The sequence below is a fragment of the Triturus cristatus genome, chromosome 7, assembly GCF_964204655.1.
Source record: "Triturus cristatus chromosome 7, aTriCri1.1, whole genome shotgun sequence".
In the NCBI taxonomy this organism is placed as follows: domain Eukaryota; kingdom Metazoa; phylum Chordata; class Amphibia; order Caudata; family Salamandridae; genus Triturus; species Triturus cristatus.
In genome coordinates, this window is record NC_140590.1 from 349,236,364 (window position 1) to 349,797,905 (window position 561,542).

Genomic DNA, 561,542 nt, shown 5'->3' on the forward strand with positions numbered 1-561,542 from the left:
ATGCCAGTGACGCTCATCCCAAGTGTGCAGTACGACATGCACACATGTCAAAGGAGTTAAGGGCATGCCTGGCACATATTGCACCGTCACACATAACATCTGTACACATCTCATCATACATGTATTGCCTTCTCGACTCAGGAGTAATGTGCCACATCACAGCCTTTCACACCTGTGCCCCACACATGTAGTACTGCCCAGACAATGCCTTGATGTCCATCCATGGACAAGTATGTCAGCTCTATTCCTTCCTGTGTGCTGCCTGTCACCACTGTGATGTGTGAAAGGCACCGTACATTCGCTCTGAGGGCCTGTGTACGTTCCCTATCACTATGGGAGTGCTGCCGTAGGCCTACCCATAGTGATAGTGAGCGTACGCGCGTGTGTACGGTCCGTATCACTATGGGTACGCATACGTGAGCACACCCATAGTGATAGTGAGCATAGGCGCGCGTGTACGGTCCGTATCACTATGGGTACGCATACGCGAGCACACCCATAGTGATAGTGAGCGTAGGCGCGCGTGTACGGTCCGTATCACTATGGGTACGTATACGCGAGCACACCCATAGTGATAGTGAGCGTAGGCGCGCGTGTACGGTCCGTATCACTATGGGTACGCATACGCGAGCACACCCATAGTGATAGTGAGCGTAGGCGCGCGTGTACGGTCCGTATCACAATGGGTACGCATACGCGAGCACACCCATAGTGATAGTGAGCGTAGGCGCGCGTTTACGGTCCGTATCACTATGGGTACGCATACGCGAGCACACCCATAGTGATAGTGAGCGTAGGCGCGCGTGTATGGTCCGTATCACTATCGGTACGCATACGCGAGCACACCCATAGTGATACGGACCGTACACACGCGCGTACGCTCACTATCACTATGGGTGTGCTCGCGTATGCGTACCCATAGTGATACGGACCGTACACACGCCTGTACGGGCCGTTGCCATGCATTTGGGGTGCCCTAGGGCCCCGGAACGCACCGTACCGAGGTGTGAATCTCCAAATTACATAGGGGACACATGAGGGACAAGTATAAAGGCCTACATGCATGCTGGTTGTCATGGAGACCAAGTTTAAAGTATGAGTCAGTTTGAATGAATCTACTTTGTTGCAATGTGGTTGTGGAGTTGACATCATGCTCAAGGAAAAAACAATAAGAACCCACTGACTGTGCTAGGTTTAAAGGGATTGGAGGAAACATAGGATGCAAATGTGAGTGACCAATCACTCTGTACTCCTGTGCATGAAACAGGCCAGCAAGGCAGATATAAGGCAGCCAGGTCCCATGAGAGAGCACTTGCCTGCACATCTTTGGATTCTAAGACCTTAGCTGCTGCTCGTGATTCCCTGGAACCATGTCAAGGTCTGTGGAGAGGGCCCAGCCTTTCACCCTGGAGGAGAACCTGGCATTGCTGGATGTGATCCTCCCACAGTACCCCCTGCTGTATGGGCGACCAGGGTATCAGGTGAGTGCAGAGTCCACTAGCACAGACTGTGTCCCTTTTTTGTGACTGTGACTTCTGGCATTGTGTCCAGGTGTGACACACATGCAATGTACTGTAGGGTGGGTCCCAGGGGGGAAAATGCCTGATATCTCCCAGCCAGAGCATGCTGTGGTGCATGTCTGCCGTCCTCACTTGCATTGGGTTTACTGTGACAATCACTGCATGGTGCATGCCACACTCTGCCTGTCTTATCCTCCTGGGAATGTAGCCTCTACAGTCCTCATGTGATTATGTGGTCAGCCCAGTGTGACAGGTGACTGTACCCACAGATGTGTGTTAGTTCTGTGTACCTGTGCTGAGAGTGTCCACATGATGTGTTCGTATCCTGGACATCGGTGTGTGTGTAAGTACCCTGTCATGTGGGTGGGTGCATATGTGGAGTGTAGCACCCAAGCTGCATGAGGGATGGATTTACCCTGCCCATCTGATGTGAGCAGGGAGCAGTGCTGTGTGTCTGACGTGCAGAGCCAGCCCCACACCTGTGAGCCCCCCCGTCTAGTGGCACATGTGCAGAGTGAGGTTTGTAGCTGCATTTGGCAATGGCAGGTGAATGTCCTGTGCCTGTGTGTGTCTGTGTACTCTGCTGAGGTAGCGTCAGTGGCCTGTGGCATGTGACTGCTTTGAGGTGCTGCACATAATCCTGGTGTAGCTTGTGATGCACAGTGTGAGCCTGGATCATTGATTGTGTCGTTGCCCTCATTCCACCTGTGTACTTTCAATGGCACGTACTGCTTTTGCCCTTCCCCAGAGGATAATGTCCCTATGACAAAGGTGCAATGCGTTGGATGCATACTATGCCTTGTTGTAAACAGCAAAATTGTTCTAATATGTGTCTCTGTGACATGTGCCAGGTGTATTGATGTAGTGTCACTTGTTCATCCTCACAGGTAGGCGCCTCTGCCAAGAAGCAGATCTGGATGAACGCCGTCAGTGCCGTGAGGAGGACGGACGGTCGCAAGCGGCGCCTGGCCCAGGTGAGAAAACGCTGGCAGGATATCCGGTGCTGGACGCGGAGGATCGCACGGGTCCTGCTGGGGGACTCACCTGAGACCCATAAGAACCGCGGGCGCCGCCGTCTGACCCACATCCACAAGCATGTGCTGGCGGTGGTCTTTCCAGACTTGGACAGGCGCTTACAGGAGAAGCAGCAGCAGGAAGGGGGTAGGTACATGTGTGTTTGTTGTGTGTCACCAGCATTAGTAAGTGCGCAGTTGCATGGATACACTGCCAGGGTTTAAAGGTGCTGTGCAGATCCTGTTACCCACAGTATAGCGGTGCTCTCCTGCCTTCCTTCCCCTCCTTGCAATGTGTTCCCTGGTCTGTGTAGTCACTCCTTCACAAGGTTATCTAGGCTGGCAGTTTATCCACGTGAACAATGCCTGTAGCATCATGTGTGGGGGTGGTGTGTAACAGGTTTTGGGACCTTGCCTGTGCCCTGTCCAGTTCAGTACTTGTGGGTTCCATGTCAGTTGGCACTGATGCTGAGTCCAGACATGGGAGTTAGTCTCTCAAGTGTCATGCCTTACATCACGCATGTCCTATGTTGTGGCCTGTTACATGATGTGCATGAGTGTGCGATACGCATAGTGCAGGGATGGTGGCGTGTGTTGCAGTCATTCCCATTCAGGACCATGGAGTTGTGTGGCCACTACTGTCCCCTGGGGCATATTTTCCTAGGTGTCATGTGTGTCATCACAAAATGTGGACACTCTCAGTGTCTACAGCATAGGTTGTGCTCTGTGCCATTGTCCCCTGGCACCATGTATATTGACGTAAAATGTAGTACAAGTGTCCACTGAACAGCCTGACCTGATTTTCCTTGTTCATACTCACGGTGGCCAGTGCCTGTGTGTCTTGTTACAATCATCTGATGATGACCATTTGTACATGATTATTTGGACAGGCGCACCTTGGGTATTTTGTGTCCAATATTGCATTTATCCAGCCCATGTGTATTTCACCCAGACTAGGAGATGTAAGTGCTTCCTGTGTCTCAACAAATTGTCTCATGTAGGGGGTGGTTGGTGCGGGCAAAGCCTACATGTCAAAACCTGATATCTCCTTGCTAGGTCTGGCCAGTGTGTGATGTTTGTCTGGACATACACTCAAGGTGCAGTGAGCCAGTCAGGGTGGGCATGTTTTCAGTATTACCTATGCAGCATGTGCCTAAAGTTCATGGATATGGTCCCTGCTCATCCCTATTTTTGGCAACGCTGTGTGGTGCAGATGCACTGCTGGATTGTCCCCAGAGCCTGGCTCCTCTGCAAAATCCATTTCATGTCATTTGCTATTGTGTCATGCTCTCCATAGTTTTTCAGTGGCATGGTGGGTCAACCAACTGTGTGTTGCGGGGCCTACATATGTACCTTGTTTTGTAGATGTTACTCATCTTTCTTTTCAGGCTATGCACTGTAACCTATGTAGATTGGACTCATGTGACATATGTATACAGGTGTATGATTAATTCCTGTCTCTTCACCTTGCCCACAGCATCGTCGGGGGACACGGAGGGAGACATCAGCACAGACCGAGCGGAGGGACCGAGCACCAGTGCCAGCGGTGACATCTTGGCTGGCACATCGAGTGGAACTGAGGCGGAGGGGAGTGAGGCGGAGGACCTGTCCACTGCCACCACAGAATATGAAGCTGATGGGTCCGAGGCTGAGCTCTCCAAGTGGGCGGAGGCTGCACCACCAGCTGACAGCGGCACAACATCTCTCCCCGCCCCCTCCATTGCCATCAGCCGCCTCCCACTTGCTCGTGTCCCTTCCCAGCGTGCCCGGTCACCACATGTCTCCTTCCTGCCAGGCACCGCACCCCCTGCCCCTGTCTCCACTGCTGCCACCAATGCCGAGTCTGTGGACATCCAGCGGCAGTTGCAGGTTGGTCAGGCTGCGATGCTTAATGTCCTCGATGGCCACAGCCAAGTGCTGAACAACATGGAGGCATACTTGGAGGGCATTTTCTCATCGCAGGCTGACCAACGCAACTTGCTGAGGTCCATTGACTCGACACTGACTGCAGCAGTGGGTCTCCTGCAGCGCTTCGTCCAACCCCCTACCCCTGACCCATCCACACTTCCCACTCCCATGCCTGTCCCACATACACCCAGACGTCAGCATGCACCCACCACAACAGACACAGGCACCACACCAGCAGGGAAGGTCAAACGCACACCTCCTGGCACGCACACACAGGGTGAAGAAGGCAAACCCACTGGGTCGGGGGGCAAAGGTAAGACACGCAGCCAGAGTGGGAGTCCGCATTCCACAAAATCCACTCTCTCCAAATCCCCTCCCCTCAGCTCTCCTGGCCAAAAGTCGGATACAGGGTCAGTCCTGGCCAGTCTGTCCATCAGCCCCAGTGTGGCACCACCCCGCAAGCGGTGGAGGCAGGACACCGGCAGGGGAGTTGAGTCCCCCCCCCTGTCCACACCCTCCCCCAGTGGCGCTGCGACCCATCCCTCCGACCCCCCCCCCTCTTTGGGGCCTGTGGTTCCTTCGGGTGCAGGGGAGTCGCTGGAGGACCTTGCTAAGGTGTGCAGCGCCATCCTGACCTCCGCCTTTGGCGCTGCCCCACCCCCTGTGGTGGAGTCCTCCGTCCCTGCACCCACAACGCCTACCCTTCGCCCTCATGTCCCTGCGGTGCCTGGTCCTTCCTCCCCACATGATCCCCCCCCCCTCTGGAAGACAAAGGAGTCTGACTGTGCAGGCAAGCTAGGGGACACGCGTCCCACTGTGTCCCCCACCTGGATTTGAACTTTGGATTGCCCTATGGGCATTGTACATTTTGAACTTTCAAGGGACAAACAGATTTTTGGATGCTGAATAAAGCAATTTATTTTTCCTTAGTACACTACTGTCTATCTGGTATTGCTGTTGGTGGACCTGCTCCATTATTTTGGGTGGTGATAATGTGTTGGGTGTGTGGGAATTGTCGTCTTGTGCTGGTCATAGGGTGGACCCTGGTATCTGTGTGCCATCACAAGCTGTTGGCTACATAACTTTGTTCATGTAAGCAGTTACTGCATGGTGACATCGCCCCAAGGTGTGTTCCTTCCTCTGTGTAACCTGACATCTTCCCTGCAGGGTCATTCCAATATGTGGTGCTGAGCTGTGTCTACATTGGCTGGGTGTGTGACGGACTCGTTAGACTTTGGCCATGCATGCTGAGCGATGTCTCCACCTGCATCATTCGTGGCGTCCTTGGTGGTCACTGTACTTGTGTATGTAGACTGTTGACATGACTTCATGTGGACATGTTTTCTTTTTGGCGCTATGCATGTGTATACTCCCAGCCTCGCACACATGTGGTACATGTACTGCAGGATCTTTGTGCACCTGACTGACATTTGTGGGCATTGGATCTGTGGGTACTCCACCCTTTTCTTTGCAGGGGCACTGCTGTGAGTGTTATGCACCCACCCCTCCTGTGTCTGGGCACTGCTGGGAGTGTTAGGCACCCACCCCTCCTGTGTCTGGGCACTGCTGGGAGGACTCTGCACACACCCCGCTTATGTCTGGGCACTGCTGGAAGGACTCTGCACCCACCCCTCCTGTGTCTGGGCACTGCTGGGAGGACTCTGCACACACCCCTCTTATGTCTGGGCACTGCTGGGAGGACTCTGCACACACCCCTCCTGTGTCTGGGCACTGCTGGGAGTGTTAGGCACCCACCCCTCCTGTGTCTGGGCACTGCTGGGAGGACTCTGCACACACCCCTCCTGTGTCTGGGCACTGCTGGGAAGACTCTGCACACACCCCTCTTATGTCTGGGCACTGCTGTGAGTGTTAGGCACCCACCCCTCCTGTGTCTGGGCACTGATGGGAGGACTCTGCACACACCCCTCTTATGTCTGGGCACTGCTGGGAGGACTCTGCACCCACCCCTCCTGTGTCTGGGCATTGCTGGGAGGACTCTGCACACACCCCTCTTATGTCTGGGCACTGCTGGGAGGACTCTGCACACACCCCTCCTGTGTCTGGGCACTGCTGGGAGTGTTAGGCACCCATCCCTCCTGTGTCTGGGCACTGCTGGGAGGACTCTGCACACACCCCTCCTGTGTCTGGGCACTGCTGGGAGGACTCTGCACACACCCCTCTTATGTCTGGGCACTGCTGTGAGTGTTAGGCACCCACCCCTCCTGTGTCTGGGCACTGCTGGGAGGACTCTGCACCCACCCCTCCTGTGTCTGGGCACTGCTGGGAGGACTCTGCACACACCCCTCTTGTGTCTGGGCACTGCTGGAAGGACTCTGCACCCACCCCTCCTGTGTCTGGGCACTGCTGGGAGGACTCTGCACACACCCCTCTTATGTCTGGGCACTGCTGTGAGTGTTAGGCACCAACCCCTCCTGTGTCTGGGCACTGCTGGGAGGACTCTGCACCCACCCCTCCTGTGTCTGGGCACTGCTGGGAGGACCCTGCACACACCCCTCTTATGTCTGGGCACTGCTGTGAGTGTTAGGCACCCACCCCTCCTGTGTCTGGGCACTGCTGGGAGGACTCTGCACACACCCCTCCTGTGTCTGGGCACTGCTGGGAGGACTCTGCACACATCCCTCCTGTGTCTGGGCACTGCTGGGAGGACACTGCACCCAACCCTCCTATATCAGGATATGTACGCTTAGAACATACATGGGTGTGGGTTCGCTCCATGCATACGCGGGTGGGGGTACAGTCCGTACGTACACTGTTGGGGTGGGGGTACGCTCCATACATACGCGGGTGAGGGTACGGGCCGTACATACACGGTTGGGGTGGGGGTACGCTCCATGCATACGGGAGTGGGGGTACGGTCCGTACGTACACTGTTGGGGTGGGGGGTACACTCCATGCATACAGGGGTGGTGTTACGGTCCGTACGTACACTGTTGGGGTGGGGGTACGCTCCATGCATACGCGGGTGGGGGTACGGTCTGTACGTACACTGTTGGGGTGGGGATAAGCTCCATGCATACGCGGGTGGGGGTACGGTCCGTACGTACACTGTTGGGGTGGGGGCACGCTCCATGCATATGCGGGTGGGGGTACGGTCCATACGTACACTGTTGGGGTGGAGGGTACGCTCCATGCATACGGGGGTGGTGTTACAGTCCGTACGTACACTGTTGAGGTGGGGGTATGCGCCATGCATACGGGGGTGGGGGTACGGTCCGTACGTACACTGTTGGGGTGGGGGGTACGCTCCATGCATACGGGGGTGGTGTTACGGTCCGTACGTACACTGTTGGGGTGGGGGTACGCTCCATGCATACGGGGGTGGGGGTACGGTCCGTACGTACACTGTTGGGGTGGGGGGTATGCTCCATGCATACGGGGGTGGTGTTACGGTCCGTACGTACACTGTTGGGGTGGGGGTACGCTCCATGCATACGGGGGTGGGGGTACGGTCCGTACGTACACTGTTGGGGTGGGGGTACGCTCCATGCATACACGGGCGGGGGTACGGTCCATACATATCTATACCCACGCTGTGGAATGCTTGTGCGGGCCGTACCCAGGCCTTTGCCACGTGGGTACGAGCCGTCCCGCCATTGTTGGGGTGACGTAGGTGTGGGCGTGGTACGACTCGTACCCACGCTCTTAAGGCGTGGGTACGGGACGTACCTGTATTGTTGTGTTACCGGTTTGCGTCGTCATCCACTTCCGTTGTGGCGGACGCTGGCTTTGCTGGACATGCCCCCCACCCCCTCGTAGTGACCAGGGCCTGGGGGTCAGGTATGTCCAGGGCATGTGTGCTGTGTGTCTTGGGTGGGGGTTTAGTGGCCTGCCCCTGCTCCTGCCCCCCCCCCCCTTTCCCCACTCCCTTTGTTGTTCTGACCTTCTGCGGCGTCTGCGTCGGAACCTGTAGAGGAGGTCGACTGCTATGAGGGCCGGGATGACACGTAGGTTCGGGTCCATGTCTGTCCGTCGCATGCAGGAACTCCTTGTTCGCGTCGTCCTGATTTCCCGGCAGTTTTTGGCTGCCAGAAAATATTCTCCGTGCGGGATGATGTCGGTGCGAATCGTACTTCCTGGTTCGTGAAAGGCAGGCTGCGTGCGTCCCGACGTCACGTCGGCGCTTTCCCGGATCACATTTGTATGTATATTTTCGTCGGACGGTGTTTTGTACGAATCGTACGGAAATAGTATTTCCGTGCGAATCGTACTTCCATGTTTGTATATTGTTCCGACCGAGTACGCGTCGGACGGAGAATATGCTCCGTCCGACGGTTCGTACCCGGTTTTTACAGGATCGTAATCAGCACCAGAGTGTTTAGAAAATAGTAGTAAAGTCACTGTCAGTAGACTGTCATGCCATTGTGGTTAACCAATAGAAAGTCTGGCTGAAGAAAAACAAATCCAACAAATTAATGGAAGAAAGGAAGTAGTGTACTATAAAGATTCCTGTGGGAAAGTGTTCCTCAGCTTGTTCACAAGATTGGTGACCTGTCCCTGCGTTCGTGGTATGCTGCATACAACGAACTGATTCCTGATTCTCTGGCTGGCGTTACCTGCTAATCCTGAGAGGCTTTTCTAGAGACTTTGCATATCATCGGTTGGTGATGCTGCTCTTGCTATTCCCTAAAGGCCGTGGGGTTAGCTTTTCAGACTAATTGCACGCTGTGCAGTAGTACATCCGTCTCTCTCTCTCACTCCTCTATATCTGATGTCTTCATAAATGAGCTGTTATGATTATTGTGAATCTAATCTGTATCTTTGTGAACCAAGTAATGACATTCTAATTTGTATTTGTGTTTGACCATTCATATTATGAAATAACAAGAAAAACCTAAATAGAAGAGAATAGTGTTTGTCTTTGTTCCTGAGTCTCAAAAGTATTTCTTCATTGTAGGTCCTCGTGGAGAAATAGCATTCCGTCTTTCATCATTTAGTCCCTTTTAGCTCTACCAAAGATTAATCGGAGGACCTTTGATATTGCTAACTATGTGATAATGACTTATGGACCCGTCATTATAGTTACGTTTCCAATAGTTTTTTAGTGGTTGGTGTGGATAAGTGAAATGAGAAAAATCCCCCAACGCTTCTGCTGCATCAATTACAATACTATAGGAACCAAACTCAACCTGTCTACCTGTTCCCAATTGAAAGTTACCACATATTAAATGTAATAAGGTAATCCAACGTTATCCTATGGGAGAGGTAGGCTTTGCAGTAGGGAAACACACATTCAAGAGTTTTTCACTACCAGGACATATAAAACTTAAAGGTACATGTCTAACTTTTTTAATACACTGCATTCTGTCCTCTGGCTGTCCATGGCCTACCCAAGGGGGTGACATGTGAATTTTGAAGGAAGGTTTGGATCTTGCAAAAGGTTTAAGTTGCCAGGTCGAAATGGCAGTTTAAAACTGAACACAGAGTGCAAAAAAGTGCCCACAAGCTAAGATGCGTAACAAAAAGAAAACGTATTTGTTTTCCGAAGTTGTTTACTTAAGTCGCTTAATATTAGCGCAACATGGGTCCCAGGGAGGGGGCAGTGCCTGTAGTCACACAATCGTCAAGGTCTCTTTACTGGGGATCCCTTTGTCACGCTAATATTAAGCGACTTAAGTAAACAACTTCGGAAAACGAATATGTTTTCTTTTTGTTCAGCAACTTTTTGCACCCTTAGAGTGAGGACCTCTCCCCAGTCTTTTCACAACTCTTTTTGGTCCTGACGAAAGCCAGATTATGGAACTAACGGGTTGAAACGTGTAGACCCTTTCCATTGGATACATGAGTTCAACCCAAACTCGCAGGGTATCCGCATCAATTCATTTTTTAACCCTGCCATAGGGCCCCATTATTAAATTAACTTTTTTAAACAGTTTTAAATCACAAATCACTACACACACTTAACCACCAAAAAACTCGCTCCACTGTAGTTCAGGCATCGCAGAACACTCAAGGTGCACTGGGTGCCTTGGGTGGGAACCCGATGATGAAGCATGCCACCATCTAGGTTGGTGGGTGATGGTTCTTTAAAAAACTCGATGGTTTTCTCTGGACACAAACTGATCATTCCTCTGAAGTCCAGTTCTTGTTGATACATTGATTTTGCAGGGAAAGTGAACTAGCCTCCCAAACTCCCACTCTCTTGTTGTTATTAATATACTTCACTGGTCATCCATTTTGAGATAATTTGTGTAAAGTTTATGCTTGCGAACAGGCATTGGTTGGAGGGAGAAATCCTGGAGGGATCCGCTGGGGTATACTTTGTTAACATCAGCCCATTTCTAATTGTCTTTCTGAGATGTGAAGTGGTCATAGTATGTAGCTTGTCAGGACCTACAGTGCGGAACTAAATTAAAGCCCTCTGTTGGCCATTGGCTCATGGCTGATCTCTTTAAATATTTCATGCTGGTTCAGTTGGTTCAGTTGGTTATGGGTGGTTTATTTCTGAGGACTGGTACACTACTTGTCGATGGACATGACCAATAGCAGTTTTGTATTATGCGAGTGTGAAAGTATGAAGCATTGTAAGGGAATAAATATGAAACCTATATGAACTACAATCGACTACCTGACTGCTGAGTGTATGGTATGAGTATTAGGGTGAGCTGGGAGGGTTATGTTTTGCATTGTATTGTAATTGCATTGATGTAGCACTTACTGTCTGCGACCGAGCATTAAAGCACTTTATGCTGGGCAGTATGCCACTTTGATTCCCAAGGTTAGTATTTTTTCAAGTGGTTGTGTTTGTTAATGGGATTAACCTTGTGCTCTTAATGAAACCATTTCATGCATTTACTTTAGTTTGCATGTGGTAGATTAAATTAATAGGTTTAACGTATGATCTTTAGTAGGAGAGGGGGTATGTGAATTCATGTAAATGGTTGGTTGTATTATTAGATGAACAACAGGTGGATTAGTTATTGCAGGAGCGTGACCTTTAAAGGATAGGTGTCATCTTTGGAATGTGGCTTTAGGCAGTTTGCAGAAATACAATACTATGGACAAAGGCAAACATACATGTGACTTAAAATAAGCTGTGCTCATGGAGAGGAAGCTTGTAGAGGAAGGAAAGTAAGCCAAGGGTCATTTGAAAGAAAAGGAGAGGCAACAACTGGAAGATTTAAGTCAAGGTCATTTTTAAAGGGAATACAGAGGAGACTTTTTTGAGATGGCCCTCAATCTGAGGATATACAACTGTAGAAATTAAAATCATTATCCACATGTGAGAAAGTGCTACACTGTCTTTTTGATAAGCACTGGAATTAGGCAGATATTATATCCTCTGAAAGACTATAGCTAGACCATGGCTTCAGCAAATACACCTGATTAGCCCAAGGGTTGGAAGCCTAACGTAATAGTTGGACCCACATACAGGAAAGTTTGGTGAGCTCTAAGCTGTGCTCAAAGGCAGCAGTAACCTCATGATCATAGCAACATCAGGGAGCATACAAGGTTAATAATGCTAACATTGAAGAGGAGATTCTGCAAATGCTAGAGTGGATATCTTCTGATGTTCCCCCTTAAAGTTTGACTCAGATTATTAATTGTGAAAGCGAAGTGATTCCATTTCGGATGCCCTGGTTGTGACATGAGACAAGATGGAGGTGGGGGTGGCTTCCCCAGACAGTGGAAGTGCATTTCCTGCATTCCTCTGCCTCGAGGGTGGAGACCCAACCACTGAATTGAGAAGAATGTAGGGCAACTTTCAGCAATCCTATTAACTTTGTTATAAGGGGTTCTGAATATTTTCGTCTTGAGCTCTGCTGTTTGTGAGATGGTAGGGGCAGGACTGCCATTTCTGTTGTTCAGGGCGAGGAAGTTACTAAGTAGTGGTTTGTCTGTCCTTGATTGCTGCTTCAGAAAGTTTCATGATGACCCAGGCGCAGAGATCTCAAACTTCATTGTGCCCATATTGTGGGTACTCCTGCTTGGAGTTATCTCCAGTTCTACCTGTTGTGTGAAGCGTCACTTTAGTCAAAGGCAGGGAAGCTGAGAAGGACACTTGAAAGAATCCAACTGGTTTCACACCCTCTCATGCAGCAGATTATGTGCAACACTCACACCCTACACCCACCGACCACTTATAGTTCACTTTTATGCAGACCTCCAGCCCCAGAGGCTAGGTCTAGTGCTTATAATGATATAAATGCATTTCAAAAAGAAGATATTTTTATTGTAATCTAAAATACATAATAATCCACCGGTTTCGCTAGATATAATTTCTGTTTCTGTTCCAGCCACTGAATCTTTGGCTCCCTCACGAGAAATGATGCAGCTCAGAACATATTTTTGGAGACTTTGTCCATCTCCAAAAAAGCTTTAAGGTCACACCACAAGCTCTGAATGAGCAGGTGAGAAATTACTGACCTTTGGGAAATCAAGCCACTGTATCTTCATAACACCCCCAAACTCAGCCCTCAAACATGAATTCATTAAGGCACAGATGTCATTTATACAAATTGTAAGAGCAAATACAAATAAGCATGCACAAATCAGAAACCTTTTCTTTTATATCACAGTACAGAGGAATTCCGTAGGAACCCAAATTCAGACACATGAGCGCATCTTGGCTAGAATATTTGTTATGCTCATAATAAAATGTATTGCAATCATACTATCGGCCTTGTGGTGATGACAGGCTGTGCTTTTACAAGCTGCGACCCTCGGTTTGCTCAAAGACCACAATGGCAGGTGCATTAATAGAAAGAGTTATCCACTAGGCATGGTTGCATATAGAGGAAAGGTAGAGTAACCCAGGAAGGAGAGATTTTGCGGAAAGGCCCTCGTCTTTCACCCATGGATAAATAACTGGTTAATGTCATACCCGCACATCATACCTAGGAAGAGAGAATGAGGTAAGGGATTGTCAGATCTCTACAAATGAAGCAACAAGGTGCTCTGAAACACAGCCTATCCGAAACCCTGCACGCCAGCGAGAGACTCTGCATCGCACTTCTGTTGGAGGGCGGGACTGCGAGGACCAGCTTGCTTAGCGCCCTCCGCACCATCGACGCAGCTGGGTCCTCTTCCCAAACACTCCCTCTCTGAACCTCCTCATAAATACCGACTACTCCATTCGTGCTAGCGGAACGCGCGCGGAACGAAGCACGGAGCGAAGACCGGGCTAAGAGCGGGCCGTTTGAGGCCGTTCGAGGACATACGAGGCAGGGCCTGGGCCCCCTACCGAGGAATATTGCTGTACATCTTTTCACGAAACTGAATCCCGAAATGACTTCAAGGGAAACGAGAAGCAAAACTACACTGGCCGCTGGGGCGGTTAAAGGTACTTTGGACACTTACTTTGCCAAAGCAGGTTCACTTTTAATTGATGAAATTTCAATTTTAGAAAGGCGAATATCCCAAGAAATTGACTGGGTCAGGAGATCCTCTTTAGGCCCCCTTGCACTTGCTACTACGCCAGAACAAAACTGTGTTTATACACCATCAGTCATTGGAGGGACAAATGGTATACCTGACCCAGTTGGTACACGTAGCCCCATTTCAATTGCTACTGACTGTGATATGTCCGCTAACACAGAGTTAAGCATTTTACCTCTTCCCGCTGCTAGGCCTCCTTCGCTTCCTTCTAGTGTTAATCCGACTCTCCCTAATATTGATGCAACTACCAAGAGAGCTTGCCACAGTGTACAATCACTACGGGGAAAGGGAGGGAGCTATTTCTAAAAGAAAAAGAAGGGTTGAAACCATAGGGGGGCGTAAGGAGAAAGCACCCAAGTGCAACTCCAAAAACGAGGCCAACCGCCAGATTCTAACAAATAAGGGGTCGAATCCGCCTGGGAAAAAAAGGTTGCCACCTACCCGTGCCCCGGCCCAATCGCCCCCCAGTTCAAACATTACAACGAGGGAAGAGGTCCTTACCCTCTTAGATATCCGCCCTCTTCTGAAGGAAATTTTTAATCCCCTAAAAGACCGTATAACTAAGATGGAAACATTCCTATCGAACATCCGTAAGGGACTTACACAACTAGTGGATGCAAAGCACATATCTAGTGGATTCACCAGTGGAGTTATGACCAATAGGGAGAGTGAGTCCACAATTGAGTCCCTATCTAAGAAAGGGCTTCCTCTACCTCAGTCAAATCCAACGCAGCACTCCCTCTTAGCTGCACCAGAAACCTTAATACCACGTATTGTAACATGTGCAAATGTAAACTCTCAAGAGGATCTGGTTGCGCCTCTAGCAGGGGCATCTGCAAATGATTCACAGCACGGGATAGTAAATTTGCCACCGGAGGCTATCCCGTACGTAGTGATCTTAACAGGTATCCCTGAATTAAAACCATCCATTAGAGAACCTGTGGGGGCCCTAAAAAATAAGGTCATTCATTGGCTCTCCATCAATAGACCCCTTCCAGAAGGCAAACATAGTGAGGTCCTCATGGTGAGAAGAGTCCCATGGTTAGGCACCACCAGGAAATCTATCCAGGGTGATTGTGTTGTGATTAACTTTAGGGACCCCGCTATTGTTACGCACATATGCAGTTGGCCCCGGTATGCTCAAGAGTCGTCCATCCAAACCCTCCCTCTATCATTCTTTTACCCTTCGACAAGGTATGGGAAGGAAGAGGAGGGGTGGGAATTTGTGTTCAGAAGAGGACGTAGATGGAGGCCAAACGTAATGAAAGACTACCCCAGTTATAGAATCCCGTCGAACGATTATCTTCCCACATTTAACAGATTTAGCTACCTAGATATGGTGGACTGACTGGGTAGGACAGGGCTAGGGGAGGACTTGGGTCACAAAAGGTCTTCATTTTATAATGCACAACCAGTCACCCCTATACAGAAAAAAGAACCTGAGCAGAAACTAACTAATGGGGAAATTTGCCCGGGGATTCCTAACCTATTATCTACCACACCATTGGTGATACCTCTCGAAAATGAATTGACCGATTGCATGAAGACGCTTCCCAATGTCATTGTATCTCCCATTCCCGAAACAGAAAGGATTAACTTGCCCTTTCTTAAAATCTTATCTTGGAACGTGGCAGGTTTGTCCAGCAAATTGAATTGTCCGACCTGGAATGCCTTTATTGAGGATAAGGACATATGCCTGTTCCAAGAAACTTGGGTAAGGGAAGATCTCTCTCGTACAGGCTTTGCTGCATTTTCCAAAAATGCAAAATGGAGGGGCAAAGGCCGTCCTTCGGGGGGCCTTGCAACTTGGGTGGCCACAGACCTGGGCTGTAGGGCTATTTTCTTTCCATTGAACACGGAGGATATTCTGGCTGTACTACTGGAGTGGCCAAATTCCCATAGTCTTCTGGTACTGAATGTATACTCTAGGCCAGTTAACATCTCGCAAGAATCGTGTACCATCGAGGAGCTTGACCTCGCCTTAAATGCAATTCCGGAAGGCACCCCGTATTTACTAGGTGGCGATTTGAACTGCCACTTTGAGCCACTCCTGGGTTCATTGGATGGATTGGCTCAGGATGAGGATCTCGCCTGGTCCATACCACCGTTGCAACTACCGCCCCCAAGAGTTTGGTCCCCTTTGGCCTTGCAAATTACATCCCTCACTCTGAAGCATGGTCTACTCTCAGGGCCTGCAACAGAAGGTTAAAATCTGATATTCCCCCAAGATGCACCTTCCAAAGAGAGGGTAAAGCATCAAGACTTGATTATATTCTGGTTCCACTGTCCTTGTGGTCACATTTAAGAGATTTTCGGGTGATACCAAGAGAAGATAGCGACCACAATGCTCTGGAACTAGAGTTTCATCACTCTGGTCTGGAGCCTCGGGGGAAGAAAAGGGACCTACCTGAGCCGGGGTTATTACTCTCGAATAATAGACGCAGAATAAAGTGGGAGAAACTAGCAGCTAAACCAGGGACGATATTTAAGCTGTACGCCCTATTAATCCCCACGCTTGAGAAGGTTCAAGTTTTAAGCGTGCAAGGTAGCACCCCGGGATTATTCAATCACTTGGGGCAACTTCATGCTGATCTTATTAAATCTACATCTCAAATTTTCATCAGAATATCCAAAAGGGCTAATGGGCCTGCTTTGGGTTCCCTCTGGTATAATACTGCTTGTCGGAAGGCCAAAACCGATCTTCTGACTGCAATTAAGGCAGGGAAGGGCCGTGTGGAAATCAGGGACAGAAGAACGGCATATAAAACCCTAATTAAGAATGCAAAAAGTGAATGGGAGCATCAAAAATGGGAGAATCTTACTACTTTTCTGTTACGTGGGGATTCGCGCAAATTCTGGCGTTGCGTGAATACAGGGTCGGAGGAGCTGGTCTCCGCAGTAGAGCCCAACATCTCAGCTAAGACCTGGCAAGATCACTTCCAGTCCCTTTATAAGCTACCTGATGGGACTGGAATTAATTCCGCTCAGACGGAAAATAACAGTTCACGGGGGCTGTTATTTACACAAAAGGAGGTCAGAATGGCTATTACTGGTCTGGCAACAGGCAAGGCACCAGGTGTGGATGGCCTACCAGGTGATTTATTCAAACCGGAACCAGATGTCTGGGCGCCCTACTTCATGTTTTTATTTAATTCTATTTTGGGGGGCATGGAGCTGCCTGATACTTGGCTGGGCGCAGAGATTGTCCCAATATTTAAAAAGGGTTTGCCTCTGCTCCCAGCCAATTATAGACCTATCAGCCTCATTGATGTCCCCCAAAAGTTATTCGGCAGACTTATCCTCAATCGCTTACAAGATTGGATTGAGGAGCGCGGAATTATGAGTACATATCAAGCTGGCTTTAGAAGAAGTATTTCTACTATTGACCAGATTTTCCGCTTGAATCTTATACACTGGAAGACTGTGCTAATCGAGGGTGGCAGCTTATACACGGTTTTCGTAGATCCCCGTGCCGCATTCGACTTAGTGCCCAGGGACAAACTGTGGGCTGTCCTGACGGACCTTGGGGCTCCAACTGATATTTTGTCGATTCTGAGAAGATTGCATCAGGGAAATTTTGCCAGGGTTAGGTGTGGAAGAGGAGGAACTCTCACGGACCGTTTCCCCATTGACAGGGGGGTTAGACAGGGTTGTGTGCTTGCGCCGACTCTTTTCTGCCTCTTTGTCAACGGGGTGATTAGCAATCTGAACGGCTTGAGAAACACTGATGCTCCCAGGCTAGACGGCAGCAGGGTCCCCACTATTTTGTTCGCGGACGATACCCTGCTGCTTTCTAAATCCCCCATGGGTATACAACGGATTCTGGACGGATTCCCGAATTTTTGTGTGACGCGTGGATTGGAGATTATTGCTTCTAAAACCAAGTACATGATCTTCAATACACCCTCGTCAACACACGCTAATCCTGTTCTAGGGCCCTCTAGGTTAGAGAGGGTCTATACATTTGAATATCTGGGGGTTACAATTAATCAGTCCACGACCTGGGACTCACACCGAACCAAGGCGAACTTAAAATTGACCCAAATGATAGGTGGTATATCAAGGATGACGCGAGGATTGACCTATCAGCCATTTTCCCCTCGCCTTCAAATTTATAGAATTCAGGCAAAAGGGGCAGTGACCTATGGAGGCGAATTATGGGGGCATACTGCCACCCAGAGAATGCAGGTCACGGAGAATAATTTTCTGAGGCAACTGACAGGTCTTCCAACCAGTACCCCTCTCCTTCCTCTTAGACTCGATTTAGGTCTTAGACCGATCACAGAGGAGTTGGGCCTCAAACCCCTAACTTATTGGCGCAAACTTTGGTGCACGCCAGAACTGTTAAATTACAGAGCTGAGCTCCAGGAAATTATGCGACTTGCCAATTCTGCACAAATTCCTTGGCTTAGATATATCAAACAAACATGCGAGTCATTAGGCAGACCGGACCTCTGGTCCGATCCTGAAAATACTTGTCCCAGAATCTCACACAGGTCCCTTTCTAAGGTCTATTTTGAGCACCATCTATGCATTTTAATTAAGAATGTTCAGGAGGGGTCCTCAACGGAAAACTTTTTGGGGTCCAAAGACTCATACCATCTAGAGCTTGTATTTGACAACATAGGCCCCCCGCTAACAAGGAAGCTTTTCATGCAATGGCGGTATAGCACCCTTCCACTTAAAGCGCATACTGCCCGCTGGACAAGTCCTGAGTCTACATCACAATGTCCAGCTTGTGCTTATCCAAGTGAGACTGACTTGCATATTATATTCTTCTGCCCTGCTTATAGAAGTGCAAGGAATTACTGGCTTGTTCCACTCCTTAAAAACCTGGGCTTTAGAGGGTATCTTCCAGCATTTAGAATCTTAAAAAAAGATCTGTCGGCCCTAATTGTATTTGCAGTTGCAAAATTTTTAACAGCAATGTGGTTCAGTCGCAATCAATGTATTAAGCTATTACTAACTGAATGAATTTGTTTTATAAATTGGTCAATTGTTTTGTAACTGATTTGTTTTATTACTTCTGAAAAATTTTATTCTGTAATTCTTTTATGGTCCATGAGACCGAAATAAAGATGAAAGAAGAAGCAACAAGGAGCTAAATACTTATCCTTCTGCCCTCCAAATGGTACATACTGCTAGGTGCAGAAGAGAAAACATGCAAATACTTAGGCAAATTTCAAGCTATCTTCATTTTGGGATGCCACTGGAGGGGATGTATGACGTTACAATGCATGCTGTTACAACTCGTGCTGTTACAACGAAACTTTTACGACGCAAGTGGATTTACAACGCTATGCCATCACAACGCAAGTCTTTACATCGACTTGCGCTAGATGGCGTGCTAACATTAGAAAAGTGTAATTTACTATTCCAACTCCAGTCCACTTAACAGTAGGGAAGGTGTTGGGATAGTAAACTACACTATTTGTAATGTTAGCACGCCATCTAGCTCAAGTCGATGTAAAGACTTGCGTTGTAATGGCATGCGTTGTAAATCCACTTGCGTTGTAAAAGTTTCGTTGTAATGGTAGTGCGTTGTAAAAGTTGCGTTGTAAAGGTTGTTTACCCACTGGAGGTGTCCAGATAGGCTGGAATGTGCGGTCATGGGCTGTAGGATATCAGTGTTCAGCTGGATTGTAATGGGGTATGTGGATAATGGAAATGATGATGCGTGCTCTGATGTATCACATGCACATGCAAAATGCACAGAGCACATGGCTGAATCAGTATGGTGCCTACTTTGTGCCAGTGGTTGCAGGTGGCGGTCACTGCATTTATTTTTGTAGACCAGGACTGGGGTTTGTCTGTAGAACGCACAAGCACTGTCCTTGTCCAAGCCTTCTGAATTTATGCCACTGCTATGTCATGCAATTCTTCTTGCTCTGTGTCCAATCATATTCAAAGAATCGGATTGGTCAGCACCAAACGAGAATCCTTTCTATTTACTTGCAGTCTTCCCTTTCCAGCAGATTATCTGATTCTTCTCAGAACTATTGACAAGCCATTGCGATCTTTGTTTCCTACCTCTAGTCCCTCATAGCTACCTCAAAATGGTATTAATGTGCTGTGAGGAATACAAAAGAGAGCATATGGCTGGGCCTACGGTGGCATGTAAGGCAAAAAAACACGTGGACTGGGATGTGGCTTGAGTAATTACCAAGAGCTGAAATTACTTCAAGCATGTCATCCATTACATTTTTGCATTCTTCTGTGACACCCTAAGTCTGACAGGCATCCTCAGGTATGGTTCCTGTGCAACTGGAACCAAGCTGCACCTGAATGAAGACGTCCAGTTAGGCTTGTGTTCTGGTTCAGAGAGGGCTTGGTTTGGCAGTTCAGGCTAACCTGTTCCTGTTGAAGCAGGGCCAAGACTGAGTTGCATTTAGCTGGGTCTCATCTGAGGTGGCATGATGAGCAGAAAAACAATGGACTTTGATACAGCCCAAAGTAATTACCAGTGGCTTAGATTGATTGAAGCACTCCAGCCATCATTTTATTTTGCATTCTTCAGTGCAATGCCCTATGTGCATCGGGTATGGCAAGACGTGGGATCCATGCTCACTGTGTCACAGGAACCTAGCTTCATCCAACTGAGGAGGCCCAACCGATCTTGGCTTGCTTGTGTTCTAGTTCAGAGAGGACATGGCTAGACAGTTTGGGCTGAATACTTTCTGTCAGAACAGGACCCAGGATCAAGGTTCATTGCATAGTCTGGGTCAATTTTGAGGTGGCATGGTTGTAAAAAAACACAATGGAGTGGGATGCGGCTGCGAATCATTACCAGTGGCTGAGATTAATTCAGGCATTCCATCCATCGCTTTGTGTATTTTAATGTTCGGTCAGCAGGAAGTTCTTGTCCCTGTCCTTGTACTATGATTAGTAATATCTTCCCAGGATTGGTGCAAGAATCCTGACATGAGAAGAGCAATTTGCGATCGCGGTATGCGCCTTTGAGGGAAGTCCTTCTCACTCCCAAGCCAAAGTAGAGCTAAAGAAATAGCCTTTATGACTTATGAAACAATATCTGCTCTGGAAACGGTGGTGGAAACTTATCCTAAATCTAGGAACTTCATGGAGAAGAGATGAAGAGATGCGCTCACTGCTTTTACCCACATGAATTAAAACGGACAATCAAAAGGTAGGTTCGGAGGCAACAATGCAGGCAGTCAAGGTGTGCTGTTCTAGTTATCTAAAGAGGAGGAGGCGTAAGAGCCCCATCATGAGGCAATACTTCGTAGCATTATTGCAAAAGGAGGAGAGAGGCCAACGTTCAACGCTTCCCGACCTGTTTGTTATAAATACTCCACTGTAAGCAGAGCGATTATACTTCCTTTGATTGCTTTTATCATAGTTGAATTGCAACATCGCTTAGTAAACTGAAGGACACTGTTGTAATGTGAAGGTACCCATTGCTGTGATGAAGAGATGATAAACATTTGCGGGCATCAGATCATTTCGATTTGCTAAGCTTTTCTAGGGCGAGCAACCCCCTGTCTATTGCAGTCCTGAGTGCAAGTAACACGGTTGAGTGAGTAAAGTATAAGTTGATGACGTTTGTGTGTGATACCAACTCATTCCTTTATTTTCCAATGTCAACACCACAAAGTAAAGATAGGTGACTGTCCCACTCTGCAGGAGCAATCGCTGTCTGCACTTCTTCATTGTGGACCAGAAGCCCTTGTCATTTCACTGATGGGGAATATCCGGGATCTCGCTCCACCCATGTATTTATTAGCACAGCCTCCTTGTGCATAAACATGTTCTTATAACCTTTGTTATGAAGTCTTTCTACAGTTTCTGATCATTTCAGGACCTAACTCTCCTTGGAAGAGTTGAGGACTGCTATTAATTGATGTCCCGACCTTGCTGCCTGGCACATCTGCTGCCTGGCACATCTCCCACCTGGCATAGCCTGTACCTCTAAACCCAGCAATGTGAGGCTGGGAAGATTGAAACCAAAGCCACTCACTCCAGCTGTTCCCAATAAGACTGCTATAGTGGAAGGAGGTGGCAAAGGCAATTAATCTAGGTTTGGTTTCCTAGCAACAAGTTGATGAACTCCTCTATAATTGGATGTTGGTATATGTCGTACTCTTGGCCTATATGTTTCCATACACCAAATCAATTTATTCCTTTAGATTATTGATGGCTTGAAAAGCATTGTACTGGGTTTTTAGAATTTCTGGATCATTTTTCATTTGCATGTCTCCAATAAACCTGAAGGAGGCAGAAACTGTTTTGGTTACAATGCTACATTTGATACATTGGCAAAGATAGGAAGGAGGGACCATCAATCATGGAGGCCCAGTGGCTTTAATCAATTCTAACCTCCTACTCACTTGCACCTTGTTTGATGTATGCAGAGCTGCTATCTTGACTGCCTGCATCACGAGACCATGTTTCGAGAAGAATTTCTCGCAGACAATCTGTATACCTCACTCAGTGGGATAACGAACACACTGCAGCCCCCGCGGTGTGAAGGGGCCCCCCCACAGCTCTTCTGTAGAGAGCAGTGTGTGTCTTGCTCTAAAGCAGCTGCAGTGTGCACCCTGCTCCGAGCTCCTCGCGCTGACCCAGGACTGAAGAGAAGCAAAGTAACAACTTACATTGTTTCTCTTCAGTCAGAGCGCTCCAGTACCCTGACAAGGGTGGGGGCCATCAGAGAGAGCATTCTCTACAGGGCACTGCTCCTCTGAGAAGGAACCAGGCAGCACAGAGCTGACAGGACCAGGAAAAAGTTTGCAGCTCCAGGAATCAGGATCTGCCAGGACGCATTGGAAGGTAAACAAGCATTTGCAATGCAATTGGTCTCGCATTTGTGAGAGTTAGAGCTATTGACGTTGTAAAGGACAATGTATTTTACATATGAGTTTTCTGTTTGGAGTGAATGTGTGTGGTGTCAAGTGGACATATATGGTTTGGATTGGAATTGTAAGTTGTGGAATTGTGTTGTGTGGATTGGATCTGTGTAGTGGAATAATGTGGCATGGTGTGCAGTGTAATTATGTGGAGAGTAATTTTCTGGTATTGAGTGTACTGGAATTATGTAGAGTGGGATTGTGTGTCATGGAGTGGGATTGTGTGTCTTGGAGTGAGATTATCTGGAATGGTATTTTGTGTTATGGAGTGGTATGTAGTGGAGTTTACTTTTGTGGGGTGCTGTTAAATATTGTAGCATGATGTGGAATTTTGTGGTCTAGATTGGATGTATGTGGTGTGTTGTGTAATTGTATTGTTGGTTTGAATTATGTAGTTTGTTGTTGAATTATGTGGTGTGGAATGGACTTGTTTAGAGTTGAATTTGTGTGACGTGGAAGTGTGCGCTGTTTAGTGAAAATTGTGTTGAGTGGTATTATGAGGCATGGTGTGAAGTGTAGTTATGTGGAATGTTGCTACGTGGAATAGACTGGATTTATGTGGAGTGTATTTGTACAATATGGAGTAGAGCATAATTATTTGGAGATAAATTATGTGGTGCTGAGTGGTATTTTGTGGAGTGTAATTATGTTGTGTGATGAATTGTGTGGGGATGAATTGTGGAATTGTGTGACGTGTGTGGAATTATGTGGCATGGTGTGGTGTATAATTGTGCGGAGTGGAATTATGCAGCATGTTGCAGAGTTGTATTTTGTGAAGGGTAATTATGTGTTTTGGAGCTGAGTGTAAAAAAGTTGTGTGAAGTATAATTATATAGGTTGAAGTGGAATTATGTGTAGTTGAATTGTGTTGTGTGGAGTGTAATTATGTGGTTTGGAGTGGAGTGGAAATATGTGTTTTCCTTTATTTTTAGGATTTTAATAATGTGGTATGGCATGTTGTATGGTTAAATTATTTATAGTTGAATTGTGTGGCATGGAATTATGCGATGTTCAAATGTGCTGTGTGTGGTAGAATTAGCATAGCTGCCAAGGTTTCAGATTGCTATGTGTGACATTTTCATAATTTCAGTGCAATTATGAGTGACATTTCAACGACTATGAGTGACACTTTCTCGTGAGCAAAATCAAGCAATGAAGAGGAGGGAAACATATAAATATTAGAAATTACACTCATTTGAGCAACTAGAAACCATAAGAAAGTCACTGAACTAAAGTGCACTAACTGCAGGCTACTGAAAACTGAGCAGAGTCAGACTGTGTGAATGTCACCCATTATTACAGTTAAAATATGAAAACGTCACACTTACCAATCTGAAACCTTGGCATCCATGAGTGAATCAGTGTGAAAATGTGCTCTAATTGAGGTGTATTCCTTTGCACCCTCATGGTGACCAGCCTGCCAGGTGTCTTTGCAAATTTGCAAGCGCCAAGCAGTTTTCCATCAGCTACATGTTAATGTAACTCTACAAAATAAATACACAGGATGTTCTCTGCAGAAATCAGAGGTTTGCCTGCTCCAGGTTACACTTACTCCAGCACTTTAAAAGTGGCAGTTCATTCAAAGTCCTATCAGGCCTCCCATAATGTCTGGTTACTCTGTGTAGAAATGCTGCAAAGTTGTATTTAAATGCTAATCTGTGGTCAGCTTAAACCTTCCAAAAAGAGCTGCTTTCATCTATGAGTAATCAGTCTGTTTCGGGGATGCTAAAATCACAGTAAGACCCAGTGACCTACCCTTGAGTGCCTCCTCAGCGATCTTCTGTCTGAGGTAGGGTTCAACTGGGATCTAACATGTTTTAGGACTATGTGGTCTAGACTTCCCTGGGCTAAAGTGTTTCATCCATTTAGCCAGGAGTGTGAGAGGAGGGTAGATCCGAGCCTGAAGCAGTATGCGCAGTGGTGCCTCTGATGCTCCCAGACTAGAGTTAGGCCACAGCTCCCTGCGCCATGGTAGGCACCTCAGTGCAATCAGCTCAACTGCGGAGCAAGGTCTGTAGGTGCATTAATACAACACCTGCTGGATGGAGGGGGAATTGAGGCCTCTTCTGTGTGTGTGTAAATTGGGCCTCACGGGCCTGCGACCAGCACGCAGAGGCCCGAACTTGAGAGGCTGGATGAGGCAATATAGTAGACTGTTAGAGCATGCCTCTCGAGGGACTCTAGTCAAAAGAGGAGCATTGAGGACCGCGGGAGGGCCAACAGGCTTTGGATGGCTGCGAGGTTACTGACCACAGAAACAGGAGGAGCTACGAGAGATGACTGGAGGCGCTAACCCTCTGAGGAGCAATAGTTCATGGCAGTAAGGGGAGGGGAGGTTATGTCTATGCACTCCGAGAGTGCAATGTGTGGTATCAATACAATGTCACCTAGGTACAGTAAGGCTTTCCGAAAGCATTGTCACGCATTTAGCAATTACTCAATGTAACACCCCAAATCAGTGCAGCTATAAATCTATCTTGCATCTGAAGAAATAAAAGCTCTGACACAGGTAAGAGTTGCCAGTACACCTAGGTCACAGGAGTTACGAGACCTTCACAAGTAAAGTTTTTTTTTTCATTCCGGTATGTCTGCTGCTGAAAGTAGCTATTACCGCCATGTTTCGAAGAAAACAAGTAGGAATCAGCCTGGAAACAGACTCCTGCATGTTATTCCTTTAATACTTACTCATCGTTATTTCTGTTCTCCCAACAACAAAACAGCAATGAAATTGGGCACTTCAGCGCTGTGGTGTCATCGTGTTGGAATCTTAGATCCCGGCTCCTCCATGCAGAGCAGCCGTTTTTGCACATTGCTCCCAGCAGGGAGGCAGAGGTTCTCCCGGGTCACAACTACACCCACTCCAGAGCTCCAGTGCCCTTCTCTAAATCCTACCTCCTGTCAGGAACCACTCCTTGCAGAGTCGTGCTCGAAGTGGCTGACATCGTAGGGCTGCCGGTGCATGGCGTACGCCTGCAACAAATCCTCATGAGTTCTAACTTTATGGGCACACTACGGAAATACAGCAAAATGTTGTGGGCCATTCATTACAGGACTACCACAAAGGCAGCTGTACTGCATAACGAATTTACCGCATCGCGATTAGGAGACAGGGGAAGCACCAGAAAACAGACAGCAGCCACATGGAATATAATACTACACCAGCATTGATTAGCAACACTGGTACCCGAGGAGGTGCGATGCCTGTTATGAGTGATTTTGCATTTCAGTGCGGTGATGCGGATCACCACACTGAAATGCGTTAGTCTAACGCCAGATGCATGGTACTTGGCAGGGCTGAATTAGGTGGTGTGGATTTGGACAAGCTTTTATGTCACGATGTATAAAGTGGATGTTTGTCTATTTTTCTTTGTAAAAATAATATGGGCTGTTTCTTTACCTTCCGGTACATTTCTTAACAATTTGCTAAGCTAAATTGTATTGTTGCATTGTGTACACATGCAAGGAAGAACGAGTGTCTGGCAGACATGCAAAAAATCATCCCACGTCTCAGTATTAACTTCCACACTTTTAGGCAGTAATTCCCATCCTAGAATGAGTTACCTGTTTGCTTTACAATGACAGTTAGTAAAACAAGTAAGTGCTTTGCGAGCCTGTATAAGTAGCAAAGGTTTTAAAGGGACTTGTTTTCGTGCAAGGTATTGCTTTTCCCAGTTCACGGAAGGGATAAAAAACATCTCCAGATAATAACATGGTTTACAGGATGGTGCGATAGCAGAATATTGATACGTGTGGATTTGGTGAGGACTACGGGCAGCAAGTGCTTGATACTGTATTTGCATAAGAAAATGCTATATATTTTTTTCGTTAACCTCCATCAGTTATTATTAAGGATGGGAGAAGAGAAGCCTTTACTGACAGCATTCGGTTAGTCTTAGGGAGAGGAACAATGCTGTGGTCTGTGGTAGATGGCGCCCAGAAGTCATAGGTACATGTATCAGGAGCTGCCATTGAAAGGACATGGAAATGCGCTTTAGATGTTGCTGGTATTGATGGTTACTGTGTGATTGCAGACTTTGCTGGGCTTACAGTGGGTGGGGAAATGCTACGTTTTTATTGTAGGTTTAATTACATGAATTGCGCATTCTCTCTGGTGTTTGTCCTTGGAGTACTTGCTGACTGGTGCTCCACTTGGGATCAGGTTTGCCTTTGACAGGCGGTATGGTTTAGTGGGGTTCACAGTGTAAATTAATGTTTGTGTGAGGAAACAAAAATCGGACCCTTTGTATATTTATTATTATTGTGTGCATCATGCAGAGGATGAAAAGTAGCAGGAACGGCTTTGATTCCGTAGAGGCTAGCAGGAAGAACTGTTTTGGGGTGGTCAGTTGAAGGGATTGTTTAACATGTTTTAAACTACTACAGTGGCATTGGGGAGGGCAGCAGCTGAAAGGCTCTGTCTTTACTTGTAGGCAGTGGTTAGACGGGGGCCGGCCATCAGTCTTTATGTGGGTGGTGGACAGGGGAGCAGTGGCCGGCAATCACGGGTTCACAGTGACATCCGAGGGGGGGTTTTAAAGGCGGGCAGAAAAGCATAACTGTGGGTTTCGCAGGGGTGAGAGTAGAGTGTAATGGATGCGTTAGTAGCAGGCACGAAGTGTTTGGAGGTGGTCAACTGAGCCGGATTCGCTTGAAGGTGGGTCATCAAGTAGGAAGATGTGTTTGGTGGGCCGGCTGGAGGCAGTGTTATGTTACTTTGCTGGAGGGCGCAGTAGCAGTATTTACTGATGTATGTAAATCGCCAGATGAAGGGGCAGATGTTACCAAAGGAGGAACCAGAATCCTTTTTTTATGGCTGGGGTGAGCCCCTGTAGTATGGCGGGACGCTGGCCAGAGAGCTCTTGACTGACACGGAGAATGGGTGGCGCCCTCCATGTACTTTGCAGGGGGACCCCCTCAAGTTTTGTTAAGCCACTGACCTAACTCACAGTAAAAAAAAAAGTGGGGGGGCACAACCGCAGAACTTGTAGTACATTTAGTATACCTTAGCATTTGGCTTTAAACAGTGGTGTAAAAACCCTTATATTCAACCTTGGTGACAAAGGATGCTTTTTGAGGGAGTTGACTACGCTTTTTAATGTTGATCCTGAAATTGCCACTGCACAGAACAGTTTCATGAGTTGGCTGCTTGTTGTTTTGTCCCCCCAGAGCCTTCACCCACTATGATTGCTCCTGTTACAGTCCCACCTTGGCATATACCCATCATACAAGAGGCTTGAAGTCCATGTTAGATTGGATGTGTTTTCTCGGATTCTCAGGGTTCCAGACTGAATACTGTCATGAAGTATCCACTGCACACAAGTTGCAATGGCTTGTCCTGTTTGGAGCAACACATCAGCTAAAACATGTGTGCCCTGGGAGAAGCACACTGGACTTGGAAAATCCGGTGGGCAGATGACTGTAGCTCACAACTCGAGTTGGACTGTGAAGGTGTTGTAGTACTGTAGTTAAGTCCGTTAACTAGTTCAGTCCCACTGTCATTAATTGGAATTTAGGAGCTATTTGGTCTCAAATAAACCACATAATCCAGGGGACTCCAGCAGCTACAGGTGTTCCCAGGCAAAGTTTTGCTAGAAAGAGAACAAGTTTATGGTAGAATATGTATCTAAAGCTTGGTAAGGTAAACTTAAGGTCCCTAATGCGAAAAGCCCTGGAATCTCGTAGTTATACTTGGAATTAGGCCAACATTAGGTTCTGAAATGCAGAACACACGAGACTTGTGTGCAGAAAGGTAGGGGTTTATGTTCCAGCTGCATAGATCAAATGATTTGGGGTTGTTCAGGCCAACGACAACAGGGGCTATTATGGCTTGGGCAAGGATCCATTTCTAGATCTCAAATCGCACAGATCACATGCTTGCTCTGGGTGCAGGGAACAGGGCCTTGCACCACAATATTTGGGATTAGGTGCACATACGTTTCCTTTCCTACATGAAATTCGTGCACCACTAGTTTTGGAGTAAATTATTTTTATACACAAAAAACTACATTGGACAACTACAAAGAAATAGGGCAATGTTATGATGAATCGTGTGTGATACCCGATGTGTCAAATAGGAGAGATTAAAGCAAGATAAGGGTTATAGGAAAGTGGAATGTTATCAAATCCGTCCAAATTTCAATCTCATGCCTCCAGTCTAAGTCGTACTGTATTAGCACATACGCGGCATCCTTACCGCACATGCCCTGTTGATTTTATTTTTATGTTTTCAACATGGTCTGCACTAGAACATTTTAATTCTGCATATGACGCGCAGGAGTGAATTGCTTTATGCAAGTCATTTCGTGCTCTGCGTCTCAGTGGTGTCCCGATTGAGATTAAAATAATTCTATGTTTTTATCATAATTATTATTACCCCCAGAGGGGAAACAGCGCGCAAGGTTTGCCTCATTCTGTTTCTGAACTGTGTAGTCTGGAAATAAAGCTCTAACTCAAATATTGGGTTAAATGAATTCACTTTCCGCGCTGCAGACCCATAAAGCAGGCACTTGGCTCTGTGGTGTGCCAGCAAAGCCCATGATGATACAGGCTGATAGCGTTACTTGATGAGGAGAGTAAAATGCTTGCAAAACGATTTCTGGAAAGGAATAAATGGCCCATCAGGAGGTGGTTTGGGAAAACCGCATAAGTACTCAGTCCCCAGAAACGTTATATTCTGCGGGTATTGGAAATGGTGTCACGAATACCATGGTGTTACTACTTTATTACCAAGGATCCCGTGCGAAAGCTAAATTACCACAGGAATTGGGAATAACATGCACCATTCACACATTAATTAACAATATTGGGCGATTTTCGACCCATAAATTTGATCAGTTTTAACCTTGGGAACTTTTTAGGTGGAGAAAAATTATAAATGCAATATTCCAGTATCTCTTGTTATACCCAATTTGTCTCAAAGCATTCCTGTGGCCCGAACCGTCTTAGCTAGGCATCAGCCACTCATTGCTAGGACTATTATTCATACTTCACACCATCACCGGGTGTACATCTGTATCAGGGAAAACCACTATGTGTCTCCTGCATTGGATACACTAAATGTCCATCCTATGGGGCGTGCTCTGGCAGAGCTGCACAATGTGCTGTGTTAGTTGAGTCTTCGCTCTTTGGGTTGCACCCGGTAGTAAAATATGATGCATTTACGCAAATAATGTTTATTTTGAATTAGACTCTAATAGGATTGAAATTATTATTGGAGACATTTGACCAATGCAATTTGGACTACAGTGTTGTCACTAACACACGCAACTGAGATAATGGTGTTTATTAATAATAATGATAATTAGTGTAGCTTCTAGAGCACACGACTCCCTCAAGCGAGGAGTACCCGCGCTGGTAGCAGACTAGAGTAGGTCCTTATGACTGACTAAAAAGCCAGGTTTTTAATGCTTTCCTGAAGACCTGTTCCGATTCGGACAGGCGATGGTGGGCTGGCATAGCGTTCCATAGTTTCGCAGTTTCTACCGCAAAGGACCTTCCGCCTTACCTGGCTTGAAAAAAGTGTGGAACCCATAAGAGTCGCAGGTGATTTGATCTCCTGATTATATAGTTGCAGTCTCTGTCTAGGATATCCAGGCCCCAGTTCTCTGGTGGTTCTGTAAGCCAAAAACAACAAGTGATGGACAGAATGCAGAACAATGTCATACATTCGCCCCAGTACAGAAATCTGGGCCTAAATCCATCGTTTTTTTGCTCACCATGCCATTCCAGTTTGGACCCAGCCATATGCAAATCAGTCTTGACCCTGTGCCCAATGGGAACAATCCAGCCCGAACAGCCAGGCCAGGTTCTCCCTGGACTGGAAACAAGCATCCTAGGACCGGTTTCGGAGGTGGTTTGATCTGATTATATATTTGCTTTCTCTGTCTAGGATATCCAGGACCCAGTTCTCTGGTGGCTCTGAAAGCCAAAATCAGTGACTTAAACTCAACACTACTGATGACAGGAAGCCAATGGAGTTGTCGCAGATGAGGGGAGATATGGTGCCGAAGGGGAACCTGCCGGATCAGTCTAGCCACAGCATTCTGAATTATCTGAAGCCTGCGGACAAGATAAGCCGGTAGCCCCAGATACAGGCTATTGGCATAGACCAGCTGAGAGGTCACAAGGGCATTGACGATAGTTTTCCTACAATCCTCCGGTAGAAAATGTATGAATTCCCTGATGGCTCTGAATTTCCAAAAGCACATGGATAACACGTGACGCACCTACGTCTTGAAAGAAAGTGCTTTGTCCAGTTTGATTCCCAGATTTCTGGTTGAGTCCCCCAGAGTAGGTGGTGGATTCAGCTCTGGAGTCCTCCACAGATTTGATGGTGGGGGTGAAGCCTGATTGAAAAATAAGACTTTCGTCTTCTTTGTATTAAGTTGAAGACAGTTCTCATCCATCCATAAGGAGTTGTTTTTCAGCCACACCTTAAAGTTGTGAAAGGCTGCCCTTAAATGTTCTTTAAAAGACAACACCAGTTGTGTATCATCAGCATAGGAAACCACCCTCACACCCCATAACTCGACCAGGATAGCCAATGGGGCAAGGTAGATATTGAATAACAGCGGGCTCAGCGCAGAACCTTTAGGCACCCCGCAAACAAGAGGTTTCTGTGAGGAGACAAAAGGACGCAGGAAAAACACCTGCTGCGAACGATTCTCCAGGAACGACTGCAGCCGGGACATAGCTTTTCCCTGCTCTCCCACTTGTGTCAGTCTCCTGAGCACAATCGTGTGGGCGACCATATTGAAAACAGATGTAGTAGAACCAGGATCGCTGAAGCGCCCTGGTCCACATACTCAGGCACAGTTTCGGAGACTTCAAGAAGCGCGGTCTCCGTGCTGTACCCAGCTCTAAAACCCAATGGCGAGTCATGTAGGCGACCATTGGTTTGTAAGAATTCTGCCACTTGCTTCTGGACTTCTTTCTCCAGAATGTTTTGCCGGTGCTGGCAATAGGGAAATAGCTCTAAAATTCTTGAGCTACGCTGGGTCGGCCTCAGGTTTCTTTAATAGAGGCAACAAGAATGCTTGTTTCTAGGGTGCTGGGTAAATACCAGATCTCATGGAAGAATTTCGGATCTGGTTCAGTATCGGATTTAGCCAGGGGGCCAGCAGTCTGAAGAACCTTGCAGGTCAAGGATCTCCAGGAGAGCCTAACTTGCACTTGGTAAATTCATTGAGTGACTCCTCGGTAGACAGCGGACGGAATTCTGGCAAGGTACTGAAAGAATCCGGGGTTAAAATTTGCAAGTGAAGGGGGAGTTGAGCCTTTAATGAGAATGCGGAGTATATATTCTGAATCTTTTCTTCGAAATAATCTGCCAGAGCAGAGAGCAGGAGAGGACGAGAATGTGCTGTCCAAAGCTAAAAGATTGGTGAAGGTTTTGACAATCTTGAAGATTTCTTTTGCCAAATAATCTGAGTTCTTGATTTGATTTGCAAAGCATTCCCTCATCCTGCTACGCTTTAGCTTGTGAAATTTTTTCAAGGCCTCTTTATAGAGGCATTTACCAGCTGGATTGTAAGACTTTCTCCAAGACTGTTCTAATTTCTTACAGAGGCTCTTCTCTGTTCTTAGATCTGTGGAAAACCAGGGGCTGAGGGTTTCCGTCTAGTAGAAGTAACTGGTCTGGACAGGGCGACTGTATCTAAGACAGTTGTGCTAGAAGAATCCCTGTCTAGATCACCAGTAAGCTGTGGTATAGCATCTTGGAGTGCCAGACTCATGGCTTTTTTGAGAGACCTTTCTCCAGTTTCTCCTCCAGTAAGTGATAGTCATGGACTTAGATATCCTAGACTCTATACTAAGGGTAAAAGGAACCAAAAAGTGGTCCGACCAGGTCAGAGGCAAAGGAGCCTCTACTCTCAGATATGGGTTGTTTGTCAAAAATCAAATCAAACATATGGCCCAGGGTATGTGTAGGAGCGGAAACCAGTTGCGAGAGAGTTACACTTTCTAGGTTTTCCAGGAACTGGGTTGCCTGGGAGCATGTAAATTAAAGTTGTCAAGAACAATTAAATTGGCATACTTTAAAGAGAGTTGAGCAATGGTGTCTCAAAGCTCAGACAAGTGGCCGGAAGGGCTATCAAGAGGCCTTTAAATTAGCAGCCCAGCCACCGAAGAGGAAGATGTAACTCTGATGCAGAAGGTCATAACCTCAATGTTCCCGATAGGGTCCATCCTCCTGATCGTGATCTCCCAACCGTCACTAAGGATAACTGCAACACCACCTCCTGTCTTGTTGCTGCCACGATTGGCGCAAGCAATCCGAGAGCCAGAGGGAACAGCAAGCATCAAATCAGGATTAGTGCCTTCCCTCAAACAAGTTTCCGCTAGGAACATAAGATCCCAAGAGTTAACCTCAAGGGACAGTAAGATGTCATCTGCATGTTTCGGCAAGGACCTGCAGTTAATCCGACAGGCTGTGATTTCCATACTGTTAGCAGTGGGGTGAATTATGGAGGCAATATTACCTCCATCCCACCCACTGCTTACAATCAGCTTAAACTTGCATGTACTACAGCAGTATTTATCAGCACCCTTTCCCTGGTCCATTCTGGTATTACCAGAACAGGCAGCCTTGTTCACATTCAGGAGCCAGTCTCTAAACCAGGTAATGCGCATCAAGTTGGGAATTTGGGCAGCATGGCTGGCGCTGACTGCGGTCTGGGCGCAGACGGGCTTGCCAGCGGCGTGCCCGCTGCGTGCCAGCAATGTGCCCACTGCACAGGTCCGCGTCGCGGCTCCCATTAAGTACAGGCTGGGGCAGGCCGGTCAAAAGACTAGACTGCCGACCCTCCAAGATGGCGCCTAGCTCGGGACGAGTAGAAATGGCAGCGCCGTGAATCAGGAGCAGGGGGGCAAAAGCAGAAGCCCAGACCTCTCCACCAGTTGAGGTAAGGTAGTCCCCGATAGAATTCTAATACAGTTTTTCAATCTAAAATCACAAGCAATCCTGCACGCTGCAACATGCAGTAGTTCAGGACACACCAATATAACAAGCATTTGCAATGCAATAGGTCTCGCATTTGCAAGAGTTTAAGCTATTGGCATTATAAATGACAATGTCTTTTATTTATGTTTTAAATACTAACAAGTAAATAAAAGGCATTGTCATTTACAATGCCAACAGCTCAAACTCTCGCAAATGCGAGACCTTTTGCATTGCAAATACTTGTTCTTTATGTTTGGAAGACCAAGCATATCACAAAACTGTTAACCCTGGTACAACTCTAATAAAACAAGAATGCTGCAGAAGCTTCTCCTCCTGCCGCCGGGAGACAAATGGCCCACAAAAAATGGGTCCCTTCAGCCCTCTGTTCTGTGAAAGTGCGACCAGTGAGGAGCTGTAGCTGCCTCTTCGTAAACACAAAGAGGAAAGGCTGAGGTGGGGCTGTGGGAGCCTGACACTGGGCTTGACGTGGGCTGCTGCTGCAGAGTCAAGCAAGGAGGACCCACACCCGCCGCAGCTAAGGCGGAATGACATCTGCTTTGGGAAAGTAAAGAAATAGAAAAAAAAAAAAATCCTTTTTTTTTCTGCTGAAGCAATCGCAGTAACCGCGTTTTAGCTTTAAATGTTTAAAGAGGGCTGGCAGCATTGTAACTAACTGAAAGTAAATACATGTTTAAAAAACATGCAGCCGTGTTCGGGATGGCAAGGGAACAAAAGTATAGTGCAGCGCCATTATTAGTGCTAAAGGTTGCCACACTAGTTAAATTTAAAAAAATAGAATAAACCATTGTGGGAGAGCGTGCCCTGCCTGCAAGTGCAGGCAGGAGAAAGCCCTTTAAGAAAATAGTGCTTGGAGGATTTAATTGAAGCATACTGTGTAACAGACAAGTAAAAGGTCCAGTTCTTAAGGGCGTTGACAAATGGAGACAAGGATGTACCAAGGCGGGACTAACAAGCCTCATAATCAAAAAACAAAATTTTCGAAGGACAATGACACAAAGCCAATGACGAATAGGGGCGGAGAGTGGACAAGGCCTCCACAGCATACCCTACTACAGCATGCCTCACAGAGCGAGGAGCGCATGCGCGCTGCCACTAGGCTCGACCTAAGAAGGGGCAACAAATTCAAAAAGTGCAGTATGTGCAACTACAGTTAATAGAAAAAAGAAGCAAAAAAGCGTAAATATGCACACAAGTATCAGGCGTTAGGCTCAGTTACCCCCAAAGGAGTCCACTACGCGTCCTCGTCGCGGCTCCCATCAAGTACAGGCTGAGGCAGGCCTGTCAAAAGACTAGACCGCCGACCCTCCAAGATGGCGCCTAGCCAGCGTCCTGGGCGGGTTTGGGTAGGAGAACCTGCAGTTTAACTGGTACCCGCGTAATCACATGTTTAGTTTGCCCCAACATGTTCTGCTTTGCAGAGTTGCAAGTTAGTGATGAGGTTTAGTGCTGGGGCTTCAGGGTTGTGATATTCATAAAATATTTTAACTTGCTCGGGTTTAAGTGAAGAAATGAGTTAATGCTTTAGCTATCACTCTGGCAAGAAAAATGTCTGTGCACAGGGACCCTGCCCAGTTGCACCGAGTACAGACATTGGATGTTAGAGAGACAAATATATTTTTCTCAGCTCTTCCTAAAACATAACCTGTACTTTGAGATGATGTTTCTCTTAAGTATTGTGGCCTCCTTGAAATATCCTTACTGCGGATGCGGCAACTAGGATTTAAATTTGTAACACCTTTTGATTTCAAAAATCTACACTGGGTTTTGAAGGTACAGTGAGAGACAACAAGAGGTGCTAATAGCAATGATGCAGGACACGTTACCGCAGAACGCAATTTGCAATAGGTTGCAGCTGACAAATGGCATGAGTCAGTTTTAATTAGTACAGCTCTGCTAAAACTTCAAAGAAAAAAGACAGGAAAGATAAGATAGAGGGAGTAGAGAGTAGGCAAAGAGAAAGAGGGTTAGAGAAAGAGAGAGCGAGAGCATAGAGACAGCGAGACAGAGAGAGAGAGAGAGATAGATAGAGAGAGAGAGGGAGAGAGAGAGGGAGAGAGAGAGAGAGAGAGAGATAGAGAGAGAGAAAGAGAGCGTAGGTGGACCATGAGAGTGACCCTTATATGAGTAGTCATTGGTGTTTCTACCTGATTTTAATCAGAGACCCAGAGACCCTGGAAGCTGTGAAGTTTTAAGTGAATTGGCATATTTGTTAAATTTACCCTAAATATTTATTTTTGCGTGATCTTGTTGAGGAAAGAGTTGAGATATCAGTCCCCCTTTGTTATGAGTATTTGCCTTTATAAAGCCACACTATCACATGCAAGGGTATCCTGGTGCTGAGCAGGTAAGTGTGCCTAGACCCTGCCTAAGGGAAGTTGGTTAATTGAAAAGCCAGGTCTCCAGCTTCCTGCAAAATTCAAGAAGGGGGGAGAAGGCTCTGGTATGGAGTGGAGGCCATTCAATGCTTTAAGATAAATGTAAGCGAACGCCCATTCTTCAGACCTGGTTTTGTGCATGCGCAGGATGTGTGCGATTGGGAGTCCTGAAGAGCAGAGGTGTCAGAGTTGTTGGTGGAAGGAGATGCAATTGCCGGGTTGGTGAGGCCTAAGTTGTGTAGTGCCTTGAATGTGTGTGTTTGGAACTTAAAATGAGAACATTTGTGTACCGGGAGCCAGTGGAGCTCCTTGAGGTGTGGTGTGATGTGAGTTCTGTGTGGGAGGTTGAGGACGAGTCTGATTGCCCGAGTCCAGGATGGTTTGTAGGCTTCTGGTGAATTGCTTTGTGATCCCATCCTAGAGGGATATCCCATAGTCCAACCAGCGGCGGCTCCTCCAATAAAGTGGAGAAGCGACGCCCCACTGCTCTGTAGCAGTTCAAAAAGGAAAAATAAAATGATGATAACAGTAGGTTATTGTCATTTTATTTTTCCATTGTGGCCCAGCTCGTTAGGGGTGGGGCAGGCGGTGCTGGCCTGTCACAGGAACAGAGGGAGAAGTGATGGGCACTCCCCTTAAGTGAGCTGGACTGTTACACTGGAAATCTTGGGCTGGCCAAACAGTCATGCCGGCCAAACTGTCATGCACACTTTGCATGTTCTCCGCTGACTGTATTGCACAGCCTGGATCGAGAACATGCACAGCCTCCCAGTCTCTCCCTGAGCGCCGAATCGCGGCACTCAGAACAATCCCAACCTGCTGTAATGCAGCTCCGTGATTGGCTAGTGGAGTCTGGGGGCATGTGTTCTCTCTGGTTCCTGCTTGCTGCACCTGGATTCCTGGAGTCCACCGAAGGGCCAAAGAGGACCGAGAGGCAGCGGCCGTCCTGCAGGTAAGTGTTTTTTTTTCTTTTGCGCCCCACCTACTCTCTCTCTCCCCTCCCCGCCACCCCCATTAAGTAGCGTCCACCACTGACTCCAACTTGTTTATGACTAGGGAGGGAGTGACAGTTCTTATAGTGTTGCTTGGAAGGCCTTTGAGGATCATATTCAGCATCCTCAGGGTGTGTAAACAGCATGCAGTAATGACGTTGACTTGTGTGGTCATGTCCAGTTTTCTATTGATGATTATTTCAAGTTTCCTGGCATGGGTGATGAGTGTGGGCCCAAGTGTGGTCAACTTGGAGTGCCATAGTGAGGTGTTCTTACCAAAAATAACTTCTTTCCTGTTGGTGTTGAGCTTAAGACAGCTGGCTTTCATCTAGTTAGCAACTTCCTCATGTAGGCGGTGAACTTGTCTTGGGGGCTCGTCTGAGATGGAGAGTATGAGTTGCTTGTCGTCAGCGTAGGAGAGGATGTTGAGGTCACCTGTGTAGATGACATTGGCTAGAGGGATTATGTATGTGTTGAAGAAGGAAGGGCTAAGCATTCCGCAAATTAGTTTGCAGGCTCCTGGGGAGTAAGGTGCCGGGCTGACTGCTTGTATTCTATCAGTTGAGTAGGAGTAGATTGAGCGGAGAGCAGGCTTTGGATTCCAATCTTGTGCAGGCACCTGATGAGGATGGGGTGTGAGACCATGTCAAATGCTGCAGAGAGGTTCAGGAGAATGAGGGCTGCCATGTCTTCTCTGTCAAGAATCATGCGAATGGCATCTGTGTCAGTGATAAGTACTATTTATATACTGTGGTTGGGCCTCAATCAGGACTTCCTGACATCAAGGAGCTGGTGGTTAATGCTCACGTGGTCAGTGAGGCATCGGTTGATTTGTTTCTCGAAGACCTTTGCCAGGTATGGTAGGAGAGAAATGGGTCAGTGGTTGGAAAGCGTGGCTGGGTCTGACAATGGCTTCTTGAGCAGGGGTGGGGTGGTATGTGTCCAGGTGTCTGGAAGTGAGGATGAGACGATGGAGGCATTGAGGATGGGTGTAAGTGACTTGATTATAGGTAGGAGTATTTTGGTAACGGTGTGGTGGTGGCAAGGGTCAGATTGGGGCCCCCGAGTGGATGGTCTTCCTGGTAAAAGTGATTTCAACAGTGGTGACAGTGGGCCACTAGGTCATGGTTCACTGTTCATCGGTGATTGGTTATTGGGTTGCAACAGTAACGAGGTCTGGTTGAGGGTCAAAGTTGCTGTATAAATGGAGGTGATTTTGTTACAGAAGAATCTCGAGAGCTTGTTGCGAAGGTCTTATGGGGGGTGATGATGCTGGAGGTGGCAGGAGGTGCAGTGAAATCTTTGAAATCAGGAGGTGCAGCTGTTAGTGTCGACGTTGAATCAAACTGCAAGAGCTGTGCGCTTGGTGTTCCGTGTCTGCTGTTGATGGCATCTTAGGGCTGATTTGAAGAAAAGTTTATCTGTGCTCCCTTGTAATTTGGGCACAAGCCCACTAAGTGTGGATAGAAAGTTGACTGAAGTCCTTCAACTCTGATAGTATGGATTTAATGGCAATTATAATCAGGATGTCTTGTAAGGCTATGTTGTCATGAAAGAGTGGCATGGTGGTATGGGGGAAAGACAAGTTCAATAGAGGCAAGATCTGGAGATCATGGGGCATATTCTCAAGGAGCTATCGCGGAGTTAACGGCACTTTATTGCAGCCAAAGTTGTGATAGATTTATCTCCCCATTCACAAGGTGGTGTTAACAGCCCACAGCACCAGTTCACCCGCGATAGCAGCCGCAAAAAACATGGCCACAGAAGACCCCCGCAACTATCGCTAATGAAATTCAGAGTAGGCGTTCCCGTGCCAAAAGCCGCGACAACACCTCTCCACACAAAACAGGAGATAAGGCACGTTAGCAGCAGGAAAATAACACCTGCTCTGACCTGGTGCAAAGTCAGACCACAGCTTCCACCACATAAGGGAGCGCAGCCCACAGCCACATCGGAAGGGAAACAGATGCCATGGAGCCACTGGTCATGCGGCCCGGACACCCAAGAGGGCCACAACACCCACCGCCACCACCCCAGGACCCCAACCCCCACCCGGAACCCCCACCCTGGACCACCACAGAGGCAGCGCAGACGAAGACAGCGGACCCCCAGGAAACGCACCAGCCTCACAGACCCAACACCTGACAATGTCATTGCCCACTACAGCCCTAAAAGAACAACCATTGTACGCATCCTGACCAACAACGCCCAACAGGCCGACTGCACCAACACAGCGGACAACCAAAATCCCACCCCACACAAAGCTGCTGACTGTGCTGCACCTGTTGGCCCCTGGTACTCCCCAACCAGCACCCGCCAGAGTCGGAGGAGTCACACAGCCAGCCACATCCAAGTCCCTCACAGCTGTCCTGGACATCACCACAGCCTGGTATCCCAGTCCCTATACATCCAACACAATGCGCAGGATCCGCTGGACCCCAAGCAAGGACCATACGCCATAGCTAGATGCACGCATGTGTTGGGGGCAATCCACAGCACACATGTCATACCTGCGCCCCCTGCCGACAGAGCACACATTCACGCAACAGAAAGCACACGTCTCACATCAATGTGCAGGCAACAACCGAACACTTTGGAACCTCCACCAATGTCGCATCCAAATACCCAGCCAGTGTGCATGATTCCTCCATCCTCCGACAGTCCATCAGCAACCAGTGTTCCCAGAATGGAACCAAGGGAAATGCACAGCCCCTTGGCAAGTTCCAAATAAACACCTCACTCACCTCAACTCCACAACCATCCAACTCACAACTCTGGCAATGCACACATCACAAAATCTAAACCATTAGTCAAAACAACATGCCCATCCACCAGACACAACAGAACAACTCACAATGGTAAATGGGCAAGCCCAGCACATGAGCCATCAACGGCATGGCACCTCAGCCACACACTAGCCGAATGTGGGGAGAGGTGGCAACCAGGCATGTGTGAAGGAGGCAGGAGAACCATGATTGGGAAACTACACAATGCCAAGAGTGGCGGAGATATGCTGGACAGACCGCAGTATGCAGAACACACCCATATCCATGGCGACATACACCTATGGTGTATGGAGTGTAGTGGACAGTGGACGCAACCATGTCACCCCGGCCAGTGGGGGATTTTGCAGAAATATTGCCTGTGACGTCCCCCCGTAAGCGTGAGGGCAGTAGGATGGCCTGGAGTATGTCAGACCAGCATAGGGGTGTGCACAAAAAGCACGTAGCCCTGGGTGTGGTCCTCTTCCAGAAAGCCCAACGTCTCTGCCAGGGTGACACCGCTCACCACGCCACGAAGCCGATGCCGTCCTCCTGAGTGGAGTTGCCTGTGATCCTGTGCGCCTGCCATACCCCGAACTCTGGACCCCGAACCCCTCAGGCCCGCCCCAGCACAGCCAGGCCACACTGATCACCTGCCGACAACGGCGTGTGTCAAGGAGGGCCCACCACAAGCAAGCTCCAAGCCCGAGTCCCGCAACCTTGGCAGCCTATTTGTTGTGTGTAGATTTAGATTCCGTATATAGGTTTCCCAATTTATGCCCTTATATAGGTACAATTCATATTGCCCTTATTTAGGCATAGAAAATCCAGCCCTTATTTAGGCATTGTCCATGCTAACCAAATACAGCCATGGTCTCCTACATCCGTCCATCCACGTCACAACGAGTTCTTGGAAAACCAGACTCTTAAGCCTTTAGGAATTTCCCTTTCTTGGATATTGATTTCTCTGAGAATTCATTTAGTATGCATGAACATCTATTCCTTAGGGGTTCATGCATGACGTTCCGATGCCCGACTTATACGTCAATACAGGCATTCCTAAACACCTTCAAGGTATAAATATACCTACACTTGGCCTGGCAAACCACGGTTCCGGCACGATCCAGCTCGACTGCCTACTTGCGGTTCGCCACGGCAAGTTCGGAAGGAAATTGAGTTTGAGCCTGATGCACTGACCTCTTCGCAGAAAATCCAGCTCCAGTGTTTCTGACTCCCCTTGCGGGGTGTTAGATATCGAGTCCCGGAAAAGAGATTCCAACCTCGCACATTCTAAGGTATAGAGCAGACTAGAACTTAGAGAAACTTTTGGCAACTCTTGGCAAAACTAAAACTATAGCTATAGTTAGCTATACTTTAGAAAACAGCACCTACTTCTTACCTTGCACTACACTTAAGTTAGGTACACTGGGGTAGAACTATTTAGAAGCGTCAGATGAGTATTCACCTTTTAGGCTGTGTTATTTATGTATGTATTTTAATTAATATATGTCATAGCTACAAACCATGCTATTGCAGTATTATTTTATCTTACTGCTAACTCTGTACATATTGTACTTCGCAGCCTGTCTTACGATTGTAGCAATTCATATCTCTTGCATGAGAAATAAGACTGTTCAATAAACCCTTTTTATTGAAACGCCCGTCTCTCTATTTCTGTGCAACTCTGTAGAAACTGTTATCTATTGTTTCCACGGTTCTGAGATTGTTCCCAAGGGAAACAAAGTTGTTATGTTTATACAGTTGTCAGAAACGAATCCCTTCATGTGTATTCGAGAAGTTTCTAGTGACCTCTGAGTTAGCTGGCACACAGAAGTAATTAAGTTTAATGTACTCGATAGAGACATGCTGACCTCAGTCCTATGTCAAAACTATAGTGTATATTATTCCAATGCGCAGAGCCTACCAGGGATATAGGAACTACACTACATCCTCAGACCATCACGGCCTCCACGACACAGGCCCGCTTTACTCCTTTCTCGTTGACGTACTCTACTGCCTCCTCCAGCCTACACCACGGTCAAGAAGGTCACACATTTGGAACCGAGTCTTGATTACACCATGAAAGTGAACATTATTTAAGGCAGAGTGCATGTCACTACACTCCCTTCGATTTGGTGCCACCAGGACTGTGCATAGCATGGACAACCATACGTGTCTGTGGGCCTACGCGGACTACTGCCCTCGGCCTACGCTGCGCATAAGTAGGTCACAGAATCGGAACTGAACATCGATTATTCAAAGGCCGAATACATATCATCGCACGCAAGGAGAGGCGTAAGAGGATGACGTGTTGCAGTCCGGAAGGAACAGGATCATCGTTACGGAGGTGATCGAACACTACAGACAACTGCCCTGGTGTCACTAACTCTGTGCATCGTGAGCCAATGACAGCTGGGTGTGGGCCATTGCTGACCGCTGCCTCGTCCTACACTGTGGTCCAGTAGGTCACAGAGTCTTGATTTAGCGATGGTGGAGTTCACATCAGTGTACCGGCATCATCGCAGACTGCATCCCCTCTCAGCAGCGGTGCCCTAAGTCTGTTACCCGACATTCATGGACACTCTCTGGTCATACATTGGTGGCGTCTGAGTCTATGGACTAGGGACTAGTTTTCATCCTCATGGAGCTGATACCAAATTGTGGGTGAAAACGAGGCTGGCGCTTTCCACTCCTCCATTTGCTGCTGCCTGATAACATCAGACCTTCCACATCATGCCCTGGAGGACACCTTCTTCTGTCCCCCGCAAGCCTACGTCACAATCACCTTGGACATCAATGAGGACCCACTCACTGCGCGTGGACCTACCTCAGTGCACCGTAAATCACCATCCCGTGGAAGGGTACCTGTGCCGGCCGCTGTGCATCCGGGGCCACTAACTCTGTGCTGGTCAGGTCCGGGACCCCTACTTCTGAGATATTGGATGGCCTCTGAGGCGATGGCCTTAGGGTCATCAATGCCATGTGTCTGTGGCCCTGCGCTGTCCGCTGCCTCCGGCCTCAACTGCGGTCCACCAGGGCCCACACATCAAATCGAGGCCTGACCGACCCGGACGTCGCATCACCACAGGAGGCACACGCCACCACTGCCAGGACCAGCTCCAACCACAATCTGCCAGAGTCTAACCGGTGGTCCTGACGGACTTGCCGAGTTGCTCACACCTGTCGTGGATGCAGCGCTAGGTTTTCTAGCGGGGAGTACACCTTGAACTGTAAGTCTGTGTTTTGATGTCTTCTTCCAACAGGTTGATACTATAGTTGATCAAGCATGCCCTGGCGGTTTTTTCTGCTAATTAACTAAGTATCCTTGATATACCATTCTTAACCAGTCTGGTTTTTAACCCGTTTGTCTTCATCTTTTACCGTCTCCCACCAGAATGTGGCTACAGGGACTTCTCCCCTACACCTCCCATGGGGCAAATAGGTTTTTCCAATAGGGTAAGACTTCCATTTTATTCACACGAATGTCAGAGTGAACACAGATGCCTGACACTCATATACATTTTTTCACCTTTTTCACTTTAGGAGAGAGCAGTAAGTATGGAGCGTGACTGTGACACATCAAGTTCTACCGAATGACAACCATTTTTGAGTATTATATGATTGTCTCACCCCCTCTCTCTCTTACAGGTTTCTCTAAACAGGTGGCAGCTGGCTATAGGCCTACGCCCCCAGTGGTAAGATTGGAGCCCAATATCTAAGGTCCTGACGAATGCCACGTACCCAAGTGGACAATACAGGCAGAAACATGTTGACCCCCTCTTAACAATCACTAATTCACAGCGGCGACGGGATGATAAGGTCCCCACTCACCGCACTTATATATTTTAATCCCACATAGTAACCCCATAGAATAAAAAATCGTTCAGGTATACTATGATGGTTTTTAAATTCACTCACTCCTTTTTTTTTTGGGCCCCCACTTATTTTAGAAGTGCATCCCTGTCTCCAGGTGCATGCCCGCCCTCTATCAAACGCGGTTTTTAGAGGGCGAGGACTGGCAGATGATGAAGCATGACACCTGGTGGTGTGTGATGCCAGTCCGTCAATTTTTGTGATTTGCCCCCACTAGTTTGGGCATCTCTTATATACAACTAGGAACGGTCCTTTCTGTGGTTCATAGCTTTGGTTGGAGGCTGACCGATTTCTAGTGCCCTAACGCCTCTAGTTCCCTTCCCGGGCCAGACCCTGGGTGTAACTGTGGTTCTTTGTGTGCCATTGTGCCCATCTCCCCCGTCCACCAAGTCCCTGTCTGTTACTTTCCCTGTTGATGTTGTCAGATCCTCTCGAGATGTGTCCATACTCCCTACTCCTTGCACCATCTCCACACTGATGACTGTGGCCTCGGTTTCCGCCAGCTCCTCCTGTGGTGCTGGACTGCCACCTCTGTCGCTGTTGCTGCCTTCCTGTTGGAAGCGGGTGTGTGCCTGGTTTAGGTTGTCACGTCATGCCGGCGCCTCTTGGCCTCCTCGATTGACCTCCTCGGCACTCCGACTGCATTCCAGGTGGTCTGCTTATGGGTCAGTTGCTGGTAGTGTTCTGTCACTTCTGTGACGCTTGTCTTGTTTTCCTGCGGTCTGCACCCCGTCTTCCTCTCCCTCTTCTCCTTGGCCTTCCCCGACCCCATTGTTCCTTGCTGGTTGTTTGTGGGGGTTGTGGGGTTCGCGTTGGCCTCTACGCTGGGTCAGGGTGCATCCATGTTGCTACGTGCTTTGGCTTGTTTCTGCTGTGTTGTTTCTGTGGTTTTTATGGTGCATTTTCCCGCAAGACGCGTGGGATTTTGTACCGCGATTGGCCTCATCGCATGATTTTTTCCGTTCGGGGTTTCTCATTTTTGCGCGGCCATTTGATGCATTAACTGGTGACTATCGCATGCTACCGCCGCGTTGTGAATACTTGGTTGGCACGGCCTAAGTTTCCCTCGATGGGCTGCGATGTTGAGAGTTGTGTTAGGCTACTCTGGAGGTAGTTTATCACACGTTCTTGTGAATATACCCCTATGTTACTTACATCTTTCCTGAATGTGATAAGAAAGCAACATTCATGTAGCATATGACAAAGATTTCCCTGTGTTTCCTTACAGTTCCAGCACCGATCAGAGTCCACTAGGCTAAGTTTATATTGTCTACGGGGATACAAATAGACTTTTTATGCTGTCCAAAACTGACTATGATGGGAGAAGGAGCAACTTCGTATCGAGTTAGTCTACCCCAGATACTACTCTAATAAAGGGGGTGTTGAATGTTCTTTAGGAAGATATTGCCATTATCAGCCAGGTCTTGAGTTGGCTTAGAGTCTTTTGAGATGAGAAGTATGGGCTCCCATCTCACATTATTCCACGCCCTCCCATCTCTCATCATCCGTTCCATCTCTCTGATGAGAAAACCAGCGATGTTCCCTGCAAAAGGGCGATAACCTCGCTATCTCTGGAATTTTTATCGCCCTGGAGAAAAGCGTTGTTAATAACGTGCTACCAGGGCGATAAATACCAGAGATAGCCTGCGATAATATAATTATCTCTAAGCACGGCCAGCGATAATTATCGCTGGCCGTTGTTAATATGCCCCAGAGTTTCTAATTTAAGGCCTTTCCATTGGATCAATACATTAACTTTAAGTCATTGGGTGAGCACACTGCCAGGTATTGCATTTTTCAATACCACAACTGAATCATTGGTAAGAGAAAACCATGGCAAGGCAAATATTTGCCCTAACAACATATATATACATACATATACATACATAAGCATTGTGTAAAAGACAGACACAGAAAGAGTTATTTTGTATACATATGGCTGTTTGTGCGTGTGTGTGCGTTAATGAAGGGGTGTGTGAATGTAGGGGTGAGTGTGAGTGTTGATGTAGGTTATGTCTGTGGATGACGAGTGTGTGAATGTAGGAGTGTGTGTGTAATTGGATGTGGGTTGTGTGTGGATGAAGGGTGTGTGAATGTATGGGTGAGTGTGTGTTGATGTAGCTTGTGTATGATGATGAAGGTGTGTACATATAGTGGTTTGTGTGAGTGTTGATGCAGAAGTGTGTGTGGGTGAAGGTGTGTGTGATTGTCGGGATTTGTGCTGGTGTAGATCTAAGTGAGTGTATGTGTGTGTGCACACAAGCAGTATGTAGCGAGAGAGATACATGCAGTTAACACATGGCAGTGGTTTATTTCTGCACAGAGATCAAACCTCGGAGCTGCTAAGAGTTAAATTACCTATGTAAATTGTGAAAGGGAAAAGCTGTCAGAGTGCTTTGTGGACATTGCCCGCAGCCCAGTAATGAGTGATTGCATTTTGCATCATCCATGTACTTCTAATCACCGCCTCTCGAGCAGGTCTAGTGTTCTCGTTATTGCAGGATGTGAGAGGCTTGGATTTCCTCATTTGCTTGGTTTGATCCAGGGCCAAAACTGATCATTTCTTCACTTCCGCTTACTCACCGCCTCGCGTGGTGTCCATCCCTCCCTGCCTGCATTCCTGCTGCAGCACCCGGGGTTTGTGTAAGTTGTAGGTCTGGGAGAGGATCACTGAGCTCTTACTATACTCAAGTATAAAATGTAAAATGACTATTTTTATATATGTAATAGTGATGCTTAGCCTGACTCTAAGCACTGCAAATGGGGAGATAGTGATAACACAGTGTGCATAAGTGTTGAAGCTGGGATCACAACTCAGGTGTTCTGGTTTCGTGAAGGGTGGTCGGACTGGGGGACCCTGGGTGCTGCTGGGTGCAGCTGTTCTTGGTAGACGGCCCAACATCACAGCACAGATTAAAAACCCTCCTGTCTCTAAATGTCATGGAATTTACCCATTCCCTCTGCTTTACCAACCTCCTGGGGAGAAGGGGCTATTCCCTGTCCCAGGTTCTTGGGATGTAGCTGCATGAATCAGATTGTTTTCCCTTTTGTGGTCCAACAGACTCCACTCGGGAGCAAGTCAAGTTGCCGGGTGAACTACTCCCAAACAGAAGACTGACAGTAGGCCTCATAATCCTCTACAGCACTGGCAACGCTTGTTAATAGCCCCATTATGATTACAGCGGGGCACACAATAAGGTATTCGTCAATAGGTACTACCACGTGGTAAACTATTAGTTAACTTCTTTCAATATGTTTGTGTTATGTGTATTTGTAAAGCGCTCTATCACCAGCGAGGGCATCCTGGCTCTGAGAAGGTGTGTGTGCCTAACCCTGCCTATGGTAGTTTGGTTAATTGAAAAGCAAGGTCTTCAGATTCTTGCAAAATCCAACAAGAGAGGAGGAGGCTCTGATGTAGAGTGAGAAGCTGATCCATGCTTTAGGGCCGATGTAAGAGAATGCCAGTCCTCCTGATCGGGTTCTGTGAATATATGTGGGTTATGTGCGAGTAGTAGTCTTGCTTAGCATCGGTACTAAACAAAAGTAATTCCTGCCAGGTGAATAAGTACAATTCTAATAACAAGGTCATACATTACAAAGTGCAAAATGTCGCAAAATAGCCCACCACACCACAAAGGAAAAACAATCCCTTACAATGACTTCCATAACAAAAAATGAATTTCTTACCGAATGTACTCTTTTCTGTTTCTTGTTTTTTTAAACATATAAATATATTATAACTTTAGACAACAATGATACAAAACAATATAACACATACATTGACAAAAACGGAAAAGTAATACAAATGATATACACCGAAAATCACAAAAAGCCAGGGAGCATCCCTCAGTAAACATACCTCATACAAACTCACATGTATTCTAATCAGGCATACACAGACAAACCCAAACGTCACTCATTCAAACAGAGAGCATTCTTAGGTAGGATAAACAAACCAATCATTATCAATAAATCAGAAGGGCAAGATTTTTCTTTTTAAAAAGAACCCCATATTGACTCAATACTATCAATTGATTATAATTTGAAGCTGTAGAATAAACCGCATTTCTTAAATTGGGTTAGTGGTCTTGTTCTGACTAAGGTTGCAGTTGATTAATTTCTCTTAGACTGTTGCCAGGTATGGCACGAGGGAAATGGGTCTGTAGTTGGAGAGCTTACCTGGGACAGCAGATGGTGTCTTGAGTAGGACAAACACAAGGAGATGATGGACGGAGCGCTGAAACTTTTCAGACACTCACCCCCAGTCACATATCTGGGTTGAATCCATCATCATTCTTTAGCTCACTTCGCCACCTCAGTTCCGACCCAGTTATATGCAAATCAGTCTTGACCCTGTGCCTCATGGGAACAGTCCAGCCCGAACTACCAAGCCAGGGCTTCCCTGAACCAGAAACAAGCCTCCTGGGACCGGTTTCTGGGTAACACCCTTCATCAGACAGGCTAGCTTGAATCCAGTGGCAAATTTAGCTAGGTACCCACGTTTGGGCATACCCTGCCAACTTAGAGTGAACACAGCAAACACAAGGAGGTGATGGGCGGAGCGCTTAAACTTTTCAAACACTCACCCCCAGTCACAGATCTGGGTTGAATCCACCATCATTCTTTAGCTCAGTTCAGTTCAGACACAGCTGTCCATCAATTGTTCTTTTTGCATTTGTCACCCTCAGTGGGACGGGTATGCCCAGACGTGGGTCCCGTGCTCTCCATGCCACTGGAGTCAAGCTATCCTGGCTGATGAGGTCTGAAAGCCCGAAACAGGTCCTAGGATGCTTGTTTCCAGTCCAGGGAGGACCTGGCCTGGCAGTTCGGGCTGGACTGTTCCCATTGGGCACAGGATCAAGACTGATTTGCATTTGGCTGGGACCAAACTGGAATGGTATGGTGAGCAAAAAAACTACGGATTTAGGCGCAGATCTCTGTACTGGGGTGAATGTATGACATTGTTCTGCATTCTGTCCATCAATTGTTCTTTTTGCATGTGTCTTGAGCAGGGTCTTTGCGGTGGCATGTTTCTAGGTGTTTGGGAATGTGGCTGAGTCAATGGAGATATTGGGGATGGGTGTTAGTGCTACGAAGATCAGTATGAGTCCTTTGAGGAAGGCGTGGTCGTGAAAAAGGTCAGATGGGTCCCCGAGGTGCTGGTATTCATGGTAGCAGGGATTTTGATGGTGGTGATGATGGGCCAAGAGGTTAGGGTTTGTTCTACGGCCGTGATGGGAAGTTGAGTTGTGACAGTGATGGGGTCTGGCTGAGGATCGAAGTTGCTGTATGTGGAGGTGATTTTGTAACCGAAGAATTCTGAGAACTTGATGCAAAGGTCTTGTGAGAGGGTAGGAGACACGATGAAATCTTTGATGATAGCTAAGATTTCCTTTCTGCTGTCTGTCAGTGCCGGCGTTGATGTGATCTGCAAGAGCAGTATGATTGGTGTTTCGTATCTGTTGGTGGTAAAGTCTTAGTGCTGATTTGAAGATTCCTTATCTGTTGTGTCATGACTTGTTCTCTAAGAAGTGGCATCACTGTTGCCAATCAACCACATGTGCTTTGTTATGGAACCAGTATCTCTAGATGAACCAGTAGCTCTAAGAAAGTCCTTCTCCTACTTCGCAGCCAAGGCCTGGAACAACCTTCCCCTCCACCTCCGACAAGTCCCTACGCTGCTCCAGTTCAGGAAGGACCTCAAGACCTGGCTCTCCGGATGACCCTAGCACTCAAAGGAGCCCCTTCCCCACCCCCAGGCACCTTGAGACCCTCGCAGGGTGAGTAGCTGTGCTTTACCAACCCTGATTGATTGATTGAGGCAGCATCTCACCAACACTTTTTGGATAATCTAGGTAGTGTGTTGTTGCATCTGTCTGGATTAAGTTAAGTGAGCATTCCTTCTGAGCCCTGAGAGCCTCAAGGACCTGCTCCATGAAGGTGGCATAGCTCCATTATTGCAAACTTGTGTGGATGTCTTTATTACATGCTGTCATGTACCTATCGTTCACATTACCTCAGGATATAGTAATTAGAGTAGAGCCATAAGAAGGTACTATTCCTCAGGGAGGAAGATAAACGGGTGGAGATGAGCGCAGATAATTACTGTGAGAAGTTGGCCTGGTATATGCTGTCCACTAGTTATAGTGGGCACCTTGTATCAGTCCAAACAACCCCTTATTGGTTAAAGGGTTAAAGACAACCTTTATTGAAAGCTATCTTAGTGGTAGCTATGGAGAGCAGCCTTCAAGCTAAGTCTTGAAGGAGTGTAAAGCAGCTTATTTTACCAGTCTATAATCTCTTGAGTCACTAAATGAAAGATATCCACACCAGGTATATATATAAAATATATGTATTTGTTACTAAACACACCCTCCTAGTCTCTTTATGAGACTAGAGGTCAAAACACATAAGTTACACTTCAATAATCACAGTAAAATAGCACAGATACACGTCAGGCCCTAGGGGCGAGCCAAACCATATACTAAAATAGTGGTATAAGAACCCCGACTTAACTAGACACAAGGCCTAGAGCCCGTTGAATCACTGGGACCCCAAGGAACCACCCAAGGTAGTGACACAGGGGACCCACGGGGGCTGTGTGCAGTGTGTGAACATAGCCGCGAGCTCCCGTTAGCTTCTATGGGGAAAGTCGCGGTTAGATTTTTAAAGATAAGGGACACTTAGAATTGAGTCAGGACCAAACCCTTTTGGACTTAGGAAGTTCTAGGGCTAGCACCCATGGGAGCACCAGAGTACTCGTGTTACCTCACCCAGGGAAGCCGGATGCATAGGTGTCTTTTGGTGTCGGGTCGCGTCGTCAATTTCAATGGGAGCTGGTGAAGAAGTGCTGCTGCCGTGAAGATGTGAAGTGTCCGAAGAGATCCAAGCATGGATCGAAGATAAGAAGAACCTGAAAGTAGAGAGGACAGAGTCTGGGTCACTAGCCAGTGACCAGGAAGGCGATGAGCAGATGCCTATCGATGTTGGGTGATTTCAGGTGAAAGAGGTGAAGCTTGACTCTTCAGCCACGAGGACCAGGAGTCATTGAGGATGACCAGGAGCTGGATTCGAGCTGTCCCACAAAGGATGTCAAGTGCTGCAGCATCAGTGCCTGGATTGGACACAACAAGCCTTGGCAACAGCAACCAATGCAGAAACAAGAATGATGCTTTGGTGCAGACCAGCAAGGTCTATGGGACTCACCACTTGGTAGGGAGTCAGGGCACATCTGGCGCAACCAGGGAAGCCCAAGAAAATACAAAGTTACCCCGTCAGGGACCCACCAGTCAATGGACCAGGGATCGCGAAGGGACCTCAAGATGAAATACAAAATGGTGGCCCACGGGTCACTCGGAATGACCAGGCCAACAATCTTGGAAGGATTCAGTGTTCGAGATAGGGGCTACAAGTCAGCCCAAGCACGACTTCAAGAGACCTTAAGAAGTCAATGCATTCGCAGAAATGCACGGTAACCAGGAGTTCCGGTTCCACACTACTCACGAGGGCTGCGGGTCTCAGCTTTGCTGAGGACTCGGTTCGGCCTCTGAGATGTCTGGAAATCTTCTTCCTGGGCTGCAAATACTTCGGAGTTCGGCGGGAGCTTCGATAATGCAGACCGGCAAATTGCTTCATTGGTGCCTGCCAAGCAGGGGAGTCACTCCTTGACCCCAAGGGAGATTTCTTCAGTCCTCTGGTCTTTAGCAGAGCGTCAAAGGTCCATGATTCAGCTTCAGAGTTTCGTCCAGGGTAATCTAAAGTTCTGATTACAGAGGTTCCTTACTAATACCTAAGGAAGGGGTTGGACTAGCTCTCGGGACCCACCTATGGGAGGGTTTGGAAAGAGGGGTGGCTACACCCATTTCGTTTGTCCAATTTTGCACCAGAGCAGGGGCTGGAAGCCCCTGAACTGGTCTGAGCTGGACTATGCACAGGGACACCAAATGTGCCCCCAGTGCAGGACTTCAAAGCACTCAGAGAGTGCTCCCACCCAGCCCCAATACACATAATCCTGTGTGGGAGGTGGTTACACCTCCCTGTGACAGGAAACCTATTGTCCAGGCCTCCCCTGCCAGAGTTTCGGTCAGCAGTAGGAGGCCAGACTTGTGTCTGTGGCTGCAGCATCCATTTTGTGATGCCAGGGCTCTTTTAAGTTTCTACCGGGTATATCAGTGCTGCCATGTCTCTCCCTCTAGAAGGGTGGGATCATACTTCCACACCAGTTACTGGTGTGGGGGTATGATTACAAGGTGTTTGACACCAAACACGACATGTTTCCATGCAGCCAGTCCAAAGTTAGCATTTACAGGTTTGGTTATAATGCACTTAAAAATATATGGTCAGGCTGCACTACAAACAGCATCAGAGAAGGGTCTCCGAACGCTGCAGATGGGCTCTGCTCATGCGTGGGCACCCTCTCACATAAGAAACAAGTACTCTGCCTTCAGGATTGATAAGGCCTGCCATAGGAGTGACTTATTTGTTTATATGTGTGTATATATATATAGTGATATAGGTAACCTATATCACAGTAAGGGGTGCATGCACCACCTTACCCAGGCTGAAATAGCAGATCTGTGGTGTCATTTTACATGCTTCAGCCTCTGGTAGGCCTCTGGGGTACCTATGCCCTAGGTACATTGTACACCATATACTAGGGACTTATTTGGGCACCTCAGATTCAATCTGTAATGTACCTAAAGTACATGGAATCATTTTAGAGAGGACGCAGCTAGGCTGGGGCCCTGAAGAGCAGGGTCCCAGCCAGACTAAAGTCGAAAAACAGTGAAACACCAGCAAAAAGTGGGGGTAAACATGTGAAGCAGATCCTACTCTCCTACAATTACCAATTGGATGGCCTTTGCTCCTTTCATGATTCCATAGGTGTAGTAGACTTTGAGGAGTGGAGATGTGACATTGTACGTACAGGGTTACCATGTAAAGAGTTCAGTTAAGAGCAACAGACTGCTATGTAGTAATATAGATAATAAGAAAATTAATAAAGAGGGCAATCTTATTGAACAAGAGTATATATCTATGACTGTAGGTGTTGATAAGTGACTGATAATATAGGTATCATAGCTTATAACTTTGATGAATAGGATGCGCCTTGCAGAGGAGGTGAGTATTTAGTTGTAGTATTTGAGGCGGTTAATGCCTCAAATACTTGCAGCATGTATATATTGTGACATATATGAACATCTGGTGCACGGGGTCTTATGCAGGCAAAACAGGCTTAGTAGCTGTGTTTGCTGCTCTTGTAGTCAATCAATCAATCATCGCATTTATATAGCGCGCTACTCACCCAGAGGGTCTCAAGGCGCTGGGGGAGGGGGGTCTGCTACTGCTCGAACAGCCAGGTCTTGAGTTGCTTTCTGAAGGCGAGGTGGTCCTGGGTCAGGCGGAGGTGGGTGGGGAGAGTGTTCCATGTCTTTGCGGCGAGGTAGGAGAAGGACCGTCCCCCTGTGGTGGCTCTTCGGATGCGGGGGACGGCGGCGAGGGCGTGGCTGGTCGATCGAAGCTGGCGTTTGGGAGCGTAGAAGTTGAGGCGGCTGTTGAGGTATCCTGGGCCTTGGTTGTGTAGTGCTTTGTGTGCGTGGGTGAGGAGACGGAAGGTGATTCTCTTGTTGACTGGGAGCCAGTGCAGGTCTCTCAGGTGACCGGAGATGTGGCTGCGGCGGGGGATGTCCAGGATGAGTCGTGCTGAGGCGTTCTGGATCCGCTGGAGTCTCTTCTGGAGTTTGGCAGTGGTTCCGGCGTAGAGGGCGTTGCCGTAGTCCAGACGGCTGGTGACGAGGGCCTGGGTGACCGTCTTCCTGGTCTCGGTGGGGATCCACCGGAAGATCTTACGTAGCATGCGAAGGATGTTGAAGCACGACGAGGAGACGGTGTTGACTTGTCTGGTCATGGAGAGGGAGGAGTCCAGGACGAAGCCCAGGTTGCGTGCGTGGTCTGTTGGTATGGGTGCGCTGCCTAGGGCGGGGGGCCACCAGGAGTCGTCCCAGGCGGTGGGTGAGGATCCCAGGATGAGGACTTCCGTCTTGTCTGAGTTCAGTTTCAGGCGGCTGTTCTTCATCCATTCGGCTACCTCTTTCATCCCTTCGTGAAGGTTGGCTCTGGCGGTGGCGGGGTCGTTGGTAAGGGAGAGGATCAGCTGGGTGTCGTCGGCGTAGGAGATGATGTTGAGGTTGTGCTGGCGTGCGATGTCTGCGAGGGGGCTCATGTAGGCGTTGAAGAGGGTAGGGCTGAGCGAGGAGCCTTGAGGGACGCCGCAGAAGACTTCGGTGGCTTCAGATCTGAACGGAGGGAGGCGGACACTCTGTGTCCTTCCGGCGAGGAAGGAGATGATCCACTCCAGTGCCTTCTCCTGGATTCCGACGTTGCTGAGTCGCTGCACTAGTGTACGGTGACAGACAGTGTCGAAGGCCGCGGAGAGGTCGAGGAGGATGAGGGCCGCTGTTTCTCCGTTGTCGAGCAGCGCTCGGATGTCATCGGTGGCTGCGATCAGGGCGGTCTCGGTGCTGTGGTTGGCCCGGAAGCCAGACTGCGAGGGGTCGAGGGATCCGTTCATCTCGATGAAGGCGGCCAACTGCTTGTTGACGGTCTTCTCGATGACTTTTGCAGGAAAAGGGAGCAGCGAGATGGGGCGGTAGTTCTTGAGGTCGGCCGATCGTTTCTTGAGTAGGGCGCTTAGTTCGGCGTGCTTCCAGCTCTCTGGGAAGGTGGCGGTGTCGAAGGAGGTGTTGATGATGTCCCGCAGGTGGGGTGCGATGACAGTGTCGGCCTTGTTGAAGACGTGGTGTGGGCAGGGGTCGGTCGGAGACCCGGAGTGGATGGAGTTCATCGTGCGGACGGTGTCCTCGGTGCTGATCGGAGTCCAGGTGCGGAGGGTGGTGGTCGGGGGCGGTGGTTCGATCATGGCGTTCGTCGGTTGAGTGCTGAAGCTGTTGTGTATGTCCGCGATCTTGTTGTGGAAGTAGGAGGCGAGGGAGTTGCAGAGGTCTTGCGAAGGGGTGATGTCGTTGTTTCCGGCGTTGGGGTTGGAGAGCTCTTTGACGATGTTGAAGAGTTCCTTGCTGTTGTGTGCGTTGTTGTCCAGTCGTTCCTTGAATGCAGTTTTCTTGGTGGCGTGGATGAGTTGGTGGTGTTTTCGGGTGGCACGCTTGAGGGCAGTCATGTTGTTCGGTGTTGGGTCTCTGCGCCAGGTTCTCTCGAGGGCTCGGCAGTTCTTCTTGGAGCTCTTGAGTTCGTCGGTGAACCATGGGGCTTTCTTGCTACCGGGTCTGTTGGGTGGGGTCCTCAGGGGGGCGAGCTCGTCTGCGCAAACGCTGATCCACTTCGTGAGGTTGGTGGCCGCCTGGCTAGGGTTCATTGTGCTGGTGGGAGGGTTCATGTTCAGGGAGGTCGCGAGCTGGTCGGCTGTGATCTTGTTCCAGCTCCTGCGTGCAACCTGTTGTGCGATTGTGATTTATGTGTCCCTTGGTGCTCTATTAGTTGGATGAAAGTGTGTTATTTTTCAATTGAGCTGCATTGAGCTACATAAAAGGTGTTTTTCAGATCTGGTGGTATTTGTGGATAGCTACACTGGATGCAAGTTTGTATTGCAGGTGTTCAGACATATTCAATGTGTTCTGCCATCTATGTTGACTTTGATGACAATGTGATTGAGATTGCTGGTGATGCAGGAGTGGCGGTTCATATTCTGGCTGTGTTTAGAACTGGCTTGGTTGAGGTCTTTAGACTGGTTACATTTCTGCACAGAATGTATTTCAGTTGTTGTAGGTGTTGGGGACATTGGGCATGTTTGATACTATTGTTTTTTGATAATCAATTTTATTATCATTTTGAAAAAACAAATACAATGACGGTATACACAGTAAAGCCAACTCCACCTCCAACAGGCAGTAAAAACCCCACTGCTAGGGTAGGAGTATTTATGCAAATCACCCAAGCTGGAAAGCAGCACCCCATTACATGGGAGAGCCAAAGCTAGTAATTTAAAACAGTAGGTTCAGCCATTTGCCCCAAACCCTATGAAACTTTGCGGGACAACCACGTGCCTCAAAGAGGGGTTCCTCCTGGGCCGCGCACCTATCCAACCCCGGCGCCACTTTCGCAGGGTAGGGGGTTGGGCTGGGCCCAGGCCGCTGCAATATCTTATTTAGCCACAGCGACCGCCGTTCCCAGAAAATATTTGTCCACTCTAGAGCTGTCCAAACAATCAAATACACCCAGGAGAAGACGTAAGGGATCGTGTGGAACCTGCCAACCCAAGGTCTGTGTGAGCTCAGATTCCACCCCGGACCAGAATGGGTCATGGCCTGGACAAAGCTAGACCATATGGTAGAAGTCGGCCTGAGCTTGGCCGCATCATGTGCAGTCCGGGGAGAGGTGCAGCCCTGCCCTGTGTAGGCGCTCGGGAGTGAGATAGGCCTTGTGGAGATAATAGAGTTGAATGAGGTGGAGTTTGGTGGAGGTCGTAAGGGTTTTGGGAGCCATAAGGGCATTGCGCCAGTCCACGTCCTCTAGGGGGCCCAATCATCCCTCCCAGCGGGCCCGGAGCGAGTCCAAAGAGGTTGGGCCAATGTTCACCAGGGAACGGTATATCCATGCCACCCCTCCCCTACCCGGATTGCCCATCATGACTTGTGCCTCCAACGGGCTAAACTCGGGTAGTGATGTACCTATTGGGATATGTACAGTGAGGGCGTGGCGGAGCTACAAATACTTGTAGAAAAAGGAGGTGTGAAGGGTGTGGCATTGCTGTAGATCGGGGAAGGCCCTGTTGTGATCCCCCACCCAAACATCTCCAAGCAGAGAAATCCCAACGTGGTCCCACTGTCGGAAACCTGTGAGGGTCGACGCCTCTCACAATGATGTGCCTTGCCAGAGAGGAGTATATTGAGTGAGTCGCTTATCCCAGCACGTGTGTCGCAGAGCAGAGTGCCACGCCACCAGGACCGCTCTGGTGATTGGTGGCAAAGTCTGTTGTATTGGAGCCCCGTATAAGTAGGCTTCAATATGTGGAAAGTCCATGTCTCTTAGTTCTGTCTGATAGGCCGGGTCAGACCACCCCCCAGTGAACCAGTCATGGATGACGAGGAGTCTGGTAGCCAGTTAATAAAGATAGAGATTCGCCATGCCCATGCCTCCATCAAAGGGTGAAATCCTGCAGCGGGCTAGGGCACTACGTGGCCTCCCTTCCCCCCATAGAAACCACATGATCACCCCGTCAAACTCTCGGAACCAGCTCCCGGGGAAGTGAAAGGTGGTATTCCGGATGATGTATAGGAAGCGGGGGAGGATCATCATTTTAAAAGATAACCCCTCTTCCAAGGGGATTAAGTAGTAGAGTCTGCCAACGTTTGAGGTCGTTTTTGGCTTTCGTGACCAGGGGAGTAATATTAAGTGCCCATTCCAGCTCTGGGAGCAGAGCCACCCAAATTCCCAGGTAAATGAACGATAGTCTCCTGATGCGGATACTCGACTGCCAATCAAAGCAATCCCTTGCCAGAAGGAGGGGAATCAGGGTAGACTTAGCTGGGTTGAGTCGCAGGCCTGAGACACTCTCAAAAGCCCGGAGCACCTTCAGGCATTGGAGACCGGAACATTCTGGGTCTGCCAAGAAGAGGAGGACATCGTCCGCGTAGAGGGTGATTTTGTCCACATGATGGGAGTCCCAGGACCAACCCTGGATATGGGAATCGCTTCGTATGAGGCAAGCCAGGGGTTCCATCGCCAGTGCGAATAAGAGGGGTGAGAGGGGACACCCCTGGCGCATACCTCTCCGGATTGGGAACTCCTCCGAGATGACACCATTGATAAGGACCCTGGCTTTGGGACTGGAATACAGAGCAAGGACAAGATGGCGGAAGTGGGGACCGAAGCCCATCATCAGAAGGATGTCCCCTAAGTATCGCCAGTACACCGTGTCAAAAGCCTTCTCGAAGTCTATAAGAAGGAGGGCAAGATACGGTGTTAGGTAATGGTGGTGGGCCAGGGCAAGGTGGAGGCGCCGTATGCAGTGCCTGGTACCACGGGCTGGCATGAAGTCGCACTGGTCCGGATGGACCAACTTGTGCAAGAGGGGACAGAGACGCTGGGCCAGAGCTGTGGAGAAGATCTTAATTTCAGTATTAATTAAAGAAATCGGACGGTAGTCCGCACAGGAGGCAGAGGGTGGTTGGGTCTTCGGAATTACAACAACAGTGGCCACGTCGGTCTCGGGGGAAAGGAGCCCACCTCGGCGACATGCTGGAAGAGCTCTACCAGTTGGGGCACCAACAAGTCTCTGTAGGCCATACAGTACTTCTGTGGGAGCCACCCGGCCCGGGTGTCTTCCCTGGATTCAGCAAATAGATGGCCCCCTGTATCTCCTCCGAGGTAGAGGGGAGATCCAGATCCGTCGTCACCGCCTGGGTGAGGCAGGAGAGTTAGACATCCGCACGTTCCAGCAGAGCCGCCAGGGTATCCTCAGGGGGGGGGGCGAGCAGAATAAAGTTGTGCATAGTAACCCGCAAAGGCCTGTGCAATGGCCCCAGAGGTGTGGTGGTGAATTCCAGTGGCGTCGTGGATTTCAGGGATGATTCTGTTGGCCCTGGGGTATGAGACCAAGTTGCGCAGCAACTTTCCATTTTGTCCCCCCAGCCACAGATACAGGCCACAGAGGTGCGCCACAGCATCTTGGCAGAGTCGAGGGATATCTGTCGGATTTCGACACAAATTGCTGCCAGCTGCCTAACAGGTTGGGTGTCAGCCGTGTCCGAGAGGGTCAGTTTCAGCAACGTGGCTTGTGCCTCGAGCTGAGTCAGGTGAGTGGTCTGAGCCGCACGCTTCGCATGCACCATGCCCCTGGCCACGCCATAAATGGTGGCCTTACTGGCCGCCCAGAGTGTACCCAGGGATGGGACCGTTCCCCGATTAGTAAGAAAATAGTGATGCAGTTCCACCTCCATCGCGTCTTTGACCTCTTTGTCTTGTAAAAACCATGTGTTCAGTCGCCAGATCGTCCGCATCCGTCAGTGGCACCCCCTAACTGAAGTGATATAGCTGAATGGTCCGAGGAGAATCGAGATATTGGAGATGTTTTGACAATCTGTGGCAGGTAGGAGGAGCAAGTCAAAGCGTGAGTGAGTGTGATGAGCCACAGAGGTGTGGGTGTATTGTTTCTTCCGGGGGTTCCAAACCCTCCAGGCGTCGCATAGGCCAAGAGCCGCGGACCAGTCCGACAGTTTCTTGGTGTGAGCTAGTCATACCGGGGATGGCGGTCCGGTCGCGTCCAGGGACGGCTGCATGACCGCATTGAAATCGCCCCCAATAATCGCCTGACCCAGGGGCAAGGCGGAAACTAAGACATTGAGGCGATGGAGAGTGGAGGGTAGTGTCGCCGGTAGGTTTAGAGTATATCCTTCAAGCCTACAAGACACGGACACATAACGGCCCTGTGTGTCAGTCGTTACTTGCTCAGGGGTGAAGGGGAGGCCTCTCCGGACCAGTATGGCAACCCCCCGGGAACCCCGTGTGAAGCCAGAGAGCCACACCCTATCAAACCCATACCGTGCTAGGAAAGGGCAATGAGTTCCCAGAAGGTGTGTCTCCTGGAGTAGGAGAACGTCGGGCACGTGTATTTAAGGACCACTGTACTTTGATGCGAACCAGCAATCCGTTCAAGTTCCTGGATAGAACTCAGAGGGACCTACTGATCGTAAACATCTGGGTCGCAGGTGGTGTATGGGCGGAACGGACCGACAGGGCCCAGATCTCAGGGGGAGCAATGCTATGCCACTAGGGCGGAGAGGTGTGGCAAGTGCAATGTGGTGTGCTGTCGGTCGATGGTGCTATGATGTATAGGTGTCAAGATGCTATAAACAGAAGGCAGAGGCTCAAACAGAGCTAGATCAAAAACAACTTCAAAAACAACAGTCCCCCTCCCTGGACCCCCCCCCCACCTACCCCACCCTATACTTCCAGAACTGATGCATCTGTCGCCCTGAAAAAAAAAGTTAACAATAACAGGCAGCCAAGCTAAAACGCTTAGTAGGGCAGTTCGTGGCAATGGTGGACCCCTCCATAGTGACGGATGTAGACGATCATCAGCCTGTGTCTAAGTGGATAGTGTTCACAGGGGATCTACCCCAATACTGGCCCGACGGGCTTTCGCAGATCAGACTCCCGCATCCCCACCAATGTCCTGAAGCGTGGGGCTTCTAGAAAGGTCTGACTCCGACAAGGCAGGTCGCAAGGCCCCTGATAGGTCGGGATCTCGGCTTAGATTATCCATGGAGCTAGCACCGCTTCAGTCATTGAGAGCCATGGGGCCCACTCGGTGGCCATCAATCGGGTCCCGAGGCCCGTCGACTGTGATGCCTCCCCCGTGCCATCCCCTGCGAGACCGGGTGCGTCTCCGTTGTTGCTTGGGAGGAGACAGGATTTTTGCTGAGGGTCAGACAGGGCGGGGGGGAAGCAGGCCGAATCCGCAGGGGCCACTCCTCAGTGAACCAGGCCCAGGCAGCCTGTGGGGTGTCGAAAAAGATTGTCTTGCCCTGAAAGGTAACTCAGAGGCGAGCCGGGAAGAGGAGGCCATATCGCAACCCTAGATTGCAGAGTTTTTGTTTGACGTCAGTGTAGGAACGGCGCTGGGCTTGCACCTCCCTCGTGTAGTCTGGGAAGAGCATGATGGTGTTATTTTGGTACTTCAGGGGGCCCTGGGCTAGGGCCACGCTGAGGATGGCATCTCTGTCCCGGAAGTTGAGGATCCTCACTATGATGGGACGGTGTGGGGCACCGGGAGGAGGTTTAGGTGCCAAAGAACGGTGGGCGCGCTCAATTGCAAACCAGGCGACAAGGCATTTTTGGCCATCCAGGATTTCAGCCATGTCTCTATGAAGGTGTCTGCATGACCCTGCTCGACCCCCTACGGAAACCCCACCAGGCGCAGGTTGTTTCACCGCGAGCAGTGTTCGGCATTCTCTGCTCGACGAAGCAACTCTGATGTGCGAGTCTGCAGGCGGGCCACCTGGGTCTTCAGCTGCCCAAGCTCGTCCTCCACTGTGGAGAGACGGGACTCCGCCTCTAAGATTTGGGCCGTGGTGTTATGAAGGTCCTGGCGAATAAGGGCCATGTCCACCCGGACCTCTCTGATCTTGCTCTCTACCAAAGCCTGGGAGGCACCGATAGCCTGTAGGATGGTCGAGAGGTCAGTCCCAGGGAGGGAGGTGCCCCCAGGCATCCCGTCCGTTGGATTTCGGTCCGCGGTGGTGTATTGGTCCATCCTATTCTGAGTTTGTGGAGCGGATGTCAGGATCGTCAGGTTGTCAGTAGCACACAGTATATTCAAAAACGCCACTACCCGTGATTCCAGTGCTCCAGCGGGGACGATGAATTATTCCCTGACTCCCTTGAACAGCGCCCCCAACAGAGGAATAGGAAACCCTCCTGCGTGAGGCGCTATCCGGGGGACACAGGGAAGGGGGAAACTCAAGGAAGGGCTGTCTGCCTGGTAATCCTATGCTTGCTTCAGAATGAGCCAGAATGGCTAAGGTTAATGTCCACGCAAGGATTCCTAATAATATATTCTTTCTTCTTAACGACGAAAGCGTTGAGAGGAGGTAAAGGCTTAGTTCGTCTTAGCGTGGAAAGTGATGACTTCTCACTTCGACTAGCGCTAGGACAAAATGCAAAGGAAAAAAAAACAGAACAAGAGAAACAGCGGAGTAAAGGAACCAGAACGAGGTCACAATAGGACACAGTAGAATAGCAGCTGGATTAAAGTCACTTCACGCCAAAACTAAGCACAAAACGAACTTCTGCCCGTGCAACCCATAGTCTTGCTGCCAAGCGTGCGAGTGAAATCCTTCTGGCCCTATCTGGCCCTTTCTAACTCCTGTAAATCAACTAATCACAATACGGGAACAGTCTCGAAATAGTCTCTAGGGGAGATAGGCTGCGCTCCGGCTAAGCGCGCACTGGGAAATACGAACTGGACTTCTCGTTCCTCCCGCACCCAATGTTTGTACAAGGAAGGCACTCAAAGCCACAGGTCGCTGCAATCACGGGGAATAGGAACTCTGTAACACTGGAATGGTACGGAGCAATCTCCGTGTTACCTGACTCCGGGTTTCAAGGACTCTCCAACTTCTCTCACGGTTCTATGTGGAGACGGGACTCGGACTCTCCAACTTCTCTCATGGTTCTATGTGGAGACGGGACTCGGCCCGACACGGGACTAAGTGCGGCAATGCTTCATGCTGCAATCCGGCGGGGAGCACCGTCCACCATTACAATCCTGATATGTTTCTTGTTGTCAAGCACCTTCCACCCCCGGAGGCAGTGCTTATGTACTGCAGGCGTGGATATGCGCCCCATGGCCTGCTGGGAGTCGTAGTCTTTGGGGCATATACTGTGGAAGTGGCGAAAACCGGGTATGGGTGTGTAGCGAGGCCTGGTCTGTCTTCCTCTTATTCTATGGGTGATCGCTACAGTACCCCTTCTCAATGACCGACGACTCGGCGGTTGGCCTGGTTTGCCCGGATAAGCCTCATGAAAGCGTTTCAGCAACTCTGGGCAATGCAAATTGTCTTCCGGTTCCCATGTTCTGTCCTCCACCCCATAGCCTTTCCAGTCCACCAGGTATTGTATTCGCCCGCGTACTAGATGGGAATCTAGGATCTCCTCTACCTCGTACTCCTCTTGCCCATCGATATCGACGGGTAATGGCTTCCTTGGTAATCTCATACTGGGTAAGCAAGGTTGAAGAAGGGACACATGGAAAACCGGATGGATTTTCCAGGAGTGAGGTAAAGACAATCGCATGGCTACAGGGTTGATACATTCCTCAATACTATAAGGCCCTATGTATTTGGGTTTGAGTTTATTTACACCCCTTAAATGTAGATTCTTTGTTGAAAGCCAGACCTTGTCCCCCACTTGGTACTCGGGTTCTTTAGTTCTTTTCTTATCTGCTTGGGTCTTTTGGGCAGCCTGAGCACTGGCAAGGTTCTGTTTGGCCTCTATCAATATCGCTCGGAGATGTGCATGGTGTTCGTGTATGCTGGGTACCGGGGACTGAGCTGGCCATTCAAAGGGGAGCATATTGGGGTGATGACCATAGACACAAAAAAAAGGAGAACAACCCAATGTGGAATGTGTTGCATTATTGTAGGCGAACTCCGCCAACCATAACAGTGTGGGCCAATGTAAGGTGTTTTGCATGGTAAAACAGCGGAGATATTGCTCTAATGTCTGGTTTAGGCGTTCTGTTTTGCCATCAGTTTGGGGGTGATAACTAGAGGACAGTCTTGCTTCCATATTCAATATTCTGCAGAGGGATTTCCAAAAGCGAGAAGTAAACTGCGTTCCCCTATCAGTAATAAGAACATTTGGAAGTCCGTGTGCTCTGACCACATGCTGGAGAAATATCAAGGCTAGTTCCGATGACGTGGGTAACCCCTTGAGGGCGATGAAATGACCCATCTTGGTAAGATGATCAACTACCACCAGGATTACGGTTTTTCCTTCACTGGGGGCATTTCTACAATGAAGTCCATTGAGAGGGTGTGCCAGGGAGACGGGGGAGTCGACAAGGAACGGAGTAATCCCGTTGGTTTGTTGTGGGTAGCTTTTCCCTGTACACACACCACACAATTCTTTACGTAGTCTTTGACATCCTGGCGTAGCCCCATCCACCAAAAGGAGCGTTCCACACAGGCAATGGTTTTGTAAATTCCCAGATGTCCTCCAAGTACTGAATCATGAGCCCATTCCAATACTTGGTGTTGTTGTGTCTTGTGAGGCATATACAAAGCATGGTAATGATAGACCAATTCATCTCTTTCCGATCTGTGTTCCGGTTCTTCCTGGATCCAAGCGGGTATGTCTACATCCGTCAAGGAAATTCTCACATCGTCAAGGAAATTCGGGGAAGTTAGCAGTGCTAGAGTTTGTCGGGGAGGTTCGACCTCAGTGAGTATGAACGGTGGTGGCGTCTGGTTGTGAGCCACTGTGTCTTCTGATTCCCCGATACGGGAGAGTGCATCTGCTTTCCCATTCTGTGGTCCCGGTCGGTATTTGATCACAAAATCATAGTCAGAAAAGAACAGGGTCCACCTTAACTGACGAGGGGTCAAGGCTTTTGCCGTTTTCAAAAACAATAAATTCCTGTGATCAGTGTAAATTTCAATGGTGTGAAGGGCACCCAGCAAATAATGCCTCCATTCCTCACATGCTCTTTTGATCGCTAGCAATTCTTTGTCAGAGATGGTGTAATTGATCTCACTGGGAGAGAGTTTTTTAGAGTAGAAGGCCACTGGGTGAAGTTGGCCACTTTCTGGGTGTCGCTGGGAGAGTACGCCTCCTAAGGCATGTTGGGAAGCGTCTGTTTCCAGAATAAAAGGGAGTTGTGGATCCGGATGGCGCAAGACGGGGGCCTGCGTGAATTTGTTCTTTAGTACTTGAAATGAGTGTGCTGCCTCTTTACCCCAAACAAACGGAACATGCTTTCTTAGTAGGCTGGAGATGGGATGAATCACTGCGGAGAAATCCTTTATAAATCGCCTGTAGAAATTAGCGAAGCCGAGAAAACTCTGCACCGCTTTCACGTTCTGAGGGGTTTGCCAATGAGTGATCGCTTCCACCTTTCTTGGATCCATGTGAAACCCCTGAGAGTTGATGATATAACCCAAAAATGCCACTTCCATGACGTGAAAGAGACATTTTTCAAGTTTGGCATACAAGGAATGTTGTTGGAGTCTCTCCAACACCTTTTTTACTTGAGTGATGTGTTCCGTGAGGGTAGAGGAGTAGATTAAAATGTCATCGATGTAGACAACGCAAAACGTGTCTAAGTACCCTCGCAACACCTCGTCCATAAAAAACTGAAAAGCCGCGGGGGCGTTGCAGAGCCCAAAGGGCATCACCTGATACTCAAAGAGCCCAAACTTGGTTCTGAAGGCGGTCTTCCACTCATCCCCCTTCTGAACCCTCACGAGGTGATAGGCTCCTCGGAGGTCGAGCTTCGTAAAATATTTTGCCCCCTTTAATTGGTCCAGAAGCACCGGGATTAACGGCAGAGGGTAGCGATTCTTAATAGTCACTCTATTGAGTGCACGTTAGTCAATACACGTTCTTAATTCCTCGCAATCCTTCTTCGGTATAAAAAAAAGAGGAGAGGATGCGGGAGGCGAGGAATGCCTGATGAACCCAGAGGCCAAATTTTCTTCCAGATAGGTTTTCAGATATTGCGTTTCGGGTTCCGTTAAGGCATACACTCGGCTGCACGGAATGGCCGCTCCTGGTATCAGATCGATACGACAATCATATGGTCGATGAGGTGGCAATCGTGTTGCTTGTTGTTTGTTGAACAGATCATGGTAAACCCGGTACTCGTCAGGCAGAACCGTAGAACAACAGTATTTCTCTTGAGTGCATGCAGTAGCAAGGTATGTCGCTGGTGTACTCTCGTAGTCTTTAGAATAAACTTCATCTGGTTTGCAATGTTCTTGGCAGTACACAGATGTCATGGTGATAGTACGTGCGGCCCAACTGATTACAGGATCATGCAAGGTCAACCAAGGCATTCCTAAAATCAACCCAAACTGTGGTGCATCTATCAGATCAAAGTGGATGTTTTCATAATGGTCCGCACCTATGGCCATGCGGAGGGTCGGTGTACGGAATCGTACGGTACCAGAAGAAAGCGGTGTTCCGTCCACCGATTTCACAAGTTCTGGGAAGTCCTTCTTTTCGCATGGGATTCCCAATCTGAGTGCATATTCCTGGTCGATGTAATTACCAGTGGCGCCTGAGTCCAGCAGAGCGTCCACTTGAACTTTGTCTTGTGCTGCGATCCATAAAGTCACTCCAATATTTAGGTGTACCACGGCTGATTGTTGGGTGTTCGCTAACACCGACGAGATCATGCTATGTGATGTGCTCAAGCCAGAGACCTCATCCTGACTTGGGCTCCTTAGTTTTCCGTCGGCTCTTCTCGTCTTGGAGTAGGTAGCCCTCGCGGACTAGTGTTTCTGCTGTCTCCTGAGGTTCGGGCTCGGCATTCCCTTATGAAGTGGCCCCCTTTACCGCAATAGAGGCATTGTGTCATTCTCCTCCGTTTGTCTCTCTCTTCCTGGGTTAGAGGGCCTCGAATTCCTCCCAACTGCATTGGTTCGGGTCGCTCCAGGGCTTTGGACTGGTCGTCCAGGACTGTTCTCGGACGCATATAAGGTGCTCTTGTTTCACTCTTATTCTTGTCCCCTTTGCGTTCCAGCAGGCGATGATCCAACTGCACCGTCAGATCTATGAGCTCTTCGCAGGTTTGAGGCAGTTGTACAACCTGAGCGAGGACGTCCTTAAGTTCCCCTCTCAGCCCCTGGTAAAATAGAGTGATTCTTTTCTCCGGGGGCCACTCCGTTTCAACCACCATCCGATTAAATGACGTGATGTATGACAGCAGATCTTGAGATCCTTGCCGCAAGTTTTCGATCCAAGGTCATCATATGGTTCTTCCGATCAAACAGTTTCCTTAGTTCTAGACAAAAGTTTTGGAAGTTATGGAGGATTGGATCATTTCTTTCCATATGAGGAATAGTCCAACTGGCGGCGTTTCCGCCCATATACGACATCATAAATGCCGTCTTTGATTCTTCATCCTGGAACACGGCGGGTTTGCAGAGGAAATGAAGTCGACATTGATTAAGGAATGTTTCGAACTTCTTAGGATCCCCATAAAATATTTCCGGGGGTGCCAAGGGTATGCTAGTGTTTTGTACAATGTGTACTGTAGGTACAGTATCCGACGTTGTGGGTGGATGCGGATTTGTGGTAAAAAACCCCGCTCCAGAACTGCCAGGGTTGGGAGTATGTATAGACGGTACAGGAGGGGGCAGAGTAGCTGGTCGAATGTAGGAACCCTCCCCAGGGCCTCTACGTGAAATTCCCGCTACTTCCCTTCGTAACGAGCTTACTTCTCTATGCAAGTTTTGATTCTCTACTCTGGAAGTCTGCACCTCCTGCTGCAGAGCCGTCAGACTCTCCACCGGGGAAGCCAGTACCGCATTGGTATCCATCGTCCGGGCTGTGCGTCTTTTCGTGGGCTTGACAAACTGTCAGGATCGTCAGGTTGTCAGTAGCACACAGTATATTCAAAAACGCCACTAACCGTGATTCCAGTGCTCCAGCAGGGACGATGAATTATTCCCTGACTCCCTTGAACAGCGCCCCCAACAGAGGAATAGGAAACCCTCCTGCGTGAGGCGCCATCCGGGGGACACAGGGAAGGGGGAAACTCAAGGAAGGGCTGTCTGCCTGGTAATCCTATGCTTGCTTCAGAATGAGCCGGAATGGCTAAGGTCAATGTCCACGCAAGGATTCCTAATAATATATTCTTTCTTCTTAACGACGAAAGTGTTGAGAGGAGGTAAAGGCTTAGTTCGTCTTAGCGTGGAAAGTGATGACTTCTCACTTCGACTAGCGCTAGGACAAAATGCAAAGGAAAAAAAAACAGAACAAGAGAAACAGCGGAGTAAAGGAACCAGAACGAGGTCACAATAGGACACAGTAGAATAGCAGCTGGATTAAAGTCACTTCACGCCAAAACTAAGCACAAAACGAACTTCTGCCCGTGCAACCCATAGTCTTGCTGCCAAGCGTGCGAGTGAAATCCTTCTGTCCCTATCTGGCCCTTTCTAACTCCTGTAAATCAACTAATCACAATACGGGAACAGTCTCGAAAAAGGGGGAACAACCTTTACAACGCAACTTTTACAACGCACTACACTTACAACGCATTTTTTACAACGCACAATCCATTACAACGCATGACATTACAACGCAGGACACTACAACGCATTTTTAAAAACTACCTTTACAACGCATTCCATTACAACGCATAGTACCATTACAACGCATACCATTACAACGCATAATATTACACTACACTATCCAACACTTACCCTACTGTTACACCCACTGGAGTTAGAATAGTAATTTTTACCCCTATACTATCCAACACTTACCCTACTGTTGCATCCCCTGGAGTTAGAATAGTAATTTTTACCCCTATACTATACAGCACTTACCCTACTGTTGCACCCCCTGGAGTTAGAATAGTAATTTTTACCCCTATACTATCCAACACTTACCCTACTGTTGCACCCCCTGGAGTTAGAATAGTAATTTTTACCCCTATACTATCCAACACTTACCCTACTGTTGCACCCCCTGGAGTTAGAATAGTAATTTTTACCCCTATACTATCCAACACTTACCCTACTGTTGCACCCCCTGGAGTTAGAATAGTAATTTTTACCCCTATACTATCCAACACTCACCCTACTGTTGCACCCCCTGGAGTTAGAATAGTAATTTTTACACCTATACTATCCAACACTTACCCTACTGTTGCACCCCCTGGAGTTAGAATAGTAATTTTTACCCCTATACTATCCAACACTTACCCTACTGTTGCACCCCCTGGAGTTAGAATAGTAATTTTTACCCCTATACTATCCAACACTTACCCTACTGTTGCACCCCCTGGAGTTAGAATAGTAATTTTAACCCCTCTACTATGCAACACTTACCCTACTGTTGCACCCCCTGGAGTTAGAAAAGTAATTTTTACCCCTATACTATCTAATACTTACCTTAAATGCAATTTAATATTATGCGTTGTAATGGTATGCGTTGTAATGGTAGTATGCGTTGTAATGGAATGCGTTGTAAAGGTAGTTTTTAAAAATGCGTTGTAGTGTCATGCGTTGTAATGTTATGCGTTGTAATGGATTGTGCGTTGTAAAAAATGCGTTGTAAGTGCATGCGTTGTAAAAGTGTGCGTTGTAACGACATACATCCTCAAAATAGTCTCTAGGGGGGATAGGCTGCGCTCCGGCTAAGCGCGCACTGGGAAATACGAACTGGACTTCTCGTTCCTCCCGCACCCAATGTTTGTACAAGGAAGGCACTCAAAGCCACAGGTTGCTGCAATCACAGGGAATAGGAACTCGGTAACACTGGAATGGTACAGAGCAATCTCCGTGTTACCTGACTCCGAGTTTCAAGGACTCTCCAACTTCTCTCACGGTTCTATGTGGAGACGGGACTCGGACTCTCCAACTTCTCTCACGGTTCTATGTGGAGACGGGACTCGGCCCGACACGGGACTAAGTGCGGCAATGCTTCATGCTGAAATCCGGCGGGGAGCACCGTCCGCCATTACAATCCTGATATGTTTCTTGTTGTCAAGCACCTTCCACCCCCGGAGGCAGTGCTTATGTACTGCAGGCGTGGATATGCACCGCATGGCCTGCTGGGAGTCGTAGTCTTTGGGGCATATACTGTGGAAGTGGCGAAAACCGGGTATGGGTGTGTAGCGAGGCCTGGTCTGTCTTCCTCTTATTCTATGGGTGATCGCTACAGCGGATGTCTTAGAGGCACAGTCCCTACCCTTTTCTCGGATGCTGGTGTAGGGCCACAGATGCCCGGTCAACAGGAAGAGACCAGGCTCGTGAAGGAGAGGAACTGCTGTGGGAGAGGCTTGGCACCTGAGTTGTCTGTACTCAGACCTGGACACCGCCCTCACCCCTGTATAGGCCCCTCAGTATTGGAGCGCAGGTTCAAGCACATCCGGACCCCCAGACCCCGCTGCCAAAGCAGACGGCTGATCCGAGGGGGACGACGCCCAGCTCAGCCTGGAGACAACCCCACAGGGGCAGAGGAAGGAGAGGGGAATAGTGGAGGGGATTCGTGCCTCGGCCCCACGCCGCTCGGTAATTGCGGCTGATTCCACCCCCTCGGCAGGTGGTCTCTGAAGAGGAGAGCACCACCCAGGTCGACACCCCCGGACATGCAGCGCGGCCCGGGTGCCCGAGGCTCATAGGGCCCAGTCAGGAACTTTCAGTAGCAGTGCAGAATTGAGAAAGTAGTGGGGGGGCCCACCGCTGAGGACCCATGCTGCTCGATAGGTGTGGCTGATACCACCCTTCCCGTTGGTGGTCCGCCACGATGTGAGCGCCACAGGCACTGAGATCTCAAGGGGAACAGCAAAGGGTTCGGTGGTAGAGGCTCACGGGGCGTCTCAGGGCTGGCACAGAGAAGAGGGAGTGGTGGAGGGGGTCCTTGCCCAGGACCCCACGCCGCTCGATATATGCGGCCGATTCCAGCCCTAGGTAGGTGGATCACAGCCTCAGATGCACTGCGCCAGCCAGACCGCAGGGCCAGTAGCGCAGACCCAGGCCGCTAGACCCCGGAGGACGTTTGATATTATTAAACCGTGCTACTTCTATCTTTGGTTGCATGAGATTGTGATGCTGATGGTGTTAGTGCATTCTGTTGAATTTGGATTGGCTGTTGGAGGCCAAAACACTGCATTCTGAATGTACTGTGGTCATGCATGCATTGCAGTTCCAGAAGGTGAAGTATACTAAAAGCGTTGCCTTTATGTGTCGGTGTTGCGTTGCAGGCGTTCAATACAAATCGATGGGGTTTAGTGGGTATTGTCATGCGTATGGCCCATAGTGCCATGATTAGTCACATGAGAGTGTGGTATTGGTATGTCTAGGGAGTTATGTTGCTTTGTTGCTCTATGGTCCTGGGATCTGGGGCTGGTTGGCTCAGATTAAAGGATTTTATTTAGCCAAACGATGCATTGCCTTAGTCACATTATTTATATTCACTGCCATTAAAATTATGTGATTCTGAGGCTGTGGTGGTTTCTGCATAATTATCCTGTAACCTCACCTGCTGCATAATGTGTACATGTCAACAAAATCATAGCTCAAACGGATCAAACGTTACCAAAAAAAGTGTCTCAAATGCTGACTCAGAGGCAGACCTTTTGCAAAGGTTAACTGGCCCTCTTTCAGTTGCTAATTGCTGCATTCTGGTGTTAACTGGTGCTAATGGAACTAAACCATTGTCCAGACAGGATTACTTTGTGTGAAAATGCTGAAAGAACGAAATAACAATGTTACAGCCTGTGCTGCTTTATGACGCATCATTTGCCCTTTCCTGTTCCATAATTTTGTCAGAACTGCTCCTAATGTTGTCATCCACTCTCTCATAATTGCCTACATTCAGGTGATGCATTAAATTGGATGCGCGAATACCTGAAGGTGTCGCCTTTCAGAGTCTTCATTACCTGAGCCGTTCCAACACGATTGGCTGCGCGTGGGTGATCTGTGGCCAGTGCCTAGGTTTCCGCTGCCAGCCTCTGTGACACCAAGCCAGGTTTGAGCGGGAGAGTGACGAATGATATTGACAAACAGCAGTAAATAAAGGCAACTCTGCCACTTTGGGTAAAAGTCAGAAGAGGCACCTTGTTTACAAGCAGCTGTTGTGTTTGCCACCTGAAATAAACTCACAAGGATTGATTGCAGACAAAAGTGTTTGTGAAAACTCAGCAAGGAAGTTCCATCCAAAACAATCTTACTGGGTTTCACACAAGATTAACCGTGAGGTGTATCTTGAAATAGGAGCTAACCCTTTGTTGGTTTGAAAAGCGCGTTCCGCTTAGTCCCTGTAGGCATTTTTTTCTCTACCTTTTACACCCTCGGAATAAAAAAACCTAACCCCAATTATGTAGTGCACGTATGCCGGTGGGTGTCTTGGCGCTTTCCGAACCTGAACATTCTGAGATTGGACCAGATAGTTGATGAAGAGCCACGTTTTAAGTTCCTTCTTAAATGAGAGCAGGGGTGAAATAGCTCTACGGTATGGAGGGAGATTGTTCCAGAGCCTGGCTTTGCTGGTGAAAGAGCTCTTTCCTCCCCAGTACATTCTTGAATCTGGTGGTGGCGATTGTTCTACCTGTAGCCGAATACAGGTGACTATTGGGGGTGTACCACCTAAGGTGGTCCCATAAGAATTCAGATCCTGCATGATGCAGGGCTTTGTGGGCCACACAGAGGGCCTTGAATTTAATCTGCTTTTGAACCGGGAGGCAGTGCAGCTCTCGGATTCCAAGGTCAATCTAGTGAAATTTTGGGAGATTCAAAATCATTCTGGCTGCTGCATTCTGGGCCAATTGGAGCCTTCTGATCAACTTTCCTTGTAGGCTAATGTACAGTCCATTGCAGTAGTCCAATTTTCAGAGGACTAATGCTGTAATCACGTTTTTCCTGGTCTTGCAAGGAATGAAAGGAATAATTTTCCTAATCATCCTTAGAGTGTGCAAGAAAGACAAAGCCACCTTAGATACTTGTGCTCCATATTTGAGCTTATCATCAGTAATGAAGCCCAAGGTTTTGGCTTTGGTCACAGGTAATGGTGGCAGATCTAGACTGTCAGGCCACCAAGATGGAGACCATGCAGGGAGGGGGTTTCAGAATAAGAATACTTCGGTTCTACCTGAGTTAAGTTTTAAATAATGCTTACTCATTCATGAACCAATGGCCCCCATGCAGTCTGTCATGATTCGACGTCGCCGGCCCTAGCTCGCGAAGACAGTGGGAAAAAACTACACTTCCCAGGAGGCGCGGCAGCCACGCGCGGTCACGTAACGTCCCAGCAACGGATAAGACCCGAATCCACCCAGGGGGCGTTGCCTATGATTCGAGTTATCCTCACAACGGATCTTTGCTACTACCCTTGCGGTTTCCAGCCAGCTGTATACCTCGAACCGTCGGAGCTTCCAGCCGACCATTCAGGAGTTGCTGCCTTCCCTCGACGTCGCCACTGCCGGTACCTGGTACACTCGGTGAGTACCGCGACGTACCTTGTCAGCCTCTCAGCCCCCGTAGTCCCGGACCGACGGTCCTACGGAGCCCTCAGCTCCCTCTCCAGGAGCCTTGAGGGCCTAACTCCACGACCAAAGCCCACGGATTTCCGGGCAAACAACACCCCGGTGCGCGCTCCTCTGCTCACGCCAGGGAATCGAGCATGGAGTAGAAGCGCGAGCACCGCGTGGGTAGAATCTCCACTCTACCGTGTCAACCTTCTGTTCGCGTCTCCCAAGACTGTCGGGTAGAGACGGAACAGAACGCCTCATCAGTTTACAATCAATCCTCTGAGGGGAGGAAAAACCTTGCCAGCTTGGCGCTCCTCCGCCCTTGGATTTCCGGGCGTGGAAGTGGTAGCGCCAACCAACCTCGTGACTCACTCTCGCAGCGATCTACCTCTCATCCTTGCTTTCCCGTGAAGTCGACGGGACACTTTCCTGCGGGGGTCAACGGGGTCAAGACATCACCCCCATTTGACCCGCGATCCCTCGTCATCGAGAGACACGAACACCAGGTACCAGGGAACATACCCGCGAGGGGAGGGTTAAGCGGAAGGGGTATAGGTCACCTAGATCCTCATCTGACCCTCTGCTTCTTTTCCTCTAGGTCTCTCTCCCAGCTGTTCCTACCCCTCCTTCCCTCGCTCACCCGTCTCCCTAGTCCGCGTGTATATTACCCTTCCCGGACTGGGGACGGATGGGAGGGGGACCCATACTTAGCATCAGTGTCATCCCGAGGAGAAGATCACAGAGGACCGTGGCACAGTCTTGATGGACCTGAGGAATCTTTATCAACTGCTGTTATTACCAATTGGGTGTCATCAGCATAAGAGGTGGGGTTCAAGTTGAAGCTTTTGATTAAGGATGCTAATTTTGAGACATATATATTAAACAGGGTTGGGGTCAGTGAAGAGCCCTGTGGAACCCCGCAAGAAAATGTAAAAGGTAAGGGTTAATAGTGGCCCAGGGTCAAAGGTTGTGTCCTCTCTGAGAGGAAGGGCGAGAGGAGGTAGAGGACCTTGTCTTTGACTCCTATGGCATTCAAGCGGTGGATCAGGGCTTATGGTCCACGGTATCGAATGCAGCAGATAGGTCCAGGAAAATGAGGACGGCTGATCCCCCACTATCTAAAGAAGTTCTTCTTTCTGCTGTAGTTTTGATGAGGGCCGTTTCTGTGCGGTGATCTGTTCTAAAACCAAACTGGCAGGGGTCCAACTGATGGTTGTCAAGGATACATTTTTAGAATTCCGAGTTAATAATGCTTTCTGCAATTTTCGCTGGAAGGGGAAGTCTAGAGATGGAACGATAATTGTTGGGATCATTAATATCAAGATTGGGCTTTTTTATTAGAGGGAGAATAGAGGCTCGTTTTCACCTGGTGGGAAACACCCCTTGCGAAAACATTAGGGTAAAATTTGACGATAAATAAGTGGAAATGGGTTCTGGAGCCAGTTTCAGAATCCTGAGAGGGCATGGGTCATAAGGTGACCCTAATTCAGCTCCTAGCAGGAGAGAGGCTACTTGATTAGAGAGGTGGATGCAGATTCCCAGAGCGGGGTAGCCTAGATCTTTCCGCTGTCTCAGCTCATTTGTATCCTTGGATATTGAATTGTCAAATTTATTATTAAAATCTGATCGACCTTGTCTTTAAAAGTAAAGGCATGAATATCACAGAATTGTTGGCTATGTATGGTTGAGTTGTTTTTAGGGACAGAGGTAAGCTGTGTGACCAACTGAAACAGTTCCTTGTTGGAATTGGACGCATTCTTGATCATTTATGTACAATAGAGACTCTTTCATTGATAAGGTTTTTGTATTTGGCTAGCGCTCGTTTGTATAACTGTTTATCTTGGGCTTCATAGTGCTTACGCCAGTGCCTTTCTTGCCTTCTGCAGGCTTGTTTCTCCAGTCTCAAGGCTTCAGAGAACCAGGGGGCAGAATGTTCTTTTCTGTTATTGTGTGACGTGGTAGTGGAGCTGGTTTTAAAAAGGCAGAATTAAGGCGGTTGATTTAGGCAGGAGATAATAAGTTAACATCAGAAGGGAGGTCAGGTTGTCTCTGCGCTTGGCAGTGAGTTAGTGTGATGGCGTCTATTTTGTGCCAGGCTCTTTGAGTGACAGATTTGGCTGGCTTAGAGAAGGCCTGTCCTTTAGACGGCAGCATATAGTCAAAGATAATGGCTCGGTGATCAGACCAACTAAGAGGAAGTGTCTTGTGGATTGTTGATAGCAGGATTGTTGGAGGAGAGTCCATCAAGGGTGTGATCAGCCGAGTGTGTGGGGTCCCTTGATGAGTTGTCTAAGTCCTAGTTCTGATGCCATCTCTATGAGGGCAAAGGTGTCTTTATCATTGATGGCTTCTAGATGGAAGTTAATGTCGCCAAGAAAGGCATAGTAATCAAATGGAAGGCCAAATTCCAGCAATGATTGAAAGTTGTGCAGAAATTTACTTTTAGGCCCTGGGAGCCGGTATAGAAGCATGCCTTTAAACATCTCCTGTTTATGGAAACCTAGTTTAAAAGAAAAGGTCTTGCATTCAGCATAAGGAACAGCCGTGCAGTGGGCATTAATTCAACTGTGATAGATCAAAGTGAGGCCACCACCTCTTTTTACAGGCCTATCAAGTCTAAATAGTTCAAAAATAGTGGGAACAGCTTCCATACCATTGCTACCACAAAAAGCGGGTCGGCAGCCTCGTCACCCCAGGATTCAGTAACGAAGCGAGCATCTAGACCTGCAGCGTCGATGAGTTCAGCTATTTCATATTTGTGTTTGGGTAGGGATCGTTCATTGATAAGGGCGATATTTAGTGTGGCTTTAATGTTTTTGAGAGGGGGAGGCCCTGCATTTATGGTGGATGGAATGAGAGTCGATCTCAGAATGATTTCATTACAGTTAGGGCAAAAGAGTCTACATGGAGGGGCTGTCGAATCTAGACAGAGTTATGTGCAACCGCGGTAGACAAAGGGGGTGTAAAGCATGGAGCATCCCACCTGAATATTTGATGCAGGCCTCTGCCTTCAATGAAAAAGATCCAGGGTCCCTGGCCTTAGGCACTGTCCGGGCATGGACGGGCAAAGACAGACTTGCCTTTGGCGCCCTGGCGGTGCGCCGGCTGCACGTGTCCTGTGCACAGACACGAAGTGTCTATGAATAAGTACCATCTAAAGGAGGGGGCGTGTCTAGCCTCGCTGCCGGAGCGCGTAAATGAAAGGTAAGTGAGCAAAGTAAAATGGGGCTTTTCAACTGGGGCTTATCAACCCCTGCAACACCTACAGGCTCCTCTGCGAAATGTTGTTACTGATAACTAAAATGTAAAAACAAATTCAAAGTGAGAAAGAACATATAAAATAAGTAAAAACAGGTTGGCGGGGACCACCAGCAGTGGCGCCCACCCTAGCGGGAGCCAGGCATATCCCAAACCGGAAATACAAGGAAAGCAATGTAGTTGCATCCTCGCTCTACCATGCTCAGGAGGAGTCGAGTCCTCAGCAGGTAGGTGCAAAATGTCAAAAAAGCCATAACATTAACAGAAGTGATGCCAAGGAGTGCAGGTGGGCCTTTGAAGTGATATTCAAAGTACGGCCCGGGGGCCACATCCGGCCCTCGTGATCTTTATATGAACCCTAGTCAACAACAGCACTGGGCTGCTCTTTACTCGATTCAGCCCTACCATCAAAACATCAACAACGATTTTAAAGAAACAGGCAAGCGTTTGCTTAAAGGTTAACTGACAATTAAAAAGGGAGTAACTAGAATGTCCTGCAGTGCTTAACTTTAGGAACATCTTATTTTTTAAAGACCTCTTGCAACAAAAATGTAAATATATGATAAAGTATTTTCAGAATTAAAAAAGTGTATTTCATTAAAATGCAGAATTGTTTTTCTTTAGTACATAGGGTTATCAGTGCATTGAGAAGTATTTGTTTTTAAAGTGTTCATTTTCAAATATCGATTCAGAAACATTTATTCCACAAACTCATGACAAAAATACCAATACTGAGCTAAGAGGCAAGTCAGTTGTTATGTGCACCCTTATGGGCGGCGTGGGTTCCGATTACACTGGAAATACATCGTTTATTAAATCAAACACAGGAGAAGGTTTTTACAGCACATATCCTGAAGTCATGTATTTCAAGGTCTTCTTATATATAAAAATGCAGAAAAAAAGGAAAAGTGAAATAAAACAATTAGCTAGGATCACACAATTTGGGAATATATGTCGTTACTACGCATTCAGTTGCAACGCATGCCTTTACCACGCATGCCTTACAACGGAATGATTTTTCTACGCATATCCTTTACCTCGATTATTCCTTTACCACACATTTTTTGGGGGGGGGAGACCCCCCCTATCCCCCACAGTAAAGGCTGTTTCCCACAATTTGGTTAGTTGGGGAAGCTGGGTTTCATCCCAGCTTTTCTGGTTTCACATTCTGCAATTCAGCCACTAGAAGTATATTTTTCTCATCCTCTAGGCCCCCCACCCCCCAGATCCCTGATCGCTACCCCGCTGGGATCAATGTGACCTTTAGTCACATCACAGTCCAAATATTTTAGCCCCTGGGAAAATGTTTGCAAGTAACTATGAATTGGGGATTGCTGGAGAAACTATGACAAGCAGGATGACTAGGATTGAATTGCTCTGGCGGAAGGAAGACATCATCTCCACGCACTTTTAATTAGAGGTTTTTGTGAATGTCAAATATGCACTTTCAGCAAAAAAAATCACCCGTTCAACTAAATGACAGCAGAGGAAATACAAAATAAAACCAATTGATGGCATATCCAGCAGGAAAGGCTTTAATGTGCTACCGCATGGAAGAAACCTTCATGCTCTACATTCCCTACTATTTCTATTTGCCTATATTACCTCTTTAAAACCAAACCAGGAAGATAGCAATGAAAAATGCCATACAAGGAAAAATAATGGCAAAGAAACATACATGCAAAGTGAAGATGAAAGACTCAAGTGCCAAAACAATGGGTAAGAACAGCAAAAACAGGCATATAAGATACTTCAATATCTGATGATGCAATGTAGTGCTGAGATTCAAATTAGTTCAGCGTGCATTGGAGCACAAGCACTCCATAGTAGCCAGAATGATACACCAAACTATCAATAGCATAAAGTAAAAGAGTAAGTTTACTGTGGTCAGAAAAAGCCCACTCTATGAATGTTTAAAAGATTACTAACAATAGGCCTTGCAGACATCGGTATTTTCAAAGCAGGCCTAAATATGGCTTTGCAGCAGAAAACGAAAACAGCGCCCTACTTTTTGCATATTTTTCCAGCACAATAAGAACACATTTCCTGGGAATTTTTCACTTGTGATGGAACATTGGGGCATATTTTCAAGGGAAGTGGCGGAGTGAGGTGTTAGCCTTCCTGGTTTAATGCCTCACTCTGCCATTTCAGAAACGCAGGGCTGCACCATATTTACAAGAATATGGAGCAAGCTTATACAGCGCACGGATGCCAAGGCGTCTTGGCGCTGTAGCAGGAGACGGGTTAGTAAAGGAGGCGTGCCTCATTTCTGCCGGGTGAATAGCCGTGTCTTCAGCAATTTCCTGAACAGAGAACTGGAAGGCTGTAGTCTGATGTCGTCTGGTAATTCTTTCCATAACTTAGAAGCACAATATGTCAAGCTTCTACCTCCCCATCCAGCCCTTTGTATTCTAGGTATCTGGACTAGACCTTTGTTAGCAGATCTGAGATTACGCCGTGGAATATACTTATGGAATAATTTCTGTAGATCCGCTCCTCCACCACCAAACCGGGCTTTATGTACCAGGTACAGAGCCTTGAATTAAATTTGCTGTTGCACTTGCAGCCAATGAAGTGTTTTAATGCTGCTAGAAATGTGATGGTACTTAGGAGCGTTTAGCAGCATTCTAGCTGCAGCATTTTGCAGATATTGTAGTTTGGACAATTGGCGCTTGTTCTTGCCCAGGAAAAGGGCGTTACAATAGTCAATCCGTGAAAGGATCAAAGCAACTACAACAGATCCAGGGGAATAAAAGGGAAAATTTTACATAGGATTTTTAGTTGAAAAAAGCAGGATGATGTTAACTGATTAATCTGGCCCCCAAAACTTAGTTGATCTTCCAGCCAGATTCCCAAGTTCCTGATTTTTCCTGTGGTTACAGGGCATTGACCTGCCTCAGCCGGCCACCACTCTTGGTTCCAGGGTGGTGACCCAGTCCCAAACTCCATCACCTCTGTTTTTCCCATGTTTGGGACAGGGCTAACCCCTGGGGAACTCCACAGAGGAGGGAAAATCTCTCTGATTTGTTGTTGTCCCAGCACCCCCCCTGTTCCCTTGCCATGAGTAACGAGGGAAGAAGGCTTAAAGCCTCCTCCTTGATTCCTATTACCTTCAGCCTTTGAATTAATACCTGATGGTTCACTGTATCAAAAGCAGCTGAGAGGTCAAGTAGGATTAGAATGGCCTTTCCTCCGCCATCGAGTTGTCTATGTATTTCCTCAGTGGCCATAATTAGGTCTGATTCTGTGGAGTGCCGTTGTGTAAAGCCATGTTGGGAATGGTCTATAATGTTATTAAGCTCCAGGTATCCCGTTTGGTCTTGATTCATACTTTTTTCTAAGATTTTTGCCGCTAACGGTAGGCAAGATATGGGCTGATAGTTTTCGACCACATAGGGGTCCAAGGATGGTTTCTTTAAAATTGGCCTAATACACGCCGTCTTCCAGGAGATGGGGAAGATTCATAATGTTATTCAGAAGTGGAGAAAGTTGCTTACTGATCTTATCTGAGACCAAATGTATTGTAGCCGGAGGGCAGAGGTCTGTTGGAGACTCGGATGTTGCTGCTAATAGCACATCATTTATTTTATCCGCTGATGGAGGGGTAAAGCTACTCAACTGACTTGCCATAGTCGGCCTGTTTAGGTCAGCTGGCCCAGGTGACCAGGTATTACTGGAGTTAGGGAGTTTCCCTGCCTGTTCGTCATAGATCCATTGTACTTTAGTCTGGAAGACGCTTGCCATCGTATTGCAAAGAATTTTGTCCGGTACAAATTGATTTTCTTGGTTTAGTTTGGATAGAGCCGTGACGATCTTGAAAAGCTCTCTTGAGGAGTTTTTAGCCCCCTCAATTTTGCTAGTAAAGTACTTCCTTTTTGCGTTTTTGATAGCTTCCTTGTACACTCTTAAGGCGAGTTTATAGGGAAGTTTGCTCTGTTCACTAGAAGCTACCCTTCAGACCCTTTCTAAGTGCCTACACCTGACTTTTATGGCTTTAAGGTTTGGATTGTACCAGGGGGCAGAAGCACTCTTTCTCCGTTGTTTATTTAGTCTTTCTGGGGCCAACTGATCCGTAGCTGATCTGATCCAGCCATCCATGTTATCAGATGCCTCATTAGCATCTGGCCCTAGCAGGGGTAGACTTCTATCCAACAACTCTGCTAGATCTTCTCTCCTGATGTTATGCCATGGCCTTGATTTAACAGGGGGCAGGTTCTTCGGCTGGAACCTGTCACTCTCCTGGTGCAAGAGTTTGAAAAAAAAGGCAATGTGATCCGACCATGTTAAGGGTAGTATTTTCTCAACTGTGATTTTAGGGTTGTTGGTAAAAATACCATCAAGAGTATGTTGGGCCTTGTGTGCAGGTTCCAAAACTAGTTGTGTAAGGCCGAAACCTTCTAAATTATCTACTAGAGTGGATGTGTCTGAGTTCTTGTCCACATCTAAATTAAAGTTAAAATCCCCCAATGTTGTAAATGTTAGGGAGTCCAAGCATGATTCCATGAATGTCTGTAGAACTTGTACGAACAGTATTTTTTGTCCAGGCGGCCGGTATAGGAGCATACCAGGGAGGGATGCGGTGTTGGAAAATTGAATATTAAAGGCCATAGCTTCCGCTCCTGGCAACTGGTTTGTCGCGAAAATATAGGTCCCCCTTCCTGCACATAAACAATCTTTAAATGTCGCTTTGTAACTTCTATGTGTGCTGCTTAATGTAGCACACACAGACGTTGCAAAATGGTATTTTTAAAATATGATCGTTTTTTTGCAAGTATAGTGACCTTCCTGTACATAAACAATCATTGGCCTTTTGAGGTTTATATGTGTGCCGCACAACACAGCACACATGAAAACAGCAAAAACAAGGAGAAATGAAACATTTCTCCTTGTTGCGCAAGGGTAGGACCAGATTTTCCCTGGTGCTAATTCTGGCGCTACATTTATGCCTCCCTTGTAAATAGGGGGAAGCGTCAGAATCAATGGGTGTTGCGGTGGATTGCCCAAAGCAACACCCATTGCCCTCCCCTTTCACACTAAGCATAGCGTAAAAGGGGGCCTTATTTACAAGGCAGCATTAAGCCCTGTTAAGTGGCTTACCGCCGCCTTGTAAATAAGGAGAAGCCTTTATCGCTACAGGAACATCGTAAAAAGAGACATTGCCGTGGCGATACGGGCTTGTAAATATGCCCCCTAGTTTTTATATAGGACATGTTCATCAATTACGAGGACACTCACTGCTAAAGTGCAGAGCTTGTCTTCAGTTGTTGGTCTGGCCATGGGTACAAACTGCTGCATAGAGCCAAAACAGGCACTATTATTTATTTTGGATAACTATTTCAGTAGAATCACATTTTAATCACTTGAAAGCATAAAGTAAATAAGTTTACATAATTTAGACTGCACTATCATGACTTTCTACACATTCAATTACGAATGGCACCTCTAAAACCCTCTGAGCTGCTCCTCCAGCCCACAGTGCCCCTCCCTGCCCTTCATCACTCTTAGCTCACATGAGGAGGTAGGACAGGAGCTGGTTTAGCAGAGTTCCTGAGTGGGCTGTGACCTGGGGGATCTTTTTGTTTTGTGGTCTGCTGCCTCTCTCCTTTAACCCCTTCTGTGCCACGCCCTTTCCCCCTCCTGTGCCGGGCGTTTCATTAGTGGGTGGGGTTCATGACGAGATAGTCTCGTCATGGGCACAGCGCGACCGTGCTCCATGACGAGACTATCTTGTCATGGGCACAGAAGAGGTTAACCTAGCCCCCCTCAGTATTCAGCGTCCTGTTTAGGGGCGTGGCTTTCACAGCGGATGTAGTGTTACCAGGTTTCTAGAGCGTGCTGCACCCAGTGCTCCAACTGCTGGAGTCAAAGCTGCCAATTGACCCTGATTATGCAGACTCTTTGCTCTCAGCTGTGGCAATGGTTTCTCAGTACAACCCCCACCTCATCGGATAGTCTGGCTGCGCTGGTGCCCACCTGCACAGCAAAGGACACATATCCAGGGCACAAGTCCTAAAAAAAGAAGTGGGGGGACGCTGACGTCACGACAGGAAGTGACGTCATGAAAGGTGGCTTGCGCCATCAGACTCATTGCCTCCCCTCGCTCACCCCTTAGATACTCACTACAGATGGGAATACTTGTTTCCAGATCAATCTCATGAAAATATATTGCTAAAGTAATTTGCCTCCTAATATACATCACATCTTACCCCATGTTCATGCCTCCATCCAGTTATTGAGCCTCCAAAAACCCAACTCACATGCACCATTCACAACCCCCTATAAAGAAACCCAGGGCCATATTAGCAAGGGCAGTATCGCCGCTTTAGCGGCACTTTTTGCCGATAAATCGGCGATATTTTTATCGCCCTATTAGCAAGCTGTCGCTAACAACTGTTAGCGACAGATTAATGGCGATAGCGGACGTTTTTTTACCGCTTTGCATGTCAGCGATATTTATCGCTAATGACATGCAAAGTGGGCGTTCCTCACTAAAAGTAATAGGAAGAAGTCGCTAACACAACTTCTCCCTATTAGCAATGCCCGCGAAGCGATAATAAAACTCGCGCTAACCGTGATTATCGCTGGATTTTAACACCTGCTAAAATCCTGACTTAGCTATTGTTTTCTAAGGGAGGTGATTCTATGACTGAATCCTCACCTGCCTATTAGCGACCTTTTCCTTAGCGATGGGAATTCATCGCTGGTATTCCCGCGTTATTGATGGAGAATCGCCGCTATCGCTGGTTCATTATCGCCTTGGAGATAAACGTTGATAATAACGCGTTATCTCCACGATCTAAACCAGCGCTAGCCGGCGATAAAAAATACTGCGCTAAGCGTGCTTTGCGATGATTATCGCAAGTCCTTGCTAATATGGACCACAGTACTTTAACTTGTTGCCCTGACAGAGTCCACATCCTTCTGCCAAACTCTAAATCAGGTGGTTAGTATCTACAGTCCTGGGGTGCTTTTTTTCGATAATAAAATAAAAACGAGAAATCTATGTTTTTTTAAACAGCTAGCCCACTCAATGTCTCCTCTGAGTACCTCTGAGTTCCTATTTGAATGCTTGAAGGGTTTCCATCAAATCTGTTTTGGTAACATGCGTTTCTGTGTCTGTTTGAAGTACCATGTTTTTTGTTTATTTGTCACTCAAAGCTCCTGTCTGTTTGCCTCTTCTTAGGAGATGTGAGCTCTGGTGGGAGAACTTTCTGGGCACTTTTCTTCGGAGGCAGCAATCATCTGCTATTGTATTTCCAGCAATGTTTCTGCTCAGCCGCTCAGCGCTCTCTGTCCTCTCACCGACCTAGATTTTCTTGTATGGAATTGTCAATCAGCATGTCTAGAGTCACCATAGAGGGACTCGCCATGAACGCTGGGGGATGTTAGGCACTGTCTAAATTTCTTACGAGGAAATCTCACTCACTACCCCTCTCGCCACATACTATTCACATCGCTCCTGCTAAAGTGGTTTTAATGAAAACGCGTAATTGTATTAGCACAGTTTGATTAACATAATGAATTCAAGTTATTGTGCTGAGAAATTGTTTGTTTTAACATGAATAATGTAGGCCTCATTTCTAAATGGTTGTTGCTGCCTGTCACCATCTTATTCTTGCACACAATCAACTGTCCTTTTCCCAATGTGCATCTAGCATAGAAAATATATTTTGTAGGCAAGTTTTTGAACAGAATGTTATTCTCTTATGTACAAGATACCGCTTTGTTCGCAAGCTTCGTTCTCCAGCTGTGTTACAAGAGGGAATGCTTTTCCAAGGTCTCACCTATTAGGACCACAAGGTGATTCTCATGAAAAATTAACCTTGACTGTAGAAGAAGTTGTATTAACTATAATGTGTTTTTGCCATTTATTTTGCCTTCTGTAATAACTTAAGCCTTTACTAAACCTTCTTGGGTTTCATTATAATACTTGTCAGTCTTCATTATGAAGCCTAATGTGCTTTACATTTAATTCTGAAATGTTTTTTGATATTGAGTTTACATGTTCACCATGTCCAGTTATGGAGCAACAAAATTATTAAGGGATTAACACCACTCCCGGTACATCAGTAGTAGTGGCGGCTGCCACATAAACAATGTGGTGGGGCGGGGGAGTGGCACGGGGGAGTACAAGGGGGAAGCGCAGGGTGAGGGAGTTTAATAATAATAATACGTTTTTAAAAGTTAAACTAACCTGCTGCCGGCCACCTCCCGCATTGCACCTCGGTGTTGGTTCTTCCTTGTCTCAGCAGACACTGGAACTACTTCAAAGACTCCCTGCCCAAATCCCCACTCTACTCTCCTGCTATGAGAGCACTGCTGGGATTGGCCTGAGCAGGCTGAAAAGACGCTCCGCTCAGGACAAGGAGTCTGTGGGGTTTTTCTAGCCCTGCTGTTCAATACGGCCGGGTTAGAGAAACCTAAGTGAGCATGTGTGTAGTATCCTGTATATTTCACTGTGCGGTGTATCTCTTTAATGCTTTAGTGTTTTGTCATTCCAGAATGTTATGGTTACTCAGCAACTTCTAGAATTGCCACTGTGTTGGTTGGAGCTGTTGATGGAGCCGGTGCTGTCCGACTCCACTGACTATGTAGCCATTAATAAACCATATTAATTATCACTTATGTGCTTGGTTACTACAAAATATTGGCGACGATCTTTGGCTACATGGTTGAACCCATTCCTGCTATGGATTTACTTGGAAGACGGTTTCCTGCTTCTTTCAACATGAGCCGGTGAGCTACTACGTTTATCTTCAACGTCGGAACTTTCGAACTTTCTGCCAGTGAGGTAGGACCTTTTTGAGTGTGCCGCATTGGCATTTTGGGGGCACCCGCGATAAATTCAAATAACGAGGTTCAAATTTTACATGGACACGCTTTTATTTACCTTTGAATTTCCACTCAACTACCGTCCCGCATCCCGCGCTCTCTCCTCGCGCCATTGTTCTTCTCACAAGCCAGTTTTACCCAAGGCCATCCGTTCCAGCTCGCAACAATTGTTCTGAGGCTCGCTGCGTCTGGGAACGATTTACGCAACACGTCAAAGTGCATGGTTATGTCCGCGGCCATCTTAAAAGAGTGGGAAGATTCTCACTCATAAGCATTGAAAACAAGTCATTCTGAGCAGTGCACTCGCTACTGCAACGCTACGCTTTATATTGTGGAAGTGAATAATCTTCGTGCTAGCTGATTTGTCTACAGTGATGTACACACTATACAGCATCTCCATTTCTTCATAAAGAATCTGTGTGGTTATATAAACCTATGGCCTAAGGTGATGCACACACCGTAAACATCCTTATTTCCCATAATGACAGTGTGCTCACCAAGTGCTTGTCATCTTTACTCTTTCTGGTGAACAGTGATGCACACACTTCTGGGATTTTCTAGATTGTGCATGCTCACAGGTCAACAGTGATGCACACACTGTTATGTTATATTTAGATTTCCAACCAAAGTGGGCAGTGATGCACACACATCTTTAATACATTTTGTCATGCACACTCACAGTTAAACAGTGATGAACACACTTTTACACTACCTTAGTTATCCAACTATTTAGAACATCACTTAAATTGTTGCTATTTTCAACAAACGTTCTACATTTGTTTGTTATCATCACGCTTCCTCAAGTATTGATGTCTTTAAGATATGTGCACCATGCAAGCTGTTAATCCTCCACCCGCATTGTTGGACTCACCTGGGGAACCTGCAGTCAGGTGGAAAATCTGGTACGATGCCTTTGAAGCCTATTTGGGTGCCATCGGTGCTTCAAGATTTAGTGCAGAAAGAAAATGGTGCCTATTACTACACTCTTTGGGGTTTGAAGGAAGATCTATTTTCTAACATTTGCCCCCATTGTCACAAGAGGAGTTGGAGGGTATCGATGAGTACTGTGAGGCTGTTTTAAAATTAAGATCCAGGTTTGATAAACAAACCAGCCTTATGGTGCTTAGGCATAAGTCTTTCAAAAGGAAACAAGCAGAATCGGAAGATGTGGACTCTTATGTCTCTGCTTTACGTAGACTTGCAGCTGAATGCAGATTTTAGAATTTCACAGATCAACTTATCAGGTATCAGTTTGTCTGGCAGTGGATGATACCATCAAAGTCGCTAAGAGCATCGAAGTATCAATGGTCTTGTTGAAAGAATTGGACGATAAGCCTAATGATGCTGTTAACATAGTCAATGTTAATAACTCTGTGAAACAACAAGTTAAGTCTTCTCAAAGTATTGCTAATATCTCTTCCAAGTCTAACGCTGAAATGTTTAATACCAATAGGGTGAATGGTGGAAATATGTATCTTAGATATGGTAATCCTCCACATCTCAAGGGATCCAGGTGCCCTGCTATTAACATTATGTGCCACAGGGGAACAACCTTTACAACGCAACTTTTACAACGCACTACCATTACAACGCATTTTTTACAACGCATAATCCATTACAACGCATGACATTACAACGCATGACACTACAACGCATTTTTAAAAACTACCTTTACAACGCATTCCATTACAACGCATACTACCATTACAACGCATACCATTACAACGCATAATATTACACTATACTATCCAACACTTACCCTACTGATGCACCCCCTGGAGTTAGAATAGTAATTTTTACCCCTATACTATCCAACACTTACCCTACTGATGCACCCCCTGGAGTTAGAATAGTAATTTTTACCCCTATACTATCCAACACTTACCCTACTGATGCACCCCCTGAAGTTAGAATAGTAATTTTTACCCCTATACTATCCAACACTTACCCTACTGATGCACCCCCTGGAGTTAGAATAGTAATTTTTACCCCTATACTATCCAACACTTACCCTACTGATGCACCCCCTGGAGTTAGAATAGTAATTTTTACCCCTATACTATCCAACACTTACCCTACTGATGCACCCCCTGGAGTTAGAATAGTAATTTTTACCCCTATACTATCCAACACTTACCCTACTGATGCACCCCCTGGAGTTAGAATAGTAATTTTTACCCCTATACTATCCAACACTTACCCTACTGTTGCACCCCCTGGAGTTAGAATAGTAATTTTTACCCCTATACTATCCAACACTTACCCTACTGTTGCACCCCCTGGAGTTAGAATAGTAATTTTTACCCCTATACTATCTAATACTTACCTTAAATGTAATTTAATATTATGCGTTGTAATGGTATGCGTTGTAAAGGTAGTATGCGTTGTAATGGTAATGCGTTGTAAAGGTATTTTTTAAAAATGCGTTGTAGTGTCATGCGTTGTAATGTCATGCGTTGTAATGGATTATGCGTTGTAAAAAATGCGTTGTAAGTGCATGCGTTGTAAAAGTGTGCGTTGTAACGTCATACATCCTGTGCCACAATTGCAAGAAAATGGTTCACTATGCAATGCAAAAGTCTGTCTTAAGAAGAAGGGTTTCAAGAAACCCCCTGTATGTGCAGTCGAGTCTGACGACGATTCCAATTCTGAGGTCATTTCTGTGGTCAGAAGTGAAAATGATGGGAATGTTGATCCAAAGTATGAGATTGCTCAGGGTGTGGTTGAGGGTGATCCTTCGTCATGTATTGATCCTATTGACGTAGATGTGGGTTGTCACGCGGTAAAGTTGTTGGTAGATTCTGAGGCAAAGATCACCATGATCACACAAAAGCTTTTTGAAGAAATATGGAAGGGTTCACAACCTTTATCCCCACCTGATCGATCACCTGTATCATATAAAGGGCAAAAATTTTAACTGATGGTTTTTGTTTTAGGAAGAAATGAGATTCCAAGGGAGGAGAATGAAAGGGCAGGTGTATGTTGCAGTAAAAGGTCTACACATTTTAGGGTGGTTTCACTAAGGACTTTTTGGAATGATTTTGAAGCCTGGTGCAGAAAAACAAGTGTTGGTAGTGAGTAATGAAGAAGAAGGAGATGTGTGGAAATACTAATTTCCTGAAGTTTTCAGGAGTGGTTTGGGTAGAATAAGACGGTTTCAACACAAAATTATTGTTAAAGATGGGGCAATACCAGTAAAACATAAACTCAGAGACGTACCTTATAGTGTTAGAGAGGTTTGGAGAAGGAATTAAAGAATCTGTGTGCGAAGGGCATCATTGAGCATACAGTGTCTTCTTTGTGGCTTTCTCCCTTAGTGGTAGCCTGGAAAAGGGGAGAGGTGCTTCAAGTCTGTGTTAGTGGTAGCCTGGAAAAGGGAAGAGGTGCTTCAAGTCTGTGTGGACTTAAGGCAACTAAACCTAAAACCAGCAATTTGTTCTCGTCCACCAAGCGAGCAAGTTTCTTCACCAAACTTGATCTAGCCAGGGCATACAACCTGGTGGAACTGGATCGTGAATCTCGTCATTTGACTGCCTTTTTTTCACCTCTAGGTACGTTCCGCTATTGTCGCATGCCTTTCGGGTTGGTGTCAGCAGCCTCTGTATTTCAGAGAATTATAGGATATATTCTTTGGAGATTTAGTCTTTCAGGACGATGTCCTCATTCTTGGAAAAGGTGTTGCTTCCCATGACACTGTCCTTCATAAAGTGTTGAGTCTGTTTAAAAAACTTGGTGCGGGTTCAAAAGAAAGAAATGCAAATGTATGTGTTCTAAAGTAGAGTATTTGGGACATGTAATTTCACAAGATGGAGTCAGCCGCAGACCTGGGTTGTTAGAAGCCATTGTTGATGCTCCAGGACAAGTGGACAAGTCAGGTGTAAAATCTCTACTTGGGTTATGTGAGTACTATTCCAGGTTCATTCCAAACTTTGCGTCTATGGTGTGACCCATCAGTAATCTTCTTTAAAAAGATGCGTATTTTGAGTGGAGTGATGAGTGTGTAACAGCTCTAAGTGCAGTTAAGTCTACATTAAAGAATTGTTCTGCCCTTAAGCCTTTTGAACCCAGCCTTCCTTGCTGTGTCTCATTGGATGCCAGCTAGGTGGGTCTGGGGGCCACTTTGACACAGTCAGAAGGTGGATTGGAAAACACTGTGGGATTTGCTTCCAGGGTGCTTAGAGAAGCTGAATTACAGTATTCAGTCATCAAAAAGGAGCTGTTGGCATGCACCTGGGCGATTGGGAAATTCTGCCCGTACATGTGGGGTAAACGTTTTCTTTTGCAGATCGATCACAAACCCTTGGTGAGCATTCTGGGTGGCAGCATGAGCAAATGTTGCAGTCCTAGAATATTGCGGATGGTCACCAGACTTCTCCAATATCAATTTGAAGTGAAACACTTATCAAGGGGAAAAATGCGAGAGCTGATTATTTTATCCTGTTTTCCTGTTGAGTCGAATGAACAAGAGGAGGTCAGGCTTGATGATTTCACCAGTGAGGATTGTGATGATTGTTTGGTGGCTGTGCTGGAAATACCTGGCTTGAATCTATGTTCTGAAACTGAATGGTTGCAAGCTTTGGAAACTGACTGTGTGCTGCAGGAGGTGTGTTCATATGTGAAGAATGGGTGGCCCAGGGAAAAGGTCCTGTGAACACCTCTTCAACCATTCTTGACGGTGGAGAGTGAGCTTTCTCTTAAAGATGGTTTGCTTCTCAGAGCTGACAAGTGTGTTCCTCCACATGTTTTCCACAAAACCATTGTTCAAAGGGCTCATGAGGGGCATCTCGGGTCCACTCTTACCAAGCGTCGCATACGGGACACATATTGGTGGCCGGGTATGGATGCTGAAATTGATGATGCTGTTTCTGGTTGTTGTGTGCGTGGGGCAGCAGACAGCATTCTGAAAGTGCCTGTTCTTCCATTGATGCGAATTGAATGTCCACAAGGTCTGTGGGTGAAACTGGGCATTGACGTTATGGGACCTTATGATATTCTCCTGGGAGGTTTCCAGTTTATATTGGTCCTCCTGGATTATGCATCAAAATGGCCAGAGTTCAAGCTGGTGAAAGAAGCTAATGCCAAGAGTGTTGTGGAGTTTTTAAGGAAGGTGTGGCTGAGAGAAGGGTTTCCAGAAGTTTTAGTCTCTGATAATGCGAGGCAGTTCATAAGTACGGAGTTCCAATCCTTCCTTCTTGAATCTGGTGTCAAGCACAAGAAGAGTTCCTTATATCATCCTCATACAAATGGTCTTGTGGAAAGGATGAATCGTGCGGTGGGGGAGTGTGTCAAGTGGGCCAGAGTGGGAAACTGTGATGTACATAAAGCTTTAGATAGCATGGTGTGGTTTTATGGAATAACGCCTCACTCCTCCACGAATGTATCATCATTTGAGCTGGTGAGGGCAAGGAAGGCCAACACCAATTTCAGACCTGGCTGGATGGCTAAATGGGTCAAGGCAGATTCAGATGTTTTGCAGTTAATGTCTATCGTTAAAGAAAAATGTCTGGTAGACATACGAAATAAAAGGAGTGGTATGACTCAAAAATGGGAGTCAAGTTGACTCCACTTGAGGTGGGGGACATGATCAGGATTAGATCTCCGGTTCACACCAAAAAAGGAGATAGTAAGTTTAGTAGTCCTGTTAAAGTGCTTTAAATTGCGGGCAATGCTGTGAAAGTCCTGGGAGGTCATTGGTGGAATCTCAACAGGTTGGTAAAAGTTTTTGTTAAAGAAGTCATTCCTTTGTGTGAGCATACTGTTCCACATTGTATTAACCAAACCAATCTCAGAAGGAATTCCAGAGTTGTGGTTAAACCTGCGAGATATAGATGGTAATGGCAGGTTGTTCTCTTTTGCCTGTTTATCTGTTTGCTATTTTTTTTCTTGTTGTTGTTTTTTTCGTGCTGTGTTTTTTTGGGAGGAAGAAGGGAAGATATGTAGTATCTTGTATATTTCACTGTGCTGTATATCTCTTTAATGCTTTAGTGTTTTGTCATTCCAGAATGTTATGGTTACTTAGCAACTTGTGGAATTGCCACTGTGTTGGTTGGAGCTGTTGATGGAGCTGGTGCTGTCCAACTCCACTGACCATGTAGTCATTAATAAACCATATTAATTAACACTTATGTGCTTGGTTACTACAATGTGTGTTTGGCCAGCCTGAGACGGCAGCCCAAACACACCTGCTCACTTAGAGAGTGCATGCAGCACTCTGCTTCTCCCCTCTCATGCCCCGGCCCTCCCCTCATTGCACACGCAAAATGAGCCAGCTGATTATAAATACAATTATTGCAAAATATCATTTTATTTTTTAGATGCTGGCTCTGAGCCAGTGGAGTGACACTCCTCCACCATTGCGGAGGAGCCGCCCTTGATCAGTAGCCCTTTCAATTGGAGAACTGGGAAAATGCGCTACCTTTCGCCTTAGTGATCTTTTCTCCTTCCTGGCGTTTTCACAACTCGGGAACGAGGATGGAGAAGGGAAAAATCAGGCTTGGATATCCATTAACTTTTCATATTTCTTGATGTTGATTTTTGTCCACTGTACCTGTGTTCTGAGGGTGGAGGGAAGGGTGCAATTGATTCCTCGGTTTATATGGTTTTTGTTTTCAGTTCGGGGTAACTTGTGAACTTTATGCGTGTCTTGCATATCCTGATCTGGTACTTCTCAGCAGGGGCCTGACTGTTGTTTCAGAAGCTGTGCTTGAGCATTTTTAATACTAGTTGCCGATGCAGTCTTTATCAATGCTGCTTCTCTCCCAACCACCATTGTCCCGTCTGCTTCCAAACTCCCTCAGTCTCTCCAAGTTCTTACAAGGATCACTGCAATATAGCCTGGCAGGTCTTACCATCTTGGATATGTCTGCAGGCCTTGCTTTACCACCCACGCAGCTCTCCTCATATCTGGTGGCTTCGTGCTTCAGATGTTGCTCTCTTCTCTGTGCTACATAGTGAGTTTCTTTCAGGCATCCTTGTGTGTGTATGAGGGCAGATTCACATATTTGTTCTGGCGTTAAGTGAGGAGGCAAGGGGCGGGATGTCCTGCTACAATGCAGCCATGGCCACACCTCTGTTTTCTTTCACTCACCATTTGTTGACTGAAAATTGGCCACACTGGGGTGCAATCTGCTATATCTCTATTCAGTTAAATACATTTCCCCTTTCTTGGGGCAAAGCTTGGATGCGGTTATTTGTTTCTCCATGGGGCCATGGATGATTATTACTTTTATGATTTCTAAAGTTCTGGGTAGGCACAGCTAGCTCAGAAGGTAATGGTGCATTTATTGGGGGTTTAAAACAAGTTGATGTCTATCTGAGGCAAGAAGAAATATCCATTGGTGCTCAATAAGAAATATGATACCTTTGCAGCAGCTTACCTTTCCCACAATAATATATGGCTCTACTATAGTACATCTCCACAAAAGAGCCAAATGAGGAACCCTAGATTTGTCTGTCCATGCTTCATCAAGACTTTTCCTTTCAGGTTTTCCAGTTTTTAGTAGGTAGTGTTACCTAGTGTGCTTCTCTAACCTGGAAAATTTAGAGAAAAGCTCACATCACCAGGCATTTAGAAAAAGTTTACAAATATATTTGTTTACATAATGAGTATAGACTCTTCTATCCTTATCATCGCCACTTACATCCACCAAATGATTCCCCCTCCAAATATGGTTTGACACTCCAGTGATTAGAGGCAGGTCCACTGTAATTATGATATATGAATGTTGGCCTCTTTCACTCCAATCCCTTTCTCAAAGTCTGTGATGCAAGAGCAGGAGGCGGATTCTATCTTGGTTGATTCTTAAGATGTCAAATTGTTGAGGAGGAACTATAAACGGAAGGTGCCCTAGTACAAGACCCCAACATAGAGATGTAATGGCCACCAAAACGGATGCCACCCAGGGCGGAAAGAACCAACTCTCACCTATGAAGATGCTCTGTATGAGATTCACGTCGTTCACTAATCACTGGGGGATTTATATTGGGCTCGATAATCCAAATTCAAACAAGCACTCACTTACTGTCATGGAGATTTGAAGATTAGCTTCACACCACTGTCGCAGGACAAAGTCAGCCATTTAAGCCAAGGAGGTATGCTACTCCTGGCAGATTTTCAAGACGACCTCTTACAAGGTAAATGAGTGTGTTATATATTCTTTCCTTGCCCCTTCTCTGGTTGGTTCCTTTTCTGGTTTCCCAACATCCCTGTTCTAGATTTGGAAAGTTCCGTTTTGCCAGCTGTTGCCAGCTGTTGTCATACCACCTATAAGACTTGGAGCTGACTCAAGCATGACTGAGCTGCTTCTCTGAATTGTTTGGTGATGGCTAAATAAACCCTTTTTACTGCTCTGAAATTCAACCCTTCATTCTCTTATTTGTAAAACAGATTGTCACAGACATTAAGTGGACATAAACTTATGTGCATAATCTGAATATAGGTCTGGCCCATATAGGTTGGATATAAGCAGGAAAAAATTATTTTGCACGAGACAGATCTTATTAAAATCAGGATTCTGTGTCCATTTCTTTAATAAGGAATACAAATATGATTTTCCAAAAAGAAATAAAGCAGCTGAAAAATTGTCCTTGGTTGCTGGTGTTTCCCCGACTTTTTTGCATACATTTTCAGATGTAAAATGTGTATGTCGTTGCTAATTTCTAAAGCTTTTTCTTCAAAAAGAAAAGTTAGACAAGTCGAGGTTTAATTATTTCATAGTTTTGTTTCCTGCAATCCTTTCTCCTGTCAGACCTACTGAGGTGAGTAAAGTGGGTCTCACTTCAGTGCTCAAGTTTGGTGGTGTCAGCTGATGATCCAGATGGCCACTGGAGTCGACTCTGGTATAAACAGGAGCAAACACCGACTACTGGACGGGCTCTTCATCGGCTGCCAATTTTATGGAGTGAGGACGTTGAGATTGTCCGTGGTAGTCCATGAGCTGCCCAAGCTTCTCCAAACTTTCAGTTAAGTTCTGTATTTGGATTCACACAGTAGGGAACTAAGAGCATTTTCTCCCCGTACTAAAAATGCCCTCCGACCAACTCTTTCTTAAAGAAGCAAGTGTTAGTTACTTTATTCCTACTTTATTACTATATACAGCTCATAAAATGAATCACCTCCAGGCACTTCCATGGTAGTCAGTGTGAACCAAATTGTTTACATCAAGCAGCTGATGCCTGATAGAAATGGGGGTCTCTAGTTGGCAGAGGCATGCACCTTGTCCAAGAAGGGACCCTTGCTTTTAGTCAGGATCATGGAGTTACACACTTTGGATAACCCCTGCTCACCCCCCTTGGTAGTTTGGCACGAGCTGACAGGCTTATCCCAAAGGCAATGTGTAAAGTATTTGCACCCAGATACACAGTAACACAGTGAAAACGCTACAAATGGACACCAAACCAGTTTAGAAAAATAATGTATCTTTATCTGGAGACAGGTTTAGACAGCATTGCGCAGAGCAGACACAGCATATTCAGGTGCTAGTGAAAACTCCTCCCACCACTGTAAATGCAGAAAGGTCTATTCAGCCTGGATAGGAGTCACCAAGGAAAGGCAGGACACACCTCAGCCCCCTTGAGACTGTCTAGAGTGAATGCACATCCCCAGCTCCTGTCCCCCCAGAACCAGACAGTGAATACACAAACAGACAAAGGCACACAGGATGGTTAAACAAGAAAATGTCCACTTTCTAAGAGTGGCATTTTCATACACACGATTTAAAAACCACCCTTACTAAAAGGTGTGTCATTCAATTCTGAGTTCAAAGAGCATAAAATCTATTTCTCTAACTTGTCAAAATGGAAAGTTGCTTGTGTAAGATGTTACAACAAGGCAGCTCCCAAGTTAACCTATGGGACAGACAGCATTTCAATACTGAAAAAAAAATACACAGTATTTCACTATCAGGACAGGACTACCACATGTCTACCTTTCACATACACTGCACCCTGCCCATGGGGTACAGTGGGCTTACCTCAGGGGTGCCTTACATGCAAGAAAAGGGAATGTTAGGGCCTGCCAAGTGGGTGCACTTACAAGGTCAACAGGGCAGTAAAAAACTGCGCACGCAGACACTGCAGTGGCAAGTCTGAGACCCATTTGAAAGGCTACTTGTGTGTGTGGCACGATCAGTGCTGCAGGCCCACTAGTAGCAGTTGATTTACAGGCCCTAGGCACGCGCAGTGCACTTTACTAGGGGCTCACCAGTAATTCAAATATGCCAGTCATGAATAACCTAATCAGAAACACAATTTACCCAGGGTGAATTTGCACTTTGGCCCTGATCAGCAGTGGCAAAGTGCCCAGAGTACCTAAACCAGCAAACATGAAATCCAGCACACAGTCCAAAAATACAAGAGGTAGAGGCAAAAAAGACAGGGGAAACCGCGTCAAGGATGCCAGGTCTAACAATGCCCTTTCACAACTGTACCAGATGTGTCAACTAGGAGATATGATGCGCATGTAGATGAAGCAATTTTCCCAGGATCACACAATTGTAATCAGTTAGGAAAGCCAGTAAGACTAGACCTAAGGTCATCTAGTTTCAAAGGTGAAAGTTAAGTAGCTAGACCCATCACGTTCCTCCAGAATATAAAAAGATACTCCAGAGAATGACAGACGCATCCTGGTATGGATGGAGCTCATATAGAAGGGAGCTGACCGTTCAGGGTCCCTACTCTCATCAGTTTGTTCCCCAAAATCGGGCTGCTTTTAAGAAGCCAATCATATGGGACTGCAGTATGCGTGGGAGAGTCTAGTGAAAGAGCAGGTGCTGCTAAGCAAGCGAAGATGCAAGAAGAAAATGAAAGAACAGATAAGCATTGAGTAAGGGGCCTGGGAGGGCAGAGAGACTGCTAGGGACAGACTGACGAGGCAAAGCAACGGCACTCGAGAAACACTGCTGGACAGAGGCAGAGTAGAAATGCTGGGGAGAGAGGTGTATGAAGATAGTGTTTCTCGGTAAACAGATGTACACATGCAACAGCTGGTAATGGATTACTGCTGGCGAGAGGGAGAGATTGGCTATGAGTGAAGAGAGAGACAGAGCAGAGGATACCCTCAAGTGAAAGGTGGGGAAGGCGATTACTGATGACAGGGACAGAGAGAGGCGGGCGGCGCGGGGGGAGGGGGTTTTGGGGCGCAATGGAGAAGGAGTGCTTGAGGAAACGAAGAGAGAGCGAGAGACAGGGGGTTAGACAGAGAAACAACAGAAGTGTGACTGAGAGGGCGAGGTAGAGGCAGGCAGAGGAAGGAGGCCATGGCCGTAGATATTGGGTCTGGGGGATTGGAGGGGACGCCCAGTTCATAATAGTGCGGTCCCCCTCGGCACTCGATGTCCCACGAAGCAGACAAGGCTCGTTGAACAAACGCCTGCCCTTTCAAAAGAAAAGTATCTCAAAAGTAAGTTCTAAAGAGCTGCACGGTTCATGCGAAATGATGTCCATGTGATAAGCCCAGCATAGTACAATTCAAGAACACACCCCAAACGGTTACCTTTTTTCTTTAATTTCAGCATTAGTAAAGATTCTCCAGCTCAAGCATCAACAAAAATGAGGGGTGGGGGGATATATATTAGGAAAGTACACGCTCCAATGAGAAGCATCTGTTTATACGCCCCCCAAACAACATGATAGTGCATCCTATTTTCACATTATCCTTTCCAAAGTACACTTCAACCGTGACCCACTTTTCAGGCTCCACCATATCTCTCATCCATCATTACCTTCAGACTTCGGGCTTCCCACCTACCCCCCCCCCCCCCACCCCACCCCCTCAGACCCCACCCCTATATTCTACTTCTATTGGCCCTTGGGGCTGTGAACTGGTCGTAGAATGGTGTAAGCGCTGTGTAAACACAATAACATCACACTGGACATGGGCGCATTGACAGTGGCACTAGACTAGGGTGACAGTACTCACATAGAGACGTTGATGATCACTGTAAAATAACTTGCTTTAATTAGCACATCATACCGTACCTGCTGTTTCTAGGCACTGTAGATAACATGTGTTACGATTCCTCACTTAATGGTACTGAATGTATCCAACTTCAGAAGAAGGGAGGGGCTTCAGACCCACCAGGAACCCGACTTGCGACCTGGAGATCACTGCATGTCTCAGCAGTGATTGTTTAATACACTGGACCATCCTTCTGGCACTAGCACTCTGACACAACGCCGCACTACGACTCTGACAGTGGTGCACAACCACACTGATACTTTGTCAGTGAATGTCACATTAAGACTAGGGCAACAACACAGGGCCACCAAACAACCAAGAGGACCCTAACACTAATGCACAGACACTAAGACATCAATCACCAGGGTCACGGAAACTGGGACACATGGTGGCACCATTACCTAATGCTTTAACACCGACACAAGCACCAACACTGGCGCTATGGCAATAACAAAGGGACACAAAACTGAAATAAAGACAATGAAACGGTGTCACTGGCACTGACATAGGAACACAAAAACGTAAGCAGGGACACTGATACAGCTGCACGCCGCACTAAAACTCGGACACATAGTCAAGGAAACTAAGGGCTTATTTATGAGTCCCCTGCGACACTTTTGCGCTGTCATTGCTTCACTTTTTGTGACGCAGCGGCGGCGTAAATAATGCGCCGCGGTGCTCTATATTTACAAGGTGACGTATCTAGAAAGATGCGTCACCTTGTAAAGCCCAGCGCCACATTATACATGCATCAGGTATAATGTATGCAGGGTGGGAGTTCCCACGCAACAATGCCTCGTATGAGTGGTGTAGTGAAATCTGTCAGATTTTACTGTGCCACTTCTAGCACCTTACGCCTGCCTCATAGCAGGCTAAAGGGGATGCAGTGCTATGTGTATGGGCCTGCCTCATGCATTGCTGGAGTTGGGTCATGCTAGCGACTCAACTCCAGAAATGTGTGACTTTTGCGCCGACAGATATGTCGGGATTCCTGAGGCATCTGTCACTCCTTGCGACATGGAGCGCCGTACAGTAAATACGGCGCATCCATCGTGTTGCAAGGAGGGTGCAGTAAAAATTGTCGCATCGCTGTTTTCACGCGGTGATGCAACAGTTTTCATAAATAAGCCCCTAGAAAACAAAGGGGGTTATTTATGAAAACTGTCACATGGTGAAGTGAAGCAACACTGCAAGCTGTAACTGAACAGGGCTCCACAAGGCCAGATATCTTCTCTGTGACGTGCTGCTGAAAAGGATTTTCTGCTACGGAAAAGCTCCAAGCAGGAACAACCTGAATCTTTGACCCAGCTGCAAGGCATTTTCGGGAGATTGACTTGGTAGATTTGTCCCTGTCTTCCATTGGTTCTCCAGGCAAAAATCCTTTTAAAAGTTTAAAAGTCCCAGGTTTGAGAGTTAGTCAGGAGATGTATACTCTGACACTTATCAAACTGCCCCAGGACCTTAGCGACACCACATAGGGGCCGATTACGAGTTCCTCGTAATATTCCGACCCATGGGTAACCTCCTGTTTAGGTATGGGTTGGAATTACGAGTTCAAAGGTATTTAACGCATCCGATAATTATCGGATGCATTAAATAACTCAATGTATGTTACATTTCGGCTGATGAAATTTAACAGTGGAAAACATACTTCATTTATCATCTCATGCAGATTTTGATGCGTTAAACAGCAAAATCCACGTTATTCCCCTTGAACATTTAAAAAGTGTTTATTTATCACTTCAAACAAATAATATACCCCATGGCATTGTTATTTAGCAGGGGCAATAAATAACAATTTGGCTCATACTCAGGCCCCTACAGGCCTGGATTCATACAAGTAGAAGCCACCAGCATAGTCTAGGGTAGGTCCATTTGTAACTGGTCAGCTGGGTTCTCTCAGAAAAGTGGGCTTCCACAGGTCCAGCAGTGTTCTAAAGAGGGTACTACGGGTGTCACATTTCTGTCCAGTACGAGCCTGTGGGTGGCAGACATTCCTGGCCACTCCCTAATATATTAGGCAAAGGTATTTAGGTGCCCCTTCCCACTTTTGTAGTGCTTCTGGTGTTTTACTCAAAACTATACACAGTGACCTTTTCTAGTTAAACCAAACAAGGCAAAAACGTATTTTCTCTGTGAAGAGCCCCCTATGCCTAGCCAGAGGAGTGGCTGTAATAACAGGCAAATTCTCTCTTGTGATCACTCAAAACTGGGTCTGGGGCAGCTCCTCTCCCACTGGGATTGTTGTCTGGCTGGCTAGCAAGAGAAACAAGCATTAGAAATGCAATAGGTCTCGCATTTGTTCGAGTTGGAGCAATTGGTATTGTAAATGTCTAATTGTTTTACCTATGCAACAGATATGCCCTCCTCACCTTAATAAAATAAAGAACTCAGTTGTGTATGTTTTTATGTACTATTAACATAGCTATAAAAAAAATAAAAACAATGTCCTTTCCATAATAAAACACTAGCCAATCCTGATTGGCAGTTTAAAGTAATTAAAATGTCTTCCTGGCATAAAACGCAGCCCATAACAAACTTGACATATTACAACATATGTTGTTTTGTTTCACTTATTGAATATGTTTTCGTTGTTGTTAATACTAGAATACTTGTATCCAATGTATATAGTGCTGATATGCCAAGACATCAGCTTCAAAGCACGTACATAGAACAAGTAGAAATAAATACAAAGTAGACAAGGGTAAAACAAAGGAGGACAGCAGAGTATAACAACACGTTCAGGTGTGTAACGGCCCCATTTTGTTTGTATTGTTGTGTTTTCAGCTCCTCGATGTTTCATATGTTTAATAGTAGTTATTGTAACAGATATTGTTCTCAGTAAAGCGCTCTCACCCACCGCCTGGGCCTTTTATGTGCTACAAAAAAAGTGTCAATAAACATAGATGCACACAAAGACTCACACAAAAGTGCAGGCACAGATTCACAGAAACACGTATACACACACAAATGCATACACAGACATGCCCACATTCAGGAACACAGCCAGCTACAGCCTCATACACAGATACATGCAGACACACAAGCAAACATACACACACACTCATGCACACACATTTGCAGGCACCAGCACACACATACAAATAGACACACGTGCACATAGACATACACTTAAGCAAGCAAGCACATACATATACAACATTACCAAGGGAAATACATCGACACACACACAAATGCACACATACAAGCACATACACACACTCCTACATACCTGTGCACACTCAGACACACATGTGCAGGCATGCACGCACACACAAAATTATCGTGTCATCAGGTTTGTTGGGACATGATATGACACCAGACTAACTGTTGTGTTTGGATTTTCAGGGGAGCTCTGCGGCTAGCTTTCATTTTTAAAGCAAAACAGATCAGTTTCAGGGAGTAAGTGGCCTTTTCTTGTACAGTTCAGGGTCTGCGGAAGATTAGTTGAAGACAGCAGCCTTGCAGCCTTGTTGCTGCCAGCAGGCCTGGATTCTACTGGCTCTGGCTTTGCCATCTTGCTCAAGCATGGACATACATATGCGCACACTCACTCACATACATACGCATGCACCCACGCAGTTCTACATAGTAACCTACAGATGCACACTCAGACACACACACACACCAAAGCCCAATCACACACGCATGTAAACATGCAAGCACACGTACAGACACACACAGACAAGCATGCACATACATATACGCACATACGAACACATAAGCACAAACATGCTCATCAACTGACAACATTCACGTGCATACAGAGGATCAGACATGTATGTTGGTTTTTATGGCATCTTTCTTTTGCCTAAACCGGTTTTCCTGAACGTTGTAGGTGAGATTAACGTTTATTCTTTATAGGTGATGTTTCATCCTGATGCTAAATAAGTCTTGTCTAGTAATCTGGCCAGGCCGCCTGTGAAGAGTTGAAATTGATGACAGCGTCTGTAAAAGCGATCACTAATTACTGGATTAATGGACGGGTGGGAGGACTGACATATGGAGATCTTGAACACTGGAGATGGGCATGGTGTGGGCGCTGGTCTGCTTCCCACAATACAACAAGAGTAATCAAAAATAAATCATTGTTTAGTCTTATCTGAACTGGGAAAGGGGTGGGGGGCATCTTATTAACCCAGGTGGAGGCCTTGGGAATATGGCAGGCTAACATTATTACATGCTCACTGAGGTGGGTGGGATGTGTGGAGGGCATACAGGTTATAGAACCAGGCACCTGTCAAAAGGTGATTGAAAGCAAGGTGGGTACCCAGTGCAGTAGTTACACAGGTTATCAGTTTGGACGAATTTGGTCATTTGAGGACTGACCTGGCATAGTAAAACCAAGGGTGGGAGTTAGCACGTTTTAGTTATTATCGGTGATGGCGTTCAGTGTCTCATTTAAACCCCGCTTCCCAGTGAAGTTTCAAAACATTGGAGCACTTGCACGAAGGAGGGTTTTATTTGCATGTGTTCGGTTTGACAAAGACACATTTTCACACCTATGATGAGATACTGGCTGGGACTCCTTCCCGAGGGGAACTCACCAACCTCTTCTGGAAGAGAACGGCCCACATGTCAGCAAAAGAAGATGCTCATATGAAGGACAAAATGGGAACGGTCTCAATTCGCTGGTCAAAATACAGGCAAGATGCAGCTCTATTAGAAATTCCCATCCAGATGTATGCCTCCAAGAAACGCACCGCATAAGGAAGGACCAGAACAGGATGAAACCTTATTACAATATTGCCTATTACTTATCCAGTGCATATACTCAGTATGGGGCCTCCATTTAACGCAGACTCCTTTTTAACTACACAAGACACCAAAATAGACAAGGGAAGAAGATAAGTCATACTATGGAGCAGAGTAGGAAGGAAGGGCACTCGCTATAGCTTTGGTGTATTCCCCTAATAGGGCACCAGACTAGTTTCTGATTAAATTCCTCAAAACACTGGAGGAATGGGCCAATGGAGCTATTGTCGTCACTGCAGATTTCCATTTGATGAGGGACATATCCCAAGAATTTGGGGGTGGGGGTATGCGAGAGGAACTTCATCCTTTAGGAAAGACAATACTCTTTTGCACATCCACCGCATGTATTCCCTCCGATTTACATTTAGAAAGTAACCCTCTAATGTATTCACTCTAAGTGTGAAGATAGGTACACTGGGTTTTTCGCAAACAAACACATACACACAAACAAACAAGCGGCCGTGTGGCCACGAAAGTTAAAGTGATCGCGATCGCGATCAAAGCGGCCGTGCGGCCGCTAAAGTGAAAGTAATCTCGGTAAAGTGTGGCGCGCACATGCACTGTCTCTCTAGGCTGGCCTGGTAGCACTTTTTAGAGCCCTCTCAATAAGTCTCGCCAGACCAGCGCATGCGCTGGGTCAGGCGAGACCTAAAAAGGGGCAGGCCCAGGTATGAGCTACATCAGCTTGTGAAGGAGTAGGCATCCTTTTAAGTTAAATAAGTTCCTGGGCACAGGCCTGATGGCCAAGCTGTCAGGGAATGATCAACCCTTCTCGCTTTGTCTCAGCTCTGGGAGCCACTTCAAACCGAATCAAGGAGACATTCAGCTACCGGGTGACACTGACCTCTCATAGAAAGGAACATTTGTCTCAGGCAGTAAAATTACAACTTTTTACAAGTATCATTTTCAAAACAATATTAGAAAATCCAACTTGACCATTAAGTTGGATTTTAAATGAGATGAGCCTTTCAAATACTTTTCTAGCTATCCACAGTGCTTGTCTATGAGAGAGACATCCCTGCACAGAGAAAAATGACTTAACAGGTTTTTTCCTGGCAGGACAGGTGAACATAAAATCTACATGCCTTATTTTTTTAATATCATGCAACATGCCCTATGAGCATTTAGGGCCTACCTTAAAGACAACTTATAAGTATTAAAAGTGAATGGATAGGTCTGGCAAAAGGTATACTTTGCTAGGTCTAATTAGAACTTTTTTCAAACTGCATACTCAGGATGCAGGGAGGTAGGCCAGGAGGCCTGCTTTGCATTTAGTGGTAGCACAATATGTGTGTGAGCACTCCTTTCAGAGGCCAGGGGGTTAGGGCCTCTTACTCCTGATGTCTGGGGCTCGACCTACTATGGATTCTGAGGAACTGGGCCAAGTAACCCTTCTGCACCTGACTCTCAGTGGTAGCTATGAACAAGCAGTCAAAGGTTCCCTTGGGGTGAAGTGAGAATACAGATTAGTGAACACGATTCATACCTCAAAAAGTACAGAGCAGTGTAAATCCATCAATGTCCATTCAAATACTTATTTGCATACTAAAAAGACGTTTTTATTCCTAACTGTGTGCATTTAAAGAAAGATTATGACATTCATAAACAATAACATTTCAACTTGAGGTCAGGGCAATAGTGTTTTACTGTTAAAGTCCTGTCCCATCTGCTCTTCGTAATTTGGTTGGGGTTATTTCCCATTCACTGGTGGCCACTCCAGGGAAAGCACACATATAGGCCTTACCGCAAGAGTCCACTCCCACTTTTAAAAAATAGCCAAAAGTGTCTTGGTGCCACAGCGCTCTTAGCATCGAGTCCACCGTAGCCCGATAGGCCCTTAACCATCCTTATCAGCTCCAGCAGCGAGGAAGCATGCAGCATCTCAGCGGGTGTCCCATCTGCGGGCACTCACAAGGCTCTGGTCCTGTTTGGTGAGTCTGCTGACAGGGTCGGCTCCAGCAGCAATCAGACATGCTCCGGTGCTCTTCTTGCATGGTAAGTTCTGCCTCCCCAACAGAGAAAGGAGGGTAGTTAAACTCTAATGCTCCCAATCTGGGTTCCAGTAATGTTGTGATGCACCCACTGTGTCCTCCTCAGTTCACGGGGATAACTTTGGGAAAAATCCTTAATGCTTCCTTCTGACCTACAGGTCACTGGGCTTCTCAGTTCTTGGGCGGCGGCCCAATCTGCACTCGTGATACCAGTGGCCCCTTCTGGCATACAAGGTTGATGCAACACTACCAACTGAAGGGCCGTGCCTCACCGCATGGCAGTTCGTACCACTGCAGCCCCTCCTGGCATATAGGATTGCCACTAAGGTTCCATACAGGCTTCACCCCTTGCTATCCAGCAGTGTATTCCACTGCAGTCCCTCCTGGCATGCAGGTTTGCCACAACACTGCTGTACAGGCTTTACTCTCCCTGCATGGCACTCTGCTTATGGCTATCTTCACTGGAGTCCTCTTCTGGGATGCAGGGTCGCCGACTTGAATCTGCACAGTACTAACAACCCGTTGGGGGAGTCTCTCTCTCCCATCTCCAGTGTGCCCCACCCAGCTCAAAGGAATGCAGCATTACACAAATCTATTTGAGGCAAATCTTCCTAAAATGGAACCCAGTGTCCCATTACAGGCTCACTTGCTTTATGTGTAGTGTATGTAAGCAGCACACACACTGTCCAGCACTGTTACCTTAATGTATTGTGCAACCCCAGGCACACATGCTTTTTGCACACACATTCACTCTGTGTGCACTACTCAGTACTGTCTTTCTGTATTGTGCCACTTGCAGGCACATTGACAGTCAGCACACACATTCACTATGCGTGCACTGCACAACACTGCACCCATCGTGTATTCTACACTAGGGGTGCATCATAGCCAAATATAGTCAACACTCACCTATATTCTGTGTGAATAATGTAAAAAATTAGAAGTGGGGTTATGGCATATACAAAGATATCCCTGCAATTTAACGCAATTTATGTGTGTATTTAGAGATGTATTTAAGGAATTATTAATATTTCATGACAAACGTTTGTGAACGTTTAACAGACAAGTGAAATAATGATGTATTTACTAAATTAAGGTGTGTGTGCTTAGAAACTCTAACTCAATAACTATATTACTACAGTATTAATTGTAAAGGTACGTGTTGAGAATTTTTGATTTGTGTGTGTGTGTATGGGGTGCACATAAATGTGCACTTATGAACTTAGCCTAACTTGTGGGCCTGAAATGTATTTGGATTCAAGCTCACTTTTCAGTTTAACATTCAAATTCATATTTTTCTTTACAGTAGAATTGTTGCATGTATTTTGTGTTCCCACTGCAGGTGAACAAGGCTTTGTTAGCAGAAAAAAGGGTCTTTGTTCTCAGTAGATAGTAGGACATGTGAAGCGGCAACTGGTGCAAGGATAGCGATAACAAGATGGTAGGCGTGTTCTCATGGGAGAAGGAGACGACACCAAGGACGGCTGGAATAACAATCGTGGAAATAGCAAGATGGTGTCAAGAAGCCAATGTGTGTCGAAAGAACGGAGAAGTACCAGGTGGATTTGTGGGATGTATTTTAAATACAACTGATATTATGATACAAAATAGTGAGGGATAGTAAGTATTCTGACGTAGGGTGTCTTGAGGTATAGACCTCTTTTGACATCTGTGGCTTTATGCTACTTGACCCAAGCTGGGGCTTCTTTTACAGAGGACTCTGACAGCTGACACCTTTTCTTCCTATTTCATCTTACCTTCACCTTGCTTTAGTTTATAGTTGTCACTTTACTGTAGACTAGAGTAGGGACAGAAGGCTAATCCATGCCTACGTTTAATGACAAATTGATGCAATCTGATGCAAAGTTCTGTTTTCTTATTAATTATATTGCAATTATTGAGGTAGTAGTTTTCTTTTTATTATATAGAGTGAATCAATTTCTAAGAATTGGCTTCATCTTCTTTGCTTTATTCTATAATGCTTAGACTGGTTTATATTAACCTGTTTTGGAATCTGAATCTGGAATAAAACTCACTAACTGGAGACTGGTTTCGAACTGAGTGATTGTATAACCACATCTGGCTACACTATATTTGGATATAGGATCAAAAAGGATTTCTCCTCACCTCTCAAGTAGCACAGAAAGACCGCTGAGCAAGAATTTTGGAGTAAGTGGGCCCAGGCTCCATCACAGGCATTCACCATACATGTACTGCACAGCACTACATCTCTCATGTAATGTTCTCCCTGCAGGTATACAAACAACCAGTACATGCATTCACCATGTATGCACTGCAGAGCATTGCTCTATCGCTGTGTGTACCCTTCTCAGTCACAGATACAACCAGTGCAGATTCACCACCCCTGCACTGCACAGCACTTCACACCTAACTGATGTAGGCCAAGGTGCGAGTTAAGCACAGAGCAGCAGAACTTTAAGAAGGTGAATGAGCCTGTAGGCCTCACATCAAGTGACACAGGGTAAAAAGAACCTCCTACCGATCACTACACTGTATGCTGCCACCCCGATCTTGTGCTGCTTAGGGTAGCGCTGTGGATGCCCCCCCCCCCGATCAAACAACATTGCAATCTGTGAGACAGGCCTATATCATGGTGCACACGCAGAATCAACAAAAATCACCATTAGGGATTCAGACAACAGAACAGTTGGACACTCAGGGCAGGGGTACACGTCCATCACCAGGCAGAGGACTTATCTGTCCCAACAATCTGCTGCAGTCCATTTAATTTGCAGGCCTTGAGTACGCTTTGGCACCATATCCTAGGAACTTATAGGAAAGTTTAATATTCAAATGAGGAAGGTAGACGATTTCGAAATGTTTTAGGGTTCAGAGTACATGCACCGTGGACTGGTTAGCACAGAGGCAAAAAAACAGCGGCTTCAGTCCCAAAATAAAGGGGCTGACCGTACAAAAATAGGCATTGTCTTAAATAACACTAGGAGACTGATACTAGGGTGTTATACTAGGATACTCAGGCATCAAAACTGGGCATCAACATTGTCACATGGACACCGATGCAATATAAGTGACATAGTGATAATGACAGTGGCCAAATGAAACTGGAGTACCAATACTGAGCAACCAACACTAGAAAAAGAAAGCTGATGCTGGGATATTAACACTGGATGCCTGACACTAGGGAACTGACATGGGTGTGCACACTGAAAAGGGATCACTGTGGCTCGCACATAGACACTGACATGAAGAAGCTGTCACTGGGCCGCTAACACCAAGACAATGAGACTGGGAGACAAAGAATACGTGTTGCTAGGTGGAAGTATTATGTGAATCGGCTGGTGGGCCTTATCATGTAATACTAACACAATACACAAAGGAGTATGTCAGATTCATCCTTAGCAGTCCAAGCTCGGACCTGGTAGAGTGGCACAGAGCAGTCAGGCATACTTAGAGGAACATGTGTTAACAGTGGTATAACGAAACCTGTGGGGGGCCCCTCTGCAAAGGGCATGGAGGGGTACCCCACGCTGCTGACCCAGTCAGGAGCTCTCAGGCCCACCCGCTCACAGTGCCAGAGGGGGGCCTCTGGAGCCCGGGGCCACCCGTACCCTGGGGGAAGCAGGAGCTATTGTTACACCCCTGCTCGAGCCAGGCTCCAGCAGGATTCCTGGCTCTAGCACAATTTGAGGCCCTCTTAGACCCTGGATTCCAAAACAAGCAGAGATTGAATGTGGCTTCTGAGATTTAATGTGGCTTCTGCTTGCAACCACGCTCTAACTTCATTTGCAATGAGGTGATTTGCACATGGCTGGGTCCAAAATCAGGTGGCATGGTGAGCTAAAGAACAATGGGTTGGGATGCTACCCCAAGCGATTGCAAAGTGTAAGCATTCCTTCCATCACCTTTTGTGTGTTTCATGCACTGCCCTAAGTGGCACGATCTTCCCAGATGTGGGTCTATGCTCAATGTGCCACTGGAACCTCAGGGCTGATGCGCCCATAACTAGGGGAAACTGGTCCTCGATTGCTTGTGTTGCAGTTCAGGAAGGACCTGGCCTGGCAGTTCGGACTCACTGTTACCATGAGGAGCAGGGTCAAGACTAATTTGCATCCGGTTGGCTCCAAACTGAGGTGGCATGGTGAGCAAAGGAACAATGGGTTGGGATCCTATCCCGAGAGACAGCCAGTAGTTAAACAAATTGCCAGAATACCTTCCATCACCTTTTATGTGTTTGATTTAACTTTTGTGTTTAACAAAGAATTGAAGACACAGTAGTGACCTTTAATGGAAAACATAGGCAATACCCATCTAGTAGCTGAATGAAACCAGAAACCTGGGATCAATTCTGACTTCCCTGCTACACCAAATTGTGTGATCCTAGGAAAATATTTTACTTTACTGCGCCTCCTTTTTCTTTGTTATGACATATGAGAGCGCCTTCAAGTGTCTGAGTTCAGAATATGCTCTGTGCAAAATAATATAAATCAAGGAATATAGGGTACACGTGACAATTGACTTGCCTCATAGTTTACTAGTGGCATTATCATCAAGACGAGGGTGGCATGGATGTTTCTAAGTTCATCACTTTTAATAATTATGATGTACTAAGGTGAAACACTTTTGCACATTAAAGGAATACACTGTTTTTGAATTTAAGAGACACTTTAGCATTCATGTCTGTACATAATTTTTTTTATATTTTATTTAGTGATTTCAACATATAAAGTAACAAAACATTAAACATATCCCAGGACAATGCATTGCACTATAATAGAGAAAGAATTCAGTGGAGAATAAAAGCAGCTGATCAGGTTGGCAAAGCAGAGACAATAGCAGTCTGAGAAAGTCACAGCCAAGCAGACCAACGCCACAGTACCTTGGCAGACACAACAGCACATTAATGTAAGTTTGGCACTGATATAGTGTCCGGGCACCTTCCTGTGTGAGTTGCGTCATTGAAGTTCATTCTGGACCCTGCTTCTGGTAATGGTCAGAGAGCTCAACAAGTGTAGTGCCAGTAGGTATTCACGCAGGAGATGCCATATGTCTCTTGGCCAGCTCGCAAGTGGGAGCAGGACGTAATAAGTGTCTAGTTGTTCCATTGAGTGTGAGAGGTCTCGGAGCCACATTTTCACAGCGGGTGCTGTTTCTTCCCCTAGTTGCAGGCCACCCTCTTCTTTGCCATCAACGGCGCAAAAGACGCATACCTGCGTACCATCTGTTGTATATTTATTGTGCATTGCGTAAGGGCCAGTTTGGGGAATGGTGTCACTGCCAGGCCAATCATTTTGGATAGAGCCAGGAATTTCTTAGTCCAGTAATCAGCTATGGGCGGGCATAGCCATTCACTACCAGCAAGTGCACCTGGAATCCAACAGCAGCCCCTATGCAAGCAGTTTAAATGAATTGCAGAACGCCCAGTACAGAAACTTCAAGTGTATAAGATGGAGCCATCCATTGGGGGTTAAGGCTCGAGCCTGCATGAACAGAACATGCATTCCTTATTGGATAGTTGACCATACATGTTTATGTTATTTACTTGCCAAAATATTTTCAGGGCTCGGCTCATGCATAGGGTTTTAGGGCAAAGTCAGACCCTTAGCTTGGCTCTCCCTGGTAACCTGTTGGCCCACCCATCTTTACGAGAGTGCAACTGGACTGCTAAGGAGGGGAGAGTGGGGATTGCAGGGGCCTAGAACGTGAAAGAAAAACAAAGCCACTTCAATCCTTTATTTTTTGAGTTTTTTTGTACTTTATTTTACAGAGCTTAATATAGCGCGAACTTGACCCGCATCGGGTATCAGAGCGCTTTACATAGCACCAGTTGCATTACATGAGGACACATAAATTTTTGTTAGGAACGGGAGGATTAAGTGATTTGACCAGAATCACAGGATGTTTAGCGTCATTGCCGAGACTCGAACCCAGTTCCCCAGATTTGAGGTGAGTAGGCCCCATCTGCAGGATATTCTGCTCACACTCACATCAGTAGGGGCTGAGGGCCCCCCCTCCAGTATGGGTAGGCCTGGGGGGCCCCACACAGCAGGGTTGCGGGGGTCTTTGTTATGCCCCTGTGTGTTAAGCATTTCAAATTACCAATATTGAAAATAAGTAACAACTCGAAAGAAACCTTGACACCAATTTATAACAATAGGTTGTATTTTTATATAAATATTGACACCAAAAAGAACTTGATACGTTGCAGATAGCCAGAGTTTTCGATTTTCAAAGTATTACGATAATTGCAATGAAAGCTGTCAAATCTTCACCATTAAAGTCAATGGGAAAAAACACACTTAGCAAAACGAAAGTTGCAGGGCGAATTCAAGCGAACCCTCTTGTGGTTAAGGTTCTGTGGGGTCCTATACCAAGACTCGACACTCACTACTTCGTTACCTTGCGCAGGGAGTCCGGGTGCAGGGATTAATTGGCTGTCTTTGGTGCTGACGGGATCCGCGGGAGCTTGGAAAAATGCAGCATTTGGGAAAATCACACTTTATGATGAAGTTACACTCTACCCTCGGAAAGTAGAGACAGCTGGATTTCTTCAACCTTGCTAGGCGGCTCCGGGTGCAAAGGTAGCTGGCAGTTGTAAATCACTGGGGGCTGGTTGCGCCAAACATGCTTTGTAAAAAGAACAATTGATGGGCAGAATGCAGAACAATGTCATACACTCCCCCCAGTACAGAGATCTGGGCCTATATCCATCGTTTTTTTTCTCACCATACCATTCCAGTTTGGACCCAGCCATATGCAAATCAGTCTTGATCCTGCGCCCAATGGGAACAGTCCAGCCCGAACTGCCAGGCCAGGTCCTCACTGGACTGGAAACAAGCATCCTAGGCCAGGATAGCTTGACTCCAGTGGCATGGAAAGCACGGGACCCATGTCTGGGCATACCCGTCCCACTCGGCGTGACAAATGCAAAAAGAACAATTGATGGACAGAATGCAGAACAATGTCATACATTCACCCCAGTACAGAGATCTGGGCCTAAATCCATCGTTTTTTTGCTCACCATGTGTTGGACCTGTCAGCCCTAGGGTGGTCTCCCCATGTATTTTTGATCGTGCCTCATTTTTCCACCCTCATTTTGATGTTGGACTTAGGTCTCTGGGCGCCTTTTCATTGCCAATCAGTGTTAAGGTGCAGGTGCTCCCTTCTCCCAAGATGGCTGCCACAGGCCCCTGCTACTGCAGAGTGGTCTTCATTAGTAGCACCCTAGCTGCCAGGAGCTGGCTGGAACCCCACAACAATGTTGCGACACCAGCCCGCCTTTTTTGTCCCATAGGTAGAATGGGGAAGCTCCTGGAATGTGCTGGAACCTTCTAGAAGGGAGGTGTGGTTTTACTTTTGCCGCCTTGGCTAGAGGTCACCTGACCTAGGGATACATAAGTGAGAGGGGGAACTTTTTCTAGTCAGTTGGCCAGTGGGGTAAAGCAGAGCAGGAGAATCCATGCAGGAGTGTAGGCGGTAGGGCCTAGCCAGGGACCTATGCCTCTGAGAGTGACAGGATTTAGGTGCTGCCTCTTAAGTGAGTGAGGGATCCTGTGAAACCCACTGATCTTGCCCAGCAGTAGGAGGACCCAGGGAACCTCTGCCCAGCCTGACTAGGAAGGACCTAGTCGCCAACTCACCCCCTACCCCCCTGTAACAGAACCCCTTAAGGGCGCCAGATACATCTGCGCTATCAAGACTTTCAAGAGCAACTGACTGCCGGAACTGAATGCTGAGACTGCGTGTCCAGACTGAACCTTGAAACTACCTACCTAACCGATTGTGGTATCGCTGAGGATCAACCAGGTCTTAGCGCTGTGACCCCTGCGCTCCCTGACCTGGCCTGGGATCCCCGGCAGCGTGCTCCGTTAAGCGCGGAGCCCCCCAGCTTAATTGGAGCCCCCCCTGTGGTGCGGAGGCTGAAGCGCGCTCACCGCTGCAGCCCGGAGGCTGGAAGAGTGCCCCTCATCGTCGCGAGGCCCGAGGAGAAGCCCGGGGCCCCGTCGCTGCCGTCGCAGCTGTGGTGAAGGTGCGTGAGGCCGTGACCGACCCCCGTCGCAACAGGATCACCTGCGGACTTTGGAGCCGGTGTGGACGCCTTCCTGACGTCGAGCAAGGTAAGCCCGGAGGCTTGGGACTGACCCCGGTGCGCCCCCTACAGGCTGGGAGCCACACCGCACCCTGAGCCCGGGTTCCCTCTCCGTGGGAGTCCCCTGGTCACCACGACAGAGAGACCCCTCCGAGGGATTCGCCCCTTTATCCCCACTGACTATTCCGGAACTTTGTGTCTCCCGAACTGCACCGGAGTACGAGAGGCACGCTTCGCGCGACTCGTTGTGCTCCGTGAACTGCTCCGTTCTGAAGTACTCATTGCTACTGATTACGAGTAGCGCGCTGGTCTAAATGCTCTGTTCTGAAGTATACATTGCTATTGATCACGAGTAGCGCTATGTTCTAAATGCTCTGTTCTGAAGTATACATTGCTATTGATCACGAGTAGCGCTATGTTCTAAATGCTCCGTTCTGAAGTATACATTGCTATTGGTTACGAGAAGCGCTATGTTCTAAATGCTCCGTTCTGAAGTATACATTGCTATTGGTTACGAGAAGCGCTATGTTCTAAATGCTCCGTTCTGAAGTATACATTGCTATTGGTTACGAGAAGCGTTATGTTCGAATGCTCAGTGCTGGCGTATTCACTGCTTACTGATTACGAGTAGCGTTATGTTCCAATGCTTAGTGCTGACGTATTCACTGCTTACTGATTACGAGTAGCGTTATGTTCTAATGCTCAGTGCTGAAGTATTCGCCGCTTCCTGGTTACGAGTGGCGCTATGTTCTAATGCTCTGCTCTGAAGTATGCACTGCATGCTGGTTACGAGTGGCGCTATGTTCTAATGCTCTGCTCTGAAGGTGTTTGTCAGATTTATCCCAAGGTAACGGTAGGCCCGCGAGGTCTGCCCTGGGTCCCTGCACGCCCCAGGAGTAGCGCTACAATCCCCAAACCCTACCACGGGGAGTAAAATATACAAGGTACTGGTGAATATCATACTGGTGAGTATCATACTGGTGAATATCATACTGGTGAATATGGTGCTGGCGGAGCAAACGCTGACATAAGTGAACTGCCATTGTCATCTCCTTAACTGGATTTATATCTCATGAAGTGCATATATATCTGTTATGAACTGCATTTATCTCGAACTGCTTGGATAAAACTTGAGTTATTTGCATAAATCTCTACAGTGTGGCGTCCCTTATTTTGTGCGTTCCTTGCTTCAGTGGATGTGCGTTTTGTATGGTCGCTTTACACACAAGCCTTTGGTTGCCCAGCCGCTCGTGTCACGTTACCCCCTTAGGGCCTGGAGACCCCAGGTCTTACATTGTTGGCGAGCGGTGGGATATTAGGACCTGTGACCATACACCACCCTTCCGTGAAGCGGAGGACGCCACAATTAAACGCCTGTTGTTTCAAAGCTCTGCAACTAATATTTGCTGTGTTTATTGATTCCACTGTCCAGGCTGAGAGTGTAAAAGAATCCTGGTTAGCTGGTAACTGTCACCCATATCCTAGGAATTTCTTCCTTAGTATCGAGGTCCCCACCTGTCAAGATGGAATTCCGGTTAGCTGACCTCGAGGGGTACTCGGTGAAGCAACTGAGAGAGTTCGGGCAGGGGATGGGGGTGCCTGGGGTGCGGAGGGCCAAAGGACCGGAACTCCGTACCGCCATAAGGGCATGGGTAGAGGCCCACCCGGAAGGGAGAGAGGATGTGGGACAGGAGGCGCCAGATGCACCTCAGGAGGAGAGCGCCCAAGAAGTACTAGACATACTTAATGTGGATATGTCTGAAAATGTGCCCCCAGGGAGACGTTCTGGGGCCAGTAGTAGTACAGGGTCTAGGAGGAGCGTGTCTCCAGAGGAGTATGAGGACAGGAGGGAGGAGAGGCAGTTAAAGTGGGAGCTGGCCAAGTTGGAACAAGAGAGAGAAAGGGAATTGGCCAAATTGGAACAAGAGAGAGAAAACAAGAGATGGGCAATGGAGGAAAAGAAGCTGGCGCACGAGCTTCAGCTGAAAGAGTTGGAGCTGCGCGCCCTCCAATTGAATGCGTCCAATAAGGACAATGGTGGCAGCATACCTAAAGAGTCTCACGAGTCAAAATTCTACCTACCTAAGGAAGTCATTGCCAATTACACAGTGGGGGACGACATTGCTAAATGGTTGGAGGCATATGAGGTAGCCTTGACTGCCCATGGGGTACCCGAGAGTAATTGGGGAGGTGGTTTATATCGGTATATACCTCCCAATGTCAGGGACACCCTGCTATATTTGGCCAAGGCGGATCAGGTCAGGTATGCCCCCATGAAAGAGGCTTTACTGAAAAAGTTTGGTCTTAACCCCGAGAGGTACAGGCAGAAGTTCCGTGGCAGCCATAATCTGTCCACTCAGACGTGGGTGGATTTTTTTGATTATGCGAGAAAGGCACTAGATGGTTGGGTGCGTGGCAGCGAGGTGCAGGACTACCAAGGGGTGTACAATCTGTTTTTACGGGAGCACCTCTTGGATAAGTGCTTTCCGGAGCTGCGCCAACATCTGGTGGACCGCAAGTTGATGGATCCCCGTGAGCTTGCGGAGGAGGCAGATATTTGCGTGAGCACCCGGGTGTCTCACAAGGGCCCCGGGGGAGATGGCTTGAAAGGCGGACAGGGTTTCCCCCAGAAGAAAGAGGGGGGAGATAAAAAGGTGGAGTTCTCTAAAGGCCCCCAAAATAAGTTTGGGAAGGGAGTAGGAACCCCACCCCCGTCCAATTCCACAAGACCCACTTACCCTGACAGGAGTCAGCAGCCAAGGATTGTGCGGTGCTACGAATGTGGGGAGATTGGACACTACAAGGGGGATCCCAAGTGTCGCAAGCGACCCCCAGCCCCAACGGGCGGGAAAAGTCCCGGGGTGAGTAGTATAGCGCTTGGGGTGGAGCTGCCCTTAGATAGGGAAGGGGAGTGGACAGGCCTGACCCTGGTTTCACTCGGGGATAGAGAGGTGGTCCCCGTAGTGTCCCTGCCCCCGAACACTGCTAAATATCAGCAGAGGGTGAGAATTAACGGGGAGGAGGTGGAGGCTCTGAGGGACACAGGTGCCAGCATGACCACCGTAGTGAGGCGGCTGGTGTCCCCAGACCAAGTAGTCCCCGAGGAGTTCCATCCGGCCGTATTGGCTGACGGCAGTGTGAGTCACTATCCAGTGGCTCGTGTTCCATTTGAGTGGGGAGGAGTCAAAGGCCTACTAAGAGTTGCGGTGAGCCCTGCCTTGCCTGTGGGGTGCTTGCTAGGGAACGACCTGGAGCACACCAAGTGGAAAGATGTCGAGTTTCGAGCTCACACCGAGATGCTGGGATTACCAGGGTGGACTTGCGTAGTCACGCGGTCCATGGCTGCCCAGCATGGAACTCACCCGGGGTTGGAGCCTGGAATCATGGCCCAACCCAACACCAGAAGAGGAAAGAAGAATGTGGTAGAGGACACGCCCCGTGAGATGGATGGAGAGGCCGCAGAGGTGCCCCCGGAGTCCGTGGAGGTGGATGTCGTTCCCGTGGAGGACTTGCCGACCCTTGCTGACTGGCATGTGGGAGGAGGGCCTACCCGGGAGGAATTTTGTCAGGCACAAAGGGCGTGCCCCACGCTTGAAGGCATGCGGCGACAGGCCGAAGCCCAAGTGGCCAGTCAGGAGATGGGAGGATATCATGTGTATTGGGAGGATGGTCTCCTATACAGTTAGCCCAGGGTGCCGGTACATGGATCTTCGAGGGCCATAGTGGTCCCCCAATGTTACCGGGCCTTCCTGCTGGAGTTAGCGCACGAGATACCCTTAGCCGGACATCTGGGTCAGGACAAAACCTGTGCACGGTTGGTCCCTCATTTTTATTGGCTCAGGATGAGGATTGCCTCAGACACCTTTTGTAAGACCTGTAAGTCTTGTCAGGCAAGTGGCAAGACTGGGACTAAATTGAAAGTCCCCTTGGAACCGCTCCCCGTGGTCGGGACCACTTTTTAGAGGGTCGGTATCGATATTGTTGGGCCATTGGACCCTCCGACCGCAGCGGGACACCGGTTCATTCTGGTTTTGGTGGACCACGCCACAAGGTACCCAGAGGCTATTCCTCTGAGGACCATCACTGCACCGGTGGTGGCGCGGGCACTATTGGGGATTTTTACCCAAGTGGGATTCCCCAAGGTCGTGGTGTCGGACAGGGGCACCAATTTCATGTCGGCCTACATGCAGGCCATGTGGAAGAAGTGCGGAGTGACCTACCGGTTCTCCACCCCTTACCACCCCCAGACTAACGGACTTGTAGAGCGCTTCAATAAGACATTGAGGGGAATGATCCGAAGCCTGCCAGAGGGCTTGAGGCGTAAATGGGACGTCCTCCTCCCCTGCTTGTTATTCTCCTACCGGGAGGTACCGCAGAAGGGAGTCGGGTTCAGCCCGTTTGAATTGCTCTATGGCCCTCCCGTTAGGGGTCCCCTCAGTTTAGTGAAAGAGGGGTGGGAGAAGACTTCGCAGAAGCTTCCCCGTGACATTGTCAGCTACATGCTGGCGTTCCGCAGCCAGATGGCCAAGCTGTGGAAGGCGGCCTCAGAGAACCTGGAGGCTAGCCAGACCGTGATGAAGGAATGGTATGACCGCAACGCTCGGACGGTCGAGTTGGACATTGGACAGAAGGTGTGGGTCATGGAACCTGGGGTGCTTTGTGCCCTCCAGGACCGGTGAACTGGTCCGTACGACATTGTGGAGCGACGAGGCCAGACCACATATGTAGTGGATTTGAAGACCCCCCAACAGCCCCTCAGGGTGTTCCACGTCAACCGCCTGAAGCCGCACCATGAGCGATCAGAGCTTGCTCTCCTTATGGTGACGGATGGGAGCGAAGAGGAAGAGAGCGAAGCTCTTCCTGACCTTCTAGCGGTACAAGAGAAGGATGGTTCGGTAGAAGGTGTAGTCCTCTCCCCATCCTTGACCCCAGAGCAACAGAGGGACTGTCGCCATGTCCTGGGACGGTTCGCCTCGTTGTTCTCCCTCACGCCTGGAATCACTCATCTGTGTACCCATGATGTGGACACAGGGGACAGCCCCCCGGTGAAGAACAAGTCTTACCAGCTCTCTGACCGAGTGAAAGATAGCATCCAGCGTGAGGTAGCCAAAATGTTGGAGCTGGGGGTGATAGAACCTTCCAGCAGCCCGTGGGCTAGTCCAGTGGTGTTGGTGCCGAAAGCGGCCCCACCGGGTACGACGCCGGAGCTTCGGTTCTGTGTGGACTACCGGGGGTTGAACTCTGTCACGAAGACAGATGCTCACCCCATCCCACGTGCAGACGAGCTGGTGGACCGTCTGGGAGCAGCCCGGTACCTCAGCACCATTGATCTGACATCCGGATATTGGCAGATTGCCATGGCCGAAGGAGCAAGGGAGAAGACAGCGTTCTCCACCCCCGAGGGCCACTACCAGTTACGAGTGATGCACTTTGGGCTCAAAAATGCTCCGGCCACATTCCAGCGGTTAGTGAATCAGGTACTATCTGGTCTGGAGTCCTTCTCAGCGGCCTACCTGGATGACATAGCTGTCTTCAGTGGCACCTGGGAGGACCATCTGCAACACCTCCAGGAGGTATTACAGGCGCTGCAACGTGCTGGCCTAACAATTAAAGCCAGCAAGTGCCAGATTGGACAGGGATCTGTCGTGTACCTGGGACACCTGGTGGGCGGAGGTAAGGTGCAACCCCTCCAGGCCAAAATAGAGACCATCTTGGCTTGGGAGCCCCCCAAGACCCAAACAGAGGTCCGAGCTTTCCTCGGCCTCACTGGGTATTACCGCCGGTTCGTCAAGGGATATGGTACCATCGTAACCTCCTTGACGGAATTGACCTCGAAGAAGCAACCTCGCAAGGTCATATGGACAGCTGCATGCCAAGAAGCCTTTGACACGCTGAAACATGCGATGTGTACCGCTCCAGTACTAGCAACACCGGATTTCAGCAAGGAATTTATTGTGCAGACCGAAGCCTCAGAGCATGGCATAGGTGCAGTGCTCTCGCAACTCAACAGCGAGGGCCAAGATCAACCAGTGGCTTTCATATCCAGAAGACTCCTCCCTCGGGAACGGCGATGGAGCACCATTGAGAGAGAAGCCTTCGCGGTGGTCTGGGCTCTGAAGAAGTTGAGGCCATACCTCTTTGGAACTCACTTGCTCATTCAGACCGACCACCGGCCCCTTCGCTGCCTCATGCAGATGAGAGGCGAAAACCCCAAGTTGTTGAGGTGGTCCATTTCCCTACAGGGGATGGACTTTCGGGTGGAACATCGGCCCGGAGTTGACCACGCCAATGCTGACGGTCTCTCCAGGTTTTTCCGCCTTAGCGATGAGAACTCCCTAGAGGTTGGGTAGCTCTCCCCTCTTTCGGCTGGGGGGGACGCGTGTTGGACCTGTCAGCCCTAGGGTGGTCTCCCCATGTATTTTTGATCGTGCCTCATTTTTCCACCCTCATTTTGATGTTGGACTTAGGTCTCCGGGCGCCTTTTCATTGCCAATCAGTGTTAAGGTGCAGGTGCTCCCTTCTCCCAAGATGGCTGCCACAGGCCCCTGCTACTGCAGAGTGGTCTTTATTAGTAGCACCCTAGCTTCCAGGAGCTGGCTGGAACCCCACAACAATGTTGCGACACCAGCCCGCCTTTTTTGTCCCATAGGTAGAATGGGGAAGCTCCTGGAATGTGCTGGAACCTTCTAGAAGGGAGGTGTGGTTTTACTTTTGCCGCCTTGGCTAGAGGTCACCTGACCTAGGGATACATAAGTGAGAGGGGGAACTTTTTCTAGTCAGTTGGCCAGTGGGGTAAAGCAGAGCTGGAGAATCCATGCAGGAATGTAGGCGGTAGGGCCTAGCCAGGGACTTATGCCTCTGAGAGTGACAGGATTTAGGTGCTGCCTCTTAAGTGAGTGAGGGATCCTGTGAAACCCACTGATCTTGCCCGGCAGTAGGAGGACCCAGGGAACCTCTGCCCAGCCTGACTAGGAAGGACCTAGTCGCTAACTCACCCCCTACCCCCCTGTAACAGAACCCCTTAAGGGCGCCAGATACATCTGCGCCATCAAGACTTTCAAGAGCAACTGATTGCCGGAACTGAATGCTGAGACTGCGTGTCCAGACTGACCTTGAACCTACCTACCTAACCGATTGTGGTATCGCTGAGGATCAACCAGGTCTTAGCGCTGTGACCCCTGCGCTCCCTGACCTGGCCTGGGATCCCCTGCAGCGTGCTCCGTTAAGCGCGGAGCCCCCCAGCTTAATTGGAGCCCCCCCTGTGGTGCGGAGGCTGAAGCGCGCTCACCGCTGCGGCCCGGAGGCTGGAAGAGTGCCCCTCATCGTCGCGAGGCCCGAGGAAGAGCCCGGGGCCCCGTCGCTGCAGTCGCAGCTGTGGTGAAGGTGCGTGAGGCCGTGACCGACCCCCGTCGCAACAGGATCGCCTGCGGACTTCGGAGCCGGTGTGGACGCCTTCCCGACGTCGAGCAAGGTAAGCCCGGAGGCTTGGGACTGACCCCGGTGCGCCCCCTACAGGCTGGGAGCCACACCGCACCCTGAGCCCGGGTTCCCTCTCCGTGGGAGTCCCCTGGTCACCACGACAGAGAGACCCCTCCGAGGGATTCGCCCCTTGTTCCCCACTGACTATTCCGGAACTTTGTGTCTCCCAAACTGCACCGGAGTACGAGAGGCTCGCTTTGCGCGATTCGTTGTGCTCCGTGAACTGCTCCGTTCTGAAGTACTCATTGCTACTGATTACGAGTAGCGCGCTGGTCTAAATGCTCTGTTCTGAATTATACATTGCTATTGATCACGAGTAGCGCTATGTTCTAAATGCTCTGTTCTGAAGTATACATTGCTATTGATCACGAGTAGCGTTATGTTCTAAATGCTCCGTTCTGAAGTATACATTGCTATTGGTTACGAGAAGCGCTATGTTCTAAATTCTCCGTTCTGAAGTATACATTGCTATTGGTTACGAGAAGCGCTATGTTCTAAATGCTCCGTTCTGAAGTATACATTGCTATTGGTTACGAGAAACGTTATGTTCGAATGCTCAGTGCTGGCGTATTCACTGCTTACTGATTACGAGTAGCGTTATGTTCCAATGCTTAGTGCTGACGTATTCACTGCTTACTGATTACGAGTAGCGTTATGTTCTAATGCTCAGTGCTGAAGTATTCGCCGCTTCCTGGTTACGAGTGGCGCTATATTCTAATGCTCTGCTCTGAAGTATGCAGTGCGTGCTGGTTACAAGTGGCGCTATGTTCTAATGCTCTGCTCTGAAGGTGTTCGTCAGATTTGTCCCAAGGTAACGGTAGGCCCGCGAGGTCTGCCCTGGGTCCCTGCACACCCCCAGGAGTAGCGCTACAATCCCCAAACCCTACCACGGGAAGTAAAATATACAAGGTACTGGTGAATATCATACTGGTGAATATCATACTGGTGAATATCATACTGGTGAATATGGTGCTGGCGGATCAAACGCTGACATAAGTGAATTGCCATTGTCATCTCCTTAACTGGATTTATATCTCATGAAGTGCATATATATGTTATGAACTGCATTTATCTCGAACTGCTTGGATAAAACTTGAGTTATTTGCATAAATCTCTACAGTGTGGCGTCCTTGCTTCAGTGGATGTGCGTGTTGTATGGTTGCTTTACACACAAGCCTTTGGGTGCCCAGCTCGTGTCACGTTACCCCCTTAGGGCCTGGAGACCCCAGGTCTTACACCATGCAATTCCAGTTTGGACCCAGCCATATGCAAATCAGTCTTCACCCTGCACCCAATGGGAACAGTCCAGCCTGAACTGCCAGGCCAGGTCCTCACTGGACTGGAAACAAGCATTCTAGGACCGGTTTCGTGCTTTCAGCCCTCATCAGCCAGAATAGCTTGACTCCAGTGGCATGGAGAGCACGGGACCCACGTCTGGGCATACCCGTCTTGCTTTGTAGCACAATCGACAACACCAATTTCAGGATGCAGGGAGGGACACAGCAGTGGGGTTGTTGATGATGTCAGTCACTGTTGCTGTGAGGTGCTCTCAGGTTGGAGTTGTCACTCAAGGGATCGATCTCTCAACTGGCAATCACCAAGCCTTTTCTGCGGCAAATGTAGTCTTCGGATACTTCGGCGACTGGAGGTTGACAGGAGAGCGGCTCGAAACTTGATGTGAGCTCGGCTACTACTCCGGGCTTGTAGGACACTACTTTTCCTCAGGCAGGCCCAGTGGGTCGCAATTCTTGTCATGCAGCACCTCGATTCTTCTGCAGGTTGCAGGTGACTAGTTCACCCAGTCGGAGGAGTCTGTTCCAGATTTCTGGTGTACACTGGAGCCCCTCCTGCTGGGAGCTATGAGCTTTCACCACTGGCCCACGTCAACACTCAGTTTCAGTATATGGTCTCTTCAGGGCACATAAGTGTCCTCTGTTTGCACTGAGGTAGAGTCCAGAGTCCTGTCTTCGGTGACGGTGTCTTCTTTATGTCTATTCTCATATTTCAAAATAGATTTGAGGTTTTGGTGCCAGGGGACCCCTTATAGCCTAGTTTAGGGGGTATATATCACAGGGCTACCTAGAATACTCTATTTTAGGGTCTGTAAAAATGGCATAACCCTTCATCTGCTGTACAGACCTCTTACCCCACTCTAAAGGTGTGGCTAACCTTTTGGGGGTGCACGCATCCTGACTTCCTTAATTTTCCACCTGTCGGCTGGACATGGTGGGAAGGGCTTTGTCCTTGAGTAAGGGACAAGAGATTCCATATCAAAGACGGTGAAAGCCTTTGAGGCTCACTGTCCTGATCACTGTAAACACTGGTCAATCTGGGAGGGTGGAGGTGTGACCTCCTTCCTGCCTAGACCTTTGTCTCTGTCTTGGGGAAGTACAAACACATCCCACCAGGAAGGCAGACTCTTGTCTTGGCGGCAAATAACTCAGGGAAGCCCATCAGGACACTGGAGCTTTGTATGCTAGAGGGGTACCCACATAGGGTTCCACCATGGGGCATGCCAGCTCACCCTTGACACGAGAATTGTTTTGGGGGGCAAAAAAGCATGGTATTTGATGCCAACCATGACACAATTCAGATTATTCCATAATGGAGCTGGCTATCTTGAGTTTCCTCTAAAGCCAGCCCGTGTTACTCTATGAAGCACTGGTCACTACAGTAAAACCTTGCTTTACAGGCTAACTGTAGGAATATATAAGTGTAAACTCCTGGGCTTAGCGGGACAACCTTAAGAGTGACTTACCGCAGTAGTGTGCTATGCAGCACATGGTGAGTGCAGAGTCACTCTCGAGCAGACAGTCTGCTTGTGCAAGGCTGCAATGGCAGACCTGCAGACGTACTTTTACTCGAGTCACCCAGGGTGGCACTTTAAAGTGCTGTAGCCCTGGAGACCCCTCATCACCCTTGCCCTGGGCACCACTGGTACCATCTATTAGGGACTTACAAGGAGTGAGAAGTGCTTGCCAATTGGGTGTACCAATTCAACAGTTACAGTTTATGGGAATAAAAACACTGGCACTGGGGCCGTGTTAGCAGGTCCCAGTGTACTTCCAAACCTAAAAAGACAGCATCTAGAGCAAAAGGTGATGGGTGACATGACAAAAAGGGCACTTTCTAACATGATCGCCTCCCAGACAAAAGGTGATGAGCACTAACCTCCCTCATGGTAGTTCTCATTGGCTATGTGGAAAAACTTAGAAAGGACATCTGCATTGGTGTGGTCAGCTGCTGGGATGTGTTCCGCTACAAAGTCCATCCCCGTAGGGAAATAGACCACCTCAGTAACTTGGGGTTCTCTCCTCTCATCTTCACAAAGAGCGTCCCAAACAAGTAGGGTCTTGGCTTCTTCAGGGACCAAACCACAGCAAAGGCTTCCTCTCAATGGCAACCAACGCTACTCTCTGGGGAGGAGTCGCCTGTTTATGCAGGCGACTGGTTGATCCTGGCCCTCATCGTTGATCTCTGACAACACTGCCTCAATCCCATGTTCAGGAGCGTCTTTTTGAACAATTAAATGTTTCCCATAATCAGATGCTTTTAAGAAAGGTGCTGAGCACATGGCTGCTTTCAGTGTGTCAAAGGCATTTTGACAGCCAGTCTTCCAAATATCTTTGGCTGCTTCTTTGAGGTCAACTCACTGAGAGGGGTCACCATGGTACCATACCCCTTCATGAAACTCCTATAGTAGCTAGTCAGGCCACTGAGTGCCCTGGCCTGGGTCTATGTCTTTGTAGATTTTCAGTCCAGAATAGTCTGGATCTTGAGTTGGAGAGGTCTTACTAAGCCTCCACCTACAAGGTGGCCCAATATGACACTTGCTTGCCTTGATTGTGAAGCCTGCCTGATATAGGGCCTGAAAAACTTCTCTGAGGTGGACTAGGTGATCCTCGCAGGTGGCGCTAAAGACAGAAATATCATCTGGATAAGCTGTACTAAAGTCATCCCAGGATATATAGTAATGTGCAGAAGACACCATGTTGTATTTGTCTTCTGAGTTTTGTGGGATTTGTCGTGAGATGTCATCAACGGCCTAATTGAGACAGGGATCTTTGTATGAATGGGACAAGTGTGGATAGTGTGGCGGACCTTTTTACACAGAAGGAAAGCTATACTGATTCAGGTGATTCCCAGCGTCAGAAGTCTCAGGACATTGCAATCCTAGTTCTAATTCAAAGGTTCCTGATGCCCTTATGGTCCCGGTCACTATTTGCCACATTGTCCCCATCTACGTTCCAAATTCAGCTGGGTATGTCTGTACCTACAGTGGGAAGAACGTCACAGGATACAGAGATTCCTAAAACGAGATTTGTTCCATTGACTCCGTTGAATGCAAGTACCCCTTGTGCAGCAACTGCAGACCCTTCGGTAGTCCAGACTAGGTTAGGAACTATAAGGTCTTTCCCTAGATTGACAGGTCTGGATTCACCTGTATGGAAAACACTTCCCAGAGTGCGTAACAGCACACGAGAAAATGCTAACACTTAGAAGACATCTGAGAGTCATTATATATTTGACATCTTGGATTTAGAGATGTGGTTGAAGGAATGCAACAATGCTAGTGAGAGTTGGAACAATGAACCGAGTCAGGGAACTATAAAGTCAGCTGTAAAAGTGGATTTGATTGATGTGCCTAAATTGAAAGCAGAATTGGATGAAATGGTAAGTGGGAGTTTTGATCTAAATCAGATTGATATCTATCAACCAAGAGAACTGGCATTTGTGGCAAAAGATGTTACCAGGAGGGTGAGGAAAGCTCATGAGAAATTACAGGAATTGGCTCTGAAATATGATGTGATCTTGGATGAACAAACTCCTTACAAAAGAGTCATAGGCTTGTTTTCAGTGACCGGGATATTAAGGATTTGAGAACTCCTGGACTGAAAACCCAAATTCGGTAATTGTTTGCAGACATTCGAGTTTGGAGTACGCTAGATAAGTGGGAGGATAAATGGTCAAGGAGGAAGGGATCTAAGAGAACAACTGGAGAACCACCTCCTTTAGGGGAGAGAGTTACAGGAGTTGGAGCCTATTTGATAAGAGAACTGCCAAGTGGAGGTTATGTACATGTGCCTTGGAGTAGAGGTGATCTTGCTGCATTTACAAATGACTGTCCATAATTGAGAGAGAAGCCTGTAGAGTGTACAGACAGGTTGAACGCTTTGTGAAAATCTCAAAGGTGTTGTGGGTCGACCTAAATATTCTGTTTGAAATTGTGGTCCCTAGTTATTTGTGTCTGCATGCAAATTAGCCATGGAATGGCCTGAGGGTGAGCCAGAAAGAGACCCAGTGACTCATGGTCCACCACCAATAGTAACGAAGAAGTACGATCACGTGATTACTTGTTTAAAGGCTAAGGTGGCTCTGCAGGATATTGATTGGGTTAAGGTCGATAGAACGACTCAAGAACCTAAAGAGATGATTCATGCATATTTTGAATGGTTGTTGCAGGCTTATAAACAGTACAGTGGAATGGATATGCTTCAAACCAAGGATATGGGACAGTTTGTATCAAAAATTTTAACTGGACTGAGTTCTGAGGTTAGCATGATGATTCAGCAGCATTTAATTAGTTGGAAGATTAAATCTGTCGACAAACCTTTACGTTATGCAAAGTATTGCAGTGCTGAGGTTGAAATGAGACATAAGAGAATTAAGGAGAAGTTGGTGTTGGTGCAGATGAAGGCTGCCCAGCGAGGAGGCCAGGTTCAGTTCTTTTAGGGAATGTCGTCCCAGTGTCAGGGACATATCAAACAGGAGTTCAAGTGCAACAAGATGGAGCAATACAGGGACAAGGAAGAGGGAGAAGTGGGCAGATAGATCCAAAGACCAAAGTTGATGTTGCTACTGCAAAGAAAACTAGTCCATGTTCTAGTGTAATAGGGTGGGGCATTGGAAGCACAAATGCCCAAATCTACCCCTCTTGGGGAAAAACAATCCGTGTTGTAGGAGTTGCTAATAAGAGAATGTCAAATCCTCTGACAGAGGAAGTACCTGTAAAGATAGGCACATTTGAAGATAATCATCGTTTTGTGGTGTGTGATTCAAGTCCTGTGTGTCTTTTGTGATATGACTTGTGCAGGTTAAATTGTACCATAGACTGCACTCCAAAAGACATCGAACTCCAGACGAACGATGAACATACTACGTTCAAATTGGCAAATCAGAACCAAAGTGTTTTCTTGTTTCCTTTGCTGGCAGTAGAGGATTTTCAACTGGTTCTTAGAGATACAGTGGCAGATGTGGTTAGGGGTTTTAAGGAAAGAATGTTCGACTAATTACGGGAGTTGAGCCAGTCTGCATTCAAGTTAAGCCCAATGCCGAATACTCGAGAACACCACAATATAAGCTGACACCCGAGACAGTTGCTGGGATAACACCTATGATTGAGTCCATAATTGAGCAGAGGACTTTGAATGAGATCCTGGGGAATCCCTGTAACTCTCCCATTAAAGGCTTTCAGAAGCCTAGCGGTAAGCACCGCAATATACAAGATCTTCAAAAAATCAACAGTGCAGTGGTCCCTTGCTGTCCCATGGTGCTGAATCGAACTGTGATATTGTTTCAGATTCCCTGTGAGGCTGAATGGTTCTCTGTCATTGATTGATCTTTGCCATGTTTTTTTTAATCACCTTGCACGAAGACTGTCAAATGTTGTTTCCGTTTCAGATGGGCGATCGTATTTTACCATGGTGTTGTGTCCCTCAAGGGTATACTGAGAGTCCATCCATCTTTAACCAGATTCTGAAGAAAAATCTCAAGGCCCAGGTTATGCCCTGTAATTCGGTCCTGGTGCAGTACATCGATGATCTTCGGGTTGCATCGAATACTCAGGACACTTATAAAACTGATACCATTGCCTTGTTGAAACATTTGGCTGAGAATGGATTTCAGTGATCATGCAAATGAATCCACAACACTCACACAGAAAGAAGTCAGAATGTTTTTAGGAATGGTGAGCTACTGTAGCCAGTGGATACCCATCTTTACCCTATTGGCCCAACCTTTACAGAGCTTGATACACAAGAATATGCCTGATCCGGTGCCCTGGGACAATGACTGTTTGAATGCATTCCTGGAGTTGAGAGACAGCCTTTGCCGCGCTCCTAATGAGGAATGCCAGATTACAGAAAGCGTTTTCGCTCATTTGCCATGAAAGGGAGGTCTGTGCACTCTCGATGTTAACACAGAAAACAGGAAGTGCCTGTAGACCACTTGCCTACATAAAGAGATGCAAAGGCATTGTGATGGGTCATCAGTTGACAGTCTATGTACCACATTCTGTGGAATTGCTGTTGACTAGAATGCGCACCCAACACATGAAAAATAGTCGCTCACCCGATACGAGCAGGTGATTTTGGCTGCCGACAACATTACCTTGAAAAAATGTTCTATCCTTCACCCTGCTACCCCTTTACCATTGCCTAATTGTGAGGGAGGTGGAGATGAAGGAGAACATGATTGTCTTGATGTCACTGAACTATGCAACAAAGCCCGTCCTGACATTACTGACGAGCCATTATCCGAGTCTGACAAAGTCCTGTTTCTGGATGGCTCTTGCTTACTGGATCTTGAGGGGAAGTTAAGGGCTGCCTATGTTGTCTGTACTGTATCAGGGGTGGTGGAAGCTGATAGGCTTCAAGGAGTATTCTCCGCACATGTGGCTGAAATGGTTGCCCTAACATGTGCATGCTGTGTTTCAGACCAGCTGAGAATGACATTCTTCACCGATAGCCAGTACGGGTTCAGTGTGGTGCATGATTTTTGGCAGTTATAGTCTGAGAGGGGTTTTATGGCCTAATCGGGAGCACCTATTTGTAATGGAGAAGCTGTGAGAAAATTGTTGGAGGCCTTGGTGATGCCTCGAGAAATTGCAGTAGTCAAGTGCTCAGCTCACTGTAAGGGAAATGACTTTGTTACAGTTGGTAATCGTTACTGTGCACGGAATGCCTGTACTTTCAATGGGGAGTACATGAATGAAAAAATGGATGAGACCAACTTCAACCTTTTGATGACAGTTGCAGATACTTGGGATTAGGTGAAAAGGCTACAAGAGGAGGTGCCGGAGTAAGAGCAATTGAGTTGGACTAAATCAGGATGTGTGAAAAGAAATGATGACATTTGGGTTTCAAGTGATGGAAGTCCAGTTTTACTAAATAATTTGTTGTACCAGATGGTGAGGATTATTCATGGACCAACACATATACGGAGGGATGCAATGGTGAGGTTGTTCAGGCAAATATGGTTTAATCCAAAGATCCGAGTATTGTCTGAGGCATTGTGTCACAGGTGTGTGACCTGTTAACAAATGAATCTGGGAAAGAGAACTGCTGTTACATTGAGTCACATTGGGAGGTCTGGGGGACCTTTTAACAGGATGCAGTTATACTTTGTTGAGATGCATGTGTACAACAAGTTGAGATATATTCTTGTGGTGGTGGGCTTATTTTTCTCGCTGGGTGGAAGCCTATCCTACTAGAAGGTCTCATGGTAGCTAAAAAGCTGTTGAGGGAGCGCATTCCTAGGTTTGGATTTCCAACTACTTTAGAGTCAGACCGAGGGTCTCATTTTAATAATGAGATCATGAGACTGTTGTGTGCATCATTACATGTTGAGCAGAGATTGCATTGTATTTATCAGCCAGAAACGTCGGGCATCGTGGAATAGATAAATGGTACTTTGAAATCAATGGCGCAATGTTTTGCCCCTTGTGTTGATGAGTGTTTGCAGTGTCCCAGACAGAAGAACAGGACTCTCCCCACATAAAATCCTCATGGGGAGAGCTATGAGATTACCTGCTGTGCCTGCCAACATGCTTGTGAACATATCGGATGATTTGGTGCTCGACTACTATAAAGGATTGGCTGCTGTGGTTCATTCTGTGTGTCGTCTCACAAGGTTGAAACCGCAACAGCACCACCCCATCAGGAGCAGTGTCACAACCTCAACCCCAGAGACTGGGTCATTATCAAGAAGCATGTAAGGAAGAACTGCCTTGAGCCTTGTTGGCGTAGCCTATTTCAAGTGATTTTGGTTACAACAACCACTGTGAAGTGTGGTGGTCTTCTGAACTGGGTGCACGCATCCCACACTCGTAAGGTCCCATGTCCACTGGGAAAAACAGCTCCTCCTCCAAAAGAAATGCCAGCGGTCATCGAAAGACCACAGAAGAGGATCAGACAAGCTGTAGGGGAACGCACCGACCCTGAAACAGCATTAGAGCAATCCAAGGGGGGTCTCGTAGAAGGAGAAATTAGAACTGACTTGAATGAGATTGGTACAGTTGTGGTGAATGAGTTGGATCCTGATTCCGCTAAAGGAAGTAGTGCTGTAGGACCACAAGTGTGAGTAGAAGAGAGCTGGCCAAAGGAACAAACAAGGAGAAATCTGTAGTTGGCTTCTGAAGAAACGCTTGCACCCATAGCAGAGGCATCCAAATCAGAGCAAAGTGTAAATGAAAGAGAAGGGTCAAGTCCAAGAAGATCGAAGAGATTGAGGGTGCCTTGTTGAATGTACTCTTCTCCCAAGCAGTTTATTTAGCTGTGAATGACGACAAGGGGGACGTCTGGGAATTCTGTAATGATAATAGATGTCCTGTTAAAGATTTCAGGGACTGATGTGAATATCCTTTTCACGTTTGTCCTTCCTTTCCCACATGTGCTAAGTGGTTCGTGAAATCTGATAATGAACGAAACTGAATATCCTCATCTGCGTTCGGAAGAGTCTCCTGCATTGTTTTGCTGAACTGAGAAGAGTGTTACTGGAAATGCTCATTGATGAACTTGGTTCTCTTCTTGTTAGGGATGTTCAATGAACTATGTTGAGTTCCATAAAGAAGATTAGCTAGGTCTGAATGAAAGAAGAATACATTTAGGGTTTTTACCTCTAAAAGAAAATGAAGTAGGGCTAGGGAAATCTCACGTAGATCATGCATAATTTGTAAAATAAGAATTGAACTTTGAGCAGAGACTGTTTGCTACTTACACAGGTGGAGATCAACAGAGAAGATTCTGTAGTTGCTATTTCTCTACCCAACTTGGTCTGAATCTGAACTAGTATGTGAAATATAAACCCTAATTGTAGACGTAAATCAATAGTAGGTGCTTTGCTAACACTTGTAGCTTTTAGGATAATAGTATTAATTATAGAGGTGTGTCTACACCCTGCTGATACTATAGACGCAACAAATACACCTGAGAAGAAAGTACAACCTAAAGTAGATGAGGGGTTAGTTCCATTAATCGAACAGTATTTACACACAGATCTGACTAGTGGAGATTTTACACTTAATGCTTAAGGTGGGTTGCTCGATGAGTATGTAGACACTATGGAAGCGAGAGACTGCTAAGTTTGTATGCAAGTACCTGTTTCAGTAGCTGAAGACATTGCCTATCACCATCTTCCCTTGACATATGGCATTAGTTTAACTTTGCTTCTTAGTATATTTTATGCAAAAGGTCACTTTGAGTATTTGTTTCAGATTAGGGTCTAGTTCTTTCAGAAATCCCAATGTTTAAGCACTTGAATAGACATTCATATACCAAGACCGCTGAAATTGCTGGTAGATATTTTGGTTCAGCTCAAACGATAGACAGCTTATGCACATAAATACAATTTAATATGTTTATCTTTCTGACATCGAAAGGATATTCATAGATCAAGTAAAAGATAGATAAAGGCCATATTGGTGGATGCAGCAAAGGGAGTCCATGTTCAAAATTAGTCACCAGAAGAAAAGGAACATCAGACAGCAGGAAATACTGGAGCATTGTCACTGGATTGGCAACATCATGGGAGACTGTGTGTACACCATGACAGGAGTGACTACAGTTTCATATTTGTAGGAAAGAGTGAATGTGATCATACCTTTGAGGTTCGAGGGTCATGGAAGTTGTTTGTGGATGGAACAGATCAAGTGATTCCTGGAGTCTATTTTGTTTGTGGAAAGAATGCCTATTTTAAGCTGCCTAGTAAATGGTATGGTACATGCTATTTAGTTGCAGTGTTTCCAAAGATTTATTATGTTGAAGATTTTGATCATCCAATATGCGAAAAGAAATCGAGACATAGACTTGGACTAAGTGCTAGAGAAATTGTGGGAGATATTTTTGGAGCTATTATACCAAATATAGAGATAATACTGAATGATTTCAAGATTATAAAATTGTTCACTGTAGTTGATAAGCTATCTACTAGTACGGCCTGACCTTTGTTGCTGGTGCATACTGAAATGGTTGCTATTAAAGCTATGGTTTTGCTGAATCAACTTGCTTTAGACATTTTGCTTGCAAAAGAAGGCGGAGCCTGGTGTGTTTTGAAGGTTCAGCAGTGTTGCACGTACATTCCAGACAAGGGTAAGGACTTGCAGAAGTGCATAATGAACATTAAGGATGTTCAGAAGGAACTGAGTGGGATGGCAGCTGAAGGTGTTTGGGATTCAGTTGGAAATGGATTTACTGTTTAGGTAGATGGTTTGCGAGTCTGGGAAGTGGCATAGTCGGTTCTATCTTGAAATCTGTGTTAATTATTGGTCTTTGTGCACTAGTTATAGTGGAAATTGTGAAAGGGTACAGAAGATGCAAGGCAAAGAAGGCTAATATCAGAAAAAAGGGGGAGATAGAACTGGAAAAGGCTCTGGATGCCTATTACCATGGCATGAAGCATTTGGAGGACTTCAAAAGAAAAAGGATTGTAACAACAACAGTTTAGGTTGGCCTATCTGATAAGATTATCTGATCGGATCAGAAGATTGGTGTGTTGGCTCAATTCGCCATCAGAGGGGGGTATTGGAGAAGTGTAAAATTGACTCCACCACGAAAACATTAGGAGTGCATCATAGCCAAATGTAGTCAACACTCACCTTCATTCTGTGTGACTAATGTCAATAATGAAAGTGAGGGTATAGCATATACAAAGATATCCCTGCAATTTAACAGAATGTATGTGTGTGTTCAGAAATGCATTTAATAAACTTGTGAGGCCTAAATATTAATATTTCATGACAAATGTTTGTGAATGTTTGACAGATAAGTGAAATAATGACGTGTTTACTAAATTAAAGTTTGTGTGCTTAGAAACTAACTGAATAATCATGTTACTACAGTTTTAATTCTAAAGGTACGCTTTTTTTTTTAGAGTGTTTTATAAAGCGCGCGCATGATCCAAGGGTATCGGAGTGCTGTACATAGGGTTGAATGAACAAAATGAAAGGTGCATCAAAAGTAAAGCGCCACAATAAACCGCCGCAACAGATATCACGTTAAACGATTGTCATTCCATTTCTATTCCATTAGACCACATTGATCTAGCATCTTCATGGTGGGTATTTTCAGCTGCTCTGATCTATTCAGATCCAGATACCCAGGGTAGCAGTGGTTCTCCTGTAACCAACATGCTTCTGACCAAACTCGAAATTGCTGCCATTGTGACATCCTTTGCGCCCTGGGGTGGGGCTCTCCGAGAGTCTATGCAAGGAATCTATTCATTAGGATCCTTTTCACCTCTTTTTTGAAAAAGTGGGTTGAAGGGTTTGAACACACCATGGGTGGTAAGGATTTCAAGATCCTTGGTGCCGCCCCAGAGAAGGAGCGTGTGTACATTTTTTGTTTCTGAATCTAGGGGGTTCCAGCCTGAGAGAGTTAGCACTTCTTAGGTAGAGGCTGCCACCGGAGATTCTAATTTTTCTGCCAGTTTACTTGGTTCGTTAAAATGTAGTGCTTTGTGTGTGAGGCAGGCAATTTTTAATTGCATTCTCGCCTCGAGGGGAATTCAGTCAGATACCCAAGTGATGGGGTGATGTGGTCAAAGCGTCTAATTCCTGTTACCAGTCTTGCTGCAGCATTAGGAGTAGTTTTGAGTGGAGTTGTACTCGCTTTGGGTAAACTGTAGTAACTTGGTCCAGACGTGTAGGGATCTTTAGATATTTATTTGTAGTTAGTTACAAGTCATCCAGTTAAATCCAATACAAGACCAGTACAAGATCCCACCAGGAGCAGCCAGCATGCTGCTCAGCCCTTCTCAACTGACATCTCTGGCTCCCAACATTCTGTAGCACATCATCTAATGAACATTCCACTGGCAGAGCAAGAGATTGCATGAATACATAAAAGTCAGGATACAACATATCCCCTTTCCTTCCTTAAAAAAAACAATAATAAATGAAAAGAGAAAGAATACCAAGTCAGAGGAAAGACAAAGGGTAAATGAGAAACATCGCAAACTAATGAGAGAAAAGAGCAACCAAAAGAAGATGCGAAAATATAGGTGACGAAAACAGAGAAGAAAGACAAAAGGTGAGAATGCCATCCTCCCTTCTACTACAACAACAGAAACAAAAAGAGAAAACACCAACGGCTACCAAAACATATACTTGCTGGCCAGGCATGTATAAAAAGAGACAAGTCATACCAGACGCTGACAAAAAGAAGAAGAAAACCTCGAAAGGACAAAAGAACACAAGAGTAAGAGAAAAACAGAGAAGAACATAGAAGAAAAGAAACCAGAATCCACAGATGACACCAATAAGAGATATCACAAGGAAAACTGGGCTGTAACAGGAAATAGTGAGACAATTAAAATAAATCACTCATACTTCCCATTAACTTAAAATCTGAATATAATAAATGATGACGTTGAATACCAATTGAAAGCTGTAAACAAAACACATTAAAATTGAGAAAAACACCAATTGGTATTCAGAACAAATACCCTGTGTGAAGGTAATATTGTGATAAACATGTGGTGAACGGGTGCACACTGTGCACTAAATAGATGAGACCAAACCCATCAAACACACCACATAAAAGAATATTGTGCACTGTTGTGAAGGGGCAAAACCCATACGACACACCCTAAGTAGGGTAAAAACATAAAATTGTTGTGCACTGTTGAGAAAGAAATACCCTGGAGGTCATTTCCTGTGCACTGAATAGATGGGACTGTAACCCATGTTGTGCATCGTAGAGAATGGAGATAACCCATGTGAGACATCTCCTGAGAGACAAAAAAAAACCAATGTTGTGCACCGTAGAGGATGGGAATGTAACCCATGTGAGACACCTCATGTAGAGGTCAGTGTTGTGCACTAGTAGAAGATGGGACTGTCACCCATGTGAGACACCTCATGGAGAAGTCAGTGTTGTAAAAGATGGGACTGTGACCCATGTGACAATGTGCACCGTAAAGACGGGACTAAAACCCCTGTGAGACACCTCGTGTGGTGGTAACAACAATGTGCACTGTAATGACGGGACTAAAACCACGTGCACTGTAATGACGGGATTAAAACTCCTGCGAGACACCTCGTGTTGAGGTAAAGATTGTCCACTGTGTGAAGGTAAAAACCTTAAACACCCTATGTAGGGTAAAAATAAACAGAACCCCTACCCCGTTTGGAGGAAGTGATATTGTGCATAGTGTGAGGTAACTGCAAATTTAGAGTATAAACATCCTCGATAGATGCAACAACATTGTGTACTCTAGCAAGGCGACAGGAACCCTCACAGCACCCTATGTAGGGTAAAGATAATACATAAGTGTGGCATATGTCACTGTTTCTTTGAGGCTAAAACAAATCTGAACAGGTTAAACACATGAAGAGTTTAGTAAAAATGGACTGAACCAGGGTGGTGAGTGAATCTGTCACCTGACAGTGTCAGAGGCATGAAGAAACAGACCTTTAATGTGGTGCGGGACAGTCATATACCCCACAGTCCAGTTCAGTGGAGAAACACAAATCAAGGTATAAAAGTAAGGTCAAGAGTGCACCCACGTCGTCAGTTTAAGCTTCTTCATTCCTACCAATGTGTCAGTAGGCACGGCAAAATACTTGTGTTGTCGCTAGATGTAATTCAATATTGCCGTAACTTTATTACTCAAGCACAACATGGTTGTCAGAATAAAGCAGCTAATGAAAAGAGTGTGACGCCAAATTCAAAATGGCAGCACGTTGCAGACGTCACGCCGGATGACTCCCAGCGCGTCTGTGCATACCCCCTTATGGCACTGCAAGCGTGGAATCACCATGACAGAAGGAGCCTCGGGGCAACGGCGCATCACCAATGCAGGTGAGATATCGCACGGTATCGAACGCTCGTGCCCCAACAATTTTAAAATTTGAAATAGGCAGTTGAGACCGCGGACGTAAGGTCCAAAGATGACCAAAAAAATAAAATTGACCCGTCTGAGCTGACTTTAACCAAAGTTATTACTGCATACAAAAATGTGCCCAACACGTTCCCACACTTGTCACCACACAGTCGAAGGACAAAGTCAGGACCAAGAGTTGGGTCACTGCACTCGCAGCAAAGGTAGACCATCTTGTGGATGGGCACAAGCAGTCAAATTAAAAATGCAGGAAGCTTCACGTAGTGAAGAGCCAAACACGTAGTGTCACCATGCACCATTCTGGCAGCCACACGTAACTTACAATGTGATGTAGCGATGCTTGTATAGGCAAGCTTTCCTTGCAAGCGTAGATTCTGTAGCAGTAGAGAAAAACTTGCAGGCATCTGGCGGTAGAAAAACGTTGCTCACCACTAACTGTGACACTAACTGTGTGCCCGTGAAGAAAACGCAGGATACCTAGGTTGGAGCAGACGAATTACGTTGTAATTGTCCAATTACCGTGCACTGGTATAAATCTTTGGTAAATGCACAGTCATTGTCAAAACATCGTGACGAAAACTTAGACACAGCATGGGAACAGACGTTGTTGAAAGTCAGATGCACTGGAACAACTGGCAGACATAAATTACCCTGCTTGTTGAGGCTCTGTAGATACAAACGTAGGCAAGGAAACTTGATCTTGTGAGGCACATGCAGGAACAGGTTTGTGAAGACACAGATGTACAACACTGGAGACAACAAGCACAGGCAGCAGTTGATTACCTTGCTTGTAGAGACACCGCAGACAAAGCAGGAACAGGCTTGGGCTGCGGTTGAAACAGACTTGCTTGTAGAGGTGCTGCATGCGTTGGAAAAACAGACCTTTTGAGACACCGTAGGAACAGCATGCAGAGACTTGAGCTGCTTATAGATTGGAACTGGCACCTTTGCGTTGAGGACGAGCGGTGGGAGGTCACTGGTGGGGTCAAGGGTGCCAGTTGAGGGTAGAAACAGCTTCAGTTACTGTTAGGTCTGTAGTAGAAGTTGATTGAAGTTTGAAGAGGTGGAAGTAGCAGGTTCTTTAGATGATCGTCGCCAAAAATTGTAGTAACTTGGTCCAGACGTGTAGAGGATCTTTAGATGTTTATTTGTAGTTAGTTACAAGTCATCCAGTTAAATTCAATACAAGACCAGTACAAGACCCCACCAGGAACAGCCAGCATGCTGCTCAGCCCTTCTAAACTGACATCTCTGGCTCCCAACATTCTGTAGCACATCATCTAGTGAACATTCCACTGGCAGAGCAAGAGATTGCATGAATACATAAAAGTCAGGATATAACATAGACCTGACAGGGTCGCCACTCCCTATTCTATTCTAGAGACCACAAGTGACTGTACTGCTTGTTTTAAGTCTGGAGGTGGTAGAAATGGTTTCAATTTCTTCAGTAATCTGAGTTGGAATGCCGCACTGCGTGTGGTAGCACTGATGTGAGCTCTCATGTTTAGACACTTGTCCAGAGTTATTCCAAGGGATTTCGTGGAGTCAATGATGGTAGATATGCAATTGAGTGCGTCTAGGTGCTTGAGCCAATCTTGGATGTGTGTGGAGCTGTTTTGCGGGAATAAAAGAAGGAATTCTGTTTTCAAAGAGTTCAGCTTGAGGTTGTTTTGACAGAGCCAGGACTGAGTTTTGACTAGAGTTTTATTTAGTTGAATGGCATTGTCTAGGGAGGATATCTTTAAGTATAGTTGTATGTGTAGCTGCGTACATGTGATGTGCAATGTTCGATTGATTTTGGATTTCAGTTAGTGGTTCCATATACAGGTTAAAGAGTGTGGGGGAAATGGTTGACCCTTGGGGGACACCGCACCTCACTGGAGAGAAGTCAGAGAATGAGTTGCCTAGTTTGATGCGTTGTTAGCGATTCTGTAGGAAGGAAGCGAACAAAGAAAGCACTTTCCCAGACAAACCCATTCTGTTTTCTAGTACTTTTAGTAGCATGTTCTGGTTGACTGTGTCAAACGCGGATGAGTGTTGTGAAATTTTGATTTGTGTGTGTAAAGGGTGCACCTAAATGTAACCCCTGCACTTATAAACTTAGCCTAACTTGAGGGCCTGAATTTTATTTGATTCACGCTAACGTTTCAGTTTAAAATTCGAATTCATATTTTTCTTGTTGAATTGTTGCATTTATTATGTGTTCCCACTGCAGGTGAACAAGGTTTCATTAGCAGAAATAAAAGAGTCTTCGTTCTCAGTAGATAGTAGGACATGTGAAGTGGCAACTGGGGCGAAGAGGGCAATAACGAGATGGGAGGTGACTTCTCATGGGAGAAGGAGACAAGACCAAGGAAAGCTGAAATAAAAATCGTGGGAATAGCAAGCTGGTGTGAAGAAGCCAATGGTTGCTGAAAGAAGAGAAAAGTACAAGTCGGATTTGTGGGATGTACCTTAGATGCAACAGATGTTAATATGCAACATAGAGGGATAGTAAGCATTCTGGTTATGTTATGTTATGTTATGTGATTAAAATATTTCTAGAGCGCACTATCACCGATTGGTTGCTTGGCGCTAAGATCAGCAGTAACATGAACATAGAGGGGAGAGTGTTTATGAGAATGCTTGTCTGAAGAGCCAGGTCTTCAAGGCTTTCCGGAAGGATAGGAGGTCTTGACAATTCCGGGTCTCCACAGGGAGAGAATTCCACAAGCAGGAAGCGAGGGTGGCAAACCTACGACCTCCTGCGCGCTTTAGTTTGAAGGAAGGCGTCTGGTATAGGGCACTTTGAGGTACAGACCTCTTTGACTTCTGTGGCTTTATGCTACTTGACCCAAGTTGGAGCTTCTTTTACAGAGGACTCTGACGGCTGACACCTTTCTCCCTATTTCACCTTACTTTCACCTTGCTTTAGTTTAGGGTTGCCACTTTACAGTAGAAAAGAGTAGGGACAGATAGAGAGTCAATACTTACCTTTGATGACAAAGTGATGCAATCTGATGTGAAGTTATGTTTTCTTATTAATTACATTGCAATTATTGAGCTTGTAGTTTTCTTTTTGTTATATAGAGTGAATCGATTTCAAAGATTTGGCTTCATCTTCTTTGTGTTATACTTCTATACTATAATGCTTAGACTGGTTTATATTAATCTGTTTTTGAATCTGAATCTGGAATAAAACTCACTTACTTGAGACTGGTTTCGAACGGAGTTATTGTGCACCCACATCTGGCTACACTGTATTTAGATATTGGATCAAAATGGTTTTCTCCTCACCTCTCAAGTCCCACAAAAAGACAGCTGAGCAAGAATTTCGGAGTAAGTGGGCCCAGGCTCCATCACAGGCATTCACCATACATGCACTGCATAGCACTACATCTCTCATGTAATGTTCTCCTCGCCAGTATACATACAACCAGTACATGCATTCCCATGCATGCACTGATGAGCACTGCTCTACCCCTGTGTGTACCCTTCCCGGAAAAAGATATAACCAGTGCAGAGTCACCACCCTTGCACTGCAGAACACTTTACATCTAACTGACATAGGCCAAGGGGTGAGTTAAGCATAGAGCAGCAGAACTATAAAAAGGTGACTGAGGGGGGCGTGGCTTGAGCTGCCACAAGATGGCGGCGTCCGGCTGAGGCTCCGCGTTTCGCGCTGGACCTTCTTTCATCCCGGAGCTGTTCCTGCTGATTTTAGGGGCAATGGACCAATTCCCCTTGTGGAGCGGGCACGGGGCAGGGGTAGCTACCTTCAGCCGTTTTCGCCCTGTTTCCTCTCCCCACATAAAATCCTCATGGGGAGAGCTATGAGATTACCTGCTGTGCCTGCCAACATGCTTGTGAACATATCGGATGATTTGGTGCTCGACTACTATAAAGGATTGGCTGCTGTGGTTCATTCTGTGTGTCGTCTCACAAGGTTGAAACCGCAACAGCACCACCCCATCAGGAGCAGTGTCACAACCTCAACCCCAGAGACTGGGTCATTATCAAGAAGCATGTAAGGAAGAACTGCCTTGAGCCTTGTTGGCGTAGCCTATTTCAAGTGATTTTGGTTACAACAACCACTGTGAAGTGTGGTGGTCTTCTGAACTGGGTGCACGCATCCCACACTCGTAAGGTCCCATGTCCACTGGGAAAAACAGCTCCTCCTCCAAAAGAATTGCCAGCGGTCATCGAAAGACCACAGAAGAGGATCAGACAAGCTGTAGGGGAACGCACCGACCCTGAAACAGCATTAGAGCAATCCAAGGGGGGTCTCGTAGAAGGAGAAATTAGAACTGACTTGAATGAGATTGGTACAGTTGTGGTGAATGAGTTGGATCCTGATTCCGCTAAAGGAAGTAGTGCTGTAGGACCACAAGTGTGAGTAGAAGAGAGCTGGCCAAAGGAACAAACAAGGAGAAATCTGTAGTTGGCTTCTGAAGAAACGCTTGCACCCATAGCAGAGGCATCCAAATCAGAGCAAAGTGTAAATGAAAGAGAAGGGTCAAGTCCAAGAAGATCGAAGAGATTGAGGGTGCCTTGTTGAATGTACTCTTCTCCCAAGCAGTTTATTTAGCTGTGAATGACGACAAGGGGGACGTCTGGGAATTCTGTAATGATAATAGATGTCCTGTTAAAGATTTCAGGGACTGATGTGAATATCCTTTTCACGTTTGTCCTTCCTTTCCCACATGTGCTAAGTGGTTCGTGAAATCTGATACTGAACGAAACTGAATATCCTCATCTGCGTTCGGAAGAGTCTCCTGCATTGTTTTGCTGAACTGAGAAGAGTGTTACTGGAAATGCTCATTGATGAACTTGGTTCTCTTCTTGTTAGGGATGTTCAATGAAGTATGTTGAGTTCCATAAAGAAGATTAGCTAGGTCTGAATGAAAGAAGAATACATTTAGGGTTTTTACCTCTAAAAGAAAATGAAGTAGGGCTAGGGAAATCTCACGTAGATCATGAATAATTTGTAAAATAAGAATTGAACTTTGAGCAGAGACTGTTTGCTACTTACACAGGTGGAGATCAACAGAGAAGATTCTGTAGTTGCTATTTCTCTACCCAACTTGGTCTGAATCTGAACTAGTATGTGAAATATAAACCCTAATTGTAGACATAAATCAATAGTAGGTGCTTTGCTAACACTTGTAGCTTTTAGGATAATAGTATTAATTATAGAGGTGTGTCTACACCCTGCTGATACTATAGACGCAACAAATACACCTGAGAAGAAAGTACAACCTAAAGTAGATGAGGGGTTAGTTCCATTAATCGAACAGTATTTACACACAGATCTGACTAGTGGAGATTTTACACTTAATGCTTAAGGTGGGTTGCTCGATGAGTATGTAGACACTATGGAAGCGAGAGACTGCTAAGTTTGTATGCAAGTACCTGTTTCAGTAGCTGAAGACATTGCCTATCACCATCTTCCCTTGACATATGGCATTAGTTTAACTTTGCTTCTTAGTATATTTTATGCAAAAGGTCACTTTGAGTATTTGTTTCAGATTAGGGTCTAGTTCTTTCAGAAATCCCAATGTTTAAGCACTTGAATAGACATTCATATACCAAGACCGCTGAAATTGCTGGTAGATATTTTGTTTCAGCTCAAACGATAGACAGCTTATGCACATAAATACAATTTAATATGTTTATCTTTCTGACATCGAAAGGATATTCATAGATCAAGTAAAAGATAGATAAAGGCCATATTGGTGGATGCAGCAAAGGGAGTCCATGTTCAAAATTAGTCACCAGAAGAAAAGGAACATCAGACAGCAGGAAATACTGGAGCATTGTCACTGGATTGGCAACATCATGGGAGACTGTGTGTACACCATGACAGGAGTGACTACAGTTTCATATTTGTAGGAAAGAGTGAATGTGATCATACCTTTGAGGTTCGAGGGTCATGGAAGTTGTTTGTGGATGGAACAGATCAAGTGATTCCTGGAGTCTATTTTGTTTGTGGAAAGAATGCCTATTTTAAGCTGCCTAGTAAATGGTATGGTACATGCTATTTAGTTGCAGTGTTTCCAAAGATTTATTATGTTGAAGATTTTGATCATCCAATATGCGAAAAGAAATCGAGACATAGACTTGGACTAAGTGCTAGAGAAATTGTGGGAGATATTTTTGGAGCTATTATACCAAATATAGAGATAATACTGAATGATTTCAAGATTATAAAATTGTTCACTGTAGTTGATAAGCTATCTACTAGTACGGCCTGACCTTTGTTGCTGGTGAATACTGAAATGGTTGCTATTAAAGCTATGGTTTTGCTGAATCAACTTGCTTTAGACATTTTGCTTGCAAAAGAAGGCGGAGCCTGGTGTGTTTTGAAGGTTCAGCAGTGTTGCACGTACATTCCAGACAAGGGTAAGGACTTGCAGAAGTGCATAATGAACATTAAGGATGTTCAGAAGGAACTGAGTGGGATGGCAGCTGAAGGTGTTTGGGATTCAGTTGGAAATGGATTTACTGTTTAGGTAGATGGTTTGCGAGTCTGGGAAGTGGCATAGTCGGTTCTATCTTGAAATCTGTGTTAATTATTGGTCCTTGTGCACTAGTTGTAGTGGAAATTGTGAAAGGGTACAGAAGATGCAAGGCAAAGAAGGCTAATATCAGAAAAAAGGGGGAGATAGAACTGGAAAAGGCTCTGGATGCCTATTACCATGGCATGAAGCATTTGGAGGACTTCAAAAGAAAAAGGATTGTAACAACAACAGTTTAGGTTGGCCCATCTGATAAGATTATCTGATCGGATCAGAAGATTGGTGTGTTGGCTCAATTCGCCATCAGAGGGGGGTATTGGAGAAGTGTAAAATTGACTCCACCACGAAAACATTAGGAGTGCATCATAGCCAAATGTAGTCAACACTCACCTTCATTCTGTGTGACTAATGTCAATAATGAAAGTGAGGGTATAGCATATACAAAGATATCCCTGCAATTTAACAGAATGTATGTGTGTGTTCAGAAATGCATTTAATAAACTTGTGAGGCCTAAATATTAATATTTCATGACAAATGTTTGTGAATGTTTGACAGATAAGTGAAATAATGACGTGTTTACTAAATTAAAGTTTGTGTGCTTAAAAACTAACTGAATAATCATGTTACTACAGTTTTAATTCTAAAGGTACGCTTTTTTTTTAGAGTGTTTTATAAAGCGCGCGCATGATCCAAGGGTATCGGAGTGCTGTACATAGGGTTGAATGAACAAAATGAAAGGTGCATCAAAAGTAAAGCGCCACAATAAACCGCCGCAACAGATATCACGTTAAACGATTGTCATTCCATTTCTATTCCATTAGACCACATTTATCTAGCATCTTCATGGTGGGTATTTTCAGCTGCTCTGATCTATTCAGATCCAGATACCCAGGGTAGCAGTGGTTCTCCTGTAACCAACATGCTTCTGACCAAACTCGAAATTGCTGCCATTGTGACATCCTTTGCGCCCTGGGGTGGGGCTCTCCGAGAGTCTATGCAAGGAATCTATTCATTAGGATCCTTTTCACCTCTTTTTTGAAAAAGTGGGTTGAAGGGTTTGAACACACCATGGGTGGTAAGGATTTCAAGATCCTTGGTGCCGCCCCAGAGAAGGAGCGTGTGTACTTTTTTTGTTTCTGAATCTAGGGGGTTCCAGCCTGAGAGAGTTAGCACTTCTTAGGTAGAGGCTGCCACCGGAGATTCTAATTTTTCTGCCAGTTAACTTGGTTCGTTAAAATGTAGTGCTTTGTGTGTGAGGCAGGCAATTTTTAATTGCATTCTCGCCTCGAGGGGAATTCAGTCTAGATACCCAAGTGATGGGGTGATGTGGTCAAAGCGTCTAATTCCTGTTACCAGTCTTGCTGCAGCATTAGGAGTAGTTTTGAGTGGAGTTGTACTCGCTTTGGGTAGACTGTAGTAACTTGGTCCAGACGTGTAGGGATCTTTAGATATTTATTTGTAGTTAGTTACAAGTCATCCAGTTAAATCCAATACAAGACCAGTACAAGATCCCACCAGGAGCAGCCAGCATGCTGCTCAGCCCTTCTCAACTGACATCTCTGGCTCCCAACATTCTGTAGCACATCATCTAATGAACATTCCACTGGCAGAGCAAGAGATTGCATGAATACATAAAAGTCAGGATACAACATATCCCCTTTCCTTCCTTAAAAAAAACAATAATAAATGAAAAGAGAAAGAATACCAAGTCAGAGGAAAGACAAAGGGTAAATGAGAAACATCGCAAACTAATGAGAGAAAAGAGCAACCAAAAGAAGATGCGAAAATATAGGTGACGAAAACAGAGAAGAAAGACAAAAGGTGAGAATGCCATCCTCCCTTCTACTACAACAACAGAAACAAAAAGAGAAAACACCAACGGCTACCTCAACATATACTTGCTGGCCAGGCATGTATAAAAAGAGACAAGTCATACCAGACGCTGACAAAAAGAAGAAGAAAACCTCCAAAGGACAAAAGAACACAAGAGTAAGAGAAAAACAGAGAAGAACATAGAAGAAAAGAAACCAGAATCCACAGATGACACCAATAAGAGATATCACAAGGAAAACTGGGCTGTAACAGGAAATAGTGAGACAATTAAAATAAATCACTCATACTTCCCATTAACTTAAAATCTGAATATAATAAATGATGACGTTGAATACCAATTGAAAGCTGTAAACAAAACACATTAAAATTGAGAAAAACACCAATTGGTATTCAGAACAAATACCCTGTGTGAAGGTAATATTGTGATAAACATGTGGTGAACGGGTGCACACTGTGCACTAAATAGATGAGACCAAACCCATCAAACACACCACATAAAAGAATATTGTGCACTGTTGTGAAGGGGCAAAACCCATACGACACACCCTAAGTAGGGTAAAAACATAAAATTGTTGTGCACTGTTGAGAAAGAAATACCCTGGAGGTCATTTCCTGTGCACTGAATAGATGGGACTGTAACCCATGTTGTGCATCGTAGAGAATGGGGATAACCCATGTGAGACATCTCCTGAGAGACAAAAAAAAACCAATGTTGTGCACCGTAGAGGATGGGAATGTAACCCATGTGAGACACCTCATGTAGAGGTCAGTGTTGTGCACTAGTAGAAGATGGGACTGTCACCCATGTGAGACACCTCATGGAGAAGTCAGTGTTGTAAAAGATGGGACTGTGACCCATGTGACAATGTGCACTGTAAAGACGGGACTAAAACCCCTGTGAGACACCTCGTGTGGTGGTAACAACAATGTGCACTGTAATGACGGGACTAAAACCACGTGCACTGTAATGACGGGATTAAAACTCCTGCGAGACACCTCGTGTTGAGGTAAAGATTGTCCACTGTGTGAAGGTAAAAACCTTAAACACCCTATGTAGGGTAAAAATAAACAGAACCCCTACCCCGTTTGGAGGAAGTGATATTGTGCATAGTGTGAGGTAACTGCAAATTTAGAGTATAAACATCCTCGATAGATGCAACAACATTGTGTACTCTAGCAAGGCGACAGGAACCCTCACAGCACCCTATGTAGGGTAAAGATAATACATAAGTGTGGCATATGTCACTGTTTCTTTGAGGCTAAAACAAATCTGAACAGGTTAAACACATGAAGAGTTTAGTAAAAATGGACTGAACCAGGGTGGTGAGTGAATCTGTCACCTGACAGTGTCAGAGGCATGAAGAAACAGACCTTTAATGTGGTGCGGGACAGTCATATACCCCACAGTCCAGTTCAGTGGAGAAACACAAATCAAGGTATAAAAGTAAGGTCAAGAGTGCACCCACGTCGTCAGTTTAAGCTTCTTCATTCCTACCAATGTGTCAGTAGGCACGGCAAAATACTTGTGTTGTCGCTAGATGTAATTCAATATTGCCGTAACTTTATTACTCAAGCACAACATGGTTGTCAGAATAAAGCAGCTAATGAAAAGAGTGTGACGCCAAATTCAAAATGGCAGCACGTTGCAGACGTCACGCCGGATGACTCCCAGCGCGTCTGTGCATACCCCCTTATGGCACTGCAAGCGTGGAATCACCATGACAGAAGGAGCCTCGGGGCAACGGCGCATCACCAATGCAGGTGAGATATCGCACGGTATCGAACGCTCGTGCCCCAACAATTTTAAAATTTGAAATAGGCAGTTGAGACCGCGGACGTAAGGTCCAAAGATGACCAAAAAAATAAAATTGACCCGTCTGAGCTGACTTTAACCAAAGTTACTACTGCATACAAAAATGTGCCCAACACGTTCCCACACTTGTCACCACACAGTCGAAGGACAAAGTCAGGACCAAGAGTTGGGTCACTGCACTCGCAGCAAAGGTAGACCATCTTGTGGATGGGCACAAGCAGTCAAATTAAAAATGCAGGAAGCTTCACGTAGTGAAGAGCCAAACACGTAGTGTCACCATGCACCATTCTGGCAGCCACACGTAACTTACAATGTGATGTAGCGATGCTTGTATAGGCAAGCTTTCCTTGCAAGCGTAGATTCTGTAGCAGTAGAGAAAAACTTGCAGGCATCTGGCGGTAGAAAAACGTTGCTCACCACTAACTGTGACACTAACTGTGTGCCCGTGAAGAAAACGCAGGATACCTAGGTTGGAGCAGACGAATTACGTTGTAATTGTCCAATTACCGTGCACTGGTATAAATCTTTGGTAAATGCACAGTCATTGTCAAAACATCGTGACGAAAACTTAGACACAGCATGGGAACAACAACAGACGTTGTTGAAAGTCAGATGCACTGGAACAACTGGCAGACATAAATTACCCTGCTTGTTGAGGCTCTGTAGATACAAACGTAGGCAAGGAAACTTGATCTTGTGAGGCACATGCAGGAACAGGTTTGTGAAGACACAGATGTACAACACTGGAGACAACAAGCACAGGCAGCAGTTGATTACCTTGCTTGTAGAGACACCGCAGACAAAGCAGGAACAGGCTTGGGCTGCGGTTGAAACAGACTTGCTTGTAGAGGTGCTGCATGCGTTGGAAAAACAGACCTTTTGAGACACCGTAGGAACAGCATGCAGAGACTTGAGCTGCTTATAGATTGGAACTGGCACCTTTGCGTTGAGGACGAGCGGTGGGAGGTCACTGGTGGGGTCAAGGGTGCCAGTTGAGGGTAGAAACAGCTTCAGTTACTGTTAGGTCTGTAGTAGAAGTTGATTGAAGTTTGAAGAGGTGGAAGTAGCAGGTTCTTTAGATGATCGTCGCCAAAAATTGTAGTAACTTGGTCCAGACGTGTAGAGGATCTTTAGATGTTTATTTGTAGTTAGTTACAAGTCATCCAGTTAAATTCAATACAAGACCAGTACAAGACCCCACCAGGAACAGCCAGCATGCTGCTCAGCCCTTCTAAACTGACATCTCTGGCTCCCAACATTCTGTAGCACATCATCTAGTGAACATTCCACTGGCAGAGCAAGAGATTGCATGAATACATAAAAGTCAGGATATAACATAGACCTGACAGGGTCGCCACTCCCTATTCTATTCTAGAGACCACAAGTGACTGTACTGCTTGTTTTAAGTCTGGATGTGGTAGAAATGGTTTCAATTTCTTCAGTAATCTGAGTTGGAATGCCGCACTGCGTGTGGTAGCACTGATGTGAGCTCTCATGTTTAGACACTTGTCCAGAGTTATTCCAAGGGATTTCGTGGAGTCAATGATGGTAGATATGCAATTGAGTGCGTCTAGGTGCTTGAGCCAATCTTGGATGTGTGTGGAGCTGTTTTGCGGGAATAAAAGAAGGAATTCTGTTTTCAAAGAGTTCAGCTTGAGGTTGTTTTGACAGAGCCAGGACTGAGTTTTGACTAGAGTTTTATTTAGTTGAATGGCATTGTCTAGGGAGGATATCTTTAAGTATAGTTGTATGTGTAGCTGCGTACATGTGATGTGCAATGTTCGATTGATTTTGGATTTCAGTTAGTGGTTCCATATACAGGTTAAAGAGTGTGGGGGAAATGGTTGACCCTTGGGGGACACCGCACCTCACTGGAGAGAAGTCAGAGAATGAGTTGCCTAGTTTGATGCGTTGTTAGCGATTCTGTAGGAAGGAAGCGAACAAAGAAAGCACTTTCCCAGACAAACCCATTCTGTTTTCTAGTACTTTTAGTAGCATGTTCTGGTTGACTGTGTCAAACGCGGATGAGTGTTGTGAAATTTTGATTTGTGTGTGTAAAGGGTGCACCTAAATGTAACCCCTGCACTTATAAACTTAGCCTAACTTGAGGGCCTGAAATTTATTTGATTCACGCTAACGTTTCAGTTTAAAATTCGAATTCATATTTTTCTTGTTGAATTGTTGCATTTATTATGTGTTCCCACTGCAGGTGAACAAGGTTTCATTAGCAGAAATAAAAGAGTCTTCGTTCTCAGTAGATAGTAGGACATGTGAAGTGGCAACTGGGGCGAAGAGGGCAATAACGAGATGGGAGGTGACTTCTCATGGGAGAAGGAGACAAGACCAAGGAAAGCTGAAATAAAAATCGTGGGAATAGCAAGCTGGTGTGAAGAAGCCAATGGTTGCTGAAAGAAGAGAAAAGTACAAGTCGGATTTGTGGGATGTACCTTAGATGCAACAGATGTTAATATGCAACATAGAGGGATAGTAAGCATTCTGGTTATGTTATGTTATGTTATGTGATTAAAATATTTCTAGAGCGCACTATCACCGATTGGTTGCTTGGCGCTAAGATCAGCAGTAACATGAACATAGAGGGGAGAGTGTTTATGAGAATGCTTGTCTGAAGAGCCAGGTCTTCAAGGCTTTCCGGAAGGATAGGAGGTCTTGACAATTCCGGGTCTCCACAGGGAGAGAATTCCACAAGCAGGAAGCGAGGGTGGCAAACCTACGACCTCCTGCGCGCTTTAGTTTGAAGGAAGGCGTCTGGTATAGGGCACTTTGAGGTACAGACCTCTTTGACTTCTGTGGCTTTATGCTACTTGACCCAAGTTGGAGCTTCTTTTACAGAGGACTCTGACGGCTGACACCTTTCTCCCTATTTCACCTTACTTTCACCTTGCTTTAGTTTAGGGTTGCCACTTTACAGTAGAAAAGAGTAGGGACAGATAGAGAGTCAATACTTACCTTTGATGACAAAGTGATGCAATCTGATGTGAAGTTATGTTTTCTTATTAATTACATTGCAATTATTGAGCTTGTAGTTTTCTTTTTGTTATATAGAGTGAATCGATTTCAAAGATTTGGCTTCATCTTCTTTGTGTTATACTTCTATACTATAATGCTTAGACTGGTTTATATTAATCTGTTTTTGAATCTGAATCTGGAATAAAACTCACTTACTTGAGACTGGTTTCGAACGGAGTTATTGTGCACCCACATCTGGCTACACTGTATTTAGATATTGGATCAAAATGGTTTTCTCCTCACCTCTCAAGTCCCACAAAAAGACAGCTGAGCAAGAATTTCGGAGTAAGTGGGCCCAGGCTCCATCACAGGCATTCACCATACATGCACTGCATAGCACTACATCTCTCATGTAATGTTCTCCTCGCCAGTATACATACAACCAGTACATGCATTCCCATGCATGCACTGATGAGCACTGCTCTACCCCTGTGTGTACCCTTCCCGGACAAAGATATAACCAGTGCAGAGTCACCACCCTTGCACTGCAGAACACTTTACATCTAACTGACATAGGCCAAGGGGTGAGTTAAGCATAGAGCAGCAGAACTATAAAAAGGTGACTGAGGGGGGCGTGGCTTGAGCTGCCACAAGATGGCGGCGTCCGGCTGAGGCTCCGCGTTTCGCGCTGGACCTTCTTTCATCCCGGAGCTGTTCCTGCTGATTTTAGGGGCAATGGACCAATTCCCCTTGTGGAGCGGGCACGGGGCAGGGGTAGCTACCTTCAGCCGTTTTCGCCCTGTTTCCTCTGCGCCTCACTCTCCTCAGAATTCCTGGCTGCGCCCACTATTTTGCCTGCGGCGGGACGCCGCCCTTATTTATGGCTTTCCCTGTACCGATTAAGGTACGTTTTGAGGGCAAAGCTGCTGTGTAATTTTGGGAGCTCCATGATTTTTGGCAGTTATTGGCTATTAAAGCACTATCTCCCACCTGCAATTCTTTGGGGAGAAATTCTCAGTATAGCCATTTACAATAACCTGGTATCGCCTGACATGATTACAGCTAAGTTTACTACTGGGAACAGCTCGAATCATCACAAGGTGGCCACATCTAATTGAGGCTTCAATCCTTGAATTGGTTTGCGTTTCCTATGAGACGGTTGCAACTGTGTCTGGTTGTCACGCATTAAGTGTGCTCTCCATTTGTTTCAGCAGCATTATGTACTCTGTCGCCAGGGGTCTGTGGCAGTGTTCAGTGGAGTGTTGTTTCTGCATCACTTTTGGTAACCCTTGTTAGCAGCCAGCAAGTAACGCTTATATGATGTATTTTAACTGGTTTTGGATTCCTCCGGGATGACTTCACAACCTCTCAGCACCAATGTGTTCATTGGAGACACCTTTGACTGTTCTGCATATTGTTAAAACGAGATTACAGGATAAAGATTTGTCTCATCTTTCAACACCCTAATACACTCTTCTATATGGGGCCTTCTTCCTCCCTTGGTCAGAAAAGTACCTCTGTAAGTATGTCTTCCCTTCGCAAGGACTCTAACACCGCTGCCTCTTCCAAACGCCAAAAGAGGGAACCAAACTCTCCTACTAAATCTCCTCTCCCTAAAACACTGGACAACGTCATGGAAGAGATAAAGCTCATTAAACCTTTTGTGATTGACACAAACGCTACACTTCAGAGGCTAGAGGAGAAGTGGTCTAACTTAGACTCGAGAGTGTCTGGGGTGGAACAGAGGATCAGCGATACTCAGGATGTGATCCCTCAAGTTGCAGCTAAATCTAAAGAGATTGCTCTCCTCAAACTTCAAATGGAGGACTTAGAAAATCGTAACAGGCGCAACAATCTTCGAATTTATGGTATTCCTAAGGGAGAGGAAGGGTCTGTCATGCTCACCTTTTAAAAAACACACATTCCTAAAACTGTTGGTCTCGAGGACGGCACCACTCTCAACCTGCAACGTGCCCATCACATTGGTCCTAAATACGGAGGTTCTACCTCATCGGTCAATCCGCCCCGGAGGGATAATCATTCTATTTCTTGAGTACACTGAGCTGTTAATGGTTCTCTTGGCGGCAAAGCTAAGAAAGCAGATGTTATGGTCTGGTCAAAGCATTTTCCTCTCTCAGGATGTGGCTTGTGCCATTGCTGTTCGTCTGGCCCTTCGCTCCATAAATGCCAGATACGACCTGGTGCATCCTTGCTTCTTTAAAGTCACTCATAAAGAATAGTCCTACTCTTTTGATCGTCCTGAAGATCTAAGACAATTTATTTCTCGCCATAAAGGAGATGAGATGGACTTTGGCGGGGCCTGAGCAATGTCTCCTCTTGCTTTGTCTTAAGTCCTCTGAGTTTCTTTTCTCATTTCAATGTTCTGAAAACTTCCGCCTTCTTTTATTGTTGTTAGTTGTGGCTTGTTGGTGCTATTGCTGATTGTTGTAGTTTATCGGTCTTCCCCAGAAGCCATTTCTTATCATTTCTTTGTTTTTTCTCCACAGATGTCTTCCTTCCCATACAGACCCATTTCCCTGATGTTGCCTCTCTTCCTGCCTTCCCATCCCACTCCTAATGTTCATAATCACTCCCCATGTTTGGTAAGTGTTAATTCTTTTATCATATATCCATGTTGCAGGTGTTTGCTTGATTTACATTTATCAATTTATCTTTTCTTTGTTGCCGGTTCCTCCCTTTGTGTTCCCTCTTAATTGGCTCCTCGTTCTTCAAATTTTTCTATCTACTGGTTCCTGTCGTTTCCCGGTGTCCTCACTGGCTCTGCCATCTGTCTTCCTCTTGTGGCTCCCCGCCTCCACATGACACTCTCTTTATTCTGGATATGTATTCCGTCATTCTTGACTGAAGTCCCCTGGCTTCCTGTCAACCTCTCTTTGTTTAGCATCTATCTTTTTCACCTTTTCTCCTTTCCTCTTCTCTTCCGTTCTTTGTTCCCTTTTTCACTTTTTTCTTGTTGGATTTCTGATACTTTTTCTTCTTTCTCTTTCTTAGTTTCATCATCTCATATTCGTCTCTACCTTTTTGTACCCCTACGTTTAATCTTTTTCACATAATTTCTTCCTATCTGTTTTTACTTCAATGTTATAACCTTGTTGACTTTAAATTTTTGCATATTGAGGTCTTAATTTCTTTCAATTTTATAATACTCATGGTGTTGCATATTGAGTTTTTAACTGTTCTTTTCAATTTTTTAATACTCATGGTTTGTTTAATGCATTTTCCCCCTTGCAATGACTGATAATGTTCGAATTATTTCCTGGAATGTAAAGGGTTTGCGTAACCCTGTCAAGAAGCAAAGGGTGCTTACTCATCTGTCCAAATTACAATGTAAAATGTTACATGAAACGCACGTTAATGATAATGACGTTAAATCCCTTAAAAAACAATGGGTTGGCTATGTATATAATTCCCCAGCTAAAGATAGGAAAAATGGAGTGGTGATACTATTTCATAAGTCCCTTTCCCTTTCCCTTACCATAGAAAGCAAGGAAAAGGATGCAGACGGCTTCTTCTACACATTCTCATAAATAGATCTCGTATCTCTCTCCTTAACATTTATGGTCCCACAGGTATTGACTCACAGTTTTGGCAATCCATGTCATACACCCTTCACTCATGTTCTGACTCTATTCTCATAGTGGGTGGGGACTGCAATCATGTCATGGACCCTTTTAACGATAGGAAATCCTCCTCTAGATATATTCCTAATAAAATGCAAAAGACCTTTGCTAGCACAATACTTTCGAGAGGCTTGGTTGGTGCCTGGGGATGTATAATCCCAACTGTTTGGAATGTACCTTTTATTCTCCCACTCATTACTCTTCATCTAGAATTGACTATATTTTCTTGATCTCACACCTCCTTCCTAATTTACAACATGCTGAGATTGGATCCATTCTTATTTCCGATCACGCTCCCGTCTTTATTAATTTGAATCTCCCTTCCCTGCCTTCCAAATCCGGCCGATGGTGCTTTAATAACTATCTTCTCAAGATCCTACCTTCATTGAGCGCTTTAAAGATTTAGTGTCCGAATTGTTTCTCTTTAATGCTAGTTCAGATATGCCCTTTCATAATATTTGGGACGCTTTTAAGGCGACAGCCACGGGCTTTATCATTGACTTTGTTGCTATTAAAAAGTAACAATATCGTAAGGAGTTTGCCTCCATTCTGTCTTCCATTAAAAATTGGAACATGCATATTTTTCTTCCAATGATGAAGTTAGTCTTAAGAATTTGGTCCAAGCAAAACTAAACTTTAACAGAAAATCCACTGAGGAAGCTTCTGGGACGTTACTAAAATGTAATTCCAAATTTTATGGCGGTCGCAATAGAGCTGGTAAACTGCTGGCGAACTATTTGAAGATGAAGTCCCAAAGGTCTAGAATAGTTAAAATCACCGATGACAGTGGTGTTAATCGCTTTAAAGATGAAGAGATACTGAAATGCTTTACGGACTTTTATAAGACCCTTTATACCCCTGAATCTTCCCCTTCTGATACTGCCTTGGATTTATTTTTTGATTCACTACCCCCCTCCGCTATCAACCCCTGACTGCTCTATATTGGATATAGATATGTCGCTTTCCGAGATTAAGGCAGCCTTGGCTAAGTTACCTAAAGATAAGACCCCTGGCCCGGACGACTTTACTGCCGAATTTTATTCTTGTTTCTCTCAGATCCTTTTGACTCATCTTTTTTCTCTTTTTCAATATTTTGTTTCTCACAATGGGGCTCGAGGCTCTTTTCTCGAGGCTGTGATTTGTTTAATTCCAAAAAAAGATAAAGATCCCTCACTGTGTGCCAATAATCGCCTCCTTTCATTGATCAATTGAGATTGTAAAATTTTCGCTAAAGTATTGGCTCTCTGTATTAATCAGGTACTTCCGAAATTGATTGGTTCTGAACAGACGAGATTTGTTAAGGGAAGGACTTTGGCTGATAATTCTAGAACTTTTCTCAATATTATTCATCTACCATCTAAGAGTTCTTCCCCTGTTGAAGCCATAACCCTAGACGCGTAGTAATCTCTTGATCGTATTCATTGGCTTTTCATGATGTGTGCCCTCAAATGGCATGGTTTTGGCCCTTCTATCCTGTCCCTTATCAATTTGCTATATTCCTCCCTAACTACTTCAGTTTTTGTTAACGGATCTTAATCTTCCTATTTTACTTTGCAACGAGGTACCCGTCAAGGCTGTCCTCTTTCTCCCTTGCTTTCTCCTCTCTCTTGAACCTTCTCTTAATTCTCTACGTCATTCGTCCATTTTTCGCGTTTCAAACACAAGGCAATTGAAGTCAAATTCACAGCTTATGCGGATGATATCATGCTATACATTTCTGATCCCTCTACCTCTTTGCCCGCCTTCAGAGATCTCTTATCCTCCTACGCCGCCTTATCTGGTTACAAGTTACATTTTTCTAAATCTGAAGTCCTTCCATTAAACAAATATTGTTTAAAAAGCATGTTCGATGGGACTGATTTTAAATGGAATATCAATAGTACCACTTGCTCGGGAATAAAATATTCTTCTTCAAGTGGGAGAAAAGTTCAGCTTAATTTGGAAGATGTTTTACTAAAAGTAAATAACATGGCAGGAAGATGGTCTCCCCTTTTTTTGTCATGTGGGGTAGACTGGACGTAATCAAAATGATGATGCTCCCTGTTATCAATTTTTATTTGTCCATGTTACCAGTGAAACTTCCATTCAAATTTTTCAAAACCCTGAATGGTGCTCTGAGTAAATGTCTTTGGAATGGTCGGAAAGCCCGTATTTCTTTATCCTTTCTGTCTGCTCCTAAGGATCGGGGAGGCGTCCATTTTCCCAATTTTCGACAATATCACTCCTTTTAATTTGTCAAGTGTTACCTTATTTGTCCTCTTCGGAAGACATTCTTGCATCTGGTTGGCATAAATTGGAGGCATCCTTGATTCACCCTTTTCCTTTTTCCTCGTTAACCAACTTTACCCATGCTCTTCGCGCTTTAACTACCCAACAATTTCACGATTTATTTTAACCTTTCATTCAGTTAAGGGCAAATCTCATACTCCTCTACAAATATTTCTAGACTAACCTCTTTGGCATAATAGATCCATTAAACTGTCCAATCGTACTATTTTCTGGAAAAACTGGGCGGCTAAAGGGATCTTCCTAGTTAAACATTTAATACATGGTCCGCTTTTTTTTTCTCTCCAGGAAGTTCAATCCAAGTTTGGTTTACCTGTCGACTCACTCCTTAGGTATGAATCTTTAAGATTGCTTTTAACTAATCAGTTTTCTCTCCTCTCCGGATCTCTCCCCTCCGCTTTTGACCCTATTTTAGAACCTCTGTCCATCTCTCCTTCCCTTCGGGCCTCCCATATTTACAAATATCTTAATTTCTCTTCTCCTAACCGTCCCAAGAATAAAGTTGAACTTTTATGGGAATCCGATTTGCAGCGTACCCTCTCTATTCATACATGGAACTCTATTTGGGCTTGCATACACCGCACCTCCTGAACTGACAGCACTACTATTTCTATCAGAGGTTATTTTTAACTCCATTATCTATTTCCAAGTATAGCTCAGACCTATCTCTGAATTGCTGGTCCTGTAAAAACACCCCAGGCTCATTTATACAGTCATTTTTTCTTTGCCCCAGCATTAATCTGTTTTGGACTAAGGTTTGTGAATCAATCGCCTCCATTTGTTCTATTAATTTTCCCTTCGACATTTAATCCATATTATTGGGAAGTAATTCTGCTAATTGGTTTGGATCCCGCAGGGTGGGCATTTTTGTGGATTTGTTAATTGCTATTGCCTTTCAGGTCATTACATCTAATTGGAAGGATGCCACCAAGGTCTCTTTTTCTGCTTGGTGGAACCTTCTCTGCTATCACCACAGACTGGATAGAGCTTCTGCCATCACATCTCAGCAACTTCTCCGAAAAGAAATCTTCTGGTCTCCACTTACCAACTATCTGTCTGCATGTTCATTACGCAACAAAGACAGTTCTTGCGCTTACCAACCACCATGAGTATTCTGTTTTGTTTCTTTTCTCTTATATAGTTCATATAAGTTAATGTATGGCTCCTACTCTGTTTTCACAAAGTAATATAAGGATTGTATCTCTGTAGTTTTACATATGTTATCTGATAAGGATGTTGTTTGCTTTTCTTTTTCTCTTTTTTTTTCTTTTCTTTCCCTTTCTTTCCCCTCATTTCTTTCTTTCTCTTCTTCTACCGTTCTCTTTATTCTGAAAAATGAAAAAGGCTATTTGGTTTCAAGGTACAACCTCTCACTATTGCCTTCATCTTTGGTTCTATTCGCTTGATAATGGTAGTCATCTTAAGTTTTCATTCTTCCATATTATACTTTTTGCTTGCTAGTTTTTGCCATCTCTCTACAATTATTGCTGTATTGTTGTACCACTGTTCTTTTTTGCTTCAATAAAGCTATTTAAACTTAAATAAAAAGGTGAAAGAGCCTGTAGGCCTCACTCCAGTGACCCAGGGTAAAAAGGACCTGTTCACTCCTACTGATCACTTCACAGGATGCTGCCACCACTGAGCTTGTGCTGTTTAGCTCCTAGTGAAGGTAGTAGCTTTCCACCACTGTGAGGGTAGTGCTTTGGATGCCCTTCTTGGCCCAACGACATTGCAATCTGTGAGACAGGCCTATATCATGACGCACACGCACGATCAACAAAAATCACCATAAGGGATTCAGACAGCAGTACAGTTGGGCATTCAGGGCAGGTGTACACTTCCATTACCATGCAGAGGATTTTTCTGTCCCAACAATCTGCTGCAGTCCATTTAACTTGCAGGCCGTGAGTACGCTTTGGCACCATATCCTAGGGACTGATAGGAAAGTTTAATATGCAAATGAGGAAGGTAGACAATTTCGAAATGTTTTAGGGGTCAGAGCACATGCACTGTGGCCTGGTTAGCACAGAGTAATAAAAACATCAGCATTAGTCCAGAAATAGGAGGGCCACTATGCAAAAATAGGCATTGTTTTACATAATACTAGGAGACTAACACTAGGGTTGTTATACTGGGACACACAGACATCAAAACTGGGCATCATCAATGTCACAGGGACATCGATGCAATATAAGTGACATCGTTTGAAGTAAGTTTAATAAGAAAAAGGCAAGGCCTCAAATTCTAGGTTGATACACTAGAGACATAATGAATTTGGCACATGCACTTTATGGTTATAAAATGAAATGTATAATAACCTACAGACTAGTCTTTATACTTACTATTGAAATAAGTGTTTTTTTTACATGTTATCTTGGATCCATTTATTCAATTGTATAGTTGAATCTTGTTTGCAAGCCTGAAATGAATATTCCTCACATCTATTTTCTCTTAATCTTTTTAAAAAACTGAAATGCGAAATTGCGAAATTTTAGATATTTATTATTTTAATGTTAAAAAATGTTCGATTATTCGATAGAGTGCCCAGAGTGTGTGGCGATATTTTGTCCTAAGTTTGTCATGAAATGATGTTGACTTCTTGTATTGTACTTTTTATTGTCAACCTTTTATGTTTTTGTTTTACTGAAATAAAGATTGAGCTGAACTGAAGTGACATAGTGATAAGACAGTGGCCAAATGAAACTGGAGTACCAACACTGAGCAACCAACACTAGAAAAAGAAAGCTTACTCTGGGATATTACTGGATGCCTGACACTAGGGAACTCACATGGGTGTGCACACTGTAAAGGGAACACTGTGGCTCGCACATAGAGAGTGACATGAAAAAGCTGTCACTGGGCTGCTAACACTAAGACAATGAGACTGGGAGACAAAGACTATGTGTTGCAAGGTGGAAGTATTATGTGATATGGCTGGTAGGCCTTATCATGTAAAGAAAGAAATACTTTTATTTGATTTGTTAAAATCGTAAAAGGGTGGAACATACCACCATGTGGTAAACAACAACATATAGAATAAAACATGCCCCTGTGTGCTGGGCAGCATTGCACAAATATACATGATAAGTAAAAACAGGGAGAGCGCTTTTAAATATACAAGAAGAATAAAAACAGGAGTAGCACTTTATAAGACAATGGCCCTCTCCTTAGAAGATTGGGGCCAGCAAATGACTGTTATAACAAGGGATGCAGCACACGTTAGGGCTTATATTTGATTAAATGTGTCTGTCCCCCATGTCTCAAGTAAAGTGCTTGCAGTGTCTTGGAATAAAAGAGAAGAAGGAGGAGAGTAGGCTGTGAAGTGCATCAAGGAGGATCTGGGTCCAGCTGCAAAATGTCCATATGGTCCAGTTCCTGTTTTGCTGCTGCCTTTTTTCGAGCTCTTGAGCCGCAAATGTCAGGAAATTTATTGTTTTGCAGGAATCATGCCTTATCATGTAATACTAACACAATACACAAAAGTTGACCTCTGATTCACTCTTAGCAGTCCTACCTCAGCCCTGGCAGAGTGGCACACAGCAGTCAGGAGTACTTAGAGGAATATGTGTTAAGCATTTCACAGTACCAACATTGACAATAAGTAAGTGACACAATTTGAAAGAAATCTTGACACCAATTTATGAACATAGATTGCATTTTTAAGTAATTATTGACACCAAAATGAATTTTATATGTTGCAGATAATCTGAGTTATCGATTTTCAAAGTATTATGATAAACGCAATGAAAGTTGTCACATACATTAAAGTTAATGGGAGAAAACACACTTAACAAAATGATGGTTGCAAGGCGAGTTCAAGCAAACCCTCTTGTGGTTTAGGTTCTGTGGGACTCCAGACCAAGACTCGACAGTCACTAATTTGTTACCTTGCCCAGGGAGTCTGGGTACAGAGGTTACTTGGCTGTCCTTGGTGCTGACATGATCCACGGAAACTATCAAAATGCAGCACTTGGCAAAACCACACTTTAAGATGAAGTTACACTCTACCTTCGGAAAGTAGAGGCCTTTGGGGACGGACCCAGGACCAGGATGGAACAGCTGGATTTCTTCTACCTTGCTCGGCAGTTCTGGGTGCAGAGGTAGCTGGCAACTGTCAATCACCAGTGGCTGGTTGATCCAAAGATGCTTTGTCGCACACTCGACAACATCAACTTCAGGGGCAGGGACACAGCAATGGGGTCGTTGATGACATCAATTGCTTTTCACTGTGAGTTGCTCTTGGGCTGGAGTCACTCAAGGGGTCGATCACTCGACTGGCGATCACAAAGCCTTGGCTGCGGAAAATGAAGTCTTCAGATACTTTGTGACTGGAGGTCTACAGAAGTGGACTAGCAGCTTGAAACTTGACATAAGCTCGGCTACCACTGCGGGCTTACAAGACACCACTTCTCTTCAAGCTCACTCTCAACAGGCTCGGGGTGTCACAATTATTTAACACAGCACGTTGATTCTTCTGCAGTTTGTAGGTGAGTTGTTTGATAAGTCAGAAGAGTCTATTTTGGATTTCTGGTGTAACTGGAGTCCCTCTTGCTGGGAGCAATAAACTTCCACCATGGGCACACATCAAAACTCAGGTTCAGGGCACTTAAGTGTCCTCTCTTTGCGCTGTGGTAGCGCGCAGTGTCATATCTTTAGTGACTGAGCCTTCTTTGTGTCTCTTCTCGGATTCCAAATTAGAGATGAAATTCTGGTGCCAGAGGAGCCCCTTAAATCCTAGTTTAGGGGGCGTTAAGAGTATGAGGGACAGTGACCAATGGGCTACTGGTCCCTACGACTAACCCGCCTCTGTAATGACAACATCCTGTGGGTGTACATCACTGTGCTACCCAGAATACTCTATTTTAGGGTCAGTCGAAATGGCAGAACCCTTCCTTGTCTGTACAGAACTCTTCGTTCACCCTAATGGTGTGGCTAACCTTTTGGGGGAGTACGTCTCCAGACTACCTAATTTTCCCACCTGTTGGCTGGACACGGCAGGAAGAGAGTTGTCCTTGAGTGGGGGACAAGAGATTCCATATCAAGGGCAGTGAAAGCCTTTGAGGCTCACCGCCTTGATTACTGTAAACACTAGCCATCCTGGCAGGGTGGAGGTGTGACCTACTTACTGTTCAGGCCTTTGTCTCCATCCTGGGGAATTGCAAGCACATCCCACCAGGAGAGCAGACTCTTGTCTTGGCAGCAAATGCGTGGGAAAGCCCGCCAAGGCACTGGAGCTTTGAATCCTAGAAAGGTACCAATGTAGGGTGGCACCCCAGTGCATGCCTACTCGCCCTCGACAGAGAATCGTGTTGCGGGTGAAAAAGCATGATGTTTGTAACCAAACACGACACAATTTGGTTGTTCCATTATGGAGCTGTCTATCTTGAGTTTCCTCGGTAGCCAGCCCATGTTACTCTATTGACCCGGGTTAATGTAGGTATAGATGTGTGTAAACATATATATCCACACCTTTAATATAATGCACTATGCCTCCTGGGCTTAGGAGGACAATCTTAAGAGTGATTTACTTAAATTATGGCAGTAGTGTGCTCTGCAGCACATGGTGAGTGCAGAGTCACTACTGAGCAGACAGGTGGTTTGTGCAGGGCTGCTTTGGCAGACCTGTAGATGTACTATTACTCGGGTCCCCCTGGGTGGCACAATAATGTGCTGCAGCCCTGGGGACCCCTCTTATCACCCATGACCTGTGTACCACTGGTACCATCTACTAGGGAAATACTAGGAGCGATAAGTGCTTGCCAATTGGGTGTACCAATTCAACAGTTACAGTATAAGGGAAATAACATTGGCCCTGGGGCCTGGTTAGCAGGTCCTAGTGCACTTCCAGTCCTAAAAAAACAGCATCTAAAGCTGCACTTTCTAACACTATGACATTGAGAAAATGGTCCTTACATGGGGAACTAACAATAAGACACTGAAGGGGACATGTCTAAACAACACTTCAACAGGGTCACGAACTGGTGTACACAAAGACACTGACATTGTTAGTCTTGTACAGTGGCAGTCCTGAAAAATGTTGAAACTATCCAACAACTGTGTTGTAGCTCTGTGGGAAGTGTAGTTATTGCCCATGGAAGGTATAACCACCCAGTTGTACTAATTTGGTGATCAGATGATGGGTTGCTGGTGTAAATTTCACATAGACAGCTTATCCGCTGGATGATACCTTCAAGCCTCTGTCAAACCCCTCCGTCAGCTTTGGTGGTTTTCCAGAGTAAACCTGAGCCATTTCCAGCACGTGGGAAGGTTTCGTGATTTCCACTGTCACTATGTATGAAAGGGGGACTTTGTCTATGGTGTCATTTAAAATGGCTGCCTGTCTTTCTCTGAGCAAGATTAGTCAGCTGCATAATGGGGTTTCACCACAAGATGAGACATGCTAGGTCTGCAGCATGCTGAGAAAATGTGTTGTCTTTCAGTAGTTGATTTGGGCTTACTCGCTATTTGAACTGTGCTTTGTGCCACTTGCTTTTCAGAAGAGAAATCATCAGGGTGGGCACCACTGAGCATGAGAAAGCCAACAAAAACTACAAGAAATCCTCACACCTGTAATCTCCAAGCTTGATTATACCAACAGCTTCTGTCCATTAATTGTTCTTTTTGCATTTGCCACCCCGAGTAGTATGGGTATGCCCAGGTGTGGGTCCCATGCTCTCCATGTCACTGGATACAATCTAGTCTGTCTGATGAGTGGTGAAAGCTCGAAACTGGTCCCACAATGTTTGTTTCCGGTCCAGGAAGGACCTAGATTGGCAGTTCTGGCTGGATTGTTCCCATGAGGAGCGGGGTCAAGACTGATTTTCATATGGCTGGGATTAAACTGGAATGGCATGGGGAGCAAACAAATGATGGATTTAGTCCCAGATATCTGCACTGGAGAGCAAATAAAATGATGGATTTATGCCCAGATCTCTGTACTGGGGTGAATGTTTGACATTTTTCAACATTCTGTCAATCAATTGTTCTTTCTGCATCTGTCACCCCAAGTGGGACGAGTATGCCCTGACGTGGATCCTGTGCTCGCCATACCACTGGAGTCAAGCTAGCCTGGCTGATGAGGGGTGAAACCCCAAAACAGGTCCCAGATGTTTGTTTCTGGTTCAGAGAGGACCTGGCCTGGCAGTTTGGGCTGGACTGTTCCCATGGGAAGCAGGGTCAATTCTGATTTGCATATGGCTGGGTTTAAACTGGAATGGCATGGGGAGCAAAAAAACAATTGATTTAGGCCCAGACCTCTGTACTGGGGTGAATGTTTGACATTGTTCAACATTCTGTCCATCAATTGTTCTTTTTGCAACAGCTTCTTCCTTAGAGCTCCCAGTTTCACCATACATAAAAACGCTGCTTCAAGACTCCTTTTGCACCTCCACTCAAGAGAAAACATGACTACAGTTCTATAAAAACTCCACCTGGGGTTTCTCGTAAAGGGAGGAGTGCTGCCCTACCTCCTCAAGCACAGCAGGTAAATGCAGAATAATAAAATGGTTATTACTATTGTATTACGTCTGAGCTGCCAGGCAGCAAGTGTGAGGGTGTGGGCGGGGCTTAATCCTGCTGATTGCAGGATGACTGCTGCTACTGCCAGTGCAGAGTGTGCATGTCAGATTGGCTGGCTGTCTTGTGACAGTCAGCCTGACATGCACACTTCAGTCTTCAGCAGTCTCAGCGATCTGAAACAGAAGGGGGATTGCAGGTGCAGGCCCCTAGTCTCAAAATGAGTGCTCAATTAGCCTGCTCCAACAAATCCTGGCTCTTCTCTCATGCTGAAAACAGCATGAGAGCAGCTCCGGGATTGGTTGGGTTGACGATGGCAGGAAGTCAACCACCTTCCTTCTCTTTCTTGCACGTCAAAGTCACCCTCGTGAATCCGGGAGAGGAGAGACACCAGACAGAGGGCCAACATCTCTGTAAGCTTTCAATCATCGTGCCACGCCGCACCACTTTTAAATGTTAACAGCCGTCCCTGCCACTGGCTACCTGTAGCTAGATGAGCAATGTCCAAGGCACGATAGATCATCCACAGAGCTTCTCAATGAACAAAGCATCAAATCTACTACTCAAGCAGTACAAACAAAATAATTCACTACACTCTAGGCTTGCACAAAGGCTCAACATACCACCTTACTATAAGAAATCCATCGGAAACAATTCTTTCTCGGCACAAGCTGCAAGCTCTGGATCTCTCTACCAACCAAGATTCAAAGAATTCTGGAGCAATTACACTTCAAAAGAGAAGAGAAAATACTTCAAAAGATAACGCCGTCATCCCACAACTCGGAAACAGACCGGGAATAATAATGGCTCCTTCAAGCACAATCTACTGTCTATAGTCTACAGTACAGGACAGCCCAATCAGAACACAGATTTCTATGTCCAAGTAAGACCTGTGTCTAGCCATGGTGTTATATAGTTATGTCAATTGATATATAAACCTCTGCACTCACTATTACTAATATCATAACACTCAGTGGTCGGGCAGTCAATTGTAGTAAAACATGCGGCATAATAATTCCCTGATACCCCTTGACCCTCTTCCACTCACGTAACACAGAAAACATACGGGTAATGGCCATCACCCGGTGCTGCAGCAGTTCACAGATTAAACCACCCATCACTACCAGAACAAGTGTAAAACAACTGGTGACACCTGCCACACGTTGCTGGCCAAAGGAAGACTCTTAAGTTTAGAAAGAAAAAAAATTATTAATATAAAGATAGGTGTCAATACATAAAGTCATAACCATGAAATCATGTCAATACAATACAGTACAATAGGTTGCATTACACAAAACCAAATCAGGCTTATGGATAAGAAATAGTCAGTTAATACACTAAAAGTAAATCATAGAGGCACTGGAATTATAAATAATCTGGGAACGCACAGGGAATTCAAGGGGGTTTCGAAACTTCCTGCTGAGATGGTGTTAACTGGGAACATCGTCAAACGCTTCGCTGCTAACTGAACAGGATATACAAAGGAAGTGTCCAGTCTGTGGTTATGGCAAACAGCATACCACCATGCCTTGTAAGAAATGTTTGCGAAATTCTTCCAGTTAGCAGTGATTTGCTGAAAGGCAGCCGCTAGTAACAAATCAATAATTTTAACATTAAATGTAACACCACCCCAGCAAGGGGAAAGACTCCCTAAGAAAACATTAGTGATGGAGAATTGGAATTTAGTACCAAAAATTAGATTAATTTGGGACCAGACTTGCTTCCAAAAACTATCTACTAATGGGCATAAAAATAACATGTGCAAAAAGTCAGCGTTTGGAGAAGAGCATGACCAACAAACATCCGGAGTAGTCGGAAACCTGCTGTTCAGAGCTCTCGGGGTTAGCAAAAGTCGATTATACACAAAAAACAACGTTTGTGTTATACTAGCTGCCCTGGAGGATTTACGCAATTTAACCCATAAATTGTTCCATAAAGTTACCGCCCACGAGAGTTGAAAATCACGCTCCCATGTTTCTTCTATTTTAGATTTCTGCCTGACAGTATCTTTTCCTTGTAAATATTTGTATATAATGGAGGCTGTGGGTTTAGTTTTAAGCAGGGTGAAAAGTTGTGAAAAGGGGGTCCGGGGAGCGGAAGCATTGGGTGTAATAGACAATTGAACATATTTCTCCATCACAGCCAACTTAAGTGAATTATAATTATGTGTAAATGACGCAGGCAAATTGAATAATTGTCTAAGTGAGGAAAAGGATAGGAAGTTTGAATGCGAAAATAACTGGTGTATCCATATTAAACCCTTCTGTCGCCAGGACTTCCAATAAATTGGTCTACCACGAATGACCAAATGCTTGTTGTGCCAAATTGTTGAACTCAAGAAAAAGTCCAAAGTGTTGGGGGAGGGAGGAAGCGTAGAAGCCAAAAGTTTGGAAGTCAGCTTCAGTATGGGAGTGGTCACAACCTGCGGTTTACGTGAGAAGGAAAGGTACTCAGAGAAGGAAAAAGGAGATAAAAAAAGCCGTTCAGTTGTGAGCCATAAGGGGTCATCCTCCGAGGGGTCAAGCAACCAGAGGGAGGCTTGACGTAGGAGGAAAGCTTTTTGGTAAGCCGGAAAATCAGGAAAATTAATTCCCCCTTCAGTTTTTGGACGTACTAATTTGGATAGAGACATTCGAGATCTTTTCGAGTTCCATAAAAAAGAAGAAAGGGCGGAATTGATCTTTAAAAAAAATTTAGCAGGAATGGGAACTGGAATATTAGAGATGGTATATAGTACAATAGGTGACAACATCATCTTTATAGTATCCAGGCGGCCCCACCACGTTAAATAGAGGGGATGCCATTTAGCCGCTAGATCAGCGATTTTCTGTATACATCTATTCATACATAGCTCCACCGTGTCCGATATTGAAGAGGTAACATGCAAGCCAAGGTATTTAATATGGGAGGGGCTCCATGTGAAGTTTGAGGCACTAAAGTCCACCTTGAAAGTGTACTTGGTCAAGGGAAGGATCTCACATTTATCATTGTTTAACTTATAACCAGATACTTCAGAGTAGGCTCGTACCTCCGCCAGAAAGGCAGGAATCGAGTCACTAGGATTGGACATAAAAAGTAAGATATCCTCCGCATAAGCAGCTAACTTAATATGTGTGTGTGTTGTTTGAAAACCATGTAAGTTCGGATTTTGACGAAGTTTAGAGAGAAAAGGCTCCAAAGCTAAATTAAAAAGGAAAGGAGAAAGAGGGCAGCCTTGACGTACTCCTCTACCCAGATCGAAAAAGGAGGAGATCAAGCCATTGGCACAGATAGCCACACGCGGGTTAGAATAAAGAAGAGAGATCAAGGAAATAAATATAGGCCCAAAGCCAAACCATCTGAGAGTGTAAAACAGATAGGCCCACTCGACCCTGTCAAATGCTTTCTCAGCATCGAGTGCGATTGCCGCGAGGGAGTGTTTAACGTGAGAAGATTTAGAAAGAACATTAAAAAGGAGTCTTGTGTTATCAGTTATAAACCTACCCTTAACAAAACCCGACTGTTCTTTACCTAATAAATCAGGCAAATACGAGTCAAGTCGTGTGGCTAAAGCTTTAGAGAAGATTTTACAGTCAATATTTACCAAGGAAATGGTCTGTAATTTTTACAATGCCTATGATCTTTACCCTCTTTGAGTATGAGACAGATATGCGCTTCTGAGAAGGACCCCGAGGAACTACCTAATGAACTAAATAGATCGATTATAGAGTGTAGTTTAGGCAATATGAGTTTGGAGTAATGCTGATAAAATTCTACTGTGAACCCATCAGGTCCTGGTGCCTTGTCTTTTTTAAGCAGCTGAAGGGCATTTGAAAGTTCTTGCAGTGTCAAATCTGACTCCAGGAGGGCCAGATCCGGCAAAGTGCGAGAAGATCTTTGGAGATTAGAGAAGAAGTGGGATAGGGAATCCTCGGAGGGTTGTGACTCCGAAGCATAAAGCGACTTGTAAAACCTAGAAAATTCGTGCAAAATATCGGCATCTTTGAACTTTAAGTCTGAACAGTCATCATAAATAGATTCATTATTGAGTTTATTGTGTTTCACTTTTATATAATTGGCCAGCATTTTCCCCGCTTTGTTTTTACCCCCATAAAATTTGGCACTGGATTTTAACAAATATAGCGAGGCATCCTCCGTTGATTTCTTGTTAAATTGCAATTTGGCATTGATGAGAGCTGTGAGGGCCTGTTTCGAGTGTGAGGTGTAAAAAGAGTGCTCCAGTTTTTTAATGTCATGTAAAAGGTCTTTAGTAAATTTACGGGAGATTTTCCGCCTCTTAGCAACAAAGCCAGTAATAAAATCCCTCGCGGAAGCCTTAAAAGTGTCCCTTACAGTCAAGAGGGCATAAATGGGGTTTGATTCATCACAAAAAACTCCTCAAAGAAGGTGGTAAAAGAGGCAGTGAATTTTGGGTCCGAAAGGAGAGCATTATTGAAATGCCACCTTTTGGAGCCTGTGGCCTTAGGTAGAATCTCGAGACCAATTGAAACAGGGGCATGGTCTGACAATATCAGACCAATCTCCGCATGCGTGAGGGTTTGCGAGACGGAGTGAGAGACGAAAACAATCAATTCTTGATTGCGTCTGGTGCGATGGGGAATAAAAAGTATACTCTCTGGTAACCGGATTGCAAAGACGCCAAGCGTCCAAAAGCTTGTACTGGGATATAGTTCTTAAAAATTATTTCTGGGACTTATTAGGGATGTAGGGAGCTCTAGAGTTCCTGTCTATAAACGGGTCAAAGATCTGGTTACAGTCGCCAGCTAAAATGAAATTGTCCTCCATGCAAAGAGCAATCTGTTTAGCCAGCGTGGACCAAAAGGAGGGGTCACCACATGTGGGGGCGTAGACGTTAAAAAGAGATACAGGAACTCCCCTCAAGGACAATTTAACATTCAGCCATCTACCGTTTACATCTGAATCTTGAGACAGTAGTAAAAATGGGGGGGACTTACGACAGAGAATCATCACTCTGTTCCATTTACCATCACCCGGAGAAAAGAAAACTTCCCCCACCCAACATCTTTTCAGCTTTAATGATTCAAAATCAGCGAGGTGAGTTTCCTGCAGAAAAACAATATCCGCAGCTAGTTTGGCTAGATGTGTCAAAATTCTTTGCCTTTTGATGGGAGAATTTAAACCCTTAACGTTCCATGTAATCAATTTCAAAGACATAGGTATTCAAAAACATAACATAATGCAACCATAAAGCAGAAGCCTGATTCAAAACAAGAACGGTGTAGGATAAAAAGAAGATAGAGCAAAGAGGGAACAAAATGTCCAACGACATAGTGAGAGTGAGAAAGGGAGTCAAACAACCAGAGCAAGAAGTGGTAGTCAGAGGTCATGACAAACTGAAGTATAAGCCAAATGGAGGGGTAGTAAGGAAAAAAAGAAATAGCTGTGACAGAAAGAGTAGCTAAAAAGTTCAGATAGGGTGAAATGAGTAGACGGAAAACATCCACTGACGAAAAACTGCTAGCATTTAAAGAGGAAGAGCACAACACAAAAAAGAAAAAAGTTGATGAAGAACAAAAAGAGAACATACCTATGAAAGAAGAGTCAGGAATATGCGGGGGAGGGGTGGGGTCACAGGGAGTAGGCAGCACATCCGAGGTCGGCCAAGCGGAAGGTCAGGGAGAGACCATATTACAACGAAGAACATCTGCGGAGACAACATAAAAGATTCACCTGTAGAACCAACATTGAGACACATGAAAGAGTGTGGTACTTTGAAATTTGGGACCGCGTAGGAGGCAGGGCCCTACCCCTGTCTATTCCGGTATTAGCGAACCGCAAATGGCCAATACGGTATGTACAAGTACTTTGCATAACATTTCATTGATAAATATACTATGTATACGATGTTATGCATTGGCTCCGTGGGTTCCATCTTGGAGCGGTGGCCATCTTATAGTTGCCCTCACATAGGCTACACTTTAAGAACAAATACAGGCCTCTAGAACACATGCGCCTTCCTTTGACTTCTCTGTGACCTGTGGGAATTGGCTCCACCGCCCCAGGTCAGTCCGGTCCCACGAGCTGCCCGTCCTACTGCCACCTGTGATTAGCATCAGGGTTTGACACACCATAAAGCCTTTTCATCCCACACAAGCCTCCGGCTAATCTCTTTCACACCTGACTGTTCCTGCTTTATGGCCTGTTTTGCAAACAGGAGCTGCCCGTGTTTATTGGGGTCTGCTGATATCTGATGAGGGATCTGAGCCTCGCTGGGTAAATAATTGCAGGCTGGCTGAACTGAAATGTGGGATTGTAATCATGACTCTGCTTGTTCTTTGAAGTAAAATATGTGAATGACCAACTGCAAGAGAAGGGCGGTGTTGCCCAGAGCGTAATATTCTGTATAAAAGAGAAGACTGGTTTTTGTTCTGGAGACTGCCTCATTCAGTTGCTAAGGCTTCTGTGCGACGTAGTCTCACTCATTTGAGTTTAATAAAGATGTCTTTTCATATTTCAGCTTCTTTGCCAAGTTCTTTGTTATATTACCATGAGAGTGGAATTTTCAAATACCACAACAGGAAGTACTCGAAGTCATAGGGTGCTATCCCTGGCACCTCTGGGGTCTCAAAAATCAGAGTACTTCAGTTGGCGCCCCAACAGAGTAGCTCATCAGCGAAGTGACTTCTTGTGGGAGTGATCTTGTCAGGAGACTGAAATCTACTGAGGAGGACAGAACAGGACTCTACCAAGAAGGTAATCTGTGCACAGGGATTCTGGAGATTCTTTTATGCAGCCCAGTATATTTCTGATCTTCCTGATTTTGATCCTACACATGATGTCACTCCTGCATGAGAACCCTTTTGGCGTGAGTATTATAAAAGACCGTTTAGTCATGTTGAACTTGGCAGTTAGAATTTGGGTAACATTTTGATTAGTCAAGTCAAGTCAAATCAGCTTTATTGCGGTTAGATTTACCATAAAAGCACATACAAAAAAAGAAAATTAAACAATACAGTTGGCAAGTCAATTAATACATTCTGTACACAAATCTCATATTCCTAGTTAATTGTTAGACATTTTTAAAAGATTTAAATAATTTCTAAAAAATTCTAAAATTAATAAAAGACAGATCATTCAAATATAAAAAGAAGTGTGTCTAAGGACTTAATGGTCATCAGCTTTAAATTAGAGTGCTACAGCGTTATTTATCAGATTCCTTCGGGTTATCCACATAGAATGTAAGTATTTAGCTACTGCAAAGGAGATTAACGCATCAGTATCTGTTTTCAGAACCCTGAAAAAAGCCAGATATTGCCTTATCCCCAAATTCTTACATAGCTGGATTATCCACTTCTTCCTAATGTAAGAGTAAGCTGGACAAAAGAGGGTAACGTGTACAGAAGTTTCATCCTCTTGTAAGCAACCTGGGCAGGGTCGTGCGGGGCCCCCTTTCCACCTATCAATTTTCTGAAAAAGGGGTAGAGTACCGTATCTAAATTGCAGATACAATTTCTTTGCCAGTGTGGGTTGAATTTGATCAATCACAGACTCAAAGCTATAGAAATGCTTGAAGTCCAAAAAGTTATCAGTCAAACTTGAGCTTTTTGTGGAACTAAATAGGTTCATTAGATTTTTTTCTTTGATCATACTTATCATAGTTTGTTTAGAAGTGGTTGGACAGGAGACTTCGGGATTGAGCCAGAGTTCCTCAAACCCAGTCAATATAAGTGATTTTTTTACAAAAGCCAACCACGGAATCTTACCAGATCCTAGTGTTGCTAGCACAAATTTGAGCTCCTCCTTGTAGTGCACCAGTTCTGGGGTGCTCCACAAGCGCTTCCAGTATAGTAGGGGCCGAAGGGCAATAATTTCTGCAATTGGACAGATGTTTAGATCTAGTCTTAAGGGGACCAAAGGTGTACTTTGAGGCAGATCCAGCAGCTGTCTTATAAAATTATTTTCAGTTAGTGATAGGTTACTAACTGGTATATGTCCCCAGAGTTCCGCCCCATACAAGGAAGATGCCCTGGCTTGAACTTTAAAAATTTCAAGGGGGGCACTTATTATTTTATGTGTACAATTCTTTTGTACTTTCAGAATACCTCCTGCTGATTGTGTTAGCCTTAAATTAGCTTTAGTCAATTGTGGGCCCCATCCCATTTTATCGTTAAGGGTCAGACCCAGATATTCGAAGATCGGAACCCTTTCAAGAGGTCTAGCATCCATTGTTGGATGGGGCAGTTGACAGTGTTGGCGTTAAAGACCATATATTTAGTCTTGTTTACATTAACCACCAGGTTTCTTTTCGAACAGAATTTAGAGAATTGATTTAGCACGCGCTGCATCCCCATCGGGGATTTTGAAAGGAGAAGCGTGTCATCCGCAAACATTAAAGCGGGGAATCTCCGGGAACCCAACTTGGGGGAGTCAATGTCGTTTGTGGTTAGTAGGTCTTCGATAAGCCCGTTGAGAAACAAAGAAAATAAAGTCGGAGCAAGGACGCATCCCTGTCTAACGCCTTTCTCAATCGGAAAAGGACCAGTTAACTGTCCTTGTTTTCCGAACCGTACTCTCGCATAGGTGCCTTCATGTAAAATCTTCAGCTGTTGACAAAGAGAGGGTGGGGCCCCCATTGATAATAATAGGGACCATAACTGATTCCGTTCCACCATATCAAATGCTGACTTTAGGTCAACAAATGTAAGGTAGAGACTACCCCCTTCCAAAGTCACGTGCTTCCAATGGAGCACTTGCAACCGGAATAGTTGGTCAGTTGTTGATATTTTTGCCCGGAATCCCGCCTGTAACGGCGTGAATATATCATTATCATTAATCCAAATCTCTAATCGTTGGAGCAGTAGTCTAGCGTAAATTTTTTGTGTGACGTCAATTAAGCTAATCGGCCTATAATTTGAGGGCTGGAGGGGAGAGCCCTTTTTATAGATCGGGATGATCTCGGCCCCTAACCAGGTGCTTGGCAATGGTAGGCCCTTCAAGATCGCATTGAATAACACCAAAAGGTATGGGCCCCAGACTGCTGGTTCATCTCTAAATAAGTCCCCGGGAATCTTATCGAGTCCCGGCGCTTTATTAGACTGAATACTAAAAATGGCCAGTTTTACTTCCTCCAGTGAAAAAGATTGCACTGGGCATGTGAGGTTCATAGCTGGAGGCCTAGGGGGAACTTGGTTTATACAGAGGGGAGAAAGTGAATATAGATCTTTAAAATATATGGACCAGGCTTCTTCGGGGATATTCGGGGAGATCATAGTTCTCCCTTCTGGAGTCCCTGTATGTACTAAATTCCAGAAGGTCCTTGGGTCCTTGGCCGCAAGTGCAGATGTAATGGCCACCCAGCGATCCACCTCCCATTCTAGTTTTGCATTTTTTAATAATTTTTTACATTCTGCTCTGGCTATGATGACATTGGGCCTACTGCCTAGCCTTAGAGCCTGCAATAGCGCTTTTTTAGCGTCCCTGCAAGATTTATTAAACCATGGATTTTTGCCTTTATGTTGTTTGGATTTGGCAATGTCTTCCCTATAAAAAATATCCTTTAAAATGGTAACCATTCCACTGTGGATTTCCGCCATTGTCTCAACTTCCATATTAGAAGAGTCAATTAAAGTGGAGTGTGCCCTTTCAAGGAAAGGGATGACATCATGATATCATTTTGCCATGGTTTCAGAGGATGAGTAGGCGTCCGCCCAGCGGATTCTTCTCCCGCCTTGCACTATTCTAAGATTATTACTTGGAAGATTTTCTGGGGCAATGTCCCCACTGGTTAACTGACAGTCCATCTCAATTATCAGGGGATTATGATCGCTTTCTATGCGAGAAGGTACACTAAAGTCTAAAATTTTTGACCAAAGTGCCAAACTCACTAAAAAATAATCTATGATAGATGAGTGCCCCAAGGAATTGTAGGTGTGTTTGGCGGGAGTATCGCTCTTAAAGCGTCCACTACAGGCTCTAATAGAAAAAGTATAAGTAATAGAGGTCAGCTGGATAGCAAGGGCAGACCAATTTTTCACTGGATATGCATTAGATGGCGGGACTGACCAAATATCATCCTCAGCCGATGTGATAGGAGGGACCCCTTGCAAGGGTTCAAAGTGACAGTTGAAATCCCCTCCAATCAACAAGACTACATCACCCCCGAGCCTATGTAACAGCGCAGTTAAATTATCCAGCGTTAAAGATGTTTTACCGGATTGTACTGTCCGGGAGTAGACGTTAATCAGAGCTATTTTTGGTGTTTTACTATGGGTCATCAGGATGCATAAAATATCAGGGCTGTTTGTCTCAATTTTTTTTATCGAGAAACCTAAGTGGATACCCACCCAGATACACAGACCCCCAGAAGGTCTTCCTCTAGTGCCCTTTAATGCAGGTTCTTCAAAAGTAACAAATCCCAGTCTGTGGGATGGATCGACCACCCATGTTTCCTGAAAAAGACAGATCCCATGGGAGTCCACAAAAGTGCACCAATCCGGGATGTAAGACCCGCTATATTCCATGATAAAATTTTGAGAGACCCAGTTGACAATGATTGCTTATACCTTGGGCCGGTCTTGCGGGTTAATTCATCATGACCAGGTAACCCAAGTTCATGTGCGACAGGAGTTGGTTGCACGATGGGAATCTGGAGTTGAGAATCCAAGGAGGGATGGGCGGGCATTGGAAAAAGTAAGTCAGCCCCTGACTTCCTTGTGCTAGCCGAAGAATTTCCAGTTAACATCAATGTGCCTGCTGTGTGGTAGAAAGTTTTATTGACACTTTTGGCTACCTCCATGTGTTCCCTCCCAGCAGGCTTAGGAGCCACTATCGTGTTACTAGACTCCAAGTGGTGGGTAGGTGTAGAACTGGGAGATGCAGAGAGTCAGTCCACCTGGTCGAGCAAACTAAATCTATTGCTCAGCGGAATACCAGTTACTTCTCCCCTGCATTGGTCACCTCTACTTCTATGAACATAGTGCCAAGTATCCTCCCGCTGTGGCCTCACAAAATTCCTTCTGTCAGAAGAAAAATAGCCATGATCTGTTAGGTAAAAGTTGTCTAACCTCAGAGATTTAATCATTGTATTAGGGCTTGCCTGTTGCCAACTACAAATATGGTCGACAGCCCTATAATCCTTAAAATTAATTATTATACAATCGCCCCCCACATTTTTTGTTTTGGGTCCCACCCACCCCACCCTTCTAACATACAAAATTTTACTTTGAATATATCTAGGCAAGGGTCTGTAGGTGTTCAGCCAATGAATTGTCTTATTTTTGAGTTCCTCGTAGGATTCCGGTTTAGAGCTGGTTAGCTCGGGGACTTCCGTAAGGATTACTACAAATGGGGCACAGTCCGGGGGTAAATTTATGTAGGGTAGGTCATGATGGTTAAAATTTCCTCCGTGGGAGTTTTCAGTATCCTTTGGGATCTCCTTCCTCAGAGTAACGGTATTGGGTAAATTAGCAGATTTAGAGGAGTTTGCTTTTTCCGCAATAGAGGAATGATTATGAGGGCCATTGGGGTTAGAGCCCGAGGATGATCCCAAAGCAATAGGCAGGATAGGTTGATCCGTTGCAATAATATGTGCTGACTTTAGTTGTGACTGTGGGGCATTAACTGATGTTACTAGGGCTTCAACTTGAGTCTGAATTGCAAGGAGGTCCGTTCTAAAGTCCATGTTTCCCCCGAGCAAAGATTCCAGTTTCCCCAGTCTTTCGTTTAAACAGTTCAGTTTTTGGACCACAGGTTGAATAAAAGAAGATATGACCATACTCAATTTCCCCACCAGGGAATCTAGATAAGGGAGATATATGGTTTCAGGGTCTCCAGCGACCTTGGAGGGGGTATCAATTGGGAGCTCAGAGGTACGTGATCCTATGGTGTGAGATACCTGGGGTACCTGAGGGCTATTAGATTTAGACTGTTTGGAATTTTTTGATTTTTTAGCAGGAGGTGCAACACCGGGGCCGTTCTTGTTAGGTCTCGTCTGAGCTAGCGCTTGCGCTGCTCTGTGCGAGACATTTTGTAAGTGGGATTTTCGAAGTGCTACCCACAGTCTTTTGGCTGGCCTAAAGCTTGAGTGCACGATCACATGCACGTGCACAGCTGGCATCTAATGGCTCCTCAGCTCCCACTCCCCCCTCCTTTCTCCATAGCTTTGGCTCCAGCCGCCATCTGCCTTTCTTATCTACGAGCCGTCATGGCTCATTAAGTGCTTTCGCGCGCCAATGCTTGTTTTAAGAATGCAGCAATACTTCAAAAATACAGCAGAGGACGCCATTGTTCTTTTTTTAAATACCGCCGCTCCACACTACTCGTGGATGCACAGGGCTGACTCCAGACCCACTCTCTAAATCTCCCCTCCAGGCGTGGCTGCAAAAAGGTAAGTAGTTCAGCAAATGTTAGACTTGCCTATAAAATATACATCCCATTTACTACATGGCCAACAACAAACCAATGGAAAATCTACATTTCCGCTGGCTGTTCAGCTTCTGTCTCCTTTGCCCGCCGCTCTTGGTACAGCCTCACTGATTGCCACAGTTACCTCTTGACGTGAGTCTTACGCCTACCCCTGAGTTACAGGCGTCAGTAGTAACCAGAATGACTGCTTCGCACCCTCACTCTCCCTGCTGTTCTTCAAAGATCTGCAGATCACAGGTTTATGTCCCAGCAACGCAGGCTCTGCCATCCATCCTTCGGTGATGGGTAAATTGTGTACCATTAACTTGGGTAGAAGTAACACCTATTATTTATAAACAGCTGATTGCAGTATGAAACGCTATACGAAATGCGTTATTTCCGCTGTGCAGAGATCTTGACCACATACACGAGAATGAATTCCCTGCATATTATTGAAACAGCAGGGGTAGGTCGATAGACCATGTAAGGACTGCAAATAGGATATGGAAAGGGGCAGTCAGCACCAGCCCCACAGTCCTTGCTTCCTGCGAAAATGCAGGCTGGAACTCAGAGTAGCTAATGACCATTCACCAGAGTGATGTCATGCCTCCAGGTGCACAAAGCACTACAAATGGACTCGGCTTGCTTGAGAGGGAACAGGGTGTGATCAAAGGCGCGCATTCCTTACGTCCTAAACCCAAATTATGAAAAGTATTCAGGCTGAATGAGGATGAAAACATTAAACCATTCTACACTTCAAAGAGTTTTACTTTGAAGTCCGTTGGCCACAAAAGAAGTCCCCTGGTAAAAAAAAAATAAAAGCGTGCACACTTCTAACTTGCTCAACGTCAAGCACGTCAATTCACGTTTATCTGTGCTTTTTGACATTTCTTTCTGTCTGGCCCAGCTTTCTCTTTTTCCCGTCTGCACAGACATACCTGCACTGCTGCCACCTGCGTGTCTACCCATCGGCCTCGTGCCCGTCTAATCAACGTGCATGTCTCTCCATTGTACACCGTTTCGCTTGCCTTTGTCCATCTGCTCTCACTGCCTGTCTCTCTAGTGTTCTCTGCCTCTTGCATTGTGGGTCTCAACACACAGGTTTCTCAGTCGCTGTCTCGCCTCACTGTGCTTCTATGCATCGTTCTCAGTCTCTATCCTTAGCTGTTTCTCAGTCGCTTACTTTGCCTGCTCACTCCACCAAATAGCAGTCGGTTTCATTAGTCCAATAGGTCTCGCCTTTGAGACCTTATAAGCGTTTAGCCATGCAACAGTTAATGTTGTTGCACCAAGGATATTGTGCTGCATATCTAAACACTTATAAGGTTCCAAAGGCGAGACCTATTGGCTATGCCAATGCTTGGTTGCATTGGTCTTCTTTTTTCCTGACACACTCGTGCTTTCTGTGTGTTTTGATGTCGATGTCAGCAGGAATTTGCAAAGAGGGCACCAGGGTTTTTACAGAAAAGTACTTCTATCGTGGCAGCGTACCTCAGAGTGTCCCCAGTTCCAGCTGGCATTTAGAGTGTTTTGCAGCATTTGTGTCATGCGCTAGGCACACTAGCTCAGTGGTACTTTTTTTCTTAAGGATGGACCATGGTAAGGCTGATTAGGCCTTTCTGGGCTTCTAACCATTCCTCTCCAGTCTATTATGCAGTGGATGCTCAACCCACTGAGCTGTTTTATTGGCCCTGGTAGTTGAACTCTGTTTTGTTAGCCACCCTTAGGCAAAGTGGTAGACTTTTTGCCAGTGTCTGACCTGATTGATTTTTGTTTTGTACTCAAAATGAAACACACTTGACAAAGCCAATAGCTAAGGCTTGCATTTTCAGGCCTGCTGAAGTGAAAAAACAAGCATTTGCAATGCAATACATCTCGCATTTACGCGAGTTTGAGCTGTTGACAATGCAAATGACAATGCCTTTTATTTTTGTTTTCGTTTTAAAAACATAAATAAAAGGCATTGTCATTTACAATGCCAATAGCTTAAACTTGCGTAAATGCGAGACCTATTGCATTGCAAATGCTTGTTTTTTTTTGGAATTGCGCCTTCCCTGGAACGTAAATTCATTTGTTTATTAGTGTTCACTTCCGTTAGAACTGGAGATGTGTTTGTGCCATTATCAGGTATTGTTTGGTTCGATCGGTTAGAAATGTCAACTTGAGCCCCTATGTTGATCTCAGTTTCATCAACGGGAGGAGGCAATGTGGCTCTGGTTATCTGGGTAGAGGCTGGTGAGCAAACATGAGCAATGGGCCCCAGGGAAGATCTTCTTGAGAAGATAGGATCCTGGGACAAGCGACGCTGCGTCAGAACTATTTCTCTCTCCAGTACCGATGACGCTCTGGTTATAAATTGGTCGAGTGTCCCTGCCACCATTCCTATGGATGCCCTTTTTGCACCCTTTTTGGTAGGCATAGTGCACAATTGTTATAATGCACAAAAGGTAATATCGGTACTCACAGTTGATGTAGATGTTAGGGGGCTGGCCCAGCCCAGCCTAATCCGGCCTCTGACGGCCACAGACGGTCCCGCCCTTGTCCCGGGCTTCTCCCGGCGCCGCCCGCGCGCGTCCCGCGACGCGGGAGTCACAGCTGACTCATATGCGCCTCCTGGCGCGAAAGACGGCGTGGGCGGCGGCTTCCTGCCGCTAGGAGCTCTGGGGGATGGAGTCCGGTGTCCGGCGTCTGCTCTGCGGCCGCTGTAGATGTGGAAAGCGGCGGCGAGACACCGGGCACACACGGGACCAAGCACAGCGCCAACAGAAGGATCAGGGAGTCACCACCGCAGCCCAAAGGTAAGAAAGAGCTACCCGCTCTGCCGGAGTCACAGCTGACTCATATGCGCCTCCTGGCGCGAAAGACGGCGGGGGCGGCGGCTTCCTGCCGCTAGGAGCTCTGGGGGATGGAGTCCGGTGTCCGGCGTCTGCTCTGCGGCCGCTGTAGATGTGGAAAGCGGCGGCGAGACACCGGGCACACACGGGACCAAGCACAGCGCCAACAGAAGGATCAGGGAGTCACCACCGCAGCCCAAAGGTAAGAAAGAGCTACCCGCTCTGCCGGAGTCACAGCTGACTCATATGCGCCTCCTGGCGCGAAAGACGGCGTGGGCGGCGGCTTCCTGCCGCTAGGAGCTCTGGGGGATGGAGTCCGGTGTCCGGCGTCTGCTCTGCGGCCGCTGTAGATGTGGAAAGCGGCGGCGAGACACCGGGCACACACGGGACCAAGCACAGCGCCAACAGAAGGATCAGGGAGTCACCACCGCAGCCCAAAGGTAAGAAAGAGCTACCCGCTCTGCCGGAGTCACAGCTGACTCATATGCGCCTCCTGGCGCGAAAGACGGCGGGGGCGGCGGCTTCCTGCCGCTAGGAGCTCTGGGGGATGGAGTCCGGTGTCCGGCGTCTGCTCTGCGGCCGCTGTAGATGTGGAAAGCGGCGGCGAGACACCGGGCACACACGGGACCAAGCACAGCGCCAACAGAAGGATCAGGGAGTCACCACCGCAGCCCAAAGGTAAGAAAGAGCTACCCGCTCTGCCGGAGTCACAGCTGACTCATATGCGCCTCCTGGCGCGAAAGACGGCGTGGGCGGCGGCTTCCTGCCGCTAGGAGCTCTGGGGGATGGAGTCCGGTGTCCGGCGTCTGCTCTGCGGCCGCTGTAGATGTGGAAAGCGGCGGCGAGACACCGGGCACACACGGGACCAAGCACAGCGCCAACAGAAGGATCAGGGAGTCACCACCGCAGCCCAAAGGTAAGAAAGAGCTACCCGCTCTGCCGGAGTCACAGCTGACTCATATGCGCCTCCTGGCGCGAAAGACGGCGTGGGCGGCGGCTTCCTGCCGCTAGGAGCTCTGGGGGATGGAGTCCGGTGTCCGGCGTCTGCTCTGCGGCCGCTGTAGATGTGGAAAGCGGCGGCGAGACACCGGGCACACACGGGACCAAGCACAGCGCCAACAGAAGGATCAGGGAGTCACCACCGCAGCCCAAAGGTAAGAAAGAGCTACCCGCTCTGCCGGAGTCACAGCTGACTCATATGCGCCTCCTGGCGCGAAAGACGGCGTGGGCGGCGGCTTCCTGCCGCTAGGAGCTCTGGGGGATGGAGTCCGGTGTCCGGCGTCTGCTCTGCGGCCGCTGTAGATGTGGAAAGCGGCGGCGAGACACCGGGCACACACGGGACCAAGCACAGCGCCAACAGAAGGATCAGGGAGTCACCACCGCAGCCCAAAGGTAAGAAAGAGCTACCCGCTCTGCCGGAGTCACAGCTGACTCATATGCGCCTCCTGGCGCGAAAGACGGCGTGGGCGGCGGCTTCCTGCCGCTAGGAGCTCTGGGGGATGGAGTCCGGTGTCCGGCATCTGCTCTGCGGCCGCTGTAGATGTGGAAAGCGGCGGCGAGACACCGGGCACACACGGGACCAAGCACAGCGCCAACAGAAGGATCAGGGAGTCACCACCGCAGCCCAAAGGTAAGAAAGAGCTGATTAGTAAAAATAAGAATTAAGTATAAATGGGTCGCTCCCAGTCCTTTGGTTCTTTGGGTCTTTAATTTGGTTATCGCAATTACCAAAGCCGAGGGGTTGGTTTCTTGGTTTTTGATTTGGTCATTGCAATTACCATAGTCAAGGGTCTCGTATATTTGCGAGTGTATTGGTAGAGATAACCCCTTGAAATTTGAAGCTAGATTAGTGAGCTATAAGATGCCTGATCTTAGCAAATTTGGAAATGTAGCTTTGGAACTTTGGTGTATAGGTTTGAATATGCGAATTGCAATTTGTGTAGGCAGGTAATGAGGAGATATTTCTCCATTTGGTTTCCGCAGTGTTTTTGGCATGCCTGTTTGTAAGCTCACATAAAAAAAATGTGTTGCTTTTTTTGGAAGGTACCATAGTTAAAATCGGTTAGATTTGAAAACATATTTCTTCCTTGGTGATTTTGTATCCCCAGGGAATTAAAATATGACATAATACAAAACAAGGATCCTTTGTTCTGCGCAGTTTTATGAATGAAGATATGCAGAACGATTTTGTTTGGTGTTCTGCTAGCCCAAGCTAGTGAATTGAGCGTATTCACTACTTCTTGGAGATACATCAGTCTGTTGGGCTGTTTATGCAGCCTTTTGGAACACTATTGAGAAGCGTTTCTTGTAAATATGACTTACAACTAGTATTTGCAAATGGTTTGGTTCAAGTATAGTCTGTGAGCTGTTCTTTCTTTCTGTCATGCGTATTGATTTGTAAGTCAACTGTGTGTTTAAATGTCTATGTGGTTTTCTCATTAGTGCAACTTCTGTAAGTAAATTGCGACGGCGCTATTTATGAAAAATGGCTAAAGCACGCTGTATTGTCTGTTTGACCCCCTTTCCGTTTATGTCTGAAATGAGCTCAATATGTGTTTGTGGGTCTTTTGATGTTTTCAGTCTGTTAAGTAAAATGTTGGTTAATTAATATCAAGTAGAAACTTAGGAAAAAATGCAGAAATGAACGGTGTGATGTGCTAAAATAGCTATATGTTGCTCTTTAATTTATAGAATGAGCAATTGTGCACATATACAAAATTGCCGTTAAATGCTTAAAGGATATAATTAGAAACACATTCAATAGATATAAATAAGGCCCCAAAAACGAAATTATCTATTTTTGCAAAAGTAACTAAATTTACAGCATTTTCCTTAGATGCATTGTATTAGATGTTCACAGGCAAACTTTTCAGCTGCAGTATATTTGAGAGAATGTTCATCCAGCCAGCACCTTCCCAGTTAAACACGGGTGGAATTCTGCATAACCGTCCTTTTAAATGAAAGTGGCGCAAAAATGTGACGCGTTTCAAATTGGGCTTATGCGCTTAGGCTTGTGAGTTAAATGTGTCCAAAATGATAGGCAAGGGATGCAGCTTGTTTTTTTTTTAAACATGGAATTATCACAAAAACGAATAATTGGGATTTTTTTTTTTTTTAAAGAAAATTATTAATCATGGAAAAATTATTTAAAAAAATAAGTGCTTTTCAAAATCGTTTTTTGATATTTATAAAGCTTAATACTCATACTATGACCTCCTAGCATTAAAATTTGATTTGAGTTGTGTTGCATCACTAAAATGGCAAGCATTCGCGTGTACAATTTTCCCTTGGCGCAGGCGCAAACAAGCTCATTTTTATAAAGTATAAGTTATTATTTCCAATGCCTGACTCATGGGTTATGTAATGGACATTCTGGTAATGCATATTATGCAAGAACATTGTAGGATACTCATTTTTTAATGCCTAAAATATCAAAGTCGAATTTGGGTAAAAGCGCTGTTTAAACTGCATTTTCTTTCATTCAGAGTACTTTTTAAAGTGTCTCAGGCTTCAGTAAATACATACATTTAGGTTTGATATATATTTACAGGTTGTGCCTTCTTATGATTCAATGAGTTAATATGCCAGTACAACGGCTTGTTTTAATATCAGGGTTGAAGGTTCTAACTTCAGCTGGGCCTACTGAGAAGTTCATTAATTTAAAGTTGATGAAATGTGTACCATTGCATAGGATTGCAACAAGCATTTATTCTAAAAACTGGTATGAGTGTTATTAAGTTTTGTGAATTATTCACAGTACATGTAGTTTAATAATCTGGGAATAGGGATAATTTTTTTAGCGCCTAAAAAGGAGAAATTATTTTTCAAAATAGAGTGAATTATTGCAAGTTAGGAGGAATTAGGAAGGCCTTCTGACTTTGACAAATTCAGAGTGGCAGAAGCTGGGGGCTGGGAGAGCTGCAGAGGCTGGCTCGGTCACACTGCTGAGATGCTATCTTTAGTGTAAACCATGGAGTAGGCTGCCACGTTGACATTTATGACCTTTTAAATTAGGGCCTTGCCTCTGTGGAATGCAGAATGACCTTGGTACACGGGCCTCTAAAGCTGGGGTTTCTGGTTTCTCCATAACAACATCACTAAAACTAAAGAACTTAATTCCAAAGGGAAAATATAGAAAAGGGGTTTTCTTTGAAAGCCCAAACATCATGTTAAATGCTTTGCAGAACTGATACATTTGTGTTATTTAACAGAAAACGAAGTGTTGCATTAAGTCTTAGACAGAAAACAAGATGCAGCCTTTTTCTAAAAAAATGTTTAAGGCTACATGCCTACGTGAGAACGCATTGCCAATTAAGACTTCTTTTTCACAGTGGAAATTGTCGGTGCCAAATTAATATGGAGTGTCATGTAACGATTTTTACTTTCAGAAAGGTAAAACTACGGTGGCTTGATGTTGCAAGGACTGACAAGGGGGTAACAGTTAAGTAATGGAAATTTATTTTTGTGTATTTGGTCCTATCATGAATTGTTCTTGCTGGTCCTGTACGTTAGAAGAGAAACAGTAAAGTTATATTTGACAGCAGATTTCCATTGCCTGGTGATCTGCTGTCAAAAGGAGGGTTAGGATTTTAAACCTGACAAATTAAACAGGCCCAAATATTGGGTTTTGGGCTGCAGTTTTACAGTGCATAAAGTACATGACATGGTGTTTGTGTGTCACCGCTTACTCACATATGCTATTGAAATTTGGCTATGCTTTTTGTGCTTGATATACAGCAAGAATATCTGATGGCTTGACGTTTTGTGCGTTTTTTATTTTTTTTTGCATGTTTTCGTTGTTTTTGTTGCTGCTTTTGATACTATTACAAGTTTACCTGTGTTGTGAGGGGATGGTCATGACGATGCCCATCGCTACGCAACAGTTGGTTGAACTTGTTCTGGTTACTAAATTCCACAGCTAATGATATTTCATGCTGTGAACATGAGAGACAACACTTTACCAGTGCATGTCTATTTGGCTATAATTGTATTGAAGGGAAATAAGAGAGATATACAGGATCAAAGTGTGTCACCTGTAGTTAGTCACGTTACTGCCCCCTTCCCTTAAAGGAACAGGCAGCCTTACATTTATGTATCCTTGATTGGACCTAAGGATGAAATTATAGATCTGTGACTCATGGTGGCCTAATTTCTATATTACATTAGTTAATGCTGTTTTGCTTCCTAAGTAGCATATGGCTTTTGTTCCTTAAAAGAAAACCAGGTTTTCATATTTTTTTTTCCTGAAGAAGGAACTGAAATATTACCTAGGAGTATCGTATATGGTGTAGTCACCTGTTACGAAGTCACCCACCTGTACTCCGATTTGTTCCTTCGCTGAGCTGCTTGCTCCCAACTCCCCCTGAAGCCCACCGAGGCAACAAGGTAATAGCACTTGTCACCCAGCTGGACCCCCGAGGGGGAAGGGGGGAATTGGAGGAGAGAGAAAGAAGAAGATAAACACTGGATTTGCGTCTTGATCTTCTTCGGGGACTTCTTCAGGGACAGGGAGTGATTGGGTACTTGTTCTCTGTACATGCGCCACTGGAAACTGCTACTGGTTTTGGTTATCTACACAACATAAGAGGTACACATTAGTTTCAACTGTCTTTACACCACCTTGATTCACAGATACTTTAAACACTAGGTTCATATGTTACATACCATTAGAAAGTTTCAAGCAAAGCTTCTTTTCCCAGCTGAAAGTCTTTTCTAGGCTCTTTCGATTTTTCAGCGCTTTTACTACATTGTACAATAACGTTTGGAAAACAACTTTTCAATCATGCTATTACTGTCATAATTGTTTCATTAAAAGGTTTTTAAAACAAACAAAAGATAAAGCAATTTCCAAAGCGCGAATATTGTTTTTTTTTCACTGTCGCGCAAATATTGTCCTTGTTATTGCGCAAATATTTGTCCACACTATTGCGCACACTTAGTTCACACTATTGCGCAAACATTGTCCACACTGTTCTTGACAAAAGTTCCCTTAATGTGGGAATGACTGTTTAACCCAAAACTGTTCTTGCAATTACTTCTTGTTATGTAAAGAGGCTCCTTCTGCCGTAAACTGCCTTGATCTTTTAGCCTTGAAAGGTAGAACTGAAAGGAAACTCTTACCTCGCTTTAGGAATTACCCGAGTGTTTTTGCAGGTTGCTAGGCGCCGAGTTGTTTACATTCTTACTTCTGTTTCTAGGTAACCGGAAGCGAGTGGAAGAATCGGGAGCAGAGCGCCGTGAAAACGGAAGCAGATCCAGCCGGACCTTTATTCTGGGAGCCCTTGAGGAATCGGAAGTGTTGCTGTCCAGAAGTCGGAGCTGAGAACTGGAGCTGAACTCAAGGAACGGAGTCAGGTAAGTGCTGCCAGCAGGAAGCGAAGCATCGATGACAAGCGGGTGAGGGTTTAAATACCTGTGGTGGGGATGGTGCGAAGGCTTCTGAAACGTGTCCTGGGTGTGCCTTCGTAATTAGCATACGCATGGGGCGCTTTCAGTTAACACGTGCAATGCTTATGGCTAATGGTTGCGATACAACGAAAACTCGTGCACATCATGTGGCAAGCCTCATGAGTTAACATACGCATGGAACGCTTTCAGTTAACGCGTGCAATGCTTAATGGTTACAATACAGTGAAAACACGTGCACAACATAAACGAGCATATCCTGCTAATATTAATCCAAAAGTAAACATTGATACCTGCAATTGAGTAATGTCACTAAACAGGATTAAAGAAGCATAATACATTACAGGTTGCTCATGTTGAAGCTAATTATGTCAATGACAGGTCAAAATCCTTATGCATAACAACTTGACCAGTCCAGAAATGCATTCAGGTTCAGGTTTTCGTAACAGTTCTCCCCCCCAAAGGTCGTCTAATCGGGCGGGGTTTATCTGGGTGTAAGGCATGAAAGGAACGAATGAGGCGTTGGGCGTTAACATTCGTTTCTGGTTCCCATGATCTTTCAGAGGGATCGTAACCTTTCCAATCAATCAAGTAATGTAAACGACCACCAATGCGTTTAGAGTCTAAAATGCGATTAACCTCATATTCCACATGATCCCCCACAATCACTGGTGGAGGTGGATTATCCTGTCGAGTAGTGGGATCAAATGGTTTAAGTAAAGAAACATGAAATACAGGATGAATAACAAAATCTTCGGGTAAGGTTAATCTCACTGAAACTGGGTTCACAATTTTTTCAATTGGATAAGGTCCAATGTATCGTGGCTTTAATTTCTTTGGGCTATCCATTTGAATATTTTTTGTTGAAAGCCAAACAAGATCCCCTTCCTGATAAGGTAGAGTTGGGTTTCTATGTTTATCCACAGCCAGTTTCATTTTCTTTTTGTGTTTTGCTAAATTCTGTTTAGCTAGATCTTGTAACTTTCTCAATTTATGTAAACGCTCTGTGACTGCTGGTACAACATCTTTCAAATCTGGGGAAATGGTCGGAAGGGATCGTGGATGCAAGGGTAAGACCTCATCCCAACTTGTAGACACAGAGGATGTCAGACAGCGTAGAGTTTGTTCCAGGTACTGATTTAATTTTTCTGTCTGGCCATCTGTCTGTGGATGGAACGCTGAGGACAATGCAATGTCTATTCCCAAATTTTTACATAAGTGTCTCCAGAATTTGGAGACGAATTGGGGACCTCTGTCGGACACAATTTTACTGGGCAGGCCATGTAGTTTTACAATGTGAGTAATAAAAATGTCACTGAATTCACTTGCATTAGGTAATTTAGTTAAGGGAATGAAATGTCCCATTTTTGATAGTTGATCCACAACTACCAAAATAGTAGTGTAAGCATGAGAATTAGGTAATTCGGTGATGAAATCAAGACTAATAGTGTGCCAGGGGGATGGAGGTATTGGCAATGGTTGCAAAAGGCCGACAGGTGATTGATGATCAGATTTCTGCCTAGCACATACTGGACATGACTTAACGTATTGCTGAATATCTTTACTAATGTTGTTCCACCAAAAGTGTCTTTGACACAACTCTAAAGTTTTATGTATTCCAGGGTGCCCTGCCAAACTAGAATCATGATTCCACTTTATTACTTGTTGTCTTAATTCCCCTGGGGGGACAAATAATCGTTTGTTATGGAGATAATAGCCTTCATGTATGGAGTTCAGTTTATGTGAAAGCCAGTCTTGTTGATTTAGTGTCTGAAAGCTCTGTTTTAACTGGGTTAGAAAGGTGTCAACTTGTGTGAATGCGACTACTTTTTCTGATGGTATGATAGTTTGAACTTCCATCCTTTCTTCAGATTGTTTATCACAAACTAGTCTAGAAAGTGTATCGGACAATAGTTGTTTCTGCCCTGGACGATATGTAATAATAAAATCAAATTCACTGAAAAATAACAACCATCGCATTTGTCTAGGAGTTAAAGCCTTAACTGTGGTAAAAAATTGTAGATTTTTGTGATCTGAAAATATTGTGATGGTATGCTTAGCTCCCAATAAATGGTGTCTCCATTCCAAGAATACCGCCTTGATTGCCAACAATTCTCTCTCAGCAATCGTATAATTTTGCTCTGCTGGTAAGAGTTTACGAGAATAAAAGGCAATGGGATGCAAACGACCGGTTGTTGGATCTTTCTGCATTAAAACCCCTCCTAACGCTGTTTGAGAAGCATCTGCCTCCACAAAAAACGGTCTATCGGGGTCAGGGTGAATCAGAAGAGGGGCGGATGTGAAGGCTTGCTTTAATGTAGCAAAGGCCTTTTCAGCATCTGAATTCCATTGAAATTTTGTTCCTTTTCGAAGTAATTGTGTGATAGGAGTCACAATGTCAGAAAAGTTTGAAATGAAACGCCGATAAAAATTAGCGAAGCCTAACACTCGTTGTATCTCTTTTACTGACGATGGTGTAGGCCAATTTAAAATGGCTTCTACTTTTTTTTTATCCATTGTAATGCCTTCTGGGGAAAGCCAATATCCCAGAAATTCAACCTTTTTGATATGAAAAACGCATTTCTCAAGTTTTACATATACAGAGTTCTCTTTTAACCTTTGTAGTACTGAGCGAACATGATGAACATGTCCCTCATCAGTTTTAGAAAAAATTAATATGTCATCAATATACACGATGACACATACGTCCAATAAATCATGTAACACTTCATTGATGAAGTACTGAAACGCAGCCGGGGCGTTACAAAGCCCGAATGGCATCACTGTATATTCGAAAAGACCGTATTTCGTGCGAAAAGCGGTTTTCCACTCGTCGCCCTCCTTTACGCGGACCAGATGGTATGCACCGCGTAAATCCAATTTAGTGTATATGCTTGACCCTTTTACTTGATTCAACAAAACTGGAATCAAAGGGAGGGGGTAACGATTTTTAATCGTAGCCTTGTTCACTGCGCGATAGTCAATACACGCTCTTAAATCGCCAGATTTTTTAGACACGAAAAAGAGCGGCGAGGAGACTGGTGACGTGGAGTGTCGAATGAACCCTTTTTCTAAGAGTTCTTCCAGGTAAGTTTTAAGATATTCATTTTCTGGTTCAGTTAGAGCATAAATTCTGCTGCAGGGTAAGGCTGCTCCTGGAATTAGATCAATTCTGCAGTCATAAATTCTGTGTGGTGGTAACTGTGTTGCCTGGACTGGGTCAAAAACATCAGAGAAGTCTAGATACTCACTGGGTATCTGAGGAACTACTGAGTCTACTACTGAACAACATAATGGCGTTATTGGATCTTGCAATTCTTGGTAACAGTGAGTTCTACAGTGAACTGAATCTAAAGTCACAGTTCTTTTAACCCAATCTATGTGAGGATTGTGTTGTTCTAGCCATGGGATACCTAATATGACACCAAATGTCGGAGTATCAATTAGATCAAAAACTGTTTCCTCTGTGTGTCCGTTTTCGGCAATAATAGTTAGTGGTTTTGTGTGAAACCTAATTAAACCTGAAGACAGGGCTGACCCATCAACTGCCCTAACGATTTCTGGTTCAGCCTTTGGAATTTGAACTACGCCTAAATGTTTAGCTAACTGGAGATCAAGGAAATTTCCTGTAGCTCCTGAGTCTATCATGACAGCTATACAGTGTCTATGTTGGGTAGTAAGAACGAAGGTCAATCTAATAGTTAAATGTTTGGGTGTGTTAGTAACAACATTTGTAGCGTAATGTGAGATCTGTGGTCTGCATGGTCTCGAAGAACCGATCTTGTCTTTCTTCGAGAACCCTAGTTTTCCGACTCTTGAGGAACAGAATCTACTGCCGTAATCCCTTTCTTTTTCGTGGGTTTTACAGGACAGTCTTTGGCATAATGCCCTGCTTTGCCACAATATAGACAAAGATTCCCTTTTCGTCTACGTTCCTTTTCCTCTGAGGAAAGTGGCCCTTTTATACCCCCAATTTGCATTGGTTCTACATGAGCATTTTTGTCTTCTGACTCTTTCTTCTCTACCTTAAAGTGTAAGGCTCTGAAATCACCTCTGGTTTTTTCACTTTTACGCTCTCCCAATCGGTGATCTAATTTTACCACTAAATCTAGAAATTCTGTGTAAACGTGGGGAAGATCTACGATGTGTGCCAAGGAGTCCTTTAGGTCATCTCTAAGGCCTCGGTAAAAAAGAGATACTCTTTTATCCTCCGGCCAATGTGTCTCGGATAGTAATCGATTAAAGGTGGTGACATAAGTAATGAGGTCTTTTGAACCCTGACGGAGATTCAATAACTCATTATCAGAAGCATGTATAAATACATGTTTGGCAAATAATCCCGACATAGCAGTTTTTAAAGCGTTTAAGTCATGCAGTAAAGGGTCATTAAAATCAACCAAGGGCATAGCCCAGTTAGCTGCCACTCCTCCCAAATATGAGATAATGAATGCTACTTTCGAAGTGTCTGAAGTAAAAATCTGAGGTTTACATAAAAAATGTAGTTGGCATTGACTCATAAAAGTAGAGAAGCGATTACTATCCCCTGTGAAACGTTCAGGATTGGCCAAAGGAACAGGGCTGGGTGCAACCACAGTGACTTGGAGATTTTGATCGGAATTGGTTCCTGAAGATTGGGCAGGATTGTTAACATGAGGATTGAATTTGGATGGAGCGATAAGGGGTTTACTAACTTCCGAACGTGGATCCCTCCAACTAGTAAAACCTGTTTTGATCCTATCTAGCTCCAACCTAAGGGCCTGATTCTCTTGTCTTAACTCTTGCATTTCGCCTGCTAATCTACGAACCAGTGTGGTTAATTGGGACGGGTCTAGCGCATCGGTTTCGTACTCCATAATGCAAGATCGGCGAAGGAACGGGTGTTGGAGGCTTCGCTTTTTGTTACGAAGTCACCCACCTGTACTCCGATTTGTTCCTTCGCTGAGCTGCTTGTTCCCAACTCCCTCTGAAGCCCACCGAGGCAACAAGGTAATAGCACTTGTCACCCAGCTGGGCCCCCGAGGGGGAAGGGGGGAATTGGAGGAGAGAGAAAGAAGAAGATAAACACTGGATTTGCGTCTTGATCTTCTTCGGGGACTTCTTCAGGGACAGGGAGTGATTGGGTACTTGTTCTCTGTACATGCGCCACTGGAAACTGCTACTGGTTTTGGTTATCTACACAACATAAGAGGTACACATTAGTTTCAACTGTCTTTACACCACCTTGATTCACAGATACTTTAAACACTAGGTTCATATGTTACATACCATTAGAAAGTTTCAAGCAAAGCTTCTTTTCCCAGCTGAAAGTCTTTTCTAGGCTCTTTCGATTTTTCAGCGCTTTTACTACATTGTACAATAACGTTTGGAAAACAACTTTTCAATCATGCTATTTCTGTCATAATTGTTTCATTAAAAGGTTTTTAAAACAAACAAAAGATAAAGCAATTTCCAAAGCGCAAATATTGTTTTTTTTTTCACTGTCGCGCAAATATTGTCCTTGTTATTGCGCAAATATTTGTCCACACTATTGCGCACACTTAGTTCACACTATTGCGCAAACATTGTCCACACTGTTCTTGACAAAAGTTCCCTTAATGTGGGAATGACTGTTTAACCCAAAACTGTTCTTGCAATTACTTCTCGTTATGTAAAGAGGCTCCTTCTGCCGTAAACTGCCTTGATCTTTTAGCCTTGAAAGGTAGAACTGAAAGGAAACTCTTACCTCGCTTTAGGAATTACCCGAGTGTTTTTGCAGGTTGCTAGGCGCCGAGTTGTTTACATTCTTACTTCTGTTTCTAGGTAACCGGAAGCGAGTGGAAGAATCTGGAGCAGAGCGCCGTGAAAACGGAAGCAGATCCAGCCGGACCTTTATTCTGGGAGCCCTTGAGGAATCGGAAGTGTTGCTGTCCAGAAGTCGGAGCTGAGAACTGGAGCTGAACTCAAGGAACGGAGTCAGGTAAGTGCTGCCAGCAGGAAGCGAAGCATCGATGACAAGCGGGTGAGGGTTTAAATACCTGTGGTGGGGATGGTGCGAAGGCTTCTGAAACGTGTCCTGGGTGTGCCTTCGTAATAAGCATACGCATGGGGCGCTTTCAGTTAACACGTGCAATGCTTATGGCTAATGGTTGCGATACAACGAAAACTCGTGCACATCATGTGGCAAGCCTCATGAGTTAACATACGCATGGAACGCTTTCAGTTAACGCGTGCAATGCTTAATGGTTACAATACAGTGAAAACACGTGCACAACATAAACGAGCATATCCTGCTAATATTAATCCAAAAGTAAACATTGATACCTGCAATTGAGTAATGTCACTAAACAGGATTAAAGAAGCATAATACATTACAGGTTGCTCATGTTGAAGCTAATTATGTCAATGACAGGTCAAAATCCTTATGCATAACAACTTGACCAGTCCAGAAATGCATTTAGGTTCAGGTTTTCGTAACATCACCAGCGGTAGAGTTAAAATGTGTGTAACTTTGGCCTTTTGTGTATCATCCGTACTCTTGATGTTGTGTCACATGCCTGACTATCACCCAAATAATTTTTGTTCTTCCTATAGATTTTTTTTTTTCCTTTTGTTGCTTCTCCCCTGACCAATGTCGCATTATGCTTAGTTATTGGGGATTTTAGTTGTGTCCTAGTTCCAATTCCCTTTTCCGTATTCCTTTCACCAGTCAGCCCATTTATTATTGTAGTTGTATTGTTCAGGTACACACTTCCAGACTACAGTGATGTACCAGGGACCCCCATATTATGTATAATTCCCTTTTGTATGACCAGACTGGTTTTCAAGAATTTTCCTTAGGCCTGCTTCAATGTTTTCCAGCCTGACTGTCAGAGTAGCGATAGACTGGTTAACTGACTCAATATTATAGTAAGACAAGTTTTCCATCTCAAAAGGAGATATCTTACGTTTACTTTTTGAACATGACAAATTTTCAATGTCTAATTTTAATGTGGTTTTTACCCTTTTGTTCCTGCTGCTTTAATTTTTGGTGGGATCAGACGTGTTCTAATCATGCAAATATCAGGACCCTCTAGTTCTTGTCTTTTGTTTGCATATTTGGCTATTAGCCTGTGTATTGCATATTGCACCTGATGTGAAAGTTTTCTACATGCCCATGATAATCTGTACCATGTGATTTCTCTATTGAGATGTTCTAGATAAGGAATTTAGGAACACCTAGATGTAATCATTGAGAAAAAATGTGTTTGCCCCATTACACAATGCCACCATATGTGAAGACATCCATGTAGATAGAATTCTCGTGTAGTTATCTACCCTTAGATGATGGAGGCTCTCACACGGAAACCCAATTGAAAAGATTAGAGACGCTGTTTTACCTACTGCCTTTATATTTGTATTGCTTTTTGAGACTGACAGTGTATTCTAGACCAAAATTGTCCCATGGCGTGTGGCCACTCCTTTGAAAGACCGCAGGCCACCTGTTTGCAGTCCCCTTGTTATACAATGAACTGTTTAAAGCATCGCACTTGCTTCATCAGAAGGCGTTCAACATCAGAAAAGAAGGAGGAGCTGGTTTTGCCACAGAACCAGAATTTCAGTGCACAAGAGCGCCTGTCATGTGCTGGTAACCTCTGACAGTGTGCAGTCCCTTGAGCCCCTTGGCCTGAGTTTTTGGCCACACACCCCCCTTTTCCTTTGCTCCAATGGAAGTGCAGTGCACCGGCGGATCCAAGATTGACAAAAGGCCCTACATTCTGGTGCCCATGAAAAAGCAGCCTGAGCGTCCTCTGACACTGAATGATGAGTGTTGGAGCCTGAAAATGGTCCCGGGTCTGCACGAGATGACCTATGCCCTTGATCAATGGAGAGCACACTACCTGTAGTGCCTGCCGCAAAGGAGAGATACTGGTGCACTGCCTTGAGACATTGAGACTCTTGAGTGAGCTGTGGGTGTTTGCCAGGAGGGCACTCCAACTAAGCAGTACTTTTCTCATGTAAGGCTTGAATGAAGAGGCCCATGCAAAAGAAAACAACAGAAGAAGATTTGATGGACAATAGAAGCCTGCCAGAGAGGCTTTTTGAACGGACTCTGGGCATAGGTGGTTTCACAAGAGGTTTCCGTGTGATTGTATAGAGTAGGTGTTAAGGAGACAGATTGTTTTGCTGGCATTGTTTTAAAGTACTATTCTGTTTAGTAAAAACAGAATGAAGTCCATTTTCTGTGGAAAGAGTACCCCCTTTTTCACCTCAGAGCATTGATGAGGGTCACCACTGTTTCACCTGAACATACAAAACAAATCACTGAATTGCATAGGAGCCCTAAAAATGTTACTAGATAGTTTTTAGGATTTGCTTTCTGCTTACGGTTGTGAAAAATTACTATTTCATTTGTAATAGTGGTCACTACTTTCTCCCGTTGTCTATATGTTCTTAATAACGTGTTTTCTAGTATCTTTTTTAAACATGACGTTGTCATTTATGGGTGGGATTGTTTTTCTCTACCCAATTGACTTCTGCACCCGCTTCCCAACCTATGTCTTTTCCCACTACTGTTTCTTTGCACTCTTTTCACCCTTCTCCTGAACATGAGTGAGCAGGTTAGAAGATCAGAATTCGTAAGCAATTCTTTTGTACAGCTTCTGCATCAACATTAGTTAGTAATGACCATCACTAATTATTGGGTGTGTGATCTTATGCCGCCTACTACAGACAGAGGTATTCCTTATTTTGTCCTGCCATATGTGGCCTTTGTGCTACTACATGTGTAAGGAGACTTGTCCCGTGAGAGTCGCTAAGTAATAGGATGATGCTACACCAACATCTCCATGACTTCATGTCTGTAGACCTGGACTTGGATTGATATGAGTATAGTTATTGCCTATGTAAGGGCAAAAGGAGGGTCTGTGGTACTTTGAAATTTGGGACCTTGTAGGAGGCAGGGCCCTACCCCTGTCTATTCCGGTATTAGCGAACCGCAAATGGCCAATACGGTATGTACAAGTACTTTGCATAACATTTCATTGATAAATATACTATGTATACGATGTTATGCATTGGCTCCGTGGGTTCCATCTTGGAGCGGTGGCCATCTTATAGTTGCCCTCACATAGGCTACACTTTAAGAACAAATACAGGCCTCTATAACACATGCGCCTTCCTTTGACTTCTCTGTGACCTGTGCGAATTGGCTCCACCGCCCCAGGTCAGTCCGGTCCCACGAGCTGCCCGTCCTACGGCCACCTGTGATTAGCATCAGGGTTTGACACACCATAAAGCCTTTTCATCCCACACAAGCCTCCGGCTAATCTCTTTCACACCTGACTGTTCCTGCATTATGGCCTGTTTTGCAAACAGGAGCTGCCCGTGTTTATTGGGGTCTGCTGATATCTGATGAGGGATCTGAGCCTCGCTGGGTAAATAATTGCGGGCTGGCTGAACTGAAATGTGGGATTGTAATCATGACTCTGCTTGTTCTTTGAAGTAAAATATGTGAATGACCAACTGCAAGAGAAGGGCGGTGTTGCCCAGAGCGTAATATTCTGTATAAAAGAGAAGACTGGTTTTTGTTCTGGAGACTGCCTCATTCAGTTGCTAAGGCTTCTGTGCGACGTAGTCTCACTCATTTGAGATGTCTTTTCATATTTCAGCTTCTTTGCCAAGTTCTTTGTTATATTACCATGAGAGTGGAATTTTCAAATACCACAACAGGAAGTACTCGAAGTCATAGGGTGCTACCCCTGGCACCTCTGGGGTCTCAAAAATCAGAGTACTTCAAGAGACAAACAAAGGATCGGCCAAAAACAAAAATACCAACAATAATGATAAAGAACCAGTCATGAAAAATATAACATTGTTAAAGCAACAGCAAGATAATCAAATTCTACCGAAGAAACACTGCTACAATCCTTAAATACAATTAGAAGCTTAACACAGTCCAGAGAACCTGTGGAAGGGAAAAAAAAAACAATCAAGCGGTCAATGAGGAAGAAGGACCAGAAGAGTCCATAGCGACTGTTTTGCAAGAGTTAATGAAGCTTTGTAGACCTGTTGGATCTTCGTATGTTGTTGTTCTATTGTTATATGTAACTTTGAAGAGACACGGATGAAAGAGACCAAATCTAGCCCCTAAGGAGCGCAGATCAGCTCTCATGCCGAGGAATGCCTTGCGCCTGTTAGCTGTAGCTTTAGCATAGTCTTGCACAAAAAATAAGGATGAGCCGGACCATGTAATCCTCGGAGAAGCTCTAACTGCGGTGATCACTTTCATCAGATCTGTAAATTCTAAGAAGTAAAGAATGATGCCCCTTGGTTTCTGCGAAGGATTAGCTGGGGATGGGGCTATGAAGAGTTTTGAAAGATTCTCCACACATCCGCGATTCGCGGTAAAAAAAAAATGGCGGCCGCAGCAGGACGCGACCACAAAGGGGACTAGAACACATACTTGTTAGCAGTAAATGTAGATTTCATGGATGTCAAAACGATCCTCAGGTCGTCATCTGCAAAAATCCGTTGCCATTTCGAACCAGCTCGGTAGTAAAACAGGATTTCTCCGTAGACCTTCGGAGAGCCTCACCGGAGCGCCGCCATCTCCAACGGATGCCAAGCCACACGCCCCCCAACGGAAGACTCTAATTTAGCCCATGACTGCAGGTCCCAAACAGCTGCGTACTACGACCACTCTTCGACATCTCATAATGACAAGTATATATCTAAATCCGGTATTTGTAAAGTGCAAACTACTCCCCCCTAAGGGTCTCAAGGCGCGGTGGCTGCTGCTGCTAATATGGGATAACAGTAGCAAAGTCCATCCCAACAGGTCCCTCAACCACTTCTACCTCCAATCTATACCTTCTCACGACCATAACGCATTAACAATATTGTGTACAAAGGTAAAAGCAGAATCAGAGCACGCTTCCAACCCAGCAGCGGCCCGTGCAGGTAACAGCGGTGGGGGGATTTAGACAGACGACTGAGGGAAAATTAAATTTTTTTTTTTTCTTGTGGGTCGTCTGTCGAATCCCCCCCAACCCGGCCCCACCGCTCTTACCTCCATGGGCCACTGCAGTTTCAACCACCAACACCATACATTTTAAACAAAATGGCTCATAATGGACAACTCAGTGTGTTAACTAGCTGGGTGGACTATGAACATGAGAAGCGTCATAGAGGGGAGTGCAGAGCGGCTCACAGCTGTCAGTTTACTGAGGACCGTAAACCGTGACCCCGTCTCTGACACCGCTTCCTTCATCTCAACGTTAAGCGCTGCATCCCTCAACACACACCCCCACCTGGGAGGTCATCTCACACATGGAAACACTTCCTACACAGGATTAAAACAAAGACAACACACTTATAACCCCACACACTCTACACTGTATAGCAGTACCCACGTAGTCAAGCGCTTCAGCGCCCCACATAAGGGTAGGAAGCGCTATATAAAGGCTACAATACTGAGTCAATGAAGGATAGAGAATGGGATAAGGATCACAGAGGGAAGGAGCTGCTAAGGAGAGAGGGCTGGGGGGGGGGGGGGGCAGGCACTGCTGAGGGGAGAGAGCAGCAAGCATTGGGAAAGGCAAGGGTAGCAAACTGCTGCGAGTGAGGGGGGTGGGGGAGTCGAGGGAAAGGCAGGGGCGCGGGATCTGGTGCGGAGGCAGTGTCAGACAGGACAATGAGGCACACGCTCGGCTCGGGGAGCAGCAGCCAGCTCATCTGAGCAGAGGAACATGCGCATCTGATGAAATGCAGAGCGAGCACTTCCTTACAGGCGCTGCGGCGGAAGCCGCAGGTCTGAAACCGGAGCCCCCGCTAATCCGGATAAAGACCGCCTCGCGTGTTCCGGAATGTGCACTTCGGGCTGGTTCCTCGCCTTCCGCCTTGAAGGCAGGTCCCCGGACGGCGAGGGGGTTAACTTTCCAGTGTGTCTGTCTGTGTCTGAGTACAGTAGGAGGAGTTTTCCACTCCCAGTGCAAAAGGTGTGCTGGGCACAGCCCCTGCTTGCGAGGTGAGCCAAGCGCCGGGATTGTTTTGGATAAACTTTGGGGTTTTTGGAGCCGGAGCCGCCGCGTGAGCAGCAGGACTGCGGACAGAGATGCTGCAGAAGGAATATCGGATCTGCATGCCGCTCAGCGTGGAGGAGGTAAGACGGCGCTACTACGTAGCGGCGTGGGTTAACCGCTCACGGCTCTGATCCTTGTGCAAGTCAGTGGTTTGAATTCCCCTGGGCGACTCAGCCTTTCATCCTCCCGAGGAGGAGGGCTGGCCTTCGGCAATGCCGCCCAAGATGCATCTAGCTTTCGAGTAGGCAAGGGACTGGGATTTTGTGATGGAAAAAGAAAATGTAATTCATTGGATTAACGTGCTACTGCTGAGGTCTCGAGTCATGGTTCAAGTCCCAGTCGGTCCTCTGATAGAAGTGTTCGTGTCCACGCCTTTCACCGGATTTTACATACGGTTGTGGTCTGGTGCATCCGTCCAGTTGCCTGCATTGAAATGACACGAGGCTACCGTCTCCAGCATATCTGAGCATCGCTCGGGGCTCTTAAATGAAAAGCCTAGGTCTCAAGCGAAATTGACTACCCTTGCGCTACTTTTCATCCTTCCAGTGGCAATGCAATGCGTACCTTCAAAGGGCTTAACGCAGCACCTGTTATTTGCAGTGTTTGAAGCGTGCATTAGACTTATGCATACTAAACACTACATCTGCACTGTAGCCAGCTCATCTACCAGTGTCCAGAGCTGCTGACAAGCTTTCACCTCTACATTTATTTCACGCACACCTCTAGCCATGCACTGGCTGATGCGTCGGTGTTGTATTCGAGCGCGATGCAGGCATTACGCATTGAGCGGGAATCCTGCAGGCTGCTCGGATTCGGCGCCTCTGTGGACACGAGACGGTGTTTACAAATGAGCCTCGAGCACTGACAGTTGGCCCATGTCAGGCATGCCCAGCTCGCCAACGTCTGTTTTTTCTCGATGCATCCTGGTACTTGTAGTTTTCTTTATCATGCATCTTAAAGAACCCGGATGTTAGTATAAATTCGTAGTCTGTGACTAAAGAGAGATTTTTCATTTACTGAAAGTCCGGCCTATGTTTGCTTGACGATTGTGGCTGAAGGAGGCGGTCCTTCTAATAATTGCCTTCCCACTTGACCAATGCTTTGTGATCTTGGACAAAATACTTTTTCTGTTCTACAGATCCCATGCCTGGTTAAATCGGAGGTGCTTGGAAATGAGCTACAAACTGGTATTACGTGCTAAAGAAATGATTAACCATGACATGGAGTCACTTGGGAGCTCTGCGGGCAACATCTGCCGGAATTCCTGGCATTTTAGTCAGCATCCCTCTGCATGTTTGGGCCTGTCAGCCCTATAGAAAGACAGAACTGAAAAGGTAAGTCTCTTTGGTTCCTTAATGCAGTTACTGGTGTCTAGGGAGTCAGGACAAAGGTGGCCCACATGAGATGGGGATACATTGAAGGGCGCCATGAACATGCTGTGCCGTGAAAGACCGGCCCATGTTCTGCGCCTGTGTGAGGCCTGTGTGTTCTGGTACAGGAGTATCCATGCATAGTATGAAGTGAGTAAAGTGCGTGCATCAGGCGCAGGCCAGGTGATGTCTTCGATGTGCCGCGGATCTTCTGACTTCAAGAAGTACAGGTTCCTGTATTTACACATGAATATCCACCGTTCCTGTTTGAAAAAGTATATACTGCCTTGTTTGCAAATTCGTGTTTGAAAAAGTACAGGTTGTTGCATTAGCACATGAATATTCACCGTTCGTGTTTGGTTATTGCCACTGCACAAACAGCAGTGCGTTCACATTTCACAGGCCAAGAGAACTGTCTCTGCTTTTCAGCTTATGGTCGCCTTGCTTTCATGTCGCCCGAACCCCGCTATGTATTATTGGAGATTATGCGTGGTTATTCAACATTCAAAGTATTATGCACGAGAAAACCGACACCCTGCAGACCACACACTCATCACTGACATTTGTGAGGGGAAATTCCGCGGAGCCTACCCTACCAGGCCCCACCCTGTGGTAAAATCCACGAGCGGCAGACTAGTAAGGAGGCGAGTTGTGATGTGATTGTGCTGCCAGTGCCACTGGGTTCTTCATCCATCCACCCTCCAAGACCTAGACAAAGGAAGCGTTTGAGTAGGCTGACTAGGTGATGTTAAATTGTTGTCCTCCGTCTATTTTTATGAAATCTCCCTGTTTTGGGGTTTCAAAGTTTGGTCACTCTAGTAGTGGCCAAGTTTCCTAAGTCCATGTGTGATGTGTTGGTTCAGGCAGTTTTTTTCCTTTGAATCCTGGGACTTGTAGTCCTGTTTTATAATGTAATAAGCAAGACTACAAATCACAGAATTCAAAGAAAAAAATTCTGGGCGGGAGCAGCACATCACACCTATGGACATGGGGAACTTGACAGTGCTGCCTTCTACCAGAGCCCTCAAATTTCCTATGTCTGAGCATGAGTAGTTAATCCAATTTTATTGCTTTGCTTCCTGGGACTTGTAGTTCTGCTCATTTTATTATAAAGCCAGGCCTCCAAGTAGCAGAACACAAGCAGGAAACCTTGACAGGGTGAACCACACAAGCATACATCTGTGAGACTTGAGATTGTTGTACTCCCTGGTTATATTTAACTGGCACAGTTGTTGAAAGGCCAAGGCCGGAAGAGATGGGGTGAATACCAGCAGGACTCCTATGCAGCTACATTTGTCAGGGGCCTCTTTAGGATTTTTGGGGCCCGGTACAAAATACATTTTGGAGCCCCAGTTCACACAGAGAAAGAGAGAGAGTAGGTAGGTAAATATAGAGAGGTCACAATAGGCAGAGTGAAAGAGAGAGGTGTTTAAGAGGTGAAAATATGAGGTGGAAAGATAGAAGAGACAGAATGAGAGGTAGAGGGTGGTATAGGTGATGTGAAGTTAATAAGAGCAGAGTCGGACTGGGATAGAAAATAGACTCAGGCACCAGAATAAAATACCCCCCTACTCCCCCATTAGCGAATCAGATCGCTAGAAACGTGATCAATGATTGGAAATTGGGGCACTTTTGAACTTGCAAAGACCCACTGTATAGGTGTTTTGCAAGGTATGAAGACTGCATGGATTTAAGCTTGCTGCAGCCAATGTTTGTTTGAATAGCTAAGAAATCGACAGTAAATATCGGTCTAGCAGACCAAAAAACAGGTCCACAAGCAGCCTAAAAACTGGCCCTAACACAGGCCTTTCAGACCAGCCCGTCGGGAACTTACTGATTTCCTTATAGGGCAGCCTGACCCCGATTAAGAGAGACGGGTTGCCAGGGAGGTGAGGTACAGAGAAGTGAGGGTATATAGTGATTGTTAGATTTAAAGAGCTAAGGTACCACAAGATAGAGAGGTTGAGAAAAAAATAATAGAGAAAGCTGATTTAGAAAGAAAAGGGGGAGCTAGAGAGGAGTTAAGGTAAGCAGAGGGTGACATGATGAATACATTAGATGGAGGTAGAGAGAGAGGTGAAGAGGGGTGAGATCCTGTTGCCCCAGGGATTGGTAGAGAGACAGTCTGAAACACATGTGGACAAAGAGAGAGAGAATTGATGTGGTACAGAAACTGACAGAGGTGAAACAGAGACTGTTAACTTTACCAGGGTCCCCGATGGAAGGTGGGAGCCCCGGGCAGTTGCCCTCTATGCCTGTATCTGAAAACGTCTCTGACATTTGTGTTTGTGGGCAGACTTGGCATTCCCCATCCCAAACCCTTCACGTTCTTTACATATACACAGGTAAGGGCGGGGCGGGATACGGGGGGAAAGTCGACAGACGATGGGATAGGTCAAATAAAAAATAATAATAATACCATGTACCTTGCGTTTGTATGCAGCGACTGCAAGGTAAGCGTTTTTACTTATTTTTAATTTAATTTTACCTATCCCGTATTCTGTCGACCCGCCCTTCCCCACCCAGCCCTGGCCTTCACTAAAAAGAAGGGAGGGGATTTGAAAATTGCCAGTAACGAATCAGGGCCAGCAGTTTTCTTTTTATTCTGGAATTTTAGTGCTGGCTTTAAAGTTGCTTTAGAAAAAGTACAAACCCCAGAATTGAAAAGATAAGACAGGCCTGACTCTCCTACTTACACCTTCATTGGGAGAAGTAGTGAGCTCTCTGAAGATAGGGGTTAGCGGGTACCCCACCTGTTGTAAGAAATAATACAGTCCAAAGCAATCTTTAGAAAAGTCGCCTTGGAGTTGTCATCTCAGGCAGCTATGTCTTTATGGATTTTCCTCAGGAGGCTGCAATGATAGTATTCTAATGTAGCTTGCATGTCTGTCGATCTATCCTGCTGTGATGCCTAAGAGGATTTTTCAAAAGAAAAAGAACTTTTTTTACCACTAATAACCTTAGCTCCATGTGACAAATCCTTTTAAATATTTCCAAATAAAGTATACACACAGGAGTGAGATCCTGAAAAGTCTCGTGCTGATTGGTCAAGAGTGGAGGTCAAAGTGGTCTCCCTGAATTTGAATTCCCTCATTCAAATTCCCTTGGGTATTATTTGTAGTTTTGGTCTCCACTATAATAAAAATAACTTTATTAGTTATTTTTGTGTAGTGCTGACTCTGCTGAAAGGTCCCTTTAAATCACCGTGAAGGATGAGAGAAGCAGCCTTAGAGGAGGTCAGGTGAGGAGAACATTGCTCCATCTCTGGGATGTTTCCTGAGGGCCTGCCAGAGGTGCTGTGTCAGAGCTCTCCTGAACCACAGGCAGTCAGCGCTGTAAGGTAACGCGTTTAAAGGGTTTTATCAGCCTCGCGGGCATTGCTGACTGTCACCAAGACGAGTGGAAGGAGAGTGCAGAAGGTCATGAATCCGACCATTGCCTAGTGTACAAATAGTAAGCTTCTCAAACACCCCATCCATCGCTGTGGTGAGGATCTGTGGTGCCAGGGGGGTTCAAAAGAGGAGGGGGGGGGGGGTGCATCCAACCCCCAGAAAGCGCTGGTGTGGCTGTCGGACAAAAGTGAAATGCCCCAGAAAAAGTGACAGCATTTATCCACATGATCAGCAAAACTCAGCTTTTCGTTTTGCAAACCAAAATAGAGATGTGTTACTTTCCTGCCATCTTTAAAGTGACATGATCTGAAAATCCCTAACCATGGCCTTAAATGTGAACTGATTCCAGTATGCCCTACACCTACGGTATCGAACAGGCCCTGCCCTAAAAAAGTTACTAGCACTGTCTGCAGCCACACAAAAGTCAATGTGGGTTGCTTATGTATTTGTGCCTACATGATGAACCTCCACAAAACTAAAAAAACAAAATAAAGTTTTTACAAGGTGAGAACACAAAAAACAGCTGCTTGAGGACCGTGCCCAGTGGGTACTGTGGCTGAACCATGTACTCTTTGGACACATTTGCTGGCGGTAGTCAATGAGTGAGACCAGACAGTCTGTTAATGTCACATCTTGTGCCCAGTGCCCGCTGGGTAGAGCCGTAGGTGCAGTGTAGCAAGTTGCTGGTGGTAATGGTACTAGCACAACGTATGCTTAAATGCAGTGAGTCTTAGTGCACCTGGTGACATTACATGTTGCTGCCTGCTTCCCAAGCAATGCTTTGTGGTGTTTTTGGGTAAATTTGGCACCACAGTGGACCCCCTAAAACTGCTTCATTGTGGAACTGTTCCTGCAATTGACAAGGACATTCAAGGCTAAAATTCATAGGGATGACGTTGTTCATTATATCTTTCCAGGTTTTGGAAACGTGGAAAAAGACCTAGCTGCTAACCTTTTCATGATATTCATATAAACTATCGAGGGATTCTGTACAAATTTAGAAAACACTAGGCCTTTTGTTTCACTGTCTTATCATGTCACCTGGGCCTTCCAATGGCATTAAAGCTCCAAAACAAGATACAAGATGAGGTTTGAGGAAAGATAAAGGGTAGTGCCTTCTTAGTAGATCAGCGTCAATAAATAATAGACGTCTGGAGAATGCTCGGATAAATATCACTTATTTGGTTTTATTTGTGTTTCTGTAGATAAGGTGCAAGTATAGATTGTGAAGAGAAAAGCCAAAAGCCGACACGTGTTTCGCCCTAGTGGCCCATTGGCCGTGGGCTTTTTCAAGGCGTTGCTTCATTATCATCAAAAACTTCCTTTGAAGGTCGATTGCTTCGTCTCTGCGGTCTTGGAGAAAAGTCCAGAACTTTCCACCCAAACAGCAACTTAAAAAGATACAAGATGAGTTGGAGGCAAGCATATAAACTAGTGTGACCACTAAAAAGCCATTATTCGAAAACGGCATTAGTTGCTGAAATAGGCGAAAGGAATTCAATACAATACAATGGCATCTGTAGAGCATGCAGCTACTCCCGACAGAGCGTCTGGGCACTAAGAGCAGGACCGCTGTAGAGAAGAGACGAGCATCCTAAAACCCACCTAAGCATCAAACAGGTGGGTCTTCAAGCCTTTCCTATTCAGCCTCCTGTTTTCGCTTTTCAGTTGTGGATCCAAAGTGCATCACAGGGAGTAAACCTTCAATTTGTTTTTGACTACTGATACCTGCGGGATAAACTCTTTGTAGTTCTAATATATGTAACTCAAGACATTTTTGCTACCCATCGATATTCTCTCATTTACCGAACTTAAGCACAGCTAATTTTGGCTCATCAATCCATTTCCTTTTCTGGAATTGTGATAAGTGCCTCAAAGTTACTGGTATGGTACCACGAGATGTTTATGCATATGTGAATGTCAAAAGTATAACCATAAAATCCACTGTCATGTTCTTCAAGTAGATTGTGAGTTGAAGGGAACTGGAACAATATCAGTGGGATACCACATTCCTGTGGGTGTGTAAGAGAAAGACACTAGTAAGAAATCCTTCTTTCTAATTAGCACAAATGAGGTAAACCAATATTTGACTTTGTGCGACTTTCCTGCAAAAAAAACTACCCCTTGGCAAGAGGATAATGGTTCAGTCCATTCCCTGGAGATAAAGAAACTTGGCATCCTATTGGATAGTGAGTATGGGCTCTTTGCCTAAATCTGTTTAGTTTCTTTGCTTGCTTCTTCCATCTAGTCACCCTGAGATAACTTAGTTTTGATTTCAACTCAAGTTGCGATTATTGATTCTGACTTTACATATGGAAATACCCATCATTTGAGCTTGCTGAAAGTTGTTATTTGGTGTCTTTGCTGTGCTTGTCAATGTACCCATGCATCTCATTTGTTAAGATCTGCACATTGATTTCTATTGTAGGTAGTGTACAATTCAAGCTGTCGTGCACCTCCCAGGGAGTAAATAGCACCGCCAGACAAATGCTTAAGGCATAGCATGACTTTGTTTAAAAATATCTCTACTTGTGCATTAGTCGTCAGCACCATCCTCTAATTACCTAGTTCTGAGAAAAGCAGGCCATGTATTCAAAGTGATGGCACCTCCTCCATGGAACTGTCTTCTTGTGCTTTTCTACCTTACTTACAGCTTATTCCTAGTTTACAAAACAGCATAAACATGGCTATCCTCTCCATGCCCTTGTGATGCTCCGTCAGCGAATGTCCACTTGCCTCTGATTCTACTTATTTTAGGGACTGGTGGCTCCAAAAAATCTATTTGCTCTCATGTGTTCAGAAGAACCGCACGTGACATAACTGGGGACTGGCAGAAGCACATAGTGTTGAATTCAAACATTTCAGTGGCAACCATAATCACAAATTATCAAATAACTTCCTGAAACACCTATTCATCTGAAACATTTTCAATTCTGACTTGCAATAAACTTTCATCATAGTGCACTTGTTAGACGTGTCGGCCTTAGGATGGGCTTCTCCCAAACGTTTTGCCTGTTTGCCTCAAATTTTGCTGATCTGTTTTAGTTGGTTTTAGGATTCTGGGCACTTCAGCACTGCTAACCAGTGCTAAAGTTAATGCGTTTTCTCACTAAACATGGTTTGATTGACTCATCATGATGTATTTAAAGTGCACTCTATGTGCCCAGGGCCTGTAAATCAACTGCTATTAGGAGACCTGCAGCACTGATTGTGCCACCTACCTAAGTAGCCCTTCAAAGTATGTCTCAGGCCTGCAACTGCAGTGTCTGCACGCGCAATTTACACTGCCATGTCAACTTGGCATTTAAACCCCCTTGCCAAGCCTTAAACTTACCTTTTATTACACATACGTCACCCATACTGTAGGCCCTAGGTAGCACATAGGGCAGGGTGCCCTGTAATTGAAAGGTAGGACATTACTTTTAAGTTTTACATGTCCTGGTAGTGAATCGACCCCTACCCCCCCCCCCGTTCGTTTTTCACTTTTGTGAGGCCTACCCCTCCCATAGGTTAACATTGGGGATTCCTTGTTACATCTAATAAGTATAATTCCCAAGTGGAAGTGGTAGATCTGTCATGTTTAGTACCTATGGAATTGTAATGATAACCCCTCTTTAATGGTGAAGTCGAATTTATTATAACAGTTTTTGGCATTTTTCTGCTCTTAGCCCTGCATGCCTGTTGCCTGCCTCCAATACACATCTATGGTGGGTGATAGCTGGGCCTAGTGCATTCCAGGTAGAAAAGCCACACACAAATGGAGCTTAGGTGTGACTGATGAGCCATCCTGGGTAGGATGGGAGGGAGGAGCTTGGCAGATAGGACTGCTTAATCCCCTGTAGTGAGTCTAGAGACAGGGCAGGAAATAAGGATCTCTTCGCACTTCAAAGCCCATCTTTGAAGTGACCCCCCCCACCCATTCAAAGTCACCACTCAGTATAAAAACTGGACTTCTTACCCTACCACTTCAGTACACTTCTGCACCTGTGGATACTCTGCCAGGAAAAAGGACTGCTCTGCTGCTGAAGGACTGACACTCTGCTGAACCGCTGCACTGGAAGAAATGTTTTTCTGCTGTGCTGCCCTGCCTGTTGCCCCCCTTGCCTGGGTGAGAAGGACTGGTCCTACACCACTTGAACCCAGAGTGACTCCAAAGGCTAGTCTGCTTGCCTCCTCTTTGAAGTCTCAGGGCCACAAAAGACTTCCAACCACTCTACAACCAGAACATAAATTCTGCCATCTGAGAGTCTTGCCCCGCCAAGTGGTACCAATCCAGTCTTAGGCCCATGGAAGTGGGTATAAAGTGCTTGCAGCTGCCAGAACTCCTGCATCAACGACATTGCACTGATCAGAACTGGCGCATCTCCCACTATGCCGACGCATCTGTGAGGATCCCGTACATCGCTTGCCAACTGCGTGATGCATTGCCATCAGCTGGAAGATCGACGCAGACGCATTGCCTGTTTGCCACTCATATCTCGGATCCGTTGATGACACAACAAGGTACTTTGCTGCGGAGCAAGGCTGGTCCTTGTGTCTGACCCATGCTCTATTGTGGTTAGCCTGAACTTTTGACTTTGTCCCTGTCAAGCACGACCAGATACCCCCGGTTGGTGCTCTGTTCTTTTATGCACAATATTTCAAGATATTCTTTAAAAATTCGTAACTCCTGTTCAACTTATTGGAATTTTGTTGTTTTTGGCCTTGTTTTGTTCATGAAATTACATTAAGGTTTTCTAACCAGGTATGGTATCTTTTTGTGTGTTGTTTTCACTGTGTGAATTCTTGCTCAAATACTTTGCACATTGCCTCTTGAGTTAAGCCTGTCTGCTCTGTGCCAAGCTACCAGAGGGTGAGCACAGGTTAATTTAAAGTGTGTTTCTGACTTACCCTGACCAGGATTGTGGTTCCTGCTTGGACAGGAAGCATACCTCTGCCAACCAGAAACCCAATTTCTAGCACACCTGTAAACATCATAAATATTATAAAATACTAAAATGTAACAGTATCAAAAAGGTAAACAGAAAAACACAATTATAAAAACACTCTTGTAATAAAAATCAGTGAATAAAAATTGGGGTGACGGGCCAAACAGTCATTTTATACTACATCTATAACAGGACTTAATAACCTAGTACTACTATGTCAGTACTGCCCACAAGGGGACGTTTTCTTATTATTTCTAGGGCAGGCTCCAATAGAGCATGGAGAAAGAGTAACTAGGGAGAGATGAGCGCAGAGCAACATCAAACAAAGGAAGTGGAGAAGGAAATTGAGACCGTGAAGGCGGCCATGCGGAGGAGAACAAGGCAAGGAGGAGGATGATGCAAGAAGGAGGGCCAAAAAGTGGGGGGCACTCAGGGTTGAGATATTGGCATAAGGAAGAAAGATCATAAAGCCTGAAGGAAAGAGAAGCCAAGAGATGGAACAGGAGGTTTTGCCTCATGGCAGAAAGGAGTGAAAACTTGAGAAAAAAAGATATAAAAAATATATATATATGAATTTTGTTAATGCACATAAAATGCGTACAAATGAAGTAAATCAAGTGAAAACACAAACGAAATAACATCAATCGAAATTAAAACTTGGAAACATAACCATATTCCGCTCCCGTCACCTACATGCCAAAAGAACTCCCACTCCACACCCAAAAGGGCTCAGACCGCATGCCTGGCACAGAGCCAGACTGTTTTTCTCTAGTTCATAACTTTACTTGGTGTTTGATTGCGCGGGTCCTAAGACCAACATTTGTAGACTCGTTATTCGGAAGGAAGTTGGTGGGAATCGTTATTGTTCCGTTGCTTGAAGGTTGTAGTTTGGGAGTAAATCAATTCACTAAAGGGGACAACCCATGACTGTTTAAGATATCGGGTAGTAGTCCTAGCTGCAGCAAGGAATTCACCAACGCAACTATAACCCCGCTATAGGGAGCCGTACAGTCTCATAAGTTGTGAATGTGATTGGCATGGCTTCCCCGGTGATGTAAGATGCATGGTCTGTTGACCTTGAGCTATGGTGGTGAATCTTCACGCAGGACCGGGAAATGGGATAGGACAGAGGGATGAGCGGGAGTGGCGCGGTTTACTAACATACTTTCCCATTTCTGCATGTGGCATGATGCTATCTAAAATTAAGGTCGTGTTTACTGAATTTTAGACCAGAGATGCAATGCTGAGTGCAGTTGAGACATTTTTACGTTTACATTTTCAGCTTTCTCGGTTTTGAGATATACTTTGCTAGAGTATGAAATGAGTGCAGTTTCTATTTTTTAGGTGTTGGCTAGAGACAGTTGTCGCTGTCTTGAGACAGTTGTCGCTGTCTTGTCAAACTGATGTGACAAATATAACCATGCATACAAAATAAGTACATATATGCAAAAGGCTAACCAAAAGCCCCTCTATGTATGTGCATATTTGTTTGTACACTTCAGGGACTTTATTTTAGCAGGGCTTTTTTCTTTGCTCTTTATTTTTTTATATTTTTTTGTTATCCTTGTGTGTTTAACCTGTGTCTTCAGGGTACAGAAATTAAAATGAATTCAAAGACAATCAATAATACTTTTTCTTCGTACCTGTAACAATCACAACGTAAACAATTTTCTATACGTGTTTTAAGTACACCGCATGCTATGTAGCACCTGGACTTGTAAAAGTACATCTTTAGGCGGGAGCATGCTTTCTTTTTTTCTTTTTTGTTTTGTTTTTCTTTTTGTTTCTTCTTCTTTTATTTATGCTTGCTATAAATAATAAAACACATTTGAACTATTGCACCAGCTTGCAAACGCCAGACTTATGGGCTTTGCCAAGGTTTCAATGTTGGATGCTCGCTCTAAATGTCTGCAGGGATAATGTTAGTGCTCGCTAGTGACTCCTGCCAACTGCTTTTAACCCTTTTGCAATATATTTGTAAAAATCGCTCTGGACATCTTGACTACATTAGGGCGGTTTGTTGGACACATTTTTACTGGAACAGACCACGAGAGGCTGGCGAGTCCTAGATCGCCAGCAGTAATGAATAATTCATGCCTGCTTCCTGCCCAAGCTCTTACTCAACCGTTTGCCTTGAAAAAGCATTTTGCACTTAAGACTCAAAGCAGTTCTTTATGGAAGTCTTTTTCCCTCCAGCAATTTCGCAGCACAAGCAAAAAGCTTTATTATCTTCAATGGAAAAAGTCCCTGTTGCAGGGAAACCTGTGTGAGTTAGTGAACTCCATGGAAGAGTCTTTTCACCGGTGTGGTTTTGTAAGTGTCGGGGTGTGGCGAATGAGGAAAGCGTGCAGCTACATGCCTTGCCGTGAAGTAACCTTGGCCCGTCAACCCTTGGGAAGGTGCCCTATACACTGGTGTGTTCTAGTTTAGTGGGCAAGGACGGTAATTTTATGTGCTCACGTGACTCTACACAGCGATGGCAAGTCGCCCCATGACTGCTACCAGTCGTCCTTCAAATGACGGGGTTTTGTAATGCATTGTGGTTCTTGTAGTCCTCAGTTTTGATAGAGTAGAAACAAACCACACACGCATGAATGTAAGGAAGAAGACAGTGCTGAGTAAGATACACACACTAGATTTAGAAATAATCTGAGCTGTGCGTGGTCTTTGAATTGGCCTTTCCATGAGTGAGTTTGTGGTAATCTTCCCTGCAGCAGCCTCTCAGGGATACATTGCAAAATGTTTTTCATCAGTCCCCTGTTCGATTGCCCTAACGGAGTGACTCTTCTAGTGTTTTAAACCATGTCAAATATCTCAGAGCGTGATTCGGGTAGAAATGTCTGGCTTCTCGCCCCCTTCCTTCCACAGGGAGTCGCATCCTCCCATGTATTCTTCTTTGTCTCTCTTGGGAGTTTGTAGCTGGAGGCTTCCTTGGTTTTCCTAAAAAGAGCATCAGTGCACTCCTCAGCATCCTTCTATATCCACAAGCTTCTTATCACTAAGAGAGAACAAGGCATATTTAGGACATGAATCTGTCCGCCCACAAAGGTATTGTTGCCCTTTATATATTTATTTAGGAGCGGCTCTCCACTGGACTTTGATTCTGCTTCAGTAAGAGCACTAATTCTATATTTAAGTAACATAACTAATTTTCTATTTTAATTCTTAGAATCCCTACAAAAGCCTCGGCAAAGTATGTATCTGGTTCTCTGAACTGGTTCAGTTTGAAATGATCCAGAATGTCCTCTTACCGCTATCCCGTGGGCTTCCCACCTTGTCCCATCCCATTCTTTAGTGTCTCTTCATGGCGCCTTCGCCAGCTCCCTGTATTGGTTTGCAGTCACTCCTCTCCTCATCCCACTGCCACATCTCTGGTGTCTTTCCCCTCCTAAAACCAGATACTTGTGCTGCCAGCCTTCCACCAGCTCTGATGTCAGAATGATGTTTTTGTCAAATTACCATATAAGCTTTACTCATATGGAGGCTCCATTGTGAGTCTAATTATTGAATGAGTCCAAAAATGATCATGTTTGCTTATGAATTACATTCTAGGGAAATCACCCATGTTTGTGTCACTAATCCTTGGTAGATTTCCATATTTAACCAGCCTCATTATTCTTGCATTTAAGCCTATACAATAACCTCGTGTGACACACCAACCACTAGAGATCGCCTCTTCCTTCTTGCCCATCACGCTCTCAACATATAACGAGCCTTGCACCAGGTCTAGTTGACCTCTTCCTCTCACTCACCATGTAACCAGCAGCACTGTGCCCAATAACTGTATCTGAACCGAGGCCCAGGTATGTAAAACACTTACCCCACATGCATACGTAAAGCAATATCCTTCATGATGACTAGCCCAACTCATCCTAGATGTAGTTTCCCTTCCCTTCAAAATATTATCACGAATACATAAGTCATAAACCTACATCCCGGCCTTACGTGCACGTGCAGAGACAGACAGACACACACACACACACCTTGCTCTGTTTTGACAAACATTACAATATTTATTATTTATATATCTATTGAGCATGCTGTCGCTGTAAGACATCGCTGTGCTGTCATAATTAACTACTAGCAGAATCCACCACCTTTTTTTGCACAACTCTCTTACAACTATACATAAAACAGACACCTGGAGACTTCAAACTCGGTTTTTCCCACATCTAGAGAACACATTCTCTTCTCTCAAATGAGGCAAAGACACTCTGACACATATTATCCTGGAATTTCAATCCAACTCCCCCAGCTTCCTGCCCACTCTGTTTGACATCACTCATTCGTCACCTTCCAGATAGCACATTCATCGCTGTCTGCAAGTGTCCATCTACCAAAGAACATGAAAACTGTATATATGTTCCAACAAGCCTTGCCATCCATCCATATTCTGACTCATCCACCCTACATTGCTGAGAAATTCACTAAATTACCTCCACCACGTTCAAAACGGTAAAAACAAAAACCTCAATCTAGGAAGAAATTGCTTTAAAAGAACTTCATGGTCAATAAAGCCCAACTCAAATTCCTTCCCCAAAAAATTCCTCATAACAATTAAAAAATATAAAGGCCAATGAAGTAGACCAATGCCGTTATCTACGCGCTTCTGTTGTTGATTGGTGTCTGGCTGGGTTAGATTAGTTGAGTTTGTTCAGTTCTTAGTTTCGGAATGGATTGTGTAGATGACTGTGAAAGTAAAATCATACGTATATGAGTCCTTTCCTGGGATTACTATAGATTAGTATAGATTACTAATATATATATATATATATTTTCCACCAAATGCCACAAACGCTACTGTGCTCTGACCAACAACAGGCAAGTATCCGCAGGTGCTTTGTTTGGTAACTGGTTGCTGCTCAGAGCACAGTAGGGCGATGGACTAAGTCTTCAATGTGCCACATTGGTGAGTAACATATTGGACATGCAAATGTATATATTGGTGCTCTGAACAACTCGTTTCTACTAAGTGACTATCATCACTGAAATTAGATTTATGAGTATTAAGGCACACTAACTGAGAGATTATGAATGAACTATGCACCTCAAAATGGCGGACTGACTAAATAGATAACATTGAGCATAATGCAGTCAGTTTTTTCTCACAGCATTTTTTCCTGTCCAATGAAGAGAAGACAGGAGTGTTTTAAATGTGGTGAAATGGTTCATGGGCACACTATGGCATTGGGAAAGGCATAGTTGCTACACGTCTCCGCAGAGTGCTCCGTGAGTTCCTGTAATGGGAATTTGGGGGGGGGGGGGGGGGTGTTGTGTGTGTGTGTGTGTGTAATATAATATAATATAATTGTTTTGTATGTCATCCCGATTTTGATCCAATGAGTGCTAGTCCTCTATTTTTGGAAGGCTATTATGCCTGTTCCCACCGAGGTAAAATGTAAATTGATACTTGTATAGCGCACTACTCACCCGCAAGGGTCTCAAGGCGCTTGTACGAATACCGCTGTGGAACCCATCCTGGCTTTCCCTGTGAGGCGTCCACTCCTTGGCACCCTCAAGGTGGAGGCCAGGCATCCTTAGCGTTGTGGGGGCCGTTGTGGAGATTAAGCAAGCTATTGCCCAGAGTTGCAGAGTGGGACTCCATGATTGGAATAGGCACCGAGGCGAGAATTATCAGGTCCGTGGAATTTTTGAGCCCAAGACCCGTTGAGGCGGGGAATTGAACCCTGGTCCCGGGCTAGACCTCTGCATCAGGGTCTGCAGCTCTAATCATTGAGCCACACTTCTCCACGAGGTCTCTTTTGAGGTCACATGGCAGGCCATGCCCCAGCCCTATTGGCTTTGTAGAGGGCCAAGTCTGGTGGCAAAGCCTCCAGTGTGACAACAGACTAACCCGCCTCTGCAAACCTGACATCTCTATGGTTATGCATGTAACAGTGACAGTGTTAGCATAACTCTAAGAGAACGCTTATTTATTAAGGACATCAGTTGTTATGTTTGATAATTACAATAAACTAAACAGATAACATTTTGGTCAGATGCTTAAGCCAGGATTAGGAGGAACATCGAGAGAGGGGCTGTGTTCATAAATATCTTTTGATTTTAAAAGCACCTGCTGTTTCCTTTCGTGCCCAGCAGTTTTCAGGCAACAATAAAAATGTGGAAAATAACAAAGGTGTTTAATGTTTCTGCTGGAGAGAGATCAAAGTTTTGTCTAGGAGCACTTTTGACATCCCCTAAAGTAGCACAGAGTGTCAATATGCCTGCTGCAAAGAACGTGTAAATGCAGTTCACAGAACAGTAATCTCCATTATGTTGTGTAACATGTCCTATAGACTTATTTACACACATAGGATGTATTGCCTCTGTATAATATGTGTGTCATGTAAAGTGCTAGAACACCCTAGGGTTGGTATGAGTACCATTATAAAACAAAAGAAATGCATGTGAGAGATAGGCTGTGGAAAGATGAGTGGCACTGTTGGAAGTTGGTAGTGAGGAAATATGTGGAGAAGGAGGTCACAGGGGATGAGGGGGGAAGGGGTGCCACAAAAGATTGTGGCTTCAGGTGCATCTAACTCTAAATCTGGCCCTGATTAGAACCGATATCCCCAGGGTCATAGAGTAGCCAAGTAGACACTGTTGCTAAAGTTCACAGCCTCTTTAACAATAAGCTTAACTCCTTTGTTGGTTTCATTGTCGCCATCTTCTAAGTTAGCCACTCATAGGACCAACTATCAGTTCTCTTTTGTTTCATTGACACTCTTCACCAAGATCCCAGGTTGATTTGGTGTTTTCCTCTGTTGGAGTGACTCAGTAACTTGCGGTATATAGCATTCCGTTATGAAGAGCAAGCTCAAACGGTCCTCGATTAACCCGGGAAAGACAGCGAACTCACGTGGAGACGACTGAATGGTAGAATACGGCTCCAGAGGCATTAACATACCCAGGGAATTTGGAAATAGGACTTTGAAGGAAAAGTCACGCTGTCTCACCGGATTCCTAGAGCCCTGAAGAAGCCCATAACTGGGTGGGAATTGTTGGCTGTGCTGAACTGTTCTTTTCAGTCAGAAGACTGAATAAATAAATTACAAGAATAAATAAATTACAAATCTAGAAAAAGACCTCTCTGTTCATCTATTTGTGTTGATCTCTTAGCACACTGCTTCTGCTTATGGCTTTTGTGAAGTTGCCTCTCTATTGCGCTAAAAGCTTAAAATACTCCATTGTTGGTTTCATTGAAGCTATCTTCTAAATTTGCCACTCAGAGGACCAACTATAAGTCTTCAACAATGTGTGTCTCATCTTTCAGTGCTCTTATGTTTCATTGACGCTCGTCACCAAGATCCCAGGTTGATTTGGTATTTTCCTCTGCTGGTGTGACTCAGTAACTTCCGGTATGTAGCATTCCATTATGAAGAGCAAGCTCATACGGTTAAAGGACAGGACTTGGTGTTAGGGTGGTATGGCATACATATTCTTTGACGGGCATTAGCTCTGTATGGGATTTCTCTCTTACACTTCAAAGGAAAGCTCTAGCATGCTCCTCTATTAGTGCCACACTCTGGTGCTTCAAGATGAGTGCTACATGCACAACATTCCACGCTCCCAGCAAGCGTTCACTTGAAACAATTACACTCTAGTGCTTTCCCATAGTCACTAACTTTAGTAATATTCCAGCATGCTCTCAAACCAGCTTTGTACTCTGGCTTGTATTAAAACTAATGTTACGCTACCATGTCCCATAATCAGCAAACTAGTGCTGCGATCTATCGTCCTCCCATAGTCAATGTTCCATTCTAGTACACTCTCAAAAGTATCCGACACTCTAGCATGCTTACTCACCAATCAGTCTTACACTGTAGCATTCTTCTAAATCCGCGGTAAACCCTAGTATGCAAGTGGGGGACTAAGACCATCCTGTTAATCATGTGGTGGACATCCTGGCCCACGGAGACTGCAGACACCATCTTAATCCTCATACGTATAACTAATATAACATATAATACATAACTAATGCCTATGGTACAACTCTTCAATGATTTTGAAGCATTCGCTTCTAACAGGAAAAGTCTGTTGGGCTCAGCTGGAGGGGTGTCTCACTAGGGTGGCTAAGTATTGCTGGGATAAATATGTTACTCCTCGTTGCGGCTCGGTGCTTTATGCTACTGCCTTGCCACTGTGGATGCTACTTGTATTTCGCGAGATTGCTGTTGGACACAACACAGGCACGTGGACGTAGGTGAACATTCTCACATATGGAGATCTGTATGAACACCAACTTCTGATGTCTTTCCAAGACTTACAGAAGAGGTACAAAATTCATGAGTGCCAATGTTTGATGTATAACGCGTTGGTGGCGGCTTTTGGGCTGAGTATGGGCCAGAAGGTGCAGAACATGCTACATTCTCGTTGCTCCAGGTGCTGCTGGGTCATGGATCTTGTAGGTGTGTGTTGTAAATGGAAAATACACAAGCCGGGTGTATAAACAGGATATCTTTATTGTAGCTTGGTTCCAGGATAGATGAGTAGAAGGGTACAAGAAGAAGAAGCGTAGCCCCACCAGGAGGAGCCTCCCAGCTGCTCAGCCTGCATTCACCAACTGACGGTCCACACACACACACACAAGCACCCAAACATTCTATGAGGTCATCACACATTCCAGCGGAGCAGTAGGGAAGAGACTAGAACTTGTTTATGACACATCCTCTTTCCCTTAGGGAACTAAAACAGCAAAGGAGTGCAACAGTGGAAATATCATTATACACGATACATCAGAAGTAGAAGAGAATAAACGTCGGAGTAAGAACATCATTATGAAGAGACCAGAAGGAAGAAACATTCTAGAGTATACACAAATGAAATGTACATACACAATACCAGAAGATACTATATGAATGCATGCATGCCCCATCCTCCTCCCTTGGGGAAGAACACATTTTTTTTAGGGCATGCCTTAGGGACACTCACTGCTCCCACAACCTCCCCGAAGATGGGTATACTCTAGACTTGAAAACAAGGCTGGGGTGCTAACTGCCCCCACAACCTAAAGAAAAGGAACATTAACCTCCCCCTACCAGGGTACACCGTAGAGTATGCGTCACTCTAGAAAACTCAAATGGAGCATTAACTGGCTCCATAACCTCCCCAATGAAAGGGTACACTCTATGTTTGAGAATATGACTAAGGCGCTGACTGCTCCCCACAACCTACATTTAACATAAAATAGGAACACTAACCGCTCCCACAACCGCCCCAAAAATGGGTACACTCTTTGCTTGAAAATTAAACTGTAACTGGAATAGGTGTACATAGCAGGGTACACCATACTCAACCTCCCCATATCAGGGTACACCATAGGGTGAATGTCACCCTAGAAAACTGACCTCCCCAGGGGAGGGTACAACCTCCCCATACCAGGGTACACCACAGGGCATAAAACGCCAAGACAACAATTGACTTCCCCATAGTAGAGTACCTTGTAGGGTATACGTCACCCTAAACAACTGGGTACTAACAATCCACACAACCTCTCCATACCAGGGTACACCGTAAGGGTATCAGTTACCCTAGAAAACTACAATCTACACAACAACAGACTTCCCCCCCCCCCCCCCCCCCCAAAAAAAACTGGGAACCAACAACCCACACAACCTTCCCATACCAGGCTACACCATAGGGTGAACATCACCCTCGAAAACTAAATAGGGGCACCAACCACCCCCACAACCTAACAAAAAAGAGAAGAACCAGCACTGGGGCCCTAACCACCCCACAATCTCACGTAATACCCCAAAAGGTCAAGATGAAAGGGTACACGCCTCCCCCCACAAAACAGTATTTAGTAATTAAAAAAACCAAAAGAAAGTCTTTCACTCCGGTGAGCGATCTCTCACCCGAGGTCTCCACACAAACTCCAAGCGGCTGCGGCATCCAATGCGATGTAGGGAAGACAAGGCACCAGAGACTCTTCAGTGTGTTCTGGCCAATCGTCACTGACAACGAAGAGTTATAGCAACTCCACCGTTTAAGTGAAGTACAACACACAGTTTGAAAATCCACCACGGGATGGAAGACCCAAAGGATCTATTTTCTTTATAGCCAAGTGTGCAACGTCGTCTTAAAGGAACAAATCATGCCTTCAAAGTCTATATGCCTCAAATCCTGTAAGTCAAGCAGAAAAACAGCACCTTCTTATCTCATGAGGACATAACCTTCAGTCGAGTGGAACATTTTGCCGTTCACTCAACTTTATTGGCAACGCGGTTGGCAAAAAGGTGCAAGGGGTGTACAAGGCTGGAAACAGTGAATAATTTCGGAGTGAACCACCAAACGCAAGATGGCGACACGCAGCGTACGCTGCACCGGGTGGCTCTCGGCCCGTTCGTGCTCCCCAAACGTCCATAACAGCAGGAAACCTTGCCAGACAGCAGACGTCAGGAAGATCGAATGGAGACATGCCAGAAGAACTGGAATCAGGTACGGCTGTGCGCGCTCTTTCCTTTATATGCAGACAATGCACAGCTCAAATGGGTGACAACGGTTCAACTGCCATGGTGTAACCGTAACCACTTAGGGCAACAAAATCGGCAAAAAAAGTACTCACAGTTAGTAAATAATACCGCGCTAGTAGTCTCTAACTGAAGTTTGTGCGGTGCCGATTTTCCCCACAACACGTAGCTCCCTTTCCTCTGGAGTGCCAAGGAGTAAACAACACAGTATCCTCAGCATTCACTTCAGTAGCCACTCTCCACAGGTTTAAACCAAAAGCCTCTGCCTATTTTTTTCCAAGTGTAACGCCTCACAGGGGTGCCGGTTTTCCTCAGCACACGTCGCTGTTGCCAATTCCTAGGCACTAGTTGCTACTGCTAATCCAAATCAGTAGACTGTCTCACGACTGTAGTAAGGACAGCAGGGCAGGAGTAACACTTCCAAGGCAGCAGGATGACAGTAATCTCCACAGAAACTGTTTGCAGACCGGTAGTAGGAGGTGAAACGCCCAGGCTGTAGGCTGTCCAGATGGTAACGGACACTGGTGGGGCTGACCAGGGCGTTTCTTCAAGGGTTCAATGTCTTGGTTCCTTAGTTCCTTTGTACAGGGCCTTCCTTACTCAACATGTAGGTTCTTCAAGATCGTCGCCAAATTGTTGTAAATGGAAAATACAGAAGCCGGGTGTATAAACAGGATATCTTTATTGTAGCTTGGTTCCAGGATAGATGAGTAGAAGGGTATTAGAAGCTGAAGCGTAGCCCCACCAGGAGCAGCCTCCCTGCTGCTCAGCCTGCATTCACCAACTGGCTTTGTACAAACGCGCTGCTTTATAGCGGATTGCTGGAACTTTGTATGCCCCCACTTCAGGCTCTGAGGGACAAATGAGCCAGATTTCTGGGCCAGTAGCTTAACTAATCCACAATGGACTAATGCATTAGAACAGGTGCGGGGTGTCTCCAGAAACTCCCACCTGAAGTACATTCAATTAAACTATGTCCACCAAAGATATCTATCTGATCCCAGCGCGCCTACTTCCCATCTTCCCAAATGTCCCTTTGGGGTGACCCGATGCCCTTGTCTTGAGGCCCATTTTTACCACATGGTTTGGGACTGCCTGGAGATTGCTCGGTACTGGGGGATGCTGTTCAGGCATTGACAGACATCATGAATCGTTCCATGCAGTACACTCCACTGCACTGCCTCCTTGGGCTGACCACACAGACACAAAAGAATAGATATACTATCAGGTTTCTTACTGAAGGCCGTATAGTCATGGCCTGGAAGTCCACTGTTGCACCACCACTGGCACTTTGGCTGAAAGACCTTCTTAAATGGGCGACTGCTGAGACAACGAGCTGGAGAACGCTGCCCATGCAGTGGGGGGTGGCACCCCAGCTTGATGCCTGGAATGCCTACATTTTTAAATTGCAGGCAAAGACAGACGAGAGACCCCCCTACCCCACCGAAGTCTGGTTGGGTGTTTGCGACCCTTATCTGGCCTTGTGGAAAGAGTCGGTCTCAGCACAATCGAGTCCCCATCAGCACTGTCCTGGCAAAGCCGGGGGTGGGAGCCCTCTGTGGCACCAGAGTGGACAGCGAAGTTGAGGCTGTCGCTTCTCAGCAGTTTCACCTCCCCCCCCCCCCCCCAACCCCCTAAATTAAAAGTAAGGGAATTATAGTCTCTGCTCCCCCGCCATCCCTTTTCCAATCCGGCCCTATCCTGTACTGCCCAACTAGGCACTTCACGCACACAGGCAGACTTAGAATTGTTTCACATGGTTGGTTATCACATCACAATACAGCTCCTTTTTATATACACATCGCCCCTCCCACAGACCCCGTGTGGTCCCCCTTCAACCTGATGCCCATATGGGGTCTGTCCGATGAGAAGGGTATCCATTAACACTCCCACTGTGTAAGCTAGGTAATATGATCATATATTACATACTCATGATTCGCATATGTCCTGTTGATAGTTACACCTTACACGGGCTGCTTAATAGTGTTTGGACATGCATAGCGGGTGTACTGTATTAAACTGTTTATCACCAGATATTGTTAGATTGATTGTGGCATTCACATAAGCATCTAAAAATCCAATAAAGAGCTACTTGAAAGAAAAAAAAAAACAGGCAAAGTCTGTCAAGCTTGACCACTTTCCTCTGCGCGTCTCCCATGATGCTCCAGAGGACTTCTCACATCCTCATCTTCTCAATGTCTTAAAGCCCACTGGCCTTTCCTTCCACTTCAACAGCACAAACATCTGTGCAGCAGTATCTCCCACAAAGACTTACAAACGAATGAATGAATGAATGCTTGCACTCTTTTCTATGATATACTAGCAAAACAACTGCCCTAGAGGAGATCCTAGATGTGGCGCGCATAGGCACAGATACACAAACTGACCTACTCAGATTGGCCGCTGCAACTGAGACCTTCTCTAGACTAAAATGTCATTAAACTATACAAAGATTAGAAACAAGTTCTGCTCTACATCGAGCTATCAAAATGACCGGTTCCTTTCTGTAAACTATTAAGTTTAGCAGGGGCAAAAGTGGAGGAAGCAGCAGGTCCCTTTCCATCAGCTGGAGACTCGGTCTGTCTCTCCGTCGCCAAGTGCACAATTTCGTTTGAAAAACAACAGAAAACATTGACATCCTCCTTGATGATCACCACAAAAGAACTGGCGAATCAGCGGGATAACCACCTTCCAACTCCAGCAGCCCCATAGTATCCTCCGCCAAATGCTACTAGAGCTGCCTGATCCAAATGTAGGGGCTCAAATTAAATTTAAATGCACTGCTTTCATTCTTTGTATACCAGGTTAACCAAAATCCAGTTCAAAATGTTCCAGAATACAAAACCCTGTTGACAACCAATTTGCAGACTTAAAAAACAAGCATTGGTAATGCATCGGTTTCGCCTATGTAATGAATAAAGAACTGTTTTCATCAATCATTGTCTGGGAGAAGGAAAGAGCTACCTGACACATAACACTGGAGTGGAGAGGATGTGGCACACCAGCCAGAGCTGCTGACTCGAGAGCTGGGGATCCTGTTTCGATTCGTGGCGGCGCTGCGCAGCATCCTGTGATTCTATGCAAATCACTTAGGGGCATATCATCGAGGGCAATATCGCCGCTATAGCGGCACTTTTTGCCGCTAAAGTGGCGATATTTTTATCGCCCTATCAGCAAGCTGTCGCTAACAGCTGTTAGCGACGGCTTGCTGGCAATAGCGCTCGTGTCAATGCTGCTTTGCATGTCAGCGATAATAATCGCTAATGACATGCGAAGTAGGCGTTCCCTAGGCGTTCCCTCTGGAAACAACCCTGGAAAAGTCGCTAACCGCACATCGCGGTATCATCAAGCCGGACCCCGATTCCCATACCGAGATAAAAAAACGGCGCTAACCGCGGTTATTGCCATCAGCTAACGTCTGCTAAATGTCAGACTTAGCTATATTTATAATGGGAGGTGGATTCTAAGCCTAAGTCCACATCTCCCAATTAACAAGGATTCCCTTAGCGCTGTAGTTGCATCGCTGGATTCCCAGCGGTGTTCCCTCATAACGCCACTATTGCCGGAATTTTTATCGCCGTGGAGATAAACGTTATTAATAACGCGTTATCTCGGTGATTAATTCCGGCAATAGGCGGCATTATGCAAATTCGCGCTATGTGCGCTCTGCGATGTTTATCGCAGTTTGTTGGTGATATGCCCCTTAATCTTTCCAGGTGATGAATTGTTATATAAATATGCTGCAAGAGTAAAAGGCAAAACTTTATGAAAATATAGTTCCACCAAAGTGGATGTTAACAGTATTTTGCCGGCGAGAAACTGATAAGAGAAGCAGTTGAGTAACAAGCATTGGTAAAAGCAGGAAAATATGCTACAGCCAATAGAAATGGAGCAAAAGTAAGTGGCACGCACAGGAACCAGTGACAAGCCAGGAAAGAGAGAAGGCGGGATGTAAATCCCTTTTACATTTATATTAAAAACAATAGATTTCTCAAACACAGGTCAAGCGCTGTGCAGGCCAAACCTAGCAATACAAATTCACTGCATTCATTAAGCGGTTGCACTTGCTCCATTTGAGGTTTCAAATACAATTCAGACACATCCCTGTGGCTGCAGGGGCGTAGCTATGTCAGTTCTTCACCTCAGTACATACGATTATATCACTGCAAAGACAGACATATATTGAAAGTGATCGTGTTTAGAAACATTCATGGCTCGCCCACTAACAAGGACAATGTCATAAGTGTACGAAGAGGCAAGTCAGTTATGTAAACCCCGAGGACCAGACTTACTAAGATTTTGTGCCGGTGTTGTCTCCGTTTTGTGCCACAGCCCCCCTGCAAAATCCTGTTTGCCATTTACTAATCCACACGAAGTCAATTTTGTGAGGCTTTTGTTGGTTAAGTAAATACAAAGTAACACAAGGCAGCACATAGCGCTGCCTTGCTTTACTTTGCATTGAGTAGGCATTACATATGTAGAGCATGGGCATTCCTATGCATCCACCCATGAATTTTAATGCAAACCCAGATTTACAAAGACTTGTAAACATACAGACCCAACTACCTAGCCAAGAATCCATTTATTTGGGAGGTGTCACACCCCAAACACCCCCCTAAACCTACACGCCTGCGTGCCGTGCCTGGTTTAAGAACCCTTAGCAAGAAAATCGTTTGACACATCAAGAACTCCCTAAATTAAAGCAAGTACTTTCACAAAAATAAATCTTCTCCGCATATTTCCTCTACTTCAATAATGCTATAAAATATATGTACCCAAACAGGCTGTGTGTGTGTGTTTCCATGCCGTCATATTTTCTTTAGAAGTGACTCATTTTCCAGAAGCTCTTAAACGTGTTCAGAGAATTTTATACCACAGGATGCGGTCAATTCAATAATGATGGTCAATAAAATTTTGAGGATTCTGCTTTTCCTTGAGGGTCCTTGTGAATCACCCAGCATAGCAGAGATCAGTAACATCCAGAAAGTGGACTGTGTAAGTAAAAAAAAGAAATGTGACCAAACTATTCTATATAAAATTACAAATGTCATCCTCAATCAGATGTGCTCTCCCTGCCCTGGTGAATGTGAGGAAAACAAGCTTAACCGTTGGCCACCCTTGGCCTAAACTATGAGCTACCACGCTTTGCTCATGAACATAAACACTAGGTTTTTAAGGCCCGCAAGCTCTTGGACTCGCAGGCAGGTTAACTGCCATCTTCCATCATCAGCGTGCTCAACGAGGCGAATGCTCTCAAAGTGGTCAGATTTCCATGCTCTGTTTGATACGGCTGCGGCTCCCTGACGTGTCATGTACAATTCAGATTCGCAGAACTGTGTTCTGCATACGCAATTGGACAGCAGAAACTGCAAGATGCAATACTAGGTTCCGGCACCGCAGACCCACATCTTCCAATGGAATAATGGTGAATTCTTGGCCGGACCTTCATTACAGATTTCAGACCAGACAGAGAGCATCCTTAACCTAACTTCATTGCACCTTCAAAGGAGAGCACAGGTCAACCTTAACACCATTTGCCACAGCGGAATTAATAGCGTCCGCCTGGAGGTCCTTACGGACTTCCCTAAGGGGAGCTCCTAACCCTCAATGAGCCACAGATGGGGAGGGAGGGAGTCTATTGCTAGGTGTCTCCGAAGACGCCTAAGTGAATACACCTGGAAAACCCAAAGTAAAAATGCAAAGCACCCATATATACAAGTGACACTACAAATGTTCTCTAAAATATAGCTCCTGTTACTTTCACACTGATCTGTGCAAACCAGTTCTAAACTAACCACTGAACTAACTCTCGACTAATCTGTCACAAGCGGGCACCAGCGAATAACAGGCATACCCGGTTGATGGCACAAACAGGTGCCCAGATAAAGAAAGCATTGTAATAATTGTATTGAATTGCAACATTTAGATAACACTTACTACCCCTATGTGGGGAGCTGAAGTTCTTGCCTATGTGGGTAACATCCACACTGTGTAGAGCGTGGGGATGAAAGGATGTTGGTTTTGGTTTCACCTTACTCGTCATGCAAGATTACCACCGAGCGGTGATTATCGTGTTATGAGACGAAGTGCTTAGCAGTGTGGTGGAGAAAAGTGCGAGAGAAAGGCGCACAGTTTATGGTTTTCTGTAAGCTGGCCTCTGAGCAGCTTAGCAGGTCTTTCTTATGATCACAGTCCACTAAGCTGGTTATGGTACAGCACTGGGTTGCTCATTGAGAGGTATTTGTTTAAAGTTTATGGTCCAGGTGGTTGGAACGGCGCTATCTTTATTTTGATTCTATGTGGGGAAGTGTTTCCATGGCGTGTGTAATGACCACTGAATGTGGTTGTTTTGGGAAGAGTGTGATTGATGATGAAGCGTGAGAGACAGGTGCACAGTTTGTTGTTTTGGGTAAGCTCTGCGGCTCCCTTTATAGCATTTCTTATGATCATAGTTCGTTCATCTGGTTACCGCACACGGTTGTCCATTCTGAGACACTTTGTTAAAAGCTCATGGTCGAGAGCAGGCAGAAGTTGGAGGGATACATGGATAACGTCTGTGCTGATGATGAAACACAGGCAAATACTCTGCATGCCTTCAACATGCATTTTTTTTACCCTCCCATTTTTTTAGATTGCATATTCTTTTACAACGCATGCCTTTACCAGGCACTGTATATATATATATATATATAATTTATATGGATATAAACAATGTATTTGTGGGAGGAGACCTCCCACACCCCCGAACTTGCCTTAAATGCGTGGTAAAGGCATGCGTTGTAAAAGCACATGCGTTCTAAAAACACGCGTGGTAAAAAATGCGTGGTAAAGGTACAACTTGGTAATAACCTCGTTGTACCAGCTGTTTCCCTGCAAAAATACCAGTAATATATAATCTTGCATATTACATAAATAATAGTGCTAGTTTCCCTATGTGTGATAGCCAGGCCCGGCTCTAGGATTCTTGCTCAGGGAAGCCCATGAGGAAGATTGGGTGGGCCACAAAGATGAGAATGGGCAGTGGTAAAAAGTATTGCAGAGATCTGATATTGTAGATACAGACATTGTCGAACTTTGACGTCTTAACACCCTAACAACCAATGAGGTACCTACTTTGCTTTCCCTACTGGGTTTCCGCCTTTGTTGAAAGGGAGAGATGCAGCATGCAGGTGGGCTGCAGGCTGCTCCTGGTCATGTGCAGAAACATTCCTGCCGCAACACATCGGAGGGAGAGAGGGAGAGAGAGAGGGAGAGAGAGAGAGAGAGGGAGAGAGAGAGAGAATATTGCCAGTTTTGCACTTTGCAAAGCATTGAAGTTTAAAAATGTGGTGCAGTGAGCCCTCTGACAATGCTGCACACCCCTACCTATACAATAATACAGACTTCACCACTATCTATCCTCCCTTTCTATGCACATGCTCAATAAAGAAAAACACAGTTAAAACTGAGTTATGGTTTTGACAAACGTGCAAAACCAACTCGAATGGGCCTGGGTCTTTCTCCCATCTGTTTTGAGGCAAACCAAGTTTTTTCTGAAATATTGCTTTTTTGGCCATTGTTGCCTCTAGCAGTCTCCCCTGTAGGGAAAATAGTTCCAACATTCACATCTCCCCCTTAAACTAACAACATGCTTGAACTGCTAGTATTGAGTTGTCTGGTTGTTTTGTAGCGTGTATTTGGTTTGCAATGTGTTCATGGTAATTAACGTGCACCAAGTGATAAAATAAGCCTTACTCAGGAAAACATTACTGCATTGCCCTATACTAAACAAACATGCTCAGAACCCCTCTATTTTAATCCCCTCCTATATCATTCTCCCTCCCATTATTCTGCCTCCCTTGTTTTCCATCTCTTTCTTCCTGTCTCTCTCCCTCCGTTGTAGCCCTGATTTTCCCCATTTCCATCGCCCCTGCAATATTTTCCTCCCTCTCTCTTAGTCTATAAACTCCCCCTCTTTCTCACTCCACTGTCTCCCACATACACTCTATCCTTAGTTCTTTTTCTACCTCCCATGTCCTTATTCCCCACTCTCTCAATTTCTATTGCCTCTTTGATTTTTACTTCAGTTCTTTTTCCTGTTTTACAAATTCTCCCTTTTCTTCAGTTGTGTTTTCTCATGTGTTACCCTCATTTTCCTCTAGCCCATGAGCTTGTTTGTGTCCTACACCTAATGTTATATTTCATTGTGTCCCATTTACTGACTTGCTGCTGTCAGTACCTGCCTGCTTTATCAAACCATGACATTTGCGGAAGACCATTATCTGTAGACATTTCATAGATTCCTGACCTTATAAGTGCTTTCAGGTCTGCAGGTCCCAAATGTTATTCAGGAAAGTGGAGTGCTAGTTCTACCTGTAATAAAGATCAGGCCACAAGTATGTTTTATTGTTGAGTGGTAAGGAAAATCCACCTATTTTTGGAGGAATTGTTAGAAACAGTGGAGAATCCACAGGTGGTATTTCTTTGACCATACTATACCTTTCTTGGGGTTTACTCCATATATGGCACTTCAACCTCTAAATCAAGCTGTGGACTGCTGGAACATCAGAATTAAGAAGTGTGTGTGAGGCTGTGTCCATCCTTTCCTTAGGATTACTGGCCAACATCCAGCCTACACTCTGTCATTCACTGTTCTTTGTATCCCTGTGCATCACCCCTCTGTCCATGTTTGTTTCTACCCTTCCCTCTTTCTATCAATCTCTTGTTCTGCCCTTCTCTCCACCTAGTCTGTCCTCACATCATCTTTTCAATGGCTGTTTCCGTCTCTCCTTTCTCCCGGTCTCACTCCCTTAATGTGTTTATCTACAATTATTTCCCTCTCTTCTAGCCTCTTTCCTCTCTTCTCTCCTCAGGCGTTTCTCCCTCTTTCCTCTCCTCCGTTTGTCTCTACTCCCCACTCCATCTCTTATGTTCTGTTGTCTCTGTCTCTCTCTTTATCTCTGCACTGCCTTCACCTCTCCTTTTTCCCCCAACATACAGGGTGCATTAATTTGTTCACTGCATCTTTGTCACTTTTGCAACTTTGTCAAAATCGATTTTTCCTTTTACCCATTTCTCGTCATAGGTAACTTTATTTCAATCCTTATTGTTTTATTTCTGAAGTTCCATCGCTCTTCGCTGTGCACAGAATGAAACTCCTGATCTACATGTGGTGTGTCACTACAACCAAAAAAGCTACCCCCCCTAGCTTTACTTTCCGATCGTTGTGGCCTGCTGCGAGCCAACATCCCCCGCCTAATTGTGCTGATCGAAAGCACCAGCAGCTCCCCGTGGACTCCCTCGTCTCCTGAGGCCTGGGATGGGAGGAGATGCGCCATGCTGTGCCTCCGCTGCCGGCCCGTTGTCATTCTGCCCATGACAATGGACCGACCTGAGCGTCACAGCCAAGCTGTAGCAGATTTTCGGGTTGTAGCAGATTTTCGGGAAAGTTGGCCCAGGTATGTGGACCTGCTTTTCCACTTCTGGATGGCCTGGGGTGGGCCTGGCCCACCCTCTAGAACCGGGCCTGGCGATAGCCCAGCGATAAAGCATTTCACTGCACATCCTTGCGGTAGACGTTTCCACATGGCAGGACGTGGCTTTGTGGTGTCCCGCCTAATCGAACCACTTTCCATGCCCCCCCACCCATTCGCCCAAAAGAAAGAGTCACCTGCAAGCACACCCACGCCAGCGGGCTCCAACAGGCTCGGGAGCCCCGTCACGCTCCCGCGCACACCCCCACCCCGTAGGCCAGCTAAATAGTGGTTCTTTCTTCCTCCCTGGCAGCATAATAACAGTGCAGAGCGCATCTGCATAGGACACGATGACTGCTGCTGCCATGCGCTGCGTCAGCGAGTGAGTCACCGGAAGACACCGATGAAACTGTAACCGGTATTAACTCACTACCAGGCATCGTGCCAGCGACGAACCCACGACAAGTACTGATTATAAGGAACAGGCAGTAATGGCGCAGCGCGCGCGCTCCTCTGATACATAACAGCAAATAAGGACACCCGGTGGCGGGCAGCACGCCAAGGCTCCAGATTGGCGTCCTGCCTGCGGTATGTAAACGCTGGCGCGTGATGATGACAGGTGGTCGCAGGGTCTGTTGTAGATGTGGTCTAAGCATGATGCACAATGGAAAGTATAATTCCCAGGCAATATTTAAGACTATCAGTTCAGACTGATAAAGTACAGAAATGAGTGAAATAAACACGTAATAAAAATCACAAATTTAATACAAAAAGCATGTAAAGTCACATATGATAAAATACATGGTTTGATGTAAACATTATATAAAATAAAATAAAATAAATTTTTCAATGATATAAATCAACATATTATAATGTAAATAGTGGCAAAGTGGAATTTCTTCACAACGCGCGTTTCGGCACAGGGTGCCTTCGTCAGGAGTAGCCACAACAAATTTGTGTTTTAATAAGGAGAAATTGTTCACGGATTTATAAGAGATGGGAAGCCACAGAGGAACTTGTACTATTGTGTGGTTCCTCGTTTAATAGGATGGATCTACTATTGATTAGACCAACTTGATTATCTGATGTAAGTGTGAGAGGACGAGACTTCTCTTATTGGAATATCTTTATATAAAATGATAAAATCTCCAGAGTTAGATACGTTGTGTATTAGAGGATGCTTAAAATCAGCTCAGCAGGGAAGATATTTAGTGATGAGCTTTTCGAGTCTGGTACAAACGGGACAATGATGGTCTCGGTAATCGGATCACGATAAAAATCTCGATTATAAGCGGTCCTGGAGCTGGCAAAAGTCGGTGTAATGCAGTCTAAGCATGATGCGCCATGGCAGGTGAGGCCCAAGCACTGCAACGGCTCTATTGTGAAAAGCAGGGGTCTGTCTGTATTGGCAAAGTCGACCTGAGTTTCCTCGTCACAGCGCCGTGCGTTTGCGAGGATGCCCAAAGCCGAACGATCCATTTCTCCCAGCAGTGCCCTATGCTGGTGCAGATGCTCAGAGGTACACCAGAACAATGCCTGTCCAAGCAGATGTTTCTCACAGCACCCTCCTCTCAGCACTGGAGAAAGGCCCTGTAGTTTCTTACAGCAGAGGCTGTTGGCACTTGAGAAGGGCCCAGCGGTTTCTTACAGCAGAGCATGTTTGCACTGCAGAAGGTGTGCTGATATTTTTCAAAGCAAGGCCTACCAACACTGGAGAAGGACCCTGAGGTTTCTCATGGCAGAAATGTTTAGCGCTGGACAGGGTGCCCTGAAGTGGAGAGAGCAAGGCCGGTCTGCACTGGAGAAGGTGTCCTGAGGTTTCTCACAGTAGGGCCCGTCAGCAGTGGAGAGGGTGCCCTGAGGTTTCTTACAGTAGGGCCTGTCAGCAGTGGAGAGGGTGCCCTGAGGTTTCTCACCGGAGGGCTCGTCATCACTTCAGACGGTGCCATGAGGTTTCTCACAGTAGTGCTGGAGGTGCCCTGAGGTTTCTCACAGGAGGACTCGTCAGCAGTGGAGAAGGTGCCCTGAGGTTTCTCTCAGTAGTGCCGGTCAGCAGTGGAGAGGGTGCCCTGAGGTTTCTCACAGTAGGGCCTGTCAGCAGTGGAGAGGATGCCCTGAGGTTTCTCACAGTAGGGCCCGTCAGCAGTAGAGAGGGTGCCCTGAGGTTTCTCACCGGAGGGCTCGTCAGCTCTTCAGAGGGTGCCCTGAGGTCACCTGGAGGAGGGAATGTCTGCGTTAGATGGTGCCCTGTCGTTTCTCACTGTAACACCCTGGCGGCATTGAAGATTGTTCCCTGATATTTCCCACAGTAGCTTCCTGAGAGCACTAGAAAGGTGTCCAAAGGTTTCTCACAGAGTTGCCTTTCTTGATTGATTCCTAAAGATTCAAGATGGCTGCGCCCCTTGTGATGAAAGTGCCCGAGAGTTCTCAGAGGAGTGCCCTGTATGTTCCCAGACATGTCCCTCTGCACAGCCGTAGCCGTTATTTAGAAGAAACCCTGAACTAAATAGCAACTCCATATTGACTCTATTATTATGTTATAGTATTATTATACCCAGAAGGTCCTTCTTGTGCTGCTAACATTACAGTGTAAAAACAACAGTTGATGGACAGAATGCAGAACAATGTCATACGTTCACCCCAGTACAGAGATCTGGGCCTAAATCCTTCGTTTTTCTGCTCACCATGCCATTCCAGTTTGAACCCAGCCATATGCAAATCAGTCTTGACCCTGCGCCTCATGGGAACAGTACAGCCCGAACTGCCAAGCCAGGTCCTCACTGGTCTGGAACCAAGCATACTAGGACCGGTTTCGCGGTTTCAACCCACCTCAGCCAGGATAGCTTGATTCCAGTGGCATGGAGAGCACGGGACTCCTGTCTGATCATACCCGTCCCACTCGGGGTGACAAATGCAAAAACAACAGTTGATGGACAGAATGCAGAACAATGTCATACATTCACCCCAGTACAGAGATCTGGGCCTAAATCCCCTTTGGTATCGCTTTGTTCGACCTAAGTTGGCAGGGTATGCCCACACGTGGGTCCCTTGCTCACTTTGCCACTGGATTCAAGATAGCCTGGCTGATGAGTTATGAACCCGAAACCGGTCCTAGGAAGCTTGTTTCCGGTCCAGGGAAGACACGGCTTGGCAGTTCGGGCTGGACTGTTCCCATGAGGCACAGGGTCAGACTGATTTGCATATGGCCATGTCTGAACTGGGGTGGTGGAGTGAGCTAAAGAATTATGATGGATTAAACCCAGATCAGTTGACTGGGGGTGATTGTTTGATTTGCTCAAGCGCTCCGTCCATCATCCCCTTTGGTATCGCTAACATTACAGTGTGACTGCTCCCAGCAGTTCTCTCTGGACTGGTAACCTCTGCCACCTCTCTGTGCTGTAGATGGTTCTAAGTCTTCCCTGCCTGTGCTGCTGGCAGTACTGTGTGGTTACTCCTAGCAGTACTCTCTCTGTACTGGTGGCAGTACCCTGTAGTCTGTTCAAGGAGTGCCACCTCTGTGCTGTAGAAGGTGCCCAACTCTACCCATACTACTGTCAGGATGACTTTGTGGGGGTATTGTACGTGGTGACCGAAACTGATGTAACTGCTTCGAAGTAAGCGTAAATCGATGTAACCACAATTGCTGCTGAGAGTTGGCTACTGGGTAGGCGCCACATACCTGCCTCACCCCTTATAGCCCCCTCTGTATTACCTTATCCCTGCTTCTGAGCGCTGCTGTGACCCATCCAGGCGAGGTCCCCAGTGGTGCTGCCACTGTAGTCCCCCTTGTCCCCATGACCTAGGGATGAAGACGAGAACAACATTTCCAACCTGGACAGCCCCTCTTCTGTTTCTACATCTCTGACCTCAGGCCTGTGTTGCTACCTAGACCCCTTTGAGTGTCGACTGAACTTTATGATCACCTACCTGGGGGAGGCGGGGAAGAAGCCATTTTACTCCATGGAGCTGCTGGTGGCTGGAATTTCTCCCACTGATATCCAATTGTCTTTGTGTGAGGGTAGCTGTGCTATATCAGTCGCGTGTTGGAGAAGGAAGCTTGCACTGCTGTTGGCTGCGTGGTACCTCTTGTTTGTATGCAGCAGGAAAGCTTTTTCTTCTGACACCCATGTGGTTGAAGTGAATGTGAAAACCTTGCAATGCTACTGCAAAGACTGCACCTCCTATGAATGTGGAAACTTGCACTGCAGGCGCCTGTGTTAGGGCGTGCTCTGCTACCGTCTGTGCATTGTGTGAGGAGGGAGTGCTTGCTCTCCATGTGCCTGGACTTCTGTCAGGCTGCCCGGGGTCCATGTAGGGGACCCTCCTAACAGGGCGGCAGCCTTAGTGCCACAGGAAGGCACATGAGTCCGCGTATTAGGGTCCCCGGTCTAGGGACCAGAGGGTCAGTCGGCAGCGTCACTTCCGGCCGTGGTGGGGGAGGACAGGCGTACAAATACCTTCCCCCGCCCACGGTGCAGCCTCTTGCCTGCTGCCCGTCTCGCTGTTTGGAACATTTTCGGCCGCTCGTCGGGTCCGGAGTCGCTTTCGGTGCGCTTGTTGGTGAGTCCCTCCCCCCCTCTCTTTAACCCCTTCAGTGCCCGCCCCTTTCCCCGCCCAGTGCCGGCCGTTGCATTAGCGGGCGGGGTCTATGACGAGCTGGACTCGTCATGGGCACAGCGCCACCGCGGCCCATGACGAGTCCAGCTCGTCATGGGCACTGAAGGGGTTAAGGGTGCCATTGACCCTGTGTGGGGCTTCACCACGAGCACCCACAATGCTGCCCCCACTCGCACTCTGCCGGCTAGCTCCGTTTGCCCAGTGGGCTTAAATGGGCATGACCGCTGTATTGGAAAGGGACAACGTGGCAGGATCAACCGGCACCTTGGCCGTGGTAGTGGGGTGGCCATCTCCGGACCCGTGCTAGGTTTGTCTGTGCTTCGGCATAGGGTGGGCTCATCGGGTGGCCTATTTGCTCCCCGCTGGACACCCTGTGTCCACCTGGTCTGGCGACGCGCATGTGTCGGATTGCTCTGGGGGAACGGCGGGCGTGGTTAGCCATTACCTTTGTTCAGCACACTCCTTTGATGTGCGGCCGTCTGCGGCGCAGCAGGAGCGGTGTCAAGACGCTGCGGTGCAGACCGGGTGATCATGCGTGGCGATTCGTGTCCGTGTACACAGGACGCTGGTAGTGTGCCCGTGTCCGCATCCACAGAAAGGGGCATAGTTCATTAGGTCCCTCCCCCTCCAGTTTGGGGGTGGAGACCGGCCCGGTCCCGATCTTAGTGGCAGCAGTTGCGGGCCGGGAGCTGCGGCCGCCGGAGTGTGTCTTGTCCCGGGCTGGGGCATAGAGCTGAATGTCAGGACCCGTGACCTGGTTATGCTAGGGTACGACGGGTTCTGAAATGCCTTGTGCGACTGCCGATACAGTTCGATGCAGGCATGTGGTTGTCGATTTGGGCGCAGGAGGCCAGCACAGGCCCACATCGTTTCTGTTGGTATCTATGAAACCTGATTACACATGAATCAATGTTATCAGGGGAGCGCATGCAATTCAGGGTCGCATGCTCCTAGTACCTGCCCTTCACCCCTTGAGGTCCCCATGGGCACGGTCCCGGGAGTGATTGGAGGTGTGTGGGGTCGCTGGGGTTGGCCCTGTTTTCCGGGGCATTGTGCGCGGTGTCTGTCCTGTTGTGGACGGAGTTGGTATGCGGATCGGCATGCTGGGTGTTTAGACGCCCACATACTTCAATTAGGACCAGTCTAGATGGTGTCCGGAGGTTTTGGGTGTCCAGCCCGATGTAGTGATTGTCACGGGTGACGCCTTGCTCGATTGTTGTTTTAGTACGCAGACATTCGTTGGGTTCTTCACTGCGCCATCTCAACTACAACCAGAGTTTGGGTTTCGTGTTGAGTCGATTTGTGGGGGGTGGGGGGGGGGGGGCTGGAGGGCTGCTGTGCCTGTTCACTGTGCGTTATGTAAAAGAGTATCTCCTCTTTGAGAGTCTGCGCGCATCTCTGCAGCAGCTGCACAAATTCTTGGTTTGTCCTGGCTGATGGGACCGCATGGGTTATCCTGGGTCACTCAATGCTTGGGGGGCTTCCGGCTGTTTCAAGGTTAAAACCCCCAGGGCGGTTTCTGCACCCAGGTTATGAGAAGGAAAGCAACTGGTTTTCCTGATCTCGCAGGAGACTGGGCAGGTTGGCTGAACAATTTTGAATGAGGGACCAGTTTCAAGGACTGTCGCTGGCCCGCAACTCGTTTAGCAGTGGCAGATCAATTAAGCAACGTCGTGGCCTTACGCTAGGTCCCGGGGCAAGGTTCTAGATCAAGGGTACTCACAAAATTTCTCTTGGGGGCCAAATTAACAGTGTGGTTTGTGGCCGAGGGCCGCACCTTGGGGGTGGGGTCATTGGGGGAGGGGGCGGGGCTAGAGCAACATGAAAAAAACCTGACCATGAGGTGGAACACAGGTCCCTGCAGCGGACGCCTTCGTCCACTGAGCCACCGGACCCGGCATACACATATCTCTCTCGCTCCCTCTCTCTATCTCCCTCCCTCCCTCCTCCGTCTCCCTCCCTCCTCCGTCTCCCTCCCTCTCCCTCCGTCTCCCTCCCTCTCCCTCCGTCTCCCTCCCTCTCCCTCCATCTCCCTCCCTCCTCCATCTCCCTCCCTCTTCTGTCTCCCTCCCTCCTCCGTATCCCTCCCTCTCTCTCTGTCTCTCTCCCTCCCTCTCCGTCTCCCTCCCTCTCCGTCTCCCTCTGTCTCCCCCTCTCTGTCTCCCCCTCTGTCTCCCTCCCCCCTCTGTCTCCCTCCCTCCTCTGTCTCCCTCCCTCCCTGTCTTCCTCCCTCTCTCTCCCCCTCTCTCTCCCTCTCTCCCTCTCCCTCCCTCTCCGTCTCCCTCTGCCCCCCTCTCTGTCTCCCCCCTCTGTCTCCCTCCCTCCCTGTCTCCCTCCCTCTCTCTCCCTCCCTCTCTCTCCCTCTCTCCCCCTCTCTCCCTCTGCCTCGCCGTCTCCCTCCCTCTCAGTCTCCCCCCTCTGTCTCCCTCTCTCCCTGTCTCCCTCCCTCTCTCTCCCCCCCTCTCTCTCCCCCTCTCTCTCTCCCTCTCTCCCTCTCTCCCTCTCCCTCCCTCTCCGTCTCCCTCTGTCTCCCCCTCTCTGTCTCCCCTCTCTGTCTCCCCCCTCTGTCTCCCTCCCTCCCTGTCTCCCTCCCTCTCTCTCTCCTCCCTCCCTCTCCCTCTCTCCCCCTCTCTCTCTCTCCCTCTCCGTCTCCCTCCCTCTCAGTCTCTCTCCCTCTGGCTCCCTCCCTCTCAGTCTCCCTCCCTCTCCGTCTCCCTCCCTCTCCCCGTCTTCCTCCCTCTCCCCGTCTTCCTCCCTCTCCGTCTCCCTCCCTCTCCCCGTCTCCCTCCCTCCCCGTCTCCCTCCCCTCCCCGTCTCCCTCCCTCTCTCTCTGTCGCCCTCCCTCTCCGTCTCCCTCACCGTCTGTTTCTTTGCCTCTCTGTCTGTCTCTGCCTCTATCTGTCTGTTCCTGTCTCTGACTAACTGTCCCTGTCTGTCCCTGTCTCTGTTAGTCTCTATCTCTACCTGTCTCTGTCTGTTTCTGTCTCTCCCTACTGCCCTCTGTCACCCTCTGTCCCCTTACCCGACTCTCACACCCTGCACCATCCAATGTCATTCTTTGTCACCTCTCCCCCCTACCCCCCTCCCCCCTCTGCTTGTGTTGCAGCTGAGGCAGCTTCCCTTCCGGGACACACACACAGCCCCACCCAAGTACTTCACAGGTCTTTAAGAGACCATTTGCATGATAACGAGGCTTTGTTGTATTTCACCTCTTAGCGCCCCAGCAGCTCCACTCCGACTATCGCTTGAATCGCCAGCCCCCACAGAGCAGAGTCTGTTTGCTGACACTTAAAAAAAACAAGGTCCGCGGGCCACCAAGAAAGGCTTGCCGGGCCGCTGGCAACCCGCGGGCCGTACTATGAGTACCCCTGTTCTAGATTAAGTTATTGTAGACTCCTTTCCTTGGGCTTGGGTCCTGTAGTTCACACGTGGTCAGTGATTGTAGTTCCTCCTCTCTCAACCGTAATGTTTAGGTTTTATAATCCTATTCAGGGTTTGTCTCGAAGAATGGGTGGGTATTTGCAGTCTGCAGCACATGCAGTTGTTTCCCATGATTTTGCGTAGTGTGTTCTTTTGGCGCTGCCGGAGCGGGTATGCTGATTGGCTGGCGGTACATTGTTTAGTAGTTTGAGCGTCCACCTACTTCCTTCAGGACCAGTTTAAACATGGCCCGTGTATGTAAATGGCCATGCTTCATGGTTACGGGAGTGGTTGGTGGCGTGCTCTGTCCCTAGGGGAGGCCTTAAGTGTTTATCGTCATAGTTACCTACTAGGTTTTGAACACTGTTCATTAATAATAACGGTGTTCCGAATTTCCAAATAAAAGGAGCACAAGAACACATATCAAATTAACACATGAATCTTAGGCAGTGGCAGTCGGCGCAGTAAAAGATGTTATGGAGCTCTCCGCAGATGGGGGTTGACATCCACAACGGGGAGATGCGGTGCATGTGCCCCATCCTGTAGTTAACAGGAATGTAGCACATTCTATGTTTGTAATTACCTTGTTTTCGAACAGGCTATTGTGGGCATGATGCCAGTTAAATCCTGTTACCATGCGGGTGTTGCTTATGGTCTGCGGTTAATAGGCTAACAGACTCCTCGGTCGAAGTATCCTCGAATTTGATGGCATTGAGGAACGCCTTACTGGGTCCTTCCATGCTGCATTCAAAAGGTACTTAGGATATGCGCCCTGCTACAAGTGTTAGTAGTGTTAGTAGGGTACACTGCAGATTGAGTTGATGCACGTTTTAGCTAAGTACAGTTCCTACCAGTAACTACTAGGTTGTGCTAACTGATATGTAGGACGGTGGCCCGATGGACCTAGTGATTTATTTATTACCTCTGAAGTCTTGATGAGGTTTGGTAGCACAGTGCAAGATAGGCAGTTGGAGCTACGTTATCTTTTATGGAGGATACGAAGGATAATTTAAATAATAGTGTATGGAGTCTCTTCTGTGGTGTGCCTAGCTTGCTACTGTGGGTGTGCGGTTGGCACATTAAATTTACACTGCCTCTGGGATAAGCCCAAAGGCTCTGCCTAGTTCCATAGGGGGTGAGCAAGCGTTAGCTTAAGTGTGTACTCCCTTCGCCTGACTAGAGTGGTGAGTTCGGCCTGGCTTAGGTGCACATCGTAGCCAACCTCAAACTCCATTTATAATATTGGTAGAGAATGCTTAGGAGTGGTTTGCAGTCCATTCGCAACCGCCCCACAGGGCGAAGCTTTTAGGCCACTTGGCTTGTGTTGGGCTCTTGGGGGGTAGCCTGTTTGAAGAGCTAACGTCAGGGAAGGATGTCTTGTGCTTTCATCGCACTGGGAGGTCCCGGTCACAAGCTGATTGTATCAGGGTGAGCTGGCAGGGGGTCAGGGAGCACCGATGCATCAGAAGCACTGAGCAGCTTTCAGCCAGGTTGGTATGGTTGATATCGGAGTCAAAGGGCATCTGTTAGACTAGAACCGTGCTCAGATGTACCGCCTTCGGTGCTTGGGGTTCTGCTGGCACCGCCTTTTCAATGGAAGCCATTGTCTAGCGGGTTGATCCGAATGGCGTATTTGCAGGCTTAATTAACCTTATCAGCTGCCAGTCCAAACGTTCATCTTTCACTAATTTATACAAGGCAGATCACAAGAACTAGTTCCCAGGCTCCTGTAGTACGTGCGTAAAAAAGTTGGGGTAACCTGGCAAGGGAACTGCGCCACATGTGGTAGGTAGCTTGTGTCACTCGGTTTGGGCATGAACACGTCCTGTCGCCGGTGGTCGGCGAAGTTGGTGGCCTGTGCTCCCAGCAGTCCTGTTTGGTGCGCGCATTTTAGGTTTACATTGGTTTTGGTGATTACATTATCCTTGCACTTGCGGTCAGAGAAAGTAGATTATCTGGTTGGATATAGCAGTGCATGATCTGGGACACGTAGCAGTAAAGCTGGCAAATATGATGCGCATACATAGTCATCCGGAAGGGGGATGCAGATGTGTCAGCTCCGTTTGGACGAATGCTCCGGTAGTATGAGAGCTTCGTGGGTTAGGCGTGCACGGCAAGGATCTGGGGGTGTAAATCTTTACGGGTCAAGAGGGGCGGGTAGTGGTTGCAACAAGACACCTGCAGCAGGGAGTGCCGCCAGGTGGCAAAGAGTTGGTGAGGAAATAGGACTTGAAGGTTCCGCTGGGTGCTTGCCACCTGGCCACTGCAGGTTGTTGATGGTTCTCTGTAAGGGCTTAGCAGGGGTCATGACAAAATAAACCATGGCTGATTCACATGCGGGTTTGGTGGTGGTGGCCCATACCTCATTTCACAGGATTCTCCCTGTCGGGTCTGTCTAACTATCATCTCAAAGGGTTTTACATTTACAGCCTCTCTTGTCTCTGCCATACTGTGAGTAGGTTAGCCATAGACTTTATTAGTGCTGCAATGGCCCTCTAATGCTATAATACAGCAGCTCGTTTACTGGTGCTATTTGGACCGTCATTAGCACCAGCAGCGGGTCACATGGGTAGCAGTAAAGCTTCCTTTTATTTCGCCCGGGATTGGGGCTGGCAATGTCACCAAACTTTGCAGCCGGAAACTGAATAGGCAAAGACATACCTGTGATTGTGCAACGTGCACTCAGCAGTATAGCTAGCTAAGTTTCAGCATAATCCTGGTATACTGTCAGTGAAAAACGTAAGGTTATGGGCTACACACGAATAGGCACTTTCAGTCAGCTGGGTCGGAAGTGTGCCATTCCCAAGAGAGTGCAGGTTGCCTTGAAAGTACTGATATGGAGGGGATGGAGCACTAATACGGACAACTACCAGAGCACATTGTGCAGTCATAGTTATGGTTAATTTGATTAAAATTGATTGCATTTTATCAGTTGCTTCAGTTAAGCGAATTTTCCTTGGGAGTTGTCAGCGAACATTGGGACTGCAATTTTGGTGGTCAGCCGGTTGGCAGGCCTTTTAGATGTGTGTTTCTAGCTCAGGCATGTCCAAGTAGGGGTTAAGGTGCCTGAAGTCTGCCCTGGTATTCAAGTTCACAGGCAGGTGGAGCGGCAGAACTGAAAGGGGATTGTGTTCGACCTCTGGTCACAGGTTCAGATCCTGGTAGGTCCACTTAGCATTTCATCCTTCTATGGTCGATAAAACGAGTACCAGTGAGTTGAGTAACAATAACATGTGCAAATTCTCCGGCCCTATAGCCTTGGCTGGCAGCCATGCAGGTTGTGGAAGTTGTCATCCAACGAGTGTGCTATGGTCCAAAAGTTTGGGAAAAACCCCTGGGTTAAGCACAAATGGGCTACAAAGTATTAAAGAACAATAGGCATCCCCAGTATTAAAAAAAGGACAGGTGTTAGCTGAATTCGATGGACATACTCCGACAAGCGCTATACACAGATAACTGGGTGAGAGTAAGTAAGGCGGGCTTGATAACTCTTACTTCCACCCACATAGGTATTGCTCTTCAGCCAGGCAATGTTAACATTGAAACAACACCATACTAACTGTTTTAGGTCATCCTGGGCGCATATACACTCGCTGGGGTAGGGACACCAGGGTGGCAACACAACACCGGTTGGCAGTCGCCATTATTCTAAATGGGGGGCCAGGTAGATCCTACCAGGTCTCCTTTTCAGGGCAGCACTGAAGGGCTGGGGAGGCAAGTACCACGGATACTGGGTCCCCCTTCGAGTTTCAGACTCAGCACGACATGCTCACAGGTGGGGCGATGGGAATCCCAAGGCGCTTAAGGGACAGCTGGCCGTAAGCCACCCTGGGAGGGGTGGTGTTATTGTGCATGCACTGGAACAGCTTCTGTAGAAGCAGCGGCCCGGGCAGGGGGTGTTGTGTCTCCGCTCTCTTCACTGGGGTCTGACAGCTGGGAGGCAATGATTTGACTTTCCAGGGTAGGAGGGTCCTGCTGCCAGAATTGAATTCCCCCTGGTGTAAGTTATGCATTCCTTGGTGGGCATGTGAGTTTGATGGTCAGAGATACCCCAATGTAAAATGAGAGGGGCCCGGCAAGGTTTGCCGTGGTAACCTCACGCAGGAGAGTTATGAGTGCCAGGTGTAGAGGCCCTGAACAGAGGGGTTTTGGTTTTATCAGGCTAAAGTCCACAGGGAGTTTAGAAAGGATGGGGGCACCTGTCCAGAAGGGGCATGCTGCCCTCCGGTCCTGTATGGGCTTGGACTTGTTGTGGCTGTACCCGGGAGCGGCCCGGGAATCAGCAGGATGTAGGTAAAGACGCCTACCTTGGTGGGGGGCCTGGTTGTGATGGTTGCCACCCCCAGAGCTGTGGAGGAGTTACAGGGTGATCCAGAGTCTGCAAGGTACAGAAAGCTACTGTATACAGCAGCACAATAATGGTGCAAAGCCAAGTATACCCAGGAATGTCTTAGCATTGTCCCCTGGAAGAGCGACGGCGCCCCTTTAGTCCTACGGGCGGTTGTGGGCCTGAGCAACCGGGGGCTGCCTGGAACGCACTTCCCCCCTTTTGGGGGGCGTGAGTAAGTGCGTGGACTGGCGGTCCACTAATGGGAGGGGTGGCCCCTCCCAAAATTGGTAACCACCGTCTGGGACGGCCACGGGGTAATTTGGCTCATCAGGCGGGTAGGTGGCATAGGGGCTGGCCTGCCCTTGGATCGCCCGTAAGATAACCCACCATGTTGGAATATTTGTTATGCAAATAAACCTGCAGCAATTTTCTCCACTAACAAGGTGTCTTGTGGTTTATTTATCTATGTTGCTGTATGAGAACTGAGAAGAGTTGCCGATATTGGCACTATGTATTTTACTTGTCTGTGCTGGTGTGTGGTGAGGTTGCTCTGCCGCTGTCTGTATACCTCGAAATACACTTCCATTTCTGGCGCTCAAGTAAAGCCGTTCATATGTCTCACTGAAGCTTGAGAACACTTTTTCATTATACAGAAGCCAAAACGAGTGGCATTGTTTTGTTGAAAACCGTAAGAGCATCCAAGGTCACCCGAGGATGTTTAAGAGACAAAATGGCGTTCGCCGTGCCTTCCAGGCCTGCGGGGCCTCATCCAGGCCGGTCGGCCCCCTCCCTCCCTGAAGTGGGCGAGGGGCCAATCTAGTCCCATCAGAACGTTCAAAGCCAGTGGTTACTTTGATCCTGCTTAGCGCTCTGACTGCTGCCACTGGAAGCAACAAGGGCTTTACATATTTATAACGCTAAGTGTCGGCTGTGCTCGGCCAAGAAACCTCCAGTCACTTATTATTTTCCACGCAGTTTCACTGCGTTAAAATGGACGATCACGTCGCGGCAGGCGTCACATTTTGATTTTGTGCTGGCAAAGCGGCAGGAGGCTGCTAAGAGCTCAGCAAAGCTGCAATCACCCCCACTGAATAGCAAGACAGGTCGCTGCAGAGTTTCTTTTCATAAAGAGACTATATATCTCTGCTTTTCTCTCAATGTACATGAACTGAGGCCCTGATATACTAACACTTTGCACCAGGTTTGCATCACTTTCGTGACGCAAACCTGACGCAAAGGAGATTTACTGTGCAACGCAAATCAGGATATGCGTTGGATAGTATCCCGAAGTAACACAACGTTGAGCTATGTGTTGCATTGCGCTACTTTGTGTCAAGGGGGCTTTCCATGAGTGGTGTGTGGGTGTTTCAACACAAATCAATGCGTACAAATCGTTGCTTGATTTATAACAATATAAGTGCCCGGGTTCTCGGCAGGAGGCCACAACAGTTTGCATCAAGCATTGCCCCGTCATGCTGCCAATGGCAGTAACAACACGACTATTAACCATCACAGTTCTACAAGTGTGACAATTACTATTCCAGGCCCCAAACCTGTAAGAATGGCTTGGGCGGCAGGTAATAGTCATTTCAAACTGTTTTTGTGGTCATATTTAAATTAGACAGTCAGCGCCACCTTGTGGTAGACTGTCACAAGCACCGGGATGACAATTAAGTGCTAGTGCTGAGCACTGGAAACCACTGGCTCAAATTAAGCACTGTTATAAACATTGGTAGACAGGTATTCGTGCCAAAATCTTACGGCTTCTTTAGACAGGAGTAACAAGGAGAATTGTTTCTATTTCTCCTCCTTTCTCAAACTTTTCATATGTGCTGCTTTGCACAGCACACACACCTAGAGGGAAAAGCCTTAAAGCATACCTTTTGTGCCAAAAGGAACCCCTTCAAGTACAAAACCTATGTTCCAGAGAATGCACACACCCTTGCACTATGGCACAAGTGTGTGTGCGTTGGTGCATGGCTGTCAGAAGAGCGCTGGGGGAGAGAAGAAATGTACCATATCTTAGCAGATATTCCACGTTTTTCGCTCTCCCTTTTGCGTAAAGCAGCACAGCAATTTTGGCACAGGATTGCCCTGCATCAAAGAATAGTAAATCGGAGCCTGTATGTATAATGATGCTATGTTTAGATACAAGTGAAAACATTCCAGGTCAGATTTGCTAAGGATGTGTGCTGGTGCAACACCAAGCACTGCGAAGTATCACAAAGTGCCGCAAACAGTGGCGGCAGATCAACTTTCATGCACTATTTTCTTTACAGAGATTTCATTGAATTGGAAAGCTTCAGCTTGAGTGGCACAGAGAGAGAAAGGCCTGCAGTTCCATAACCACCTAACAGATGTCCTCACTATCTTCCATAGAGAAAGACTTCTGTGAACTGACAGGCTCTGTTCTCATAAATTATTCAGAAATAAATAGTTAAAAATCAAAGGGCACCAAACAGATTTCCTAACTGACATAACATAGACATAAAGGCTGCAGATTAACTGACAGGTGAGAAGCACATTCACAGATTATCAAAATTATATACTTCTGACAGGGAAGAAATGTCAAAAAAACAGATCAAATGAAACGACTTACCTTAATTTTCAATAGCACCAACAGTGGTGCCAATCCAACATGACCCAACCCTCACTTACTGTTGTGTTGACAATATACAAATAAAACACAGCCTGCAGTAAGCAGAGAATGGGGAAAGGAGAGAAAGACAGAGCACAGATAATCCAGCCTCTCTTGGGTCTAAGCTGCCGTCGTGATGAGAGCAGACCTCTGTCATGGTGGATGGCTTTCAGGAGTGGAAGCTGGTGGTGACCTTCAAACCCAGATGGTAATCACAAGCAAAAGCCCAGCAGTATGTGGAAAAACTAATAGTAACTCAATTCGCCAATTGGTGATTATCTACTGGAGCATCCACCAATAAATATATGATGAACACTACAGAAGACAATGTGACATTGTCAAGAACTAGGGGAAAGTAGAGAGCATGAGAGAGCCAGTACCTACAGAGGGAGGAAGCGGAGACAGCTTAGCAGAAAAATCCTTCCTAATCAAGGCAGAAATAACAAGGAACTGAGGATCCACCAAAGGGAAAACACAACAAAGTTGTAGCAGCAGAAAACCACAGGAAAGCGCACAATTTGTCAGTGAGCAATTGAATTATGTGTCTTCTTGTGCAGATGGACTTGTGTGGACCGGGAATCAGGAACTAAACCGACATACAGAAATACTGGACTGCTAACCCTTATTTAGCTGACATTTTCCTCTTCATCATCAAATTTAGCCTCAGTTTCGTAAATTCTGACCCTTCATATCCCTTACATTTCTGCCACTCATACATTTTACTTAAATAGAAGCTGTTGTATTTACACTGTTAGCAAGGTGATGTGAATGTGCTCATTGTGTGTTTTCTTCATTAATATTTTTGATAATGTTTTTTGCAATATCATGTATAGGGAGCTCTATAGGTACCTGACTCACTGTAACTGATGATTTCTTTTTGTGGTTATTAGTTTTAAATAAAAACTATAACATTCTTTCAGCTGAGATTTTTAATATAGCGTTATTGCCCGCTGCCAAGGGCTATACCATTCATTAAAGACCCTGAATCCGAGGTATAGCCTGAGGCAGAAGGGCTATACAGCTATTAGAACATTCCACCCACTAAGGGTAGAATGTTCTAAATTAAAAAGAGAGAAACAAAAACACAAACATTGGAATGTTGAAGCTGCGGGCTTATGCCAGCCATTATAAGTAGGGCTCCCTGTTTTACGTTTTGACTGATTTTTACAGATAAATACAGACAGAAAAACATTTATATTCCTGTCTGTATTTTTATATGTGGATAAAAATGGAAATTGGGTTATTTTTTGATTGATTATAAATGCTGTCAATCCTGACTACCAAGCCAATAGCTCTGTCGATCGAAAGGTAAGGAGGGTAAACAAATAGAGAAATTTTAGAAAAGAGCCTAAAAACAGCAATAGATATGCTCAACGTTGATATTAAAATGTGCATGTTTTCTTATAAGAGCATATTTTATCATCAGAGTGTGTTTATATCCCTGAAACCAGTCAGTCAATTAGGCATGAGTGCATATTTATCGGTCAAATAAATGTAGAAATATACTCTTTTGAGATTGATTTTTTTCACGAAACCCAAAATGAATATGGATAAATACAGAGAAAATTAGCAAAAAATAAATATGGATAAATACAGCCGGAAATGTCAAAAAATAAAACCGGGAGCCCTAATTATAAGCCAGGAGCTACTTCATTATCTTCAATGGAGTTCTGAGCATTCCAATGTTCCAATATAGCCTTAGAGCTCACCGTAGCAGGCTCTACCAGCCATTAAAGGCCCGCTCCAGCTCGGCGAGGGCCTTTAACAAGGGAGCTGGCCTTTAATGGCCAGTAGAGCCCATTGCAGAGAACTCGAAGACTATTTAAACATTCTGCTCCTAGAGTGCAAAATGTTCTAATTTGCAAAACAAAGGCCTCCCTGAGCCCGAGGGGATTGAACTCCCCTCCGGCTCCATGAGGCCTTTTGTTCCCAGCAACAGCTGTGAACGACAAACATTGGAATGTTGATGCTCCGGTCTTCTACCAGCCGTTAGAAGCCCGCAGCACTCCATTGTCTTCAATGGAGCACTAGCATGCCAATGTTCTAGTTATTCTTAGTAGATATCCATGCCATACCCTAATATATGCTTTTCAGTGACATTTGGGCGACCTTTAAATGATAATGACAGCTCTTGTCCACAGTGCCAGCACCCTGGCGCCAAATATCTATTGAGCCATGCCTGTCGTTATTGGATTTAGGGAAACCAGTTAAGCTCAACAAGTGTGTAAATGGTAAAGTAGTACTTGCAAAGCTACGTGGCCTGATTATGGAGACTCAAAGCTTGAAAGGTCTGTGTGTCAAAATCTCAGATACTGAGGTTCAAAAAAGGAATTTCCATTTTGTGAGATATACCTTGATGCCCCATGGGGTTGGAGTGGAGTGGCCAAGCCACCCCTCCCTTTCACTTTCTCCAGTAAAAATACTCTCCAGAAAAATTTGAGAACCCAAAGGAAACCCACAAACGTCACCAATGATGGATAGAGGAAAGTTTGCAAATCTGCATCGAGAATAATAGTCCAAGCTCTTGTTCGACGTTTGCTGTCCACAACTGTGTTCAAATGTATTGTAAGAACATTTACCCATATTTTGTGCAAATTTCTCAGAAACCACTGAAAGACATCCATCAAACCAAAAAGGAATATGGTTATGGACACGTTTTTACGTTCAGATCCACATTTAGTGTAAATGTATCCTATGACATTTGCTGAGCAAAAAATTCCCAAAGAAGTTTGTATGAGAAAAGTGATTTCTATGACCCAGAGTCACTAAACTTTGATTTCCCCTTAGTAAGTGTACAAAACCACTTTTCAAGACCAACTCAAAATGAATCTTCATGACAATTTGTGAAATGAAACCAAAGTTATTATCAAAACAATAAATGCTTTTCCTATAAAGTAACCAATTCAAACATAACGAGAGTCACGATTGCTGACTGTTATATGATGTTGGCAGTAACTCCATGGTTCATGCAAATGCACTCGCGGCTCCTGCAGGTAAGTGCGGTGGAGTGGGGTTGGAGGGACAGAGGACGGAATATGATTTATTTATCTATTAATTTTCCCTGTTCTGTCTGTCAACATCCCCCAAGGCCCCACCGCGCTTACTGCAGGAGCCGCGTCTGTGCAAATTGAACTTTCTAACACTCTGTTTTCTTCCACTATCAGGTTTAAACTTTTGATCAATTGCCACGAAAGCTTTCAGATACAGTGTGTAGATATCACGTCAATGCACGCATGTTGGAAAACAGAAATGTGACTAAGGCACAGCCTTCTGCTTTCATTTTCAGCCTTAAAGTTTGCATTCTGTCCTTTCCAACTGATGAAATGAAAGTTTTGTAAAGCGCGTGTTTGTCGAGGCTTCTTAGCGCTAGCTGTCTTTGATCTATGCAAGAGGGGGACAAGAGGCAGCTATAGTTTTAGGGCGAATAGCCATGTTTTTAGTGATTTCCTTAACAGTTGTAGATTGGTTTGGCTTCTAAAACTAATGGGCAATGTATTCCATAGTTTAGGGGCCAGATGGAGAAAACTTCTACCACCCCATTTTACCTTCTTTACTCTGGGGACCACAAGTAAGGATGCAGATGATGACATGAGATTTCGCGTTGGGATGTGACGTCTGATATGCTGACTGAGATAGGCAGGCCCAGCCCCATTCAGTGTCTTTTGCAGAATGCACATGGATTTGAATTGGATCCTTGCCTGGACCGGAAGCCAGTGCATATCACAAATGCCTTGCCTTATAGGACTGAATTTGGGAATCTTGAGCTGCCTGGTGTGCAGGTGCATTTTGTAGTGTTTGCAGCTTGCGTATAGTTCTCTTTTATGCTCCTAGGTAGAGTGTGTTACAATAGTCAATTTTGGATATCACCAAGGCAATGAGGACAGTTTTTTCCTAAGACCCATCGGAATACAAGGTAACATTTTGCGTAGGGTCTTTAACGTGAATAAACATTATGAAGTGCTGCTGTTGACCTGGTCGGATAATGATAGATGGTCATCTAGCATGACCCCAAGGTTTTTGACCTTTTTCATAGGCCGCGGGCAGGGCCCAGCTGCTTCCAGCCACCAGGAGGAGTTCCAAAGGAGGTGTCCCTACCAAACATAAACACTTCGGTTTTATCCATATTTAATTTTAGGCAGTTATATTGCACAATATACTGTGTGGCATGGTCATTTTTATATTTGAGATTTGAAATTCCAATTTGAAGAAACCCTAAAAACATCTTTTTCAGATTGTCTTGTGTCTCATTGCTGTTTCTTAACCTTGTCAACCTACATCAACAAAGATGCCTATGGTAAAAATCACAATGATTTTTTGTGAGCATGACCCATTCCAAACTGGCAGCCTACACACATGGCTGGATATGCAGCTCCACCTAAGCCATGGGTACCTTAACTATGATATATCATTTTTATTTTGGGACAGGATTTACTCCTTTGTTCCTTCCCTCATCCTCCTTATGGATGGAATAGAGATAGTACACAAATCCTCACAATATGCAATGGTGATTGCAATCAAATGTTCCTTTCATGCCAGATAATCAATAACTCCAGATTTGCAGTTCCATTAAGGATCTGCTGATCACCAAATGGCTAATGCTTGAAAATGCTTCCTCTGTTAATGAGATCTGAACACTTTTTCAAATTTTCAATTTGAATGATTATTGGATTAAGTGTAAAATAGATAAAATGTGTCTTTTGTAATGCAAAATCCCAAACTAATGAACAGATTTGCAACAACCCAAAAAAAGACCGATTTACCATTTCTAGCTGTATGGCAAGTTGGGTGTCTTTCTGTTGAGCACTTTAGCTTCACTTAAAATGGGAAATGGTGCTTTTGGATTGACAAAAATAACTATGCATATATATATTGCAGTTGAACAGTTTCAACTTAAGTGGAGAATAATGGATCATTGATCAGTGTTGAGTGGCCATATACAATTCAAGCTTGTTTACAATGAGGCAGACTCGGTGCGTAAATGGAGAAAGTCGTCTCTCAACTGGCCTTTAGGATTTTTGATGTCTTTGTTTCTAGTCTGACAATGTCCTAGCTCCTGGGTGGATGCTGACCAGCTGAGGAGTATATTCTATTGTCCTTGTATGATGGATGCCTTGTAGATGACTTAGCGGATCTTAAAAATGATGCATGCTTGAATCCTCTTCACCAATTTGATCAAGATTTGAAACAAAGCACCTGAACTAGCCAGGTCAAGCATCTTCCAAATCTTGTGCATATTGAACAAATGGCACCAAATTCATTAACAAAATGTGTTTGCACTGTGAAGGTCAACTTAAATATTTCAACAGAATCGGTAATATGTAGGCATATGTGTCAATGAAAAAAGCACAGTTACAAGTTGGGGGGTAGGTTATGGTATTCATGGTGGGGTGCAGTTTGGTGCATGTAGTTGACTGTAAATGGCGCATTTGATGGGTTTTTAAGTTTTGCTTTCAAGTCGTGACATTCTTAGGTTTGTTCTCATTGGTATATTAGCGCGTACATATGGCCTGAACAATTGCTTTATTTTAACTGTGGTTTTGTTTGTGTGAATTTTTTTAATGTATTTATAAAAGTGCAGTACGTGGTGCGACACAAGGCAACCACACATGAATCTAGCCCCGATCACAAACAGCCTTCAGCTGTGCATGGCCTGTGGCGAGGCCTGCGTTCAACAACCAGTCATGCTAGCAGTTGCGGATACCAGAAGTAGCATTACTTCATATTGAGAAAAAGTAGTCTAATGTTGTTTCAGAAAGATGAGGCCCATTCTAAATATGAGTGACATGCGGCTTCCTGTTATAGACGGTTTGCTGGACACAAAAAATGGAAACCTGCGGTCGCCCTGGTTGGCGTTCTTACGACACTGAAAATCCTCCACCAGCGTATTCACAGTGAGGAGCTCTCTCATCTGAAAGGGGGCTTTCCTTACATTCATGATGGGATCTCTCGTTCTACAGATGCATTATGGAGTCTACAAAAATGATAAAAGGACATTTTTGAGGCAGTATCGATTGTGCACCCCATTCTGTGCCTGAAGATCTCCCCCAGAGCAGACACTTTCAGAAAGAGAGCACACAACTCTCTACCAGGCAGTGAGAGTGTGGCGTTGATGCTCTCCCACTCATTGTGTGCTTGTAATTTGGAACTACAGGCGCAGTGTAGAAACGTTTACGTGTGTGCTCTCTAACCGGGCAAGACATCTATACTGGAGTGCCCATCTGCAGGGCGGGGCCATTTATCCTGCAGCTGACATGCCAACATGCTTGGCCTTGTTCTAAAAAGCACAGACTATTGTTTGATTTCTTCATAATGCAAGGCAGAAGGTGCATTCTCGTAGACTCAGTTGACCAAAAATGAAAAATCAACCTATGTACCAAGTATGGTGGCAGGTAACAATGAAAAGCAATGAAAGCCAGACAAGCAAGCACACAAATATGTCTGATTTCCATGGTTATTCAGTGGCGAGGTGAAGACCATATGTGAGATGATGAGACTTTCAAGCTCATGCCATCAACAACGCAGCAGCAAGGATAATATTGTTATATATTTTTAAGTGTGGCCATTAAAAGACTTGACTGCATGAGAAAACCGCTGCATTTCTACTTCCACGGGAAGCACGAGACAATCTTGAACCACAGTACACAACTCTTCCGCAGGATTGAATGTCGTATTTTTCATTTTAGGTAAAGTTGGAGATAAAAAATATCAACTAAGATGCTAGATGTGGGCTTACCTTGTCTGTCTAGAAGGTAGGATTAAGAATCCAGTTCAGTGATCGCTCGTTTTGCAAGCTCAAATGCATTGATCAATGTAGAGGAAACCTACAAGGACCACAGTGATAAAAGTGAGACTTCCGTGGTGTAAGTTCAAGTAGGCCTACCACCATCTCACAAAGGCCTCATCAAACGCAATGCGGACGCCCTTCTTCTAGCCCCCAACCACACAACAGTCAAGGAAGTTCACCATGTAGATTTAGCTTCCTGAAGATCATGGCCCCTACCCTTTGATGAACAAATGTGGATTATTCCCCAACATTTGTATTAATTTGGCTGTGGCGCAGACGGGAGACCACCCTGCTATGTACACGACCAAAGATGGGCTCAACGATTCCCATGGGGAAGAAACGTTGATAAATGGCAACTGCAGGTATAGGTACAACCTTTCCTGGGGAATGGGATATTCTAATTCCTATTAAAATGTTTGATCAATACATTAGTGTATAGGGAGCATGATAAAGATATCCATTTTTGGTGGCACAGCATGTCTTTTTAAGTTTAAAAAATGTTTTGAGATTGAACAACAACAATGCAGAAATACTAGGCTAATTCAGGGGTATGAATCAATCTGATGCCAAAAATAGATAATCACATCCTCCCACATGATGTCCAGAAGGGTAGAGTCACTCGAGGGTTAACAAATCAATTATAGGCTTCGTTCCCTTCAACGATAGCATACCAATTATAGTCTATGCTCTCTTAAAACAAATCTTTGAGATAATAATTGCACATTAAAACAGCAGAGCAGCAATCATGTACTACCAGCACAATCATGAATAGGATGTATGACGTTACAACGCACACTTTTACAACGCATGCACTTACAACGCATTTTTTACAACGCATAATCCATTACAACGCATGACATTACAACGCATGACACTACAACGCATTTTTAAAAAATACCTTTACAACGCATTACCATTACAACGCATACTACCTTTACAACGCATACCATTACAACGCATAATATTAAATTACATTTAAGGTAAGTATTAGATAGTATAGGGGTAAAAATTACTATTCTAACTCCAGGGGGTGCAACAGTAGGGTAAGTGTTGGATAGTATAGGGGTAAAAATTACTATTCTAACTCCAGGGGGTGCATCAGTAGGGTAAGTGTTGGATAGTATAGGGGTAAAAATTACTATTCTAACTCCAGGGGGTGCATCAGTAGGGTAAGTGTTGGATAGTATAGGGGTAAAAATTACTATTCTAACTCCAGGGGGTGCATCAGTAGGGTAAGTGTTGGATAGTATAGGGGTAAAAATTACTATTCTAACTCCAGGGGGTGCATCAGTAGGGTAAGTGTTGGATAGTATAGGGGTAAAAATTACTATTCTAACTCCAGGGGGTGCATCAGTAGGGTAAGTGTTGGATAGTATAGGGGTAAAAATTACTATTCTAACTCCAGGGGGTGCATCAGTAGGGTAAGTGTTGGATAGTATAGGGGTAAAAATTACTATTCTAACTCCAGGGGGTGCATCAGTAGGGTAAGTGTTGGATAGTATAGGGGTAAAAATTACTATTCTAACTCCAGGGGGTGCATCAGTAGGGTAAGTGTTGGATAGTATAGTGTAATATTATGCGTTGTAATGGTATGCGTTGTAATGGTAGTATGCGTTGTAATGGAATGCGTTGTAAAGGTAGTTTTTAAAAATGCGTTGTAGTGTCATGCGTTGTAATGTCATGCGTTGTAATGGATTATGCGTTGTAAAAATGCATTGTAATGGTAGTGCGTTGTAAAAGTTGCGTTGTAAAGGTTGTTCCCCTCATGAATATATTAACAAAAAGTTGAAGAACCAGCTCAGCAACATAGGCCCAAATCCCATGCAGGTCTCCAAGGTAAAATGAAAAGACCATGAGATAAAAAATATCTAAAGTCACTGAAATGTGCAAGAGCACATTTCCCCCTAATCCAACACTAAGAACAGTGCATTTAGCAACTAAAGAGAAGGTTCCTCTATTCAGAATCCTGCAAAAAAGCTTAATCATTGGTGAATCAACAACCCTAACTTTCCAGTAATCGTAATGAAGGAATACAGTTTCACATGTCAATAGTTTGCTGATGCTTAGGGTCTTAAGGAGGACTTTCGTATTGGAGAAACTTGTGCTATTTTGCTTGGAAAAACATTCTTTAATAATTAATCCAAATAGATTACAAAACACGTAAATTGTATTTATCGATAATAGCCAAACTAAATGAGGGTTAAAAAAAAAACTTCATAGTAAATTGAGTCCTGCTCTGCTGTGCTCGCCATGTGTACTCTTGCTTCAAAACTAATTTATTTAGGCCTGGAAGGATTCAGAAAGTGAAGGGGCAAAAGTAACTGATTTTTAAAGTATAGCCATTTTTCACCTATGTTCTCAATGTCTTAATTTCTTGCGAAACTTAAGTTCCCACCACCTTGCGTCCAGGAGCAGCCCATGCAGGTAGGAGCGGTGGGGCATGACTAGGGGAAGTCAGACGATGAGGGGAATTATTATTTTTTTAAATACAGAAAACCATTTACCTTGTGCTCGCTGCATCACCGCGTCGGTGTGTTTTTTTTTATTGTGTCAGTGGTGACAGTGTGTTGCGCAAACGCTTTACACATTGCCTCTGGGGATAAGTCTGACCGCTCTGTGCCAAGCTACCTGGGGTGAACACCGGTTAGAGTAGTGGGTTCTGCTTGGCTTAGGTGCAGTCCCTAGCCAACCAGAAACCCCATTTCTAACACCGAGGTATTAGAAAGTGATGTAGAATCAAAGCTCAACCTCTTCATTAAAGGAAATGAGCTGCAGGATGACCTTCAGTCTGGTTTCACAACACCGGGCAACACAGAAATTCCAACTCTAAATAAAATCAATAGTGCCCTCCACAGTTCAGATGATGGCTACTTTTACCTCCGCATCCTCCTACATCTGCAAGAGGCCTTCAACACAGTGAATCATGGCTCCCCTCAGACAATACTCAAAGAAAGGATAGGCCTGAATAACCCAGTCATGAAGCAAGTGGTTTTCTTGAATCCTGGAAGAGTGCAGTTTACAATTCAAGGAGTCTGCCGAGGCTCAATACATACACCCACACTAGTAACACTCTACATGGATCAACTTGCTTGCATCATAAAGCACTTCTCAAATCCTTAACAATTTCCAGTCCTAAATGCCCCCCTACCTCTTGAAATTCAACCAGATAAAGCAGAATTTTGCCTCACTTCCCCAGATAACTGCAACATCCCCATACAATCCTGACTCAATCTTTTATCAACATCAATTCAAACATCATTGATTCTGACAATTCTCTGGGCTTCATTCTAGACAAGCACCTGACCCTATGCAGAGAATAACATCACGAAAGGTGCACAAATTCAAATAGGTTTGCTTAGAGAGGGTTACAAATTCACCTCGGTATGCAATTTTAAACATTGTTCAGGTGATCGGCCTATCAAGAATGGATTATGCCAACCTACACTACTAGGAATTCCTAACATACACCTTGCTCTCTTCAAACCAGCCCTACATGCAGCAGCAAACTGGTCTACAGCGCAAGTAAAGTTGACCAACTATTGCCCATCCTGATCTCTTGGAGCTGGCTCTCAGTCAAAGCAGGAAATAGCTTAAAGCTGGCCTGCATGACTCACAGAACACCACATGAAGGCACGCCACGCTTTCTAGCAAGAAACCTACAGATCTCAGGAGGATAGTGGCAATCCAGAACCTCTGAAACACTTCTCCTTGAGATCCCAATTATGGAGAAATCTAAAACGATCACAAAGTCCTTCTCTGGGAATGCTTTAGAACGTAGAACTCTACTCCCCTGAAGATCAGGATAATGTCCTCTTCTGAATGATTCAAAACAATATATTCTTCCAACCCCACCTCCACTTACAAAGAAGATGGGTTTTAAAAGCCCCAGCTTTCCCCCAGCCCTTCAGACAGTAGGATAAACCCAGTCAAACCCTCCCAATAATAGACCTATGATCTACAATCTGACAATCTTCTAATACGAGACTGGCATATTCAAACACATCTACACAATCAGTACTCCAGTCTTGCATACACTAGTCTTTAGGTGGCATAGCCTACATTTATAGCTACTTCTGTCTCCATCACAGGATTGAATGATTTGGACAATCTGGCACTACCTAACTCCACTATGTTTACTTACTACGGGCCTGATTTAGAGTTTGGCACATGGGTTACCGTCACAAACGTAAAGGTTATTCCGTCCACCTTATTTTAAATGTGTTTTATTCTATGGCACTTGTAATGACGCGGAAGCTATATCCTTCACGTTTGTGACGGAGTAACCATATGCCAAAGTCTAAATCGGGCCCTAATACAATGTAAAGCACTCTGTTACTATTGGGCCTGGTCCGCAAACTGCCAAATAAATGAATAAATAAATACATTTGCTTGATCCATGTCACAATTAAGAAATGTCTGAAGATCCAGATTAAAATGTCGAAATTGTTGGCAGGCATATTTAATAAATCGGAATGACATTACTTCCTGGTTGCCTATGTAACAGGAATATTCAGGACCTCAAAAGAAGAGTAAAATTGTTACACAGGCAATTTTCAAAAATAACATAATCTATCGTACCAGATGAGGATGTTGTTAAAACATATCTTGGTGATAAAAAGTAAATCTGATGAATACACCTCAGTGACATAATGTATCTATATGAAATTGTCAATAGTTATTATGTTCTTTTTTCTCATCCTTTGCATGGAATGCTTCTAACGCCAGTTTGGTCTTGTGGCGATGGAGCTTTGAGCAATATGTTCTGTTATGTTGCGTTATGTATAATTGTAGAATTTGCATCTCACCTGGGAGGGTATCCTGGCATTCAAGAGAAAGGGGTGTTGCGGAGTGCCCAGTCAGGGACTTCATTGTAGGGCCATGATTTAACATTTTTCCTAAATTTTAGGACTGAGCCGGTGGCCCTAATGTGAAGAGGTAGTTTGTTCCAAGATTTAGGAGCCAAGTATTATGATATGTGGCCGCCAGCCCTGGCTCTTTGTATGTAAGGAACATGGGCAAGCAGGAGTGAGAATTTGCAAGCCAGAGTCTGAATGCTTTTCCTGGGTGCATGCAGTGTATGCTTGCTTGTCTGAGATGGGTTACAAACCTGAAGAGTGTGGGAGTGAAATATGACCTCAAATTCTGGAGTGCTTGAGGTTTTCAGTGTGTCCCCAATTTTGTAGCATGTTATGTAATTGGGTGCTTTAATGTATACTGGGGCCAGCATAAGCCTTTGGGGTATTCCACCCCAAATATATTATAGAAAATAGAGAATTGCCTTGTGTGGCTGTTATATTTCATATTGGTACCCTGACATAGGTATAGAGAACATCGTACTCTTTCCCTACATCATCTCCTCTTCATTTCATATGAACGAGCCTTATAAGTACATAACTCCACATAAGGACAGAATGTCTTATAGGGACTGAACGCCTTATAAGGACTGACGCCTTTTAAGGATTAAACCTTTCACCTAGTTATATGACGAGGGTGGGTTCTGCCTGATTGATTTTGCTACGACGTCATCCTTTAGCACATATGAATAATTTATGAGTACACTCTCCAGGGGGGCATACTTCACCTCTCCAATCCACGCACAAAGGTTTAATCCCCCAATGTCATCCTCATGCTGAACAATGGCTAACACATGTACATAGACTGTATAAATACAGCACCTCATGCTATCAGTAAGCAGAAGGGAACCGAGACTTCAAGGCCGACACACTGACCAGAGAAGCTGCGGCTCCGGCATGCCATCGCTCCAGCTGACAGTGGTCTAACTATCCCTGACGGGGTGTCCAACTCAAGTCCAGGTTGAAGTCCCGCACTCTCGATATTCAGGTATGGGGGTTCGACTAAATCCTAGCGGGATTCTAGGCTCTTAGATTCTAGGCTATTAGGCTCTTTAGCTCTTTCGCGCCTACTCACATGCTAGGTACATTCAGGTACATCTAGACAGGCATCTTAGGAGTACGCACTTTATTTTATGAATGCATTTCATATTCATGTATATGTTCGTAACTATTGCAAAATGGTTGAACAATACTATTTCTTTTTATTCACTGTACGGCTGGTTCTATATCTCTGCTACTGTGTTATAGTTGTTACAGCGCATTTATTTTACATGAGAAGACCTACCGTACAATAAACTCTTATTTTAAAAACGCTCTACTGTTTCTTCTCTGTATCTCTCTGAGAGCAAAACAAGCAAGTACGATTTACTGGGTGAAAAGTAGTATATTGTTTCCCTCGAGTCTGAGGTTATTGTGTTCTGAGGTTGCCAAAAACTAATCTCTCTGATAACCGGAGATTCTAGTGGCACTGCGAGTTAGCTAATGCAAACCATAGGCTAACGTATGTGATGGGGGTGTACCGACTGAGTTTGCCACCAAGCCCACAGTATATGTTATCCGTAAACAGCATAGGTCCTGCATGACAGGGTACTATTAGGACTACACTAGATGGCGCCCAACGGGTCAAACATGGTTTACCCAACGTGGTATATACATGGTGCACTTACTCAACAGTAGAATCTGAGTAGCCCAGTTGTGCTTATTCTTAGAGACCCTACTTACAACACCCAGAAACGTCTTGAGTGAGTGGGGAAAAAATTCCACCACAGCTGAGTAGGCAAAAAATCCTATTTATTGGCTGTTGGTTAATCAAGCTTGAAGGAAATATTCCCAAAATTGTGCATAAAACCTTTGCATGAAAACCTTTACATAAACTTCCTTAAAAACAGTTTTTCTGTGTGCTAAACACCATGGTTGAACAAGGGGGAGATTTAAACGATCTAGCCCTGGGACTTAATCAGTCTGGTTAGGAAGATGCATATGCAATCCAAATTGCAGCCAAAGTAAGACAAATTTTAACAGTAAAACTACTCAAACATGGGTTATCACCCTGAGGAGGTGTAGTAATATTCGTGATAGAGGCACAAGAAGATTTCAAAACAGAGGTATTCTACTCCTGGGTTATATTCCCAGCAGCCGATGCTGTAACAAAAACTTTTCATTATTATATACATGATGACATTCAAGCGGTCTACACTCCTTTTGAGGAGACTGAGATTCCTCTTACTTTCCAGGAACATATTTTCTGGTTTAAATGCGCCCTACCCCACATAAAAACAAGAGCAAGGCTTGGTCCTTTAAGGATTCCAGGAGCAACATGGCCGACATTAGCGTCCTATGCACCACATCCAGACATTGACACAATGCCACAGGATGAACTACTTGTTCAACACAAAGAGTTGATAAAACTCTACAGAAACATGACACACTTCGTCTTGAGGACTCTAGCGGTTTAACAAACAGTAATTACACCAAATCCAGCTCCTACACAGAGCTCAGGTACTAAAATTACTCCACAAACATTACACGCGGTAATGGGCAGAGTGGGTAGCTCAGAAAATAACCCAGTTAGGAGCAGTATTACCAAATACCACACAATTTGAAAAACACATTATGTTAACAATCTGTTTGCCCATGGGGATTACACCACAGTTAGAGGATTGCACCTCTAGGGGAAATAGACTTTGCTGCCATATATATCAGAACTCATGGTATTCCTTCATTAGCAATAGTACCAGATGTTGTAAGACCAATACAAAATGACTATGGAGGAGAACCTGCCCTAAACATAGGGATGAAGTTGTTAAACAACTATTACCAGGTATCAGCCATAATACTAGCTAACATTAAAGGGGAAAAAGCATTAGTGGCAATCCACCAACGCCTAAGGGAGTTCTCTCCATTAGAACAGGAGAATGAACTACCCAAAATAATTGAAACTGCATATGCAGAATAAGACTGGGATAGTTTGGGGGGAAAAGCTTTAAGACCTCAACTAAAGGGCAGTCCTGAGAAGGACAATTTTAAACAAGCACCTACTTCTTCTAAAAAGAAGTGGGATGATAAAAAAGAAAACTCAAAAGGCAAGATATCTTAGTCCCGAGGTAGGTCTCCTCAACAGGAGCACTCTGAAAAGAGGTACAACCTCAGGAATAGGGATAATATTAAAAAAACCTGACAGGTATCAGGATGTTCCTTTAAGGGCTCGAAGAAAGGCTCCGAAAGAGAAGGACGGTCAGAAAACAGAGAGGAGCGCACACAGTCCAGAGACAAACAGCACACTCAAGACTTTTCTTCTAAAAAAGAAGATAAGCAAAATCCAAAACCTCAATTTACGAAAAAGAAAGTTGCTGGTCTGAAAATCAGACATGCCCAGAATTCTGAGGACACAACTTCTGAACGAGTAATGGGCTCTGACGATGCTAGACAGTGTGGCAGAAGTAACAATAGCTCACCTGAACCTGAAGGAATTTCTGGTGACGGCGGAGTTGAATGATTACATCACAGTGGAAACACCAGACACCAGGGTGAGCGCTCCACATAAGTTATATGAAATAACACTCCGTAAGGAGAGGGACAAGCCCAGGAAAGTAAAAGCTCTTTTTTGGAAGAACTTATCATCTGGTTATGACATCCTGTTAGCAGAACAAGATTGGCCGCCTGCATTCGTAATAGAGCGCCTCAGGGGAGAAAGTGTAATTTTTCCTGCATTTTCCAACCACGTTCCGGTTCACCTTAAACATACATATGCACAGGAGTGGGCAGTAGCCCAAGCCCCGACATTGTACAAAAATCACGCACGGTGGGGTGAGAACTCAACCACGTGATTCCGTTAAAAGTTTCACCTAATGCTCAGAGGCAATACCCTATAAAGCAAGAAGCTAAAAAACAGGTCAGGGAGATCTTAGATCAACTTGAATACTAAGGGGTAATTGAAAAATGTACCTCTCCAATGAACAATCCTTTGTTTCCCGTTTCTAAACCCAACAATACATATCGTCTAGTTTTAGATTACAGACATTTAAACTCATGCACAAAGACATTTGCTGTCCGAAATGCACATAGTGCCGCATTAATGAATAACATTTTGCGCAGAAAATACTAAACCACACTTGATATCTCAAATGGATTTTTCTGCCAATATATAGCGCCTGAAAGCAGGTATCTAACAGTCTTCAGTGCGTTGGGGTCCGAACAACAATTTTGTCGACTAGCCCAAGGGTACAAAAATAGCCCCGGGGTTTTTTCTGCAAGAGTAACAGAGTTACTTCACAAATTTGATGAAGAAGCGTTGTCCCATGTGGATGATATTTATCTGACAGATGACGACTTAGAGAGGCACTTGACCAGGGTAAGCACCATTATTATGGGATTTGCCACAAAGGGCGACATGTTAAACTTTAAAAAATCGAAAATAGCCCACCTCAATGTCCTATTTTTGGGATATGAGCTGTCACGTAAAGGCAAAAGTCTGGCAGCTAACTTTTTAGAAAAGTGTGCGCTGCTCTAGCCTCCAAAATCATTAAAAAATTTACAATCAATACTAGGATTCCTAAATTTTGGCAGGGCATACATTTTAGATTATGCACAAAGGGTAAAACCTTTCTATGACTTAATAAAACCTGACTTTTCAGCCAGAGAATGGACACAAGAACATACTAATATTCTTTGTTTACTCCAGGAAGACATGATTGCTTCCAAACACGCGTAAACAGACGCCACTTGGTGATACGAATAATTGTGGGTCAAAGCGGGTGCACTTATTTGACTTTCAATAAAGGCGAAACTGTACCAATCGCATACAAATCACACCTGTACACAAATGCAGAAATGCGTTTCACTTCAACAGAAAAAATACTGACAGCCGTTCAGACTGCTGTAGCAAGAGAAAGAACACTGGCTCAGGGGAAACGCATAATTGTCGTGACTCCAGTACCGGCTTTAGAAGCTGTTACAAAGGCCAGTATCCCAAATGCGAAAGCGTTACATCCAAGATCGATATAATGGGCTAATTCTCTTACTGCAACAGATGTTGAATACAGATTTGATCCCAGTTTAAAAACGCAGGCATTCCTGCAATATGAACAAGAATATCCTCTACCAAATGAAATCTTGCCTCTTGACCTGTATGAATATATAATTTACACTGACGGATTTGCGCAACCGGTGATAGGAAGTAAGCAGCAATATTTTTCGGTATGTGCTATCGTTTAAGGTCGCATGCGTGATGGCAAGTTCCATCCTAGCTGCACAAAGACGCAAGCTCTAGGAGACTGCACGGCTCACTTGGCAGAATTAAAAGCACTGATACTGGCACTTGTAAATACGGATCACAAATTCCCCACACTTATCGTCTGTTATTCTTTTTACTGTGTACAGTCGTACAATGAGTACTTACAGCATTGGGAACAAAACGGGTTTCAGGATGCAAAAGGTGGCACAATTAAACATAAACTGCTATGGGAACAGGTAGCTGAGTTGAAAACCGAGCTACCGAGGACTTACGTGATCCATACACTGAGTCCTCAACGTGATGGCGGTCACGTTGAAGGGAATTCATTGGCTGATGAATCCGCAAAGGGGGCTGTACGCACGGCTTCCGTATCTGCGCTGACTCATTCTAAAACGAGAATAGACGGAGATATAATGGTAGCTGTCATCGCTTCAGGCAAAGGCAGCACAGCAGTACCTAAAAATGTCCACTCAAATACTCCTACAAGTTAGATGCACAAAACATTTCATATACTCAGATTCCTGGAGTGAGGGATAGAGTAATACCAAATATGGATTCTAGGCAAGGTTTAATATTAGCTGCACACGAGGGTTTGGGCTCTGCGCACACAGGCGTTACAGTGACTATTTCTTTACTGAAACAACGCTATTGTTGGCCAGGGTTAACTAAGCAAACTAAAGACTATGTCATGAAATGCAACATCGGCCAGCAGATGAAAGGCTCCAAAGTTACACGCCTGGCACAGACGCCGTTACTAAAATCTGACAAACCACTTGCATGTGTGTACTTGGACCACTGCGGGCCCTTACAAACGGACGGGGCTTACAGATATATCATGGTTGCAGTGGATTCATGCTCGAGATTCCTACGGGTATGGCCTCAGCATTCTGCTGACGCTCGAACTGTTATAAAAGATTTACACATCTTTATCGATACATACGCAGTTAGCACGTTACACTCTGACTGCGGCCCTGCGTTTAGCTCTCGGGCTTACAAAGAAGCCATGGAAGGAATGGGCGTAGCATTGCGGGTCTCATCTCCATGTCATCCTGAGTGAAATTCTGTTGTGGAGAGAAAAAAACGGGACTTATAGCAATCTTTAACAGCTAGGGTATTAGGCAAGGGCGGTAGTTGGGTCACACACCTATATGGGGTTCAGCGGGCATTAAACAACCAGCCAAGAAACTCATAAGGATGTGTCACTCCAAATGAGGTCCTCTTTGGGACACGAATGTAGGTACCTGATCTTGATTGTGAAGGTAGTGTGGGATGTAAAACCATTTGATATCCATGATCGTTTGGCTGTTTTACAGGATCTAAATCAATCCAGGACAAGACAAAGCAATGTCCATTTAAAGCAGACCGCCACTGAGGAAGTCAAGGTAGTCACGGCAAGACCGGTCTGGATTCCAAAAGTCGGGGATCTGGTCAGTGAGAAAATTGTGGACAAAAAGGAATTTGGACCCTCTTACAGAAAACCTGTACCAATCCTTGCAGTACACAGATCAAGAACTGTGCTGCTCCCACCTCTTGCCGGAAAAAAGGAGAAAAGATTTGTCTCAATTGACTTAATCAAACCACACTTTGTGGCCGATATTAAATAGTAGGCCTAGTGGGCTCCGATGTAGCAGACGTCCTCCTCCAGCTACAATCCAAGAAGTTCAAACATAAAGACTCATCACGTTTGAAGAGCCACCTGTAAGGAATGAAGGACTAAGCAACAATGCTATGGAGCTTGTTCCACTTGAACCAAACATTCAAAATGAAACTCCGAATAATTCACAAGTTACAATTAGACCTAATACAGACGTCTACATAAACATGCCTCGTCGAGAGGAACAGAACATCTCAACTAATCCCGATGCAATTCCAACAATTGATCGAACTGCTTCTGGCTATTTCATTCACTTTGATACGTTTTCTCTGGATCCAAGCGAGCCGGAAACGATGCCAGCCAAAACACCGTTCAAGCAACAAGTAAAGATCTTTCTTCTCTTTCTTCAAAAGACATACCTGGTATCACCTTGGATTGAATTCTGGGTAATTTCTTAAATACTGTTTTTTCTTTCATGGCCAAGTCTAGTATTGACTTTTAATATGCTTATTAATGGACATTATCTTCAGCAAAATTCCATAGCCCGAAATGTCAACATCCTCCTGAAGCCACACACATCGTCACATTGTGTGACTTGTCATCAGTGAACATTACAGCAGTTCCTATACTCTGGTATAGTATGGGACAAGGTTGAAATCAAAATTTGCGGCCCGACCGAACTTTTAAAAATGAATCATGTATTTAAAATATCTTTGAATGATATCATTACCTCCATTACATTTTCTGAGGATTGGGACACTGAAACAGTTAATAACATGTTGTCTGATTTAGAGAAAACTGCTGCATTTTCTAATAATGAAATGTTAGAGGGTTCTTTAACCCCTTGTGTGCGCACGACGGCTCCTGGCCGTCGTGCATTACAGTGGGCGTGTGCGCACGACAGCCGGAAGCCGTCGTGATCGCGAACGCCGTTTATTTCTCTCGCACAGCGGGAGAAATAAACCCGCACGCAAGGGGTTAACTATGACAAATTGTACTGTTATCAGCATTTTGGTCATCATTTCCTGCACAAATACATTTCACCTAGGAATGTATTTGAGTACCATCAGTGGGAACATTGCCCAACACCACCAAAAACGAGTTCAGAAGTGTTTGCACAGAAACGTGCATACTTTTCAGGATTTAACACAACAGATCCAGCCTCATTTTATTATAAGGTTGCACCAATATCAGCACAGAAATTTATATTGACAAACACCAAACAGATTTACTCTGCTTCCTTTTTGGCTCAATTGTCTGAACAGGGTTTTGACCTATGGCATGACGAAATTGACACAAAATCGATTTGGGGTTCAAGGAACTGGCAAGTCCAGGGTACAGAGGCACTATTTAGAGCCTGCCTCATTCCACAGCAGATGATCTTTTTAAATCATACTGTGCAACAGACATCCTGTCTTGGGATAGCCAAGATAAAGGAGCTAATCACTCCTAGGTTTCCAACACAAACCCATGGGTGGCAGAATTCTTCTTCAAAGGAAGGGGCAATAATTGATGACATACTAAAGTACAATAGATCAGACCCAAATTGGAAGGAGAGGGTAGTTTGGCCCTTAGACACAAACACATGTCACAAAAGGTTCCTGCGCATCACCGAGGGACTCAATATGCATAGGCCAGACCCAGGTTATGTACAGAGAGAACATCCAGGGGTAGTGACATCCTACAGTGTTGGGAAGTTGTGCCTACAATGGCTAGAAACCTCAACACTTGCAGAAGTGAAACAACACTTGGCTTTACTCTCACAAGACATGGATCTTAGGGACTTTTTACTAGGACCTAGGAAACAACGTCAAACATGTTTCATATATGCAGGCATTTATGCTGCCTATAATGAAATCTGGAAGATTTACCAACAAGAAGCCGCAGAGAGAATACGGGAAATAGACTGTATAAACTTAGAAAAAGGTTTTGCTGTGGTGGATAATGGGTTGACTACTTTAACCTCCAGAGTATATTCATTGGGCAACATTGTATCTTCTGCTATTGACATACTGGAACAGGATTTAGCCATATTACAACACGGCCTATCACAGTTACGTTCTATTATGTTATTGAGCTGGACGCTACAATCTTTGCGTGCAGGCCTTGTGCCTTGGCGTTTTATAAACAATACGTCTCTGTTTTCAGAATACAATCTAACTGATACACAGATAGAAATGGCACAAAGGGGAGCTAAATATACAATTCTACAAATTGAAAAACTGGACAGACTACCATTTACAGTAGCTGAATTACCATCAACTGAGTGGCTAATCCATGGCCAAATCACTCTCCCGGTCACTACATTTCAGTTTCACTATTGCCTTGAGCAAAGGCAGGCAGGCAGATATGAAAAATTGGGTAAAGACTACCTTAAGAAATTCTGGGACTTACCATATAGATTTCGATGCCGGAGTTGGGATAGAGAAGTGTTTCTTAGTGGTACCAACTGCAAGAACGCTTTAAGCGGTTCTCTCATGTGCCAGGATATCGTTTTACACGGAGCCTGTAATGGTTCAGTTTTGAATCTGTCTTGCCACATGAAAGGAACACCAGCTGCCGTAATATCGCCAGTGTTCGAGTTACTTTCGAATGGGAGTTACTTAATGCTGAACGATCAAGGTTGCTGTGGCATGCATCACATATCTGGTCACCGTGAACACCATAGGCTAACATATGCGGAGGGGGTGTACCGACTCAGTTTCCCACCAAGCCCACAGTATATGTTTTCCGTAAACGCGTGGGTCCTGCATGACAGGGTAGTATTAGGACTACACTACAGGGCATGATCGACCCACACAAGTATTCAAAGTTTAATATGGAAAAGAATTGTCACATCCATATTTTTGTACCAATCTCCATATCAACAATTGAGACGTTAACCTAAATACGTAACACCCACATGCATAGAAAATTGCAACAATGTCACATAATCATTAAAGATGCCCCCAAACTAAACAACAACTTCAAGTGCAGCAGCTGCCAACCATACACCCCAGTAGAAGGAAATAAACAACAAATCGCACTCATCCATATGCATACTGCTCCACATATATTTACAACAGGATCTGGCCAGCCAGTTTCCAATATTATCAGTTATGGAACAATACATTATCCTAACCTTGCTGACTACCATCCAATAAGATTTTCCTCTAAAGGGTACCATAAGCTTGAATTGTACCTAATACCTATGATTATTCGCCCAAAATAATTTTGGTTTCCTCCAAGAGACACTAGACATAAGCACTGAACATACACACTGATCAAGTAATAGCTGTCATTGTGAAGTATGTTACATTGGTTCATCAAAAATCATTAGAATGAACAACACAAACACACAGAAACCCATGCTGCCATTGAATCACAGCACAACACTTGTGAGATGGCTGTCATCCATAGTGAATGTTGTTTTTGGACTTCATGACTTCCTTATGAAATGTGCACTCAAAAGCCTGCATTGTTTTATGCAGCTTGCTTGTTTGCTTTAGTAGCTGTACACTGACGATAATGAAACCTGCGCTGTTCTTGTGCCTTGATTCTCTCCCACAGGACAACCCCGCTCTCAGTAGCCCTTATCTGAGGTGACATTGAGGATACCTGGCGGCTCAGGCTTGGTTATCCCAAGGATATGGATTTCATCTGAATACAAGATACAGCGCACCACCACCGAAGCAGTACACTGTAGACAGGCTTGACTCCCAGTACACCTCTGTAGTGTTTTAAGCAGCTATCAATGTACACCCAGCAGCAGCTCCCACTCAACAATACACACTACACAACACTTTTCAAATTACACCTACAAGTTGCATTCTCTAAATGCAAGGAAGAACTCTGACTACCACACTCTCGCAACATGCCGGTATACCTGGCTGGTTATGCCTGTCTAGAAAAAAACCTACAGAGGATGGTCAATGGACAACTGAACAACCAGTCAATGAAAAACAGCTGAGTGCTTCCGCTCACTCATCCCTACACCTAATACACTAACAAGATGTTTATATGGGTTTAATTTTGCATTGATGTATTGTACACAAACCATTGGTAAATTCAAACTTTTAATAATAAGTAGTACCCCGAGACAACAAAATAGCCATAAACAACCCATTGATTGAAATCCAAGAACTGTATTAAAATGTTGCACAGGTCCGGAAAATGTTACAGTGCCACAGTAATGACTTAAGGCGCTATACAGATGCAGGTAACATACAATAACATTGATACCTAATCTAAGAGAAATCATCGCTGTATGTTTAAGTGGATGAGTGTAGAACATTGTGAATCTGTGATATAGACAATTCAAGACAATGCTAAAAGCAGTAGTAAATGTAGACACAGTGGCAACAACGATTACCTATTGTAAGTTACCTTTCCTATGCTGACCTGTGCAGTTAGCATTGGCAGCACACACAGTTCCCTGACACAGAGAGGTGTGCAAAGCTTTACAAAAACCTTTTCCAAAAAATGCCAGAACAAACCATAGCATTCTTTCTATAAATAGATTCGGCAACACTACAAATCGGTCTTAAACAATATTTGCATTACCATCCCCTATGTTGTTGTCAGACATTTTTGAAGAGTAAGGTCGGGGACAGGTCAGGCCTCGTGCTGGTGATTTGCAGTGACTGCTGCCCTTGCCGCTGTGTTCTGTGTTTCATTGCATGTGGCTCAGTAGTTTCAGAGTAACCTGCATGCAGGATGCTGTAGCATCTCGTGTCACCACTGAAGAATAACCACAAAACCTGGTAGAAACAAACAAAGCATCTAAGAAAGGACTCCCCGTTGTGACCGATATCAAGGTCTGGAAGAAGAAAGGGAGACCCTGGGAAGGACCTTGTTAAAGCAGATGCGGCAGTGTTAAAATGGAAAACCCGACGTATAAAATAACCATTGTTACAAAACTGGTAAAAAAAAAATCATCATCCCTTCGTTGACATCATGAGCTATTTTTGGCCAATTTTAATCTTTTCATACAAAAGTGTGCAGGATTGTATGATGCCTGCTGAGAAATGCTGCAGATCAGGACTGCGGGTGCGCCCAAGCTATGTTTGCAAATGTACACATCTCTGTTTGCCTTACCAGACTCTAACAATCCTTTCAAAGATGCCTCCGCCAATGCCTTCGGGGCATTCTCCCTCCTTGCTAACAGTGTTGTATATAAAAGACACACACTAGCTTAGCTTACAGTAGTTTTCAACTGGCAACAAAAAAGATTTTTGATATCTGGTTTGACAGCACAGCTGTGTGCATGGCCTGTTGGTTACATTATACATACAGTGGGCCTGGGTCAGCCGCCTTGACCCATTGGCTTGTTTCGGTCAGTCCCTTTCGGGCCACTGCTTAGCGATGGCATCAGTTGCATCTTGGACCAGCCCATAGTTGCGAATAACTTTACCTCATGCTGTTGTGTGTTTGATATATCAATCTTATTTCTGGGGATTGGTGTCACTGCAGTGCACGGGCCGGACTGGCCGGAGCGGGCACCGGGCTCCCCCTCCCCCCGGGCCGGTTTTGGGCCTCTGGGGGGCCGTTCTTAGGTCTCGCCTATTTATCTCTGTACTCTAAGCTATATATCAATCAGAGTACAGAGATGTAGAGTTAAGAATAGTAAATCTACACATTCATATATAAACGTACCTTCAAAGTATTGCGGTAGTCGATATTCTGTCTGTGTTTTCATGGCAGGGTGACCTTAACAACTCTATTTTACAAGGCAGAACATTAACTGCCACTCCACTTCACTCTGGGCTTAACGTGACAGTGCACTTATTCCTCTATGAACCCGTGCTGCCTATCTAATCACGTTATTTATCTCAACACAACATAGCATAAGTTGAAGAGACCTCTTTTTAAAAAAAAAATGTTTAGCAATTTTATAGTGATTCTGAAAATCACAGACGATTCCACATACATAGCACATTTATTGGCATCAGAATAATAGTCTCTTCCACTTAAAACAACATTCTTGACATAGGAATAACATTTTGTTGCTCACAATAATTTTCCAAGAATTCTTTGTCCTTAAAGAGATGGTCAAAATTAACCCGAGAGGCTGCTACTGTGACCAACTGTCACTGTTTGGCATGATGGGATTGAAGTTGTTAATGGGCAACTTTAAAGTGACAGTGCTGTTTTGTTCTCTATAAACAAGGCGGTATGTCTATAGGACATTTCCATTCCATTTTTTCTTGGTTTAAAAATAAAGATGAGATTGTTTTTTTAGGTAGCAAGGCTGCTACATGGTTAAAAAAAAAAAATCATTTTAAAATGGGTAGTTTTGTTATTTTGTCTTCTGCTTTAAAAGATACAAAATGCAAAGCAAATGTGTTTTTATACACATTACTGCTTTGTTTTATTTGGAGAGTCTTTCTCTCAGGTTTTAAAAGTGTTTCGGGATCCCGCACATGGGTAGCCATAGTCCTTGCTTATGCTCATTAATGAAGGTCTCTTGATAGAACAAGCATTTGCAATGCAATAGGTCTCGCAGTTACACGAGTTAAAGCTATTGGCATTGTAAATGACAATGCCAATAGACATTGTTATTTGCAATGTCAATAGCTCAAGCGCGCGTAAATGCGAGACCTAATGCATTGCAAATGCTTGTTGTTACTGGGGGCCGGCAATATCAGCCCCTGTAACAAAATCAGCCGAAACCGGCCCTAGCAAACAGCTCGGCCGCACCCCTAATGCCTCACAGGGAGGCCGACCAAGCAGCTTGCCAGTGCCAGTTACGGTTCCCAGTCCGGCCCCGAGTGCACGACGCACTATTTTACATCGGAACAGCGCACTCGATAATCACACTTTTTGTCATGTTCAGTCCTTTTTTTCTAAAAAACACAGCCCTTTCATAAACTTTTTTCATTTTAATGAACACAAGTTCACTTTACGGCAAAACAAATTTCTAGAGTTGTGAGAGCTGTTTCTCTAATAGTGCCTATTACAGGAACAATCCTTGACAGTCACGAGCTCGGTGCGGCTGAAGTACAAATGACCACTTCCTCCCTCTCGCGCTGCTGACTCGTAGTGAGGGCCCTGTGCGAGTCATCACGGAAAGAGAAGGACGCAGAGTAATGCTATTACCAGTAAGTAATCGCAGCATTCAGTGAGCCCAGTGGCTTTTGCAAAGCCAATCCTTCTGCCTTCTAACTAAAAACACAAGCCACATCTCTTGGCATTGCTGTTGCTTGTTTTCATGGCAACAAACTCTCCCAAATGCTACTAAAAAGGTGCAAACTTTGTATTTCAACAACCGGACAATCCTTTTCAAACATTCTTTGGAGGAGAGACAATCAATACCAGTATGGTCCCGTGCTCAAATTCCTGGTTCTGATGAGCTGTCTTACCCGTCAAGATCTTCTTTGAATGCAGAAGAAGACCAGGACAACCACTGCAAAGAGATTGTGAGCTGCAATGTATTCCTTTTGTAAAGCTGCAATTTATTAAAGGATTGTTGTCCAAATCTTAAAATTAGGGTTATAAAAGAGCTAGTTATATAACATATACCTTGGGAGTTGAGGTCTGGGTGTCAAATGTGCATGTATTCGAGATTTTTGTTTCTTGGAGCCAGTTTTTTAGATTGTTTAATAATTTTTATAAACATCTTCAACTGTGTTAGTTTTCAACAAATTTTCAACTCGCAAAAGCAATTGCCCATTGGGCACTCATAAATTGTATATCACAATGATTCATATTTTTCTTTCCTTTCTATTTTATAATTATATGGAAAGAAAGAAGGGGGTTATGATGCATGCATAGAACGAATACAATATTGATGGAATATTGCCTCTATAGGGGTGATGGTTATTGCGATGGGTGATGGAGAACAGATCAAAGTTTGCACTACTATGTGTATCAGTAATAATTGTTCTTCTGCCTTTTCATCTTCTTCAAGTAGATCTGAATCTATTAGTAGAAATAGTATTTTATTGTTTGGGGGACTGTATATTATCAATGCATGTTCATAATATTCAGGAATGTAGTGTTAGACCTGTATCAAATAAGAAACAAAAAGCACTAAGGGGCAGGAGTACAAGGGATTTTGTGGTCGGAAATGCTCCGATTCAGATTTTTCAACTGCAAAAGTGCTTCTTGCAAAATACTAAACACAATTTTGAGATTCAATAACAGGCTACTGAATTGCAAAATAGATTTAGAGGGGCATAACAAATCTCTGTTTGGAAAGGGCATCTTTAGGGCGTTCCTTCCAAATAGTGATCAGTTATGGTATGTATCAATGTTCTGTCACCAAAATCCAGTCACAAAATATTGAAATTTTACTGACAACCCCACCCCCCCCCCCCAAACATGGAGTTGTAAGCCTTTAACAAAAGGGAAAAGAATTCCCTTGGGGTCTTTGCTGTATTTTCAACCAAGGAAGACCGCACACCAATGGAGTAAGGTAAGTAAGCTTTATTGAAGCAATAAAGGATTATCTTCTTCTTGGGAGGGAAAGCCTGGGCTAACTGCCACTTCCTGGGATCCAAGCATGTCACCCATCCCACATTCTATGTTGAGATTCCATTAAGACTCCACATATTCCCCTTCCTTGAATGAGCAAACCAAAATCACATTACATTAAAATTGACAATCCTGAAATATAAATATCACAAATTGTTTTCCTCTTATCCTGTACAGAACCTAGATTTAATTATACACTAGTTTTTATTAACAATTTGTATGAGCCAGACTAAACCTGTTATTTACATCACATAATCTCTTAATTCATGTGGGAGAACTTTTTGTTTACTTGGAAATCCTCACATTCACTTGTTCATTCTCATTCCTGGATTTTTTTCTTTAACGTCCTTTTAGACATTTTTATTTTTAATTCTATTTAGGCCACAAGCATTCCGGCAATTTAGCGACTATGCTCATACTCCACATATTACCATAGGATAACTCAACAAACTTATTTTTGACTCTTAACTATCTCCATAGGATCCAAGAATTTGATTCCCCAACCTTCACAAATCTTCCTTTTTCACCTGGACCTAGTCCCCTTATTCAAGGACTGAACAGGTATTACCAAATCCTGAATTGCTATTTACCTTGTTTTGCCACCATTCAAATCAATTCAAAGCTTTTATTCAGTTAATATACATCAACCATATAAGCACAGACATAATATCAGTCATCATGTAAAAACAGGACTATCCTTGATATAAATACATGGGACTTCGTAGGCATATGAAAGTCCTAGTACAGAAAGTGCAAGTGCAGTATTACAGTACAAATAAATATCCTTATATACTGACAATCAATAGCAATAGGCATTAATTGCCTAAGACTAGTAGATTTAGTTGAAAATGTAACTAGACAAAAACAATTTGTGCAAATGCAAAAATACAGTACATGTAAAAATCCGGATAGATCAAATATCAAATATCAATGGACATAGATTTCCTAATACCAAGGGATTTCAGGATAAATGTAGCTAAATAAAAACACAATCCTGGATCTTCTAATTTAAAAAGCAATTTCATGGCATCTTTAGCCGACCTAATGTTATAAAATAAGAAAAAAGGTTTCAGATAAAACATTCTAAAATTAAGATAAAATTTACAAATTAATAAGAAATGGCAGCAGCTTTGGTGGGATATACCATCACATGGGCATCGTTGAACAGTACTCTGTTTCATAACTGGAAAATTAACAAGGTGATGTATTGTACCCAATCTTAAACGTGTCAGTACATATCGGTGCAATGCTCTTTTCACGACTGACAAGTAAGATTGGAAACCCTCTTTAATTTCCAGTTGCTGGTAGAGCATAAAGGTAGTTTGCTTGTTGATTACATTAAAACAGGCCTTCAATTGCTGTGATAAAAAAATAGATTTTATCTCATTTTTAGTGACCGAGGCTATGCGCCCAAGGTCCAGCCGTATATCATAATTAAATAGGGTTTTGTACCAATGCGAGATGTATTTAAGCCATGGTATTTTTAGACAATTCTCCATTTTGACACAATCCCATATAATAGATTGGCTGAACTTTGTCTCTTCCTTCGACCAAATTGATTTCCATAATAGGAGGGGTCGTAATGAGACAATGTCTGATATATAAGCAATGCCCACTTCCCGGTGAATGAGTTCCGTCGAAGCAGAAGGGGGGGGCACACAGCAAGTGTTTTAAAAAGACCTTTTCGGCTTGCAAAAGAGAATTCGCTTGGATATGTCCCCAAACACCAGCACCATAGAGAGCGGCAGAAACGCATCTTGCCTCATAAATAGCCATCATGTCTTTTATACGACGGTGGCCCAATTTGGCAGTAAATCTAAGAATGCCGTTTGTATTTCTCTCCATCTTAGAGTGGACATTCTCCTGTTCCTGTGCCCATGACCCATTTCCAGCAAATGTAATACCCAAATAACAAAATGATTTTACAGTTAAAACTTTAAAGTCCTCTATGTAAAATCGTCTGGCTGTTATTGGGTTTTTGCTTCAAGCCATAACAAAAGTTTTTGATTTATTAATTAAAAGCTTTCTTTTGGTAATAAATATAGTAAAATTGTCGATAAGACGCTGAAGCCCAATAGGGGTCCGAGATAATAAAACCGCGTCGTCAGCGTATAAAAGAATTGGGATAGGGTTTCCTTCAATCCTAGGTGCGTCAGCTTCAAATGTTTTCAGGGTGGCATCAACATTATTAATAAATAAAGAAAACAATAATGGTGCCAGCACACACCCCTGGCGGATACCTCTCTTAACTTTAAAAGGGGGGGTATACTCGCCTGAATATCCATACCGCACCTTACTAGTTAGTGCTTCATATAATCTTGCTAGAAAGTAAACTATATCTTTTGGGGCACCCATTCCTAGCAGTAGAGGCCATAAAATCGAATGGTCTACTCAAATCGGCAAAGCATAAATATAGGTTGCCCTCCTTTGCCAATGTATACTACCCGATCAGAAGATCTAAATTTACGCACTGCTCCAGTGTTCCCAATCCTTTCCTACACCCATATTGGGCTTGTGAGAGGATCGACTTTTCTATAGCCCAATCTTCTAGTCTGGAAAGCATGACCCTACTCAAAATCTTTACAGAAGAGTCCAGTAGTGAGATTGGGCGGTAATTGCGGGCATCAGTCTTTACTCCCTTCTTATAAATTGGGATTATTATTGACTGGCCCCATGATGCTGGAATTTCTGTTTCAGAAGCAACATTAAATACTCTAGTTAAAAAAGGTGACCATAAATCCATATTGTTTTTATAGAGGTTTATCGGGATGCCATCTGGGCCGGGCGCCTAACCACCCTTTCTACTGGATATACCATCTAAGACCTCCCCATTACTAATCATTAGAGGTATAATTGGCCATTGAACGGGCATATCATGTGGTTTAGCAGATATGGTATTACTATTGGTAGAATTAAAAATATTTGAAAAGTGTTCTACCCAAGAGTTACAAGTAATTTGGGAATTAAATTCTGGTACATGGTCATCTTTCAAAAAGGAACTATTAACAGTATCCCAGAATAGCTTGCTATTTTTTATATCGGCTGCGTAGCTTAATTTTTCCCATGCGTCATCGCGGAGTTCAGCTTTTCTTGTCTCCAGGGCAGAATTATACTCTGCTCGTAGAGTCCTAATTATATCCCTATCTCGTGGATTACACCCCAGGGCTTGTTTAAGGTGATGTAGGGCCGCTGTACAGTTCTTATCGAACCAGCCTACCTTGGGTTTTCTTTTGCTATGGTCAGGTTTCGTCAGAAGGTTCTCGACGACCCTATTGATCTTAATAAAATTTTCAAGCAGTAATTGAGGATCAATCTCCTCACCTAAACAGAGTTGGAGTTCATCCTGACATTGTTTAATAACATCACTCTGAATTTTTAGTGGATCTAAACCTGTCCAATTTATCCGCACGCCATTTGGTCTAGTTGGGGCAATACATGGACTATTAAATGCATCATTGTGATTTTTAAATCCCCAAGTAAATAGGTTAAGGGAGATACTATTGTGATCACTTGTGGGTTGCTCCATTACCCATGGTGAAGAAAACAGGTGTGCACTTTGTCCATACTACAACCCAAAAAATTCAGATCCAATTTAGCAATGACACTATTTAAAGTAGTACCATAATCACAGTGGGGGAAATGCATATAATCATCATTTTCATTTCCCCTCCTCCTATGCCCACACACTTTGGTCAAGGATAAGGGACACACCTGGATATTAAAATCTCCAACCCAAAGAATAATGGTCGGGTTCCTGATGGTACTGATCAACTTATCAACTTCTCGCTCCAAGGCATAAACAACTGACCCTCGGGTTAAATCAAACACATTGTTATAGAAGTTGATCAGAATGACATCTTTTCCCACTAGGGACTCCAACCACATAATCTGGGCGTAAGCACCAACAGTAATAAAGCACTTAATGTTACATTTATTCAGATTGGTGGCGATCATGATCAGAAGTCCCCCCTTAGCTCTACCTGAAGTTGATGGCAAAGCCGGCAGCGAATGAGTGGTATAACCCTCTGCATAGACTCGTTCCGTGCACCATGTCTCTTGGAGGCATATAATATCATGTTGGGCTGAAATAAAATCTGACCATGCAGGGGTACCTATCTTGCTCTTAAAACCTGACATATTCCATGAGGTTACTAAATAACCGATACCTGGTTCAGGCTCGGTGACCTCAGTAACTTCCGGATGGAATGAAGTGTCATCCACTTTATCATTGGGGGATGGAGGGGTTAAAAAAGGACAAACATAGTTGTTAGAGGTGGAAGATATCAGAGTTATACCAGAGGTATACCTACCACCCAGCTCTATCCCAAAAAGTTCCTTCTTACCTAAATTAGTAATCTCATCAACCTCCATTCCCCATACAGATTTGGCACATACATATCTGACCTGTTGTACCTGGTTCCTCTGTGGATGTTCCTTACGTCAATCATTAATGTCGAGGTCACTCAGGGCCTGGAATCTATTAGCCAATGGGATGGCGGGGTGGAATAAGGAGCAGAATCCAAGAGGGGCTAGAGGGGTTCTATTTCTGGGTCGGCTATCAATTTCCTGTGTTGGCATTAAGTGTCTATAAAAATACCCTAAAGGGAAAAGGGTGGTATTATATTCCGTAGAGGAAGGAGTGGGTGCATTATCGAGGGTGTTACTAACCCATCTTGGGGATTGGAAATTGATAAAAATACAGTCGCCTTCAAAGCATTTTTGTAATGGGCTGACCCAGCTCACTTTACGTGTAGTCAAGATCTGATTTACCCCTGCTATTGGATATCCACAGTTTTTAGTCAGCCAAAACATCACTTTATTCAAGAGAGAGCCATGATCTTCTATCTGTCCTGCTTGGAGTTTAGGTACGATTGTGAGGACCGCGACGTAGGCACTACATTCTGGTGGTAAGTTTACGGACATAGGAGATCTTCCGTCCCTAGAGGTCGCGGTTCTTAACTCCCCCGATTTTACGGAGCCCAGTATGTTGGAATTGCATAATTTTACCCTTTCGCTATCTCTCGGGAATGTGGCTGAACTATAGCTATCAGTTGTTCTACTCATTAGCGGGGCTTTAGAAGCTTTTAGATTTGCCCCATTTGCCTAATTTGTAATGAGGAGCCTATCCTTGGGGGATAATGCTAAGTTCTCTAACAGAACAATTATTAATAGGAGCTGGATTAACCTCTAACATTTGCATCCTATTACTCTCACTAGCGAGTCTTTCATTAGCATTTAAAATGAAACCACTTATCTTGTTAACTTCTCTAATAAGGATATCTAATTTGTCATAGAGCAGCCTAAGTAGTTCTATAACTTTATCGGTTCTAACTGCTAGGGTTAAATCATTTTGTAGAGGAACTGTTTTAACCAACTTTTCCCTTTATAGGCCTGATTTTCCTATAGAATTATCTTTTTTATCTTTTTTTGTCCTAAGGTTGGGTTTAGGATTTTCCTGTCCTAGGGTATTCTTTCTACCACATCCCCTAGTTTTTCCTTGAGCAATGGGCTCACTAGTCTAGACAATGTGGGAGTCATAGATGTCCGGGTATAATCTTCGATGATGTCTCCCTCATTGACAATGACCATAGGTGGCTCCTCAGTTATCCGCAAATTGATCATTAAATCAACTGGGCTAGACTCACTCGATAGGTTAGCGGATGCCGACACCTCATTCCCCTGTGCGGCATCCAGTTGACTGTGGTCCATAGATAATCGCCTTTCCGTACGGTCTATCTCCTCCAATAGAACATTCACTGCCTTAACCAGATAAGAATCTAGGGTAGTGCATGATTTTTCAATAGGTGGTTTAACAATCTTCCTTCTCGCCATATTAAATATAAGATGTATTTCAATTCATAAGTGTCAGAGGGGGGCCCTGCCCGGCCTCTATTGGTCACTCACAGGCAAGGACAGGCCCACCCTTGGCCCGGGCTTTGCCCGGGCGCCGCCCGCACGCGTCCCGTGTTGCATGGGGCGGGAGCGCTTTTATCCGTGCAGAGGCGTCGCTATTACTGGCGTCCCAAAGCCACGCCAGCAGGGGATCGTGGGAAGTGTGCTCCCCTTCTCAGCAGCGTCGCAGAGGCAGCAGATGAGATGCAAAAGCCGTCCCCCTCACGGCGCGAAGAGCAGTTAGCAGGCCGTTTCCCTCACGGCAGAGAAAAGGTAGGTGGAGTCTAAAAGCGTGTCCCCCACCATTCAATTCTGTGGTTTTTATCCTCATATCTAACTGTATCAGTTATATCCATCATCCACATTTGTTTCAAATTACACCCAGCTACTCTGCCTCTCAATTTCCCAAACAGTGATTCCTCTCCAGTATCTCTGGGAATGATGCGGTAACTACAAACTAACTTCTTGATTATTTGATAACAATCCTTCCTTACCACAGGCTATTGCCAGTTGTAAGTGTTCTTTTAAAACGTTTATCCATCTCTCCACAATACCATTGCTTTGTAGATAATATAAAGATGTACATATATGTTCAATGCCATGCCAGCCTCAGGGCTCCAGGCTTCTCTCCCGTATCCCATCCTCGTCGCCAGTGCTGTATTTTCAACCAAAGAAAACTACATGTGATGGAGTAAGGTATGTAATCTTTATTGAAGCAATAAAGGATCAGCTTCTATCTGGGAGAGAAAGCCTGGGCTAACTGCCACTCCCTGGAATCTCAGCATGTCATCCATCCCACATTCCATGCTGAGATTCCATCAGGATGCCACAATCTTTTCTTTGTGAATGTGATAAAAAGGTATGATGGGAGTAGGCAGTAGTCCTTCAATCAATCAATCAATCATAGTATCTGTAAAGCACACTACATACCCGTAAGGGCCTCAAGGCACTGGTGGGGATGCTGCTACTGTTCGAAGAGCCAGGTCTTGAGGAGTCTCCTGAAGGATAGAAGGTCTTCGATCTGCCGTAGGCGGATGGGGAGGTGTTCCACGTCTTGGCGGCGAGGTGGGAGAATGATCTGCTGCCGGCAGTCACTCTTCGAATGCGGGGGATGGTGGCTAGGGCATGGTATGCTGAGCGGAGCTGGCGGGCGGGGGTGTAGAGGCTGAGTCGGCTGTTGAGGTACGTTGGTCCGGTGTCGTGGAGTGCCTTGTGTGCGTGAGTGAGGAGCTTGAAGGTTATCCTCTTGTTGATGGGGAGCCAGTGCAGGTCTTTCAGGTGGGGTGTGATGTGGCTGCGGCGGGGGATGTCCAGGATCAGGCGAGCGGATGCGTTCTGGATGCGTTGGAGTCGTTTCAGGAGCTTGGCCGGGGCTCCTGCGTAGAGTCCTTTAAGGACTACTATGCACAAAATGAAAAAGTATTTATATAATTAGCCCCTGATTCGGTTGGTGCACAGGGCAAGGACTTTATCCACGTGGAAAGAATTGCCTTTTGAGCAAAAAAGTGTGCATTTGTACTGGAGATCTTTTATGGAGAACTCTGGACAAGGGGGAACAGAATCCAGCTGGGAACGTCTCATGGTGCCCAAGAAGTATGCCTGGAAACCTTTGCTTAGTGCGGCTTTTCAGGTGCATTCCTAGAAACGTTTGCAGATTCCAGAAAGGAGGAAAGCGTGTGTAAGCAGAGGCGGCGCCCTCCTCCTGTTTTTCTCTCTTTCTTTCTTTGAGAATGGGGCTCACTCCCTTTAAGGAAGAGCTGTTTTCCCTGCGAATAGGCCCCAGTTCTCTCCCTTCCCGTCCCCTCCTTTCTTCTTTTCTTCTCTGGTGAAGTCATCTTCTGACAGCCCCTGCTCGGCTTACGTGGCCTTCTGCAGAGGTGTGAGGACTGCAGGCGCTCGGCGCAGTTTGGAAATATAATAGAAGACCGCAGAGCTCATTATGAAACGCCAGTGTCCGTGTCATCTCGCAGTACGCACTTAAAAGAAAATAGAGCCGAAGACATTATTTCGGGGGCAAAAGCCTCCCACTCAGTTTTTTCTTTTTTTCCCTTAGCTCTGCACCACGGGCGGGGACACACAAACAATGCCCTCACTTGCAAGTGATTCGTCATAAAGTGGAGCTACTGGGATTTCGGTAAGAAATCGTAAAAGGAAAAAAAGCGAATGTAAAGAAAGTATGTGAATAATATATTCACTGCCTCTCAGTAAAAAGTCAGTTTCGGAATCTTCAGGTCGCCATAAACGACCAAGGGTTTTTATTTTCAGCTTTAGGCTTACGCCGTGCTTATTTTCTGTAAAAAAAAAAAAATAATAATAAATAATTTTAAAAAAAAGGGCAGGGTCCCAAATGTTTCTAGAATCCAGCTGCCAGCATAGCTGCTGATTACCACTGTTGCCTAATATCAGGGCGGATGATGAGCCTCGATTCTGCCGCCTCCTTCTTTCTTATTTTTTTCCCTTTCTCGCTTTTCTTCTAAGTCAAAATATGATGATGAAAAATAAATTCTGGTCGTCAAAGAATAAATGCCGCTGCTGCCCACCTCCAACCACTGGAACAAATGAACAACTGCATTTCTATAGGCGTATCATAGTTCTTGCTATCTAGGTCCAGATGAATGAATGCCGCGGTCACCTGGCAGAGGTGTTTTTCCACAAACGTAATTTCAAACCAGCTAGGATGAAAGTGGCACTTCACACAGATTCACAGACGTTCAGTCCCATTAATATTCATGAGTCAGGATTTCCTCTTCAAATTCTTTTGTGAATAACTGCAAACACAGAAATTGAGTTCTCCAAGAGAAACCTAGCTGAACTGGGATGTTCCTTATTTAGGACGAATTCCCTCGCCCACCAGAGGTGCTATGCTTCATCACTGGGAGTCTCTTCGCACCGTGAGATCTGACCACGGTGTGGGCTAGAACTTCCTCTCTGAGAAGAAGGAGCTGTTCAGATGTTTTAGAAAAGTTGGTAGAAACCTGTTACGAGCTATTGGGTGGTGAGGTACACAGAGCGAGCAAAAAGGAGATAAAGTGATACAAACGGACCCAAGTACAGGTGTACAACTTTATTCATGCGTGTCTGGGTCAGGGTTAAAAAGTGAGAAGGGGCACTGCAGTGGTCAATTCCCCCTGTCTGATGTTTTGCTAAGAATAGATCAACACGTTTCTGCCAGATAGACCCTCAAAGGAGGTGTGTTGGCTTCCTCAGGACCTCTAAGAATTGTTCCTGCTCAAACAAGTGCTCATAAATTAAAAAGTACAAAACCAATCAGAGGTCCATAGTGGTCCATAGTGAAACTCAAGGATGGATCCACTGTAAATCAACCTGCAATCGTCTGGTGTTGTGCCTCAACTCAAAGTACCGTGGCGTGGGGCTCAGGGTGCGCTCTGTCCATACAAGAGGCCCCTTCTGCAGACTTTTCGAAAAGGGCCTCTTCATCAAAGCAGGGTGTATTGACCACTGCAGTGCCCCTTCTCGCTTTTTAACCCTGACCCATGCACGCATTAATAAAGTTGTAAAGCTGTCCTGGAGTCAATTTTAATCATGTGTCCTCTTTTAGCACGCTCTGCGTACCTCACCACCCTTTAGCTCACAATAGGGTTTCTACTAACTCTTCTAAAGCTTCTGAAGAGCTCCTTCTCAGAGAGGGAGTTGTAGCCCGCACCATGATCAGTTGTCACAGTATGAGGAGGATCCCAATGATGAAGCATGCCATCTCTGGTGGGTGAGGGAATTCGTTCTAAATAAGGAATATCCCTGTTCAGCTAGGTTTCTATTTCTCCTTCTATTCCAAGACCCAGGTGTTTCTTTTTGTGTGTTAGTTATATGAACTGGGAGCGAACACTTGGTGGTCTATAAATCTACCCTGGTACTTCTCTTTGTGTTGATGTTCTCCAAGAGACCTTCATCCCTCCATTTACAAACGGCCATCATTGCAAGCCTTTTCCTTTGAAAGGGTTATTTTAAGTCCTGCACCTTAAAGTGGAAGGGGGCACGATATAAAATAGATTGGGCACAATGTGAAAGGGAATTTAAAAGGCTCACATGGCTGGCCTTAAGTCTGCTGCCTGCTTCACAACATGCCCATAGTTGCCAATCACAAGGTGGAAGCTGGCTCAAACGGACATCTCCGACTTTGCAAACTGATATAGCAGTGGCGGCTCCTCCGCTGAGGCGGAGGAGCGGCACCCCACAGCTCTGCGAGCAGTAGTTAAAAGAAAACTAAAATGATCATTACTAACGTTATTATCATTTTAGTTTTCTGTTTCCTGGTGTGGGGCGGAGCTGACAGGACAGGCGCCAGGTGGAGGAGTGGTTTGCCCGTTCCAAGTGTGCATGAATATTTGGCCGGCCGTTTTGGGCCGGTCAAACAGTGATGCGCACTTTCATGTTCTTTACCCAAGCTACTAAAATACCTGGGTGGAGAACATGACCAGGCTCCCATTCCCCAACTGAGCCCCGACATACGGCACTCAGACCAATAACAATGCTGCATTGCAGCGTTGTGATTGGTTAAGGGAGTCAGGAGCCTGGGTGCTTCCTGGTTCCTGCTGTCGAAGAGCCGAAGAGGAGCGAGAGGTGGCCGGCCGGCCTGTAGATAAGCGTTTTTATTTTATTTTTTTCATTTACCACCCCACCCTCTCCCCCAGCCTCACCACCCCCGTTAAATAGCAGGTGATATAGACTGCTTTTGGCACTGGGTAAGGTATCAAAGGTTGGTGACTGAGAGCATTTGCAAACTAATAACCCATTTCTGTCAAAATTCACCCCATTTTCTTTGAGAAATACAATAGGTACATTTTCTTTGAGAAATACACTAGTTCATAATTTGGGTATCATGAGTGACAAAGATTTATGTTTCTTACAGTGTCACTTTAGTAGGCTGTGATCTGAGTTTTTACAATCACAAAGCCGGCCATGTTGTGCAGCACAGGTCTAGTGGTGGCCGCCACAATGAAGAGGTAGTAGATGGGTGGAGAGGGTGCGGGGGAGTGTTGGAGAGGGAGCGCACACGGGGGGGTTTAATAATATATATTTTTAACATTAACACTCACCTGGAGCTGCAGGCTGCTGCCCGCCTCCCACGCATGCCTCGTTCTTCCTGATCCGAGCAAGCATTGCGGCAGCCTCACAAACTCCCTGTGCAATCCCCATGCAGCTCTCATACTATGAGAGCAGCATGGGGATTGGCCTGAGCGGGCTAGAAAGGCGCTCTGCTCAGACCAGGGAGTCTTTGGGGGTTTCTCCAGCCCGGCTGTTCAATGCAGCCGGGCTGATGAAACCTAAGTGTGCATGTGTGTTTTGGTCGGCCTGAGACGGCCGGCCAAACACATATCCGACCTTGGGGAGTACACATAGCACTTCTGCTCCCCAAGCCCCGCCCCTCTCTGTACAAGCTGGCTCAGAGCCGGCAAATGAAGAATAAAAGATGTTGGAACATCGTTTTAGTTTTCATTTGCTGGCTCTGAGCCAGGCAGTGGGGCGACGCGCCTCCGCCATTGCGGAGGAGCCGCCACTGCACAGGCCTGAGGAATGTAAAGAACCCTTTGTACATGTGGCTGACTGTCAATGAAAATACAATGATTAATAAAGTAGCTGACAGCATTGTATATGGAAATAAGTGTTACAATGGTGGTAGATTATTTTAAAATATGCCAGCGCAAAATAGCTTTTGCTGAATTTCCCAGTACCTCTCTACCTCCCAATTGCCTCTCTTATAGGTCAAGAAAGAGAGCGAGGGAGGCAGATGCGATCGCTCCAGTGCAAGCAGAGAGCTATGTTAGCAACAGTATACTACCTCTGGATGAGTGTGTAGGTGGTTGGAGAAAACGATAGCCTACTAGGTGGTGTATTTGGGCCATATTAGCACTATTTTAGTTGTTTTGTTGACCGTGGTTAGAAATTTGATTGTGGTCAGGGTGATATCAAATAGCCTGGGATATATGTGCTTCATTGGATTTCTGGATGTAAGGAGTTTTGTGTAACGTGTTTTGTTCGACGTTTATGTGTGTTACTCTTGTAATTACTTCTACTCTGAATTCTGTGATATCGGCTACAGGCTAATCTTGGTTGTACTAATTGTATGCAATTCGTTTCTGTCAGCTGTGATTTGTTGGATGTTGGTGCACCCAGTGGAATCAATAAACACAGTGCAAGATATTACACAGCTCAACTTTTTTGGCTGCCATTAGTTTCTGATGAGCCATAAATGAATGGCACCACACTCTTTCTGGCCTCTGGTACTGTGGCCACCAAAAACATGTACAGAAATGTGCTGATGAATTTGTCACCTTGAGGGATCTGATACCATCTGTGCCCTGGCATGCTCTACTGTTTGGTGGCAACCATCTTTATTTGTTGCTTGTTTAAAGGCATCTTCATAGCGGTAACCTAGCCAGCAGAATGTTGTGTATATTTACACCAAAGGGGCCGGTAATCCAGATGGTGAATTTAGTGCAAGGCAGGGATACAGGGATCTAAACTCCTCAAACCTAGTCCAGAGAGCCATATGGTGATATAACCAGAGGAACCTTTTCAACGTTGTGTGCCAAGACCAAAAATAACATTTAGAGCCAAAATCAAAGTTCAGAACAGGAGCCAAAAGCTATTAAAATAGGGTTCCTGCCTACTGTTATATATTTACAACAAATTTGCAAGATAAAAACCGTAACTGCAATTGAGACATAAGCAGAGCGCATGCAACTTTCGAAGGTGGCCAAAGTCCTCTCCTGTTCTCAAATGCTTCCAGTGTAGACAATCTCCACGTGGGCGATCGCTAATCAGAACATGGCTAAATTATTTCTATTAATGGCACCTGGACATGTGAAATGAGACAAGAAAGGGTTGTTAGGCTACTGCTCTCACATAACAAAAGTGACAAGGTCTGCTCCATAATGGCTAACTGCCCTCACCCCTCCATGCCCTTCATCCTCAGATGTCCAAGATGTTGGTTTATGGATCGCCCTGTAACCTCCAATGGAGTTGTGAGAATATGGCTAGCATGAAATGTGATGGCTCTCTTAATCCGATCAGCTTAAAATGGGAATAACCCTGGGGTTTCACTCAGAAGTGAATATCTTAGCAGTCTAAGATTCCCTAAGCAATTGGGACCTAGGAGAAATATGACCAAGAGGCAACCGGAATCGTGAGATGTCTGCAGCGCATGGTCTGTGTCATATCAAACAATGCATTGCAGATCTCCCTCTGGGTGTCTGCATGCACCACACTGTCACGAGATCTACTACAGCAACAGTGAGTGCTTCGAACAATGGAGTCTGTAGTCCGATGACACACCTGAAACCCATTTCAAAAGGCATCTGTAGAAAACAGACTAGCCACGCGGAGCCGAATTCAGCATTCGTGGAAGAATGGTGCAAGAGGTCTTACTCTTTCATGGCAGACAAGCCAGCTGATAAAATGTATCCCTGGTACATTATATATGTACACTTGTTACTATTACTACATTTACATGGTGCCCAATGCCCCAGGGTCTATAGGCGCTGGTCAACATAATTGTAAGCCTGTCCTGGTCTGAGAGTACATTGATCAGCCCTTAGCCAGAGTAAAGAACGTGTGTGCCAAAACAGGCTCCCTTTTCCCAAGGCTGGAGATCTGTTTGCTCAATTTGTGCTAACTGCAGCCTGCTCCTTGCACTGGCTGGCAATCTGACATGTAACCCAATGCAGAAATATACACTTGAATTTATGATTCCACCCCTCCCTTCATAGCAGCTGTACTTAAAGCCAGCTCTGCTTGAACTAGGGGCGCGGCTCCCCCAGACCTAGAGGCAGTTTAGAAAGATATTTGGAAAACAATGAGGCCTTTCAGTCAGTTCTCTTTTCACTGCAGTAGATGTTTGTTCAAATGTAGTAAAAGGTCAGCTGTAACTATAAAGAGCCCTGAGAACAACTTTTTAACAGAGGGCTGCACGTTGGCTTATCAAGTAACATTGTGTGGCTACGAAGAGGTCGCATTTGTAAACAAGCTTTTGTCAATCTTATGGAGCATGAAAGAATAAGGCACATAAAAGGAACTGATAAAAAAATAGCTCCCTTTTTAAAGTGTACAAATATTAACAAGCATTGGCAATGCCAATAGGTCTGGTTTTAAAAGAATTTTGTCTAGTAATGTCAAGCTTTATAAGTAAATAACATGGGAATAGATATATATTTGCGTGGAAGCAAAGACCTGTAGTATAATTTTGGTGTAGGTGAAAAGCTCAGGTGAGAGTTGCACTGCCTACTTAGACCTTAAATTCTGTATAGGTTAATGGGTACTCCATCCCAGCCGCGCTGCTACCAGAGACAAACAACACAAATTAGCTAGTTATCTAATACACTTTAATAGCATTCAAATGTCGTGTGTGCCCCTCAAAGTTCAAGCTTAGGCAGCTAGATAAATGAACAAAATGACCACAGCTGCTGGATGGCAAGCTCTTTTTTGTGGAAGCACACCACACAAGGCAAGCTGGAGGGTGAAGCACCTTTTTGTGGAAACACACAACGTCTGTCCAATCAAAACATGTACTCCTGGCTCCTAACTTGTCGGCAGTGCCAAAGCCCCTCTCTAGTAATGCTCACGTAATTGTCTGACAACTGCTGCACTGTCAAGCGAGACCATAAACATTTGGTTGATTTTGGCCTTTTAATTGTGGAATATTTGTCGAGCAAGCATTGAAGTATGGTGAAGAACAAACCAATATACATTTAGTTTACTTTTGTATGCACACATGACTAAGAGTACTGTGATTTATTAATGGTCTCTTTTAAATTACTCCTTTTTAACATAAACAGATAATTTATCCAAAGTTTTAATACTGTTGGATCCTAATGCTTCACTGAACCACATTTTCACATAAGTGTTTCAGAAACTATCTCTTGCACTTCATTTCATCCTATACATGCGCGCTCCTCATTTAAGGTTCTTTGCATACTTGCTGCACTCATTCATTTAGCAACACCTGAATTTTTAGAATCCCTATAATTTAGTGAACATGTGCAGATGGCCAGCATTGCAATCAGAATTGTTCCAACACCACTGCTTAAAGGAGAACAGAGGACATATATATATTTCTTTTATTGGAAAAAGTAGTGATTGACTACACTTCTGTTCTGGAAAATTATAGTCCTATCTGTTTTAACCAAATAAAATATTCTAAAGATAGCAAGTACCTTGAGGGCTTAAAATTGTTACATGTACAATTCTAGCTTGCACAAGTAAACATTATATTAACTAGTCATACATTTCAAATAATGATCCTTAGAGTCAGGATCTGTCCAATTTTACAGCACAAATTCATTTTTTCATGTTCTGCTATTTGTAAAGCGCAACGGCTACTCAATAGAGTGTCCCGGCATTAGAGTGTCCCCACAAATGCTTTTTATGGCTGCAGAGTTTCCTCCAGGTTTGCAACGAAATCTGCTTATCGTGACACTTAACATGTTATCACAGGGATTGGCCCTTGCAGTTGTGGTATTCACAATCGTGTTCAATTCACTTTTCCTACCCACCTAAAAGGTAAGAGATGCAGAGAGTTTGAGGAAGTGCACCAACATTCTCTGTTTTCAGAAGGGTTTCAGATGAATGATAAACTTGTCAAAAGTCATTCGCATGACACAGATCATTTATTGATATTTCCAAACTTTCATTTTCTAATTCTGTGTGTTAGTGTCAATAAATTAGACATTTTTAAAAACATATTTTTACCTTTTACGTATAAAATGATTTCCCAAGGAAAATATTTCTTTCTTCCTTATTTCCTCTGAAAATTGTGAAATGTATTGGTCTTTCTAACACTTACTGCTAGAAATTGGGTCTCCAGTTGGCAGAGGTGTGCATCCTGTCCAAGTAGGGACCACAATCCTAATCAGGGTAAGCTAGATACACCCTAAAAGATAACCTGTGCTCACTCTCTGGTTGCTTGGCACAGAGCAGTCAGGCTTATCTAAAGAGGCAATGTTCAACACACAGTAACACAATGCAGATATCCCCAAAATACTTCACACAGATTTAGAAAAATATAGAATATTGTTTTGAGAAAATCAAGACCAAAATGCCAAGAATCCTATAATTAGAACCGGAGATATTAATTTTTAAAGAATAAACCAAAAAGTAGTGCTTAGATTAAAATAGCGCTTAGGGGTTACTTCAAGATGAGCTGGACCGGGGTAAATTCAAAGTCCAGGCCGACCATAATGGAGGGCAGGCTGGCTACAGGACCCACACAGGGCCAGCAAGAAAGTACCTAGGAATGAGCAACCTTTGGTGTTGAATACTCGATGCACCGGTTCTGATTCACACACTCGGGTCGAAGTGTCGTTATGGAGCATTGCAATGGCGTTCCACGTCTGCGTCGAACCCCTTCCGATGCAGACACTGCATCATCACCGAACGTCGCAAACGGTTCCCGCGTCGTCACAGAGCCACACAGAGATGGCCCCGGATCAGCACTGCATCGGCGTCGAAGGGCAGTGCATTGGTTCTAATCGGTGCAAAGTCGTCACTGTGTCAATTTTGAAGCAGAACAGCTGCAGATCCCTCTTCTGAGGCCCAGGACTGGATTGGAACCTCAGGCAAGGGATGACTCACAGGTGGCAAAGTCTAGCAGCAGGGTTGCAGGAAGTTTTTGATGACCCAGAACAGGGGAAAAGCCAGCAAGCCCTTGGAGTCACTCTAGGTTCAAGTGAGATGGGTCCAGTCCTTGTCCTCAGTAGGGCAGAGATCAGCAGGCAGCAGGGCATCTCAGCAAAGCAGAGAAGCTGTTCCTTCAGAACAGTCGGAAGAGCAGAGTGGCAATTCTTGTAGAACAGCAGTATTTACTCCTAGCAGAGTTCTTCACAGGTCCAGTAGGGAACTGTCTTGGTAGGGTCAGAGCCCCAGTACAGATTCCCAAATGTGCCTTAGAAGTGAAGGTGAGTTCAAAGCAAGTCCTTGAAGTGCACAGGTCCCCTTTCATCCTAGGGCTGTCTGCCAGGCTATCTGTGGGGGGTAATCAGCCCTTTGTGTGGGACACAGGTCACTGCCTATTCAGATATGTGTCTGCTACCCCTCCCTCTTCCTGCCTAGGAAGAGCTATTAGAATGTAGATGAATGTAGATGAGTTCTCTGTCACGCCCAACTTCCTGTGTATGTGGCTGTCTAGAGCAAATGCACAAAGTGTGGCTCTCACCTATCCCAGACATGCATTGGAGACCGGCTGCAAGGCACACAGAGCAGTAAGAGCAGAGACATGCCCACTTTCTAAAAGTGACATTTCTAAAACTGTAATGTTAAATCCAACTTTACCAGTAAAAAGGATTTATCATTACCATGCAAAACATGTGAAACATGATGCAGCTACTCCTTAATAATTAGGAATTACAGCTTTAAGGTGTTTTAAGGAATTCTCAATGCTAGCCTTTGAGAGGGGCAGAACTCACAGTAGTAAAAACACATTTAGTGGTTTGTCACTACCAGGACATGTAAAACTTAAAAGTACATGCCCTACCTTTTAGTTGTACAGCACCCTGCCGTATGGGCTACCCAGAGCCTACCTTGGAGGTGACTTATGTGTAATAAAAGAGGAGCTTAAGGCTTGGCAAGTAGTTTTAAATGGCAAGTCGAAGTGGGAATATGATGTACACACTGTTCCTGCAATGGCATGCCTGAGACATGTTTGAAAGGCTACTTGTGTGGGTGGCACATCAGTGCTGTGGGCCCACTGGTGGCATTTAAGGCACAGGCCCTGGGTATATGGTATACCACTTTACGAGGTCCTAACAAGTAAACTAAATATGTCAATTGTGTATACATCAATGTTACTATGTTTAAAGGAAGAAGCACATGCACTTTAGCACTGGTTAGCAGTGGTAAAGTGGCTCAGAGTCCTCAAGCCAATAAAAACGAGGTCATAAAAAGAGAAGGAGAAAGGCAAAAAGTTTGGGCTGACCTTTCAGAAATGGCCATTTTCCAACACTTACTATATTTCTTATGCTTAGGTGATTAAGGTGCACATTAAATGTTATGTTATGTTATGTTATCAGTTTTGTAAAGCGCAAACAGCTGCCCCCGCAACGGGGCGTCCCGGCGCTGGAACCATAACACAACCAGCTGAAACAGGGGGAAGGGAGAGACCTAACAGGGGGGGAAGAAAAGTATGCAAAGTGCAAAACAACAGTGCAACATTTAATGTGTCATAGAGGAAGAGATGCAGCCACATGTAAAAATATGTCCATTTGAAGTAACGTGATAAAAATATGTGATCTTTACAAATATCCTATCCTTACAACAGCAGAATTTCCACAGTTTGGCTCATATGTGTGCCAAAAACTGCCTACATTTCAGGATGTTTTTGTAATTCATCACCCTAATTAGTAATTTTCCTGATCTTCTCTTGGCAGTCTACTTGGTATTGTTTGGCAAATGCAATTCTACCACTACACTTTCAATGTTACTCACATGTCACACACCATAGAAACAATGTCTTTGTTTGGTTACAATGTTGTTATTATTGTCATTTATGTAGCATACATTCTGACATTATTATTGCATCAGAGCATGATCTAAAGTTTAGTGATGCCATAATCTGATTTGCTTTGTGAAGCTGGAGCCACGGCCGGCCTGGCCGTAGCCAGCACCAGGCGTTTTCCCGGTTGGCCGGTTTTGGGATCGTGGGGGACAGTTTTATAACAAGGGGACGATTTTGTAACCATGCTATAGTATTTTCCCCCCCTAACAAACGAGCGAGTGGGGCTTCTCACTCGATTCCCACCCCGCCCCCAATCCGGTCGGGCTGCTTGCCAGGGCTAATGTCTGTTTCCAGTCCAGCCGTGGCTGGAGCGGTGAAGGCAGGGGGATATAGTAAGTTAAATGTATGTCTTCTAAGTCTTATCTTATATTGTATGTAACAATAAGAGCTTAAAACGTCATTTTAAATCTCCTAATAGTTTGCAAACACATTTTCTGCAAGATAACGTGCAAAGCCATCACTAGCATTTTGTTTTGATTTGGTCTCCAATAGTCAGTGAGAGTCATCAAACTAGTTTACAATACTGACTCTTGATCTTTTGAACCAATCTTTAGGTCAAGAATGAAAGTGTGTTTTCAACAGGTTTCATCTTTATCATGGAATATGGTGACCTTCCTCCTGTGAGGTTTGAGACTGAAGAGGTACATTTGGCTGATTCTGCTGCTAATACTTCAGACTCAGCCTGCAGAGAGTGACACAGTTCTGAGTGATAGGAAATCAGAGCACAAGCTCTCGGTTGGGCAAAAATTGGGGTACAGGTTAGAAAAACACCAGAGGCATCTTCCGTGGTTCAATGTCAGCTTCATATGTATTGGCGGTTCTTCAGACCCACAGCTACTTGTATACATATTCCTGGTACCATCTATCTGAGAAGACTTAGAATGAATTTAATACAAGGCAGAACCACCTCCAGGCACAACACCCACTCCAGTCCAGGACTTACCAGATTTAAAGTAAGGAAGTGTTGCTAATGCTCCAAGAGTACTGGTACATCTTTGGCAATCCGGAAATCCTGAACACTGCGAAACAGATAGGTCAAGATAACAGTGAGAAAGAGAGAGGAATATTTTAGTAGGAAGTATCAGAAGAGCACACCAATCAGGTGGGTTCATAGAATAACCAGTAGCGGTTAGACTGCCAATGAGAGCACGAGCAAGCCAAGCAAGGTAACCATGCATGGGAAGGAAAATGAGAAGGTAAGGAAGAAAACTGAGGTGTAGTTGAAAGCAAATGGCGGGTGATAACTGGGAGATGAAAGCAATGGCGGGTGATAACTGGGAGTCTGCCAACCATACAACAAAGCAGGTTTGAAGCAATTGAGCACAATTTCTGATAGTTCTGTAATTCCCATTGGCGCTCCCACCTTCCCGCGAGCATTTTGTGTGCTTGCCTGGTACCTTTGTACCCCACCTGCCACTGACCAGTCCTCCAAATTCTCCAATCTTGTTTCCCGCTATTCTTTCTCTGTCCTGTCTGTCTCCTTCTCTGGTAGGTCTTGTGCCTCCTAACACCCCTGATCCTGACACCTCCAGACTGATTTTAAATTTTATTTTGAAAAACATTGTTTTAAAAAATGTTTGTGATATTCTCTAACCCTTCACCTAATAAGACTTTTAAATTTTGCTCAATCATGAGAGGTGCAGGCAACATTATCAGAGGGACCAGTTCAGTAAAGTTTTTGTTAAGGCTTTCTTAAGTTGTTAATGAAGTCAATCTCCTGCTAACGGGCGGGTAGAAGGTGGCTATGCTCTCATGTAGAGACCAGAATGCCGTTTGCTTCTGCACTTAGTTGAAAGGACATTCTGGAACTCCAATAAAAGGTCCACCTGAAGCTGTAATTGATAGAGCAAACTCACAGTTAAAAGTTAGAGTCTGGTTCTAACAACTGGAACAGTGTTATTAATGTTGTGGGGAAAATCGGCGCTGAAGAAAATAAAAGACCGTGTACTTCAATGTAATAATAGAACTGAACCTGTGTACACCAAGCTAAAGGTCATATTCTTAAGGAGAACTGAGTTTGAACAGACTGTTTTTTTTCTCTGTTAGCTCTTATTAGGGAAAAAGATGGGTATATGTCATGATATGTTCTTTATCTCTCAACTGAGACTAGGGTGGCATCCTAGCACCTACATTATTCAAAGCAGTTACAAACAGAACTGTATGTTTGGTTGCAGAGGTGTGTGGTTGTACCCTGTGTAAAAGAGTCAGGTGTCGTGTGTTAAATTCTGACACCTTGTAATGGATAACTCATGGTTATTTTAACACTGCTTGTGCACCAGCCAATATTATTTACATGTATGCATGTGGTATTTCTATAGCGCAAACCTAGCCAATAGGCAGCAGAGCGCTGTACATGGTGTCCAGCATAAAGTCAATGAGTGATAGGAGTGACAGCTGTTTTATGAACTGTTAATGCATTGTGATGTAGTGTTCTTCAAAGTAGGCCTGGGTGGAGTTCCGCTATGCGGAATTCCAGGAAGTGACCAAAAAAACTCTGCCATGCTACGCAGACTTCCGCAAGTGGCAGAGTGATTTAGGTCATGCCATTCATGCTGATTTTTAGCACCAGGTGTTTGTCCCTTGCTGGACCATGAAAGGCACCATGTGCAGTGCAAGAGGGTGCAGCTTTTTTTCTGCCACTCAAGTAGCTGTTCTACTCGAGCAGCAGCTTCCTCAACAAGAACGGACGGTTTCTCAACGCGAGCAGTAGCTGCCATCCCCGACCGCCCACATTTAGAAATCTCACCGGGAGGTCGTCTGGAGTAAGATTTTCCATGCCCACCAACTTAACGTTGGCGAGCAAGGCAAAAAACTCTGCTCGGCGTACTCCAGGCGCTACACAGAGCATGAAAAGCCCAGCAAACTCCGCGAACAAAGTGTAATTTCACACCCAGGCCTACTTTAAAGAGTTGGTTCTTCAACTATTTCCTAAATTAGAGCAGAATTGGGGCGGTCCTGATTCATAGGTTGTTCCATCCATATTTATAGAGAGTTGTGAGTGGAAAAATGTGCTTCACCCAGTATTCATTCTACATACATGATCGAATAATCGTTACGTGGAAGATGTGCTGTTCCCTGATTGTTAGTGGCGATAGTGAAATCTAAGAGCCTCAACTAACTGAAATGAATAAGGGTCTATGGAGTTCAAAAAGAAGCAGAAATTATTTAACCCACGGAAACTGAGCATATGCCACAGCATATGGGCTTATGGGCGATGATGGTGCCACCGACAGGATGGATGCTACTACGGAAACTGGAGTGGGAGATTTTTATTGAGTAACGGTGGCAGGATTTTACTTAGCAGTACGAAGATCAGAGCAAGTGTTTGCTGAAGCAGTTCAAAGAAAATATGTGATTGGGATGATCAGGCAACGGGATCTGGCCAAGAGCCTTACTTGGCTCTATCAAGTCCAAACGGAGAGATGGAGCCTCTAACCTCTTTAACCAGGGTGCGAAGAAAAAAGATGAAAGATTGTCCCAATATGGCATAGCTAAGGGACAGGAACCAATGTGTAGGTGAGGAGCAAAGAGGATATCCAGATTACAAGTAGCTGCAAAACAGAGTAATAATAGGGGGATGGGGAGACTCCAAAATCAGACAACCCTGGGAGGAGAGAAAAACACACTAGAAATGCTGCAGATCACTAGAGACCCTGTTCCAGCCGGAGTGGATAAAAACACGAAACCGGTTATAAGAGTTTCAACTCAGCAAAAGAATTGTCGGAATGCCAAGGGAATTTCAAAGGTGAGCAAAATGATAGGTGCAGAGTAACTGTGCATTGAGTTGAAAAGCAAAGCGAAGAGTGGAAGACAGCCACGAAAGCTATGAGGTTGAAAGAGAAGTGGAGGAGACTGTGGAATTGATCAACCAAGAGATGTGTGTTCAATAATCAAAACAGAAGCGAATGACGAGAGGCAATACTAATGTATCAGAGGTGGAAATTAGCCCCTTCACAAAATAAACACTTTTGTAGGAGCTAACAAAGGCTGTGGGATACAAAATTGAACTAATACAAGAAATTGTAGGGTGAGTGGTGGTGCTAACAGTAGCCCTGTGCTGTAACATGGTACTTCCAGGCGACGTTATACACCACTTAAGAAAGGCAGATGGAGAGGAGTGGTGAGGAGCCTCTAAACAGCAGCGAGGCCTGTTTGACATCAGTGGTGAGAAAATATACTCATACTATATAAAATAACTTATAAAGAGAATACATTAAAAGAAGCGGACTACACCATCTATAGCGGCATGGTTTCACAACAGGAATGTCATGGCAGACGGATCTAATTGAGTTCTGGAACCTAACATTCATTGTGTAATATGGGAAATACACCACAGCAGAGCAATTGATATTTTTGTTTTATATTAAAGTCTTTGATTCTGTTCCAAGCAGGATATTTCTTAACAAGTTTATTCGTGTTTGGGACGGTGCAAGGCTTGCAAACTGGGCTAGGGATTAGATTATCCATTGGCGTCCGAAGCGCTGGTCAATGCAGGTGTATCTGGAGAAAGTGAGGTGACAAGTGGTCCCAGACCCTTTTTTCTCAGCCATGTGTAGGCGGCTTTGCATAGGAAGTGGAGGTAATGTGCACCACTTTTAGATGGTAGGAGGAGGTTGTACCTTCAGGTTGAAAATAGAGTGTAAGACCTTTGAGAGAAGACTGTGAATGCTGAAGCAAAAAAAGTAGATGTTTATCACTGTACAAACTGCTATGTAGACTTTGAAGGATGGTGTTCGGTTTTATAATACTGTGCCCACTTCCTGATTAGGAGTGGGCGTAGAATTCCACTCTGTTGGTAGAGTTTGCAGAGTGTTAACCCTCCGCGCGGAGTTCCGCAAAACTCCACAAAGTGACGCGGAGCTGTGTTTTTTTTCTTGCGTGCCTAGCCAACGTTAAGTTGGGTGAGTATGTGAAAGAAAAATCACTCATTAGTCCTCCTCCTCATGAGATTTCTCAATGCGGGCAGTAGCAGCAGGTTGCGATCGCTCATGTTGCAAAATCTGCCGCTCGCATTGAGGAAGCTGACGCTCAAGTAGAATATCTACTCGAGCAGCATAAAGAAGTAGCGCCCTCTTGCGCGAAGCGTAGTGCCGCTCGCTGTGATTTTACTGCGTGGGACAACATCCGGGGGCTAAAAATCAGTGTGAGCAGCGTGACTTACCACACACAACCGCTCGCAGAAATCTACGGAGCGCGGCAGAGTTTTTTCTAACCTTTGGCGAGTTCCGCGGAGCAGAGCTCTATGAACTCCACTAAGGCCTATTCCTGATGCACCCACAGAATGTTATGTCAATGTCTTGGGCACCTTCTGGACTTATTATCAGTTTAAGAACCCTTACCTGAAGAATGTCCAATGCTACGGGGCAGAGTTGAGTCCTGTGCCTGTTTCTGGACATTGTGTGGCCATCAGAATGAAGCATATTACAGACTGTTCAGAGAGCAGCATCTCAAATGCTTTAGAACATAATCGGTGGTAGGAGAAGCAAAAACATGTTTACACCAGTAAGACAGAAGAGATACAAGATAGAAAGGTCATACTCTAAACAGGGTAAAAGACAGTGAAAAGTCTACGTTTTTTTGTGGGTAAGTTATCATAGAACACTAAAGGCCACAGGGTGGGACTTTGGCACGCGGGGAGGAAGGGGAAATAGCGCAGCTCTCGAAACACATGAGTAGTCCTTTTGTGCAGCCTTACCCGGAGCCCTGAGGCGGCTGCCTTCTCTCGCTCGTGGAAGCCATGGCCGCAGTACAAATAAGGAAAGGTAACATTCAAGACTTCGGGCATGATTGCAGTTGACCTGTTTTGCATGTGATAATTATTACACTCGATCAGAGCATGAGGTATTACGAATTTGTCGAGTGCGATAATTATCGCCTACTCCCACTTATCTGGGATTTTTGGGGGCCTTATTTCCCTCTTAAATTCCGGCGAGTTTGACCAGCCGACATCATGTAATGGAAAGTGCGATTTGTCGCACCCGGTAATTACAGTGTTCTAAATACCGAAGCACTTATTATGACCGCGACCCCTGCACTTTGCGCAGAATTCACGATATAAGAGGACACTTGTATTCAGAACGCTGAGGTTTTTTAGTTTAAAATATTTATATACATAGTCAAGTAGCGTTCGTTTGCTACTGTCAAATCCTGTGTTTCTGTGCGCCGCCCTCAGGCACGGAAAATTAGTGTCATACACACAGCCTACAGAACATCTAATTATTCACGCGCAGTTACAAGACCGCTTATGCAGGCAGCTCTGCGCTCGAAATGTCATCCTGGATCAGGATAGACAAAAATGGAGGAAATGCTTTGCTGCAGGCGGTTTCTTCCCTCGACGCATGACGCGTTCTCTCCTGTGCGTCCTAATCACACTACTTCACATTGTACGCATCCATGCGTCTAACCAAGGCCTTCTGGAGTCAGGCTGACCGCATTTTCCAATGAACCGAGGCTGCAGCATCACGTCTGCGGCCCTGGTCTTGTTGCGACAAGAACCCGCGCCGCAGGAGGGACGTAAGCCATTTTAAGTGCGCAGCGAGGAAGGAGGATAATGGCGCTACTGTGACCAGGGAAGCCAGCAGTCGTGAGCGCGCGCGCCTTGGTGCGCAGGGCTACGAGCGCGAACCACAAGCCTGAATAGGACAACGCATTCTCTCACCACTCTGACACCTGGGCAGCGACAGATGCTGATAGGTGCGATGATAAAATGTACAGAGCTGCGGGACAGTGAGAACGGCAGGAACAGAGCTGGCCCTGGGCGGAGAGAAATTTAGAGCCCTTGCGGATGGTAGTGAATGAAATGAGGCGGCTTGGGGGAGGAGGGGAGGGAGGCCTTTGTATTCACTGAACAGTACCTGGATGAGCAGGGACTGACCCTGAACACAAACTGGACCTCCCCCAGAAATCACCCATGATGCCTCACGCAGATTATGGTTTTGTTGATGTGTGTCAGCAGGGGTCGGAGGATGAAGGGAGGGCAAGGAAGGGGCCTAAAGGGGTGTTTATAAACATGCCTGCTATATGATAATGAAGGAATAAACCCACTTTAAACTGTCAAATCGGGCAGAAAGGAACAGCCAGGGACAAGTACAAGGCTGGAGCCAGATGAGAAGGGCGCTATTGTTGGCACAACCTTAAGGCACACAGCTTAATGCGCCTCTCAGAATATTGGCGCCCTGGGTATGGGCCCAGCTCGCCCATGCTAAAGAACAGCCCTGTTGCAGGGTACAGTGTAATCAGAAGGTATCTTTTTGGACATTGTGTCCTTTTCTGCATATTGCCACTTTCATACGCCATCTTTTGTCCTTTAGGGTTTTACCTGGAAATAATTGACTGCACCTGTGCAGCTTTAAAATCCCTTCATTGGCACCCAGTAAATCAGAGTTAAATGTATGTGGGGTCAGAAATCCCTCCACAACTACTGTTGTATAGCATGGTTTTAGTTTCTTCTTTATTTGGTGTATTTTCCATTTATTATGTATATTCTAGTGCAAGATGTCTTATTTGTTCAGCCCATCGAACGTTACCGCTCCAATGCATTTCTCCTTCTCTGTGGCCCCCCAAACAATCTCTGCTGGGCACCGTGCATGCCTCATTCACAGTGCTCCGGTATTTGAGTGGTAACATCTCGGGTAGTAAAATCTGTTATCACAGCTTGATAAACTTCCTAGGCGCAGCATTTCCTCCCCATTTTGAGTATCTCAGGTCGGAATTGGAGGAAACACAGTAATATAACACTTTACCCCATATCGAGCTGCATTTTACCATATTTTCTCTGGTGAAATCTGTGTAGAAAAATGAATTCCAACAAATGCATAGTGTGGTTGAGGTCTCCCTCAAGTCCAACACCTAAGATTGAGAGTGGAGGGAGAGGCATAGGATGTATATGGAGGAATTCAGGTTTTACGCTGACGGAGGAGATAGTTTGGTAGTTAAAATACCGAGCTCGTCACTCACTTAGGGGCATATCAACAAGGGCTGGCGATGTAATTATCGCCGCTTTAGCGTCCGTTTTCGGGCGATAATTATTATCGCATTATTTACAAGGACACACTATCGCGTGTTTCCTTGAATCCGCTCCTGTTTAGTTCACGCCTCGCTTTGTGTCTCTCATGAGATGCAAAGTAGGCGTTTCCTGCAAAAACGAAGGGAAAATGATCGCCAACTGCCCTACTCCGTATTTACAATACGGCCCAGGACACCCATAGCGATGTAAAATACAGCGTTAACCGCTGTTATCGCCGGTATTATAAGTCCGCTATTTTTCATGACTACTCGATCTATGACATGGGAGGTGGATTCAGTGGCTGAATTCACATCTCCATATCATCAATGTTTCTTCTATCGCTGTGGGAATATCGCTGGTTTAACAGCGATATTCCCAAATAACGCCGCTTTTGATGTAAAATGTATCGCCCTGGAGTAATGCGTTGTTAATAACGCGTTATCCGGGTGATAAATTACAGCGATAGGTGGCGATAAATATAAAAGCGCTAAGCGCGCTTTGCGATATTTATCGCCGTCTGTTGCTGATATGCCCCTTAGATTGTACGAAGAGAAGCCTAGAAAGCACAGTGTAATCAGTTTTATTGTACGGTTAATTAAAACCTTTATGAATATCTAAAAAGAGATAAAAATATGCAACGTACAACACTAAAACCATATGATGAAAACAAGCATCGCTAAATACAAGCAGCGAGGGTTCAGGTAAATCGTTTTTAAAAAGTAGGTAAGAAAGCAGTCAGGGCACACGACGAAACAGACCTTTGCTCATGGATTTAAAACAGTGTGCAAAATACGCAGAACACAGGCAAGTTGTGGAACGACTGATCTGCAAATGGTACTAAACGAAAACAGGTCACAAATTTGTCTTGCTCAGAGACTGACCTAATACAGTTCAGGCAGTGCATGTGTAGAGCAAACCAATGCAAAGAATGGTGATAGTCAGTGAAACACTGTAAAAACACTGGGCTATACCCAAACTTAGAGAGTAGAGCAGCAAATTTAATCATTTTAAAATTATTATGAGCAGAAAATATAGATGCTAGAGTGTGCAAATATACTGATGATGGAGCTTAAACCGGCCCATGTGCACTGACATGTGCCAGCCGCTATGTAATTGATCGCAAGCTATAGCGTGAAGGACATAGCATTGTTATAGTGGGCTCTGCCCGGCCCGATATTGGACATGCAGTGATGGGTGACACAATGGCACAAGAATTATAGCATTTAATAATTTAGAAAGCACAGTGTGATCCTGAAGGCCTTCAAGAGTGTAAAACTACTGCTACTGGTTCTCACAGACCTCCCCGGTATCTAAATTGGTAGCAACAGCTTCTTTGTATCTAAAGTCCAAGCCAGAACCCCTCTGCCAACTACAGCAACGTGCAGCTCATGAAAAACTGATACTCAGCAGAGAGGTTTACTCTACATTGTTAAGGATGTGGATAGTATGCGTGAAGAGATTGTTCATATCCATCCATCCATCCGTGCACCTACCAAGAGCCATTCATTCATCCAAGCACCCATTTTTCATCAATCCATGTGCCTACCGAGATCCATCCATCCATCTATCCATCTACACGCACCCACACCCTCTTCACCCATTTAGCCATCTACACCTTCTACTTTCTTCCCCAACCCTCCACCATCCACCTATCCACTCCCTCTTCATTCATCCCCACACTGTGCAACCAGCCATCTACACCTTCATTCACCCCAACACTTTCCTCCCATTCACCTACACCCTATTAATTCATGCCAAACTCTGTCCCTCTGTCCACCATCCACACCTTCTTCATTCATCCTCACACTCTTCCATCCATCCATCTACACCTTCACTCATCCCCACAGCCTCCATTATTCATCTGTCCAAATAATTCAGCCATTTATTGACCCATCTACTCAACATAGCTTTTGTTCTCAATTAAATGTTTAACGAACGGTTCCTCATTCACAGGCCCCTTGAGCTTTGAAGGGTATCAAGGATTGTGGTATTTAGGCAATAAATAATGGGGGCTCTAAATGCAGAAATTAGTATTTGTGTTCAGCTAAATTCAACATACACGTGTTCTTCTTTGGAAATAAAATGTTGCATGTAGTACAACCTAACCTAAATCAGCATAAAAAATGGGCGCCCCTATTTAAAATGAATAAATAAGTTGGTGGTGTTAGTGCACTGAAATAAAATAGGCTGAAGAAAAAACTGTTTGCTTCTCTAGTGGTGTAAAGTACATCAAGATGTGGTGGAAATTCTTATGTCATTTTGGAAAAGTGGAAACTTGCCCAGGACATTTTTTTTGAACGTTTGTTCTCGGTCAGTAGTACCTTTTTGAGGTAGGGCTTGCACATTTCAAAGTAAATTGCTCTGTTTTCAGGTGAGAATAGGTGGCTATGTTCATCTTTTTGGAGCGAGAGCTCTGTGTGCATCTCTCTGAAGACCAGCTACCACGCCTTATTATTATTATTATTATTATTATTATTTATTTTTATAAAGCGCATAGTCACCCGGAGGTATCCCAGCGCTGAAGAACCCTAAAACAGTAAAACTGAGGACCGAGGCTGAGTTCACGAGGGGGACATAGGAGCTAGGGAAAAAGATGTGTCTTTAGCAGTTTCCTAAAACGAAGGTATTGGGGTTCCAGACGGAGAACCCGAGGAAGGGAGTTCCAAAGACGGGCCGCATGGACCGAGAACCGTCTTCCTCCTGAACGTGCTTTCCTAAACCTTGGGGCGTTGATGAGATTTTCTGCGTTGGAACGGAGGGATCTCGTGGCTATGTAAGGGGTGATGAAATTGCGGAGAACTGGGGGGCCTTGGTTGTTCAAAGTTTTGTGCACCAAACACAAGGCTTTAAATTTAATTCTCTCCCTTATAGGGAGCCAATGCAGGAGTTTGAGGGCAGGTTTGGCCGATGATCTTGCCGGGGTGTTGGTAATGATCCGGGCAGCAGTATTCTGAATCCTTTGCAGTTTATTCAGTGTTGCTTCCGGTGCACCCAGATAAATCGCATTACTATAGTCCAGTCTTGATATAATAAGACCCTGGACTAATAGTTTTTGTGATTTCGGAGGAAGAAGGGGCAGGACTTTCCTCAAGGATTTTAGAAGACCGAAACAGGTCCCTACGACCTTCTTTGCTTGCGGGGCGAATGAGAGTTCCGAGTCAATCCAAACACCCAGACTTTTCACCTCTGTCTTTGGGTCTGGGGGAGGACCTAGACATGTTGGCCACATGTCCAGAGGAAGTGAAGTTCCTTTTGAGCCGAGTACAAGGACCTCGGTTTTTGTCCCGTTTAGTTTTAGCGCTGATCTATTCATCCAATGATGGACCTGCGTGAGGCAGTTGAGGAGATCAGCTTTCTGTTGTTTAGGGTGGGACAGAGACACCACTAATTGTGTGTCGTCAGCATAGCTGATGACACTCACTCCGAAAGGGGTGATAACCTCCTCCAATGTGGACATATAGATATTAAATAATGTGGGGCTCAGGGAGGAGCCCTGAGGCACACCACATTGGAGGGGCATTTCGGAGGAGCGGGCGTTCTTCTCCCAGATCTGATAAGATCGTTGTGTCAGGAAGGATGAGAGCCAGGATAAGGCTGTGCCTTCCAGACCAACTCTTGCCAGCCTTTCGATGAGGAGTTGGTGGTCAACGGTATCGAACGCTGCGCTAAGGTCGAGGAGGATCACTGCCACTGATCCTCCTCCATCCAGCAGCGTTCTGGCTTCCTCTACCGCCGCCAGGAGGGCGATGTCCGTGCCCTGTCCTGGTCGGAAGCCCGTCTGGGAATTTTTCAGTTTGTTGTTAGCCTCTAGGTACTGCAAAAGTTTCTTGTTGATGAGTTTTTCCGCGATTTTACTTACTCCTGGGAGTAAGGAAATGGGCCGGTAATTCGCCAGGTTTTCAGGGTCAAGAGTGGGTTTCTTCAGTAAGGCCTTTACCACCGCCTTCTTCCAGCTCAGGGGCACAACTCCCTGTTGAAGTGACGTATTAATCAACTGAGTGAGGGAGGGGATGATAGAAGGGGCTACCTCTTTAAGGATCCGAAGAGGAGCAGGATCTCTGGGGGAGCCGCTCTTCATGGAGTTGAGCGTCGTCCGTACTTCGTCTGAGGTGACCTGGCCCCATGTGGACAGGCCGGTGGAAGAAGTCGGATATGGGAGAACGGTTTCTTCCCTCGGGCTCAGGGGAGGAATTGAATCCAGGATTAATCGGATTTTGTCCTGGAAAAAGTTAGCCAATTGTTGGCATTTCTCTTGGTCAGCTTTAGGGTCAGAAGGGGGTCCCCGTTCTTGTTCTGGTGGTTTTGAGAGTTCTTTGAGGATAGCAAATGCTTCCTTCCCGGAGCCACCCGCTCTCTCTATTCTCTCCTGAAAAAACACGCTTTTGGTTTTCCGGATAGCGGTTTTATAATTGAGAAGAGAGATGGAGTAGATATTTTTATTTGCTCCTGTTTTATCACGTCTCCATGAGCGTTCGTTTTTTTTACATTCTTGCCGTAGGGCTTTAAGCTCTGGAGTGTACCATGGAGCAGGGGATATCTTTTTAAGCTGTTTAAAAGTAGTGATTTTTGGAAGCAAAGCGTCGAGAGACGACGTAATCCAGTCACTGAATTGTTTATCGGCCGCATTCGGGTCCGAGGAAAGCTCGGGAGTGGAATCTGTAAGAGAACGGGCCCATATATCAGATGACAATTTGTGCCATTGGCGGTCGGTAACCTGGGTTTTAGGAGTTAAGTGATTAGATATGGGAGTTTCCCAGAAGAACGGAACCAGGAAATGGTCAGTCCATGGAAGGGTCACCGGAGGGTTGGTGGTCATCGTTGGAATATTGGTAAAGATGGGGTCCAATAGATGGCCCTTCTCGTGGGTGGGCTCGTTGTTCACCAGACATACCTCTAGAACTGTAAGGTCATGTCTGATGTCCGCGGCGACACGATCCGTTGGATCAAGGAAGTGGAGATTGAGATCACCTAATAACAGGAAGTTGGAGGTGGAGGAGGCTAGTTGGGAAATGGATTCAACTATGGAGTTGGGGAAATTGCCTGGGGCCCCAGGGGGACGATAGGTCAGAAGCCCCGCCACAGTGAAGGCTGGGGAGATTTGGATGGAGAACTGGCCGCACTCACAATCCTCGATATCAGCGTTAATCATCCTACAGACGTATCGTTCCCTGTGGATTATGGCTACATATTTTGGGGTCAAAAAGAGGAACAGACAGGCTCATCCCTTCCATCTCATTCTCTCTCTCTCACTCTTCAATCGTCTGCACAAGCCCAGGTAGTAGTTACTGCACTTTAAATAGTTTTTACAATGTTTAAAATCCTTCAGCCCCGAGGATGGGATTGTACTTATTAAAGATGTTGGCACCTGTTCGCCTGTCTGGAGCATAGTTACTTAGCCTCTGACTTGGGATGGAGTTTTATCTGCAGCCAGGTTCCTGTCTATAATAACTAGATTAGCTTAAAAAGCTCAGTCAGATCACCCCAGGCTTTTAACTTAGCACATAGTCTATTTCTGGATACTCGATCGAAAGCTGCCTTAAAGTCGATAAAGCATGCATAAATGACTGATCTTGTCTGAAGCATGCGATCCATTAGCAATCAAATTGCCATCAAATTCGAAAGGCTGACCTGATTTTGGCCGTATCCAATTTAATTCAGGGGGATAAGTCTGTTGTAGTAAGCCCAACATTCAAGATCTTTTAACAATACATTTGCAAAGTATTTAGCTTCAATGTCAAACGGAGCAATCAAACTGTAATTTTTTGGATTTGTAGGGTCCCATTTATTTTGATAAATTGTGTGCATTATTGAACCCCTCCAACAGTCAAGAATTTCTTTAGCTTGCATAATGTGTTTATATAACACAGAGAGCCTATTTGCTCATAACTTGGAGTCTCTTCTAAACAGGGCCTGTGGTAGGCCATTTGGGCCATGTGCGCAGTCTATGCGTGATTTATCAGTGACCTTCTCTATGTCTTCACTGGACAGTATAAGATGACCAACATCCTTTTGTGGTGTGAAACATCTGCCATTTTGAGATGTTGAGTATACGGTGTGTTGACACCTATTGGTTGTTGCACTGACTATGGTGCCTTTGTGCCATTCCGATGGCAACATCAATTCTTTCATCCCGACTATACCTATTTGATTTCCAGGCCTGCTCACTCATGTGTTTTTTATTATTAGCATTCTGGGACCTTTTTTTGTTGATCATGGACCAACATTTTGTGTCATTTTTATCCTTACTTGCACAGATCAGTTTTGCCCAGTAGTTGTTGTATTTTGCCTTTTTCATTTCCCAAAGCTCCTTCTTATGTTTACTCTTCTCGCCTGTTACTGCCACCCTTAATCGGGCACATTTTGGAAAAGCCTTTAACTGCGCATTAACAATCTTTTTTAATTTTCTCACTTCAGGTGGAAGCTAGTACTTTATTGGGACAGTCAGTACACGGCCTTTATTTTGTGTTTTCCTCTGGTACCGTGATGTGATGTATCATACTTCCATTAAATTAAAAATAAAATAAAAGGCGCTTTGCACTACTTCTGAAAGTAGATTTTAGACTACTTTTTTTGATTTACCAATCAGAAAAAAGCAAAGAAGCCTGTATACTTTTGTAGGTGCACACATGCATGTTAAAAGCATATGCATGGCTACAAAATGACACTGCGGTCGTGTCAATGCTTTTTATTGCCATGCCTCACAGCAGCCAGGATGCTTCACACATGGCTAAAAGCATTATCAAAGCCAATAGCTCTTACAGGCAAGACCGATTGGATTTGCCATTGCGTGTTTTTCTTGTAGACAACCAAGGGTTCAAGAGCCCAGTGGATGAGAAGGCAGAAATAGGCTTTCTTTTTTTTTTTTTTTTTTTTTTTTTTTTTTTGAAAAAGTTTTTATTGAACAATAATTCGGTTACAAGTACGGGCCTACAACCACCCGGGCCGGCCGCTAGGTACAGAAGGAAATCTACACATATCAAGGCTGCAGTCAGTTCCCAGGGCGCTGCCCCGCAGTGGCTCCAGATAGTTCTCGAGGAACAGGAAGCGTAAGTCCAACAATCACAAAAACAAAAGGAAAAACAATAAAAAACAAAAGGCGAGTTATGAGGGAAACCAGTGCGGATCAGGCTCCCCCCGGGAAACACCCGTCAGGACAATTGAGCAATCCGCTAAAGAGAGGAGTACCGGGAGGCCGGGGACGGAGGGGGGGGGGAGGGGGTCAAGGGAGATGAACGTCCATATGTAGTTGTTCCAAAAGGCGCCAGGAGCCATCAAGGGTCAGGGGGACATGGCGATATCAGTGTCTACCAGGGGGGGCGTACAGATGCCTCCGCGATACGCGTTCCATTGCCCCCAAATGCTACCCCATGCCCCCGGCTTGCCACGGGCCACATACACTGTCTTCTCCCTAAACATACACCAGTCCATATTCTCCTTCCATACTGACACGGTGGGCGGCCGTTGAGCGCCCCAAAGTTGCGCTATGTCCCTCTTGGCAATCATGTTCCCTAGGGCCGCCCACCGAGTCTGAGCCGCGCTGTAGTCATTGGGCTCCCACACATTCAGGACACAGCGACGCACCTCCGGCAGCAGCACAACCCCAGTAACCTGTCCCATTACCGTGTGGACCCGGCGCCAGTAGTCCGCCACCTCGCGGCACTCCCAAAGGATATGAAGAAAGGTGGCGCTGAGCCCACAGCCTCGCTTACAGAGCCCGTCGTCGGAAAATCCCATCGAGACCAAGCGCGGACCCGTCACATACACCCGGTGGAGAATCTTGAGCTGTACCAACCGGAGACGAGCCGGAATGGCAACCTCCTTGGGGGACGACAGTGCAGACTGCCAATCTTCGTCGTCCAATTCCACCCCATCCCCAGTCCAAGCCTCCCGAAGGCGCACAAAAAGGTCCGCCCGGTGATTAATTAATTTTTTATAAATTAAAGAAATAGTACTATCAGGGACATGTCCGTCAAGTATGCGGTCCTCGAGGGGCGAGGAAACAGGGATCTTGGTCCCCTCCCCGAAGACCGAGAGCAGGGCGTGTCGAACCTGGGCGTAGCGGAAGAACTCCCTGTCGGTCAGCTCGTATTCTGCCTGGAGCACCGCGAAAGTCTTGACCGCGCCCTTGTGCCACAGGTCTCCCACTTTGCTGATACCAATCGTGTCCCACTGGTCAAACCCCTTCGTGGTCCACAAGCTGCCCAGGCGGTCGGAGGCAAACAAGGGAGTAGCACATGTTAATCGCTCACTCCAGCCCATGGCCGCCGTGGCAGCCCTCCAGGTCCGCACAGCAATCTTAGTAGGACCCGTAAGGGTCCGGCCAGCCAGGCGGGAATAAAGTGCCCTGTTGTAGTTCCCGCCGGGAAGCAGGAACTTGTCCATCTCATACGCCGGATTCAAGCCGGGCGCATACGTGGCGTGGTTAATGGCAGATAGCTGCGAGGCCCAATAGTACCTGCGAATGTCAGGAAGCGCGATGCCCCCGTCATACCAGGGGAGAGTGAGCTTGGCAAGAGCAATACGCGCCCGCCCGTCCCACACCAGTCTCCTCTGCAGGCTCTCCACCTCCCGAAAGTAGGCCACTGGGATAACGTCGAAGGAGTTCTGGAGTGCATAGAGGAACCTGGGAAGGGACATCATTTTGAACAGCGCGGCCCGACCCAGCGGGGACAGGGGCAGCCTGCACCACCGGGCCGTGTCCTCCCGCAGTCGCCGAAGTGGACGCAGGAGATTCTGCTCATAGCGAGCCGCCGGGTCCAGCGAAACGTATATCCCCAGGTACTTAAAGCCGCTCAGAGATATTTGAATCGGGAGCCGAGGCGGCAGGAGAGGAGGACCACCAGAGATGGGATAAACGCAGGATTTAGACCAATTGATCGTGAGACCCGAATTGTTCCCAAAGGAGGTCAGAACGTCAAAGAGGACGTTGAGCGACTGCCGTGGTGAGGTGAGATACAGGAGAATGTCGTCCGCATACAGCGAGACCCGATCTTCAAAGCCCGGGCCCCACCGGATCCCTCTAAGCGAGGGCTCCCAACGGAGCCAGGCAGCGAGTGGCTCCAGGGCGAGAGCAAAAAGCAACGGGGACAACGGGCACCCCTGCCTCGTGCCCCTGCCAAGGGCAAAGGGCCGAGAGACCCGCCCATTCACCACCACTTGAGCCATGGGTCCCGTGTAAAGGAGCCTCACCCAGCCAATAAATCCCTCTCCAAAGCCGAATTTATCCAAGACGGCCCAGAGGAATGGCCACTCAATAGTGTCAAAGGCCATCGTGGCATCCAAAGAAACCAGCACGGCCGGTTCGGAGAGGAACTCCGCCCTGGCAAGGGCACCGTGAAGACGCCGCAAGTTAAGAGCGGTGTTGCGGTGCGGGATAAAGCCGCATTGGTCCGGATGTATAAGGTCGCACACGACACTCAACAATCGATTGGCCAGGACTTTCGCCAGGATTTTAGGCTCCGCATTGAGCAGTGAAATAGGCCGGTAAGAAGTACAGCGGTCTCGCGGCTTGCCCTCCTTGGGGATAACGACTATAGTGGCCAAGCGCTGGTCGGCCGGAAGGGAACCCGCCGCAAGAGAGTCGCGAAACATGCGGCTGAGGAAGGGCGCAAGCTTATCAGGACGCAATTTGTATAGTTCAATGGGCAGACCGTTAGGACCCATAGCCTTGCCCGAGCGAAGGGAACGAATCGCGGTCGCTATTTCATCCGACGACAAGGGGGCGTCCAGCCGCTCTCGGTCCTCAACGGACAGGCCGGGCAGAGCAATATCTCTCAGTAAGAGGCGAGAGTCATCCTCATCCCTGTCAGTCACCGGGGAGTACACCGCCCGGAGGTGGTCGGCGAAACATTCCACAATCTCATCCGGCTCAGTCACACACACACCATCCGCAGCACGCAACTCGGGGACCACACGATTCACTCTCTCCTTTTTGTCCAGCCACGCAATCAACTTTCCCGCCTTGTCCCCCGCGTCATACAATCGGCCCTGCTGCTCCCTATACATAGTTTTGGCCGCGTCAGTGACCAGGGACCTATATTCGAACTGTTTCAGGCTAAGGGCATGTAGCCCGTCCGGAGTAACATTCGCCTCCAAGGCCGACTCCAGCCCCGAGATGTCAGTCTCCAGCTTCACCACCGCCTCGCTCCTAACCTTCTTGGCCACCACTATTTGGGCGAGGGCGTGTCCGCGTATCACAGTTTTAAAGGCTTCCCAAAGGGACAACGCAGACGACACCGACCCCTCGTTTTCACTGAAATATTGGTCCATGGCCTTAACCAGGCTGTCACGAGTCACAGGGTCCCGCAAGTACCAGGGGTTAATGGGCGCTATCCGCCCTGCGGACCGCGACCCGGTGTCAAAGAGAAGCCACAGCGGAGAATGGTCGGAGATACCACGCGCCAGGTGTCTGACCTCTCGAATCCTACCAGTCTGCGCCGCGGGCATAAGGAAGTAGTCTAACCTGGAGAGACTCCCATGCGCCCCCGAATGAAAGGTGAACTGACACTGGGTCGGATGCATTAGTCTCCAACTATCCACCAAGCCGAAGGTCTCCAACATCCCACCCAGCCATGACTGGGCAGCGGGGAGGGTCCTTGGTGGGTGACGATCCAGTTCACCCGAAACCACAGAATTAAAGTCCCCGCCCATGAGCAGGAGGCCGTCCGGAAGGTCAAGCAGCATTCGACCCAAGTCAATAAAGGTGGAGTTCTGGAGGCCCGGGGGGACGTAGACTGAAACCAGGGTAAGGGGCTGCCCCTCCCACCTCCCAATCAAACACACATAGCGCCCTCTGTCATCCGAGACTATCCTCGTGATCTCCACCGGAAGGGAGGTTCGCAGGAGAATGCCCACCCCCCTGGAGCCAGTTGTGAAACCAGAATGGGCTACGAGGCGGTATCCCCCCCTGTTCATCGCATGGCAGACATTGCCGACCAAATGCGTCTCCTGGAGAAACACCACATCAGGAGTCAAACGACGCAAATATTGCAGTACAACACCCCGCTTAATACGGTCCCCCAACCCATTGACGTTCCATGACATAAGCCTCAACCCGTCTCCCCCCATCCCCTCCAATAGATCAAGAGGCCCCCAGCCCGCCGCACAGTTCCCAAATATGGACAAAAATCAATACCTCGCCCTGTAAACAAAAAACATACAACAAAACAACCCCTCTTCCCCCCCAACCCCACCCCAAGTACAACTCCCCCCACCCTGCACCCCTGCGGGCCAAAGACCCCCCCCAACTTGCAGTGTGCCTGTCGCCCCACTAACCCCATTCTACAAAAAGACCCCGGAGGAGGAAAGGGACCCGAACCCGCCCGCACCCCTCACGGGTCCTGGTAAGACACAGTATGCAAAAGAGTAAGACCCAACTGTACAGTGTAAAACCGCAAAAGCAAGGACCAAATGTCAGTCTAAGGGGACCCGTCACCTGCGGTGCCCCCAGAGGGCCCGGGCCGGCCACCCCCGTCCGGCAGCGAGTCCAGCCAGTCACTTGCGGCCACAGGAGAGTCAAAAAAGGCTGTCCGCTCTCCATGCTCCACTCGTAGTTTCGCCGGGTAGATCATCGAATACTTCAGGCCTAGCTCGCGGAGACGGCGCTTCACCCCTTGGAATCCCATCCGCTGTTTCTGGACCAGTTGTGTGAAGTCCGGATAAAAATTGATGGTCGAGTTCTCGTAGCGGACCGGGCCACGGGTCCGTGAAGCCTGCAGAATAGCGTCGCGGTCCCTGTAGTGGAACAGTTTAGCCACGATAGGCCTCGGGGGGGCCCCCGGCCGCGGCCGGCCGCCCGGCACTCGATGGGCCCGCTCAACGGCGAAGAATTTGCTTAGGCCAGCCGGGGACAGCTGTTGCATGATAAGTTCCTCGACCACGAGGTCCACCGGGCGGCTGTCGGAGGACTCCGGTACACCAATGATGCGGATGTTGTTGCGTCGGGCCCGTCCCTCGAAGTCCTCAAGCCGCCGGGCCATATGGTCGTTGACCACTCTAATGTCCCCAAGCGCGGCCCGCAGATCCGACACCTCCGCACCCAGGGTGGAGGTCCGTGCATCAAGGGCCTGGACCCTCTCGTTAGTTTTGGAGAGGTCGGCCCGAATCAGGGTGACATCGATCGCGACAGTGTCGATCTTACGGGCCAGGGCCTCATATTGCGTCGCGATGGTTTCCCTGATGCCCTCGATGGCGCCCATAATGTCCTGCAGGGAAGGTTCCGCAGAGACGGTCGTGCCTCCCCCTGCAGCATCCGGGGAGAGGCCAGCAGCGCCAGGGGACCCCCTGCCCTGGGTGTAGCGGTCCATGTTGTTGCTCTGGACCGGCCCCCCGCGCAGAGAAGCCTTGGTCTTGCGCCCCTCCGGACCCCCTTTGCCCGCCATGTGAGCGCAGTCTCTCAATGGGACCTCCGATCAAGAGGTGTGCGGGCGCCAGCAAAAGGACCACAAACTGTCGGTGTAGGGGTCGGAGGCGTCAGGCCCACCAGTAGCAGAGGGAAGCAAGCCTCGGGCAGAGGCCCAGGAGGCACCTCGCCACCTTGAGCACGCACGCCAGCTGATCTCCTGAAGGCCAAAACCGAAACCGAAAGTGCTGAATCGGCAACTGGCACCGCGCTGAGGCCGCTGTTGTTCAATTGCAGCCCGGCCCCACGGGTCACCTTCACCCCGGCCACCTCCGTCGGGTGGGTCCCGAAAGTTCCGACGACGACAACTCAGGATTCCCAGGTCCGATTAGAGTTTTAAAAAGAGATATAAGATCAGCTGGTCTTCATCTCCCAGATTCCATAAACCAAATCAGGATAGTCTCAGGATATATTCCGAGGAGCAGAAAGGGTCCGGGGAGCCCTGTGCTCACGCGACCATCTTGGATGCGCGCTAGGCTCCTCCTCAGAAATAGGCTTTCAAATGAAAATCAATCAATCAATCATAACATTTGTAAAGCGCACTACATACCCGTGAGGGTCTCAAGGCGCTGGGGGGGAAGCTGCTACTGTTCGAAGAGCCAGGTCTTGAGAAGTCTTCTGAAGGACAGAAGGTCTTCGGTCTGCCGTAGGCGGATGGGAAGGGTGTTCCATGTCTTGGCGGCGAGGTGGGAAAATGATCTGCCGCCGGCGGTCACTCTTCAGATGCGGGGGACGGTGGCGAGGGCGCGGTCTGTGGAGCGGGCGGGTGGGGGTGTAGAGGCTGAGTCGGCTGTTGAGGTACGCTGGTCCGGTGTTGTGGAGTGCCTTGTGTGCGTGGGTGAGGAGTTTGAAGGTTATCCTCTTGTTGACAGGGAGCCAGTGCAGGTCTCTCAGGTGGGGTGTAATGTGGCTGCGGCGAGGGATGTTGAGGATCAGGCGTGCAGAGGCGTTCTGGATGCATTGGAGCCGTTTCAGGAATTTGGCTGAGGCTCCTGCATAGAGGGCGTTACCGTAATCCAGTCTACTGCTGACGAGGGCCTGGGTGACCGTCCTTCTCATTTCAGTGGGAATCCACTTGAAGATCCTGCGAAGCATGCGGAGGGTGTTGAAGCAGGAGGAGGAGACGGCGTTGACCTGCTTCGTCATGGAGAGGATAGAGTTGAGGATAACCCCTCGGTTGCGTGCGTGGTCAGTGGGTGTTGGGGGTGTTCCTAGTGCAGTCGGCCACCAGGAGTCGTCCCAGGCCGAGGGGGTGGATCCGAGGATGTGGACCTCCATCTTGTCCGAGTTCAGCTTCAGACGGCTGTTCCTCATCCAGTCGGTGACGGCCTTCATTCCTTCGTGTAGGTTGGTTTTGGCGGTCCTTGGTGAGGGAGAGGATCAGCTGGGTGTCGGCGTAGGAGATGATGTTGAGGTCGTGCCGTCGTGCGACGTGGGCGAGCGGTGCCATGTAGACGTTGAACAACGTTGGGATGAGGGATGATCCTTGGGGTACGCCACAGATGATCCCTGTGGCTTTGGAGCGGAAGGGGGGGGAGGCGGACGCTCTGTGTTGTGCCGGAGAGGAAGGAGCAGGTTCAGTCCAGGGCCTACTCTTGGATTCCAGCATCGTAAAGCCGTGTTCGTAGTGTGTGGTGGCAGACCGTGTTGAAGGCGGCTGACAGGTCCAGGAGGATGAGGGCCGCGGTTTCTCTGTTGTCTAGCAGGGTCCTGATGTCATCGGTGGCGGCGATGAGGGCAGTTTCGGTGCTGTGGTTGCTACGGAACCCGAACTGGGACGGGTCCAGGATGCTGTTCTCCTCGAGGAAGCTGGTCAGTTGTTTGATGACGGCCGTTTCAATGACCTTCGCTGGGAACGGGAGCAGGGAGCAGGGAGATGGGTCGGAAGTTCTTGAAATCTTGGGGTCCGCCTTGGGTTTCTTGAGTATTCATTGATCTCTGTGTGCTTCCAGCTCTCCGGGAAGGTCGCTGTCTCGAAGGAGATGTTGATGGTTTTCCGGAGATGAGGTGCGATGGTGCTGCTGGCTTTGTTGAAGATGTGGTGTGGGCAAGGGTCTTCCGGGGATCCGGAGTGGACGGTGTTCATGATCTTGATGGTGTCGTCGTCGTTGATGTTGGTCCAGGAGAGCAGGCGGTAGGTGCGGGTGGTGGTCGTGGGAGCAGGGGTCTCAGTGGTTGCCGGGGTGGTGACGGCGTTGAATCTGTCGTGGATGTCTGCGATCTTGCGATGGAAGAAGGTGGCCAGCGAGTCACACAGGTCTTGTGAAGGTGGGATGCCGTTGGTGTTGGAGCTGGGGTTGGAGAGTTCCTTCACGATGTTGAAGAGCTCTTTGGTGTTTTGTGCATTGTTGTCTAGGCGGTCTTTGAAGGAGGTCCTTTTGGCGGATCTGATGAGGTGGTGGTGTCTGCGGGTGTTGTTCTTATGGGCTGTGTAGCTTTCTGGTGTTCGTTCACGGATCCAGTTTTTTTCGAGTTTTCAGCAGGCTCGCTTGGAGGCCTGGAGGTCTTCGGTGAACCAGCTGGCTTTCTTGCTGGTGTGGGTGTTGGAGAGCTTCTTGAGCGGGGCGAGGGTGTTGGCGCAGTCATTGATCCACTGTTTGAGGTTGCGAGCAGCGGCGTCGGGTCGTTCGGGTCTGCGGGTGGGCTCCGGGCGAGGGTGGTGGAAAGCTGGTCTTCGGTGACTTTGCTCCAGCAGTGGCATGGCAACTGTTGGGTGCGGTGGTGCGTGATGGGTTTCCGGCAGGTGAAGTGGATGCAGCGGTGATCGGTCCAGTGGAGCTCGTGGTGTGGTTGAAGGAGACGGGGAGCTTGCGGAGAAGATGGGGTCAAGCGTGTGGCCGGCGGAGTGGGTGGGTGTAGTGACGAGTTGTCTGAGTCCGAGGTTGGCGAGGTTGTCGATCAGGGTGATGGAATTGGCGTCATCGTTCTCGAGGTGGAAGTTCAGGTCCCCGAGGAGGATGTAGTCTGTGGAGGCGAGGGCGTGTGTGCTGACGAGGTCAGTGATGAAGTCGCTGAACTGTGCTCGGTGTCCGGGGGGGTCTGTAGACAAGGGTTCCCCTGAGGGTGGTGTTGGGATCGGTGTGAATCTGGAAGTGCAGGTGTTCGGCGGTGCTGAGGGTGTCGTCGGGTGTCATCTCACTGCTAATACCCTATTATTAAAAGTCCTTGGGAAAACAGACGGTGTTCTTCATCAGAACAATGCAAGCAGCAGCAAGTGAACCCGCCCTAAGAGATACTGCGAAAGGCAAAACAGTGTGCTGGCTCCCTTCCTACCATGTCCATCCTCAGGCTAGAGGTTAATATACTTTAGGAGGAGCACCTGTACCAAAATTACGGACAAAAAACATACACCAATTATGCTTTAATGGACAAGAGACACAAATTCAGGGCACTCTGTGGAAAATATGGACAGGTGGTCATCCTAGGACAAGGCAGTACCTTTCGACGCAGAGGCTTCCTGGTGCTTACCACATTGAAAGTTAGATTATTCTAGTGAGTGGGTCTGACAACTACCCCAAAGAGCCATTAGTAATTAGTAAAGAAGAACATCTACTATACCTATTGCTCTTCATAGTTTGCACAATAGTCTCCTTTATGGAAAACACTAATGGCAAATTGGACTGGTGATTCGTTAGTAAGAGCAACAGTAGAAAGACCGATATATCTACGGCAAATAGCGATTGACACACATGCATATCTACTTCAGTTAGGGCTGTAGCCATCTGTTGTCTGGTACTGCTTCCACCAAAGAAAATGGGAAAAGGAGGGGTGAGAAATGCCACTTCTAATAATCATCATTCACATTGTAGACTAATACTTCTTTGTGAAAATAGAACAGTTTTTGTCTTCTATTACCAACACTAATAGAAAAGCGGACATGTGTTCTATTAGTGTGAGGAAGATCCGGAAGACCACAATAGCCCTTGTGAACAGCAGTCTGCTACCTCTGTTCAGTTACAAACAGAAGTTCAGGTTGGAGTCTGGTGTCCCAGTTCTCTCTCAAAAGTGAGAAAAGGTGGTCTGGAGCAACTACCAATTGCTGTCCTACGATGACTATCAGGAATTTTGGATCAGGTAGTTAGAGCCAGATGTATTAAGATACTGGTCGCAAAAAGTGGTCACAAATTGAAGCTACTTTTAAGACGAGTCTCTCATTTTGCAAAGCGACCTATGTACTAATTGGTCACTTTGCAAAATCCTGATTCATAGGGGTTGGAGAGCAACCTGCCTAATGAATATTTACTAAGTAGGCTGCAATCTGTGACTCACTATGATTGGTTGCAAAAACATGGTCCCCTGCAAGCAGAATACGGGGCTGCTTTAAAAAAAATATGCTTTTAGTATTGAAAAGATTTAGTGAGGGTTGGCAGTGGTCCCCTGAATCACTACCTTCTCCCACCACCCCAGAAGAATCCCCCAATTTGCAATGGATAACCGGTCCAAATGGGGCCCTTTCCCTTTTGTGAATGAGTTTCCACCCTAGCTTGGGAGACAGTAACTTAATTTTGTCTTGCAACCAGAATTATGGCCGTGAACCATTGATAAATAGGGTAGCAGTTCTTTTGTATCCATTTCTATACCCATTTTAGGAGTCAGAAAAACCATACCAACCCATCCTAAAATTGATTTAGTACATCAGAAATAACTTTTTAGCAGATGGGAGTCCCTCTGATTCAGTGAATAGGGAGGTTTCCACTAAAAGTTTAGTACATCTTGCCCTTAGTTCCCTGTTTCAGAATTTCTTGGATAATCAAGTTTGACTGTAATCCTACCAGTCCAGTGATAGACCTCACCAAGACACTGAAATGATGCTAGTAGTTTTACTTGAGGATGAATATGTTAAAGGGGACATACCCCTTCTTGTCCTGTTGGAGCTGTTTTCAGAATTTGACGCAGTGGATTTTGACCTTCTGCTCTTTAAGATTGTGTCCGAGCAGTCACGGCTCCTGCAGATAAGCACGGTGGGGCAGTGGAGCAGGGGCGTGGCAAGGGGGGGGGAGTCAACAGTCGATGGAATGGGGAAAATAAAATAAACCAATCCTATTCCGTCGTCTGTTGATTTCCCTCCCCGCCCTGCCCCCTCGCTTACCTGCAATAGGCGGGACTGTGTCCGATGTAGCCTTGGTAAATGGATGGCTTCAATTATTCCTGCATGGCCACAGTAAAATGGTAAAAATGAATTGTTTCTTTTCATCTGGAGCAGGGCTAGAGAATAGTAATGAAGAGGACTGGCTTCAAACACACACTGTTTATAAAAAATTGCAAAAACAGACTTTCAAATAGGAGAGGTGTGTGGGTAATTCTGTTGGCTCCCCTAGCGAATGCCTAACATAGAAAGGATAAATGCAGCACAACCACAAATGCCAGGCAGAGAGGCCTAGAGGCAGGGGAGACAGCACTCCTCGGTTTGATTCACAGATCCCTGAGCCCCACCTCTGCCTGAAGATTTACAAACTGGATCTTCCAGGAGGGTGGGTTGCAAAAGCGCGTTAGTATTAGCTTTAGTTCGCTGGAGTGAAAGCTTTAGGACAGCCACATATTAAGGCTCACGGTTTCCCGTTTAAACGGATTTTTGCATATAAATACAGATGGAATAATAATTTTCTTTTGTCTGTATTTATAGATAGAAACGGAAAAATGCCAATACATATGTTAACCTGTGCAGCTGTGTGCCAGGAGAAGACAAGCCTGTCCCAGTGCAGGACGGGGAGAGAGGGCTTATCAAAGTTCAGCTGAGCCCATAGCAAAGGTGGACATGAAGGGGTCATCAGGCCTCCTTTTGGTTAAGGATCCTGACTGGAAGCTATGGGAGGGTGGGGCGGTGAGGAGGAAGATGCATCCCTAAAAGCAAGTGAGGGAAAATAAATGCGCACAGCTTGTCACTTCACAGGTACTTAAGAGAGGCCTGCATTTGACTTAGTTCAGTCACTGGAGCAAAGTGATATAAACACACTGTAGGAATGTTAGATTTGTTGGTTTATCCCAATATTTACACAAATAACAATTTAAATTCTGCTATTGTTCAAATAACTTTATTCGATTGTAAATTTAACAATCATAAAAGCACAGTACGTATACAAACATTTCACAAAAAAATTTCATAAAAAACTTCACTTTAAAAAGAGCTGTCCAATACTTTTGTGTTGTAGGCATACTATGTAAGCAATAAGAGAAAGATCAACAAGCAGGTATTAACAGGTTAAGAATATAAATAATTTATACAAAGTTAAAAATCGTTAGGGAGTAGGGCAATAATAGCAGCAAAGTTATCCCTCCATACTTTTCCTAAAAGTAATAGCTAGTTTTAGAAAGCTGCATACATATAAAGTGCAGTCGCAATTCAAAAGTTGAAGGAAATAAAGTGCTGGTTTAATCTGTGTAAATTTTAATTTCTTTAAACAGGGCTTTAAGTATAGCCTTCGAGGTACTGAGTAGTAAGAACAAACAAATAAAAAGTGCGCCAAAATACCGGCCCGCCTTCGCTTCGTCCAGCTCAAGATACTCCATAGGGTCTATATAACTGGGCCAAGGCTATTGCGTATGGGCTATGCTGTGGACGGGTTGTGTAAGCGTGGGTGTGGTTCTTTGGGGACCTTTCTTCATATTTTGTGGGAGTGCCCAGAGGTGGAGCGATTCTGGCGTGGTGTGCATGAGGTCCTGCGGGTGGTTACGCGTGTGCCGCTGCTGCCCGAGGCGAGGAGATGCCTGTTGAACGTGTGGGAACCAACTGACTATTCGGCACCACAGACGTGGTGGGTGACTCTGGGATATATGGTGGCTAAGCGTGATATTGCTCAACTGTGGGGTTCCCAGAGGTCCCCGACTGTTTCGGCCTGGAAGGAAAATATGGACTGGTGCATGTTTCGGGAAAAGGTGGCGTATGTAGCGAGAGGTAAGCCTGGGACATGGGTGAAAGTATGGGGCCCCTGGAACGCCTACCGCGGGGGACTCTGTGCCCCGCCGTTATTGCCCGATCCATCGCCTGCCCCGTCCCCTTAGCCGGTTTAGCTCTCCGGTACCGGGCACTGAGTCCACCCAGTCCCTGTTCTGACCTTCTCCCCCCCCTTTGATACTCCTATGGATTGGTAGAGTCCCCCTTCTAGGGGAGCACATGCTGCTGTTTTCGATCGTGGGTTGCCTTGTGGTTTGATTTTGTTTGTTGTTATTTATGTTAAAAAGAAACCGTCATGTGGGGTCCGGATGGTGTGGCCATCAACGCGGCTAACTCCTGTACGTTTCCCTTTGCCGCAGCCTGCGGTCTACTGTGTGTATCTTATGCTCCTCTTGTTTGCTAGCGGCCGGCCTGAAGGTTGTAGGCCCATCTTTGTATATTCTCTGAACTTTGTAATAAACGGTTTCAAAAAAAAAAAAAAAAAAGTGCGCCAAATCTTGCCGAGACTTTCCGTCGCAGCCGCAAGCAGGCAACACTTGGTACTGCCAATAGGAGGTGGAACAGATCAAAGCGGAACCTTGTCAACAAAAAGCGATCATAGCCAGATATAGGCCATGAGAGATATGGTTCCAAATGTAAACATGTTTTAAGTAGGGCGTGTTTCCTAACACTGCCTTTCGCAAGCTCGCCCTCCTCCCGGGCAAAGTACCTGGTTGTGAAGAATGCTTTTTTCACGAATGTGACATCAGCTTTGGTTATAGTGGATGGGGAAAGAAACAGGTCTGTCCGTCCAAGTTCGGTGAGGCAATCTTTTATATATTTCAGCCATGGGACCTTAAGTCTACCATCCCAAGTCAGGGCTTCTCTTAGTATCTCGTGTGTAAGGGGTATGTCGTTATTCAGCCAAGAGTTCAGCCAACAAAGTATGGGATTTGCAGCTAGTCTGTCGCTGAGAAAGGGCACACCTAGCTCCTCGTGAACCGAGAAGTTTCCAGTGCCCCTAGGCAGCCTTAAAATCTTCTTTAGGAAATTATTTTCTGTCACCTCTAGATCACATGTCTGGCTGTAGCCCCAGAGCTCGCTACCATAACAAGCAACGGCGATGCTCTTTGCTTGATATAATTTAAGCAGGGCCGCCACCGGGCTATTGCCCATTTTTCTCGCAAAACCAAGTATGGCTGCGTTAACGCGAGTCATTTCGCCCTTTTTTTTTTGGACTGCAGGACCCCAGGATAATTGGTCATCGAGAAGGACGCCGAGGTACGAGAAAGTTTTAGATATTGGTATTTTTTCCCCATTTATAGTGAAAGAGTTTGGTTTTCGTGAACCATGGCCAATTTTCATAACAAAGGACTTGGAGTTATTGATGCTAAGGCCTCGAGACTCCATGAAAAGATAAAATGAATTTAGTAGTGTCTGGAGACCATTAGCTGTCCTTGAAATCAGGACAGCATCATCTGCATAAAGCAGAACCGGGACTCCTCTTCGTCCTACATAGGGATAATCCGTACCTGTTCTCAGCAGGTAATCCTCTAGCTCATTAATGTACAGGTTAAAGAGGAATGGGGCCAAGATACACCCTTGTCTGACACCCCGATTAATTCTTATGTCCCCAGTCACTTTCAAGTCTTGGGTGTAGCGAACATTTGCTCTTGTATCAGAGTGCAAATCAGCCAATAGATGGATTAGGTTTTGCTCAACACCCATCTTTAGCATGATGTCCCATAATTTGCCCCTGTCCACACAATCAAAAGCGGATGATAGGTCCATGAAGGCCGTATGAATAGTTCCCTTCCGTGCCAAAGTGTATTTACCTGTAATCAAGTATAGATTCAGGCATTGGGTTACTGTTGAGTGTCCAGGTCTGAATCCATATTGTATTGGAGATAAAATTTTATTCTCGTGAGCCCATGTTGTTAATCTGGTCAGGATTACACCCCCAACTACCTTTGCTACAGAATTTATCAATGAAATAGGTCTGTAGCATGATGGATTACTACGGTCGCTCTTTTTAAACACGGGAACTATAGTCGAGTGCCCCCATGACTTCGGACATCCTGAAATTGTAGCAGCATTTATTACGTTGGTAAGTACGGGGGCCCAAAGTGAAGTGCAAGATTTAAAAAGATCCGGAGGTAAACCATCCGGGCCTGGTGCCTTATTTCCAGTTAGCCCTTGGATAGCCTTTTCTACCTCGTTGACCAAAAAACACAGAGGGTTCGCCCTTCTCGTTAAAAAATCATAATCTGCTTGTTGCTTATTACTTTTAAAAATTGCACTAAAATGATTAATCCAGTCCTCCTCTGTGATATTAGTTCCTAAGGCAGTGTCACTGGGGTTGTCAAAAAGAGGTTTGTTAATGATTTCCCAGAATTTACTGCTATTACCCAGAGTTGAGGGGTCAAGCAAAGATTCCCAGGTAAAGGCCTTAATTTCCTTTTTACGACTGGCAAGTGCTCTTTTATAAGTCGCTCGAAGATTTTTAATTAGGCCTGAATCTCTAGGTTTAATTTTTAATGCTTTTCTTAAGTCTTTGCTAGCCTGGGAGCAGGTGGAGTCAAACCATTTAGGATTATTTCTGGTTTGTCCTTTCGCTGGAACTAGCAGCATAGAACCTACGGTGGACACCACAACCTCAAACATGGCTATGGATTCTTCAGGGGAGGTGGATGTTGATGCACAAGCCGCAAGTTCCTGGCCACATAACTTATTGATATCATTATACAGATTTTCATGATTTACTAGATTCCATTTCAAACGACGTTTTCCATTAATACATTTTAAGGTTCCCCGATCTTCACAATACCTACGCATTTCAAAGACTCCTCCTCCCAGCTTAATAGTTAAGGGGTTATGATCACTATAGATATTCGATTGAATGGTAAAACTAGAAGCCTGGGTGGTGAGGTCTACGGATAAAAGTATATGGTCTATAAAAGACCTGTAGGCAGAACCTTTAAATGTTGGTACATCATAAACCTTGTCCTCCGATACCAAAGACATAGCTACGAACAGATTATTTTCATTTAGTATATCATTTAGGAGAAGTCCGCACCTAGTGTGGTTGAAATGAAAACCATTCACCTTATTACATCCCAGAGACCCCATAGGGGTATCACGAGGGTTACCACAAGGGTGCACGTTAAAATCTCCAGCTATCAATAAATTACATGACGTTACACCTGCGCCTTCTGCCAACATTTCTTTCAAAGACAATATATTACAATCCCCTTGACTGGATGTAGCATTATAAAAATTAATCAAAGTCAGGTCACGTTTACCTCTCTTTAAATCAAGTATTTGGACGTTTCTGTTTGCATGCTGTCGGTTACATATAAGACAGGAAAGAGCCAAGTTTATAAAAATAGCCAAACCCCCTTTAGCCCTTCCGCTAGCTGAGGGAGTTGCTGGACTAATAAATCTTTGATAACCTTCAATATAGGCACTATTATCTTCCAACCATGTTTCTTGGAGACATATGATAGTATATTTTTTAACAAATGCCAACCAAGTAGGATCACTTATTTTATCAGCCAGTCCTGCTATATTCCAGGAGACTAAAGACACGTTATGAGCGTCATATGACTCAGAGCCTAGGATAACATCATTAGAAAAAGGTTCGAGTGAACAATTTGATTTGTCAACATGTGTAACTCCCGGATTTTCCATGGTGGAAGAATTTGGTTCTGCAAAATATGGATTAAAGGTTTCAGTCAAATGATGTGATATATTATTGTGCTCATATTCGACTGGTGCAGGGCTGCCTCTTGGAAGAACTATGTCTGGCTTAACAAAGCTAATAGTAACTAGTTCAGCAGTTAAGGGGGAAAGGATTTCTGCTTGTAATAACCTAGTTTTATCATGGATAGAAGTATTAAGCTTAAAATCAATGTGTCTGGGTGTGACCGTTGTGTCATACTGTCAATCAACCTCCTCCAAGTCATTCTGCTCATAAAAAACATCAAATCTATTTGAAATAGGTACATTGTAACCAGTGTCAAGATGTTTATTATGAGAATAATTACGGTGATAATGCATACCGTGTGGGGCCTCCCAGTTTTCAAAATAAGATGTTAAATAGTCACTCTGTCCAAGCTCCCCTAATGCATTGGACGTAGACTGATTATAGTTTCTTGTGGTGTAGGGAGCATAACTCGTTGGAATTACATCATTATGGTATAAGTTACGGGTACCGTGATTTGACTCCTGTACTCTAATAGGATTAGGATTTGGTTTATTAGAGCTGTGAACACATGGGGGATAGAAATAACTTAGATCCATGGTGCGGATCAGGCTATTGATCGAGCCTATCCTCCAGCTGGTGATGTGCTTTACTGCACGAGTATCCATAAAAGTGACAACAATGCAGTCGCCCTCGGTAGATTTATATCTTTGACCCACCCAATCAACCCTCCTAACATTAGTGATTTTACCACTAATATGGCGAGGGATCGGTCTATGTACAGTAAGCCAGTGGCTAACTTTATTTTTCAAATCCCCGTATCTCTCAACCTTGCCCTTTTCTAGTTGTGGGACGCCTATCATTATTATGGTATATGGGTGAGATTCTGGGGGGAGATTAATATGGATGGGTATTTTATTTTGTTGACGCATCGGTGTAGGATGCGCTAGTCGAGTATTAATGGCTGCGTTTTCTATTAATATGGGCCGTTCAGATCCAGCCGAGACAGCAGGTAAGGCAGGAGGTAAACCTTCCGTAGCCCATTCAATGTCTTCACTACCCGCTGATGGGTCGACTAGATTAGTAGATATAGTCGGGGCCACTATTATTCCGTTGTTTTCACTTAGGTGTAAATTTGGTTCAGCGTGGCCTATTTCGCCCATGGAAGCAGGAGGTGACAAAATAGGATCGCAGATTTCTACGTTGGCAATCTGTATGGATGTTGTCAGAGAATTAGGCATGCTTATGGATTCCTTGCCCAGGGATTTCTCGAGCTTCACAAAGAGTTGTTCAAAACTACATAATTTATCTCTTATGGGTTGGAGAAGGGAACAAAGTAACTGCTCCAAATCCGTTAACTGTAAATCCTTTAATATACCCATCCTATCAGTTTGACTTGACTGGTCTGTATGGGTTTTAATGCTCTTGTGTTGTTTTTCCTTAGGATGTAAAGCATCTTGTTTAGAAGAGTTTGGGCTTATATTAGGGGTATTTTTAATTAATTTGGCCAATCTAAAATTATGCCAAACATCTTTTGCTGAGGGCTTGTGATTTCCTAACGGCCTGAGCGTTTTCCGCACAATTGATTTGATTTTTTTACCGTAGCGCCGTTTCAACTTTTTGGGGGGGGGTGAGGTGTCTACAAGTACGCTATTAGTTAAGGGAGGGCTATCTAGAAGTGCTTCCCCAGGAGAGTTTAATGGTAAAATGCCTGAATGGGATGAGCATAAGTTTTCTCCGCTACTAGTGACTGGTACGGAACTTCCATCTGTACCGATCAGTGGCAAAGGTGAGTTTGATAGTGTGTTATTTAAGCAACTTTTAGTAGTAGGTAGTCCGGAGAAAGAATGTGTTAAGAGTGAGTCCTCAGTATCTGAAGAGGACTCCAAAGTTATATTATTTGCAGTTGTGTGTAAATCAAGATTTGGAAAACATAAATCAGGTGTTAATGAAAGACGCCTCTCCGTATTATGAATGGCGTCAGCAACTACACCTATAGTTTTCTGTAACATTACATCTATTGCAGTAAGTGTTGGTAGTGGTGTGGAGGATACATTTGTATTTCTGGTGGTTGATCTAGTTGCTACCGGGGTCTTTCTTGCTTTAGACATTTTATACAAAGATACCAAAGAAGTATCTGTCGCACTAGACAAATAGATGAGTATAGCACCCCTTTGAACAAGTGTACGGGCCTTCAATAAACCTCCTATGACCTATCAAAGAATTACCACAATCACCTCAGAAGCTCAGTCCACACAGAAAAGGTTCGTTACAGGGGGGGTGGCCCGTCCCGTCTCCTTTGGTCCCCTGAGGGCCACAGAGGGCCCGCCCTTTGCCCGGGCTTAGCCCGCGCGCGGTCTCGCGACGCGGGGGGCGGGGTTACTTTTAAAGCGCCTTCGGGCGCGAAATCGTGGTGTCCGCCTCCGGATGCTACTGCAAAGGTGTCTGGATGCCGTAGTCCAACAGAACCTCCACACAGCGGTTGCCAGCAATCCAAGCACGACAGCGGGAGGAAAAGGAAGCTAGTGAGGACACACCAGCCCCCTGAAAGGCGCCACAGGTAGGGAGAGCACCACCAGCTGATACAAGCAGATTTGCGAGCAGGGAGACCCGCTCTGCCGGGGGCGGGGTTACTTTTAAAGCGCCTTCGGGTGCGAAATCGTGGTGTCCGCCTCCGGATGCTACTGCAAAGGTGTCTGGATGCCGTAGTCCAACAGAACCTCCACACAGCGGTCGCCAGCAATCCAAGCACGACAGCGGGAGGAAAAGGAAGCTAGCGAGGACACACCAGCCCCCTGAAAGGCGCCACAGGTAGGGAGAGCACCACCAGCTGATACAAGCAGATTTGCGAGCAGGGAGACCCGCTCTGCCGGGGGCGGGGTTACTTTTAAAGCGCCTTCGGGCGCGAAATCGTGGTGTCCGCCTCCGGATGCTACTGCAAAGGTGTCTGGATGCCGTAGTCCAACAGAACCTCCACACAGCGGTCGCCAGCAATCCAAGCACGACAGCGGGAGGAAAAGGAAGCTAGCGAGGACACACCAGCCCCCTGAGAGGCGCCACAGGTAGGGAGAGCACCACCAGCTGATACAAGCAGATTTGCGAGCAGGAAGACCCCTGCTATTGGATTTATTTCTTTTATAGCGCTATAGCCCTACTCATCATAGTGCAAGGTGTCAGAGCGCTTGACAATAAATCATATGTGTGTAAATCAATGTATGCGATGTGTTGCATAAGACAGTGAAGGTTACATTAGGAGGACTGCAATTTATTAACAGCAAGTAACAAAAGGATTTTTGTTAAAAGCAGTTACCCATTTAACATCTACATAATCTATCTAAACCTATAACAACCAAGCTCGCATTGCCTATTGAAATAAACGTGGAAAAATACTAGCTGCATCTTCTGTTTTTGCTTGCGGCAAAATAAAATGTGGATGAATACAGATAAAATTATCAAAAAATAAATATAGATAAATACATTCGGAAATGTGAAGAAAAAAAAAATTCCATAAAACCGGGAGCCTCAATTATGTTTAAGGCTCCCCATTTTCCGTATTTACAGATTTTTACAGATAGAAAACAATGTGTTTCCTGTCTGTATTTATTTTTAAAAGCCGAAAAATTATAAAAAATATTTCTTCTTGTGAGAGCCTCTCAATTAGGCCTGGGCGTAGTTCGCGAATGGCGGAGTGCAGTGCGAACTGCAGTTTGTGCTGGTATTCCTGCCGCTTGGGGAGAGATTCTACGCGAGCGATAGCTCGCGCTCACGAACTTGTAGTTTGCGATCGCGAACTTACCGTTCGCGATCGCCAGCAGGGAAAAAACTCCGCTGCACATCGCGAAGCGGAGTTTTCTGCACTCCGCGAGCTCTGCGGAGTGCAGACAACGCTGCAAACTCCGCGAACGGAGCGAAATTCACCTCCCAGGCCTGCTCTCAATGCTGTCTTTCATGAACTGCACACAGAAGCTGAGCAGATAGACAGGATAGGGAGTTAAAAAAAAATTGGATGAGATTTCCCTTAATACAGGCATATTTTGACATATATCTATAGATTAATACTAATATGTACCTGTGAGTGTAGTGTTTTGTTACATGTGGCTACTAGATCTGCTAAAACGTAACAAGCATCAACATATGAGCGCACGTTTAAGAGTTTAATAAATATGGAAACATACCATTTTACGACTACATTTATTGCAAAACGCAAAATAAATATGGATAAATACCAATAAGTTGGCCAAAAAAATAATCGTGGGTAAATATAGAGGCAAATGTTAAAAAATGAACACCATAAAACCGAGAGTCCTAATTATGTTGTATTGTAGCATTTATGTAACACTTCAGAACCTGCTGTGGGACACTGAAACTAATTTTCACATGGGTAACCTGCTACACCTTGGGGGGGGGGGGGGAACAGGGGGTGCATGGTTGGCAGAGTATTGTACTTATTGTAATTCTATATGCAAAACCTATTGGTGTAGTATGTGAGTGACAAGGGAGGTGCTCGTTTCTTGTCTTGGGGTGCAGCCCCTACCAGTGCAATAGAGGCAGGGGTGTGAGAGATAGGCACTCAAAATATACTTGTAATTAGCCGATGCTTGCAATTTGCTCTACAGATTCGGTGTTATGGTTCGTGGTTACTGTTGTGTTAGAATCAGGGGAAAGAGGATGGGATTTGCCTTGATTGTCTGTGTTATAAATAGTCCAGTTGGTGGTGGGGAGATCACTTTGTCTCAGAATACATAGGAACTATAGGCTGCCAATGTCTTTTACTAAGTTTCTCCCCATCTACTTCCAAACCAGACCCTTAACTGAGCTCCTAACCAGCGGACCGTTGGCTAGGAACTTTAAAACCCACTTTGCCTCTAAATGATACTGCCGACCAACACCACCATTAGGACAGATGCATCCTTATAGTTTATTCATATTTGCCTGATCTAACCACAACCAAGATGCTGATAACTCTGGACCTATGCAATGTGAACTACAGAAAAAGCCTCCATGATAATAATCCTAGCTGTTACCCTAACCCTAAAACTAACACTGCGCGTTACTATAACCCTGACTTTATCCTAATGCGAATGTTTGCACTACTCCTTAACCTATTTCCACCCTTGCACGCACCCTTCTTCCCACCTTATTTGATGTAGCCAGGTCTGGTGGCTCAGTGAACTAATGGTGCTACTGCAGAGGCCTGTGTTCGACCTCCTGGTCACAGGTTCAAATCCTGGCGGGTCCACTCAGCTTTTCATCCATCTGAGGTCGATAAAATGAGTACCATTGAGTTGGATAAAAATAAACATCTGTTATTCAGCGCCAAGATATCTCCGGGTGAACGTGCCCTTTACAAATATACTTTATGTTATGTTATGTAGTGGAAATCTCAGTAGAGACTTTCTCAGTAGCGTTTATTTGGGGTGTAGTGGCTCCGATGTAATAGCACTTTGATGTATTGAGTTTAATCTTTAGGCATGCAACACGTGTGGTCCGATGCAATTAGGAAACTACTGACAATATAGACAATGTTTTGCAAAACAATCAGTCCTCTATTAAACATTTAGACATTAGTGACCAGTTTTGATTGTAAGACTTTCCTTGATAAGCAGAATAATCGAGTAGTTAAGTTCTGTTATTCAAGCTCCAGAAGACCTCCTTTGCCGCAAACCAACCATCAAGTGCCATTGATGTGAGCCGTGGTGATGCTGCACTGGGATCTTTGCAACATAATCTACCCCCGCCTCCACAAAATACCCCATCAGGCCACAAGGCATGGAAAACCTGGGCTAGAAGCAGAAACAGGCTAAACCTCAAAAGACCTGCTCACGTGAAAACTGCCCTAAAATTAGGAGGCTAGAAATATTTTCAAAGTCTTCTCCACCTTGCACGGTTGTATCATGGCAAGGGCCCAGGTTGAAACGTAAAGTTTTGTGAACATAACGTAACAACAAGCAACCTTCGGTCAAGCAAATTGCAAACAAACAACAATCCAAAGTTCATGCGAAAAACGGAAGCAAGCGGTCGATTCATCAGAGTTCAAGGACCCAGAATCTGGACTGTGTCCAGCTAATCCCTGCCTGCTCTGAAACGGCCAGCAGGTACCATAGCCGTGCTAAATAAAATAAATACAAATAAATGAAATCGGCTATTTTAGCTCTTCGGCCTCAGGACAATTCCATAACTCTTTTGAAGAGCAGCAAAACGCTGCAATAGGAGACTCCGTTAAACCTTTGCCTGCGCTGTTGCCACATCCAAGTCTGCAAAAAAACCTATGAAGCTTCAGCAAGTGAAGAATTCGACAGCTTAACTGTCCCTCAGACTTGCCAAATATGATCTCACCGTGAATGCAAGGGAAATATTTCAGTGGCTTCAGATGCCTGATGGAGGGATCTACAAAATAACTAGTTTGATTCATGAAAGTAGCATGGAGAAGTCCAATCTGTCTATCTCAGTGCATCATAATGTATATACTGGCCCAACAGCTCCCATCCGAGGAGGAAGGCTGTGTTTGGCTACAGCATACTCCTGCTTCAGGTCCCACAGGTGCAGAACATCACTAATCTACCAGGGAAGGGTCCTGCATGCCTCAAAGATTCCAAATGCGTATAGTCTTTTGGGGGTGGCTGCTTTATGCCCCCAAGATTCGAAACACCTCTCGTCTCCTAGGGAAGGGCAAGTCCATGTCCCAAATATCCCCAACACGTTCATTCTACTGTAGAAGCAGCTTTTTGCCCCCAAGATTTACAACACCACTAGGCCTTTGGGGGAACTTCATTATGCCCCCAAGAGTCACAAAGCCTCTGGTCCTCTGTGCGAGCGCTGCTTTACGTTGGAAATATTTCTTAAAGCCTCTTGACCCCTGGGGAGGGGCTGCTTTATGTCATCAGAACACCTCTGCTCAGCTCTAGGTCCTGCAGGATTTCATCATCACCAGTCTTCTAAAGGAGACTTCTGTCCCCACAACTCCTGCGGTCCACTTGGAAAAGGCTACTGCATGTCCCAAAGATTCTCAATATACCCGCTGCTCTGGGGAGGGCAGCAGTATGTCCCCAACACCCAGAACACCATGGGACAGATTTACAAAGCAAACAGGAAAAAAGCACATCTACTAAAATATGGCCCTGTCCTGCTCTCTTCCTAGCGGTGTGGCACAATCAAGCTGACTAGCACTATGCACACGCCTTAACACTATCGTAGAGGGGTGTTTTCATCATGCCTAGCATTTTTTCCACTCTGGATGTGTTATGTATAGTGCAGCACACGTGCAAAGTCAGAACAGTTTGAAGAAATAAATGCATGTCTCCAAGTTACTGGCAGTCTCAAAGATGTATTATTTTTTGGTGCAAAACCCTGTGTACTATTGTTAGCAGATAGGGCTTTGTGGCACCACCATGAGTTGTTGTATGGGAATGTCCATGTACCACCCATCAAACACTCCTCCGATGCAAAGTAATGCAAACCTGCGCTGCTTTTCATTACTTTCATGCAATTTTCCAGTGCGCTGGAAAGTAAATTCCAAATAAGCTTTTTGCATAGGCCAGACACACAGTGTTAGCAAACCTGCCCCCATATGTTCTGTAGGAAATACTTCATCTACCCCAGATTCAGAACTCCTCTGGAAGCGAGCTGCTTTGGTTCTCCTCGGTATAGACAAGGTCTCTGGTCCTCTGGGTGAGGTCTGCTTTAGGTGCCAAAAATCCCACACCGCTGTGGTGTGGAGCAGTGCTGCTTTATGTCCTGAACATTGGGCCTGTGCCTACATGAGCGCATTATTAATAATCATTGTACCTTTGAAATCGACTCTGTGCCAAGAGGTAAAATAGTCCACAAGTTGTGAGATAAGTGTGCAAAATTACTTACACCTGCCTATTTTTTCTTACAAATGGGAAAATTAAATTATCACTTAGATCACATCTATGCAATATATTGCTCCACCCCCCCTGCCCCCCCCCCCCCCCCCCCAAATAATCGTTATGGTTATAAGGAGCAATATTTATAGACTTCCCAAAAGCAACAATTACCTTCCCAGGGACTACTTTCGACCACAAACTTTATTGACTGCCCTAATCCTGTTATACAAACAAGACTGGGGTATGGCAAACATGTACCGCTTACGTTGGTAAATTTGCAAAGAATTAGAGAAGAGGGGTTATGCAGTGGCTAAACCTTCAGATGCAGAAACCAGCATAACATGTTCTTCATCCCAGCTAACACCACTTGGCCAGACTTTGTGGTCGTTGGAAAATCACGAGAGAAAAGATCTGAAACTAAAATCCAACTGGGATTTATTATTTTCAGGCTGTTGGTCTAATGAAGATGCACAATATTTACCTACAGGAAAATACATGAAAATAACTGCTTTACATGAAGAGTGGGTCAGCTGGTGCTCAAGTTAGTTCTACAAATAGAATGCTTAAAATAGAGAGCTAGGGCATGGGTGCTGTGGAATGCAAATGGAAACCTGAAAAACACAAATGCCATGCAAACACACCTGAAGGCAAAACAGAGATCAGTCATTTGCAGTACTATTGACAAAGCCACCTGAGCGACACCCTTTTCAGAAAGGACGAACTGGATCATCCAGTTGGTAGCGAATAACCGCTGGTTATGACATGTCACCCTGTGCCCTATCATTGTTGCATGACAAGCATAAGCACTGTGCGAACACCTTGGTGTGTCATTGGCAACTTGTCAAGCAACCGCCATCCCTTCCCTCCTATGCAGTGAACACTGGCCACGAGATTTAACTGTGACTTATGAACAATACTGCAAAAGGTGACTTTGATTAACAGAGTGGGCTAAATAACTGAATTTCACTACTCCACCTCCAATTTTTTTTTTTTTTAAATTGCAGTTCATAAATTTTGCAAAGATGTTTTTAAATAAAAATAAAAAGGCCATTGAGAAAAATTATCTTGGCCACATTTTTTGTAGAAACACATTTGTCTTTCAGGCGAAACATAAAAAACATTATTTTATACAACTTGGGCTTAGAAGATTTGACGCCTTGCAGGAGCTTTTGGCTTTCTACCTCCCTCATCCTTACCAGTCCCGCATACCTCTGCTGTGGAAAAGAATAGTATCCTCCATCTGCCTTATGATTGGTCAACTAGGTCAAATTGACCCAAGTGTGACTTCCCCTTCATGAACCTCCCAGATCGCTCATCCCAGGTATCTTGATTGACATATGCCAATGAAGCAAAGGAAGCGACAGGTGACTTTTTAGGTTGACTGTTTGTGCATATCATGGCGGATTCATTTCCTGCTCGATACACTATTCTGTCAACGCCTCAGTCAGGAAACATGGCTAACAACCACCTCATTGGCCTTTGATGAGCTCATCCTAAATGTATACACAATACTGCACTGCACCAACACCACAATGCTACCTCATACACAAAGTGCACTATAGCAATACACAACACAAGACAATACAGTACTACCACCATTACAACAATGTAGTACTACACCAATACTAAACTTGGAAGCTAGTAATAAATGGGCTTTCTATAAATGACATAACAAATTTATCCTCCACTTCCGTCACACTCGTCTAACTTCCAGTTCCACCTCTACTAGCCAGAGATTCGATATTGAACCTCTTAATACCACACTATTGATTTATGTGCACCCTATTAGTGAAAACATCAATTCAAAACTGTCGGCCCCTCAGTACAGTCTTGAGCTCAATTTATGCATATTTTCTGTGTTTTTTGAAGGCCCTTTTCTCATCTTTTCACATCTTCAGAGTACTGTCTTTACAGAAAGGTAAAACAAAAATATCTATCTGTATATCTATCTACATGTGTGTGTATATATGTGTATATATATATATATATATATATATATTCACTTAAAAAACCATAGGTTTCACACATGTTATAGTTAGCTGGACATTTCACTCGTAAAAAACCAATGAAATTCCCCCGTTATAGTTACTGCAGGCAACTATAACTCACGCAACCGCAGTCCTCTGCTGATGACGTCAGATATTACATCACTGTATTTAGACACTTATTTACCCATGTCTTCTTCCATTCATCTTTAGCTATACATATATTACAAATATTTATTTTTCATAAAGACACATATGTCATCAGTGATGTAATATCTGACGTCATCAGCAGAGGATTGCGGTCGCGTGAGTTATAGTTGCCTGTAGTAACTATAACGGGGGAATTTCATTGTTTTTTTACGAGCACCCACGGTTCGCAGTGCGTGCCGTGCGCGCAGGGTGCGCGCACCTCGCGATTTAAAAAAATCGCGAGGTCACGTGGCCGCCCTTCTGTGACCCCCTGACCAAGGCTAGGGGGTCAGGAACTTTCCATTCTCTGCCCACCTTTTCACGTTCTCCACCTTTTTTTTCACCGACTCAGACTGCGAGAGACAAAATGGCGGCCGACACTTCCTGGTTTCGACCGATTCGAATGTTTACCGACATCTACAACCAATCAGAATTCCGCTTGCGCACGGCAGGGTGCGCGCACAGTGCGCGCACGTTGCGCGCGTATAGATATTGATATGCTTTTAAATGCTATTTTCTCAGGAAATACTGAACAGATATACACCAGACCTGCAAAAGGCACTTCCTTGACCTTATGGCTACCTCTCTGCCAAATTTCACGTAATTCTGTTCAGCCGTTCGGGCTGTAGCTGCGACTAAAGGTCCTATGGAAAAATGCATGGGGAAAACGCGTTTTGGGACACCCCCCTTTTTCTCGGCCCCCGCTTGACGAATCACCCCGAGACTTTCAGGGTAGGAGCTGAGCGGAGCGCCCCATTAGTTTTGAAAATTTCGCGAGGATTCGTCAACCGGCGCCAAAGTTATTCAAAATAGAATTTTGAGATTTCCTATGGAAACTAGGTTGAAACTATAACTATCTACTGGCGACCGCCAGTAGATAATATAAAGATATATATATATATATATATATCCAAACGAAGTTGCTCTCCAAGTGAAGCGCCACACACGAAGTACAGTTTGAACTTTCTTTTAATCAAATCGGCAACAGCAGAAGCACAGCTCACTAGACTTAGTATGTCTCTCGTAGCCTTTCGCCAGACACACGTTTCAGGAGACAATCTCCCTTCTTCAATGGCAGGCTCAGAAGGAAAGGAACAGCTGCCTTGCATCTCGCATTCATTTAAATGTTCATAATACCGCCCAACAGGGCGTGTAGCAACAGGGCGTGTAGTGTCGAGCATTCTGGTAAGTGTAGTTGGGGAAAGTGAAATTGAATGTCCCCCTTGCTCGCAGTTGTCTCTGTGCTTTCCTAAAAATTGTTACACATTGCAAGTTACGCCGTTTCTGCTGCTTTACTCATGCCCAGATGAAAAAGGTGACTTTGTTCCCAAATGTTGCCCTTTCGTAGAGCAACCGGATATGCACCGTCAGCAGGGGGGCAGCTTCGTGGCCGGAGCGGGCCACTATGTATCCAAACGAAGTTGCTCTGCAAGTGAAGCGCCACACACGAAGTACAGTTTGAACCTTCTTTTAATCAAATCGGCAACAGCAGAAGCACAGCTCACTAGACTTAGTATGTCTCTCGTAGCCTTTCGCCAGACGCGTTTCAGGAGACCATCTCCCTTCTTCAATGGCAGGCTCAGAAGGAAAGGGGGACATTCAATTTCACTTTACCCAACTACACTTACCAGAATGCTCGATGCTACACGCCTTGTTGCTACACGCCCTGTTGGGCGGTATTTTGAACATTTAAAGGAATGCGAGATGCAAGGCAGTAGATGGACAGACAGACATGCAGATAAACAGAAAGACTGCTAGATAGAGAGATGGATCTAAATGGAAAGACAGGTAGATAGACAGGTAGATAGATATATGTATATTGAGAGACAGGTTTAATAAAAACACAACTAGATAGGCAGAGAGACAGATACAGAAACGTGTAGATAGAAAAGTAGACAAGCAGAACGACTGGTAGATAGACAGATCAGTAGACATACAGGTAGATAGACAGACAAACCAATAGATAGGGTTGTAAAGATAGATAGATGGACAGATAGGACACAGAATTTGAATAAATGCACAGCTTCAAATAGTAATGGAATATTCAAGTATCTCTATAACCATGACAAACAAGAGTACTGAAAGCAAACTAGTAAGCAGTATATACAAGCAGGACATACAGATTCACTGGATTACAAATATAACTGTAGTCCTCAAAATACACACCAGCATGACATACAGGAGTGCAGTTCTAAATGCACTTCATTGCATACATACTAAAAAGAGGATAACTTCACAAAAAATAATTTCAAATGGACACAATCTGTTATGCTGTGAAATAGCAGCAGTCAGAAAAACGAAGGCCACTCAAAACAAATTTACAACTGCATTAGCAAGAGACAAAAAATGATAAAGCAGGAATATGCCCTGTTCTCACATCAAAAGCAGCTGTTAGGAAGCATCCTGCTATTACATCAAGATTTAAGCACAAGGGCCCCTCTAATGTAAGAATCAAACTATCCTACATTTTATGTTAATCTGTAAATGTTCTTAGTTGCTGAGGAAACTCCATTTGTTACCCATCCTCAGAGCAGCCAATATTTGTTATTGTAGAGCTGCCTTTATCTACCTGCAAACCGTACCCACGATCAAGATCTGCTTCTCTGCTGCCATATATATTGAACGCGTCATCAAGCAGACGGCTACTGTTTTTATTTGTTGTTTTAGGAATTCCAGGTGGATACATTAATGTTTTCTTTTTTTTGACTGACGGCTGTGCCTTTTATTTTGTACTAATTGTCCTTAATATATCTGGTCTCTTGCTTAGATAATTCCGGGGGACATAGCAGACCCCTAAGGAGTTCCCTCTTAAGGAGTTCTACCAAGGTTTTTGTTGCTTTGGTTTTATGCGCTTGGTGGTAAATCACTTGACTACTGATGTTGTACGACTGTTTACTTACTGTTATTAATTGAGAATTGTATTTATAATGTTTTTAAGTATTTTTACTGTTTTGCACTGTGTACTTTTATGGTTCAGTTGAGCCAAAATAAAGTCGATTTAATTGAATTGAAGTAATAACAAAAACACTGGCACTAAAGTCAACTCTCTTGTGGCAGGATGTGCTCCTTGTAAAAGAGCTCAATGCAGTCACTCAAAGTAAAGTTAGCCAGTGGATGAAGTAGGCTGACCCACTGTCCCATGCTGGGTGCTGTAGTAGGCAGAAACAGAAGATACATGACACAACAACAGACCAAAGCATAAAGTGAGCTGGCCGAAAGCCACTTTAAGTGTATTATACATATCATTTTAGTAGAATCAAAAAGTCTCGAATAACTCCTGAGCTAAAAAGGTTTTCCTACAAAGCTTGAAGTGGAGAAAGTTCTCAAACCGTGGTAGTTTGGTTTGGTTCGAATTTGTGGGTCTTGAACATGCCAATATTTTGGACTCAAAACTACCCAAGAAGTCATTTGTGTTTTGTATGATTGAAGGGATGACTAGGAATCAGACGTGATGCACATTCTCATTTGGGTTTCATATGATTGACAGAGTGGCTAGGAATCAGGTGTGATGCAGCTGTGTGAAGATTCTTTGTGGTAATGTAATTGGAGCCAGAGTTAAAAAAATGATTTTGTTCTAAAAGGCCTTCTGCGTCACACAAAGTGACTTGAATCTATTCATAGTATTAACTCGAAGGCAGTTAAGCTCTACAGAGCCAGTCTGCCCTGATCACATTTACCAAGATCTAGGACATATTGGTCATGTTGTTTGGCACCATTGTTTTAGTAAATTAAATATTTCATCAAAAATAATCCCCCAGTTTTTTGTTTTCTGAGTGGTGGGGGAGATGGCTCCAAACCGGGAGGCCTCTGAAATGGTTGAGAGTTTGTGTCATCTTTTCGAATATGAGGATTTTCATTTTTGCTCCATTTGGGCAAATAATGCAATCTTGGAATTTATTCGCTAGTGCTCTTTACAGAATTTTCTAATAGCATCTAGTTCCTTGGCAAATTCGACATTCGACGATAATTGCAAAGCACTTGTGGGTTTTCTATGGATATATTTATGGAACTGATGCACAACTGCATGTTTCAGCTCAAAAAGTGATGTGCCCACTGCTAGTGAGAAATTAGAATGATGACATCAGATAACAGGGTCCGAAGACTAATTTCATGCAAGATGCTGGACGGAGATCCTCGGGCATGTTAGTTACTTTCATCTTAGATCAGCATCAACAATAGAAAGTCCAATTCCATGCCCAGTTATACACCCTTACACAATTCAGCGACATACATTCCCTATGTTTTCAAATACTTGCCAGAAATAGGATCTTCCAGTTGCTCCTGACAGTTTCTCCAACTGCTCTGTGAAGTCTGCTCCTATTCCCTAGTTCTGTCTTTATGATTCTCAGCTTCATTTGAGATGAAATTGATGATCCTCACTTTGACTGCATCTTCTTTGCAACATTCACAGTCTTTGTCTAGTTGCCACATGTCCATGCTCACTATGGTTAGGCTTGTGCAGTGAATTGTCACTAATCATCTGCTTCAAGACCTTTGTTGCATGTCTCCTTTTGCATCAAGAATCCTGTTCAAAATCCAAACTCTGGTCCAGGGCTTCTGGCTACATTTGCAGTTTCAAGAAGGTTCTCAGTATTCATACTATGTTAATGGCATCCATCCTAACTACTCAGTCCAAGTTTCTAGTGACATCCAGTTTCTTATTTTCAATCCTTATGTGATGGCACATATCCCAAAGGGGATTACCTTACCCTTTTTTTAAACTGGTTCAGAGCACTTGCTATTGTCTATGGCCATGTTAGTACTTTCATGGACATGCTTAGTAGGGATTTAAAATCTCTTTTGTAGTCCTTTCCAAAATTCAAAACGCATTCGATATCTCAGACTGAGTCTCCTGAAAAATGCATGAACAAATGATAACCTTCAAAGTTCTTACGGTTGTTCCAAGCTTCGCAAACAAAACCCTGTAAGTAAGCACGATGATGTCCGAATGCTGATGTTGGCTGCAGAAGAGTGGACCATCCTGCTTTTCCCAATGGAATGATTCTTCCATTTCTGAATTATCTCGCTCGGTTTCATGTTGACTGGAGTTTCTTGAAACTACATCATGTGTGTATTTCAATAGAACGTTGTTCATTCGGTGATATATATGCTGAACACATTTTTGTATAACAGTACAACGAGAAATGGGGGTAAATGATTTCCAAAACCTGGACCAAGGTACAAAGCAATTGCATACTGTGCAAAAGGAGGCTTAGCAACAAAAAGTGTGCACAAGAAATGGGGTACAGAGGAGCAGGATGGGTAAGTGCTTTAGGTGTTCAATCTCCCCCTGTGTCCTCTGCACTTCTGTGATAGCCTGTGAGAGGATTCCCCGCCTGACCTTGTTTATTCCTCTGTACTGCATACAGTGTTCAGTTGTTCTCTACATGTCTTTGAGATTTAGCCTCAGAATAGAGCCACATCACATGGTCAGAAAGTGGTAAACAAGCATTATAAAAGCTAATAGGCCTAGCTTTAATTGTGGGAACAAAAGCAAAGACTGGCAGTCACAAATACTTTTTGCATGCATTGCCTGCACAATTTCTGCTTAGTACAACAAATTCAACCCTATTGCTTTTACTAATGCTGGGGAAAAGGTTTTAAATTGAAGCATGGGTTGTTTTCTGAATAGAATGCAGAAAGGACATAAATTGAATGTGGCAAACAGTGCAGTGTACTTTTGAGATGCAAAAAAGTGTCTCATGCATTCCAATCGAAGCTATTTGAGCGTGGAATAATACACTAAACATGCAAAAGAATGAGGTGAGTGAGAAATACTCTGTGGGTGGAGTCAAAGCCACACTCTTAATATTTTGAATAATTGGTAGCATTAGGTCATTGAGACATTTTCACTGTCAAGCAAGACCTAAAAAGGAGGTCTTCTTTTGGGTGAAAGGGGGACCACATTTTGGCCAAATCAACATTAATATGTGGTAAATGCAAAAACTGACAAACTGAGTCTTTGGAAAAGAAAATAGCCAAGTTCTTGTTAGGGGCTGGCATAACTCGTGTAATTTTGGATAGCGTAAATCTGCAAAATTACCACAAAATTATGCATGACTATTCAAAATGTACCTCGATCTGAAAAAAGTTACCCCTGAATGGTTCGTGTGGGTAATAATTCAACTTGTAAGTGTAATTGCAAGTTGATTTCCGGTTGTTCACGTTCAGATTAGCAGTTTTACATTTAAAAATTGCCTTAATGGTCTGCTCGGGTAAAAACTATTTACCTGCGATGCACTGAGGTAATAAATCTACCTGTTCAAAGACTGCCCGAATGGTACATCTCGCGTTAAAATCCCTCCCTGAAATTACGCATTGTGGAGTAATGGCGTGATTTCAGTAATTTCACTTCCATTTTGTTACTTGAAATTACACAAATTACTCAAGACAGTTTAAAATTTCACCCAGATCTAGCCCTGCTCCGTATAGTTAAATAGGAACACATTTGTGAAACTGCAGGAAGGCTTTAAAGCAAACATTTAACACCAACTCAAAGACACTGATTCTTGGATTCTATCTGCCCCGCACTGGTAGCATATTTAAAAGAGAAAGACGCTTCTAGTTTTTATTCAAATGTATTATTCATTGCACCAAAACAAATTATCACTCCTACAGCTTTTTTCATAGGGGTACAACAGTATATGCAGCGCATTATCACAGAACACCATCCCTAAGCACAGAGGATCAATTCTGCCCATTGTTCAGATAAGAGCAGTGGTCAAGCCAAAAATAAATGTATTAAGTTACAAATGATCATCGTGCAAGTTATTGCAACCAAGTCAAATCGCGCATAATTCGGGTCCTAAAAATGACAACAAATATGAGAATACCTATCAATCAATAATCGTCCTGTAAGTGAGGGACCAGTTATGTTTCGCCATCAGCAGGATCATATATTTTCTCACTCTTCTGCCATCTGAAGTAACCTACTGCAACCTCTGTACATCAAATTTTGGGCCTGATGTAATTAAGTTGCTTTGTAAACCAACATGTGCAAATTGTACACTGACTGGTTTGGTAACATCCCTTCATTTTGTGAAGTGACTTATGTCTTAATCAATCGCATCTCAAAATCAGGTAGCCACAGAGGGTTGCAAAACTTCCCGCCATATAAATATTAATTATGCAGAACTTGAAACGTACAAATGGAGGCCATGGAGGGATATCAGATCTCCAAACCTGTCTTTGAATTCCAAGCATGGTGACGTTTATGTCACTTACAATTGCTGTCTTTTTCAAAATAACATTGTTACATGCTCAGAAGACATTGGGTGAATATGTAGTGGTACCCTGGATCCCTGTCTGCTACCCGAGGCAGCCCCTAAGGGGACAGCCTCTCTGTGTATCAGTTACCACCCATGCTTGGGAGTTGTTCTCTGTCCAAAGGCTTGTGACCACAATTGCACCACCTTAGACTGCACATAAGAGGCGGGACCCTTCAATGCCCTCCCCTAGTTACAAAACCGTTTGGGCAAAATGGATTTTGTATATTTCAAAAGCGTGTTGTGTGGTCACAAAGCCTGTGTTTTTTGCATTTCTCTGGCTTTGCGATAGGAAAATACCTTTGTGCACTGCCTCATCTTTTTTTAAACTCACCATTACAGATCAGCAAAATAATATAACTTTCCCTCCTCTAAGCTGCTTTAGTCATGGAACTAGATTTACGGATTTGGTGAAATGTGAGTTTTAATCTTCTATAAATGTGTGGGGAAACAATGGTTCTTTTTTATTTTTAACAATGATGGCACTTACATCGGCCTGTAATTGCTGTTCATGAGAAGTCATGGTTCAAGAGTCCACCGGGGTGGGATTTGAGATTTAAACCAAAGGTTAATGTTTTAGCACCAAACAGTTTGTTTACCTACCGTGAAACTCCATCAAAGTCAACGGAGCGGAGCCACAGGAAAAGTGCCTACAAGGTTTTTTTGCTGATCGCGGAGGTACACAGGAACGGGATTCCATTCGCTATAGCTCCCAGTTCGCCTTGGATACGTCGTATGAATTATCTGCCGGTATTTTTCATTTACTCCTCACCATTCGTTGTATTTCCATCGGTTTGCTCTCCCTGCCTCTTTTTACTGCACGGCATTGGTCTGCCTTACTCTTTCCCATCCTGATGCATAGTGCTCCGATAGCTTTCTGCCAATATTAAACTCTATATGCAGACTGCAAATATAATATACAATAATGATGATTTAATCCTGGAGGAATAAATTGCCATTTTAAAAATAAGTATGAATAAACGTTCAGTGCCTATTATTGTAAATCCCATTTCACAATCAACCTTTATTCAAAATAAACCCATTGCTTTAATGTAATATTTCTTAGGAGGCCGCCCCATTTAAGACTGCCCCACTTTTTCCACTAGAACAGACTGTTTGCACCATATTACCATATTGGCTGCTCAAAAGGATAGGCCACAAAGAGGCCTGGCGGGGTGAGCCAAATACTTCACTGCAAGAGGGAAGGGCCTGTACCCCTCTATGAGGGAGAGTCTTAGGAGCCCCAAAGTGTCCTGCAGCATGGGCTGCATTATGCCCCGGGGCACAGAGGATGCTTTGCAGCTCGACCCATGTTCTGCTGCGGAACTGAGCACCAGCAAGTATTAAGGCACTAGAAAAAGCTGGAGCGCAACACATGGCCCCCCTTAAAGGAAACCCAGAGTGCCAGAGGAAATTCTACATCGATAGACAGGTGTGGACAAAGACCGAAGTCACTGCTATGACCGGGGTGAGCGTTGTGGTTGGAAATGAGGAAGAAGTGTTGTGTGAATGCGCGACAGAGCTGCAAGTTCCCCCACGCCTCAAACACCACAACTCTGGACCAGCCTTCACCATTGGCTTGCCTTGTCTGGTTCTCCGCACAGGCCTTGGAGATGACCATTGTAAACAAATCAGCTGGGATAGTCCAAGGACACTGGCCTCCTCCCTCCGTGGAGTGTGCGCGGTGCACATCATTCATTCCGAGTGGTGCACCCCCCATGCAAGGAAGATAGCAGCAGGTGCTGTCTGCACCACCATAAGATAAAAACAGACAATATGTTACTGGGCAACCTGAGAGAACACCAAATTGGGGAACAGCTGCGGCCCATTTTAGTAAAATCGTTAGGGCAGTGGGGCCTGGTGAGGGGGATTTCGACGGACGACGACGAAGAAAATGTATTATTTATTTAATTTTCCCTCGTCATCGTCCGTCGAAATCCCGCCACCCCCACTCCCACCTGGCCCCACCGCTCTTACCTGAACGGGCCACGGCTGTGGGGGAAAGAAGCCCATACAGACAGGAGTCATCGCACGTGCTATCCCCACTCCGGTTGATCTCCTCTAGGACACAGACAAACAGTGTCTACAACACTACAAAAACCAACACAGACACTATTAGAGGCTGTTTTGAAGAAACAATCGAGGCAATGTCTCCAGTAACTTCTGAGTATTGCGCAAATGCCTAAAATAAGTTGTTGTGGTCTGATAAATTAGGTACAGTGTTATGTTGTGTATGATTTAAAGTATTTCTTTTTCAAAACTAACCACTGGACATTAGATTATTTTCTTTGTAAGTCTCTAAGTACACACCATTTTCCTGAGTAAACCTAGTACTGCTGGACTTCGCTACCCCGAGGATGAGGAGCTAAAGGGATGTTGATGGTGCATAGTTTTGGGCTCAATTTATGGTTAAGCTCACGGACACCACTGGTAACCGTCTCTGACACTATCTGGGTCCAGTAACCCATGTCTGGATTTGGACTCCTGGAAAAGGTTCCACACAATGCATAAGGTTGTATCCTGGAGGAGTTTACACAATGTTTCATTGTTCTAAAAAAACGTATAAAATTGGTTCATTTGTGTGGATTTAAACTCCCATGAAGTGCACAAAAAGCTTGTTTGTATAGTGCTACATAAATGGTTATCATAAGCAAAATAAAACACATGGGGGGCATATTTACAAAAAAAATGTCGGAGCGCGCTGTTACACCAAATGTGGCAACGCCGCACTCTGACATTTTAAAACGCAGGGATGCACCATATTTACAAAAATATGGCACCCCTGCATTTCCCCTAGCGCTAAAAAAGCTGCCTAGTGCCAGTGCAGGCACTCTTGTGCCATGATACAAAGGTGTCTGTGCTGCAGGAGCGATTGTTTATGTTTAGGAAGGGGCACCTTCGGCACATAAACAATCAATAACGGCGATTTGCTCTTTCTCTTTCAGAATGCAGCACACATGCAAAGAACAAAAATTAATTATTTCTACTTGTATCACCATTCTAAGACCAAATATTACCTGCCTTCGTTTTTGGCACTGCCCCAGCCTCGTTAGTCTGGGGATGCGTCAAAAAGCAATGGGTGTTGCGGTGGAACACCCACTGTAACACCCATTGCCTGCCTCTTTGCAGCAGCAGACTGCCGCACAAAGGGGCATATTTACAAGGTGGTGTTAGCGCCACCTTGTAAATATGTGAAATGGTGGTACGCCACCGGAGCATCAGAAAAAGTGACGCTCTGGGGGCGAAAGGAACTTGTAAATATGTCCCAAGGTGTTTCTATTGGTGCTGCTGAGTCACCCCTTGAACCAGCCCGACTGTGAAGGCTCTGCATTCCTGTGTGAGATTATAAGGGATGACACTGAAACGCAATGAAGTATTTTTGAAACGCCACCACCATGTGAAAAGCTAGAGACACACAACAACATGTTAAGGTCACTGGGAGCAGACAGATAAGAGACCTACCACTGGGGGAAGGACTTTTCTTTGAATAAACCTAACACAATAGAGGTGGACTGTGGATGAGCAGTAGAAACTCCCCTTTAGAAGCCTCCTTGAATAAGAGTGCACAAGGGGTACAGAGGGAGAGGCTGTTACCCAAGCAGTAGTATTAGTATAAATCTCGTATATATCGGGTGTCTTTGTAGAAAACCTAAGAATATGCAAGAATTTGTATACGCCCTATCACTAGGCGGTAACCTAGGGACACCACAGCTAAAGGAGACACCGTATATGTATAGGAGACTAGGAGCACCAAAAACTCTGAGAGTATTTGAATTCACACCATAAAGCTGTGGTTGGACGGGCAGCAGACACACCTTAAGACCACTTCGCAGTGGTATGAAGTTCACAGTTATCAGGCATAATTTACACCTGCAGAGGGAAGCTAATTGAGTATGCCCTTCCCAAAGTTATTACAATTTATATTTTATTTTACTCCTGTTTGAATTGCTCTTTGTGTGTTTGGGGTCATTTTGGTTTCTAAAGTACTTTAATGCACTCTTGCATGGGTGGCAAAATTTGGAAAAATATAAACAATGAGGTTAATGAATCATTCAGGCTTTCAGCGCGTAGAACCTCCAGTGCACATTATACGTTTCCTCTTCCTGGTTCAGCCATCTTATCAGCACAAACACTCATATGTCTCAGGGAGTGTGGAGTGTGAGAATTTAAGTCATGAGTCTTGCAAGATCCCAAGCAATTTTCCAATACACGCCAAAGGGTATGTTACACCATCTGACAAACCGGTTCTCCTGACCCACCTGGCTACTTTCCAGGAAACCCGCACTCGTATAAAGTGTACATTACAGTTTGCTTTTATTTCCTGGTAGTTGTGTGTGTGTGTGTGTGTGTGTTTTTTTTCTAACATTAGGACAGGACCTAGCAATGACGTCTTTAGGGCAGCCATCAAACAAGGTACAGTCAAACCAGTTCTCCAAACCCACTTCGCTACTCTCCAGGTAACCCTGCACTCATGTAAAGATAGTGTACATTACAGTTTGCTTTTGTTTCCTAGTAGTTTTGGGTTTTTGTTTTTTGTGTGTTTTTTTTCACACGATAGGACAGGACCTAGCAATGACGTCATTAGGGCACCCGACAAACCTGTTGCTGTCAAACTGTTTTGCCTAACCCACCTGGCTGCTCTCCAGGTAACCCCACACTCATATAAAGATAAAGTGTACATTAAGGTTTGCTTTTTAGGTCTTGCACCTAGCGTTGCAAAGCGCAGCATTGCTCGCGCAGCGAGAGACCTCTTGTAGGGGTTTGGAAACTGACCTAGGAAAAGCACACGCACGAGCATGTGCTTTTCCTTTGGTGCCATGCTATTGGCCTTTGCGTGCATGTTTTTCACAAAGACAGCACGCAATAGGCCAAAGGTGGGCGCATTGCTCTGCCCATGGCCTATTGGTGTCTGTTACGCGCAGCAGCATATGTTTCCAATCATCGTGCCCAGACACAGGCGCGATAATTGAAACAACGTTTTGCTGTGGCCGCGCACCACTCGTTTGTATACTTCTTGGACGGTAAGCCTCGTTGTGTAATGTTCTATGAAGTGTAAACCTCGATATTTCAGTAAGACGCGATTATTTGCATTGTCACTTGAACAATTTCGTGTGTAAAATAAATTCGAGAGATCTTTAAATTCAATTGTTGAAAATTACTGGGAAAATATAATTTGCACACTTCAGTATTCAATGCGCAAATTATGGAGTAGTTAATGAGTGTACTAATAACAAAACAAATTATTTTACGAACTTTTTGTCATGTTTGCGCAGTGCATAGAATGGTGTGCACTTTTTGCTTGTAACCTCATTTGATGTGTGTAAGTGTAAAACTAAATATTTTATGTACATGTTTATAAATTACATTGAATGCCCATCTGACTAGATTCCATTGAAGATGCAAGATTTTATGGCGTAAAGTGTATCGCTCTTTACTTTCCAGCAGCAGGCTGACTGCGCGGCGTTAGAACTTCCCACTGTTACCTGTTCGGTTGTGGGGGATACTGCTACTGCATCCCCCTGTAAGGCCTACTCAGACGTTCTTTGACCCGAGGTCGATAAAAGCCGTACCATGCCGGTACAGTCTGTGTGGCCCTCGCTCTTCTACCCGAGGCAGGGATTGAAGGTTCCGTGACCCTGACCCGGTTATGCTCTTCATAGGAAGCGCTCCAGCCCGGGGCCACGTTATCTCACGCTCCCAAATGTACACTCTTTATGAAATGGCCCAGAGTGCACCGGGTCTGAGACACTTTCTAGTGCCTCTTACAGAAAACAACGATCTCTAGTGTTGGAGGTATCAGATTAACATTACTTCTCACTGTGCCAGAATAGCGCTGTGAGCACTTAATTTACCCTTTTCTGGGAGCAGTGGGGTTTAGGGGCGGTATGAAGAGTGATACAATGTCTTTTAAAAACCAGCCCTGGATTTTGGGATTTTTCAAGCTACTTCCAATGAACACCGAAGAGCTGTGATAAGGATGTTTTTCTTCTTATCTTTCCTAACCCACTGCTGGATGGACTTTCATCCAGGGTGCCTTGTAGGGCTGGTTCGAGCTGAAAGTTGAACATGGTACCCCGAGGTTTAGTCTTTCTCAGACATATCAGCGTGTATTGTACACACTTGTGTGCCTTCTGTAGGGCGTGGCAGCGGCGGTGTCCGTGAAGCACAGCCCAGTCTGTAAAGTCAGAAGTGCAGGGACCCCAACGTTTGCCAAATACCAAGGCTGCCTCACTTTGATTCCCAACCCTTGTCTTCCACACCCTACACAGGCCTGCTTATCTTATACTTGCAGATTCTTTTTCACCCCGTTTTCTCCCTGTGTTTCTCTTTTCTCATATTTCTCTCCCTCCTCCTGGTCCATTTCTCTCTCGTGCTCAGGGTCAAAATTTGAAGATCAAAATTAAATGCAGGACCCCAAAAACGAGTGGGGGAGCCCGCCTACCGCAACCAGCGGCTGAAACTAAGCATCGCCCTTAATCATTCCCCCATTGCTTTATGGTTAACGCAGTCCCTGAATGTCCATCCTATTGTCATTCGAAGCACACTCCTTATTCGTGCATTGTCGAGACAAGGAAGACACTTCGGGAACATGCGGCTGCACATTTGTCATACTCACAACGCTCTGGCCAGTGTGCCGCTGCATTTTAAACCCTGTAAGGTGACTATCGGTCTGTGAGGCAGAGGTAGGGTCACGCTGTTGCACCCCAAGACAGATGTACCTGTGACTGTCTTTTTCTAGAGTGGCGTGGTCTGCAAAACTGGTGGAACCACTGCATCCCCAGTAGTCATTGCTGGCTGAGGTTTATTTTTTTCACCTTGAGAGTGAGGGCAAAAATAAAGTGCCCAATAGGGACCAGTCTCATCATCTGCTTTTAGAACTGCCCGGCCCACTTAAAGACCCGAGTATACAAAAGTGATGTATGCAGTGCTTTTATTAATCTCAGCCAGTTGTGGCATTTCGAAGTTTTATGCCCCGTTCCCACCAAACCTCCCAGCTCCAGCGTGATCGCGCCATGTCTTTGCTGTACCCACTTACTAGGCTGTCAACACACAAATTATGTGTTTGCCTCTCTCACTGCCAACTTCCTCATTGAAAAGTTTCTGACTTCCTCTTGCTTTAGGTAGGTCCAAGGGGTAACAAACTTGTTGCACAGGGCTGCATGCACGTTACAGGCCACAGGTTTGAATACCAGGGTGAGTCGCATATTATGCGGGCCAATACAACCATTACTGGAATATAGCCACACTTGTTACCTGTCTGACTCTTTATGATAGTGCCAGCTACAAACTTTATTTACCACCAGACTCGTGTTTTACCCTTGAGAGCGAGTGTGAGTTTCCATCTGGCTGCTTTGAAAAAGACTGGTAACAACATGGGTTCAACAAGCCCCTCTGAAGGCGTCAAAGGTGGCTTTTTGAGCCATAGCCAGTGCCACTGGAACTTTGTGATTCTGTGGCAACTGCGTTTTCCACATAATTTTGAATTTGTTTCATTTGCTACATAACCCATCATCTGAAGCATAATCAGCAGATTTTAACATAATGTTTCTAGATCAAAAGTTACTAAAAACGCTGCAACACGAACTGCTGCACAGTCCTTCTCAAAAGATTGACTGGTCACCTTTCAGTGGCTTATTGGTGTTTTTGGATGTGGAACTGATATTAACATAGTGAGCCTTTTGCCCAGACATTGCTAGCATGTAAAAATGAAGTGGTAAAAAAAGTAAATACGATCACAAAATATGCTGCATTAAGCCTCGTAATGGGTTTCCAAGTCTCATAATTTAGTCGGCCCTACCGCATAATGTGGTCGTCCCCTCCCGCATAATTCTAGTGGCCCGGTCCATAGGTGGTCATTGCCTGTGTAGTTGTAATAAGTGTGGAAGACCAGTCTAAGCCATGTGTACTTTGAGGGCGAGCAGTTGTTCCTTCAAACATAATGTAGGCAGGGTGAGCAGAGCTGGTATTCCCGTGAGGGACTGCCGCCATGAACGTGGGTTAGTGTATCAATGTCCTGAATTATATCTAGCAATTCGGACACTGACTCCGCCAGACGTGATGTTGTAATGGCTTTCCATTTATCCATTCCATCCTGACGTTGGCAAAAGGGAGTGGAGCCTCTTGCACGTGGGTGGCTGTGTGGCGAGAAGGCTGTAAGCTGAGGAGTCGGCAGCATGCTGCGTGGCGTTGTACAGTCGTGCGCAGGCTAGTGGTTGGAGGGGCGGGACATCGAGTGGAAAGGGAAAAGGAGGAGCGACTGCTGAGGTGGGCAGTTAGAATAGGGACGGCAAAGTAAGAGGATGTATGAATAAAGCTCCGTAGCTAATGATCACGGTGTCTGTCGTTATTGGAAGCACCACGACACGACAGGCGTGACCTGTTCACCCTGTAAGCGCTCAATATTTACAGTTGAAACAAGACATTAAGGGAGGAATGGAAGGACGGTATGGCACTGTGGCTGACCCAGAGAACGATGCCTCTGACCACTACATTGGACCCGAACCTTAAGCCTCCGTGCCGCTGCCTCCCAGTGAGTCCCTCTGCATGCTTTTTAGGGGAGTTGGCCTAGGAGAGGGACTGGGGCAGCTCGCGCTGTGATGCACTGCGGCTTTAACACTTCGGTGTACACTCTGCGCACATAGAAGGCGTCCACTTCCGTGGAAGGGATTGAGAAATAGGGAGTGTTGACAGTCATTTCTACCAGCCATGGTTTCTTGTATGTTATAAGCTCAATTGTAGAGTGTTTAGTCCAATCACGGACTGTAACACAAAGATGTTTATTTTATGCCCCTGATACACCTGCACTCAGGCGCTCCTTGCTTTCTTAGTATTAAAGACATGCTTATAAAGCATTGTTTACAGTCCGTGCCTGGCAGGCACCCGAACGGACCGCCCTGCCTTTGGTATCACGTGCTTGGTGCAACTGGACGGACCGAAGGCATTGCCGTCGCATTGACAGAAAGCCACGGACTTCTATTTGCAATATTGTCTGCGGGACTTCTACCGTTATACGGTGTTCTTTCTATACGCCGCGTTTTTATTACATCAGCACCCCTCTTTCACGATTTGGAAAAGCCTCCACTAGATGGATGTAATGGAGACCCTGGGCCCACAGCAGTGAGCATTTCAGACGTGACGGGGAAAGTTCTAGCACTTACTTCACCTCTCCCCCACTCCCGTTGTTATCTCTGATGCCCCAGGTTTAAGAGATGAGGCAAAAGTACATTACCTTATTTTGTTTTCCACCCTGGTCTCTGAAATGTCACTCCAAACCTGCTTTTCCTCACTGCAGGCGATTTAAGAAAAGTAGCTTGACTTTCAAGCCAGAGCAGAAAATCTGGCTCTGCAATTCGGGCCATTCTTTTAAAAAACTTCATTCCGAGCAGCAGAGCCTTAAGTAGGCTGTGGACCTGCCAGTGATTAACAAGCATTTGCAATGCAACAGGTCTCGCATTTACGCGAGTTTAAGCTATTGGCATTGTAAATGTCAATACGTTTTATTTATGTTTCAAAAACCAAAACATAAATAAAAGGCATTGTCATTTACAATGGGAGTAGCTCAAACTCGCGTAAATGCGAGACCTGTTGCATTGCAAATGCTTGTTTTTTACACCATCGTACAGGACCTAGCAACGCCGTCTTTAGGACACCCCGAAGAACAGTGCTCATGCGAACCAGAGTTCCACAGACAAAACAGTTTGCATAGGACATGCCAGGCATGCGCCTCTTTACACACAGGTCATGCAAAGATGCACTGTTTTTGCTTGAATTGTGCCCCGAGCATACACTTCTCACAGACAGCTCCAAGAATCAATTTCCACAGCACCTTGGGTTTTCTAATCAATAACAGCAGGGGCGGCTGCTTTGCTATGGCGGAGGAGCGTCGCCCCACTGCTGCTACCCAGCAGATGCAACAGTGGAAATTAAAATGATAATAAAAGAATTGTATTATCATTTTTTTTTCCACCGTTGCCTCTGCTGGGCAGCCGAGTCACCTGGCGGGGCCGGCCATCCTCCTGAGCTTCAGGAGGAGGAGTTGTGGGGACTACTAAGTGCGCATGGCGGTTTAGCCGGACGGTTTATGCCAGCCAAATTGTCATGTGCACTTAGCATTTCTCCACCCGGCTGTGTTGTGCAGCCGGGTGGAGAAAAGCCAACGGCTCCCAGGCACTGTCTGAGTGGAAAACCAGGCTGCTCAGACCAATCTCGGTGCTTCTCTCATGCTTGGAATAGTATTCCCTTGATGAGAGAAACACTGGGATTGGTGTCTGGGAGCCTGCACAGTGTGCACCAGTCGAGGGTCGGCCCTACCACGTCACATTGGGAGCAGCCGCCACTGGATAACAGACCAGAAGTTTGAAAACCAGGGAGGAATTGCTGAACTTCTGTAAGAACGTGAACTTCAAAGATGAAAACATTTAATTGGCCTAAAAGGCTAAAACATTACATTTACTTCCTCAAAGATTAGGAGTTAACAGCATTAAATTCAATTGAATTCCAAACAGCTTTTTTCACATTTCGATTTCCTTTGTGTAGTACTTAAAACGTAAATTGTGTGTTTATATGTGTGTGATGAAGCCCCCGATTAGAATTTTAACAGGCTTTGAAATGTTTAAAAACGTCGAGTTTAAATGAGAAAAAAATACATTTTTATTTAGGAGCGGCAATGCGTTTTACAAGTGAAATTATTCCCTGACAGACTCGCGCCACTGAAAGCCCTATAGGTGCTGTCAGGGTCCAGGTTGTCTGCAGAAGAAAGTCGGCCTCGTCTCGCGTTAGCTAGACGCTTTCACAGACTTTCTAGCGGCCAAAGTTACTATTCCTTTTTCTCCTATTTTAATGTGAATGACCAATTTATTTTGCAGGAAATTCAGCTCCAATCCTATGCGCAGGAGGGTCAGCCACATTTCAGATTCTCTGGACATCGACATAAGATTTATCTATTGAAATGTTTTATAAAATGCTAGCTTGTGGCAATAAACACTTTGTAGCGCTGGCACTATTGTATGGCTATTTATACAGTGCTTTCCATACTCGCTGTGAAGCCTAATGTGCTTCCAATATTGTACAGTAAGAAGCTAATGCAAAAACAACAGTTGATGGACAGAATGCAGAACAATGTCATACATTCACCCCAGTATAGAGATCTGGGCCTAAATCCATCGTTTTTTTGCTCACCATTCCAGTTTGAACCCAGCCATATGCAAATCAGTCTAGACCCTGCACCCAATGGGAACAGTCCGGCCCGAACTGCCAGGCCAGGTCCTCTCTGGACTGGAAACAAGTATTCTAGGACCGGTTTCGGGCTTTCAGCCCTCATAAGCCAGGATAGCTTGACTCCAGTGGCATGGAGAGCACGGGACCCACGTCTGGGCATGCCCGTCCCACTCGGAGTGACAAATGCAAAAAGTACAATTGATTAACAGAATGCAGAACAATGTCATACATTCACCCCAGTACAGAGATCTGGGCCTAAATCCATCGTTTTTTTGCTCACCATGCCATTCCAGTTTGAACCCAGCCCTATGCAAATCAGTCTTGACCCTGTGCCTCATGGGAACAGTCCAGCCCGAACTGCCAAGCCAGGTCCTCCCTGGACTGGAAACAAGCATCCTAGGACCGGTTTCGGGGTTTCGCCCCTCTTCAACCAGGATAGCTTGATTCCAGTGGCATGGAGAGCACAGTAAGAAGCTAATCCATATTTGTTATGTAATTAATACTTTATCTCCCCAAAGAGGTCACAGAAGCAAGCTGATTCTCATAGGATTCCTGAAAGCCCTTAGGGTAGTAAATTCTATGTGAAACTGCTTACATTAGTTCCATTCCATTACTCTGATTTTTCTTGCTCACTCTAGTCCTTACTTTTGAGGAGCCTGTCTTCACTCACAGACTATTATTCTTCAGTCCTACTTCACTTTTCAACCAAGAAAGAAAGAGGAACACACCTGTATATAGGGCTCCTCCCACACTCCATCGATCCTGTAATACCCAAGGTCTTTTGACCCGAAATGTCCACTGGAGGGTGGATGGTTATGATTGGAGCAAGAAAGAAAACTAAGAGTAATTGGATTACCATTAAAGAGTGTAAGCATTCATTTTTTGATTCTCCCTTGCTCCAGTCCTTACTTTTGAGGAATACCCAATCCACGGAAATTTCGGGATACAGAACACAGCAGACCCAGAAAGAATGTTTAGAAGAGTTTATCTCGTGTGAAGCATAGTGCAACAGCTAATAGTTATCACACTGAATCCTATAATGATTGTGGAAGGAATAGCCCTCATAGCTGACCTGGAAATTTCTGCAATTTAAGTTCCCTGAACTTTGGCCAAAAAGCAGCCATGCTTCTGGTTGATCTACCCTAAATTCCTCTAGGGCATACTAACCTCCTCTCAAATCACAACCAATCAGAGATCTGATCCATCTACTTAAAGTAGAAACAGGTGGTTTTAAACCCACCCCAACCATCGCCAGAACAAAGTAGATAAACAAGGAGTCTGCCTTTGTAAAAGAAGAAACTTTGTCTAGGTAAATAAGAACTGCCCTTCTTGCATCCAATGAATGAAGAGAACAGGATCCAGGACAAATTCTGGTAAAATTACCTCCTGCTGTCAATGAAACTGTGAGCTGACCTTAGGGAGGAAAGAAAGCCCCAGATTAAGGACCAACCTGTCCAAAAAAAGCATTTCAATCATCAAGTCATACTTATATAGCGTGGCCAATCGGCCCAGCGGATATCCAGGCGCTGGCTGTGCTGCTGGTATCAGTCGAAGAGCCAGGTCTTGAGTGCCTTCCTGAAGTGGGTCAGCTAGGGTGCGGAGGAGAAGGGGGAGAGTGTTCCAGGCTTTGGAGGCAAGGTGGGAGGAAGAGCGTTCTCTGGAGTCGCAGCGGTGGACAAGTGGTGTCTGAGCGAGGTGTACGGAGTGGAGTTTTCTGGTTGGTTGCTGGAAGAGTAGGCAGTGGTTCATGTAGGCTGGTGCTTGGTTGTGGAGGCCTTTTCAACATGGTGGTCTAGAGGACAAAGCCTTGACTTCCCAAATCTCCCCACAGACAGAATTGTCACCAGGATAAAACCTCCCAGTTCAAAAATTGTAAGGACACCATATGCAAAGGATCTAATGAGCGTTTCTGGACAGAATCCAAAGCCAATAATAAATCCAAATCCGGAACCATCTTCCTGACTAATGGTCTAGATAAAGAAAAACCTCTCAACATTCTAAAAAAAATTGGACTCCATTTCCTTCACCCCAGCCCATAGCTCCCTAAAAGCTCTAATCGCTGACCATTGGATTTTCAAGGTTGACAACGACTAATCCAACGTAAGACCACTTTGAAAGAAATACGGATTCTGTACCTCACTACAGGAGACAGGGCCACAGTCCTTATTTACACATCACTTCTGGAATGTAGCCTAATGCCTCAGATAGATTTGAAGAGCCGAGGGCCTTCCACAAGATTGGACTACCAAGGCTACCTCTTTAGACCTTCTTTTCCTCTGTAAACCTAGCCTTTTAACCTCAAGATGTAAATTTCAGATACGAAAGAACTTCTATGCTTACCAATGGGGTCAGTTAGGGGAAAGAGGAATAACCCATTCCCAGCCCATTCCCATTTGATGAGGAAGAGGGAACCAGGAAGAGTGGGGCAAAATGGAACAACCATCACTACCCTTACTTTCTCTCTCTTTATCCTAATGAGGACCCTTAAGATAAAAGGGATAGGAGGAAAGGCAGAGTATCTTCTTTGGCGATGGACAAGTCGTGCGTCTACTCCCAAATCGCTTGCTATTTCGGAACTTGAAAGTAATTATTAGCAGAATATTCTTAACTGTTGCAAACAAGTCTACCTGAGTACAGCCCATCTATGTACAACACTACTGAATTGAGGTGAAAATCTTGCGATGATGGAAAAACTTAACAGTATCTGTCTGCCACCACATTATCCACTCCCCTCCTGCATATTGCAGCTAAAGAAGAAAGGTTCTGCTCTTCCCAATAAAACGTTTGAACAGCTAGTGCTACTAGTAGAGACTGAAGGCAGGTACTTTGCTGCTTGTTCAGATAACTATCCGTTGTCAGATTATCTGTATTAATAACAACAGATATCATACAAAATTGTCTGAATATTTCTGGCAGGCTTATGTGATCACTTCCACTCTCCTTCCAATTGTAAGACTGTAGCTCCTTCCAATTGGAAGACTGTAGCTCATGTAGCAGTGACCATGGGCCCTGAGAGTCCTCTGATCAAAGAATGCCTCTCAAATCATATCTGATAGCATCTGAGAACTATGTTCCTTATTTAGATTATGATCATTCAACACCAACCTAGCTCTTGCCTTATCTCAGGGACGCGCCTATAAAACACTAGAGCCCTGTCCTCAGAGGACTGCATGTATTCTTTGTGAATGTCATATTTTACTCTGTGTTTGATTATAAATACTCTTTTTTTCATAAAAGCAACTACTTGATGGGTAACCATTTATTGCTGCTGAACGTATTTTGAGTTGTGAGCCTGTATTTACTCCCTGTGTCTACCTCCCCGTGAAGCCTTAGACTGCTCGACCTGTGCTACCACTGAGCCACAAGTGATGAACTGGTACTTGCATAGTTGCTCGACATCCATTGTAGTCTGGCCCTAGGACATCAGGAGTAAAAGGCCTCCACCCCCACGATTTGGCCGAGTGGCTCCTGCTTGCTATGTGGCCCTCTAAACAAGGTTATGACAATTGGATTATGTAGTGTGTGAGGTAACGAGTTGGTTATTTCTGGATATATCCTTGGGTCTGTGGTCATATGATACCTCATTGGATGTGGGGTGCATATGGTAGGTGCAGTGTATAACCTTCTTCCAAACTACATGTGTAAAGAGTTACATCCTCCAATAATCTGCTGGGAGTGGTGTCTGGCCCCTGTTATACTTAGGAAATCAGTTGGCACTAACAGAAGTGTTTTAGAATACTTCACAGAGGAGAACGAGCTTTTCTTATCACTCACAAGTGCAATTTATACTCCACAAACTACAGTATTTTATCTCAAACTAGTCAGGTTCGTGATATATTGATAATAAAGTATTTGGGCTGAACTGTGCACCTCTACACTCAAACATGGCGTCCTGAGTGCATGATTTGAGTCCTTACATGGTGCCGTGAGGGTGAATCAATGAATGCCTTTCTGTTTAAAGGCATCTCAGGAGCACAATAAAATAGTGCTTTCGATTTAGAAGTTTGTACATTAGAATGACAGGTAATCTGAGATGCTTTAAACGAGGCAGTCGGAGGATTTTGCTGGCCACATTGTATGATAAATGGAAAACAGTAAAAATAAAGATAGACTGCAAAACAAGGCTTGAGATTTAACTATGAATCAATGTACAGGGAATTAGTGTGCATCACTGAATGACTGACTTGTCAATGAAGTACATACTCTTAGTGTTCTTGTTCCTTTCTACTGAGTAAACATTACTTTTTTGTTTAAGAATGAGACAAAAATACAACAACCGGATATGAACTACAATGAGTACTTTAAAGGACACAAGGTGTAACACATTGCAAATACAGAAAAAATACATAGTACTCAAGCTAATATAAATATCAGAAGAAAATTGCTTTTTATTTTATATCAGAGAGATATAGGCAAGAAAGAGAAGAAAGAAGGGAGGGAGGAGCATATATATGTAAAGAAGCAATCAACACATTCCATTCTAATAGTAAATAATACTTTGAAAGGCCTTCAAATATCAGAACCTCGCTACTAATCATTATAATTTTTATTTATGAAATTGTTTCCCTTCTAATATTAGGACATACAATGATGGACACATAGAACTTAATTACAAAAGAAATGGATCACTGCTTTCACTTTGACCTTTTTCCAACATTGTGCTGGTCCCTTATAGATTGGAGTTATGCTATTTTTTAACAATTGAACTGTTGTGTGCCAGTTACTCCATACTGTGTTGTAAATTCATTGTTAATAAAATCTGTATGTTTTTCAAACGAAGACCTGATCCTCATTTCACAATAAAAGTAGTTTACTTGTTCTTGATAGGGTTAAGTGTATTTACTGGCATAAGTATAGATTCAGAGATCCTCAATAAATGCTCTAGAGTAAAATTTGTTTTCATTTCCAATGTCTTGTTTCTTTACATATTATCTTTATACATAAATGTGTCTTAAGGCATGGATTCTACCCAGAACTTCAACCTGTAATTACAGAATCATAAAAGAGGCAGAAATCAGTCATCAAACAGTATTCAAATTAATAGAATAATATTTATTGAATATGTTAACCAATTTGTGAGTTTGTCCTTAGTGGACATTCAAACTCCAATATAATGGGGCCAAATAGGAGAATGCTTTCCCCCAACCGAGCCTGTTTTATGCGAGGTATGAGAAGGAGATCCTTGGACCCTGAACGGAGGGTCCTGGGTGGAATGTATCTGACCAGCTTGTCTGTCATATACCTTGGTCCCAAGTTGTTTAGGGCTTTGTAGACCATGCAGCAAATTTTGAATGTGATCCTTTTGTGAATGGGTAGCCGATGCAGCTTACGGAGTAGGGGGAGGGAAGCTGTTCTGGGGGGTCGTTGGTCACTAATCGGGCTGCCGTGTTCTGGACTACCTGCAGTCTGTTCAAGGAAGATTCCTTGGCTGAAATCAACAGAACGTTGCAGTAGTCCAGACGGCTTAGGACCAATGTTTGTATCAGGGTTTTCCGTGTGGATAGCGGAAGTAGGGGATGACTCTGCGAAGAAGGCTTAGTATATGGAAACAGGCCCCAGTTGTTGTGGTGGCATGCTCCTCTAAGCTTAGCTTCTGGTCAATTCGGACCCCGAGGTTCTTTACCACTTGTTTTGGGGACGGGGCCGGGCCCAGTTCTTCTGGCCACCAATTGAGCGACCGCCTCTTTACTGCTTCTCTGAATAACATAATTTTGGTTTTCTCAGCATTCAACTGAAGGAAGTTGTTACTCATCCAATCAGTGATGGCTTTCATGCCCTCTGAAAAGGTGGTCTGAATATTGGTGTTATTCTTGTCAACAGAGAAAAGCAGTTGTGTGTCGTCGGCATAGGGAATAGGTATGAATCCTAAGTTTCTAATTAGGTTTACCAGTGGAGTAACATAAATGTTAAACAGGGTAGGGTTCAAACATGAGCCCTGGGGTACTCCCTTGGTAACATTAGTGGTCTGTGATCTAAAAGGGCCTAAGTTGATGGTTTGAGTTCTTTCAGCCAGAAATTTAGTCATCCGTTTTAGTGCGTTCCCCTGGAAGCCTATATCTCTGAGTCTCCCAAGCAAGATCTGGTGGGAGATAGTATTGAATGCTGCAGACAGGTCAAGCAATATAAGGAGCACTGCCTGACCATTGGCTGCTGGCATTCAGATGTTATCGGTGACTGTCACCAATGCCCACTCCGTGCTGTGCCTAGGTCGGAATCCTGATTGTGAGGGGTCAAGTCAGTTGGAGGATTCTATAAATTCAGACAAGTATTTATTAATGTGCTTCTCTAGAAGTTTATTTAGTAAGGGGAGTAAAGAAATGGGACGGTAGTTAGACACATCATCTGGAGGGAGTTTGGCATTCTTCCTGATGGGCAGAATCTGAGCTGCTTTCCATTCATGGGGAGCTTGCCTTCCTTCAAGGAGCTATCTAAGATGGAACAAATGGGTGCAGCGAGTTGATTGGCGAGCGAGCCGGTGGTCTTGGCTGGAATCAGGTCTAAAGGAGAGGCCAACTTACCACCTTACCTGTAAATGAATAAACCTACCTATATATCTACCCTTCTGGCTCCTGTACTGATTACCTAGAAGGACCTTAGTTTGATTACAAAACTATGGAGCTAGGGACAGTGCTTGGTTGTTGATATGAGGGGCCCAAGACAAGTTAGAGTCAAGTATTATGCCCCAATTGTCAAATCTGGGTACACATTCAAGCTTTTGCTGGTGGAGCCCAATGTTGCCCTTAAAGAACACGTCGATATATTTTGTTTTAGTTAAGTTTATCTGAAGGCCCTTGCTATTGCAATAGATTTTAAATGTGTTGAGCAGGTACTGCAACCCCATCCGGGTCTGTGACAATAAATACATCTGTAAAAAGTAAGGCACAGACAGGGAACAGTAAGCTTTGGTGAATCGTGTCTAGACTCTCTTAGATAACCAATTACATTATTAACATAGAGAGAAAACGGTGGTGTGAGCACACAATCCTGTGTCACTCCCCTGTTAATGGGTATTGGATCAGCGAGCTCGTCCTGAGGGACCCAACAGACCCTTGCATAATTACTTTCATGCAGTCTCATTATCTGTGATAGAAGTTCACCTGGGTGTGAAATTCCACTCCGTTCGTGGATTTTGCAGATGTCCTCTCCCCATAGCGTGCAGAATCCCGAAAACGTCTGCTCCGTGGAGCCAAGATTTCCCCTGGCTCGCACTCGCCAACGTTCAGTTGACGAGTAAGGATGATCTTACTCCAGACATCCTCCTGTCGAGATTTCCCAACGCAGGCGGTTGCAGATGGCCGCTACCGCTTGCATTGAGAAACCATCCGTTCGCATTGAGGAAGCTGCCGCTCGAGTAGAATATCTACTCGAGCGGCAGAAAGAAGTAGCACCTTCTTGCACTGCACATGGTGTAGTTTGTGCTAACTTTCCAGCCCGTATCAACCACCTGGCACAAGAAATCAGTGAAACGGCACGAGCTAACACACTCGTCCGCTTGCAGAACTCTGCATAGGGTGGCAGTGTTTTTTGGTCACTTCGCGGAGTTCTGTGTAGCGGAACTCCACCCAGGCGTACATAGACGATTCTATGGAGCTCCTTGTTTCCCTAGGGCTCCCAGAGGGAACTTCTTGGGACCAGGTTAAAATCTACAAATGTGAAATATAGATGACCCACTTTCAGCTTAATATATTTACAAATAATACATAAAAATCTAAACACCTGGTCCATGGTACTGACCTTCGATCTAAAACTGGCTTGAACGGGAGATGTACATGACATTAGTGAGCAACCCTGTCCTTTCACGTAGTTCTTAATGAACAATGCTTTATTTATTTAAATATCTAGTGGCGTTTTCATAGCACACTTACTCTGAGTCAGGTCTTAAATATTCGGGTCAATAATTGCCAAACAATTGCTCTTTATTCCACCGACTTCCATTGGTATTCCTTTAACAACTGAAGTACGAATTAGTGTGTTAGACTTGTAGTCTAAGATTCAGAATCCGGCAGCTACTTTTATAATTTTTCTTAGAATCAAATTAATTTCATGTCTAGATTTTATATCAAGTGAACACATTTATGATATGACAAATATACGTTAACCTGTACTAAGACCAAAGCACTTTATGAAATCACCTTAGGGATGACAATTATACAGTTTTTCATAAATAAATAAGTTTGAAACCATTGATAAACTATAATGGTTATTATTTGTTGTTTGAAAGTTTTTTAATGAATTTCTTAACTTTTCTCTTCTATCTCCATATCTCTTTCGTTTGCTCCTTCCTTCTACCTCTCTATCCTTCTGTCACCACCTCTCTACTATCGCTCTGTTCACGTTCTCTCATCCCCTTCTTCTCTGGACCTCTCCTTCTTCCTGAAGTACAAGATTGGGCAGCTCTACATGATCAGCAAACACAGCCACGAGCAGAGCTCTGATGGAGAAGGGGTCGAGGTCGTCATCAATGAGCCCTTCGAGCACCCGGAATATGGGCGAGGCCAGTACACAGAGAAGAGGGTGCACCTGAACAGGTAGGCCACAGAGTGGGCATCCCTTGTCCTCATCCTCTTAATACACCAAGCACAGACACTGGCCATTTTTATGTTGCCCATATCCTTCCCAAAAGCTTATTAGACTTACAGCTCAAGGGGTAGGGTGCAGAATAGGGATGCAGTGTTTTCAGCCTCTATTTTGTACCATGAATGCCACTGTCATTGATTTCATTTTGTCCTTGTGCTATACATGTCCCACAGCCTTGCACATTTATAAGATATAGAGTAGAATGAAGGTACGTCATAATCGTATTCATGCCATCTTTGCGACTCTGTTCATTCAGTTCTCTTTATCCACTACCCTTGTGTGCATTATGTAACTCAAGTAACTCTTTCTGTTCCTTTTGTAGAACTTACTGTTCATTTATGCTGAATCCTTCTGAAAATGGTTAATTTCTCTAATCACTGTAGTAGTCATGAAACATGCCGGCCAGAGCACTGGCAGCAGAACTAGATAATATATCTCCACATAACGTGTGCATTATGTAGGAAGCTGGCTTTCTATATAGTGTCCCAAAATGAGGTACAATGTGCAGAAAGTCCAGGCGACCCTTATAGGTTTACAGGGGTTTGCTTTAACAGTCCCAAAGTGCTCTATTTGTGGTAGTGTGGTCAGGCAGCCATAGGCTTTATTAGAAGGGCACGTTGAGCATTTGTTGTGCACACAGAGTCAAAAAATGAGACACACACTCAAGAAAAAAATAAGTGACCAATTTAGAAAAATAACATCGATTTTTATATTCCTTTTAACACCAAGATCATTGGAATCAGGTAAGTAATTTTGGAGTTTTCGTTTTTTCATAAAAACAGTAAAATAGCAAACGCTATCAGATCATGCCTCGAACGCGGTAATGTTATCCTATGGGAGAAACATGCACTGCATAGGTATACTTGCAAATGGTTGTTAGAGTTGATCTCTTGGACCTAAGATGCTTAGAGGCCAAGGTCCATAGAACCACCAGCAGTTTGGTTTCACCTACCCTGGTGTGTCCGGGTGCAGAGGTGCTGCTTGTGATGGTAGCCTTGAGCGCTACACGGTAAAGTCAATGGAGAAACCTGGAACAAGAAAAAGGCTTCAAGTGGTTAAAAGTCCGGCAGAACCCAAAGGGGCACTCGGCTCTTGAGGGTTCAGAGACCCTGACGCAAGGGGACACCGTCGACTGGCTCGGACTCGGTAGTAGAGGTGTTTTGTCCAACGGGTCACTTGCGTTGGAGTTTCTCACTTCTTGGGGGTCGAAATGATGATGGGGGGGGGGAGGGGACAGAACGGCAGGGCCACTCTCGGGAATGGCCTCGGTGAAGCTTATGCCCCTCATTGGTAGGTCAGTCTTGGCAGTGTTAGTGTCCGGACAGGATACTTAACAAGCCTTGGCTGCTGAAAGGGCTCCGGTACCCAGGGTATTGGTGCTGGGGGCCTTCTGGAGGGTCTGCAGCTCGAAACTCGCTGGGGAGATGGGGGTCACCTCTGGGATGCCATGAAGTCCTGATACTGGGGGTGCTGCTCCCTCAGTGGACCCAGTGGTCAGCAGAGCGGTGTACCAGCCAGATGCAGTTGGTGCCTGCAGACTGCAGAGAAGTCGCTCCTCCACTTCAAGGGAGATGCTGGCTGGGTGACTAAGTGCTGGTAGCCCTCCAAGTCTTTAGGAGGATGGACAGCTGTTGGACAAGTCGATTCATTGAAATTGTCAGGACAGTAGCAGGCAGGGTTTGGCATCAATTCTGGAGCTGGTCCACAATCCTTGCGATGTTGGCTCTTCTATGTCCTTCTGTTCCTAGTAGACAAATCTGAGTTCCTGGTGTCAGGGGGACCCCGAAATACTGAATTTAGGGGCCTATAGGGGAGTGTAGGATAGCAGCGAATGGGCTACTTACCCCTAGGGTGACTACACCCCCTATATGACCACTTCCTGAGGAGAGTGGGCATAATCCTGACCCAGAATTCCTAGTTTTAGCAAAAAACAAGATGGTGAAACCCTTCCTTGACCGTCCACTTCATGTGGCTCACTTTAAGGGTGTGACCAGCCTGTACGTGTGACATGCCTTCTGACGCACTAATTTTCCCACCTGCTCTACTGCCAAATGGGCCCCAGGGCAAGGGGTGGCTTTCCCATGTCTCGCGGGGGATAACAGGGTCTCTGGCATTGATATGCTAAAGTCTCTAGTCGTCCTGTTGGAAGAGGTGTGATCACCTTTCTCCGGACAGGCATTGTTTCTGATCTCAGAGAGTGTGGGATTTCACCTGCAAGGGGTCAGAAACGTATCTTTAGTGGCAGGCTTGAAAATGCCAGTCAGCCAGCACACTAAGAGACTAGAAGGATTTTCATGTGGTATACTCTAGGGTGTCCTCTTAGTGCATGTGATAATAAATCTACTATTGGCAACAGTCTTTATCTGAGAATGTTAAGAGAGTTTGACACCAAATACCATTGGTGCCAGTGAAGCTATCATGTTGCTGGGGAATCCATGATGACCAGTGCCCAATACACATCCTTAAGATGGCTTCCCCGATCACTTGTAATATCTTGTAATCAAACTATACATCCCAGGGTCATATCTGCTCAGGCAGCTATGTTTTCACATGTAACATAATGTACCCTACCTTAGGGCTCTAAGGCCTGCTGTATAGGTTACTTACATATATTGCATGCAGTGTCAGTGGGCATGGCACACAGGGTGTGTGCCATGTCGTGTTTTCACAATGGTTTGCACCATTGCACGCCACCTGCAATGGCAGTCTGCATGGCTTCGGGTGTGGGTCCCTTAGGGTGGAATAATACATGCTGCAGCCCTTAGGGACCATCTTTAGTACCCATGCCCAGGGTACCATTACTAGGGACTTACGAGGGTGCTAAAGGATTTGCCAATTGGTTAACAATTGAGCTTGTGGTTTGTTTTATGGAAAGAGCACTGGCATTGGGGCCTGGTTAGTCAGAGTAGAAAACCAGAATCTAGTAGTCAAAAGGGGGCAAAAGGTTGGGGAACAACTGCAGCTAAATTCTAATTTCCTACTCATTATGAGCATGTCCTGAAAGCCCATTCCATTTTGGTGAGAGACCGGTGCAGATGGTGTAAGTCAACTTTGGGAAATCCTTTATTGATATTAATGATTTTTATAGTGCCTGCATGTGGCCGACAGCCAGTGTGTTCACTGTCATAGGTCACCTAAAAGACACCGCCCAACATTGTGGGTGATTCAGGAAAATGAGTGCAAAGCATCCTCATGTGCGTCTTCAATTTCAGGCTTCTGATCAGATGAGTAGCCAGTCCCTCCGACTTGGGGGCTGGATCTGGATGTCTCAGTGTGAGGGCGAAATGCCTATTTCGAACCGAACAGACCGATCCTCAGACTTGCCTTTGAATGAACACAGATCGGGTTGACATTTCTCAACTGGGGTCAAAGAGTTACAAAGTGGTGCACCCTGGACACAGATCATTCTGCCTCATTAATCTTATGGGTGAGTCGCATGATTACTATGTGTGAGATGCCAACGAGACTGATTAATATCACTAATGCATCACAAAATATGAAAGAGCAGTTAGTTGCCTCTGAATAAAGCAGTTCTAGGGTTTAGGTCCCTTGATTCAAGCTCTAGCATAAGTTGTAAATGAAAGTTATTTATAACTTTGCGTTGAACCAATTAGCAGTGGAGAGATTTGCAAATGCATAACCTCCATGAAACTTCTCTCCGAACTAGAAACAGTTGAAAAGCAACAAAGAGATGTATTAGCCCTGGTTAGTTCTGTTTTGATTCAATTCCAGGGCACATGGCCAGCTGGGTCAGTCCACTGCTAAAATGCTGCCACTGTAAATTCTTAAGATACTTTGGGCACTGACATCAATCTGCCAGGTGATCGTTTCTAAGATTATAAATTCAAATATTAAATAATTCACATACCTGCAATAATAGCTCTGTGGAGCGTTTTTTGGGGACTCAACTCTGACCACTGATGGGAACATGAAGATCTACAGATTAATTGGGGCTTTTAGGAGCTGATGATAGTCTTGGGTTCTTGAAGAGGAGGGAAGAGCCTGTAATCCCAAAGAATTAATTTGTTATCCATATTGTTAGAATTTGAGGTTTCTGATTGGCAGAGTACACACCCTGTCCAAGCAGGAGCACAATCCTAGTCAGGGTAAATCAGATACACTAACTTAACACTTAATAAACCTGTGCTCACCCTCTGGTAACTTGACACAGACCAGTCCGGCTTAAATTAAGAGGCAATGTGTAAAGTATTCGTGCACACTTTAATTACAGTAACCTGGTGAAAACACCACATAAGGACTACACACCAGTTTCGAAAAATATAGAATATTTATCTGGGTAAAACAAGACCAATATGATAAAAATCCAATATGTAGAGCTTGAGATGTGAATGATTAAAGATTGAAAGTAAAAAACAGTGCTTAGAAGTCACTAGCGGTTAAATGATTATTTGAAGTCGCGAGTGACCAGTACAAATCCAAAGTTCAGACCGACCACGATGGAGGGCAGGCCGGCTACAGAACTCATACAGGGCGCGATGAGAAAGTATCTTGTATGAAGCAAACTTTGACGTTGAGCACACAATGCATCGGAATTTTCCCCACTGTTGGGTCACTGCGTTGGAGACAAGCCCCGTGGATGGCATTGAAGTTTTGGCAGTGCATCATCGTCGAACCTCGCAGATGGTGTCGAAGAATCAATGCTGCATGTCATCAAGCCTCACAGTCGGGACCTGCATTGTTGTTGATTCAGTACTGTGGCACCTTCGAGGACCGATGCGTTGATTTTTGTCATGCAGTCGCAGTGGCAGCTGGTAGCAGTGGAAAATGGTGCGCCGTATTGGCAATTACTGTATAGTGCAAGCAAGTGAAGCCCGATGATTAATAGAGGAGACTTAGGGGGGCCTCCTCTCACGAAAACGTTTAAAAAATGAGTGTATTTTTATATACATTTTCCACTATATCTGGGATAAATGGACCAAAATTACAGTTCTTATACTGGCTTCAGCCTGCCACCCTCCCTCTACAAAGGATGTGGTGTTGCGGCCAGAGGTACCGGCCTTGGAACTCTGGAACCAGGTTAAATTCTCTGCGTTGGCTGAACATCCTTTGATTCTGGACAAATCACTTAATCTCACATGTGCCTATAAAAAATTAATGTTACCTTTTGTAATGTAATTGGTGCTCATTTAAAATGCTACAATACCTTTGGGTCGAGTTTGCACTAAATAAAAATGCACACGGTTAGTGGCTGACTTGTACAAAGTGAAAAATCTGTATAAATCACAGCGTCGCCACTTAAATTGTGGGATCTTAGGCAAATATTTATTTCATCAAAACTCTATTTTCTAAAGGCACTTTCAAACATGTGAGTTCAGAATACCAGTTGTACCAACATCTATTGGGCTTGATTTATTAGACTATTCGTCACTGATTGTTGAGGGCTCTGGAGTTCAGGCTGCAGGCAGTGCACATTCAAAAAGCTGTTTGAATCCATGGTCAGCGAGTCCTTGGCCTCTCAGTACCGTGCACAGTGCAGGGATCATGTTGCCTGGCAGAAACAGGGAAGCAACCAGGATTTATGCTTCTGATCCAGAACATTTTGTGTTCTTGTAGTATGCTGCTCAGCCAGGATGTGTGTATTTTAGAATGCTGAAGGATAGAACGTTGGTATGGTTTGTCAGTTGCTGAAAGGGCTGAGCGGCCTACAGACCGCTCCTGGTGGGGCTCATCCATTATACAACTTGATACCTAATAAACCTACATGAAAACTACCAAGGCTGGACTATTTATCTTAACATTACAGTTCTGTTACGAGAAAGCAATTTGCCAAATTAAATTAGGAACTTGCTTTCTAAATATAAGTAAGACATATGCCCGGTATAAATGACTAAGAAAATAGGTACGTTTTATGTCCAGAAAGCAAGTTGCCTAATTTAAGTTAATTAAGTAACTTCCTTTGTAGACTCAGAACTCATGTTGGGATAAATGAGCTTAATAAACATTCTCAGTGGCTGGAAAAGCAAGGACAGTGGGGCAAAGGAAAGAGAAAGGAGAGGGAAAGGACAGGAAAGTAACCTCGATCATGACAAAGCGACAAAATAATTCAAGATTACTTACCCCAATAGTCTATATGTCCCGGTAGTGTCGGACTGCACTGGAGGTACTTCACATCAACATTCTTTGACACTTCCTCTCCATGAGGCTAAGCTGGTAGCTCTTGAAATCCTTTCAATGGAATGCTCTAAACATATACATGAGGCGCAGAAGCATGCGCTGTGCATCTGTTTACAGCACGTGACTCAGCCTCACAGAACCATGAGTGGAGTCTCATGACTCTGTGACGTCACGCCATCTTGCAAATGCTGCAACCCCTCCTTTCCCAACTCATCACCCTGGGACGACTTGGAAAGGGAGGGGTAGTGAGAGGCAGCTGATAACGGGCAAGCAGCCCCGGGAGTACAGGGCTGATACTGTACATCAGAATGTGACACTTAATTGCATCATTTGTAGAAGGTCCAGAGGACCCCCAAGTATTGCAGAAATGGGCTGGCAGCATGCCAGCCCGTACCCTGCTCTAACATTCACTGCTACCAACTGGCACAGGCACAATAGTGCATGTGCATATTTAAAACTTCCTGACTGGTTGGCATCCGTTTTGGAGACCGTACTGGGTAAGGCAGTGAATGATTTAAGCATAATGTAAATTGAATGGTAATTGCTATTTGCAATTACCATCCATTTCACAAATAATTGGAAGAACGTGCCCCTTCTGCCCAACCCCAGAAACTGCCCCTGAACAGTATGGTCAAGGTGCTGGTTTTGCAGAAAAACAGCTGCAGAACCCACTTCTGAGGCCCAGGACTGGAGGGAGAACCTCAGTCAAGGGTAGGGCTCACAGATGGCAGCGTCCAGCAGCGTTAGAGTTGCCAGAAGTATTTTGTGTCCCTGAGACTTCAGAAAACAGGAGGAAAGCCAGCAAGTTCTATGAGAATCTTGGATTCAAGGATGTAGAGAGCAGGTACAGATGCTCTCACTCCCAGGCAAGAAACAGCAGGCAGCAGGCCAACACAGCAGAGCAAGTTTGAAAGTGGCACTGCCTCCTGTAGCACAGCAATGTGCAGATCAGCACAGCAATGCAGGTAGCAAAGGGTCAGTCCCTGCTACAGCACAACAACTCTTCTTCTAGGCAGAATGTCCTTGGTTCCAGCAAAGTTCTGCTCTGGTGGTGTCAGGGGTCTAGTATTTATACCCAAATGTGCCTTTGAAGCGGGGGAGACATCTAAGATCACAAGGTCTCTGCCTTTTCTGCTTTAGTTCCAGTCTCACTACGGGGGTATCAAGCTCTTTGTGTGGAGACAGGAGGGGTACGGCTTCTGTGTACATTGTAGCTTTTGCACAACAAGTCTTGCCCCCGTATGTCTAATTGCGCTCATGCACTGATTCTGTTTTCTATGACTCACTGGCACGAGTGCATGATGTAATCCTGCTAGGCCTGATTCACATTACTTTAAGGAGCTGGCCTACTGAGTGTTATTCATATGTTTTTCTCTGGGCATTGCTTCTGCACACATGGTTTCCATTGCACTGTTAACCTCTCGTTTTGCTCACTCCACATACCGGAACGGGTGCATGCTGGGAATTGTGGTTTTCCCTGCCTATTTTTGTTTTGTGCATGCCTGATTTAGCATACCAGTAGTAGTAGAGAAAAGAACAAGGGGACCCGTTCTGGTAGCCTAGGGACCTCGGGTAATAACTTATTTTAAAGAACAAAGGTCCTTGGCATAAGAGGAGATAGTTTAAATGTTTCAACATAGACTACAATGAGCACTATGGAGGTTCTTCCAATGTCCAGCCGGACAGAGGAATATTTATTCAAGTAAGATAACAGGATGGACAAAATACAAGGCACAACAGAGATGGCGAACGGCACAGTCCTGTACCGAGCGTTTGAAAAGAAGGTATAGGGAGTATAGACACAAGAAGGAAACAGCAGGCAAAAAAGGGGGGAAGAGCAAAAGGCGGCTTACATTTACTTAATAATACTGTGTAAGCTCAAACCAACAAACAACGCACTCATTTTGTCACAATGGTTGAATAGTGGTGTTTGCTACAAAGGTCGACGTTTCGATCCCTAGCTCTCAATACTATGGGATCATCATCAGGACTAGAAAATGAACTGTTGCCTGATAGATAGTGTCAAGGAGCCTGGGAAGCAGCTCGGAGTGGACCTGGGAAAGCTCGGTGGGTGCCAGGAGCAGCTCAATGGGTGCCTGGAGCTCGTCGGCAGTAAGCGAAAGCCCCACGAGGGCGTCTGGATGCTTGATCGTAGTCCACAGTTGGTCGTATTGTGGGACAGTGGGCGACGGATGAACCAAGCGTTCAGGAGGGCTGGAGCTTGTAGATACAAACAGGGCGCAAGGGGCCAGAACCGAGTGTTCAGTGGCCAGAGGTAGAGAGTATATGCAGCGGATGGGGCTGCCAGACACCGCGGGACCGGAGCTCTTGATGAGTTGCTGGCGGCCGGAGGAAGCAAGGATCTGCTTTTCCGTTCGGCGTGATAGCTATCACGCCGAACGGCCCTGTTTGTATCTACAAGCTCCAGCCCTCCTGAACGCTTGGTTCATCCGTCGCCCACTGTCCCACAATACGACAAACTGTGGACTACGATCAAGCATCCAGACGCCCTCGTGGGGCTTTCGCTTACTGCCGACGAGCTCCAGGCACCCATTGAGCTGCTCCTGGCACCCACCGAGCTTTCCCAGGTCCACTCCGAGCTGCTTCCCAGGCTCCTTGACACTATCTATCAGGCAACAGTTCATTTTCTAGTCCTGATGATGATCCCATAGTATTGAGAGCTAGGGATCGAAACGTCGACCTTTGTAGCAAACACCACTATTCAACCATTGTGACAAAATGAGTGCGTTGTTTGTTGGTTTGAGCTTACACAGTATTATTATGTAAATGTAAGCCGCCTTTTGCTCTTCCCCCCTTTTTTGCCTGCTGTTTCCTTCTTGTGTCTATACTCCCTATACCTTCTTTTCAAACGCTCGGTACAGGACTGTGCCGTTCGCCATCTCTGTTGTGCCTTGTATTTTGTCCATCCTGTTATCTTACTTGAATAAATATTCCTCTGTCCGGCTGGACATTGGAAGAACCTCCATAGTGCTCATTGTAGTCTATGTTGAAACATTTAAACTATCTCCTCTTATGCCAAGGACCTTTGTTCTTTAAAAAAAAAAAAAAAAAAAAAAAAATGATTTAGCATACCAGGCATGTTGTTATTTAAATAAGAGCTTGTTTTGAATGCTCATGTCACAGCCTGTAAAATATTTGATGATGGAATGCTAGTTTCCATATTTCTTTGCTGTCATTGTATTTAGCATGCAATTATCCGGTAGGGAGTTTTATATCTATGTTAGAATATGGGATGGTTCTGATTTTCCATTCCCTTCCCTTTCCTTTGCACTCTGTTGACTGCACTTGAACCTGTGAAGTTATTCCGCATTTGTAAACAGTGATTTTCTAAAATCCAGTTTACCCCGGTGATTCCCACCCAAAATGCATTGGGTTTTTGAGCAATTGTGATGAAATTATTTTCTATAAGGATGCTACATTCATGTCACCAGCAAATGTAATTGTAACATTTGTAAACAAGACATCAAATTTACAAGCAGCTCAATCAATTACAGTCATTGAATCGTAAAGCATTGAAAATTGTTTTGGACTTTTATGGAATTGTTTAAATTTGTGTACATCGAAGCCTTGGGGGCCACTGTGAGTGCTGTATCTAGTAAACTTTGGTGATCTAGTTTTCTTTCAAATCAACTGCCACGACCTGGGCAGAGGTCGTTCAGCACTGCTCAGTAAGTTTGTATAAGTATGTATGTATAGGTCGAATTGGTTGAGAGTGCATCACAACCATTAGTTTCATAGGTGGGCTAACTTGCTAGGTCGAAATGGCAGTTTAAAACTGAACACACAAACTCTGCAGTGGCAGGCCTGAGCCATGTTAAATGGCTACTGAGTGGGTGGCACAATCAGTGCTGCCGGCCCCCTAGTAGCATTTAATTTACAGGCCCTGGGCACATATAGTGCACTTTACTAGAGACTTCTAAGTAAATGAAATATGCCAATTTTGGATAAGCCAATGTTACTATATTTAGAGCACAGAGCATATACACTTTAGCACTGGTTAGCACTGGTAAAATGCCCAGAATCCTAAAGCCAGCAAAAATGAAGTCAGCAAAACAGGAGGTCAGAAGGCAAAACGTCAGGAGAAACCATGGCAAGGATGCCAGGTCTAACACATATTTAGTGTTTCTTTATGACAACTGGATATTGAATCACTCTGTAAATGTGGAATGGATTCAAGCTCACATGCAAGACCAATTTATATTCATATATTTTTGTTTCATAATCATACACATTTTAGTTGCCTTACCGCCTTTCATTCATCATCTCTTTCCAATATTCATCCTTTTAAATACACAAATTTACAATGATCTTGGAGTGAATCAAGCCAATCGCCTATGTTTGCCTCAATAAGATCAGGATCTCCATGATTCTCCCATTCTTCTAGCCGTGCCACGATGAATCACTATCTTCCTTCTGATTTACTGTCCATTCCTCCATAAATCTCCAATATCCACGGTACATCTCTCCATTCCATCAGTGACCTTTCTTGCCATCCTGCTCTCCTATCCATATAGTAATCGATCTACACCTGTGAGCACCTCCTCTATCTTCATGTTGTCATGCACATGGTGTATCTGCTCTTCTCTATGACCATGTGTAATCATCAATCATTCATTGTAGCTCATGCCTGTTCATTCCGCTGAAATATTTACTTAACTAGTTAATCTGCTGATTTATCTAGAAGTGACAATAATGTGCACCCTATACCTATTTCCCCAGGAAACTTCCCACTTGGATCAGAGGGTTTGTCCCCAAGATTTTCTACATCATAGAAAAAGCTTGGAATTATTATCCCTACACCATCACAGGTAATTATGACACATAAGCTATCTGATAGGTTATATTGTTGTAAGATATATCTAGCTGAAATGACTGTGTGCTCTACCTACATAATGTCAAGAACTAACTATTGCAATATTTTTTACTTGGGGGTACTGGACTATCTGATCAATAAATTGCAAAGAATTCAGAATTTTGCCATGTGGTGAGTTTGACAGCTGAGAAAACTTGACTCAGTGACTCTACACTGGCTTCCCGTGAAACAGCATATTCAATTTAAGAGACTCTTCCCTTATGCACAGAGTATATTGCAAGTCCGACCAGAATCAGAGAGCTGTCCATTATATTTGGTCATAAGCTCATGCCCCCTTCCGCTACCAATGAAGCAGAGGTAATTAAGATTTCAGTCTTGGTCTGGTTCTTTAGGAAGTTGCTGTCCATCTATAGCATGATGATTGCAGGAACCTTTGTTAAAGGTCTCAACTTTTGTTTGGGAGGCTCTTGCACACTTGGAAGGTTAACGATAACCCGAGTATTGTGAGCATACATGTAAAAGTCCACCCCTACTTGGTGGAACAACTGGGCAAGGAGCTGCCTGTACATGTTAAACAGAAAGAGCGAGAAGACTGGCCCTTGCAGAAACCCGACTTCAATATCATATGCCTTTAAAGAGCATTGGGGAAGAATGACCATCTGCAGGCTCACTGAAATGAAAGAATGGGTCCACTTCAAGACCGTACGAGTGATACCTGCTGCTTCCAAGGTCTTATGCAAGGTGTTGTATTCAATGGCATCAAATGCAGCCAAACAAATCTAAGACGACTAGTATGCCAGTTTCTTCTTTATCAACGAGCTGACGAATATCATTGAGGACCAGTAGACTACCTACTTGTTGCTATGCCCAGCATGGAACCTAACATGTTGCCCATCCATTTAGGTCGTTTAATTCTCCAAAGTCCAGAAACTGATTTAGGGCCAGTTTTTCACGACATTTGCCCATGTAAGTGAGCAGGGAGATGGGTCTATGATTGTTCAATTTGTTGGCGACCATGATGGGCTTCTTCAGAAAAAGTCTCACTTCCAAAGGTCTGGAACAATGCCATGCTTTAAAGAGCTGTTGAAACAATCAGGAACTGGTCACTTGTGGCTATAAAGAGTGCTGGGACAGGATATTTTCGGGAAACTGAAAGCCAGTGGGTAGATATTGACTGATATGGAGTTGCTCATTCTTAATTTGTATGAAGGAGTCTAGGTAGCTCCCTGTCTGCTAAGTAGATTTAAATGGTGCAGCAGTCATAGGAATTGGATAATTAATCCTGCAGTCTGAGAAAAGGGCAAACATACTGTGTCGAAGGACATGTGATGGTGGCATTTCTAAATGTACATCTACAGGGTGTTGCAGTTCAGGGGCAATGCAAACCATTATTTAGAACGTTTGGGGAAATCACAAATCCTTTCAGAGAACAATGACATGTTCTGAACATTTGCTTTATCTGAGAGCTTTACAGAGTAGTACACCCCTCATCTGAGTGGTCTCTTCTCCATTTCCTTTCGGCTCGCTGAAATTTTAGATTATGAATTTCCAGCTTGCCTGATAACCAAAGATTATTTTTGCTTTTCTTGTGTGCAGAGTTTTGTTTCCTTATAAGCAGTCTTTAGCAGAGTTGAAGTGACAGACTGATTTGCATATGGCCGTGTCTGAACTGGGGTGGCAGAGTGTGCTAAAGAACGGTGATGGATCAAACCCAGATCTGTTGACTGGGTGTGAGTGTTTGATTGGTTCTGATGCTCCGTCCATCACCACTCCCTTTTGTACCGCTTTGTTCGCCATAAAATGGCAGGGTATGCTCAGACGTGAGTCCCTTGCTCACTTTGCCACTGGATTCAAGCAAGCCTGGCTGAAGACGGCTGAAATGCCAGAAACCGGTCCTAGGAAGCTTGTTTCCGGTCCAGGGAAGGCATGGCTTGGCAGTTCGGGCTGGACTGTTCCCATGAGGCACAGGGTCAGTCTGATTTGCATATGGCCATGTCTGAACTGGGGTGGCAGAGTGGGCTAAAGAACGGTGATGGATCAAACCCAGATCTGTTGACTGGGTGTGAGTGTTTGATTGGTTCTGATGCTCCGTCCATCACCACCCCCTTTTGTACCGAGTTGAAGTGACAAAGCAGAATGTTAGGATTGAAAACTATGAGTGTTGGTCCGTAGAATTACTGATTCTTTGGCAGCTTGGTCTAAGATTACAAGATTCCAGTTGCACCTGCTGGTCAACGCCGAAGGTTAATGGCTACTGCTGCACTTCGGTAATTTTATGAGGGATACAATTCCAAAGAGGTCAGACCAGATTAGAGAGGTGGATTGGTGCCCTGTAATTGGATCGAATGAAGCTGGTAAAAGGCTTGCTGTTTTAGAGATGTGCAGGCACAAAGCATTGAGTCATAGGGAGGAAAAAGCTTGTTAGGTGAAAGCCCTGGCTCTGGGATGCTCAGACCCACTGCATTAGGCTCAGGTGCAGTAAATGTTGATTCGTAATACGAAGGATCCTTACACCTGAGGCATGCAGGCACCGCATATGTAGCAATGGATGGGAATGGTTTGTTGTCGATAAGGTTTGTGCATCTGAGGTCTATAGACACACTGACTTCAGACGTGGTGTTTTGAACGGATTTTTAGGGATATAGAAGTTGCCTGCCTCCGAGGTGTGCACAAACACTACATTAGGAGACCACTGGGTTTATAAAATGAGTTCTTCTCCTTGTGGAGCAGGTGCACACGTAGGATCTGTGTAAGAGCTGGGAGTTGCTTGTATATGGCACACACACAGGCAGATGCAGTCCTAAATGTACTATCCAGTTACTAGACCCAGAACTCAGCATCAAAGAGAACTTGGCATTAGAGCTATGTTTGATATCTCTTAGACCGGGATCCAGGAAGACTGGTACAAAGAGGCATGGCTTTACTTCGACATTCAAACACATTTCATAGTACCGATGTAACCTCAATTGTAGCCTGACTGTAGGTATACCAACATTCCACGAGCACTGTAAGGGGCATCTTTCTCCCTTTGACCCTCCTGATTGCCCTCGCCCCCGTCTTCCATCTGCCAGTAACAACATCACAGGGATAACTCCTTGCCCACCAACAAACCCTCAACAGCCGCCTGTGGGCTAGGAGTCCAAGTACAGGAACTCCCAGAAAATAAAGTGGTCAGTGAAAGCAGAAACACAAGTATCAATAGTTAAGTAGGTGCAGTGGCACCAGGGCCAAGGTTTCTGAGAGACCTACAGCGTCCCAATTATGGCTTTCTTTTACCACCCAGCCAGTGACAAGGGGCACATTTTCCTCACCCCATCGCACCCTTATTACCCACCGACTTAAATTCATATTAACTTTCTTCCTTCATGACCTCTGACCCCGGGGGTAATACTGGCAGTGCTGGGAGTACCAAGGAGCAATCCAGGGACAGCAGCTGATTCATCTATTGACCTCTAATTGACATCCACGAATGGCCGCCTCAAAAGAAATTTTAAGTCTGGAGGCTTTGAAAAGAAAGTCATAAAGCACCTTTTGTCTGATTTATAGAGATGATTTACTCACCTTCTGCAGGGTTCGCCTTCCCAATTCACAAACAAATCTGTTCCCAGCAGGAACAAATACAATGGAACAAAAAGGCCACTTTGTGAGGAGAAAAAAAGAGAGATGTACTTGTAGTTTTGATAATGATAAGAAAGGTTTTACTGGCTTCAACGAGCCAGCGTGCATTCACAGTCGGTAAACCCAGGCACAGCTCTGCCAAGACTGCGCCTTTTGTGTCGTAATCCTGTGACTCAGCACCAGCCAATGGCGCCTTTTTTTTACCCTTGTTAGGGCCTTGTTTCTGGTTCAGATACGTCAATCGTCACCTTCCACAAAGCCCTATTTTAATCGTAAGTCATTGATAACAAATTTGACAACAAGTGCCCAAGCTATCCTACTGACCTTTTACCTGTGAAGGAAAAAGGTCACGTTAGTCCAATACATACAGTAAATAACTACATTTATTCCACCTATCTTCATCCGCCTTCTCCTCTCTCCTTTGACCTACCGGTTCCTGGGCGTGGGGAAAAAAGGGCAAAAAAACAGGTTAGTGGTCCCTTCAGGCCACCCCAGGTAAGGGAGGGGGACCCCTTGGGTTCTCAGCTGTCATTGTCTTCTTTGTTGCCCGAGCCTTCCATGGCCCCCCCTGAGTGAGAGTACAAGGGGACCCCTTTGGGTCCTCAGGTATTTTCATCGCTGTCTTCATCTGATCTGTCCAGTGCTGTGTAATCGTACAGGAGGCTGTAGTTCATCTTATGGCACGCCAGCGTCGATGTCTCCTTCTGTTTTCCAGAAACTGCCTGATAGTAGGGAAGAAGAACAGCTTTAAAACAGCACAGGAGCCTCCAGCTGTTCTGGAGGTCACTCAGTGCGTGTACCTGGGAAAAAACCCATACATCACAGAATCCGCGGTGATGCAGGGCTTAGGTATCCAGGCCCTAAGCTCTGAGCCTAGGGCCTTCAGCAGGTCCTGTGCATACGCGCACTCCCAGAAAAGATGGTATGTCGGCTCATCCACGATGCACCCTCTTGGGCAGGACTTGTATCGGTTGAGTCCTCTTGCGTGCATTAAGGTTTTCACGGGAAGTCCTCCTTGGATGGCTATCCAGGCAATATCTTTGTATTGGTTGGTCAGGCTCTTGGATGTGACGTTTCCCCACACGTGGTCTGCTGTGGCAGAGGGGAGGACGCTGATCGGTTCGCTGATGTCCTTTGCTCATATTTGGCGTCGGACAAGCTTCGGGCTCCATGTGGTAGGGGCGGCAGCCTCCAGGCCAAACTCCTGCACGAACTTGTCCACTTCCTTGTAGAACCACGGGGTCTCCCAGTTGTATGGGACGGCCCTCACCCACTCTGCCCATCCAAGTCGCCTCCACTTTGGCAACAGGAAAAGTTGTGCCATCAGAAAGCCAATGGCGCCTGTCCTACTATCCCACACCCTTGCTCGGTGCTACTGCAGGCAAGTGGAGCCAAGGCCTGGCAGCTGTGGCCTGCTCTGGGCACCCTTAGAGAAAGAGGTTTATGTAACCAAAACAGAGGTCTCCACAAGTCAATGGCGGCTCTGGGTTCTCAAGATTGGTCACTCGAAGAGAAAGCAGCAACTGAAGTGGTATAGTAACCAGCGATATCACGCTCCAGTCCTAGGTTTCATTTTACAGCCCAGAGCATTCTGGAAAGGATCTGTATACACAAAGGTGACTTGATTCTCTTCAGCCAATTGGGTATAGAACTGTAGGTATTGTAAAAGGAAAGTTCAGGACTGGAACCTGGCGTCTTTTGTGACCTGGAGTCATTTGATAACCCTAAGAAGAAGAAGGAAAGTAGAAGACTGGAAACTACAGAGTTATCTTTATGGAAGATAGGGGAAGATCGGTTCTAGAAAGGACAAGTCTGTCGTTGAAAGGCTGTTCTCGCTGGGACAGCGTCCATAACCACAGTCAATGTTAAGAGCATTCTTTCTAAGCACTAGTGTTTTCCTGCCAGTAGATGCAGTTAATTTTAATACAATGTCTCTTTTACATCTTTCCTGATCCCATTTATCCCAGCCGAAAGATGTTATCACTTTATGTCCTAAGATATATCTAATAGTTTATCATGCGGAGCCGCAATACTGGGAGCGGGGATGTTTGTTTAGCGTCTGCCATGTTCTCCAAGGTATGGGCAACATATTTATCCCAAATAGACCAAAAATGACTATGTTCGTAAGTGCAGAATTTTATTTTATCCCATGCCTACTCACCTTAGACGAGGGAACATTCATTGTGAGTTAGAATTATAATGAGTACCCTACTTTAAGTTTTCTCGAGCAGGGTCTATTACACTTCGCTAGTATCACCATGCATCTAAACTTTTTACACAATTGTCACCCTCCAGATATCTGTACCTCTGAAAAATGCATGGCCTACTTCTGCTAATATAAATCTCTTAAAATGTATGCTGTGACAGCTTTGTCACCACGTACACAGGCAAATGTTGGACTGAAAGCAGCAGAAAGTGAAGGGCCTACTCCTGAGGCAGATTACTAAAACGTTCAACTAAATCTATCAAAAAAAAATTTGTAATGGTAACAAATCACTTCTTCTTAGCAACATCTAAAATGTTAAATTAAACATTCAGTCCACTTTTGATTACTGTCACTCCATGTAATAAAATGTGGAAACAGGCTCTCGTTGTCAGCTTTCTATTACAAGAGCAAGCTAACGGTACAAGCCATAAAGACCAACCTGCCAATTTTGATGCCAAGATCTGTTCATTTATGGACATCAGACGTGGAGTTGTCCGACTCCTCAGCAACCCCACCCTTCTCCCCTAACTCTGCAAACCCTCACATTTAGCTCTGTCACACAACATGATATTAATAGTGACCCGAGCCACTCTTGGGGTACACACTGAATCCCACCACCAATATAAGCAGAGGTGGGACACTCAACACAGTGCACTTCAAGGCACCGCACACAGTGGGTGCCAGCTTTCTACATACTTTGACATTTTTACATCCCTAGTCAGAGTCACTATACAGAACTTCATGGTTCCATCTCCATGACATTACCAACATTTATTGACTCTTTTAACCTTTTCCTTTTGCTAGTTCCCTCATTCTCCTTAAAGGGAGCCACATTTCTTGCCCACCTTTGGGAGTCTTTCCAGATCATAAAAATATTTGTACTAACTTTTTCCAAGTTTAATCAACCTGTTTACATTTTCCATATACTTTACCAAGCGGAACTCTCCACCGATGGTGAAATAAAAATATATATATATTTAAATCGAAAAAAATAGCAGAAATGTTTTTATGTTAAATATTGATGTAAATTAATTTCATATATTTATTTTATATGTAGAACTAAAGAAAAAATGCTACATCACTCTTAATTTAATTTTGAATTAGGTATTTAATCTATTTAAATATTTTAAATTAAATAATTAAAAGTGATGTATAGAATTAATTAAAAGTAATTTAATTATATTTTAATAAAATGTATTAGTACATTCATTGTTTAACTCTAAGGAGCTATTGAAATATTGCATAATTAAATTGTATATATTCACACACACACACACACACATAGACAGATATTTTACAATAATTTAAACATTTTCAAATAAATTGCACAAACATTTGGATTAAAACACTCTACTGAGCATAAATAATTAGCCCAACAGCAATCATTAAACTGCATATTGACTATTGCCGTACACTAATCTAAACAAAATTAGTACTCTTCTTAATTTCCTACAGGGACGTTTTTCTAAACCTCATGTCAATGAGATTGAAGTCTTAATGGATAAATATAATGAATGATTTTTGCTTTCTCCCTAAAGGGGATCTTGACCCGGAAAAAAGGTGGAAATGTAATTAGTTCCTGAATCACAATGCGAGGTTTTTAAAGATAATATCTTATCAACCGCACCACAGGTTAAGATAATTCACTATGAGGAAGTTCTTGCAAACCTAAGGCAGAGATTTTATCAAATGCATTAGTATTAATTTGATTGAAAGGTTGTAAAGTTTTTATACCTGCAGTTAGAGTCTACAAGGTACAATTGAATTTGCTGTATGTGCCTTAAATCATAAAACTCAATGATGTGTTGAGCAAACGTTTCAAGAAATTCCTTTCTGTGGTTCCCAAAGGGACTTTTTTATCTATAAAACTGTACATAGAGGACCCAAAGATCTTCCTCCAAATGTACGACCAAATCTCAAGCTATTCGGGTAAGAACACGAATAAGAAATGAGAAGAAATGATCTTGGCAACCCAAATTATATAAAACATGAGACGCAAATACTGACAATCTCTAACCCATTCTAAAGTGCAGCCATTTCGTTTCTAGAAAGATTGAATTTATATCTAACTAAATTACATTTACTGTAAAATGAGTGAAAGTCCAATACTCCCACAAAACCATCCACTGTGCATTGCCACCAATTTGAGGTTAGATCAAAAATTTCTAGTATTCTGCATATAGTAGAGAAGGATTCAATTTTTGGAGAGAGACAAGAATAGACAACTTGCAATACATTTAGGAGATCAGCTAAATATTCCCAAAAAAAGAGAAATCAGAAATCATACTGTAGCCCACTTTAGGCCATTAAGTACCTCAATTTTCCTAGTAAAACAAACGTGTGAATTAACTTCAAAACGTGTCCAAATGCTTGTGTGCATCTTCAGCAAAATGGGCAGCTTACAGAGAATATTTATCCAATGCTTAAGCTTACACCAAAGTCCATCTCTATCCGCTAAATTAAAGGTCACCCAGATGTTCAGAAGAACACACCACTATGTTCAGTTGTTTTACGGACAATAGTCCATAGAAAGAGGCGGTAGACCAAGGTGAAGTGACCATGTCTAAATCCCCCTTGGTCTTGGGGATCCCATTATTATGAATGACCTACTCATAGAGAGAAGAGAAACATATTTTGTCATAAATTTTAACAGCAGCATCCATTAAGCTTATTACACAGTAAATGGAAGGGGTTCTTGGATTTAAGCCAGGACTCAGCATCTGTCCCATAGCCGTTGATCCGAAGATATGAAACTGAATGTTGATCAGTCCACCAGTCAATGTTATCCTTAATTATAACTGGATGCTGATAATTGAGTGAAGCCACTCAACTAGACTTAATGGCTTGAAAGAGTCACAAGAAAATTCTAAACAACCATGGGTGATGTCTTAAATGCCCATACAAAGTGACATAATGCAGAACCCGTTTATCATTAGAGATCACAATCCCTAGGGACGTTAATCTCCCTACCGTCACATTCACCAGCCTCCAAAACGTTTTTACATCCCCGGAACCGATAACCTCAGATATTTCCCTTGTTCCCTTTTAATAAGCTTGCATAGTCCCTTTTCAAGCCAAAAAGATTGACTTTGGCTACAGAATGTCCAACATATTTCACAAGCTATTGGCTTGATTCAATTCAGTTTGCACAATAGAACAATATTTTGGTAAATATGCTGCAGAATTTTTTAACATGAAGTCATAGTATGAGTAAAGGAAGTGTAACAGTCACACATTTCTTGCGGAGGAAGAAAAATCTAATTCAGGAGTCCAACTAATTAGCATTAGAAGATATTTAACAAGTAAGACTCCAACTCTATGTACATTATTAGGTTGAGGGGCAGGCCCTAAAGGAAACCTGCAAAGGCCAATGCTCATTGCCACCAATTTGGTTTACTATAAACTCATTACATACATTGAATTACAGGTGAAAATACGTAATCTATAAAGACCACTTGTGAACCCAGTCTAATTGTGTTTTGGACAGGGTAATCATTGATAAAACGTACAACAGCCATTGACCATTGTGTGTTATCACCGGGCTTAAGCCGGTTGTCAAAGGAGAATATAACATGTTCGCGACTTGGGAATAGAGACTGCTACCCCCATCTATGATGGTTGTTCACACCTTGCACAGTTTAGCAGTGATTGACACCAGTCATCTGCCAATCACAATGAATTGGAAGTTTGAGTCAAGCAGGGTGATGTTTCAGTTTCCTGAAAGGTTGAAGAATATCGGTGGCCTTAGTTGAGGAGAACTTGAATCAAAGGGGTTCAGATAATTTTCGAGTCCTTGGAATCCCCTTATAGTCACACATGCATCTGTTCAGGTTTTGGAATTTTAGCGACGGTGTTTGGACAAGAAGTCATACTTACGCTTTACCAGTCTGTGGCCATTTAGTGAGGAATAAAGGTCCATCATTTTCCAGCCTGCGGTTGGCATCCTTTGATAAGGCACAGCAAAAGCACATCAGCACTGTCCTGCCAATGCCACTTTGGACCCTGGTCTGTTGAAGTCCCCTACAACACAAGAAACGTCTGGTCACGGCCCATGCCCATGTAATTCCACGTCCCTCTTTCCAATATATTTTCAGCAGGAATATGTATCATTACTAATTTAGCGACTCTGTTGCACACTCATTAAATACCAATATTGCGGGCTGTGGTATTACTGGGTGGGCAATTTCTACACCATTTCACATTTTGAATCTCTGTAGAGGGGAAATGTATTAATTTACTTTTTCCCTGTTCTGCAAAGCTTCACCATGAGCAGCTTGCCAGTATGATTTTTGCTAAATTTTATCTGGTGAAAAATTATGTGCGTAAAGAAAACCAAATGTGCTAACGTTCTCTTGATTCATGAGCAAACTCCAATTTGTGCTGGAATCAGGATTTGGAAGGCTCATAGAATGCAGGCCTTAGTGGTAATGCATCCAAGCGAATGTGCTGAGACCACTGAAGGCCTTCAACGAAGCCCAGTACACACACAGCGTTCCTGGTTTAAGCAGACCTGCCATCATTTCAATTGGAGACCTTGGGAGCTGAGACACCAAACACCTGCCCCAAATCCTTTGAGCTATCTGATCCCCCCTCAATAGCACATCTTAATAACATGCCCTATAAACTGGATCCCGGCGGCCTTAAGTCGGGTAGCGATGTCAAGGGTGTCCTTGGTAGTCCCTGCTGTTGGTGTGTCAGGGAGATGTCTTCATGGCCAACGGTAATACAGGAGTGGATTATGGGATCAGATTCCCTGACCACCGGGCAATTTGCAAACCGGTACTCTGTGATGTCACACTACGCATGCGGCTAATGCAAGGGAGAGCAGCATGCATCAGGACCCAGCTGTCCTGTATTTTGTCATCTGTACAAGGTTGTGGTGTTTGCAGACTCCGCAGCTGTGGAGTGGAACACAGAGCCGCAGTAATAAGTAACGAAGGACTGAGGAAAAGCAGTACAAACTGAGCCCAGCAAGGCTTAAATATTTTAGTATGGAGCCCCGCCTCCTCTGTCCCCCGAGGCGATGCTCACTTCACAGCAGAGAACTGTTTCACTAACCGCCTGTTTTTTTTTTTTTTCTCTCCCTCTATCTCACTTTCCATCCGCTTCTGGACCCCGCCGGCAGAATATACAGTAAGTCGCATGAGCCGATGGCTTGATGTTTTTCAGTTAAGTTGAATATCCAGTTAAGATTGAATCAGCGTGACTAGGGCTATGAGTTATACTTGACCTGCAGTGACCTCTCTACACGTTTGGGCCTTTTAAATCAAGCCACCCTTTCATTTGTGGTTGTGGATGTCATTTTTGGGGTTTGTTTTTCATCTCCAGGCATTGATCCAAGACAAGAGGTGGAGAGGCAGCAAGGGGAGATTGAAAGAGGAAGAGAAGGTTAGACAAACAGTGACAAGGGGAGACAGAAGGAGTGAAAAAGAGCCTGCAGAAGTGAGATAAAGAGGAAAGTAGTGTAGGGTGGTTGAATAAAGAGGCATAAAATGCACTAGACCGCGTTGGTATTCAGTAACGGCCGGACTGGGAACAGCAACCAGCCCGGGTAGGTTGCTGCTCACTGGCCCTTGGGGAAAGGTGGGTGCTAGCAAAAAGCACCACCCCCTCTTTTCTTACAGCGGTCCAATATTTCAGCACTGCTGCAAAACCAGCCCCCAGTAAGAAAAGTGGCCACCACGGGCACTAAACCGGCACCCACTCCTCCAGCCCACCAGGGAAATGACTGGTGCCCGCATCGGCCAGTCTGGTGCTGTTCTGTGACCTGGGCATTCTGTATCACCAGCAGCAGGCTCCTTAGAATAAACTTTGGACCCCTGCAGAGAAGTCTTTTTACAAATTGAACACAATATGTGTCTAATGTCTACCGTTTTATTGTTCCCCCTGCTCAAACATAGCTAAATGGTCCTATTTGCTGAACAAGCCTCAAAGTAGGGCGGTGAAAGATGGAAGAAACTGCTCCCTTAACTGCTAGTATTCTAAATGTTGAGACCAAGACTTAAAATTGAGAACTACTACAGAGGTCATGCCCTTCACTGGAGTGGGCAAATACAAGCATTTGTCTGCTTATGACATTCCCCTGTGTGCATTGCACGCGGTTACTGCAATATCATGAGGATGGTATCCTCCCACTCTTGCCTGCTTAGTCAACAACTCTAAAAGAATGCTGGGATTTGTAGTTTCACATTTCCCACTAGTCTCTGCATGTTTAGTCAATCAAACCGTGAGGGATTCAAGGCAGCGAAAGCAATGAAAAATTAGACAAAATCAGAAAAGCATTCAGAAAAATGGGAGGAAGGAGAAAGCAGTAAAAAAAAAAGAGGCAAAGAGAGGAGAAGCACTCAGAAAAACGAGGAGGAAGGACAGCGAAAGCTGTAAAAATTAGGCAAAAGCACAGAAAGCACTCGGAACAAGCATTTGACATGCAATAGGTCTCGAATTTGCTACAGTTGGCGCTGTTGGCTTTGGAAATGACCATGTTTTTTACTTGTAGTGGAGTCATTATATTTGCATAGTGCTATTACCATTGGTACAAAAACGCAAAAGTGAAAAACATTGTCATTTTTAACGCCAATAGCTGTAATTTGCAATGCAATAGGTCACACATTAGTGAATGTTTGAGCTATTGGTGTTGCAAATGTTATTGTTTGTTAGTTAGTGCTCATAAACTGTAAATAAAACAAACCTAGTAATGACATATACAAGAGGGCCAGTCCTTGTGGGAGGTTACAACATGAGCTAGAGCTTTGGGTGTTGAAACTGGCAATGTTTTTGTACTTTTGTTTTTTTGTATGCAGTGGAGTGAAGATATTTGCATAGCGCTATTTCCATTGGTATGACATCGAGGCGCTGGACAACTAGCAATGGGAAATAGGTTATAAGGGAGGGGAGTCCATAGTAATATGATATCTGGAGAAAAAAAGTAATAACATCCTGGAAATAGCAAACAGTTATAGGAATGCAAAGCATGTGGAATGTAGGCAAGAGAGCCATCTGTGGAAGTTATGTTCTTCAGCAAGTGAGGACGAGCGAGCCAGACAGACGGAATAAGAGGAAGAGGAGGAAAGAGAGGGGGAAGAGGTGCTGCGGCAGAGCAGCAGAAGTGAACACTGTTGTGCGGAATTAGAGAAAAAGAAAGTAGTGCTTCACTGGCACTCTCTGTAAAGTGGCGCTAATGCATTTGGTTGTGAAGAAAACCAATCTGGCCATTTTTTGAATTTTGAACCTTTTTTTCTCTCCGTTCCGACACTGCATTTTGGATTAGAAAAATATCAGAAAAAGACGACATTTGCTTAGATGCACTGGAAGGTGGCACAACACAGGAAAGGAAGCGTGTGTTTATGTGGGTGACAGATAGGCTCTCAGACCGAATGGCAAAGAAAGCACATGTAAAGTCTGAATCGATCAGACTACGAGAAAGAACACAGTTTCAACTTAGAACTGCTTCAGGATAACGTCCAATTTGAACACACAGTTGTGCAGTGCATGAGTCTCACGCAGCATTGTAACACCACTTTCTGCTAATAAACAGGTTTTTTTTAATTCTAGTTGATTTTTTTATGACAGATGAGCATCTTTTTCGTGCTTCCATCAGCTTATGAGAAGCGTGAAATTCCCACAGTGCCTGTGTAGCTAATACCAGCAGGCACCAAAGAAACAGACATTTAAAAAATAATATATAGGTGTGTTCCCCTGTTATATTAGGATAATTAGACTCAGCTAAGAGTAGCTAGTTTTTTGTGCCTCTTTTCATTGTTCTGCCTGGCTTTGGACCACACCTTCTAATAGCATCCCGTCCCAGCTATTGGTAGTCCTTCATTCATGTCCATGAAGAATAAAGGATTACGTGGTAGAATATTTTACTTCACAGAAAGCGAACCGGACAGAATGTGAATGCTCCTCTTGGTTGTTTGCGTTGTTTTAGAGCGAGAAGCCCTATATGTATGTTAGACCTGTGCACAATTGCCCTGTGAACTGTACATTTTGTTAGGTTTCAGCTTCTCTCGTTTTTTTTGTATTGTTTCAGTGGAGAAGCCCAACATGAGCATTAGACCAGTGCACAATTTCCCTGTGAACTACGTTGTTGTCACGTGGGGTTGCGAGAGAGATAACAGGCAGCCAAAAGTCATGTAAGAAAATAGTGCAGACAGACTGAAAATATAGCATACTGAGTATCAGCATGCGTAAAATGGCCAATCCTCATGAGCGGTAACAAAAGGAGACAGGGCGGTACTAAGGAGGGACTACTAAGCCTACTAGCAAATCAAAAGCCAACATTTACAAAGGACAGTGACAGCAGCCAGTTAAAAAGATGTGCGGAGAGTGGGCGAAGATTCAAGTCCATACCTCATTACAGCATGTCTCGAAGAGACAGCGCAAGCGCTGCCTAGGCGAGACCTAAAAACAGGAGAAAAGGAAAGAGAAAGAAGTCAAACATATGAGGCAAAAGCAGGAGAAAGCTCTCAGAATAACGGGCAGGAAGCAAAGAGGTGCAGCAGCACGTGATCGCTGTGGCCTCCATTAAGTAGGTCCTGGGAGGAGGGAGGGGCGCTGTGAGATGGTGGGCAGGGCTAAGCAAGAGGCGGGAAGACAGGCTGCAGGTGTGAGTGGCAAATGGAAAAAACAAGGAGAAGCAGTGAAAAACTAGGCACAAGAAGGAGAAAGCATTCAAAAAAGGGGGAAGAGGAGGGAAAAAGCAGTAAAAAAATGGCAAAAGCAGGAAAAGCACTCAGAACAATGGGGGAAAGTGTGGAGAAAACAGTCAAAAATGTGGCAAATCCAGGAAAAGCACTGTGAAAAATAGGGGGAAAGAACTAAGAAAGCAGTAAAAATAAGGCAAAAGCAGGGAAAGCACTCAGAAAATGGGGGGAAGGAGAAAGAAGTAAAAAAAAAACGGGGCAAATGCAGGAGAAAGCATTCAGAACAATGGGGGAAAGGAAGAAGAAAGGAGGAAAAAATAGGCAAAAGCAGGATAAGCAATCAAAAAAATGGGGGGGAAAGGACAGAGAGCAGTAAAAATAAGGCAAAAGCTGTGAAAGCCCTCAGAAAAACAGGGGGAAAGGAAGGCGAAAGAAGTAAAAAAGAATGAGGCAAAAGCAGGGGAAAGCACTGAGAACAATGAGGGGAAGGAAGGCGAACACAGAAAAAAACTAGGCAAAAGCAGGGTAAGCACTCTTGAAAACAGGGAGGAAGCAGGGCAGTGCAGCGGCACCGGGGAGCCGAATTAAACACAACAGTTCCTAGAAGCCGTCCCATGCCCTCAAGCTAGCGAACCGCCATGTTGAACATATCCTCTTGCAATGCCCTCTGGCTCCTTCTTCAGGTATCTCCTACATACATCCAGGGATAGACATTAGAAGGTAGAAAGCAGAAAGTATGGGACCTACACCGGGGTTAGAAGGAGAGAGAGGGGTACAGGTATGGACAACATTTTGAGAGAAAACAGGATTCACCTAGGAAGCGTGCATATGACACCTTCCTCGTATGTTTTGTAACAATGGTTAAGTCTGAACATACAGCATAAATCTCATTTTTAGGGCTCTTTCTGAGACTTTGGGGTGTATCTACTTGTTCTGCTTTTGATATGCTCATAAGTGGACCGGCCAGTCAGGAACACTGAGCAGGCGTCTCTCTCTCTCGTTTGAAATGCCAGTAAACCCAGTGCAGTATCAGAAACATATCATGCTTGCCTGACATGTGGGTGACTGCTCTTCAGAGGCGTGACCTTTTAGGGAAGCCCTGTTTTAATTACATGGTACACTCCCCAGTATTACAGAGCAAAAGTACCACGTGGTCCTAGACATGCACAGAGGATGAAACTGGCTCATGCACGGATGCATCAACAGACTGCACAGAAAAAATCACAGCAAGACACCAGAACACACAAACAACTGCCAAACTACATACACGCATGTTGAAAACAATCTCAACTAAGCACATTCACATAGAGGTGCAAGGATAGACAACCTACATTCACATCATAAACACATGGCCACCCATTTCAGATAGGGGACACACACTGAAACCTACCCTCAGAAAGGCAGTGAAGGGACACTTTTGAAATCAAGAACTCTTTAGTCCCTGCAAAAAGATACACATTTCATTTACCATAGACACCACCATAAATCCAAGCATATGGCTACAGAGATAAAGCAGGCACCCAGATAGTGGCATAAGTAACAGCATAAAATGCACACAGCAAGTGCAAGTGAAACACAAACTTTCTCTCTCTCCCACACACATCGGACAATAAATGTAAAGTCCTTATTTAAAAGGGAGTGATAGTATTAGTTCCCCATAACTAAGAACACTGGCACTATGTGGCAATGGAGGTTTAAAGTTATGTGGCAGGTGTGACTAAATCATGCAGTAAGAAAGGTCAATTTGTTTGTAACTTTTGATGCCTTTGAGCTTTTAACACATTTTTGTCAATGAAATATCTAGCAGGTACAGGATTATATGGCTGGCCAATTATGTGGCAAATGCTGTACATCCATAACTGTGCACTATATGCAACAGAAACAGAATTGCTCTATACTAGTGGCCCTGCTTATAACTCTGCTCTCTACCACGCTCCTTGAAGGCTACTGAGGGGCCACTGTTTAGTTGCCCAGTGGATCCAGAAGTTTCCAAACCACTTCCTTTACAAATGTAGCCATAAATATGACAGACAATAACTGGTCTGCATTGTTCCATCTCCTAAAAGACTGAAGCTAACCTTCCAATGCTTGTTTATTTCAGTGTTCCTTCCTGCCCAAGTTCCAAATTCGAATAGAAACCAAATTTGAGAACAATAATGGGTGCAACGAAAACGTAAGTACAGCAGTGCGACGCCGCCTTTCTGTGCACAGAAGGCAGCATAGTTGTGTTCATTTAAGCAGCTGTGTTTCTGTCGAGTTTGCGGCCTTGTTTCTTTCTATTACAAACCAGCGCGCGCCATTGTTTGAGCAAATCATGGCTCCGATTTTGAAAAGTGTCGCTTGACAGAATAATAACGCCCAAACAGGTTTGATATTCAAAGTATTTAGGGGCATATTATCAAGGACGGAGTTAAAATTATCGCGGCAGTTTCCGCTAAAGCGGCGATAATGGGCTTGATAATATGCCCTGGAGAATTCCCATAGAAGACCGTGTTCACACCAGAACTTGGGCTTCTATGGGAATTCTCCAGGGCATATTATCAAGCCCATTATCGCCGCTTTCTGCCGCTAAACCGGCGTTAATTTTTAACGCCTTCCTTGATAATATGCCCCTTAATCAGTTGTCAAAAAATGCATCACAAGAAGCATCAGCAAGAAAAGCGTGAACTACTCGATTTCTGAAGACATTGCCATGCTCCGGAGCATCATTTCTAGGGGCACTTGTTGGGTGAATGATACCTGGTGACATCCAGTCCCAGTCTCTGCTGCACACAGCCCCCAAGTGCCTGTATCGAGTCACCGGCGAACTGCGTGACCTATGTCCGACAAAGGTGTCCATGCCTCAAAGGACTGGCTTGTTTTCAATGTCACTTCCTGCCTTGGCCGTGCAGCACTAACATTGCAATTTTCCAACTTTAAAAACACTGTTTTTGTTCAACTGTGAAGGACGAGCGTGTGAACCAGTCCCGGGGAAAGCCAATCCTCAGTGTAAAGTGTCCACACAGACTTATGCAGCAGATGTCTTAACCGACTAAGTTATTTAAAACGGCCATCTTCAGAATCCTACACAATTCTGAGAGAGACGCGAGACATGAATTCGAGCCACGTTTTATCTCGTGCATCTGAGAGGTGAGTCGGTGCAGGATGGGAATGGAAAGAGACACTGAGACTTTCCACTGCTCATGTGGCAGCAGCAGCGCACCGTATCTGCAGAAATGATCCGGGCTCTGATGCCGTCAGAAGGGAAACCGCATGAAAACACGACCCGCTCTCTGAAGAGTGGACGAGCGACACCTTGAACTTGCATTGAACTACGTCAAGGGGCGTGGCCGAGTTTTAGAGGTGGGTGTGGTTCCCAGAACGGCGTTTTCACACTTCTTCTAGTGCAAGCTGTTACACCATAAGCTATAAGAATGGCTTGGGAGGCAGGTATTGGACATCATCAACGTATATTGAAATAATAAACAGCAGTTGTTGTGTTCTTCTCTAATTTAGACAAACATCGCCGCCATGTGGTAGGCTGTCATAAATGCCAGTGCTGACAATCATGTGCCGGTGCAGAGCACCAGAAACCACCGGCTCAAATTATGTATTGCCTTAGCTTCACATTTGTCTGGTAGTACGAGGAAAGTAAGCTTGTGCGCCGGGATACCCTCCTATGCAATAGTGCGTTCCACAAATCTGCATAAGATAACGCGTCATACTTCCATAGATTGTCCCAGCGCTCTAGGTATCAAAAAACGTTTTGGTTGTGTAAGGTTTCACTTCATGCAGATGGAACTTGCGACAAATCGTGCAGGCTTCCCACCATCCAAATTTCAGTAAAAAATCTTCTGAGAGGAGATGTTGTACCCAAGTTATCATCCTGTTCAGTATGTCCATGCACACATGCTTGGGAATATTTTGATCGGGATGATAGGACAAGTGCCACTGGCGGTAAATTGAATGATTTATCTGTATATAAACGAGACAGAATAGTGTTTTATCAGTTTTTAATATATGAAGAGAAATATGCGTCAAGAGAGCTTGTGTGATCCAATGAAGTCACACTTTTCTAGTTTTTCAAGTTAAAGAGTCTGCAAAATTATCTAGGATTGACGCCTTGTCTCGGGTTCCAGGTGACCTGGGCCAAACCATTAATCTAAAATGCTATTAACTCTGATGCAGTTTTGATATTTTCACCTCATTGATTATGGCCACTCACACATGGCCCTTGGGAGAGCAAATGCAGGATAGATGGTTGGTGGAGGGGGTCACAAGTAGAGGGTGGGTGTAATTTGTGTACTTCCGTGTACCGTAATCACGTGAAATTACCTAAGAATTCCGCAAGATTACAAAGAAGAGTAAATCTGTGTTTAGCGCTATTTCTTAGCGCACACATGCATCCTTGTGTTCAAAATAGATTCAGTGATGCATTTTGCACTAAGAAATAGCTCTAAATGCAACGTAACACAAATAGTGAGCGTGAGCAGCCATCCACACTCTGTAAATGTGCTTTTGAGGTGGTTCTTCCCCCAACTTACTACCGACATTTAGCACTATTTTCTTAGCGCAAAATGCACCCTTGTTTCCAAAATGGATGCAAGGCTGCATTTGGCTCTAAGAAACAGCACTAAATTGAGTAGAACACAAATATCGAGCATGAACAGCCACACGCGCTCACTTAATGTGCTCTCGTAGTAGGATTCCTCCCCCCCCCCCCCAATTACTCTAAAATACGTGAGGAGGAGTATTTGCATAATTCTCTATATTTCCGCATCAAAGAGTAACATGGAATTACTGAAATTTCTCTGATTACTGCGGCGCAGTTGGAATTCTGCTCAGTCCTAGTCACAAGGGAGAGCGGAGAGTTTTTTGTTTTTCAATGTACCGGTCTAAAAGATTTCATGCTCGGGATTTGTCACTGACCCACATCCTCAAGCAGGAATCCTTCACATTAGACTTCACAGACTTTTCAATGGCCAACCTCATGCCAGCACCTGGACGAATTCTCTAACTGTAGATTTAGGTAGCCAGTGCGTCCTAGGTCAGCGACTAGTTAATGTAGGTAACATTTAGGGGTCGATTACGATGCGTCCGGTAAAGCCATCGTAATGGGCCGCTCGGTTTCCTTTTTGACCTCTTCATTATGATGGAGGGGGTCAGAAAGGAAACCGGCCTGTGATTCTGGCTGGCTTCCGACAGGCTCAGAGAGCCCGTCCACCAGTCGGAAGCCGGCTAGTAATCTCAAGGGCGGGCATTTCTGCCCTTGAAATTACGATGCACGGTTTCCGACCTGGTTTCCATGCCAGCCTGCCTGCCATGGAAAACATGTCGGAAAGCATGTTTGGGGGCCCACAGCAGGGACCCTATTGGTGCTCAGCCTCTGCTTGGAGGCCGAAAGGGTACCTATGATGCCCCCCCAGTTGATCCATGCACCTTGTGGCAGGCATCTTGAGGTGACTGCCACGGGGTGCAGGGATGAACCACACCTCCCAGTTCACAATGGGAGCATGCATTAGGACCAGTTTACAACCGTAATTCATGCTCCCATAGTGAAATGTAGGAATGCGACCGAACAGTGTTCGATCGCATCCTAATGAGGCGGTCAGGACTTCCGACTGGGTGTCAGTCGGTCTTAGGACCGAGTCTGTGTCGGACGGAAGGAAATCCGCCCGACATCGAAATCAGACCCTTAGTGTAGCAAGTGGCAACAAGGAGAACAAGCGACTTAAAACAGAATGGCGGGTCACACAAATTGCTATTCCCTCAACCTGAGGAAGCATCGCATTGCTCCATGTCCCTTATCCTGCTACAGACAACCAATGCCCCAGGGGGCAAAGAGCAGCACCCCAAAAGTAGAAAGTAGTGCCTATCTCCGTAAGCTGGTTTCAGAGAGGCACACTGCACATATAAATATTGCACAACCCTACAAGAGCCACACTATCATGCCCACTGCAATTCATCCCGCTACTTAAAACTTATTTAATATGAGGAATAGGGCAGAGGGTGCCTTCTTTGTCCTATTCCTGGCTCAGTGTACAATGTGGTGCGAAGAGATGATGTGGTGGCAGGATATATTAAGTGGAAGCCGTATCACGCTAGGTTACCAGCGGTCAATGACTCTAACAGTTTAGTGGTAAAAACTATGCCCATTTAACTTGTATAAAATATCTGGATGTTTCTAGCTCTACGGTAGTTGCAGCGCATGAGTGAATACATTTTCTGATAGCTTGTCTAGCCCTCAGACTATACGATGGGCACACCAGTTTGAATCTGGCACAAACTCAAATTCATGGAAGTGCCATCTTGGTAGCTTCTGTTGCAATAATGGGTAGTTCTTAGTGAGCTTCAGGTCTTTGACAAATAAAAGGCCACGTAAGTTGGCATCGCCAGAGTTTGGGCCCATATTCAATGCATATCTCTAGGAACTCGAGTGGGAACTCTAAACACAGCCCTCAACATATTCTGTTGGTAGCCTACGAGCTCCAAGTGAGGAAGCGAGCACGTCCACGTCCTCAGCACGGTTTGGCGAGGAAAGAACAGTTTTACTCCCAAGAATTTCAGTTAAAAAATGAGAAATTGTTTTACCAGCACCGTGCCCAGCCACATAGAATATCTTTTACCGTCAGTTTTGAAGACGGTCACTGAATCGGGCAATCCTATAGGCACATCTTCTACAGGTGGTTCTGAAGATAGTCCTGGGGTCTGTTGAGCATAAAGAAACATCATCAATTCCCAACTTCAAAGCATGCCTGTGGCCATATGAAGTGTGTGCTGCACTCCTCAGGGCTGCTCTCGTGGCGGGTGGGCTGAGGCCCGGCCTTGTAGCTTTGCACAAAGAGCATTTGTAAGCCCTACTGTTGACATCGGTACACACTTCAATAGCAGCCTCGAGGGTTCTGTCAGAGTACATCAAATGCACAGCTTGTGTGCTATTAATAAAAATATAATGATTGGTCGTAGCATTCCTCGCTCTGAACTCACAAAACTACTACCTTTTAAAAAATATACATGCAGGACATTTAATTTATTCAATGACAGCAAAAAGTGCACATTCTAGATGTGCTAGCCAAAGCAAAGTTTAGCTCGTTTTAAAATGTTTCACTTTGAGTAATGTCTATGCACTCTTGTTCCTTCAAGAGTGAAAGAGAATCATGTGGTTCACTACAGGGAAATGTTGGGTGATTATGTGTGTGCTCCTGGAAGTCGAAGGTGTGATGGGACATTTTTCGGGCAATTTCTCCAGCGACACTAAAAAGTGTAGGAATGCCTCGGGGTAAGCCCTAAAAACCCTTCCAACACACAGGAATATGCTGTTTGCACCATACATCTCATCGATGAAAACATATAAAAGGAACGGTAGAAAAGAGTAAGTTTGGAAAAAATATATATAACTGAATCAATAATAAGGGCATGGTTGAAAAAGAAACAGCAAAGACATGCGTGTTCATTTGTGCATACCAGTGCTTGCATGTGTTGAGACCTTTTCACTTTTTAACTAATGCTTGATTTTTTAGGTCTCGCTGAGCCCAGCGCATGCGCTGGCTCGGAGAGACATTTTGTATGTGAAGTTTTCAAAGTGCTGCTGGCTGGCCTAGCGCTTGCGTTCTCGCGATCGTGCACGCGCGCCAGCCTTCAGCAGCACTTTGAAAACTCCTGCTTTAGCGCGTCATCGTGATCACTTTCGATTTCAGAGCGATCGCGATGACTCGCATTTATGGCCGCGCGGCGTTACTTTTACTGCCGCGCGGCCAATGCTTGTAATTAATTTGCTACGTCTGTCGTGGGCGAAGATTGTGTTCACGCGCAGTTTCTTCTTTCTAAAGGAAAACGTGCACATCGACAACCCAGCAGTAACCGAAGACCAATTTAATTTACTTATGATGAATTTGCACCGATTGAGGCAGCCTTGCAGAAACACGGAATCCCACTTCCTCCCTTTGAGTTTGAAATGCAAACCGAGGCAAAGCTGCCTACCTTGTGCTTTGGTAACATGCTGCTGTGTCGTTGTTCTGCGTAGGCATGTTGGTGGCCTTGCATTCTCATCTCTCGATAAGAAAACCTCTGAAATATGTAAATAAATGGAGCGACTGCCATTAACTGAACAGGCTTTCTGTTAAATAGCGCTATCATGCAGTTTAATTTTAAAGTTTATTTTCAAAGAGCACGCACTATTTGCTATTGTGCGTAATGGAAACATATTAAATGTCTCTATCCCCATTACACGTGCTTCCTTAGCCCCGCCCCTAAGCATCAGCTCTAACTCCACCCATAGTTTAAAGTACCTGCACTGATTCTCTCCCCCGCCACCCCTATTTAAAGGACTGCTATCCATGGGTTGTCCCCTGAGTTAGTGCACCATCTTTGGCGAGTGCCCTGTGTGTGTTGGGGGAGGGGGGTGTCGGGGGTTAAGACCGCTGCCGAGGACACTGTGGTAAATAAAATAAATATTACCGGACTGAATTTCATGCGGAATCTTAAATTAAAGTAAAATAGCTCAAAATAACGAGAGGCAGAATCCGTGGTATAAGAGGTTTTCTAATGGGCTTTATTCCATTCAAAATGGCCGACTCGAGTCGCGGCCCTCAGGTTCCGTCACCACGAAGGTTCAGGAAGTGAAGTACAATAATTTATTAACAGACATGTATTTTTATAATAAGTACATTACAATGAAACGAATGTAGAAGGCGTAACATTTGATAAGAAAAGTGACAAAACAGTGACATAATCGAAACTAGGCGTAATAAGGAATAAAAGAAACATGATTGGTTAGAATTATCAGACATAGGTGGATCTATAAGATAATACTTGGCATAGATGCGCGCGCGGCAGCATGACGTGTAATTGACGTGCAACTAGGGGGTGAAGGGGACTTGGCATTTAGCTCTACATGTGGAGACGAGAAGTCTGGGGTCAAGTCATCCTAATCCCAAATCATATCTAACATCCTATGTTTAAAGAACTATGTTATCCACAAGGAAGAGACTCTCGGACAGAATCTATTCTATACTGACTGTGTGCGTGTACAAGCGTCTAAGTGTCTATATGAGATGCGAGGGGCAGAAAACTTTCCATGGCAACAGGGCTATGAATCACTTGCAGGAGGACGGAAAGGCTGAGTCCCTTGCTTGTGAGCTAAAGGAAATGTTTACCTAAATCACTGGACAGGAATGCATCGGCTGAAGAGCAAAATAGATAATTCGAAGGTGAAATACAACTTCTTGGCAGACAGGCGAAAACTGGCCGAGGCAGGCACCGTTAGCTGCACAGGGAGTAGGACAAAGTTCATGGATACAGATGCGAGCTCAAGCTGAAGCTGTCAGAGACAGAGAGCAGGGAAAGGCTTTGAGGACAGAATCGGGCCTACTCGCCTGAACTGTAAAAATGGAGTAACTTAGCCATATAAAGTCGGTGGCCTTTCATACTTAGGAACCAAATATCCAGCCCATTGATGGCGGATCTGACAGAGAACATGTTGACGGTAGACACACATATGTTTGCGTCTTAGAAACTGGAACTGGAGGGAACATACATGTACTTGTAACATGCATATAGAACCGTTGGGGTCCAAGATAGGGGACATAACTGATCAGGAAAATCCACATTTCCACATTCCCTCCTTGTCCCCTTCTTGCCCTTCACGAGACATCAATCTTCATCATTCCATTGATTTGCTCATGGAGCATCATTTCTTCTTCTTTCTTCTTCCGGGATCTTGAGCGAAAACCTTGATGTGGAATGCATGATGTGGCACACAGACCACAAATCGCTGGTCCACATTGTAGGCATAAACAACAACTGAAGAGCATAAGAAGGCCAATACCTAGGAAGGATAGAACTCTCCATCCCCAGGCTGATATCACACTCCAAAACCACCCGGACCACGTCCAAGTGCCTGGATTCTCGTGTATCTGGCTTACAATCTTATGAAGGCGTGTTATAGCTTTATATACAGATGGCGAATTTTCTGGTATGAATATGCAGCAGCTGGATCCGATGACCCTACAAGCTCCGCCCCTATCGGCCAGGATGACGTCAAGGACAAGACGATTCTGGAGAACAACAATTCTCATCACTGATTGTTCCTCTGTCAGATTGCCTAGGGCGGCTATAGTCTCGTTTACTACAGCTTCAAGAGTCTTGGTGAGTCTACGTATCAGCTTACTATTTGATATAGTACCTATATAGGGAAAGATACCTTTATTGAAATCTACATACTTGTCCCATGCTGTCTCAGTATAATCGACAACTGGGAGATCTCTTTGCTCTCTATTGTGTACTAAATGAACATCTCGATAATAATCAGGGGGAGCTAGGAAAACAGGTGGCAAAAGGAATGCGATGTAACAGGTACCATCCCAATCTAGAGGCAGACGCATATATGCCGTCTGACCACATATGAAGTAAGAATGGCGAGAAGCTCTAAATGAAGATTTACCTTGATCACTATATTCTACTGTAGTAACGCATTGGCTATGGCCCATGTGTATGGAACCAACTTTTCTTACACATAATTCACCCTTAACTGGAAATACTGACATAGTGGGCAGAATTAGTTCAACTTCGGATTTGACATTCAAAATCATAAGATTAGGCGTAAAATTACCTAATTTATACACTTCATTTTCTAAATCAGTTCCTGTTCTACTGAGGTGACCCTCCTTATTAGGGTGACAGACTTTGAATAAAACTAGATTCAGATTTCCCCATATCCAATGTTGTTGATAAACTGCTGTGTCTGGGTCTATGGAATTTAATAAACTAAACCATGCTCCACAGGAGCCATTGTGTGTGAATGGATGTGGAAAGAAAGGCAGAACTCCTTTGTTATTCTGATAGGGAGGAAGTCGGCCACACACCCAACAATTGGTGGCATTACTAGTCTGATGGGAATGATGTAACATACTAATGAATGTGTTATTTCGCAGCGCAAGTCTATAGGATAATTCATGTGGCGGTAGGTCACTAAAAGAATGTTCATCAGTTATATTGAAAACACGTTTAGAAACAGGATAATACATATGCAACAATATACTTGCAGTAACTATTAAAAAACTCAAGGAAGACAAAATTAATAAAGTCACAATACAGTGGTTACGCAGTAATTTACAATAAGCATGTCGTTTCATTATGATTCTGGACTCTACATGATTCAGACCTAAGGGGTACATGTCGGGACAGATTCAACCGCTTCACCTTGGAGAGGACTTAAACAATCAAATCGTCCGACAGTTTAGATCTGGACCTGAGTTTCTGTTTATAGAGTTCGGTGCTACTGGCCTCAGCCAAAGGTAGCTTTGAGTCAATGGGGGAAGACACACGGGCAGTACTGTCTGTGTCAGGAGGAAGTCCATGAAATTTTTTGACGTGACTTGAGTGAATCCACCCTTTTCGTCCCTCGATCTTCACGGCTGTTCTTGTGGTCAACAGGACCAACTTGGGTGCTTTCCACCTGGGCTCCAATTGACTTTTCCTGTCGAAGTTTCTCACAAAGACAAGATTACCCGGAACAACGTCATGGGGTTTCGCCTCAGTGTTGTCGGGAAAGGCTGCAGCTACCTGTGAACGAGAAGATTGTAGTGCAGACATCAAGGAAGCCAAGTAATCTGTCAGCATATTACAGTCGACATCAGTTATTTTACGTGGTATAGGCGTCCCCCACATATTCGGTGGTCTACCAAAGATCACCTCATACGGGGATAGCCCTGTTCTAGAGTGTGCTACCATTCTCATGTAAAAGAGTGCAACTGGTAATGCTACTATCCAGTCGACACCTTTTTCTCTACATATTTTGGACAATCTGATTTTCAGTGTCTGGTTATGTCTTTCTACGAGACCTGCTGCCTCGGGGTGTCGGACACAGTGGAATTTCCACTGATATCCCAACAAGAGTGAGACATGTTTCATTAATTCGGATGAGAAAGGCTGACCGTTATCTGAATATACAACACGTGGTAAACCGTACCGTGGGAAGAATTCTCGAACTAGCTGCTTGGCAGTAGTCGGGGCAGTGTAATCTGATACGGGATACGCCTCTGTCCAACGGGAGAGAGCGCAGACAACTACAAGAACATATTTGAATCCTCGACAACGTTCCATCTGAATATAATCCATCTGGAGGACTTCAAAAGGATGGTCAGGAGGCTGAAATCCACCCTGCTCTACGGGAACACTCTTTCCTGGATTAAACTGACAACATATCATACAGGTACGAACTTTTTGTTTAGCTGCTGCTCGTAAATGTTTGTTGAACCAAATGTGCTGAATGCTGTCTAGCATAGCCTTCTCTCCTAAATGTGCTGGACTGTGAATTGTAGCTATAATGGCTTGAACCATGGAATCAGGGAGAAACCATACAGATTTCTCCTTCGTCATCCATCCTTGATCTGTCTGGATCCCTCCTAGTTCAGTCCACTTCTTTATTTCTTCTGCTGTGGCATGTGTCTGTATGTCAATTACGTCAAGTGCGGGATCCTTAATTGTCATACACTGTGTTGGTGTCTGAACTATTGGCTTTGTCATGTCTAATGTGCGATTCTGAGCAGTCTGTTTAGCTGTTCTGTCAGCTAAATCATTGCCTTGAGAAATGGTATCAGTAACCTTCGTGTGTGCTTTACATTTCATAATTGATATAGCAGTGGGTAGATGTATTGCGTCTAACAAGGCATGAATGAGGGGTCCGTGCTGAATGTGGGCACCATGGGACGTTAGATAACCTCTCTCTCGCCACAGCACGCCGAAGTCGTGTACAACTCCGAATGCATAACGTGAGTCAGTGTATACATTAACTTTCTTATTTGTGGCTTGAATACAGGCTTGCGTTAGAGCAATAAGTTCTGCTGCTTGGGCTGACAGAGTATCTATACAATGTGTCTCAATAACTTCAGTGTCTGTTGTGACTGCATACGCGGCCACTAAATCTCCTGTACTTGCTCTCATGCATGATCCGTCTACATACAACGTCAGGTCTGGATCTAACAATGGATCGTCTGTCAAGTCTTGTCTAGGTTTCGTCTTTATTTCAATGATTTCAACACAATCATGAGCTAGTGGGTCTGTTCCAATTACAGGTAATAGTGTAGCAGGATTCAATGTATTACACCGTCGGATCTCTATGTGTGGTTGAAACAATGTCAGTTCATAGCCGGTAAGTCTTGCTATGGTCAAGTGTTGTGTTTGTGTTCGGTTCACAAGAACCTCTACTGCATGTGGTACTTGTACTGTCAATGGGTGTCCTAATACTATGGCATCGCTTTGTCTGATTGCTAAAGCTGTCGCTGCCACTGATTTCAGGCATGCAGGCAAAGCCTGAGCTACGGGATCTAATGTACTGGAAAAATAAGCACATGGCTTGCGTGATCCTGCTTGATCCTGAGTGAGTACTGACAAGGCAGTACCTTCGCGTTCTGTAACAAAGAGTGTAAAAGGTTTGCTATAACATGGTGTTGCTAAAACAGGTGCTTGACATAAAGCTTCCTTTAGGCTTTCAAAAGCTTGTGTATGTTCCTGAGTCCAAGGGAGAACAGTCGATGTGGCTGCCTCCTGTGTGGTTAACTGAATGAGTGGTTTTGCTAGAAATGCGTACTGAGGGATCCACTGCCTACAATATGAAGTGAGGCCTATGAAAGCCCGCACCTCCTTTTGTGTCTGGGGTATTGACATGTTAGCAATTAACTGGATGCGATCTGGTGTAAGCTGCCTTCCCTCCTTGGACAGCGAGTGACCAAGATAAATAACTCGCTGAACACAGAATTGCAGCTTAGAAGGGGACACCTTGTGCCCCTTGTCGGCTAGGAAATGTAAAACTGTCAGAGAAGCTTTTTCACATTCTGGCTCGCTTCTCGCGGTGATCAGCAGATCATCGACATATTGAAGCAGTGCAGTATTGACTGGCATGTGGATACTGTCAAGTTCTCGTTTCAGTGCTTGGCTATAGATGCTGGGGCTTTCTGTAAATCCTTGGGGAGCGCGTGAGAATTTAAAACTGCGCCCATTTAAACTGAATCCGAACAAGTATTGGCTTTCCGGATCTATTGGGACGCTGAAAAAGGCATTCTTGAGATCAATTACCGTAAAAAATGTTGCTTCGGAATCAATTGCTGTCAACAATGATGATATATCAGGGACCACAGGGAATTGTGGTACAATACACTTGTTTAGTTCACGCAAATCAATAACCAATCGGTACACTGGTGGAGCAGTAGGATCAGTTCGTTTAAGAATCGGAATTATCGGTGAATTACATACATTGGAGTCTGTTTCTACAACTACTCCCTGGGCAATTAGCTCATCAATGATTTTCAACAAAGCCACTACAGCATCATGCGGTAACTTGTATTGTCGCATTCGTGGTAGTACCACTCCTGCTTTCAATGTAACTCGATAGGGTGTAATGTTCATGCAGCCAACATCCGTAGGGCCTTGTGCCCATAGATGTACTGGTAAAATCTGTAGTCGGGGATCCATGTCTCTAGACACATAGTGACCTTTAAAATCACGCAAAAACAACCTTACTCCTTCCGGAGAACAACATATTATGGCTCCTAGTGCTTTCAGAGTCTTAATTCCTAACAGATTTTCTGGGCATGATTTAGTAAGCAATAAATCTGTAGTTCGTGTCAAAGGTCCTATCGTAAGTGGTAGAGGCTGTGATACTTCATTAACAATAGGTTTTCCTGAAAAACCAAGGGAAACATTTTGAGAGCCTGAGAGGGGTGCCCCTGGAACCTCACTACGTTTTATGGTTGTTCGACTTGCCCCTGTATCGAGTAAGAATTTTCTATCTTGACCTAATAATTCACTATGTACATAAGGTCCTTCTTTATCTACCGGAATCTCGATAAGCGGTAAGTCAACTTCCCTCTCTAGGCTGGTTCATGCGTAACGCTGATACTCAGGGTATTCATACTGTGCAGTCTGATACATTTGTTGTGTTGTGGTTTGTGTGGCAGTAGCAGGCAACGGTGGTGCAGCTGGCACAAACTGTATGGGTTGCTGTGAGGCTGGCATAGACTGTTGCTGAACTGGCACGGACTGTCCATGCTGCATAGCTCCTTGTTCATTCTGATCTTGTCTAACTAATCGTGGTCTCTCTTTGGCAATACCTGTAGCTATATTACGTTTCAGGACTTGACAATCATGTACATAATGGCCTAGTTGTTTACAGTAATTGCAGGTTCCTTTTACAGGAACTGCAGAATCACCAGAATGTGTCACACCCTTTTTGTGACCATCTGCTGGTACTGTCTGAGAAACTAGCATTTTCATTTTTGTATCCTTCATGCGTCTATGCTCGTGTTCTTGTTCATCCCTAATTCTATTGTGATGATACTGTAACATTTGTAGCATTTGCGACGGAGTGTTACTTTGCCAGGTACTCTCGAATTTCAATATTCTATTCTTCACTGGAGGCAATGCATTTTCCACTAATTTTGTCACAAATAGATGTGGATATGAGTCACTACTTGCTTTTATACCACTATTTATACCAAAACATTTTTCAAATCGAGCATAATAATCGCTTGTGTCTTCATCTTGCTTTTGTTTACAGGCTGTGATTGCACCCCAATCTTCCTTTTTTGTAGTTAATAAACGTGGCAGTACCTGTACTAGTAAACCTGGTAATAGTTTAACTTTATCCCCGAGCCCTGAACCTGCGGCTCGGCCCCTTTCTTCCTCTGCTAATGCTGTCCAGTCTATCTTTTGGTCTCCCACTTCCCACTCTTTTTCTTTCAGTTTTTCATATATGCCAGCAGGCAAAAGCACTTTTAATATCGTCATAATATCAGGAAAGGTGTACTCTCCCATCAGTAACATGTCTTTAATTTCTCGGTGGAAACCCGCTGGGTCTTTGTCATGACTAGGTACTACTTTCTTCATTTCTAATAATTCCATTTTTGATATGGGTGTGTAAACAAATACACGGTGAAACTCATTGTCTTCGCCTTTTATTGGGTGCACTTCCCGTAAAGGATTTTGTCTATCCATGTAGTACGGTGCTCTTTCTCTGGGGGGCAAGGAGAGAGAATCTGGATTTACAAAAAGGACGTACTGCTTACGTGACACTAATATCTCTTTAATTAGCTTGTTACTAGAACCTCTCCATCTGTACGTAAGTAGTTCCGTTAATATATCAGGTAAAGGACCAGGGTCAGCATGTTGGCTCTTATATAATATGAGGAGTTGCTGAATCATATAGATTCCAGCTAAACGTTGTTCATCTGTACTGAGGTTGAGAAACGTGTGTGCTACGGTCTCATCACCGTATTTTTCAGGACTAACAACCCAGTGCACGGCTGATCTGGCTAATTCTTGCTCATCCATGGAATCGAGGAGGTGGTAACCTCTTCGTTCTCGTAGTATTTTATCTGCGGCTTGAAACGAATGTTCAGGAGACTTCAGATTTATTACAGGCGTCGGATACGTTCTGCTATTATTTGGACATACAGAGTGTATTGGATCAGAAAAACATCTAGTATTTTCACAAGATCTTCCTCTGCCTACATAGGCTATGGTCTCTGACTGTCTCGCGGAATTCCCTGATTCGGACACTTCATCTTGCTCAAACTCGTCTGTTCCCAATCTCTCTTCATGAATACGCTCTATTTCTTTACGTATTTTTCGGCACATGGCTATTATACAATTTTGCTTATCGTGTCTCCCTTCTGATATATTCTGACTCCATCTTGTAAGAATAAGCATTGCATTTGGGTCTACCCCCGGACGATCTTGATTTCTGATCACACAGTTTATGAGGAAACGTAACAGTTCCCCCTGTATCTCTACTTTCTGGAATTCCATAGCTCTGTTAATACATCCTGAATCTCGTCCTGTTTGAACAAAATGATATATGTTATCTAGATGCGTAGTCATTCCTGGTAACCTTGCTAAATACTCTGCGGCTCGCCTGATACGTAATGATGCCAGGACCATTTCGTCCTCTTTACCAACCACTGGGTCATATCTACAATTTACAAGGAGTTCCTTAAGCGTACGCTCATTTACGAATTTTGGTGTACGTGAATGTGTTGACTCTTGAAAAACAAGTTTATTTATTCTAGGTGGTGTGAAGGTACTGCTAGCACCTCCCGTGGCCCTATCTGGGGCGTCGGGTGTGAATGGATTCGTTGAACGTGACACAGCAACTATGGGTGTCGATACCTCTGTAGAGTCGACTGCGGAGACAGATGCGGAAACAGATGTGCTTGCCGATGCTTGTGTCGGAACTTGCTGTTGCACGGGGACAGATACCTGATCCTGACGTTGAACCCCTCCGCCAGACGGTCTATGTGGTGTGGCGTTAGCATACTCGGGGGCTGCATCGTCTAGATATGAGGAAAGAAAAACATCTTCTGCGGTTCTGGGATGCCCCTTTGGATGTACCTTAATTGGAAATAATGGGGGTGGCAAGTCTTTTGGCACCTCCGTAACAGCCTTAGGTAGTCCTTCGGCTAGAAGGGGATACATACCATTCATAAGAGCATTTCTTTGTCTATTTACTTGTTCTGATTTCACTCGGATACCTTCCTCAATTAATAGATTTTCTTGAACTTTATTTGAACTTTCTTTACTCCTCTCTTCTTGTCTACGTGCTTTTTCTGTTCGTCTATGAGATTCTTTACGCCATAACTCAACAGCGTCTTTCTGTGACTGTCTGACCTTTCTTTTCCATAACTCTTCCTCCACTTTCATGATGCACTCTGCATCCCAGGTTCCCGCTATGGGCCACCTTTGACTTTCCGGTAATCCTTTGGTATAATCTACCCATAGATCAAGAAACAATATGGCATCTAAGCCATGTTTATGGTACATGAAATGTCCTGGAGTGTCTCTAGGAGGAATAGGAACTGCTTCTTCAAGCACCCCTTTTCTGGTAGTAATCTGTCTTAACTTCGAGAAGAGCGGCATATTGACAACTGATCTGATACTTACTCTTGAATTTACTTAATACGAGAAACACAATAATGAACAGTGAACAATGAACAATCATTCATACCACAATATGCAAGACATTTTCTGAATACTTTAAACATTAAACATTAAACATTATAACAATGATCGACAATGATGACAGTCTGCTTAACTAATCACCACGCTGAATTCTTGACAATAACTGAATACTTCGGAATACTTGATATACTGCTAAACAGTACATATACACTGCTAAACAGTGCAGACCGGATTTGTGTACCCAAATCCGTCTTGACCGGCACAACCTATGTGCGCGTCAACACGCCTCCCCGGCGATGGTACTCACCGAGTAGCTCCTTGAAACGGAAGGCCTCAGAGAATGGACAGGACTCGATAACTGCGGACATCGGACCCTCTGCACGTCGGGATTTCGGAAAACCTGGTGGGCCTCTGTATACCTCGGATCTTGCTCTCTCAGCTAGGCTCTGGTCGGGATACTTCGCACTTCTCACCGCCTCGTCTGGGTTGATCGCAGCCTCAGTCGCCCCCGCTTGACCGGAGGGAGCTTACAGGAAATCCTGCTGGTACGCGTTTATGGTCCGTCCAGCTGTGGCAGGAGACCGGGCCTGCAACGCACCGCCGGCGCGTGAGATGAGAAAGTGTCCCTATTCGGGCGCCATTATGTGGTAAATAAAATAAATATTACCGGACTGAATTTCATGCGGAATCTTAAATTAAAGTAAAATAGCTCAAAATAACGAGAGGCAGAATCCGTGGTATAAGAGGTTTTCTAATGGGCTTTATTCCATTCAAAATGGCCGACTCGAGTCGCGGCCCTCAGGTTCCGTCACCACGAAGGTTCAGGAAGTGAAGTACAATAATTTATTAACAGACATGTATTTTTATAATAAGTACATTACAATGAAACGAATGTAGAAGGCGTAACATTTGATAAGAAAAGTGACAAAACAGTGACATAATCGAAACTAGGCGTAATAAGGAATAAAAGAAACATGATTGGTTAGAATTATCAGACATAGGTGGATCTATAAGATAATACTTGGCATAGATGCGCGCGCGGCAGCATGACGTGTAATTGACGTGCAACTAGGGGGTGAAGGGGACTTGGCATTTAGCTCTACATGTGGAGACGAGAAGTCTGGGGTCAAGTCATCCTAATCCCAAATCATATCTAACATCCTATGTTTAAAGAACTATGTTATCCACAAGGAAGAGACTCTCGGACAGAATCTATTCTATACTGACTGTGTGCGTGTACAAGCGTCTAAGTGTCTATATGAGATGCGAGGGGCAGAAAACTTTCCATGGCAACAGGGCTATGAATCACTTGCAGGAGGACGGAAAGGCTGAGTCCCTTGCTTGTGAGCTAAAGGAAATGTTTACCTAAATCACTGGACAGGAATGCATCGGCTGAAGAGCAAAATAGATAATTCGAAGGTGAAATACAACTTCTTGGCAGACAGGCGAAAACTGGCCGAGGCAGGCACCGTTAGCTGCACAGGGAGTAGGACAAAGTTCATGGATACAGATGCGAGCTCAAGCTGAAGCTGTCAGAGACAGAGAGCAGGGAAAGGCTTTGAGGACAGAATCGGGCCTACTCGCCTGAACTGTAAAAATGGAGTAACTTAGCCATATAAAGTCGGTGGCCTTTCATACTTAGGAACCAAATATCCAGCCCATTGATGGCGGATCTGACAGAGAACATGTTGACGGTAGACACACATATGTTTGCGTCTTAGAAACTGGAACTGGAGGGAACATACATGTACTTGTAACATGCATATAGAACCGTTGGGGTCCAAGATAGGGGACATAACTGATCAGGAAAATCCACATTTCCACAACACACTGGGCTTTATACTGTTGGACGCGAGTGAGATCTGTGTGGACTGATCGCTCCGTGCGTAAAGGTCAGAGGGAGTGTGGGGGGTACATGCTAGAGTCAGCCGTGACTAAGGGCAGGAGGGTGCTCAATGAATGTCAGTTGCAACGAAGGTTATAATGAATATTACAGTGAGTAGAGCTAATGTCTCACCGTGCCACTGCCAGCCTCGAAGAGACATGTCGAATCTTGTAGTGGCGGTCACATGGGTACTTAAGGCAGGGCTTTAAGGGGGATGAAAACACTGGGGGGGGGGTCAAAGGGGCGTGGCCAATGTAATAAAGAGCATGGCTTAAATACACATAAACTAAAAATCTGTGTTTACCACAGTGTGCCCCCCGACTTGTATTTTGCTGTTTGTCTTGCATCCGGATATGATACAAGTAACATCATACCTACAAGAAGTCAGGACTATTGGGTTTGTCAATGGTTGTTAGTTGCATAAGATAAATAAGCAGCAACTATGGCTTGTGTATATACTATTGAAAAGCTTCCACTTAAAGCCCTGGTGACACCACAACAATGTTGCTGCTCCTGCGTTTAAAAAAGGGAAATCCAGAGAGAAAATGACTCTTTAAAGGATTTCTCTCCTCTTACAACACTCACCTGGCATGACCTCCACTACTGAGGTGAGCAGTGTGAGCACGCGCACATGATGTGCCTGCGTCACTGCAGTCCGGGGAAAAAACGTACCGCCTGAGCCAGGGCACAAAATGGAGCCCAATAGAGACCCGTTTTGACGCCTCCTTTAAACAAGCATTGGCATAGCCAATAGGTCTCGCCTTTGGGACCTTATAAGTGTTTAGCCATGCAACAGTTGCATAACTAAATACTTATAAGGTCCCAAAAGCGAGACCTACTGGCTATGCCAATGCTTGTTCTCAATGGCTCGAATCCTCACGATGGACTGCCGATGGGCCAGAAATGGCAGCACAGACAGTCGGTGTGTGTTTGAGGGCGAAAGCAGAGACTGGATGTGAGGACACAAACCAGAGAACTGGAATTTGTAAAATGACTTTTTTTCTAGTAAAAGGCAAGAACAAATCGACGATGAACTGCATTAACCTGTGACCATTTCTGTATCAGTAGTCGGCCCGTTATTTGTGCTTGGTAAAATATAATCTATTTAGCAGGTCATCTCTTCCGACTCAGATGTTCAGCTAGCCAGCAATCTACCATGGTGGTGAGCTGTGGACTCTTTCTCTAAGAAAACTGTAAATATTCTACATGCAAACCTTCATTCCATCAGGCCCAGCACCACTAAACCTACCATGAGTCTTCATAATTGTCTGGCCTGGAAATGTCCCAACAACTGAAGATACCTCAGGTGGTTCAGTGATCGGCACCAGAAGACAAAGTTATGATTTCAGTTACCCATTCGTCAAATGAATACTGAAACTGTGCAACTCATGTCTGTGCCATTTTACAATGCCACTACTTAAAAGTTCAACTTAAATTCCCAAGTATCCCTTTTCTGAGCGCCAGGTCACATTTTATAATTCACAAACATAGATTTACACTTTTAAATTTTACTCACAGATAGGGTTTTATGTGAGTACATCTACCAGAGGCAGGTATTAGAATTGGCATTCCCATTTGTAAATTTAAAAAATCTGTTTCGATCCTGAGAAAATCGTTTTCGGTCTTTTTAACAAAGAAATGTTTCACACAAGTTCATTTTGTGATGTTCAAAGCCATTTTTTACGAGAGTAAGCCACGATTGTGTTTCACAAAATGTAGCTTTGCACTCATAAAAGTTTTTTGTACGGGTGATGTTTGTGAGCATTCACAAGCATTTCTTACGACCCTTTGCCACTCTGGAAATGGCCAGAAACCTGTTTCCAAAGCTTGAATGAGAAAGAAGCCTCTTGAGAATTATTGCATGATGGGAAAAGTAGTTTCTCTATGAGAAAAATAAAATCTACGTACAAAAAACAAAAATGTAAAAAAAAACTGAAAGTGCAGAACCACCACTGCAATGCATGAGTTGTGCTATGTTAACCTATTTTTCGTGGAGCTAGGGATGTGGTTACATTAAACGCAGCCACACCACACTAAGAAACGACACATACGTTTTTAATTGTTGTTTGGAAAAAAATGAGGGCCTGTGGGCCTAAAAATAAGGGGAAAATATTCCACGCAGTAGAACAGGAAGGAATAAAAGAACGCCTGTCCATTTTAGACGTGCAGATAGAAGATACTTTTTAAACATAGAGACTAGAAAGAACGCATTTTTTTTCCTGGGAAGATAGGGCAGAACAAAATGTACATTTACGTACGTGGAAATTGCATTGCATAACCAGAAATAGGAATTCACAAACGTCTTACAAGTTAACTCCTGGATCACGCCAGGACAAAAAAATAAAAAAATGTACACCAAATCTTGGAGGAAACGATACATCGGAGTAAATTTATAGTTTTTTTTTTGGGGTGGGGGGTGTAATCAGTGCCTTTACTGCAATACAAGTTGTATCCCTCTGTGACAATGGAACTATGGAGCACAGGCATTCAGCCCTGAGATGAGTAGGGCAGGACAGAAACCCTTAACTGCTGTGGCCTGCGACGGAACAAGATGCTCCTGGGTTCTTGTGTGATTTCTGTGTAAGTGACCCAGCTTTAGTTCCCTTAAGGAGAAAATATGACCGCATTTATAAGCAGAGTATACACCTCTTTTAAGTAATTCATACTCATGCACAGTTTCCCTAATATTTATTTCCCAAGCATTTCTGGAATAGCAAAATAAATTATTTCAAAGGTCCTTGATATCCAAAGTAGCAATAGAAAATGAAGAGGACACAATTGCATCCTGGGACGACTACATTATGCAAAGGCTCTTCCACGCCATCATGGCTCAAACAAAGATTTTTGGGTGAGGCTGCATTTATTCAACAAAAATGTAAAGCGTAGGCATTATTGTCTGCTGCTAGAATCCATTTCGGGTTAAAGAGGACATTGGCAAAAAAAAAAAGTATCTGGATAAGCATTTGACTCACATGGATGAGTAAGAGTTGGGTTACATCCAGTAAGTCTGGAGACTACAGAAGATCTGCAGGGGCTAAAAAAAAAGTAGGGAAGATGGCAAACCGAGTGGGCCTAATGACCCCTGTCTTGCCATTCATTTCTTAAGGAGTAGAAAGACGTGGCCCAATGTGAGACATTCAGGAAAAGTACCTTGTGCAAGGGAGATGTTGATTAGTTTAGTTCAGTTGCAAGTAGAGGGAGGGTTTCGGACTTTTGGTCAGTAAAGCAAGGAAGGGGTCATAGAAATGACTGAAAGTTTTGAACTTGGTGATCGTATTTCTTTAGTCTGAGATAATCTGCTGCGCTATGTCCATGTGTTGGGGTATTTTCTGTAGAGTCGTGGAGAAGGCGTTATTTGAGAAATACTGTAGGAAAGTAGGATCTGCTTTTATGGTTACCCCCACTTTTTGCTTGGTGCTATTCGATCCTCTGGGCACTCTGGACTTCGCTGGACTTTGCTCTGAGCAATGAGACTACAACTGGGAAGACTTGTGCTGCTCCTGGTCTCGTCGTCCTGCAAGTCCGCTGCAACGTCTATGCCTATGCTTCATACAGGATCCTCCTAAGGCCTGTGGACATCAAAGACACCTGAAGGAATCTTCCTCGAAGTGAAGGAGTCACCTCCCTGCACCTGCAGTCACCACAACAAAGCTGACGGGTCTGCTGACCCTAGGCTGATCAATACTGGGCTCCCACGGACTCTGAAAGGCTCAGAAACACAGGTGGGGTTCTTCAACTCCGTTGAGGATAGCACTGTCTTCTCACCAAGTTTGAGGCCAGTATCCCCTGTCAGAGCCGCAGGAACCTAACCCCTGTGCACCATGTTAACTTGCCATTGCAAAGGCTTGTTGGCTTTCTTCCTCAGAGATCTTCGGGCTCCAAGTAGGCTCCACCTCAAGCATCTCATGTGGCCAAGAACTTCTTCCTCGCTGCATCTCTTGCATAGTGGGCCTGCATCTTTGGTGAGCTGCTCGAGGTCCTCTTTCGACTCCAGTGCCTCCGGACTATGGATCCCCTTGAGGGTCTTCTTTGATTCCAGTAGATTCCCCTGATTGCTCGGAGACTACTCTGACTCCCCTGTTCGTGGTGAGCCGCTTGGACCTTGGTGAACCTTTTTCGCTTTCCACGTTGTTTGCAGTTGCCAAGACTTGTTGGTGCTCCCGATGGACACCGACCCCTCAACTCTCGACATCTGACGTGGGACACCTCCTGTCCTGCTCCTGGTCTTCCTCAGTGTCACCTGGTCCCCACAGCTGCAGCTCAAAGGTTACTGTCAACTCTCCTGCAACATCCGACATCAGTGGGCATTCGTCTTCCGTACCTCCTGGTCACTCCTGAGTGGCATAGACTCTGTCCCCTCTGCTTGCAGGTACTTCTCATCTTGAATCCACCTTTGGGTTCCACCAGACACTTTCACCTTCTCCGCCAGCGGCATCTTCCTGAAGTCCTCAATCGAGTTTGACTGCGGTTTCCGACGCCACTTCACCCCTATGCACCTGGTTTCCCTCATGTAGGTATCCTGGTTCCTAGGGTATCCACAGGTGGGGTGGCTCTCCAACCTTTTGTCTTCCACGGGTTTCTTCAGGGTCCTCTCAAAAGGGTCCTTCTTCTTTAAAATTGCAACTGCGACTTACCCAATTACTTGAATTGAGTACGCAATCATGTTCCCACTCTGCACACGGCCTCCGTGGGGTTCCTGGTTACTTACCTCAGGTGGTTCCTTGAGTCCTCAGCACCTCTGCGTCTCCTGGGTATAATCTTGACTTGAGTCGTGGTTCGCATCCCTCTATTTTAGTATATGGTTTGCACCCCCCTCCCCCGGGTGATCACTGCGTATTCGTGCTAACTACCGGTTTTCTTCGCAAAGTAGTGTGTGCATTGTGTATATCGCCGGGTAAGAGCTATTTGTATGTGTTAGTGAGTTTCTTATAATAAATATATATTTTTATAAATACACTATGTGGTTCTTTTTCACTTAATCTATTCCAAAAAGGTTAGGTTCTGGTAAAACGAGCTGCTTTACACTCCTTCTGGACTAAGCCTGAAGTCTGCTCTCCACAGCTACCACTTAGAGAGCTTTCTAAGGTTATCTAAGACCACTAAAATCACCATAAGGGTTGTCTGGATTAGTGCAGGGTGCTACACTTACATACGTGAGCACCATAGAGTAAGCCAGCTTCCTACAAATATTTTGCAAGAGAAACTTCAGTAGCTTTAATTTTAGATCTGGTGAATTTGGCAATGTTCTGTTATTTGCCATCAGAGTCCTCAATAGCAAAAGAAGTGGGCAGTGTTTATCATAGATTTTAGAATATCAAATAATATTTTGGGGTTTATTTTAGCTGAGTTAAATTGTACTGTAATGGCACTGGCCGTTGCTTGAAAGATATGATTTTATACACCTTTCTGTATGTGTATACAGGTCGACTAGTTGGTGAAGTATTTTGATTTCTTTCAATCACCCTGAATTTGTCTTTCTTTATTGTGATCCTTAGAGTACCTACCTAGAAGCAGATTTTGTTTTCCTTTACTGGGGGCAAAGTCATTGATGTAAACTGGTGACCTTCTCATTGGATTGGGCTGTAGATCATTGACCTCTGTAATTCTTTTTGTAGTGGTAAGGCTTGAGGACATGCAGGAGGGTAGGTAAGTGCTGTCAACACATTTGTCTCTGACCCAGGTGTTACTGGCTTTCATTTAATTCGATACTGATTTTTTCCAAATATAGTAGTGAAAAGGTATAACTTGGAGTGACCTGAGCAGTCCATCAGAATGAAATGTTCTTTCATAAGGCTATTTTTGTCGTTGTTTTTGTGATAATGAGGACTCGGACAGTACCTTTTATTATGGGTGAGTTTCCAGCAGTGTTGAGTCACCTCTTTGTGAAGAAGGAGGATGAGGGTAAGAGATCACAGAGACCGCCATGGAGGAGCCCTAGTTGAGAGGGATGTCTCCAAAAATATGTTATTCGTCAATCAGTAGGTCACAAACACTTTAAATGCATTGCTCTACAAATTGAGCTTTATTTATAATGTTGAGTATGGTAGGGGAAAGAGATCTGGATGCAGGTTCAACCACCACACAATGGAATGTGAAGAACGACTCAGATATGAAGGTTTAAATGCGATCAATTGTGTTACATATTGACAGACTCCACCCCAGACTTGAATTCCCTATCAAGGCGGATGATCGTGTTATCAGGAGGTAAGGGTAGGTCCTAGATTGGTAGTACCCTCATTAAGGCAAATTTCAGTAAGTTATAAGACTTTGCCAGCTAGGAAAAAGATGGTAATGGCACTTTCAAATGGGAATTCATTGTTTGAGATAGCCTGTTTCCTGTCGCAGAGTTGTCCTACCACCTAAAAATGGGAAGTGCTACCTTCTTTTCCATTTCGAGAATCAAAGGTATTTATAATCAGGTCTGTTTTTTTTTTTTACTGTAAGCTACAAGTACTTAATTTCCTAATTTTCTAAAAATAACTGTTCTATGAAACAGCGCACAATCAGTAAAGGAACAGAAGAAAAAAAATTCATTTTTAGTAAAATTGATACGCCCAATAATGGAAACATCGTGTGTGCAAAACATGTTTTCCTGGAAAAGGTTCAAGCTATGTTTTTTTTAACTTCATGTTGTTGACCACTTCGCAATAATATTTTGTTTTTAAATACAACTGCAGTGGATTTTTTTTGTATTTTGATATTTTATTACCTCACAAACGAAGCATAGATCTTGAACATATGAGGGCTCCACCCGTCTCCAGATGTGACCTTGGGTTCCAGCAGTGCTCCTCTAGCCCTGAGCACTTGCCAGAAAAGTGTGGCAGAGGGTGATTCGCCTAATCACAGCATCCAACCCAACCAAGCAGTAAGGGAGTTTCTCTGACTCCTAACTAGCACAACTTATGGTTAGGAAGGTCCATAGAAATGTCGAGTGCCACCCCCACTATCTTTCTGCCCTGCTTCATATTCTGAAGGTAAAATTGTACTTATTATAGGTCTCACTCGGAGGCCCCATCCTTGTCATGAGGTCTAAATTCCCCCTCTAGCATCTCCTAAATCCAAATGTAGCCATCAGACCAGGGTCGGATTGGTAAAGCGGGCACTGGCCGAGGGGTCGGTATCCGAGTTCCAGCTGTAGGCTGCTTTTTTGGGCAGCCTGGGGCCGATTTGGGCGATGTCTGTGTTGTTTGGATGCCGCCAGCGGCCCAGTGGGTGCCTGAGTGGCCTTTCTGGAGGCAGGTGGACGTCCATTACCTCCCTTTAATCAACAGGCAGAGGTGTCAATCCCGTTCTCTCCTGGGCCGCTCCATTAATATATGCATATTGAGAGGAGGCCGGGGGCCTGAGTGGAAGTGGCCTCACTTGTTTTCAGGTGTCTTTCACCAGTGTGAACTAATCCATGCATTTTTATCCAAGTAAAGTTAAGAAGACATGCCTCTGTCAGAGTTATCCCTCCCCCACCCTTCTTTTTATAAAACTTCGACAAAGCTGTGTTTTGCGGAAAGGCAATATGCAAATGAGGGCCAATTTTTTTTCGCGTGCCCCGGGGCCGATTTTTAATCCCAATCCAACCCTGCATCAGACAAATGGGTATGGAAGCATCAATGACACCTCTGTGGCCTCCGCGCCACTATGGAGCTGCAGTGAGAGTGGCAGTGGTCCAAGGAGACCTCAAGGCAACTCTCAATGGAAGCTGCTTGGCATGAGCCCTTCCCTTTGGGGGAGTGGTTTGTAAGAGAGAGAAGGGTTGGTGCACCTCCCAATCGGGGACATAGACAGACACATCTTTAGTAACTCTCGGAGGGGGTGGAGTTGGGGTCTTCCAAGCATCACAGACGTAAATGGGAATGCAGACGTAGTTGAGAAAGGGACGTAATCAGGGCTCGAGTCGGGGTACCACGCGGGTGGACGGCGTCCCCCCACTTATTTTACCAGGATTTTCCGGGTGGACGCCGTCCCCCCTGCCCAAAAGCTGGACAGCATTGTGTACCAAAGATATGCTAATATTTGTAATTGGAGACTTTAAGAGGCACCGGTGGTGTGTGCAGGCTGGAGTGATTGGGAGGCGGAGCGAGCAGGCGTTGGCGGTTAACGCTTGGAATGTGTGTCCTTCTGTATCTTGTGCACTTTTGAGCACTTCGTTGTGCAACTGGGGCACCCCCTCGGGGGGAGGGGGTAGCAGTGCTGTGAAATGCCCCGTCATCTAAAGGCATATGAATACTCATGAGATTCCTGTTGTGACGTCACTTCCGGTGACAGCGTCCCCCCACTTCTTTTCATGAGATTCCTGTTGTGACGTCACTTCCGGTGACAGCGTCCCCCCACTTATTTTTTTAGGACTTGTGCCCTGGACGTAATGCTCAGCAAGGGGACGTACTGCAATGTCTGCCAAGAGATAATTGTACACCTTCAGTATTTATGTAATGGGCGATTCCCTTATAAGGGTTTCAGCACAGATATGCATAGCTGACAATCAACCACGGCCTCAATGTAACCTGTGTTAAAGACAGCCTTGCATAAGATCAGAGTAATATATGTACATTTGAAGCATGCAAATAAAGTCAGAGTTGCATTGTGAACATTCGTAAGTCTGGTCTGCGAACAGCCATACGCATCAGGCCTTCAGTTCCTATGCAATGAATGCCCCCATTAGTTATGCATGAAGTGCAAAAGTGCAACTCTGACAATTAATCACATTTCACAGAGCTAGCAGTGCTCAAGGCGCAGGCTTGCACAATGCTCAATTCATACATGTAAATGTGAAACTTGCAAATGGCGCTCAATAAGGCACATGTAAAGTATGCTTTGTGAACTGCCACTCCGTTCTAAACAAATCACCGAGGCCTCCATATTCAAAATGCAAAGTTGCCTCGGTGTAGGAGAAAAGAGGAACTTGAAATGCACTCACTCGCCAGAGCCGCATCCGGAAAGAGGTTTATTCGATGCTGCAAACCTTGCTCCTGCCCTGGACTGCAGCCAAAGTTAACCGACATATATTTTTGTGAGCAAATCATTTGCTCTCTTTGCGTTCCAACAGGTTTTTCTTCTTCTTCTTCACAGCTTTGGGCGCTGTTTGCTGTATAAATAACCCGCTTTCAGAAGCCCGCCAGTCCGTCTCTACTCATCCACCGTTTCCAAACATTAGGACAGGTTATTGAGGCAGTGCAAATAAAACAAGGCAGTAAACAGCGAGTCATAAAAACTATCCATAAAAACTGGGAACATGCATAGCAAAGAAAATACAAATGTATTACCTTGCATTATTAGAGATAATATTTTTAATAAAACGTACTTAGTCGCCTAAAAAACAGGCTGAAAAGTTCCCATGCGAAACAAGGCGAAATGGCTTGAACGCGGTGTATTCGAGAGCCAGCTCGCCTCTGATGCGTGTGATTTCCACAGACGCGCTCCACCTCCCTGGCACGGTTTTCCCCGCGCTCGTATATCGGCTGTCTCTGCCTTAGGGCTACCGCTGGCCACATGTGGCGAGCAGGTTGATAGAAATGTGCCCGTTTCATCAGATAGCCGAGTGTGTACGTTTGAAACAGTTTTGAGGAGGCACGCGGCCCTCTTTGAAGTAAGCGTCCGTGATAAGCCAGGGAACGTGTCCTGGCTTGTGCGACATACAGGTATAGTGGCATGTGTGCAGGCCGCAGGTGGTCTCCGTGGCACGCATGTGAACTGCTCCTCGCTTTCCAATGATTGTATTGTCATTTCATTTACATAGCGCTTACATCCCTTGACGAGGCGCTGATGTGCCATGCACCGGGCTGCACGCTGCTCCAGAAATCCAAGATTAGGTGCGTATTTACAAAAAATTGTTGGAGGGCAGAGCTGCTCCAATTTTGGCAGCGCCGTGCTCGACATTTTGAAAACACAGTGATGAGCTATACTCGCAAGAATATCGTGCACACCTGTGTTTCCCCTAGCTAAAAACAAAAGCTGCACAGCGCCAAGGCAGGCACCCAGCCACCATGTGGCAAGGGCGCCTGCACTGAAGGGACAGTTTATGTGCAGGAAGGGCTACATTCCTGTATATAAACAATCATAATGGTGATTCCGCTTTCTATGTGTGCTGCATGCAGCACACGTGGAAAGAGCAAAAAAGGAGGAGAAATGTATAATTTCTCCACGTATCAACATTCTAATGCCTGGTATTCAATGGAGTTAGTTTTTGGCTCTACTGCGGCCTTGTAAATCTGGGGCAGCATCAAAAAGCAACGGGTGTTGCGCTGGAATGCCCACAGCAACACCCATTGCACGCCCCTGTGCCACAGAGGACAGTGGCAAAAGGGGCATATTCACGAGGTGGCGTTAAGCCACGCAAAGTGGCTTGGTGCCACCTTGTAAAGATAGAAAACGGCACTGCACCTCCGGAGCTTCAAAAAAAGGGACACTCTGGTGGCGATAGGGATTTGTAAATATGCCCCTTAGTCCTCACAGATGAACCAGGGCCTGAAGGACTGGCCAACCCTCACAGCGAAGATCAGGATTTCTGTTTAGTCAATGATTACCTATTCCGGGTCCAAAGATGAACAGAGGCTAACTTGTCCACCACCATGGCTTCCTCACCTTAATCTCGCTGTGGGTCCTGCAGAGCTTGGGTGGCTTCAATAAAATATGACACCGCCACCCACAGTCATAAGTTTAATGAAAAATGGCAAAATGGAAATCCGTCTAGAATGTACTATTTGTGTCCAGTGCAAGTATCCAGTGTTTGCTGTTTCATAGCAGTAGTCTGATCTGTAGTTTATAAATTTGGATCTTTTTCTTTTTTTTTAAACATATTTTTATTGACATTTTGTATTTACTGTGACATTTTGCATCATGTGACAGGTTATCAAACTAGATATCCTGAGCATCAAAACAAATGCGGTGTTCGTCGTGCAGTTATTAGTCCAATGTTTTGTCACTGTGGACGTGATTCTATATCAAATTTCTGAACAGAACTAGGTTGGAGTCAAACTGGGGGGGGGGGGAGGTGTTCATGGAATGTTGGGTACAGGTATAGTCTGAGGTCGCGGGGTGGCATATGCCCTGGTGGATGGTGAGTCCACATACTTCTAGGCGCGGACGACTGGGGGGACGGGTGGGGTCATGGTTGACCCGGCACCGAGGTCCGACCGTCCATTGAGGCATATAACATAGTGCTTAAGAGCTAATGGCTTTCAATATGTGTTGCGGGAAGGAATCTGGCGTCCATGTTCTCGGCCTGTATCTGCGGTTGAGTGTCTTGCGGTGTGTCAGAGCCGTCTTCCGGGTCATCATGGGTCAGTGATTGTTTGAAGTGGTTCAGTAGGATATCCCAGTCCAGTGATATGGGGTGTTTGCACATCCCTTTTACCTCTTCTTCCCGCAGTGTCTCTTCCTCCGCTTATGCCCATTTTTGAACCGCCCCCTCCCAGGCAGAAACCGGGGGGTATGTAGGAGACCGCCAGTGCATGGCAATGTTGCGTTTGGCCAGTAAAATGGCCAGTGAGGCAAATCTGAGTGGTACTTTGTGTTGTTTTCTTTTCTGATAGATACCCAGTGCACAGGCTTCCCATGTGTTCAAATATGTGAGTCCAGTAAGATCCCCGAGGGACTTATGGACGTGTTGCCAGTATGAGTGTAGTGTGGGGCAGCTCCAGAACATGTGCTGAAAGTCTGCCGCTTGTGAGCAACATCTGGGGCACAGGAACTGGGTGTCGGGATAGAAGCGTTGGAGGCGTGCTGGTGTCAAATACGCTCTATGGAGGATGTACAATTGTATATTCTTGAAACGCGCATTTCGAGACACCTTCTTCGGGTGTTCAAGAGCTTTTTCCCATTCCTTCTCCTGTAGTGAGCGGCCTAATTCGTCTTCCCAGGTGGCCCGTAGGGTCTCTAGTGGTTTGTACCTGAGTTCCCTGATAGCTTTGTAGAGCCATGTAACCAAGTGAAGTCCTGTTCCCATGTGTAAGAGTGTGTGTTTGACCGGGTGAATAGTTGGTTCCCCTGTCAAAAGGTCATGGTACTGTCTGTAATGTGCGAGGAGTTGGCGATGGAGTAAGAACTGGCCGGCGGGAAGGTCATGATCCTCTATTAGGCGTTGGAAAGGCTTGAGCTGGCCTTCCTCGAATAGACCCTCGGCTTCAGTGACACCGCATTCTGTCCAGAGGCAGAGTATGTTAGGTGTATAGTAGTGTTCCTGCATGGGCCATCCGACCAGCGGAAGAAGGGGAGAGTATGGGGATTTTGTGGGCGACATACAGTGTATCCTCTGCATGCACTGGCGTGCAACCGTCACCTGTAGGGGGTATGTAAGTCGAGGTTTAGCGCCAGGTAATAGTAATCGGCGGATTTCTGGTATTGGCACTGGGCCGTTCGTAGTGTATGTCTCTGCTACGTGTCTGCCTGCCGTCCAATAGGATAGCCACTGTAACTATGCGGCTAAGAAATAGGATTCGAAGGATGGAGCGGCCAATCCCCCTTGTGGGGTGGGTAGCTGTAGCTTCGCCAATGCTATCCTATGTCTGCTCACACCCCATATCAGCGAACCGAGGAGTGCGTCTAAATCGCGGAAAATGGTTCTGGGCGGGATTATTGGTAAATTTGTGAAGTAGTATAATAGCCGCGGAACGATTATCATTTTGGCGATGGCCACCTGGCCAATCGGGGCTAATGGAAGGTGTTTCCAGAACCCCACCGAGGACCTGATACCAGCCAGTGCCTTACAGTGGGTACCGTCATAAAGATCAGTCGGGGTGTGATAAAGGCGAACCCCGCGGTATCGGGGAGCTTCTGCGCTCCAGGCAATGTCCTGATCACCCAGCCTGACCATCCGAGGGGGAAGGTTCGGATGCAGCGGGTACACCGTGGATTTCTCCCAGTTTGCTCTTTGTCCCGAGACCTCTGCAAATTCTGTTAGCGTGACCCAGATGGGCGTTAAGTCTACGGTGATGTCTCTGATATATATAAGAAGATCATCGGCATACATAGAAACACTGTGCACGGTATTATCTATAGGAATGCCCCAGTGTTCTCCCTCTAGTCTCAACCGTATTGCTAGCGGTTCCACCGCTAGGGCGAAAAGCGGAGGCGAGAGCCGGCAGCGCTGCCTCGTGCCGCGTTGCACCGCGAATGCTGGTCAGATGTATCGCCCTATACGAACGCGTGAGGTGAGTTTTGTGTAGAGGAGGTTTGTATACGCCAAGAGAGTGGGGCCGAGTCCTATTCGTTGTAACACCGAGAAGAGGTGAGGGTGTCAAAGGCCTTTTCGAGGTCTAGTATAAGGCATGCAGCCCAGGGGTGAGTGCCACCTACTTAATCTTGGACGTGGAATAGGCGGCGGATAATCTGGGATGTGTTTCTGCCGAGGACAAAACCGCATTGATCGGGGTGTACCAGAGGCCGTATGATTTGCGTGTATCTGTCCGCCAGTATCTTACCTAGGATCTTGCAATCGGTGGAAAGGAGCGTGATGGGACGGTAGGATGCCATCAGTTGTGGATCACGGTTAGGTTTCAGAAAGGTCACGATAACCGATTCCCAGAGGGATTCCGGCAACTCCCCCGTATCTAATGCTGTGGTGTACATCGCCGCCAAGCGAAGGACCTGTAGGGGGGAAAAGGTCTTGTAGTGTTCTAAGGGGAACCCATCTAGTCCCGATGTTTTGTTGCAAGCTAAGGTGCGTAAGGCATGGGTGATGTCTGTGGTTTGTATCTTCGCCTCTAAAGACGTACAGTCGTCTTTCGTAATTGCGGGAATCGTTAAGGGGTCGAGAAAGTGATCTATACCGTTTTGCCCGTTTAAGGTGGGGTGTCGGTAGACCTCCGAGTAGTGCTGATGGAATGCTGTAAGTGTCTGGTCTTGGGATCAAACTAGGTTACCGTAGGGATCTATGATCCCAGTTATGGGTTTCATGTCATTGTCTTGTTTGGCTAACCAAGCTAGCACGGTAACCCGTTTTATCAGGCTCCTTGTGCATTCGGTTTGCATACATCCTGAAATTGTATCGTCGGAGGTCGACACAAGCCGCCATATAGTCCGTTCTGGCCTTAGCGAGCCGTGTCGCTGCCTCGTCCGATAAGTCATCCTGTTTAGTGATGGTGGCGAGGTGTTTTTCGGCTTTGGTGAGTGTTTGCTCTAGGGTTCGTTTAACTCCCACTATTTGCTTAATACATTCTCTCCGGGCCACCACCTTAAATGTGTCCCATTCTATCAATGTAGAGGACGCCGTCCCGACGTTGTGTGTGAAGTAGTCTTGTATTCTCTGCTCCTGGTCATGTTTAAAGACTGGGTCTACTAGGCAATCCCGCGGAAGGCGCCACGTTGGAACTGGGGGGCGTGGGGGGTCTCCAGTTTAGGTGCAGATATAAATTTGAATCTTAACTGGGCTTACTCAGACTTTCATCCTTCCAAGGCTTATATATTGAAGAATATTTAATTAGGAAAAAGAGACACATGCGGGTTACAATAATTACAAATGGCGAGGGGTGAATTAAGCAATAAACTCAGTTATCGTTTGTACTTGTTCAACTGTCCTGCATGTTTTTCAAACACAAACTGGCGCGTGGAAATTATCCTTATGACGTTTATCTTGTCTAATTCTCCAAATGTAAAATATTGTAAGGTGATGAGGTGACTCTCAATAGACTGTGGTATACTGGCAGGTCACAGAATTACTCCCTGGAGGCCAAACTTTTATCTGATAAATTGGTCACCACTGAGTACAGATTGCATTGCGCTAGCACCTCTGGCTGCCACATTGTTCTCATTCTGATGAATGACAACATTTTTTTACTTCAGAAACATGCAATTGAATTCTTATACTTTTTGTTTAAATTGATGACAATTGGTAGGGTTGTGCAGTATTTGAAAAATACAATTGTGAAAATTCATGTGTCAAACGGCCTAAAATAATTGATGAATATCTCTCAGGAGGTACAGCAATGGCAGTAAAGAAACTCAGTAAGGGACATAAAGTAGTTATATGTGAAAACAAACAAAAATTGTATTCAGCGGCAGCTGCCCCTCTGCTCACTGAGCTGTTCAAAAAGGAAAAATAAAAAGTTAATAATGTGATCTTTTTACCATTTTATTTTAGCATACTGCCTCAGTTGGTTGGGGGGACGGGGCGGATCTAGGCTGTTCCAAGTAGGGGGAGGATTGGTGGAGAATATACGAAGTGCACATGACGATTTGGCCAGCAGTCTTTGGCCGGCCAAACAGTCATGCGCACTTTGCATGTTCTCCACCAGGCTGTATTGCTCAGCCTGGGTGGAGAACAGCCCCTGTCTGAATGCAGAACCACGGTGCTCAGACCAATCACAACGCTGCTGTCATGCAGCGTCATGATTGGCTAGGGGATTCTGAGACTCTGTGTGCTTCCTGCTGCCATAGAAGAGGACGGAGGAGAGGCGGCGTACAAGGTAAGTGCTTTTATTTTTTAATTCCCCCCCTGCGCTACAACCCCCGTTCAGAAGCAGCCGCTACTGATTGTATTGTGTGTCAAGAAATTATAAATAGACTAACTCTACGGCACTGTTTAAACCATCGACATCTATTCGACCAACTTGGGAAGCTGCTGGGTTGCAGTCAAATGAAAAATGAATTTGTTAGCAATGTCATGCGAAAAATCAGTGATGAGGTGATCTTGAGACCCAGAGAAATAATGCCAGCCATTCTTGTGACTATATCACGACACATGGACGGTTCATGGGAGGTCTCATTAGAGGCGATTCATATCCGGATCCCTAAATGAAACTTAACCTAGTACCAAGATGAACCTTTCCATGTGTTATTGAGTTCTGAGCAACTCCCAAGTACCTTCTCCACATGAAATAAGCATGAGTTACGCTTCTAAGCAAGACCCGCATATGAAATCGGAACTGTTAAAAAGGCTTTGGCAAAGCCAATAGCTCACGCCTTTGCGATGGCATCATCCAGACTATTGACTTTGTCAGCATTTTTTGCCAATGCTGTTTTGCATAAGTAAAAAGACAAAATGCTTGTTTGAGGATGAAAAAAAAAACATCTGCCGCTCTGTCATATAACATGCATGGATTACACTGCATACGTACAAAGGCGGAATGATGCAGTGGCCATTTTAAAAAAACTTTTCATTTACCAGTCCAAGTCTTGGAGCAGCAAATAATATTTTTTTATAAAAGCACATGAAAGAGAAAGGGTGGCTTGGTAGCATATATATATATATATATATATATATATATATATATATATATATATATATATATATACCTACTGGCGGTCGCCAGTAGGTAGTTATAGTTAGGACCACGTTTCCATAGGTAATCCGCAACATTCTATTTTGAATAACTTTGGCGCCGGTCGACGAATCCTCGCGAATTAGGTGGGGCGCTACGCTCCGCTCCTACCCTGAAAGTCTCGGGGGGATTCGTCAAGCGGGGGCTGAGATAAAAGGGGGGTCCCAAAACGCGTTTTTCCCATGCATTTTTCCATAGGACCTTTAGACAGGGCTACAGCCCGAACGGCTGAACAGAATTACTAGAAATTTGGCAGAGAGGTAGTCCTCAGGTCAAGGAAGTGCCTTTTGTAGGTTTGGTGTAAATCTGTTCAGTAGATTCTGAGAAAATAGCCTTTAAATCAATATATATATCTGAGCCAGCTTACGGTGCGCTTACGGTACGCTTACCGTACGCGTGCGGTGGCGTGCGCGAGCGCGATTCTGATTGGCTCTTAGATCTAAGTAAACATTCGAATCGGCCGAAACCAGGAAGCGGCGGCCGCCATTTTCTCTCTCGCACTGAGAGTGATTTTTAAAATATAAAGCCCAAAAACATGTAAAGGGGCTGTTTAGACAGCTCCCACACACATAGCCATGTTGAGGGAGTCCCCAAAGATCCCCCAAGGCCAAAAACGGAATTTTTATTTTTTCGGTAATTTCGCCGATTACGCTTACCGTACGCGTACGGTAAAAAATAAAAAAAAAAAAATTATCCACACTCTCTCCACCCCGTGTGCAATTCTTGCCCGAAGGGCACCAATTGTGCATGGCTTATTACACATGAGATAAACTAAAATATTAAAAAAAAATAATTAAAAAAAAAATTATCCACACTCTCTCCACCCCGTGTGCAAATGGTGCCCGAAGGGCACCATTTGTGCATGGCTTATAAAATATACGAAAAATTACAATATTACCTTTCAAAACGAAGTGCATCATATGTCCTCCATGTGCGCACGGTGCGCGAAGCGCATCGTGCGTACATGGCCCATCTAGCGTAACGTGGGCACGCGGTGCGCATAGCGCACCGCGTGCCCACCGTACGTGCACGGCACTAACTGTGTAAAGTGGGCGCGCGGTGCGCGAAGCGCACCGCGTGCTCACTGTGCGCGCACGGTGCGCGAAGCGCACGGTGCGCGAAGCGCACCGTGCGCGCACGGAACGAACTGCGTTAAGTGGGCGCGCACGCCACAAATGGCGTAAAGTAACTTAGCATTTAAAAAACCGTACAAATTCACTGAAAAAACCATAGGTTTCACACACGTTATAGTTAGGAATTAGCATTTAAAAAACCTTGCAAATTCACTGAAAAAACCATAGGTTTCACACATGCTATAGTTAGCGGAAATTTTACTGATAAAAAACCAATGAAATTCCCCCGTTATAGTTAGTGCAGGCAACTATAACTCACGCGACCGCAATCTTCTGCTGATGACATATGTGTCTTTATGAAAAAAAAATATTTGTAATATATGTATAGCTAAAAATGTATGGAAGAAGACATGGGCAAATAAGTGTCTAAATACAGTATTAGCATCAGCAGAGGATTGCGGTCGCGTGAGTTATAGTTGCCTGCACTAACTATAACGGGGGAATTTCATTGGTTTTTTATCAGTAAAATTTCCGCTAACTATAACATGTGTGAAACCTATGGTTTTTTCAGTGAATATATATATGTTTGGGGACTCCCTCAACATGACTATGTGGGAGGGAGTTGTCAAAACAGCCCCGTAACATGTTTTTGGGCATCATGTTTGATAAATAACACTCAGTGCGAGAGACAAAATGGCGGACGCCGCTTCCTGGTTTCGGCCGATTCGAATGTTTACTAAGATCTAAGAGCCAATCAGAATCCCGCTCGCGCACGCCACCGTACGCGTACGGTAAGCGTACCGTAAGCGTACCGTAAGCGGGCTCAGATATATATATTGATTTAAAAGCTATTTTCTCAGAATCTACTGAACAGATTTACACCAAACCTACAAAAGGCACTTCCTTGACATAGGGACTACCTCTCTGCCAAATTTCTAGTAATTCTGTTCAGCCGTTCGGGCTGTAGCTCTGTCTAAAGGTCCTATGGAAAAATGCATGGGAAAAACGCGTTTTGGGACCCCCCTTTTATCTCAGCCCCCGCTTGACGAATCCCCCCGAGACTTTCAGGGTAGGAGCGGAGCGTAGCGCCCCACCTATTTTGAGAAATTCGCGAGGATTCATCGACCGGCGCAAAAGTTATTCAAAATAGAATGTTGCGGATTTCCTATGTAAAAGGGGTCCTAACTATAACTACCTACTGGCGACCGCCAGTAGGTAATATATATATATATATATATATATATATATATATATATATATATATATATATATATATGCGCAAACAGAAGTCTTTCACCACAGAACCACCAGGCAGGCAGCAACGAGGAAAAACCACGCAAGTCCCAGTCTTCTTTCGGCAAGTTTATTTAAAAAGGCAAGTTCACCAAATCTGACGCGTTTCGGGCGTCCGCCCTTGGTCACAGATCGTCAGGCAAATGAAAGAACATCCCTTTTAAAGGGTACATTGCACGAATTTAATTAGTGATTTTTTTCTTTTTGCAACACCATGTGATTAGAAACTGAAAACTGAGGACACACTACATATAGCTAACATAGATAGTCTGTTTTCTAAATCACAATTTGATATATATAAATCGAATAACGGGAGGTATAATTACAATATTTACATTTTGTTGCCCAAATTTGTGTTAACATTCCATTGTGAGTTGCCATGCTATATATTTTGTAAATTTTATATCAGACAATTATTGTCAGTGTGCATTGAAAATGGCACATGATATCCGCATAAATGCGCTTATATAGTAGATTGCAAAAAAAAGACACAGTGTTACTGGTGGTCATTTGTCATGAAAAAGTGCAATGCGCGTATATAAAATGCAAATGCAATTGTGCAAATAATGCAAAATATTCTGTGCAAGCATAGCATATAAATAAATATAAATATTTATAAATAATTTCATATTAAAATCATCTAAGCTTCTCAATTCATGAAACCTGATGCTAGGCATATGACCATATAAAAATATCATCTATGTTTTACTCTTTTGCAATCTCTCAATTAACTGCATGAATGCAATAGACATGTAACGACAATATGGATCGTAATGATTTACAATCAATTCCTTTATATATATTTAGATAAAGCAACAAATATCGACCACCTTCCAAAAAAATTTACTCTATACGTGATTCAAAAGGAGGAAACAAACTAAATCTATCTTGATGTCTGTGTCCCAAAACTTAAATGGGAAAAGTAATGTGAATCCATTGAACCAGTGAAAAAAATCAATTGTGCATGTGATACTAAAAAAAGGGATGATATACAGTATGTGTAATAAAATTCATAATGAAATTAATAGGGTAAAGGCGGAGAAAGCAGATAATGGCCCAAAACAAATCATTAAACAGGGATTGGTTATTAAAAAACATGTAAGTCTTCCGTTGTGTTCAATCCATTGGGGAATCTGCTGTCTAACTCAATAATAAATTGTGACTCAAGTCTTCTGAGCATTTTTTCCCTATCGCCACCCCGTCTAGATTTAGGGACTGAGGCAATGACATAATATTCCAAGCATTGTAAGTTGTTGTTATGTCTTGCCTTGAAATGTCTGGCAACAGGATAAGTGCCATCGTTATTAACGATGGCACATAAATGCTGGAGTATTCTGGCATGCACCTGTAGCTTAGTGCTGCCCACATATCTGAGGCCACAGGTGCATGTCAGAATGTAGACAGCAAAATCAGTTTTGCAATTAAATGTGCCCTTGATGTTTTTGGCAATAGGACTGAACGGTGTCAAGTATTGGGAAGTGTTTTTTCCAAATTTACAAGCTCTGCAAGTTGAGCAACGCTTGAATCCCGGCCGGGATTTCAACCAATCCTCTTGTTTTGCTAGCTCAGGGAATTCGTGACTGATCTGGGTTTTAAAGGAGGGTCCCCTCCGATAAGTAACCACAGGGTTGTCTGGAAGCCTGGGGGTCAGAACCAAATCTGTTTTTAAAACAGGCCAGCGCTGTTTTATGATGGATTTAATTTGTCTGGCCTGTTTGCTATACCCGGTGATAAGCCTGGGAGTTTGTTCCTCCCTTGAATCAGTTGATGCAATTGATTCACTGTTAGTAAACAGAGACTCACGGGTTCTAGCATTGGTTTTCTGGATGGCAGTTTTTAAGACTGATTCTTTGTATCCCCTACATCTGAATCTGTCTAGGGCTTCATTTGTGCAGGCCTGTAAATCAAGATCAGTGCTACAAATTCGTTTCAACCTGAGCAACTCCCCAAATGGAATGTTGTCAATCGTGTGTCGAGGATGTGAACTACTGGCATGCAAGATGTTATTGCCAGCAGTTTTCTTTCTATGTAGTTTAGTGACAAGACGGCCATCTTTAACGTATAGTTTAACATCCAAGAATTCAGCTTCATTTGCGCTTACATTAGAAGTGAATCTTAAATTTTTTGGTTGTTATTAATACAAGCCAGGAAATTGTTGACACTTTCCAAATTGCCTCTCCACAGAATAAAAACATCGTCTATAAAGCGTATCCACTGTATGACATGTTTTCTGTACATTACACCATGGGTGTGCATGAGGACCTGTTCCTCCCACCAGCCTACGTGCAAGCACGCATAGCTGGGGGAGAAACAGGCCCCCATCGCCACACCTCGCTTTTGTATGTAGATGTTGTCACCAAATAGAAAGAAATTGTTGTTTAGACACCAACCAGTAAGTTCTAAAATCATCTTATTGTGCATATAGCATTCAACAGGTCTCTTACCAAGGAAATGTTCTAATGCACTCAAACCAGTTGTATGTACAATACTGGTGTAGAGCGACTCAATGTCTAGGGTGATCAATAAAAGATCGTCGCTCCACGGAATATCCTTAATCTTGGCAATGAAGTCTCCCGTGTCCCTTACATATGTTGGTAATTCCTTCACTAAGTCCTGTAGGAAGTAATCTATATATTCGGTCACATGTTCTGCCATTCCCCCGATGGCCGAGATAATCGGTCGGCCAGGTACTGGTGTGACTAGTTTGTGTACTTTTGGGAGGAGATAAAGTCTTGGTATTATAGGAAATTCCACATATAGGAAATCAAATTCTTGCTTTGAGATCATATTTTCCCTCTTCCATTTGTGGAGCAATTTCAAAAGTGATTCTTTGGCCAGATTGTAGTCCTTGCCTGAAGATTTAACATAACACGAGGAGTCATTGAGTTGTTTCATGGCCTCCTCAATGTAGGCATCTTGAGGCCAAATAACCACATTGCCTCCCTTGTCAGCAGTGGTAACAATATTTTTGTAGTCTTTACTCAGTTTCGAGACCAAGGATAGATATTGTTCCTCTTGTTGACTTTTATAACGCTTCTTGTGCTTGATCTTATATTGCAGTTGTTTTAGATCTTCCACAACAACGTCATGAAAAACATCTATCGAGTCTTTTGGCATTACAGGCATGAACTTTGATTTAGCTTTAAATGGACTGCTGTTTGCGCCCATCTGAGCCACAGAGGCCTCTCTTAGTTCTTCCTGGGTAGAGATTGGAACAGAATTGGATGTGTCATTGTTGGCCAGTTGATGCAAAGTGAGAAATGCTTTGGCGTCTCGAGCAGGCACATTTAAATTTGCGGTGACTCCACTGGTATTGCTATTCGCGGTGTTGCCTGAAGGACCATCTTTGATATTAAAAAACTTTTGCAACTTAAGTTTTCTAATAAAACAGTAAACATCAACCCGGGTTTTGGCATAGTTAAAGTCTGATGGCGGGCAGTAAGTGAGACCAAGGCTGAGTAGTTGTTTCTCAGCCATAGTGAGGGACAGGCTGGAGAGATTGATTATAGCATTATTCTCTACCGCTTTTTGCGCCAATATTGCTTTTTTGGTTTTTTCGGCGACTTTGTGCTTTTTTCTGCGTTCCCTCCTTCTTTTGTTACGTCTTGACTTTTTTTCTGCTGCCTCGTTAGGGGCCTGAGTGTTTGCAGGCGGTCCAAGACTAAAAAATCAACTTCTTCTCCCAAGTCCAGAATCATTGCATTTGGATTTCTTGCAATATAATCGCCATCTTCAGATGATGGACCACTGGTAAGTATTTCTTCTTCACTGACAATGTTGATGGAGTCAGTGGTCATTGATGTTGTAGCTACTGCTTGGCTGGTTTGTTGGGCAGCTTTAGTTTGTAACTGTGCAAGTTTATTACTCTTGGCTTATACACACACACACACACACACACATCGGTGTGAAGCATCCACGGGATTGGAATTACTCCGTGACCGCCGCATCCTGTGAAGGCACAGCATCGCTGCAGAAGCAGTCCATGACTACACGGAGGGACAAGAGCACTGTACCTTGGTCCAAGAGGCACGCTGGATTTGGACAAAGGCGACTTGGGCGTCGAGGGGCCAGGGAGGGAAAGTTGTTTCTGTGGCAACATTGGACACTCACCTTAACTGCATGGAATTACGTTCCTGAAAATTTGAAAATCCAACACTCACTATGAGATGCCGTGGGATTGATGCCAAATACTCACCTAGCAGGCCAGGACTGTTGCCTGCTGGGAATTGTAGTCTACCAACATGGGCTGCAGTATTGATTGGACTACAAACTCGGCCCACCTGGATTTACACCAATAAGAGAATGATCTCAGTCATATCAAAGCGGAAGGGTGATTAGACTGTGTTTGCATACCGGCATTTGGTAAAGGCACACCCTAGCCGAAACGTGCCATGCCAACACTGCAATAAACGTCTTTTCCTGGCTCCCTCAATGTGTCCCTCTGATTCCTTCCAAATGAAGAGATCGTGTGTGTATATATATATATATATATATATATATATATATATATATATATATATATATATATATATATATATATATATATATATATATATATATATATATATATATTAAACAACATGTTTGGGAAGGCCGGGGCGCAGCAGAGGAGTAGGGGGTTGCAAGTCAATGCCACTAGTGAATAATGATATGCAGGATGATAATGACTGTGAAATGTTGATTTTCCTGATATCAGTGAACGAAAGGACAGTACTTGGAGAAGCCATTATTTACAGACTGCTTGGACAAAACTCTCTTATAGGGATTCGATGTAGGGCAGGGCTGGAAGTCACCTTGCTGCGCTGCCCTACGTCAAAGTGAAAGGGCAGGAATGCACCGTATTTGTCCACTACAGTACATTCCTGTCCTCTCCCCCTGCACTGGCACCATGTTGGCAGCCTAGCGCCAACAAGAGTGCCTATGTTGTCGGCAGGATTTTTTGTGTGCAAGAAGAGGCACTTTCCTGCACAAAAACAATCCTGGCAATTTTTTTCCTCTTTCCATTTGTGGTGCAGAATGCATGGAAAAACATGGAAATAAAGTTATTTCTCCTCGTTGTGCCTTCCCTGGTGAGACGTAAGCTTTTGGTCACATTCCCAGGTATTCATGGTTTTGTAAATTTGGGGAAGCGTCAAAATCCATGGGTGTTGCATGGGAACACCCAACACAATGCCCATGAAATGCCTCCCTAAAGCCGAGTAAAGCAACACAGCAATTTGCGCTGCTTTGCCTTACTACATATCAGTGAGGCCATTCGAAGCCACACAAAGTGGCTGTGTATGACCTCCTAAATATGATTTTGTAGTTTGCACCAGCAGAGTGTCACAAAAGGTGATGCTATGGTGGCGCAAAGGGCTCATAAATATGACCCTCTGGTTGCAACTAAACTGGCTGATAAGCTGTCTCAATTGGTACTGAAATTTCAATATTTCCTATTAGTGGGGGATTTTAACTTACATTTTGAAGATCAGGCAGAGAGCCAGAGTAGATTGCTGGATAACGAGATGAAGGCCTTACAGCTTAAGCAATGGATTATCGGTCCAACACACAAAGCAGGACACATGTTACGTCTACTCTTTTCTAATTTGAATTTGATAACAATCCATTCGGTAGAGCCCATAATGTGGTTTGACTACTTTTTAGTGCAATTCTCTTTTGCTTATCAGAAAATGGGAGGGGAAATTCTAACTCCACTGTTACTAGCAGGGGTCCATGGAGGAAAGTGAGTCCTGAGATTGTTAGTAGCAATTTTATTCCACCAACAATGAGAGCGGATTGGTCTATGGACCAAGCAGCTGGGGAGTTGTGAAATGCAATGTCTACAGCTTTAGACATCTGCGCCCCGGTAAGAAATAATAACTTCTCAAACAAACACCCAACCTGGAAGCGCATAATGCGTTGAGCTAGAAAACAGAGCTAAACATTACTGCTGCATTCTCTTCAAGCGCGACACATTATGTGCTTCCGTTATTCATTTTATTAAATCTTAAACCTCAACGTTGTTACTATTTTACCTGACCGTTTGAGAGACACATCAAGATTCCATATGAAACCTTGACCATTATGCTCGAGTTAATACCCTGCAGCATTCTCTAGACCATTACTAGCCCTGAAGAAGCCCATGAGGGTGAAACGCGTTGGCCGTGTTACATTATTTGCCTGCACGAATTCATACTATGAATAAAAGGATTGACGAGCGCATTTGAAAAGTTTACCTCTGTCATCATGCTTCTTCTCTTTGTTACATGGATTAATCCTAGGACTATGTTTTAGATGCCTCTGTATATGTGCCTCTCTTATTTCTGTTTTCATATGTTATATTCACTACCACCAACGGTGGCTGGTGTTTAGAGGTGGGCATTTTACATGAGTCTCTTCAGGAAACAGTAATTAAGTTTCCACCATACTTTTGCATAACACTGGTAGTTGTGTGGCATCATATACCTTGCCATCGTGGGTCAGTGTGTTAATAATATGAAAATGCATTGTATGCAGACATGGCCGAGTATCTGTTCGCACTCCTCTTGACTATTCAAAACATAGCTACTAAAACTTATTTGTAATAAAAGCAAAAGGAGCTCAGCACGGCCTGCCTTGACCAGCTCCATTGGCTTCCGGTCTACCAACGAGCCATTTTTAGGCTAATGTGCCATATGCACAGAGTATTTTATGGAAACTGCCCTATGTTATTATTGAACAAAGTCAATTTTCACAAACCCACACGGCACCTCAGGTCAGCCAATAAGGAAGAATCAAAATATCCTGGATGTGTGGCCATTCTTTGACCTTTTTGGCCCCCACTCACTGCAACAAGCTTGCTCATGAACTACGCACTGTGCCAGATTTCCTAAAAGTTCGGAAAAAAATGAAGACATGGCTATTCCCACTCTAGTTCCATGATCAGAACCAGCATTGATAATAGCCTATCACCGGGATATCCCTCTGGGCATAAGTTGTGTGCTTTACAAATATCAAATACAAAATACAAGTACAAAATGTTTCTGAGGGGCTGACGTGCTTCTTCCAGCCCCTAGCAACACTTATATAAATGATTGGTGGTACCTCTGCCCATCACTGGGGCACCACAACAACGATAATATTTAAAAACAAAGCCCACACAGGGCATTATGGGGCACTCTTAGGAGGGTGCAGTGATTCATTAGTGAGCGGTCTCGCCACTTCAATTATGAAGCGGCGAGGCCGCAACATTTAAAAAGAAATATATTCTGGGTACCCCAGTCTCACCTAAGGCACCCACATTTCATCTTTTTGTTTTTTTGTAAACGACAGTACAAGTAGTCCACTTTGTGTTTGGGTACCCCAGTCCCACAATTTACATCACGTTGGGGGCTTGGAGGGAGGCCAAAGGCCCCTGTGGTCCCCCGGCTCCTCAGCCAGCACCCGTCCTGTGTTCTGGCAACACTGAATGTGCCCCGCCCAGAAGGAGCTTGATTTTTGATCCCGCTGCAGAAACATATTGCAGTAAGGTTGTTTTCTGCTCCCACCAGAGGCTGGAGCAATATTGGTTGAGACACCAGGGGATGGGATCCGCGGGGCCAATACGTGGCTCACGGAGGGAGGGACACACCACCCCTCTCTCTATATATTTTTTTTTAAAGAGCAAAGAGAATGTGCTGGCTTCCAGGCCCTGGTCCATCCCATGGGGATTATGATGTAAAATGGCGGCCCTCCCATTTCTTTTCCCTGTAGTATTGCAAAATATTTTTTAGGTTTTTGCCCAAAGCATGAGGGGTACGGGGGGATGTCTCTTGGGGGCTCCCACAAGACTTATGTCACCAGGGTATCCCTACCCTGCCTGTATATGTTATTTTTATATTTTTTCAGGACATGGGGACTCAGTCCAAAAATTGCAGCTAAGCATCTTTGTTGATGCGAGGCAGCCAATCAGATCTTATCTTTTGATCTGCCAGTCCTGCGGTTCTACAGCAGCCTGGTAGCCATTTTTAACCTTAATTTCTCAAAAACGACTGAACATTTCCTATGCGAACCCAGTCCGAACCGGAACATTCCCAGCAGTACCAATACTTGTTGGTCCTCTCTTGCTAGCCACTACGTAGGGAAGCTAAGTGACAAGTCAAAGAATTTCCTATTTGGAAAAAGACCCATCACTCACCAACCTGGTTGGTGACATGCTTCATCATCTGGGTCTCACCCTGACCGCCGAATGCCGTCAGGGTGTTCTTCGACGCCTGGAATTCCAGCGGAGCGGGTTTTCGTGTTGTAGGTGAGTGAAAATGTGAATGATGAAAAATAAAAGTGATATATTAAAAGTGTCAGCGGTGTGCTTCCTAATAATTTAATATGAAGCCACTTGGCACGATTTTCCAAAAAGGAAATTCTTTTGCCCTGAATTATTCCTTTCTCTATCTCTCCCCCTTCTTTTCGATTGAATCTTTTTTGACTGCATCTCTCTCCCTCCTTTGTTTTATACTCATTTAGTAAATACACTACTCATTTCCACCCAACTTGTAACAAGATTCTTGAGGCCATATGTAAAAAACCTTTTATGAGTCGTAAACAGCCCGATTTGCCAAATCAGCCCGTTGCCGACTGCAAAAAAGGTTTTTAAACTGTCCAAAGCCAAATTACAATTTGGTAACCTATTACCGAATTGCAATTGGGGTTTACGAATCGGTATTTGGAAGGGGCGTGTTTAGGGCGGCCCTTCATAATACTGATTTGCAGTGGTATATATGAATGTTTTGCGAACAAATTACAGTTGCAAAACATTCATTTTTACCAACACCTCAAGGGTGGTGGTAACGATTCACAAAGGGGAAGGGGCCCTTATGGGCCCCCTTTCAATTTTTGAATGTTGATACAACTATACACGGACTACTGCCTACTCTTAAAAATTAACCTTAAATGTTGCATTTATTTTTCTTTTTAAGCACATCCCATTTTCCTCTAAGGAAAACGAGCTGCACTAAAAAAAAAAGATTGCTTTATCAAAAAGCAGTCACAGACATGGTGGTCTGTTGACCTCACTAGGCCACCATCCCTGTGATGGCTGCAGTTCCTAATAAGGTCTCAAACTGCGACCTACCTCATTAATATTCATGAGGTAGGTCTATTGTGACCCATAAGGAGACGCTGATGACAATCTCTAGGTTTTTGTACATTAAGAATTGCGATTTCATAATTGTGATTTGCAAAGAATTACAATTAGGAAATCGCGATCCCTAAATTCTGTACATATTGCACTTAATGACTTAAATTCCCATAACCCCACAAAATGAAGAGGAGCGCTCAGCATTTATATTGACTCCTTTGATAATTCAAAAATGTTCATCCAATCATCAAGGGATAATTATCCAGTTAATCATCCAATCATCTAGCGAGGAGACATGTAGTGATATCACAATCGACCTTTATTAATATTCTTTATATTGTCATCTAGCCCAACTAACAAGTTTCATCCAACAACAGACTTCATCAGGGTTGATCTATCCATTTGAGTATATTGATTGTAGCTTGCATAACATTTCTCTGCCTCACAAACAATAGCACTGGAGTATTGTGTTCTGCCCAAGTGTGCAAAGTACCAAAAACAGGATTGACTGGCACGTGATGCAACAAATGTTCTTGAAAAATGGATCAAGGTTGTTGGTTGTAAAGGACTTTAGATCGCCCAGTTAACTTGACAGGAGTAATTGGTCCACAATATGAACACATGAACATATATAAACTGTAGCTCATAACTGCTGAATTTGCATGTAATAGATGTGTACATAAATAGTACTATCCCCTGCAAGTGGTCACGCTGCATGTGCCTGTATTGTCCTGTACTGAGATTATGGCATAGACATAACAACAAACTCTACCCCCTCTCGCCTTAAGTACCCAGACTCATACCTGCTTCGCCTACACAGCTTGTAAACAATTGTATCCTTCATTTTCTACTCTGGTGACCACCGTCTCTGCAATCATTGCTCTACGGAGACTGTCATTTTCCATATAAGTGCATGAGAGTTCTGCATGTTCACGTCCCTTGCTTTCCCTTACTTGATTGTGTAATACGTTTCTTCCTGCTGGCAGGTCTTCGGAGGAAAACCTACCCCTTCAGATGAAGTCTGCCAACTGGATATTGCATTTGATGATCTCCCGCAGGCATACTACAAGAAAAGTGAGGTAAATTAAACCACTGTTTGACCTCTGCCCATGTCTTTTACTTGCTGTAGTTTTTATGTGCTGTGTGCTGTTCTGTGTATAAGAAAGGTTGTCCTTTTACGACCCTTTTGCAGAAAAACCTAAGCTACAGGAACAGAGTTTAATGATAGACGAGGACTGCTTGGTCCCAACAGTTTGCGGTTTTCCCTGCCTATATTTTGGCACAAAGGATCCAGTTTCATCCATGTCTCGGCAATACTTTCCCTCTCCTATCCCCATGCAGTGTATAAACAGGAGCGTAACTTGGTCAGTAAGGTTGGGGAGGAGGGGGGAAGTTTCAGATTTCCCAACAAGCATGCTAGTTAAAATACATTATAGTAGAATCAGGGCAGGAGGAGGGGCTTAAGGAGCAAGAGGAGGGCAGATTGTGAGGGGGTACTGATAACTAAATGTTTTGTAGAATGACCATTTTTTAAGACCTTTGAAGCAGAAACAAGTGTGTGAGTGTTTTTGTTTGTGTGTATGTTAAAATCCCAAGTGAAATCTGACAAACACGTCACCATACCTGACTTAAAGTACCTGTGTCCAACGATTTACTACAAAATATATTTATTAGGGGGGTGTAACATCCCCAAACACCCTCTTGAAGCTATGCCCCTGTGTGTAAACTTACTGTTCCAGAGGATTGACACCAAAGAAAGATGAGCCAGGCTTTAACATGAATGAGTGAGTGGGCGTGGAGTTTTGTAGATTTCAGCACAGCATCCCTTGGCTGGCACGTACTTGCAGACAATTTCATCTTTCCATAAAGTTATAAATGGTACTAAGGAGCACCGCATGCAACTGCAACAAATGCGTACCATGGTAAAAGTAGATCAAAGATATGCACTCTTCTGAAAAATGATGGAATGTAATCTATTGGTAACCTATTGGTGCAAAAACTTCTAAACATACCTTGTGATTAGATGAGGTGCTTTATCAACATGGTCATGACCAAACCAACATCAACCAATAAGAACTATATATGGAGCGTGTCATTAAAAAGTCAGATATTTTTAAAGAATTATGAAATACACCATTTAAAAAGAACTAGAGAATTGTCGGAGCAGAGGCAGTTAACAAAAATATTCTACATGCATGAACGTATGGATGCACATGGGACATATCAAATGCATAAATATATCACGTATTCACGTACCCTCTATGTCTAGGTATCTTCTTATACATTTAAAAATTCATCCATCATCTGTATTTTGTGAAAAAGAATGAAACAAAATACATTTCTTTCAAATTATTATTTGACCAGGCTAATATTTATGATCTGCTCCACAGGACCTTACACTATTTCATTCGCAGAAGACCGGGCGGGGACCGCTGGTGGAGGGATGGAGGAAGACATCTCAGCCCATCATGTGTTCCTATAAGTTGGTGACAGTCAAATTTGAAGTGTATGGTTTTCAGACGAGAGTGGAGAGCTTCACTCATAAAGTAAGCTTTGTTGTTTTATAAGGCCATTTCATTTACCTCTTTGTTATATAGTCTTTTCTCATACACAAGAAATTGACCAAATTCTCTTTCAAACAAGATTCAGGACCCTGCTACTCTCTTTGAACTTCGAACGTCAGTGGGCCCATTCACTGCAGCCAAGGCTATTACAAGGAGAGAGTAGTTGTGCCTCTTACACTATGCCCTCACTTTTTGGAGCCCGTGCTGCGGTTAAAGATGCATTAAAATAAAAAGCAGACCTAGTATGAACTTTTATAATGCATCCGAGGCTGTCCCGACACTCGGTAGTACATTCCATTCTAACTGCGTAAAAGGTTTTGTCTGTGTCACCACAGCAGCTTCTGCCAAGCTTGAGTGCAGCAGCTACACACAGGAACCTGCCTCACCCCACTCTGTCCCACTTTTCCAATTTGCATGGTTTCTTGTGTTCTTAAATTGTCAGATGCAGCTGCCTTTTTGAATATCGACCTGTACATGAACCAGTTTCAATTGAACCCTTTCAAAAATACATCTCTGACAAGTTTGGATGAATTTTATGCGGACAAATGTGAATTTGACAAACATTTGCCTTTTGTCTGATTTTGACAAATTCCCAAATCCTGTGTAATTCGACACATGTTTTAATTTAAATGACCCCCTGTGTTCTTATAAATCATCATCATAATAGCTTTATTTCCATCAAAACAAATCATGAAAGCATAAATACAAATTCTTAAAAACAATGATTGCTCATTGTATTCCTACACGTCCATACATTTTACAATAATAACAACTCCCCTCCAATCAAACCAACCATCTGCCTGAATAAGGGGACGCAATCCTTTCTCTGGTTCCCACAGTGCCTTGCATTCATTATTTGTGAGGAAAAAGAACAGTGCATGATTCATGAAAAGTGCAACAAATCAACAACAGCACTATAAAACCCATAAAAGATTCATACAGAAGGAACAATGCATGATTCATATAAAGTGTCAGTGCAAATTAATCAGCACAACCGCTACAATATGTCATGGCGGATTCATACTATTATGTACTAGTACAATACATTAAAAGACCTAAAAGGCAATAAAAAAAAGTCGAAGCAAGGAGGGAGGGTATTGAGTGCAAGGTTATTATGCAGGTAAAGCAGCATATAACCCTGCCTCTCATTCGTGCTCATCCTCACGGCTCATATCAACAAAAGCATGACCATACTTAGACTTTCTGTTCTTATAAGTCAGAAAAAGTGTACCAACTCATGGCCCAATAAATGAACACTCACCAAAATACATCCTCAAAAACGCGTCAACCAATTCTCAAAGAATGGTCAAAATTGGAGAAAAACAATTGGGAATAAAACACGATGTATTTCCCTACATCCTCAACTTGATATCGAGCTAAAATATGAGTAGAGGTAGATAATCTTGGGTCAGGGCTGCCATTGGTATTCCAAAAGGTATGAATCCTAAATGTTGGGGCTTCCAACATATATAGTAACATGTAACAGGGTAATTATATAATAAAAAAGAAGAGAAATATATTAATAAATGTGATAAAACATACTTCTGCAGGTTAATTGAAGCTTAAAATACAGTTGTTTACTGTCTTGCCTGGTGTTTTAGTTTCAGATTAAATGCCACATTGAAAGAAAAAGGTTGGCTAATTCTGAAAGCTTATATACATTTGGCTGTCATATATCCAAAGCTGGAAGATCAAAGTGGGTAGGGCCAGACTGACTGTAGCGGGCACTGGGCATTTTCCCGGTGGGCTGGAAGGGTTTGGGTCTTGTTTTGGAGCGGTGGGGGGCTCTTTTGTTTCAGGGGGTCGGTTTTGCAGCAGTGCTGCAATATCGGTCCCCTGTAACTAAAGCAGCAGCAGTGCTTCTCATTCACACCCCCCTGCCACTCCCAGGGGCGGGTGCAGCTGAAATGCCAGGACTGGTTTGTGTTCACAGTCCGGCCCTGGGAATGGGCCAGTCAATTTTTAGTAATCATTCAATTTCTATCATTTAAAAATTGATATCTGAAATAATAAACCACATTTAGTGTACAAAGGCAACAGAATATCTGACATTATAGTTGTTCATGAAAATTCCGCCCTCTCTCATATTAAGTAGATGCATATGTAGAATGAATCAAATCATAAATGTGTGATGTTTTACAATCTTTGATAAATCAGTTTCTGCATTTGTGAATTCACACAAAGCTTTGGAGCTTGCTTTGATCTATTCATTCGAAATGTCACCATGTTGATTATAAAACACATGTCCAATGCCATAGTGTGTTGTAATACAATACAAAAAACAAAACCGACTATATTTCCAAAGATCAACTTAAAAATAAAAGGAATAGAATCAAGTGTAAATGAAAAAATTGTCTTGCAGAACTGTCATAATATGTGTAGCTTTTAACAACAGTTGAATTCTGGAAAGGGTTGAAGGCTGTTGGGCATTTCTTGGGTGTCTGCACTGTACTTAGAAAGCCTCTCTCCTTGGGTAGCTAATGTAGACCAGCAATGGTGAATGTGAACAAGTGAGATTTTAGCAATCCATGTGCTATCATATGTTACCAGTAGTGTTAAAATGAACAATGCCACCTAGTCAAGTCAAGTAGATAAAGGATGTAAGTTTATTCTTCAAGTTATATCTTCAGTTGCAGGAAGATGGTAGGTTCAAGTGTAATGGAGCAGCCTCCTTGCTGCTAAGCCCATACACTCCGACCGACTCTTATCCAAGCACAAACACCCTCAGCATTCTAATGACCTCACATGCTGGCTGAGCAGCTAGGGAGAGAACATCAAGCAACACGGCCAACAAATTCATCAATACCACCCCAAACCAGTAAACAGAAAATGTTAATTAGGAACCCCGAAACCCCTCTGTTTATCCCTCAGGAAAAAGTGGCAACATGACCATAACCGACTGAGAAGGGCACTAAGGGTGCAATACACATCAGCATTCTAATTACCTTACACGCCGGCTGAGCAGCAAGGCTGGGGACAACAATGGGGAGAAGGCATTATACCAGACAGTGGATTACAACATGTTCCTTCTGCCCCCACACTGCATAAGGCATCTCATATGAGCTGTAATCATGCACTGGTGAAGATGTGACTCTTGGAGTAAAATGAGTCTTACTCTAAAACATACGTACAAAGAAGATGGTACAAAAGGGTGATTTGTAAAAAAATGTCTGTTTATACTTCACACGATTCTCTTAATGAGTTCTTCAGATGTCCAAACCTCTGAAAGTGTTTTTCACACCACTGTGGCTCCATTCAGGGGCCTGCTTCCCAGTCCACATTTTGTAGTACTACTTACTCCAAAATGGAATTCACAAACCTACAGGTGTAAACTAACACCTCCTTCCCCCTTATAATTTTTTAGTGAGAGATTTCCACACATGTAAATTTACTACTTACTTCGAGCCTTATTATGATGTCGTGGTCTCGGGACTGACCGACCTCTGATCCACGTACCAACACTGCAATTAAAATGCAAACGCACATGGTAAGGTCGTGTTGCAGCGCGGAAACTTAGGTAACTGGGAACAGGACAAAACCTGTACCAAATATCCTCCCTTCGTCACAGACCAAATATCACTCTGACACTTTCTCTCATGCAGTCATTGGTGGGGCCCATAACACCAACATTCACACATGACTCTTCACTGGTCTGCACTTACAGGAGAGATGAATGTTCCATGCGCTGACATGAAAGGAATATCTTATAACCTATAGGAAGAAAAGTTATATTTCATATCTATACACTAATATCCTTACACCTACAGATCTCAATCCTAAACAACAAGATACTCCTCCCATGTGATCAATGGATCATTTAGTTGGATTAGTAATTGGTGATTTAGAATCCGCTTAAAACACATTTTAGGATCTTGATCTTCCCTCTTCAATAATTCACAAACGCATTTGCTTGTTAATTAATATTTGTTTATCTATTTATCGCAAAGAGTTTAGTTTACATCTAGTAAATTTATTAAATTTTCATATAAATCACAGAACACCATATTTACCTAAACTGGCTATCGGGCGTCCTCTAAGTCATCAAATTAGCTGTCAATCAGTCGGAATCTAAAAGTTCTTCATACAGCACGCTACAGTCCCAAGAATGGACAAGGACCAGAGACGTGCAAGCATCTATCAGTGCCCATAGATTTTTTAAAGTTCGCAGTTCATCAAGGAAATGGGCAGCATTCAGTCTGTCAAAGATTCAGGAACGCAGCAGTCACGTAGCGTCACCGTCGTCTCCGTCAGCAAAAAGGAAAGGGAAAGTACAGCAACAACCTCTCTATTCTACCGTCATTTTTATAATAAAAGTAATGTCAAGATGTAACTTTTTACAGGGTTTGGGCACTTCTTATTGGTTGGTTGGGATCGTCCGGTGAGGTTTCACACAGTTCAAGGGGTTACGTAATAGTTTTGGATTTATCCGGTTTCTTGTAGATATCCTTTGTTTTAATACTTGGATGACTTCCCACCGTGGCCTTGTTCGTGTACAGTGTGGCAAGGGTCATGACGATGCCACAAGAACAAGCCGATGCGCAGTCGCACTTCGCCCGAAACCTCGTGGAATGGTGGCCATCACGTTGTGTTACGTTGGTGGCCATCTTGTTTTTAGGCCTAAAGGACAACTTAAGCGAAACAAACACATAAAAGTAATTAATACATAGAAATAATGAATAAAATGTTAACCCCATACTAATCCCTCTATGTGCTTGTAAATATCTAGCGTATACTGACATTCAAAGCGTTTATATTCACCCATGTGATGTCATCTGGTGCAACATACCGAAAACGTCACAAAAGCAGCATATATCATGCAGTATTCTATTTACTACATATACTACTGTTAGTATGCGTACATATTTTAGTTATACAAATTAATTGGTCATGCGAAATGCAAATCCCACGTATATTTTATATATTAGTAATGTTGATTAAAACCAAGCAAACTTATTTAGTAATATTACAATTAAAAGATTTTTAATTAGAATATTCATGCAGAATTAGGGGGGGTATACAAAATGTTGTTCTACCCGCTCCATCAATCCCCCCTTTGGTGATTTTATCACCACACCAATAAAATTTTGTATTAATTTACATGGAGTTGAAATGAATTTTTGCTTTAATTTCACATCTCTGTCTCCCCAATTTCTTCTCTTCTGGCTGTCTTACACATGTTTTCCTTTACTTCTTCTAATTCTACTTCTTCAAATTCCCTCTCTTGTCTCTTATCTTGTCTTCTTAAATTTTCTCTTTTTAACTTTTTCTGGATTTTCTTTCTTTTGCGACATAGACAACCTAATCTTAATATTGATACTATAAAAATCACACACGTTAATGGAAATAAGATCTTACCTATAAAGGTACTACCTAGATTTCCTAAGAAATTTTTAATAGAAGATATTTTCTTTCCAATCTTCCCAAACACTTTCAACCTCCAGTGGTGCAATTTCATCATGCAGATCAGTTATATTTTTAATATAAATTTTCAAATCTTTACTCTCGTCTGGAATGTAAGTACAACAATGTTGAACTTTCAGCATTCCACAGACTCCACCCTCTTTTGCCAATAATATATCAAGGGCAAGTCGATTCTGCATTACCATGGCACGTATGGCAACCATTTCAGTATTTACCAATAAAAATCCTTCAGCGGTGCTTGTTGACAAGCCATCCACTACTGTAGACAGTCTTCTAATTTTGTTTGCATTCAGAGATATTCCCACTGCTGGTATCAATGCTCCAAATATGTCACCTACAATTTCTGACCAAGATTCTCTCTTTCTATGTGCTAAATAACTACCTAACGTATGTACACCATCTTCTCCTCTTCTCATGTGAAAAATCTTTGGGAAAACCAGGCCTACATAACATGTGCCATACCAATGGTCTGGCAAACGATAATATGCCTTGCTCCCACAGATAAAATATAACCCAGGAAAAACTGGATCATTTCCTCCTTTAAATCCCCATCCACCCATGATTCGGTATGTATCATGGCACTCACTGTTACCTACAAAGTAATTATCATATGCAGTTTGATTCCTTCTAATACACAATTTTCCTTTCTGAGGCCAATCTAAAGCCATAGTTGGACTAGCTTCTCCCTTCAAGTGTTTTTCCATTTCAACATCCCAAACTGTCTTTTCCACTTTTCCCTCAGATGCTTTTCTTTGCATTTTCAACCTTCTTTCTTCAACCATATCCAAAAATGTATTTTCTTCTTTCTTTAAACTGCAAGTCAAATTATTTCTAAATATATATTCTAATGTTAGTTCTTTAGTCTCTAAGAAAAAATCACCTAATACCTTTGCAGGTTTTACCTTATTTAGCTTGTTAATTGAGGGTACTTGTGAAAATATGTTATCTACATCTGAAAAATAATACTCTAACTTCCCTGTTTGGTAAAATAAACTAGCTATTACACTACATGTTATTCCATAGGTTACTGGAAGGTGGTGATAAGTCACTCCCTCCGATACAGATGCAGGTAACTGCATACAAACGTAGCAGTCCCTTACGTCCATTGTCTTTACATATTCATAAAGTAATTTCGAAAATACATTGTTAGAAAAATCGGTTATAGACCTGTCTTTATGCAAATAGTTTCTATCTATTTTAGTCGGAACTACCTTCTGAATCCTTTCTATATTAGTTTTGTTTTCACTATATCCTTCTATCGTGTCAATGGTAACTTTAAATGAGATCATCAGAGCTAGTACACTCCATAGAAGCATTAGTAATCCTGTACAACAACAACACATTTTACACCATCGCTTCAAGAATATACATCTATCTTTTCTACTATCTGTGTTTACCATTTTTGTAAAATGAACAGTGTCTTTTGACTTAGCCTCTTCTACTTCACAACTAGTTTGTCTAACCCAAGGCTCTAAGCACCTACTTGGTTCTACCAGTTTTTGTCTTTTTCCTGTATTTTATTGTCTTTGCATTAGCAGCATTCGTGTCTTATTCAGTTTGGCATCTCATTGTCCTTCACTTTTCCCTCGTGATCTGAATACAGAATTTCCTGAACATCCGTTTCTTCTCCAATGTCGGACAAGATAACTCTCAGGATTTCCGATTCTTCGTCTTCCTCAACCACTTCCGGTACAGTCACCTCTGGATTTTCTTGGCTATCCGCCTCTTCTTTTATTTCAGGCAGGGCCACATACGTCCATTCCGGTGACTTATACTTATGGTTAGGTTTTCTCGTTCTTTTGCTTTCCTCTATTACAATTATTTCTTCATCTTTTGATATCTCTTGACTAGTCACTTCATTCACCTGTTCAGCTCTTGGTGAATTTACTTGTGTCAGTCGATATCTCAGCTTCTTTATTTTGTTCGGCCAAACTTCATCTTTTGCTGATCTTTTCAGTTTACTTCCTTTGTCATTCTTTTCAGTTCTCCATGCTCTTTTTCTTAAGACTCGACCTTCTGGTACTTCGTCTTCACTTTCTTCCGACTCTGTTTCAACTTGCTTTTTACTTTCAACAGCTTTTCTTTCCACCGCTTCTTTCGTTTTCCGTACTTCTGTCCCTCCTCGAGTCTCCTGCACGCAATCTTCCTGCTGACTACTTTTTCCTTTCCTCTAACTGGATGTTGGAGTTCCCTACACCTCCTCGGGGGTCTTCCGCAAGAATCTTTCCATCTCTCTCTGTATCTGGCACCTGTCCATCTAATTTTGTTATTTCAGGTGTAATTTCTCTCAATTTTTCATCTGGAACTTCTTTATCAGCAATTTCTTTAATTGTCTTTTCACTGTCTTTTTCTTTTCTCGAGCCTAAAGTTACTTGTTCAGTCTTTGAATCTGAGCTGGTATCAGAAATCTGTAACCTTCTTCTCAAGGAAATACTTCTTGGGATAAAAGTTAGATCTGGCTCTGATTCCCCCCTTTCAGGGTTTTCTCTTGTTCTTGTTTCTTCATCATCCGATTCAGAACTTGATTCTGATTCATTGAAATATTCTTTCTCTTTGTTATCCACTGGATGTGGAATCCTCAATGTGTGACTTGCATGAATCCAGTTCTTGATTCCAGCACACTTCACAGCTGTTGTTGTAGGCAAAATCACCTGTTGTGGTTTTCCCCACCTTGGGACAAAACAGTTCCCCCTTCTGTGTACTTTGATTCTCACCCAGTCCCCTGGGCTTAGATCATGACCTTGCTTCTTTTCAAGGGTGGTGGCATCCCCTCCAACCTGATGAAACACAGAATGAACTGCATCTGCCAGGCCTTTACAGTAATCCAACACCATGTCATCAGTTATAGGCAACAGCTTGTTGACTGGTATGAACACATGACACATTGCTCTACCCATGATAATTTCATGGGGACTCAACCATGTAGTTCTGTCTGGAATTGATCTAATAGTCATGAGTACTAGAGGCAAGACGTCAGGCCATTTCATACCCGTGGCTAAACACATTTTCCCTATTCTGTTTTTGATGGTACCATTTACTTGTTCCACCACACCAGAAGCCTCTGGGCGATAGGCACAATGTAATTTTTGCTGTGCATTCAATGCTTCACAAATCAATTTTACGATCTCATTCTGAAAATGTTTTCCTCTATCTGACTCAATTGTTACTGCAAACCCAAATCTAGGAATGAATTCCCTCAAAAGCAGTTTTGCCACTGTGATTCCATCGCTTCTTCTTGTTGGGTATGCTTCTACCCATCTAGAAAACAAACAGACCATGACTAGAACATACCTCAACCTGTTGCAGGGAGGCATTTCAATGAAATCTACTTGCATTCTTGTCAAAGGCCCTCCTTCTCGACCTATTGTTCCTAGACTCACCGCTGTTTTTCTTCCAGGGGTGTACTGCTGACATATAAGGCATCTTTGACATAAACTCTCTGCTACAAGTCTAAATTTTGCATTGTACCAGGTCTGTTTAAACGACCTTATTATGGCATCTCTCCCTATGTGTCCCTGTCCATTATACATCCATGCCATGACAGACACCATGCTATCGGGCATAACTGGTCTTCCATCCCGATAGACCCACACATGATCTTTCTCCCTTGGTGCACATCCTGCTTTTACCCACTGCTTCATCTCCTCATCTCCTGCTTCTTCCTACAATTGCCTCACTTACTCCCAGGTACCCACAATGTTAGTAAACATTAAGGTGCAAGAATTCATGTCTTTCTCCTTCGCCCGATTCACAGAATTCTGATTACGTGCACAGTATTGTGCCATATCATTGGCATATTTGTTGCCGATGGCGGTATAATCGCCAGACTGACTATGTGCAGCACACTTCACAACAGCCAATTGCTTAGGCAGCTGTATTGCCTCAAGCAACTTCCCAACCACTTCAGCATTCTTGATGGGAGTTCCACTTGATGTCAAATATCCTCTCTGTAGCCATATTTGGCCAAAGTCATGCACCACACCAAAACCGTACTGACTATCAGTTATCACAGACACTCTCACGTTCTTTCCAATCTTGCATGCTCTAGTCAAAGCAACAAGTTCAGCTACTTGGGCTGACCTTACTCCTTTCAGATAGGATGCTTCCATTACTGCTGCAACCGTGCATACTGCATATGCTGCACTCAACATTCCATCATCTGTTCTCAGGCAAGAACCATCTACAGACATTACAAAATCACTCTCTGGCAATGGTACATCTTTTATGTCAGGACGTGGTTTGGTACAGAAATCGAGTACATCCGGACAATCGTGATCCGCTTTGTCTCTAACTTCCACATTCTCAGCATCAGGCAACAATGTTGAAGGATTCACGTTCAAACATCTCACAAGACTCACATTTGTTGCACCTAGTATGACTTTTTCATATTTAGTCAGCCGAATATGTGTTATGAACTGAGTGCGACTCCTTGTTAAAAGGATTGCCACATCATGAGGTACAAACACATTCACAGGGCATCCCATCACAATTCCTCTGCTCTGTTCCAAACTCCTACAGGTAGCAGCCACTGCTTTCAAGCACCCAGGTAAGGCTACAGCTACTGGGTCTAGCATTGATGAAAAATATGCAATTGGTCTCCTCAGTTTTCCATGCTTCTGTATTCATACAGAAAGTGCACATCCATTCCTCTTACTGCAATACAACTCAAACTCCTTCTCGTAATCGGGCATTCCTAATGCTAGCGCTTCACACAAACCATCTCTCAATCGTTTAATAGCTGCCCATTCCTCTTTGTTCAAATCAATGGGATCTCTCATATCACTTCTTGTCAAACGTACCAAAGGCTTTGCAATCGGGGAGAAGTTGCTTATCCACTGATGACAATATCCCACCATTCCAAGAAACATTCTTTTTATGATCCTCATTCTATCTATTGTTATTTTCCTCAGTCCTTTTTCAATATTATGGCCTAAATAATGTACTTCTTTTATGTAAAATTGCAACTTTGATGGTGACACTTTAAGTCCTCCATCGGCCAGATGATTCAGCAAGGCTATAGTGTCTATTACACAAGCTTCGCGAGTTTTCGACGCCACTAGAAGGTCGTCGATGTATTGCACTAACACTGAATTCTCTGGCATTTCTAGGCTTTCTAAGGACTTTTTCAATATCTGATTAAATATTGAGGGGCTTTCTGTATACCCTTGTGGAATTCGGCACCAAGCCAAAATACGTTCGCCAAAACGAAACGCAAACATTTGCTGGCTGTCACGGTGCAATGGAATGGAAAAGAAAGCTTGGCATAAGTTAATCACAGTATACCATTCTGCATCATGGGGAATCTGATACAAAATTACAGATGGATTTGGTACAATGGGACAACATGACACAACGATTTTGTTTATTTTTCTCAAATCTTGCACTAAACTGAACTTTCCATTAGGCTTTTTCAGTCCCATAATTGGGGAATTACATGGACTACTCATTATTTCTCTCAAAATACCTTGTTTTATCATTTTCTCAATTATAGGGTAACTCCTTCAACTATCTCAGGTGTCAATTTATATTGAGGGACATTTGGATAGCTTATTCCTTCCTTCACCGTTATTTTTACTGGGTCCACATTTCTCATTAGTCCCACATCTTCTCCCGTGAAATCCAAGACTTCTGCTTTTACAGTCTGTTTTAATTCTTTAGGTAATTCATCAGGGTTAAATACAGCATAAGCTTCAGTAACTTCAGTTTCCCTGTTTGCCATAGTCATTTTATACAGTACGTCTTCATCAGGGGTCTCAAATGCTATACCATCAGGGGTACAGAAAATAGTGCAATTTATTTTGCACAGCAAATCCCTACCTAACAAATTCACAGGACTTGCGTCGCACACAGCAAAGCGGTGCATTTCAGAAAATTTCCCTATGCTAACTTTCACTGGTTCTGTAAGATGAGTTTTAATCTGTCTGTTGGATACACCAACTACTTGGATTGTTTCATCCGAGAGAGGAAGATTCTTAACATCAGCTGACCTAACAGTTGATTGAGTAGCACCAGTATCTACTAGGAATGTAATATTCTCATTATTTATTTTCCCATCCTCAAATGGGCCTGTCTGGTCTACTTCTAGAGTTGCGCCAAGTGCGCACTCTTCTTCCTCCCCTCGGCACCGTCAATAACCTTCTGCTGACTCGCTCTCATCGCGTTGTAGCCAATACTGCGAAACAGCGCTAGCGTGCGGCAGCTTAGTTACCTGTTCTTCATTGTAGAATCCTGTCTCATTACTGTATTTCTGTGAATTTTTGCTTTGTGGAAAAGGCGGTTTTGGCACCTGATTCTGTTGGGTAATAACCTGCTGCTGTCGCTGCGGTTGACCACTCACCTCATTCTGCATCTGTGGATTCAATGAGGCATTTTCATTATTAGTACTTAGGGGAAATTTACACTCGGATTTCCAATGCCCTACTCTTCCGCAATTATGACATGGCAATTTCTTTTTAGCTTCTTCTATATTGAAATTTCCATTACCTTTCCCAGGAATGAATTTTGATCTGGGTCCTGTATTATTCGGTTGTTCCACTAACAGCTTCCTGTCTTTCTGCCACCTTTACTTGTGCCCACATAGCTTTCTCTTATAATTTACGCTGTTTGGCTTCAATCTCATCACTAAAATATTTTGCATGTCTCAAAACTTCATCTATTTTCTTGTTTTGCCAATCTACAGTATGTTGCTTGATCATTTCACTAATTTCTGGACGTAAACCATATACAAATCTGTATTCAAAATGGCTCAAATCCTTTTCACTCAGGTTTTCATCACCACTGAACTGTTTAAAGGCCAGGATCAATCTCTCGTAATATGCGTGTACTGACTCCTTACTTTCCTGAGTCCTGTCAATTTTTACCCAGTCAGTTTCTTTGGGAGGTACTTTATTTTTCAGAAAGGCAATAACCTGTTCATATTTCTTCATAACTTCTGGGTCGGGGCACCTGTCTTTGGATCCCTAGGGTATTCCTGTGTAGGCCAATTAATCATCAGCTTGCATTCCGTCCATAAATCTGTTGGTACTATTATGTCAAATAGACTGTTTAGATCAATCCATAATACTTTAGATAATTTCACAAATCTGTCCACTTGCCTATACCAATCGACAGGCTTTTCGCGTAGTCGAGGGAAATCATTGGTAAATGACAAAATATCTTGTCTAGTTCATGGAACATGTACATATCCTCCTCCTGGAATTTCTCTCATGGGGCATTCTGTTACTACCTTTTCTTTTTCTCTTACAGGGAAAGCTGCAAAAGTTTTATCTGGGGCATCATCTCGTTTTCGATACCACCTGCTTCTCCATTTATCCACATCTCCCCATTTTCTCAACAAGATAATTATTTCCTTAATCTGACTTATTCGTCCTGTGGTATTCAAATTTTCAATATCTTTCTCAGTAAAATCTATTCTATATGGTTTTTGTAGAGCCTTTACCTTTTCAATATCTATACCCATTTCATTTGCTACTTCTTCTAATCTTTCATGCAGATTTTTTGCTCTCCAAGTTATACTTTTACACAGAAATAGTAACTCCTCATCCTGATACGTTTTTAACTTCTCTGTAGGGATAGTTCCTATTATTAATTCTTCCAGAACCATTCGTAGCTTGGCCACATCTATTGATTGGGATTCTTTGTCTATTCTCTGCAAGCTTCTCAACCATTCACTTAATTCCTCCGAAGTAGGACCTACTGGTTCCTCTACATTACTTCTTTCTAGGTCTTTTTCAGTCTCTAATACTGATTCCATTGTCTTTGTATGTCTTTCTGTTTTATTTGGACTTAATATCAGATTTCTTGGAACATTTGACTCGATCGTACTCACTGTTTGTCTCCATGGATTTTCATCTATACTCTGCTTTGGCCTCTCAGTCTGTTTATTACTGTTATAAGGAACCGCTAAACAATGTTCACTATCTTTCTGTTTATCAAAAATAGACATAACAGGGCCTATAGTCACTGTAACAGTCACAGCTTCTAAGTTTTTAGTCAATTATCTTATCTTTTCAGTTAATTCTAAAGTTGTTTTTGCTAATTCTGTTGAATTTTCACCACTCACTATCATCCAATTTTCTCTCTATTTCTCTGAAGGAATTATTTTTGCCTAGTTCTTGGGGTACTGGTTTAGTTTTAATGATTCGCAAAGTTTCTCTCATTGGGGCACTTGGTGTCAATATTTCAGATTCTGATTGATACGGGGGGGATTTTTTATAAAACATGTCATTAAGAACATCATCCTCCGATTCATGCACTCCATACCCTCCTGATTCTATATTATGTCTCTCTTTTCCGTACATTTTCTACCTCCAACTTCTTCAGCATTTCTTACAGGAAATAAACCTTCAGTCATACTTGCATTCCGCCACCTCCTCATTCTGTCATCATGATTTTCATGCCCATATCTACCAAACATGTATCTGTATCTTCCGCCACTCCTCTGTCTTTCTCTGTCATGCATTTCATCTTCCCATTCTGTCAGTGCTTCAAACTGTGTTGGTCTAGATCTTGGTTCTAGATTCATCATTTTCTCTCTCAAATTTCTCAAAACCGCTAGATTAAACGAACCATGCTCTGGAAATGCCAAAACTCCGTCATTCTTTGTGTTTTTCACCCAATTGTCTAACCAAATACAAGTATGATATCCGTATTTCGCAACCATAAAGGATGCAGAAGTTTTCGGTGGGGGAAGTAACTGTCCTTCCCTAGTCGCAATCGGTTTGTCCTTTTCAAACAATTTCTTAATTTTCCCAAACCAGGACTTTTTCTCCTTTTCTGGTGGATCGTAATACATCATTTTGTCTTTCGTGTATCGCTAGTTTTTCTCTTTCGACTGTTCTGTTGTTCTAACCAATCGTAGCGCGACTCACACTAACGCACCAATCCGGAGCGTCTATGTCACTTCTGCAATTCTCCAAACCCAGCGCGTCTCACACTTATGCACCAATCAGCAACGTCTACGTCAACCTGTAATTCTCCACTCCTAGCGCAGCATACACTAGTGCATCACTCAAGGGCGTCTACGTTTCTCACTGACTAGCCAATCCCAGCGCGGCTTTTCTGACCTCCGCTTTCTCGCTGTCGCAGCTCCTGCTCCTGTTGACCCCTCCTTTACAAAAAAATTTCAGTAACTTTTCTTAAGTTTTTTCTTTACAAATCTGTTAGTAACGACATAAAAACGCCACCATTGTCCGCTTCGCTAACCAAAGAATAGTTAATAGTTAATGACCTTTTTCACAAGAATTCCGTCTTTCCAGAGCGCAGCGCTTACTTCTGCCCTACTACGGAATCGTTACCTCCGTTGATAAAGTAGCACCTCCCTCTACCTTTACCTCTACATTAGCTAACTGTTTCTCCAGAAAAGAGACCCAATGCTCCTGAGAAATAAAACCAGAGTTTCGCAATTAACCCGAATGCTATTTCATTCACGCGCTTTCATACGGAAAAATGTAGTTCATTCACACAGAATTCTGTCTTTCCCGAGAACAGCAAACAGTCTGTCCCACTACAGAATTATGACACACGTTAATAAAGTAGCGCTTCCTTCTACTTTATCCTTCTAGCAAGCTTGGGGAACACCTATTACCTTTCCAATGATGAGCGTTATCAGAGCTCCTTCTGGACTCCTGGTACCTAAGGCCAAAATTTCACAGGTGACCTTCGCTACCATACACTTCTTTTATACAAGATATATTTCTAATGGCAACACACGACGATGTCACTGAATCGAACCCAGACAATGCGTCGTGCAACTTCAATCGTTACACGTTTCCCCAGTGTACCTACAGGGCAACAACAGTTCCGTCTTTCCCGAGAACAGAGCTTACCTCTGCTCTACTACGGAACTGTTACAAACTTCCGACTTCCTACATCCCAGAAGCCGTGCAAACAACATAAAACCTGACGCGACTCACCAGAGAGTGGTAATACATAAATCAATACTAATCAATAATCAATAAAGCAATTTACAAGCAATAATCACCAAACCAAAACAATAAAAACCATAACTCTGCTACCAGAAAAACTGTTGCAGCTCGGAAACTTAGGTAACGGGGAACCGGACAAAACCCGTACCAAATATCCTCCCTTCTTCACAGACCAAATATCACTCAGACACTTTCTCTCATGCAGTCATTGGTGGGGCCTATAACACCAACATTCACACATCACTCTTCACTGGTCTGCACTTACAGGAGAGATGAATGTTCCATGCGCTGACATGAAAGGAATATCTTATAACCTATAGGAAGAAAAGTTATATTACATATCTATACACTAATATCCTTACAACCACAGATCTCAATCCTAAACATCTAGATACTCCTCCCACGTGATCAATGGATCATTTATTTGGATTAGTAATTGGTGATTTAAAACCAGCTAAAAACACATTTTAGGATCTTTATCTTCCCTCTTCAATAATTCACAAACGCATTTGCTTGTTAAACAATATTTGTTTATCTATTTATCGCAAAGAGATTAGTTTACATCTAGTAAATTTATTAAATTTTCATATAAATCACAGAACACCATATTTACCTAAACTGGCTATCGGGCGTCCTCTAAGTCATCAAATTAGCTATCAATCAGTCGGAATGTAAAAGGTCTTCATGCAGCACGCTACAGTCCCAAGAATGGACAAGGACCAGAGACGTGCAAGCATCTATCAGTGCCCATAAATTTTATAAAGTTCGCAGTTCATCAAGGAAATGGGCAGCATTCAGTCTGTCAAAGATTCAGGAACGCAGCAGTCACGTAGCGTCACCGTCGTCTCCGTCAGCAAAAAGGAAAGGGAAAGTACAGCAACAACCTCTCTATTCTACCGTCATTTTTATAATAAAAGTAATGTCAAGATGTAACTTTTTACAGTTTGGGCACTTCTTATTGGTCGGTTGGGATCGTCCGGTGAGGTTTCATACAGTTCAAGGGGTTACGTAATAGTTTTGGATTTATCCGGTTTCTTGTAAATGTCCTTTGTTTTAATACTTGGATGACTTCCCACTGTGGCCTTGTTCGTGTCCAGCGTGGCAAGGGTCATGACGAGGCCACAAGAACAAGCCGATGTGCAGTCTCACTTCGCCCGAAAACCTCGTGGAATGGTGGCCATCACGTCGTTTTACGTTGGCGGCCATCTTGTTTTTAGGCCTAAAGGACAACTTAAGCGAAACAAACTCATAAAAGTAATTAATACATAGAAATAATGAATAAAATGTTAACCCCATACTAATCCCTCTATGTGCTTGTAATTATCTAGCGTATAGCGACATTCAAAGCGTTTATATTCACCCATTTGATGTCATCTGTTGCAACATACTGAAAACGTAACTAAAGCAACATATATCATGCAGTATTCTATTTACTACATATACTACTGTTAGTATGCGTACATATTTTAGTTATAAAAATTAATTGGCCATGCGAAATGCAAATCCCACGTATATTTCATATATTAGTAATGTTGATTAAAACTAAGCAAACTTATTTAGTAATATTACAATTAATAGATTATTTAATTAGTATATTCATTCAGAATAGGGGGGTATACAAAATTTCGTTCTACCCGCTCCATCAGTCGCATACTCCCATTTCTCAATGGGAGCTTATGCCATCCATTGGGATTACGTGCCGTTCTCCGACTGGCTGACGGCTCCTTAAGCCCTTCGGAATCCAGCCGGAATGACCGGCCTGTTTCAATTCCAACCACTTAGATTGTAATTAGGCGGACGGAAGTGAAATAGACGATGAGTGTTCGGAAAGCCTCCATTCTGAGGTCGGAGGCTCTCTGACACTCATTGTAATCGACCCCTTAGTTGTAAATATGGGAGGGGCTAATGGGAGTGGTTGGAAAATGTGGAATATCATCTACAAAATAGAAGGGGTTTAGGGAGGAGCAAGGAGGGAATTAGGGATGGTTAAGGAACGATTTAGAGAGAGACATGATAATACAGACACCCATCAACAAAATAGTGAGCCAATTGATTTTCACATGCTACACATCTAAAGTTACTATAACCCAAAAGCAACAAAACAGTAGTATAGGTTCTCCAGCCCAGCCCTGGAGTAAAACCAGTAAAACAAATGGCCACACACTCCCATTGAAATTAAGAGAGAGGGACTTAAAAAAGAACAACATAGGAAATACTGATAAAATAGAATTGCTTAGTTCTACTTTAAAAATATACACACATTTAATCTAATTTAAAAAGAGTTATATAAAACAAATTGTTACAAAATACTTTAATAACCTTTTTATGTAAAAATGCAGCTTCATTTTTTAAACAACTACATTAATTCTATACATAATTGTTATCACTTTTTAATATTATTAAATACATTTAATCATTTTAGTTTAAGTGGGGTTTTTAATTAAATCTTTTTTAACAAAATTTAAAAAAATTCTATACATTAATTACATATTTAATTAAAAGTTATGTTGCGAGGGCTGTAGCATTTTTTGATCTTGTCCTACATTTAACATAAATATATAAAATGTATTTAAAATACTATTTAATTAACTGTTTAATATTTCCCTATACAATGGATCTCCACCTACAAGTCTCTCATCTTCAAGATCTGATGCTGTAAAGAAGGAAGGAAACTTGGCCAAAAAGTTGTCTGTCACCATCACGGCAGAATGACTCCAGTCATAGCCCAGCTAAGAGTCCAGAAATGTAACAAACACAAGGCAGGCCAATAATACTTCTCATTTAATTAACCTATACTCTTGAGCAAACTTCCCCTGGCTGTCAGACTGAGATCCGTCCCTTCCGTAAATTTTCACAGTTCAAAACCTTTGTCTAAATACAAATAATTGATCAGCCCATCTAAACCCACATGTTCCACAAGAATGGCTCACAGCCCTTAATCTGTCGATAACTCACTCTTTGCTACTGAAGTGCAATAATATATTTTACCTTTATCTGTGTGAGGTGCTAAATAGATGTACAGAGACAAGAAACATACAAGGATAAACATTTTAGGCAAATATTAATCTTTTCTTTTCTCTCAACCCTCCAGAATATTAAAGACATTTTACTGGTGGGACACCGACAAGCTGTGGCATGGATGGATGAGTGGTACGGTAAGTGGACATATTTCTATGAATTTTAATAAAAACAGGTGTTCAAGAAAGCTTGACCTCATGCTTATGTTAAGCCTGAAAGTGTTTATTGAATAAAGATAAAATTATAATCTGTGCATCAAAGGATCAACTGATATGGGGCTCTCCTGACACCATAGATAGAATCAAGCTCTGAGTACAGGCAAGACTCAAATATATACTCTAGTCCATAAGGGTTTCTAGTATCAAAATGAGCAGGTGACTAGCCACACTCATGAGAACTGGTGAAATGGCCTTCAAGAGTTACAACAATGCGAACAGTTTTCACCTGAGCAAGCTAATTGCGATTGGCATTGTGAGTGCTAAAACACAGAGCACCTCAAGATCAGAGCTGACAATCCCTGTGGGCAACCTTCATATCGTTTACCCATAGTTTGGGTTAAAAAAGTACTTTTGCCATGGCATGGAGGCACCTCCCTGTAGTCACACAATATTCAAAATAAGGTCATGTTCTATGTTAGTCACATGGGGCCACATGTATCAAATAAGACAGTTTGCGATTACCAAATATCGATTTTTACCAGATCACTATTGACAAAATGCTATGTATGTAAAGAATCGCCAAAGATATTGCGATTCCTAGATATTACTTAATAGCAATTCTGTAAATAGCGAATCGCTATTAGGTACTATTACTCTATTCGTTCCTATGGGGTGAAAGGCCCATAGGTGTGAATGGTTTTGCATTAGCTATTTTGCGATTTCCTAGCTGGTAATCGCGAATTAGGTAATGCCCAGGAGTGCCCGGGGGCCTAAGGCCACCCTGAAGCAACCCCCAAAAATTAAATCTGCACATGTGAAGCACACACACTTTGGAAAAAACTCAGTTTTATGCATTTTTCAAAGTTTGCTCATGGTTACCACCAACTTGAAGTTGATGGTAATTGCATTTTCCTAAATGCAGTTTGCATTTGGAAAATCTTTCATACATGTGCTAAGGGAATCGCAATGTGCCATTCCCTATTTGTAGTCGCAATTTTAGGTAATCACAATTTTTTGCCATTACCTAAAATAGCGACTACAAAGCCTTTCATACATCACGAAAGGCTACTTTACATTCGCAAATGGCTGATATTCACAAATCGCACTGTTTGCAAATGCAAAAAACTTTGATACATGTGGCCCAAAGTGACATATATATAATTTATTTTTTGCGGCCACATTATGTTCTGACGCGTGTGGCATTTTAGACTCTGTTGCAAATTTTAAGTAAATGGTATGGTGTGTGGTAATCCTGTTTTTTAGTACTAAACAAAGATGAATAATCTGACTAAGACTGAATAATGATGAGCTGGAATTAGTCAGATTTGTCTGGCTTTACTTCTAAATTCATATTGTGGTATTCTACCCCGTTTATTCAATGAAATCATTACTGACATCTGGCGTAAATTGTGCTCCGACAGAGACCTGTGTTGTCCTATAGTCTGCCCTGTATTCTCAAGATATATTGTGCATGTTCTTCTCAGTAATTACTTGCTGTAGAAAAGGAAAACAGTGCAGAATCTTGCAGCAAATTACTATTGTTGACAGGCAGATCTATTTGCTAATTTAGAGCATACTCATCCCTTTTCCTGAGGATCACGATGACTCAGTAAAAATGTTGTTAGATCTGTGGAGCTTTTCATAGATTCTGAACTACAGAGTATACTAGGTGAGTGCCTGTGTCACTTCCAATCTTGAGTGATATCCCAAAACAAATAGTAAAGTCTCTTAACAGTGATAGCATCAGCACAGGCATAGGGGTAAACAATATTCCAGTCAAGGAACATATATACTAGAACCAGAATACAAGCATAAAATATATGGATGAAGAAAGTTCATTCATGGACAAAAAGACTAATAGGTGCAGGATGGGCAACCGTGGTAGTTTTGACATCTTCAATAACAATGTAAACTTGACATATAACACACACAGCAGTCCTGTTGAGCAGTGCTAGGGAAATAAGGTGCAAATTAATGAGTATCAAGAGCACGATCATACTGATGTGGAAATACCATGCTATAAGCTGGTCAGATTGGGAGTAGAAGTGGGTGGAACTCACTGAGTTTCACTTCATGGAATTGTGCGGAGTTCCATGAAAACTCCGCGAAAGTCGGCGGAGTTCCGTGATCTGGTAGAATCAGCACATTGCGCTGCTCGCACTGATTTTTAGCGCCGGGAGCTTGTTCTGCGCGACAAAATCAGCACAAACTGCACCGTGCAGCGTGCCTGAGGGCACTGCTTCTTTGCTGCTGCTCGAGCAGATTTTCTACTCGAGCGGCAGCTTTCTCACCACGAATGGTTGCGACCGCCCGCATAGAGAAAACCTAGCTCGTAGACACCAATTCTTGCTCACCTTATTACTGTTGGCTAGTTGTACGTGGGAAGAAACTCAGCCACACTGCGGTTAGCTGAATTTTGTGTGGGCAAAACTCTGAGAACTCTGCAGACGGAGCAGAATTTATCACCCACCTCTACATGGGAGCAATATCCTAAGGGTGATGCAACATCTTGGGCAGATTGATGGACAGCACACTTAGAAACAGCTACATTAAGGAATATCTGGAGTGCACCAATCAAACCATTGACATTGGACCCATTGAGTAAGGTCCATGCAGATTTGAGAAATCCTTGCTGCACCCAAAAAAGCCCATGATCATGGGCAATACCAAACACAAAATCTGAGTTGGTGAAATAGGTTATAGTTTTCTGGGTAGCTAAAATACAAGCATGTGTAAGAGCAATGTGTTCCGCCACTTGTGCAGTGAACCTGTGGTTAACACTGACTTGTGCAAACAGCATAAGCAGCATCCAACATCATTTCATTATTTCTGAGGAAAGAACCATCTGCATCATCTACAATATCACAATAAAGTAAAGGAGTGTCTTTAGGTTCAACACAGGGGTTGATAAAGTGGGCAGTGTTGAGAATGCTGCCATGTGGTTTTTCATCAAGAAATATGAGGATATTAAAGCTGGGATCAGCACAGAACATCGTGCCAGGGTAATGTCAAGAGCAGAGAGCAACAAAAGTACATAATTTGCAAATCTCTTCATGGAAAGATGCTGAGTTTTCGTCATTAATAATAGAGCAGCTACAGCCTGAAGAACAGCAGCAGTGATAGTTGACCCAACTACCATATTTTCAGACTCTTCAATAAAATAAACAGATGCCACAAAAGGGCATAAACATGGAGTCAGTCCTCAGAACTAGATGAACAGTCAGTTTCCTTTTATCACCATGACCCTCTCCACTCCAAGTGCAAAGCCCTACCTCTCATGGCAGTACTACATGAAGAGTTTATCAGGTAAACACAGAGCAGGTGTGGATGATGGTGCATTTTTCAGAGACACAAAAGCTCGTTCACTTCTGTGGACCATGGCAAAGGTTCAGGAGTATCTTATTTCACAAAACCATAAATGGTTTTACAGTGTTAGCTTACACCTACACCCATTGTTTGCAGCGCGTACCTGAGAGATGATAACAGGTCAGGGTAGCTTAGGAACAGCGACCCTCAGTCTGATGCCTCTTCCCAGCCGAAATGTTGGGAATTAAATATCATAAAAGAGTAAACAACATTGCAGTTTTCATCCAGAGGCTTTATGCCCTTGTTTGTCTACTTTTCTAGGCAGATCTATGGAGTCACATTTGCACTGGTCCAAGAATTCGAAAACATTATCATACTGGCCAGGTGCATTACTTTTTCCACCTTGGGATGCACTGGGTATTGTGGCATGCAGAAAAGCTTTTTCTTTGGATTCAACCTGATTTTGATAAGGTTAGCAGTTAAATTACAATCTACATCACTAGCCTGCCAGGAAGGACAGATTATGGGCCATGCTTGAGATGAAACATTCACAGTATTATGAACATTAGAAGCTCATTCATTTTACATAACGCCACTAAAATAGCATTTTCATTTTTAAATGGAGCATCGAAACGAACACCATTACTAGACACAAATACAGCAGTCTCCAGCACACATAGAAAGAGGAATATGCCTGTAAAAGGATCTTTTGTGCATATTTTGTGATATGAAATGACACATTTCTACTGACTCCTTTTCGAGCAACGCAGCACAGCAAACTTTGGGGCATATTAACAAGCAAATGCGATAACTATCGCAAAATGCCCTTAGCGCGGTTTTTTTAATCGCTTTCTATTGCTGGAGTACATCGCCCTGTTAGCGGCGTATTATCAACATGCCGCCAACAGGCGATGTGAAATCCAGCGATAGGGGTTATAGCGGGAGAAATCCTGCGAGAAATAAAATTGCGATAAGAAAAAGCTTTCTAATATGCAAGTGTGTTCTTAGCCCAACAATCCACCTCCCATTGAAAGTATGCCTAAGTAAACTTTTTTCCAATCGTAAAGTAATCACGATAAGCACGGTTATCGCTCATTTTTTTATCGCTTCGCTGGTCATGGGCCGATGTGCTAATAGTGCAATGTTGTGTTAGCGACCGTTTTCATTACGTTTAGGTGAGGAACGCCTACCTTGCATGTCATTAGCGATATCTATCGCTGACATGCAAGGCGTAATGGAAAACGCCCGCTAACGCTAGGAAGGAAGCGCTAAAGCAGTTTAGCGCTTGCTTGATGATAGTGCAATACAATTCTCGCCGCTTTTCGTCCGAAAACGGACGCTAAAGCGTCAATAATTTTATCGCGGGGGCCTTGATGATATGCCCCTTTGTTTCTGCATGGCGCAGCATGCAAGAATAGTAAATCTGGCCCCACATTAGGTTAGATTCAGCACAATCCTATTACACACTTGTACCACTACCAGCGGAATCGTATTACACACTTGTACCACTACCATCGACTTGCTACAGAAAACAATTCAGATAGATCTTAAATCGACCAATACATACAGTTCTGGTAATGAAACTTGTACAAAAGCAACTTCTATCACTTTCTTGTGGATTTGGTTTTGAAGTGAAATGCGTTTTTACTTTACCTCTGGCGGAGCATGGAAAGTATTTTCTTCCTTGTCCATTGGCCCCTAGCAATTGAAACCCCTCTCTGGTCACAGCCTGTTAAGGACAGTAAAAGGTCCAGGGCAGCTGACTCAGTGTACATCTTTCAACTCGTTCATCCAATAGGGTCTGCAGTAGTCATGCCCTCATTATGAGTCCTCTGGCTCTTGGTGCCTGGCCGTTGCACGTTCTATTGCAGGGAGCTTCACTTCGTTTTGGAGTCTGGAAGCATTCATTGACAAAAGAAAAATTAGGAAACTCTGCATCACAGGATCAAATGATCAGGGGATCCTGTGAAATTACCTAAATATTTTAAATACCTTTTGAATTTAGGAATAAATGTAACTTTAATTGATTTAAAAAATAATTAAATCAATGTAACTTAATTTTATACATAACCTGAAATAAGTTTTACTACATAATAAATAAATATAGCTATTTTACTAGTTTTTCCTATAAAGTTTAAAAAAAAAATAATTTAATATATTTAAATTAATCAAGTATTTAATGCAAAAATAATTCAGCAGTGCTGCAGCATTTAATAAAATTGCTCTGCATTTAAAATAAATATATAATTATATTTTACATTAATATTTAGCATAAAAATGGTTTTAATATTTTCTGTTATGTTTAATAAACATTTAGACTTTCCGTATACTTTGCTATGGGGAACTCTGCCCTGGTGGCATATATTTCTGCCTACTTTTGAAAAGTTACTAGTACTAACTTTATACTTGTAAATTAGGCACCAACCCCCAAAGTCAGAGGATGGAAGCATATAAGTCTACATTTAGGGCCCAACTCTGATGCGGGTTGGAAAGCTTCCCGACCGAATCGGTTTGGAAATGATTTCCAACCCACTCTGATCGGGAGAGTCCAACGAACCGAGTACGATACATCCGGATGCTTCTAGATATGATTTGGTTGGACTCCCATTGACTACAGTGGAAGCATATGTTCCTAACCGCACCGTAATTGGGGCCTCGGTCGGGAAGACACGATCCTGATCCGATTCGGAAGGATCAAATGCCATTAGGAGGCCTTCCTAACCGCATTGTAATCGGGCCCTAGGTGGGAATGCTTTCCTAACCCCATCAGAATCAGGCCCTTAGTAGTAAATTTACACTCGTAGATAAATAATAGCTGTAATTAGTGAATTTACTATGAATTGTAGGAGCAAATTTACACACGTAGATTCACTCATGTGTAAATTTACCTTAAGCCGTACATCTCAACTGGAAGAGAGACACATGAGAGAATTTCTGTAGGTGCAGTAATCTAATTTCAACAACTGTTGTGAGCACAACACATGGGTATAAAGTACTTTTATACAGTACAAATTGCCAGCTATGTCTGGTCATTTGAGCAATCTGTTATTAACTCTGCAACAAGATTATTACATAAAGACCTTTATACATATCCTTTTCTAAAGACAAAAATGAATTATAGAGTATTTTGTTGGTCATAAATACTATCTACATGATGAATTATCCAGTCAAAAAAATCCAGTGCTCACCTCAACCTGTAGTGGATTTCCAGAGATGATTAGGCAGTTTGGACAGAAGTAGTTTGTCCATCCGTTCTAGGTTCTCGACCATGGCCACATTTTTGAGGTTACTGAACATAGAGTTGTCACTGGTTCATAGTATGTTAATCTACTAGATCGGAAATGGGGTCTGATTGTGCTGTGACATATGGTCATTAACCTTGAGATGGAGCAGTGTCTTGGCTCCAGCATTTTGAAGGCACTGCAGCTTGTCAGTCAGATAACTGAGGAACATTACCATGTCAGGGCTGTACCATAGCCATCAGAGCCTGAGCTTGAGCCATGATCAAGAGCCACAGTACATAGCGGATATATATTTGGGAGAAGCTGGCAGTGGAAGACCAAGGTTGACACTGGTTAGTGGTAGAAAAGAGAACTTGTGAAACATAGCATGAGAACCTGTAGAACCCTGTGTGACAAATAGACGACAGGCTTAAACGACAGAGACTTGCGAAACACATGGAAAAAGGCTGAGGGTTGAACCAATCTTCATCAAGCTGTATATAATGAATAATGGCTATCATCCTATACTTTTCAATTATTCACTGTACTTTCCACACCAATCTATTGTATCATGCTGCTAAATCAACAAACAAAGTTTGTCATCTTACTTATTAATGTATTTATGTCTTTCGTACAAGTAAGAGCACAAATTCTGTTCTTTGTCATTGTTTTTTTCCATTGAATATTGTTATCATTAAAAACTTAGGACGGTGTTTAGTGCACTCAAAAAGGAGAAACCCATAAGGTGATTACCTTCACCAATATGCAAAATGTGTGTAAGTAGAGTAAAACAATAATATGCTGTAGATGACGTCCATTTATGCATTCATTAATATGTCAAATGAAAAGGTACAAATAACGGACCCAGGTCAAAAACAATTTACACGAAAGAAGGAAAAGGTGGGTATGAAATATTTTTTGAAAACCAGTCCGATATACACCAGTACAATATTCTTAAAGTCATATTGGGGATTGTACTCAGATTATTATAAACCCCACTTTGAATGTCCTTCACAAGGCTGTGGACGCAGTTTTGGTCTAGGCCGTCCCGGGATTTCACAGATGAATGGTCGCAGGACACAAATTCTTTCTGGGTTATGTGGTCCGATTTCCCTTGATACGTTCTGTCAATGCATTTCGACTTCCTGTATATTTGAGGACTCCTCAGGACAAGGGACTAGTGTGAACTCTTTAAGGGCCAGGCACGTTTGGCTCCGTTGTTGAGTTGGTGAATTGTACCTTAATAGTTGTAGAGTGTATTTGAAACCAGAAATCAGGTGGCTTAGTTATTTTCTTGGAGTCAAGCTTATTGATTCAGTTACTGACACTTCTTGTCAAACTGTGTCTGAGGATGGGGTCAAGCGGCAAGGAAGTGTGCACAGCAAATGGAAAAGCATGAAAAGATGTTTAGTGCTATTTATTCTATTTATGCTTATGTAGGTGCAGTCTGTACATTGATATTGCAATATATTTGAAATGTATTTATAATGTCCACATGGAAATATGCAACGAAATACACAATCTAATAAATGTTGGGGACAGGGGGATTTGGTCAGGTAAATGTGAGGTGTTTTTAATGTGAAGATTTTTTTTTAATGTCTGCCTTCTTTCTAATACACTGTCAAAGAATTCAAAAATAGCAAACCTAAGAAAATATACTACTTTTGACAACTTGGAAGGTTTGAGGTGCCATGGTAATTTGTGAGTTCAACATCCTAAGATTGTTGACCTCATATTTGGGCTGTAATCTCATTGATTGCTGAAGGTCAGAATATTCACTAGGGAGTTTGTGATTTTTACTTAGGACAGGATTTAGGTCCTGCATCAGATCAATGCATTTGTTTCTGTGCAAATGTGAATAGTGTGGTCCCAATGCAATAGCTTGTGCTCTGGATTGCACTGCCGTTCTTGCCAACATATGTGGCATCCTGGGCACTCTCAATCCAGTGCCCTTAGGACTAGAATGTGGTGTGTAATTGAGGTCCATCTTTTCTGGTTTCAGGCATGTCCTTGGAAGATGTGCGGCGGTTTGAGATGCTGCTTCAAGAGGAAACAAACAACAAAGTCAAGTCTCAGAAAACACCTGCAGGTGAAATAAGATGATCCAGAACTGGGAAGGAGTGAAGACAATACAAGTGGGTGTGAGGAGAGGAAGAGGAGGTGGAGGTGGAGGTGGAGGTGGAGACATCTATCAAACAGATGAGGCAGGAGGCAATAAGACTAATCAAGGAAGGAAGGAAAGGTTGAAATCAAGTTATGTAACAATGCTGTAAAGAACATGGGCATCAAGAAAGGCCAATGGAAAAGAAAAGAGGGGGAAGTTAGATGTGACTGGTAGGAACTGCCATAGGTCTACTCCAAGTTGTTTATGAAATTTGTGATCTGCTCAGAAATAATGCTCAGAAACCATGATCTCACCCACTAACACATAACTCCATATGTTACCAATCATTCATGGAAATCATAAACAATCAAAAATGTCACAGTCCGCTCTTAATTACAACCACCCTATTTTTTTGATAAACAGGTCCATCATAGTGTAGCTTTCCATCATTTAAGGAATACCATAAAAAGCCCATGAGCTAATCAGTGCTCCATTGGATTTTGATTTTCACAATCACTTTATTAAAAGTTATCAAAATCTTCATACAGTTTCACAACTTCTTAACCACTTCAACATATCAGTGAGACTTAATCAGGTCATTAGAAACAGGTAACCAAAACCTTCAAGTAAGCACTGCTATAATATACGCCCATGAATGTCGTACACAAAGTATTGAAAGCCCCAGAGATCTATGCACTCATGTATTAACTCATGAATGAATTACAAGATTTTCCTACTCACCAAAATATCCAGTAGGCTACTATTAGTGTAGCAGTCTTAGCTCATTAGCTAATACACACCTTATAGCTCTTGATGTTTTTTCCAATCAAACTCCCAGCAACTTTTTATCTTCTACATTAGCACAAGAATTCCCTATTAATCGCACTACTCAATGGCTAACTTGATTTCTGCCATCAGCTCATCAAACCATCTTTACCAGCTCAAGTACCGAGAGAATGCCAATCTGTCATAGCACACCACAAAATTCTCCATTAAGTTCACAAATATTGACAGCAGCTCATGAAATTCATTGTTTTGTATTTGCTAATATCTCGCTGGTCACCTCATTAATTTTTCATCTACTGCATAATATAATACCTAGCGCTTAGAACTCAATAATCCCCCTGCCAGCACAGACTTTTCTCTGAATGGCTCTTAATTTCTCAGACCAGCTTAAAAGGAAACTCCTGCCAGTAAAAACACAAAAGCAGACATTAAAAGAAGCTCCAGCTGCTCATGCATTTTTCACCATTTTTCACCATTTCAGGATATCAATCATCAGCTTAAACATAACTCATTACATCCAGGAGAACATCTTAGGATCAAATAGTCCAACATCTGCCCATGAGCAGCTGTGGCAACTCATGACCTCTACCTACTTCTTATCATCTCATAGACTCTTGATTGCCCCTATCACCCTATGAAATATTTTGCCACCTGAAAGATCCCACAAAATGTCATATGCCACTATCAGCTCTTGATTATGTACAGCAGTACATTATCTCTAATTCCCCTTCTGCTCATGACAGTCATCAATCTCTTTATATAGTATCTGTTCATGATCTCCAGTGTCAGCTTATGCAATGTTCATCATTCAGGGTTATCCTGAAAAATGCCTGATCACAGCATCACTCTGCCTGGCCCCTCAAAAGAGAAATGTCTGAAAAACAACTTTCTCACTCTTTGCCAAAGTTACTGGTGAAATGTAAGAAATGTCCATAACCAACAGCATGATTCTCATAGAAGCTTCTTCTACAAAGAGTATGGCAATCCTGTGGGTGAAGAATGCTTGTACATTCAGGTTGCTATGATCGAAACCTTTTCTAAGGGACTTCTTCAACAGAAGAGAGCAATTAAGATGTAGGAACAAGTCCCTCTCCAACAGTGTAGTTCCACCTGTGCGTCTCCCTTTGCCTCTTTGGTGCACCTCTGTTGAATTTAAACAGAGAAAGATCAGCTTCTCCAAAATGGCCATCTGTTGCCACAATATAAAACCTATATTTGTGTCATACATACACGATTCCAACACTTTCAGTAATGTTACAAAAAGGCTTGTGAAAAATATGACATTTAGAAAAAGAACTGCAAAGCAGTCGTAAGGATCAAAAGATCTTTTACACACTCTGATCACCAACCAGAGCACAATGTAGATTTATTGTCATAAGTATAATGGCCAATTATTGTGAACAAAGTGAAAACCTTTCTTTCTTTAAAGGAGAGAGTAAGGCATACTTTCAGGCTGGTCTTTCCAGTAGAGAACAGTGTGATTTTGAGATCCCCTGTTGGCTATATTTATGTGCATTTTAATCTTTCTCGCTCATAAATCTCAATCCTACCCAACAGCATTTAATAAGGTCATTCCTTTGGGTTCAACTCCCCCTTTTTACATTTCAATATTATAAGGTGTGGAATGATGGGATTGACTATTTGACTCCAATATGGGATGCCATACTTTTTGTGCTTAGACATGGGTGAGAAGGCATGAATGAATGATGGATGCTTGGGTGCTGGCATATAGGTTACCCACTAAATTAAATTGAGGGCCAAGCAGCCCAACAAAAAGAGACACCTCAACTAGCAATGTATGTCACCAAAGGTAAGCTTCTACTCACAAAGAAGTCACTCTGTGTAACTGCCAGAGATCCATCTGGTATTGTATGGTAGTTTTTAGTGCATTCAGTTTGTGGAATCTTTAACCTTTGGTAGTTCAGAAGTGTCAGACCTGTAAAGTGATAGCAAGATTCACAACTAGGGGTGGGCAGGATTCTAATTCCGCAGGGGAACTGGAGGACTGCTCTCTCCTCCACCCCTGTTTAAACCACTTCACAGCAGGGCATACCCCTCAGCGACCATACGTACTTATGTAAGGGTGCTGAGTGGTATTCGCTACAGTGCATACCCCTCAGTGCCCTTCCATAAGTATGTATGGATTCTGAGTGATATACACTGGAGTGGATATCCTTTGGCGCCCTAACATAGTTATGTAAGGGCACCGAGGGGGGTTATACCCCTCGGCGCCCTGACATCATTATGTAAGGGCACCAAGGGGTATGCACTGCAGCACATACTCCTTGCTGCCCTTACATAAGTACATAAGGATACTAAGAGGTATGCAGTGGAGTGGATAGCCCTTTGTGCCCTTGCATACTTATGTAAGGGACCCAAGGGGTATGCACTGCATATTGCAATGCACACTCTGGCCCTTCACAGAACTCCCCTGAATCTTGAAGAATTTTAGTGTAATCCCGCACAATGAAACTTCACCCCCCTTATTCACAAAACAACAAAGCTAACATCCATGCATAGGAGTACAGATTATTTTCAAGCAAATCTGTACTACTCTAACACTAAATATTTTATAATCTTTCACCCACAGATGATACAATTTCTACGCAACCTATCGGTGGAGGAAGACATTCTATTAACCGCTCAACCTCTTGGAACAGCGGCAGCGATGTCCATGCTTTTCCAGACACCACTGACTCCCAAGAGCAGAAGCCCCGGACTCGCTTGCCCTCCGCTCCAGAATAACATTTAGCCATCTTGCAGGAGCTGGTTACCCAGCCACCTATTTCTGGACCAACATGCTAACAGCATGCCCTCATTTGTTGTTCTCTGCTGGCAGTACTGCAGTCTTTCAGCTGAGAACGTTTGCAGACTTGAGAAGCTGTAATGGTTATATCCATCTGGATCTTAACAGCACTGACTTAGCTTCATGAAGGGAATGTGTAATTGGGAGATGGTAATATTATCCCTTTGCTAGAAAAGTGGGAATATAGGGACTTAAAGTTAGACAATCATTGTTCTAAACGTTACAAAGGAGAGAAAAAGTTACATTTTTGATGTTACAAGTTCAGAAATCTCTTTTGGAGAGACATTCTCTGTGGACCTTGGCATTTCTTGGGAAAGTGTGACAATAGTTTTATCCCTGTAAAATAAGAAACTATGCAGGAACCTCTTTGTTGTGATTAAATGTAGTACAGAATTGTTTTCCCGGGTTTATTGTGGAAGTTAGTTTGAGGGATTCCCCCAAAAACCATATAAACCTTTCCTTATTGAGTCAATGCCATTGAACGATTATACATTTTTATAAAGAGTACATCAGTATAGTAATCTTGTTTTTTCATCCGAGTAAGGTATATGAATGTGATTTTTTTTTTTTTTTTTACATGAGTGAGACTTCAAGAGCAAAAGCTAGAAAATTATTGTTACAAAGAAGAGAAAAGGTTACACTTTTTTTGTTACAACTTAAGAACACTTTTGGTTGAATATCATTGGGGTCTTTGGAACAGAAAATGTGTCCATGTTTTATATTCCTGAATAAGAAAAATGCTTTGAGATCATAAGTTTGGGGACCCTGGAGTGGGATTCCAGAGCACTATTGTGTGCAAGTTTGCGACAATACTTTTAAAAGTTTAGATATGTTCTCTCATTGAAAAGAGACTGAAAAAGCCACATAAAGTTTCTAAATTCTTAAACAGAGTAACGTGGTAAGTTTGAATGCCATTTATTTTCCTAAATGTGACTGGATATGAGGCATTTGGCAGGATCTACAGTCCCAGGAAATACATTTATATGTTAAAGAGCCAGGCAGTGATGTTTTATCAGTTTGTTACATATTAGCTGTACATTACAGCTGCGCTGCACTTAGATCATTCATAATGCACTGCCAGTCTTAGATTTATCATTCATTGTGAGCCAGTTCTCATTAGGTCATCTTCTCCTGTCCATCTTTAAGTTCTTTCTGACCATAAAACTGATATTTGTATGATATTGACTGACATTTGTAAATGAGAAAACTGACATTTTTTACAGCCATGTTAGAAAGTTGTAATGTTGAGACCTTCCTTCAGAACTAAAATGTACACTTTGAAAAGTTGACTTATAAATGAATTGTGCTCTCTGTCTGTTAGCACAATGCCTCTTAATAAATAGCATTTTAGTTGGCTGGAAGGCATTGATACTTAATCCACCCTTCTTTCAGTTTTAAAAGACGTATGGTTATTGAAAGGGAACTACACTTATTTTTACAAAGTCAGAATTTGATGCAACTACTCTTCTCTGAAATATTGGAGACTATTAGTATTCAACTTGTATTCATCTTTCAACAATTTCATTCTTGGAAATCTTATGATTAATTGTTTATTAACTCTGTTATTTGCTGCATTGGCGATTATAATTACCTCTCTGACAGATTACTGTCAAATATGAAAGTTTCTTAGACAACATTTATGAAGCCACAATTAAAGGTCTAGGTAACTATCTGAACTGTTATATATAGTGGTTAACTAAATAAGATTATAGAAATATGCTACCATATGTGCTAATCATGACAAATAGTCCACATATGCTTTCTTTTGCCTTTTCACAGAGTTTGGCAATTTATTTTTTCCCTTACATAATTGCTCTTGCTCTACATCCACATTTGAGAGTCTGTTGACCATACCTACTAAAAAAGAAAGAGCGCTTAAAATAGAGAGCGAGAGAGAGGACTACAAAGAGATTAAGAGATTTGCTATCATTTGAAGGATTACTTTGACCCAATATTAAGTAAAGCAATCCTTTGGTTTAATACTTTGTTGATACTGGACCAGAGAGTCAACATGTTCCAACCAAATAGGCACCCAAAGTTTTTCATCAAGATGGAACATATTTTATTCAATATGCTACATGTGTCTTCTTTGATGTCAAATTTGTTATGGCAGATACTGAGCTTTTCTAATTAAATCTTGGCATTAAAAACAAAGCAATAAAGGCTAGAATTTTCTAACATGATTTTTCACACACAAAATAAGTAGGTTGCATCAGCAATTACAAAGCATTAACTAACTTCTTGTCCTTCATCATTAATCTGCCTCTACCCACTGAGATATCATATGTAGGTACTCCGGTCCTCGTTTTGGAGTATTGTAAAATTGTATATTCTCACAAAAGTGATGTACCTTCCTTTTCAATCATATTCGCTTTAGAAATATTTAAATAAATAAGCATAAACCATTGATACTTCTATAAACATCATGTGAGTAAAAAAAATATAATAGAGCAGGACCTTTTTACACTCCACAGAGACCAGGGTTTTCGCATTCACTTGTTAATATTATGTGATCTTAGACACATTTCATCTTCATGTGCCCCAGATCTCATAACTGCTAACACTAGGATGACTAAGTAACTGCCTAAATGAGAATAATATATTGTTATATTAAAAAAAGGTGAAATAGTTAAAAATGGAAATACATTCTTTAGTGGAGTCTGTAATGCCTAGCAGCCTGCTTATTTTTAAAAAGAGGCTGATATCTCTTCAGTTTTAGAAAATGCTCCTTTCCTTCAATGGCTATGCCACATAATTATCTGGTTCAAAAGAAGCTGTCAATTTAACTACAGGTAATTTGAGTCTGAGGGTAAATTTTACTTCACTCTTTTGTCTTGCTTTCTTCTGAACCTACTGCTCATGGGAACTGCAATGCAGAATATTGCACCACGCCCCCTATTACTGAATGGACTATAACTGCCCTATTACTCTGTGACACATATTAGCATTCTGACGTAACTAAAAGGTGGCACATTGCGCTCTACAAAACGCCTGATTAAAAAAATTAATAAAGGCTTTATTATTTTGGTATTATTTCTGGTGTGATACTGAGAGATGTAATCAAACCCCTAAAATGTTTACAATATAATTGTGACCAATTAATATTTGATTTGCAATCCAATGTCAATGCTACACAGGCCTAAATGGTCTGGCTCCCAAATGAAAATAGGCAATATTTTAATGTTTTGTGTCACTTGTCAATTAACCCCCATTACAAACATTTATCATCTTACAATTAGATGGGTTTGCTTTTATCTACATTTCAGAAAGGATTGCCTGAGTAGGATTTATGAGTATGACACTGGAATAGGATGTGGCCTTCCATATTATGACTGATCCAATAATATATATTGATTTGTATGTCCTTCACAATTTATCAATTGAATCCTTAGTAAGTTTTTAATTTGAGGGTGTTTGACTGTTCTTTTCTTTGTTGTATTTGCCACATTAATAGTGCTTAAAGTGCCATTAAGCCCCCACTGGAAACACTTGGCCTTATAAAAAAAATCCTACTGGATTAATCAGTTAACATCAGAAAGTAATCAAGAAGGCTTTTCAAAACAAGTGTAGATTTTAAAGAGTAATCCATCTTAAAAAGATAAAGTTGACTGTAAGAGTGCATAGAGGAACGTAGTGAACTTGAAAGTTGAATTGAAATACTAAAAGGTAGATTTATATTATGTGCTTCACGAGCATAACAAATATTTAGCAATTATAAACAGTTTTGGTAGAATTTGAATGTTAACAACAAACATGAACAATACATGTGGGCTGCCAAAAGAGGATATAAAATATGTTTTTGAATGTTGATTCAGAAAAAGAAGTCCTATCTTATCTATGTCATCAGAGAGTTTGAATGGCCAATAAGGAATGCCCACTCTAAAGAGAATTTGAAAAAAACAACATACAACATTAAAGTATGATTTTGAGAGTTGCAACTAAACATCAAAATATATTTTGGAATGTTAACCTGTTTATAATATGATGCTTTAATAGGATTGACAGCATTTTGATGAGATGAGACATTCATTGAGATGAGGTTTTTGCAAAGCAGAATCGCAGAGTAAAAGTGACATTTACCATTTTGTGCAAAATTGTAGTGATTTTTGGAATGTTGTAAAGAACGTTCTATTGTGAGTTTTGGATGCTCACAGAGCAGTAACAGTAATATTTGAACTGCAAGTTAGCACACTAAACATTTGCACATTTTATTTCTGCATTACAATGAAGTTGAAAACTCTAGTGTAGAACCATACACGGAGTCTTTACATTGACCTGTATAACATTTATTGGACATTACACCAAATTGACAAGGACTTTCATATTTTGTTTTAGGAGGGCATTTTGTACAACAATAATTTGAGGTTTAAGATTTCCACTTTAAACTTTAAGATCGCATTTGAAATTGCTTCCAAAAACAATAATTTCCACTTGGAACATGTAATACAAATGCAAAGGATTTAGAAAATGTGTTGGCACATAAAAATCAGATTTTTAAACCCCTCTCTGAAAACCAATCAGAGGTCTTTGAGATATTTAATAATGTGCACCATTTGTAATTAACTGAATGGATAATGGAATTTGGAGAGCAATTGATTTCACCTGCCAGACTTTGTAGCCCTCCTCATAATGTTCCAAATCAGAGCATATTGCCCTATTTGTATCTGATTAATAGAACAATATATCAATTAATCTGAGAAGTAAATTTCTATTTGACAATTGATCATTTAAAATCACCATGACATTTTGTGCTGGACTGGTATATTAGAGGTCTATTAATTTTTGGGAGTGCCAAATATATATAAAAAATATATCTATAGCTATATATGAGTAGATCCGAAAGCTTGCTGCGAACGCCACTCCACACCGTCACAGCATAAACGGACTATATATATATATATATATATATATATATATATATATATATATATATATATATATATATATTGAGAAGCTCTCTTGCAGAGAAGAAGCAAAACGGAACATCTACAGCCACTTGAAAAAACCGTGTGTCACAGTTTGCCAAATACATTTCACTGATTTGCTTTAATAATTGGACTTTCCAACCATGCCAGAGTTGAATTATTAGCAGCAACTCCCTGCACAATACAATTAAAATATGTAATGAGTAAAAATAAAAATAAAGTTCCTTTAGCACTGAACCAAACAAAATTGAGCTACCTCTACCCTCACACTGCAATTTGATAGATGTGTTGTTTAAAGTAAATGTGTATTAATAAAAATAAAAAGCTCCAATAGTAGGCTCAGATATGTTTATTGATTTATGATCACTATTATAACTGACTGGAAATAGTCTGGATTGAGGGGCTGAACGTGGTTTTCTGTATTGTATCTAGTCAGTTAGTGTGCATGGTTGGAATTGTAATGGTTATATATTCATTAAGTGTTAACATGGCACAGTTGTATTATTACAATAGTAAATCATGCAATCCTCCTGCAGCAAAATCAGCTGTTTCACAGTTCTTCCAGTCCACCTCAATTTAACTAGGCAACTAGATTGATGCATATTTGTCCTCTCACTTTGAGGTAAATAAAGCATGCTAGGAGCTGAAGAATAATCTCAGATACTGCTATCTAAATGGGCTCCAGCCATTTGGGTGTTACTCTATATTTGCCTTAGATCTGTATCATATATGCATGATACAGATATTTTCAATTACTATAACAATATAGAGCACTAGAAGGTATTGTCCTTACCCAGGCTCAGATAGAGTTGATGATATCAAGGCAAATCCTTACTCATACCTCTATGGGTCCGCACATCCCTTGTGATTATCAACCCAAAATGTAAGAGGAAGAAGGGGTAAGGAGATAGAGAAATAGAAAGACACTCCTGCAGGTTGGTTGTTGGAAAACCTGGACTGGATGGTTATGGCACAGTGTGTTTAACCCAGGTTCAAGGGGTCTGAAAGTCTCCACCTATGGGAGAGATAGCACAAATCAGTGTAGAGGGATACACATTAGAGAGATATGAATAAAATAATTTTAGGAGTACGATCTGAACTTACCAGGTACAACATGCAAACAGAGCTGAGGTTTGATGCAACACAACCAGGAAGAAGTGATCCTGGGGATGGGGAGAAAAAACTGACAAAACATCATAGAGCCTCACTCACACTCACTTACCCATACAACCACTCATGCACCCACTCACTCACCCATACAGACACTCACACCCACTCACTCACCCATACACCCACTTAGATACCCTTTCATGCACCCATGCAGCCAGTCGTACTCTCCCACTTACCTATACAGACACATTAATTCACCTGCTCACTCGCCATTACAGCCACTCATGCACCCTCTCATTCACCATTTACAGACACTCACATACTCACTCAATCACCCAAACAGCAACTCATGCATCCTTTCATTCACCATTTACACACCCAGACAGGCACACACTCATACAGCCACTGACACACCCACTTGCTCAGACCCACTCACTCCTCTATACAGTCTCACATGCCCAATCACTCATCCATACACCACTTACACACCCACTCACTCACCCATCCAGGCACTCACACAGCCACTTACTCACAACATATACAGCTACTCACATTCACGTATTCACTTATACAGCCATGCAGACACCCACTCACACATGGATACACACAGTTACGCAGACATTCATATAATAAGTTTTAAAATGGAATCACTTATTAGTAGTACACAAACGAAACAAATTGAACTTTTGTGGTACCTTATTATATATATTTAACACTCACAAATGTTTTGAAAACATTCCCAATCACTGGATCATGTCATCAGTGAGGTCACTGACCATGTGATGAGTGATGTAATATGTGAGGTCATAAGCAGTGCATTGTGGGGTTGTATGTTCTAGTTAGCTGAGGTAACTAGAATTGCAGAATTTCACTGGTTTTGTAGAAGTCAAATCTGGGCATAACTATCATGTCCCTGTAACCTTTGTTTTTCTATGTGTTGTTATATTATATATATATATATATATATATATATCATCAAAACACTGTTATCCTCTGCTTGGAGACGCACTCAATGATCAAGCAGGACCCCATTTTTTTGAGCAACAGAGTCCTTTATTCAAACACAACCGGCATGCGATTCCAGACTTCAATGAAAAAGCCTGACGCGTTTCGCGGCTCCTTGCCGCTTGTTCACGGGCTAGCACATGCGGTTCTGGCAGGTGTTACGAGAGAGTTCAAATCCCCTTATTTAAATACTAAATTACCGCCCCCTGTTGGGTTTACTCCGGTGCTTAAGTCTCAAGGTACTGGAGGGAAAAATAAGTATGCACTAAACTATGTGGATGGCAGAACCCACTGAAGGGAGATATTATTTATGAGTGAGCACTACAAATCCCATGATACCTTGAGACTTAAGCACCGGAGTAAACCCACCAGGGGGCGGTAATTTAGTATTTAAATAAGGGGATTTGAACTCTCTCGTAACACCTGCCAGAACCGCATGTGCTAGCCCGTGAACAAGCGGCAAGGAGCCGCGAAACGTGAAACGCGTCGGGCTTTTTCATTGAAGTCTGGAATCGCATGCCGGTTGTGTTTGAATAAAGGACTCTGTTGCTCAAAAAAATGGGGTCCTGCTTGATCATTGAGTGCGTCTCCAAGCAGAGGATAACAGTGTTTTGATGAGATATATATATATATATATATATATATATATATATATATATATATATATATATATATATATATAATATATCTTTCCAAGTTGTCCACAAACAAGGACGCAATCCGCAACGGTTCATTTATCCAAATCTTTATTGGTAGACCCAGCATTTTGCATTTCTGATTTCTCTGAAGCCTGACGCGTTTAGGAGCAGACCGGCTCCTTATTCATAGGCGATAAAGGAAAATGAGCAGAGCTTCCCAAACAACTTTGAAATCACTGGTGACATACTTTCCCTCATTATATCTCACTTTAAATCTAATCTCTCCTGGAAATATTGCCTCATATGTTCTTGAGGAACGTTTTCCGGTCCTGTGTAGAAGCTTCATCAGATAACATAGAGTCAATACCTCCAACAGCTCCTAATTGCTAAGACCTATTATTACAGTTAACATCATGGCATATTGGCCATCTTAGTCCGTGGAAGATATTTTCATAGTTCCTGTGAGCGCCATAGTAAAGCAAAACCAAAGCTTCACCTATGTTAAGGAACTGAAATTATGCAGCAGTTTTGGTTATAAGGATTTCAGTATGTTTGTTACCAAGTTGTTCATGAGGTTTCAATATGTAGTGATTTGGTAGAGGTGCATCTGCTATGAAACACTGCACGATTTCACCATACTAGCTGCTGCCCACCCATTGCTGTAACATTTTTACTTTTTATAGTGAATGACAAATATGATTTGATATTGTCATGCTGAGGCAAAATCATTGGAGTCTCTCTGTTTTAATCCGCACAGTAAAGGTGGCAAAATGACATCTGATCATAATCCTGATGTGTTTCGGCTCAACACACAAGCCTTGGTCACAGGTGAAAGAGATCACTAAGGTAAGTAATCACATGCTTTGAATGCACTTGGCTCAGGTTCTCAATGTGCCCAGTAGTATGCAATACTATGACACCCAGCATGCTTTATAAAATAGTCAATTCATAGTGTACTTGCAGTTAGTGTCCAGGTCAGTTACCATCAAAACCACTGCAGAATCATCGGTTCATATTGTCCATGCCGGCAATAAAGTGATTGCTTGCATAAAAGTTGAAAAAAGCATTCCTTTGCACATTCTGACACATATACAATTAACGTTGGAAACAGAGGGCACCAGGACCGGAAAGGGGGCAATCATTCCTCCTCACCTCATACTCCATTACATTACCATGACCTGGTCACTGACATCACTGATGACATCTCCCAGTGATTGTGAGTGTATTTTAAAACATTCTGGGTTTTAAAGATATCTACTAAGATACTGCAAAAGTTAAATGAGTATAGTTTGTATACTACTAAAGAGTGATCCTATTTGTAACACATATTATGTGAGTGGTTGTGTGACTGTGTATTAAGTGCAAGTAGGTGTCTCAGTGGCTCTATGGGTCTGTAAGTGCTTGTATGGGTGAGTGAGTGGCTGTGTGACTATGTGAGTGTCTGTATTGGTGAGTGGGTGTGTCAGTGGTGTATGGGTGAGTCAGTGGGTATGTGAGAGGATGTATAGGTGAGTAAGAGGGTGTGTGATTGGCTGTATGGGTGAGTGCATGCTTGTAGTAGTTACTGTAGAGGTGAGTGAGTATGAGTATGTGTTGGTAGCTGTATGAGTGAGTGAGTGAGTTAGTAACTGTATGAGAGGGTAAGTGGTTATATGAGTAACTCTATGGGTGGGGCAATGGGTATGTGAATGTGTGAATTCCGTTCAGCAGTTCAGGCTGTAGCAGTGTCAAAAGTTTCCTATGGAAATTAACATGGAGAAAATGCATTTTGCCACCCCACCTTTTTCTTGGTCCACACTTGATGGATCATTCTGAAAATTTCAAGACAGCAGGTAACATGAGGGACCCATTCGTTTTTAAATTTTCGCGAAGAGTCATCAAACTATGCCAAAGTTATTGGCAAATCAAAAAATGCTCTTTCTATGGAAACTACGTCCTAACTATAACTACCTACTGGCGACCGCCAGTAGGTAAGATATGTATATTATGTATGGATATAATATGTATGTATGTATGTATAAAAACACATACACACTTACCTTAAATATACTTACCTTTCGTTGTAAAGGCATTGCGTTGTAAAGGTTGTATGGTAAAGGCATTCCATTGTAAAGACAGCATTGTAAAGGCTGTCACTCTTGAAAGATTTAAAATGAGAGTGGCAATGAAAACAAGTGATAGTATGCTGTGGGCAGGCTGTAAGTTGACTGAATTGTAAACAATATGTAAAAAACAGGAAACGGTTCTCTGGAAATGCCATCAGAGTCAAACTAGTGGAGTAGTGAGCAAAAGCACAATTGATTAAACACAGATCTATGTGACTTGTGGTGCATGTTTGCATTGTTCAGCATTCCGCTCATCATTTGTTCCTTTTGTCGCCCTAAGTGGTAAGGGTATACCCAGATGTGGGTCCTGTGCTCACTGCGCCACTGGATTGAAGCTAGCATGGCTGATGAGGGGTGATGCCCCGAAACTGGTCCCAGGATGCTTGTTTCTAGTCCAGGGAGGACCTGGCTTGGCAGTTCAGGCTGGATTGTTCCCATGAGGAACAGGATCAAGACTGATTTGCATATGGCTACGCCCAAACTAGGGTGGGGAGCAAAATAATGATGGATTAAACCCAGTTCTTTGTGACTGAAGTGAATATTTGCATTGTTCAGCATTCCGTCAATCATTTGATCCATTTGCTTTTGTCCCCCTAAGTAGGAAGGGTATGCCCAGACGTGGGCCCTGTGCTCACTGCGCCACTGGATTCAGGCTAGCCTAGCTGATGAGGGGTGATGCACTGAAACCGGTCCCAGGATGCCTGCTTCCAGTCCAGGAAAGACCTGGCTTAGCAGTTTGGGCTGAACTATTCACATGAGAAACAGGATCAAGACTGATTTGCAAATAGCTGGGTCCAAACTGGGGTGGTGTAGTGAGCAAAAGAACGATCGATTAAACCCAGATCTTTGTGACTGGGGGTGAATGTTTGCATTGTTCAGCATTCCGTCCATCATTTGTTCCTTTTGATTTTGTTGCTCTAAGTGGGAAAGGGTATGCCCAGACGTGGGGCCCGTGCTGACTGCGCCACTGTATTCAAGCTAGCCTGGCTGGCTGATATGGGGCGATGGTCCGAAACCTGTCCTAGGATGTTTATTTCCGGCCAGGGAGGACCTGGCTTGGCAGTTCAGGCTGGACTGTTCCCATGAGGAACAGGGTCAAGGCTGATTTGCATATGGCTGAATCCAAACTGTGGTGGTGTGGTGAGCAAAAGAACGATGGATTAAATCCAGATCTTTGTGACTGGGGGTGAATGTTTGCATTATTCAGCATTCCGTCCATCATTTGTTCCTTTTGCTTTCACCAGAGTTTGGAGCGCCATTCCTCCACATCATTCGGTAGCTAAAGATGTGGTAAGTAAAGGTGCAAAGAAAAGTGTTTTGAAGCACATTCCATGAAATACAGTTTTCTGCTAGGTAATACTGCACACAGGAAATAACAATACCTCAACATGTGATATTACTTCTTCATTTCCAGTTCAGCACATTGGTTAGTGTGGTAATGCAGCATGTCTTCCTTCTTCTGAGCTTTAAACTCTGAATGTCCTGATTTTTTTTCCTTGCAAACATTCTGCCAGATTTTTCCTGGTGAAATCCATGTGGGGAAAAATGTGTTCTCCTAATTCAGCCCAAACACTAATTTAAGGCCATTTACTGTGCCTCTAGGAATTAGAGCTTTGGACCAGATGTATCAGTGTTGCATTTTGCGATTCTAAAATAGCAATTCGCTTTTTTGAAATCGCAGAATGCAATGTATGTAGGTTTTGCAACAAAGAAATAGCGATTCTCACATATTCCCTAATAGTGAATCGCAAATTGCGATACGCTTTTAGGAAATGCCTTTCCATTCATTCCTATTGGCCTAGAGACATTCGCAATTTGTGATTACCAAATAGGTAATCGCAACATGCGAATGCAATTGCAAGGGTCCCCGGGGGACATAAGGCCCCCCGGATGCACCCCAAAAAACAGGAAATGTACACATGTGGCACACACGCATGCCCTAAGGGGATGTGTATGCGCCACATGGCCACTTAGAAAAATGCAATTTTGTGCACAAAATTGCATTTTTCTAAGGATTTACAAATTACCACCAACTTGAAGTTGGTGGTAATTTGCGATTCCTTAATGCAACGTCGCATTCTGAGAATGCTTCTTGCATTGCATTAAGGTAATCGCAAATTGCGATTCCCTAACTGCATTTGCAAAAATATGTAATCACAAAAATTGCGATTACCTATTTTGCAAATGCCTTATGGGTTGGTACATCCCAAAAGGCTTTTTCCTGTTCACAAATGGGCCGATTCTGCGAAATCGGCCTGTTTGCAAACAGTATAACCCTTGATACATCTGGCCCTACGTGTCTAAAATCATTCAGTGACATACAGCACAACTTACAAGGTTGCTAAGTTATCTAGTACAGGGTATATATGAGCTATTACAATCCCAGATGTGTGGTAAAGCAGAGTTTTGAAGATTATCTTGGCATATCGCACAAAGTGGGCCTTCTGGTTGAGATGAATGAATGCTCACTGCGATTCTTTAAAGGGGCAGCTCTAAAGGCATGTCGCTTAGGATGACCCAATAGAAAAGTAAAAATAAAAAAATCTTAAAGCCAGTGTGTGACTGTGGAACTAGGAAGCCCTCGGAAAGAAACGATGTAAGGGGCAGCAACAGACGTCTTAGATTGAGTCCAGGATTGAAGGGTTCACATAATTCGAATATATGTGCTGCAATTATAAATTTGTTTTGCTCACTAAACATCTCGGGGCTTATTTTCAAGCCCTTTGCGCCGCTCGTTCGTCTCTTTTTCCCATGATAAAAGTGACACATCGGTGGCGCAAGGGGCTTGCAAATGAGCCCCCCAGTACATTTAAAGTCATGGGCCTGTATTAAATTCAAGGGTTCCGAATTACAATGAGCACCCAATGTTGCTCCTGCTCCCAGCCTCCTCACAATTTTTATATTTTCAGCTGCATGCGTTTTACATCTTAACCAACTGGGTGCTAGTTCTTTTCTAAGATTCTGCTTAATTATTTCAGCAGCCGCGGCTGTCGGAGTGGTGTAGAGGACACTGCACTCTACCCAAAAGTACGTATCCTGATTCCACCAACCATGAAAACTGCTTCCCTACACAGCCCTACCGCTACAACCGAAGAGGGTGCGACTCCATAGTCTTTAACCACAACCGACAATGGAAAGATTAGCAAAGTGCACTGTAGTTGCCAAAGCCTGGTTGCTAAAAAATAATGAGCAATAAAAAAACTAAAACCAAATCACATTACATAATGGGGGTAAATGCTTGCCAATTCCACTTTTCACTGCAAGTTAGTTTAATTACGCAGCCATAGCGGGACTTCATAAATATTGTGGGAACTTCGTGAATGGCAAAATTGCAATATCCTGGAGGGTCTGAATAGGGGGGTGGGGTAACAGGCCCCAATCTTAACAAAGCTCTTAGAAAGATATTTTCAATAATTTTTAAAAACCTTAACACCTCGACTCAAGAAGTGGTCACTTCCAACCTGCACGTCAACGTGATGCTACTCAATTGTAGATCAGCTGTGAAACTTGCAGCTGATATTTCTGACCTCATCATTGCGCATAACTTGGACCTTCTGATCATCACTGAAACCTGACTCAATGATACTTCCTCCCCAATTCTTGACCTCTTAATCTCTCCTGACTATTCTATTCTCAGAAGTGATCAACTGGAAAAAACAGGAGGGGGCATTGCCTGCATTCATCGATCCAACCTCACAATAAAACAATCCTATTGTACTGTCTTATCCACCTGTGAACAGCTAGTCTCTGAAATCTGGAACAAAGGCAAGAAGATTTATGTGCTACACTCGATCTGTCACCCTCCTGGTGACAATCTAGTCTTCACAGAGCAAATCATGGAGGTCATTAGCTTGAGCTCGGATCAAATCTGCCACATATTCCTCGGAGACTTAAACCTTCACTGGAATGACACAAATGATCCAATTGGCCTTTCTTTTAAGACCTTCCTCTCTGACCTCAATTTCTCACAGCTCTCTAAAGGCACTACTCACAACAAAGGCACCACTCTAGACCTCATTATTGCCAAAGACAACCTCATACAAATAACAGAAATCCTACCCTGTGACTGGTCTGATCACTTTCAAATTCCCTTTCTCATCTTAGGGACTGGGTCGACAGGGTCAACCCCTCAAAGCGAAACACATGACTCGCAATACGAGAGACCTCGACATTAACATGATAACCTCAATCACCGAAAACAGACTACAACCCCCCCTAATTTGACCAACCTTGACTATCTTTCTGAGCATTACTTTAACACCTTTTCAAACATTCTTGACTCGGTTGCTTGAATCAGCTAAAAAAGGTTTCCCAGTCAAACTCTCTAAACCATGGTTTAATGATGCCCTAAATGACGAACAGCGCAATCTAAGACTCTGAGAGACTCTGGAGAAACTCGCCTTGCACCACAAAGCTCTCTTAACTGAAGAAAGTGAGAAGTGTTTATAACAAACCCATACGAATGGCAAAAATCTGACACCTCAGATCCCAACTGGATGGAGGCAAAAATAGACCAAAAAACTCTTTGAAATCATTAAGGCACAGTCTAACCAATCCTCTAACCAGAGCTCTACTCCGTTATCCCTGCTCCCCAATGGTGATGACTTTACAGCTCACTTTGCTGAAAATACAATGAAAATAAAGCAGGAGCTATTACCCACCGCCCCAACTTTGTTATCCAAGATACCACCCGCAGAATCAGGGGAGGTGGCAGAATCCATGACAATATATCAGCCTTTGGGCAGCTCTCTCAAAAACAACGCATCTTGGTGCAGTTTTCTCCTGCCAGATAGATTGCACTGAGATACTTCCCAACATGGCATCCATCAAACCCTCCAACCACTTTGGTGATCCTCTACCTGCCAAGCTCTATAAAGATTTAATCTCGGCTGTTCTCCCTCTTTGGTCCAAGATCATTCATGAATCCCTCTTACAGGGAAAGATTCCGGACTGCCTAAAAGTTGGGCAAGTGAGTCCCGTTCCTAAGAAGCCCAACGCGGTTCTATCAGACCCAAACAACTTCCGACCTATCACCAGCAGCATGACTCTAGCGAAACTACTTGAAACATGTGTTCATTCGCAGCTCTGCAAACATATTGAGAAATATCAACTACTGGATCCCCATCAGTCACGATTCAGAGCAGGCCACAGCACTGAAACAGCACTAACTCACATTGTTGATGATGCCGTTAGAGTCCTTGACCAAAATGTCCCTTGTCTCCTGATCCTTCTAGACCTGTCCTCAGCCTTCGATACCATCAAACATGAAAACTTGATTGATCTACTCCAACATAGGATGGGATTGTCGGGCCAGGTACTAAATTGTTTTTCCTCCTTCGTTCACAACCGCACAAAAGGATCAAAGGTAATCATGTTGTTGCTTCCAGTACCCCTGTCCAGATTGGAGTTCCCCAAGGTTCTACGCTCTCGCCCACTCTCTTCAATCTATTTATGGAGCCTCTTGCGGTCATTCTGAACAGAGCCAACATTCAATACCACATGTATGTGGATGACCCGCAATTGTACCTGAAGATCTCAACGCAAGAGGACATAAAAACTTTAAATGCTGCACTTGCCCAAACTCCGCAATGGTTAGCTTAGAATCATCTCCTACTAAACACTCTCAAAACGGAATTTCTTTTGATCACCCCACCTAACCACTCAGCTCCTACCCTTGACTGGATTAAACACCTAACTACTCTGAACTGCACACCTCATGTTGTAGACTCTGCAAAATCTTTAGGTATCCCCTTGGATTAACCCCTAAACATGCAAACACACATAAGTGCTACTACTAGGGGAGCCAAATTCCAACTCAACATACTGAAGAAAATGAAACCATTCCTCCCCACCGCCCCAAGATCTCAGGTCAGCGGTCCAATCCCTGATTAACCCTAGATTGGAATATGGGCTGGTGACTCTCGCAGGACTTCCCAAAGCCAGCTTGGCCCCACTCAGAGCTACCTTGAATGCTTCAGCCAGGCTTTTGATGGATTCTAGGAAATTTGATCACATTTCACCCGACTAAACTAGTTATCTATGGAAGCTAGAATCCGACTCAAGATTGCTTGTCTGACTCATAAAGCCATAGACCACAATACTCCATACTACCTAGCAAATAAAGTTGAGCTATCGGGCTCCAGCAGCAACCTCAGATGTACGTCTACCCTTCTCTTGAAACCTTCAAGATTCAAAAAGAAAAGGTCGTACAACCGTGCGTTCTCCCATCTTGTGCCGAGAATCTGGAACTCCTTGCCATCCGAGATCAGATCACATCCTTCCACTACTTCCTTTAAAAAATTGATCAAGAGACTACTAATGAACAAACGTTAACACACTGATCATGCTGGTGTGTTTTGTTAATAACCAAAATCATGAAGTATTGTCAATGATGTACTATATGACTTTTATCTTCTTTTGTTTCCAGGCCTCAATAGCTCCTTTAACTACATCAACTATTGACTTGGCTGACCCTCTCAGTCAATATTCCTTGATGCACATCGCACATCGTGGTTCTTTCTATTGTATGATGTTTTTACTCGGAGCACTTTGACGCCTCTGATACACCCTACTCTTTATTCTTGAATGTTTTCTCACAGGTTGTAATTTCACTTACCTTCTTTATATTTTTTATAATTGCTGGCAATAACTCTGTACAGCGCTCTGATACCCCTTTGGGTCTTGTTCGCTCTTTATAAAACTTTTCAAATAAAAAAATAAAATAATAAAATTATATATATATATATCCACTGAAAAAATCTAAGGTTAAAGTAACAGTATAGTTAGGTGAAGTTGTCAGTGACAACATTAACACTTTGAACTAAACAAACCACAGAAATTCACGAGCTATAGTTAGCAACGCTAACTACAATCTGCGCCCTTGTCATGCACTGCTTATGCCATCACATATAACATCACTCTTGACATGTTCTATGACCTCATTGATGACATCACCAAAGACCTCTCAAATGATATCACTAAGTCCATGAGTTCTGTCACGGCTGCTAAGAACATTTTTCTCATGTTTCTGGAGGCCAATCAGAGCGCTCGCTCTCACAGGAGTCTGACTACCGTGGGAGGGAGATGGCCCCAGAGAAATAAAGCTCCCTAGTCCAATGAGAACACTCTATTGTTAAACTGGCACTCCAGCAAGAGTCTCTGAGACGGTCTTGAGCCCTACTGCCAAAACATTCAATTATTTTGACCCTTAATTTCTCAAAAACTACTGAATGGATTTACACCAAATCACAAAATGCACAGTCTGTAGTCGATGATCTAGCTTCCTGCCAAATATGGTGTAATTCTGTTAAGCAGTTTTTGCTGTAGCCCGTCTTAATGAGGTCTATGGAAAATACATGGGGAGTTTGCATTTTGGGACCTCTCATTTATTTTCGCAGCCCCGCTTGACAGATCACTCCAAAACTTTCCATGGACAAACTAGTAAAAACTAGCATCTTTTTTGGAAGGTTTTGCAGAGATTCATCAAAATGTCCCAAAGGTATTAAAACACTTTCCCTATAGAAAAGCGATCCTAACTATAACTACCTAGTGGAAACCACCACTAGGTGATATATAGATATATATATAATATGTTGCACTGTGGCAATCACCACTATGTAGTTATAGTTAGGTTAGAGTTGCTATAGGGAGAGCGTTGCTAATACCTTTACAAAAACAAGTTAATCCACTGAACAAACTTGCTACTTCCTGGGGCATTTCAGGGTAATCCATCAAGTGGGGGCTTAGAAAAAGGGGGTCTCGAAACATTGTTTTCCCATGCTAAATCCCATAAGAAATTTTGAGAAGCAACATAGAAAAAACTGTTCAACTGATTTACTCCATATGTGGCAAAAAGTTAGAACTTTAGACAGAAAGTATATTTTTTCATTATTTGTTGTAAATCTGTTCAGCTGTTATGAAAAGATTTGCATTTAAATACATGTTTGGGGTGATCAAGAAGGGATTAAAAAAATAGGTATATCCTGTGTCATTGTAAATTGAAAAAAATTAAGTAGTTTGATTGGTTGAGAGACCTGTTTTTTCCTATCAGTCATTTTGGTCATGCAGAATAGAGCGATTTAATTGGCTGTCCACAATCTGAAGGAAAATGTTGCGGTTGTCATTACAGGACCGGGGGGGACTCATGCCCTGTCTCCTGAGTCTAGTAAAAATTAAAGCACAGGGGAGCATGCTAGGGGTACCCTGATACTTGTGAGGGAACTGGGGCAAAAATAAAATTATACCACCAGTACTGTAGTACTCACAAGAGAACCAGCATGGCCATCCCATGAGGTACTGTTTTACTCCTGCGGGACCCAGAGTCCCCATACTATCAGATAGCGGGTACTCACATGGGGCCCAGCGAGGCCCTCCATTCATATTGTCATGTGTGATGTTGATGGAGCGGGAAGTACAAAATGTTGTATACCTCCCCCATTCTGCATGAAAATGCTAATTGAATAATCTATTAATTATAATATTATTAAATGAGTTTGCATGTATATTAAACCAACAATACTAATAACCAAATTACACGTGGGATTGCATATTGCATGGCTAAATAACCTTTATGACTAAAATCCGTATGCATACTAACAGTAGTATTTGTAGTAAATAGAATACTGTATGATATATGTTGCTTTCGTAATGTCTTGTAATGTTGCCCAGGAGGAGGACCAAAAGGGTGAATATAATTGCTTTAAATGTCGCTATACGCTGGATAAATGCAAGCACATAGAGGGATTAGTAAGGGGTTAACATTAGATTTATTATTTCTATGCATTAATTACTCTTTTGTGTTTGTTTCGCTTAAGTTGCCGTTTGGGCCTAAAACTCAAAATGGCCGCTGACGCTACACGACGAAGTGGCCACTGTCCCATGAGGTGCGGAGTGAAGTACGCAGAAGCGACAAAGTCTTCCAGACCCCGTCGTGAACTGTAATCACCATGTACCCAAGCAAGGACACTGAGGGAAGACGGCCAAGACTGAAAACAATTGATTTTACAGTAAAACCGGAACAGACTGACTTTTACATGACCTCACCCCTCGGACGACCTCGACCAGCCAATCAGGACTGCCTAAATTATAAAATGTATCTTATTCGTTTCGATTTTATTATAAAAGTGCACAGTAGAATAGAGAGGGTTACCGTTATTTCACTCCGTAAAAATTTGCCGTTTCCCAACATCGACTACTATTTCATCAACGACGATTGCTGCGTTTTCCTGAATCCGATTACTCGATGACTGCGAATTTTCCTTAGATCTATGGGCAATGATAGATGCTTGCAAGCCTCAGGTCCTGGCCGATCTTTGAGACTGTAGCGTGCTGAGCAAAGAACTTTGAACTTTGGTTTGCTTTTGGACAACTGACTGCAATATGAGCCAATGAATTAGAGGACTTCGAAATTAGGTAAATATGATGTTCTGCGCTATATTTGAAATTTGATATAAACTTTCCAAATGCGAACATAACTCTTCAAGAAATTTAGATAAACAGATATTGATTAACAAGAAATGAGTTTGTGGTTTATTGAGAAAGGTAAGATCGAAATCTTGAATGTGTTTTAGCTGGTTCTAAATCACCATCAAGCAATCCAACTAAATGATCCATTGATCATTGTGGGAGGAGTGCCTTGATGTTTAGGATTGAGATCTGTAGGTGGAAGGGGTATTGATGTACATTGTTGTAAAATAACTTTTCTTTCCCTATAGGTTATAAGGTGTTCCCCTCACATGTCGAGCGCTTGAACCGCTCATCCCTCCCGTTGCGTGCAGACCGGAGAATGGTTAGTGTGAGTGTTGGTGTTATGGGCCCCACCAATGACTGCATGTGTGAATGAATTAGTGTGACGTCGGGTCTGACGCAGGAAGAATACCGGTACGGGTTTGCTTTCCCCGTTACCAGGGTTTTTGCGCTCCATCAGTTTTTCTGGTAGCAGAGTTATGGTTTTTATTGTTTTGGTTTGGTGATTATTGCTTTTAAATTGCTTATTGCTTATTGATTGTGGATAAGAATTGGTTTATGTATTAACACTCTATGTTGAGTCGCGTCGAGTTCTATGTTGTTTGACGGCTTCTGAGATGTAGGAAGTCAGAAGTTTGTAACGGTTCCGTAGTAGAGCAGAGGTAAGCGCTGCTCTCGGGAAAGACGGAATTGTTGTTGCCCTGTAGATACCCGGGGAAAACGTGTAACGATTGAAGTTGCACGACGCATTGTCTGGGTTTGATTCGGTAACATCGTCGTGTGTTGCCATTAGGGACATTTTCTGTATGAGAGAAGTGTATGGTAGCGAAGATCACCTGTGAAATTTTGGTCTTAGGTACCAGGAGTCCAAAAGGTACTCTGATTACACTTATCACTGGAAAGGTAATAGTTGTTCCCTAAGCTTGCTAGAAGGATAAGGTAGAGGGAAGTGCTACTTTATTAACGAGTGTCATAATTCTGTAGTAGGACAGACTGTTCACTGTTCTCGGGAAAGACAGAATTCTTTGTGAATGACTACATTTTCCGTATGAAAGCGCGTGAATGAAATAGCATTCAGGCGAATTGTGAAACTCTGGTTTTATTTCTCAGGAGCATTACGTCTCCAACAAGGTGTCTTAATTCTTGAGAAACGGTTAGGTGATGCTTGCTAGAAGGGTGAAGTAGAGGGATGTGCTACTTTATAGACGGAAGTAACGATTCCGTAGTAGGGCAGATGTAAGCGCTGCTCTCAGGAAAGAAGGAATTCTTGTGAAAAAGGTCATTAACTGTTCTTTGGTTAGCGAAACAGATAATGGTGGCGTTTTTATGTCGTTTTTAACAGATTTTGAGTGAAAAGCAACGTAAGAAAAGTATACCGATAAACTTTTTTGTAAAGGAGGGGTCAGCAGCAGCTGCGACAGCGAGAAAAGCTGACGTCAGAAAGGCTGCGCTGGGATTGGCTAGTCAGTAAGAAACGTAGACGCTCTTGATTGGTGCGTTAGTGTATGCCGCGCTGAGAGTGGAGAATTACAGGGTGCGTAGACGCTCCAGATTGGTGCGTTAGTGTGAGTCACACTGGAAATGGAGAGTTGCAGAAGTGACGTAGACGCTCCGGATTGGTGCATTAGTGTGAGTCGCGCTACGATTGGTTAGAAACAACAGAATAGTCGTAGGGAAAATCTAGCGATACACGGAAGACAAAATGATGTATTACGATCCACCAGAAAAAGAGAAAAAGACCTGATTTGGAAAGATCAAGACTTTATTCAAAAATGACAAACCGATTAAGACTAGAGAGGGACAGTTGCTTCCTCCACCAAAATCGCCCGCATCCTTTATGGTTGCGAAATATGGATATCATACTTGTATTTGGTTGGACAATTGGGCAAAATATACAAAAGATGATGGAGTTTTGGCATTTCCAGAGCATGGTTCATTTAATTTAGCGGTTTTGAGAAATTTGAGAGAGAGAATGATGAATCTAGAACCGAGACCTAGACCAACACAGTTTGAAGCATTGACGGAATCGGAAGATGAGATGCATGACAGAGAAAGACAGAGGAGTGGCGGAAGGTATAGATACATGTCTGGTAGATCACATGGACAAGAGAATCATGATGACAGAATGAGGAGATGGCGAAGTGCAAATATGACTGATGGTTTGTTTCCTGTGAGACATGTTGAAGACGTTAGTGGTAGAAAATGTACGGAGAAGAGACCTAATCTAGAATCAGGAGGGTATGAAGTTAATGAATCAGAGGATGATGTTCTTGACGACATGTTTTATAAAAATCCACCCCCGTATCAACTAGATTTTGACATGTTGACTCCAAGTGCCCCAATGAGAGAGACTTTGCGAAGCATTAAGACTGAACCAGTACCCCAAGAGTTAGGGAGAAATAATTATTTCAGAGAAGTAGAGAGAAAACAGGATGGTAAAATGAGTAATGAAAATTCAGCAGAATTAGCAAAAACCACTTTAGAGTTAACCGAAAAGATTAGGGAATTGACTAAAAACTTAGAAGCCGTGACTGTTCCTGTAACCATAGGTCCAGTAATGCCTATTTTTGATAAACCAAAGGATAATGAACATTGTTTAACGGTCCCTTATAACAGTAATAAACAGACAGAAAGGCCAAGGATAAATTCAGAAGAGAAACCATGGAGACAAACAATAAGTACATTAGAACAGAGTACGCCTAAAATTTTGACAGCGAATCCAGATTTAGTTGAGAGACTGATAATGACTACAGATTCCATATCAGAAACCCCAAGAGACTCAGAACGAGGTAATGAGGAGAAACCAGTAAGTCCTACTTCAGAAGAATTAAGTGAATGGTTAAGGAGCTTACAGAGAAAAGACAGAGAATCTCAATCTATAGATGTGGCTAAACTAAGGATGTTTTTGGAAGAATTAATAGTAGGGACTATCCCCACAGAAAAATTAAAAACCTATCAGGATGAAGAATTACTCTTTTTGTGCAAAAGTATAACTTGGAGAGCAAAAAGTCTACATGAGAGACTAGAGGAAATAGCAAATGAAATGGGTATAGACATGAAAAAGGTACAAGCTTTGCAAAAACCATATCGAGTAGACTTTACCGAGAAAGATATTGAAAATCTGAACACCACAGGACAAATAATTCAGATTAAAGACATAATCATTTTGTTAAGAAAATGGGGAGATGTGGATAAATGGAGAAGTAGGTGGTTTAGAAAACGAGATGATGCATCAGAGAAAACTTTTGCCGCTTTCCCCGTAAGAGAAAAGGAAAAGATAGTGACAGAATGCCCTATGAGGGAAATTCCAGGAGGAGGATATGTACATGTTCCTTGGACTAGGCAAGATATTTTGTCATTTACAAATGATTTCCCTCGACTACGCGAAAAGCCAGTCGAGTGGTATAGACAAGTGGACCGATTTGTAAAATTGTCGAAAGTTTTGTGGATCGATTTGAATAGCCTATTTGACATAATAGTGCCAGCAGATTTATGGACAGAGTGCAAAATTGTAATAGACTGGCCTACAAAAGAATACCCTAGAGATCCAAAGACAGGTGCCCCTGATCCGGAGGTGATGAGAAAATATGAACAAGTAATCACATTTTTGAAAAACAAAGTACCTCCCAAAGATTGGGTGAAAATTGACCAAACTCATCAAGAAACGAAGGAGTCAGTGCATGCATACTACGAAAGGTTAATCCTTGCCTTTAAGCAGTTTAGTGGTGACGAGAATTTGAGTGAGAAAGATTTGAGTAATTTTGTATATAGATTTGTATATGGCTTGCGTCCAGAAATTAGTGAAATGATTAAGCAGCATACTGTGATTTGGCAAAACAAGAAAATAGATGAAGTACTAAGACATGCAAAATATTTTAGTGATGAAATTGAAGCTAAACAGCGTAAATGAAAAGAAATTAAAAGAAAAAGCACAAGTAAAGGTCACAGAAAGACAGGAAGCACAATTGATTGAACAAGCAAATAATGCAGGACCAAAACCTAGATTTAATACTGGAAAAGGAAAGGGACAACTCAATATTGAAGAAGCCAAAAAGAAATGGCCATGTCATAATTGCGGAAGAATAGGGCACTGCAAATCAGAGTGTAAATTTCCCCCGAATACTAATGGTGATAATGCATCATTAAATTTGCAGGTGCAGAAAGAGGTGAGTGGTCAGCCGCAGCAACAGCAGCAGGTTGTTACCCAACCGAATCAGGTGCCAAAACTGCCTATTCCACAGAGTGTAAATTCACAGAAATACAGTAATGAGACAGGATTCTACAACGAAGAACAGGTAACTAAGCTGCCGCTTCGCAGTATTGGCTAAAACGCGATGAGAGTGAGTCAATAGAAGGTTATTGACGGTGCCGAAGGGAGGAAGAAGAGTGCGTACTTGGGGCAACTCTAGAGGTAGACCAGACAGGCCCTTTTGTGGACTGAAAGGTAAAGGACGAAAATATTACTTTCCTGGTAGATATTGGTGCCACTCGATCAACTGTTAGGTCAGCTGATGTTAAAAATCTTCCTCTCTCGAATGAACCAATCCAAGTGGTTGGAGTATCCGACAGACAAATCAAAACGTATCTCACAGAACCAGTAAAAGTCAATATAGGGAAATTTTCCGAAATGCACCGCTTTGTTGTGTGCGATTCAAGTCCTGTAAACCTATTAGGAAGAGACCTGTTGTGCAAAATGAATTGCACCATATTTTGTACCCCTGATGGTATAGCATTTGAGACCCCTGATGGAGACTTACTGTATAAAATGACTATGGCTAATATGGAAACTGAGATTACTGAAGCCTATGCTGTATTCAACCCTGATGAATTAACAAAAGAATTGCAACAGACAGTGAAAGCAGAGGTTTGGGATTTTACAGGAGTAGATGTAGGATTGATGAGAAATGTGGATCCCGTAACAGTGAAGGAAGGAATAAGTTATCTAAATGTTCCTCAATATAAATTGACACCCGAGATAATTGAAGGAGTTACCCCAATAATTGAGAAAATGATTAAACAAGGAATTTTGAGAGAAATAATGAGTAGTCCATGTAATTCACCAATTATGGGACTGAAAAAGCCTAACAGAAAGTTCAGGATAGTGCAGGATTTGAGAAAGATAAACAAAATGGTTGTGTCGTGCTGTCCTATTGTACCAAATCCATCTGTGATTTTGTATCAGATTCCTCATGATGCAGAATGGTACACAGTAATTGACTTATGTCACACTTTCTTTTCCATCCCGTTGCACCATGATAGCCAGCAAATTTTTGCGTTCCGTTTTGGCAAACGTATTTTGGCTTGGTGCCGAATCCCACAGGGGTATACGGAAAGCCCCTCGATATTTAATCAGATATTGAAAAAGTCTTTGGAAGATTTAGAAATGCCTGAGAATTCAGTGCTAGTTCAATATATCGACGACCTGCTTGTGGCGTCAAACTCGAGAAGCCTGTGTAATGGACACCATAGCATTGTTCAATCATTTGACAGATGGAGGACTTAAGGTATCCCCATCGAAATTGCAATTTTGTCAGAAAGAGGTACAATATTTAGGTCATAGAATTGAAAAAGGACTAAGAAAGATAACTACAGACTGGATCAAGATAATAAAAGGAATGAGAGCCCCAATGACACAAAGAGAAGTGAGAATTCTTCTTGGAATGGTTGGATATTGTCGTCAGTGGATAAGTAACTTTTCCCTGATAGCAAAACCATTGGAACACCAGTGATGTGAGAGACCCCATTGACTTAAGTAGGAAAGAACTAGCAACTTTTAAGAAATTGAGAGACAGTTTGTGTGAAGCACCAGCATTAGGAATGCCTGACTATGAAAAGGAGTTAGAGCTGTACTGTAGTGAGAGGAATGGATGTGCACTTTCTGTATTAATACAGAAACATGGAAAATTGAGAAGACCAATTGCATATTTTTCAGCAAAGCTATATCCTGTAGCTGTAGCGCTGCCAGGTTGTTTGAAAGCAGTAGCTGCTACTTGTAAGAGTCTGGAACAGAGTCAAGGAATTGTGATGGGATATCCTGTACGAGTGTGTGTACCTCATGATGTGGCAATCCTTTTGAAAGGAGTCACACTCCATTCATGACACATAGTCTGTTAACTAAGTAGGAGAAGGTCATATTTGGTGCAACGAATGTGAGCCTTGTGAGATGCCTGAATGTGAATCCTTTAACACTAGTGCCTGATGCTGAGAATGTTGAAGTCAGGGACGAAGTGGATCATGATTGTTTTGATGTATTGGATTTCTGTACCAAACCACGTCCTGATATAAAAGATGTACCTTTGTCTGAGAGTGACTGTGTAATGTTTGTAGATGGGTCATGCTTGAGAACAGAGGAAGGAAATCAGAGTGCAGCATATGCAGTATGTACGGTTGCAGCAGTAATGGAAGCATCTTACCTGAAGGGAGTAAAATCATCCCAGGTTGCTGAACTGGTAGCCTTAACTAGAGCATGCAAGATCGGAAAGAATGTGAGAGTGACTGTGATGACTGATAGTCAGTATGGTTTTGGTGTTGCGCATGATTTTGGCCAGATATGGCTGCAGAGAGGATTTCTGACTTCAAGTGGAACTCCGATAAAGAAGGCTGAAGTGGTTGGGAAGTTGCCTGAGGCGATACAGCTGCCTAAGCAATTGGCCGTTGTGAAGTGTGCTGCTCATGTGCAAACCGCCGATTATATCACGGTTGGAAACAGATATGCCAACGATATGGGCCAATATTGTGCTCGAAACCAGAATTCGATCAACAGGGCTAAAGAAAGAGAGATGAATTCTTACCCCCTACTGTTTACTAACATTATGGGTACTTGGGAAGAAGTGAGGCAATTGCAGGAGGAAGCAGGAGATGAGGAGATGACAGTGGGTAAAAGCAGGATGTGCACCAAGAGAAACAGATCATGTGTGGGTTTATTGAGATGGAAGACCAGTCATGCCTGATAGCATGGTGTCTGCCATGGCACGGATGTATCATGGACAGGGACACATAGGGAGGGACGCGATGATTCAGTCCTTCAAGCAAACGTGGTACAATGCTAAATTTAGACTTGTAGCTGAGAGTCTTTGTCAAAGATGCCTTATATGTCAGCAGTTCAATCCTGGAAGGAAAACATTGGTAAGTCTAGGAACGATAGGTCGAGAAGGAGGGCCTTTCACCAGAATGCAGATTGATTTCATTGAGATGCCGCCCTGTAATAGGTTGAGGTATGTTCTAGTAATGGTCTGTTTGTTTTCCAGATGGGTAGAAGCATATCCCACAAGAAGAAGTGATGGAATTACTGTAGCAAAACTACTTTTGAGGGAATTCATCCCTAGATTCGGGTTCCCAGTTACAATTGAATCAGATAGAGGAAAGCATTTCCATAATGAGATCATGAAGTTGTTTTGTGAAGCATTGAATGTTCAACAGAAACTACATTATGCCTATCACCCAGAGGCTTCTGGTGTGGTGGAACAAATGAATGGCACCATTAAAAACCGATTGGGAAAAATGTGTTTAGCCACAGGTTTGAAATGGCCTGATGTCTTGCCTCTGGTACTCATGACTATTAGGTCAATTCCAGATAGGAACACAGGTTTGAGCCCTCATGAAATTATCATGGGAAGAGCAATGCGTCATGTATTCATACCAGTCAACAAGCTGTTGCCTATATCTGATGACTTGGTGTTGGATTACTGTAAGGGGCTGGCTGAAGCAGTTCATTCTGTGTTTCATCAGGTTGGAGCGGATGCCACCACCCTTGAAAAGAAGCAAGCTCATGATCTGAGCCCAGGAGACTGGGTGAGAATCAAAGTACACAGAAGAAGGAACTGTCTGGTCCCACGTTGGGGAAAACCACGACAAGTGATTTTGACTACAACAACAGCTGTGAAGTGTGCTGGGATCAAGAACTGGATTCATGCTAGTCACACACTGAGAATCCCAAATCCAGTGGATAACAAAGAAGGAGAATATTTTGAGGAGTCAGAAACTAGTTCTGAATCGGATGCTGATGAATCAAGAACAGGAGAAAATCCTGAAAGGGGGAGACGGAACCAAGTTTGATCGTTGCTCCAGAAAATATTCCCTTGAGAAGAAAATTACAGATTTCAGATACCAGCTCAGACTCAGAGACCGAACAAGCACAGGTACATTGGAGAAAAGGGAAAAGCAGTGAAGAGACAATCAAAGAGGTTGTTGATAAGGAAGTTCCTGATTGAAAGCTGAGAGAAATTCCACCTGAAATAACAAAAGTAGATGAACAGGTGCAAGATACAAAAAGAGAGGGAAAGATTCTTGTGGAAGACCCCCCGAGTAGTTGTAGGGAATTCGAACATTCAGTTAGAGGAAGGGACAATTAGTCAGCAGGAAGATTGTGTGCAAGAACCACGAGGATGGACAGAAGTAGGGAAAATAAAAGAAGTGGTGGAAAGAATAGCTGAAAGCAAAAAGCAAGTTGAAACAGAATCAGAGGAAAGTGATGAAGAAATACCAGAAGGTCGAGTCTTGAGAAAAAGAGCTTGGAGAGCTGAAAGGAATGATAAAGGAAATAAATCGAAAAGACCAGCAAGAGATGACATCTGGCCAAACAAGATAAAGAGATTAAGATATCGACTGACGCAAGTGAATTCACCAAGAGCAGAGCAGGTGAATGAAGTATCAAGTCAAGGGAAGTCGAAAAATGAGAAAATAACTGCAGCAGAGGAAAACAAAAGAACGAGAAAGCCCAACCAGAAGTGTAAGTCGCCAGAATGGTGGTATGTGGCCCTGCCTGAAATAAAAGAAGAGGCGGATAGCCAAGAAAATCCAGATGTGACTGTACCGGAAGTGGTTGAGGAAGACGAAGAATCAGAAATCCTGAGAGTTATCTTGTCTGATATTGGAGAAGAAACGGATGTTCAGGAAGTTCTGTATCAAGATTATGAGAGAAAAGTAAAAGACGATCAAATACCAAACTGAATAAGACAAAAATGCTGCTAATGGAAAGAAAATAGAATACTGGAACAGACATAACTGATAGAACCAAGTAGGTGCATAGAGCCTTGGGTTAGACAAAACTAGTTGTGAAGTAGAAGAGGCTAAGTCAAAAGACGCTGATCATTTTGCGAAAATGTCAACCATAGAAAGTAGAAAAGCTAAATGTGTATTTCTAAAACGATGGTTTAAAATGTGTTGTTGTTGTGCAGGATTACTAATGCTTTTATGGAGTGTGTTAGCTTTGATGATTTCATTTAAGGTTACAATAGACACAATAGAAGGAAATAGTGAAAATAAAACTAATATAGAAAAGATTCAGAAAGTATATCCGACAAAAATAAATAGAAATTATCGACATAAAGACAGGTCTATAAATGATTTCTCAATGTGTTTTCGAAGCTTCTGTACGAATATGTAAAGACAATGGATGTGAGGGAATTCTACGTTTGTATGCAGTTACCTGCATCTGTATCGGAGGGAGTGACCTACCTTTACCTCCCAGTAAAATATGGAATAACATGGAGTGTAATAGCTAGTCTGTTTTACCAAATAGGGAAATTAGAATATTATTTTTCTGATGTAGATAACATATTTTCACAAGTACCTGCAATTAACAAGTTAATAAAGTAAAGCCTGCGAAGGTGTTAGGTGAATTTTTCTTAGGAACTAACATTAGAATATATATTTAGGAATAATTTGACTTGTAGTTTAAAGAAAGAAGAAAATACGTTTTTGGATATGGTTGACGAAAGGAGATTGAAAATGCAAAAGAAAGCATCTGAGAGAAAGGAGGAAAAGACAGTCTGGGATGTTGAAATGGAAAAACACTTGAAGGGAGAAGCTAGCCCAACTATGGCTTTAGATAGGCCCCAGAAAGGGAAGTTGTGTATTAGAAAGAATCAAACTGCATATGATAATTACTTTGTAGGTAACAGTGAGTGCCACGATACATACCGAATCATGGGTGGATGGGGTTTTAAAGGAGGAAATGATCCAGTTTTTCCTGGGTTATATTGTATCTGCGGGAACAAGGCATATTATCGGTTGCCAGACCATTGGTATGGCACATGTTATGTAGGTCTGGTTTTCCCAAAGATATTCCACATGGGAATGGAGAAGATGGTGTTCATAAGTTAGGTAGTCATCTAGCACGTAGAAAGAGAGAATCTGGGTCAGAAATTGTAGGAGACATTTTTGGAGCATTGATACCAGCAGTGGGAATATCTCTGAATGCACACAAAATTAGAAAACTATCAACAGTAGTGGATCGCTTGTCAACAAGCACCGCTGGAGGATTTTTATTGGTAAATACCGAAATGGTTGCCATGCGTGCTATGGTAATGCAAAATCGACTTTCCCTTGATATATTATTGGCAAAAGAGGGTGGAGTCTGTGGAATGCTGAAAGTTCAACATTGTTGTACTTACATTCCCGACGAGAGTAAAGATCTGAAAATCTACATAAAAAACATAACTGAATTGCATGAGGAAATTACATCACTGGAGGTTGAAAGTGTTTGGGAAAAGATTGGGAAGAAACTTTCTTCTATAAAATATTTCCTGTTAAACTTGGGTAGTACCTTTATAGGTAGGATCTTATTTCCATTAACTTGTGTGTGATTTTTATAGTATTCATTTTAAGACTAGGATGTCATAAAAGGAAGAAAATACAGAAAAAGTTAAAAAGAGAACATTTGAAAAGAAAACAGAATAAGAGACAAGAGAGGGAATTTGAAGAAATAGAATTAGAAGAAATGAAAGAAAGTATGTATAAAACAGCAAGAAAAGAAGAAATTGGGGAAACGGAGATGTAAACTAATTAAAATAATTCATTTCACTTTCTTGACAAATTGACACAAAATTTTAATGGTGTGATGATAAAATCACCAAAGGGGATTGATGGGGTGGGTAGTACAAAATGTTGTATACCTCCCCCATTCTGCATGAAAATACTAATTGAATAATCTATTAATTATAATATTATTAAATGAGTTTGCATGTATATTAAACCAACAATACTAATAACCAAATTACATGTGGGATTGCATATTGCATGGCTAAATAACCTTTATGACTAAAATCCGTATGCATACTAACAGTAGTATATGTAGTAAATAGAATACTGCATGATATATGTTGCTTTTGTAATGTCTTGTAATGTTGCCCAGGAGGAGGACCAAAAGGGTGATTATAATTGCTTTAAATTTCGCTATACGCTAGATAAATACAAGTACATAGAGGGATTAGTAAGGGGTTAACATTAGATTTATTATTTCTATGTATTAATAATAACTTTTGTGTTTGTTTCGCTTAAGTTGGCGTTTGGGCCTAAAACTCAAAATGGCCGCTGTCCCATGAGGTGCGGAGTGAACCCGGAGTTCCAGACACCGTCGTGAACCGTGATCACCATGTACCCAATCAAGGACACTGTGGGAAGACGGCCAAGACTGAAAACAATTGAATTTACAGTAAAACCAGAACAGACTTATTATTACATGACCTCACCCCTCGAACTGTACTAACGTCCCAAACCCTAGCATCGGACGATCTCGACCAGCCAATCAGGACTGCGCTAAATTATAAAATGTATCTTATTCGTTTTGATTTTATTATAAAAGTGCAGGGTAGAATAGAGAGGGTTACCGTTATTTCACTCCGTTATTTTTCCCGTTTCCCAACATCGACTACTATTTTATCAACGGTGATTGCGGCGTTTTCCTGAATCCTAGAAGGTCCGGATGCTGCCCGATGACTGCGAAATTTCGTTAGATCTACGGGCAATGATAGATGCTTGCACGTCTCTGGTCCTGGCCGATCTTTGAGACTGTAGCGTGCTGAGCAAAGAACTTTGAACTTTGGTTAGCTTTTGGACAACTGACTGCAATATGAGCCAGTGAATTAGAGGACTCCGAATAGCCAGGTTAGGTAAATATGATGTTCTGCGCTATATTTGAAATTTGATATAAACTTTCCAAATGCGAACATAACTCTTTAAGAAATTTAGATAAATAGATATTGATTAACAAGACATGAGTTTGTGGTTTATTGAGAAAGGTAAGATCGAAATCTTGAATGTGTTTTAGCTGGTTCTAAATCGCCATCAACCAATACAACTAAATGATCCATTGATCACTGTGGGAGGAGTGCCTTGATGTTTAGGATTGAGATCTGTAGGTGGAAGGGGTATTGATGTACATTGTTGTAAAATAACTTTTCTTTCCCTATAGGTGATAAGGTGTTCCCCTCACATGCCGAGCGCTTGAACCGCTCATCCCTCCCGTTGCGTGCAGACCGGAGAATGGTTAGTGTGAGTGTTGGTGTTATGGGCCCCACCAATGACTGCATGTGTGAATGAGTTAGTGTGACGTCGGGTCTGACGCAGGGAGAATACCGGTACAGGTTTGCTTTCCCCGTTACCAGGGTTTTTGCGCTCCATCAATGTCATCAGTGTAGGTATCATTTATATCATTTAATGTGTCATGCATGAGCAATGGAATATGTGTGGTTAAAAGTAGTGCATGTCGTGGACGCAAGTTATAGTTGGCTCAGCAAACTATAACTGATGAATTTCAGTATTTTTTTGTTTAACTTTAACATTATTTTAACCTTTTTTTTTTCAGTGAATTTCTGGAGTTTCTTTCTTTAGCATAACTCTTACCGGGTGCAGGCGCGACCAGGCCTTTTTTTTTTAAGTGGATGCCCCAATGCCCCCCTGGTGCACCCACAACCCAGCTACTTGTTGGGAGTCGAGGACAGAGCCCTAAGGCCCTAGGGGCCCCTGCCAGCTCCCTCAGTCAGCACACTCAGTGCTGGCTTTGCGCCTGCCCATGAGGAAGCATCTTTATTCTCTTCATTGTGAGAGCAAAGTTGTGTGGGCAGCGTATAAAGTTTATATTCTCTGCCTGCACTCTCCTGGGCAGGGAACACAAGTATTCTGTGGGATGGGGTCCCTGGGACACTGCAGCAGTCATCTTGCCTGGGTGGTTGCAACACTTCATTTTTTTTAAATCGATTGTTTATGTGCAGGAAGGAACACCTTTCTGCACTTAAACAAACAATGGCCTTTTGTTGCTTCTATGTGTGCTGCACAACGCAGCACACATAGAAACAACAAAAATGAGGAGAATTGAAGCTTTTCTCCTCATTGTGCCTGTTTAAGACCAGGTTTTCACTGGGCTTAATTTTGGCGCTGCGTCTTATTTGTGCTGCCCTTTAAATATGAGGCAGTGTCAAAATCAATGGGCGTTGCAGTGGAGCACCCACCACAACACCCATTGCCCACCCCTTTCTTGCTAAATATAGCGTGAAAAAGGGCCTTATTTACAAGTCAGTGTTAAGCCACATTAAGTGGCTTAACTCTGCCTTGTAAATAAGGCTAAACCCATATCGCCACATCAAAGTCACTAAAAGTGACGTTTCTGTGGTGATAGGGGCTTGTAAATATGCCCCAGATTGCCTTGAGCTATCGTATATAGTACTTGTGCTCTGGGGCTGATTATTATGTGCAAGTCAAATTGATGCACTCATCCTAAGACTGGAGATCCAGCTTTTGCCACATTCACTTTTCCCTTAATTTTCCTTCATCAAAAGCTTATGTCTGCCAACATGTGTCCTGTTATCTTTATAGAACTACCCAGATAGCCCTTGGGATATATATTTTTGGCCCCAATGTTACCTTTCCCCACATTTTTTTAGAAAAAGTCTTTGGAATGATGATGTCCCCATCCCCAGTTACCCATATGATCTTTCCTCTTTTATTTAATTCTAAAGCAGGTTTAGACTGCACTCTTTACCATTATCTTCTTCAGTACCTCCATGTTGAAAATTCTCTCTCCCCCTTCTATTTCTTCATTGACAGATGCAATGCTAAGCCTTCCTTTTTTGTATATCCTGGCAAAATGCCCCCTTTTTCTATATGTCCTACCTTCTTTATTTAAAGTAAAACCACTCCAAATCTCCATTTGCGTTAGATTGTAACTAAAAATAACACAATGAGCATTATACTACCTTACGTTATTTAGCATCAAGAGGCCATTCCGTATGTGGTTCCATGGGTGGTGCATGCTCGTTTTCATGTGACCACCCATGGATTTTTATGCAAATTCCTACCTACAAATAATTGTAGAGCCCTTCCTTTACAAAACTTAGGTTTGCCTCAACACAGAGACCATTGCCCTTGGGCACCAGGGTGTCTGTGTTGACACATGACAACCAAAAGTGGACTAGTACAGGGAGAAAGCAGAACATCACCACATCTTAGCAGATGTGATGCTGTTCTGCTCTCTCCCATTCACCACCCGCACAAATTGTATTTTGATGTGGTTTTTTTTTGTAAATCTGTGCCATGATCTATATTGAAGACAGCAACACCTACGTGGTGCCCCTCAGACCAAGTAGCAGGTAACCTGATATCAGAAATCGACCTAACAGTTCCTGATGACATAAGCAGAATTAAAATTGTAATTAAAAATGTGCATATTCACAGCAGCATAAATCACAATTCATTTAGTAGAATTCTTCTAAACTTGTAAAAGCTGGAAAAGCTTTGCAGAAATAGCACTGTGACGCACTTCCATAATCTATTTTCAAGTCAAAGGTATGTATTTGGCATGCAGGCTTCTGGAAAAAATCTGCCAGAAGTTAGTGTTGTACGGTTTCCACTTTCTTAGTAGGAACTGTTTGTTTGACAACATAAACTTCGGGATTGTCGCAGACTGATTCTATGTACCCCCTCAGGATATGTTAGCCTATAGACCTGCTAGCTCACAGTGCTACCATAAGTACCCCTAAACCTAGGAAGGTAACAAATAGATTGGACAACCTCAGAAAATGACAACCCTGACTCCCCTAGGAATCATGGTAACAGATCTAGAACCTTTTAGCTCAGTCACTCATGCACACTCAGAGAGATACACAAAGGGGCGATTCAAAATTTATTGAACCATCGTGATTCTTGTATAAAATATGTGCACCGCAATGATTAATAGACAGAAGCAGATGAAAGTGATTAGCAATATGAGAACAGTGAAAAGGATAAACAATTCCCCCATTGTGCAAAAGCAGTGCAATATTCTGGCATATAATTACTGCGTATAGGGTACTTCTATTATGCGCTCCCTAACCTAGATGTCCAGGGTGAGTGATCTGCCAATCTCCCCTGCTCTGCTGGATGATCTAGCTCCACATTTCCTGAAGGTAAGTGTATGGAAATCCCAGTCTTGGTCACAAGTCAGATAGCTCTCCTCGCAGAGGGAAAACAGGAATCAATTGGGCTGAGACTCTGACAATGGCGACCTCAAAAAGACAGAAAGTGCTACTCTAATTTGAACACAGAAATGTGTCTGTATTTTTAATAACAGTATCCATGCTTCCGTGCTGAAGCCTCAGCCATGCCGTCACTATTTATCCTCATGTGATAGTTTTGTAGTCTTACAGATGAATAACAACATTTGTACAATGTGTGTTTAGGCGTTATACTAAATGTTCATGGTTGTGTGATAGTGTACTTACAGAGTGGAAATGTAAGCAAAATAGTTTTGGAGAAAATAATCCTGCACTATCAGGTAGGCAAATATGTGTCAAAAGTCACTGTGTAGGAAAAAGGCAACTTAAGAAACGAGTGCATGTAAAACTGCAGTGTTTCTTCCCAGGCCTATTACAGCCACAAGACATTTGCCACTACAAATGTTTACACATTCATACAAACTCGTGCCCACAGAAACACACAAAAATATACACACACTGTAACTCAGTCTCTTGCTCTCTCTCATCATACAAATGCACACAAGCACGGACTCTTTAGGGCCCACACAAACCCATCTCTGGATCCTCCTCAGCTGATGATGTTCGATGGAATAAGCAACGCAATGTAAGTGGGATCGGAGACCTTACAGTTGATCAGAGTGTTGAGAAGTTAGAGAGCTATGAGGCCTTCTTGAACGCACATCACCAATCAAGCGGGGCACTACCTTTCAGTGCTTTTTTTGCAGTTTTTTTATATAGCACAAACTTGACCCTAAGGTATTGAAACGCTTTACATGACTACCTGTTACACTGCACAAGGACGCATTTATTTAAAAAAATATATATTTTAATGCACAAGGAGATTAAGTGATTTGGCCAGAACCACAGGATGTTGTGCTGACGCAGAGACTCACAACTGCGCAAACAACGCCGACAGACAGCACCCCAGGAAGGCCACCTGGTTCACCACGACCTCAAAGAATCAAGAAACAAACAGAAAAGGTAAAAGAGGGCAAGAAACTAGCAGAAAAGTCAAAAAGAGGGCAAGAAGCTAGCAGAGAAGGCAGGAACAGAGGGGAAGAAATGAGCAGAAATGGCAAAAAGAGGGCAAGAAACAAGCAGAAAAGGCAAAAACAGGCCAAGAACCTAGCAGAGAAGGCACAAACAGAGGGCAAGAAACGAGCAGAGAAGGCACAAAGCAGAGGTAAGAAATGAGCAGAAAAAGTAACTCCGAGGGAAAGAAATGTGCAGAAATCCCAGTCAACCCATCCTCTGAAGCAGACTCTAAATCCATCTCATCTTAATGATTGGTGTGTGCGTGACTTTTACAAAAGCTGTTGAGGCTTACCTGCAATTAATTTCTATCCTCCATCATGAGAACCAGTGAGGCAGTAAAAGACCGAAGCAACATCACTGGCAGGAACCAGGAGGCGAATGGCAACACCAACAAAGGAAACGCCAGCAAGTAGGAAACAAGAGGCAGCAAACGGGAGGTGAAAGGCTGCAAGCAGGAAACAAAAGGCAGTAAACGGGAGTTGAAAGGCAGCAGTGAAGAAACGCCATGAACAGCAAAGTAGTGGGCATTCTGGAGCTGTAGGAAGCTAAAATTAATGCTCAATTCTGGACCTTGTTATTTCTAAATCAGACCTGCTTACCATTGCTCCCCCATCCATGTAGACTTGCCAGACCATTTCCTCATTCCCTTCCGTTTTCACCTTTCGCACGTTATAACTCTCGGCCAACCTAAAAGGACTTCTACCTGGTTCCGCAACACTAAAAACATTAATCTTGAGACTCTATGTGATTCTGCTATGTGTTCACTTCCTAGTCTAGACCCTAACGCGGATGTCAACGATCTCACTCCGCATTGCCTCTCAATCCTAGCAGTCGAAATCGACAATATCACTCCACTCCAAAGCAAAAGGAAAAGACCCACCCCCTCAGCACCTTGGTTTAATAAAGCTCTCTATGACGAAAGGAAAAACCTTAGAATCTTGGAGAAATAGTGGAGACAATCTCCATCCACCTCCAATCTCTCTCTTTTACGTTCAACAAGATCCAAATACCACAAACACATCTTCCATGAAAAAGCATCACATTTTAGATCCCTCCTCGACTCTGCTAAAAACAGACCCAAAAAACTTTTCGACCTCATCAAAAACCCAAACTGCTCTCCCCAAACCATCAATCCTGAGGATGCTTCAAAGAAAGCAACTGAATTCGCTATATTCTTTCATGAAAAGGTCAAATCACTGGTGGATCAGGTCACCCACCCCACCCCCATTGAGGAGCGACAATCCTTACTCACTTGGCAGAACTTTGCCGCCATCTTAGAAGATGACCTCCTCAAATGCATCCTCGAAACCAAACCCTCCAACCATTCTTCTGACCCCATACCTAGTGTCATTGCCATCGATTTCTATACCAATACTCTCTCTTATTGGACCTGGCTAGTTAATCTCTTCCTCAGTCAAGGATCCCTCCCAGCTCTCCTCAAAACAGGACAGGTTACCCCTCTTCTAAAAAAACCTCCGCAGATGCGAACAACTGCAACAACTTCCGCCCCATCACCAATCTCCCTTTTCTTTAAAAAATCACAGAAAAATGTATTGCAAAACAACTTTCCCAACACATTATGGACAATAATCTCCTTGACGTGTTCCAGTCTGGCTTTATTAAAAATTGCAGCACTGAAACAGCCCTGCTGCAAGTGATCGATGATGTGCTGCATATAATCGATTCGGGGGAATCGTGCCTTCTGATTCTTCTTGACCTCTCTGCAGCCTTTGACACTGTTAATCACAACATCTTCCTTAACACTCTTCAACAGAGAATGGGCGTGGAATGCACAGTGCTTAAATGGTTTGCCTCATTCCTCTCGGACAGATCCCAAATGATCAAGATTGCGAACAGTCTCTCGTCTCCACTGGTGGTTGGTCAAGGCGTCCCTTAAGGTTCTATCCTTGTACCCACTCTGTTTAATCTCTATCTGGAACCATTAGGGAACCTCCTAAGCAAATGTGGAATCCTTTACCATCTCTATGCGTATGACACCCAAATCTACCTCAAGGTGTCTTCCTCACAAGATCTCTCACTAGTCAACTCTACTCTCAACTCTATTCACAACTGGATGTTAGTTCACCAACTCATTCCCAATCCCTCCAAAACTGAATTCCTCCTCCTATCTACTTCTCTCTCCCCGCCTCCTGTTCAATCCAGGATGGATCAGCTGAATTTACTCAACAGTAAACCCATCATTGTCGACTGCGCTAAATCCCTAAGTGTCATACTTGACAAAAGACTCAACCTAATCTCACACATCAACTCCATTGCCAAGAACGCATGTTATCAGCTGCGTCGGTTCTTCCTGGAGAAAGGCCTAAAAACCTTGGTCCAATCACTGGTTCTCTCTAGACTGGATTATTGTAATTCTCTTCTGACAGGCCTACCCAAATCGCCCCTTTCCCCCCTCAAATCCGTCCTCCATTCAGCAGCTCGCTTCATTTCGGGGTCCAAACGAAGTGACCACATCACTCCTATCCTGTTTTCTCTCCGATGGCTTCCCATCGAGGCAAGACCTATTTACAAAACGGCCTGCATCACCCACAAAGCCTTGCACACTTCCTCCCCTCGCTATCTGGCGAATAAAATGACATTTTTGGGAGGCTTGAGACCTTCTCGGAATGCGGAAAAGTTTCTGCTTGAGCCCCCCTCCTTCAAAAGGGAAAAATCGATGGCTCAATCATTCTCAGGTAATGCAGTGAGAATCTGGAACTCGCTTCCTCCATTGCTCCGTGCCACCACCTCCATCCGGATCTTCAAAGCTGACCTCAAATCTCTACTATTCCAAAGACACTTTCAGAACTAATTCCTTCATTCTCAGACCCCGCCAGGAAGTTCGTTAGTCATTGTAAATTGCTGTGTTTGATATTGTGTTCTTGCCTTCTATGTTTTTCCCTACCTCCTCTTGCCTGCTGTGTTTGATACTGTGTTCTGCTATTTTTGTAACGTTCTATTTTGTAACATTTCTCTCATGTAACGTAACTGGTTCTATTGTACAGCGCGTGGACACCTTTGGGTAAAGTCTGCGCTTTATAAAAATGCATTAAATAAATAAATAAAATGCCATTTCAATCTCCTTCAGTACTGTTCTCACTGTGATTGGTGCAACATAATAGCTAATGATACAGGCACATGATTGCTCTGTTGGTACCTCCAATCAGAGATCCATTGGAGTTAAGTGCGTGAAAAATGAAAGGAAACAAACATACTTTTGACATCGCAAGGTGCAACGGAAGGTGAAATATTTGGGTGAAGTACGCGCTCACCCCCCCCCCCAGGAATTATGCCGCGCCCCCCTGGGGGAATGGTCCCCATTGTGAAGACCAGTGTCCTAACACCACAACCTCTTCACAATCTTTCTGAAGTTCAGAATGCAAAAACTCCACCTCATCCTTGACAAGATCTTCTCTCCAGCTAAAATAGGTATTGCTTTTGTTTGCTTTCCTTATTTTCAGTCTGAAGCCATACTCACTTGAATTATGTAGAAGGAGAGCATCAGATAATGAGGTAAGAAAGATTAAATTATGTGGCAAGAAAAGGCATATTATGCAACGTAATACGGTACATTTTCTAGTTTTAGTTGATAATTTTCTATCAACACGGTTCAGACAAATATTTCACCTCATAAGTGCCAATTTCACATCCAAACACAACAATCATCAACTGAAGGATAACCAGTCAACCTTTGAATATGGCCATCTGCTGCATGGCACCATGTGTCACTGAGATTTAAGTAACTTTTGATCTAGAACTAGCAATAATTTTTAGTTAAATTCCGCAGATTATGCAGATGCTGATGGATTATGTGGCGAATCCACAATTATGCAGAAAACGCTGCGGCTGCAAAATCACTTATTTCTAGTGGTCCTGGCTACAGTGCTTAAATGCTAGCTCTCACAGTCACAAGAGAAAAAACAGTCAGCACCACCTGAATGCCCAGAGGGAGCCATTGGCCCCACAAGGCGCTAAGGTCCTTAAAGCTCAGGCTCCATGTCACCTTTCTCTGGCCCAACTCACATCAATAGATTTGACTTCAAGGTAAATGATCAGACATCATGAGGTCATCTACACAAAACAGGCAGCCACACACACACATATGAAAAGAGACCATAGTGGACACCACACTGTCCCACATATAAATTAATAGGAGTCACTTTGCGCTGACACTGAAAAAACCCTGGTTTCATTCAGGTATCAAAATTGAAATGCACCTGAAATATACTACTTGTTTTTGTTCTTATCCTGCTGTAACTGCTAATGTCTATAGTTGATGAAACCTAATACAAATTGTTTAACAGTCAGTAATGTAACCTCTGATGCAGTTTCAATGTTATTTTCCAGCTCACTCTCTAACAGATACTCAAATCTTACATATGTTATGTTATCGTCCATTTGTAAAGCGCACATACACCAGGAGGTCTCTTGGCGCTAGGTAACTGATCGGCCTTCAACCCCAACAAGATTTACCTGTACCACTGTCTAAAAAGCAATGTTTTCAGGAGTTTCCTAAATGTGACAAGCTCCATGATGGACCTACGGTTCAAAGGCAGGCTATTCCATACTCGAGGGCCGACAGTGGTGAATCTACGCCCTCTGATCCTTTGTTTTTTCCAAGGGGGAATCGCCAAAAGGTGCAGGTTACTGGATCTTACAGCTCTCGAAGGGCAATATTTTGTAATCGGGAACTTCACAAATGCAGGATAGTTCATGTAGAGAGACTTAAAAAACATGCAACACGCTTTAAACACTACTCTCTGAGCGACAGGCAACCAATGAAGGCCCTTCGTCGCCTGAGAGATGTGGCAAAGTCTGAACAAGGTGAATATTAGTCAAGCGGCCTGGTTTTGGATTAACTGGAGCCTGCGCAGGAGGGTTTTAGAAAGACCCAGGTAAATTGAATAAACGTAATCTAATCTAGACATAACTAGATCTATGCCTACTTGAATCAGAGCTTCCCTAGTGAGATATTTTTTTATCTTTTTAGGTCTCGCCTGGCGAACGCAGCGTGAAGCGCTGCTGTCGCCAGCGAGATCTATTGTTGCTGACCTGCCTCAGAAGTGGGACAGGAGATGGGCACGCGCAGGCTTTGGCGGATGTGAGTTGGTGTACGCGCACGTACAGCCACGCGGTGTGCACATCTCCTGTCCCCCGGACATCCCATGTGCACCCGCAGCGTCTCTTCTCGTGCTCCCTCCCCCCTTTCACTTTCACTTTCGGGAGCGAGACTCGCCTCTCTGCTGTTCTGTCCCCGCGTGAACACAGCGCGCGCATGGCGCACTTTCACTTTCTCCTGCATTAAAAGGCATACAATAAATAAGACGCCCGAGAGAAAACACTCTGCTTGGGTCGCCGCCCATTACCTTACGTGGTGCTGCCTCCCCCCAACGCCGAAGTGTCTTCCAGGCTGCCCCCATTGCGTCTCCCCCACCACCAACCCCTCTCTGCTGCACCTCCAGAGAACCTGCCCACCTCCAACTGGACCTGCCCTTCAGCCAGACGTGCAAGGCGGCCTGGACCATTCTCAAGCCGCGGCTCTCTGCCAAACTCGGCCTGTGTGCGGACCTCTATCCAGCCCAAACCCCTAATCTGTCCAAGATCACAGCATGCGCACCAAACCCCTAATCTGTCCAAGATCACAGCATGCGCAGCCTCGCCAATCTACCCCACCATGCGCGACTCCGCCGACTGGCTGCCATAACCCCTGCCAAAGTGCTGCCCGGCTACCTTGCGCCCGGACCCGCAGCCAAAAGTAGACATGCGCCCCCTGCCCCAACACGGGGAGCACCCCAGGACCGCCAGAAACCCCAATCCCCATCCACCTGCATCCGCCCAGTGCTGAGCCCGTTCCTGCACTCACCACAACGCGGGGGTGCTGCATCCGAGCCCCGCCCTGGATCCTCTCAGGACCGCCAGAAACCCGAAGCAGCGACCACCAGCAACCGGGTAAGGGGGGGAGAGTTGTCCCAACCTGCGGCTCCAGAAACAACTGGAGCGGAATCCTCGCTGTCAGCCCCCGCCGGCGCCCATCTCCTGTCCCCTGGGCATCCCATGTGCACTCGCAGCGTCTCTTTTCGCGCTCCCTCCCCCCTTTCACTTTCGCGAGCAAGGCTCGCCTCTCTGCTGTTCTGTCCCCGCGTGAACACGGCGCGCGCATGGCGCACTTTCACTTTCTCCTGCATTAAAAGGCATACAATAAATAAGACGCCCGAGAGAAGACGCTCTGCCTGGGTCGCCGCCCATTACCTTACGTGGTGCTGCCTCCCCCCAACGCCAAAGTGCCTTCCAGGCTGCCCCCGTTGCGTCTCCCCCACCACCAACCCCTCTCTGCCGCACCTCCAGAGAACCTGCCCACCTCCAACTGGACCTGCCCTTCAGCCAGATGTGCAAAGCGGCCCGGACCGTTCTCAGGCCGCGGCTTTCTGCCAAACTCAGCCTGTGTGCGGACCTCTATCCAGCCCAAAACCCTAATCTGTCCAAGATCACAGCATGCGCACCAAACCCCTATTCTGTCCAAGATCACAGCATGCGCAGCCTCGCCAATCTACCTCACCGTGCGCGACTCCGCCGATTGGCTGCCATAACCCCTGCCAAAGTGCTGCCCGGCCACCTCGTGCCCAGACCCGCAGCCAAAAGAAGATATGCGCCCCCTGCCCCAACACGGGGAGCACCCCAGGACCGCCAGAAACCCCAAGCCCCGTCCACCTGCATCCGTCCAGTGCTGAGCCCGTCCCTGCACTTACCACAACGCGGGGGGTGCTGCATTGGAGCCCCGCCCTGGATCAATCAATCAATCAGTGACACTTATAAAGCGCGCTACATACCCGTAGGGTCTCAAGGCGCTGGGGGGGGGGGGGTGCCGCTACTGCTCGAATAGCCAGGTCTTCAGCTTCTTCCTGAAGGAGAGGTGGTCTTGGGTCAGGCGCAGGTCGGTCGGGAGGGAGTTCCAGGTCTTGGCGGCCAGGTAGGAGAAGGACCTTCCTCCTGTAGTCGCTCTTCGGATGCGGGGGACGGCGGCGAGGGCGTGGTTGGCTGATCGGAGGTGGCGCGTGGGAGCGTAGAAGTTGACTCGGCTGTTGAGGTAGCTCGGGCCTTGGTCGTGTAGGGCTTTGTGTGCGTGGGTGAGGAGGCGGAAGGTGATTCTCTTGTTGACGGGGAGCCAGTGAAGGTCTCTCAGATGTCCGGAGATGTGGCTGGATCGTGGGATGTCGAGGATGAGTCTGGCTGAGGCGTTCTGGATCCGCTGGAGTCTCTTCTGGAGCTTGGCGGTGGTACCGGCGTAGAGGGCGTTACCGTAGTCCAGTCGGCTGGTGACGAGGGCCTGGGTGACGGTCTTCCTGGTCTCTGTGGGGATCCACCAGAAGATCTTCCGAAGTATGCGTAGGATGTTGAAGCACGCCGAGGAGACGTTGTTGACCTGCCTGGTCATGGAGAGGGAGGAGTCCAGGATGAAGCCCAGGTTGCGTGCATGGTCTGTCGGTTTGGGTGCGATGCCCAGGGCGGGAGGCCACCAGGAGTCGTCCCAGGCGGAGGGTGAGGAGCCCAGGATGAGAACCTCCGTCTTGTCCGAGTTCAGTTTCAGGCGGCTGGTCGTCATCCACTCGGCTACCTCTTTCATCCCTTCGTGCAGGTTGGCTCTGGCGGCGGCGGGGTCGTTGGTCAGGGAGAGGATCAGCTGGGTGTCGTCGGCGTAGGAGATTATGCTGAGGTTGTGTTTGCGTACGATGGCCGCGAGGGGGCTCATGTAGACGTTGAAGAGGGTGGGGCTCAGAGATGATCCTTGGGGGACGCCGCAGATGACTTCGGAGGCCTCTGATTTGTACGGTGGTAGGCGGACTCTCTGTGTTCTTCCGTCGAGGAAGGAGATGATCCATTCCAGCGCCTTGTCCTTGATTCCGATGTTGCTGAGGCGCCGTACTAGGGTGCGGTGGCAGACAGTGTCGAATGCTGCGGAGAGGTCTAGGAGGATGAGGGCCGCTGTTTCCCCATTGTCCATCAGGGCTCGGATGTCATCGGTGGCGGCGATGAGGGCGGTCTCGGTGCTGTGTTTGGCTCGGAAGCCGGACTGTGAGGGGTCGAGGGATCCGTTCGTCTCGAGGAAGGCGGCCATCTGCTTGTTGACGGTCTTCTCGATGACTTTGGCTGGAAACGGGAGAAGCGAGATGGGGCGGTAATTCTTGAGGTCGGTGGGGTCCGCTGTTGGTTTCTTGAGTAGAGCGCTGAGTTCGGCGTGTTTCCAGCTCTCGGGGAAGATGGTGGTGTCGAAGGATGTGTTGATGATGTCTCGCAGGTGGGGTGCGATGACAGCGTCGGCCTTGTTGAAGACGTGGTGAGGGCAGGGGTCGGTCGGTGATCCGGAGTGGATGGAGTTCATCGTGCGGGTGGTGTCTTCGGTGCTGATCGGGGTCCAGGCGTGTAGGGTGGTGGTGGGTGGGGGTGGTTGGTCGGTCATGGTGTGCGTTGGTTGGTTGTTGAAGCTACTGTGTATGTCCGTGATCTTGTTGTGGAAGTATGAGGCGAGGGAGTTGCAGAGGTCTTGCGATGGGGTGATGTCGTTGTTTCCTGCGCTGGGGTTGGAGAGCTCTTTCACGATGTTGAAGAGTTCCTTGCCGTTGTGTGCGTTGTTGTCCAACCGGTCCTTGAATGCTGTTTTCTTGGCGGCGCGGATCAGCTGGTGGTGTTTCCGGGTGGCAAGTTTGTAGGAGGTCCTGTTGTCCGGTGTCGGTTCCCTTTTCCAGACTTTCTCGAGGGCTCGGAGGTTCTTCTTGGAGCACTTGAGTTCGTCGGTGAACCATGGGGCCTTCTTGCTGCCGGGTCTGCTAGGCGGGGTCCTCAGCGGGGCGAGCTCGTCCGCGCAGTTGCTGATCCACTTCGTGAGGTTGTCGGCGGCCTGGCTGGGGTTCGCTGAGCTGGCAGGAGGGTGCTGGCTCAGGGAGGTGGCGAGCTGGTCTGCTGAGATCTTGTTCCAACTTCTGCGGGCGGCTTGTTGCTGGTGTTGGTGGGTCGTCGTTCTCTTGAAGGTGAAGTGGACGCAGCTGTGGTCCGTCCATTGAAGCTCTGTGGCGTGGCTGAAGACGATGTCTGTGATGGATGAGAAGACTGCGTCGAGTGTGTGTCCGGCGAGGTGGGTGGGGGTGGACACCAGTTGCTTGAGTCCCAGGTTGGCGAGGTTGTCGAGCAGGGTGCTGGTGTTGTGGTCGTTGTTGTTCTCCAGATGGAAGTTGAGGTCTCCCAGGAGGATGTAGTCAGCGGAGGGGAGGGCATGCGGGCTGACGAAGTCGGCGATGTCCTCGCTGAATTGCGTGCGTGGTCCAGGGGGTCGGTAGATCAGGGTGCCTCTGAGGGTGGTGTTCGGGTTGGTGTGGATCTGGAAGTGCAGGTGTTCGGCGCTGGTCAGGGTGTTGTCGGTGCTGGTCGTGAAACGGATGGCGTTCCTGTGGATGATGGCGATGCCTCCTCCCATCTGGTTGGCGTTTCGGTCCCTCCGGACGATCTTGTAGCCCTCTGGGATAGCGATGGCGATGTCGGGAGCTGAAGAGGCATTCATCCAGGTCTCCGTGAGGAAGGCAACGTCAGGGGCTGTGGCGTCTAGGAGGTTCCAGAGTTCGATGGCGTGTCTGTGGACGGAGCGGGTGTTGAGCAGGATGCACTTGAGGTGGGTGCTGCTGGTGTTCGACTTGGCGGGTGCTGGTGTGATGTTGGTCTGGGTGCAGGAGAACTTGCAGGCGTGGCAGCTGAATGGTCCGTGGGTGCATCGTGGTGTGGCTTGGTGGCAATCTGGGAGTCGGCCGGTGTTGAGAGCGATGAGGGTGGCGGCGGAGTACGTCAGGCGGGTAGGTCGGGGTCTTCGTGGGCCAGGGGTCCTGGCGCTGGACGCGATCCGGTCGCGGACGGGCGCAGACGGGCTTACCTTTGGCGCACCTTCGGCGCTCAATCGGCGCACCCGCTGCGCGTGGCCGCTGCGCGTTCGCACGGTCGCCATTTAAGGCGAAGTGCGCGGGTGGGCGGAGCAGCTGGGAGGCGGGAGCGGGGAGGGTTACAGAAGGCAAAACGGGGCGGAAAGCAAACACGGGGAAAATGAAATAACAACAGAACAGGCAAAAATACGATAAACAAGGGAAAAAAAAGAGAGTTAGACCAAGCAGGCACAGATTCACGTCAAGACAAGGGCAAAAACAACTGCAGCGGCGGCAGCCGGCGGACGAGGCAGCAGCGAGGCAGAGGGCAGGCAAGGGGCACACGCAGCAGCTGGTGGCCGTGCGGCGCGGGGGTGTCCCACAAGTGGGTCACACTCACCTGCGTCGCACGGTCGCCATTTAAGGCCAAGTGCGCGAGTGGGCGGAGCAGCTGGGAGGCGGGAGCGGGGAGGGTTACAGAAGGCAAAGGGGGCGGGGACAGGCGGCGGTGGCGGGAGCGGGGAGGGTTTACAGAAGGCAAAACGGGGCGGAAAGCAAACACGGGGAAAATGAAATAACAACAGAACAGGCAAAAATACGATAAACAAGGGAAAAAAAAGAGAGTTAGACCAAGCAGGCACAGATTCACGTCAAGACAAGGGCAAAAACAACTGCAGCGGCGGCAGCCGGCGGACGAGGCAGCAGCGAGGCAGAGGGCAGGCAAGGGGCACACGCAGCAGCTGGTGGCCGTGCGGCGCGGGGGTGTCCCCGCGCCGCAGGACTGCCAGAAACCCGAAGCAGCGACCACCAGCATCCGGGTAAAGGGGGGGGGAGAGTTGTCCCAACCTGCGGCTCCAGAAACAACGGAAGCGGAATCCTCGCTGTCAGCCCCCGCCGGCCCCCATATCAGAGCCCACCCAAGGACAGTGCCGTCCACCTCCAGGCACGAGGCGCGATCCCGCCCCCCCCCCCCAGTCATCCCCCTACCCCATGCAACCACCATGCGCTCCTGCTCCAAACCCCCACGCCTCCTGTGCCCTCTGCTTCCCCCACCACCGCTCGCTCCCATTGGTGTCCGGGGCGACTGTGGGGGCAAACCTCCTGTACCACATTGTTGCAGCCATGGCCGAAAACATTTAATTTTTAAATGTAATTATTATATTGTAATGGTATAGAAATTATTCATCAATGACCCGGGAGTGCTCAACAAGAAGTGATAGCATGGTGCAAAAAACATGATATGGCGACAAGTGTGGATACAAATAAAAACAAGACTCAAGAGAAAATTCCAGGTGGATGAGGTCTTGTGATTCTAATTGTAATACAGTAGAGTGTTTCAGTGCTAAGGTCCTCATCAGGACAGTTTATAAAGAAGAGCACTCCACAGCATGCTGGGTAGTCTAATTCAAGAAATGTCATGAAGCAACAAGCACTCACCGGAAACCCAACACAGTGGTAATCATCCACGGAGTATTGTGGAGATACTGACAGGGGTGGTCTTGTTTGTATTGGTCACCCTGTAGGGCTTTAATCATTGAGAAAAGACATACACAGCATTATAACAATTTTATATCCGAATAGAATTAATCTGCTGACCACCTTGAGGAAACTGAAACTTGAGTCAGCGGTCGCGGAAGGCAGGAAATGAAGTAGCAGTGAACGAATTTGAATTTAACCCACCTTCCTGCTGAGCTTAGTGCAGAGAAGGGTCTAAGAGGTTAAAAGTTGAAGGAACACTTGTTGAAGTTGGTCAGAGTGCAGAATTCTCAGGAGTCAGCTGTGGAAATACAAATGAAATGGTCATAGTGACTCTGTAACCCTAGAATTAAAATGTTGATTAATAATTCCTTCTTGATACTTTTTCCTCTGGGTTACTTCTAGTGAATCGCCAGAAAGAACTACTGAAACCTCAATAATTGTTCTTTTGTAACAAGAGGCTCGACTATACTCCCCAGACTATTTCCATCTTTAAAATAATTTGTTAGACAATTATTAATTGAGGTTACCAATTATGAGACCTGCTATTTAGAAACTGACAAACTCTCTTTAATGTTCTATGCTGAGGGCGAACCGTATTTGACGCTTCAAAACTGAATGAGGTATCCATTGCTTCGGGTTCACAAGTTTTCAGTGACCTTAAATGCCTGCATAATTCTTTGATCCTTTGGATTTTGCTACTTATTTACATTAAGATACTGTCCTCTTAGAAAATGAAGGCTTCATTAATAAAAAGGGAAAGCTAGATGAACCATGCTAAAACCCCATTAAATAACTATTAACAAGCATTTGCAGTGCAATAGGTCTCGCATTATAAAAGTGTGAGCAGTTGGCATTGCTAATAATAATGCAACACTAGCTATTGGCTTTGTAAATGATAATGGCATTTATTTATGTGTTTGCTTTATAAAATAGATTAAAAAAGGCATTGTCATGAACAATGCCAATAGCTTAAACTTTTGCAAATGCGAGACCTATTGCATTGCAAATGCTTGTTTATACGATGTAGCTGGCAGAAGCTAGTTGATGTCACGTCTCCTACCTGCTGCTTAAAGGATAGTTCCGCATCTATTGTTAAGCTCAAGCTTTTTACTGTTTTTTTGGGTGCTGGAGGATAGCCCATCTCGTTAGGCCAAAACGATGGAGACCAATAATTCATCTTACTGTTTGTAATCAGTATCTCCGTTTTATCGGGATTCAATTTCAGATGATTGCTGTTCATCCATTCTCGGATGAACAGCATAACACTTCTGAACATCAGAAAGGCTCTGTCTTGTTTCTACCTCACCGTGTTACTGCCCATGGGGCTACGTGGATCTAGTTTTCATTCTCAGTCCTACAGTCTCAGTACTGTTCACCTCAAACCTCAGCTTCATAACATCCGCAGTGACATCAATCTAATTAGCTTTTTCTGTCCCATATCTCATAAGAGAACATCTGTGCTCTTCGACTCCATATTTGCCCCCTCACGGACACTGGCAGCTGAGAGTCCTTTGACTTGGCCTTCATCAATATGACATATAGGGTGAGGGTTGTGCTGTCACCGTGTATGTATTTTGTCATCCCATTTCAGGATTAGGTAAGATGCTGCTCTTCTTTTAAACCGGTCTGTTATGCTTCCCCACTCACCTGCAAAGCTCAGGTCTTCTGTAGGAGCCAGAAACGTCTATACACTTCCTCCAGAACAACTCATAGTGCACACCCAGACATGTGGGCACTGGCAGATGCTCGCAAAGGGAAAGGGCTTGGGTAAGAGAGAGACAGAGATCCTCTCTAGGGACTTCTTATGGGGAATGCGTTGGGTAATGTGTAGTCAGATTTCAAATTTAGGTTTTTAATATGTTCTGCCCCAAAGAAAAACAGCAAACTATTGGTGTCACATTACAATACAAATATGTAAAGGTCTGACAATAAAGAGTGCGCTCTACAGTAGTGGGCTCACTTGAGAGTTTGCTCAACTCTCCAAAGGTTTCTGTGGCACATTTACAAGCCCCTTGCAACACATTTACGCCGCTTTTGCGCCACGTTGCGACGCATTTACAACGGGAAGCATCTAGGTAGATGCGTCACGTTGTAAAGCACTGCGTCAAATTATACCTGCGTCAGGTATATTGTATGCAGGGTGGGTGTTTGGGCGTTCCGACCCATGAAAGCCACGTAAAAGTGACGCTGTGAAATCTACAAGATTTTACTGTGTCACTTCTACGACGCCACTGCATCAAAACCTTACGCCTGCCTGAAGCAGGCGTAAGGAGGGATGCAGCACCATGGGAATAGGCATTCCTGAGCATTGCTGGAGTTGCGTCGTGCTTGCAACACGACTCCAGCAATGATGCCAATGATGCGTGATGCATCTGTCGATCCTTGCGCCACGGTGCGCCGCATTGTAAATGCGACACATCCATGGTGGCGCAAGGGTTTTTTTGCATGACGCAATTGAACTAACACATCTCTGCTAATATGCAGAGCTGCAGCAGTTCTTGTAAATCTGCCCCTCTGTCTGCAAAATGTAGTTTTCTTCTGCAATGAGTTGTTGCATTCAAACTCCTTTAGATACCTTTAGTATTAACCTTGTTCCCCAAGAAATTACAGCACTTCAAAGAGGAAGTCCACTAAGTCGAAGAAATCACAGCACTCCTAAGTGAGTGTCAAACTAGAATATTCAATGTTCCGAGTATGACGTTGAGGTGTAAGGCCCAGATAAGAAACCCCATCTTTAAATGCACACATTCTTGAGTTGCCTTCTCTCCCTAAACACAATGACAGTTGACACACATTCATTTGCGTGCACACACAGGATTACATTACTCATAATCAGTTTGCTTACAATACCATTTCTTAGGCAGTCTATCAGAACACCTTAAACATTCTGTACAAGGGCTCATTTCAGCATTCAAGATGTTGGCATTAGTTTTCGGCTTCTCAGCGACTGAACTATCACAATAGAATAAACAATAGCGGCCTGACTGGGCTGCGGCATGGTAACATGGAGGATGTTAATATATACATGACATCAAGCCTTTGTTTATCCAGAGGGGCATTTTCTTGCATTGAGAGGTCAGTCCATGCCGGGATTCCAGTTCAGCTGATTCCTGTCACCGAGGGATGCTGTCCAACTCTACACCAAGGTGCTTATTTACAAGCCTCCTGTGCCGCTGGTGTGTGACGTTTTTTGATGCACCGGCGGCGCTGTGTGCTGCCCCATATTTACAAGGCGAGGCAAAGCCACCCTAAGTGGCTTTTCATGGCCTTGTAAATATGGCCCCTTTTCATGCATCACTTTGCGAGAAAGGGGAGTGCCATGGGTGTTGCTGTGGGTGTTCCCTTGCAACACTACTGGATTCTGCCGCATTCTCAGATTTACAACATTTCATAAACCTAGAAATGCGTCAGAATCCTATGCCTAGGAAGGTGTAAGGAGGTGCAACAAGGAGAAATACTTTTATTTCTCTTTGTTTTTTTCCTTTTTCTATGTGTACTCCATTCTGCAGCACACATAGAAAGAGGATAAAGCCTCTTGTGATTGTTTTTGTGCAGGAAGGTATCCCTTCCTGCACAGAAACAATCATCCCCGCAACACAGGTATCCAGTTGTGCCCCACCGCAGAGGAAAACATAGGGATGCATCATATTTTTGCAAATATGACACATCCCTGTGCTTTTAAAATGACACAGCTCAGTGAAGCAAAATAGCATGAGGTGTCGCACTGCTTCATTTTGTTGTAAATAATGCCCTATGATGGGAAGTTTGCTGACACTTATCCACAGGTAATAGGGAGTTAGACCACCCAATAGGGTTTTGGCAGATCCCCTCACCTTAGACACGATAGAGTAGAATGTGCTAGTTAGGAGTACACTTTATTATAGTACTTCTATGCATGCATATAGTTTTCTTTAATGAGCAACATGGTTGAATTGTTCATCGTCTTCACCATTCTCGTAATGTTAATGACATTATTGGTTTCCTTCTATTAATCATTGCAGCACAAGTATTCTACTCAAGAATCACAATGCGTCAATAAATATTGAAATGCTTCACTGTGTATTTGTTGTACATCTTTTTGGGTATGCATAAGTGTCCGAGTGAAAGGGTTCTAGATCTGTTACCATGATTTCCTTTGGGAGTGGGAGTTGTATGTTCTGAGGTTGCACATCCATTTGGTACCCTGTAAGGTTAGGGGTACAGATGGTGCACTGGGAGCTAGTAGGCCCATAAGCCATCATATCCTGAGGGGTGCTCAGAATCAGTCTTGCACCAGTTTAACGTTTATGTTGTCCAACAAATCCACAGTTTTACTTGAGAAAGTCTGTTGTGGGGCCACTAACTTTCTAGGTTGGGTTCTTAATAAATGGATCACCTCAGTAGTTTTCTTTTGTGTACCCAAAGACCCCTACTCACCTACTAACAGGAGACATCCTTGGTGTTAGGGAAAATATCCTCCTCAGCTGAGTAGGTTAACCCTATGTATTGGCTGTAGGTTGTTCAAGCTTCAACCTTTCAAAGTATTTCCTCATAGAGGTACCCTCTCTTGATTCCACATATTAGAATGTCTGAGAACGACGAACCACTAATTGACATACCAGCTAACTGCAATAATGTGGTAACACAAATGCTGTACAACGTGGTCTGTCCCAGACTAGTGGAGACGTTCCCTTCGTTGTTGAGGCCCACAAAGTGTTCAGGACAGAGGTATTCTATTCATTAGTTACATTTCCAGCAGCACCTACAACTTCAAGACTGTTTCACACATACAATGCAGATACTGTTCCTAATAACAACACAACTTATGAAACTCTAGAAATACCATAAACTTACCAAGAACATCAAAATTGGTTTGAAGACGCCCTACTACCTACAAACAACAATTTTAGACTGGACTCAGTTAGCAATGAGGGAGCAACAAGGCCAGTCTTAGCCAGATACACACCATATCCAGATATAGATAATCTGAGCGCTCCAGAACTACGTACATTATACATAGATCTGGTTAAAACATATATATGTTTAACACAGTTTTTCAAGTGAAGGGAAGGGTTTGTGGTATTTATGCCCGCCCCTTCAAAATGTCCACCGGTCAAGTGATCATGCCCATACATTCATACATTACCCAGTGGCGGCCGCCGATGGGTATTTATAGTTAGGTCAGAGTTCCCATAGGAAATACATTTTTCGTGTTGCTAATAACTTTGGCATTGTTTCACGAATCACCCGGACATTTTCCCCAAAACTTTTCTTTTTTGCCTAGTTTGTGCATGGAAAGTTTGGGGATGATCTGTCAAGCAGGGGCCAAGAGAAAAAGGGGGGTTCCCAAAATGCAAAATACTAATGCATTTTTCATCGACTTTTTTAATAAGACCTAACGCGAAAACTGCGAATAGACCTACACCAAATTTTTAAGGAGGCTACACCTTCGTCCACAGATTATGCTTTTTGTGATTTTGTGTAAATCTGTTTAGTAGTTTTTGAGAAATAAAGGGCCAGAAATAAGTGTTTATTTAGAAGTTGGATCTGCGAGAGTCTTGATCGACTCTTTCGGGAGCAGCAGTTTACAAATGGAGGATCCTGATTGGCCCATAGAGCTTTATTTGCCTTGGGCATCTCGCTCCTTTAGGAGTCAGATTCCCATGACAGTGATCCCTCTGATTGGCTGCCAGCAATATGAGAACAACTGTACTGGTAGCCATTAGAGGACACTGGGGCCCAGAAATACAAATCGTCAAAAAGTGTTGTGATCCCACAAGACTCTTAGTGGGATCGAAAAGAAAATGGTTGACAGGCTGTATTCCTTAGTTAAATGCCCTTGGGAGCCCACCATCAGGCGAAAACTTCAAAAGTGGGAGGGGGCCACTCAGCCCCTTTCCCAAGCATGGAGAGGCCAAGAGCACCCCATCGCCTGGAGCAGAATTTATTATTAAAGGGGAGAGGGGCCATGTGGCCCCCCTCTGTCAGCCATTAAAGGCCCTCGGGAGCCAACTCCTGGAACTTAAATGTGTTAAAAAGTGTATGGTGCCTTGTGGCCCACATCCTGACACTCTAGAGGTCCCGGAGACCCCATATCCAGGCCAAATTCTTCAATGAAAAGGGGGGCAATGTGGCCCCCCCTCCCCAAGTCTCTAAAGGCCCACTAATGTCCACCCCCAGGGCCGAAATATGTTAAAAAGTGGAGGGGGCGGAACAGCCCCCCCTGATCACCTTAAGGCCCCACTGACTTCTTCCCCCAGGGCCGGCTCAGGTGCTGTGTCCCGTGGATCCCACCTCCAGGACATAGCAGTTTTCTTGCCCTCAGCAGCACAGGCAAGGAAACCTGTGTTTACTCTGACTTGGCTGGAGCATTTTCAAATCTCTCGCCAAGCGGTAGCAAACACCAAGTCCTCTCCCAGCAGGAGAGAGCTTAAAAAATGCTCCCTTCCACTGGGAGAAGACATTTGATCTGTTTCCCTGCCTGCAGTGAATTGGGAAGGGAAACAGATCAAAATATTGCTCAAGCCCACAGGGAGCAGCATTAAGAGTTTTATGCAGGGAGCCAGATTGGGCATCGAGGGCCTTGAGGCTCCCCATGGGCCCCCTATGAGAGTATGGTGGGTGCCCTGGGTGGTCCCAGGTCCAAAGTCAACTAGTGAGGGGGGCGTTTGTCTCCCTCCCCCTTAGAATGATGAGGGCCCCATGGGATAGAGCCCCCGGGGCTGCAGTTAGCCCAGGGAGGGGGCCGCGTGCACCCTCCTCCTAAAAATTGTGCCAGTCCCCAGGGGATGTAGTAACCAGGGCCAAAATCAGCCCAGGGAGAGGGCCACATGCACCACTTTTACTGAAAAATTATGTCTGGTCATGGGGTCCACAGGGCTCAAATCGGCCCAGAGAAGCGAGAAGTGGGCCCCCTCTCACCCTGAAAATGTCACTGGGCCCCGTGGATGGGGTCACCAGGTCCACAATCGGCCCAGGGTGGGGGCCACATGCACCCCATCTCCTTTAGTTTTAAAGCCTGACCTTGGGGATAGGGATAGGCCTAATAAGGCTTGGGTAGGGGGGCCACAGGGCCCCCTTCCCTTTCTTTAAATAATTGGTCTCCGTGGATGGGGTCCCAGGGCAGATGACAGCTCAGGGAGGGGATCTCCGATGCCCCCTCTCCTTAAAAAAATAAAAATTACATGACCTTCGGGATGGGCTCCCCAAGGCCTAAAGATGCTCAGGGAGGGGGGTTGCGCAGCCCCCTCCACTTTATTTTTAGAAATGGACCTGGATTTGGGGTCTCCAGGGCCTAATAAGGTTCAGGGAGGGGGTCCGTGTACCCCCCTCTCCTTTAGTTAAAAAAAACACAAGGCCTTGAGGGATGGGGTTCCCAGGGCCAGGCCCTATGGCCAACCCCTTACTGACATTTGTCAGCAGCGGGGTTTGCATTTATATATGGTAATTAAGTATAACTTTACGTTAAAAAACACCCAGAAATTCACTGGAAAAAACAAAGATCAAAGTAACATTATAGTTGGGTGTGCTGAAAAGATCTGTTTTTGTTTAAAAAGAGTGATTTCAAATAAGGGGGACAAAGGGGGCTTTTTCCGCTCACAGAGGAGTGGGATGTCCAGTCAGGTAGAGTGCCCCGACAGTGAGACTACCAAGAAGAGTATTACCTGCTGTTCCTCAATTGAAGGAGAAAGTTGGTGAATCAACAAGAGAGCTGGATTAGACTACATGCACAATGTATGCGAAGTGGGTAATCCTTTTGTTGGATATTAATGCCCTCACACACCCTTTCAGGTGTCATGCTTCATCATATGGGCTGCTCCTCGTCGGGCCGGCGGTGCAATGCCTAACGGGCTCCCTAAAAAGAGGCACTTTATCGGAGTTCTTTAATCCAACAGCCGTTTGGTGAAGTGCGGGTATGGGGGCCTGGTTAATGTAGATATGGAAGTGATTTTAAAACAGGGTTGATAGTACCAGTATGGGAATTCAATTTTATTCTAACGGTCTCCTTCCCTGATTAAAATAGTGTAAATGGCACTCAGTAGAGTATAATGTCTCTAATTAGAGTGCTTAAAATTAGTGTTAATGGTCAACATGTTTCTCGCTCAGAGCTCGTGCACTCGCGATTCTTCAGGACCTATGATGACTATCTACAAAAAAAGGGGGAAGACTATACAATATTTTAAGTCTCTCAATCACAACAAGTTTGAATGTGAAATAGTATCATTTAACTAAAATACCTGTCGTGGTCTGGTGCTACCCTATTTAGTAGGACTGCGGACCACAACAGTACTTGGTGGACTAAGCATGAGCCAAGGATCCTCTAAAAGTAGGTGTCTGCCCCGCTCACGCTGCACTTCTGGACCTACCCACGCCACCAAGTCTGGAGAACCGTAGAAATTAAACCAGAGAAATTCACCAGTTATAGTTAGCAGTACTAACTATAACTTGTGCCCCCACTATGCACTGCTATGACCTCATATATGACATCGCTCATGACATGTTCTATGACATCATTTATGACTGATGAAATCACTGTTGACATCTTGCAATAAGTGTTTTAGTCTGTTTTATAGTTTACATAATGGGGGGTAAGTACCATATTACTTCTCAACCTAATTTTGTACAGCTTGGGTCCAGCTAATGGATGTATGTGTTTACAAAACACATGTACTCCTAATGCACCATAGGTGTGTAGAGGTATTGAACATGTTATAAGACATTGTATTCAAGAGTAAATCTGTGCGTAGGTGGAAGATGACTTGTTTTAATTTTTTTTCACACAGGTTTTTTGGTTCTGCAGAAAAGATTTCAAACAGGAGAAAGAATGTAGTAGTGTTGTGAGGTAATGTACGTAGGTGACAGGTATGTTAATAACGTAACACCGTACTAAGGAATGAATAGAATGTGGTGAGGTAGGATGGCATATAGAACGAGGATGGCATGCGTAGGAAAACGGTTGATGGATGTACAATGATGTGTATGTATCCCCTTGGAGTGCTGGAGTAATATTACAATAAACTTAACCAGTGGCGGCTCCTCGGCTAAGGCGGAGGAGCGTCGCCCCACTGCTTTTCACAGTGAAAAAAATGGAAAAATAAAATGATAATAACTCAACGTTATCATTTTATTTGTTCCTGCTGTGGCATCTTGGCTGGGCCGGGCATCTGCTTTTCTCAGAGCAGGTGGAGGAGTGTTGGGCATTATATAAGTGCGCATGAATGTTTTAGCCAGCCCTTTTGAGCTAGGCAAGCATTCACGCGCACTTTGCACATTCTCCATCTAGGCTGCATTACAGCCTGGGTGGAGAATACGCCAAGGCTCCCATTCTCTGGTTGAGCGATGAACCTCGGCACTCAGACCAATCACAACGCTGCTGCGTTGCAGCTTTGTGATTGTCTATTGGGCATAGCTGCCAAGGTTTCGGATTGCCATATGTGACATTTTCATAATTTCAGTGTAATTATGAGTGACATTTCAACAATTATGTGTGACATATTCTCGCAAACAAAATCAAGCAATGAAGATGAGGGAAACATTTAAATATAAGAAATTACATCCTTTTGAGGAACGAGAAACTCTAATATCTTAAAACTGTTGTAAAGCAACAAAAAAGAAGGGCACTAATCTAGGAAAAAGCAGTTAAAGCTAATCCTCGTGAAAAAATACAGTTTTGCAAACATGTGTGGGTCATGTAAGTTGACATCTACTGTAAAAGGTTGTAGTTTTACGTTCCTCTCTGACAAAGAAATGTGCCCAGGCACTTTGAAAATCTAAGTTTTGCTTGAAATACAATGCTTTTCCAGCAGAGAGTACTTGAATGAGGCCTGTAGACCTTTTGCCCCCGACTCCTCTCAGGCGGGGTAAGGAGAGAGTGGCCCATTAGGCCGAATCCGGCACTCACTCAACAAGAAGGTGAGTGAATGATGACTTCTTCCACCTGGGTTTGTTTACAGTCCAGGCTGCCCCAAAGTTGCCCTGAAAGGCCAACAGCCTGCCCTCTGGAAACTGAGCAATGCAGGCAGCCGCGGTCGGTAGTAGGAGTTCCTGCAGGGCGGTGACGTGGGGAGGGGGAGGGGCAGGGTGGGGGGTAGTAAACTATGGATTTCGTTGCGTGCACTGCATCCCCAAATGCGATGCAGTGCACGCAACGAAATTCGTTTTATTAATTTATATGTTTACTTACCTGTAAACCTCCGTAATCCATAGTTTACTACCCCCCACCCTGCCCCTCCCCCTCCCCACGTCACCGCCCTGCAGGAACTCCTACTACCGACCGCGGCTGAATGCAGGCGAATGTGTCTCAGTTGTGCTGGTGAGCTGTGGCAAGCCCCTGCTTGGCCTAAAGCGCCCTCCCTCCCTTTTTGGAGTCAGGCTGCAGGTGCGGAGTTACCGCTTTCGGAGTACAGTGGGACTCCCTCGCTTCACTGCCTTGTGGTACCGCGCCCTGCCAGTGAGGGTCATGGCAGCGCCAGTCACCCTTTCCCTCTGCCTGCTCCAAATCGTCCTGTTTCAAAATTTAAAAAAACAGCACCAAAACACAGCAGTGCAGCATGGCCACAAGAAACGGCAATCTTCGTCTATAATAACTGAATTATCTGCAAGCAAGCAGGTGCGTGGTGTGCTTATAAAGATCAGCTGTGAAACAGTCAAGCACGTAATTAAAGAGGAATGTATCGTGCCACATGGGCTCTGCGTGCTAGCACATTTGACCGTAAATCTTTAAATTAATGATACCTGGGCTACGTTGGGCACTTCCTGCGTCGAGGGCTGGCCTCCAGCAACCCAACTCAGACTCCGCCCGCAGCATTTGAGCAATGACGGCCGCCGGGCATGATTTAGGGTCGCGGCTCCGCCACATAGCTGCTGCACAGTCAGGAACGTTTTCTGGGCACTGCAAACCACTCCGGTTCATGGTTCAATCAGCAGCCTAAATGTTTGCCGCCAGCTGAGGATGCAAACTTCTAATTCAACTGCGGCTGGCGGGCGGGCAACTGCAGCAGGACCCACCGCCTATCACACTGGGCACTCGCCGACTCCTCCCAGTGAAATGCTAATGCTGGGGCCGCGCAGTGAACCCAATCCTAAGGAGGTCAGACTGTTACATTGTAAATAGTAGCAGCTTCCCTCGAGCTCAGGCAGCCCCCAAGCCTGTCGGGAACAGCATAGAGCGAGCGCTGCCACTCTGCACTTTGTTCACAGTAAAAAATGGTGGGTTAGCAGCCAGCGTTGTGGGCGCCACACAGCCCAGGAGGTGCTAAAAATGCGTGACTTTGCATTTCAGTGGGGTGATGCGGATCACCACACTGAAATGCGTTAGTGTCACTCCTGATGGGTGATGCTTGGCAGGGAGCATGGGAGCCCGGGTTCTTCCTGCTTTCTGTTGGCACAGAAGAAGCCTGGCAGAGGATGGAGTGGATGAAGGAGAGGCAGCGGCCGGCCAGACGGCCGGTAAGTGATATTTTTTAACCCCACTCCACTCCTCGTCGTCTTACCCCCTTCCTACCCCACTGCTGGCTCCAGCGAGCAGCCGCCACTGATACTGATACTTCACTTCTAGTGCACCACAGTGTGGAGATTTACTAAGGAAAGTGGCGACAAGCCTCCAGCACAGGATCCTACATGCCTTCACAATTTCCATTCCGGACAGAAACTTGCAAACTCTTCATGGATGCGTGGAGAATAAGCGGCAACTAAGACTGTACTTTTAGAGGCAGAGACGAATACCGGCAGACTATTTACAGCAAAAAGAGTGAGTGGCGTTGAAATCCCAATTTCAACCATATTATTTCACCGCCTCATTTACCTTACTAACTGTCAAGCCTCGCGCAAAGCCAAGCGTATTCTCCGACTCCAGTGCTCCAAACTGCACTTTCCTCTCAGCGTCAGAGTCGTCATTTCTGACATGTACATGTTGTTTATGTGCACATGCCGCCATCTTGTGGTACGTAGTAGTACTGCAATAAGAACATCGGAGAATTGCCGGAAGAACATAACGCTCTGAAATAAAAAATAAAAAAGACTTTAAGAGTGTGGCATACTGTGGAATATATATATTTTTCAAGTAAGTCCTGAGTCATTATTCTATTTTTGTTTGTTTCATTACTGCATTTTATTCTCTAATATTTACAGATTGATAAATAATGTTGTGTCTGGAAATGCTTTTAATCTGTCTCTCCCGCACCATTTGCACCTACATCTGATGATGATTCCACTAGATGGCAAAAACGGCGTGAATATTTTCTAAATTATCTATCTACATGTGATGAGGATGACGATTATTCACCTGAAAAATAGAAGAAAATCCTATTACATTGGGTGGGGGGCCTGTTGGTCTAAAAACGAATCTCCACTCCAAGAAGTAATAGCAGTAGTAAAGAAAGCAGAACTCACAGGCAGGTGCACCAAAGCTGTTTTGTCGGAAAACAAGAAAGACAGTACAGCGGAAGAAAAGTCGGACCACAAGGAGTTGGTGAACAAAGTTGGAACAGGGAAAAAAACAGTAGGGAGTGCTGGAGCGGGTAGTACAACATTTTGTATACCCCCCCATTCTGCATGTTTATATTAATCCGAATAATAAATTAATTGTAATATTACTAATTCATTTGAAGTGATAACTCATCAACTATATTAACAAAAGAATTACACGTGGGAATTGCACCATGCATGGCTATATTAATTGTAAACTATCTTGAGTACGCATATTAATAGTAGAAAACTAGAATACTGCATGTTATATGTCGCTTTGGTGATGTATTTGTGATTTGTGCTTTAATTAGTGAGTATAAACCGCTCTGAGTGTTGCTTCTGCTAGATAAATACACACACATATGGGTATTAGCAAGGAGATAACATTTTATTAGCAATTTCTATGTTTTAATTACGTTTTTGTGTTTCTTTTGCTTAAGTTGACCATTTCGGCCTAAACAAGATGGCTGAACGAGACGTTAAATGTGACTGCCCTGACAACACGAGATTCTAGGTGAAGTGCGCAGACGCTACCGCCAGCAGCAGTGGCCTGGACCTGACCCCGGGAGAACATGTACCTTTCAAGGACGCTCCGGGAACCCATCCAAGACCAAAGACAAAGCTCAATTTAAAAGCCGGAACAAGCAAGTTTGATGACTTCTTCATTCGACACCCTGAAAACTGTACCCCGCTACCCCAAATGGACCAATCAGGACTCTCTAAACCCCGATCTTGATACTTTTTGACATTATTTTCATTATAAAAGTAGGTAGGGAATTAGGCTAAATAACGCTAACGCTATCGCTGATCGACACGCTCTTCTTTGATGAACTCGATTTCCTGACGTTATGCTGACGGAGAGGACGGTGACACTGCTGGACAGCTGTTATCCTGAATCTTTGAGAGACTGAATTGCGGCCTAACTTTGCTAATTAAATTCTTCTTGACTGATTGACTTAGAGAACGACTTTAGCCAGAATAGGTAAATATGATGCTCTGAAATTCTGATGATGATTTTTAACGTTTCTTGTAATATTTCTTAGATAAATAATATTTGATTAATTGACAAATGTGTTGTGTCGATTATTTAAGAAGAGATTTTGATGGGATTTAAAACTAGATAAATGACTGTGAATCTAAACCTTCAAACCACTAAATGATCCATCTCCTTATGAGAAGGATATCTTAAGTCTGAGGTCAATGTGTTTAAGAGTAAGGAAAAGGTATCCCTTTCATTTCAGTGTTTGGAAGCGTATTTTCCTCAGGAAAAACAGATCAACAGAGTGTAAGTATACTGGTGTTATGGGCCCCACCAATGAATGTATTTGAGTGAATTGGATGCTGAGGTAGTTGGTTTGTGCCGAAGGGGGAATTTGACGTTCCGCGCTGCAACAGTTTTCTGGTAGCAAGACGATGGTTTTTATTGTTTTGATTTGTGAATATTGCTTGTAAATAGCTTATTGATGATTGGTTATTGAAATTGGTTAATGTACTAACACTCTATGGTGAGTCGTGTTGAGTTTTATGTTGTTTGCACGGCTTCTGGGATGTAGGAAGTCGAAAGTTTGTAACGGTTCCATAGTAGAGCAGAGGTAAGCGCTGTTCTCGGGAAAGACGGAATTGTTGTTATCCTGTAGGTACACAGGAGAAAACGTGTGACGATTGAAGTTGCACAACGCATTGTCTGGGTTCGATTCGGTGACATCGCTGTGTGTTGCCATTAAAGACATTTTCTGTGTGGAAGAAGTATGTATGATAGCGAAGGTTACCTGTGAAATTCTGGTCTTAGGTACCAGGGATCCAACTGGCATTCCGATAACGCTTATCACTGGAAAGGTAATAGGTACTCTCAGCTTGTTAGAAGGACAAAGGAGAGGTAAGCGCTGCTTTGTTAACGTATGTCATAATTCTGCAGCAGGACAGACTGTTCGCTGTTCTCGGGAAAGACAGGATTCTGTGTGAATGTACTAAATTTTTCTTGTGTAAAAGTTTGTGAACGAAATAGCATTCGGGTTACTTGTGAAACTCTGGGTTTATTTCTCAGGAGCATTGGGTCTCCAACTATGTGTCTTAAATACTGGAGAAACGGTTAGCTAATGCTTATTAGGAAGGGTGAAGTAGAGGGATGTGCTACTTTATCAACGGAAGTAATGATTCCGTATTAGGGCAGAGGTAAGCGCTGATCTCGGGTAAGACGGAATTCTCGTGAGAAAGATCTATTGCTATTCTTTGGTTAGCAAAGCGGACAATGGAGACGTTTTTATGTTGTTACTAACAGAATTGTAGAAATTGAAACAAAGACTTACTGAGCAGATTTGTAAAGGAGGGGTAGACAGGAGCAGGAGCTGCCGCAGCGGCTGCTGACATCAGAACGACCGCGCTGGGATTGGACAGTCGGTCAGAAACGTAAAACGATCCGGATTGGTGTGTTAGTGTGCGCCGCACTGGGAGTGGAGAAATACAGGGTGACGTAAATGCTTCTTATTTGTGCGTTAGTGTGAGTCGCGCTGGGATTTGAGAATTGTGACAGTGACGTGGACGTTCTGTATTGGTGCGTTAGTGTGAGTTGCGCTGCAATTGGACAGAGTAGCGGTACAGTCGTAAGAAGAAACTAGTGAGACACGAAAGAAAGGAAAATGTATTACGATCCACCAGAAAATGAGAAAAAGTCTTGGTTTGGTAAAATTAAGAAGTGGTTTAAGAAGGACAAACCGATCATAACTAGGGAAGGACAGTTACTGCCTCCACCGAAAACCCCTGCATCCTTTATTGTTGCAAAATATGGATATCACACCTGTATTTGGTTAGACAACTGGGTTAAGTTTACAGAGAAAGACGGAGTGTTGGCTTTTCCAGAGCATGGTTCATTTAATTTGGCTGTTTTGAGAAATTTGAGAGAGAAAATTATGAATTTAGAACCGAGACCTAGACCGACTCAATTTGAGGCTTTGACAGAGTGGGAAGACGAAATGCATGACCGAGAAAGACAGAGAAATGGTAGAGGATATAGGTACCTGTTTGGTAGATCATACGGACATGAGACACATGATGATCGAATGAGAAGGTGGTGAAATGCGAGTATGACTGAGGGCTTGTTTCCCATAAGAACTGCAGGAGAAAATGAAGGACGAAAGTGTGTAGAAAAGAGGCATAATGTGGAATCGAGAGGGTATGGAGTGAATGAGTCCGAGGATGATGTTCTTGATGATATGTTCTATAAGAATCCACCACCATACCGACCAGAACCAGAAATATTAACTCCAGGTGCCCCAATGAAAGAAACTGTACGAATTATAAAAACGGAACCAGAGTTCCAAGATTTGGGAAGAAACAATTCCATTAGAGATATAGAAAAGAAGTCTGGAGGAAAATTGGATGGAGAAAATTCAGCAGAATTAGCAAAAACAACCCTAGAATTAACTGAGAAAATAAGAGAATTGACTAAGAATTAGGAAGCGGTAACTGTACCAGTAATGATAGGTCCTGTAATGCCTACTTTTGACAAGCAGAAAGACAGCGAACATTGTTTGACAGTCCCTTATAAAAGTAATAAACCGGTTGAACAACCAAGAATGAGTCAGAGTGAGAATCCATGGAGACAGACTATGAGTATGATTGAACCAAATTTTTCAAATAACCCGTTTGTAGGTCAGAACTGTGCAGAGAAACGAATGAAAATGATAGAGACGATGTCAGAAACACAAAAAGATTTTGGACAAGGAAATGTAGAGAAGCCAGTAGGACCGTCTACAGAGGAGTTGAGTGAATGGTTGAGAAGCTTGCAAAAGAAAGACAAGGAATCTCAGTCAATAGATGTAGCTAAATTATGAACTGTACTGGAAGAATTAATAGTAGGAACTATCCCGACAGAGAAATAAGAAACTTACCAAGATGAGGAGTTGTTATTTCTGTACAAAAGCGTAACATGGAGAGCGAAAAGTCTTCATGAAAGATTAGAAGAAGTGGCAAATGAGATGGGTATTGATATTGAAAAGGTAAAAGCCTTACAGAAACCCTATCGAGTAGATTTCACTAAAAAAGACATTGAAAACATGAATACCACAGGACGAATAGGTCAGATTAAGGATATAATTATTTTGTAGAGAAAATGGGGAGATGTGGACAAATGGAAGAGCAGATGGTATTGTAAGCGAGACGAAGTTTCAGACAAAACATTTTCAGCCTATCCTATGAGAGAAAAAGAAAAGGTTGTGGCAGAATACCCTTTGAGAGAGATTCCGGGAGGAGGATATGGACTAGACAGGCTATTTTGTCATTTATGAATGACTTTCCTCGACTGCGTGAAAAACCCGTCGAGTGGTATAGACAGGTGGACAGATTTGTGAAACTATCCAAAGTATTGTGGATTGATTTGAATAGCTTGTTTGACATAGTTGTACCTGCAGATCTATGGACAGAATGTAAAATAGTCAATCAATCAACAAAGCTTTATTTCGATATTTGATATCATAAAAACACATTTATACATTAAAACACGATTCATAAAAAATACATTAAGAGAAGGGTCATATAAAAACTTTTTGTTACAATAAATAATTTAAAACAGTGTATTAAACTTTAACAGCTTTGTGAATAATAAAAACATTTAGTACAAATACATCATATAGCCTTCCGCCTAATCAACCATGCCCAACTTAGAAATTTAGCCACCCCGCACACTAAGGTTGTGCTAACATCATCCTTTAGTATTCTAAGTGCAACAGAGTGGTCCCTAGTTCCAAGCTGCAGGCACACAGGTTTTAACCATTTCAATCTAGGTTTCGAATAGGCTGGGCATACAAAAAGAAGGTGAAGAATGTTTTTAGTAACACCTAAGCAGTTTGGGCAATCCACAGGGGTTTGATGCGGGGGCTTCCACTTGCTGGTACGATCACGGAGAGGAAGAGTTCCCATCCTAAACTGAATAAAGAGGGATCTATCCCTGGGCTTCATGATAAAGTCTAGATAGGGCTCCAGGCGGGGCATAGACTTATGCTGCCGAAAAGCCTCAGTCAACCTGCCTTGGTTAGGGTCCCTCTGCTCTTGGTTGTCAACCCATGCCCAAAAGTCTCTCTTAATTTCTGCCTTAGATAACAGGGCCCCAGACTCCCAAGCAGTTACAAGGCCCATTGCCAAAAGAAGCTTCTTTATATTAGCTAGCCATCCAATTTTATAAGCTCCTTGAAGATTCATAACCTCTCTTAACCCATCAGCGTACCTAGAAAGCTCTGGAGTACGCCATAGCCCCGCCCAATATAAGAGAGGACGCAAAGTAACTAAATCTTTAATAGAGCGCCGACCCAGATCGCTCAAGAGTGGCTTGGTTGGGGTGCCCCTGGGAGGGATACAAGCTCTCTAAAGAACTTATTTTCTGAGGAGACTAGCACATCTACACAGCCAAAGCCCCAGAGTTCTGCACCATAGAGGGCACAGCCTACAGCTTTTGCAGCGTAGATTTCCAAAGCAGGAGCAATGGGCTTAGTAGTAGAGGCACGATGTTCCCTCCCTAGTACTCCTACTACCCGCTTGTAATTTAACGCCATTTTATCAATGTGAGGCTGCCATTTAAACTTGTCGGAAATTCTGATCCCCAAATAGTCAAACTCTTTGACGTGCTCTAATGGCATCCCGTCAAGAAACAAAGTAGATCTGGACGCTCTACTCGGGTTAAAGTAAAGAAGCTTAGTTTTGGAAGTATTAATGGCTAGGCCCCTCAGCTTACAAAACAAACAGAAGCGATCCAACAGCTTCTGTAGTCCTGCCGGAGTTTTCGATACTAACAACGTATCGTCCGCAAAAAGTAATACGGGGACTTTATCACCCGCCAGGCCCGGAGCGTCGGCATTGACTTCAAGCAAAAAAGAAACTACACCGTTCACAAAAAGGGTGAAGAGTGTGGGAGCCAATGCACATCCTTGGCGGACCCCTCTGTTCACAGGGATTTTATCAGTTTTTTCTTCCTGCGACCCCCATCTGATGCGGGCGAACCAAGAGATTCAAGATGGGCGGAGGAATCCCCATCTCCTGCAAGACCAGCCAAAGGCGGTCACGGGGGACCAAATCAAAGGCGGTCTTCAGGTCAATGAATGCCAAGTAAAGACCGCTCTGGCAATAGTAACCCCCTTCCAATGTAAAAACGCTAGCCTAAATGCCTGATCAATCGTGCTTGTACAGGCCCTAAAGCCCGCCTGGAACTGTGAGATAATATTATTTTCATCCGCCCATGAGAGGACCCTCTCCAGGAGAACCCTGCCAACCAACTTCTGTCCAGCGTCTATAAGACTAATTGGACGGTAGTTGGCAGGGTCCCCCCTGGGACCTCTCTTATAAATAGGAATTACTTCGGCCCCCTTCCAAGAATCCGGGACCGGTGAGCCTTCCAGCAGAGCATTAATAAAAATCACAAAGTAAGCGGCCCATCCCTCAGTGTTTGCTTTAAATAGGTCACCCGGAATTCCATTTTGTCCCGGGGCCTTAGCGGGTACAATCTTATTTATAGCGGCCTCCACCTCTTTCTTCTCTATCCTATCAAATAAAACCTGAACAGGATCGGTGGCTGTGGTGTCACTTGGAGGTCCTAGGCTGCCTAATTGCTCATCCCCTCCATACAGTTTCCTAAAATGCTCAAACCACTCCCTATCCGTTATATGATTAGGAATTTGATCCAAATCACGACCATTGGATCTTCTCACTAAAGTCCAAAAGAGCTCGCCGTTTTTAGACTGGCTCGCAGTTTTTAGACTGTCCCAATGCGATTCTTCCCATTCCCTCTTTGCATCTACAATGGCCTGCCTGTATTGTAGTCTTGCCAACCGGACGTCACCCTGGTTATTAGATTTAATAGCAAGGACCAAACTGACTTTTTTCAGTCTACAGTTTCTATTGAACCACTTCTGTGCTAACTTAGCACTCATCGGGTGCTTTTTGCTGGGGTCTAAAAACAGGCTACCAATCAGATCTATAGTATCCGCATAAATTGTTACTGCAGCAACGGGGGCGGCCCTATCCTTACATGCTGCAGAAAGCCTAAGAGTCTGATCACTAAGAATTTCATCTAGGTTACTTAATCTTAGTTCATTCAAAATGAACTTAGGCCATTTGAGGAACCTATTACAATTAGATGGTAAGACTGTCTTAGTTAGCATTCTCAATCCAATGATAGAAGTGTGCTCCTTTCTATGCCACATTTCCAACATTGTAAGAGACAGGGGGTTATGATCACTATTTACTGATGGTATAATGACCATATCATCCACAAACTTCCATGCCCTCCTGTCAACCAGTATATAGTCGATTCTACTTTGACAGGGGACCCTGTTGTATGTAGTTGCTCCCATTACATCAGAAATCGTGTGCCCATTTACAGCTCTTAGCCCAAATTCTAGTATTAGAGCATTCAATTGGATGACAACCGGTGACCATCTCTTCACTGGCTTAAGCGACAGAGAGGGGATGCCCCATCTGGTATCCTCATCATAAATTCCCAGGATGTCATCTGCTGCTAGAGGCTCAAATGAGCAATTGAGGTCGCCGGCGACCAGAATAAAGGAGTCAGAAGGACAGGAATGGAGCATATCTGAGAGAACAGAAATAGTAGAAGATTTTGCCCCCCCTTGGGTGCCTCTAGCATATATGTTAAAGAGTTCCCAGGTATTATTACTCTTCGTAGCCTTAAGAGAAAGTCTCATTACATCTAGTGTAGGACAAGAATGGTGGGTAATCTTAAGATTGAGCTCTACCCTAACCCATACCATAAGCCCTCCAGATGGACGACCTCGACCTACCGAAGTAGCTGGTACATAGAAACAGGAGAGACCAGGCTTATACAGCGGTTCGAGGCTCCAGGTTTCCTGAAATAAACACAGGTCATACCCATATATAAAATCACTCCAGTCCGGTAAAGAAAGCTTATTTCGTAGGCCCGCCACATTCCACGAAACAATCTTAAAATGACTGGAAAGACCATCACAGGAGGTTAAGGCACATGGAGAATGATCCGAGTGTCGGCCAGCAATGTTAATAACCCTCTGTGGTGCACAGGCAGGAATTGGTAATTCAGGAGCCAGAAACTGGAGTGGTACAAGAGGACTAGAAGTACTAATGCCTAAGGGGAACAAGGGACTAGTTGGTACTCCTACTCCATCCTGGAGTCAATCGACAGCCTCCAGACTGCTGAAATGATTTTCAATGGGGGTACGATCTAAGGATGATAGAGCCCCCTCCCATTCCGCTGTACTAATGTCCACCCATCCGCTAAAGATGTAAAGTGACCTGGAGGATAAAAGTAGGTCAATGGAAGAGAGCGAATAGTTACTCCTGAGCTAGGGTGTCTCCAGTTACAAATATGCTCAACTATTTTGGGGTCGTTGAAGTTGATCAGAATGCAATCCCCCTTATGTTCTTAGCCAGGTGTCCTACCCATGGCACCCTCCTAACCATAAGTATTTTACACACTACGTGTAGTGGCAATGGTCTGTTTTTATTTAACCAATGGACAACCCTGTTCCTCAGAGTTATGGGAGATTCAACTTCAGTCTTACCCAATTCAGGGACCCCTGCTAGAATTACCACAAACGGACAGGCTTCCGGGGGTAAATTTAGAATATTTTTCCCCCTAGGAACCTGGGCTATGGAGACCCCACCACCCTCACTAAACTGAGGTATATTATACTGGCAAGATTTACTGACAGCAGCCACAGCTATGCCCTTATTGGCTTCAACTAGGACCTGATGATCTGTAGTCAGTGCTGAGGGGTCTTTCAGGACAACCGGGACTTTTTCTCCTCTGACTTTAACTTTATCCAGTGGTTGGGAAACCCTACAATGAGCATCCTTCTTTAAGGAATCAATGATTCCCGCAAAGTCATGCTCAATCCTTATTAGGTGCTGTTCAATCTTACTTAATCTATCCTCCACTGGACGAAGGAGAAGTAGATCACATAAATTGGTCAACTTGGGAGCCATCCCCTCTGCCCTGTCGGCTTGGCTAGTCCCCCCGCTTGCAGCCTGATATACCGTTCTGATGGGTGATGGGTGAACAAAAGGTGCAACTATATTTGCTGTAGCATCCATATCAGGCTGCTCCAATATAGCAGGGATTGGTCTAGGGTTTCTAATGTGTCTCGTGGCTTTCTTTTTTTATTCCCGCCGTTGTTATTCTTCCCACCATTTTTATTAGACAACCCTTGCTTATACTTAGGAATAGCCCCTGGGTGTCTCTCCCGCAGTTGCCTGGTGTTATTCTCTATTACTAAACTGGGGACAGGTGGCAACATATGGGGAGATGTCAGTAACGAGTCGGAAGCCGTGGACTGTTCTCCCGAGGAGACATTAGTTATACCACAGGGTAATAAATGTGTGATCGGGGATTCTACAATTGGGCATACAACAGTACCACTATTTTGGCCTTGCTGGGCAGGAGACCGCACATTAGCAATGTGCCCCATTGAAGACCTCCTGGCCATCGCAAGGTCCTGGGAAACTCGATGTTCCATTATCGTAATCTCCTGATCTATAACACTATTCACCCTGGTAATAAACTGGTCCATAGTTCCTGTGAGGTTAGCATTGACCACTCTATCTCTAGCCTCCTTCGATGGCATGACAGAGTGGCTCACAGTCAAAAAGTAGCACAATACACCGCGGACTGGATTAACCAATTTGCTCGTCTGTAGCCACTGAAGTACTTACAGTTCTGTGCTCCTGCTTCAGGTGACAGAGGGGTTGCCCAACCCGGCCTACTTCGGCCTACGACGGGCAAGGTCGGGCCCGCCCTTCGCCCGGGCTTCGCCCGGGCACCGCCCGTGCGCGTCCCGCGCTGCGGGGCAACAGCGGTGTTCAAATAGGTCCCAGGCGCTGCCTGATGACTTCAGCGGCGAGCGCCTGGGGCAAAGACTGCTGGGAAGTGTAGTTTTTACTCCTGGCCGTTCCCCTCACGGCGGCGCTGAAGACGGTGAGTAGCGGTGAGGGATTCAATTCCCCCAGCGATGGCCGTTCCCCTTACGGCGGGCTCTGAGGCCGTGTGGCTCCAAATCTGCAAGGCGTGTCCCGCGCTGCGGGGCAACAGCGGTGTTCAAATAGGTCCCAGGCGCTGACTGATGACTTCAGCGGCGAGCGCCTGGGGCAAAGACTGCTGGGAAGTGTAGTTTTTACTGCTGGCCGTTCCTCTCACGGCGGCGCTGATGACGGTGAGTAGCGGTGAAGGATTCAATTCCCCCAGCGATGGCCGTTCCCCTCACGGCGGGCTCTGAGGTTGTGTGGCTCCAAATCTGCAAGGGGTGTTTGTGCCAAGTGAGCCCGGAGTCACAGTCACAAACGTCTTCTTCTTCCTCCACAGAAAAACAGGTTTCAGCCACAGCAAGGATGATCTCCACGAAGGAACAGGAAGTGGGCGTGGTCTCAAGAGTGAAGTTTCCGGAAGCCAAGCCATAGTAATAGATTGGCCGACACAGGAATACCCAAGGGATCCGAAGACAGGAGCTCCAGACCCTGAGGTAATGAAGAAATATGAACAGGTTATGGCATTCTTGAACAACAAGGTACCCCCTAAAGAGACAGATTGGGTGAAAATTGACAGAACACATCAGGAAAGCAAAGAATCAGTATATGTCTATTATGAGAGGTTAATTTTAGCCTTTAAACAGTTTAGTGGAGATGAAAATTTGAGTGACAAGGATTTGAGTCATTTCGTATACAGGTTTGTATATGGTCTTCGTCAAGAAATTAGTGAGATGATAAAACAGCATACGGTAGATTGGCAAAATAAGAAAATAGACAAAGTATTGAGACATGCTAAATATTTCAGTGATGAAATTGAAGCAAAACAGCGAAAACTAAAAGAGAAGGCAATGTGGGCACAGGTAAAAGTAGCAGAGAGACAGGAAGCACAATTAGTGGAACAAGCTGGGTCAAAACAAAGATTTAATCCTGGGAAAAATAAATGGAATATTGAGGAAGCTAAAAAGAAATTTCCGTGTCATAATTGCGGTAGGATAGGGCATTGGAAATCCCAGTGTAAGAATCCACCAAGTACTAATGATGAAAATTCATCCTTGAATCCACAGGTGCAGAATGAGGTGAGTGGTCAACAGCAATGACAACAGCAGGGTGTAACACAGCAAAACCACCTTTTCCACAGAACAAAAATTGCCAGAAGTATAGTAAGGAGAATAGATTCTACAACGAAGAACAGGTAAATAAGCCGCAACGCGCTAGCGCTGCTTCGCAGTATTGGCTGCAACGCGATGAAAGCGATTCAGAAGAGGGTTATTGACAGTGCCGAAGGGAGGAAGAGGAGTGCGTACTTGGCGCAACTCTAGGAGTAGACCAGACAGGCCCATTCGTAGATGGAAAAGTTAATAATGAAAATATTACTTTCCTAGTTGATACTAGTGCTACTCGATCAACTGTTAGATCAGCTGATGTCAAGAATCTTCCTCTCTCGGATGAAATGATCCAAGTAGTTGGTGTGTCCAACAGACAGATTAAAACTTACCTTACAGAACCAGTGAAAGTTAGTATAGGGAAATTTTCTGAAATGCACAGATTCGTAGTATGCGATACCAGTCCTGTGAACTTGTTAGGTAGAGATTTATTGTGCAAGATGAATTGCACTATATTTTGTACTCCAGATGGAATAGCCTTTGAAACACCAGATGATGATGTGCTGTATAAAATGACATTGGCAAATAGAGAGAAAGAGGTTACAGGAACCTATGCTGTATTCAACCCTGACGAACTACCAAAAGAATTGAAACAATCAGTAAAAGCAGAAGTTTGGGACTTCACAGGAGAAGATGTAGGATTGATGAGGAATGTAGATCCAGTAAAAATAACTGTAAAAGAAGGAGTATGTTATCCAAATGTCCCACAATATAAATTGACCCCTGAAATAATCGAAGGAGTTACTCCTGTGATTGAGAAAATGATAAAACAAGGAATTTTGGGAGAAATAATGAGTAGCCCATGTAATTCACCAATAACAGGACTGAAAAAGCCTAGTGGGAAGTTCAGAATAGTGCAAGATCTGAGAAAGATAAACAACATTGTTGTACCATGTTGTCCCATTGTACCAAATCCATCTGTGATTTTATATCAGATCCCTCATGACGCAGAATGGTACACAGTGATTGATTTGTGCCATGCTTTCTTTTCCATCTCATTGCACCATGACAGTCAGCAAATTTTTGCATTTCGTTTCAGTGAGCGTATTTTGGCGTGGTGCCGAATTCCACAGGGGTATACAGAAAGCCCCTCAATATTTAATCAGCTATTGAAAATCTCTTTGGAGAGTCTAGAAATGCCTGAAAATTCAGTACTAGTCCTGTATATCGATGACCTACTTGTGGCATCGAAAACTCGTGAAGCTTGTGAGGTAGACACGGTAGCTTTGCTGAATCATTTGGCAGATGGAGGACTAAAAGTGTCAATTTTGTAAGAAAGAAGTCCAATATTTGGAACACAGAATCGAGAAAGGACACAGGAAAATAACAATAGACAGAATCAGGATCATAAAAAGAATGAGTCCAGCAATGACCCAAAGAGAAGTGAGAATGTTTCTGGGAATGGTTGGATATTGTCCTCAGTGGATAGGTAACTTTTCATTGATTGCAAAACCTTTGATACGATTGACAAGAAGTGATGTGAGAGATCCAATTGATTTGAACAAAGAGGAGTTAGCAGCATTCAAGAAGTTAAGAGAAGGATTGTGTGAAGCGCCAGCATTAGGTATGCCTGACTATGATAAGGAGTTCGAGTTGTATTGCAGTGAGAGAAATGGATGTACACTCTCTGTTCTAGTACAGAAGCACGGGGAATTGAGGAAACCAATTGCATATTTTTCATCCATGTTGGACCCAGTAGCTGTAACCCTTCCTGGGTGTCTGAAAGCAGTAGCTGCTACATGTCAAAGTTTGGAACAGAGTGAGGGCATTGTGATGGGATACCCTGTGAAAGTGTTTGTGCCTCATGATGTGCCGATTCTTTTAACAAGGAGTCATACTCAGTATATGACGCATAGCCGACTGACTAAGTATGAAAAGGTCATTTTGGGTGCAACAAATGTGAGTCTTGTGAGATGCGTGAATGTGAATCCTTCAACATTGTTGCCTGATGTAGAGCATGTGGAGGTAAGAGATGAAGCAGATCATGATTGTTTGGATGTACTTGACTTTTGAACAAAACCAAGACCTGACATAAAAGATGACCCTTTACCAGAAAGTGATTATGTGATGTTTGTTGATGGATCTTGTTTAAGAACAGATGATGGAGTGCTGAGTGCAGCATATGCTGTATGTACAGTCGCAGCAGTGATGGAAGCATCTTATTTGAAAGGAGTAAGGTCAGCCCAAGTAGCTGAACTTGTTGCCCTGACCAGAGCATGTAAGATTGGGAAAAGTGTGAGAGTGACTGTGATAACTGATAGCCAATATGGCTACGGGGTGGTCCATGATTTCGGCCAAATTTGGCTGCAAAGAGGCTTCCTGACCTCAAATGGAAATCCCATTAAGAATGCTGAAGTGGTTGGAAAGTTGCTTGAGGCAATACAGCTGCCTAGGCAAGTGGCTGTGGTAAAATGTGCTGCTCATAGTCGCAGAGGTGATTACATTGCCACTGGAAATAAATTCGCCAATGATATGGCACAGTATTGTGCACAAAATCAGAATTCAATCAATCGGGCAAAGGAAAAGGAAATTATTTCTTGTTTCCCAATGTTTACTAACACTGTGGGAACATGGGATGAGGTAAGACAATTGCAGGAAGAAGCAGGAGAGGAAGAAGTAAAACAGTGGGTAAAAGCAGGATGTGCACCAAGAGAGAAAGATCATGTGTGGGTCTATCGAAGACCAGTTATGCCTGATAGCATGATGTCTGCCATGGTACGGATGTATCATGGACAGGGGCATATAGGGAGAGACACCATGATTAGGTCTTTTAAACAAACTTAGTATTTGTCAAAGATGTCTAATTTGTCAGCAGTACAACCCAGGAAGAAAAACAGTGGTGAGTCTAGGAACAATAGGTTGAGAGGGAGGACCTTTCACCAGAATGCAAGTAGATTTCATTGAAATGCCTCCTTGTAACAGGTTGAGGTATGTTTTGGTGATGGTGTGCCTATTCTCCAGGTGGGTAGAGGCGTTCCCAACAAGAAGAAATGATGGAATGGCAGTGGCAAAATTATTGTTGAGGGAATTTATACCTAGGTTTGGGTTCCCACTAACAATTGAATCAGACAGAGGAGGACATTTTCATAATGAGATCATAAAACTGATTTGTGAAGCATTGAATGTACGACAAGAACTGCATTGTGCCTACCGACCAGAGGCTTCTGGTGTAGTAGAACAAATGAATGGTACTATCAAAAACAGAATAGGGAAAATGTGTTTAGCCACATGTATGAAATGGCCCGATGTCTTGCCTCTAGTGCTCATGACTATTAGATCAATACCAGACAGAAGTACTGGTTTGAGTCCTCATGAGATCATCATGGGAAGTGCAATGAGACATGTATTTATACCAGTCAACAAGCTGATGACAATAACTGATGACATGGTATTGGAATACTGTAAAAGCCTGGCTGACACAGTTCATTCTGTGTTTCATCAGGTTGGAGCGGATGCCACCACTCTTGAAAAGAAGCCAACTCATGATCTAAGTCCAGGGGACTGGGTAAGGATAAAAGTGCACAGAAGAAGAAAGTGTTTGGATCCCAGGTGGGGAAAACCAAGGCAAGTCATCTTGTCTACAACAACAGCTGTGAAGTGTTCTGGATTGAAGAACTGGATCCATGCAAGTCATAATTTGAGAATTCCAAATCCAGTTGATTGTAAAGAAAAGGAGTATTTTGATGAATCAGAATCCAGTACTGAGTCAGATGACGGAGAGCCAAAAGATATAGAAGGAGAAAACTCTGAAAGGGGGGAGACAGATCCAAGGTTAACTTTGGTCCCCAGAAGTAACTCCCTGAGGAAAAGGTTACAGATTTCTGAATCCAGTTCAGACTCAGAGACAGAACAAGGAGCACATTCATCTGAGAAAGAACAAAGGAAGAACAAAAAAAAGGACAGTGGAGAGACAATAAAAGAAATCCGTGAGAAGGAAGTGACAGATGAAGGATTGAGAGAAATTCCACCGGAAACAACACCTTTAGATGGACAGGTGCCAGATACAGAGAGAGAGGGAAAGATTGTTGCGGAAGACCCCCGAGAAGGTGTAGGGAACTCCAAGTAGTCAGCAGGAAGATTGCGTGACGGAGATTCGAGGAGGGACAGAAGTAGGGAAAACAAAAGAGGTGGAAAAAGAACTCGTTGAAGGTAAAAAGCAAGTTGAAACAGAGTCTGAGGAAAGCGAAGATGAAATACCAGAAGGCCGAGTTCTGAGAAAGAGAGCTTGGAGAACTGAAAAGAATGATAAAGGGAGTAAACTGAAAAGAGCGGCCAAAGACGAGGTGTGGCCAAACAAAATAAAGAGACTGAGCTATTGACTGACACGTGTAAATTCACCAAGAGCTGAACAGGTGAATGAAGTAACGAGTCAGGAAAAATCGAAGGAAGAAGAACAAATAGTAGTCAAAGAAAGCATAAGAACAAGGAAACCTAACCAGAAGTATAAATCACCGGAATGGACATATGTGGCCCTGCCTGAAGTAAAGGAAGAGGCGGATAGCCAAGGAAATCCAGAGGTGGTTGTACCGGAAGTGGTTGAGAAAGACGAAGAATCGGAAATCCTGAGAGTTATCCGATATTGGAGAAGAAGCGGATGTTCAGGACAACCTGTATGTTGAAAACGAAGGGAAGGTGAAAGATGATGAGATGCCAAACTGAATGAGACAAGGAAGTTACTGATCGAAAAACAATAAAATACTGAAAAAGACAAAAACTGGTAGAACCACGTAGGTGCTTAGAAGCCTTGGGTTAGAAACTAGTTGTGAAGTAGAAGAGGCTAAGTCAAAAGACACGGCTCATTTAGAAGATGGCAAACATAGAAAGTAGCAAAAGTAGATGTACCTTCCTTGGAAGATGGTGCAAAATGTGTTGTTAGGATTATTATTGCTTCTTTGGAGTATTCTTGCTCTACTAATTTCATTTAAAGTTACTGTAGATACCTTAGAAGGACATAGTGATAACATAACTAATATAGGGAAAGTTAAAAGGGTAGCTCCAACTAGAATAGATAAAATCTATTTACATAAAGATAGGTCAATAACAGATTTTTCTAACAATGTGTTTTCAAAGTTGTTGTATGAATATATAAAAACAATGGACGTAAGGGATTGCTACGTATGTATGCAATTACCTGCATCAGTATCTGAAGGATTGACTTATCATCACCTTCCTGTAACATATGGAATAACATGTAGTGGAATAGCTAGTTTATTTTATCAAACAGGTAAATTAGAGTATTATTTTTCAGATGTAGATACTATATTTTCACAAGTACCAGCAATTAAAAAACTAAACAAGGTAAAACCTGCAAAGATATTAGGTGAATTTTTTTTAGAGACATATGAACTAACTTTAGAATATATATTTAGAAATAACTTGACTTGCAGTTTAAAGAAAGAGGAGAAGACATTTTTAGATATGGTTGAAGAAAGGAGATTGAAAATGCAAAGGAAGGTTTCAGAAGGGAAAGTGGAGAAAAAAGTTTGGGATGTAGAAACAGAGAAGCACTTGAGAGGAGAAACGAGTCCAACTATGGCTTTAAATTGGCCTCAGAAAGGGAAATTGTGTATAAGAAGGAATCAGACGGCGTATGACAATTATTTTCTAGGGAATAGTGAGTGCCATGATACATACCGAATCATGGGAGGATGGGGATTTAAAGGTGGAAGAGATCCAGTTTTTCCAGGACTGTATTTCATTTGTGGGAACAGGGCATATTATTGTCTGCCAGACCACTGGTATGGCACATGTTATGTTGGCCTGGTTTTTCCAAAGATTTTTCACATGGATAGAGGAGAAGATGGTGTACATAGTTTAGGTAGTTATTTAGCACGTGGCAAGAGAGAATCTTGGACTGAAATTGTAGGTGACATTTTTGGAGCACTAATACCCGCAGTGGGAATGTCTCTGAATGCGAACAAAATTAGAAAACTTTCAACAGTAGTGGATCGCTTGTCAACAAGCACCGCTGGAGGATTCTTATTGGTAAATACTGAAATGGTTGCCATGCGTGCTATGGTAATGCAAAATCGACTTGCCCTTGATATTTTATTGGCAAAAGAGGGTGGAGTCTGTGGAATGCTGAAAGTCCAACATTGTTGTACTTACATTCCTGACGAAAGTAGAGATTTGAAAAATTATGTTAAAAACATTACAGAATTGCATAATGAAACTGTACCACTGGAGGTTGAAGGTGTCTGGGAGAAGATTGGTAAGAAAATAACAGCTATTAAAGACTTTGTAGTAAAACTAGGTAGTACATTTATAGGTAAGATATTATTTCCATTAACATGTGTGATTACCTTAGTATTAATAATTAGACTTGGTTGTATTTGTTGTAGAAAGAATAAAAACCAGAAAAGAATAAAAAGAGAAAACACAAGGAGAAGGGATAAGATACAAGAAAGAGAATTTGAAGAAATAGAACTAGAAGAGTTAAAGGATAGCATGTATAAGACAGCAAAAAGAGAAGAAACAGGGAAAACTGAAATATGAACGAAACAAGAAATCAATTCAAATTTCCGTAAAAGGGATACAACATTTTTAATTAGTGTGGTGATATATTCACCAAAGGGGGGATTGATGGAGCGGGTAGTACAACATTTTGTATACCCCCCCATTCTGCATGTTTATATTAATCCGAATAATCAATTAATTGTAATATTACTAATTTGTTTGAAGTGATAACTCATCAACTATATTAACAAAAGAATTACATGTGGGAATTGCACCATGCATGGCTGTATTAATTGTAAACTAACATGAGTATGCATATTAATAGTAGAAAGCTAGAATATTGCATGTTATATGTCGCTTTGGTGATGTATTTGTGATTTGTGCTTTAATTAGTGAGTATAAACCGCTCTGAGTGTTGCTTCTGCTAGATAAATACACACACATATGGGTATTAGCAAGGAGATAACATTTTATTAGCAATTTCTATGTTTTAATTACATTTTTGTGTTTCTTTTGCTTAAGTTGACCATTTCGGCCTAAACAAGATGGCTGAACGAGACGTTAAATGTGACTGCCCTGACAACACGAGGTTCTAGGTGAAGTGGGCAGGCGCTACCGCCAGCAGCAGTGGCCTGGACCTGACCCCGGGAGAACATGTACCTTTCAAGGACGCTCCGGGAACCCATCCAAGACCAAAGACAAAGCTCAATTTAAAAGCCGGAACAAGCAAGTTTGATGACTTCATCATTCGACAATCTGAGAACTGCACCCGCTACCCCAAATGGACCAATCAGGACTCTCTAAACCCCGATCTTGATACTTTTTGACATTATTTTCATTATAAAAGTAGGTAGGGAATTAGGCTAAATAACGCTAACGCTATCGCTGATCGACACGCTCTTCTTTGACGAACTCGATTTCCTGACGTTATGCTGACGGAGAGGACAGTGACACTGCTGGACAGCTGTTATCCTGAATCTTTGAGAGACTGAATTGCGGCCTAACTTTGCTGAATAATATTCTTCTTGACTGTTTGACTTAGAGAACGACTTTAGCCAGAATAGGTAAATATGATTCTCTGAAATTCTAATGATGATTTCTAACGTTTCTTGCAATATTTCTTAGATAAATAATATTTGATTAATTGACAAATGTGTTGTGTCGATTATTTAAGAAGAGATTTTGATGGGATTTAAAACTAGATAAATGACTGTGAATCTAAACCTTCAAACAACTAAATGATCCATCTCCTTATGAGAGGGATATCTTAAGTCTGAGGTCAATGTGTTTAAGAGTAAGGTAAAGGTATTCCTTTCATGTCAGCGTTTGGAAGCGTATTTTCCTCAGGAAAAACAGATCAACAGAGTGCAAGTATACTAGTGTTATGGGCCCCACCAATGAATGTATTTGAGTGACTTTGATGCTGAGGTAGTTGGTTTGTGCCGAGGGGGAATTTGACGTTCCGCGCTGCAACAGGAGCACACAAGAAACTCCTAAGAGACAATGTTAGATTTAGAGATACATACCAAATAACGAATGGGATGTACAAAACTCCAAAGGAAAACATTTTTAGATGTAGGTTTACAGGGCATTTTGCTAATGACAGGAAGTGTCAAGCACCGCAACCAAAGATGTTTGGGTGTGGTATCATAGGGCATTTTTTTTAAAGTGTGCAGGAAAAAAAAGACCGTAGCGATCAAAATGTTGGAGGAGGAATCTGGTTCGGAAGCATTAGATTCAGAGGAAGAGGATAAAAATGTGTGTCTTAGAGAACTCCTCTGAGGCCTTGTCACCGCCCACACCCACAAGGCAGGACACAACCTCAACCCCATCTTCGCGGGAGGACACGTCATTCGCTTCAGCTACACCACGCAACCCATCTGGACGGACCACGACGGCATCCACTTCATCTCAAAACCCATTGCACACAGGCCCACACCTCGCCCCCAGCACAGAAACTTGAGCAAGATCACCGAGGAGCACCTCCACCGCGCTCTTTCCCCACCACAACCAATGCCAACTCTGCAGCCAACACACTCTAAAGATGGATCACCGACTGTGCAGACACCCTCGCCCCCCTACGGAACTCCAACAGACAACGCACCACGAAAGCCACCTGGTTCACCACGGAACTCAGAGATTCCAAGCGCAGGCGCCTACTAATCAAGAAAGCTTGGAGAAACAGCAAAACCTCCAAAGCACGCTCTGCCTACAAGACTGCCATGACAGAACACCACCATCTCATCAGAACCACAAAGAAGAATTTCATTCAGAACAGAATACTCACCAACTCCTGCAACCCTAAGGTACTCCTGAGCCTCATACAAGAATTCACCAAACACCCTAGCGAATCCTCCGACGTCCATCCCTCCCAGTACCACTGCAAGAAACTCGGCTCCTACTTCCATTTTAAACTCAGAACCCTCTACAGCAACTTCGACGAGCAGAACCTGGACACCAAGCCTAATCCTCCAACTGACAATGCAACCCAGCCCACCATCACCGCCTGGACCCCTGTCACCACAGAAGACACCGCCACAACCATGAGAAGTATACACTCAGGAACGCCTACCAACCCCTGCCCACCCCACATCTTCCACAGAGCCGCCTCCACCATAGCACCTGAACTACCACGTACCATCAACTGCTCCCTCGAAACAGGCACTTTCCCCGACGACTGGAAACGTGCAGATGTCAAGCCCCTCCTCAAGAAGCCCACCGCAGACCCGATGGACCTCAAGAACTACTGGCCCATCTAGCTCCTCCCCTTCGCAGCCAAAGTCATGGGGAAGATCGTCAACATCCAGCTCAATAACTTCATAGAAGCTAACTCGATTCCATCCAATCCGGATTCCGCAGCAACCACAGCACTGAGACCGCCCTCGTAGTCACCACGGACGACATCCGCACCATCCTCGACCAGGGCCACATGGCTGCCCTCATCCTATTAGACCTCTCAGCAGCTTTCAACACTGTCTCCCACTGCACACTAACTGCCAGACTCCACGGCGCCGGCACCCGGGAAACCTCCCTTGACTGGATCCGTTCCTTCCTCACCGGCCAAACCCAAAGAATCAGACTTCCGCCCTTCCTCTCTGAACCTACAAAGATCAGCTGCGTAGTGCCCCAAGGATCCTCACTCAGCCCCACGCTCTTCAACATCTACATGGCCCCTCTTGCCACCATTGTCAGAAAACATGGACTCAGCATAGTATCCTACGTCGACGACACCCAGCTCATCCTCTCCTTCACCAATAAACCCGACATCAAGGTATGAAAGACATCGCCTCCTGGATGAGCAACAGCTGCCTAAAGCTCAACTCATAGAAAATGGAGGTCCTTGTCCCAGACCCACCCCCTCCGCATGGGACAACACCTGGTGGCCCTCCGCCCTTGGAAAACCTCCCACAGACCAAACTTGCAACCTCGCCATCATACTCGACTCCTCCCTCACCATGAACCGATCAATGCCGCATCCTACACATGCTTCAACACCTGCGCATTCCCAGCAAGACCTTCAAATGGATCCCCCCCAAATCCAGATGGATCGTCACCCACGTACTCATAACCAGTGGACTGGACTTTGGGAACACCTTCTACATTGGAATAAACAAATCTCTACTCCTCAAACTCCAGAAAATCCAGAACGCCACAGCATCGCTCGGCATCCCACGCCAACACCACATCACCGCATCGCCACATCACCCAACACCTACAAGAACTCCAGTGGCTCCCCAGCGAAAGAGAGTGACCTTCAAGCTCTTCACTCATGCCTACAAATCCCCCCACAAAATTGGATTTCAATACCTCAACGAAAGAATCTTTTTCTATGTGCCCTGGACAAGCCTACAATCTTGCCCTAGCCAAAATCCCATGCATCCACACAGCCAAAGTGGGGGGCGATCCTTCTCCTACATCGCTGCCAAGACCTGGAACGTACTCCTACTCACCATCAGATGAACCCCCAAACTGCAAGCATTCAGGAAGAGCCTCAAGACCTGGCTTTTCGGATGAGACGAAGCTGTGCAAAACTCCTCCCCCCCCAGCGCCTTTAGACCCTCACGGGTGATTAGTGTACTTCACAAATCTCTGATTGATTGATTAAATATAAAGGTACCATAGTAAGAAGCCCAAATGTGAAATCTGTATGGGTTAAGAAACTTAAACCTGTGTTGGGAGAAATCCTTGAAATCCCGTATATATCCCCTTCACAGGGGAACCAATTGTGTTGCTGGCGTTAAGGAAATTGCATTTTGTGTTCAAAAACAGGGAGGCAGAATGTTAGCTGTATGTCTCTAAATCAGGTCATCCAGTGTTAGGATGGTGGGGTCAGGGCGAATTGGGTGTAATCCTTGACCCAAACAGCTCTGAACTTGTTTCCGTGGTTCAAGAGAATAACATGTGTTAAGCAAGTATCATTGATTCATTCATAGAGTATTTTCAGGTGCCATTGGAGAATAGAAAGGGTTCCCACTTAAGATAATACTGAAGGATAATGCATTACCCTGTGTGCATAAGGCCAGGAATATCCCCATGGGAATTAGAGACAAAGTGCAAAGAGAATTGGAAAAAATACTTTCTGCTTGTATAATTGAAACAATTGAGTCCTCTGACTGGGTCACACCATTAGTGGTTGCTAGGCTTGCGAACGGTAAGCTGAGGTTGTGTGTAGACTTTAAACAGGAGAATCATGGTGTATCAATTTCCCTTACCAAAAATTAATGAAATGCTATCACTAACCAAGGGGGTGAATGGGCTCATCACCATTGACCTAACATCATCTCACCATCAGGTGGATTTAAATCCCAACAGTTGTAAAATAAGTGCCTTCAGTACACCTTTTTGATGCAACCAATTTTTAAGAGTCCCTTTTGGATTAACGTCTGCAGCTGCTATGTTTTAGAGGCTAATGTTTAAGCTATTCAAACAGACATGTAATGTAATTTTTTTTCAAGATTTTATCTTGATTATGGGAAAAATCTAAGGAAGTACCAATTTTTGCCAACGTGCACACTAATGTTTAATTGTTCAATCACAATATACGCTAGTGATTTGAGGTGTGCTACAACCACCTTGGCGCCTAGTTTATGGGCGTCTGATAGGTAAATCCGGACAAGTGTGCAAGTAGGGGAGACCCTACTTGCAGGTGGGAGCACTATTTCTTTAACAGACTATGGGCCATATTATCAAGTACGGCGGTAAAAATTATCGCCGGTTTAGCGGCAGAAAACTGCAGCTAAAGCGGCAATAATGGGCTTGATAATATGCCCTTGTGAATTCCCATAGAAGCCCATGTTCTGGTGTCAACATGGGCTTCTATGGGAATTCTCCAGGGCATATTATCAAGCCCATAACCGCTAAACCAGCGATAATTTTAACGCCGTCCTTGATAATATGCCCCCTTATTCTTCTAATAGTTGGGGAACTTTCTAACATTTTAAAAGCTTTGGAGGAGGAAATACTCACTATTAAGGAAGAATTATCCAATAAGATGTCTGATAACTGGGATGACCTTCTACAAGATCTCAATGAAAAGCTTGATAGATATGCCAAAGAAATACACAAACGAAAAATCAAAAAATTCCGTCGTGAAACTATTGATTATAAATAGGGCTCCCGGTTTTATGGTATTTTTTTTGTTGCCATTTCCGTCTGTATTTATCCACATTTATTTTTGCCACAAGACGAGGCTACAGCTAGTATTTTTTCACGTTTATTTAAATTGACAATTTTGTTCGTTTTCTAGTGCAATATAGGCTATATTGTACTAGAAAACGAATAAAAATATGGTTAAAAAAAAAGGGCAGGAAGTGTAGGGTGGAGAGAGAAGTTGGGCTAGCTGACCCACAGCAAGGCTGTAAACACCTGCTCAAACTCTTGTTGCAAAAGGCCAGGAAAAAAAAAAAGCGTAAGCTAGTACGTACATGGCAGCTGAAGCTAGACCACCTAAAAAGAAGACTTGCTTGATCACACATTGCATTCCAACGCATCTGTGAATTAGGGTCATACTTGCTCCGTCACCGTTTCAGAAAGGTCCAGCGCCAATGTAAGCACACAGACTATCCAAGAGAAGCTGCTGATATGGAAAGGAACACAGCAGTGTTGTGCATGCATTTATCGTAATGGGCACACTTTGGTTAAACAGCCATTTGAAGCAGTTTCGTCACTTGGTGGCACAGTGCTCAAGTTGAGAACAGTGCGACACTGGAAGTTCCAAACACTACAAATGTGCAAGTTCTAAAACTGTGCTTGCTGAACTCACATAGTTACCACCACCTTTCTTGGATTTAACTTACATTTTGAATTTCTTAAGTACAACATGTTGACTTCTGCATTGACCATCATCGTATGAAAAAAAGAAAGTTGAAAAGCCTGTCCAGATTCTAAATTTTAACCACTGTTCTTAGAAAAGGATAGCTTCACTTATGCCAGCAACTATAATAGATGTGTCGCCGTTTCTGGGTCACAACCAGTATAGCAAAACAAGTTTGCAAACTCAATGACCTCAGAAACGATGTCCATCTTTTTATTGAGCCGAGTGTACATAATACGTAGTCTCACAACCCATACTGCCGATCGAATGAATACCATTATCTGACTTTACATGACCAACGAGAGGCAACATTCCAGCGAGGCGGGCAATCAAGGAATGTGTATTTGAAAAGCATACATGTAACTTACTGGAATCATCAGTTCGTCCTTTCAGCGTATGTAGTACGGAAGAGATAGGCGGGCGAAGGTGAATCATCTGTTAGCGTTCTCTCGCACTCCTTACAGAAGAGAAGGGCCTCGGAGTTACAAGGAGATGAATGCTGCTAATGGGTGGTGTGGTGTTTTGGGCCCGGGGCCCACATGCTGATCACTACAGGTGGTAACCATAGCAACAAGATGACGCCAGTGGAAATATAGCGAGGACGAGGGAGGCGAGTAGTGAAAAATAGTCCGCATTTTGAGGGCTTGTTTTGCAAACGTGGCTCCTGTCCATTCGCCAGCACAAAGGCACTGCGGTACGACTGTCGTCTTTCATTTTGGTTCCATGCCCCTCTTAACCATCCCACAGTCACTGGACGGGCAAAGATCTCTCTTTTAGCCCTTCACTAGCTGTAAAATGTGCCTGTGGGGATCTACGTGTGCGGGGTCGTGTACAATATAGCTTCAGGAGCACTTTCAGCCAAAAAGACACATTTAACCACATGCCGATAAACAGATCTCAAAGTGTGATTGACCGCCAGCCGCACCCGAGTACTTAACAAGTCTTTAAAAAGACCATTCACAAGTTAACAAGGCTTTTTCACCCCTTCTTACCAGACTGCGGGCAGTGTCTACAGGACCCCCTGTGCTCAATGGCTTAAACACCGAAACGAAATGTAAAGAGCTGTCTTTTACACAGACAGCAGAATTGTTTATTTGGAACGTCGGTAGCAAAATACCCGACGGCAGCGTGGCAAAATTTGCTAGTATTTTGCTGTTTCTAAATATAAAGACAGACAAAGGAAATATAGATTTCCGTCTGTATTTATATGTACAAATCCGTAAAAACTGAAAACCGGGAGCCCTAATTATAAACTCGATGAAGTCTATACGTGGGCTGAGGTTTATAATCAACGTAAATGGCAAAGACCACAAACTTCAGGTTCATCGCAGGAAAGCATAGTTTCAGATTCGGATTTGGCCCAAAACCGTCCACCAGTTAGTAAGAATGGAGGAACTGTTGAAAAAAGTGCTACCGTGTCAGGAGGAGCTGAGTCGTCTAAATCTACTTTTTTATCCACCAGTCCGGCGGCAAACCACCGTCCAGACAAACCTTTGCAAAAACAAGGAGGGGTAAAAGAACAAGTCAGACAAACGATCCCTTCGCAGCAAAATGAGAGCAACTTAGTTATAAACATTTCTAAAGTTCAACATTCTAAGGCTAAAACTGCTGTCTTGAAGAAAGGTACTTCGTACGTACCAACTTATCACACCAACATAGTAGAGACTGAAATTGCTTTCTTTAAGTTTGTGAGAACTCTTACACTGAAATATTTCTTCAGCACGTTGGAAAGTACAACGTCTTTTCAAGAAGAAACTGAATCAAAAGAGTTTAAACCAAAAAGTACATTTTGTTCACCAATATCACATAAATCCATAGACACATTTGAGCGACTGGTGAAAGCTGAGATCCTGAAGATTGACTTCCGGAAACAAAAACGAGTGAACTTCACAACTAAAGAATGGAGCACCCTTAAACAATTGGCAAACAACCAACAGTTGACCTTCCAAAAAGCCGATAAAGGAGGTGCTCTTGTTGTGTTAGACACGGAATTTTATGAACAAAGCGTGTTTCAACACATCACAGACAGCGATACATATACCAAACTAGACCAATTCCCTACCATGAGCTGCCAAAACTTGCTGAATCAAATTTTAACGCGAGCCGTAGAGATGGGCTGGGTTAGCAATAACACTAGAAAATTTCTATAAATCGCATATCCAAGACGGCCAAGACTGTATATGCTCCCCAAAATCCACAAAAACTTGGAGAAACCACCGTTTCGTCCAATAGTCTCAGCATGTGGATCACTGTCAGAACTGTTAGTGTGAGAAGTTGTCCTGGTATATGCTGTTCACTAGTTAAAGTGACCACCTTGTACCATGCCAAGCAACCCTTATGGTGTGGTTGTAAGTCAACCTTTTTGGACTAGCTGTCCTAGTGGTAGCGTAGGCTAAGCAGTGTTTGAGGCTAAACTCGTTAAAGCGTGTTAAGCAAGCTGTTTTACCATATTTAACCCCCCTTTATACCAATGAAAGGACACCACACAGATATATATTCAAAAAATATATGTATTTATTACTCAAAGTATCCCCTAGACTCTTTATGAGCACAGGAGCACAAATCGTTAAACAAGACAATGTTATAATATACAGAAGTTGCACTTTATATGGATATAGGCCCTGGTGGCCGATCAAACCATATACTAAAATAGTGGTATAAGTACCACGAACAGGAAAGGGAAAAGGCCTAGTGCCTCTAGAATCGCTGGGCCTACAAGGAGCTAACTTCAGTTAGTGACCAGGAGGTCCACGGGTCGCGTGTGCAGTGAGGAAAGTTACACGCTTGCTCCCATAGATTTTCAATGGGTGCGTAAAAGTTCAAAAGTTACTGCTGGAAGGGTCTTCTGGATGGACTACGAATTTAAGATTCAAAACACAGACACTAGAGATGTTTCTCTACACTTGGGCACCGGAGTGCCAGCTTTACCTCACCCACAGGAAGCGGGTGCATAGGTCTCGAAGTGCGTCGGGTTTCTTCTATCGATTCAATGGAGCCTGGTGACAAAGATGCTGCAGGCGGTCGGTCCAGAAGAGATGCGGTGGATCCAAGAGTGGATCGGAGTTGTAGAAGACCTGAAAGCAGAGGGGACAGTGTTCACAGTCACTAGCCAGTGACCGGCGTGGCACCAGGTAGGTACCAGGCGATGTCGAGTGCAAACAGGTGATGAAGTGTAGCTTGTCTCCGCAGCCACGTGGTCCCTGAAGGTTGACGAGGTCCAGGAGTTGGTTCACGAGCTGTCCCACGCAGGCTCTCGCTGTCGGCGGTGTCGGCGGCTTGAAAGAGGCAAACAAGCCTTGGCAAAGGCAGGAGTCGTGGAAAGAGAGGAAAGCTGATTGTTCTGACCAGCAAGGTCAGAGGGGCTGCTCTTTTGGAGAGCAGCTAGGGCCAGTCTGGAGCAACCAGACCAGCATCATTGATTTCAAATTAGATCGCCAAAATGGCCACTAGCCAACGGGCCAGGGACCAGGCAGGCGCGTCGAGATGCAAAGTGCAGAGGGGCCCCACGCAGATCGTGGAGATGCTGGAGGGCTCACCTTTGGTGCAGATGCTGCTCGGTGGTTGGGCTTCTCAGGACTCAAAGCACAACTTGGAGGGAGCCTCTGTCGTTGCGCTTGCAGCTTGTCGTCGGTCTTTCAAGATGGCTGGCTCCACGTGTCTCGGTGCCTCCACGGGTTCCTTCTTTTCAGGGACTGTGGATCGGGCGGTGAGAGGTCTGGAGGTCCAGGTCTTGTTGGGCTCTGGGCTCGGGCTCCGGTGGGAGGCGGCGGCAAAGCAGACGTCGAATAGCTGGTTGGTGCTTGCGTTAGCAAGATGGTCACTCCCTGACCATAGGGGAGATTTCCTTCAGTCCTCTGTGCAGCAGAGTGTCGAAGTTCCCGTCTTCTTCTTTGTAGTAAGTTGATTCCAGGATGTCTGAAGTCTTAGGACACAGCTCCTACCTTTAAGCGGATTCTAGGGGCCAGACTACCTGCTAGGTCCCTCCCTAAGGGTGGGACCAGGAAGGGGGGTGGTCACACCCCCAATCCTTTGTCCAGCTCGCCCCAGGTCCGGGGCTGGTGTGCTCCAGGACCGGTTTGAACTGGCATATGCACCGAGGCTCCTTGTGAGCCTCGGGCATGTCTCATTCCATTCAAGCCCTACCTGACCACTACACAAAATCCTGTCTGGGGTGGTGCTCGCACCTCCCCTGGCAGGAAACCCTTTGTCCACGTCTCCCAAGCTGGAAGGACTCCCAGCAGCAGGAGGGCAGACTTGTGTCTGTGGTGGCAGCATCCATTTTGTGGAGCTGAGGCTATGTCTGGTTTTACCCGGGTTTCAGGTACTGTACATGTCGTGTCCCTCTAGAAGGGTAGAATGCTAACCCCGTCGCCAGAATTGGCGAGGGGTTAGTATTCCAATTCGTATGACACCTTAGTCGACATGTTTTGATAAAGCCAAACCAAAGATAGCATTTAACCGCGAGGTTCATAATGCACTTAAGAGTATACGGTATGACGATATCTGGAAACGGTAGAAGGAAGTTGTTCCGACCACTGCAGACTGGCTCAGCTCATGCCAGAGCACCATCTCACATGGAACCAAGCACTCTGCCTTCAGGATTGTCAAGGCCTGCCATAGGAGTGACTTATAGTTTACCAGGTGTCCCATTTAAGGTTAGGTATAGGTATACTACACCTAAGTAAGAGGTGGTTACACCAACTTACCCCAGCTGAGTGATCAGCCAGTTGTGTCAAATTGCTAGGCCAGGCCAGGGGTGGCATAATACATGCTGCAGCCCCTGGTAGGCCTTAGATACACCAATGCCCTGGGTACCTAGTGTACACTGGTACAGGGGCTCACAGGGTGATCCAATTCCAATTGGTTATGCACCTAGGGTGCATAGTGTCAATTTAGTTAGAGAGAACAGCAGGCTGGGGGTCTGATTAGCAGGCCAACAGCCTCAATATGTCAAAAACCAGTGAAGCAAAAAGCAAAAAAATTTGGGGTGACCATAGGATAGCAGACCCTACTCTCCTACAGTTAGGAAAATACCTTGATTACTTTTTGCAGCCCATTGTACAACAACAAGAATCATACATTAAGGACACTACTTCTTTGCTTAACGCATTATAAGAACTTGACGTAAATGGTATTGAAAATTGGCATTGATGCACAGTGGATGTCACTGCCCTCTACACTTCAATTCCACATGCCGACGGACTTGATGCAGTCGAATTGGCTCTTCTCAAACATGAAGATATTAAAGCAGAAAAAGTGCTATTGATGGAACTCTTGCAGTTCGCATTATATCAAAGCTATTTTGAGTGGCATGGTGACTTTTATGCCCAGAACAATGGAACTTCAATGGGGTTCACTGGAGCCCCTTCGTATGCCAACATCTTTATGGCCAAATTTAAAACTGAATGCATTCTCAATAATCAAGAATGGACTCAACATCTGGTCCTGTGTAAACGATATATTGATGACATTTTAATAATATGGAAGGGAGATTTGATTCAATTAGAGAATAACATCAGAGCTTAAAAATCACATTCACGATCGCATCAAATTCACTCATCAAATTGAAAAAACCAGCATAAACTATCTAGATGTCTACATTCAAATTGATTCAGGCACCAAAAGAACAAGCGTATTTACTAAAGCCACTAATACTAATAACACTCTACATTTTGACAGTTTTCACCAAATTGCGCTTAAAGAACATTTGCCATACTCTCAATTCATCAGACTTAAAAGAATCACCTCTGATTCGGAAGAGACTTGGGGGCATATTATCAAGCACTGCGTTAAAATTATCGCCACTTTAGCGACAGAAAACTGCTGCTAAAACGGCGATAATGGGCTTGATAATATCCCGCAGAGAATTCCCATAGAAGCCCATGTTGACACCAGAACATGGGCTTCTATGGGAATTCTCAAGGGCATATTATCAAGCCTATTATTGCCGCTTTAGCGGCAGTTTTCTGCTGCTAAAGTGGCGATAATTTTAACGCCGTTTCTTGTTAATATGCCCCTAAGTTTGAGACACACAAATTTATGGATACATTTAAAAAAAGAGGATATCCAACACATATTTTGGAAAAGGCCAATCAAAGGATTGCAATTGTTGATCGAGCGAGTTTATTATGCCGCACCATCCCTAAACAAACTAACCCCTTGGTTTGTGTTTTGAAACATTCCACACAAGCCAATGTGATTAAATATATAATCATGAAGCATTGAAATATCATTCATACTGAACAGATTTAAAGATTTTATTTCCCCAATGACCGACTTTCGCAATGCAAGGATCCAAAAACCTGAAAGAACTATTGACAAGAGAGACCAGTGACACAAAGAAAACTTTTAAAGGCATGCAAAAATGCATGAATTGCGTGCATTGCAATAACGTTATGGTTGGAGATTGTTTTATTCATCCCAATAAAGGTCATAAAATCAAATGAAGTCATTCAAGTACCTGTGACACTGCCAACGTCATTTACGCTTTAAAATGTCCATGTGGGAAAATCTATGTGGGAAGAACAGAAAGGAAAGTGAAAATACGTATAGGGGAACATAAAAGCAATATACGTAATGGGAATGAAAAATCAACCGTTGCAACCCATTGGATGGAAGCAAGGCACAATATAGTGCAATTACGTTTTACTATACTGGAGGCGCAAAAAGGAAAACAGGATATTGGCCCCCAAAAGGCACTAGCGAGATCAGAATTTTATTGGACAAAAAAACTGCAATCACTTCAGCCTTTGGGGATGAATGATAGAAATGAATTTAATTGCTTTCTATAATTTTGTATTATGTTATTCTGAATAATGTGGTAAGGTAGCTCTCTGTAACTATATGTGATTGTTGTTTTAAGGTACAATTACGTCATGATAATTGTCATTGGATACACACAGCTTCAATAGTCCGAAAAAATTGTATTTTGTTAACATTAGAAATGTTCGTTGTATAGGTGCACTTTTTTACTTTATTATACATCACTTTGTAACATCAGCACCCTGTCTCTTAAAAGCGTTAGCTCTTCGTTTAAATGAGCATGCCATACTGTGTCATTCACATCTGTGCGGAGGAAGAACACACAAGTAATCTTCCCGGTAAGATTCAAAGCAATTGTATTGTCTGCTAGCGCGTAAAGCCTCAGATCTTTTGAAAACCCGGTAATGGCGCGAGTATTTTCACAACTTTGTCGGCATGTTTTAATTTCAGAGAGCAGCACTTTATTAGTTTGTGGAGTCCATGAGCGCGTAATAATATTGATTGCTTGCCCTTATTCAAGCGACACCCGGTAACTGCGGGTAAACTTCTGTTAAGTTCTCGGCGAATTAAAATCACAAATGTTTAAATCAATTGCACAGGAAACCTTAACCACGCATGAATTACAACACATGCGTGGTTACCACGAAAGCCTTTACCACGCATACCTTTACTACGAGATACGTAGTAAATGCATGTGTGGTAAAGGCTAAAATTAGAAAATGGAGGCTTGCGGGGTCTCCCCCCCCCCCCAAAAAAGAAATAAGTGGGAAAAAAGGGGGCTTGGTGGGGGCCCCCCTCCAAAAAAAACCTCACCTGATGTCACATCGAGAAGTGCAGGCAATCGGCGTCGTTTGAGAGGAAACGGAAAGAAACTTCCAGTTCCTCTTTACGACGTATGACGTCACTATGGAGGATGGAGAGGAGACGAAGTGAAGAGGTAAGGGGAATTTTTGTTAAAAAAAGAAAAAGGATTGAGGGTTAAGGGCAGGGGTAAATATAAGAAGGATTGGGGGCTGGGGGGTCACGTAAGGGTACAGGGGAGGGGTATAACCTTTACCAAGAGTATGCCCTTACCATGCATAAATTTACACCGAAAATCGTTGTAAAGGCATGCGTGGTAAAGGAATATTCGTGGTAAAGGTTATGCGTTGAAAAAGCATTCCGTTGTAACGCATGCTTGGTAAAGGCATGCGTTGCAACGGAATGCGTTGTAACGACATACAACCCAATTGCACATCGTAAGAATAAGTTCCACTCACTGTAGAGCTACGGTGTGTTTGAATTCAACATTTTCTTTTAGATTTCAGATTCTTACACCATTTTCTATGGGCTTCAAAGGTTCTATGTTTTTTTACCGAGTCACTTCGTTATTGAATCACTGCACTAGTGCACTTTTTGATGATATACCATTTTAGATCGGAATTTGAATGTTTTGGACTGAAAGTTGAATCGCCCTCTGTTTTCTGTTAATTTCAGCATTGCCATGTTCGACCTCTGACGAAGGGTCACGTTTTCGACCCGAAATGCATTGGGTTTTGAAGAATTTAATTGATTAGAACACTTCATGGATTGAATACTTGATGACTATGTTGGATGAAATGCGCATGTTGTTGAATGCAATTGAAAAACCAATAAATCACTCTATTCATGTATTACAAATCAGCTTGAAAGCATGAACATTAAAAAACCTTGAATCAGAATTTTGTTGATAACAGTCATCTGTTAAAGAAATAGTGCTCCCACCAGCAAGTAAAATCTAAGGAAGAACATGATTCCAAATATCAAAAGTTTATAAAAATGTTAGACATTAATGGCGTCACTGCAGAATACTCAAAATGAGAAATTGTAGAAAAAAGGTTACGTATATGGGACACGAAATCAGTGGGAAAGGTATAGAACCTAGATATGGATTGGTAGATGCAATTAGGAGTGCACCAGCCCCAAAAAATAAGGAGGAAGTTACAGCATTTTTGGGACTGGGAGAATTCAACACTAGACATGTGAACAATTTCTCCAGCAAGACATATTACATAAGACAATTGCTCAAAAACAAATGTGTGTTTAACTGGTCTCGGGATTGTCGAGATGCTTTCAGAGCAATTAAGGAAAGAATTTTGTGTGCAGGGATTTGATCCCGATGTGAGATGCACAGTTTCTACAGAGGCAAGAAATAGATGTTGCAGTGCTGTCTTCACACAGGTAGGCAAGTCGGAAAAAGAATGTGTTGTTGCATTTGCTTCCTGTTCACTAACAGACACTGAAGAGAAGTTGTCTGTAGTTGAGTGGGATGCACTTGCGTGTGTATGGGGGTAGCAGCATTACAGACCATTCATATGGGGGATGTTGGTAATATTGCGCAGCGATCACAAGCCACTTACTAAGGTGCTCACCACAGGTGGATTGTTTAATGCATTCCCACGTACAACTTGAATGTCCATCAAATTATTGGATTACAAAAATGAAGTGCAGTATGTCCCAGGAGTGAAACAAATAAAATTACAGACTTCTTATGTAGCTTGCCATTATCTGCACAGCCTGCAGAATAAGGGATAGAGAAGTATTGTGTGGCTGATGTGACAGAAAGGATCCACGGCATCCCAGAAGAGGAATGGAAGAAAGCTTCACATATGCGTTTCTAACAGAAGATGCATAACGGAGGGGTGGCTGGCTAAGAATAAAATAGCAGGAAATGTGTGTGTGTTCTGGGAGCTGAACAATGAATTATCAATCGAAAATAGTATGGTTCTACGTAATGGTAGAGTAGTTCCCCCAGAAAAGATGCTAGACATTTGTCATTAGGGATATCTAGGGATTTCAAAGAATGAGAGTTGTGTCAAGGAACTCTACTGATAGCCTGATATCAATGTGGCAATTGAGAGGAAGGTGAGAGAATAAATGTTCTGTACTGAGTGAGTAAACATTAATCACTTTCAAATCTTCATTGTGCCCCATGAGGTCTCCAGATATGCCATGGAAAAGAGTTGGTGTGGATGTTGCTGGTCCCATACATGAGGATGGTCTGGCAAAATATCAAGTGGTTTTAACGGATCAATTCTCAAAATAGCCAGAAATCAGCATTAGGTCGAAAGTACATTCAAATGTCATGGTAAGTGTTTTGGACAAAATATTTTTGATGGGGGGGGTTGCCGAAAGCCATAGTGACGGACAAAGGGACGCAATTTAAATCAGAGAGGTTCAAAGAGTATTTGGAAAGGAATGGGGTAAAGCAAAATACCACAGCTGTGTACCATCCAGCCAGTAATGGTACTGTTGAGCGCTTCAAGAGAGTAATGAAGAACTCCCTACAACTGTCTATAGAAGCAGGTTTACAATGGGAAACTGAGGTATTGCGGATGGTGTCGGCTCACAGAGTCACAAAAAACCCCACTACTGGGCATAGCCCATTTGAACTGATGAGGGGCAGGTTACCACTAAAGAAAGATAATTTGGGCTGGAGATGCAAAAACCAAGCAAAGTGAGTGGGTGCCAGGGGTGGTTAGAGAGAACCTAGAAAAGTCGCAGAAACGTATTAAGGACTTTTATGATCACAAACACAGATGTAAACAGATTAGCATACAAATAGGAGATTTGGTAAGGGTTAAAAGGCAAGGTATCATTAGGAAGTATGAATGGAAATGTTACCATCCTTTGAGTGTTGTGAAAGTGATGTGCAATTCTGCTTTACTAAACGATGGCAAGGTGTGGCATTTAAGCCGCATAGCCCCGTACAAGGGCAAGACGGGAAAAATGCCAAGTGATTCCCCATATTGGCTGTCAGGCGAAGCTATTGGAGAGGATCAAGAGCAGAATCACAGTGGAAGCTCTGGCAAGGCTGGTGGTCAGGGTGTGAGTGGCACATTGGATGCTACATGTGTACCATCTGAAGTTCTAAATAAGTCATGGGAAGTGGATACCAGGAGTAGATTTGGATGGAAAATTACCAAAACCATCCAAACTCAGAGATTATGTTTTTAAGTGTAATTTAGTTATGAGCAGTGTTAAGGGAAAATAATGTACAAGTTTAATGAGTTCTGTAATGTACAACATTATTACACATCTTTGTAAGCATCCACTCAATGTATTCTTGTTATTCTTAGTTTATTTTCATTATGTATATTTTTTATGTTATAGAGTTGTTGTTCAATTATTTTACTATAATGGGGGGTCTTATACATAGTTGACAGGTATGTTCATATGGTAACACCGCACTAAAGAATGATTAGGATGTGGTGAGGTAGGATGGAATATAGAATGAGGACGGCATGCATAGGGGGCGGTTGATGGATGTATAGTGTCATGTATGCATCCCCTTGCTCTGCTGGAGTAATATTACAATAAACTTTACTTCAAGTGCACCAGAGTGTAGAGAATCACTACAAGTATATACTAACTTTTGTAACAAGTCTTGCGTTATTAGAGAAAATGGAAAATGACACGTTACAATGCGTACTAATACCACTCGTGTCATTACAACACGGGTATTACTACACATTGTCATTCACCACGACCTAACATTGCAATGCATACTTTTACCACGAATATGCCTTTTGCCTTTACCACACATGCCATCACAACACAAAGGCATGTGTGGTAAAGGTAAAGGTATACTCCTAATAAAAGTATCTGAGGTATGTTACACAACCCTGCCCTACCCTAAACCCTAATTTAGTACCCCTGCAAGCCCCCCCGAGCCCCAATCCTTTCCCTACCCTAAATCACTACCCCTGTATGACCCCCAAACCCCAAATGCTTTCCCTACCCTAAAACACCACCCCTGCAGGACCCTCACCCCAACCCCCAGTCCTCTCCCTACCCTAAAACACTACTCTGCATGACCCCCTGACCCAACCCTACACCCTAAAACACTACCCTGCATGACACCCTACCCCCAGTCCTCTCCCTACCCTAAAACACTACCCTACATGACCCTCTCTCCAACCCCAGTGCTCTCCTTACACTAAAACACTACCCTGCACAGCTCCCGACCCTACCCTAAACCCAAAACACTACCCCTGCACGACCCTCCCCCTGACCCAAGGTCCTCTCCCTACCCTAAAACACTACCCTGCATGGCCCCCGACCCTACCATAAACCCTAAAACACTACCTTCTGCACGATCTGACCCCCAGTCCTCTCTCTACCCTAAAACACTGCCCCCCGACCCTACCCTAAACCCTAAAACACTACCCTGCACGACACCCCAACCACCAGTCCTCTCCCTACCATAAAACACTATCCTGTACTACCACTGCGACCCCACTCTAAACCATAAAACAGTACCCTGCACGTTACCCCGACCCCCTTTTACCCTAAAAAAGTAACCCCCACCTCAGGCCCAATCCCCCTTACCTCTCTCTCCTCCTGGTTCCTCTCTCTTGTCTCCTCCTGGTTCCTGCTGCACGTCGGGTCTGAGGGGTGATGCACATCGTCGTGAGGAAACAGAAGAGCCTCTGTTTCCTCACAAAGAGGTGGATCACCTATATTTTTTTACAAGGCATGTACTTTCACCACGCATACCTTTACAACGAAATTTGTTGTAAAGGCATGCGTGGTAAAAGCACATGCCTTGTAAAAAAATGCGTAGTATTGACTACGCGTTGTTACAACGCAAGCGTAATGGTATGCAGGGAAACATTTGCGTTGTAATGGCTGTTTCCCGAGAAAATCATGTCAGCATTTCTACTTAACAAAGAAGACCGTGTGCATCAGGTACTTACCTATGTACATGTGCTTGTCTTGCTTCAGAGGATGGGCCGTCTTTATAGGTTCACCACAGTATGAAGGGTGCACATAGTATGACCTTTAGCACCTTCAGATCTTGGTTAATTTTAGCAAACAGTGTCATTTTTTACATCTGTTACATATAGTGTACACTGTTCTTAGTAGATTCTTTTTAATACTCTATGGTGTATTTCTCACGAGAGTCTCACTGATTATAAATAGTGTGGTATAGAATAAACTCTCTCCACAGAGTAAACACTGTTTACAGTACCCAGTCCTCTACTGATATTAACTTTACTTCTCATTGTAGGCTTCGTGAATGTCAGGGGTTCGATACAGATTAAAGCTGACTCTAATAGAGCATTTGTTTTGGAACTGACATTCACTATTTTTAGTAACTTGGCTTTATGTGAACAACTATATACACATTAAACACCATACTCAATGAGCGGTTCCTATATATCTGTGGTTGATTGTTAATGTGAACTATGCTACCTGTAAAATGTATAGCATAAGGTCATTGTTGCACATAATGCTCGCTTCCTACACCAAAGGGAGTTGTATCTGTGATGGCACTAATGATGTCTGATACTCTCCTCAGCTGTTTTGTACTTCCTGTCTGTCCTGTAATGCCATAGCAATTTATAGAGCAATATGTGGGAAAACGAAGTTTGGGTGATGTCATCAATTATGTCATTTGAAAACTCATCAGTGATGTCATAAATGATGTCATAGGACATGTCATGAGTGATGTCATATATGAGGTCCTAGGCCGTGCAGTGCACGGCTGGGGCGCAAGTTATAGTTAGCACTACTTACTATAGCTGGTGAATTTCTGTGTTTTTTTAATTTTAGTTCAAAATGTTAATGTTATCACTAACATATTTACCTAACTATAACGTTACTTTAACCTTTTTACCCCAATGAAAATATGTATAAATATTATATAGGCCATGTTTGCATCTGCCTAAGGTGACATACTCTTGCACCTGCTGCCTTACTCCCTGGAAAAACAAGTAACTTCTTTCCCAGTTGAGCTGTTTAATGCACTTACTTTGTTGAGGAGTCTTTGACAAGCACCCCAGATATCCATCAGGGCTATGGCACGTACTCCCTTAGGAATTGGAACCAGAAAAAGTGGCATGAGTCCATGTTTGAGTCAACATATTAGGGGCATATTTACAACAGGATATCACCACCAGACCATCACTTTTAGCAACGTTCTGGTGGTGATATCCCCTTCTCCTTATTTAAACAGTGGCGTTGAGCCACTTAACTTAGCATAACGCTGACTTGTAATTAAGGCCCCTTTTCACGCTTCACTTAGCGTGAAATAGGCATACAATGGGTGATGTAGTGGGCATTCCAGCACAACACCCTTTGCATTTTGGCGCTGACCCATATTTACAAGGCTGGGAATTAGCGCCAAAAACTAAGACAAGGGATATCTGGTCTTAGACTGGCAATGCGAAGAGAAATTGTTAATTTCTCCTCTTTTTTTGCTCTTTCCATGTAATCGCCTTTCAAGATTGTTTATATGCAGGTGTCCCTTTCTGCACATAAACAGTGTCCCTACAACGCAGGCACCCTTGCAACATGGCGCACGGGTGCCTGCTCTCGTGTGAGGCAGCTTTATTGGTGCCAGCACTAGGGGAAACGAAGGGGTGCATTTTAAAAATGTCAGAGAGCGGCGTTACTAATTTTAGTGTAACTTTGCGCTCCGACATTTTGTTGTAAATATCCCCCTTTGTTTGTTTGCATAGAGAGTAAACTAGCCCTTTAAGCAGTGTACGCGAGAACTGTAACAATATATAGGGTGCAAAAAATAAAGACTAGCCATGCCGGAGTTCTCTGAATTCTGTACATTTAAAATTAAGTTAAAAAGTAAACAACACATGGAATAAAGAGATTTGGCCTATGGGCCAGGTTCCATGGCTGGGGAAACAACCGCCTCATAGTCGTACCTTTAGGTTAATCTGAGAAATCCCTATTTAAGAGGGCGGCAGCAGTGCAGCGCCTCGGTTGAATGGGTCCTGCACACATTGTCCCTGAGATGGCACTGGCAGCACAAGCAATTTTCAGATTTGTGTGCGTTTTACGACTTAGAGACAAACTGGCACATGCATCGACAAAGACTTTTGCGATTTCTTAATTGCGATTTTTGCATTTGGGATGATGCATCCCAAATGCAAAAATACCGGTCGCAAAGGGGCAGATTCTGCTAATCTGCCCGTTTGCGACCAGTTTTCTCGTTGATGCATGTGGCCCAAAGAGCTGTATCAGAATCTGTGTTTTTGGAAAGCAGGGTCGTCGGAACAGAGGGATTGGCTGCTATGCAGTTAAGGTAGGAGTAACTTTCAGGCCTTCCAGAGAAATTCAGTTCCCCTTAAATGTTTTCGGCTCAATTTTAGGATGTGAAAGCAGTGATGAAGAACAGCACTTGGGTGTATGAATTGTCCCCTGGCAGGAGTAGAAAAGCATCTGTGTCGAATTATTTCCATCAAATAGCTCTAAAAGGATAGTTTGCCCTAAAGGGACTCTGGCTATCTGTGCTGCATAACGGTAATGCCTTAAATCAGCCGCAGTGTGGCAGCATTGCATATTAATTCGTATTAAAATCTCGCTAAATATTTCTGTGTTCTGTTCTGGATAAGGCCCTATTGCACTTTGCTCTTCAACTACTCTGGAGATGGATATTTAATTTTACAGAGGGGATAGTCATGCTAGACGTATTCTCCATGGAGATGTTACGACTGTAATGCATTTTAGGGTACAATGCGACTTTTATTTAAATAAACAATTTTATTGGCACTTAGGAAAAACAATGGGTGTATACAATGCATGGGCAACTCATGGTCAGAACAGGGAAGAACTTAAAGGCATTCAGTGATATATAATTTATCAGTCTGGTCATGGCAACATACAACCTGGATATATTGACTATTATAGGAAAGACCTGTGAAGTATTGCACAGGCCCCCAATTCCCAGCTGTGTCACCTTCATCAAGTCTTCAAGCCCGTGTCGCATCTAGGGGCATATTATAAAGAGCGGCGTTAAAATTATCGCCGCTTTAGCGGCAGGAAACTGCTGCTAAAGCGGCGATAATATTCCCTTGATAATTCCAATAGAAGCCCATGTTCTGGTGTGAACCTGGGCTTCTATTGGAATTCTCAAGGGCATATTATCAAGCCCACTATCGCCACTTTAGCAGCAGTTAATTTTAACGCCGTTCTTGATAATATGCCCCTAGTCTCCCCATATTTTGTGGTGTTTCTGTTGACATCCTGTGAATTTATATGCCAGGATCTCGAGGGTCAGGCAATGGCCTGAGAGGTCCCTAGTGCACCAGTACCTGGATATAATCCTCTTAACAATAACAAGAGAGATGTGCAGAAGCGCTAATCTGGACCGACTGATTTCCAACTCAGAGATGGAACTGAGTAAAGCCAGCTTTGGGGTATCTGCCAGCTGCCTTCCCAGAACTTCGCCCAAGGTACGGAGCATCTCTCTTCAGAAAGGTCTGAGACATAGTCATTGAGGGGTAGATTTATATAAATGCCACGCAATGCAGCACAGCAAAACACCTTGCTGCACAAAAACAATCCTCAGAGGACTTTTCCTCGTCCTAAGTTTGCTGCAAAATGAAGCCCAGGTGGAAAGAGGAAAGAGGAAAGAACAGGGAGAATAAGATATCTCTCCTTGTTACCCCTCCCCTGGAAAAGTGTAGAACTTTGATGTAGGTTTACCACTCATAGTTAATGTGGGAATGGAACAAAATCCATTTGTGTATGTATGGGAACACCCACACTCCATGCATGGAGCGCCTTCCAAGGGCAGAGTAACGGAAGGCAGCGGCTTGCGCTGCCTTAAGTTCCATCAGATTTACCAAGGCACTCAGGCCACAAAAAGTGTCCCTGCGTGGCTTGATAAAGCTCATTGTCGGTTTTGCTTCTCTCTGCGTCCCCTTGCATGGTGCACGGGGGAGACAAAACCTTTGAAAAATACGGCCCTGTGTGTGTCGATGCTCTCCCAGCTGTCCACCTCACCGCAAGCACTCTGCGAAGTGAACCTGTTACTGTCTAATGAAGTATACTTTACGCAGATATTGAAACAGAATTGTGTAACTGTGACCACCTCCTTGGGCCCTCTGGCCTTCCTGCCATTCTTGATCTGTGAGAAGCCCAACATCTGCATCCTGGTCTTTCTAGAGAAGGGCCTATACACTGACACGCGACAGGGGTTTCCCATATACAGAGTGCATGGTTTCATCCTAGCATCTATGTGTGTCCCTCCGTGTGCCTGGTGACTAGAAAGGTAGACTGCTTCTGATTCCTAACTCCACCCTAAAAGACCCCTTTATCATCGCTGCATGGAGCTTTGTTACATTGTGTTGCATGACTTTTTCATATATCTGTGCCATAACTTTAGGTAGTGCCCTGTGTGGTGTGTGTGTGATGAATTTGTGGCAGTGACATGATGCTATCAAACTAATGTCATAACATCTCTCTATCCCACCCTACACTTAGAAAACACAATGTATCTGTCAGGGAGGTGCACATTTCAAACCTGCAACCACAATGCAACGATTGGTGGTACCATTTAATCGGTAGTAACAATACCCACAACTAAACTCCCTTTGAATGGGTAGCAAGGTGTTAAATGCAGGTAGGTCACACAGCACAGGCAGCATCCATCAGTAGTATTCATTGAAGGAGTCAGCATGAATACATGCAGCAAGCAGAAGCAAAGTGCTTCAGGCGCATCCCAACTGTCTCCTCTTGCTCCTTTCAACTTCCCTCTCCCGCACAATCATCTACCTAAACATTCCACAAGAGAACAAGCAGCACAGGCCAGAGAACACTTAACCAGGAACAACATTCCAAGATACAAAACACCTCCCCTTTTTTCCAACCAACAACAACATAATAAGAATAAGGACAAATATAAAAAAAAATAAACAAAAACAACAGTAATAACAATAATGAAGCAACCATAAAAACAAACATTCTATCTGGAAATCACAATCATAATACCCATGCAAAAGTCATAGTTTTCGTGCAAAAATCGGAAACAGCTTCACAAATGCATAGCCTAAAATTGGAAAAAGATCGTGCTCAAGTGAGAACAAAATCTCTAAATCTGGTCCCTTACAGATGTATTTATTTCATGAACCGATTTCATTTGTATCAATAATGAAAGTCTTACTCTTTGCAACCTCAGGTCTCTTCACTTTCACTAATTGTGCACCATTACACCCTTGCCTGTTGAACAATTTCACAGCACATCCATTTTTACTAATCTCTATCACCTGATAATGTGAACCATGCCTCACTTTCCGTTAATTTATTTATTTATTGAAGCGTTTTATATAGCACTTGCCCCACCCAAAGGTATCGGAGCGCTTTACAGCTAACGAAGCGTGAGAGTCACACAGTATGGCAGCAATACAGGCTAGCTCAGAGACGCCAGCAATTGTACACATAATATAGCAGCAGTATGCGGGTTGGCTCTGAGACGCTTCAAGTCGCTTCTGAGGTCTCCGCGAGAAGTTCACCAATTGCTGCAAGGAAGTCTTCTAATGTCCTGGTTGTGAGAACGTTGACTAGGGTTGCTCCTCTATCAGGGAGGGGGTGTATGGGCAGGGGAGGAGGGGGAGGAGGAGGTGGAAATCTTAATGTCACAGTTTCGGTGTGTTGCAGTGTGCAGGCTTTGTGGGCTTCGGTGGCAGCTGTCAGTTCCAGGGGAGGTGATTAAAAGACGATTGTGTTGCAATGTGCAGGTTTGAGAGAACTGGCGACACACTATCTGCTCGAGGGAGAGCGATTGAGGTAGAGGTTTTTGAGCTGTCTTTTGAATTTTAAGAAGGAGGACGTGGTCCTGATGTGGACTGGAATGGAGTTCCAGATTTTGGGCGCATTGCCGGCGAAGGATCGGGCTGCATTTTTTTGCTTGCAAGTTTTCAGAGGGATGAGGAGTAACGTGATGGAGTTCCTGAGGTTCCTTGTCTGACTGGCCTTCTTGAGTTTAGAGGCCAGGTATTCGGGTTTCCCTGTGTGCAGGGCTTTGTGAGTGAGGCAGGCAGTTCTGAAGCTGAAGCTGGCACGCATTTCGACTGGGAGCCATTGTAGTTCTCTGAGTGCAGGCGAGATGTGTTCATATCTCTTAACTCCAGTGACTATTCTGGCTCCTGCATTGAGAGTTGTTTTGAGGGGGGCTAAGTGGGATTTTGCTGTATCTGTGAGGATTGCATTCCCGTAGTCAAGTCTAGATAGCATCAGTGATTGGGTAGCTTGTTTGAGGGGGGATAAGGGGTTTTATTTTATTGAGTAGCTTCAGGTTGAGGAAGGCGCTCTTTGCGGTGTTCTTGATGTGTTTGGCCAAGTCCAGTTTAGGGTCTAGGGTGATTCCCAGCAATTTTACAGAGTCCGTCAGTGTGGGACTTCTAGTAGAGTGTCATTAAGTCTTTGAATGTCATCGATGGAGGAGGTTTCAAGATACATCTGGGTGTCGTCTGCATATAGGTGGAAGGGGTTGTTGTTTTTTTTGAGTATGGAGGTGAGGGGTTCCATGTAGATGTTGAACAGTTGTGGGACAGCACTGATCCTTGGGGAACACCCCTACTGACGGGGTGAAGGTCGGACAAGAGGTTTTTGATTTTGATTCTTTGGGTGCGGTTTTGGAGGAAGGAGGAGAACCACTGTAAGACCACCTCATCAACACCTACCCTTTCTTGTAGAACCTTAATGAGTCGGTTATGGTCAACCGTGTAGAAGGCTGCCGATAAGTCCAGGAGAATGAGTAGGCATCATTGATCTGTGTCGAGTGACTTGAGGATATGATGTTTATTACCGCTGTCTCTGTTCTAGATCCTTTTGTGAAACCTGATTGGTGGGGGTCTAGAAGGTTGACGTTGTCCATGTGTTGAGTCAGTTGTCGGAGAACGCTTCTTTCCAGGATTTTGGAAAGGAGAGGGAAATTTGAGATGGGTCTGAAGTTGTTCAGATTGTTGCTGTCCAAACCTGGCTTTTTCAGAAGTGGAGATACTTGTCCGACTTTGAGGCAGTCAGGAATGACTCCGGTTCTCAGGGAGCTGTTTATGATCTTGCTCCAGAGCGAGGCTAGGGAGCGTTTAAGCTTTTTGGACAGTTGGGCAGGAATGGGATCCAGGACATGGGATAAGGGCTTGGATGGGGAGATCAGACTGACTATCTCTGCTTCTGAGATGGGGTTGAAGGATTTCCAGGGTTTCGGGGGGAGCTTGGGGGTGGTGTCTTCTGTTCCTGGTGCCGGGCTCTTGTAGAGGGTGCTGTGGTAGTCGTCTAGTGAAAGCTCGATCTTGGTGATTTTGTCGTTGAAGAAGATGGCGACAGGACCGTTTTAAGCTGTTTCCTGAAGAGAAGGAGTGCAGGTTCCTTGCGAAGGTAATCAGGTAATTGATTCCATAGTTTTGGGAGTAGTACGGAGAACGCTCTGCCCCCTTTGGATGCAGTATTGTACCGTGGAAGGACCAGGCGGCAGGC

The 561,542-nt window shown here is 44.5% G+C and overlaps 1 protein-coding gene across 1 annotated transcript; it reads left to right on the forward strand.

Annotated features, from left to right (window-relative positions):
* Positions 1-193,913: 193,913 nt before the first annotated feature.
* Positions 193,914-459,628, forward strand: LOC146809640 (cytoplasmic phosphatidylinositol transfer protein 1-like). Its single transcript, XM_085616485.1, has 10 exons — positions 193,914-194,112; positions 351,828-351,976; positions 362,901-362,989; positions 373,944-373,951; positions 379,562-379,633; positions 425,949-426,041; positions 427,353-427,508; positions 445,965-446,028; positions 454,579-454,665; positions 458,057-459,628. Exons 1-10 carry the CDS (start codon positions 194,065-194,067, stop codon positions 458,209-458,211), a joined length of 921 nt encoding a protein of 306 aa, XP_085472611.1. The 5' UTR covers positions 193,914-194,064; the 3' UTR covers positions 458,212-459,628.
* Positions 459,629-561,542: the final 101,914 nt, after the last annotated feature.

What these genes read in the sequence shown, in the direction of transcription:
- LOC146809640 (XM_085616485.1), top strand. Translation starts at nt 194,065, where the DNA reads ATGCTGCAGAAGGAATATCGGATCTGCATGCCGCTCAGCGTGGAGGAG. An exon ending in TGCCGCTCAGCGTGGAGGAG is followed by an intron (nt 194,113 to 351,827) that starts GTAAGACGGCGC and finishes TTCTTCCTGAAG; the next exon opens with TACAAGATTGGGCAGCTCTA. An exon ending in AAGAGGGTGCACCTGAACAG is followed by an intron (nt 351,977 to 362,900) that starts GTAGGCCACAGA and finishes CTATTTCCCCAG; the next exon opens with GAAACTTCCCACTTGGATCA.